Genomic DNA, 576,716 nt, shown 5'->3' with positions numbered 1-576,716 from the left:
GAATGAATGCTCCTGCAGCACAAGCCACAGTTCTGTGTCATTGCATTGGGTTTACAGGACTGCCCTGTGATACATCTGTATGTAGGAACTTGGGTGAGATCTAGGCCACATTTGAAGCAGTACTGTTGTTTTTGTTTAGTTGTTTAGTCATGTCCAACTCTTTGTGACCCCATGGACCAGAGCACGCCAGACACTCCTGTCTTCCACTGCTTCCCGCAGTTTGGTCAAACTCATGTTAGTAGCTTTGGGAACACTGTCCAACCATCTCATCCTCTGTCGTCCCCTTCTCCTTGTGCCCTCCATCTTTCCCAACATCAGGGTCTTTTCCAGGGAGTCTTCTCTTCTCATGAGGTGGCCAAAGTATTGGAGCCTCAGCTTCATGATCTGTCCTTCCAGTGAGCACTCAGGGCCTATTTCCTTAAGAATGGATGGGTTTGATGTTCTTGCAGTCCATGGGAAGCAGTATTATACAACCTTAAATAGTCATGATTTCTGAGAACTGTGGTTTGCTAAGGGTGCTGAGATTTGTTAGAAAACCCTTATTCCCCTCACAGATCTACAATTCCCAGAGTTCCCTATTGAATCACTGTTAAATCAATCTGGGAATCATAGCTGTGTGAGGGGAATAGGAATCTCTTCTCAACACCCTTAACAAATTGCAGTTCCCAGGATCCTTTGTGGGAATCCATCACTCCTTAAAGTGGTTTAGTACTACTTTCAAATGTTTATTGCAGATGGAAGGCCTAAGAGCATCAGTATTCTGCAACATGGATTAGGAATTTTTGGCATTCCAGCAGTTGTTGGACTGCAACTCCCATCATCCTTCAGCATTGGTCATGCTAGCTGGGACTGATGGGGGTTAGAGTCCAATGACATTGGGTGGACCACAGGTTCCCTATCCCTGTATACATGTATGTATGTATGTATGTGTGTGTGTGTGTGTAGAACTTGCCTTTGCTCCCAAAAGAGCAATAAACAATGACAAAACAATATAAACATCTTAAGAGCATCATAAGCTGATTCCATTATGGATGCAGGAAAAGATTTCAGCTTAAAAGCCTTGTTGAAAGAGGAAGGCCTTCAGTAAGCAACAGAGATAAGTAAAAGTAAAGGGACCCCTGACCATTAGGTCCAGTCGTGGCCGACTCAGGGGTTGCGGTGCTCATCTCGCTTTATTGGCCGAGGGAGCCAGCGTACAGCTTCCAGGTCATGTGGCCAGCATGACTAAGCCACTTCTGGCGAACCAGAGCATCACGCGGAAACACTGTTTACCTTCCCACCGGAGTGGTAGCTATTTATCTACTTGCACTTTTGGTGTGCTTTTGAATTTCTAGGTTGGCAGGAGCAGGGACCAAGCAACCCGTCGCAGGGATTCGTATCGCCGACCTTCTGGTCAGCAAGTCCTAGGCTCTGTGGTTTAACCCACAGTGCCACCTGCGTCCCTCAAGCAACAGAGATAGTGTAAGTCTAATATTCAAGGAGAGGGAATTCCAAAGAGGAAGAGATGCAACACTAAATACCCAACTAATATTATATGAATCGGACCTCCTGATAAAATGATATCTGCAGGAGGCCCTCACCTGCAGAGCAAGGTGATCAATTTGGTATATAAGGAGTGAAACAATATTTCAGGTATCCTGGTCTCAAGCAGTGTAGGGCTTTATATTCCAAAATCAGAACCTTGTATGGTATAACACACCAATTCACAACTCAGTACTTGGATCTGAAATGAAATCAGTGGAAGGGAAACAAACAAATCCACTAACTGGGTTGTAACTGAATTATCCATTAGTCTCTCTGATTTTTAATTTTTCATGGACATTTTTAATTGCAGCATTTTTAAACAATTCTATGGGGAGCAAAACAACAGTAAGAACAAAGTTTCTATTTAAAACGAATAGCATCTCATTAGACACACATAGTTTTGGCTTCTTTCTCTCTGTCCAATGCTCTCTACTATAAAGAGGGCCACATGTACAAAGAGGGATATTACTCCACGTTTACATAGGAGTCAAGTAGAATACCACAGTAATAAAAAGGTAGCATTGTAAAAGTGTCATAATTTCATGGAGCGTTACTAAGGAAGAAATTGTCTCTCTTTTTTCAATGTTTGCCCTTTGGCACATCATTAAAAAAAGGTAAAGGGACCCCTGACCATTAGGTCCAGTCGTGACCGACTGTGGGATTGCGACGCTCATCTCGCTTTATTGGCCGAGGGAGCCAGCGTACAGCCTCCGGGTCATGTGGCCAGCATGACTAAGCCGCTTCTGGTGAACCAGAGCAGCACATGGAAACACAGTTTACCTTCCTGCCAGAGCGGTAACTATTTATCTACTTGCACTTTGACATGCTTTAGAACTGCTAGGTTGGCAGGAGCAGGGACCGAGCAACGGGAGCTCACCCCGTCACAGGGATTCGAACCACCAACCTTCTAATCAGCAAGTCCTAGGCTCTATGGTTTAACCCACAGTGCCACTCATGTCCCTTTGCCACCCAATGCCACTTATCAAGTATTTGCTGTGATGCCCAATACTAGGGTCACTGCATTGCATCTCTAGATAGATTTTGGACTCCTATAACCCTGGTAGGGCCCACTTCTCTACACAGTCTTTTAAAAGAAACATTAACCTGAATCAGGGGGCTACAATCTTTGTTTTTGTCAATGATCCAAAAATTTCTGGAGTACTTCATTGAAAAAATCATGGTCATCACAACACACACACACAAACAAACACATGATACCTACTCACATCCTTCCTAATAGATGCAAAAAAATGAAGGACCCCACCCAAATGCTAATCCAAAGACTATCTATAATGAAATGTAATATTCTATTGATAAATGCTTTGTTGAACCTAAATTTCCATTTCCATCTGATAAACTACAACCCATGCAGAAAAATAGCATTACTAATTACTAATTAGATTAATGGTTTCGATGATATTTTCCAGTAGTACGTATAAGGAAACAACATTGATGTTCATAGCTCCTAGACCAGAGGGCATAATAATTCGCTCAATATGTTAGATTTTCAGAAGCCACTGCAGAAATGTAAGTCGGATGTGTATACCTGTCACAATATTTTTTTAAAAAAAAGCCCAGAAAAATAAATTAATACAGTGTAAGAATGCAAAGAGGCCTCGGAATTTAACATTATAGCCTGGCGGCATTCAGTGTTCCAGTGCCAAGGACACAATGTTGAAATCTGACAGTACGGTAGTTAATAATATATTTATAGGATTCTGTACTTTAATAAAAGTCTCAGGACATCAAATCCTTTAAGCAAGCTAGAAGTAGCTCAAGGACAGGGTTCATAGGCAACTCAGATCCCTTCTGATACATATATGGCATTTTCTGTAGGTTATTCTTTCCCCTGCTCAGTTTCCTTAGGACAATAGCAGAGGATGCTGTGCCTAGTGGCTTAACAGCTCAATGCATCCAAGTGATGAAGAGGCCAACTCTGACACTTTTTTGGCAACACGTCAAACTAATTTGTAAGTATAGCTATTTTCATTATAATCTAGCTGTTTATTTGTGAGGTGTGGATCAGATCAATTTGCCTTGAAATTCAGAAATACTGTTTATTTCAAGCATTTATTATATTCAAGCATATAGACTACTAAACTAATAAAGTCAGAGGCCATAGATGAAACGTTATTTGACTTTGTCAATTCTGCTAAAGACTGCTGCAAGTCTAGAGCTTCCAATACCTAATGTTTGTTTGTAAGGAATAAGCAACAGCATCTGAGACTTCTGCTGTGTTCTAACAGCAAACTTGCCAACAGACCTGAGTTTTCAACCTATGATTTAGCAGCAGCAATATATATTAGGTGATGGCACTTTAAATGGTACAGTTCTGAAAGATTAGCAGTGAATTATGACACAGCTTGCACATTAAATAGCAGGTTGTGCAGCAAATGTTACAGACAATTTGCAACCTGCAATATTAATATCTTAATGCTTTGGAGGATACATTAATTACAGTCGCTTGAAGAATGCAATAATTAGGCTGTTTTACAGTAACCACGAAGGTCAGTTTATACAAGAGATCATTCACCTGCTACAAAGCTTCCATAGCACATTAAGGAATCCTAACACTATGTTCCCTGTTCAAAGTGGTATTGTTGTGAAGAGAAGAAAGCAACAGGGACCATAGTCCTGTGGCAGAATGATGTTCTATTGCTGAACAGTCAGGATTACCTGGCATAGCATTTTATCAGGTGATAAATATGAAGACATGAATACAAATCGAGTTGCCCGGTGGCTATAAAGTCAGCCCTGTATGCCCAAGAGCTACTGTGCTAACAGCATTACTGGAAGGCATCCAGAGATGGATGGAATGTTGTTAGCAAGCTACAAGGTGCCTCTCCCCACCGCCCTGGAACTATTAAAAGGTTGGTTATGCATCCAAACAGCAGAAAGGGATCAAGTTAACATACCAGCTGTATTGACATTCTTGTTAATGGCCAGAGACAAACTAGGAAGTATACAGCAACGAGAGCCAAGAGTGAAGAAAAGGCCAACCCATGATTTAACGATGTAAAAGACAAAAACAATAAAGGAGACATATTTGTCTTCACCTCCTTAAATTTTATGGCTACAGGAGACAAAGAAATCCAAAAGCTTTTTAGTGGGCATTTCCCTTGTCTAAGGTTGTGTCTTGAGAAGGGGAGCGTGTACAGTGGTTAAGTCACCATCAAGCATGGATCCAGGATTGGGGAACACAATAAATGTGGATAGTTGTTATTTGTTTTGTTTTTACCTTTCCACTTTAGAAATACAGTGGTACCTCAGGTTATAGATGCTTCAGGTTACAGATGCTTCAGGTTACATTACAGACTCCGCTAACCCAGAAATAGTACCTCAGGTTAAGAACTTTGCTTCAGGATGAGAACAGAAATCATGTGGCAGCGGCACGGTGGCAGTGGGAAGCCCCATTAGCTAAAGTGGTGCTTCAGGTTAAGAACAGTTGCGGGTTAAGAATGCACCTCCAGAGCGAATTAAGTTCTTAACCCGAGGTACCACTGTAGTGAAATTGTTCCATTTGGACAGTGCACTTTTCTCAGGTGCTTCCTCCTCTAAGGACTGCTTTGTACATTACGTGGAAGAAATATACTACCAGCTGTGTGCCTCTGACACGGAACTGGGTTAGGATGAAGCACTTGTCTGAATGTGCAGCCGGCGTCAAATACATGACGCAGTGTGTTGTATAAAACAACGAGGGCAGAGCAATCCTATGGGAGGGAGAGGTTGAAACGGAAGCAGAAAGGAACCATTTTCCTTTGCCATGTCAGGTTTAATTTGGCCTCTAACAACCACTTTTTATTCTAAAACCAAACCAAACACCCCTTTATCATCCCCATTCCTTTGGGAAAGAAATGAACTAAGGCCACATTCACACCATAGATTTAAAGCACTATGACACCACTTTTAAAAAGGCATGGCTTCCCCCAAAGAATTCTGGGAGCTACAGAAGTGCGAAGAGTTGTTTGGACACCCTTGTTCCACTCACAGAGCTAACAATTTGTAGAGGGACAAAGCCTTCTCACTCTTGCTATACAATAGCAATTCCATCCTTTCTTAGGCCTCATCTACACTATACATTTAAAGCAGTATCATACCACTTTAAATACCCACGGTTTCCCCCAAATAATTTTGAGAATTGTAGTTTGTTAAGGGTATTTACAGGTTTCAACTTATTGGTGACCTGCATTGTGTTTAGTTGGAATGTGTGTTTTTCCAATTCCCCCCCCCCATTGCTAGTATTTGTAGTGATGGTGACAGCTGTTGCCATTTACTAATAAAAGCCAAACTCCTAAGCCTATCAGTGCTGCATCTTTTCTTTAATAAAGGACAGACTGGCACCTGATCAATAGGACAATTGAGTAACTGCCCATCCCTATGCATAAAGGCTTTATAATTTGGCCTGAGGCACCTATTCTCTATTAAATTAGAAACAACAACCAGAATTCTTCTCTAATTGCGGCTAGTGGGTCAAGCATCTCATTGAGCCCTTATTGTTGGTCTACAGAAAACTTTGCTCAGACAAAACCACTGGTTTTTTAAAAATGATTTAAAAAATACTTATATAATGGACAACCAAGGAACATTATATTCATTACTTTTTCATTTTGTGTGACAGTTATCTGATAAGTTTGGAATTCTTGCAATCAACTTGCAATAAACAGTTTTGGAACTTTAGAGTCATAAACTCATAGAAATTCAACAGCATTTTCATACAAATTTCCCTGTGACAGTTATATGCATTTTGCATGCAATTTTGTCTAATATACACATTTTTTGCAAAACAACTTCCCCAAATATAATGGATTTTTGTATCTTCTTTGCACTGGTATATGCATGTTGATGCACACTGTGCCCGAATAGATGCATTTGTATAATAATAATAATAATAATAATAATAATAATAATAAAATAATAATAATAATAATAATAATAATAATAATAATAATAATAATAATAATAAATTTATACCCCGCCCATCTGGCTGGGTTTCCCTTTAGTTTGTTGGGAAACCAAATTGCAAAATTGAAAGAAGTGTGAATTTTGAACGATTGTTGTGTTTCGGTTCACATATTCTTTTAAAAAGTGTGAATTATGGTAGCCTTGCCTTTAAATGGGAACTAAGTTGAATTTCTCTCCCATCCCATTCCTAGACACCCATAGACCTTTAATAAAGATTATAATGTAAACTGCTTTCTTAAAATAGTTCACAGGTAGGATTAATAACGTAGGTCAGATCAACATCTCAGCTTCTCCTGTGTTTCTAGCAGATCCCCTAAAATAGTATAATTGGATCGAGATAATAAAATATAGTTAAAGGCATGGTTTTCCCAGTAGTGATGTATGGAAGTGAGAGCTGGACCATAAAGAAGGCTGATCACCAAAGAATTGATGCTTTTGAATTATGGTGCTGGAGGAGACTCTTGAGAGTCCCATGGACTGCAAGAAGATCAAACCTATCCATTCTGAAGGAAATCAGCCTTGAGTGCTCACTGGAAGGACAGATTGTGAAGCTGAGGCTCCAATACTTTGGCCACCTCATGAGAAGAGAAGACTCCCTGGAAAAGACCCTGATGTTGGGAAAGATGGAGGGCACAAGGAGAAAGGGACGATAGAGGACGAGATGGTTGGACAGTGTTCTCGAAGCTATGAACATGAGTTTGACCAAACTATGGGAGGCAGTGGAAGGAGTGGGAGGAATGCCTGGTGTGCTCTGGTCCATGGGGTCACGAAGAGTCAGACACGACTAAACAACAAGAACAAATAAAATTAAACTCTGGCTCCATGGGTGGGAAGCTGTTTCTTGTTGCTCAGACATGGTTGGGCAAGGAATTAACAACAGCTGGACCCTTCTTAATGCATGGCATGCAACATACTGGTTCAGCCCACAACCAGCTTTGCTGTAAACTAGGCCCAATTCCAGTAATGCCCAATTCATGTCACGAGTTCTGGTTATTAGCTGTTTTCTTCAAACATTTTTCACAATCTTTGTACCAGGAATTACATCTATACCAAATTTCAGCTTTCTATCTGTTGCAAAAGTACTGAACGATCCTAATACCCCCATAATTTTGTGGTCCAGGGTGGCCCTATATAATTAATGAAACAATGCGCTTGCCAGGAGAACATAATTTCAAGAAGCCTCCAAAAGCCACACTTATTTTCTCAAGATGAAATCACCTTGTACTTTTAGGCCTTCCTTAAAGCAGAACAATTTGTCATTGAGCTACAAACAAAAATGAGTCTCTTGCTTTGTCTTCACTTTTATTTTATTTTTAACTATACCAATTTCTTCAGCTGTTCCTATCCTCCAGGCATGTAGGTTTTATCATTTCCAAATGAATGATAAAGTATAATAGTATTGTCCACTGGCATGGGATTTTTAAAAATTTGTTTTCCTTGGAACGGATCGTCATTCTTGAATTCTTAAGCACCCAATAGAAAACAGTTACAATCCTCATATGTACCCACTCTTCAAGCGAAATATTCCCTATGCCCTAGAGACAATTGATTTTGTAAATCCACATCTTCTTTATCAAAAACAGGCTCTTCTGAAGCTTTTTCAGATCTTGTTTGGAGTTATATTAGCATTTTGTGAGCTTTTCTTTGACAGAAGGTTAGGTTGGCATTAGCATAGTTCTGAAACTGTGCAAATAATTATTTCGTGCTCAGCTGAAGCAATGAATATGCAGCAGTCAATTACTGTAATCTTTATTTATCCTCAATCTCTGGAGAGGTGTGATGTGACCAGGGTGAGCCTGAATGACAAGTCAATAAGGAATGAACTTGATACTTTTATAGCCTGATCCACAACCCAGTTAAGCCAAAGTACTTGGATTTAAATCAGTTTAGTCCCATTAAAGCCAGTCAAACTAAATCACCTTTACTCCAAGATTTTTGTCGTCCATACAGTGCATGTAAAACAGGGCTGTCTTTTGTAAGGCTTGGGTGCCTTTCAAAAGAGGCTTAAGACACTGTTCATAATGCTGTACGTCACCAACTTTAGGCCTTGTCATCTTTGAACACTAAATGGACCTTTACCAAACCTATTCTGCTATATAAATTTGCTTTTAATCCCCATCCAGGTTACTGCAGTTATGCTTGTTATTAAAATGTAACCAAGTATTGTTCTGCTGTCAGCTACAACAAAGATTTGTTACTCTTTTAAAAATTCTTGGCTGTATTATGGAAGCTATAAAAAGGCTAATAGGAAAGCAATAACTGGAATACATCTTGTACAGGACACATTGCTATTTCCTAGCATAATTCACTTTACAAAGTAACATTAGAAAAATGATAAAACATTGAAACTTCTATAATAGTCTCAGGGCTTTTCTTGCTAGGTATAACCAGCCATTTGAAACCAATAAGTCTGATGACATTGTGGATTCTTTGATATTCGGTGCATTTCATATACAATAAACATGTAGCTCTCGTTGGCTATCATTAAGATGTCCTTTGCAGCAATGGCTGTTCAAGTTTTTGTGAAACTAACATGTCAGTGCGTTGTATATACACTGTGTCTGGATGCAGCCTAAAGGAGAGGTTATTGGGTTGTCTTTGTTTTTAATTTTATGCTGTATTTTGTGTGTGTTTTATATTGTAATTTTATGTTATGAACCGCTGTATAGCATGGTGTACTACTTAAGTGCTTGGGAGAAATGAGCCCAGGTGAACATTGGGTTTGAGTAGCCCTGCTACCATTATCTAATTCAAAGGAATAATACCTCTCTTTCCCCAGCCTCGCAAGAATCACCATCTGCAAAATAAAGTGAGTTTTCTGTAATAGCCAGACAGCTCCTTTGAGGAGGCAGGACTTAATACACTAGAGATTCAGTCAACATACCGTATTGGCCCGAATATAAGCTGCACCCACAAATAAGCCACACCTTTAAACTTCAAGGGGGGGGGGGGAGACAATACCCGAATATAAGCCCTTCCCTTAAAATTCCACAGGCACTCACACCTGTAGATGGCAAACGCAGAAGAAAATCCTATGGGTACTAGAGAGGACCCGCAAGTGGGCTAAACACCAGTTCGTAGCACCGTAAATGCAAATAAAAAAATCAATGTTTTTTTTTTATGTAAAATACGGCGAAAGCAATGAATGACATTAGAATTAATTGCACAACAGTCTCAGGCTTACAAATCAGCAATAAAACATTTTTTTGGGTTCCGTTTTACCATATGTCTGTTTCAGCAGCGATATCGTAAAAGCCAATTTTTGTAAGGTCGCAAATTTAAACCGCAATTTTCACTGTCAGAATTTTTTGGGGGGGAAAGTGTGGCTTATATTCAGGCCAATACGGTATATAAGACTTCAGTTGGATCTAGGCCCCTTCAGAGACAAGGACTTGTGTAGCTGCCTCAGGAGATCTCAGAGAGCTCTCCAAGTCCTGAAGGTGCTGGTGATTTATGATTCTTTGAATTCCTGACATTGACTATTGATTTGGCTGTTTGATGGGGCACTCTCAGACTTACCCTGTGAGCCATGAGATTTCAAAGACAGTACACTATGCTCCACCAACCCTTTTCCCACTTCCATTCAATATGAGCTGCATCTCCAGGCCGATATACTGTAGGACAGTTGTGCTTTATAGCGGGGGAAGATTCCCCACTCTTGTTTTAACACTATCTTCCTTCAGCAGTGTTGAACCTACTAACAGAATAATGTTAGTCCCTGTGAAAACAATTGGTTTTTCTCAGTAATGTGCCTGTTAGGACTCTGGCCCGTATTTTCTAAGAAATACATATTGCACCTTAATTGCTAGCAAAACTACTTGACAGTTCCTGCGTTACGCATCACCTTAATACAAGAAAATGTCAAGTTTTAATTTTGCGTGTTGCATATTGGCTACCGGAATGATTGCTAAATGTGTTTTTGAAACATTAATTGAAAGAGGTTTTCCACAGGCTAATAAAATCCTTTTCACATGATTGCAAGAGTTTGGATTCATTACTGAAAAGGAATAATGTAATACCGTGACAGATGAGGGCTGGGAGCCAAGGTTGATCTTTGCAAAATGCGTTATGAAAGTTAACCACAGCTAGATGTCCAAAGAGTGAGAAAGGAATGAGCATGTGTTACAAAGCAGGACAGCTAGACTTGGTGGTGTGTGAGAGCCCTAAGTGGAAATGAGTCACAGAACTTCAAAAAGAACAAACCTTAATGGCATTCTTCGAGTGATACCACCTCTCTTTAACTTGGCATCTTGCTTTATGTAACCTGCTGGTGGTGGAAGATGGAGGAGGAGACATAATAAATGGAGCTTTTATGGAACAAAAATTGCCTCTTAGTATCTTACTTAATGCACAGGGATAGAGCCAACTGCTATTAACAACATTTGCAGGATATGTGTCTCAGTGACCATAAATTATACACTTTGCAATCTTTCCCTCTTCCATCTAGCATATTTTGAAACGTAGGTTACAGTATATTTTGCCGTAGGTGCATGCCATAAAAACACTGTGTGTGTGTGTGTGTGTGTGTGTGTGTGTGTGTCTGTCAAAAAAGTGATCATTTAACAATAAAATACAGGGAAACAGGCAAATTATCCATATATAAAAGCAATCAGTGTTAATGCGCTGAGATTTATCAGTTTAACCAAATGTTCTTAGGGGTACATATTTACAGTGCAGTCCTTGGAGATTTCCTTGCACAAAGCATGTTAACTGCATTGTGTGGCAAAATTCCTTGTGTGTGTTGCTGAGAAACGACTCCTTCTGGATTATATCTTTCAAATGATTGCAGTTTCATTTATCCTTTAAAATAGCACATGAATCAATATCACACGCACACCCTTTCCAAATCACTGATCTTTCTTCTCTCTGCCATTCCAAATACTATTGACAGGACGGGGGGGAAATGATATTCCCAGGATATCATTTGGACTAACATCACCTCATTCAAAATAACCACACATTCAAAAAGACCATAATGAGACACCTAAATTGTTCCATTTGCTCCATTTTCCTTTAATTAGTCTTATGATACTCATTTGTTTGCATCTGGTAAGCTTGGTGACATACTGTACTAAACTTGAACAGAAAGGGGTTTTCCAATTGATCGCATTTGTTACTACATGATAGGATTTATATAATCTATTGCTTATTCTACTTGATTTTATAACACTGAGGCATCTCTGGTATGGATTAGGATTGAGGTGGCTAACCTGTAGCTATCTAGATACTGGTAGACTACAACTTCCATTACGGCCATTATGATGGATTAGGCCCTATCTGCATTCTACATTTAAAGCACTATGATATCGCTTTAAACAGTTATGGCTTTTCATAAAAAATCCTGGGAGCTGTGGTTTGTTAAGGATGCTGAGAGCAAGCATGGTGTAGTGGTTAAGAGCGGTAGTCTCGTAATCTGGTAAACCAGGTTCGTTTCACCGCTCCTCCACATGCAGCTGCTGGGTGACCTTGGGCTAGTCACCCTTCTCTGAAGTCTCTCAGCCTCACTCACTTCACAGAGTATTTGTTGTGGGGGAGGAAGGGAAAGCAGATTGTTAGCCACTTTGAGACTCCTTGGGGTAGTGATAAAGTGGGGTATCAAATCCAAACTCCTCCTCCTCCTCTTCCTCTTCTTCTTCTTCTAAAAGTCCCCTGGGAAGAGGGATTGGTTGTTAAACCACTCTGGGAATTGTAGATCTCCATAGGAAATAGGGGTCTACTAACAATTCCCAGCCAATTTGACAAACCACAGTTTTTGGGGGACGCCATAGCACTTTAAAGTGGTTTAACAGCTCAGCTAGCAGAGCATGAGGCTCTTAATCTCAAGGTTGTGATTTCGAGCCCCACGTTGGGTAAAGAAGATTCCTGCATTGCAGAGGGTTGGACGAGATGACCTCTTTGGTCCCTTCCAGCTCGACAATTCTATGATTCTAAATGTATAGTGCGGATGGGACCTTAGTTTGACCTTGAGGAGCTGTTCTTAAGAGCTCAAAAACAGAGTATGATTCAAAACATTCTAGGAGCTATATTCTTTTGAGAGCCTAGCATGTCCTGTATTTCTAAAAGCAGCTATGTGTTCATTTAATACCATGTTAGGCAAACTACTGCTGCTTCATCTCTGTCTCCATCCATCCCTGATGGATACTATAACCAATTAGGGCTGGATAACTTCTCAGAGACCACTTTTCAGCTTCTTCTCTTTTTTTGACAGATTTCTTTTTCTGCTTTGGTTTGAGAGATTATATTCCTTCTTCTTCTTCTTTAGTAAGCAGTCTGAGGCTCCAAATCACCCCCGGTTTGCTTTGAGGAGCCCTGTTGTATTTTTTTCTCTCTCTCTCTCCTTCTGCCCCCCTCCATCCAACTCCACAGAGTCCCTCAGATATTATTCATAACTTGTTTTTTATTACATGGAGGGTGGTTTATATTGTAGCGGTGCCCAGTAGTACTGATATATTTAGTGCTGTGTCAGTATTTCCATTATAACCCCCTATTTTCATGGGTTTATGACTTAGCTGTAAAATTTTACTCTAGGTTTAAAGTTGGAAGACAAGGTTTCAGCCTTGAAGCATTTTTAACAAGGTTTTTTTTTAAGGAAAAAAGAAAACCGCACACATATTCATTTAGTAATTTTTAAGCTAGAGAAAAATGAAAAATACAGAAAAATAGAAGCTCACGGTATATCACTTTTTAACCTTCCTCCTTAAAAAAAAAAAGCTTTGCTCCATTTGTACCACCTGTATGCATAGTTTGGTTTGTCTAAAATTATTTACAATATGTGTATGTGGTTTAAAGGTATGTGTGCATACTGCGAGCCCATCTATGCAATAAATATTATAGGCCTGTGCCAATTTTAAAAGATTAGGTCATATTATTTTGACCATTCCATTTGATATATGATTGCCTTTCTCAGGAGAACCTACAGCCAGCAATCAAAAACCTCTGGAAAGCCTCAAACAAAACACCCACCATTTTGTAAAAACCACCGTACAAAAAGCCCTGTTTCCTCCTTTTTTCAACATATCTCCCCAAGTATAACATTTTGCCAAAAACATTAAGCTGATGTGAGGCCTGATATACCATGATCCAAATGAACTAGCAGTGGAAGCTTTGTACAAGTGGGAAAGGCATTCTTCTGTAAAACAAAAAACCACTACCTTGAGTTATTGCTTTCATCAGAGCATTGGAGCTGACTGAGGTAATTTCAAGTTGCTTCCAAAAGTTGCCACGTTTTTGCTTCCTTTGAATACTTGGACTATAATAGGGATGTCCCATTCTGTAATGATATTTTTACTATTTGTACCCCACACATCTTACTGGGTTGCCCTAGCCACCCGGGGCAGCTTCCAACATATATAAAAACATAATAAAACATAAAACATTTTTTAAAAAACCTTCACTATACAGGATTGCCTTCAGGCGGCCCAGTGGTCAGATCATACCCTGCAACATTTCTCCAATGAAAATAGGGACATCCTAAGGAAAACTGGGACATTCTGGGATCAAATCAGTAATTGGGATGGCTTCTCTGAATCTGGGACGTCCCTGGAAAATATGGACACTTGGAGTGTCTGAGCTATGAACAAATGATTCTGGGTTTTCATAAGTCATGACTGTAAGTTTTCCTCTCTTCTTCAAGCTGAAATTGTTGAATGTAAGAGGTCTTTGGAGCCATTTTTTCACCTTTCATCGATCTATTCCTTTATTTGCTTAAGAACATAAGCTACTACAACACAAAAGCAAAATAAGTAAGCATAACAAATAACACATATAAAAGAATATTAAAGATTTTACCACAGGCATGAATGGGAGACAAGGGACTGGGTGAGGGGGCAAATTCTAGGCTACAATGCAGAAACATCAGTTGTTTTCATTTCCTGTAGCATATGATCATTCTGACAGGTTTTAGAAATAAACTGAATGTATTTCCACCTTATTTTCTGTGCAACTTTTCCAAACAATAGAGCCCTATGTGTGGTATATTTATACAAGAAGATAAATCTTTCCAGAATTGTATATCAGGTTACCTATGATAATGTCCCTGGAACATTTCAATGCATAGACAAGTCTGAAACATAATAATATCCTCAATGGCATTGTGGAACAAATACAGAGACCTGTATTTTAACCAGGATTGTGGCTGTAGGAAGTGTAATAAGTGTTTACATGACTATAATAAGTGTTTGTATTAAAGGAAAAACATTGCCTTCAGCATGATGTGTATCTGAGTAGAATGCATAGGATTACACTTTTAAATCAAGGTACTTCAGCATAAAAATAATGGGAATGATTAGATAAACACCATTAGCAAATATTTTCTAATGAGTACAATAAACTAATGTGTGTGTTTGTGTGTGTCTGTGTTCAGAGCCTACATCCCTTTATGGTAAGAGAATCCTCACACATTTGTTGTGTTGGCATCTGTCTGCCTCCAGGACTGAAATCAGACCTCTGTGTTGCAGTGTTGAAGTGAAAAGCTTGGCAGTGCATATAGAGATCCTGGGCTGCCCAGAACAACAAGCCCCCCCCCCCCGACTTGCTGATGTGGTCCAAAGGAAAGCATTGGGCACTAGCTTGGCTACAAGGTACACTAGGAGGCATTCAAGGCACCATCTTAGTCTTCTTCTGTTTGTCCCTGTGTCAGTTTCAGTTTGTTTGTTAATTTTTCTAGTAGGGCTGTTTCCCATACTATTTGGTACCATTGGTCCATGCTTACTCCTGACAGGTCTCTCCAGTGTCTGGTTATGGTGTTTCTGGCTGCTGAAAGTAGGTGGGTTATGAGTTCTTTGTGGTGTAAATGGGCACTGTTGTCTTGGAAGATGTTTAGTAGGACCAATTCTGGGGTGAGCCCAACAAGGCAATGACAATAATCCACCAACAGCATACAAATCAATATGGCTAACCTGATCCAAAACACCCACCCACCCCACTCACACAGGAAAACAAAGATCACCACAGCCAATCACAAACAAACAACCACACCCTAGGCCAAAGCCAACCTCCCTCACCACCAAAGGAACACAAGTGAACAGCACAAGCAACGCTGACACCAAACCCTACATACATTAAGCATAATAGAAACATTGCCACCCGACCCCACCCCCACCCCATCTTCCCTCCCTCCACCCTTTTCTTTTTCCTCCCCCTAAGGTCTCAACAAATGAAATGAATTTATAAAAATGTTACGTGGAAAAAAATGAGATACATTACACTTACTTCTGTAAAACAAGAAAATCTTTAATAATAATAATAATAATAATAATAATAATAATAATAATACAAGGCACCATCTTGGTGGCAGAATCTTGGTGGAGGGTTTTTTGGCCTTAGCTTTTCTTGAATTCCTGTTAACTTACAGAGGCAATATACAAGTGTCTGTGACCACTTTCTAAGTGTGGTTAGGGAAAGAGAACTGAGCCCCCCGGTACAAAAAATAATGATATCCCTCCAACTGCAAACCAGTTTGGTCCCTAAGCCCAGTATCAAAATCCTATGGTGAACTACTGATTGCTAGTTACTGTTATCATATGATCGAGAAAAGATAATGACACCTACTATCTCTGCTGCATTGGAAGCTTCCATTAAAACCTTCCTCGTTAACATGTAAATAGATGTATCAACGTGTAGGAGTCAATAGACTAAAATATGGAACCTTTTTGTAGGGTGTATGGAACCTACACCCTACAGAACTAAAATATGGAATCTTTCTCTAGGGTGGTAGGCAGGAAGGTTATATATATATATGAATGAGACATGCATTCAGGGAGATGCAAAGAATAAAAATGAATATGAATGTCCAACGAAGGCCCAGGTAAATCGTGCCTTGATACTACTCATCAACACTTACTATTCCAGCATTGCTTCTTAGCAGAAATCCAGCTGTAACAAAAACTGCATTTGTGTCATGGATTTGCTGAGTATTATATTGATTTTAAAGTGTGTCTGTCTGCCTCTTCCTTGTTAGCCTGATAAATATTCCTAAAGTAGGCTCTAATATTTGGTACACTTGCTGGCATTCCATTACCCTAATCAGTCAGAGAGCTGCCTAGAATATTATCTGAGATGTCTCCCATTCTCCGGTGATATTCAGAAAATATGCTGTATGGCAAGGAACTGTATTTCTTCTTAAACAGCAGCCCGAGTGCTATATAAAGAATTTGGAGCGTGTCAGGTACAATACATCACGTTTGGTTGTTTTAAAATGAATGCAACTTAACCTGCATCATAGACGTAGCCAAGCTGAGTAAAGGTATTTACATCATGCTCTTTGGACTTCAAATGGTTGGCAATGCCTCAGAATGTCCCATCAAATACCAATGCAGTGAACAAGTTTTGACACCAATTTAATTCTTTCTCCCACACAGTCCCTGTGTTTGAAGTAATTTTCTTTTCTCATTTAAAGAAAGGCAAATTTGTTCAACTACATCACAGTTTTCTTTCTTTCTTTCTTTCTTTCTTTCTTTCTTTCTTTCTTTCTTTCTTTCTTTCTTTCTTTCTTTCTCCTTCCTTCCTTCCTTCCTTCCTTCCTTCCTTCCTTCCTTCCTTCCTTCCTACCAGTAGTGTGTGTGTGTGTGTGTGTGTGTGTGTGTGTGTGTTTCGGTTCAGTGCATGAAAAGTGCCATCTCCCTAACAAGCACAATTACTGGCAAACATCAGGTGGTTTGCCATAGAATGGGAATAAAACTTTGCACTTTCTTCTGAGGCTTTTTAAAAAGCTTATTCCACTTTTAATTTGGTGAGGTGCTCAAAATTAACTCCATAGCTATAACAAAATTTAATATTATGTAGGGATGTAATACTTAGCCAGTATTTCATGTGATCTGAGTGCTTCATATGCCTTATCAACAGTCCTGACCACAGGCAATTGTAGAGGGAATTCTGAATCACATGTAACTGATTTATTTCAAAGCTGCTCCATTTTGGATTCAGAGTTTAGACTGTTATACTTAAAACTATTTTACCTGTGTGGCAATAGAGTTTTCACATATCACATTGCAGCTTCTAAGGAAATATTGTAATTTCCCCTGATGAAGACCTGGATGAAGCTCAAAACACATTAGGCTTCTCTGTATTATCTTTTGCAATAAACCTGCCTGGTTACTCAGTTATTGACCTCCATTTTGTTTTAGTCGGACTCCGAGTGCCTTGTTTGACTATGTTTTGCAGATGGGGACTGAGGGATAGGAACTTGCCCAAGGCTTGCTTAAGGGCACCTATGACGTTCATATCTCAGAGACGACCTTTGACCCAGGGATTTTACAGGCTCATGGTCACTACGTGAGTATATTTCTTAGACAGGACTGTTTCTGGGCTGGATTTTCAGTAGCATTTTATATTAGCTTTAAAACGGTATTTTACTACTTTATGAGCCTTACTCTGCTCCAGCAAAGGAGCAGAAGCTAGAAATAAATCAAAGGTTTATTGATACAGCAGAATGATATATTGGCTGTAACTACTTTTATCCTGAATGGTACTGTTGGGTAAAAAAAGCTTTATAAGGGGTAGGTAAAACATATTTTCAGCATGAAATAACAGGCAAAACCATAGCCAGATACGAATGGTATTATGTACACTGATACTACAGAAATGAAATTAGGGGTGCCTCAGGAATTTGATAGGCAGTTCGAAAGCACGTCAAAAGTGCAAGTAGATAAATAGGAACCGCTCCGGCGGAAAGGTAAACGGCATTTCCGTGCGCTGCTCTGGTTCGCCAGAAGCGGCTTAGTCATGCTGGCCACATGACCCGGAAGCTGTACACCGGCTCCCTCGGCCCATAGAGCGAGATAAGCGCCACAACCCCAGAGTCGGTCACGACTGGACCTAATGGTCAGGGGTCCCTTTACCTTTTTACAGGAATTTGATATTTGCAAATTCTGATCCCGAATGACCTGATCCCTATACATGTATACATAGATGGAAGTCTAAATGGGGATTACTTCTGGTCAACATAAATAGAATTCAGCTATAGGTTGGCCAGTAGCTTCAATGCTTTCTAAATGTCCCAACACAATTTATAGCTCAAAAAGCACATTAAAATGCCTTTTATAATATATAATTGAGAAATGTCTATTGGAATGCGGATTTTCATGCGGATTTTTCAAAGTTTGCTGAAGAATAGACTTATGAGCAACATGCAAAAGTGACACAGACCAGGAAGACTAATTTGTCCATCCCTAAGGAAAGCAATCAATGCTGAATGTAAGTACTTTGTATAAACAAATCAGTGTGAGTGCATTTTTTCTTTAAAAAAAAGGAATCTTTTTTTAAAAAAATAAAACAGTTACATTAAATTCTCTTATTCATCCCATTTCCGGAATAGCAAGCAATCTAGCAAATGTGATCCCTATTTCCTGTTGTTGCTTCTAGTCTGCAAATGATATGCAATTGACTGTGTGCCCCTCCCATTTGCATTGTGTTTCCTTTGTGCTGACATGAATAGGGTGAGATGACGCAATGGCAACTTAATTTCATGGTGGACAGCAAGATGAATAATGTAGCTTTGGGTGGAAGATTAACTGTAGTGCAATGGTAAGAGCCGCTTACTGTCTCTTTCGGTGAGCAGCAGTTGCAGCCCAATGTGGTTCTCCCTCTCCCCCCAGACGCACCACACCATTTTGGGCACTGCACATCTTCTGGCCGTTGTGGAGGTTCATGGGTTCCCGCCAAACCCATTAGTTTGAATCAGCCAATCCATGGCGGTCCTGCAGGCTGGGGCTTGCCAAGCGGGCCCGAGGGAGGCAGGCTTCTCTCAGGTCCACCTGGCAAATATATATCCCGGCCAACTCGGCTCTCCTCACCCAGTTTGCCGGGAGCATCACCCACCCTTCCTCCATTAGGTTTTCTTGCTGCCTTAACCATTTCCTGTTCAACTAGGTGGACTTTGCTGTGGTCTGTTGACGGTCACTGTATTCGGGGCCAGGAAGTTTTCCCTCCATCACAGGTTTCGCCTTTCCCATAGCACTTTGGTGGTTTAGGTCTTGGACGGAATCCTATAGTCTTTCATCCAACTGGGGTGTGGTGAAGTGATGACACACACATCCCCTGTTCCCTGCAGTGGCAATTATAGGGTACCCCGTTAGAGGGTCTGGAATGAAGTCTCTGTCCAAAGAGCCACGTATGTAAATTTAGTGGGCCATTGAACTTCCCTCAGTGTTTGGGGGCCATCTGTGTAAACCTGCATTTTGTGATGGGCCCACCCCCGAATTGACCCTGTCATACCTCAGTTCCCCGGGGGGGAGCTGAGAGGGATATATGCCCATTGCCTATGCCAAAGTCTTCCTACATCTGAAATCAATAAGGTTTTGGCCATTTTAATCCCAGATGGTTGTCTTGTCCATTTATTCATCTACACCTATTCGATACTCTGGGAGGGGTGCTCTGCAGTTGGGCACGCAATAAGGCTGCATGCAATGAATACAAGGCAGAATAGAAAATGATGTATTCATATATCACTGTACAGGGCTTGCATGAACCCCTCTGCAAATTAAGTCCACATGTGTTTGCCTAATTGAATTAATAGGGCATCCATAAGAATCCAATCTTCAGTTGTGGATCTTGAGGCTGAGTAAGAGGATTGTAGAGAAGTCATCAGGGCAATACCTACTTCCTTTTGTGCCACGCTTTCCAGGATTGTGTCCAATCAGTTCCTTTTTTTAACTCCCAACACTTTCCCTGGGAAATCCCACAGTTACCCCTGAAATGGAACAAACGATAATCATGTTTTCTGCAGATTGCTTTTTGTGCTGATTTATCAGGAAAGAGTGTGCTTTCCCAGGGAATGTGGTGGGACAAAATAGAAACCACTCAGACACAGACCTACGAAGTGTGGAACCAGACCTCGAAAATTCAGCACAAAAGGAAGTTCACGGGGATTTTTCAACTCACACCAACTTTTGCAGGTAGAACATTACTCCTTCATCAAAGCTGGCAATGACTTCTGAGCAGACACATAAGAATGTGACAAAGCCCTATTTCTCCATGCCCTAAACTGACACCATTTGCTAAACAGCCCCATAAAAGGAGGACAGGAAAGTAGCACTCGTCAAGGGAAAGAATTATGCTGTGACAACTGAGCTGAAGCAAAAAGGCACTCATTTTGAAATGAAACTGGAAAGGATTCAAATAGCTGCTAGAAATACAAGCCTATTAATTGCTTAGGCACAAAGCAGCCAAGCTGCAAAATAAAATAAAGGCATTAATAGGACACTTTAATGAGGGCTTTTAATAGGTGTACATATGATAAGCGAGGGATAAAGTGGTTGCCTAATAATCCACATTAGGATCTAAGCAGGGAGTTGCATTAGTGTTACCTACACTCCTCATATCTATGGCCTTCTGTTTTCTCTCCTTTTGAAGTTTTACGCTTTTTCTGTGAATTGCGCTAATTGAAAGCTATTCAGACCACCCACAGAGCTGGGGTATGAGGTAAAATGCATGGCTTTGTCTCCATTACATTTGATCCTCCCAACAACCCTCTGAGATACGAGAAACATGAAAAGCAGCCTTATACCCAGTCAGACCATTAGTCTACCTAGCTAGGCATTTTTCTACACTGATTAACAGCAATTCTCCAGGGTTTCAGACAAGACATCTTCCTAGCTCTACCTGGAGTTGCCAAGAACTGAGCCCTGCACCTTCGGTGAGCAAAACAGGTTCTCTACCACTGTTCTAAGGTGCTTTCAGATGGCTAGATGATGATGATTATCATTACAGTGGTACCTCGGGTTACATACGCTTCAGGTTACATACACTTCAGGTTACAGACTCCGCTAACCCAGAAATATTACCTCGGGTTAAGAACTTTGCTTCAGGATGAGAACAGAAATCGTGCTCCGGCAGCGCGGTGGCAGCAGGAGGCCCCATTAGCTAAAGTGGTGCTTCAGGTTAAGAACAGTTTCAGGTTAAGAACGGACCTCTGGAATGAATTAAACACTTAACCCGAGGTCCCACTGTATCATTATAATAACATTAAAAGAGAGGAAGAGAAGCAATGTTGCAGCCCTTGAGCAATCGCATAAAGGGATGCACAGGGCTCTTGATTCAGAAGCATGTTTAGTTCTGGTTCATGTTCTGACTGGGCTGGATCAGGTGAGTCTGCTTTGAAACCCATTTGGGAGATTTATTCCCTATCCCTAGTGGCCATATCCAATTGAATCAAATGCAAGTGTGGGAAATCAAGGTTACAGAAAGTGGTGGCAACAAAAAAGGCAGCGGCAGAGGAAGCAGCTTGGGCACCTGGGGCAGTGCGCCCAGGGGCGGGGCGAGCCGCCTGTAGGAGCAGGGCACACCACAGGGCCACTGGAGTCTGCCTGTCTCCTCCCATTCAATCACCCTACAGCTGGGGGGCGGGAGGCAGCAGGCAGACCATTTGGACAGTGCAGAGCCTGCGCACGCCCAAGCCACCGTGTCTCTCCCAGGAGCTCAAATTTCACAGAATACATTTTTTTTCTGAGAAAATCACTGAGGTTTTTCTTTTTTCTTACCCCACTCGGTAAAGGAGGCCACTGTGCAGAATTTTGTACAAACACTCTCCACCTTTTTGATTGTGGACCCCATTTTCCCCACACAATGCCCTGGGATGATCCAGCTACAGCCTCCAGATCAATCCCAAGAGTAACTCCACATAGAACAAATTGCAGTCATCCAACTGTAAGGTTACCAATGCATGGACAATTGTGGTCAAGTTATCTTGATCTGGTAATGCCCATAACTATCTGATAAGGGTGGGAACAGGGATGTGCAGACTAGAAACCTCTAAGTTTTGCATGACTGGAATGAAGCCTGGCTTCCAGAAATCGCCCCATGACACAATGCTGTTGTGCAATGAAAAAGATCCTCTAACCCTGCTGTAGTTAATGTTCTTTAAGAAGTTTTGCCTTGTTTAATATGCAGGTGTGTTGCTCCTTCTAGCCTTTGGTTCCTTGGGAGTAAATCATTATTTCATTGTCTAACAGTGTCCCTCACCAATATCAGTTAAATTGGTCTATTTACAAACATGATGAAAACAAATGCCATCAACAAGAATCATATTTTTCTATCATCATATATTATCTAAAAAAGGATAGCTATTTCAGGCAGTATAGACAATGAAAGACAATGGAGCAGTGAGTAATGAATAATAGAAATGCAAGGAATAAAACATAATAAGCAATATGAATGCAGAGAACAAAATGTATCACGCATGCTTGATTGTTTTTAAGAATTCCAAAATTGTTGTATAGCAAGGATTAACTTTAGTGCAGGTATATCTGTCTTGCTTTTGGTGTAGCTTATAGTACCATGTTCTGCAAAAACTGGGGGCAATGAACTGAATTAGTCTTTGAGATAGTCCATCATGTGATCTGCACACTGCCCTTGGGTTAACAAATAAATGCTGGCTATAGATAATAACATTCCAGCAACACTGTAGAGTTATCACTTCCTAACATAGCCTCTTATCAAACCAATTGTATAGGTTTTGCTGGAAACTGAAGCAGTGTATGGAAAAAGCCAATATTATGTGCAGCAAGCTTGGCTACTACTGCTATGATAGATGCATAGATAGTTTAGTGGTAGGTAACGAAAATATCATTTGACATCAGCCACTGTCTGCCTATGACTGTATATTTGTAAATAAGGCAAATATTACACAAAATATCAACAAGCTTTCATTTGCCTCATTCCAAAGGAAACCAAACCCAACCCTTATTACTCTGCTCAAAGAAGTGGTATAAACTTCTTTCTTTTCTTTGGTGATCACTCATAGCCGGGTAAGTTTGTCTTCCATGAATACGGTGAGTCCATAAGTGACTGTGGATGCCAATTCTGGATCAATTCTACTAGAATTAGAATTAGTGGTATAGACGGTTAACACTGAGAAGAGAAGATGGCGATAAATAGGTATGAAGAATATGTATGCAAAATAATCTCTTGAAATAGATCAGGGAGGGGCAACCTGTGGCACTGGACTACAACTCCCGACATTCCTGATCATTGGCCATGTTGGCTGGGGCTGATGGGAGTGGAACATCTGGAGGACAACAGGTTTCTCTGGATTCTGTAATCTGTAACAAAGATTGTTGAGCCAGATGGACCAGTGGCATGACCTGACATGAGACAGCTTCCCATACTCCTTCCTAGATAGCACTGTGACAAATGAGTGTATAGCAAAGTCATCTCACATTAATGGAGATACTTTAGATTAGATCCTACAAATAAGTAATGTATCACAGAGATGAAATGCTAAATGGTAAATTGGCACTTTCTTCACTTTTCCTTATGGATCATCTTCACGACCCTGGTTTAGCACTTCAGAACTAAAGGTAGACCAGAACAACAGAGGCATGTGGTGCAGAAGCACTTGCTCAGTGGTTTTTGTTTTGGGCATGCAGATGGTGGTCCCATGTTGTCTCTCAGTTCTGTCCATGGTTAGATGCAATTTCATAATAATGAAAAGTTGAGATCTCAATTACAGTAATCTAAGAACTAATATCTGCCCAGGAGGTATGCAATTCTAAATCAACTTTGTTGCATGTCAGATGTGGCTATATTGTCCATGAAATGTAGAGTGGCCTCATGAATATAGACTTGCTTGTTAAAATGTTTTGGTTGCTCAAGCCACTGTAAATCTGTACAATCTGGCTCAGATACAATGTATTACCATGAAACTATTGGCACTTCTGATGAGCCTATATCTATTGTCATCCAAAAAAGCAAAAAAATCAAGGACATCCTGTTCAGTAGGTGTCCATTTCTGAAAAAGAAAGTTCTCAAACTTCTACATGTTAAAGTTATCTTAACAATATTACAAACTTATTTGCAAGAGCAGTGAAAAAGTCAAAGCTCCTCAGATTTCTTCCTGTTGTTGTTTTTCTGAATGTCTGTTTATAACATCCCTGCCTTCTGAGAAGTTTTATAGGAGACAGACAGGATGACAGAAACAGCACAACAGTGATGTCTAGACCAATGGAGGAATCACATCTTAACAGATATTGGTCCCCAATGAGTGCTGGTGAAGCATAGGCATATCTATTGTCTGAGATTGGAAATACATTTTTGGTGAGGCAATAGGAGCCGGAGTGGCGTCTGGTGTATTAAATATGTCCATCATTCATTTGTCCCTCTAAATATACTGTTTATATGCTAAGAAGTAAAGATGTGAAGTTGCTGAGATGTGTCAACCAATGAATTTATCTTCAAGCTGTCTTTGCCCCCTCTCTCTTAAGGTGAGTTGTACTCTCACAAACAGCTCTGGAACTCTTGCCTCATTCTCGGGCTGTTCTGATATATTTGTACTGTAGAGTGCCTGGATATGAGTTAATGCTAATGATTTTGCCCGTTCAAGATTAGATTAAATGTTTTGTGCAGGGAAACAAGTTCTGAACATGCTTTATATGGAAATTAGAACAAACTTGTAATGTTTTCTCACCTAGAGGGTACACTTATTCATCACAAATATAGGAAACAGTATATTCTCACTATAACTTTACAAAGCACTCAGATTCATTGCCTAAATTAAACAGATCCATATTTTTAGAAGATAGGCAATTAATGAGGTACACTTTTTTTTTAGAAAAACTAAACTAAACTAAAGGGGGCATTTTATGTATCATTTCCTTTGCAGATTATTTTGCCTATATATGTAATCAATCAATAAGGCTTCTTCAGGCACTTTAAGTGGTTAATAAATTGACTTGAATAAGCTATGGATTTGCCATTAAGCTTCTTAAAGAAAACTTTAATAGACATGAACAAGTTGTGCTTTTAAGATCTAACTGTTCACTCACATTTTTAAAGGCCGGCTATCACATCTTCCTGCTGCAATTAAAAAAGGGAAAGGAGGGCATTATTCAGAAATATACCTTGCATATATCCAAAGGATAACTATTTATTTCCTTATGTAATCATATGGACCGTGTTTCTCAGTACTGTACATATGTATGGAAGTAACTTTTAGGTCTCATGAACTTCCATCTGTTACTGTTGTGATGGGATACTTGTGACCCTCCACATGTTGTTGGACTCCAAATCTCCTCAGCCCCAACCAGCATGATCAATGGTCAGGAGTGATTAGAGTTGAACAGTATCTGGAAGACCAAAGGTTTGCCAGCCTTGTCTTCGTAGGAGATTGACACAATTGGTCAATTAGCATCAAATATCCTACAGTAATCACAGTCTATGACAATGGTGAAAACTTCAGCTATTACCCGAGGGGCCATTTGGAGGCCACGTCCCAGAGACTGTTAGGAAATGGAGACCACACAAAGGTCTACTTACTAGATAGCAGCCTTTAAGTAAATCCTGTTATTGGTCAGCTAGTCTATTTGCAACCTTTTCTCAACCTGAAATTGGGCCTTCAAATTAGAGTAGTGGTCTGCCACAGTCCCTGGCCTGCAGTGTGTGTTTGGCTGGGATTGAAATTGACATTTTCTACATGTTTTCAGGGTGTGTGAAGTTATAGGTAGTGTCATGAGGCTCAAGGATGGACTAAGGTTTCTCATAGGATCCAACTCCTAGGGGCCAAGGTTCCTTCACCCCCCCCCCAATAAAATATTTGAGGCGTGGGGTAGGGGTGGGGAAGCAAAGTTAAGGGCATTGGCATTCAAATGGTGTGTGTGCACCACACCATGTGATTGATTATGTGGAGCAGGGCTTACCTGCACCCCCCCCAATTTTATTCAAGTTGGCACCTTTGGGATTACCCACTTCAGTGCCCACATGGTCTGAATTAGAAATATAGGCTGTTAAATATAGTCAAGCTTCTTTTTGTAAAGACTGATATGTGCAATGCAGAGGGAATGCTGTCCCCCGAGGAGATCCTAAGAACATAAGAACCAGAAATCTGGGTAGACACAAAAGGTCCACCTAATGTCTGAAATGAAGATCTATGCCAAATGGTTGTTCAGTTCCTCATTTAGTCATTGAAATTGTGTGAGTGGTTCTGCACAGGAGGCAATAAAAACTAGGGCCTGGGGGAGGCATTGTCACCAAGTGCCAAATGTTTTGACTATTGTAATATTATAAGCTGCATGTACTATCAATGGGTTGGATCCAGAGAAAAGCACATAGAAAGAGGCTGGATGAAGCTGATTTACTGTCAAGGCTTTAAAGCTATTCCTCCCCCGGTTGCAGCAAGAGCAGAGAAAACAAGATAAGAGTCCTTTTTAATGAGTTTAAAGATAAAGGGACCCCTGACCATTAGGCCCAATCGTGGCCGACTCTGGGGTTGGGGCACTCATCTCGCTTTATTGGCCGAGGGAGCCGGCATACAGCTTCTGGGTCATGTGGCCAGCATGACTAAGCGGCTTCTGGCAAACCAGAGCAGCACATGGAAACGCCGTTTACCTTCCCGCCGGAGCGGTACCTATTTATCTATTTGCACTTTGATGTGCTTTCGAACTGCTAGGTTGGCAGGAGCTGGGACTGAGCAACGGTAGCTCACCCCATCGTGGGGATTCAAACTGCCGACCTTCTGATCAGCAAGTCCTAGGCTCTGTGGTTTAACCCACAGCACCACCCACTTTTATTATTTTAATTTTATTTTATTATTTATTTATTTATTTATTTATTTATTTTTATTTACTATTTATTTTATTATTTTATTATTGTTCATTCATAATAGTGAGAGACAACAGAACGTAGCAAGCCCTGACAATGGTGTTGCTCCACCTGGGCTCCACCTCCCTCCTTCCTAGCAACAGCATCTTCCCTTACAGTGGCTGCTCGTGGCCATTTCTCTCTGAGTCCTTTGTCTATGCACTCTTAATGAACGCCGAGTTCTGGGAGAAGGGGGGTCAGAAATACTCTCCAGTGACAATGTATCAGCTGGCTGCCCTGCCTCTGTCTCCCCTCCCCCTTCTTCTAACACTTCCCAACTTTTGCTGTACGTCTATCTCTGAGCTGTGAAATTCCTCAAACTCCTGCTGTAAATCAATGCTGCATTCCTCTTCTCCTGCAGTGTCAGGAAAATGGGGGGGGGGGTTGTGTTGGGATGCATCCAATGAAATGGGGGTAATTTGCAAGCCCCCAGCTGGCTCCAGCGCACCGGCATGAATAAGCGACCCACAGCTTCAGAAGCCTTCAGAAGCTGGAGCATGCTCTAATCAGCAGAGTAATAAAATCTTCTCAACAGAAGGGCAGATAGAGGCTGTGTAAAGCATATATACAAGCAGTGTATTCAGGACAAAGGAAAAACATGTCTTCTCCCTTTCATGTCTAAGCAAGCAGAATAAGCAAAAGCTATACACAAACCGGAAGTTCCCAGCAAGCTGTGCTGGAGTGTAAACAGGCATGTGACACACACAGCCTGTTCCTCTTATGGTGGAATAGAATATCTTAACAGTTTGATCTCCACCATTCCTCTTCTCTCTTGTCCCCTTTAGTCCAATCCCTGACATTTACCCACTGAGTCCTCCACTGACAGCTCCTTTTGTCCCTGAAAAGTATCTCCAAAGGGTCACTTGCAGAAGTTGCCTTTGGACACACACACACACACACACACACACACACACACACAATCTTAGTCCTTAGCCTTTGGGGACACACACACAACATCACCACCCCACACCATAGTCCACCATATTTACAAGGGCCCCAAAGCAGCAGGAAAGCACATTCTACCACTGGGGGCAGGATGCTTCTTAAAAGCAGCTGCTGGGAACCACAGGAGGGCAGAATGCTCTTCTGTTTGGGTTCTGCTTGCAGGCTTTCCATGTGCATCTGGTTGGCAGGTGTGAGAACAGGACCTTGGACTAGATAGGTCATTGTTGTTTGAAAGATTGATGCAACGGAGCACTGTGCCTTACAAATGAAGTTCTAAAAGATTTTCCTTGAAAAATAATGTTATGAGCTGCAGAGTGGAGGTGTCTGAAGTTGATGAGTCTGTAGCATTTGTTTTGAAGATAATTCTCCCTTTTCTTCAGAGTCCAACAATTTCTCACGCACTTGCTAAGGTTAATAAAGTTTATGGCAATGCTTTACTTTACAAGGACTGCTCCAAGCTACCATCCATAGTAATTTATCCATAATGGAGCACTTATTCTCACTTAGTTCCCAAATAATTCAGTTTAATAAGCATTTGATAGGATTAATGTAAGTGTTCTGTAAGTAAAAAAAGGAAAAGGAAAAAAGGGAAATAGCAACAAAATGCACTGGGGATAACTCTGCTGATAGAATGGATTAAAGGGATGTAAATAGATTGGCTTTGTCCATTCAACCATGCCATTTGAATAAGAATAGGGCTGATGTATAGACATCTGTTCCAGAATAGAGTTTCAAAGCAAGATGGTAGGACAATGGATAAAAAAGAAATGGGTATGGATGGAGGGGAAACAACATTGGTGCTTATGTGGGTAGGCCTACAACAATAGCTTGCAGCCTCCTGGCCCTCTGTAGAGAAATTACCTTTTAAAATGTTTTTAATGGGACAGCATTTGTTTTAGATATACAATGTTCACTAGGTGTTCACTAATTTTAAAATACAAAGTATTCATTGCTGGCTGGCAGTTGTTAGTTAGTTACATAAGGCTGGTCTGGAGAAACAGATACTCTTTTCAGATTCAGAGGGTTGTACAATGGTACTTCTGATTGGCTTGCTAAGCAGAAATTTTTGGTCACACATTGACTGGAAAAAAGTTTTCTGATGAAGAGGGAGAATTCTATGCCTCCCAAAATTGATAGAAGGATAAATTAGTTCTACCATTCTTTGAGGACTGTGACTGATTAAGACTGTGAAGAAGAAGAAGAGGAGGAAGAGGAGGAGGAGGACACCTCACCAATCCCTGCTCCCTTTACCCAGCCCTTCACAGCTCTCCCAAACTTCCTCTCCCTTCACAGCTTGGCTTTACATATCTCCCAACATATTGGAAAAAATGAAGGCAAGGATAGTTAGGGGGAAACCTGAGTTGATGAGAAGAAATTTCTCAGCACTATTATTGATACCTCACTTAGCAAAAACCAATGTATGAGTATGTTTCCATGAGTATGTTAAGCCTCTATTTTCTGCAGCCAGGAAAAGTCTAAACCAATGTTCTTCTCAACAAAGATCACAAGCATGAACTGCCATGCCTCAGCACCAACTTACAGCAGGTGTACTCATCGGATTGCATCTTGTAACATTTAAAAAGAACCTATAATATGTTTTTAAGCTACTGAAAAAAGCAAAATCCTTTTAGATTGAATGCTTTGTGTTTTCTGTTATGAATATACATTCAGAAAGGATCTATGTATGCTTATATATAATATTATTTCTTTCTGTGTGTCAAAACAATTGTAACTGGTATGGAAATAACTATATAGAATCTGCTTTGTAGCTTTCAGCTGCCTTTATAAAATTCATTTACTGGAAGCAAGGGGATTGCATTACAAGTACATGCTGAGAAATATTGGCTGAAATACTTTGATAACTGTTTTTTAAAAAAATAAAATAAAATAAAATGTAATGTCACTGTTCTAACTGTTTTGAGGTTAAAATAGGGACAGTGTTCATAAATGTTCAATACAGCAATTATCTGAGTTATTATTCTTATCCATGCTGCACCATCAAGGTATAGCTTACCATTCAGTGTAAGGAAGAAACGAGAACTGACTAGCCTTTGCCACCAAGACTTTACAATTAAAATGTCAACATTGAATGAGTCAACAAAAGAACAGGGCAAAAATCTCGGAGAGCTGCTGTGAGTCAGTGCAGTCAAGTGGTGCAGAAGAGGATCCCATAGGCCACTCTGATTCCATGGCCCTCCTCTCAATCACCTCATGCATCCATTCAAAGAAAATAAGTGGGAGTGTGTACCAAGAGTGCACTACAAAGTCTTTGTATTTCTAAACGTTGGTGATGGAGTAATGAGGAGGGGATGGGGTTGTGCTGTTTTCAGCAAGAGCCATGCACCATCCATCTTCTAACCTGGGAATTTGCTGGACTATAACTCCCATCATCTTTGATCCTTGGTTATGCTGACTGGAGGTGATGGGAGTTGGAATCTTGAGGGGTACCGGTCCTCCACCTCTATGCTAGACTAAGGCTGCAATCCTGTGTCCACTTGCGAGTAACTCCCATTGAATTCAGTGGGGCTTACTTCTGAGTAGACATGTATAGGGTTGTGCAGCACGTTGCCTAGGATTAATTCTGTCACCACAGTTAGGCCTGCTCATGGACATATCTTCCTCATTTGTTCAGAAATAGCCAGTATAATGATAGAAATAATGTATCAAGAGACTAGTATGCTACATTCAATGTCCCATGCCCAATATAATCTTATAAATCTATTGTAGAATATTTAGTTAGCTTGCTTAACAGCATATATGCCTCACTTACCCAATAGACAACCTCTAATCAGTTTACAAAGAAACATCTACAATATTCATTTAAAAAGAGATAAAAGCAAAGATAACACGGGGCACATTTAAATGTAATTTCAAAACAATTAGACACAGAATTGCATGTTAATATTGCATGCTAAAATTATATGTCTGGGTAGTCTTCCTGCAACAAGTCTTATTCTTGAAGTCATATTACATGTATATTGGGATCTACCTCTGTTCCTGATATACTTGCAGGTCTCTGGGAAGATCACAACATAAAATCGCAATATAAAATCACAAAATACATAATAAAAAATAAAAGAAGAACCCAATCACCCACCATTTTAATAGGGTTTTGGATGTCAATCAGCCAAAGGTCTGGTTAAAGAGGAATGTCTTAGCAATGTGTCTAAGTGAGGGTGCTATACTATGGGCATTATCTATATCAGGGGTCAAGGCACACATATCTCCATAAAAGCCCTCCGTGCCATCTACAAGTTCCTGTCTTTTTGAAAAAAGGCTTTAGACATGCAAACTACTGGCACCAATAGGTCACCTATATGTTACAATATGTGTTCGGTGTCCCTAATAGCTCCTCCAGGCTGCACAGGTTGGAAGCCCCTGCATTCTATATTCTATATTACAACAGCTGTTGCAGATATTTCTCTGAGCTTTATTTTAATTCCTCTTCTTTTCTGTATCTTCAGTTATTTTGCAATTCTCCCTTCACTAGTCTGCATGTCATTTTTCTTCAGTCACAAGCACTGGGCAAAAACAAGAAGGCCAATTCTATTTTCCTTTTTCTAGATTCATGTGCACTCTATTTATTTCACAGCTAGCCACCTCTTTAACAAATAAGAACCCATGCATCTACACAGTGTTCTTGGGTAAACTTATGAGGAGTTCACAAATGCAGATCACTTCCATCCCCACCCCACCGTACAGATTGCTGTTTGTCCTGTTATAGTAGGATTTCCCTTTGGGATAACACATCCATTTCATATTCAATATTTCCTGACACTTTCCCCATCATATTGTCATCCTCCCACCTCTTTCTTTCCCTCCTCTTTTTCTAAAGTGAATAAGAAACAGGAAAGGCTGTCTCCCTGATAGCAGAGAGCAAACTACGGTAACTGTTAAAACTATAATGCTGCCTTGGAAAAGGAGACAAAATGAGCATGTCAGTCGAAGCTGCTTCTTGCTGCAGTGCAGCTCCAGTCTTTTGCAAAAGAAATGTGAAAAGTAGCAACTTTGGTGAGTCAGTTTAATTTTGACCACGATAAAGTTTTTATATAATAGGGTAGGAAGCATTTGGTTTTTTGAATTCAAATCGGGGCCTAAAAAGGAATTTAACACCAGTTTTTAACTTTTGACATAGATACTGTGATAAATGCTCCCCAGATCTTTAAATATATCTACTTATTTGAGAGAAAATGGGGATTGTTTGGGCTAGATTGCTTTCAGAACATTAGAAGAGCCCTGGTGGATTAAATCAAAGGCCATGTTCACATCATACACTTAAACATACTACTTTAAACAACCATATAGTTTTGTTAAGGGTGCTGAGGGCTGTTGCTGTTGTTTAGTAATTTATTCGTGTCCGACTCTTTGTGACCCCATGGACCAGAGCACACCAGGCACTCCTGTCTTCCACTGCCTCCCGCAGTTTGGTCAAACTCACTGAGAGCTGTTAGGAGACGCGTATTCCCCTCCCAGAGTGGTTTAACAGGCAAGCCCTCTTCACAGGGACATGCCCTCCAACATTTCTCTGATGAAAATAGGGACGTTCAGTGCTATTTTTCTAGAGAGATGTCAGAGTGACCAATTTAAAGTCCTATATAGTTCTGTTCCTGCAGTTGCCAATTAGCCACCTACGCTAAGCATAATATATCTCTTCTGCTTGTGATCTTCAGCAACTGGGTATTCAGGGCCATATGGCCTCAGATACTGGAAGGAATATATACTGTAGCCATTATGGCAAGTAGTCATTGTTAGCCTCAACCTTCATAGATTTGTCTAATCCTCTCTGAAATGTCCCCTTGCTCTGTCCCCAGCTCCACATTGGCTACCTCTGCCCTAGGATGACAGCTCATATCATTTCAATCTTCGGGAGGGGGGTAGAGAGGACAAACATGAGGATGGAAATTAGGAAGGACAGAGAAATCAGAGAATACTGTCCTCTGTTATTAGGCCCAGTTGACAAAACTTGATGTTAATTAATTTGAACTTCCTATGAATTTAAAACTTAAAGAACATTTTTGTTTCTCATCAGTTCTGAGGCCTTTCAAAAATGGGAAACATATGTCCCAGTTTTATCTCCGACTTTATCTATTAGATAATAAGCTACAGAATGTTACACATGATTCCATTGTGGGCGGTGGGGGGAGATGAAAACTAATTAAAATGGTAAAACAGTTTGACATTTAATTTCAATTTAAAGATTTCACTCAAGTGCCTCAACCCCAACGGCCAAACTGTAATCAGTTTGTTCACAGGAAAAGTCAGGAAAGGTGATCTCTGTAGGGATACAAATATTTTATCCCCATTGTTTCGGCTAATAGGGCTCTGAATTGCTTTGAAAGCCCAAAGAGGTTGGAATTAAAAATGGAAGAAAGGCTTGTGAGAAGAGGTGGTTCTCATGGAAGGATTCATCTTTATTTAGCAATCAACCCCTTTCAATTTATATTCTAATAAATATCAATTATCATTTGCAGTTGACCTATTTACATTTTATGCAGTATAATTAAAACAACAACAACAACAGCAACTATTAGTTAAAATGTATTTGCCAGGAACTACAGAACTCATGAGCAGGCTTAACATTTATCTCTCTGTGTGTGCGGGACTTCGCTGAATTTTAGTTTTTACTGTATCTGCTCACTTTTTGTAGCAAGGGTATCCATTATGGTGCCATCTGCATGTTGTTGAATTCCACATCCCATTAGCCCCGGTCAGCATGACTGGTGGTGAGGGATAATGGGAGTGCATATCAGAGGAGATGAGAATGGGAGCGTGAGAGGACAGGCAAAGGGGTTGTGTGCCCCTGACTTGGAGAAAGCTGAAGGAATGGAATCTGCATTGTTATCACAGAGTGTGGAGAGAGGGAAAGCTGAGTGCTTGGAGTGAAGAAATTGGGAACTACTAGGGAGCTGTGAGAAAGAATAGCCAGCAAGCTCTACTTAAGAGGTTAAGAGGAAGGGAGATGCGTGTTGCAGATATTAATATTGCAAAGTTCGAAGCAACTGGAAGCATAAAACTGTCTCTTTTTTGAAATGAAGTATTGTCTCTAGACCCATAAACATATGATTCAAATTTTACTAGCAGAACTCTTTAAAAACAGAACATTGCACGTCAAGACCCCAAGGCCTCCCCCCGTGAAGAATAATGACACATGTATACAATACATTAGGGTAATGGTTATTGGGCAAAATTTAGGCCACAACTTTATTGGTTACACAATGTGAGCGGTATTGGCTTAGGCACTGCAAAATGAACAGACTATATCCGACTCCTGCTCGCCGTGCAGGGCGTCCTGTAAGGGTAAAACACCAATAGGGGGAGCTCCACCCATGCAGATTGACTCGAGCTCCCCCATGGTTCCCAGTGTGGTCGTGGCATGGTCCTAGCCCCTCCGTAGACTTCAGACAAGATCCGCACACCCTGGATTCGTTTAATGGAATACCCTTCAACATGGAGGGGCAGGTGTTGGCCACACCTCCTGTAATGGTTCTAGGGGTTGCTCGTGCGTAAACCGGCGCCACACCTGGCTGGGTTGCCTGAGTGAACCTTTTCTGTCCGGACAGCCACTCGCCCGTGGCTGCCTCAATCGCTGGCAGAATCCGTCAGTGGGCGTTTCTTGAACTTCTTCCAGCAAAGAAGCTCTTTGACGCCTAGTCTCCGCTTACTCTCCCTGCGTGTAAGCCTTCTGCACAAGGAGAGTGTTGGCAGCGGAGGGCCCTTACTCTCCCCGCTGGTTCCCGGCAAGGAGTCATGGGACCGTCTCGCCGATTCCCCCATCTGCCCCCCTTCTCCACTGGTGCTACGCTGATTCCCTTTCCCAGAAGATGGGCTGCCTCTCTCCATCCCGGGACGCTCTCTGGAATCCCTCTGGAGCTTGCTCTCTCCTTCCGGCCCTGATGGCAGTTCCCTGACACCTCCCCTCCCCCAAACTGAGTCATACCAATGGCTAACTGCCAAACGTTACAAAGTTGTGACGATTGCTACGAGGTAGGCAAAAACCAAATGGCCAGTGCCAATTTGCGAGATGGAGAAAAATCTTACCAAGCCCTCAACAACGACCAACCGCAGTCCATAGCAAGGCCAAAGCTGAAAAAACCTGGAAAAGGGGAGGGAGGTAGATCTAAGACATGAGCCAGAGGAAGCTCCCTGGCTCATGCTGGTATTTAAATGCACCCGGTCATGCCTCCTGGCCAGCTGAATTGGCAGCCGTGCAATGACATGGCCAGGTCCTCTGATGACACGGGACATTCTCCACATCTTCACACCAGTAGGCAGTCATGCGATCAAACCACAACCCTGTCCCGCTCAGAAGTGGAGCAGATTAAGCCTCAAAGATACAACCAAAATATCTACGCAATGTCTTTTGCTGTCCAGCACAGGCTCAGCATCTTAAAAAATATGCAATAATGTGAACAGACCTAAAAGCAAAGGCCTCACTCTCCCCACAGTCTGCATTCCAGTCTCCAAGCTATTTACTCTCCCCTTCATGGCAGCTTCATTTACATCCTCACTCCATGGAGTTTGGGAGACAAAGACTCAAAGCCAACTCCCTTCAAAATGGAGATTTGCAACACAAAACTTTCATCACATGATCTAAGGTTACAACACTCACATGCTAGCTACCCGAGAACAATCAGTTAATTATCAACTCTACAAGAGCTCAGAGTCCTTAGATGTTTATCCAGTGTTAGCAAAGCAGTTAGCCATTTTCCATTTTAAACCTTCATTAATGCACATACATTTTAAATTCCTGTGTGAATTAGATCTATTATATTTAGCAAGGAGGATGTAGAACAGTCTGGGAGCCAAGGGCACTGACCTGCCTCCCACACTGCGGGGGTGCATCACGTGATGTGTCCCACCACCACCTAGCACTTGAACGCCTACACACCGGGCCAGGACACAATGCTGTTTGCGTGCCAGGTGGGGAAAGGGGAGCGCAGAGCGACATCAGGTGGGCAGGAGGAGATGAAATAGGATTGCCAGGCTCCCCACTTGGCCTTCTCTTGCCCACTTGCCCATGAAACTTCGAAACATCGGCAGGGAGGAGGAGGTGGAGCAGGGCCACAGGATTTTGGGGGAGTTTGGTGTGCCTGCTGGGAGCTATTACCTCAGTGGTGGGTCAAACAGGCAGGGAGTAGAGTTAGGACAGGAGACTCCTGACCTTAGGGGAGAAACACTGGAACCCTGACCTTAAATAGAGCATTCAGATGCTTTGCCTAAGGTTGAGAGGAGCATTGAGATCAGCAGAGTGTGTTTCTGGATGCCATGTTCCCCTTTTCCAGTTAGTAGCAATGGATATTCACGATGCATATTTACTCTGAAACCAACAACATTCCATACTTCTTTTATAGCACTATGTGGTCTTAAACAACTCAACCATAATGCACATTTATTATCATGCATTATTTTCAGTGAACATTTAATATCTCAACCCACAATGACTGCAAGCATTTTGAGACACAAGTAGAATTTCTTAAATGTAGCCAAGCTTAATGTACTTCCAGTAATTGCAGAGATGCACGAATATAAAAAGACACATATGGAATTCTGGGACCAATATTATTCATTCAAACAAATAACATGAGTGGAACATTATTAGAAGCACAAGGCTGGAACGCAAAGCCATTAGGTGGCATATCGCCCCCACCATCACCTCCCTGATGTCTTTGATTTTACTTACCAGAATACTCATTAATGTAATGCTGAAAAGCCTGCTGTTTAAAGCACTTGACCTATTTTTATGGAAAAGACTGACTAATATCACAAGCAAATACATTCTGTGTGATAAAGGAAGAACAGTTAATTAAGGGTCATAGAAAATGTAAAGATTCAACTTGTGATGTCTATTTCCACGAAAAGCACCCACATACATTTGTATAGATAGAAATATAAAAATGAAGATACGTTGGCCATTTTCAGATACGGTAAATGAGTAACATGATTTAACAAAAAGCCTTTATATAAAGGTTTTTCTCCCACCATCCTTATTGTTAGAGAGGTTACTGTTCTATTGACAAGCTGAATCGTGTGCAGAGGAGGGTGACCAGGATGATGAAGGGTCCATAAACCAGGCCTTCTGAGGAACGTTTGAGGGATTTGGGTATGTTTAGCCTGGAGAAGACTGAGATGTGATATGATAGCCATCTTCAAATATCTGAAGGGCTGTCTCATGGATGATGGATCAGGCTTGTTTTCACCGGTTCCAGAGGGTAGGACCTGCACCAATGGATTTAAATTACAAGAAAGGAGATTCTGACTAAACATTAGGAAGAACTTTCTGATAGAAAGAGCTTTTTGACAGTGGAATTGACAGCCTCAGGTGGTGGAGGACTCTTCTTCATTTGAAGTTTTTAAACAGAGATTGGATGGCCACACGTCAGAGATTCTTTAGGTGCAATTCCTGCATTGCAGGCGGTTGAAATAGCAGACCTATGTCCAATTCTACAAATCTATGATTCTCCAATCTAGCTGTACCTACTGCCTGAAGATGCTATAAATTACATTGCAGAACAGGTAGACCCACTAGTGTTTTTAAGGTGGAAATCAACCAAATGATGACTTTCCCATCACTTAAGTGATTTTATGAAATCTTTGCAATATGGCACAATCAAACTCACTGTCTTGTGAAATTCATCAAGTCCCTTTCTTCATTTACTCCTGGATATGTCTCTGCCACTAGAGGCCCAAGCATCCTCTAGGGCACCCTCTAGGAGTACCTTTTACCAGCTTTGCTGATTTACCAGCTACAACCATTCCTAGCCTGACCACCGTAGCCCAGGCATGGTTAACTTCCTGGCTGCATTACTGCAATGAGCAATATGTAGGCCTAGGTTTGCAGCCCCAGCTGATGCAGGAAGTGGTAGCCAAATTGCTGTTGGGGACACAAGGCTGACAGCATGTGATGCCATTCTTAAAATGTGCACTGGTTGTCCACCTACTACCTGGTCAGGTTCAAGATTCTTGGGCTGGGTTTTGTTTTCTGGTGATTTGCTGCTGTTATTGATATTAATAGTTTGTATCTTTAATTTAGATCTTATAATTTATGTGGAAATTGTTCAGTGTGTTCTTTTTGATGTTTCATTTATTGTTTAGGACTATTTTTGTTATGATTTTAAGTAAATAATTTTTTGTAAACTACATCGAGCATGGTCTTAACCTTGGAAAGGTGTCATAGAAATGAAAAGAAATGAATGAATGATTGAAAATGGTTTCATAATGTGAAACTAAATGTTCACTCCAGTTTTAGAAAATTAATTTAGAGAGAAACTGATTTTTGAGTAGAAAGGAAGAGAAGAAGAGCAACTTAGATATCACCTGCTATCCTGAAGGTACATAAACAAATAAACAAAAAGAGAAATCTAGGTGGCCAAAAATATGCAAAAGAATAGGTTCAGCTGGCTAGAAATAGTAACTACATTCTCACCCTTTTCCTTTAGCAAACCAAAAGCTGCTAAGAGAAACCACCAAAAGATTGTGCACAGAGCTCCTGGATAACACTGGAAGCAACCTAATTTGGATTGGGTTGGGTCTATGTTCTGAGGGCCAAAGCTGCACAAGAACATACATTTTCCCTTTGAAATAGAAAGTTTAGCTCAGGCATTCTGCTGAGTCAGCCATATGGCTGAGTGAGATAAGATGCTGATGGAGTTAATCCTTTGTGTGCTATACCACAGTTGTATTTGCTAGAATTAACCCTTCCTTTGCTGGAGAGCCAGGTGGCAAGTTGAACATGTCCTTGCTAGATAGCAGAAAGAAAATCCTGGTAAATATCTAGGAGCTAAAATTATCAACCTATGCCCTCCCTATTTGCCTGAAATGTTGCAAGCTCTGTTGATGCTGCAGTAAAATATTTAGGCAATGTTTATGGGCCTGTTGCTCTTAACACAGATTCATCAACTCATACGTTACATGTTGCAAAAACATGTTACATGTATGCCCACAGAAGTTTAGTTTTTAGGTATCTGTGGGTGGTATTCAACTAAGTTCTACTCAAACACATTAAAATCAATGAGCATGGTTAAGTTCATTCATGAATTTCAATGGGTCTAAGCTAAGTTAGTAGCTTGGAATGTCAAAGGCTATGGAGAATAGCAAGACGGTTAGTAATTGCAAAATGCTATGTAAACTAATGCTATGTTGCCTATGAAAGATGTACAACAAGACAAGAGGGGTGTGTGTGAGCTTTGGTTGTGGTGCAGAAGCAGATCATCCAAGTTCTGAAGATCCACAATTTGTCAGTAAGATTTAGCATCTTCATCCTCATCTTACAGTGAGGCTCAAGATGATATACATGGGTTAGTTATGCTCATAACTACTACCCTGTATGGTAGGCTAGGCTGAGATAGTGATTCACCCAAGATAGCCCAGTGAACTTCATTGCTGTGCAAGGATTTGAATCTGTGGGCATTCCAGACAGTCGCTATTTTCATACTGGCAAACTCAGGTTGTGGAATTAAAACTAGTTTGGTGACCTCGTACAACAAACCCATTCCGTACAACAAATCTCTGCACTTTTAGTGATAAGGAAAGTGATGGGACAATGTATTGAATAGTGTGCCAAAATATTTATTTGACACAACATCATCAAATCTCCCTGCAAAGCATTCTGGATATATGCTTAATAAACAGGCTGCCTAGAAGCGACCACCATCTGTCCTGTCCAAGAGTTTGACTATCACATGATATTGGTCTTCAGTCCAATGACACATGCAGTTAGCCAACAGAAAGTGGCTAATTGATTCCTGTTTGTCAATATTTCAGATAATGGGCTTTCCCCTGTTCTTCTAAGCTCTGTATTTATACAGTACATGCTTCCTTAGTGTTGCTTCAGAGAAAGAGTCAGCATCTTGATTGTGTGTTAGAAGCACCAACTTCTCATTTAAATGATTGAAAACTTTCTCGGCGAGAAAAATAGGTTACGACTATTTTGCTCTGGTAATATCATTGCTGCTCATGTGACTCTGTTTCCTAAGGTCCTTACTTTGTGGCAGTATTGCTGACCAGACGGGTCAGCCTCAGATCAAGAGCAATTAAATTATGTGAACCAGCAGGCACAATTTGAATCGACCCTTTCCTCTCACCCTTATGAGTCACTACCATAGAATTTGTTAATTGAAGGTTTTAAATACCAGTGGGTGAGAAACCGCTGTTTCTGACCCTGGATGCTCTGTTTCTGCCTTTCTTTTCTGCTTTGATTATACCAAGACACAAAGCTGTTTTTTTAACCACAAAAAACATAACTGAACTTACCCAGGGGAAGATATATTCTAAAAGAAGAAGGAAGAAATGAGAAGTGGAGAACCTTTGGCCCTCCAAATGTTGATATATTCAAACTCCCATCATCCTTGACTATTGCCCATGGTGGTTGGTACTGGTGGGAGTTGGAGTCCAATAGCATCTGGTGAGACAAAGGTTGTCCACACCACGAATGAATGATATATTTCATATGCATGGCCAATGATACATTTGGATAACTATAAATCAGCTCTGCATAGAACAGGCATAGGCAAACTCAGCCCTCCAGATGTTTTGGGACTACAACTCCCATTATCCCTACCTAACAGGACCAGTGGACAGGGATGATGGGAATTGTAGTCTCAAAACATCTGGAAGGTCAAGTTTGCCTATGCCAGATGTAGAATATATGACATTGATGAATAGCAATCCTATACAGTATACAAGAAGCTAATGTAAACCAAGTCATTGTAAATTAAGGCAGAGTAAAGTTACACCAGACCAGACCAAACTCTGTTCAGTAGTTCAGTTGCCACTGGCTGAGGGGATTGAAGCCTGGCAGACAAATCCTTTAAAAATAGTGTTTTGAGTTCCTTTTTGCCATCTTAATTGAGATTGGCTTGGCTGGTCATGTAACTGACCTGAATAGGCTTAAAAACCAACTTAAGCCTTCCTCTATTGTCTGCTATTTCCAAAGTATTAAAAATATGTAGCTCAGATATGTGGAATTATATACAAGCAGAACGGAACATTCAGATCATGAACTAAACACATACAAAAATAATAATACAAAATTCCCTAACCATAAGAGAAGAGTTACACTAATAACAATAGTGGGTGCAAGGTTTACTCAAGAAGGATCTCAGGGAAACAAAAATGGAATATTGGCCCAATGTGTTATCACAGTGGAGAGACTTCAATATGGACACAGATGGAAGAATTCCATTAATAAAAGTTAATTTAAAATAAAAATATGATTAACATTTATTAATAATAACAATTGGGGAACCTATCTTGAACTTTTCATGGGAAAGGACATGAATGATTCCGAGACACCTTAACTTAAAAGAAAGTGGAGAAGATGGTTGTTCACATGGACTTAAATGCTTATATATATTTTCTTCTTTCGTGTAAACAGCAGATGGAAAATCAGAAGTGCCACTTTTGTATGTCTCTTTTCTTTTGCTTTCTTTTCTTTTTCTTTCTCTTTCCTCTCTTTATTTCTATTGCCTTTATTTCTATTATTTTATCTTTTGTAGCTGTAGTTTTACTGTATTATGGGAAAATCTCAATTAAAAAATCTTGTTAAAAACACACACACCAAAAATGAGAATGATCTCAGGGATAAAATATAAGTAGTGAGGCATTTCAGGTAAGCAAGCATTCTTTGTATATAAAGATGAAACTCTATAGAACGATTACTTATTGTTCCTTATTCTTTTGTTCTATGTTCCAAATGCTTAAACTAGGAGGCTGGCAGCCAGCACAGTGAAAGGAGAACACCAGCCCTCCTTAATCTTCATGTCACCAGAGGTACACATGGGTCACTGGTGGTGCCTTTGCTCCTGACGTACAATTTATATACTGAATAAAATTATGCTACACTAAAGCAAAATGTGACTGTTCCCTTCTTTCTTTCTTTCTTTCTTTCTTTTTGTCTCTTTTGTCCATTCAAAAAATCTTACCTTTGCTGGTTAGTTTTTGTAGCAGGGCAACCTGCCAGACTTGCTGATACCAGGTGATCAAAGTCAGCCCTTTTCACATCCTACCCCATTTTAACCATCACACTTTGTGCTGCCATCAAGCAAAACTCTTTTGCATTTTTGAATTACAGTGGTACCTCGGGTTAAGAACTTAATTCGTTCTGGAGGTCCGTTCATAACCTGAAACTGTTCTTAACCTGAGGTACCACTTTAGCTAATGGGGCCTCCCGCTGCTGCTGCACCGCCACACAATTTCTGTTCTCATCCTGAAGCAAAGTTCTTAACCCGAGGTACTATTTCTAGGTTAGTGGAGTCTGTAACCTGAAGCATCTGTAACCCGAGGTACCACTGTACAGTTAAAAAAAGAAATCAGCCATTCAGCAAAGACCTCTTGTTTGTTTGTTTGTTTGTTTGTCACTGCAGCAGACTAACAAACTAACAGCAGTGCTCCTAGTGATCTCCGAGTTCATCTCATCATGCCTTTGATGAAGGATGCTATGTCACAATATGGTATCTTTCAAAGTGCATTATGTAGGGGTGGGATATGGTTGCCCTACTGGAGGTAGTCATGTTGTCTTCTCAATATAGCATGCTTTCTCAGATACGTTGTGGGCTGAGATTGTGAGGCGTACCAGCATCACTTTACCATGGGAGCGGGAATGTATAAAGAAAAAGAACCATCTGCTGAGCTGATTCTTTAAAATGTAAGCACCCTGACTGTGAAAGTTGAAAAATGCTGTCAACCCAACCCAGAGGTAGTCAATGGAGGTGGACCACAGCTCTCATCATTCCTAGTAAGCTGTCATCAGGGATGATGACAATTGTAGCCCAATAGAGTCTGGAGGGCATAATGTTTTCTATGCCTGGTTCAGCCATTGATTGCGGGCTTCTTTTCACCCCAGTCTCATCCCATGTATGATTTAGTTGAAATTCCTGCAATGCCTGGGGGTTGGACTAGATGAACCGTGGGGTCCCTTCCAACTGTATACTTATTTGGTTCTATGATTCACATCCCTGCACATCTGTGAAAAAAGTTATATCCAAAACTTTTTGCACAACCACATATTCACTGTCAAAGCACTTGAGAATGGGACGGGGGGCAAACTCATTTCATCTTGACAAACACTTCTCAGGAATGGCAGCTGGCTGCAAGAAGAGTGTGGATGGGCATCCCATATATTTGCAGACCGATCTCTTAAAATCCGTCAGTATTTTTGATGCCTTTGAAACACAAATGGGGAGTAAATACAACACAAAGCCAGATGCACAGATGGGCTTCTGTTGCCACCTTCTTCAATAAAGGGAAAAGTAGCAAAATCAAGTTAAATGATGAGTTATCGAAATCAAAGTTAGGTTAACAGCAAAATCAAGTTAGCCAAAATGTAGGAACAAAACACATGTTATGCAGTTAGTCCCCCCCGCCCCTTGCTTTAGCTTGTTAGTAACATTTCTCTTTCTAGGCAGTGTATTACTTAGATAAATGTGCATCAGTACCAGCATGTAAATATAATGCACAGTTCAATATAATATATGTGCCAGAACAATAATGACTATCTTTGAGTTCATTACTTCAGGTTTCATAGTACAGGGGGAGAAACCCAGCGTTTATACCTTTTAATATAATTCCACAAAGATTATTTAATTATAGTAAAAGAGCCCTACAGGGCAAAGATTAAGTTGGGTCTCACCACGAGGGCTTTCTTATTTACAGTGGCTATTTGTTTATTCCCCAGTATACACCTCCAAATCCCTCATTAATTATCTGTAAGCTTCCAATTTGAAATAGAGTTCCGAAAGGCCTAGAATCATCACATGCTTCTCTCTGCCTGAGGGGCACTGCAATTTTAATATACTATACAGGACCCCAAGGCTATATCCAACTATTATTCTGCACATTATACAATATTGCGAAAGCACATAATGAAGCAAGTTTAAGCACTAATCAAATATTTAAATAAATGCATTCCAGTGGATAGCAACAAAGCCAGCCTGTTTGCTTAGTTGGTGAATCTGTTGACTAAATCAACTCATTATTTTAATAGAATTGTTTGATGGATGCTTTAATACTAAGGCATTCTTCTAAATGGTCTGTTTTGGGCTACAAAAGCAATCCACATTAGCAAGAGTGCTTTCCAGAGGCATATGAAAAAGTTTGCTTAATTGGGAATTTTGGAGGGGCAGAGGAGAATTAGTGATAGAAGGCATGTTCAGGCATGTACATAGACTGTGTATCACTCATAGATGGGGAAGAAAGAGCACAGGTAAGCCTCCAATGTTCCTTTGTGTGTTGCACATGCACCGTACCCTTCATGTGTCCCAATTTTCCTGGGACATTCAGGCTTCTGATTTGATCCTGGAATGTCCCATTTTCCCGCTGCAGCCCTGCAGCCAAGCTCAGAGAGGATGAGTCAGTGCATGTAGCCAGCCTGTCAAGGTTTGGGGAATCGGCATCCTCCCCCTGTAGATGAGAGATCAAACAAAAGGAACATGTTACCAGTTAGAATCTTTAATAATCACAGAAGGAGAACAAAGAACACGTCTCCTAGAAATGGCGGTGATCCCAATAAAGGGGCACCCACCCCTCCATTCCTACTAATCTACATCACTCCTAGGTCTTGTAATCTGAGTTTGTACCCACTGTGCTTTCTGTTCTGACACTTTCTGAGCTCTCTGCGACTTTGGAGAAGGGGATTGGGATGGATGCTATCCAGAGACTGTGAATCTGTTAACTCTCTCTCTTCTAGCGTTCCTTCTGCTAGCTGTTCCCCATCCAGTATTTCCTAGCTTCTGCCTTCTGAACTATGCCCCTCCGCAAACCATTGTTTCAAATCTATGCTGTCCTCCCAGGATGGTGGCTACCACCATTCTTCCTCAGTGCAGCCCTCCTCAGCACAGTCCCTGACACAGCCTTGGTACTTGCAGTGGTGCTGCACTCTCACACAATTCAACTGGCTCCTGCAAGAGCGCAGCACCAAAGACACACATCTCAATTTTCATCGCAGGAACGTTGGAGGGTATCATAGAATTATATAACAACAACAACAACAACAACAACAACAACCATCTTTTGCCCAAGGTGGGGCTTAAACTCACAACCCTGATATTATGAGTCTCATTGTCATGCATCCAAGTTCCCAGCTTGATAACACAGTAAGTGTCGTTAATTAAAAAGGAGGATTTATTGAAAAAACAAACAGATAGCTTCGGAAGGCTGTAACATAGCCTCCGGCATCATCAATCAAGATGACCCTTCTGAAGACTGTTTCCGGGTTCTACAGAAGAAATGGAATTTTCGAACCTTGCGTCTCTTGCTTTGTTTCCGGTTTAACAGCCCACCCCTTAGCTGACTCTTAGGAGAGACTGGATCAGCTCCAACTTCTTCCCAATCTGACAGACTACTTCCTTCCCTGTTCCTGCCTGATTGAACATCCCGAGAGCTTTGGTTGGGTTCCAGCCCACTCGCAGTGGTTCCCTTATCAACCGGCATTCCAAGGGGCGGGGGAGTTGGCTCTCTCTGCTGTTCATCCTGCCTGAAAGTTAACCCTCTCTGTTCCTATTTCTCCAGTTGGCTGCAAACCTTCACTGGAAGCTAGCTGCAAACTTCCATTGGGAGCTGGCTCATTCCTGACACTCATGCTCTACCAACCTGAAAGTGCAGAGAGTTGAACTTGGGATTTTCTGCAAACAGAGCAGATGCTCTAGCACTGAGCTAGACCCTGCCTCATACTTAGTGATCACAAAGAGAAATGGTCACTATTGGTGTATACTGAGCAATAGAGACTGGCCAGTAGACCAGCTTAAGGAGTAGCATTGCTGACCGCAGCGTATTTTCAAATACTAGAGGAAGAATGTGGACAAATGGAAGTGAACCTTAAAGACACATTTAGTGACCTATGGGAGCTTTAAAATGTCATTTCTATCCTTTTGACAAAAAGCCACAAAAGGAAAGACATCACAAATAATTTACTCTCTTTCTCTCTCTGCTTCTGTGTTAGCCTGCTACAGTCATACCTCAGGTTACAGACGCTTCAGGTTGCGCATTTTCGGGTTGCACACCACACCGAACCTGGAAGTACTGGAATGGGTTACTTCCAGGTTTCGGCGCTCGCTCATGTGCAGAAGTGCCAAATCGTGACCTGTGCGTGGAATGGACACGTCAACAGTGAAATCACCCCTCGCCACCTCATTATTCAAGAAGTACACATCCCTTGTAACTGCCTATCAATAGTTAGCAGGTGTTATGCACAGAAGCTGAAAATTTTGTATCACAAATCTCTCAATATCTTCCATAAATATTGGAAATTCTGGTACACAGAAATCTTCTCAGGTCCGCAAACAATAAGAAATGGGTAGAGCTAGATTTTCTTTTGGCAAAGATTTTTTGTAATTTCATTTTATAACATATATAAAACAGAGAGAACAATTATAACAACTGACAAAAATTAAAAGATGAAAAACAAAACAATAAATGAAGCACGTAGAATGAGTAGTTGCACATGAGTTAAAATAACAAAGTCCAAGGAAAGACTATCAACTTTATCAGATCTTCAACTATAGTTCCAGATTTATCAGACTTGTGACAAGGGAAGTCTTGGAAAATTATGTTTCTGCTGTCATAAAGGAATGTCAAATCACATAAAAGTGTCTGATGGTTGTGGTCTTTGTCAAAATCTCAATTTATGCATGGTTCTCTCCATTATAGCTATATCCAGTGTAAGTGGTACCTAGAATTAAGATAAGATAAGATGTTTCCCTTTTGGTGAAAGACAAAGTATATTACATTATATCTTCCCTCTTTGTCTAATCTAGATAACTTTTCCCCCTTCTTTTGAATAATAATGGGGACAGATAACTGGTTTTTACATCTTTCTGGATAGTGATGACAACATCAAATCATTTCACAGGTAGAAGGCAAATAGTTCTGTAGCCTGGCTAATGGGTTTTGGATTGTCAAGGGCATACTTCCTGCGACTTAAAGGGGAGGGGCAGAAGAGGCTTGGAGGAAATTCTGAAAATGCCTAAATAATGTTTCAAAGCTACTTAGATAAAATATCCATTATTTCCTCTTGGGTATAATATACTATTACCAAGCATCAAAATGAACCTATTGTCTTACTGTGAAAATCTTTTCTCATCATGTAAACGGTTTTGAAAGGGCCCATTTGATGGAATAGTTTTACATTTTGGAAATTGATGCAAAAAAAGGGAAAAAAGGAAGAAAGATGAACTCGCACAAACAGAAAGCTTCAATGAATGCTTCTTCTCCCCTTTTCTTTTGGTTGTGAAAAGCAAGAAAATTTGAGCAGTATCCACTTTTCTTTGCGAAGTACAGTGGTACCTCGGGTTAAGTACTTAATTTATTCCGAAGCTCCATACTTAACGTGAAACTGTTCTTAACCTGAAGCACCACTTTAGCTAATGGGGCCTCCTGCTGCCGCCGCACCACCAGAGCACGATTTCTGTTCTCATCCTGAAGCAAAGTTCTTAACCTGAAGCACTATTTCTGGGTTAGCAGAGTCTGTAACCTGAAGCATATGTAACATGAAGCCTATGTAACCCGAGGTACCACTGTACGTAAATTCCTTGTACATATGCACTTTGTTTAATTCCTGCTCCCTTCCTTTTAGATCTTCTACTCCCTCTTTGTCTATCTGCCTACCATTTACACCAGCATTTCTGTTCCACAGCGGTGGCTTGAAAAGGCCACCTCCAATAAATTGCCCCCCCCCTTTCTCTAGTGCCACTGGGAATGAAGAGCAGTGGCATAGAAAGCTTCACTCAGCGCTGGCCCTGAACTCAGCAAGAAAAGGTGGATTAGGACAAAGCTGGAATTAGTTGGCTTTTCCTGTCATTGACTCCACCTCTTGTTAGCGTCCCTACATTCTACTCTACCATTGTCAGTGGGCACAGGCCACCACTGACTACAAAACTAGTAATGTAATAGTATTCACCACCACACCTGAAGCAGCAGGCCAGATTATGAGCCCCAGAACATGCCATGTGGCAAAGGAGAAAAATGGCTGAGAACTGCTGTTGTATCTGGGGTATCTGCTGCCTGAGGTGGTTGCCTCACTCTGCCTAATGATAGGGCAGACCCTGGCTTTTGATGGATTTAACAGAAAATAAGAAGAGTCTGGTGGGGAATCAGAAGTTCCTTCCTGTACCAGAATTGTAAGTTCTGTCCCTCAAAAGCAGGGCTACTCTTGTGGTTCCTGAAATGGAACTGAAACAGTCCTGCAAGGTACATAACTTTGTACTCCAAACCCTACAGCCAGTGCTAGATTTACGTATAAGCTAAACAAGCTAAAGGAAAAAAAACCTGGATGTACATTTCCAAAATATAAGATAAAAAGCAAAATGGCTTTTTGGGTCCATAAATTACCAAATAGCACATATTTGACACAAAAACACTGACAATTTGTTGTTGACAAAGGACAGCTGGACATATAAAGGGCCCCATTAACTTCAGTAGCTTAGGGCCTCATCAAATCTAAATCCGGCCCTGCCTACAGCCTCATCCATGAACTCATGAGGTGGTAATAAAGAAACCTGCTCTCTCCTTCGCCAACTATATGGAAACGATAATACTTGCCAATCATTTGGGAAGGTTGTGAGGATTACTGAGATAAAAGGAGAATCCCTAAGCACATTGTAGCTCTTGTGAGAAAGGTACGCAACCACACTCTACCGTTCCACATCAGCTCTTCACATTCCTTAGACGTAATATTCATTCTAATAAGCCTGTATGTTTGAGGAAGCTTATTGTCACTTTTACGAATGTATATTTGGTTTGATTCACTTGCAACCACAATGGGCACAGACTTTCTACCACATTAGTTCAGCTAAAATGAACAGGATTTATGCAAGAAACCAGATGTGATCTTGTGCCGTTCCCATTCATTATCGTAGAGCTTGCATTATCGTGGAGTCCTCAGTAGATTGTGCCCCTTGTGGATAAGGTTTCTTTCCCAAACATACAGACTCAAGCAGTTTGTAACAGCCCTGGATATTTATGACAAACTCATGAAATTTTACAACTCCTTGTAGAGTCTGCAAAATTACCTTCAGACCTTGTGCTGAATTAGTTCTGTTGTTTTATCCTTACAGATTCATTATATTTCTTTTGGCCAGGTACATGCTGAAACTGAATTTTTACCAGGGCCCAAATTAAGTAGGCATCTTGCATTGATTTCTTTTTCATGTGTGAATCATTACATTTAGACTACCAGGAGAAAGTGGGAGAATTGTTTTTGTTTTAAAAAGCTTTCAGAAGTTAAATTAATCTTAAGCAGTGCGTGTGAGTGTGCATGTTTGCATATGCATGCATAAACGAGTCATTTGGTTTCTTTATTGGTGTGCAATGGACAGATGGTATTATCTAAACATGCAGAGAGAGTTTGGGGGTGGGGTTTCTGTACTGGGGTGGTAATAAGTAGATTGGGATCTTCCTTAGAAAAATAATGCAAAAAGGAAAAAAATAAATCTGGGTGATGTGAGATAGATAAACAATATCAACAAAATGACTTTCCTAAACAATTACATTATTGAAATTAAGAAAGCAGGCAGGGGTGCCAGGAGTGGATTTTGGGGCAGAAAGACTATGAGTTCCATCCACTTCTGATGCTCAGAACAAATTCCTGGGTTGAGAATCTTTTTAGTTTAAGGTCCTGCTCAGTCCTAGTTGAAAATGAAGTAGATGTCACAAGTCTGGTACAACAGCAGATCTCACAAGTCAGGTAGAACAGATACATGCGTCGTTTCAGACTTTAGTATGTGTTCATTTATAAATCTTTTCCATCTCAAACCCACATTAATCTGCTTTCCTCAAGGGAAAAAAAGACCATTAATATTAAAAATATCTAAATAGGTATTTTTGACCATATATTTCCCAAGACACTTATTTCTAGGTATATTTACTTTCAAAAGATGTGTTAGTAAACATAAGTTGATCTTATCTGAACCAAGAACTATAGCTTATATTCAGTATTTGCCTGGAAAAATTGTAACTAAAGATTATTGCAATATCATGATGAGATATAAACAGCGTTGAATAACAGTATTGCCATTTGAAAGCTCTCTAAAGCAAGATCTGTAATGCTTATTGCACTTCAAACCCATTTTTACACTAACATTTAAAGTCTTTAGAAAAATCTAGCAAGACAAACCAAGGAAAACACAATGTGCTTTCTCTTTTGATTCACTTCTCTTCAAATGATTACTTTACATTTAGTGGCATTCAGCTGCCTTTTTTCCATTTAGTGGTAAAGTCTTTAAAAAGATGTTGACCCAAACAACAACAACATAATAATACCATACATTGGTAGCGCTGCTTTGATCCTAATGGATGCTGCAGACATTATCATGAATATAATAATGATATTCAGATTGTATGGATAGATTTGCAACCCTGCTGCTGATGTTGAAAGCAACAGGGTCACATGCCTTCGAGGTAGGTTAAGCTCCAGAGCAAGCATTCAACAAACTCCAATTCAAAAGAATCACTTATATGTTTGAAATCAAAGCAAATTTGGTGATCCCATTAATAAAGTTCATATTTTGAAGTTTAGTTGACAAGATGCTTAGTGCTCCTTTGTTAGCTTGACTATTCATTTCATAAGTAAAATTGACACCCTCTCTTGCTGTAAGCCCACCCAACTGATCATGTTAGCAAGATTTTTCACCTTATGGAAACAGAAACATGGCCATAACATGGGCAAGTCCATACATTCAAGATAATAATAATAATAATAATAATAATAATAATAATAATAATAATAATAATTATTATTATTATTATTATTATTATTATTATTATTATTATTTATACCCCGCCCTCCCCAGCCAAGACCAGGCTCAGGGCGGCTAACAACCAATAATAAAAACAAGTTGATTAAAATACTACTTAAAAAACTAGATTAAAATACAACATTAAAACATTAAAAAATAGGAAACATGTGACCTTCCCAGTGTTGTTGAAATTCCCCTTAGAGATTGAAGTATGGAGGATCATACCAAATTCTCTCTCTCTTTTTTATTAATTTTTAAATTCAATTTTACAAATAGTTTCCAAAAATCATATAACATATCTTATACATTATTTTGGACTTCAAGCAACTACATCTGAAGATTTTTCAATCTTTTTCACTTAATCTGCATTTCGGTAATTTCCTTTTACTTTTTATACTCCTTAATTAATACTTCTATTCATAAATTATTCTGCAATATTTCATACAGTTCTCCTTACAAAACTTCTTGCAATCCTACTAGTGTAATCTGTTGATTACAGTTGCTTTTCATATAGTTCACATATTTACTCCAAGAGTAAATGCAAGAACATTTCCATTAGGTTGCTCAGCGACACTCATTGTACGTTTCCAAATGGCAGTTGTGTCAGTTTCCACTGGCATATTCCTACCCAATTTCAAACGTCAGACATGGCGTGCAAATAGATCTGATACATGTGTGGGACTGGAAAAATGCTGATACCACAAAAGTGTCCATTGTGAAGCAGGAGAATCTATTGTGGTGCAATTCTAGCCATGTCTACTCAGATGTAAGCCCTATTAAATTCAATGGGGCGTGTTCCCAGGGAAGTGATGTGTGGGTGGCAGCCTATCACAACTCCCCTACACATTCCCTAAGGTGAAAGAACATTTGGAAGTTTCTATAGTATGCAAATGGTTTCAAAACACACCTTCTCTGCCTGCATTCTGATGGTTCCTGTCTTGTATGTACCGTGGTACTTCGGGTTAAGAACTTAATTCATTCTGGAGGTCCGTTCTTAACCTGAAATTGTTCTTAAGCTGAGGTATCACTTTAGCTAATGGGGCCTCCCACTGCCACCACACCACCGCTGCGCAATTTCTGTTCTCATCCTGAAGCAAAGTTATTAACCCGAGGAACTATTTCTGGGTTAGCAGAGTCTGTAACCTGAAGCACCTGTAACCTGAAGTGTCTGTAACCCGAGGTGCCACTGTACCAGCTAAGCTGTTTAGGAAAAAATACCAAATAAATAAATAAATGCAGACTTTCTGAGGTGCAGGAGTCAGGACATTATTACAGAAGGCTGGAATATTTGAACCCTCACATTCAGCATCAGAGATAATCTGAAGTTTTATTATATGAAAGGTCATGATATCTCTTCTATAGGTGTACCTTATATATTATAGATCATAAGCTGTGTCATAATAAGTTCTTGGGCTTTAAGACTGGGTGGATAAATGTCACCTAACTCAACACAAGAAAAATATAATATCTGTTTCAGCATCCATAGTATTGAAACTACTGATGCTTCAAATCTCTCATGTGGCTCCCCTCCCCCTCCCCGCTACTGCCTTAATGCTTTTGTGCAGCAATATTATGCTATGTACTTATACAACCGGTACCCAATGCAGGTAAACTACAACAGCAGCCCATAAATTTATAAGCTATAAATTTTATATCCGAGGTAGCCAATGTGGCACTCCCATCAGCCCAGCCAGCAGGACCAATGGACAGGAATGATGGGAGCTGAGAGTCCAACGACATCTATAGAGCTCGACATTGGCTATCAATTTTATATACTACATATAATGTAGTAATACGTAATGTGTGACAGTTTATTCCAGGCATCAGACTACTGAAAGGCAACAGCTTTAATTGACCACTGTGGATCTGTTAAATGAAACCGTTAATTAAGAAGTCAAACATGCCAGTTACATTCTAGTTGGCTATCGTCCCTAACAGTGCCTTTCTGAATTGTTGCATGCTTTTTTCTAATTGTAGTGAAAATGTAACTTGGAATTAATTAGGTATGAGATGCTGTAGAGAAATAAACACCAGGCCAGTGGAAGATACATTAAGAGTCTTTTAGATAAAAGCATAATCAGGGATTGTGCAGAACCATAACTAATAACATTTCCTGCTCCTTATAAAGTAATATGTATGACAGCTTTATGATTAAATTATTTCAGTATGCTGCAGAGGGAATTAAAAAAGAATTATTGTAAAGTGAACCAAATAGCTATATTAAACATTTCTACTCATACCCATAATCTTTAGTATTTGCAACAACTTTAATTAGCATTATGCTCTCATGTAATATTTGGACACCTTTCGTTTCTGGTGCATATTGCAGGCTTTCCCCTATCTCTTCCATTGTTAAGCCCTATTATTAATTTGTATTTCTTTCAGGTTTTATTTGCATCTATCTATCTAGAATTCTCAGGAAAGCTCAGGGTGGGGTCAGCCCTAGGAAGGATGTTGTTATCTCTAGGCTCATTGGTAAGTGGCAGACTCTTTCCTCCCCATGAAATTTGGGGGATACAATAAATAGCTCTTCATGACTTGTATATGGGAAGATGTAGTTCCACATGAAAAACAAACAGTTTCTACGTCTTCTCCTAAATCACTGTAATTGGAGTATACTGGGAAAATTGTTCATTGTGATTAAAATCTAGATGTGTCCATCTGAATGACAGATTCTCCCCTCTCCCCTTTCAAGCTTTGGGCGTTTTCCTGCTTGATGGTGTGTGTGTGTGTGTGTGTGTGTGTGTGTGTGTGTGTAGAGATAGATAGATGATAGATAGATAGATAGATAGATAGATAGATAGATAGATAGATAGATGATAGAGATTAGATAGATAGATAGATAGATAGATAGATAGATGATAGATAGATAGATAGATAGATAGATAGATAGATAGATAGATAGATAGACAGTCAAAGCCAAAGGATAACCTGGCAGCTTAAGGAGTTGCTGGGTAGTATTCAACTAAGTCCTACTCAGTCCTATTGAAATTAATGAAACTAAGTTGTCCCAGAAGTATCTTCTAAGTAGAACTAGCTCTTCTTGCCACCCCATTATCTCTCTCAAGAAGCCTTGTTAACGAAACAGACCAATTTAGAAACTTGAAAACCTTCTATAAGGTAAAGGGTAAAGGGTCCCCTGACCATTAGGTCCAGTCGTGACCGACTCTGGGGTTGTGGTGCTCATCTCACTTTATTGGCCGAGGGAGCTGGCGTACAGCTTCCGGGTCATGTGGCCAGCATGACTAAGCCGCTTTTGGCGAACCAGAGCAGCGCACGGAAACACCATTTACCTTCACGCCGGAGCGGTACCTATTTATCTACTTGCTGCTTTCGAACTGCTAGGTTGGCAGGAGCAGGGACCGAGCAATGGGAGCTCACCCTGTCGTGGGGATTCGAACCATTGACCTTCTGATCGGCAAGTCCTAGGCTCTGTGGTTTAACCCACAGCGCCACCCGTGTCCCTTGAAAAGCTTCCATACATCACCCCAATTCACTTTGTAATTTAGGGTACACACAAAGACAGTGCACATCTGTATTATCTACTTCAGCCATGAAAGGGAAGCTAGCTGTTCTCTATTTTGAGTCATAGGACAACTGTGAATGCTGAGATAGCCCAGGATCCTGTAGGACCAAAACCACTGTGCTGACTAAAGAATGTTAGATTATAATTTATAGTCACTGAATATAACTGATTCATTTGAGGCCTCGCGTGATATTAATTCTGCATGTTCTAACACAAATATTCCCCAAATCATCCTCAGAAAGCTCCTAAGATATAATTCATCCAGACATCCTGAAGACTATGATTGCAGCCAGATGGTATCTTTAAAAGCATTGGGCATCATTATATGTAAAAAAAATAGATTCTCTATTCTGCTGATGATTAGAGAAATAATGCAGTAAATGCTTCAAGCACCTGTTATTTGTGACACAATTAGATTTTTCATTAAAAGGCACAAAGTGAACAAAAGACTTAGTTTATGGTTTCATTACAACTAAGTGGTCCTTGGTGAATTGTAGTCCAATATGCTTTTTAATTTCTAACACTTGGACTTTGCTATCATAGGAGCTTTTAACTGCTATGTCAGTTAGTGGGATGGCTGATAGTTGGGTGTTTCAATAATTAGCCAAGTATTTTGTTGAAATAGCTGTATCAAATGAAAAACCTTCTCTTTCCATTTACTGTTGAGGACTTGACAGTGTAGCTAAACTTCCAAAGCTTCATGAGACCTAATCAGTTTTGACACTGGTCCGCTGGCTTCAGAATTTCCAAAGACGTGATAGCAAAATTTTCCAAGAAACTATTCTCATTTGCATACCTGTAGCATAAGAGCCAAGCTACATGATCAGGAGATTCACCCTGGTGCCAGCCATTCTGAACTTGTGCACAGGAAGAAATTGACATGTGGACTTGTTTCCATGTAACCCACCACAGCAAAGCCTAACCCCACCTATAATAATTAGGAAGACTGAACTCAGAAAGCTTTGTTTCCACATGTTTAGGACCTGGCTAGCAGATTGCTATCATGGGGAGCCACATGCTTGAATGTTGTCCTATATAAGAACATTTGTTTATTAACTTTATAAGGGTGCTTTAATCCCTGGTTGGCTTAACAATACCATATTTAAAAAACGCAGTACAGAATAATTAAGGGAACAATCCTAACTCCTGTCTGGGACCTTTGGGGCTGAACCATTATGAATGCTATTCATACCATTCAGGGTGGAAGCTGGGAGGCAATACATCCCATCTTTTGTTGTACCAGCTCCAGCTACAACAAAATCAACACTGTTCAAACCTATTGCCTGTAGCTAGGTAGGCTTACGATCCAACAGCTTCTTGGGTAGCCCAGCTATGTGCCTTGCCTGCCTCTTCCTCACCCCATACATGCCCCATGCAATGGAGGGAGAGAGGTTTCACTGGCTACCGCTGAAACTTTGGGTAGCTTTCATGTCTGGACATGGGATAAGTAAAGCTGGGCAGAAGAAGACCATCACTGCAGGCCAATACTGTCCAATGAAGCTGTACTTGAATGCAAAGAAGAAGAAGAAGAAGAAGAAGAAGAAGAAGAAGAAGAAGAAGAAGAAGAAGAAGAAGAAGAAGAAGCAGCAGCAGCAGCAGCAGCAGCAGCAGCATGCTGTGTTCTCCAGTCATTGTTGGACTACAGTTCCCATCATCCCTGACCATTGGTCTTGCTGCTGATCACTGTGGTCCAATAACATATGGATAGTACTATATGGCCTAGTCCTTGCTTAATACATGATCTGGAAACTGGGGCAGTGAACACACAGTGGCTTGGGTGCAAGAAAGTGATACAATGAAGAGGAAGTACTCCTGCTTTGCATGGGGTTTCCCTAAGTTATGCCAATTCCCTCTTCCTAGTGCAGGTCTTCTTTTCACATGTCATGCCATTCCAATGAGTTCCCCAATCTTCAGGGGATGTAGGAGTGTACTGTGGGAAGAAGCACCATTCCAAAGGGTAGAAATCTACCCATGGACTTGTGGATCCAGGCCATTGTGTCTCCACTACATTGCACAGATAGCATGGTGTATAAGTGGGAAAGTAGCACAAACCACATCTTCTCATCTTAGCCTGTATTTTGTGTGCGGGTAGAAAGGAGGAATGATCATGGAAATATAGAAAAGCAAGAAGGCTCTTTCTCTCCCTCCCCAAACCTGGCTTGATGCAAGTCAGTATTATACAGCAGAACTGTGTACTGGAGACATGTTCACCACAGTGGAACAGCAAGAGACACCTGTGGACAGTGGAGTGGAAAATAAAAAGCAGAGAAGTGTGGTGGACCAGGGAAAACAACAAAGAGTTGCTTATGCAGAAGATGGTCTTTATTTCTTTCCCAAGCCTTGCTTCAGTGAAAAGACTGGCCTTGATTTTCTCGTGCAGCTATTTAGCCCTGAACTCATGTTATTTATTTGCTTACTATATTTGCATGGTTTTCCAATACCCTGGCAGCTCCTAAGAATTAAAATAAAAAAATGCTTAAAAAGGCAGCACTAAACATTATAAGAAGCATAAAATAAAACCCTTCTGTCTGGCTGATGTACAAGAAAACAGTAATTCTGAAAACGTAGCCTAACCCTGTGAAGTAGAAAAACACCAGCCTTCCATTTCTACCTAGAGTAGAACCTCTCCCTTAGTGTAAACTTCTCTGCCTTGCAAATGCACACCTTTATAGAAGTTTTCACTTTAATGAATACAAACATTACATTTTTATCAGTGCCTTATAACTTTTAACAGAGTGGTCTTGTGCTCAAATCCTGTTTGTGGGTTTCCCAAGGGCATCTGAGGACCCACTGTGAAAACAGGAGGCTAGATTGCACCAGGCCTTTGCATGATCCTACCAAAATTCTTTACTATAATCAAAATTTATTTTTTATTTTTTAAAAAATATCTTCATCAAAAGATCTCAGGAAGGTTCACAAAAATCCAAGAAGAAAAAATAACAAATGACATTCATATCTATATATAAAGGGATGCAGGTGGCGCTGTGGTCTAAACCACCGAGCCCCTTGGGCTTGCTGATTGGAAGGTTGGCAGTTCGAATCCCCATGAGGGGATGAGCTCCCGTTGCTCGGTCCCAGCTCCTGCCAACCTAGCAGTTTGAAAGCATGCCAATGCAAGTAAATAAATAGGTACCGCTGCGGTGGGAAGGTAAACGGTGTTTCCATGCGTTCTGGTTTCTGTCAAGGTGTCCCGTTGCGCCAGAAGTGGTTTAGTCATGCTGGCCACATGACCCAGAAAGCTGTCTGTGGACAAACGCTGGCTCCCTTGGCCTGAAAGCGAGATGAGCACCGCAACCCCATAGTCACCTTTGGCTGGACTTAACAATCCAGGGGTCTTTTACCTTACACACACACACACACACACACACACACACACACACACCCTTGAAAGGCTTTTTTTTTTTTTACAGGAAACAGTATAAAACAGGATTTTGCTGCCTCTCTATGTTTTGCAGCAGGAAGCAGAAAGAGTGGGTCTCTGAGAAAAATGGTGGCTTAGCTGCTACATTAGATTCTGAAGTTATTATATCATTCAGCAGAGTGATGCCTTCTCCCCAGACAGGTGATAACAAATTCTTAACCTTTAGCTTTCTCCCAGTCTTTTCTTTGGTCCCTCGGTGTACGGAGAGGTGATAATAACTTTATTGGTCTGTCATGTGCTATACTGTGCGCAGCTGCTTGATTAGTATTGCTTTTGACCTAATGCCCACTAAAAATGAAGACAGAATTGAGTTCAATATTGCATTTCGGAGGTGAAAAGACCACATTTCCCCAACAAAACCATGCGCTCCAATCTGTTTCCATCGGAGGCACCTGCTTCAAGGCCCATAAAGCCAACTTGCCGACTTTTTGAATTGACTTTTTATAAGGAATATCACACCACGTATCCTCAGGGGGGTATGGTGAAAGAACTTTGTATCTTCTGAATGGCACAGGGAGCAGTGATTTATATCATGGTTCTTAGTAAGCAAAAGAGGAGAAACCGTTTTGATGACTTTGAAAAAGCTAAGCAGGGTCGGGAGCTGTGCATCTTGTCCCTGAATTTTAGAGCTGTAAATGCTCCATGTTATATTTATTCTATTTTATTATTTATTTCTTGCTTCAGCCTAACTAGGATGTAGAAGACAGAATTGTGACTTTTCCTCCAAGGAGTTCAAGATTGTGTTCATGGTTTTCCCCTCCCAATTGTATTCTCACAGCAACCCTGTGAGGTAGGTTAGGCTGAGAGACAGTGAGCAGCTCAAGGTCATGCAGTGAACTTCATGACTGAGTGGCAATTTGAACAAAAGACTCACAGGTCCTAGTCCAACACTCTAACTACTACACTGCACTGCAGAGCCATCCGTGAATTGCAATGTTTGTGAATTGTTCTTCTATCATTTCAAAAAGCGTGTTCTTCTTCATGGAGAGCACGTGTTGCGGTGGGGTCTGCTGAGCCACCCCTCTGTTACCAGGCAGGGTCTCTAAAGATGGCCTGGGGCAGTGATTGGTTCACTGGGTTGCTGGGGTAAAAGTTATGTTGCAGTTTTGGTGGGAGGGGTAAAATGTTTAAATGCTCTGCATGCAGCCTGGAGCTTTCTCTTTGCTGCGTGCAACGGATCACCCGCCCACCCGCCCTTGAGTAAGGGGTTGTTGCATTGACCTTGCTATGCCTGTCATGAGGTCGTCTGCTGTTGGGGCAGGGGCCTGGTAGGTATTTTGTCCACCTGGCTGATTGGCTGGGCCATTTGGTTTTTGCCTACTGCTTAGCAAATCGTCACAACTTGTAAGGTTGTGGTTAGGCATTGGTTATAAATTGGTGGAGGAGGGGTTAGGATAGGCTGGGCCTGCCCCTCCATGGTTGCTGCGGAAAGGGAATTCCGTTAAAGGAATCCTGGGGCTTGCCATCTTTTCGTCCAATCCCTGGAATGGGACTAGGGCCGGCAAGCCTTCGGGGAGCATGCGGATGAGAATTGAGGGTCTGTGACTCAGCTCCATTTCTCCCCGACTTGCTTTCCCCCGCACTGTCTTTCGGTGGTGCCCGGAAGTCAGTTCTGTCCCCAGGCGGGGGGACAGATAGTCTTAATCAATACCTAAACAACCACTCACGGTTTTGTATTTAAATAAAGTTGTGGCCAAAATTATGCCAAAAACCTTAAACAAAAATTAAGTGTGCGTTGTGAGTTATTTGGGGGGTGGCTTGGGGACCTCGACACGCAAACATGTTATAAGGCACAGGGAGAAGGTTCTCAAACTATGACTCTCAACTTAGGAAACCTATTTCCAGGGCGACTAGTCCACCATTTCCATGGCAACCCCAACAGGCCTAGCCCTTGCTCGAAAACACCAGGCTGCCTGAGTACTCAGACAGCTGACCTCAAGGGTGAAACTAGTCTATCAGGCTCTGCAGAGCTCTAGCCTCCTTGGTCCAAGCTACTCATCTCCCTGACCCTCTTTCTATCTCTAGCTGTGACCAAGAACTGATACCTGTCTTGGACCTTGGACCTGCTTCTGACTGTCTTGGTTGAACAGCTTCCCCCCTGCCCTTGTACGTGACTATCTGCTGCTTAATTCCTAGAGCACCCTTAAATTTAGCAATATATGCATTCCTTAAATCTAGAATATGCCCAACTTTTTCAGAAGAAATATATAGAGGGATAGACAACCTGTTTGGGGTGAAGGGATGCATTCCGATAAAAAGTAATCATTCATTCATTCTCTCTCTCTTCCCCCTGTGCTCTTCTTCTATCCATCAGCCATTTAGCCATCCATTATCCAACTTTCCTCCTCCTGCCCCAAACACTGGCGGAGGAAGAGGAGTGGGGGGGGGAGCACACCGTCCCCGGCAGTGTGATCCCAGTAGGGTGCCATCATGGCTGTCCCCCGCCCACGCTGGGCACCACGCCCCAGGATGCATGCCAGCCCCACCCCCACCTGCTCTCCACCCCACCCCCCCCGGTGCCGGAGCATGGAGCTCTACCACTGGCCCCAAACACACACCTCTTTCTCTTTCATGAGCACTCCCCAAAGTGAAGCCAGAAGTGTCAAAGTGCTCACATGTGCCTCTGAATACTAATAGTCATTCCACACTGTATATCAGGGGAAGGGACATTTCCAGATGCACAGTATTTGGCATGGATCCAAATATTAATTCAACTGAAAGCAATTCAGTGCAAGTAAAGCATAAGCTTTCAGGTGCATATTTGGATGTGCCTAATCTGATTTACCTTGGTGATTTCTGATCCAGCCAGTACTGATACATGTGTAATCTCCTTAGGTGATCATGAAGGAAGTTTGAGGGATGGATGATATTGAATTTCTGCTTAAACCAGGGGCATTGGCATGTTTCCAAAGGAGAGTATTGAGTTTGGAGGACACACACACACGCACACACACACACCCTACCTTTTTCTCTGAGGTCAATTTCTTTACCACCTGCTTCACACTTTACGGGGGGTGGGAACTATCCCTCACCCCTGCCTTATTATATTGGAGGCAAATGCACACCTTACAGCATTTCTCCAATGAAAATAAGGGTGTCCTATTCCCCCCTCCTCCTCCTCCTTCTTCTTCCTCTTCCCCATCCATCCAACATTTCTCTGAGGAAAACAGGGACGCCCTAAGGAAAAGTGGGACATTCTGGGATCAAATCAGAAACTGGGATGACTTCTGTAAATCCAGGACTGTCCCTGGGAAATAGGGACACTTGGAAGGTTTGCAAATGCCCTATTTTGCTTCAAGCGGCAATTAGTTCCAAGCCGACTATTAAATCAGATTACTAATAGCTCTTTGGTGGACCTAACTGAAGTAATAAACAAAATAAAATGAAAAGGGAAGAGAGTTATAAAGCAGGGATGGAAATAACCTCATTACTTTTCACAGAGTAATTCCAATTGAATGATATTCAGATATATGAAAGGAGATGTTGGCTTGATGATTCTTCCCTTGCCCTGAACAATTAAGTGATTAAGGACAACCCTACTAGTGCTCATCAGACGATAGTTTATCTTTTTTATGAGTTTAAATCACACTCTTATTAGATGCAAATAAGGACATCTCATTCAAGGTGAATTCTCCTTAAACGGCGTCTCATTTACAAAACTCGATTACATCAGAATGGGCTGGTACATAGTGAAATGTGTAAAAGGCCTGGAAAATGAATAAAACATTAAAATCCTTTCATGATCAGCAAAAACATCATCACTGTCATCATCATTATTATAGTCATTGATATTATTGTTGGTTATTAAAACAAGAAAAAACTATCCATTCCCTGAATAAAACAACCAGATACTTAACTTCTTTTCACAAATAGTATTATAATAAAGCATATGAGACTATGAATTGTCAAGTTAATAGAGTGGATCCCCCACTCCACATTACTATGAAAGCAAGGGCCTCTTTAATGAATGGCATACAGTTAACCATTTTACATTCTAAATGCAATCTTTTAAAGAGAATTCATGTTTGCAATATTTGACCCTGGTTTCAAATGGCTTTTCTCCGCTAGGTGTGAGTGAAAATCTATTCAAAATGAGTAAATGGCAAGTCAAAATTTGTAAAGCTAAATGTGTCCTTAAGGAAAGGTGAGCTACAAAGTAAAGTTCTAGAAAATCCCATGTTAGATGCATTTATTTCTCTCTCTCTCCCCTGTTGCTCAATATCAGCAAAAGTGAAATTTCATAACCTATATTCAGGATTTTTATTCAGATATTCCTGATTTACATGCAGGCTACATACAGTTCAGTAAATGGTGAAGCAGTATATTGGGTTAGGTAGTGGTAGCATGTTTAGCTCCCATGCTTTCAAATTTTTATGACAGGTATCAGCTATCCAACAAAATAAGGCAAACAAGAATGTGTTAACGCAGTCTGAAAATTAAATCTGAATATTCTGGAACACACATTTCCAAAAAGCTACAAAGAAATATACTGGCAAGGAAGAAATAGACTTCAATAAAAGCAATTATTATTTTTTGTTAAATATTTTTATGGAGCAGCAACTAAAATGTTTTGATAAGCATAATAAGCTAAAAGAACTCATGGATATTTTTAATCAAAATTAACCTGGCTAATCATATTAAAGAAAAATGCATATTTAAAGTTTTTTTAGGGGGGCAAACTGAGACGTTTTGCATTGTATTTCAGATATCCTTAGCACTACATCAATGTTAGTAATGTAATCATCATGTGATCACTGTCATATGCACACCCAGCATCAGAGTCAACAGTGCAGCAGTGATACAAATAACAGAGGAACACTGAGACTCCCACAGTACCCTAGGAAATAACTACCCCAAATTATGATGCTACAGTATAAACCAACAATGGAGTCTTGCTACCCATACATGGAAAGGACCTACCAATACAAAGGTATTGCTACTCCAGCATTGTGTTCCACTCCTTGCTATACTGTCCAATGGGTCTAACAAGGATAACACTACTCTATGCAGATACTCATAGAGCAGTATAAAAGCATTTGTCTCACTCATTGACAGAGTAGCAAAAAAGAGAGAAAGGAAAAGGGGGCATTTTCCCAGCACATGCAAAGGTTACATTTGGTAAACAAATTTTGGAGTAGGACACTGTTACAGTTGTACCTCGGGTTACATACGTTTCAGGTTACATACTCTTCAGGTTACAGACTCTGCTAACCCAGAAATATTACCTCAGGTTAAGAACTTTGCTTCAGGATGAGAACAGAAACTGTGCTCCGGCAGCGCGGCGGCAGCAGGAGGCCCCATTAGCTAAAGTGGTGCTTCAGGTTAAGAACAGTTTCAGGCTAAGAACAGACCTCCAGAATGAATTAAGTTCTTAACCTGAGGTACCACTGTATATTGACTAGTCAAATATAATCAACATTTGATTAATCAGTATACTGCCTCTTATTAGAGAAGGAAATATCACCCATCCTCAAATATTCCATAAAAACAAAAGTGATATCACATCAACATTATCTCCTTCTTACGATCATGGCATGGATGGCAAAGTCGGAAGGCATGAAGACTCTTCCTAGATGCAAGTTCTCTCATCCCAGAACCAGTGCCACAGTCTCCCTAGAGCCCTTTCCTACCATGTTCCCATATTTGTGTAGGAAAACCATTTGTGAGAGAGACTCTCCTCCCTGAAAGAGAGGGGAGTGGTTGTGGGCGGGAGCCCGAGCACGGCCCAGCAGGGGGCATTGCCCCCTGCCTCCAGCTCACCTGGCTGGCACTCACGCCCCCCCCGGTGGCCACCCAACCAGGTGCCGTGGTGGGGGCGTGTTCAGCAGCCTTTTGCTGCAGTTCCAGCCTTTCCCTGGCCTCATTCCTCATCGTCGTCCCGTCACGAGTCACCCACCCTCCACTCCCTTTTAGTTAGGGCTTAGGTCATTGGCCTTGCTATGGACCTTAGGTTGGTCGCCCTGGTTGCCCGGGGGGCCTGGTAGGAGTTTTTCCATTTGGCAGTAGGCTTTTTGGTTTTTTTGCCTACTTCGTAGCAATCGTCACAACTTTTGTGGTATTGGTGGGTAGGTTAGGCATTGGAATAATGTGTTGTGGTGTGTCGAAGTGCTAGGTGTGGCCATCGCCTATGCCTTCAATTTTTAGGGGTATTCCGTTAAAGGAATCTGGCAGTCGTGTATTCTGTCCGATGCCTGCTTGGCGGGAGGCCATGGCACGACCCGCGGTGACAGCAGGGGTGAGCCTATAGTTGGATTAGCATCAACAGGTGATGAACCCCTGGTGAATAAACCCACTTGTTTCGATCCAATGCCTAAGCCAATACCTTTTCATTGCTGTAATCAATAAAGTTGTGGCCTTTTCTAGCCCATTAACCTTATATCACGTGTCCTTGTGTCTTCATTTCACTTCGCGGGGGTCGGGCCCTCGAACCACAATAGCTATTTCCAGGACAGCAAAGCAACACCATTGTATTCTTTTTGATGAGCTATTTTTGGCCGACTGAAATGAACTGCAAACACTCAAACTAAGCTGTGATTTATACATGGGGGGGGGGAATCAAGTACATCTGATACTTTTTCCCTTTTGCTTCTGACTAAACATCAGGAAGAACTTTCTGGTGGTAAGAGCTATTCGACAGAGGAACGGACTCCATCGGAAGGTGGTGGACTCTCTTCCCTTGGATGGTTTTAAGCATAGCTTGGATGGCCACCTGTCATGAATGCTTTAGCTGAGATTCCTGCACTGCAGGGGCCCTTGTGTCCTGCCTACTCTATAGTTCTATGATTCTTTCTTGAACAGTGCTCCCTCTGGATGCGAACGGGATCCATTCCGGAGCCCCATTCGCACCCTGAAGCATTTCTCCAAAGAAAATAGGGATGTCCTATTCTCCTCCTCCTCCTCCTCCTCCTCCTCCTCCTCTTCTTCTTCTTCTTCTTCTTCTTCTTCTTCTTCTTCTTCTTCTTCTTCCCCATCCATCAACTTCTCTATACAGGGCTGCCTTCAGATGGCTTAGGGTTTGGATAACTCCATACCATCCAACATTTCTCTGAGGAAAACAGGGAAGTCCAAAGGAAAAGTGGGACATTCTGGAATCAAATCAGAAACTGGGATGACTTCTGTAAATCCAGGACTGTCCCTGGGAAATAGGGACACTTGGAGGGTTTCCAAATGCCCTATTTTGCTTCAAGCGGCAATTAGTTCCAAGCCGACTATTAAATCAGATTACTAATAGCTAATAATAATAATAGCTAATAATAATAATAACTAATAATAATACTACAGTTCTATTATTCTTTCTTGTACAGTGGTATCTCTGAATGTGAACGGGATCCATTCCGGAGCCCCATTCGCATCCTGAAGCGAACGTAACCTGTGTGCGCACATCTGCACGTGCGCAGGTCATGATTCGCCGCTTCTGTGCATGCACGTGACATCATTTTGAATGTCTGTGCATGCGCGAGCGGCGAAACCCAGAAGTAACACTGAAGCTACGTCAACCCAAAGTATGACTGTATTAGAATTGGCATGCTAAATCTGAGCAGGCAAAGGTAATGTCTAAAAAATGTACCGTATGTTAATTTGATGAGAGAGAAGGAGGAAGGGAGGAGGGAGAGGTAGAGGGAAAGAGGTTTAACAAGTGTTTTTACTACACACAAACGTGTCTAGATTGTTGTTAGTATATAAGAAGTACTGGGAATAACCCTGAAAGAAAAAGAAAAAGTATCAAAGTGTGGTTTTAATTAAAGTTTGCTTTTGGGCACCTCTGGAGCTACGGCTACTAAAGAAAACCTAAGGTCATAAAATAAAATAAAAAATATAAGGGAACGGACTGTTTAACTCACCAAGGCTGTGTAATCATATCCAGCCATTAATAACAATGTAAATCTTTCAGTCTCCTCCCCCACATCCTTAACCTTCAAACCACCTCCTTCCCAATAATTCAGAAACAGATGGGCTCTGCAGCCAGCTCTGAAGGTGAACAAATAAAAAAGTGTCTCAAATGAAGGGCAAGAGGAAACAAATCCCAATGACTAGAAGCTTCTTCAGAAACTTACTGCAAGGGGTGGCTGTAAGATAAACAAAGCTGATGGATTGTCACTTGCCCAAGGCTGCTGCACTGAGCTTCTAGCCAGAGTTTTCCCACATCACAGAACACTCTTGCCCACAATTTAAACACAATTATTTGTTTGTGGAAATAGCTGTATGCCGGTTCCCTCGGCCAATAGAGTGAGATGAGCATGCAACCCCGGAGTCGTCCGTGACTGGACCTAACGGTCAGGGGGTACCTTTACCTTTTAAGTAAAGGTAAAGGTAAAGGACCCCTGGATGGTTAAGTACAGTCAAAGGCGACCATGGTGTTGCGGCGCTCACCTTGCTTTCAGGTCGAGGGAATCGGCGTTTGTCCACAGACAGCTTTCCGGGTCATGTGGCCAGCATGACTAAACTGCTTCTGGCGCAATGAAACACCATGACGGAAACCAGAGTGCACGGAAATGCTGTTTACCTTCCCGCTGTAGCAGTACCTATTTATCTACTTGCACTGGCGTGCTTTCAAACTGCTGAGTTGGCAGGAGCTGGGACAGAGCAACATGAGCTCACTCCGTTGCGGGGATTCGAACAACCGACCTTTTGATCGGCAAGCCCAAGGGTCTCAGTGGTTTAGACCACAGCGCCACCCATGTCCTGACACACCCGCGTCATTCTGTGATGCAAAATATGTATGTAAGTATGTATTTACTTACAATGGTCATACAGATTTTTTCCCCTTCAAAAATGCAACTTAATGTGGCAAAGAGACCTAGCAGGCTTAAGAATAAACATATGTGAAATTCACACTGAGCAAAAATAGACTGTTCTGCCCACAGTGCACCTCAAATGGCTCCATTTCGGGATGGGGAAATGAAATTGCCCAGAGCCAACACTTGTGACTGGAAGAGAGCTTGTAGTTTTGAGGATATGGTTGCTGAGTCATGAAGTACTATTTCTTTTGTCCCTGTTGAAAATTTCATGAGCAGAAACAGGGAACATCTTTTTAAAATCTCCCGTAGGAAAATATGACGGGGGAAAGAAATCCTAGTTTATTTTTGTAACTTCGGTTTTTCTATAGCCTGCAGTAATCCTGCGGCAAAATTATAGAAACAACAGTGTGGGTGTTAATGCTAATGTTGATTTTTCAAAAAAAAGTTGTACTTCCCGATAAGGAAACCCAAATGAAATATTTCCTTCTAAACTAAATTGCACAGATGGAAAGATGCTCCCATAACTCTGTCAGAGGTGAAAGGAAGGACATCACATAGGCCAGGCAAATCAAGTTGTTCACAGAAAACTTAAGGTGATTTGACTTCTTTATTGCAAGCTACAAATAAAACATCTTTTTGTGAGTGTGCAAAATATCAGAATCCTTTGCACACTCACCTTTCTAAACCTGTCCCTGGCATGGTACGAGGTCATACATGTAGTAGGCAATTCCAAACTTCATGGAGACATTGCCTAGAAGACACATAATTATGGTTCGTCATTTCCCTAGCCAGTGTAAGGGACAGGCAAAACTGTTAATTTTGGATTTCACATAGTTTCTCATTTTTCCAGTCTTAAATTCTCCATATTTCCACTTCAGGTTATGAATTTTTTTTATTTTTTTAAAAAAAGCTTATCACGAAATTCACGGCATTTTAGTGCAAATTTATCCTGACATAAACATTTTTTCAAAGCAGTTTTTCCTAATGTAGTGCAATTTGTATGCTGTTTTCACTAATACATGCATTTCAGTACTTCTTACTTGGCTGGACATTACATTACAAAATTCATAGAAGTGTGAATTTCTGTTTCTGTACTAATCATAGAATTGTCATCGAGTCTAAGCTCCTGCAACGCAGGAATCTCAATGAAAGCATCCAGGATAGGTGGCCAGTCAACCTCTGCTTAAAAACCTTCAAGGAAGGAAAGCCTATCATCTTCTGAGGGAATCTGTTTGACTGCTGAACAGCTCCAAACATCAGATAGTTCTTCCTGATGTTTAGCCAAAATCTTCTTGCTTGTAACTTGAATCTATTTTTCTTCACCAATTTCTTTCCTTTTCCTTTTTTGATATAGCTTGGTATAAAACATCAAACCAATTACCGTATTTTTCGCTCTATAAGACGCACCAGACCACAAGATGCACCTAGTTTTTGAAGGAGGAAAACAAGAAAAAAAAATTCTGAATCTCAGAAGCCAGAACAGCAAGAGGGATCGCTGTGCAGTGAAAGCAGCAATCCCTCTTGCTGTTCTGGCTTCTGGGATAGCTGCGCAGCCTGCATTCGCTCCATAAGACGCAAACACATTTCCCCTTACTTTTTAGGAGGGAAAAAGTAAGTCTTATAGAGCACGAAATACGGTACATAAAAACCATAACTGACATAGCCAAGTAAGAAAAAACAACCATATAATAAAGAGGGGGGAAACAAATACAAAGAACAAACACTGGGCAACTATTAAAAAAAAGTATACAGGGATCACATCAGGTAATTATACCCTCCCCCCCCCAAATCTTTATTCTATTGCAAATTCAGGAAACAGATACAAAATGGGGAAAAGATACACAAAGAAAGAAAAAATAAGAGATCAAGAAACTTCAACTTCCCTTATTTCTTTAAAAGTAAAAAGATTTCACACACATATTCAAACAAATGGTGTCTAGGCACCAATAAGACAGCATCCTTGCCTTCTGACCTTAGAGCAAAACCTAGCCGAGGATTTCACAGAATTTTCAAGAATTTCAGGCTCCCAGGAAGGCTGCAGAGTGCAGACCAACTGATAGATGATTTCTAGAGTGAAAGGACACTCGCAAGCATATTGTGGCCATCTTGAAAGTAAGGAAACAAAGAGCTGCACCCATAACAATTTCTTCAAAATCTTCTCTTTCCTTTAGTAATTTTTGAATGCAATGTTTTCCTCATGAATTGTATGATAATGGTTTAAAATATGGAGGAGAAATGTTTTCCACAGCACTAATTTAAAAACCAACGTGCTAATTCAAAGAAAGAGCTGATCTTTAAAGCCCTTAAACAGCCTGAGCCCAGTATACCTGAAGGTGTATCTCCACACCCATTGTTCAGCCTGGAAACTGAGGTCCAGCACCAAGGGCCTTTTGGCGGTTCCCTCATTGTGAGAAGTGAGGTTACAGGGAACCCGGCAGAGGGCATTTTTGGTAGTGGTGCCCATCCTGTGGAATGCCCTAACATCAGATGTCAAGGAAATTAACAACTATCTAACTTTTAGAAGACATCTGAAGGCAGCCCTGTTTAGGGAAGCCTTTAATGTTTGATGTTTTATTGTGTTTTTAATATTCTGTTAGAAGCTGCCCAGAGTGGCTGGGGAGGTCCAGCCAGATGGGCGGGATATAAGCAATAAATTATTATTATTATTATTATTATTATTATTATTATTATTCCAAATTTTGTGCATGTAGGAGGAATCTTCAGCTCTGCTTCCAAAACAAATGTCCCATGTCACCAAACAAGCCTCGTACAGCCACCTAAAGATTGTCCCAAGGCCGAAAATAACAAGAAACCATCATGTAGCTGTACAAATCCTTATGCACAACCAAAGTGTAATTTTGCAGGCCTCATCAATCGCACTTCCAAAAATTTGCCTGGCACTTTACAAATGGTGGTCTTGAATTTCCAAACAAGTAAATTTAATACTTGCAGCTTTTTATTATCCACCTGACTAACAAGCTACAGATCATCTGAAATGGTTTGAAGAGACTGGACAAGGTCATCTAAGCAACCATTAAACAAATAAAAAACGAGAGAGACATTACTATCTGGAAATGGATGGGCTCGCAGTTTGAACTTAAACTACTCAGCTGGCTGACACTCAGGTTTGGGAAATCGGCCATTAGAGAAATATGGTTTGCCAAACAGGGACTAGAAAAATTGGCTTCTGAGCCAGCTGTTACTACTGACTCACCTTATTAAAACAGCTTTCTTGGCTTCCATATCGCCTGACACCTATAATTCTTTTCAAGGTCCTTTTCATCAGCTGCAGCAGATATATAACTTCACTGGGTGCAAGAGCCTAAATCACATCTTGTAAAGAGAAAGCATTTAAAATAAACCTGGATGAAAACAAAAATCCTAGAAAACGACAGAAAAGGCATATGTAGAACTGCTTTCTGGTAACACTGAAGTGTGGAAAGCTACAGGAACGCAGGAAATCTAACTGCAGAAATCCAAATCCCTGCCCTTGTAACCTCTTTCTTGAAACACTTTCTTCCTCTGCAAAAGAAACATCCATTGTTCTGCCTCTCTGTCAGACAACTTCAGAATTTATTTTAGTTTTGGTGGATGTGGGGTTGAGCTCCTCATATTGTGGTGAAGTGGCTGTGGACAGTGTGTTTGGTTTTCTTCCATAAAATATTTCTCCACTGTTCTGTAGCCTTTTTCAGCTGTTTATGCTTCTTAATCTGAAAAAAAGCCGCATAAGAGAAGTTATTTGCAAAAAACACTTCCATTTCCCTTCCTTATTTTCAAAGTGCCTTAGTATTTTGGTGGGTGTGGGGCTGAATTTACCTTATCATTATGAGGAGAATTTGCTCCTCACCACAATTAAGCCCTCCTCCAGTGTTCTTCTGCCTCTCTGCACCTCCTGCAATTGCCAGCCTGAAAAAGCCCCAAGGGAGAAGTTACCACATGATAGCTTCTCCTGAGGTTTAAGTGAAACTAGGAAGGCTAGCTACCAAACACTCAAGGTCTTTTAAAAAAAGACATTCCTTGTACCTTGAAAAACATTTATGCACTGATTTCTTGAAATGCAACAAGACCTTTTTTTTTTTTAAGGAGCAGCTGTCAAGCACTGTCAGCAAGCAACATCCTTACCTTCCTAGGCTTACAGGAAAGATCAGCTGATGATCTTATGGGGTTTTTTATGGTTTGTGGAATAAGGCAAGCTCAGCAAAAGTTTGAGAATTTCTCTCATTCCCTCCCCTTTCATAGTTTTCAAATCCAATTTATTTTCTCATAAGTTGGAGAATGGTTGTGAAATGCACAGAACCTTTCAGCACAACTCGAGCACTGAAACTGGAGGTTTGCTATTTCCAGGATGTGCACCAGATTCAGACCTGGGTCTTATCTGGATTTACAATTTTGGCCCACAAATTGGAACGGGGTGCCTGTGCACAGCCCTAATGCACATCCACACACATGCAGCACACTATGGAAGTGTTTAGTATCAGCATGACTGCCATTGAATCCGGTGGTGCTTACTTCTGAAGGAATAGGTTAAACCTGTAAAACACGCTGAATTTTAACAAAAGATCTTCTGGCAGGTGAAGTGGAACCTTTTGTTTTTAAATAGAAATGCACCCAATCTTTCAAAGATCTGTTATCATTGAAACTGTTGGCATGAAGTAGGAAGCCCATCAACAAACACAAATGTAACATCCAACCTTCACTTTATTATTTTCCTCATCCTCTGACTTCCTCAATGTTAACCTGTCGCAAGCAAACTTAAAAGCCTTGTTATCACCCCATTCTCTTCTCAGAGCAGCACACAACATCATATGAGCCAACCCCTGGGGGGACGAGGTTCTTCCCCCCCAAATAAAATATTTAACGGCCCGCCCAAAGTTGATGGGCTTTGCCAATCAAATGGTGTGTGCACTATTATGTAATTGTGTGGGGCGGGGCTTATCTGGGCCCCCAAATATTTTATTCAAGTTGGCACCCTGCATGGCATCATTGTTCCTGCTCTGGAAAAAATCCTGGAGCTAGTCACGCATGTGTTCCTTCCCTACCACACCACTGATTTGGGGATGTGTATTGTGAGCTGTGTCACATGTGCACATCTGCATCTGATGCAACATGTAAACTTTCAAAGCCACTCTCTTATAGAAAAATCTTCCACCAGTTAACTCCAATTCCAGTGCCCTTCACATTTACTGCTAGCAGTTTGGAAGAGCCAATGGTGAAATCTACACACATGTAAAAAACATTCTGAGAATGCATTTTTTAAAGAGCGTTTTAAAAAATACATAGAATTTTCCATAAGGCTCATCATTACGATCTAGTGTCACATTGTATATTGTACTTAAAACGTTTCATTTGCAGCTGTGTAGTGGAGTCCAATGCCACCACAGCAAGTCTCTGAATGAATTCTCTCAGAGCTCCCGCACCACTAGGTGCTGTGTGAGCAGAACACGAGTCCTTCTCTTGTCTCTCACCTCTGCTTGCTTCCATTCTCTGCCCCAGCATGACACAGCGACTTACTTGGCGCACATGCAGCGCTGAACCACAGTTTGCCATGACACAAGCAAGATTTCCTCCTGACTCCCACCACACTCTAATTTGTTTCCTTCCTTCCTAGTTGATGGTAAACCACATCTGGACCAGCAAATTATAGTTTACAATTGTCCTTCAAACCGACATCGCAAAACAAGTTTGGTAATACTGTATAACGTTGCCACTTGCAATGGCTTGAATAAGTGGTTTTCTAACAATAACAGTTTCATCTTTGATGGTAGCAGGAGATTCAGGGATTAAGAGCATAGAGACAGCTGTGCTAGTCGCACTGTGACTTGCCTGCTGTGTGTTGATCCCAGGATGATTTGCACAAAGCTTGTGGGCATTGCACCTTGGCAAGCTATCATGATGGACTGCTAGTGAGTGTAGAGAAAGTGTCAGGGATCTAGATACACACCAGCACTATCAAGAAATCTTCCTTACATCTAGATGCCCAATTTCAGCTGCTAGATAGGATAATGCCAGGGTCTCTAAGCTATGGTTTTCAGAAGTGCTCTGCATGGAACTGGCTGGCAAAGCTCCAGAGTCTCAATGTGAAACAGTAGCGTTGAAAGGAAGGGTTGACAGCCCTTGGGAAGCATTTTGGGACCAGCTCACCCAAAACAAAAGATACTGGCTTCACTCGAATTACAATGGAACCAGACTGCAGGTGTGTAATATAAAAAAAGAATGCAGAACAGCTTTGAACCTGTCTCGAGATGGAAAGCATCCAGTCCAGGACATCTCAGCCATAAATGGGAAGAACCTGGCAGAAACAAATGACTGCGGTTTAAAGAATCCAAATAGTTGTAAGAAAAGAATTGCACATCCAAGGGATAATTTCAGAGGCATGCTAACTTGAGTAGCTCATAGCAAATATGGAGTAGTCGGAAAGCATGGTACTAAAAGAGAACACCGATATAATGGGCATGTCAAAAACTTGGTGGAAGAGTCCCACAAGTATTCTGTTGTAACAATCCTGTTCATATAAAGCATGATTTATCAGGCCTACATATTATCTCATTGTCACCTCTTTCTTTTCTTCATCCCTTGTTGTCTCCAACTTCTTGCACATCAGTTTCTTAAGCACCAGTTTCTCCCATTAGGACATCACATGAGTCTTTGGTTTAAGGCTTCATCCAAACCAGAATGGTAAACCAGACTCTGATCAGTTCAGACATTACAAAAAATTGTGGTTCAAGAAACCCTGAAAGCTTGAAAAGCACCTAAGTGACAAAGAGCACTGGTTCATCACCTATAACTGTCTCTAGACTGGAACAAGCTCTGATACTTTCCTGATTTAGAATCATAGAATCATAGAATCATAGAGTTGGAAGAGACCACAAGGGCCATCGAGTCCAACCTCCTGCCAAGCAGGAAACACCATCAGAGCACTCCTGACATATGGTTGTCAAGCCTCTGCTTAAAGACCTCCAAAGAAGGAGACTCCACCACACTCCTTGGCAGCAAATTCCACTGTCGAACAGCTCTTACTGTCAGGAAGTTCTTCCTAATGTTTAGGTGGAATCTTCTTTCTTGTAGTTTGGATCCATTGCTCCGTGTCCGCTTCTCTGGAGCAGCAGAAAACAACCTCTCTCCCTCCTCTATGTGACATCCTTTTATATATTTGAACATGGCTATCATATCACCCCTTAACCAAGATTTGGACTACCGCAAGTCTGCTACCAGAGTAGTGGATGCTCTAGTTATCTCCCGCTTGGACTACTGCAATGTGCGCTACATGGGGCTACATTTGAAAGTGACCCGAAAATTACAATTAATCCAGAATGTGGCAGCTAGACTGGTGACTGGGAGTGGCCGCCGAGACCACATAACACTGGTTCTGAAAGACCTACATTGGCTCCCAGTATGTTTCCGAGCACAATTCAAAGTGTTGGTGTTGACCTTTAAAGCCCCAAACGACCTCAGCCCAGTATACCTGAAGGAGCGTCTCCACCCCCTTCGTTCAGCCCGGACACTGAGGTCCAGCGCTGAGGGCCTTCTGGTGGTGCCCTCACTGCAAGAAATGAGGTTACAGGGAACCAGGCAGAGGGCCTTCTCGGTAGTGGTGCCCGCCCTGTGGAATGCCCTCCCATCAGAGGTCAAGGAAATAAGCAACCATCTAACTTTTAGAAGATATCTGAAGGCATATCTGATATCTGTTTAGGTAGGTTTTTAATGTTTGATCCTTTGTTGTATTTTAAATATTTTTGGGGAGCCACCCAGAGTGGGCTGGGGATAAATAATAAAATTATCATTATCATTATCATTATCATTGTCATCATCATTATCATCATCATTATCATTATTAGAAATAAGACAGGATCATGTGCTATCAATCCTCATCATACTGCACTAGGTACCTGAAAGCTACTGGACCCAATTCAGTGTGTTGGTACTTGCATGCAAAACTCTGAGTGGTTTGAGACTTAAAGGAATGCCTTCCCTGGTACCTACCAACTTTGGTTCTGAAAGCGGCAGGAGAGACCCCGCTCATGATCATCTAAATGGGGGTTGTGATGCATCACCAGTTGTGGAATCCTCTCCTTGTGGAAATTCAGCAATCTTCTCTAAGCTGCTTTCAGACAGCAATTCTTTCTTTCTTTCTTTCTTTCTTTCTTTCTTTCTTTCTTTCTTTCTTTCTTTCTTTCTTTCTTTCTTCAAGCCTTTGGTACATAGCTGGAGTGGGGTTCAAGTACCCAGATATTACTGTCTGATGTATTGTGTCTTATTGTTGATATTGTTATTAAACATTTTTATGGTTATTCCTAGCCAGCCTGGGCTCCTATGGGAGGGAAGGCAGATAAGACAACAGTAGGAACAACTGAACTTGGGATCACAGAAATTGATTGGCAGTAGATTCAGGAAATAAAAAGGAAGCACCTTTTTTTGCACATCTACTCAACTTCTTGGGAACTCTATGTTGCACACCATGGAATTTGTGATTTTTTTATTATTTAAAAAATGGAACTTGGAATTTGCTGCTACAAGATGTGATGATGACTGAGATGCCTTTGAAAGGATGATAAAATACTTATTGTAGGAACTGTCTAGCAATGGTTATCAGCCATGACAGCTAAATCATGGAAGCTCCATGCCCAAGATCAAAACAACAACAACAACAACAACCCTCCGTCTAACAGTTTAAGGGAAGTGTTGTTGCCCCAAAATGGGCTTCTCAAGAGATTCTGGCTAGCGGTGCTGGAAAACAGATCCTTGTTCTGATCTAGCAGAGCTTGTTTTTTAAAAAAGGTTCAGAAGATATTTTTGGCCCATTATTTAGGTACTACAGTTAAATGGCTTACTGTTATCTGGTGCCTGTAAATGAATGACCTTCTAGGACACCAAAGCCGAAGTAAATATATCCAAGGGCAATCTGCAATATCGTTTCATCAGCACAGTGCCTGCCCTTCCATTGCTCGAAATGAGAAGAAACTCGGAGGGTTATTGGCCATTTGAAAGGCTTTTGCTTCAGTACTTCTTGAGAACAACAACACAGAATTGCTGAATATTTCTCTGTACCTCCATTGACCTCGGAAGGTTGCAGATTACGAACATTAAACATTTGAATAAGCAAAAATGAAGCAGAGACATAGAGCAGAGCTAAATGCTGTGTGCTGACGTGACATATTTATTATCCAGGCATCCTGTCACCAAGGGAATACATTTGCTAAATGGGATTGTTCCACAGATGAGAATTATGACACTAATGCAAGTGATGACCCAAGGTTTTTGCCATGCTGCCCTATGATATTAACTGCAAAAACACACGTTTTCTTTTTATTTGCAAAGTGGGGTTCTTTTTTTAAAGGATAGGGAGTTAATAAAAACCTACCAACATGGCAGCACATAAAGGAACTGAGGAACTGAGGAAGAAAGACTGGTTTATTAACAAAAGGGATAAAAAGCCTACAAACAGTGCTCTGTGATAGAGAATCTGTTTTAATAAGCAAAGCAGCAAGAAAAGAAGCTAGTAGTGACTGCATGCAATATTGGCACAGATCAAAAGCAATTAATAACTGCATTGTTAAATAATCTTTGCAGAGCTGACCCATGAGTCCAGTATACACGGTCAATTACTGCCCAATTCAGAAAGTCAGAAAACTCGATCACTCACAACAATGTGTGGAGCTGCTGGATAAGTCATAATTTGGCAGCTGTGGAAACTGGTGCCTCTATGCAGAATCTACCCATGCAAGAATTGTGAATTGGATGATTATGGCAACTCCAAAAAGGCGCCATACTCCAGCCCCATACAGGTAATGTTTGGTAATGCCAGTGTTGGAGGATGTTTTCAATCCACTCCACCCCACCAGCAATACTGTGAGTAATTGAATGAAATAGAGCGAGAAAACTAAAAGAATGTAGTGGAAGTTTAGCACCCATTTCAATGATAATTGTTTTCAGGAAAAAATCCATTTGCAACCCTGTCTCCTTCCACCTTACTGGAGTACATAATGAAAAAACAGCATAACATCAGTCGAATTTGAATCTGTAATTGTGAGATTTCTTTCCTTTTAGTGACAACAATTTCGTATTATGCACTACCTTCAGATGCTTGCAATTCCTGGTTTATATCTTCTAGGGGGGAAAACAAAGAAATGAGGTGTGTGTTTTCTTATAAAGATGGTGCCAGAATCTTTCCGCTTAAGAGGCACTTTAGAATTTCTGAACTAGTGCTTTGAAAATAATGTTGCAATACCTTTTAAACATGATGCAGCTAAGATTCTGAAGTTTCCAGACTTGATGGCAGAATATTACATAATTTGTATTTATTTATTTATTTTTAAAAACATACACTTTTTTTCCTAATTGCATTGGAATGTTGCATGTAATACACCCCAGGGCAAACCTACAGAGATTTATACTGTCAGAACAAAGGAAATATTAAATATAATTAGAGACCATAATTTTGAGATTGTACTTCCTTCTTAGATCAAATGCTTCTGTTTAATGCAGTATGTACCACACTCTTTGGAACATCAGTACTTCTGTTCTCTTGTTTAAGATTAACAGGAGCATGGCTCTAATATGGGTTGTAGTCTGTGTTTTAAAATCCCTCAAAATGACTCGGAAATCATTAGCTGAATGAGCTCTAATGCAGCCTGCTTCATGTACGGCAGCATCACAATATGTTAAAACGAAAGACCATAATGGTAGTTATCGTTACAAGAAACACACACACACAGAGAGAGAGAGAGAGAGAGAGAGAGAGAGAGAGAGAGAGAGAGAGAGAGAGAGAGAGAGAAGGAGAACTCATTAGATAAGAGTGAGGTGGAGTGGACAAAATTTGCAAATCAACGAATACTTTCTAGGAGTCTAATAGCAGGAAAAATACTGCTTTTTGACCTCTAGAGTAACCCAGATTGCCATATAGATAGATAAATGCAATGCTTTTTTTCCTAAAAAAAATACGTTTAGGGGTACTCTCATTTCCCTACTCATATTGGAATAATGCCCCTCAATGAGGCCAAATTTAGATTCACTAAATATTTAGGGGTATGCGTACCCCTGCGTACCCCCAGAAAAAAAAAACACTGGATAAATGTGGGTACATAGCTTTAGATACAGATATATAAATAGATAAACACACACTTCCACAACTCTTTCCTTTCTGTTTAACTTTCACTAAATATAAAAGCAAACTGTTAGGGTAATAAAAAGAAACCATACCCTTCTGCATGAACGCTATTGGAACAAGTCATCTTTGAAACAATTAGAAAGTCATTGTAGGATCAATTCTATTTCAAATAGATTTCTATGTCAATTTGTGTTTACATTGATTCATCTCTTATCTTTTGGCTTCAGTTCTCTCTTCTAAATATGCAGCAATTTATTAATTATTATGTAGTTCAAAATGTTCTTCTTATAGGAGCACTTCCTCCTATCAAGTTACTATTTTGTGAGGTAGAATTCTGAATTTAGTGTTCTCAAGATTTCTAAAGCAGATTTTTCTTTTAGAAAGAAAGAAAGAAAGAAAGAAAGAAAGAAAGAAAGAAAGGAAGGAAGGAAGGAAGGAAGGAAGGTATACAGCACTGCGGTCAGAGGTTCAGGCCCCTTTGGTCATGTTTCATTCGTTAAGTATACTCAGCAATCACATTTCCATTTCCATTTCTTGTATAAATAGCTTCATTATCACTTAGCCAGGCATAAGTGATTCACCATCTCCTTAGTGAATCCTTCAGTCCACTTCACATCAAGTTTATTCAATCTCATCTGGTGTCCACGAGCAACTGTACTGCAATTTTACAGTCAAGACTCAGAAAATTATCAGAAGTGATGACAAGTAGTTCTTTCCTCATATGCTATTTGATCTGGAGAAATGTGCAGTCTCCCCAGGGCATCCTCACATGAACAATAAAATGAGGTGTCAAGTCATTACACTTAGCATTCCAAAAAGTTTACACTAGTGAAGTGCTATTGAAGCCATTGACCACTGAAGAGCCATTGAATCACCCCTCAAAGACCTCTGTCAGGGAAAGATAAAAGTGTGACCTCAGCTTCCATACAAGTTTGCAGCTTTAAGTGAATACTACAGAGTCAATGCCCATGTAATATTTCTAGCCAACGAGTGCATCATTCACCAGCTGTCTGAAATGAGGAAATATAGAGCTAGAGTCCCACAACATGTGGTCCCCATTGATAAATAAAGCCTGTGATGCACACATCAATAAAGCCTATCAATATGAGTTTTGAAAACTGTCAGTGGAAGAGCATATTTGGTGGCCTTCAGTAACCCTGCGAGTTCATCAAATGCTGTATCTGTGGGTGAAGCAGGTACAGTGAGTGATTGTATTGTGGCAAATGTCAGGGCCCTACAGACTGTCAAAGGAACAGCTTGCCTCTATCAGGAACCTCTATCTTGTTTCCTTCGACAGAAAATGAAAGCCTCTCAGCATATGAATCCCAGGAAGCATTTTGACTGACACCAGGCTCTTCAACGTGCCACATACCAGCCATTTTTAAAACACAGAGTCCCCTCACATTCCATGGCTGAGGCCTTATTGACACTGCTTTCCAGTGGTACAGCATGCGTTCTCAGAGGTGGTGTTTCAGGTAACCTGGTGCCAAGCAATGTAGGGCTTTAAAGATTAAACCAACTATTGAATTGGGGAGTAGTGGCAGACAATGCATAGTTGTGATGTGGTCAAGGCAGCCAGCCACATATAATAACCTTATGCCATGTTTTTGTCTAACTTCCAGACCATTTCCAAAGGCAGTCCCACATTCAACGCATTGCAATGTCTAAACAGGAATCAGCTGATGTTCTCCATGTTGTTGTTGTTGTTTTAAAAAAACCCAGCTTGAACTAAGCTCAGGTGTCAAGCAATATTCTTTAAATACAGTAATTCAGTGGAAGTTCATAAAGGCCTCTGTGCACTGGTTTGGCTAGATATCCTTATACATGCACAGGAGAAAATAGCACATTGATGTCCTAATAACTGCTGATAAGTACAAAGGAGGGGGGAGAGCTGTAAGGAGGCCAGGTTTTCAATGAGGATCCTCTCAAGGCAAGATAGCCTTGAGGCTGATATCTGTCACTCTTCAGAGCTATCACCATCATTCACGTTTTCAAATTTTCTCTCTTAACCTGCCTTAACCTCCACTTCAAATAAATACTGCCAGGTGTTACAACAGCATAGTATGCTCGAAAGGCTAATTGAAAGGGGGGGGGAGGACAGAGGAGGGATTTTAATCTTTTCTTTAGTATAATTTAGGAAAAAATCCCCCACACAAATAATCTAAAAAGAAACAGAAACTGAGGGTGTGATTCAAAGCCAGAAACCAACCACCCCCTTTCAAAATCTTTAAAAGTGCCAGTGAAAATTTGTCGTGTATATACTCATCTCTGACAGAATGACACTGGGAGAAGTTATGGTTGGTCCATGTTGCTTATCCTGATTACTGACATTGAAAATACTCTATTCACAGAAAACACACCACAATTTTGCTGCTACGCCATTACAAGTGCAGGTTATGTTAGCTTGCAATGCTTTGTCCCAAGACAGCACTTCAGTCTGAGTAAACACTGATATAAAATATATATGAAGGATGAATGCAAGAACATTAAGATTAATTTTCCTAAGTATAGTTATGCAACCAAGGCACAACCGTCTGTTGTGTCTCAGCATAGCTCATAAAGAAAAAAGTCAGGTCAAAGATTTGTGAAAGACAGTTTGTTGTTGCAAAAACTAGCTTTCCAGAGCACATATTACAAAGAACGGAGAACACTGCTCTGTGCTTCTTTTAAGACACAATTTCATAAGTGACTGTTAGCCTAGATGAACATAGAAGAAAACAGATGAACAATAAGATAAAATACTGCATACAAAAGAAAGCAAGAGAAGTGTGGCTTTCAACTCTTAGAAGTCCAACCTCAGTCTTGCCTTAATGGAATATAGATAACGTTTCAAAAGATCAGATACAAATTAAATCCATTGATTTCACCCCGATTAACACAGGTGTGTGGAACCTTTTTCAGCCCAATGACTGAAGAAAAAACAAAAGTTCCAGGCAACCTTCTGAAGAGATGCAGAAGTATCCTTCCCTTCGTCTTCCTCTGGACATTTGCACAGATCACGTCCAGAGGGAAATTAAGAGAAGTGGGAGGAGGTAGGGGCCCAGTCCTGGAACTCATCCTGCCCAGGGTTACTACTGAGAATAAATCATTCACCAGGATATAGGGGGTCATCAGATCCAGAGAAGTCATGGATACATTGTATTATGCATGCCTGAAGTCATAATAAAATCCAAATGGGTTCTCTAATATCCTGGACTCCTGTGACATGGGGAAAGCCTAACATGTGACAAGAGTAGCAAAGAACATTTTTTTAAAAGAATAGCCAAGAAAAAACTAGTGTTATTTGAAACAACAGTGGTTGTTTATATATGTGTGTGTGTGTGTGTGTGTGTGTGTGTGTGTGTGTGTATATATATATATATTGGTGCTTGCAGGCAATGCAGTAAGTTTGAAGCAGTGCAAAAGTTTCCATCATTCCTGTGGGAATGCCAGCAGGCCATCTCCTCTGTAGCCTAAACACCGCTAAATGACCACAAGGGGATTCAGGCACTTGGCTCCATTTCATTCTGTGTTTTGTCTCCATTGTGGTACTTACAAGAGCTGCCTAGTGTGGGGAGGGAACCAGTCCATGTTATTCCACTAAGCTTCCCACTGTAGGAACGAAGGATTAAAGATGATCTTTTCGTCCTTCTCCTAGATCTACAACCATCTGGTTTTATCATAGGAGGTCCTTGGTTTTTATCAGATATGAATAATATAATCATCACGATAACCATGAAAACTGATTGTCTTTGAACCCGTTATTTTTATTTTTATTTTTTTTGCCTTGTTTTATATATCTATACACAAGCTTAGAAGGAATTGCTGTTTACACTATGGGAAATTCTCCTGGAATTCCTTTGTATAGCCTTGGGTATTTCAGAAACAAATTTCCATACTGATTAATAAAAGTAGAAAGGTAAATGACCCCTGGATGGTTAAGTCCAGTCAAAGACGTCTATGGGGTTCTGGCGCTCATCTCACTTTCAGGTTGAGGGAGCCACTGTTTGTCCACAGACAGCTTTCTGGGTCTTGTGGCCAGCATGACTAGATAGTTTCTGGCACAACAGAACACCGTGACGGAAACCAGAGTGCACAGAAATGCCATTTACCTTCCTACCACAGTGGTACCTATTTATCTACTTGCACTGGTGTGCTTTCGAACTGCTCGGTTGACAGGAGCTGGGACCGAGCAACAGGACCTCACCCTGCCATGAGGATTCGAACTGCCAACCTTCTGATCAGCAAGCCCAAGAGGCTCAGTGGTTTAGACCACAGCACCACCCGCATCCCTTCATACAGATTATGAGGGAATCAGTGGATCTGCCTCTCCACAACATCTCACATCACTGCCATGCATATGGAAGATGACACTCAAGACTACTGTAATAACTAAAACCTTTGTATGATGGCACTGACATTGATGATCTGATTCCATAGGGGCAGAGCAGTAGTGGATAAAATGGTTGGGAGGTGGTGTTCACCTGACCTCTGGTTGCTGCGGTTTCCTGTGTGGTGTAGTGGGTTAAGAGCGGTAGACTTGTAATCTGGTGAACCTGGTTCGATTCCCCGCTCCTCCACATGCAGCTGCTGGGTGACCTTGGGCTAGTCACACTTCTCTGAAGTCTCTCAGTCTCACAGAATATTTGTTGTGGGGGAGGAAGGGAAAAGCGATTGTTAGCTGCTTTGAACGCCTTACGGTATTGATAAGGCAGGATATCAAATCCAAACTCCTCACCCTCTTCTTCTTCTTCTTCTTCTTCTTCTTCTTCTTCTTCTTCTTCTTCTTCTTCTTCCTGGGAGGTCCAGGAGGTGAGGTAAGGCAGCGAATGCACTTGCCACCTGGTCCTGAGTTGTTCAAGACTCTGTATGTTAGTAGCAATATCTTGAGCATGGCCTGGAAGCCAATTGGCAATCAGTATAATTCCTTCATCACAGGTGTTCACATCCAGGTGCTCTGTTCAACAAGCTGACTGAAGCATTCTGCACCAGCTGTAGCCTCTCAGCTAGTCTCAATGAAAATCCCACACTGGGTGCTTTACAACAATCCACTTACGAAGCCAGTTACGCAAAATATGCAAGGGCTTTAACTTGGTCGTGGAAATAGATACATCTAATTGCTTTATTATTGTTATCAAGCCAAGGACATGCCTCAAACTGCTCAACTTGACACATAGGGGACCTTCTGAGATCTGAGGAGGAGAAAAAATGGAGCACTACAATAGATTAAACTTTCTCATCAGTCGAGTTTGGTGTTAGGGTCGTAGTTACTACCAATATTATGAAAACAATTCTACTTGTCAAGCCATACAAATGTATCTTGGAAGGAAAGGGCTTTATTTCGGCTCTTAGTGAACTTCTGTAATCACATTGGCAAGGAGGAGTGCAAAAAGAAATCCTGTCATTAGCTGGATGGATTCTAATGATACATTTATTGTTCTCATGTGCCCTTTCATGTGCTCAAAATGTATAGGCTCAAGTTTAAACTTGTTGACCCAGGTCCCTGAGGTTCCCAGGCGCCATCACTTATCCAGCCGACTAGCTAGAAAAGCAGGAGGCTGAAATTGCAGGGGAGGTTAGGAGGCAACAACTGAGCTGCAACCCTTGAAACGGGCTCTAGTTCACCATATTTTATACTCGCCTATGAAAAAAGGATGGATACACAAGGAAAACAGTTGCAATTCAAAGCATACTGTGCAGAGAATGTATTTACATTCTTTTCACCATTCTCTTCTCCATCCATCAAAGGAGAAAATAAATTGCATTTGAAGATGAAGAAAGGGGAAGAGAAAATATCAGTGAAATTCTCACGGATGGGATGGGGGTTAGGGCTTTTGTTGCATTTGCTTTTAAGTAGGCTGAGAATTTATTTCTGGATCCTTCCTTCCTTAAATACTCTATCTGGTGATTTGCATTTTGCAATCATCTTGGGTGCCTACACATTCTGAAAACCCCAAGATGTCCTCAGTTTACAGGGTTTACCATGCACCTGACAAGTATTTGTTTTATTAATTTATTTAAAGTTGGTGTCTGATTATTCAATTTTTTAAAAAATAAATAAATAAAGATAAACCTAAGGGCATTCCTTTGAAAGAAAACCAATGAGCACATCAATCCTGGTAAAGCATGTTCTCACTGAAAGAGCACGGGTTGCGGATGGGGCTAACAGAACACCCCATAGTTGCCAGGCAGGATAGATTCAAGAGCCTTGAATCAGATTGGAGGTTGGAGTTGTTGGGTGAAATATGATGTTGCCAATTTAGGGGTGGGACCTGAGGTTATTTAAGTAAGGTCCACTGCTCTTTTCCTTTCTCTTTCGCTGTGGACACCGGATCACCCGCCCGCCCTCCCTTGATTGGGCTTCGCTCTGACCTTGCTATGCCTGTCATGGGGTCGTTCGCATTGGTGCAGGGGCCCGGTAGGAATTTTTCCTTTTGGCTGATTAGTGCGTGCCAATTGGGTTTTGCCTACTGCGTAGCAAATCGTCACAACTTGTAAGGTTGGCGGTTAGGCATTGGTTAAATTGGTTGGTGGAGGGGTGTGGATTGGCTGTGCCTACCCTTCCAATGCTGCTGCTGGGAATTCCGTTAAAGGAATTCTGGGGCTTACCATCCCCTCGTCCAAACCCTTGGAGCAGGGTGCGGGCCGTGTAAGTTCCCAAGGAGCAAGCAGGGAGTAGCTGAGGGTCTGTGTCGCAGCCCCAGTTGTCCCTGGTCTTGTTCCTCCACACGCTGACTCACGGGAGTCAGCGCTGTCCCCCAAGGCGGGGGGGACAGCTAGTCATAACCAATGCCTATGCAACCACTCACAATCTTGTATGATAATAAAGTTGTGGCCAAAATTATGCCAAAAACCTTAAACAAAAATTAAGTGTGATGTGTGAGTTATTGGGGAAGGGGTGTCCTGGGGTGACCTCAGCACGCAACCAGTCTCCTGCCCCCTATTTAATGCACACAAGGGGGGAAAATATCGCTAGGCAATTCTTCTCTGCATGCTATTCCAGACCAGGAAATGTGAGCAGCCAGGGAGGCTGCAGTAGGCTGATAAATGTTTAATGGAAAGGAAAACAGACATACCACCTTCAATCACCTCATAATGATAAGTCAGTTTGTGGCTTGATTCCAGCCACCTATTCAAATAAGTGGAACCCAGTCGTGTGATGTGGCCACAGTGTTGCTCTCTCCCGTGTAGAATGCTGTTTTGCCGACTCCCTAGCCTGTCCTGCTAGGATACCTGCCCTTGCTCCCCGCCCCTTCAATTTGGGCCTGCTTTTAATTCAATAAGCTATTTGTGACCTTGTTAAAGTTATAGATGGGACACAAAAAGGTTGCACTTAAAGATTGCAACTGCTGAATCATACTTGAACATCTAACTCCTGGACCTTTACATCCAATCTCATACAAAATGGTTTGCTTATTCTGAAACCGGGATCTTCAGACCTGCTACCCATTTGCAATGTTCTTAGTTGTTCTTGCAAATTAGCAAAGTGTCAGTTCCTACGATGGAGTGCATATTAAAGGTAAAGGGTAAAGGGAGCCCTGACCATTAGGTCCAGTCATGGCTGACTCTGGGGTTGCGGCACTCATCTCACTTTATTGGCTGAGGGAGCCAGCGTACAGCTTCCAGGTCATGTGGCCAGCATGACTAAGCCACTTCTGGTGAACCAGAGCAGCACACAGAAAAGCCGTTTACCTTCCTGCCGGAGCGGTACCTATTTATCTACTTGCACTGTGTGCTTTCTAACTGCTAGGTTGGCAGGAGCAGGGACCGAGCAACGGGAGCTCACCCCGTCGCAGGGATTCGAACTGCCAACCTTCTGATCGGCAAGTCTTCGGCTCTGTGGTTTAACCCACAGCGCCACCCGTGTCCCTTGGGAGTGCATATTGCAAGAAGCCTTATTAAGGGTTGCTGTGCATGCAGATACAGAAACCCAGAGATCCCCTAACACTAAGGAAATCAAAACCCTGGAGAGTTGCTACAAGTCTGTGTTGCCATCACAGAGCCACATGGACTGATGGTTTAAGTCATTATAAGGCAGCTTCCTATGGGTCTACTAATCCTACCCAGTTTCAAATATTGTAGCTGAATAACAGGTAGGTGAAAAATAGTGGCAAGGTGGTTGGGGGGCGAATTACCTACTGGAGCCCATGAGCTATGCACATACAAATCTACATCTAAGGTACTACAGACCAGAGAATATAACAATAGCACATGATGGGGGAGGGAAAACTTCTGTCCTAGAGGGCTTCTGCCAGTCACTGTAGACAACGCTGAGCTAGATGGACCAGTGATCACACACAGAGAGAGGGGGGGTGGGGAGAAGTATTTTGTTAAAAGTTGGACTTCAGAATTCCTTGCTAGTCTACTGCAAATCAACCATTGATTACCCAGTAGATCCCAGTTTACCTACTATTCTACCCTCCCTTAGGGAATGTCTGGAACACATTATTGAGTGTGTTTCACATAAATAGTTGTACTTTGTCACAGAGGGTAAGGGTAAGGGTAGCAGAATCTGCATATTCCTTTACTTGGAAGGTCTCTTGCTATTCTATGTTTGATTGCAGCAAATTGTTCTGTTTTCTTAACTGAACTGGCTGTTCAGCTTGAAACTTAACTGTAGTCAAAGGTCCTATTTGATGTGTGACCCTGTGCAAGAACGGCAGCATAGTTCTGTAATAAGGAACTCATCATCTACAGATTTTTTAAAAAGTATTTTAAATAACATTGCTACTAAAGATAATGGCCATGCTTTGTTTATATCGTCTCCAATATAAAGATGTTTAGGGCTACTACTTCCCCCCTGCCTCTTATTAACAGCTGCATGGGAAGCCGACATTCTACTGGTGAATTTTTTAACATTGCTTAACATTTACCTTTCATTTATTTGTTTAAAAACACAGGAGTCTTGCCAGGAGGGAGAAGAGGCAATTTTGTAAGTCACATGTGAGAAACCTATGGCCCTGAGTTGTGGAACTCCAACTTCCACCAGCCCCAGTTAGCATAGCCAATGGTCAGGGATTATTCGAATTGTAGTACAGTAACATAAGGAGAACCACAGGTTGCCCACACCTGCCATAAGTTATCCATTACTCTTCTGAAGCAGGAGGATTTCCAAGGTTCAAAACTGAGAGTGCTGTGCCAAAAACAGGCCTCCAATTAATCAAAACTTCTCTTCAACTGTGAAAGCAGTTTCTGTTTTTCTGCTTCACTTTCAGGGCTCTTAAGAACTTTATGTTTTTGGTTAAGGTGGGATTGGGTTTACTTTATCACTGGGAGGTGGTCATGTGTGTGTGTGATGCTTCCCACTGAACTCTGTCCAGCACCCTGCAGCCTCCCCAGGTTCCTGTTGCTTCCTGAGCTGAAAAAGTCCCATGGGAGGAGACAGCTCATGATGTTTCCTCTGGATTTTAATTGAAGCATTGGAATGAAGAGGGTGATTAATGACTAACTGAACTGATTTATTTAAAAGTTAAAAGACTTCACTTACTCTCCAACCTAGAAGATTTCATGAAGTGTGGGCACCCAGGAAGGCTGCATAGTCCAGACCAATGGAGAGATTATTTGTAGGATGAAAGGAAGGATACTCAAAGACACATTTGCCACTTCCAGAGTAAGAGAAGCCTAACAGTAACCCTGCATCCCACCAATGACAGTTTGACTGGATTGTTCTCTAACATTCAATAATTTTCAAATACAATCTATTTTCTCATTAATTGATGGAGAATGGTTGCACAGGGGGGACAAGAGATTCCACACATACCCTGGCAGTTTATACAAAGGTCATGTTCCTATGATTTAGAACTGTTAACTATATAGTCTCCATTTAATGCAAATGTTTTCAGTTTAAGAAAATGGCAGCACAAATCTATGCATGTCTACTCAGAAGTAAGTCCCACTGAGCTGAATGGGGCTTACTCCCAGGCAAGTGAGTCCACGACTGCACCCTGATTCTTTTTCCTGTATTTATTCTTTTTATCAGAGGAAAGAAACCATCTTCGAAAAGAACATTAAAACATGGTTTATATGTGTATGTATTTATGCATTATTTTTACTCCAGGATCCACTAGGGAAAGTACAAAGTATATTTTAAAAATACAAAGAACTTTGTGAACAGCCTAACTCTCTCTCTCTCTCTCACTCACTCACTCTCTCTGCCTTCAGGTATATGTACCTATATATCAAATATGTTGGATTGCCATACTCATGACAAATAGTCCTTTCTACATCAGTTGTTTTCTCTCCATATTCTCTTGTAATAAATAAAAGAATAGTTCACTCAATTCATGATTTAAAATCAAAAGTTAGTTGATGGAGTATGTACATTAAAACAAGATAAATAGCACCTATAGTGTATTGTAAGTTTAGGGCTACATATATTTAATAGGAAATATAAAACTCCAACTTTTACTTTGACTAGCTTATTTGCATTTGCAGGATTGCATCGTTTCATCCTTACATGACTGCAGCTTTATTGTAGAAGTATAGATCTTTCATGTCTTTTTCAAGCTCTTACATGTTTTGATATTGGATTGAAACCTGTTCTGCTTTTGCCAATCCATACAGCAACTATAATTATTATCCATTTATATAGTACTTTAGAGAGAAAGGAATTTTCATGTAATTATATTATCGTAATCTTTACAGGACCCCTGAAGATAGATCAGTATTATTATCTCACTATTGCAGATGGAAAAGTGTGTGTGATTTTCGAAGTTGTAGCTAGGAAAGAACGAGTTGCCTAAATCCACTGAGTGAATTCTGGGTAGAGTTAAGATTTGAACCAGGTTTGTAGATCACTTGCAAAACAATCCCATAGATACCAACTCAGAAGTAAACCTATTGAATTCACTGGGACCTGCATCCAGATATGTGTGTATGGAATTGCTGCTTCAATTTCTTAGCCATTCTGTTGCACCAGCTCAATATTTGGGAAGCATGCTATTTTAAATCTGACTTTTATTCAAGTGTAGAAGAAGCTATATTTAGCGGTCAATACCTGTGGACAGATCCCTCACGTTGCATAAGGAGAACCAGCTTCCATTCACTACTTCTGGTTCACAAAGTGTGTGGAGTTCCTATCTTATTCCCACCATCATACTGAAATTTCAAAACCTTCAAAGTGCTACCACCATATATACTATGCTTTGCTCCAAAGCCCTAACCTATAACCCAGTAGCTCTGGTACTTTATACATGGTGTGCAAACCACCAGTAAATTAAATTAACAAGTTGCTTTTTTAATTGATCGCTGAAATAATGGAAATGCTACACTTTTATTGGCAGCTGTTACTTTAAGATCTATGTTTGCTCTTAGAAGGTTACTGTCACTATAAATGGCAGTTGCTTGAAAATACAGACACTTATAAGACTGGTTAGCAATATCCCCTTTCCCCAATCAGTCAATCTCATCACCACCAGGATTGGGGTCTTTGCTATGATCCAGGCCTGCAGGCAGTTCTCTTCTGCTCTGTCCCAAACACTCCTTGTTGAATTCTTCCTCACTGCTCATAGCCATTTGATGGCATCTCTGTCAGTCTTTGGCTTAAGATAGTGGTTCAGACCTTTCTCAATAGCAGCATCCAGCTGCTGCTTAGCAGCCACAGGCAATCACACCCACACTGAACAGAATTGGAGCTCACCTATTTATGTTCCAGCCATCCCACCATTCAACCAATCAGATCAGAGTGGCATAACGCTCTCCTCCTCATCAGACCACTTTTCCCATCCAATGAGCAATCAAGAATTTCTATCCAGAAAGTCAAGCAGAAGTGCAATTTTAAATCCCCCAACTCGGTATTCAAAGAACCCAACTTTTCCTCGAGCTGAGTATGCAAGTAACTCCAAGTGCTGGTTAACAGAATCTTAGTATTTGAATTGTTACCCTTCACATAATCCTGCAAACACAGTAAACTCTTATACTTTGTATGTAAAGCAAACTCTGTTCCAGTAAACACATTTTGGAAGGTGACTTCTCTGTAATTCCCAAATAGATACCCATGAGCTGGCTGTGGACATGACAAGTGGGTACAAAGAATCAGCCTATAAACAAAATCAGCCTATAAACAAAATCAGCCTATAAACAAAATCAGCCTATAAACAAAATCAGCCTATAAACAAAATCAGCCTGACGTGGTCTCTGTTGCTTTGCGTCTTTGGGCAGGTGGGGGGGGGCAGGAATAAGCTTCTTGGAATCTGTAGCAATAATATTATTATTACTTATAATCACTATTGACTTTGCAGCCCTGAGGTATGCCATCTTTATTTGACTCAACCTTTTATTGATAAGGCATTGACCAGACTCAACCATTCTAATTTCCCTCTGCCCTGGAATGGGCCAGGCATCACATTAAAAATAATTGGCTACCTGAAAGGACAACAATTTGTGTGATGGAACGCTTATATCTGCAGCTGCATTACAACCTCCCTAGTGGGACCCGTCTGCAGTGGAATCTCAGCCATGAGATACCTGCAGAGCATGGTCGTATTAGAACAATGAAGAAACAGAATTTTACAAATTATGCTAGATATCAACAGTGGCTGTACAAAATGATACAGGTGGGGATCTTCTGAATGTTTCACAACAAGTTTCTCTCTTGGAAAACCAAGCCATGTTCTCGGAATTGCAGTATTGCCTACTTACAGTACATTAGGATTTTACTTGTAGGGAAAGTTTGTAAGATACTACTTAATGGACTTCATTAACAATACAGCACTTCCTTCAGTTGCCATATATCTCAATACCACATATAACTTTTAGCTGTCTTGTAACATTTGTAGGCCACATTTTCTTCTATTAAAGGCATTAAGAAAACCCTCTAAAACAACTGGAGCATGACTATACAATGTTGCTTTTAAAAAATTCAGTCAATTTTCTTCATTACGGTAAGGCTTCATTCTTTCCTCTTACACGCAGAAAGCCTTTGCCTATTAAGGAAGGGACCATTTAATCAGAAATGTATCTCTGGCTGGTCGGAAATATTTCTCCATATATTTCAAAGAAAGAGAAGCAATTAAGAACCCTTTTTAGTGGGCTATTCTAGCATCTAGATAGCAACCTCTGTTTTATTAGGACAAATGAATTGGTCCACTCAACTTTCTTCCTGTATATTGAATTGCTTCTGATATCAGCAGAGGCTAGGTTGTATGTTACAAAGATATATCTCCATAAATAAGAATTCATAATGAAACAGTTCAGTATTTCAATGTTTACCAAGATCCATGATCATAAATGGTCTTCTCAGCCACATTTGGAATAGGTTTATGACTAAATGAGCACTACTTTGTTTAAAAAAAGACCATAGTGTCCCTTTAAATTATTTTTATTTTATTTGTACCCCACCCATCTGCCTGGGTCAGCCCAGTCACATTTTAACCTTTCACATGGTGTCAATGCCACTTCTGGAAATTTTGCAGAAATTTTGCCCGCATTCCAGTGACAATTGCTTCCAGGGGCACACAATAAAATCTGGGGCGGTATTGTAGCCTTATTAGACTTTACCGATTAGTGGGCTCTGCATTGCTCCCGGACGGGAGAAAGGAAGTCAAATGACACCGAGGGTTGGTTCAGAGAAAGAGTTCTTTATTTCTGCTCTCCGGAGTAGCAGAAAGGCACTTGTGTGGACAGTCCACAGCAAGTCCAAAGAAATGAGAAATTTCATGCAGTATATATATCCTCCAGGCACCATCTCCCCCCTCCCCAGGAATCCAGCCACGTCAGCTTATACACACAGGTTGACATCACAGATGTTCCTGCTCGGTACTCTCAACCATATAAGGTTGTTCCTCTTCCTGTACTCTTGACCATATAAGATTGTTCCTGTTTCCTATACTCTTATCTTGGAGAAAGAGGTCACCAACTCCAAGAACACACTCTGGCGCTGTTCCCAGACTATGTCTGTGCGTGCCATCCCTACTCCACTGGAACAGCCAAGATCATTCTTGCCATCACGAACTGATAAAGGAGAGGGCTCTGAGCACTTGTTTATACAGCCGGGTTTTGTTTATACATTGACTCAGAGCTAAAGTTAATGGATCTTAGCTAAGGAAAAATAGGGATTTTGGTGCCCGTTTCAAACTGCCTGCACAGTCAGTTTCAGGTTTGAGAAACCCATTCTTTCAGTATCTTGTCATAAATTTATTTTCCACTGTTTAAAATTTAGTATGGCATGGTAGTATTTTCCCACAAAAGCCACAGTTCCATAATGGAACAGCTACTGCAGTGTGAAAGGCACTTTAGAAACCAGGACAGAAGCATTAGCATTATAATCAAGAAAACTAATGCAATAAGTAGCCCCAGTGAATGCTATTGATCGGCATTTGCTGTTGCTTTCAATAAAAAACAAACAAACAAACTGATTATTTCAGTACAAAGGGGGAAATATAAATAGGGTGGAATAATGTGATGATAGCATAATTTACATAACTTTGCTGCAGTGGACAGGAAGACAAAACTGCAGTGGAAAGGAAACAGTGCTGCATGCGATGAATACAGGGCAGAATGGAAGATTATGCCTTCCTGCCTTCTTGTATCTCTAACTGAGGATGATGGGAATTGGAGTCCAACAACATCACCCCTATTACATCTTCTGGACAAAATAAAATGCCCAAGGCAGCTCTATTTTATGCATGCGGCTGGGGGTGTGGGAATTACTGCATTCTCATATGAGATCTCTTTGCAATGATTCTTTAGTTAAATAAAACCATCCAAGATTAGCTGAGTGATTATTTTCACCTTGTAAACCTCAAAGGGAATCTTTCATACATGTTTGACTGTCCAGGCTGACGGAATAGTGGGAGTCAGTATTCACCTGCTTTTCTTCCTGATGCGTTGGAGAATCTTAGAATTGGAGATTTGATAGGGAACCCAGGGATCATCTAGTCCAACCCCCTGCAATGCAGGAATATGCAGCTGTTCCATATGGGGATCAAACCTGCAACCTTGGCATTATCAGCACCATGCTCCAACCAGCTGGCCTATGCAGAGGAAACAAGAAACACTGGCAGAAATAGCTAGATTATTGAATGTGAGGACCGATGAACTTGACCAATGTGGCTTTAGATCTATCACTGGATCTACCTGGTGCTGTGGCTCTTCTGGAGCCAGTGTGGTGTAGTGGTTAAGAGCGGTAGTCTTGTAATCTGGGAAACCAGGTTCGAGTCTCCGCTCCTCCACATGCAGCTGCTGGGTGACCTTGGGCTAGTCACACTTCTTTGAAGTCTCTCAGCCCCACTCACCTCACAGAGTGTTTGTTGTGGGGGAGGAAGGGAAAGGAGAATGTGAGCCGCTTTGAGACTCCTGAAGGGGAGTGAAAGGCGGGATATCAAATCCAAACTACTCCTCTTCTTCTTCTTCTTCTTCTTCTTCTTCTTCTTCTTCTTCTTCTTCTTCTTCTTCTCCATTACAACAACTACATTTTGCATCGATGTAACACCTCTCCAGAGTACTTTTATCCAAAAAAAGGAAATTAGGCTTCTAAAAGCTTAGAGGTCAGTACTTTCACAATGTTAGACAATGAAGGAAAGTAGTGTCTTTCAAACAGTTGTAATTGCTGCCCTGCCCTGTACTGTGGAAAAAGCCTAAGGCTGATATCCTAACTCCAATTGCCTGGGAGTAAGCTAGAACTGAATTCAATAGGACTTCCTTTTCAGTAGACACAGAGTTGTGCCGTTAATGAGGGGGATCTATCAGGCTGAATAACGGTCCACACAAGGTTTATGTTTCAGGGCTTCCTACACAAAATAACTTGGGACGCAGGTGGAGCTGTGGGTTAAACCACAGAGCCTAGGACTTGCCGATCAGAAGGTTGGTGGTTCGAATCCCCACGATGGGGTGAGCTCGCGTTGCTTGGTCCCTGCTCCTGCCAACCTAGCAGTTTGACAGCACGTCAAAGTGCAAGTAGATAAATAGGTACCGCTCCGGCGGGAAGGTAAACGGCATTTCCGTGCACTGCTCTGGTTTGCCAGAAGTGGTTAGTCCTGCTGGCCACATGACCTGGAAGCTTTACGCCGGCTCCCTTGGCCAATAAAGCGAGATGAGCGCCGCAACCCCAGAGTCGGTCACAACTGGACCTAATGGTCAGGGGTCCCTTTACCTTTACACAAAATAACTGGTGCTGTCATAACTTGAGAGGCAGGTCAGAGACTTTGCCCCTTCATGTTGAAACAAAACAAAACACAAAACAAAACAAACAAATAAATAATTCCTTCCAGTAGCACCTTAGAGACCAACTAAGTAAGTTATTGGTATGAGCTTTCGTGTGCATGCACACTTCTTCTTCATGTAGTTAAACTAAAATGCTCATCATGCTGCCTGGTTCTGCTGGGAGTCTAACAAGACCTTGGAAACCACAGATTTCTGAACCTGAAAGAGAGATTACTGTTGGTAAGCACCAGAGGAGTTGCTGTTATTTTTATATTTCCATTTCTTTTCTCTGTTTGTCATCCAAAAATCCAGATCCCTGATATTCTTCATTCCAAATACTTCCTTTAACACTCCATCTTCTTTGGAAAGGCATCATAAACTCAATGAGAATGCATTAAGCCCACATCACACTTTAGAAAGTGAAGTTGTAGATTTTTTTAAAAAAAATTGAATCATTACCATTTGGATGACAATTACCTAGAGGACATGCAAAGCTTGTTAGGGTGACGTTCAGATTCTACTGAGGACTAAACTACAGGCATATTGCACTTTGCTTATGCACCCCTTGCTTAGATTCCTCCGAAGCCCAAGACTATTTCTTTTTTCTCACTTGTTTATATTTAAAAGACAAGAGGTTTAAATAATCAAATGCTGCCATGTATTCTGGACCATTTTGTGAGCAGCTGAATCCAGTTAGGTGCTCTTATGTCCTTTTTTGTACAGCCCTGTATTTCATTAAAACAATTAGGTTCTGGCAAGCCAGAGAAGTGTTTGGTTGCATTTTTTTAAAGCAATCAGCACTCAGGGGGAGCTCTTGTTACATTGCAAACAAGCAGGGAACATTTCTTTATACAAAGCAATGGTTGCACTGAATGCCAAGAGTGAAATTGACAAGGGATGGATTTAATGGACAAGACATATGCTTGCAAGATTTGGGTTGTATGTATGTGTTAAAAATAAATTTATTGCAAGTAGCTTATAGCAGAGGCTAGGGGTGAATGGGTTTCCCCAATACCTTTTGTAAGTTGTCCATAATTGGCTGTGTCTGGAGTACTGGACCAGCTGTCTTCCGATTGGTTAAAGAGAATTGCTTTAAGCATCCCCTTTAGCTAATCAGTGATTTCCTTCACCCAAGAGAGTCTTAGAGTGCTTACTTTACATCCAAATTAATCCCTGGGCTGCTCACCCAAATGCCAAGTTGAGACAGTAAGATGAATATAATTAGATCCAAAACATTCTCATGCACCCCAAATCAAAACAGTACAAATTAAAAAGGTAAAGGACTCCTGACAGTTAAGTCCGGTCACAAACGACTCTGGGGTTGAAGCGCTCATCTTGCTTTACTGGCCAAGGGAGCCAATGTTTGTCCGCAGACAGTTTTTCTGGGTCATGCACCAGCATGACTAAGCCACTTTTGGCGAAAACAGAGCAGTGCACGGAAATGCCGTTTACCTTCCCACCGGAGCGGTACCTATTTATCTACTGGCACTTTGATGTGTTTTCGACCTGCTAGGTTGGCAGGAGCTGGGACCGAACAAGAGGAGCTCACCCCGTCGCAGGGATTCGAACAGCCGACCTTCCTATCAGCAAGCCCTAGGCTCAGTGGTTTACACCACAGCACCACCCGTGCATATAACTAGAGCCAAAACATTCTCATGCACCCCAAATCAAAACAGTACAAAGTAGCTGGGGGAAAAGGTAGCAGACTGAATTCCTCCACCAAACACCTACTTAAGTAAAGGTAAAGGGACCCCTGACCATTAGGTCCGGTCATGACCGACTCTGGGGTTGCGGCGCTCATCTCGTTTTCTTGGCTGATGGAGCCAGCGTACAGCTTCCAGGTGATGTGGCCAGCATGACTAAGCCACTTCTGGCGAACCAGAGCAGTGCACGGAAATGCCGTTTACCTTCCCGCCGGAGCGGTACCTATTTATCTACTTGCACTGTGTGCTTTCGAACTGCTAGGTTGGCAGGAGCAGGGACCGAGCAATGGGAGCTCACCCCATCACGGGGATTCGAACCGCCAACCTTCTGATCAGCAAGTCCTAGGCTCTGTAGTTTAACCCACAGTGCCACCCGCGTCCCAAACACCTACTTACCCACCCACAATTGTGACTAGTTGATTCTACACTGCTCACAGGGTGGTCTGCTATGAGAAGCAATTCTCTTATAAAGGGAGCAGTGACCCCATTCCATTGGCCAAATGAGGTGTGATATCAACATCTGACTCCTTCCCCTATGGAAAAGCTCACCCACACTATCTCCAGGCAAGCAGCAATGGTACAAATATGTTCACACATTGATGGCAGCAGAGAAGTCTACTAATCGCCCGCAAACAATCTTCAACAATTTAATGGATTGTGCTCATGCACAGTCTTAAGTAGAACTAATCAATGACCTAGTGTAAATTCCAGCTGCACGCCAAATGCACACATTTTAAGTCACCCACTCTAATTGTGAATTCAGGTGCTGTGGGGCAACAATCCTATAGTCAGAATGGGGCCACTAAGAAAACAGCATATTCAGGGGAACTCCAAGGCTTGTAGAACCACCCTGAGACCCCTGGGTATAGGGCAGTATATCAAATTCTATTATTATTATTATTATTATTATTATTATTATTATTATTAAACAACAACAACAATGGAACTAAGCATGTTCAGGGGTTATAGAAAGCTAAATGTTAGCTGGAAAAAGAAACAGTGAAATGAGAGACAGTGGAGCAGACTGCTCTGCTTGAAAGGAACAGCCAGCTGGAATTCTTAGCAGGAGCAGTCAAGATTCACTCTAGCATTCCCACCCCCTAAGTTTGGGGCAAGGGGCAGGTTGTAGACATGTTCCATCCATCAGCATGAGGAAGGCAAAATGCACAGCTCTGCCTGTGGTCTGGCTAACAAAGGAAAGGAAAGTTGTGAAGTTTCTCGGAAGGTCCACAATGAGTCACAGTGGGTAAGCTGTGGTTTTACCAATGATTTCACTACCTCTTGCCAGTCTTTCAAACCACTGAGGAAACTTAGGCCAATTTGGACCCATTTCACATCCAGCGTGTCTGGATTTGGTTCTGCAATAATCTGACGTTTCCTGAACTATCTGAATATCACAATAAAATCACATAAACTTTGGTACCAGAGTTCACTAGCATATTTCATCTCCATATTTTATTTTATTTCTTTTAAAAAACCAAACAAAACAGGAAAGTACTTTTTCTTCAGGTTAGTTGGGATGGATTTTATTCTGGGAAAATGCATGCTGAGTTGAACTGCATGCCTCTGAAGTGGATTCTACATTACAACGTCTATCAGAAATCTCTGTACCATGCCATCGATGTGTTCTTCAGCCTCTTTAGGTGGCATTGCTTGATAAGATTCTGGAGAGGCCAGATTAATCCTATTTTTCCACTTTCTTATACTGAAAAACAGTTTGGGGAAATCTGCGAAATGTCATCAGGTATTGGGAGGGAAACAATCTTCAAAATAAGACATAGGTATGAAATGCAGATTTAATTTTTCCAGGTTGGTGAGAAATAATGCAATTGAGTTTCCATGATAGAGTGGGATGTGTCTGCTCTGGTTGCCATGGCATTCCTATGGTCATTTTGAATACTATCAATATGTTGAGGATTTTTCTCTCTCTCTGATAAAATTCATGAGCCTTCTGAATAAGATGGCAAGTGCAGATAGGTTGGGTGCAGTTGTCGTAATTCTAATAAAAGCTTAATGAAACTTAAAAACTATCTCGCATGTCCAGATGGATTGAGGTTGTATTTAAGAGCTTACTGTTGCTGTAGTAACTGCATCCCATGCTGTTGGCTTCAGCAGAAGCAATATGTCAGTGTGACATGCCCTTTGGCAACCTTATGTTACTCCGAAAATGAGAGAACGCCTACCAAAGCATCTCAGGAGATTCTCAAAGGGAAATCTGGATAATTCTCCAAAGTAATTTGTGGGCCTTGTGAAATGCCTCTCTCCAGTGGCAGCCTTTGGTGCAGACTACAACAGATACAGCAAACCTATGTTTAGCTTTTGGCACAGATCCTTGTACAAAATATCTCACTTGATGAGTGTGAGCACAACACTGGGCTTAACACTCCACCTGTATGGGGTGACTATGACTTGTTGGAAACACACATTCTTCAAAATGTTCAATTTGATGTCACGAAGGTGCACATCAACACATAATGCCATCCTACCTTTCTTTCAATACTTCATTATTATCCCTTATTAGCGGCATTTATAGGCCACCAACAGCAATGTTCTCTGGATGGCTTGCAAGCAACAGGCACTGAAGTAAAATAATTATCAAAGCCTAAGAATTACTGCTCTGCCAACACCTGTTCTGCAGTGTGTCAAAAAAAAAAAAAATCTTCCCCCCTACAAGAGCTGTCCATTGTTCTGCCTATTTCTCAGATCATTTTAGGGCTTCTTTCTAATTTAAGTGGGTTCAGGACTGAATTTCACTTATTGTTGTGAGGTAGTTGTAGGTTTTACTTTCTATTAAATGTTTTTCCAGCACTCTGCAGTCTCCCTGGCTGCCCCACTTCCCAATCTGAAAAAAATAATAAAAATCCATAGGAGGAGGCACCTCACGAAAACCTTCTCAGGGCTTTAACCAAGGCACAGGCAACCCCAAAAAGCCAACAGGTTTTGAGCCGGACGTTTACCCTGCTGAATCAAAGGCTATTTGTGGGAGAGGGTGGCATTATTTGGGGACCTATCGTTTTGAAGTATTTGGAATTTACAAAGAAAAACATGTTTTTAAAAAACCCAAACGAATACTGATTTTATCCTTTTGTTGTTACGTTACATGCACTGAAACCTAATGAACTGATAGACCAGTTTAAAGAACCATGTAAATACCTTTACAACAGGGGTGTCAACTTGAATAAAATATTGTGAAGGCCCAAGAAAGCCCCGCCCCACATAATCGATCACATGATGCAGTGCACACACGCCATTTGAATGGGAATGCCCATCAAATATTTTATTGTGGGGGCCGGAGCCCCCGCGGCCCCTATGATTTGCCTCCTATGCTTTTCCATCCTTTGATCTTCACAACAATCCTTTAAGGTAGTTATTTTAGCTTTGGGTGAGAACACTGTGGGCTAAAGTAACAGAGTCAAAAGGACATCGGCTAAGAATTCACATGTGAAAGGCATGCACAACTTGTCCAATTGACTACCAAGGTCTCTGATAAACTACTTTGTTCCTGAGTTTTGTAAGGCATAGCTCTTATGACTTATGCAGATTATGTGACAAATGTACACCCTTGCTCTTGTGAAAGCTGATCCCCCAAGGCTGAGTGGCACTATGTTCCTCCAGAGAAATGATTACCCTTTATTGAAAGTTTTGTACATGCGGAAGAGTCACCATTTTGTTTTCCAGTCCTGCAGCTTTAATTAGTTGCTTATAGGCTTTTTGAGCACCTAATGAAAACTCTGTTTCATAACCTATTGTAAGCATGCCCTTATTAAAGATATTATCCAGTGTCGTCTCCTTCTTATGTTGTTGTTGTTTCAGAAAATGAATGTAGTAATGAATAAAAGCATCTTTATCACTTCACAGTCCTTTCAATGTCTCTAACACTTTCTATTTCAATTCCTATTCAATTTCCATTTCTATTCAGCTAGCTAATAACTGCCTTTTGTTAAGCATGAATGTATTTTCAATCTATACTCAGCCAGCAAGATTACTTATTTTCCCCCTCCCTTGTTAATTTGCATGTAAAGCAGTCCTAGAGTTTTGAAAATCCCATTTTAAAAAGAAATCACAGTATCTGCATGTTGCACTCTGGCTGGGAGGGAAGTACAGGTACAGAAACGATTACTCAAGGAACGGAAATGAACATTACAGCAATAATACTCAGTCACTTCCAATTAGCCCTGTTAACGTTCAGACTTACTTTGCAGCTTAACTTTTCTCAGCAGGGTTCCTTTTTTCCCCCTCTGTGTTTTGGACACTTTGCATTTCATTGTGCAATGATTTTAGTCGATAAAAGTGACAATTCTCCCAAATTACAATGAATACATTAAGTTCTACTCTCACAACCTACCTGTCTGCTTAAAACCTAGCCTCTTGGGTGTTTTTTCCAAACTCCACTTCAGCTATAGCTGATGGTGAAAGGGTGATTTTAAAATTTCCATACTGTATAAACAAAGTCACATATGAAAGTGTGTGTTGTGTTCTCTCTCTCTCTCTCTCTCTCTCTCTCTCTCTCTCTCTCTCTCTCACACACACACACACACACACACACACACAGACAGACAGTGACTCTGATCTCAGCTTCATAGTTTCAAATGTTCCCAATTACACTTACACACAAAGAAACATACAATTGGGAAGTTCAGATTCTGAGAGCAATTCAACACATCCTTTCCCATTTTGTCTCCAATGTGATAAATCTGACTGTATTCCTCAGGTTTTAAACTGGAAAGACATTGCCAGAGCCTCTCTTAATTTGATGCCTGTATGGGCAGTTAAAGCTACAACCTTGAGGCATAAGGTGAAGCAACAACTACATTTTATAATTGTTGCCAATTTACTCCTCAACTATGTTCAGGCATGACATACATTTAAACTAATATGTCACACAAAGAAGCAAGCTCTGCCTCTGGTCTTGTTGTCATGTATCTCAGTCCTAGGTTCTGCAACTAAATCACTTTATATGTCCTCCTCTTCCTGTGTGTGCATTAGTATCACAAAGGGGATAGCAACACACTGTTTAATTGCATGCCCAAAGATTAAATCAATATTGCTGATTTACAGTGTATTCGTTTTGGAATATCAGTGTGCTGATGATGCTCAGCTCTATTTCTGTTACATCTGAGTCGGGCCATGCACAACCTAGACCTGTGTCAATTGTGAGCTGATAAATGAAAAATAAATAATTCCCACACCCCCAGACACCTGCATAAAATAGAGCTTCCTTGGACATTTTATTTTGTCCAGAAGATGTAATAGGACTGATGTTGTTGGACTCCAATTCCCATCAGCCTCAATTAAAGATATAAGAAGAAAGGAAGGCATAATATTCCATTCTGCCCTGTATTCATCAGTAAACTAAAATTGTATCCTGATAAGACAAACCATTTGAAGTGTGGTTCCTGGGTCTTGAAACTGAGGCATTTAGCTGTTCTGAATAGGGTTCTACTCCCTCTGAAGAAACAGGTAAGTAGTGGCGTGATTCTGGATCCATCATTGTCACTGAAGGCTCAAATGACCCCACAGTAGCTAGGAATACCCATTACCAGTTTCTGTTCAGCTTTCCTGTGTTGCATTTATAGGTGTTATTGCAATGCACCCTATGTAGGGCAGTGCTTAAGGATAGTTTGGAAGCTGCCACTTTTGCTAAGCAAGGCTTCCTAAGCTGAAGGAGGTGCACTTGCTGGGAGTTAGATATTCACCCCAGCCCTAAATCACAGTATTTAGATGACAAACGTGTCAAAGATATAAGTTTAAGGTAGATAAAATGTTCTTTTTGAATGCATTGTATTTCAGATGCCATGCAGAGGAGTTTGCATTGAGCAAGAGAGGTTTGTCTCTAGCAAATACGGCAGAAAAGGGTGGATGTTTCTGTTTGAGGGTTTTAGGCTGATTGATGACTCATTGCTGGAAACCGAGTGGACAGTCTGTCAGCAGGAAGGTGAAACCCAAGAACTCAGCATCTCCCTGTCCTCGAAAGACCCAGTTCAGCATGTTAGGAGAAGGAAGTACCAGCATGTACGAGAAACTATGCTCCATGACGAACAAACAATATACTTGCTTAGGAGCTCTCTCTGGGACCAGAGTCAGGAATGTTATCAAACTCTTTTAAGAAGATGGGACAGCCTTGCTTGCTTGTTTAAGCATAGTTGGTTAGTTTATATTTTTGTACCAATTATTTGTAACTATTTTAAGGTTGGGATTTATAGGATGTTTGGGGAGGGGTAGTACCTCTGGTAGGGGACACATGGTAGTCCTTTTGAGGTAGTTTGCCCACCTTTGGTTCGCACCTTGTACTCCACTCCAATCTGTGGCTCCTAGAAGTTGCCACCATGCAACAGCAGCCACACCCTGGAAAACAGCTTTGACTGGCCAGCTAAGCCAGTTGTCCAAGTGGAATGTCAGGGGAAACTGTGGTTAGGTTAAAACAAGATGTGACTGTTCTATTCTCCTCCTGTAGTGCACAGGAGATTGGGGAGGAGGCAAATGCAAATCCAGTGCTCACTGTGGTATGTGCATGCAGTGAGAAACCATAGTTTCCTATTGCATTGGAACCAAACCATGGACTAGCTTAATATCAATGGGGTTAGCATAACAGAGATTTCATTGGTAAGAAATTGCAGTGTTGCTGGAAATTACTCAGCTCAGAGAAATGGCCCAACTTATATGATCCAACTTTAATTTTGTTTAGCATCTTTCATGCAATTATCCCCAGTGCTTTGCCATGTTAAATACGGCAGTTGCAGAGATTAAAATGAGAGCACTATTAGGAACTGTAGGCAAGATAAAGATGTGCTAATATAAAATTTGAAAAGCAATAGAGACTGGAAGAAGCAATGATACACACAACTATTTCTCCAAATTGCAGCAGCTGTTTCAGCAGCAAACAACCCTCTGTAAGTAGATGACTGGTGGGTCTTAAAAAAGAAAAAGAAGAAACCTTATCATAACACTTTCAAAGAGTAAAGGTGAAAGCAGGTAAATCATTCATTCTATTTTTTTTAGTGCAGAGACTCTTTTGAACGTACTTCCACTGTGTTCAATCCATCTAAAAACTAAAATTTACAGAAGTGCTGCAAAATGTAAAGTGCTGGGCTTGTTTTACACATCACTTTGTGAGACTCACCAGCCTACTTTGTACTATTTACTGGATGTGGGATCCCATCCCTTTTGAGTTGAATGCACTGGGGACAAGGCCATCCCTCAGTGTGCCTCCATCAGGCCTTGAGAAATGTGCATATTTGGTACATTATCTGGTCAGTATGCATTGTCTCCGGAGGGACGCGGGTAGTGCTGTGGGTTAAACCACAGAGCCTAGAGCTTGCCGATCAGAAGGTTGACGGTTCGAATCCCTGTGACGGGGTGAGCTCCTGTTGCTCGGTCCCTGCTCCTGCCAACCTAGCAGTTCGAAAGCACGTCAAAGTGCAAGTAGATAAATAGGTACCGCTCTGGCGGGAAGGTAAACGGCGTTTCCGTGCGCTGCTCTGGTTCGCCAGAAGCGGCTTAGTCATGCTGGCCACATGACCCAGAAGCTGGCCACATGACCCTTGGCCAATAAAGCGAGATGAGCGCCGGAACCCCAGAGTCGGCCACAACTGGACCTAATGGTCAGGGGTCCCTTTACCTTTACTATGCATTGTCTCCAATAAGCATGGGGGGTCAGTTCTTATCAGGGTCATGGGAGCAGAAGGAAACGATTTAAAAATTCCTCTTCCTGCAACTCTCTTCCTCACCCCATGCTGTTCAGCTGACTGGGAACAGCTGAGAGTAGAGAAAAGGAGGTGGAGTGCAGACAAAAATACTGCTCTTTCTCAGTGGGTATGTTGTGTGTCATGAAAGATTAGGAAGTGGGACAGAAGCATTGTGTGGGGGGGATTGAACATTTTTTTGGGGGGGGCTGCATGTTTCTTGGAGCCTGTGAATACTGACTGTAGAATGTGCCTAACTTCCAGAGAAAGTATGAAATGCATTTGAAATACCCCATTCCCAAAGACCTGTTGGAGATCATCCATATTAACCAGTGTATATGTAAAATTCAGTACCTAACATTCTGGATCAGATTCTTACGGGTGGGGCAGGGCACAGGAGGAAAAGAGGAAGGGGACAGAGGAGGATTAGGGCAGTGTGACTGGGTCTGCTGCACTGGGCGCTGAGCCTAGGGGGCACTGCAGGGCATCACAACTACGATATTATTAAATGAGCAGAACAGAAGGCGGGTGTTAAATTTTGGCTTTGCACGGGGCGCCGCTGAAATGTGAAAGACCAAAGTCCACCTTGAAGGGGATGTTCCATTGTGTGAACGCAACTCTGGCACTCTTATTAAAGCATTTATTTCCTATCTTTTCATTTTGAAATAGACTTTCCAAGACAGTTTGCAAAAGGCAGCCATTAATGAAAGGGGAACATGAAACCTAAGAAGACAGGGGCGAAACCCAGTAAGATGAATTGGCAAAGAATAGCGAGAGGGGGCTAACATGACACAATAATCTGGACTGCCTATATGCAGGACATGTCCACGGTAACATTATTTCATTTCTTAAGGTAATGATTGCTTATACAAGAAGGAAACTTTACACAGACCCTCCAAGTGTCCCAATTTTCCAGGGATGCCCCTGATTTAGAGAAGCCGTCCCGGTTTCCTATTTGATACCAGAATGTCCCTCTTTTCCTCTGAATGTCCCTATTTTCATTGGAGAAATGTTAGAGGGTATGCAGTTATCCGACCCTCAAGCTGTCTGAAGTCAATCCTGTTTAGGGAAGTTTTTTTTTTTTAATGTTTAATGTTTTATTGTGTTTTTATATATGTTGGAAGCTGCCCAGAGTGGCTGGGGCAACCCAGTAAAATGTGTTGGGTATAAATAGTAAAATTCTAGTTATGGAATGGGATGTCTCTATTTTCATCGGAGATACTTTGGAGGGATACTTTACCTTCTTTTCATTTTCCAAATTCTTCAGCTTCTGCTTTTCCCTACAGGTTCTATGAGGATTCGAATCCTCTTTTATTTTGATAATGTTTCATTATGATGTTCATGACAAGATGATAGCTAACTAGGAATAAACTCCTTTATGTGGGAAGCAGTGGGGGAAGCTGCCACAGTGGACTTTCTAAACTGAAGGCAAACTGCTTGGCAGGATATAACATTCTGAGGTTTATGCTAAACACCTGAAAGCATCATTCTCTGGGGCCTGATTTACTAAAACGCTTCATACTTCAGATGCCCTAATTGTCATTCCTATGAAACTCAAGACATTTCCTGCAAGATAGGTAAGGGGGGAAATGGACTCTGCATTATAATTTCACTATGTTGAGAGAGTTTGGTATGTTTAGCCTGGAAAAGAGCAGACTGGGAGGAACTATGGTACCTGTGAGACCAGTTACCTTCTCTTTCATGAACTTGCTGAGGCATTAAGATCAGCATCACATGTCCTGCTCTAAATCCCCCGGCCATGTCATTTGGGGTGACCAGAGAAATGTCATTTTCAATTGTGGTAGCTTTCTTTACCATTGCCTCTCCAACAGAGGCTGCCCTAGTACCCTCTTTTTTTCCCTCTTGTCAATGGCAGGTGAAAATATTTTTGTTTAACCAAGGCCTTTTAGCTGGGTTACTTTTATATTGTGCCAGAATGCCTTTGCTGTTGTGGTCCTTGACTTTTGGCATGGCATGTCACCAGATGCTTCTCTGAGAGCTTAGAGAAGATAATAAATGCTTCAAGTAAATATACAAGTAAGTACGTCTTCTCGGGAAGAAAACAGGTGGATAAAAACTGATGAAAAGAATGTCTTCTTTTTAAATGCAATGAGTACTCACACTTTATACTGTGGGTGCCCTTTGTGGGATCGCACATGGTGCTTCGGACCCCAGGGAACTTACCAGTTTGTATGGGCTGGCCTGCCTCTCTGTGTTATTCTCTGGAGGTTCACACCCAGCCTCAGTTAGTCAATTTACACTGCTGGGAGGTGGGGCCAGTCGCATAAATAGAGGGTGGAGCCAGCAGCAGGCAGGCATTCAGCTCAGGAGATTCACCCACCCAACCCTCCCTTTGTTTAATGTTTCTTGTTTTCAGGTTAACCTTTTTCTTCCTGTTTAGCGGGCGCTGCTTTTGACTGGTTGCTGTTGAAGAACTAGGAAGAAATTTTCCTGCATTGGCAGGTTTTATCTTTCCTGTAGCAATTCATCACAACTTTGGCAGTTTATGGCCTTGGGCGGAATCCTTTAGTCTTTTCTTCCCTATAATGGGGGGGGGGCTGAAGTGGTGACTCCCCCCCCCACGGTGGCGATTCCAGGGTCCCCTCTTAAAGGGGTTGTAATATGGGTGTCACTGGCCATACACTGAAAGGTTGTCAGTGGACTACCCTGCATGCGGGGATATGGGGTGGGCTGTATGCGTACACATGTCTTGCAGTGCACCCCCATATCTTATTTACCCTGAGGAGCCCCACTTCCCCTGGCTGGGGGGCTGGGAGGGATACACGCCCAATACCTAATCCAAGGTCTTCCTACATTTGAAAGTTTTATAAAGTTGTGGCCTAATTTTAATTCCATAACACGTTGTCATGAGTCATTATTCCTTTCTGGTTGTCCCTGGGGGCTGGGGTAGTCGCTGCCTGGTCACGCAATGATTATCCAAATGTAATTATTTGTTAATTTGTATCGCCGAAGAATTGATGCTTTTGAATTATGGTGCTGGAGGAGACTCTTGAGAGTCCCATGGACTGCAAGAAGATCAAACCTCTCCATACTGAAGGAAATCAACCCTGAGTGCTCACTGGAAGGACAGATTGTGAAGCTGAGGCTCCAGTACTTTGGCCACCTCATGAGAAGAGAAGACTCCCTGGAGAAGACCCTGATGTTGGGAAAGATGGAGGGCACAAGGAGAAGGGGGCGACAGAGGACGAGATGGTTGGATAGTGTTTTCGAGGCTACCAGCATGAGTTTGACCAAACTGCGGGAGGCAGTAGAGGACAGAGGTGCCTGGCGTTCTCTGGTCCATGGGGTCACGAAGAGTCGGACACGACTAAACGACTAAACAACAACAACAACAACATTCCATGGAAAGAGCAAAGTAACTTTTTAGCTTTACAACAACCCTGTGAGGAAAACTAGGCTATTTAAACAAGTTCTGTTGAAATTGATGCACTCAGAATTGAAATATGCATATGCTTTCTAAGTAAACTAGTTTCATTTAAAAAGGATTTCATTGATATTTTTATTTCCTTTTTATTTTAGTTTTAGTTTTCTACCCTGCACTAATTGTTCCACGCTAATAACAGAAATCCTAGAAGTGAGTTTCTTTGAAGTCACCTCTGCTTTTATTATTTTGGGGGATGGCGGATTGTGTTACATTTTGTCCTTTCCCATATGCCACTGGCTCAGTATCATTTGATAAGAATAGCTGAAAGTATATCTGCTGACCAAAGATTCTTTTATAACACAAAATGTGAGAAAATCGGTTAGAGCAAATGAAATGGGCTCTGAGCTCTGAATGAGTATCACTGCATCCCAAATGGGGAGAGCAGCGCACGAGAGAAATGTTGCCATGCTAGGCTAGTCTGGGCATTACCACCCCATTCGCTGTGTTTGCAAATGGGAAGATGATGATTTGAACAGCAGTACCTTGCTCAAGATGCTCCAACCAGAAGATGACTCGCTTTTATGTCCTGCCTTCCCACCTAATAATCTCTGCAATAAAGCGATGAAAGGACATTCGCAGGGACACAAACATTTATATGATAGCAGGAAACAAAACAGTTTCCAAATAAGAGACATCAAAAAGTAATTTTGTTCTACAGGAGGGCTGCAAGACTTCATATGCCCCATGTAGAGAATTTGGTGAATTTATTCTCCTTTTTTTTTTTTTGCAATAAGTTTTATAGATCCCATTCCCCCCCCCCCCTGTTGTTGAGAAGTTTCCTGAGAGCCACAGCCAAAGTTCAGAGTCTGTGAGACTTTGGATAAGACTTCCTGAAGCCTAGGAATGCAAGGACCAACTTCTCTATAGCACATCTGCTTCCATAGGCTTAGTAGCAAACATGGTCTTGCTAAATTGGTATACGCACACCCCTATTCCTGTAGATCTTAGGGAAGTTCAAAACATAAAATTATAATATAAAAACATGAAATAGATTATAAAAATAAGAACAAAGGCAACCCCTCCTTCCACAACACATTTAAAAGAGCATCAGATGTCAATCAGCCCAAGGCCTGGTTGAAGAGGAATATTTTTGCCGGGCACCTAAAGGCATATACATTGGTGCCCCGCAAGACGAATGCCTCGCAAGACGGAAAACTCGCTAGACGAAAGGGTTTTCTGTTTTTTGAGCTGCTTCGCAAGACAAATTTCCCTATGGGCTTGCTTCGCAAGACGAAAACGTCTTGCAAGTTTGTTTCCTTTTTCTTAACACCGTTAATACAGTTGCGACTTGACTTCGAGGAGCAACTCATAGACTGCAGTGTACATAGTAGCCTTTTTTGAGGTTTTTAAAGACTTTGGTGATTTTTGAAGCTTTTCCAAAACTTCTTTTGCAGCTATTTGGTAAGTTAAGCTTTTATAACTTTTTTGGGGGGGTTGGATTTTGGGTTGGGGTGTTTGGAATTCAAGGACTTGGTGTTGGGGAGGGGTTTGCAAGAATCTGGAAGCTTGTGTGGTTTTTTTCCTGCATTTTTATGATTTTTTGTGACCATTGGGCCACTCTGCGGTTTTTTTAAAAAAATTCTGGATTTGAATTTCTGTGTGCTGGGTGGCTGGGGGAACAGTTGGGGAGGGGTTTGCAAGAATCTGGAAGCTTGTTTTTTCCCCCTGCATTTTTATGATTTTCTGTGACCATTGGGCCACTCTGCTGTTTTTTTAAAAAAAATTCTGGATTTGAATTTCTGTGTGCTGGGTGGCTGGGGGAACAGTTGGGGAGGAGTGACCATTGGGCCACTCTGCTGTTTTTTAAAAAAAATTCTGGGTTTGAATTTTGAAATGCTCTTTACAGTATGTGTGACTTTAAAGAGCACTTAATAAACTCTTGTTGTACCAAATCTGGCTTTGTTTGGACTTTTTTTGACCATAGGAACGCATTAATTGATTTTCAATGCATTCCTATGGGAGTTCGTGCTTCGCAAGACGAAAAATTCGCTAGTCAAAAAAATTCGCAGAACGAATTGATTTCATCTTGTGAGGCACCACTGTAATGAAGGCGCCAGTTGAACCTCCCTGGGGAGAACATTCCACAAATGGGAAGCCACTTACCTTTGAGTATACTTGCCAACAAACAAAACCCTAAACGATATCCAAGCCTTAGCTTTTGTAGCTGGAGTCAGTCAACACCTTGCCCTCCCTGGCCAGCTGGAAAAAGGCCTACAAGCAGGAACTCACAGCCAAGTTAGTCCATTCATTTTGGTATTTCATTTTCTTTATTACTTTTTGCATATATTATTATTATTATTATTATTATTATTATTATTATTATTATTATTATTATTATTGGATGGCACCACAAAATTCAGAGAAGCGCAAATTTCAAAGGATGGCTGAGTTTCTGGGCCCCTCTTCAGTTTGGGAAGTGCAAAATTGACAGGTTTGCCTTAAAATACACACAGAATCATTAACCCTAAGTCAGGATTGATGCTTTGAAAACATTTAGGTTGGGTTTTGTGAGCCTATTCACTGATATGCACAGCCTTAATCCTGCAAATGTGTCATTTATCTTATTGAAGTTAAGAGAATAGCCTGCATTTATATTTTTAGATATATGCAGGATTAGCCTCTGCACACTGATTATTTTAAAATACCTCAGAAATAAGGTTCACCAGAAATTACATTGTTAACATCCACCTGATGACTAGCCATCAAAACTCCTATTCATCAGGCAGCAGGTCACAATTCTAGCTTGGATTAACTTTAGACATTGGTAAAAAGGTACTTGTATATTTTGAATTTTGTGCAGCCACAGACTCTTATGTACTTTCGTCTCCTGGGTTTTGAACTGAATCCTGCAATCTGATTGATTCATTTATTAAAATTAGACGTGGAGTGGGCAGCTTATTTTGAGCAACAGTTCCACAATGAATGCAAAGTCACAATCAGAGAAGGTTGCTCCCGGTTTCTTTGCTCTGTGACCAGAGATCAGTAAAGGTAAACAATGAATATCTGCTAGCTTTAGGTTCAAATAAGACATTTGATACCGAAAGAAAAGGGGGGGAAAGCAGGAAGGTGAATGAAGCAATAGTCACATTCCTGAGGAATGAAGTCAGTAGATTGCAAGTGACAGGTTCAATTACTGCCCCGTGGACCAATGACACATCTGCCTTAAACTCTGAGAAATGGGCAGTGGGAAAGGGATGAATAACTCTTAAGAATTGGAGAAAATATGTAACCACTCAGGCAGAAAATTAGCAATTACATTCCGTGCCATCAGTAATAAGTATTTCAACAAAGATCTTAGGTTAATGTCAGGCTGTGTGACAGTATATCAACCATTACACCTGTGTTCAATCAGCAGCCACATCCCTCAACGTGATACCAGGCTGTTTAGTTCAAATGTGGCTTGTTCAGTGATAAGCAAGATGGCTGACATCTGTTACAAAAGTATTCAAAAGTAATTTATTTCATGGGCTTGACACTGACTGTTGAAAGGAGAACATTTCTGAGAGATTTGAACTATGGCAATTTGTCTCTGTGTGCTTTTGTTTTGACATTTCCCCCAAGAGGTCTCATAAACTGATAAAGCCGGCAAGAAATAATCGGCGGAGATATAACAGAGTACTACACACCATTAAGTTAGTGAGTTGTGATAATGTGTACGATCGTCACCTTAACACAAGTTCTTTATTTCACGTTGTACTAAATCGGAATCAGCACCACTTCACACAACCCTAAAAGGTGTCTGAATGAAATGCAGGTTGAACGCTGGCGGAAACAAGGTATTCATTGAAAAAGAGGTCATGTGTTAGTCCATGGTAAAAAACAAACAAACCAGCAGCCTGAAACTCAAACATTTTCTGAAGCAATAATAGCTTCACTGTGCACCAAAATTCAACCCACTTTTTGGTCATACATATTTCGTTCAACCTGCTTTCAGCATTGTGTGGGTCATTCCTAGGGGGAGATAGTGATTCACATTGAAACGGATTGCTTCCCAAGTACATTTAAAAACAAAAACAAAAAACCCTTCCTTTTTGTATAAAATTTAGGATGGGACACTAAAGACCCCACTTCTGCTTGAGTCAGCTATAATGTCAAGCAGCATCTGTTAGAAACAGAGTTCAACCAATTCTGCTTTTCTTCTCCTAAATGCCACCTTCAGATATATAGCAAAGAACAATGAGTTTTGTTCTCACTTTATTGCTTTCCAAACTTCTGCAGTTCTTTGTGCCACACATATCTTAAACATAAGGATTACATGTCGGTTTAGCAGCAAGAATTCATAAAACACCTTTAAATCATGGTAAAGCTCTACGACATCTCGTCAGCCAACCTACTACTAATATTTACATAGTTCCCAGCACCATAATAAATATTGTTTAAACACATACACATATTATTTCAGCTCCAAGGAGAAGCTAGAATTCTCTCACTTTGCAAAGGTCTGTAAGTGAAATGAAATCACACATACAATATTTCTTTAGTTACTCTTTAAAAATGAGGTTACCTGCCATGACCTTCCTACTACAACGATTTGTAAACAGACACAAATCAACCCAAACTGAACCTTTCCATCCATATGGATGGCTTGAGTCTGAGAAAGGGCAGAAACAGCAAGCCGTTTGAAAAAAGAATGAACAGGTATGTAAAGCAGTGGCCAACCATCCGGGTTGATAAGGAATCTCACACTGCTTGGAGGCTAGGGTGCCGTGCAACATTATGTACACAAAAATAAAGAGTCAAGACACAGCAAAGTAACCAAAAAGAATACATTACAATAAGACCATTATAATCATAAAAATTATAATCATAAAAAGCAGGGACATCAACTTGCCAACAAAGGTCCGTATAGTAAAAGCTATGGTTTTCCCAGTAGTGATGTATGGAAGTGAGAGCTGGACCATAAAGAAGGCTGATCGCCAAAGAATTGATGCTTTTGAATTATGGTGCTGGAGGAGACTCTCAAGAGTCCCATGGACTGCAAGAAGATCAAACCTATCCATTCTTAAGGAAATCAGCCCTGAGTGCTCACTGGAAGGACAGATCCTGAAGCTGAGACTCCAATCCTTTGGCCACCTCATGAGAAGAGAAGACTTCCTGGAAAAGACCCTGATGTTGGGAAAGATGGAGGGCACAAGGAGAAGGGGACGACAGAGGATGAGATGTTTGGATAGTGTTCTCGAAGCTACAAACATGAGTTTGACCAAACTGTGGGAGGCAGTGGAAGACAGGAGTGTCTGGCTTGCTCTGGTCCATGGGGTCATGAAGAGGCGGACAGGACTAAACGACTAAACAACAACAACAATTATAATCATCCTTAAGAAGAACCAGCAACATAGACTTCAGCACTCTATTCCCCACACAGAACTCAGACCCTCCAAGTGTCCCTATTTCCCTTGATTTAGAGAAGCCATCCTGGTTTCTGATTTGATCCCGGAATGTCCCAATTTTCCTTAGGATGTCCCTATTTCCACTGGAGAAATGTTGGAGGGTATGAAGTTATCCCCCAAGCCATCTGAAGGCAATCCTATATAGGGAAGGTTTCCGCCCAAAATGTTTAATGTTTTATTATGTTTTATATATGTTGGAAGCTGCCCAGAGTGGCTGGGGCAACCCAGTAAGATCTATGAGGTATAAATACCAAAATTCTCATTATGGAATGGAATATCACTACTTCCATCAGATAAATGTTGGAGGGTATGAGGTCTACAATTCTCAAAGTGGTTTAACAGTGGGAACTGTAGCTCTATGAAGGTATGTCAGGAAGGGGTTTCCTGACAGCACCCTTAACAAACTATAAGATTTGTTATTCTTTCACATTAAATACCTTAGAAATGTTTCAACCTTAGAAAACATGTCCTCTGTTTTGTTTTGTTTTGTTCTGTTCTTGCCATTAAAGACTACATATCCTATTACTTTCATTTCTCCAGTTGAAATGTGCTCTCCCATAAAATATCAATGGGCATAATACTGTTTAATACTGGCTTGACCGTGTACTTGGTGTTTCTCTCGCCCCATGCCTTGTTCAGTCTGTCTCCGAATTACTACTCAGTTTTCATGATGCTGCTCCATCACTCACAGTCTCTGCTTTGGAGCTATAGGTAATTATGCAAGGCAGTAGGAATACCTCTGCTATTCCTTTCACTTATACAAAGGGTCTGACAGCATGTCACCTGTTTTGCAAAATAAAAATAAAATACATATTCTTCAGAACACAGCCCGCAAACACACATATTTCCATTGCCTTGTAAATGAGCAGTTGGACCTATAAACAGTTTCTGCCTTCGGAATCAGAAAAAGATCTTAGTGGCACCCACTTCTGAGGGCTAGAGTTTGTGCACTGGTGCATGAAAGTAGAGAATCATTTCTGAAATCTATGCAAGTTGTGTCTGAGCGAGTTCGCTGAATGAACACAATTTACCATTTTTGAATATGTGGCCCACTGGAGTACATCTCTCCCTTCATCTGCACCCTGTTAACAACAACAACATTAGAGGCTGAATATAGCATTTCTGTTGGGGTCACTAAGTACAGAATTATGATATGAACCAATTGTGAGTAAGCCAGGGGCCTTCAAGCAGTTCTCTACTTTCCTAAAACACTTCTAGGGAAGTGTTTTACGGGCAGAATAATGAATAACGCAGAAGGTGAGAGACAAAATGATCCAGGGGTAATGGATAAAAATTCTGTTTTGATTCATGAAGATACATTTGCAGCACAAACCAATTTCTGTTAAGTCAGAATTAAGTCCCACTGATTTAAAGGAGACTTAGGGTGTGTTCACATTACCACTGTAGAGCACAGCAAAGTTATCTGCCCCCTGACTACACATTTCATAGCTCTCCCTCCAGCTGTACACATCATGAATGTCAGATTTGTTTGTGTCTGTGTATAGACAAGGGGTGTTGACAACTTTACCCTATGCAAAGTTATTCACACCTTGGGCAGAGACAAATTAGGAATGGCTTAAGGACTTCAGTTGGTGTGAAGCTGGTTTGAGAAATAATGCACCAAAGTACTAGATTTATATGCATTTTTAATAATGTCAATACATCCTAAAAATCTAGCAATGGAAACACAATGAGTCCACAGCAAACAGGAATGCAAAGACAGGTAAACAAAACCTGGAGGATATTTTGCGAGTTTTACCTTTTCTTCTTCCTTGAAATGCAATGCAATAGAAAATCTAAACTGTCCAGGCCTTGCAATTTATTCAGATTACAATTCTATCTCTTTCAATATTTATTTTATACATGTAGCGCTCAGAATGTTGGGCTAGGATTGAGAAGACTTGGGTTCAAGTCCTCACTTTGCCACAGGATCACAGGGCAGCCTTTCAGCCAAAGAGAAAGGTATGCAAATGATTCTCTCCAGGAACACAGCCTCACACTGTCATGTTTTCAGCTCCGGATAAAATCATGTCATATTTCTAACATGCTGTATCTGTACCTGGGCTCAGCACATGATTTTGGATGTAACATTATTTTTTGAGTGTCTGTTTTCGAACAGGTTCTTTTGGTAAAGCTTTTGAGCTATATTTTTGGACTGCAGAATTTTTCTTTCAAGAAGAGTTGTTTTTTATTAATGCTATTGCTTCCATATGCACAATATTAATAAGTGCAATACCACGTTCTATAGAAGAAAGGTTAGTGCTCAGGTAACAGGTCTTTGACCGATGACAGTACACTGTATTGTGTTCCCTGTCAGAAAGTGTAGTAAAATTAAGAAACATAAATTTGTTCATGTAAATTCCATGTGACATCTATCTAGCTCAGACTTTTATGAGGGAGCTACCACAGTTTGCATGGTAGAACACATGTTTTGCATGCAAAATGTTCTTTGGTATCTCCAGCTAAAAGTATTTGGTTACAAGTGAAAGGAAAGACCTTTTCTGGAGACCCTGGAGTGCCGTTGATGATCACAGTGGACAATAATGGGCTAGAAGGACTAATAGTGTTATCTAACACAAATCTCCCACCATTCTATGATTAAAAAAACATATTCAATGTAGCTAACAATCAAAAACATAACTTGCAGAATGCTTAAGGTCCACCCCATGCAATAAAACACAATAAGCCACATGAAGCCAGCAGAGAGAAAATTACCAAACAAGCAAGCAAGCAAGCAAGCAAACAAACAAACAAACAAACAAACAAACAAACCCACAGGTGACATCCTAAGTTAAATGAGCAAACTTCCCCTCACACAATGGTACCTTCCCTTCCTCTCCTACCCTTGCAGCCAATACAATACCAGGTTGGGGAGAAACATGCTAGGGTGGGAAAATATGTTCCACCAACAGTAACCACTAGTGGATAGACACCACTGGATTTCAAGAAACATCAACAAAATAAGTCTAAAACATGTAATTTCCAAATGTGTAAAGAAAAGGACTGACACTACCCCCATTGACAGTGTGCTGGTGGTTTTTACCCTCCAAGTGTCCCTATTTTCCAGGGACATCCCTGATTGGGAGAAGCCGTCCTAGTTTCAGATTTGATCCCAAAATGTCCTGCTTTTCCTTAGGATGACCCTCTTTTCATTGGAGAAATGTTGAAGGGTATGGAGTTATTTGACTCCCAAACTGCATGAAGGCAGTCCTGGATAGGGAAGTTTTTTCCCAATGTTCTATTATGTTTTATATATGTTGGAAGTTGCCTAGGGTGGCTGGGGCAACCCACTAAGATGTGTGGGGTATAAATAGTAAAATGATCATTATGGAATGGGACGTCCTGATTTTCATCAGAGAAATGTTGAAGGGTATGTTAATGTATATTGCCTGATACATTTGCAACAACATTTGCAACAAGTTCTTGTGTGCATGACATCTGGACTGGGGGACTGAGTCTTCTTGAACAGCAATTCAGCATGTGGTCAGAATTCGAACAGGTAGCCAGGAGGAAAAGACAGCAATTACTCAACTTAAAAGAATGCTTTAAACACATAATTCATAAACACAGTGTATTACAAAAGGCTTTGTGAAGACAAATCACAAATAGAATAGTAAAGCAGAGCATAAGTGAAACCACTTTGTAGCCAGGACTTGGGAAAAGTTGTAAGTAAAGTGGTACCTCGGGTTACAGACACTTCAGGTTAAAGATGCTTCATGTTACAGACTCCACTAACCCAGAAATAGTACCTTGGGTTAATAACTTTGCTTCAGGATAAGAACAGAAATCATGTGGTGGCAGCGGGAGGCCCCATTAGCTAAAGTGGTACCTCAGGTTAAGAACAGTTTCAGGTTAAGAACAGACCTCTGAAATGAATTAAGTTCTTAACCCGAGGTACCACTGTAAAGAAATACCTTCATATGTACCTCTATATGCTGCATTGCAATGGACACCTAGATGCCTGCTCTGTATCTCTTGCTACATAGCCCTGTTTCCCTATTCCACAATGATCATCTATTCAAGATGGCTGCTGTATACAAACCCTGCAGGCCTTGCCACATCACTTGGGTCTTCAGGGACATTGCTGTTAGTTGTTGTCCATTGCTTGGATGCCCAACTCATATCTACCAAGCGTCCTGCATTCCATATTGTGGGCCCAGTTCTGTGGAAAGTTGCTTAAAGACTGTGCTGTTAAGCAGTAGAGTGGTACCTTGGTCCCTGAATGACTTAGTTATCAAACAAATTGGCTCCCGAACACCACAAAACCCAGAAGTAAGTGGTCTGGTTTTCGAACATTTTTCGGAAGCCGAATGTCCGATGTGGCTTCCGTGGCTTCCGATTGACTTCAGGATGCTCCTGCAGCCAACCAGAAGCCATGCCTTAGTTTTCAAATAGTTTTGGGAGTTGAATGGACTCCCGGAATGGATTAAGTTTGAGAACCAAGGTACCACTCTGTATAAATTGTTGGAATAATAGTCAGCTAGCTGGACTGTGATGTGACTTAGCTTTGCTGTGATTTTATCCCTTAAAAAAGGGACACTGTGGATATTTCTCTGATGTTAGCCTAAGAACATGACTGCACGTTGCCTTTAAGAATGTGTAGCTGAGAAAAATCTTTTTGCACCCTTATCCTGACCACAGTTACTTAGGGAATACATGCTGCTGATTTAATTGGCAGTTATTTTGTAAGTTAATGTGCTTAGGTTTACAGCTTTGCAACCTGCTCTTATGAGAGAAATAAGTGTGCAGGATCCAGTGGGTGGAATGTTGGAGCAATGCATTATGCTTTTGGTACATGCCAACCTAATCCTTTATGCTAACATAGCTGCATGTGACTGTGCTATGCTACCAGCCAAATGCCATCATGATTAGATGAAGCACAACTTCAACACAGACATCTGCTAACATGACAAAAAAATGGGTTCAGAGAATTCAGGATGGAGGTAGAACTGGAGAAAGTTCTGTTCAACCATCATAAGGCTAGTTACTGTGGAACTACAATTCGTGCTTTATATATATTGCACTAAATGGGGATGGGATTATTAGCTTGCCAAAATTTCAGGCTGGCACCACCAGCCTGCCTTTCCTTCCATGTTCCATATGCCACAACAGTTGCCTTGGGTAGGAAGGAAATGCATATGTCCCCACAGCTGTGCATGTCTGAAAGACAATAATATTTATTTAATTAAGACTTATAGAATGTTTTCTGTCTTGTGACTTGAGAAACAATCCTTATTTTGTTTAACCTTTGTCTATCATTTTATTCCAATGAGAAACTGCATTCTAATAGGAAAGGGAAGATGAAAAAATGGTTAGATTATCATGGGTGAGGTGCACAATTCTTGCTGTACATACCTTATTTTATTCTACAAATGTGCCTTTTCTTTTATTCTACAAAACATCATTTTGCTTGTCTGTAATCTCCAGCCTTCCTCGAGTGTTTAGTAGTAGAAAGCAACATGAGCAAATTCTTCCCACAGAGAAGAAGAAGAGTTTGGATTTGATATCCTGCTTTAACACTACCCAAATAGTCTCAAAGCAGCTAACAATCTCCTTTCCCTTCCTCCCCCACAACAAACACTCTGTGAGGTGAGTGAGGCTGAGAGACTTCAAAGAAGTGTGACTAGCCCAAGGTCACCCAGCAGCTGCATGTGGAGGAGTGGAGACGCGAACCTGGTTCACCAGATTACGAGTCCACCGCTCTTAACCACTACACCACACTGGCTTTCTCACAGAGCTTTTTTTCAGATCAGGAAGTATGGCAGATGGGGGTGGGGGGCTGATGTAAAGAAACACACACATCATGTTTGATCACCTTGCATCATTCAAGTAAGCTTGATGCCATCCCCCCCCCTCCATTGTATAAAGAAAAGATGAAGCTTCCTGCCAATAAGACAGATAAACAACACAGTAACTAACATGATGTCATGCAGCATAAGAATTTTGTCTCAAGGCCTCCCAATCCCTGGAGCCAGCACCATTGTGGGTGTTGTTTTCTCTCTTTCAATTTGGAAATAATATATATATTTCTGCATATCTTAGGAAGGATCCCAAACATCCCTGATTTCGTGGTGGGACAGGGTTGGTTTTCTCCTTAGGTTGTTTCTTCTTAATGTATGTTGAACTTACATTGTACTTCTAAAAACTGCCAGTTACCTCACTCTGGTTTCCCTCACACCCTATTCCATAACAATAATAACAACAATCATTTTATTATTTATGCCCCACTCATCTGACTGCAATGCCCTGACTACTCTGGCCAGCTTCCAACATATATAAAAACATAACAAAACATTTAAAAACTTCCAGATGCAGGGATGTAGGACATTCCACAATCAAATCAGAAACTGGGATGGCATCTGTAAATCCGGGACTGTCCCTGGAAAATAGGGACACTTGGATGGTCTGTTCTCTATGGTCCCATTTTGGCTGTAACCCTGCTGGAACTCATCACTTGAGTTCACCGTTATGATTATGGCTGCAAAGATAATGGCCTTATATAACTTATTTGTTCAGAGGCAGAATGCTGTTGAGCACCAGTTGCTAGGTAACACCAGTAAGAGAAGGAGATGGCCTTCAAGCCCTCCTTGTGGGCTTCCTGGGGGCATTTGACTGGCCAGTGTAGGATGCTAAAGTTGATGGACATTTGGTCTGATCCGATAAATCAAAATTAAACATTTTGCAGACTTTTAATTTTTCTATTATAACCTTTCAACAAACAACAAACACAACATACCATTTGTGAATCTAGCAAAAAGTATCGCTGTTATCTTTGTAGCTACCTGAAAATGTTGATTCGGTGATAGGGTGAAAATCAGATTTGTTGTGGCTCTCTCTTTTGTCTTCCTAAGAGATTGAGAGAGGAAGAGAGAGGGCTGTAACTAAAAGTCCCAGGTTTGTCTGGAAATGTCCCCTACTTCAAACCCCAGAGAACTACTGCCCATCAGTGCAGGAAATACTGCCCTAGATGGGCCAAGGTTTTCACTCAACAAACGGCAGTTTTTAATGTTTTGGGGAAAGAAACTGCTAGTTAGATGTGACAGCATTTTGATGCCAGCTTTGAGCCACATTTTTACTGTTCATACCATTTGGTGCCCTTTGCTAAATGAAGTCCATTTGGAAGTTTCAGTCCTTTTATGTACAGCCTTATCTACTTACATTCCCTTGAAATATATATGTGTATTCTCAAATCTGCAAGACAGTAAACATCTAGCAAGGAATGGGAATTTGTAAAATCCATAACAATTTTAAACTAATCTGTTGTGCAGGTTTGTCAGCAGGAGCAACGCATCCCTTTAAATCACATTTCCCTTACAGATTGGAAGGTACCAATGCGACACAAAAGAAATTTAATCTATAAGGCAGTTTTTATATTGACACATTAACCCTTTGGTTAACCCGCAATAATTTCAGTCCTTGATAAAATATTTGAAACTGATCTTCTGACTGCAGCTTCAGAGATCAAACATCTCCTAGGAGGTAACGCAAAACAAAGTCAAAAGATAAGGCTCCTTTTTGCTGAAAAGCAATTTGTATATTTCTTACATAATCTTCAAAAATTGGAAACATTGTTATATCAAACAATCTTTGAAGACAAATTATGTCTCAGGCGGAGGAATCTATTCACCCCTTTGAGTTTATTATACATTAAAATGTGTAACCAGAGACTGATTGGGAGATTAAAATCCCTTTGTGCTTTTCATACTTCAAAAAATGGTATAAAATTGCAAATATATTATTCCTGTTGAATCATTCTCCGAAGAGACCACTAAGACTTTGGAGGAATCTTTTAGAATGTATTTTCCCATAAATGTATCAAGCTGAATTATTCTTCTATTAAAAGGAACCATTTGTAGTGTTCCATTATGCTGCATCTCCTTCTCAGGTCCTAAAAGGGCTCCCTCTAATATATTTAACAGCAATAGTATATCAAAATGTATGTGGCGAAATTCAGCCAGCAGGAATTATTGAACAACTATCACTCTGAGCTGTGAAATCTAACATGTGAAGCCAGAAATGAGCTAAGCTTCCAACAAAGCCAGGTGCATTCAGATAAACCTTTTTATCACAGGGCTAATGAATGCTGAATCTAATCCCGTACTAATATCTTCAGTTACACTTTTGCAGCTGAGCCATTTGTTCACCACCGCTTTTGCAGAAATAATTTGGCCTGTTTTTGTCTGTCCACTTGGAAGCTATCCCATCAGTCCAAAAAAGCAGGGAATAAGGACCATTGAGAAAAAAGGAATGTCATACGGAGAGTCAAATGTGATGAAAATCCTTACTGACTCAATTAAACCTGTTGTTAACCAGTTTGCAAATCTAGCTAGCAAGTACTTTAGGAAATTCACTAGCTAGGTAGGTTGTTGCAGTGCAGTTTCACTTACAAAGCCTTAAGAGATCCAGCACCGAGGGCCTTCTGGTGGTTCCCTCATTGCGAGAAGTGAGGTTACAGGGAACCAGACAGAGGGCCTTCTCGGGCGCTGGACCTTGAATAGTTAATTCAAGTTGGCACCCTTAGTTTGTACCATGCCCTTGTCTCTCATCACCTGACCACCAACAGTACAGCCCTGCTGAGCTATCTAGCAGCAAAAAGCAAGCCCATTCCTCCGTTCAGCTCTCTGCATACTGCTGCCTGTGGCCACTCATTGCTGCTTCCAGTCTCCTGACAGCAGTGTCTTCCAGCTTCTTCCTCTTCATCAGACTACTTCAGTGGCTGCTGTTTTCTAACTGTCCTTCAAACTTTTAGTGCCCATTTGGAATTGGATACGTGTGAACTCTCTGACACAAGGCACATTTCCAGCTCCGGCATGTAGAGTACTAAAAGCAAGAAGTACCAGCACACAGCTAATGCAACCCAATTTCATTTGGTTTGGAAAGCTGCTAAAATGCCTAAATGGAACGGAATAATGTTTTGTTCCTTTGATCCTTCCCTCTGGATTGTTTCTTTTTAAAAAAGTCTTCTTTTGATTTTGCCTTGCAGAAATGCAGAAACCATGACTTTCCTTGAGTACCACTTTTTGCTACAAGTGGTTTTTCCTTGCTAAGAAATAAGATCAAAACAATGGAAGTCTAGCTCCCTAATGTGCAGATGAAATATTTCACTGCTTCCTGGTGCCTCTCTTCTTTCACTCCTAAAATATGATTTTGCTTAATGCTTATTTACTTTGGCCCGTCTCCTTCCACCCCATGCTCCAGAAATGTCTGAATAGCCTGCTGTTATGCTAAAATAGTCAACGCAAAAAAGAACCAGCATTTGCTTAGCACCAACAGCATAATACAAATAGAAACTATTTGGTTATTAGAGCCGATGTGTGGAAATTGCAGGGAAGCAGATTTTGGCTAAACATTTAGAGAAACTTCCTAATGTGGTGAAAGAGGAACAGGCTTCATTGGAGGTAGCAGGTTCTCCTTCAGTGGAAGCATCTGAGCAGAGGCCAGAAGATCATCTGCCAAGGATACTGTGACTCCGATTCCAGGATGAATGAATGAATCTGAATGAATCTTTATTGCTAAAAGCTATAAGCCATCACAATTGGTCCCAGGATTCTATGATATTTCTCAGAGGGCTTACAATCTGCATAACGTTGGCAGATGTCAAAGGAAGGGACAAGTTGCAGCCAAGTTTCAGTAGCAAGACAAAAGCACTATCCTTTTGTAACTAAAAAGAATTCCAAGTCTCTTCAGGATTTGCCATTGGTACATTGGTACCTTGGGTTACAGGCGCTTCAGGTTACAGGCGCTTCAGGTTACAGACTCCGCTAACCCAGAAATAGTACTTCGGGTTAAGATGCTTCAGGATGAGAACAGAACACAACGGGAGCAGGAGGCCCCATTAGCTAAAGTGGTGCTTCAGGATAAGAATAGTTTCAGGTTAAGAACGGACCTCCAGAACAAATTAAGTTCTTAACCCCAGGTACCACTGTATATTACTGCTGATTTATTTTATTTATTTATTTATTTATTTATTTATTTGAAATAGGTTTTAAGAATTATGATGCTATTCATATAATTGGGTGTGTGTGTTAATTTGCCTTAGGGGGTTAATTTGATAAAGAAGTCTTGAGGACCTTCCTCTTGAAGGGAGGTGAGATAGTGAGATTTTCCTTGCTTCAATGGGCCAACGAGATAAAGATGGTGGTTCTCAGTTTTTAACAGAAGCTCTGCCCTGAGCTCTTCCTTCTTCATCCTTACAGCCCCCATGCACTTGGCCTTCGACAGTTTGAGACTTGTGTCACCTTCACATGGGCCAAGTAGGAATTTCTTGTGTCACCTTCACATGGGCCAAGTAGGAATTTCTTAGATATTTCTAAATTAGCTGGGTGCACCTTTTTTTCAGCTATGCTGCCCTCATTTTATTGTCTTTTAATGGCTATGGACTTCTGAATTTGGTTCTTCTTATAGGCAGTTAATGTAGGCAGATAAATAAAGATTTGATCATTGGTAAGCACCTGAGAACCATTTGTGTGGGCGAAACATCTCCAACCTTCTGACCAATCTGGGAAGCTGCTTGGACTGGGGTTCTTGGGGCCAGGCAGGTACCCGCTGCTAAATGCTGAATAGCAGAGGTGGAATGTGCTGGTCAGGTCAAAAACACCGAGGGCTCCTATTGAAAGAGGATGGGAAACTTTGCCTCCCATCATGCCATTGGGCTGATGGAGCTCATCTGAGGTAGTTTTGCCAAGGAGGTTTTCCCTTCAGTTTACTCACTTTTAACCTGCTTGCACTTGGTTAAGTTGTATTCAATAAATGTAACCTTAAACCAAAGTTGGCATTGAGTCTATCCTCTGGGTATGTGGCCAATGGCCATGTATAATTTTTATATTATCTTACTTTCTTCCTCCTGGATTTATTTCTCAAATTCTATTTTCTTACTCAATATTACATGTTTGTTTCTGTCTCATCAACCCAGATTTAATTTGCATGTATTGGAAAACAGGTGGTCGTATTACAATAACACCAGCTATTTGTATGTAAAATATCACTGCATTTATGTCTCAATACTTATTGAATCATTTTTATTCCCGGATATCAAAACTCCTTTAAATTCCCATCCAAATTAAAATTAAGCAATGCTCATGGAGATATTTTAGGTGCTAAATTCCTGTTTCCATTCATTTTGTATCTCTAGGAATGAGTTAGCTGTAACTTCCTCATTTTTATATTTCCTTTCAATTTTTGACATCCACAATAATTTTTAAGGTTGCATTCGCAATGGGAGTTCCTCCTGAGTAGAGATGTATGAGATTGCATATTAAATAGTATTTTGTAGCAGTTTCTTCAGGTGGGGCGTGGTGGAGAGAGAATCAGATTGTTATGGTTAACAAAAAGGACAGCAAAACCAACAGTACCATTTTTTTAAAAAATGGTATTACAGACTGCTGCTATTTTTCTTACTGCTGCTTGTTAAGAAGTTGTATAATAGCAAGGTAACCAGACAATAAGGGACGCGGGGGGCGCTGTGGGTTAAATCACTGAGCTTAGGACTTGCTGATCAGAAGGTCAGCAGTTCAAATCCCTGCGATGGGATAAGCTCCCATTGTTCGGTCCCTGCTCCTGCCAACCTAGCAGTTCAAAAGCACGTCAAAGTGCAAGTAGATAAATACATACCGCTCTGGCAGGAAGGTAAATGGCATTTCCATGCGCTGCTCTGGTTCGCCACAAGCGGTTTAGTCATGCTTAGTCATGGCCGGCTCCCTCGGCCAATAAAGCGAGATGAGCGCCACAATCCCAGAGTCGGCCACGACTGGACCTAATGGTCAGGGGTACCTTTACCTTTACCTTTAATCAGACAACGCTGTCCATGATCAGAACAAGAGAAGCATTTACTGGGTTTTTCAAGTTAGTCTCCATATGGGGAGCTGAAGGTTACAAGCTTGTCCTAGTGTGGTTCTGTAATAACTGAGGATGTTCCTGGCTCTGTGAGAGGAAATATGATGCCCATCGGTCCACTTTGGGGTTTTTTTTTACTGGAAAGATAGTTGGCAGGGCTACTGAATACCTATATACCATTTATACCATTTAATTGATGATTTGATTCTGATCAATAAACATATGGACTCAGCTAAGCAATAATTGTAGTGTTTCTTTGCATCTTCTTGGAGATCCCAGGACCAAGACATGTCTGCCTCATTAGAATGTATTTTATGAACAAACATGGTTTTGGAGCGTTGTGACAGAACAATCTCCATACATTATACAATTTCTAAGTAAGGCAGCTGTTACATCTATCCTGTCAGGTTTATTGTGCACTCTCCCTACCAACATAAAGAGATATTATGCTGTCTGTACAATGTTCTTTAGAGTGCTACAATTTTAGCACTTCTGGAAAATTGATAAAAATGTCAATTCCGAAAGATGAGCAGTCACATTGATCTGCGGATTTCAAAGGCAGGCAGAATGCCAAACTGTTAAATTTGATCCACATTAATTTGGTTTGTTTCAAAACCAAACAGAACACAGAAACTACCACACAGAAACTATTTTGGTCCACTTGATTTACTTTATGGAAATAAATTTTTAAAAGCAATATCTGATATAATCATTCTTTTAGCTCTGCCCCCCCCAAAAAACCTGTAGAACTCAGAGTTCTTTGTCCTCTAAAGTCTACATGCAGAAAAATGCTGCAGAACCTATATATCATACCCACCTAAAGCAGTGATTGGTCCCAAACCATAAATATAATATTTTTAATTTTGTAAAAGGTAAAGGTACCCCTGCCCGTATGGGCCAGTCTTGCCAGACTCTAGGGTTGTGCGCTCATCTCACTCTATAGGCCAGGAGCCAGCGCTGTCCACAGACACTTCCAGGTCACGTGGCCAGCGTGACAAGCTGCATCTGGCGAGCCAGCGCAGCACACGGAACGCCGTTTACCTTCCCGCTGGTAAGCGGTCCCTATTTATCTACTTGCACCCGGGGGTGCTTTCGAACTGCTAGGTTGGCAGGCGCTGGGACCGAACGATGGGAGCGCACCCCGCCACAGGGATTCAAACCGGCGACCATGCGATCAGGAAGTCCTAGGCGCTGATTTTCTAATTATGTAATTTTGTAATTGATTTTGTAATTTAATTTTGTAGATGCATACAATTATGTCATGGTAACCACTGATAGAGTTGGAAAACCCAAAGAACAATTCATGTAAATATTTAAAGTGCATATTCTCATAGGGAAGGTGGGGGAGAGTTTCGTGGTGTGTCAGCAGCAGGCATTCAGGAATGACATAGACTCCACTGACTAATTTGCTCTTTATCAAGAGCAGGAGAAGAGAAGTGCAACCTTACTCCTGCTTTTTGACTTCTCTGCAGCTTTTGATGCTAATAATAATGGTATTCTCCTGCACCAGCTCCATGGGATGGGAATTGGGGGCAGTGTGCTACTGTGGTTCAGGTCTTTTCTGCATAGCCAAAGTCAGAGAGTCACACTGGAAGAGTGCTTGTTGCGCCCCTGGCAGCCTATCGAGTGCTACAGGGCACTATTTTACCCTCAGTGCTATTTAATATGAAGCTTCTGGGAGCAGTCATTAGGAGATTTGGGAACCAGCAGCCATCAACATGCTGATGGCACTAAACTCTGTTTATCCATAATATCTGAATCAGCAGATCCTGTGTGGGTCCTGGACCAGTGCCCAGATGCTTTCCTCAGGTGGATGAGGGAAAATAAGGTGATCTTCTTCTTCCTCTTCATCTTCTTCTTCTTCCTCAAAAACCAGAGAGAGGAGCTGAGGGAAATTCATGGGGGGAAAATGAGGACGATACGTTTTTGATAAATTGTTATGTTGAAATCTTTAATAAAAACTATTAAATAATAATAAAAAAGGTGATCTTGAATCCTAGCAAGATACAGATACCGTGGGTGAGTGGTTCCAGTGTCCAATAAATTGTCCAACTGCCTTCCTGGCTGGGATTGCACTCCTTCTGAAGAAGCATGTATTCTGGAAGAGCAGTGCTTTTTTTCCCCCTGCACCAGCAGAAGAGGGAGGGCTGCTCTGTGAATGTCTGATCTGCAAGCTGTCCTGTCCCTCTTGCTTCCACACACAAGCAGGAGGAAGAGGGCAGCTCCATGGACGAGAATAGCAGACGCATAGAGAAGCTTCTTTCCTGCACCTCAGCTCTGCAAGCTGCCCTGTCCCTTTTGCTCGCTTGCACAAGCCGGAGAGACAGGGCGCTTGCAGCACCAAGGCAGGGGAGACTTCTTCCCGCATGTCAGCTGTTAGTCCTGGAGGCTGAAGAGCCTCATTAAAGCCCTGCTGCACCTCTGGCAAATGAGAAAACCCTCTCCAGTGCCCATAAGGGATGTCCTCTTTGCTCTCTGAGGACAGTCTTCTCATAGTCAGAGGCAGGGTATGGGGAAAGGTGCCGGAACACAGTTCCGGTGCATTCTGGCTGCAAAAAAAGCCCCGTGAAGGTGTAGATGGAAAGCTCCTATGACAGGCATAGGCAACTTTGGCCCTCCAGATGTTTTGGGACTACAACTCCCATGATCCCTAGCTAATAGGACCAGTGGTCAGGGATGGTGGGAATTGTAGTCCAAAAACATCTGGAGGGCTGAGATTGCCTATGCCTGTCCTATGATCTGTTTGTTGAAATTCTCTTCTGAAACTATGACGCTACAGACTGAGTGGGAACATTAGTCCACAAAGCCCCATACTCCGAATGCCAGTGGTTCTCCAAGGTTTCCAAGAAGTGACATAGGGAGGACCACTCTGGTGAAACAAGGAAGAAGAAGAAGATGAAGAAGAAGAGTAGTAGTAGTAGTAGTAGTAGTAGTAGTAGTAGTTTGGACTTGATATCCCGTCTTTCACTCCACTTAAGGAGTCTCAAAGCGGCTAACAATCTCCTTTCCCTTCCTCCCTCACAACAAACACCCTGTGAGGTGAGTGAGGCTGAGAGATGTCAGAGAAGTGTGAGTAGCCCAAGGTCACCCAGCAGCTGCATGTGGAGGAGTGGGGAAGCAAACCCGGTTCACCAGATTACGAGTCCACCGCTCTTGACCACTACACCACACTGGCTCTTTCACAAATCACTTCAGAACAGGGTGGAGGTGGACCAGCCCATATGGGCTTATCCACCATCAGAAAATGATGATTGGGGGCATATTTACTTGCACTGGATTTCAAGCCCATCCCCCCCCATGGGAAAATATACTGTCAGAGTGGTCCATTTAAAATTTATCAATTATGCTGCAGCTGTCCTCCAGCTTCTACCCACTTCTCATTTTACAAAGTGAGCCTTTTTCCCTTTTGAGAAGGAGTGGGGATAGTAGGTAGAAGATGGCAGATTGGGTGAGAGAAGAAGTGATGCTGCGGTGTGGTGTGAGGAGCTGTTCCTCCCTTGATTCTTCTCTTTGCCATTCACAGAGGGATGCTTAATTCATTCAGCAACCTCTGCTTTGACTCCTCAGCTTATCCCTAAAATGGTGTCATTGCAAGAAAATCTAGCTCTTTGAGATGCAATATAGCTCAACGGACTTAGTAATGGCAAAAAAATAAAAATAAAAATCCCACCTGAAATGGATTGCGGTCCTATATAAAACATTAATCTGATAATGTTCCTTTGAATATTAAAGTCAAAGTTCTGGGAACATACACAAGAGTTCTTCAAGCACTGTGACACTCAAAAGCAAATGCAGTATTTGAAAGTATCTTTTCTTGACTTTCAAAGTACCATTTCTTGACTTTGAAGTACCATTTCTTGACTTTGTTTCAGGAATTCCTTCAAAGACCACCACCACACATTTCACTAGAAAACATAGATTTTGTTTCCATGCTCACCTATCATCAAGAATGCAGAAAGCCAATTCTGACACCTATGTACCAGGGGGAAAGGCAGGACAATACTATGAAAAAATTATGCAAAGTATGCAGATCAATATTTTCTCCTACTTTTACTGCTCAAATATACAAACGGTTATGGTCCTATTGTACGCTTAGGGATTATTTAGCCTGAAGAAATAAAGTTTTTAATATCTTTTCTTTACAGTTCTAATTATGTGCATTAATGAAACCATCATATTATTCAAAAGACTTGCTGAGTTACACATATTGAAAATGGGTTTATGGAGTTTCCTGACAGGTTTACAAATTGTGACATTTTGAAAAATATATTAAAATTATAACTTACTCCACTCTGATATTTTAAAGAAAGATATTGCATGAAATTAAATGTTTTATAGGCCATTTATTATGGTGACATTTAGTGAGATATATTAGTAATACATAGTTATCATAGCCATTGAAGAAAAAAAAGGGGAAATTACAGGAGATTATAATAATTTACATTATACATTGCTAGGGTGCACAGCACATTGGTGAGACAATGTAATGCTATGTATTTATATCAAGATGTCTACATCAACACTCATCTTTTGGCATCTTATATACTAAAAAGTGAGCAAAAAAAATGTAATGGACATTAAGGACGTATTTTGCAAAATATTTAAGTTTGCTTAAGAGCTAGCAATCTGAGGTGGAACCTTCCTATATCAACCTGCCCATAACTTTAGATCTACTGTGTAGTCTTATCTTCATTTTGGGAGATCTATGACCAGAGCCGTAGCTAGGTGATCTTGCACCCCTGGCAGAACCATCCAAATTGTACCCGCTAGCCACAGACAGATTGGCTCTTCTTTCTGTCTCTCCTTCAAACCCCCTCACTCACTTCACCTTGTAATGAATTCTTTTTTGTAATGAATTCTGATTGAAGGAGGTCAAAACAGAGAGAGGACACCAAGATGGGGAAGGCTGACCTAGATGATGGTATATAGGCGTCTCCCCACTTACGCATAGGTTACATTCCGGGCCCCTGCGTGCATAAGTGAAATCCCATAAAGTGGGGAGCACCCCGCTTTAATGGGGAGGAGGGCATGGGAGCCAACTTCCTGGGGCCAAGGTTCCTTTGCCCCCCCCAAAAAAAATTCAGGAGCCACCCCTAGTTAATGGACATTGTCATTCAAATAGTGTGTGCGTGCTCCATCTCAATTATTCAGGGTGGTTTTTACCTGCCCCCTCCCCATATATTTTATTCAAGTTGGCACCCTTGAAGGAGGGTGTGTGAGAGGAGAGAAAGAGAAGTGACTTTGGAGTATGCAGGCTTCAAAGTTGGCGACTCTCCCCACCCTCGACGCCCGAAGTGGCAGTGAGGTGGGCTGGGCAGCATCAGGGGCCAAGGCTGGTAGACCTTCCTGGCCCTGGCACCAAGTGAGGTCCTGGAGAGGCAGAGTCGGTGCCTCACAGCCAAATGGAATGGGGTGCTGGGACATGCGCAGGCTCCCCTGCCAGGCTGCTAGGAGGGCCAAGGAGTGAGGGGGCAGCCAGGAGGGCAAAGGGGCGAGGGGGGCAGCCAGGAGCAGCTGCTGCCCACTGCGCCCTCTTCCCCACCTTGCTTGGCTGCGGGCAGGGAGTGCTGGCTGGACAGGGTGCCTGGCAGAGGGACTCAGCAGTCGATTTTGTGCCCCCCCCACCTGCACCCCTGGCAGTGGCCCACCTCGTCACCCCCTAGCTAGGGCCCTGCCTATGACTTACCAAAGGGCCCGCATATCCTAGTTGTGGAACACATTTTTCCCTGGAGGTTTAGCTGGTGTCATTGTTGTTGAGACACAAGCTGTAGACCTCCCTCTTCTGTCAAGCTTGCTTTAATGTAGAGGGTTACCTGGATTACAGAAAACTGTCCGATAGGTTATTTACCGGTATTTCATTTATTTTACTACTGATTGTGTTCGCATGTGTAAGAACAATGCATACATTAAACAATCTAGTTCCCTTTGGAAGCAAAGTTAAACCCCTTACTGGACTCATACAGATTGGTTGTGGAGAGAAAGCCCCTTTGAAGTTGCCATCTGATGTCATAATGATATCATGTGACTGAAAGGAGATTTCAGCCCACCAGTCAAGTAGCCCATGGGAAGGGAGCCAGTGTGGTGTAGTGGTTAAGAGTGGTAGATTCCGTCTCCGCTCGTCCACATGCAGTTGCTGGGTGACCTTGGGCTAGTCACACTTCTTTGAAGTCTCTCAGCCCCACTCACCTCACAGAGTGTTTGTTATGGGGGAGGAAGGGAAAGGAGAATGTTAGCCGCTTTGAGACTCCTTTGGGTAGTGATAAAGCGGGATATCAAATCCAAACTCCTCTTCTAAAAAAAAAAAAAAAAGTAGCCCATGGGATAGATGAGGAACAGATCCAACAGGCTGAAAATCAAAAAGTTGAGTGGGGGAAACCATATTATGGCCTGGGGTCCAAATATGCCCGCTTGTAGTGGGGGGGGGGAATAGTAGAGTTTCAAAATGAGGATGTGGCAGAATATGTGGTAAAATGCTAACAATTTACTATTGTGAAAATAGTGAAATGGAAAAAGACCAAAAAAAGCAAAAGACTGTGGACAACTGCCAAAGGGAAGTAGGTTTTGGTGGTGGAGAACAATTGATAAAAACAGAAACACTATGTACAGATAGCTAGAGGTAGATAACATAGGCAACCAGAATAAAAGCCAAGCTGGTGATATGTTATATTGCTATAGCTGTGCTAGCCTGCACTGATTGACAACGAATTTCACCAGTGACCAAACATATGGCATGTCAAGCTAGCATAAACTTTAAAGGAAGCAATGTTTAATGAACGTCAGCTGGTCATCTGTACTTTCCAGTCAATTTCAATCATTGTTTATGTATTTCATTCTTCCTGCCAGCCCAGGACAGCAAACAAGAGATCAAACCATAAAAGTAATCTTAAGAACAATTCCAGCCAAGATGCAGATTTTGGATAATTTTGGAAGGTGAACCACATTAGGAAGCTGGGATGCTAAATTGGCTATACATTTGCTGAGCAGCTTTGCAGAACACTATAGAAGTCAATCCCTTAAAGCTATTGGAAGAGGTAATGGAAGTGCTGGGAATTTTAATAGGGTCACAGTGGGCATTCATTAAAAGGTTACCTTTCCCCTCTCCAACCTTCTCCACCTACAAAATTTTCCCTTTTTTCCATAGGTTTATATTTGCCAAATAACAGCACAAACTGACAAATGTAATTTTTTGATATGCCCACAGCCCACCTATATCTCCTACAGGTGTCACTATGACCACAGCATTTGCATCCAACATAATTATATGTCTCATCCTTTTTTCCAAAAGCACAAACTCAGCTCAAATTAGCTGCTCCAGCCATAAAACTACACTTTCCCTTAAGTGACTGCTGTAGGCTCATTGATCATCCCAGTTTTGTTTTGTGTTGTTTTCTTAAGAGGGGAAGTGCTTGAAAGATGGCTCTCAGAGTTTTATGATTACTTAGATCTGAATGCCTGAACGCAGAGGATCACAATCAGGGACAGGGCTGATTAGCACAGCCTTGATATCACTGTTGCTACTCGGAGCAGCATGTTTTCTCCAGCTTCTTAACCCACCTTCCTACCCAACAGATAAGCTGGCAGAACACATCACTCTAGTCTTAAAACAGCTGCAATGACTTCTCATCTGCATCCAAACATAATTCAAACTGCTGAGCTTGATCTTCATAAAGCTTGCCATAGCCTAGAGTCACTGTACTTCAAGGACTATCTGCCCCATTTAGGATTGGTTTTATTTGTTGTTGTTGTTTTCATATTTCTGAAAACTTTGAACCAATACCAGGTATGCTGATTTGGGTTTCTATTGAAACCATCTTTAGGCACTAGGAAAGCTGAGTAAAGCAACAGCATAAATCACAGGGATGTACTTGTGAATCTGCTTCTACTCCTGTAACCTCTCTATGCAATGCAGTAACCTGGAATATCAGGATTTTACATCACACAGGGATGTAGTTCTGTACAGAAGCAAGCACCTCGATTCAGATGGTTACTCTCCATTGTGGAAAGTCCAGGGAGAGGGGGGTGGGGAGCAGAACTAGCACACTCATCACAATGTTTCCTTATTGTGATTTTTTAAAACCAAGTTTCCAAAACACTTGAGTCAGGTTTGAATGTATCACCTTTCCCATTGGTGTAGGTGCAGCAATAAATAACTAAACAAACAAAACTGCAATGTGATGCATATAAATATGTGCAAGCATTTTCCAGTTGGAGATTACTTCTTTATTGGACAGGAAGTGTGTGAGGATGCAGGAAGCCTGTGCTGAAATTCCTCTTTAGTGAGAAACTCACATGAGATGGGATCCAGAGATGGGTGTGTGGCTGTCTCACTAACTCATATTCTACCCTCAGTAGGGTTTGGGAAGTAATTCTATTTGGTTCACATTAAAATGTGAACCTATCTAATTCAAAACAACACACACACCCAAATGTAGCTGTTATTTGAAATCCACATACATTGCTTGCATTGAGGGCAAGTGTATACAAAATGTACATATTGGTGAAAATAGCATGTCAAAAGGCATCAGATCCTACAAAATGTGTATGGTAGGAGAACTAAAATGCTAACTTTTTTTTTAAAAAAAGATCAAACTGATATGGAAATGTGCTAAACCAAATTTAAGACTGGAAAAACGAGAAACTGAAATTGACAAGATTTGTCCATCCCAAACCACCTGCAGGGTAATTTGTTTAGTGGCCTTGGAAACAGGTTCCATACAACTTCTGCTCTGCATAAAAGCAATTTCAAGTTGCACTGAGTATTTTTTAAGCTTTTGGCTCCTGATTTTGTCTAGTAAAAACAGCAGCTTTTGATAAACCTCCCTGGAAACTGTTAGCAGGTATTGTTTATTATTACCATGCAAGAGGTCGAACCTAGTGCAGCCCACTTATCAAAGGCTGAAGTGTTTCCTAATCACTTTAAAAGGTTCTAATCCATGCCCATACCTCTTATTTCTCTGCCCAGCATTACATATTAAACACTGGCCGGAAAAACCAAACAAGCGTTGCTAAAAATAAATTCTGAAGAACCTCATTTCACATATTCATCTGAGGTTATTTTAAAAGTGGAATCTTTTCTTCCCTTGAAAATTTCAGTGAGCCAAGACATCTTCTTTATACTTTTTCTTTTGCTAAGTTGTATAACTTGCAAAGTGGAGAGGCACAAGACTGAATCTCTAGCAGCAGCAGAATGGCTAGATATTACAATCGCATTACTTACAGAGTTGACAATGTAAATGATTTCATGAAGTTTCCTAAAATAGGAAACCAATTGGCTTAATATTTTCTTCAACCAAGAACCCAGTTCTTGTATCTGGGATTTTTAAAAGGGAACTGCTTTACTATTAGCCCTATCCAACCATTGGGGTGAACAAATGTTGGCTTAAAATGGGGAGGGACACACCTGCAAGCCCCATCTCTACCATCTCTGTGTATGCTAACTTCATTTCCATCTTTGTGAGCTGAAGAAATATTGTAACAACATGCAGCTGAATGTGTATCCATGTAATTTTATCATTTTCTCACCACTCCAGACAACAACAACTATTTCTACTACTACTACTACCACTAAGCCTGCAGGAAGTTCGGCCTTACCATCAGCCTAACAAAGATTAGGATGCCACCAGCATTTCACACAGTAACCACACACTTGAGATGGTAGATGATTTTGTCTACCTGGGTTCCACCATAACCAGCAAACGTTTCCTTGATGCTAAGCTGGATGTGTTTATTGTCAGGGCAGCTATTACAATGGATCGCCTCTCCAAAAGTATATGGGAGAATGTGATGCTAACAACCAATGCCAAGATGAAGATCTGCTTGTGTGCTGAGTATGCTGCTTTATGGAATGCACCGCATCAGGAAGATTTTGGGCATCAGGTGGCAGGACATGTCATGGCTTAAAATTAGCCGCTGTTTCTTTAATACAAAAGGGACTGAGTCAGCATGAGTCAGCGGCCTACAATGAATTGGCAAAGCCTGCATGACTCATGCAAACTTTCATCCGTGTGTGTGTGTGTGTGTGTGTGTGTGTGTAGTGGTCATTGATTGTTCGTGTGGTGGGTTGGTTGAAAGATGGTTGCGAGCTGGTTGTGTTAGTATGTGTAAAGCTGTCGGTTGTGGTTGGAGAAGATGATTTTTAGAATAAAAGCAGCATTCTGCCGACTAGGGTCCGAGGACGAGGCAAAGGAGGTCAGAACCTTTTCTTTTTCAAACACTGACAGGACAGTCTCAAACCAAGGTGTGCACTCCCAAGCCCAGATTCCCAGCATGTTCACACCCCTGACTCGGAGACGTCTACACTGGCTTGGTCAAGTACACAGAATGGATTATGGCACGATCCCCAAGGATGTGCTCTATGGGGAGAGAGGCTTTATGCACCAGGCCTGCAGCACAGAGATGCCACACCACTATGAATGTGAGCTAGGAAACTTCCCAACTCAGATTTTGCCTCTCCAACATGGCTGGCTTTCCTCATGGAGCAGCCTTGAAAACAGTGTTTCTCAAACTTGGGTGTCCAGCTGTTTTCGGACTACAGTTCCTATCATCCCTGACCACTGGTCTTGCCAGCTAGGGATGATGGGAGTTGTAGTTCAAAATCAGCTGGACACCCAGGTTTGGACAGCACTGCTTTAAAGCAACCTTAATCTAGCCCACAAAAAATAACTGGTGAATGGTTTCAGTCTTCTTGTGTGATCTATGTTGATTTTGTTAGAACCCCCATGGCTGAGCAATGTGTTTTGCATCTACAAAACAGGGCCACGTGCTAACTATTGCTTAATAGTTAAACCATAATTAATCTGTGTTAAGTAATCTGGATGCACTCTTGCGTAAAACACGTGAAGCGCCTTGCAGGATAAGACTGGGGTCAAGAGTTTTTCATAAAAATCCTAACAACCAGTTACTGCTGACCAATAGCAGACCGCTGAGTGAAACAGCTTGATTCATCATGATGCTCAGTTATGTTTGTCTATGGACCTTGAGATAGGACATTAATTCAGATGCACCGAGTGCTGCACTTATTGGCTCTTACACACATCTTATTTCTAATTTTAAATGATGATTTTAATGTAGATTAGATGTTATTATTCAGCACCAATGTGAAAGTTATCCTCTTTGACTTCGCTGCTCTGTAACGTTGGGTGGCATTTCTCCTAATGAATATCTTGGCTTGGATGGAAGGCTGAATTGACTTAACCCAATTAACAAGGCTGAAGAGCCTCTCACTCCATTACTTTTCATAAAACTGAATTGCAGTTCATCTAACTTATTAAAAATGGAGACACTTTTTTGACTTTTGCATAATGGATCTAAAAATGAAATGATTTATGTCGAGGTGAAGCAGAGAGGAAGAAGCGAGGTTTTTCAGACTACTTAGAATTCTCTAAGAGGAATGCATGTCAGTGGAACCAAAATTCAGAGTGCATTATAGCCAAGGAAATAATTTCAGTAGTTTGAAAAAGAAATTGAAAAGTTGGAAAATGTGGGATTGGTTTTTAGTTTTGCTCTCTATTCTATAATAATCATAATTTTACCAAAGTGTCCCTTGAAAACTTTGTAAAATCCTCAATATTCCCTCCCATTCTGCACTGATAGTACCTATAAAATCATGATTTCTTGTTGTAACGGCAACTGACAATATCTGCCATACACTTCCTGTGAACTGAATAAGGATCACTGGGCACAGTTGAGACTATGTGTCTATCTGTAAGCACACACACCCTTTGATCAAGGATCAATAGGATATTAAGAACATATTACATAAGTCAGGGATGGGGAAATGTTTTTGCCCTCGAGGTATACATAGAGCATTGGCTGGGTACTGAGGAGATGCATGCTAGTGAATGTGGACAGCACTGGTGGTAATAGTGAGCAGGGGCATTAATACACACCCAGTTTCACACTTGTACACATATTTTGACAAATGCACTCACATTCACACTAATCCATACACAGTCACACTCAGATACTATTGTCCTCCTCCACATATTTTCCCGTCAAATGCCCCAGTATCTTTTTAAGATATCGGACTCAGCTATACAGCTGCAAATATGATGTTTTAAGTGTGTTTTAACTGCATTATACAAATGTGACACTAGATGGTGAAGGTGAGCTTATGGCATATTCAATATATTTTTCAAAACACTTTTAAAAAAAGCATTTTCACATCGTTTTTTTATGTGTGTCTAGATTCCACCATAGACGTACAACACACATTCTGTCTCACTCTCACACTCACAAAGGCATTTGATGACAAAAACATACTCTTGCTGACAACCATAAAATTATTAGGTGTAAGATGAAGCATTTTTTTAGAGGTTTAATTGTTTTTAGATTTTTTAAAAAACAAAATTGAATAAACTTTTGTTTTATCACTTATATGTTTGCCACCCTGAGCTCCTTCAAGAAGATTTGTGGAATATCTTAATATATAATAAAACTGTGATGTTTTCATCATGTTGCAGTCTGTGTGGGGGCTAATAGGCAGTCTTGGGAACAACAGCATGATGACAAAACAGCTGGCAGGTGAGCAAGCTAGCAGCAAGGGGGACAGGTGTCCCAGGCAAGTTGTATAAAGGAAGGTGGGAGGTGCTTCAAAAAATGGTTTGGTAAAGCACTTTCCGAAGTGCTTCCCCCCATCTATTAAACATCACTGGAGCAATGTTCAAAGGAGGATGGGAGGAGCTTCAGAGACTCTCTGAAGTGCATCTCCTCTACGTTAAAAGGGGTCAGAGTGAACTTTGAGGAGAGAGGATGGAGCGGGAAAAGAGGGGCTTGGATAAGCTGGGAGGTGATGGGAAGTTTGAATGAGCAGCGTGGGGATAAGTGAGTGTATGGGTAAGGTGTAAAGGGAGAGGGTTTGGTCAAGCATAAAGGGGAAAGAGCTAGCAGGCAGGTGGGGTTGGCGAGTGAAACTTACCAGCTAGTGCTCCCGATATGGAAAATATCATTGTCCCCAAGTAGCTATTGGGGTTATTAGTGGCATCAATTTTTTCTGCATATCCAAATTAACTTAATTTGCTCATTTATTCATCTACTTTATATACGCTTATGAAACTGAAGGTTATTACAATGATCCTGCCAATGTTCCTATCGGTTTACAGTTTATCTGTAAATATTCAATAAACCATTTCCATTCTTTTATAAAAAGTTTATTATCTTGATTTCTTAGTTTTTGGCTAAGTTTTGCCATTTCTGCATATTCCATAAGTTTTTGTATCCATTCTTCCTTTGCTGGGATTTCTGCTTCTTTCCATTTAGGGGCGAGTAACATTCTTGCTGCTGTAGTAACATACATGAATAAGTTTCTATACAGTTTAGGTAGTTCTGTCCCTATAATTCCCAAAAGAAAAGTTTCTGGGTTTGTTTGTTTTTACAAACATTAATTTAAACATCCTCTTCATTTCATTATATATCATTTCCCAATAAGCTTTAACCTTACTACAAGACCACTACATATGATAAAAAGAACCTTCTTTCTCTTTACATTTCTAACACTTATTTGATTTAGATTTATACATCTTTGCCAATTTACTCAGTATTTACCATTAATATATAATTTTCATATCATTTTCTCTTAGTCCATAACATGCTGCAGGAACAACTATATTTTCCCTCCCACCAAGTTGATGGTTAGTTGGGAAAGGTAGGTGAGGCTCCATGGGGCCTAGAGACCTATTAGTTGGTTATCTATGGAATATGTAAAGATCACAGGAGTATTAAGTATAAACATTAAGGTAAATAATATACATTCTAGTGAGTAAGATATGATAAATGGTCCATCTAGCTCAGTCTTGCCTGGACATGCCAGCAGGATAAGCATATTATGGGGGCTAAATTTTAAAAAAGCAAGTTTAAATGGGGTAAGAGGGATAGTGTGAAGTAAATGGCAGTTCTGGCTTTTTTGCATTAGCTTTGGGGAATTTGTTTGCAAAGATGAATATATCAGTCAAAGCTACATGCAAAAAAACTGTGTTGAAATTTGCACAAAATCCTGGCAAATCTCCATGTGGATTTTAAAAATATACATTGCCAATTGATGGATAAATGCAAAGAACCACAATTAAGATTGGAAAAATGAGAATCTGAGAGAATTTGACAGACATCCATCCCCAATAGGAACTCACGTTTTTGAGAATTAGTTTCTACAGCAAGTGCTGTCTGCAAATCCTTTGACTGTTTTCAACAAATTGTGTTGCTCATCTTAAAACGAAATCATTGTTGATTCATTCTTAAGGGTCTTGAATCAGCCCTAGTGAATATCAGGGTTCAATGCACTTGAAACGATACCTGACTTGCTTCAGGTTTTGTGAGAAACCTGAAAGATTTGACATCATTTCCAGAAAGTCAAAATATTGAATATCGCATAGGTGTTCCTATCTTTGGAAACACTAAAGGTTTTCAAAGGCATGCTATTATTTGATGCGCTAAATATTTCATAAGGCACTCTGCTCTTTAGTGCATGATCATCTATTTTTCCACTTCCATCTGACAACTAGCTTTCCTACTAACTCTTTCTGCTACTGAGTCTTCATAGTATTTTCTTCATTTTTACTCTGACAAATTCCTCTGCCTTACCCTTCTGTTCTCAGTATAAATACAAGGCTTTCAACCACACATTCGACTCAGCAATAGGAGAGAGGCTGTGTGCATTCTGTTATGCACCAGAGTGCAAATTAAACATGGTGTATAGGAGTCAGTGGGCAGAGGCAAATGGAGCGTGACAGTACTAATTATAGGCATAAGGAGGGTGCTAGAGAGGTTGTAAACGCTGTCTAAATTGGGACAGTCTATAGGAATGCAGGAGAGAAACCAATCAACTAACAAATTTCCCAAGTGTTCTAGCCAACAGGAAACAGATGGTTACCAGCCAGTCAGGTTGTTGATCCTCTGAGCAGTTGAGAGGCAAGAGATATAAGGAAGATAAGTGTTCGCTAAGCTGGTATGCACTTCTTTATAATAACTATCTTTCCTAACAAGCAACTTTTGTATTACTTAGCAGTTTTTGATGAACACCATGCGTCACATTCCTTACCATGTCTGATCTGTCTCAAAAGCAAAATGATCATAACTTTCTTTAGAAGAAGAAGAAGTTTCAGAGAAGGTAACATAAGTGATATGCTCAGAGAATCTCTAACTCTAAAGGAATGTGATGGCTCGGCTAATTAACCTCCCCTTCCTGCTTTCATAGCTATTATCAGAGATTGTTAGGAATGGAGAATTAATTCAGTTTAAACAGATTTATCTGCCAAATTTGGTGGGTCCCACCCAATCTTTAGTCACATCCAACTGTCACCGGCATTGAGTGCCTGCTCGTGCGTGAGTTTCTCATGCATTGTCAGGCTTTTAAAAGAAAGAATTAGTTTGACAAACATATGTATAACATATAAAAGCATCAAGCCCTATGCAGCACTGCATTTCAGAACCATGATTTTATAATTAATATAGAGGTGGCTTTTATCTTGCTATATAATAAAATTGAAAGAACACCATCACTCTTTTTTCACTAGCTGTTTCTCAAGGTTCTGAAGGCAGAAGAAGAGAGAATGAGGTTGCTCTGAGAAGACAATCTGACAATTTGAGTGGAGAGAGAAACAAGTGAGTTGGTTAATATGATAGTTCTAGTCATCTAGTGATGGGCAGCAGGGAAAGAGAAGGAACTAAGGAAGAGCAAATGGAACTGGCTGGGAGGCATTGGGGAAATGAGAAGCAGGTGGGGAGGGAGATTTCTCTGTGTGGATGGTGTGTGTGTGTGTGAGAGAGAGAGAGAGAGAGAGAGAGAATATGTGTGTGTCCTAGGCCTCTGGTGATTGTGGGGGAAGAAAGCTGGAGAGGAGGAATTGGGGAGTAGTCAGGTGGAAGTGATCATGGTTAATGGGAGCATTTGCATTGCTGCAGATAAAATATCCTTGAACTGTGGTGATTCCTCTTGCCTGCCTGGATGAAGATATCTCTCTGTGTGTGGTTGTACAAAGTCACATACACTGCTCGGCCCCCTTTTTTTTAATGTCCTGTCTCCATCTGTCATTGGCATATGACCCTCTGAAGGGTGTATAAAAGGGATGGTGGCCTTGGGGCTGGAAAAGTTGCCCCACCTGTGCCTTAAAAGGATTCAGCTCTCTTTCTGAGAAAAATAAAAAAAATCGGAGCCTTTTGCACTTGGTTCACACACGGTTAAAAGCAATTTACCCAGGGGTTGTTACAGCTCATGGAATTGAAAGATTTGCTTTGATAATCTGTAAAAGTGTCACTTTTGTGACAGAGCTTTTCGTATGTTTTCTGCATAAACAGAGATATAATAGGCATTAGAAATGGAACTGTCAGAGGGGGAGAGCTAGAATTTGAAAAGTTGGATTTCAAGGGTCTGAGACGAAGATCCCGAGATTGTTTAAAATTCAGTTCTGATTGTTATGTAGTGCTAAGAGACCTCATATCTGTTTTACCTCAAAAAGTACTAAACCAACTAAAACGGAAATCCTTTTCTGTTCTCTAATTTCCATGTGGCTAGAGAAGTAAGACCTCCCAGTTTAGATTAATACAGAATATGAGGGACTTAGCTGAAGCAGCGTGATGTGGTATATTGAAATAATGAGGGGGAAAGCAATAAGCAACACAGATGGTCTGCCTTATTCTATTCACCTTGTTTACGGTGTAGGCCTTAATTTTGTTATCAAAACAGATGTGTCCACTGTACAGAATATAACTCCCATTTCCCCTTTTCCCATTAAGGTTGTCATGTGGATAGATGAATAACAGATTCCTGGTATGCTCTCTAGAATCGCTGAAAACTATAAGGCTATTGCATATTATTGCTACTGGGTTGCCCACATGATTGTCAGGCAAACCATCATATCTGACGTGGCCACACCTCAGTAGTGCAGTAGAAGACTTTGCAATCTCCCTAACCCAGGGGCTTCTCACCCAAAAAGGTGTTCCAGTATACATGTAGCTCCCACATATGCAAAGGCTTCCACATCAATTTTATTGGTGATAACTTTGGCCATGCAGTGCTGCCTCCAGTAGAAGTCAATGGAGGTCACATGAGAGCTTTGTGTGTATGTGTAGGTGTGCCTAGAATGCGGAACTGTTAATGGAGTGCATCCTAACTGCAGTCTTGCAGGTCCTCTCTTTTAGGTTTCTTTGGTGTTCTGCAAATAGTTTGTGCCTTCAGGGTACACTAATAAAAATACCTAAGACAAGCTGATATAGTGGATTTATATTTTACTGCATATGATTATCTAAAAGTGAGAATACAACCCAACTCAAATTCATCATGAATCAATATTTTTCAAGGGCAACATACCAATTTCTCTCTCTCAGTGAAACTCTGGGGGGAAATGCCTTGGCAATGCAGTTCAGTGCATGTTTATCTGAAAATAAATCCCACTTATACCCTAGTAAATGTGATTAGGACTGTACCCTGCATAGTCCATATTCTTATTCACCCTCATTCTTAAGCCCTTAAGTGATGCTTATGTTCTCTGCTGCCTTTGATCGGGCCCCCTATAAAGGGGTGAATTTCACCCTGAGGTAAATTGTAGGATAAATTACCATCTGCAGTGGTAATTACAACACTTGACACAAGATATTATTTATTTGGGCTAATGTGCCTTTTGAGCATATCATGCAGATATGTTTGCGTATCATATATACAACAATCTGTTCTTCTTTGCCTGATATAATTTGATCAATCAGTGGGCCAAGAAGAGTACAGAGAGAGACTGAAGGGATTGATCAGGCTGTGAGAATAAGTCCCAGAGTAGCAAACATCTATTGCCTCTAGGTCTTGGATGTTTGCCACAGTTACTTCCATGAAAAGGAAAATAAAAATGTACCCACAGTAATTAAAATATTTTGTTAGTCTACCCACACAGATACGGGTCGATACATTTTTCCATTCCTCTATCACTGTTCTCTTCTCCAGCCCCAGTTTGCATAGCCAATCAATCTCTTTGCCTGTATGATTGATCAAAGAAATGCACAAAGTGAAGGGGGAAGCAAAGGAGATACATAAAATGTGGCATCATTAAAATATGAGGTTAATGGCGCATTTTGCTACGTTTTGCAATTATTTATGCTAGGATGAAGATACATTAAGTCAAAGAGTTGAGAATTTCATTCTTCAGGTAATCAGACGCCAGTAGTTAGTGTACACTAGTGTGCTGTAGTGGTTAAGAGCGGTAGACTCGTAATCTGGTGAACCGGGTTTGCGTCCCCGCTCCACCACATGTAGCTGCTGGGTGACCTTGAGCTAGTCACACTTCTCTGAAGTCTCTCAGCCTCACTCACCTCACAGAGTGTTTGTTGTGGGGGAGGAAGGGAAAGGAGATTGTTATCCACTTTGAGACTCCTTAGAGTGGTGTAAAGCGGGATATCAAATCCAAACTTCTCTTCTTCCTCCTCTTCTTCTTCTTCAGTGTATCATTTGCTGGTGGTATGGTGTCTGTAGGGTTTTATTAATTTTGGTATTTAAAAAACCCATGGTAAATAAATGTGAACCATGGCATTAGTCCATCTCTAATCTCTTTTGGGCTGCTTTGCTAGTTCAAAGGTACAATGACTATTTCTTTCACTACTTATAGACTGCATCCATAGTCAGAGTTAGAGAAACTCCAGACTCTAACAACCATCAGCTCAGGAAGCATTCCCAATGTTCCGTAGCTGGAGTCTAGCAGCATTTGTAGGGCTACAGGTTCCCAACCCCTGCAATAGGAAGTTCTCCATTATCCATGTGAACATCATGACTGTATGAACACATTTGGCTGGAAAATTATATGGTGACAACCCTTAAATGATAAAGGAGTCTGCATAGAGCACCAAGACATCTGCTGCAGCCAGTCACATTGTACCAGGATCTAAACTAGCCTCTAGCTGTAGTTCTGGGCATAGATTTATTGGAATTTACATTTTATACAATTTATGCACTGGATTCCAAGAATGCATGCTTAACTTTGACAGTCAGCATATTAAATAATGCCTTGGAAATGTACCAAAAATTCTCAGGAAGATGCAGTCTCTACTGCGAATTTAGAACAAGGTTGTTATTTACACATAGATTTGTTATCTACAAATATCTTCAGGAATATTACTTTCTATAAATCCAGACTTGCTTTTTGTTTCAGGCCAAAAAAAGGGGAGGGGGACATTTGTGTTGAGACACTTTTCCAAATGGCTTTCTATTCAGTTTCCCCTAGTAATACTTTACTGTTTTCCCCAAAGAATAATTGGAATTGGAGTTTGGCAAGGGATACGGAGGTTTGTGGGTTTTTTTACACATTCTAGTAATCTCACTAAACTGCAATTTTCAGGATTCTTTAGAGAGATGAAAAATCTATTAAATTAGTTTAAGTCTGAGTTATAGAAATGATGACTGTCTAAGAAAAGGGAGCGAATTCGGTTCTGCTTTCCTTTAAAGACAAACTAATTTGCACTTTCTGAGACAAAACACAAACGAAACACAGCCATCTTATTACAATTAGCACATCTCAAATCTTTGCAATACCATTCCCCAGCTAAGTAAAGTGCACAAAAATGGGCATTCTAGTGTATAGTGTACATAAAAATGCAGGTATTGTTGAAAATAACATACAAAACTGCATTATATTAAAGAAAATTGCTTTTCAAAAAATGTGTATATTAGAGAACATTGCATGCAAAAAGTGGACATTGGGAGGATATGGCAACACGGAGACCCAAATTTAAGACTGGAAGAATGAAAAACTGAGAGAAACCAAAACTGACAGACTTCTCCACCTCTAGCACCTGTTCCTTTTATTTTATTTTACATGGAATGGGAACCATTTACATATAACACAGCCAGATGTTCTCAACATCTCTTTCTGTGGTCATTTTTTTTTTAATAAAGCAGATCACTCTTTGCCAATGTGGGCAAGACATTCTGGATTTTTACAGAAAAGCAGGTGTGTCTTTTTCTCTCTGATTTAACTCATCAAACTTATTATTATTATTATTATGGTTGAATGGATTTTAGTTTTCCTGTTTCCCACATTAATATTTGATATATCAGATAGTATCATTCATGCACATTCCTTTCCAATTATATAAGAAAATAATGGGTCAGTTAGAGTTTCATTCTGTCTTTAATCTAATAATACAAAAATTACATTTCGGGTTTATTAAGAACTTTTATAGACCAAATATCTTTCACACTTAATCAGAAAAGCTTTTCAATTTCATATTTCCTTCCAAGTATTTTAAAATGTAGTAATTCCCCTATCCTGCATTTCATCCAACATTTAATATGGCCCGGTTTCACATTTCTGATGCTGATTCATTGGAAATCTGGTGCCACTTTTCATAATACAGCCTATAATTTCAACAAAGGTTATGTCAGCTATTTGGTAGAATTTCTCACTCTCCCAAAAAAATTTGCACTCTGAAATGGACCCATTGATTTCTGCTTTATAATTGATATTATTTTAAGGTAGGTCACTTTGATCACATGCTTGCATTGAGCATATGCTAGGGGTCTTGTGAGCATGCAACTATCAGAAGATAAACTGCCTAAGGAAGGCAAGCTGATCTGCAACATAGCATCAATTGCAGTGTATGAAAGTGGGGAGGGTAAAGTTGAACTGCACAGATAACAAGACAGATTAGCAGGAATGTGTGAAGGTGCAGATGGCCATACACGATGCAACCAGAAAATGACTGGGTTGGGCAGTGGAGGCAGAGGCCGCTCTGCACAAGTGTGTAAGCAGTGATGGACTCTGTGCCCCTCCAGTGGTTTTTACTGGAGAGGAACAAATTTTATACATCACTTGGAAAGACAGGGGAACTAATGTCAGTGTACTGGAAGAAGCGAAGATCACCAATGTCAAAGCAATGATTCTTCAACATCAACTTTGTTGGACTGGCCATGTTGTGCGGATGCCTGATGATCATCTTCCAAAACAACTACTCTATTCCCAACTTAGAAATGGAAAGCATAAATAAGTAAAGGGTTTTACTTAATTGTCCCCAATATAAAAAAATTGTGAACAATTAAGTAAAACCCTGTAAGAGATCAACATGGGAATCAGAAATACCAAGTGTGAGAGCAGGTTATTGTATGAATACCAACAGCTGGAAAATCTGCAATTGTATTTTCAAATAACTTCAAAATCTCTCTCTCTGAAGTAAGTGGGAGCTACATGCCTGCTGCATCTAATATGCTTACCCTATACAATGCTAATAACATGTTAATAATATCAGCAGGGTAGAAAGGTGCATTTATCACTGCGTATTTTAATCTTTTCTGCTTTAGATCCCGTGCTGATTATAAAAGTGGGTAAAACACAATTCTTCTAGGTAAATGAATCTTGGAGGGAAATAAATAATATGTAGCCATCAATTGTTGCTTCCTAGGGATCTTCTAGTAAAGGATTCATGCAGATTTTGACATGCCAATGTGTTGGGGCAGGGGTTAATGTTATTTTAAGTACTTGCCTTGTGCATTTGCAGAAGTTCAAGTAAGTCTCTGTAGACACACAGCTGCAGGCACAGTCTTGCTATCATCGGTTTATTCATCTCCCCTTTGGAGCTGGAGAAGAAATATTTAAATAGCCAATGGCAAGAAAGAGAGAGAGTTCTACAGTAATTTAAGATTCCTTCATGTATTTCACATAGATTAGCTACAATTTATATGGCTGTTGCACTTATTCTAGCGAGACCTGCTAAACAGATACATTACAGAATTCCAAATTTTCAGCTAGGTTTATGTGATGGGAAGGTTCTTTCACAGAAACATCTAACCTAGATTGTAAGATATGCAAACAGTATCTTTTGTACAATACCTGCTTTTAGCATCATAAATGCTAAAATGTTAGAAAGGAGAGGCCAATTTCCATATATTTTCCACTAATATAATAAGAAATGGTGAGGAAGTAAAAATATGTTTTGCTGTTCAAATCCAAAGGCTCAGTTCAGACAGAATAGTCAACTATAGTTTGGCATTATGCCCCCATGATGACTGCTGCAGATACTATGAACCGAAGGATTTGAACTTTTATGGACCAAATCCATGTCCAATCTTCTCAACACGATTCTAACGTCATTGACATATGCATTTTATGTTCTTTCAGAACTTAGGAGAATGACTTTCTTTGTTTCCTAAAAGGGGCAAATTGGGCTTTTGGTTTTGCTAGCTGATACTCTCACTAATACTCCTGATGTTAGCAGAACCATTAATCAGACTCATTGATCATAGGCAGACTGACATCTAACGTGAAGAAGAATCTGTACCTACTGAAAACAACACTGATCCTTAGAGGTTAAGTTGAAAAGCTGCAGGAGTAGACAGAAAGCTTTGAAGATTGAGAGAAACGTCTGAAGAGAATGGAGTGCAGCTCTGCTATTGTGGCAGAAATAAAAGGATGAACTTATAACAAATTAGTGTCACAACCCAAAAGTCAAGAGTGAAATAAATGGTTGAGTTTCCAACTCAGAACTCCATTGCAGTTGAAGAGCCTCACTATTATCATGCCTGTGAAGCTGGATGCTAATCTGAAAGCAGTGCATCTTGCTCTGATTTACTCCTATAAAAGCGGAGTCTCAAGAATGGTGACAAGAAAAAATATGAAGGAAATCCGCAGGGTGCCTTTGAGGGGCCTGGTTGTATGCTTGATGTATGCTTGCTTGATGTGAACACTACACAAGGAGGAGGAGGAGGAGGAGGAGGAGGAGGAGGAGGAGGAGGAGGAGGAGGAGGAGTTTGGACTTGATATCCTGTCTTTCATTCTCCTTAAGGAGTCTCAAAGTGGTTAACAATCTCCTTTCCCTTCCTCCCCCACAACAAACACTCTGTGAGGTGAGTGAGGCTGAGACACTTCAGAGAAGTGTGACTAGCCCAAGGTCACCCAGCAGCTGCATGTGGAGGAATGGGGAAGTGAACTGGGTTCCCCTGATAACCAGTCCACCGTTCTTAACCACTACACCAGGCTGGCTCCCTTCTACTCTAGACTATAGTCCCTCTAACCAGCCACTAATTGCAGATATGGAACACTGATCAGAAGTACTTCAACCTTTAGACAGGCTGAGCACACAATTTGATGCTACATGTAGTGTCACATATAAATACATACAGCAACCCCATGCTCACTGCAACATATTCTATTGGCTGCAATAGAATGCTTCTTTCAAGACTAATTTCAACAGAGGAGGGAACACTGTGGACACCAAGGAAGGCCTCTGGGAGCACATATGTGCCCACAGGCATCTCATTGGCGATCCCTGCTATAAGTCCTGTGCTCCTTGAGCATTCTCCCTCATCCACTATGCTGGGTACTTATGCCTATCCAAAAGAGCATTTATCCATATCCTTATTTCATTCGCTGCCTAGTCCAAATAGCTGCCTTTGCACTGCACCTTAAGGGCATGAATTAATCAACAATATTACTCTCTTCCTTTTCAGTCCATTTCCCATTTCAGGTTCATAGTGAGGAGAAAAACACAACTCATTCTAATAACAGAGACAGTTGACACTCCCAACTGTGCTTTATGCATCTGTAAGAGAAATTCTGTCTCCATCTCAGGCTATCCCTCGTAGATCTCTCCACAAGAAGCTGTAACCGTTTATTGCTCCTAATGCTGATGAAGGCTTTTAAGATGCTATTTGGCTCATAATGTTTAAAGGAGAACCGATAAGAAACCTTGAATGCCCTCAGCCTTAAAGGAAACTTGTTACAAGGGAAAAGAACCACACCAGAGAAAAAAGAACCCTAAACAAACCAGGGAAGTTATTTCTTTAATTTCAAATGCATTTTACTTTTGGAAAGACTAATTCTAAATGTCAATGGAACACTGACAACAAACGAAATAGACCCTTCTTTGATCTTCCTTAATAACAGTGCAATAGCTTTAAAAAATAATTATGAGGTCCAATAAAAATGTTCTTTGTCCAAATTAGTCACAGAAGCAGCCCACATAAATATTTCCGAAAAACACTGGAAAAAGACAGCTAGAATGAGTAATAAAAAAATAAACATGAGAAATGCCATATAGAAATAAATGAATGGAAGAGAAATAATAAAGCCGTCATCATGTGAAACTGATCTGTTCATTTCAAAATATTCAGCAAAAGTAGGAGAGTATTTTTCTCCTTAAAATTACTGGCAAAGGTTGTTTTGGGCAGATTCGAAAAAGCTGAGTGCTTTAGAGGGACTTTGCTTTGTTTTTCAAAATTTGTACCATTATGATAAAATCGCAAGCAGCAATATCACTGCATTGGAGAAGTATAAATAAAGCAGCAAATGAATAAGAGGAAATAGTGAACTCGGTTGTGTTTTTTAATTGGTTATCACTTGATAGGTGTGTGGGGAGGGTTTGAACTATCATTTCCACCCTAATCTATGCCAAGGAAACATATATGCATGGAAATGCAACCAGGAGGGCTGGGAGCCCCATCTGCTCATATCTTCTTTCTTGAACTTGTAATATATGGCACATCATCTATGAAGAACCTTCGGGGGGAACAAGTGTTGGGATCTTAAGAACTGCCTCTGCATATATCCATTGCTATTTTCATTCTGGAATCAGATCTGCAGAAGCTGTATTTTGGAGGATGTTCATATGCAAATTGTTCCTTGGAATAAAAGGACTCGGACACCCATGCAAATTCAAACTGGCACCAGTCACTTTCAAAACATTATTTTTCCTAGCAGCAGTTTAGCCAAAATCAGGCATTGCTCAAGCCAAGTCAGGGTCTGGTGTTAATCTGAGGGCAGGATAAATAGACCTTTTGCAAGATCTGGACCCAGCAACACGTCACTGTCTCTCTGGGTGAACTGGTGCCGTCTGGATTATTTGCCAACACAAAAAACAACTTTTCTTTCAGACTTCATGAGGGGCCTGGCAGAAAAGCAATGGCATGATCTGGCCTAATGTGTGAGCGAAGCTCAAATATACCATGTTAACGTAAAGAAAGAAAGAAAGAAAGAAAGAAAGAAAGAAAGAAAGAAAGAAAGAAAGAAAGATGACTTTTTGAATATTTAAAATGCCGTTTCTAACATAGGTATAGATAATGGACACTTAGGCAGGGGAAAGGCTTCTGGAGGTAAGTGAATTGCTCTTACTCGTTTTCTGAGACTAGAAATCAGTGACATTGCAACAAGAGGTCATTGTCTAGAGAGCCTCCTTATTGTTTCAATTATTTTAATAGTATGCACAACAACTGTCTCTCAAGCCTTTTTAGAGTCTGAACACATGCAGGTGGTTAAAGTCTCCTCACCTCTGCTTCACAGCAGGTACTCAAGCACTCATAACAAGGCAGACCTTTTTCAGCAGAGCATGCAAATGTGACTCCTAGTGGGTGGTGTTCCTTCAGTACCTGATAGGAATCACTGAATCTCGCAATGGAGTGGGGAAGATTAATAGTAGAGCACTCAATTCTTATGTACTAAGCATGTCGGAGCAGATAGTCCTGAGAAACAAAAGCCACACACATTTTTCACATCGTAATTACTGCATCTTTCAGGGCCGTCTTTACCCAGGGGAGCAAGGGGTGCAGGGCACCCGGGCACCGAAATCTGGGGGGCACCAGGCACCCACCGCTGAAGCCGCCTAAGCCTAAACTCTTAACTGTCCACCTGTTATGAAATAATAAATAATTTTGATCAAGCTAGAGAAACAAAATACATATATACCTAGTTATTACTGAAATGTATACCTACTGTTTCACTAAAGGACTTTCAACTTTGTGTGCTCATTTACCAAAGATGCGCCACGCCAGCGGCGGTGCTTGTCAGATTGAACGACGGTGCTTGTCATTCTCAATGGCGCCGTGCATGCGAAATTAACTCTTACATCAAAATATTGTGTTACGTATTGTATTGAGCTGCAATGTGGCAGCGGAATCAGAGGCACCTTTGACACGACTGATGTTTCACCTAAGTAGGTGAAACATCAGTGGCATAGCGTGGGTTGTCAGCACCCGGGGCAAGGCAAGTAATTTGTACCCCCTAACCCATGGATTTGCACCCCCTAAACCGTGGATTTGTGCCCCCTAACCCTAACCCCCAGATGTTGCGCCCGGTGCGGCCGGCCCCCCCTGCACCCCCCACACTATGCCACTGTAGGTGCCTAAACAATACTTATAAGTTTAAGTGTGGTGGTGTTGTATACTTAAGTATAAGTGTATTGTAAATAAATGAGCAAATAAAAAAAGTTTGTTTCTTTTACCTCCCTTCAACAAGAGATAAGGCGTAAGTGTGGTGTCTGACATAAGCATAATAAAATTTGGGGGCGCTGGGCGGATCTTTGCATCCTGGCGGTGCATATGCTAAAGATGGCCGTGGTATCTTTAGATTCAGAGAAAGTATGCCACTGAATGCTAGTTTGCAAGGAGCAGGGTTGGACGGATTGGTCAATGATGGTTTTCTCGGTTTCTCATTTTTTCCAGTCCTAAATTCATCTCTCCATGTTTCTACAGCAATTTGAGAGGGAGGGTGTTATTTTTTTTAAAAAAAGAATCCTCGTGAAAATTCAAAAGTACTCCTAACAAATACATTTTTGTGTGTGTGCAGTTTTGACCTTAACATTATGCATTTTCTATGCTATCTTCATTATTATATTAATACTGATGCATGCCTTACTCTAACATATGCATTTTAAAAAAAATTGTTTGGTTTGAGAACTGCATGACAAAATTTTGGATAAACGAGAGATTAAAAGGATGGTTGCGTTTATTTATCTCATTCTCCCCCCCCCCCCAGAAAGTGTTGATTTGTCTTTAAATAAGAACCAAATTGAATTTGACTCCCTAGTGGGGAGTGACAATGGGAAAAGACAGCAGTAGCCAATATGGTGCCCTCCTGATGCTGCCATCATGAATGGGAGCCAAGCTTCACTTCCATTCAAATACGCCACAACCTGTGCATCCACGAGCCTAGTAGCAGGTAGTGGTGGCAGAGAAAGCATGGAGGAGGAACTGCTGCAACAACCACAAGCACTGCTTTGGGGCTGCAACAATAGCACTGGTCTTCAGTGGGAGTGGCCGCCGGGACCACATAACACCGGTTCTGAGAGATCTGCACTGGCTCCCAGTACGTTTCCGAGCACGATTCAAAGTGTTGGTGCTGACCTTTAAAGCCCTAAACGGCCTCGGTCCTGTATACCTCAAGGAGCGTCTCCACCCCCATCGTTCAGCCCGGACACTGAGATCCAGTGCCGAGGGCCTTCTGTCGGTTCCGTCATTGCGAGAAGTGAGGCTACAGGGAACCAGACAGAGGGCCTTCTCGGTAGTGGCGCCCGCCCTGTGGAACGCCCTCCCATCAGATGTCAAAGAGATAAAGAATTACCTGACATTCAGAAAACATCTTAAGGCAGCCCTGTTCAGGGAAGTTTTTAATATGTAATGCTGTACTGTTTTTAACACTGATTGGGAGCCGCCCAGAGTGGCTGGGGAAACTCAGCCAGATGGGCGGGGTATAAATAATAAATTATTATTATTATTATATTCAGACCCTGGCGCCAGCCCAGAAGCAATCGCTTTATGGATGCAGAGGAGCAAGACAGTTCAGTGGAAGAAGGAAGAGTGCTGAACTTGAGCACTTGACACAGCAGAGCTAGGAGAAGAGCAAAAGGAGAAGAGACAAGGAGGACGACTGATAAAAAGGAGAGAGGAGCCAAGTGGTGAGGCAAGTACAGGAAATTGGGCCATTGTTGTAAGGGACAGCTCTAGAAAAACTATGGATTGAAGAAACATCCCTGGCTTCCAAGGGCAGGGATGGGGAGCCCCAGGTTTGGAGGGCAAATGTGGTCTTGAGACCTCACTATATGACTTTATCCATGCCAAACATTCTCCTTCTTTGCCCTCTGGCTGGAATGGGTCATATAATTTTGATAAAGCTTCTTGCCTGCCTTGATAGAGGACAGAGAATAGCATGTAAATGGGTGTATAAACTAGACAACTGTACAGAGATAAAATTGACATCTATTCTTCTGCCCACTTTTGCCTTTGGCTGTGTCCAATACTGGCATGTGGTCCCCATCAGATTACCCAGAATACCCTGAAGTGAATGAATGCTCTAGGGCTCATATAAGAAATTCTGAGATGGAGGCCCATTGACGCCTGCCCTCAGTAGGCAGAATGCAGCCATTGTGTCAGACAACAGATTCTGGGTGTCACAAAAGAGCAGCAAAGTGCTACTTGTTTATTATTGATGTATTTTTTTTTTACTACCAAGATTGAGAGCAGGCAAGGGTTTTGCTACACTTTTTGCCTCAAGTACCAAAATAATTTGAATGGCCTTCGGTACTATGTATTTCAACTTGTGAAGAGGGGCACCATTTGTTGTTTTGCCTCAGGCAGCATTGTGTCTTGGGCCAGCCCCGGCTACTCTGAAAAACTTGTACTAACATCCCAGGTGCCCACACCAGTAAATCATGACCCCTCTCAGTAGCAGCTGTGACCTCATTTGAATTAAACCAGTTTTTTCTCTCTCTCTCCTTCAGCTTGCCACACGGAAAAAGTAATTTTGAAAAACATGACAGAAATAATCTCACTTTTACAAGTTTAAAGGGACTTGGTGCCTTCAATTTTATATTATTTTGAAACAAAGCAATACACTTAATTGCCTCTCATTATTCATCCAATGATATTTTGGCTAATTTGTGTGCCAAGTGAGACAATGTAGCACCATAATAATAACTTGCTCCAGGGTCCTTAATATTAGTTTGTGTTCAATTAAAAATGTGGAATTAAGACACCAAACTCTGATCATGGTTGACCTTATTCTTAAAAGAAAAAAAAAATCCTTGCATTTTTATTTTTAGTTATAAACATCTTCTAATTATTCTATATAAATGCAGAACATAATTCTGTAGATGCACTAATAGTAGAATAGCATTTGCAGTTATTAGCATATTTTAACCTGCATTTAGAAGAATGCCTATCCCATGCTGTGCTAGCATTTCTTGTCCTCATAAAGCTATGCTAAGTAGTATGTTTTGCCAGAAAGAAACTGAGCTCTTTGAGCTCTAGTATCTATTTAAAAATAAATGGTTTATGCTTAGTAATAAATCTACTAAATAAATGGACCAAAAAGTTAATGCTTCATTCTACGCACCATTCCTTTCAAAAGCCAAACAACAGCAGGAGAGCCTAATGCATGCTTTTCCCCTGTCAAGTTCTTCAGTCAGTCCACCATATTTCCCATATGGCATCCAGCAAACCTAAATCACAAAAAGACAAATCATTATTTGAACTAAAGATCTCATCTGAGCTCTCTTTAAAAGCCATTCTTAGCTTAAAACTATTCTGATTGAGCAATAAAGATTATAATAAGCTGTGTCCTTATATCTGGAGCAATGAAATATTTTACGGATTGCTTTCCTTGCCACAAATGGCAATTAGAATAACCATATGCACAATGGCAGGCTATACAAACTGGCAATATTCTCTAGATATTAATCGCTGCTGATAGTCCATGACATTATGATAATGACTGCTGATGATGATGTTGATGATGCAGGCAATGGTGAGGGAAAATTAACCCATGGACATGTCTTCAGCTCTCAGAAGCAATCTAAGGAAAGGATCTATTCCTACAACAACCCCCATTCCAGTACCAGCTTCTTCTGCTTCTATAATTCCTCTGCTTCATGCTTCTCATTGAAAGTTGATCCTATATCATACAATACTTTGTAACCTATCTGTAAACTAGTTGGCTAGCCAGATAGAGCTGGCACAGGGTTCAGCATTGCCAGGCACCTGCCAAACTATTAATAATAAATATAAATAACAAATAATAAATAATACAATGGTACCTTGGTTCTCAAATTTAATCCGTTCCGGAAGTCCGTTCCAAAACCAAAGCACTTCAAAACCAAGGCACACTTTCCCATAGAAAGTAATGCAAAATGGATCAATCCGTTCCAGGCTTCAAAAAACAACCCCTAAAACATTAATTTAACATGAATTTTACTATCTGATGAGACCATGGTTCCATAAAATAAAAGCAATAATCAATGTACTGTACTATAAAATAAATAAGAAAGTATTGTAGATGATAAAAATTAAGATTATTATTTTTTCTTACCTGCACTTATGATGGTCATTGTTTGGATGGGGGGCTTTTATCCCTTTCCGCAGTCACACAATCAGTAGCTGAACTGGGTTCCACACAGTCACAAAAACAAATTAACCAAAAATACCTTCAAAAAAAACCCTACAAAATAAATAGCAAAAACAAAAGCGCCAAACTTAATCCGTTCCGGAAGTCCGTTTGACTTCCGAAATGTTCAAAATCCAAGGTGCGGCTTCTGATTGGTGCAGGCGCCCTAGAAACAATAGCTGACAAGTGCATTGGACATTTGTTTGGCTTCCAAAAAACATTTGTAAAAACTTGCTTAGACATCTTAAGGCAGCCCTGTTTAGGGAAATTTTAAATATTTGAAGTTTTTTGGTTCAATATTCTGTTGGGAGCTGCCCAGAGTGGTTGGGGAAACTCCGCCAGATAAGTGGTCTATAAAAAAATAAATTATTATTATTATTATTATTATTATTATTATTATTATTATTATTATTATTATATTTTAGCCATCTGAGACCTGGGGCAAGTGTATCAGCCTCCACCCTGCCCTGCACTGCATAGGCTGGCCTTCAGCAGTGGCATGGATGAAGGAAGGGGAGATATGTTTGTGTGGAAACTTGGGACTTTTGCAGAGCTGTAAAGTGGCCTGCCATACAAAGCTAAGAGTCACATCCACTGTTCCATCTTCCTCTGCCTCTGGCCACAGCCGCCACAAGCATGGTGCCTCTGAAAGTGAGGTGCAGCTCTCAGTCTGAAAAAAAATATGTGCAGACTTACTTCAGACACATAAATATTACAAAGGGGGTAGGACACTTTAAAAAGTGCTAAAGGAAGAAAAAGAAACAGTAGATCTTCCATTATGAGACATCGGAGTTGTTTAAAAGTTTAGTGAACATTAAAATTCAAACCCTTACTGCTATAGAGAAAATTTATTGCTTTTTCACAACCCCAATTGGTTCATATATTATCTAAACTACTGCTAATTTTCCTGCTGTATCAAGGTAATTGTTCTAAAATTTGCAGGATTTTTTTGTCTTTGAAATAGATACTAGATTCCTGATTAGGTTTAATCGTAACACGTTCTCCCCAAACAATAATCAAAACTTTACTATTTTACACCCAAACCCCCACTGGTTCTGATCACAAATACAATTAATCTTTATAAAGCTTTGCACAATTTATTTCCTAGATGCTTTAATTGTAGCATGTAAAATTTTCCATATTCCTATATTTGATATTAAAAGCTTAACTTTGAAAATGTACTAGAACGTGAAACCTGGTGTGACATGTGAGAAGAACCTGAGCTTACAGGGTTAAACAGCTCAGAGTGTACGCCCTGTCTACTATGGGGAGGGGGGGAGATTCTGCATCATATCCGAGAGTCTAAACCCTTTGTTCTGTCTCTCTACTTTCGCTTTTGAGGAGAGTGGATGTGTTTTCACGACGCTGTTCGACAATGGATAGTTTGCTGTAAATAAAAAACTGCTTCTAGCTGCTAATATCCTGAGTGGACTTTATTTAAGCACACTGGAAGAAAGCACTGAGTTTTGCAGCATTATCCCTTACCGCTGCTGATCTCTACGTTTGCTCAGAGACTTGGAATGTGATCCTTGAAGTGCCGGGACCCAGCAGAAGCCACGCAGCCGGGGCGTGCTGGACGCTAAGATTTATCTGAGCAATAAATCTTCTTCATGACACCAACCCAACACACATTATTGTTGTTGTTGTTTAGTCGTGTCCGACTCTTCGTGATCCCATGGACTAAAGCATGCCAGGCACTCCTGTCTTCCACTGCCTCCCACAGTTTGGTCAAACTCATGTTAGTTGCTTCGAGAACGCTGTCCAACCATCTCGTCCTCTGTCATCCCCCTTCTCCTTGTGCCCTCAATCTTTCCCAACATCAGGGTCTTTTCCAGGGAGTCTTCTCTTCTTATAGAACCTATTTCAAAGGTCATATTTGAATTCTGGATACTGCTTACTAATTAGAGATTATTCCAGTGCATCTGCAAACACTATTAAAAGAACATGACATACAAACATCACCTAAGACCATGTCAGTTTACATTTCTTAGTACAGAGAGTGTTGATCTGATGTGTAGAGATCTTTCCTATTCTGCTTAATTCAAGAGTGTTCTGGAAAGGTTTCTTCCTATGTGAAAGAAACAGGCAGAAGGTTTCTGATGTTTGGGTTATACCTTCTGGGAAGCTGAGTACAGCTGGTTTAAACTGGTTCTGTTAGCCTTTCTGTCAAGGTCATGCTAACTATTATATTAAGTTCTTGTAAGTTACTTTATTATAAGTCTGCTGCAACTGGATTTCTTATGGACTGTGCCAATCCTGAATGTATTAGATTTGTGACCATTTATGCTCTTTGCCTTCAGCAAGTAAAGCTCTGCTGGATGAAGTACAATTGCCTCTGGTCTATTTTTTGGGAACTCTGCAAATGGGTTTAAGTCGTCCTCAGCCTTGCACAACAGACCAGTATGGAGGAAGTAGTTCTAGCCACGCTAAACAGATGATCCTACATAGTCTTCTTGCTGTGATAGTAACACCTTCAGCTATAGCAACACAATAAGCTGTACCTGACTTGTGACTGATAAATTGTAATCCATTTTCCCTGCATGAGCAGGGTGATTGTGAGTTTGGTTGCTCATATAAGACCCATAAAATGCTCTTGGTTGGTTGTACCATATCTCCACTTCCCATTCTTCTTCTGCTCCAGGATCCAGCCTTGTCCACCGAGATAGCCTTCTGGACACCTATTCTCACCATATTCCATGTCTACGCTGATCCTTCTGCAAGAGTTGAAACAAAATAGATATAGTTGGAGATCACACAAAAAAACCAGATAAGCCTCCTCCACCTTGTGAGAAGTAATGCTTCAATGGATTCTTAGAGGCCTGGAATACAATAAGAAGACTCAAAGGGAGTGGAAGAAATACAGATTGCACACATGAATCTGACGAATGGAGATAGGCACGCCTTCATCCAATTCAGTTGGTATATTTTCCATGTAAGTAGCTTCGCATGGAGGGGGACACAAGGAGGAGGCCCATTCCCAACATCAGATCAAATCCCATGCCAGCCCCACACTCATACTGCCTATGTTTGGGGCGTATGTCTGACACAGGGAAGTCTGTCATATGCATGTAGCCTGTCCAATGTGCTGGGCCCACAAGAGAGATCAGGATTAGGCAAGTTACAAAAGTGAAATGAGCTGGAGAGCTAGCTCTGCAGAATCCTGTAGTCTGCCTGCACAGGACCCATGGGAACGAATAGATTTTTAAAGGAATGTTTAATACAAGATTTGGAGATGATGCTAGGTCTGTAGCATATATGCAGCCAGGAGTCAGGGTGCTGGGGGATTTGCAAAGGCTGACATTTTAAGGCTTGAAAGTGCTGGCTGGGATGTGCTGTTTTGGGTTTGTTTATTTTTTTAAAAAAATGGGAGCTAATAAAAATTCTCAAGCTAATTTCCAGGCTGGGTTAAAATGGTGTCAAACTCTGTTTGAAACACACACCCCTTTCCCCCAGCTTGTCAAGGAGCAAACAGTTTAACTGATATCACACCTCTTGTTAGAGCAGAAAAGCCTCTTGGTACTCATCAAGCAACCTTTATATTTCCCTCCTTAAATAAGTGCCGTGCCAATCCAATGCAATAGTATTTTCAATTTCGGCACTGTTAACCGCTTATTGACTCAGCGTTATTTATAGACAACTCAGGGATTACTTGTTAATGAAACACAGGTATACAGTATACACTTAAATGCTATATGGCTTTTTATAACTCAAGTCTAGAATCTGTGAATTTTTGGAGGCGAATACACCAGGGTAAAATGAAACCTAGAAAAGATTCAATTACTTATCAAGGAAAAGTGACAGGGAAGTAATTTTTTCCACATTAGTATGACAGTTCAAAAGGAATGCCTTTTTGATTTAGAATCATTTCGCTCTAAGTGTGCTAAACACATGCTAATTTTTTGGCGGTGACGGCGGCGGCTTGAAGAAACAGTGTTGGCTCAATTTCATATTTTATCAGGAATACAAGAGTGATTGTGTCAATCCTATCCCCCCCCCACCACCATGAAGCTAAAGAAAGCACTTTGTCTCTTTTCTGGGGACCTTAGATATGGGGGTCCTTGACTCTATCACGGGAAAACTCTCAGGAAGGCTCATCTGTTTGATATAATATTCTTTTCTTCATTTGCTTTCCAAGTTTGTTCCTTCTAAGATTCCAGTCTCTCTGTCAGCAAATTTATATTTTTGCAGCAATCACCTTTTTTGAAGTTTTCCGCCTTTCATGTACACTATCTGCAGATAATTGATGTGTCCATAAACATATTTAGTCATTCTATTATACAGCAGTCCAGAGTCGCTTAGTTCACCCACTTCAGTTGCAGCAAGATAAAACAGATACATCAATCCTAAACTTCTGCATTGCTTTGCTCTTTCCTCAGCTATGACTCTTCTGAATTATTTTCTTTCTCCTTCTGATGTGTGTTATGTCTGTATTTCTTATCATGTAGCTGAAAGTGATGGTCATTATGGTGTAGTTTCGTTTCAAACATCCGCCTCTGTGTTTGTTCGTTCATGGTCAGGATTTTGATATTATGGGATACTTTCATTCAGGGAGTAAACGTAGTGATGGGTGAATCTGTCTGCTTCCTATCTATGTCACTTTCATAGTCTATATATGTTATTCCCACATTAAACGATGCATTTTTTAAATTTGCAAAGATAAAACCCCTTTTTCAAAATACACATTTTATACAAATTTAAATGTACAAATATATATAATGCTCACTTTCTATCAAAATACATTAAAAATATACTGATTTTTTTTTTACACTGCTTAAGAACTAGGCTGCAATTATTATTACACAAATTATAGTGTAACCAGGGATGCTGGTGGCACTGTGGTCTAAACCACTGAGCCTCTTGGGCTTGCCCATCTGGAGGTCGGCAGTTTGAATCCCCGTGATGGGGTGAGCTCCCATTGCTCTATCCCAGATCCTGTCAACCTAGCAGTTTGAAAGCACACCAGTGCAAGTAGATAAACAGGTACTGCTGTGGTGGGAAGGTAAATGGTGTTTCCATGTGTTTTGTTTTCCGTCACGGTATTTTGTTGTGCCAGAAGTGGTTTAGTCATGTTGGCCACATGACCCGATAAGCTGTCTGTGGACAAACGCTGGCTCCCTTGGCCTGAAAGTGAGATGAGCACCGCAACCCCAGTCACCTTTGACTGGACTTAACTGTCCAGGGGTCCTTTACTTTTTACCTTTACTCAGATGTAGAATGAATTCAATGGGCTGATCCCCATATATGTTCTCCCTTCCTTCCCTGTCACCCAAAATATTTGGATCTTAACATAGTGTGAGTAGTTAGCTGACGATATCATTATCTGAATAAAAAAATCAAAATAGATCCCAAACATGTCAGTCCTACAAACCAACTTAAATTAAAACATTTGATGATGTGGTCATTTCCCATGTTCTGTAAAAGCAAATTGAATGAACGATGTCCTATATTTAAACCTGTGAATAGTCCAAAGAATTTAATAAACACTTAAACCTAATTGTGTGTTTGATGCTTCCCTGAATTGTGGTCCAAGTGAGGCTGCTGAAACTCATAATTGTAACTAAGCTATATTGTTTCACTGTAAAGATATTAAGAAATCCATTATACTGTATGAAATGACTAGGCTTTGGGTTCTATTTAAAACTCACCCTGATTAAACACATTCAACTTAGACCCACAAAAGGCTGTTTATTTCATTCACTTTGCTTATTCTGGTTTAGATACTAGATAGTAATGAAACCTAGACTATGATGCAATTATTATATGCTAATTGTAATCAAGTTTTTTTGTAGCTCTGTGCAGCTTGTGTATTTGCATTAATACACGATTTTATGATAAATTACTTTTGCATATTCCATATCCCCATATGACACCCCTCTTGCTATCTATTAATAGAATGCCAATGACACACTTTAGTTGTCTTAGATGAAAGAAAAAATAGCATAATTTCCTCAGTGTTAAATTTTTTGAAATGACAGCTGAATATTGTATCTACCTTTACTGAATTGGATATCCATACATCACCTTTGACTAAAAGTCTCCAAGGAACCTAACAAAAAATTGAAAAAAGAGGTCCAAAGGGATCTTACACAAGGGGAAATGTTGTTATATCCTGTTGTTCTACAAATGTCAGTGATAAGACAGTCCACACACTGACAATATTACAGTCATGGCACCAAAGGAAAAGGATTGAGATGGAGGAGAGAAAAAGCAATCTTGAGCACTAGTTACAGATATATTATAGTGACCAGCTGTAATGAAAAGATTTAGAGAAGAGGATCCAAACATGGCTGCTGGTCCCTTAAGAAAACCAATAGAGAAGCCCAACAGCTCAGTCTTTCCTGTTCCATCTCTCCTGATCAAATGGCAAGTTGGATCCTCCTAACAGAGGGTCCATGTTGTGCTCGGCCCTGAAACTCTTCCCCAACCGGCTTGTGGGCCCACCGGCTTGTGGGCACCCCAACCTGCTCCAAGCCAGTGGTGCCACAGTTATGCCAATGGCCTTTAGCCAATCAGCAGCATGGCAAGGTTGGGGGCTACGGCATTTATTTGGCAGTGTGACGTAGGGACCTCCTTTTGCTTCACGCTGCCGAACACCCACCCACCCGTTTGGCCTTGCTTTGGACTTCGGTTGGTCACCTATTTTGGAATGGGGGCTGGGTAGAAACTTTTCACAATGTGGCAGATTGGCTGTGCCACTTGGTTTTTGCCTACCTCTTAGCAATCATCACAACTTTGTAGGGTTTGGCAGTTAGGCATTGGTTTAGGGGAATGTGGGGAGGGGAGGTGCGGCCATCACCTGCCCCTGCAATGAATAGGGTATTCCATTAAAGGAATCTGGGGGTCTGGATTTCGTCCGAAGCCTGGAGAGGGGCTAGAGCCATGCCAGGACCCCTGGGAACCCCAGGGGTGAGCACCAGTCAATATACACTGACGGAGATCCTCCTGCTGGTTGTTTACCCTTCCAGGCTTCCTGCGGGAAGTCAGATATAGTTTGATACCAATGCCTAAGCCAATACCAGTCACATTTGTGTATTTTAATAAAGTTGTGGCCAAAATATGCCCATTAACATTTAAACTAAATTCTGTCTCGACTGTGTCTTTATTTCCATGGGGGATGGGTTTTGGGGCTCGGAGCACAACTGAGAGAGAGCAGTTGAGATAGAAGCCTGTTGAAACTGGCCTTTCAGCAGAGTTGATGGAAAGATCCCATCTCTCCTCCTAAAAGGCACCACCACACATTCAAGGTGCTTTCCCTCTGCCCAAACAATCTGCCATTTTCCCTCTCATGTCCCATCTCACACGGTTCTGGAGGATAGCATGACCCTCAAGAGCACATTTTTCAGTGGCAGAGGCAGCTGCACAAAGAAGCAGGGGTGGGGAAATCTGTGGCGTGAGTATTAGCAAGTGACTTTCAATGAAACTTCAGAGAGCAAGCTCAACGCCACTCAGAAGAGGGCTGTTTTGGCTCAGTATGCAAAAGCCAATAAGGAAGGATGAATATTGTTGCCTGACACCCCAATCTTCAAACAGTGCGAAATCCCAGGAGTCCCATGCGCTTACACATGGTTTGGTTTCATCGGAATGAGGGATAGCAGAGACTGTTGTGTCTTTATGATATATGGTTTATTTACACATATATACAACCTGACCCTACGATGGAAGGGCTCACAGCATTAACACCCCAGAAGGTCTTGCTTCTCTTGATTCCAGCAGAAATCATGCATGGCTCTTACTATTAGGCTTCAGCCTACAGCCTGCTTCTGGCTTCTAGCTTCTAGTTCCTATCTGTAAAACACAACTCTGGCCTTTCTTAAACTACTCAGGAGCTGTAGTTACAGCCTGTGAGAAGAATAGGATTATCCAAAAAATGCACAGCACCCTTAGCAAATGACAGGATTCTTTGTGAAGGGAGCCATTTTGTAAACCGCTTTAAGGGTTGTTGTTGATTTACGATCAAGTGGTGTGTAAATTATATGATATCAATAATAAATGTATGTTTAAAGGGGTATGATATGTATAGTGCAGATAGCATCAAATTCTGCATATCTGGACCATTCTCGGATAAAGAATGGGTTATTTGGCTGGAGACTGTATTTGCCTTCTGAAGTTTATAACTTTTCCGAAAGAAAAAAAAAATCTCAGTCATGACTGAATACTCACATCAAAAGTGCACTACCTGTGGAAACGTTACATGTCAGAGGGAAAGTTTCAAGCCTAATATTGGTTTTATTTATTTATTTTCTTTCAAATATTTATGTGCTGCCCTTCAGAGGAGGTTCTAAGGTGATTTACCAAAAAAAGAAGCCAAGATGACACATAAATAAAATATTTTTTAAAAAAGCACGGAGGGGTACATTTCTATATAGGTTTTCTACGCACAGAGAAACTTATGTGCCACATGCATTTCAATGTAATTTTTTTTTATTTGTTTATTTTTATTTGCAGAGGCTTACATGGGACAACATTCATACATGCAATCCCCCACCTGCACCGGGAAGTGGTGCATAGCCCCGGTGAGGTGTAACAGTCAGTCAGTTTTATTGCATGTAGCCAAAGGCTGTTGCAATGTACACAGAATCATTCGACAATTAAAAGAAAATAGGTGTAACAGCCACATTTCTCCTGAGCTTTTCCTTTAAAAGCATAGTTGTCAAATCCACTGTTATCCAAAAATATACTGTATTTTTCCATGTATAAGACTAGGTTTTTTTCCTAAAAAAAAAAGTCAAAAATTGGGGGGTGTATTATACATGGAACCCCCCCCCAATTTTCTTAAATCTGTCCCCCAAAATAGGGAGGCATCTTATACATGGGGGCATCTTATAGCCGGAAAAATATGGTATATATTCTAAATTGCAGGCACTGCAAAACAGCATTTGCTCTGCTTCATCAGATGTCTTGCATGTAGCAACATTTGAAGTTTTAACAATGCAGTTCCAGGTAAACTTCAGTTAAAACAGTTTAAAATGATCATTTAATTGCCAGTTGTTCACAACTGATAACAGAATGAAGGATTTCACTCCTTTAATCTTCATAATTATTCTGGCAATCCCCCTTTTTTGTTCCTTTTCTATCTGCAATTTAATTCAGGATTACAGACACTTCATTATAGCAAATTCCATTGTTACTGTATGGATTATGTAGGTATTGTAATTGCTCTGAAAATGGTATTGATCGGTTTCCCTGAGTCACAGAACAATAGATTGACTAGAATAATAAACCTCGTTTACCTGAGAACACTGGAAGGATTCACATATTATAGGAAACAGAAAGTAAAAGCTTGACAAATGAGGTGTGTATCCACCCATCTGTTATAAAACCTAAATGCTGGTGTAAAACCTGAATGATGGACTCTCACTGAAATACCTGAGCCTGAATATGGGACAGATATTTTACTGCAGCAAAGATATGTAATTATTATTAATAATAATTACATTTATGAATCACTTTGCATGAGACATCCTGAAGTGATTTACACTTCTTGTGCATAAAGAATCCTAGCTTCTGTTGTTACATGCATAAACAGCTTTAACATTTTGTGAGAACTTCTGCACCAGGCATAGGCAAACTCGGCCCTCCAGATGTTTTGGGACTACAGTCCCCATCATCCCTCACCAGTGGTCCTGTTAGCTAGGGATGATGGGAGTTGTAGTCCCAAAACATCTGGAGGGCCGAGTTTGCCTATGCCTGTTCTGCACCTATAATCCCTAACAGAAACACCTCAGGTTTTGTGGGGGGCTTTGTTCATTTTAAAGATCTTCTTTATCTCATCATATATCAGCAGTGCTTGCATCCTGTTTAAGGCTACTACACTTAGACTATCCACTGGAGTTCACTTGACATGTTAGCCAAATACAACAATGAGTACAGCCATGCTGCTGACTCAACCCTCAATGCCATAATTCTGAGAACCGTTAACCTCAATGTCATGGGCACTGGCTACTCCAGCTCTGATGTGTAGAGGTTGGACATTTGAAGATGGAAGCCTATATGAGAAGCTGCCAATGCACACACACTCTTCCTAATTGGGACTGATGCTATTCTTGCATAGACTGTCCTCTTTTGAGAGCAATGCTCAACATGCAAGTATTAGAGTGGAGCTAAGTGTTCAGGGCAAGGGTGGTGCTGTAGTGTAAACCACAGAGCCTAGGGCTTGCCAATCAGAAGGTCGGTGGTTTGAATCCATGAGATGGGGTGAGCTCCTGTTGTTCGGTCCCAGCTTCTGCCAACCTAGCAGTTCGGAAGCACGTCAAAGTGCAAGTAGATAAATAGGTACTGCTCCAGCGGGAAGGTAAATGGCATTTCCATGTGCTGCTCTGGTTCACCAGAAGTGGCTTAGTCATGCTGACCACATGACCCGGAAAAACTGTCTGCGGACAAACGTCGGTTCCCTCGACCAGTAAAGCGAGATGAGCGCCGCAACCCCAGAGTCGTTCGCAACTGGACTTAATTGTCAGAGGTCCTTTACCTTATTTTATTTTTTTAAGTGTTCAGGGCAGGGCCAGCAACATGGCCCTGCCCTGAACACATGAATGCCCTTTTGAACACATTAATGCCCTTCACACTAGTAAGGCAGAAAGAGAGCAGAAAGATCCTATTGGATCCAACAGCATTCAGGACCAAGTAAAGCAGGTTTATTAGATCTGGGCTTAAAGAAAAAGAATGGTGCTACTCAAAGATCAACAGTGGACTTTATGGCTTTATACAACTTAAAATGGCTAATTCTAATCTGGCGCACAATGCAAATGATACAGAGACATTGCATGCAATATTTCTGAGAAATGTTATATGGACATTATCTGTTTTTACTGTCTTCAAAAAGAAAGATGATTGCTTCCGGGAAATAACTGGTGTGTTACCCAGACTATATCAGGCTTAATAAAGAGAGATTTGATGATGCAATGTATAATCTTTCTAACTTTTCTCTGTTTACCCAAATAATATTTTCAGTACAAATAAAACATTGTGTTTCCCCAATAAAATACTTTCTATTCACTTTCAATAAAGAAAAAATGTCATAAGAATTTTATTAGTGTATTATGAGGTAGGTCCACTGTATGTTTTATTTCCAGTTTATTTTTTTTCTGTTCAGTATAGCAATGGACTTCATAGAGTGGCATTTCTTTAATTTCATGTCAGAGTTAATTGCTTTATTCATAGTTTTCTTTTAATCTTTTCACCCATGTTGATATTTCGGGTAAAATTGTATTTGAAGGAAGCAGTTTGAAAAAGCAAATTAAAGATCACTCTTGTTAATCATGTGTCAAACAGTGCAGCAAGGACACCATGTAATTCTCACAGGGGATGCACTTAGTGACTTTAGAAAAGATAATTAAAATGTAAATGAATGGAGAGGGTTGTTGGTCAATGCAGCTAACAAAGGTCTGGACAAAAATACCAGCATAAGCACAATTTTATTAAAATGCAGGAATTTTTGTAACTTGTATTTTTTAATAATGTCCTTCCATAAATAAGACTTCTTTATCTGGAAAACCTTTTTAGAAGAAGCTAATTTTCTAAAAAAAGTAATTTGTACCATTAACTATCCAAATCAACAGCAAATTGACAGTTTTGGTCAAATAAAAATATATTTGAAGCCTCGGTACTGCAGATGCAACATTAATTATTTTTATTTTACTTATGCATATTTATTTTTCTTAAGCACTTTTTTTTTTAGATATGTGGGATTGTAATTATTAATAGTAATGGTGGTGGATCAAAGTCTCCTTATTTCCCTGACATTCCTCCAGAACTGAGAGAAAAACGCACCAGATCTGGGAACTTATTTTTTCTTCAACTGGTCACAATGGGAGGTAAAATCAATAAAATACCATCAACTGATGGAAGGGGGGAGGGAGAAGCAGAGCTTAGATTTTGGGGCTCCTCTGCATTTAATTGTGCCCCAATCTGCTTTGGTTTGCTCTGCAAATGGATGGTTTATTGTACTTCAGAGCGTGATAATAATCCAAATTTGCCACTGAAATGATGACATTTTATAGTTAGAATTTTAATGAACATATTATTTCAGACATATCTGCATTCATGCTTAAGCTTTGCAATCATCATGACTTGCAAGATTCTTACATTAGCAGAACATGGTTAAAAACCCATCTTTGATTTTCAACTATTTCAGTTGCTCTGGCCAAGTTAGAAATATCTGATGCACAGGAAAAGCAATTTACTATAAAATCAACCGAAACAAGATAGTCTCCTAACTACTGATGTGTGAACCTAAAAAAGCCTTCATGCTTCCATTCATTTTGGATAGGCGTCCTTAAGTTTGGATGGTTATCTTAAGCTTACATAAATTTATCTTGCTGAACCTGTTTGATTGAGAAATCAGATTGGCCATCTCTCAAAAATGTAGGCTTCCTAGTTAGACTGTGAATACCTTCTGGTTTCCACCCATGTTAAAAATAAACCGTGAGAACAGCTTATCTTGCATACTGTTAACATGCCCATATCTAACTTTTGGAAACTATTAGGAAGTTTGAGGTAATTTAATTTTAAATTGAATAGGTTTTGGTTTGGCTTTCATTTAAATTCTGGGTGCAGGTTAGTCTTGATTTTTATTTTCTTACATATCTGTTCCCTGAATTGTAGTGTTAGAGCCTTTGAAGTCTGTGTAGTTCAGCAGAGTTGTCACCACCTCTGCTGAACTCGTATGAGTAACGCTAGACTTTTGTTCCTCAGTCATAGCAATAACTTTGACCAAGTGCCAAAAAGCCCCACAACATTTCCTTTGCCTCCCCGGGAATGGTAGAAAGCAATGTGTTTTGTTTTGTTTTTCAAAAAAGCACTCTGCCCCATGCCAAATGGCAGACTGCATAGGATGCCAGTGGAAGTTTAAAAGTTTTATTATTATGATTTGGCATGGAGGACTGCTGCTAATTTTCTTTAAAAACACACAAACAGTATTTTTCATGCCACAGAAGGAAAGTTATCTGCTTTTTTCTGACACTCCCAGTTATGCATTACAAAACACCCATAGAAGCCCAGGAAAGTGATATGCTTTGGCTTTTAGAATGCCTGTCTTACACAGTCAGTGGTGAAGAAATTAATCAGACAAAAAAAAACCCCCCACAAACCAGTTAGTATGCATTGAAATTAATCTGAATTTGTGCCATTTTTGGAAACCAAATGAATTTTTGAAATTCTGTGTATGGTTTGGACACAGCTATACCAAACCTATCTGCCACTGAATGTCCTACAGTGCTGCAAGCTTTAATCCAGATTTCACCAACACTGGTTAGGAGTGAATGGAGCTTATAATGGAAAATATCTGGAGGGCACCAGATCTGCGGAATCTACGGAAGATGTCCAATCAAAGTTCTTAAGGCAAATTACCACCCTGTGTCCCAAAGACATCATTGCACCTAGAGGCTAATTTTCCCTCAATAAAATAACACATCTGGCATAGGACACTATTGGCTTCACCTAAACTCAAATCCCCCCGGTCTAATATCCCTAGTGCTGCAAAATTGTCACAAGAGTGCCGGGACTAAAATTGTCTATCAAAAACTTCACTCTTATGGTTTATCACCACAACAGCTACTCACTTTGGGTTTAGTAAAGCAAACAGTCTAATTTGTCAGCACCTAAATGATATTGAGCGTCAGAACAACTTGGCCACAATAAGGAAATTTTGCCCATGGTATGACTATTTCCCATCTTCCCATTCCGACGGTCTGGCACCCTATCTGCATAACCTAGCAATTCTAAAATATAGACACGTTTTTACTCTCGCAAGATTGAATGTATTGCCCCCGGCTGTACTTGAGGGACGATTCCAACAGATGCCACACGAAAAACACTTATGTCCCTGTGGAGATGACAGTACCAAATCGGTGGCACATGACCTTCTGGCTTGCACTCTTTATAAAGAGTTGAGGAATGAGATTATGACCCCTCTTTTATTGTCCATTCTGGGTCGCCCAACCACTGCCACAGTGTCTTTTCTCCTGGCAGATCAAGAGGAGCAGATGACTGCAAAGGTTGTGAGGTTTTTGACTTTCTATTTTGATTCTTTGAATATCATATTGTTGTTTTATTGCTATGGCCTATGGCCGATACAAATTAAGATTTATTCTACCATTCTGGAGGGCACCAGGTTGGCACAGGTTATTTCATTCCGTAGAAGCTATAGAACATTAATTGGGGGGGGGTCATTTTCCATACTAGGGGACAACTTTTAATTGGCAATGCTGACAGTGAAGGGTACACTTTATTTTGAGGGGCTCTGTTGTTACTTTGCCACCAAAACATTACTCTGAGATGAAATGAACAAGTAACTATTAGAGGTGGTCATCCCTTTTAACAGTACAGAGAAGCTTTTATGAATCAGTATCTCAACAAGGCACTGATATAGTAGAGGTGTGCAAGTCCTTTGTCCTGGAAGCAAATTATGAAGTGAATTTGGGTGACTCAGGATGATCTTATTGCTCCCTGAGTTGAACCACAGCATAAATGAAATGCCACATATTGGTTTAGGGAACCCAAAGAGTTTCATGTCAGTCTATTACTCTATTTTTGTGCGCTCTCTGTTTTTATGAGAATGATATCCAGGGCTTTTTCTTCCAACTGGAACTCACTGGAACTCAGTTCTGGCACCTCTCAGGTGGACGTCTTTGCAATTCTAAGAGAACAAGAGAGATGTTCATGGTGAGTTTGGTGAGTCCTGGCCCCTCTTTTTCTAGAAAAATAGCATTGAGTAGCCCATGTGCTATTTTTTGCTCTTGCCACAGATTTATATTCTGCAGGCAAATAAGGCTAAATGACCAACCAACCTATAGATTTTTTAAAAAAATGTGTTAGAGTGGAAAAAGAGGGGTGTGTGTGAAAGAAGAACAAAAATATCAGTGAATTACCTTGGCTTTATTAGATTATACATTATTGATAGTGAGGTGTAATATGCAGTTCATATCTGAAATCTGAGTTAGCATATTTCCCTTTCTTTGCAGGCTTAACTGAATTGCATTGTGTTGTCTACCTTGTAACAAGGCATGCTCATGAAATCCAAAACAGGAAAATGCTAACCGTAATTTCAAAGGCTTTAAGGAAAAGCAACACACTTCAGGGCAGACTATACATAAGTGTGAAAGGGGGCTGTGCAGTTTGGGAAATGCCTTATCTTTGCCTGCAGTGGATAAACGAAAGCTTCAGGAGATCCAAGCAGAGCATTTGCAAACATAATCTTTCCATCTATATGAGAAAAGAGACTGGCCTGGCCCCAAGTAATCAGTGTTATACACAATGGGTGAAATCCTGCACTACTAAAATTCATGGTAGTTTTGCTTTCGGGCAGGACTGCACACTATCCCTGTAAATTTACTTTATTCCTGTTAGGACAGGCATTTCTAATACTGCGTACATGATAATTTCTTCTTCTGGTGTATCCTTTAACACTTGGGATGGGTGAATAATTCAGTAAAATTTGCATCCAACCCGAAGCAGAGAAATTAATAACTAAACTGGCCATTGGAATCATCTTGCTGCTTTAGGGCAGTCTACGATAGCTATAAGGGATGTGGGTGGCACTGTGGTTTAAACCACAGAGCCTAGGGCTTGTCAATCAGAAGGTCAGTGGTTCGAATCCCCGCGACGGGGTGAGCTCCCGTTGCTCAGTCCCTGCTCCTGTCCACCTAGCAGTTCGAAAACACATCAAAGTGCAAGTAGATAAATAGGTACCGCTCCGGCAGGAAGGTAAACAGTGTTTCCGTGTGCTGCTCTGGTTCGCCAGAAGTGGCTTAGTCATGCTGGCCACATGACCCGGAAGCTATCTGCAGACAAATGCCGGCTCCCTCGGCCAGTAAAGCGAGATGAGCGCCGCAACCCCAAAGTCGTCTGCGACTGGACCTAACAGTCAGAGGTCCCTTTACCTTTACGATAGCTATGTTGATCTTGTTGGAAAAATTATGCAGAAGTGATTCTGTTTTTCACTACATTGACTGGTTGCTTATATTGAGAAGACTTTGTCTAGAAAGGCAACATATATATTTAAATGAATGAAATATAAATAAATACACCAGGAGATAACTGAAAGACTGCTCTCTGCTTCTGTTGCCATTTCCCCCTTATTCCTATGATGCCTTCTTTATTGGTCATGTAGGCAATCTCACACAATTGGGAATCACATTGTAGAATTGGATGGAGTGGGAAAGCCACACATCTAATCATATTTAGTTATGTGCCTGAAGGTGTGCATAATGACTTAAAGGGAGGGACAGCCTCTCCTGGTATGTCCCACAGAGGAACTTACGGTCTTCAAACAAAAACATCCTGAAGGTCCCAGGACACAGAGAGGTTAGGCTGGCCTCAACTAGAGCTAGGGCTTTTTCGGCTGTGGCTCCAATCTGGTGGAATGCTCTGTCACAAGAGACTAGGGCCCTGCGGGACTTGACATCTTTCCGCAGGGCCTGCAAGACAGAGCTGTTCCACCAGGCCTTTGGTCAGGGCATAGCCTGACTCCCTCCTTTGGCAATCTTCACAGAACTTTAGCCTAATGGTTGCCATCAATTTGATTTGAATTAATTTTATAATTAAATGATTTTAGAATGTTGTACTATTTTATTGTTGTTAGCCGCCCTGAGCCCGGCTTCGGCTGGGGAGGGCGGGATATAAATAATAATAATAATAATAATAATAATTATTATTATTATTATTATTATTATTATTAAAGTAATCATATTGGTGGCCCCAGCCTTTTTGAGGTTCATGTAGTGAACAGAATAACCTCTGCCCATGATTGACATCCTTCCTGTTCTGAGATTCCTTAAACAGTAAAAGGGGTGCAGGATGAGGACCACAGGCCCCAAGAGAGAGTATATAAAATAAAATAAAAAATCAAAAGGGATAACCAAACACAGAAATCCAAGTGTTAAATGCTGTATTGTGTTTAATGTGGCTGACCCTTCCCTTCTAAGATTGTGTCTGTTGTACCCGTTTTACATATATATTAAGGGGGAAAGGTAAACATAAAAGACCCCTGGATGGTTAAGTCCAGTCAATTTCTACTATGGGGCACGGCATTCATTTCTGCTTTCAGGTCGAGGGAGCTGACGTTTGACTGCAGACAGCTTTTCCAGGTCGTGTGGCTAGCATGACTAAACTGCTTCTGCTGCAATGGGCACCATGACAGAAGCCAGAGTGCAAGGAAATGCTATTTACCTTCTGCCACAGCAGTACCTATTTATCTACTTGTGCTGGTATGCTTTTGAACTGCTTGGTTGGCAGGAGCTGGGACAAAGCAATGGGAGCTCACCCCGTTGTGTGGATTCGAACTGCTGAACTTACAATCAGCAGCTGAAAAGGCTCAGTGGTTTAGACCACAGCGCCACCCACATCCATCTATTGATGATAAATATATGTACTATATATGAGCATAATATGAAAGAATGGCACATAAATGAACTTGATGGTTGTGGTGGCAGGTCATTGCAGCCAGGGAATCTTGCCCTGGGTCTCGAAGGGACTGGCTGCTTTTTTGTTTGAGTTTAAAACTTTATTTTAACAAGACTCCCACCCTGGGCCTCAGACAATCTCTGCACTGGCCTGAGAGGTGGTATTCTTCTGGTGTTAAGAGTATTGTTTCTGCAAATTACAGTGCCACAGTGAAACATTCTTTAGAGTTGGAATTTAGAAGCCAGGTAGTAAGGAAGACCAGCAGAGCCTAACAGTTATTAGATCAGCACTGTGGCTATTCATGTAAATCTTTATGCAATAAACCTTGTTGGACATTGCCTGCTGTGCCTCAGCAACCTGACAAAACAAGCAGATGCTGCCTTTCTGCTCAAAGCAGTGGGTAAGCATGTTTTCTTTCTTCTGAAGGCCATCATTAATTGCAAGCACATCCACTCTCAAGCAAGCACTGAGGTAATTGGAGACTTACTTAATTACCCTACATCCTTTTTCCAGAAAGGTTATAGGTGGCTTCAGGAGCATAATGGCTATCATTCTGTCATGCCTAATAGCTCGTCTTATGGATCTGTTAACTTGTTAAAGAACAGGAATCAGAGAGCAGGAGCAAATAGACAACTCTCACAATGGAAGGATGTGAAAAATGGGGTTCCCCTAAAGATATGCATTTCTTTTCAGCATGTTCATCAATGATCTGGGGTTGAGGGTGAACAGTAAGTTGGCCAAGGTTGTGGATGATACCAAATTATTAGGAGTGGTGCAAAAAATGAAAATGTATTACAAAGAGCTCCAAACCAATCTCTCCAAACTGCTTAAACAGACATTAAAATTGCAAGTCCAATTCAATGTAAGGATAAAGAGAGTGAACTACACCAGGGCAAAACCAAACCAAAACACCCCTAACTCAACTTATATACTCTCGTGGAGTCTGAGCTGGCAGTGATGAACTAGGAAAGGGACTGTGGTAGACAGCACAATGAAAACATTGACTCATTGTGTGGCAGCTGTGAAGGAGGTGGATTCTATGTTAGAAGATCATCATGTAAGGGATTCAAACTCTCAGTGTTGTACTTCCTTTATACAAAAGTATGGTGCAACCACATTCGGAATACAGTGCATACTTCTAGTTTACAAGGTTAAGTATGCATGATCTGGAGAAAGAGAACAGAGATAGATATTATCTCTCTCCCAACCCATAGTACTAGAACCTGGGGTCATCCAGTGAAGACAGACAAAAGGAGGAATGTCTTCATTCACCCAAGATCCTGTGAGATTTGTTTCCACAGAATGTGGTGACTGTTAGTTTCTGTTCTTATCACTGAGCAGCTGCGTGGAGTCACAGGACTCTGTTTACATTCCAGAGACAGTCCAGACTCTTGGAAGTCTCACGGGAGAGGAGACGAGATGTGACGTTAGTGGTTTCCTGTTTCCTTTGTTCCTTTGTTCAGTTGCTCTCTGCTCTCACAGGAAGACGATGTATATTTCTTTGTTCTCTGCATAGCTAGAAAATAACACATAGCAATGTAGCTCATACTATCTCATCCTTCCGCATGCTGTTTTGATGCTCTGCTGGGATAACGTGCCTGAGGCCTTATCAAAGTATCAGGCTGTCAATTAATCGTCAGGAGGCGATTCCAAAGATGAGCCTTATCAGCTTGGTCGAACAGAGATTCTGACAGTGACTGCTATCTACTTAGATGGCTTTACAAGGGGGTTAGATAATTTAATGGAGGATGAAAAATATAAGTGGCTACTATTCATGATGATTATATACTACTTCCAAGAGCAGAAGCACTAGGCCTGTCCATACTGGTTGCTGGGAGGAAACCACTGAATAATGCATATTGCTCTCATGTCCTGCTTACAGGCTTTCCACAGGCATCTGGTTGGTCACTGAGGAAAACATGATGATAGACTAGAACAGCATTTGTTCTTATCGAGTAGGGATCTTATTATGTTCTGAGACACAAAGGGTGCTTAGTCAAGTTCCAATGGCATTGAACTGTTACTTGCAAATAATGCTTTTTTGTAACATTCTTCCAAGAGTATCCAAGGATCTGAGGTCTTGCTCAAATATTTGAAGCAAAGTACAGGTATGCAGAGCCGAACTCATGTTGCCACCGAATTTTCGTGACTGAAACTTGTTTTATTTTGAACATTCATTACCAGTTTTACTATTTCCATTAATGTTATACAATTTATCACTCCTTCTAAGTAAAGAACTCAAAGGGTAAATTCCAGACAAAATGGAGAAACTGAAAAACAAGAGGAAAAGTATCAGCATTCCTGGGTGGGTAGGAGTCTTTAAAATAAGTCTTTAAAAATAAAATACAATAAAAAACAAAATTCAAGGGAGCAAAAACTGGGGGAATGGGACACACATAAGAAGAGCCCTGAAAAATCAGGTGAAAGGCCTATCATGCCCAGTATCCTGTTCTCAAAGTAGTCAACCAAAAGCTTTTGGGAAGCCCACAACTTGGGAATGAATGCAATAATACTCAGCCCACTTATGAACCTGGTATTTAGAGGCATATAGAACATAGCCATTGATAGCTTGTCTTCCATGAATTTATTTAATCTTCTTTTCAAGCCATCCAGGTTAGTGGTCACCGCTACATCTTGTGGGTAGTTCAATAGTTTAAGTCCAATAGTTTAAGTAGAACAAACAAACCCAAAAACCATAGTAAGGGAGCAGTTGAACCTGGCTCAAATGAGGACTGAGCATGCTCAGTAATCGTGGAATGTGAAGTAATAGATATGAAAAACAGAAGGGGGTGGAGCAGAATGTCCTGCCTGCTTTGAGGGAAAGACTAGCTGGAACTCTGAACAGGAGCGCTTCTTTTCAGGTGGCTGATAAATTTATGATTTAACTGCTATTTCTGCATTATTAAAAAGTGCTACTACATTTCCTGCTTGTTAACACAGTCTGAGGAAGAATAGGAGAATAGACAGCAAGGCCACATAACTAACTACAACTGTGTCACCAATTAGGCTGCCAATTTTACAGTTCTCCTGTTTCGATCCATTACACTATTACCATTTGATAAACACTTCACAAAGTCCCACAGAGTAACCTTTCAATGGACAGTTAATATGAGGAGATTTAAGAGGGGGAAAGCACAAATTTATCCAGTCCTGTCAGTATGCCATAGGAGAGAGGATGCTGGAGAGAAGGTAGAAATCCAAACAAAACTGATGCACAATATATGTATCTATGATGACCAAAAGTGATATTATAGGCATAAGGAAAATAAAGGAATAAACTATGGTTGTACTCTAAAGAGAACAGGATATTATTCTTTCTGTGATATGTTGTGAAATGTTAGAGGGGTAATGTAATTGAGAAAACAGGAAACAAAAACTGCAGGCATGAAATGACAGATATAATAAGCTTTTACATGTCTGTATCTGTTCCTGTCTTCATCTCTTGAGGACCAGTAAATTGAGGGGATGGAAGATCAGTTTCCTACATTTCTCTTTATCTTGGATCTCTCTATTCATTACGTTGTAATATTGGCCACAGATTTTCAGCCTCCAGTTCTTAGTATTCAGAATCTGGTCTCTTAGCCTCCTGCCTGCCATTTTCCTTTAAGTCACAATGTTTCAATGATTGTGTCCAAAATACATGTGTTCAAAGTTTGAACATCTGCATCATATTTATAAGCACGAATGGGACCTACTATCTAGGTAGAATAGGAACAAAGGAGTCAGCACTGGACAGAGTTGCTTGTGGGGACATTTGTTTTCTTCTGGTATTTCCAAATGCCTTGGACAGACACAAACAAAGGCTTTGGTAGGATTCATCTATAGTTAATTTATCCATGCTAAAAAAATTAAATTGCTTGTAAACACATTGTATATAATATTGAGTTAGAGGAAACAGATTTTAGACATCTAGAGTTATGATTATATATTCATAGCCTAAATAAAAGAAATCATTTGCTGCTTTATGGCTATTTATTCTCATAACAGGTATGCCTTGGAAATCTAATATCTCCATTTCCATCCCCCATTGTGTTTTCCCATCACTGGCATGCTGGGTGCCTAAATCAAGTACCAATCTCACAAGTAAACCAAAATAGCAACCTTTGAATTTTTAATTTTACAGTCCCTGAAGCTTTGAGGAACCAGTGCACATGTAATCAATTTTAATTTAACTCTGAGCCCACTGCTGTGTTTACTGTAAATGGCCTTTATAGGAGCTGAATCTAATATAATTTCTCTACTATATTTTTTCATCGAGATGCTTTGTGTTGTATCCCACCTGTTAACCCAGATAAATTAAGGTGAGTCATACTTATATGAGATGAAATCTGAAATCACTAATTTTTGGGGGGAGAAGGGGTGAGAGAAAAATTCAGAGGACATTAAAAAAGGCACATTCTACTTCTGATAATCTATATCAAGCACAGTAGGCTTGTTCAGCTGTTGAGAGTGGTCCTACCAAATGCCTCTTTTTGAGGTACACATGCTGACGGTCTTTCGGTTCTCCATTAAAAGCCTAAAACAGCTTTGGTCAAAATGACCTAGATCACAGTACTTCGATTATGAAGGGATAGAGTACAGGGACAAATTCATATTTACATGATACTCTCCAGTAGTTCCATTTTCTTAATCATTATCACTCACACAGAATGTAGCACTGGAAAGTTCCACGAAATTGGCTCAGAGACACAGTTACAAAATAGTTATCATCTTCATCAGGTCACCTTGACCATAAGTGTTGAGTGGGTGTCTGAAAGCACTGCGAAGCACTTTCTCATATGCCACAAACGTTTTAATTGCAATACTTAGGCAGGGGCACAAGATCTAATCACACAATTTGCCATTGAAGCGGCTAGCGGGAGAGGCATTAGTTAGATATTCACTTGTCAGACTCTGTCAGGTTTGGAATAGATGCTTAAACAACGACAACATCTTCTTAGCAATGCCAGCTCCACATTTGCAAGAGCTCTTGACATGAGCTCGTCCTACCCCAAAATGCATCTCCTTATAGGAATAATGCTATCAACATATGGAATGACAGGCTGCAGATATATGACATCATATATTACTCTTCTTCTCAGTGTCAAGATAAGCTTTATCATTCTAGTGGCTGGGATTCAGAAAACACTCAGAGTGGGAAGGGCTAAAAGAGACCAAGCAGGAAGTTTGAGGAGAGATGAATAGGTCAAAGTGCTTGATGATATTGTGCAAGAAACATTACTAGTTACACACAGTAGCTGGCACCCAAGATCTGTTCTGAACGCAGAATAACTGCACTATTTTCCTTATGTGAGATGTTCATACAATGGAAGCCTTAAAAGGTAAAGGTAAAGGGACCCCTGACCATTAGGTCCAGTCGTGACCGACTCTGGGGTTGTGGCGCTCATCTTGCTTTATTGGCCGAGGGAGCCAGCGTACAGCTTCCGGGTCATGTGGCCAGCATGACTAAGCCGCTTCTGGCGAACCAGAGCAGCACATGGAAATGCCATTTACCTTCCCGCTGGAGTGGTACCTATTTATCTACTTGCACTTTGACATGCTTTCGAACTGCTAGGTTGGCAGGAGCAGGGACTGAGCAATGGGGATTCGAACTGCTGACCTTCTGATCAGCAAGTCCTAGGCTCTGTGGTTTAACCCACAGTGCCACCTGCATCCCTAATGGAAGCCTTAGACAAAGCCAAATACCCTTTTACACATGCCAATGTAGTATACACAACTTGTTTAGCCTGTTCAGTCTGCATGCAAAACTTGACAGGACTGCAGTCCCTGTTCATGCAGAACTCAACACAAAGTGCCACAACTTCACAAGTGCATTGCCATTCTTTTCTGCATTTTTCACCAATTGTGACAGAATGTACTTGTGTTCCGCAGAAATCTGTCAAAGAAAGAGAAAGAGAAAATGAATGAAAAACTGCAGCAAAGTAGTCTTCCATGCACCAGCTCTAGAATGATCTATGGAATTTTTTCAACTTAAAAGCTAAAACTGAAGGGGACAAAATGTGGGAGCAGAGCCAATACAGAGAACAATAATGAGATCCCGTGCAGAACAGCCATTCATTTATAAATTCAATAACTCCAACATGATTCCATGATCATTTTCACTTATGTTTCCTATTACTCCGTTTCCAGTGCACCAGTCTATGCTCCAAGTTCCATTTATATTTTTAAAAAAGACTATGAATACATATAATTTTCTTACATGGTTTGTTGTGGTTGGGAAATCTGGGGTTTATTTTTAATTCACTAAAAGCATGGAACTCAATCTATGTAGATGTATTCATAATTTAAATTCACACTGAATTTAATGGGCCATATTCGCCAGTAAGTTTGCATTCGATTTCAGCCAAAAGGCCATAATACGCTATGGTAAGGTCTGGAAGAGAAGATGGGGTTAGAATAACCATAAATGCCCTCTGATTGCTCTAAGCACATCCTTTGTATGGGCAAGTAATGGCCCATGAAGAGTAGGTAGGGGTTGATTGGAAAAGATGACTCACACTTCTACTGCAAAGTAACTGCAATGGGAAAAGGCAATATTGGTTGCAATGATTTTGTTTGTTTGTTTGTTAGCTTTTTTACTGGGACCTTGAATTCTTCTAGACTGTCAACTCTTTGGGAGTATGATTCAAACACATGTCATCAAATTCACATTACACAATGAATGGTTACTTGGAGCTCCTGCTTCCCACAAAAATCAGACCATTTGTGATAAGTGATGGGAGAATGCACCGGAGAGTATGAGATAACATTTGTTTGATCCATTAATCAGAATTAATGCTCAATATATAGCATGTACCATCTGAACTCCCCGCAAACAAATCAGGGTGAATGCTCAGTTTCTGGAAGAAAAGATATAGAACTGTTTGGTAGCTCTGAAAACTACCAGCATTTGGATTCTGTCTAGGTCTTTCTGAGGTTCTGATGTGGGAGCAGCGATGTTTGACTGTTTGTTGGGGTGGTGAGCTGTGCCTCTATCTATGATGAACTATAGAGGGGTGAGGAATTTGCATACTTTGCATTTTAATACAGCTGCTTAAATGTGCAGCTAATTTTGATTTTGGTGTTTGCTGCCCTAGGCTGCTTTGTGAGGAAGGGCGGAATAGAAATCTAATGAATAAAATAAGTAACAATTAAATTTTCTCAGTCAGTATGTGAACTGAAACCCAGCTGTCAATCAAAATTTGCATTTGCAATTATTGTTATTTTGGAATTTTGGAATGTAGGCGAAAAGAAGAAATGACATACAACAAGGCATATATGACGCAACAAAACATTTTAAGATGTTTTTAATGTTTGTTTTTGTAAATCACTTTGAGTTCACCTTTTCCTGATAATGGTGATTGTGGCATTCGTACAGAGCCCCCTGTCGTTTCACGGACTATTGACCTGTACACCACTAATCCGCTGCTACCAACCAGGTACCAACCTGGTAAAACACTTAGTCTCAGTCAGGTTCTCAAGTTAACAGTGAAGATTGTAGTTTATTGCAAACACAAATAAACTTTAAATACATTCAAAACGTTGTTACTCTTTACCCTCTTAGTCTTATTTTATCCTGTCTCTAACTCTTTTACCTCCCTTCACACAAGAACCAACTGCACTAACTGTCTCTCTATTTCCAACTAAATTATAATAAGGGAAAGTGCACACAAACATGTGTATACATATGAAAATACAAAATAGCTAAATACTAAAAAAACTAAAAAAACTGCATCATGTTGCTTCCAAAATTGTGTATATTAGGCAAAACAGCATACAAATATGAAGATATTAGGAGAAATGCACACAAAAATTCTTATACATTTTTGTGCAGGTTTTTTCTAAAAGTTGCAAACTGATTCAGAAATAAGAAAAACTAAACTTAAGAGTGGAAAAACAGGGAACTGAGCAAATATCTGTCCATCCCTGTGCTCAAGCTGTGTATTTAAAACAAACTCAAGTATTGCAAAATACTCTGAAAGCCTTCAGAGACATCTTTCCAAACCTGGGTAAGCACTCTGCCCTTGGCAATCTTCACAGCCCAGAGACCTGAGGTGGGCAATAACAATGCATTTATACAACAAATGGCATGCAGTTTGTCTTTCCTGTTTGCAGAGACTTGGATCATTGTACAGTAGGTCTGAATCACAGAATAGGCCTTCTGAGACCATGCCCTTGTAGAAAGGAAACTAAAACAATATACTTTATCTTATACAACTGACTCCTACCGAACAACACTTCTGCTACTTTTAGTGTCAAACTAGACATGATTTTTGTCCTGAGATTGTCCTGGCATGCAAGAGTTTTCCATAAGAAATAGCTGGTGTGTGTGTATGTGTAAGGGACGTGTGTGGCACTGTGGGTTAAACCACAGTGCCTAGGACTTGCCGATCAGAAGGTTGGTGGTTCAAATCCCCGCGACGGGGTGAGCTCCCATTGCTTGGTCCCTGCTCCTGCCAACCTAGCAGTTCGAAAGCACGTCAAAGTGCAAGTAGATAAATAGGTACCGCTCTGGCGGGAAGGTAAACAGCATTTCCGTGTGCTGCTCTGGTTCGCCAGAAGCGGCTTAGTCATGCTAGCTACATGACCCGGAAGCTGTACACCGGCTCCCTCGGCCAATAAAGCGAGATGAGCGCCGCAACCCCAGAGTCGGCCACGACTGGACCTAATGGTCAAGGGTCAGGGTGTATGTGTACGGCAGTTGGTCACTGTGACACAGAGCAGGTGGAACTTGACCCTTTCCCCAGGTGACGTCCCAGTCAGTACTCCCTCCCTATTATCGTCAATGGGAACAAAGCTGTCATTTGTGTCAAAGAGATTTTTCATCCCATTTAAATTGCCAGACATGGGGGAGGGTGGTCTGGTTCCAGGACCATGGCAGGGAAAGTGTAAAAGCCCACTCCCCTCATACCACATTTTATATCTGGTTAGCTGAACTGCACTAGTCATTTCTTAATGAAAAATCTTTCATACTGTGAAAGGTAGATATCCTATCCAGTCTGGCCTATAGGTTGAGTTACTGAAGCACCATGTGATAGTCTTCATAGTAACATGAGACACTATTGGGACCATAATATGTTGACCTCTGTTTACATAAAGTGACATGGCAGGCTGGAAAACAGAGCCCCTGGCATGATTCCTCTGTAGCAAGTTAGAATTACACCCACATGAAATCACGCTAGACTGGAAGACTTTGAAGGTGTTTTAATAATTTATTTTACAAATTTATACACTGCTTCACAACCAGAAACTATCAAAGTAAGGTGCAATAAGACAGAATGTCATAAAATTCAAAAGATACAAACTTTAAAAATGAAACATTTCTAAAAATTCTAAAAGCAATCAAACTATTACTACTGTTATCCAATTAATGTTCCATAAATTGATGAGGTCACATTTCAGGGAAAGCCTTCTTCGACCTGAATATTATGAAGCTGGAAGTTTCTTTAATTTCAGCTGGTAACTGATTCCAGAGGCAGAAGCTGCAATGCTAAAAAAACTGTTTGTGTTTTTAGTACACACTAATCACATTTTGGTGTCCTGTAGTACTCTGGACAGTGTCCCATCTGAGGAACATAGTTGCTGGGCAGGAATATATGAGTGCTAATATGCCAATTTAATGATTTAACCATTTGTGTTTCAAATTTGGTATGTCTAAAATTTTGTAAACAGTTGTGAGACCCAGATGTGGTGAGAAGAGGGCTTATTTTATCTAAATAAATTTTATGGGCAGGTAACTTTGTTGGATGTATTCATAAAGCTGGTCTTGCTCTTTCAGAAGAGCTGTCTCTTTGAAAAGAAAGAAAAGTAGCTGATTTGAAAGTCAGGGCTGAAAAGGAGCTATTACCTTAATCTGAATATAACAGTATGGCCCACATCCCATCTTGAATGCACAGCAGAACGATGCTGTTGCTAGACAATTGAGCCAAGTCTCCTGAACCGTGGGTAGCATCTCCTTGCAGGTGATCCTTCTACCTGCTACAATTTTAGCTGCACCAGATTTTTCATCTCAGCTTGCAGTGATTATATCCCATTTACAAGAACAAGGGGAGAAATCCCCTTCCCGCCATCGCTAATACAGTGTCGTAACAAGATGCAAAATACAGAGGTGAAACAATTGGGACTTCATTTCAAAACAGATCAGCATGTCACAGAGCCCAAGGGGGAGGGAGGAGAAAAAAACTCTGCAAGTTCCCAGCTGGGAAAACTTGTAATTGCAGCCAGCCAGAACATTGATATAGAGATAGCAAAGCCACTAACAAGGGAGAAAGAAAATGTAAGAGATGAATGAAGGAAACATTGTCATATGTAAGACAGGAGCTCCACTTAATATGATAAAATGCTCATCGGCCACTGAAAGTTAAGCTGGCATGAAGGAAATTGATTACTACATGATGCGACTAAAATCTGCGTTCAAAAAATATGAGCGGCGGGTGAGGAGAGGCAAATTTAAGGGGAAGCGTAAACCAACAAAGGGAAACAATTGCCTGAAACTGTAAATCTAGAATTCTACCCTTCAACAACAAAGACAATCAAGACAAATAAGAATATTAGGAGAGCAGCGGAAGAGCAGACAGCGCTGCAGGCGGATATGCATATTGTTCCCAGCATCCAAGCCCTCCCCTCCGTTCAGCTTGTGTGGCATCTGGAAAGCCGCAGTCTGAAAACTAATATATTTTACAGCAGAAAGAGAGATGTGCAGACTCTGAATGTTTGCTGAGGATTTGTTTGTATTGTAAGAGCAGACGTGTATGTTCATGAAGGGTAGAGGCGTAGGATATAGAGTAGAGATTGTGTAATAGGACAAGAGGGCAGACGCTCCAAGCGTCCCTATTTTCCAGGGACAGTCCCAGATTTGCAGAAGCCATTCCGGTTTCTGATTTGATCCCAGAATGTCCCGCTTGTCCTTAGGACATCCCTATTTTCATTGGAGAGATGTTGGAGGGCATGAGAGGGGACACATTTGCAGGGTCCTTAAAAGGTTCCTGCGGCTCTCTAGCATACATGCCCTGTCTCCAAAGCCCATGAAAGCTCATCTTTTTCTGAAATTTGTCCTCCCCTACTCCCAACACACAGAAATGTGCACGATCACCACTCTGAAGGGTGGAGGGCAGTTAGCTATGCCTATCTGTCAGGCAGCAGAAGAACCAACCCCCATGGAAGGTTGCCAGGAATGGATAAGACAAGGTAAAGTCCTTACCATCTGCTTTTTATTCAATATTCACAGAGAGAGGCTTGGGAATGCAGCCTCTTGGAATAATGGCATTGTCCCGAGTGATATAGGAAGCCCAGAGCACTTGTTATTTAGATGTCCCTTTTATGAAGAGGCACGTAGTGAAACCATTGATCCCCTGCTGGTGAGGCTTGCTGATCTCCCAGAAAAGCAAAAATTTGACCTTTTCCTGTTAGGCAAAGATCATAAGACGACTCGGATGGTCGCCAGATTCTGTGTACAGATCTGTAGGTGCAGACCATGCCCTGACCCAAATTAGTTTGTTAGGAAAATCCCCAAACTCGGTTCCATGGATGACTCTGGGTCATCTCTCTGCAGTAGCTTATCTTAAAATTTTAAGTGTCTATATGCTTATCACATTTATAAATTTTAAATTTATTGTTGTACATTGTTTTAAATGTTTGTTTTATAAAAAGTGTGTTTTATAAGCTGGTCTCCGACCGTAATAAATTATCTATCTATCTATCATCTATCTATCTATCTATCTGTCTGTCTATCTATCTATCCATCTATCTATCTTGTCCCAAGTGAATCTACACCCCCTCCATCTCTCCCACTTTCTCTTGAGTCATCACCACAGGTGCTGAAAAGTGGTGCCTTTGAGCTCTTTGCTCTCCTACATTCAAGGCTTGCTGGGTTCTGGGAGGGGGGCCTGGAATGCTTTCTAAAGACACTGAGTCCGTCAGCTATTGACCCCCTGGTGCTTCTTCTTCCTCCTCCTCCTGTCCCATTATTTCCTGGAGAGCCAGTGTGGTGTAGTGGTTAAGAGCGGTGGACTCATAATCTGGTGAACTGGGTTCGCTTCCCCGCTTCTCCACATGCAGCTGCTGGGTGACCTTGGGCCAGTCACACTTCTCTGAAGTCTCTCAGCCCCACTCACCTCACAGAGTGTTTGTTGTGGGGGAGGAAGGGAAAGGAGAATGTTAGCCGCTTTGAGACTCCTTCGGGTAGTGATAATGCAGGATATCAAATCCAAACTCTTCTTCTCTTCCTAGCTTGTCTCCTCATCTGCCTCTGAACTGTGACCTCCCTCAAACCCTATTGTAATTCTGAACTGTTGTCTTCTTCTCTGGAAGGCACAGGCTGGGGAGGCATTCTCCACCATTCCTCCACTGCCCAGTCCCTGACACTATCATGGGTATGCCTCTACTGAATTGAAATAATGAAGCTTTACATGTTGGGGACCAATTTGCAGAAGCTGAACATATTAAGCTGCCTTTGACACATCAATCACTGGCCCATCTAACACAGCATAGTCAATATCAGCCTTTCTCAACCTGTGGGACCCAGATGTTGTTGAACTACAACTCCCATCACCCCTAGCTAGCAAGGCCAGAGCTCAGGGGTGATGGGAGTTGTAGTCCAACAACATCTGGGGACCCACAAGTTGAGAACCGCTGGTCTGTATGGATTGACAGTGGCTCTCCAGCATTTTCAGAGCCTCCCAGGCCTACTTTGAGACAGCAGGGGCTGAGTCCTGAACCTTCTTCAAGCAGAGCATCTGTTGTACGGCCTCTCCCCAAAGCCCTTGTGCCAACCACAGTTCACTAAATAAGGGTATATACACCTCCTCTGAAGTATCTCACATAATCCAGTGTTTGGGAAAGGATCCTGGACTAGGTGAACCATCGTCTGATCCATTACGGCTGCTCATATATTAAAAGCTGAAACACAGTGTGGGTTAACAGCACACATTGACACATAACTCCTCTCATGTTATTGCAGCTGCTTGTTATTATTCTCTTAATTTATGCCTGTGCCGAAGTCATAGAAAAAAAGTGCATATGAAAAGCCATGGATTTTTATTTTGTATTTTTTGTTATACTTTGTTTCCTTTCCTCCAAGGATCAGAATTCAGTCATTCAATACAGCTCTTAGCCTGACCAAAAGGACTGTCGATTTAAATTATTATTGCGTGACCCTCAGAGTTCAGATGTTCAGCTCAGATAAGCAAGAAGCAGGGCTACTGATCCAAACCAAACCAGTTTCTCATCTATCTGAACTTCTGCATTTTTTCTTGCTAACCTGGGTAAAATAACGATGGGAAAGAACCTCTGCTATTTTATTTTATTTTATACTCATATCCAGAATAAGAAGGTGGGGCACTATTTTATTAATATTAACAAGAGGAGATCTGCAACACAATTATAAGCTGTGTGGGAACTGGCTGCGTTGATAACATTCCTGGTTAAGGAGGTGTAGTGGTTGGAGTGGCAAACTAGGAGTTGGGTGTCCGGGGTTCAAATCGCCATTGGGCCATTAAGATCACTGGGTGGCCATGGGCCAGTTAGTGCTTCTCAGCCTAATCACAGGTTGTAATGGGGATTACATGAGGAAGAGAACCATGTATGCCATCTTGATTTTTTTTAAAAAAAAATTTTTTATTGATTTTTCAAACACATAATAAAAGACAAACACATTACAAAACAAAAACATACACAACATTAAACATATACCGACTTCCCCATACCTCCCTTTCGCTGCATCCTTATTCCAAAGTTCTTTAGCAACCCTTTAATCAGTTTATCTATTGATTCCCTTTCATTAAATTTCTTTAGACTTAATAATTACAGCTGTATTTCTCTACTTCTTACCCCTTGACATCTCAACACGCCTCAATTTTACAACAGTTTTTAAGATATAATTTAAACTTCTTCCAGTCCTCTTCCACTGTCTCTTTCCCCTGATCTCGGATTCTGCCGGTCATCTCTGCTAGTCCCATGAAGTCTGTGACCTTTGTCTGCCATTCTTCCAGAGTAGGTAGTTCTTGCATCTTCCAATACTTTGCCAGAAGAATTCTTGCTGCTGTGGTAGCGTACATAAAAAAGGTCCTGTCCTTCTTTGACACCAGTTGGCCAACCATGCCCAGGAGAAAAGCCTCAGGTTTCTTAGGAAAAGTCCATTTAAGGACCTTCTTAATTTCATTATAGATCATTTCCCAAAAGGCTTTAATCTTTAGGCAGGTCCACCAAAGGTGGTAGAAAGTACCTTCAGTCTCATTACATTTCCAACATTTATTATTGTGCAAATGGTATATTTTTGCAAGCTTGACTGGGGTCATGTACCACCTGTAAATCATTTTCATTATGTTCTCTTTTAAGGCATTACATGCCGTGAATTTAACACCGGTGGTCCATAACTGTTCCCAGTCAGCAAACATAATGTCATGATCGATGTCCTGTGCCCATTTAATCATAGCTGATTTCACCGTTTCATCCTGTGTATTCCATTTCAACAGCAAATTGTACATTCTAGACAAGTTCTTAGTATTGGGTTCTAACAGTTCTGTTTCTAACTTTGACCTCTCCTTCTGAAATCCTATTTTCCTGTCCTGCTTAAATGTCTCATTTATCTGACGGTAATGTAACCAGTCTCGAACTTTGAACTTTAGTCTCTCAAAACTCTGAAGTTTAAACTTCTCACCATCTTGTTCTAGGATTTCACAGTATTTTGGCCATTTAGAATCCATATTAAGTTTTTTCACCGCCTTAGCTTCCATTGGTGACAACCACCTGGGAGTTTTACTTTCCAACAAATCTTTATATCGAATCCAAACATTGTATAATGCTTTCCTAAAAATATGGTTTTTGAAGCTTTTATACACCTTTGCCTTGTCATACCATAAATATGCATGCCAACCGAAGTTATTATCATACCCTTCTAAATCCAAAATGTCTGTATCTTCAAGAAGCAGCCAATGTTTCAACCAGCAAAAAGCTGCTGATTCATAATAGAGTCTTAAGTCCGGCAGGGCAAAGCCCCCTCTATCTTTTGCATCAGTTAGGATCTTAAATTTTATTCCATGTATGCCATCTTGAGGTCCTTGGAGAAAAAAATGAGGTGGAAAAGAAAGAAGGAAGGAAGGAAGGAAGGAAGGAAGGAAGGAAGGAAGGAAGGAAGGAAGGAAGGAAGGAAGGAGAAAAACCTGTTCCAGCCCTCAGCTGGCAGCAGCATTCTACCTACTTTCCCCTCATGTCAGTGATGGAAAAACAGGCCCATGGGCCAAATGAGAGCTCCCTGTCTTCTTTGAACCCATGACCCTGGGATTAAGAGTCTCATGCTCTACTAAGAGTCAGTTTATTATTTTTATTATCAATTTTCTGGAAGCAAAAAGAATTACCTATGATTGAAGAATGGAGGATGAAGTTAATGGACTATGCAGAATTAGATAAACTAACAGGAAGGATTCGAAACCTGCGGGACCAGAAATTGATGGAAGACTGGAGTAAATTTACGGACTATTTGAAAAGTATTTGTGAAGATCAGACGACGTTTGTAGGTTTGCAAGAAGTTTTGTGAGGAGTATTATTGGAAGTATTGCAAAAATGGAGAAGGGGAAGGATGATTTGTTAAGAGATGTAAAGGCAATATAAAGTTAAGAAATGCATAAGAAGTGGTTAAAACGGTGAATCATCAGAGGTGCTGATGGAAGTCTAAAAAAGATTGTATAAGTGATAAGTTTTGTGGTACATTTTATAATTTATATGTTAAAATCAATAAAAATTATATATATATATATATATATATATATATATATATATATATATATATATATATATATAAATTATTATCAATTTTCATATTCAACTATATGTCAATGCTAGTCTGCATGTTTGATTTCCCCACTCTGTTTCTCACTTCTCATCTGCACTGCCAAATTGCACTGTTGACAGCAAAACAAACACAAAGGAACCGACAAAACTGACAGTCACCATCATTGTTACTTTTCGGGCACATGAATTTGCTTCCACTGATAACTGTTTATACATGCAACAAGGACTTGGGGAACAGTGAACTGGGTGTGAATGTTAATTTCAAGGAGAAAATTGTAATCAAGGAAATCAAGGAGTGCGAGAATAGAATGAAACTGACAGGACAGACTCATTGAAAAATAAGCATGCGTCAGGGGCAGGGGGAAGACAGTAGGTCTAATTTGGAGAGGGTCAGGTGCACTTCAGTCCCAGGTGATGTCAGTAGGGTTCCAAGGAGGAGGTGATGAAGATGAGAAGCGAAGTCAAGAAAGGAACTTGAGCAATTATTTGTAAATGGATCTCTCAATAAATAAAGCTGGAGGTACATAGAAGGGGAAGAAGGTCAAGCGTTGCCCTCTATTCAAGGATAGACAAAAGCTTTTTTTGCCAGGACAGTCGAAGTAAAGAGAAGAAGAAGAAGAAGAAGAAGAAGAAGAAGAAGAAGAAGAAGAAGAAGAAGAAGAAGAAGAAGTACCCTGCCTATCTAACTTGGTTTCCCCAGCCACCCTGGGTGGCTTTCAACATACTGTATTTTCTGTGTATGGACGAGGCTTTTTGACTCAAAAATCACATCAAAAAACTGGGGTCGTCCAATACATGGATAGTGGCATGGGGGGGGAGGGAAGAAGCAGTGCGCCGCCAGCCATTCGGCTGGTAGGAGCACCGCTTGCCCCAATGCCAGAGTGAGCAGGGAGTGATCTGAGGGTGTTTCCTGCCTGCAGCTGGGGGGGGGGGTGGAGAGAAGCTGTGCGCCACCAGCCAGCTCATTGGTGGGAGCGCAACTTCCCCTGATGATGCTGCGCACGGCAGGTGCTCCCTGGGTCATTTCCAACGTGCGACGGCATTGGGGGAGGTTGTGCTCCTGCCAACTGGATGGCTGGCAGGAGCGCAACTTCCCCTGATGCCGCTGCATGCTGGGAGAACTCCCTGGACTGTTTCCTGCACATGGCGTCATTGGGGATGTGGCGCTCCCACCAACCGAAGGGCTGTCAGGAGCACAACTTCCCCCGATGCCGCTGCATGTGGGAAACGATCTAGGGAATGTTTCCTGCCTGCAGCTGTGTGGGAGGAGAGGCTCATCAACTTTGGGCCATCTCCCTCATTTTCTTAAAATTGAGTCCCCCAAAATGGACTCAATCCTATAGGCATCTTATAGGCGGGAAAGTATGGTATATAAAAAGATAATAAAATATATATTAAAAACTTCCCTATATAGGGCTGCCTTCAGATGTCTTCTAAAGGTTGTACAGTGGTACCTCGGGTTAAGAACATAATTTGTTCTGGAGGTCTGCTCTTAACCTGAAACTGTTCTTAACCTGAGGTACCACTTCAGCTAATGGGGCCTCTGTTCTTAATCCTTTTTGCTTCATCCTGAAGCAAAGTTCTTAACCCGAGGTACTATTTCTTGGTTAGTGGAGTCTGTAACCTGAAGCGCCTGTAACCCGAGGTACTACTGTATACTTACTTATTTCCTTGACAACTGATGGGAGGGCAACATAAACAAAAAAATTAGCGTAAATTTATCCCAACATACACATTTTTGCAAAGCAATTTTCACTATTATATTCATGCATAGTCACACTTTATCCCAATATATACATTTTGTGTGTACTCCTTGGCTGGAGTACTGTACTGAAAAAATCAGAGAAGAATCTGGGGTGGTTCTTTCGTTGATGCATTGTTTTGGAAATTGTGAATTTTGTAAATGTGAACTGATCTGAATTTCTCCCCGATGATTGTGGAGCTGTGGAGCTGAATGAAGAAGCAGGAGCTGAGCAGGCTTTTATATTCCCAGACATGTCCTTGATGTTGGTACACCAAAAGCTTAACCTCTCTCCTGCTGGTATGGGTGCAAATCGCTAGTACCAATATGATATTTTCTCCTATCACTAATTGCAGCAAAGTTGTGGTTTTGAGCTATGTCCTGTTTTGGAAAAAGAGAGCAACAGATCCCTGACTGGTTTGATGCCAGCAGTAAGGACATATTATCATTGTCTTCCATTGTCTCCCGAGACAGACAGATGCCAACAACAACAGATTATTTTCTTTGAGATTGCTGTTGAGACAGGAAAGCTTAAACCACAATTCCAAGAGCACTGTGGTCCTTATTAAGAACATAAGAAGAGAGTGCTAGATCAGGCCAACGGCCCATTGCATCCAATGTCCTGTGTTTCCAGTGGCCCGTGGGACACCCACAAGCAGCACCAAGCACAAGAGCACTCTCCCCTTCTGTCGTTTCCAGCAACTGGTATTCAGAAGCATTGTTGCTTTGAGGTACAGCAAATCCATAATGGCTAATAATTATTTATAGCCTATCTTAAAAAGCATAGACATCACCTTGCCAACAAAGGTCCATATAGTTAAAGCTATGGTTTCCCCAGTAGTGATGTATGGAAGTGAGAGCTGGACCATAAAGAAGGCTGATCACCGAAGAATTGATGCATTTGAATTATGGTGATGGAGGAGACTCTTGAGAGTCCCGTGGACTGCAAGAAGATCAAACCTCTCCATTCTGAAGGAAATCAGCCCTGAGTGCTCACTGGAAGGACAGATCCTGAAGCTGAGGCTCCAATACTTTGGCCACCTCAGGAGAAGAGAAGACTCCCTGGGAAAGACCCTGATGTTGGGAAAGATGGAGGGCACAAGGAGAAGGGGATGACACAGGACGAGATGGTTGGACAGTGTTCTCGAAGCTACCAGCATGAGTTTGACCATACTGTGGGAGGCAGTGGAAGACAGGAGTGCCTGGCGTGCTCTGGTCCATGGGGTCACGAAGAGTCAGACACGACAACAACAACTGGCATAGGTCAGAGATTCTTAATCTCAGGGCCATGGGTTCAAGCCCCACATTGGGCAAACGATTCCTACATTGCAGGGCATTGAACTAGATGACCCTCGTGGTCCCTTCCAACTCTACAGTTCTGTGAACTAGAATTAATTTGTCTAATCCTCTTTTGAAGCCATCCAGGTTGGTGGACATCACTGTCATCACCTGTGGGTGTGAATTCCATAGTTTAATTACACACTGGATGTCCATGAGAGAGAATGGGAGAATAAAATTTCTCCACCCACTTTCTCTATGCCCCGCACAGTTTAAATTTGGGTTCTAGCTCTCTACCATTAAATCAACTAAAACCCTTATATTGCCAGTACTGCGTTTATTGTCGTGTGTAATTAGGCCATAACTGTGTCCAGGGATGCCCATGTTTCGAACATTTCACAAGGATCGCTGCTTTGCTTGGTAGCCAAATAAAGCTTTCTAAGGATGTCTTAAGACTGTATAAAATAGATGTCCAGGCAAATGGACAAATGTTTTGCTTCGTTGCCTTTGTGTCCAAAGGAGACTACAGCCAAGAAAGCAAAACAGTCCTGTTTTCGTTTTCTCTTCTTAAATATCAAATCAGAAAATCTCCATCCTCTTGGGTAAAGTTTGAGACTCGATAAGTGTGAAGTTATTTCTTGTATGTGTTGCCAGTTCCTTAAGCACTGCCCAAGCAAATGCATTTTTTTTGCTTTATATGATACAGATGTTAGGTTTATGACACAGATGTGCTACACTCGTCCAGCACAAGAATGAAAGCATTTGGAGACTTTGTTTTGTGCCAGCTGCAGGGCAATATCCACGATAACAGGGATGTTGCTTTGCCAATCTGTCGGAAATGTAAACCGGAGAGCTTCTTGTGTGCCTTTCCATGTTAGGGACAAAATTGCTGCAGTTGGCATGGAGCTTCTAACCATAATTGAATCAAGGTAACCGGTGCCATGCCTCCATTCATAACTGGTTTTAAGATAAGAAAACATTCCTGTCTTTGCACTCCATTAAAAACACATTGCATTCTGTAATACTAGATACTAAACTAGCTGAGCAAGACCCAGTTGAGACTGAGGTTTGGGGGGGGGGGCAAGGGAGCATTTTTCTCAAAGAGCAGTTCATATAGAGGTTTGTACTTCTTTCATTTTATTTTATGTGAGGGGCAGCAGAGTGTTTGTCTGCAAAGGCAGGGCTCGGCGGCAGACAAGGAACCTGTTGTCGTGTCCCTGGGTGCACTGCTTGTGGCTATTTGCAAGGAAACCCTACCAGCTCTCAATAATGTGAAAATCTTCTTGCGAGGAGTTGTGCCACAGCAAAGTCACTCAGTCAGAGAAATTCAATTTGCCTACTGTAAAGTATGTTTTGTCTGTCACAGCAAACTCTAATTCAATTCAGAATTGCTTTCTGGATTCAACCAAGTCAACCAAGGAAGGATGTCCAGCATCTGACACAGAGTTGAAGGTCCCAAGTTAAAGGAAAAGAGGCCTTTTCAAGTGTTGCTATTATTTTATCTGGAGACTCACAAAGGCTGTATTGGTAGGGAAGAGAGATAGGAGAGAAAATTGGTTCAGTCCCTGCCTAATTTCCTCTTCTTGAAATGGTACACAAACAAAAACTAAGTTAACCTTCAAAATTCATGTTTCTCTGGATTTTTCAGTGCAATTTTCCAACCGTGCATATATATAAATGCAAGAAAGTGCATCAAAATGAAAGGTAAGACAAACTCCTGCCCTGTTAAATTTCAGGCTCATTGCAGAAACTTTTCCTTAATTGAGGAAGCATTTTAAGTCAGTTTTTCTGATTTTATGGTTAATTATAACTGATTTTCTTTTTGGTATTGTCTTTATAACCTTGCTCTAGACCTTTTAGAAAATACAGTCTTGAACAATACAGATATTGTTGAGAAAATAGGAGTCAAAAATTAATTAAACTAAGGAAGGTTTCTTGCACAATTGTGTATAGGAGATAAAGCTGCATAGAAACTAATGTGTATATTAGCAGAAATACACACCAGAATGCTGGTGAATTTTCATGATGACTTTTTTTAAAAAAAATGCAAACTGATGTGGAAATGTGAGCTGAACTTAAAATTGGAAAAATGATAAAGTAAGAGAAACCAATTTGTTAAATTTTCCCAATCTTAGTACTTTTCTATGGTTTCTCTATTTTAAACCATGTTTAAACCATGTTTTGTTGTGGCTGCATGTGTTAAGAATGCTTAAGAGAGCCAGTGTGGTATAGTGGTTAAGAGCAGTGGACTCGTAATCTGGTGAACCGGGTTCACGTCCCCACTCCTCCACATGCAGCTGCTGGGTGACCTTGGGCTAGTCACACTTCTCTGAAGTCTCCCAGCCTCACACAGAGTGTTTGTTGAGGGGGAGGAAGGGAAAGGAGAAAGTTAGCCGCTTTGAGACTCCTTAGGGTAGTGATAAAGCGGGATATCAAATCCAAACTCCTCCTCCTCCTCCCCTTCTTCTTCTTCTTCTTCTTCTTCTTCTTCTTCATCTTCATCTTCATCTTCTTCATCTTCAGGAACCAGATCAGATGCAATCATATTTTAGGCCTGGAGCATGACACCTTTTTCTCCCTGTGGGACAGCACTTTACAGATGAAAGTTGCAGATGAAAGTTAGCTAAACAGGACTACACCCTGAGCCCATCTATTTAGCTGGGCTCTTAAGAACTGTTTGGCAGATATTTGAAACATGATCATTCTGGCCTTTGAAACTCATCTCTGTAGTAGGAAAAAGAAGCTGCTCAGCGAACACGATGCCAACTTCCTGACAGGTGGGTCATTGTTGTTTAAGAGGAGGGAGATGGGGAGGCAAAGGAACCCAACTGGCTCTGTCAGTCTGTTTGTACCATGACGACTTGTCTGTCACCTTGCGCCTCTGCCTTCTGGTAAGCAACAATGACCCACCTGCCAGGAAGCTACCACAGTGACTCTTCCTCATCTGCTTCTGATGGCTGAACTGCTTCTGATAGGAAATAATTTGTGTTGGAGGGAATTCTTGTTTGACTTGGGTGCTTTCACATGAGGCACTTGAACCTCTCTCTGGTGAACAAAACAATTAAATGCATTGCACTGAGCTGACCTTTTTCCATCCCACCCAAAATCTGGCTGAAAAATGTGTCCAACCCTCCTGATAAACATATTCTGACTGGCATACGAAACCATAAGCCTTTATGAAAATTGCAAGCCACTCACTTTGGACTAGGCTTGGACTATGATATGTGTGATTTCTCCTCCCACCACACCCACTCCTCCAACTTTCCAGGACCACTCTGGGGGTTATGTGCTCATACAAAAAGCCACAGTATGAAGGGGGGGTGTTAAAAATCCCCAGGGCACATCCATACACACAACCTTTTCAACCCAGGCCATTTTTATGATCTCACAATGCTATTAGATAGATAGATGTTGTTGTCATTGTAAAAATTTTGCTTCCTTGGTGTAGAGATTCTTCTTAGATGAACAAAGCCATTTTGACATTCTCTTTAGAATTTGAATGAATATACATATACTTCCCCCACTGCTCTGTGGGGGAAAAATTGCAGACTTGTACCTAGCATTCTACCCCATTAGATTTGCATGAGGTCAAACAAAGTGCTTCAAACATCTCAAGGGAATCCTAAAACCATGCCTTATGGTTATTTTGCTCAGAACTGTATGCATTAACACACTTCTTGCTCCAAAACATTCCCTGTAACTTTCCTAGTCATTACCCTTTTTAACTTTACTTCCAAATGTATAGTCCCCAACTGTTTAGATGAATGTCTTGATATATTTTAATGCATTTAAACATTTTATGCTGTAACATTTGAGAAAGGTCAACTCATATCAAGGCCATGGTTGTTATTTTTCTCCTTTGGATTCTTACATTATTTATTTTTATTATTGCTTTGTGGTTTTCATTTTCTTTCTCAGTTTCATACTGGCTTTGGGGGATGGAGTGGAGAGTCTTTTATGCAATAAGCAGACTCCTTCTTTTTCTTTTATAAAGTCCCTCAGCTGCATGATTTTCTTTCCATAGTAGAAATAACCTCTGCAGAATAACCACTAGTGAAAATGCCTCATAATTTCTAAGGAGACAAATGGTGAATGTTCAATATGACTGAGCTGTGATTGTCTTTATAAGTTTGAATGCTGTACTAATGTTACAATGAATGATATAAAATGTTCTGAATGGCAGAATTTCATCATTGTTGAAAAAAAAATGAACTGCACGGAAGGGATATAAAACTTTCACTCTTCCAAGGATGGAGAAAAAAACACCATTCAATCAGTGGTCCATTCAAGGAAAAATGGTTTCAACCCCCAAAGGTGGATGTGAATGCAAATTTGTTTAAAAAAAATAATAATAATTTGTGGCTTGTTATTCTCATGCCTTCCTTTCTAATTTAAGAGGAATTCAAACCATTTTTCATACTGAGAGCACAGAGACCTGTTTCTGGATAATGTTGGAACTGCAAATAATGGAACGAGTAGAAGAATATGCTCTGTTTTCTCTAATGTGTTTGAACTGGACTCCAAACAAAACAAAACAAAAAGTTACTGTTCTTCAACAACCACTTCATCGGAACAACAAATTGCACCTTGAGAGCAGTAATCCAGTTTTCTGATAAATCCAAGAAGTCTTTTCTTTTTACTAAACAACATTTTCTGTTACTCGCAGTATAGAACAGCCTTCCCCAGCATGGTACTCTTGAGATATATTGGACTCCACCTCCCATCAGTCCCAGGAAGTATGACCAATGCTCATGGATTTTGGAAGTTGTAGTGGAATAACACCTGGAAGGTCCCAGAAAATCTTATGTACAGTCAAAGACTTTGTGTTTGCCTCTCTGTGATCTACAGAGCATAAGAGAACATTTATTATTCCTTCCCCAAGTCTGAAGGTAGGGGAAGAGTCATGTCTCAGTAGTACAGTGCATGTGTTGGAGGTAGAAGGTCCTACATTCAATAATTGCAATATCCAGTTAAGGTACTAAGGCTGAGGAGAATCCCAGGGGCTCATATCTTTGAGAGCTGCTTCTGTTAGTTACAGTAGACAACACTAGGCAAGATGAACCAACAATGTGGTCTCATATATGCTGACTTGCATTAGAAGTGTCCAGTTCACTCATTACTGATGAAACCCCAGACTAGCTTGAATGCAACAGTGCTGCATAAGGAATAGAAAACACATGTGGAAATGGCAATAGCCCTTTTGGGGTGTTTTAATTCCCCACACAAGTGTAGGGCCAAGCACACAGCTCCATCCCTCACCACCTTCCCTTCTTCATGTGCCTCCTCCATGACAGGGCCGGAGAGTGGCAACATGAGAACAGGTGTTTTCTGTGTTGGCTCCCTGCTTGTGGGATGCTCTCCCCAGGAAGTAAAAAAATTTTTAAAAATTGCTTGCTTATAAACTCTTCAATGGTCAGATTCACCATCCAGAAAGGTCATCAAGAATGGCTGTTAAGAGCCATGCAGTTTGAGGTGGAGCAACCAGCTCAAATTTCTTTACGCATTCAGTTTCACAGGTAGACTGAAAGTGAACAAAGGCTTGGTTACCTATTCCTCTCCCAAGTTGAGGGGAAGTGGACATAGCTAAGGCTGGCTGGACAGCTTACTCTTTGGTATTAACCCCTTCATGCACTAAGCATGTTGGTTATATGAAGCTGGTTATCCCACATAGTTTGTGTACCTGTGACCCCCAATAGTTGCACTAGACAAATTAATAAATGTACACTCTTTCATACAAAACTAATTCACACAAGTGTAAAGACACAAGCTGTCTCTGCACTTGTACAAGTTGAAATAATGTCCACTTATGGAGTTAGGGACACAGTTAACACAGACTGTGCACTCATTGAAAGTTGCATGCCTATGGCTGTACAACCCATCTATTTGTGTACAGAGGTACACAGATGCTACATGCATTGAGTGTAACATGTGAACACCCCAAACACTTGTACATGTGTAGAGACAGTATGTATCTGTGCTCAGCGCAACATGCAAACAAACCAAAACAGGAGCCTAAATCCTCTGTTACTCCCCACCCCTACAAACTGGTAAAATGACATGCCTAGTATTTTGCCTCAGAATAAAGGTCACCTGCCCAATGGCCCTTTTATACCAGAAGATATCAAATCCTGTTGTCAGTGGCTCAGTGCTGACTCCCACATAGGAAGTTTTGTGACAGAGAACAAATGAAAAAAAAAATAGGAGAGAAGGAAGGGGGGGACCCTAAGTGTGATAGACAAAGCACTAAGTACTCCTACAGGTGTCTAGGTATTATCACCCTTCACACAGAAAGCGGATTTCCTTCGTGGTGGGGATTCTCATTTTCATCCAATTGCCCTATATTGTTTGATGCTAGTAAATGCACTGAAAGGTAGGCTATTTTGGATGCTCTTAGAAGGCAAATCCCAGCGGGCAGATTCTACATCATTTGGATTAGTCAGTATGGTTTAATGGCACAAATTTTCAGCTGTTACCTTGGAAAAGGAAAAAAAGAAAGAAAGAAAAGAAGAAGCACTTTTATATGTGGAAAAATGGTGCTAATATTATCTGGCAGATGTTACCTAAATGTATCCCTGCTTCAAAATGTTGCATGATCATAGCTACTCCATAATGGTAAATAATCATTTCAATGTGTGCATGCTAACAAGCTATGTGTCGTGTTTCCACCCTAATGTATAGTATTCGCTACTCGTTTGGTGATGATGATGCTTCGTTTTAATGGTTAGTGATAGCATCATTAGGTATTTTGTGTGTACAGTGAAATCTTGCTTTTAATCATTTAGCAATTATTTTGCTGGTTTCAGCTTCCATAAGTAGAGTAAATTGAGGCTTTTTTAAAAACGCTGCATCAGTTTTGTTATGATCAAACAGTGTACAACACAAGGCATGATCCTGCCATCTGCTTTTGTGGATCTCTCCCCATTAAAATGGTCTGATATTGTGGCTCAGAGCTTTTGCTCGGAAGCAACTACAAAAGAGAGCGGAACTGGGAATCAGAGAGGGAATAGAGAGCATTAAAATATATTTAGAAAGAAAGTAAAGAGACATTTTGACTGGGTAAGCTTCTGTTGGAAAACCAAGCTTTTTGAGATAATTATAAATTTGCCATGCAGAACAGCAGAGCTAGGCCCCTAGGAATTGGCTCCTATGTAATCCAGAATGCAGCTGCCAGACTGGTGACTGGGAACAGCTGCTGGGACCATATAACACTGGTCCTAAAGGATCTACATTGGCTCCCAGTACATTTCCAAGCACAATGCAAAGTGCTGACTCTGACCTTTAAAGTCCTAAACACCTTTGGCCCTGCATACCTGAAGAAGCGTCTCCACCTCTGTCATTCAGCCCGGACACTGAGATCCAACTCTGAGGGCCTTCTGACAGTTCCCTCACTTCAAGAAGGCCTTCTCAGTAGTTGTCAAGGAAATAAACAACTATCTAACTTTTAGAAGACAACTGAATGCAGCCTTGTATAGGGAAGTTTCTTATGTTTGATGTCTTACTGTGTTTTAATTGTTGGAGGTCACCCAGAGTGGCTGGAGTAACCCAGTCAGATGGGTGGCATATAAATATTATATTATTATTATTATTATTATTATTATTATTATTATTATTATTACTTCATCAATTTCTAGCCAACAACAGGAAAAGGCTACAACATGATTTCTAAGTATCTTTCGGAGTCTTTGCTGATGGAGTTGAGTGAAGCTAGAAGCAGGGGCGTTCTGAGGCCAGGGGGCGGTCCTCCATGGGTGCCATCCCAAAGGAGTTGTGACAAAATGCCAACCCCCAATCAGCAGCACCTCCCAGGGCATGCACCATGCCCCCGGGTGGCATGCCAAGTCCCCTGGGATGCGCACCACACTCCCAGGATGTGCACAACGCCCCGTGCGGGCAGCGTGCCATGCCCCCTCAGACATGCGCCGCTCCAGGTACTGGAGCAGGTTGCTCTGGCTCTGGCTAGAAGGGACTTGAAACAGGTTTCTGTTTCAAGAAACCTGAGAGCCAGTGTGGTGTAGACTCGTAATCTGGGGAACCGGGTTGGCGTCTCCGGTCCTCTACATGCAGCTGCTGGGTGACCTTGGGTTAGTCACACTTCTTTGAAGTCTCGCAGTCTCACTCACCTCACAGAGTGTTTGTTGTGGGGGAGGAAGGGAAAGGAGAATGTTAGCCGCTTTGAGACTCCTTCGGGTAGTGATAAAGCGGGATATCAAATCCAAACTCTTCTTCTCTTCTTCTTTCTGAACATGTGGTTGCAAATGGCCATGTTCTGGGAAGGGCGATTTGAATTAGAGTGTAGAGTGCATTGCAGGGTAAGGGTGTTAATCCCACTGATCCCCTCCTTGATCCTGCTATTTAACGAATTTAAAAAAAGTAAGGTCAGATAGGTCCTAAGGAGGGAACGGTTTTGAACAAACAATGGAGCAGCAAAAAGGTCAACCCTCATTCTCTACACAATGATCTTGATTCACTCCCCCCCCCTCACCCAAGTTGTGAAACAGCTCATTGCAAGTACTTGATTCAAAAACAGAAGACATAAAGTTGGATCTTATGACTTTTTGAAAGTCCAAGTACACAGATCTCCACTATCAGCCCATCTCTACAGTAAGCTAGCAGTTAGTGTACCTTATCTAAATCACTATTATATGCTTGTATTGATATTGGGATCCCAAAAAGTAGCTGGGATGACACTTTAGCTTGAAAAATCTGAATGGAAGCAGGTATAAATTGGTTACCTGAATTCTTGTTATTTATAACCCTTTCTTTTGTGATGAACACTCATTGTAGGCTTTCATTTGTACTGTGTCAAGTGTGTCTCGCAGAAACTGGATGCCTGTTTGTACTTTTTTCCATTAGAAACCACTTTGAGGTAAGAGCTTGCGCACTCAGTGTGAGTACATATCACATATAAATAAAATGGCATTTGCTTTGGCATTTCTTTTCTTTTCTGTAGCCCTCTGAAGAGGAAGTGCAATTCTTTCAATCTCTGGCATTCTTCAGGCACATACTGAAATAGTGAGCCATTCTAAAGGTGAATCATACGTAGGTGGTTATGTTGCTAGCAACGTCTTGGCAACTTTAAAAGTTCAAACATTTTAGTCCTCTGTTTCAAGAAAATGTGAAGCAATTTGCCAAATGAGCCAAATGAGCCTTAGCACAAATAACTCCTCACATAATCTGATTTATGACAGATATGGGGAACCTGCAACTCTCTAGATGTTGTTGGATTCCCATCAATCTCATACAGCATGGACAATGGTCAGGGATGTTCAGCAACATCTGGAGGGCCAGAGCTGCCTATCACCTGATTTACTTTGAAATTTTAATTTAGGAATCATTGTTGTTTAGTCATTTAATTATGTCTGACTCTTTGTGACCCCATAGACCAGAGCATGCCAGGCACTCCTGTCTTCCAATGCTTCCCACAGTTTGGTCAAACTTATGTTAGCAGCTTCAAGAACACTGTCCAACCATCTCGTCCTCTGTCATCCCCTTCTCCTTGTGCCCTCAATCTTTCCCATCATCAGGGTCTTTTCCAGGGAGTCTTCTCTTCTCATGAGGTAGCCAAAATTTGGAGCCTCAGCTTCAGGATCTGTCCTTCCAGTGAGCACTCAGGGCTGATTTCCTTAAGAATGGATAGGTTTGATCTTCTTGTAGTCCATGGGGCTCTGAAGAGTCTCTGCCAACACCATAATTAAAGCATCAATTCTTCGGTGATCAGCCTTCTTTATGATCCAGCTCTCACTTCCATACATCACTAGGAATGATACACACCCTCAAAATAGCTTTATGCAGTGCTATTTCTCTAGAAAAAGAGGTGCTGGAACTCACCACGAACACCTCCCTTTGTAATGGAAATGGCACCCATCTGAGAGGTGGTGGAACTGAGTTCCTGTGAGTTCCTGTTGGAAAAAAAGCTCTGGCTTTATGGGCTTACACTTTAATTTTATAGATGAGGGACTGAGAAACAGTAAATTTATCCAAGCCTATCAATTCATGTATTGTGAAAGTGGGACAGAAAGCAAAGGCTCTGTCCCATTCTAAGAACCAAAGCAGACCAACAGAAGACTGATATGACGTATTTGTTGCTACATTCAGGGTTTTATTTCAACTCAGTCCCAGCACCTCTCAGGGGGGCGCCATTGCCATTCTAAGAGGGAGGTGTTCATGGTGAACCTCCTTCTAGAAAAATAGCACTTTCCACACTGCTCCACCAGAGACTGCAAGTGATTTCAAATGTTTGGGTCTTCTTGAATGCAATATGTTCTGTATTCATACACAACAAGCATGTCAGAAAGGGGGATCTAAGCTACCTTTTCTATACCATGCCAGTTTTGCATGTATAAAATATAACCTCATGTGGATGGTTAAGCAGTCAAGTATTTGATGCTCCCCCCCCCCAGCACCTGAGTTTCTGCTCATCTGTTTTATATCACCCTGTTTCAACTGAACCTAAATGCATTTTTAAGAACTAAAACTAGTTTCTCAGGAAGCCAAGCAGTTTACCGACTTCCAGGTTTTATTCTATGTACAAGAGGAAAGATACACAGCCCCATATAAAGTCTTTATGTTCGCGCAGAGCTTGCCAGGGAAGAAGGCATAACTTTAACAGAACCTAGCCAAGAGAGAAATCAACTTTAGCTGCTGTGAGATCCGCAGTTCGATACATGGTGGCCTGCTTCCTGTTTCTGGTGTGCATCAGGAGCAGATGACACCACCATGCCAAGTCTTGACATGTTTCCCGTAGCTTTCTACACACATACAAAAAGTCATTTGTCTTCTCTCTACATAAGAAGTAATCTCTCACGGCTCATCATAGTTTCTTGCTTCAGAATAGAATATTCTTATTGCACCAAGAACAATACTGGATTCATACATAAACACTGTATTGTAGTTTTGCTTCATTCTCCTAGACTAAGCGCTAGCTTTCCGTTGGGATATTCTTTTAAAGAAATCAGCCACCCTAGCAATACTTTTTGTATTTAGGATGGCATTTGATAGACAGATTAGTTAGCCCAATATTGTATTGCCTTTACAAGACATTTCTCCCCATTGCTCATTTTTCCAATAGTAAGTTCAGTTTTTCACATTTTTTCCACACTTCCTAATCATTACGCAATTTCTTAAACAGTTCTTGTGAAATTTCATCAGCGCTTTAGTGCAATTTTCGCCTGATATGCACATATAAAAGAAAACAATTTTGCTCAATATAAAGCATGTTTGTATGTTGTTTTGTGTGCTATGCATGCATTTTATGCACACTCTACCCCAGTATATGCATTTTTCTGCACATTCCTTTACTGGAGAGCTGCACTGCAAAATTCTCAGTGGTTAAATTTTGAAAGGTAATTGTGCTTCCATTTGTGCATTGTTTTGTAAAATGTGAATTAGGAGGGTTCTTCTATCCCTGTTCACCATCTCGGACCCCTTTTGGACAGAGATGACTTGGTTGCTGCACTCCATGCTCTGGTAACTTCCAGATTAGATTATTGCATGGGGCTGCCCTTGAAGACAACTCAGAAACTTCAACTTCTTGAAGTGGGCTTCTTAGTAGATCCATTGTCTTCAGAAGTTCAAGGGTTGGTGGCCTAAGATGTGGAATTCCCTCTTGACAGAGGTGCATCTGCTACCTCATTGCAGTGCTTTTGTAATATGCTGAAAGAACACTTCTGGCTTTCGACACCTGCGACGTATATTTAGGATCCACCTTATTCTTCTGATTGTAAATTGTGTCCCTTGATTTCAGTCTTGGATTGTTGTAACCTATCCTGGGATCCAACATTGAGAGGGGAGGGATAAAAAAACCAATTGTTGTTGTCACTGATGCTCTCTCAAGGCAGATTTCTACAACTCAGCAACAGTGTAGTATACTTTCTTTTTTGACGGCCTAGATAATTTGCACTTTTTATTTTTTAAAAAGGACATGTGTGAAAAAAAGAACAGTGTATATGACCAGGTATCATACACTAGATGAATACTTTCATGTCATGCTAATTAAGGAAATAATTCTTGCTATCATAACACAGACCAGTATTTTCTGAGACTAATTAATAATGGTTACATGTATTCTACTTGTAAGGGAAAGCACACATTGTGGATTTTTTTTAATTAAAAAAAAAGTATAGTGAAGCTGTGGGGTGTGGACCAAAAAGAAAAAGAAGAAGACTGTAGTACTGTGCCAAAAGAAATGATTTCAACTTGCTGTAAAAATATATGGAGGCTTCTTCAAATATCATCAGGGATAAGCCATTACATGTTGCAGGTTCATACATCACTGCTCTTTGCTGTCACTATGAAAAATAGGACTTTTTGTTTACTTAAAAATTTGAAATGCCATGAAACTGTGCTTGAAAAATGAGGCGCGGGGTAAGGTGGGGGGAAATCTAGTGTCTTCCTATTTTGGAAAAAAAATGTTATTTTTATTAGTGCAAAATAGAAAGGAAATGAAGGAGACCATGAGTGCTCATGGAAAAAGAGCAACTAGTGTTTACACAGGAATAATAATCGCAATCAGGGGAGATAAAGAATGCAGCAATGAATGAGGGAACTGATGACAATGGGAACCAAGAATAAGGGACTAGACCTTCAAATGACCCACCATGAGTCCCAACAGATACCTAATGAATAAGGAAAGGTGAAACGAGGACTATATTTCATGAAAGGATAAGAGTCCCCAGTAGGAATCCATCTGTTTATAATAAAAATGTACCCTAAGGAATGGGTGTTTAATAGTTCTTACACATGATTTAAAGAGTAGATCACAGCAATAAATCAATGCTACAATTTTAAGGGGGCGGTGTTCAGTTTATGAAATATTATACTTTTCTGGTAATTCATTTTGTAAAGGGTCATTTTAAAATCTTCATAAATGTTCATCTGCGGGGGAAGATTAATGTATGTTTATGAAATTAATTTACTTGTAGTGGTGAGATCAGAAATTCATCTGACGGATATATTTTATAGTATGGACAAAGAATCCATTCGATCTCAAAATGCACCCTGTCAACATAGACTGTGAATGCCATGTATGTGCTCACTACACTGCACATTTGTACATGTACATATATTTAGACAGTGTTGGCTATGTATAAACATAATAAAGCCCATCTGCTTGTCTTGATCAATAAAAATCTCTGAGGATTCAATCTATAAATGATGGAGTGAGCGGTAGGGAACCAAAGGCTGTTGATTTTCTTATCCAGTTGCAGGGCCGTTTTAAACAATTTCCCTCCCATTGTTAATATTTAAGCAGTAGTTTAAATTAGCCACAGGGGCGTGGGTGGCACTGTGGTCTAAACCACTGAGCCTCTTGGGCTTGCTGATCAGAAGGTCAATGGTTCAAATCCCCGGGATGGGGTGAGCTCCCATTACTTGGTCCCAGCTCCTGCCAACCTAGCAGTTCGAAAGCACGTCCAAGTGCAAGTAGATAAATAGGTACCACTCTGGTGGGAAGGTAAACGGTGTTTCTGTGTGCTGCTCTGGTTTTGGTGTTCTGTTGCGCCAGAAGCGGCTTAGTCATGCTGGCCACATGAGCCAGAAAAACTGTCTGCAGACAAACGGCAGCTCCCTCGGCTAGTCAAGCGAGATGAGCACCACAACCCCAGAGTCATCTGTGACTGGACTTAACCGTCAGGGGTCCTTTACCTTTACCTTTTAAAAAAATTATCCAAGCTACAGAACCTGCAGTTTCTTCCCTGGCTTCCTCTGGTCCTCTCTGACCATGTTCCATATCTTCTCGCACTATACCCCCTTTTTAACTCTGCCCACGTTGGAGATGTGGCATCAGTAGGGCAAGAGCTGCAGAAGTTTCTGTCATATCCAAAATTAGACCACCCCCACCCCCCGTGAAGAGGAAGCTATAATACTTCCTATGGTCTCTGGGATGCAACCCCCTTCTGGGGCTGCATAGAGAATGAGGAATTAGCATGGGCATCATTCTTATTTATATTCAACGTATTTGTACCACCAGATAGATGGGTGGAAGGTATAACCCTGTTAGCAACTCAGTGCAGTCCACAGGATAAGACCATTAGTCTTTCAGGTGTTTATACCATGACTAATAGGCAGATCTTCAGAGCTGGTGGACCACATCTTCCGATGAGGTGAATCAACATAATGGATGTCAGGAGTCTTATTGATTTATAACTTCTGAACATCTGACCTTTTCATCTGACCCACTCTGAGGAAAAATAAAATATGGACTGACTTGTACAAAATAGAATCATGCAGAGAAGTAGGGTACTCTAGGAAGTCTACCAAAGATTCTGAATTGCTACAACAAAATTGTTTTTGTTTTGAGTGGATGATCAAAAGAAAATTTCAAATAAGTGACATTGCACGTGTCCATAATCCACATTTCAAGGTCATATATACAATTAAGTATGCTTGATATTGATACTTACAACATGTAATCCTAAATTCATCATTTTTGTAATCTTCCTGATTTGACAGGAGAAATGACTTTACACGAGTGCCTTTTACCCCAGTCAGCTATGGCCATTTCTGGGCCGTGATAGCTTGAACTCTATTGTCCATCCACTAGAAAGCTCCAGACTGGATTATTGCCTTTGAGGCTGACCTGGAAGCTGCAGCCAGTGCAGATCCTACACTTAAACTAATTTAGTTAAAAGAATTTAAAAATGAAAACTCCTACTGCATTGGGGGAAATCGTCAAGCTGTAACAACAATGTCAATTACATTAGGATCAATAATACACTTGATAAATTCGCTTAATGATTAGTAAATGCTATATATATATATATATATATATATATATATATATATATATATATATATATTTGCTTTCGTATATATATATATATATATATATATATATATATATCATATCCCAATTTTTTATATATAGCGATGAATATGCTAAGTAGATGAAAACAGTAAGAATTAATGTATCCATTTTTCACCTTGACTTTACTATGTACAAATTCATCTTAATGAATTGATACCATAGCAGAGATGAATAAATGACTGTTTGTAACCAAAAGATGGTTCAAGCCACAAACATCAATTCATAAATTTCATCATATATTGATGGATTACTCTTAAAACTGCTGACCAAGGTCATTCTGCAGTCACTGTGCAAGCAGAATGGAATAATTGTTAGATGCCATTTTTTCAGCAGTCACACTAGTGTTTGTGTTTAGGTGTGTGTGTGTGCACGCACACATTTGCACAGCCTTTCATTTGGTGTGGCACATTGTTTACTCTGCTTTGTATCTTTTAGTGTGTCATAAAATCTTTAATTAACTAAACTTCAGCTACAGTATTGCAGTAGCTCATAGAAAGGAGCAGAAGTACAAATTGCTTTAGTATGTTCCATTGCAGCATGCCAGAAAGGACAACATGTTTAGGAAATTATATGTATATAAAAAGCATAAGCCTCAGGGTTGATTACAGACTGTCAAAGAGTCTAATAATGATTTCACAAGGTTCATTTCAAAACTAATGAAAAATGAGATTATGGGAAACTTTGTAATTAAGGACCAATGCCCAATGGTTGTACTGTAGATATGAGAAATCTTGTGTCTCGTTTTGAGAGACTTAGTTAATTGCAGATAGGGAAGATACAAATCCCACTTGGTCTTAAAGAAGAATTTGTGTGGCAATGATACGAAATCTGGGTTCAGTACCCTGAACACTGCTTCAGCACAACCCAATTTAGTTCAGAGGGATTTGTGCAAGAGCATCAATAAGGAGACAGAGCTCTATATCACTCAGAAAAAAACAGGCTCCAAGTTTGAACTAGCAGAGGAGGTAGAGAAGCACACTGCTTCACTTAACTATCTGCACTAATAAACATTCATTTCATATAGGCTTTTGCGTGTTCAGACCCAGAGACCTCCCCCCTAAATAAATTCACACATGACTCAAATTTTAGTTTTGGTTTTTGGCAGAATTTAGGCCACAACTTTATTGATTACAGAAGGTGAGTGGTTGCATAGGCTCCGGTTCGACTAGCTCCCTGCACTCTTGTGGGCAGTGCTGACCCAGGGCACCAGCATAGGTCAGCCAAGGTGAACACCTGGGAAGGGAACAGACTCTGTTCACCACCCAGATGCCCCCTGGACTCAGGTACGGGAACAACCCCCTCTCAGGGGTTGACCAAACCAGTTGAGTCCCTGGATTCCTTTAACAGAATACCCTTCACATAGGGATGTGATGATTTGCTACGTGGCAGGCAAAACCCAAATGGCAACAGCCAATCAGGCAAGCAGGGGAATTCCTACCTTGCCCATGTCCCAACGACAGACGACAGACCACGGCATAGCAAGGAATTGCACAAAGCCCTAAAATTAGGAAGAGGTGGGCAGGTGTTCTGAATGCACGCACTGAAAGAGGAAGTTCTGGGTCACGTGCATGGGTATATATAGGTCCCTTGATCCACTTAGACTGCACCCCATTGGCCAGATTGAACCCAACATCAAGAGACTTACCAAATGGGTGTTGTGGCAAACCAATCCAACCCACCCACAGGAGATCAGTCTCCAGGTCTCACCGCAACACATTCCCTCTTTTAGGGAGGACATGTTATGTCAAAGCCCAGGACCAGACATTGCAAGTGCTCCTTTCATGGATTAGTTGGCTCGCCATTTCAGGATTCAGGATGTGTAGGCTATGCGTGAATGTATAGCCCTGATTGGGAGTTCTTTCAGACAATTAACACTGCATGGAGGATAGAGGATCAGCAGGGGCTGGTATCTCTCCCCTCAAAATACTAATACTACGAATACGAATAATACTCAGTGCTTTTTTCTTTTAAGAAAATGTTTAGGAGTACTCTCATTTTCCTACTCATATTGAAATACTGCCCCTCAATGAGGCCAAACTTGGATTCACAAAATGTTTAGGGGAATGTGTACCCCCGCGTACCCCCAGAAAAAGCACTGTTAATACTAATACTAATACTAATAAATTTATTCCACCTTTCTACAAAAGTGCACAAGACATCTTACACAAAACTGACACAGCACAAAGCAAAGTAAAAGAATACCCCCCAAAACAACACAAAATGTAGCAACAGCAATGAATAAGCAGCATTCTCTAGTGTTGTTGTTTTCATAGATTGAACCACTTCAGAATTTCAGATACTTAAACAGCACCATCTGATGCTGGTTTACTTTGAAGTAAGCCCCACCGAGGCCATATATAAGATTTCAGCCCTAGCAGAAATATCCAATGGCTTAATATCTAATCAATATATTTCATTTATCAAGAATGTTAGTAGAATATAATAAGGTTGCTCTCAAACCCAAAGGTCTTTCTCAACCCTTTCTCAAAAAGTGAAGCCGTGGACTAAGACTGCTATCGAATCCACCCAGTGCTGCAACATGCATTTGCTTACGGTACTTTTCCTCCCGGTTTTCAACAACGGAGGTACCAATGGAGTTAAATCCAGCTCATCTCCATACTGCCAATAGGCCATGGCTCTTTTTCTTTATCACATTGAAAAATAGCCATTTTCACACATTCCAAGAGGAAGCATCTCTTGTTTTATACTTCCAAAGCGGCTCCATTTTGCATGCTGCTTTAAATGATTTGAGGAGATGAGAGAAACAATAATGAAGACAAATTTCCTTTAAATAGCCATTGGGCCTCTTTGCGAAGCTTAATTTTGTGCTGTTTGAGTCTGGGTGAAAAGTAAAGATTGCAATTTCATTGGTAATGATCTCACCACTGTATTATTTCCTTCTTTGTAATTGTTAAAGGGCGAGACAGCCTAAACCGTGCCTTCTGTGTGATCATTACTGCTTTATCCCTGTGCCTACGTGTTGTGCAAGACAAAGAGAGATTAAGGCCCAGTTCTCATTAAGGCTGGCATGACCAAAATCTCCTTCATACAAAGAAAAAGTGCAACAATTTTGAGAACTCACCCCACACAGGAGAAGAGTATAACATACCCACCAATGTTTCTCCAATGAAAACAGGGGCGTCCTATTCCATAATAATAATATTACTATTTATACCCCACCCATCTGACTTGGTTGCCTTTGGGCAGCTCTGGATGGCTTTCAGCATATATAAAACATAATAAAACATCAAGCAACTTCCCTATACAGGGCTGCCTTCAGGTATCTTCTAAAGGTTGTATAGTTAATTATCTCCTTGGCTCAGTGGTCCTTAGGGATGTCCTAAGGAAAAGTGGGACATTCCAGGATCAAATCACAAACCAGGAGGGCTTCTGTAAATCCAGGACTATCCCTGGAAAATAGGGGCACTTGGACGGTCTGGAAGAATATAAGGTTGTCAGTGGGTACTAGCCCATTGACTCTGTTCCATTCCCATTCCCATAAGTAGCATGCCTTTGAATACTAATTGCTGGGAATCACAGTTGGGAAGAATGCTTTTGCTTCCCTTGAGCATATGTGAGAAAAGAATTCTGTACTAGGTGGGCCTTGGGTCAGATCCAGCAGAACTCTTCTTATGAAAAAAAGAAAGGCAGGCTACTGCAAACTTCCACCTTCCCGTATTAAGGGATTTTTGTTTCATATGGGGGAATATCACTCACACATGCTCTAATGGTACCTGTATACTATTCTTCCTCTCTCTCTATATATATATAATTTCAGACATTTTAATAATTAACTTTAATATATGTTCCCCTTAATGGTTTGACTTCTCACACTTACCTCCATGATGTTTCTATTCCCACCAATTTTCTGCTGCATTATATAGCATATTTATATCTCATACTTGTTTCCTCTATTACAATTGCTGCCATTTCCCTTCCTCTGCTTAAATTTTGAATCCTGCTCGCGACTTCATTTGGTTATAATGCTTCCTCAAATAGTGCAAAACAGATCTCCATTCTTCAATGAAAAAATCATTGTTTTGATCTCCTACTCTCCCTGTCAATTTGACCCATTTCCACATACTCCATCAGTTTTAAGAGCCATTCCTATAGTATTCTTGGGACTGTCCCTGTTTTCTAATCTGTGATCCTTGTATCCACAAGGTTATTTCCTCTGGTTTCCTTAGTCATGAAAACATACATGTCTCTTATACATTCATCCATATGTCCATTTGGTCCTGTTTCTACATTTATGTGATTTTTTTTTAAGGTGCATTAAGTCCACTCACCTTTCCCAGTGGGCGGTGCTGCAGCTAGGCATTTGGGACCTCACAGTGATCTGGCTATTGGGTGGGGGGGGTGATGCCCTCATTGCCACAAGCCCCAGCTGTGTCACACCTGCTGCTGGCCAATCAGTGCCAGGGGCCATGGCCGCGGGTGTTTTAAACCATGGCGTGCCCTTGGGGCTTCCCTCTTTTGCCTCCAAATATGTATTCAAATAATTTTAAACATAGCTTCTATTTAGAAAGACATTACTAGATGCAGTTTTCTCCCTGCCCGCCCCCAAAAAGTTTTGATATGCTATTTTGAGCTGCAATCTGCCAAAACATTATGGAAGCATGAAATTAGGTAGATAACAAGTTGAAATTCATAGATCAGACCAGGCATTGTGGATCAGGTTGGTTTGTATCACATTTTGCAAAGATCAAATTCCTCCAGCATCTCAAATTTGGTCTTTTTTGGTTGTGTCTAATTAAAATATTGTCCATCTGAATTTCTAGATCTGTTATTCTTCAGGATTCAACCCCATTCCCTTGAGTCAAGCAATTAAATCTCTCTGCATGTAGCAGGGAGAGGGTCAATTATCTAGCCTGCAGCGCATGAATGAAAATGTGGGCACATGAAAGCACCATGCAGTTCTTGGTATTTTGTACATTGAAGGTTCTGTGATATGAATGAATGAATGAATCTTTATTTGTGTCAGCCATCAGCCATAGCAATAAAACAACAATACGATATACAAAGAATAGAAATAAAAAGTCAGTTATATAAAATACATTTTAGGGTTTTGAGGTTCTGTGATATATTTGGAACTGTTCATAAGGACAGGTTCAATCCTGGGCATCTCCAAATAGGCCTGAACCTTTGAGAGCAGCTGCTGGTCAGTATAGAACAATAGTGAACTAGATAGACCAGTTGTCTATTATAAGTTGTCATTATAAAGAACTGTCCTATGTTCCTATGGAACACAGCTAGGTTTTTAAATATATATATATCTTTAGTCAAAAGAACAAAGACAGTCTTGACTTTTAAAATCCAAGCTATTAGCTTTACCAAAGTAAATGAAGAACAGACCCTCCAAGTGCTCCTATTTTCCAGGGTCAGTGCTGGATTTACAGAAGCTGTCCTGGTTTCTGATTTGATCCAAGATTGTCCCGCTTTTCCATAGGACCACTATTTTCATCAGAGAAATGTTGGAGGGTATTGAATAAGGTATAAAGTAATGTGTGATTGTCGTGGTGGAGCTTTCCCCATTGATTCATGGTGATAGAATAAGGATGTGGTACTGGTTTTCATCTGTGAAATGTTGGAGCTATGAAATCACATCTGCCCTCAAACATCACAGGCGCCAGTTTACCACTGTAACAAATCAGTCCAAAGTTGAACTGCTTTTAGCACATTATGGAGGACCCAAATGAATAGTCTCACTGAACTTATACAATTGAATTACAAGCTACAAGGTAGAATCAGTACTCTCCATTGTTGTGCTAGATGTGTGGTGTGTGTTTTTTTTTAATGAATGAAAATGCCAATTGTGTTCACAAATATGCATGCCTGAATCCAGCAGAATGTGTGTGTTAAATCAGCTGCCTGTTCGAGCAAGAGGCAGGAAACCAAATCCTCAAATTGCTTCACCCAGAAAAGCACTACTAAATAAGGCCTTAGGGAGACATTTCCCTACAAATTTGCAAACAGTTACTTATCTGGCTCACTTAGTCCTGGTTGATATTTATTGAGGTGAGACCTGTGCTACTTTATATTGACATATTAACTACATACTGTCTGGCTTCTGACCAGTGACTGAACTCTAATACAAAAGATAAAACTGACATGAAGTAGTAAGTTCTAACACTAGTGATAGTCCTTGGTGGGTATTTATCCAGAAGCGTTGCCAGGGAATATTTATTTTGGTGGCATGCTAAGACTATAGAGCTGGCAGGCCCCATCTACAATAGATACAGGCTTCTTCATGTGTTACTTGCTCACAGAGGGCAAGTGTTCTGAAAGAGAGAAAGCCATTCTGCTCTTCCTGCCTCTCATCACCATGCTAAACATGGGGGGAGGTGTCTTTATATATGGAGGTTCCTCATATGTTTAGAACCCTGATTGTCCAGGGTTCTAGATTATGCATGAGGAAAGTTTCCTGCTGCAAACATTAAGCTCAACGTACCAGCGGAGGTGAGTTAAACACCCCACAGCCATTTTTACCATGCTTGCCCTCCACACATGAGTAACGCATGAAGAGGATGAATTAGTGAGAAGGGTTTGTTTGTTTGTTTAGTTTGTATACTGTCCAAAAGTCCACAGCTTGGTTCACAACAGAAAAATACAAAAATGACACCACAAAAGGGCATGAGGTATTGCTCAAATAAGAAGACACAGGCCTCATTCCCGTATACTACTAGCGCCATTGAAGCTGCTTTATGTGGGAAGATCCTACACATCTTCAATACTCAGCATCTGAATGCAGCAGGTGTGAGGAATCATTGGTCCACAAGATGCTGCTGAACTATGACTAGGGTTGCCATATGTTAGGGATTTCCTGGACACATCTGGTTTTTCGGGACCACCACCACCATCCGGGCAGAATTTTTCATTTTGGATTAAATGCTTTTATTTTTTGCTTTTATGCTTTGGGGTTTTTATATTTTTTGTGGAGCACGCACATGCTCAGAAGGCACTGTGCCCTGGAACAAGAAACAGGCATCACATGGCCTGGAACGGCCTGCCAGGAGTCCCGGTAGGCCTGGTGTTGTTCCTGGCCACCACGGCTGACAAGCCTTGCATGGCTTTCCTGGGGCTGCTCAACCTCCCACTGTGAGCAGGAGGCCAAGGACAGCAAAGGTAAGAGAAGGGAAGGAAGAAGGGGAGAGTAGGTGGGCGAGGAAGGGGTTAGCGGCAGGGAGGGGGAGAGCAAGGGAGATGTGGGATGTGGGGGGGCAATGTTGTGTTTGTGTGTGGTGTCCAGGTTTTTGATCCCTGGAATATGGCAACCCTAGCTATAGCCCCATCATCCCCTAGACCAGGGTAGTCAACCTTTTTATACCTACCGCCCACTAATGCATCTTTCTTGATGGTAACATTTCCTTACTGCCCACCAGTGCTTGATGGAAGGAGGATTCAGCTTGTGTTTGGATTTTTGCCGACGTGCTATTTGATGCAGCTTCCCACAGAAACAATTAAGGAGTTGGCCGAATGCCAAGAAGACTGAGCAGAGGGAGTTATTCTGCCTGGAGATATGGGACCTTGGATACAACTCTGCTTTTGGTTGAGGTCATCCACATAGGCATGATGACTCATGACTTTCCTGTGTTGGTTGGTTGGTCAGTGTTGTTTGTGAGTTAGTTGGAGTTTGTTCAGAGAGAGTTAAGATCTGTGTCTGTATCCTGTATATAGTAACTTGTGAGTCTGCTGTAAATAATAAAGCTATAAGTAAGCAACTTACTAGTAGCAACGTCTTGTTCCTGCTTCATCCTGCCAGCTTGCAACTGACTGCTTCTGGACAGTCTGCATATACTCTGCAATATACAACAGGTTATGGTTAAGATCCTACAACAGCTTGTGCCATAGAAACCCCTACTGCCCACCCAGAATCCTGAAACACCTACTAGTGGGCGGTAGGGACCAGGTTGACAACCCCTGACATTGGCTGTGTTTGCTGGGCTGATGAGAATTGTAGTTCAGCAACATCAAGAGGGCTAAAGGTTCCCAACACCTGGAATACATGAATCCAGTGGCTAGGAACAAACACACCACTTCCTTCTCCCCAGCATTGATCAGTTGGGAGGGCATGCACCGGTGAATAGAAAAGTCCCATAAATTGCCCTCACTTAATTGATTCATGGATGAGAACACATATGGTAGCGCCATGGTACCTCAGTAAATGGATCCCCTTACAGCTAACATGTGAACAGAGGAATTAAAGGCAAGCTGACAAGGCCACAAGAGCAGTCCTCTCCTTTCTTGAAACCTGGCCAGAATTTTGTAATGGGTCTCCGTAGCTCTTGCTTCAGAGTAATGAGCATCTGTATCAACCAATGACCAAGGATGATGAAAGCTGCAGCACAACATCTGGAGAGTCCCAGGTTTCCTGTCCCAGATCTAGACATGGGGTAGTTAACCCGTGGCACTCCAGATGTTCATGAAGTACAATCCCCACCATCTCTAACCATGATAGGAATTGTAGTTCAGCAAAACCTTGGAAGAAGAAGAAGAAGAGTTTGGATTTGATATCCCACTTTATCACTACCCTAAGGAGTCTCAAAGCGGCTAACATTCTCCTTTCCCTTCCTCCCCCACAACAAACACTCTGTGAGGTGAGTGGGGCTGAGAGATTTCACAGAAGTGTGATTAGCCCAAGGTCACCCAGCAGCTGCATGTGGAGGAGCGAAGATGCGAACCCGGTTCCCCAGATTACCAGACTACCGCTCTTAACCACTACACCACACTGGCTCTCCACAACAACACCTTAGTCCCTGCACTTCAGCTGCTTTTCTAATATATTCCAGTATTTTACTGGCATCTTTTATTCCTTTTTTGGTACATGTCAGAGCTATTATATTGTCACCTGCCTGTCCAGAACTGAATGAAAATATCTTCTTGTATGTGAGGTCTTTCCTAGATCACCCAAGGTCCAATTTAATTATCTTCTCACAGCCTGATCTGCTTTTAGGTCCATATGTTTCATCTTGCTTTAATGCCTCTATAACTATCTCATGCTTCTATATAACATTTTTCCTCTGCCCAATGACCTCCCTGTTAACCAGTACATCAAAGTATGCACCTATAACTGAAAAAAAAGATAAATCAAAGACATACGTTTTACAGGGCTTACATTTTTAACTTTAAGTTGATAGAGTTTAAGCTGGAAAATGTCTGGCAGTAGAAAGGCCATAGGAAACGTGGCTGCAGCCAGGCCAAGTCTCTAAATGCATTATCTCTTTGAACAGCCAGCACGATCAGCAGGCTGCTTGAAAACATGTGGTTGCTTGGCCTGCGTCTTCTTTTTTTACTGGGGATTTTGGTCAGAGATGGTCCACTGGAAGCATTAAACAGGCCCTGGTTCCATTTTTTAAAATGGAACCTAAGAATTCACACACAAACACACACCCACTCCAAAGACCTCTGAGTAATAGTTGTAGAGTAAGAAAGGAAGAAAAATCATGTGGCCAACACCTCAAAGAAAAGAGCGAAAGTCACATTTCAGCTGAGTCCGTCATGTTCTTGGTATATTCCATATGCTTTTATCTTCCCTGATGTTCCTTTGTCAAGCACTTTATCTGGACACTTTAATGGCCAAAATTCTTAGCGCCAATTCTCATGTTGGAGGAAGCAGCGATGGTGTTTGTATGCCATCACTTAAGAACAGTGGGTGTCTTTGTGTTAATGGTTTGGACGCATAAGGCTTCGAAGTTTCTGGGTGCGTCAGCAGTAAAAGTAGAGAAAAGATATTCCAGTTATTTGATTGTGTCAAATAACTATCTAAACATATATATTGCCTCCATTTCCTAACACGGATCTTGGGCTTACTTCAGAAAAAGCAATAAATGGACCAAACTATTTATTTATTTATTTATTTATTTATTTATTTATTTATTTATTTATTTATTTAACAGAGTTTGTATCATAAAAACCTCTTAGCAAAGAATAAAATTAAAAGCAACATGCTTATTAAAATTGAAAAAAATATGGAGTCATAGGTTCATGAAGAAAATACATAGTCGAAACTGTATGCATCTTTTGTGATCATTGATATCTTTATTGGATTAATAGAAATGACTGTGACTATATGTTGTACATATATAAAAAACGAACAATAAAGCATTAAAAAAGCAAACAAAAAAACAAAAAAAGTCTTAGCAGTTTACATAAAATATAAAATACATGTTAATATTATCAATAAAAGTCAGAAGTTAAAAATGAGCTGACTAGCTTCTCCCATGGTACCTAGCCTACAATTCCAATTCCTACCTGACAGTGGGAGTGCAGACTCTCCAAATGTTCCTATTTTCTAGCGACAGTCCCAGATTTACAGAAGCCATGCCAGTTTCTGATTTGATCCTAGAATGTCTCGCTTTCCCCTAAGATGTCCCTATTTTCATTGAGGAAATGTTGGAGGGTATGGTACCATCTCCTTATTTCCATCGGAGGGTATGGAGTTCTGCAACTCACATGCCAAGGAGACAACTAACTAAACAACCATCAGAAGGTACCTCAGGTTAAGAACTTAATTTGTTCTGGAGGTCCGTTCTTAACCTGAAACTGTTCTTAACCTGAGGTACCACTTTAGCTAATGGGGCCTTCTGCTGCTGCCGCACCACCAGAACATGATTTCTGTTCTCATCCTGAAACAAAGTTCTTAACCCGAGGTACTATTTCTGCGTTAGTGGAGTCTGTAACCTGAAGCGTCTGTAACCCCTGTAACCCGAGGTATCACTGTATAGGGAAGTTTTTAAATGTTTCATGTTGATTACGTATTTATATATGTTGAAAGCTGACCAGAATGGCTGGGGCAACCCAATCAGATGGGTGGGGTATGAAGAAGAAGAAGAAGAAGAAGAAGAAGAAGAAGAAGAAGAAGAAGAAGAAGAAGAAGAAGAAGAAGAAGAAATAGGACATCCCTATTTTCATTGGAGAAATGTTGGAGGGTATGGGAGTGTCCAGTTCTATGAGTCTATGAAAAAGCTGTCGCTGAATTGAATCGAGGTGCCTGTTTAAATCAGAGTTAGAGTCTTGATCTGGGACCTAAGCAAAATTCATATCATTAGCAGCCTCCTAACCCCAATTCCTTAAATGTGTGTTGGTGACGGTAGGTTTACAATCCAGGGGGTATTAGGGTAGCCAAATCTGGAGCTTTTGCACTAAAGTTTAGATTGGGAGGTTAGATTAGGAGGGTTTTAGGGTAGCAAACTAAATCTCAGGCTCACCCACTAGTCCAGCCCACCTGAGAGCAGTGTTTTGTCAGGGGAGCCTGTAATATTATTGGAGAACTTGCCCATGCAGCACAGTTATATAAATAAGCAGTGCTCAGGAACAGAGGATTGCCCTGTAATATTGCTCACAGTGCTAGAAAAAAGCTGTTGATATTATTATTATTTTCAAAAAAGGGAGGAGGGCACAAGAAAAAGAAACATTTCCTCTTATATTTTTCTTGGCCTTCCAATTTCTAGTTCCACCAATGGACCACCGAGCCATATTCCCAGGCCAAACCCAGATATCAGATGTTATCCTTTCAAGGGTTGGCAGTCTTAGCGACATCACGAAGGCTCATATTTTCGACTTTCAAATTTAGGGATGCTAGAGACCTGGCCCTCTAGTGGGGATAAAGTAGAAATACTGGTTGTATGAACTGGAGCCTTCACTTGGGGTCTCCCAATAAAGTCATAATCTGTGTGATTGCATCAGCTCTTTCTTGAGCCTCTCTAACCATGTAAATCGTGGCTGCTATGTACATTGAACTTCATGTACACACTCAATTTAATACAATCAGCAGTCCCATATGATCCCTGCCCCTTTGTGAGTCTACAGAGGGTGTCTAAACCAGGGGTTGGCAAACTACGGTCCGCGGGCCGGATCCGGCCCAATTGCCCTCTGGATCCGGCCCGCAAATGGTTCTGCAATCGCCGCTTGGATCAGCACGATTGCCATTTTTTTCAAAAAAAACTTTGGGCAGCATTTTTTTCTTATTTCTGATTTTTTTCTTATTTCTGATTTCCCCCTCCCTCATCACAGCAACACCTATATCTATAACTATATTATAGATATGCCATTTGGACTGTAGCTTAGCATAGCTGCTGCTGCTACAACCACTTCCTCAATGCAAATCCCCCCTAGAGGCTTTTGGATCAGAAGAACAAAAACATAGATTGGCAGTTCAGCCTTCTGAAAAGGAAAAAGCTGGGAAACTTTGGTGGTGTACACAAGGATCTCACATGTCAAAACATGCGGATCAAAACCTTATTGTACTCTTCCTGGGCCGTGAGTTTGCAAGCATTGCTCTTGTTTGCATAGTACTAATTTATCTTGCAAAAATTACCCAGAGCTGTATTTACAGTTTCTTATTGCCTAGAGAGGAACATGTGTTATCTTCAAGGCAGATTTAAAGATTACTAGACCATTCACAAACAAGTACAAGCAAAAGATTTCTGCGTAAACATACTGTGAACTCTACAGGCAGTATATAATGTAATTATCAAAGAGTTTGTAGGAATTGTGTGTATACACTTGGCATTTGAAGATGTAATAATATTTCATCTTCAAAATTGCTTACAATTAACGAGTAAATGTAACACAAAATATTCTCTGACAGAAGTACGTATTGCAATAAATCATTTAAAATAAAATATTCAGTGTGTATTGGGCATAGGGACATTGCAAATTGCTCAGAACAAAGCTATGCCAATTATTTTATTTCCTTTAATTAAGGCGACTCAGGCGCAGTGTTTGCAAACCGGTACACCAATCCACTACAAAATGGTTTCAACCAAGAGTCAATTTTTCAGCCATCTCTGTGGAGCTCTTGGAATTTAAATTCCAAGCACAGAACTTCAACAACACCGTTTATTACTGGACAGTTTAAATATATCTTATTTGTACTGGGGAAAAAGCAAAAGAAAAGCCTAATCAATAGAAAGTTGCTCTGTTGTCAAATAAGGAAAAGTAAATTAATTTTGTCTTTGAATTATGTGCAGTTGAATTATACAAGTAAGTCTTGGCAACATTCTTTTTTTAATTAATGTTTTGTCAGATCATCAATCTTACTTTCTCCCTGTATACTAATACTCAATTTGTTCCATATTTACTTAAAAAAAAAAATCCACCTCTTCCTCTTTAGGAAGAGTTCTCATCTAGTTTATTAAGATGTTTTTAAATGGTATAATAAAGGCATTCCTTGGGGGTGGAAATGTGTTCCACACAATTTAATAATCATAAAAACCAGCACAGTATACAGAAGGCAGGGTGTGAGATTATTTTACAAAGCACAGCAGATGCCTGTGACTGGTATAAAGAATTCCATAAGCGATGTGGTATGAGTAACATAACTAGTATGATAAAACCTTCTGGATTGCAACCCTATACCGTTTGAGGAACATTTTTCCATTAAGAATATAGAAGCAGATGATTATCTCTGACCTTTTATCAGTGAACTGGATAAGTACTCTTTCTACCTTCTATCTAGACGGATAGCTTGACCATCAGAGGGATTTGATTTTCGTATGGCAGTGGTTCTTAGCAAGGCTAAATTATATCATGGCTGAGCGACTTACGGGGTCCGTTTCTGATATATGTTTGAGCTGCTAACTCATGAGGTTAGGTAGACCAGAACTAAACTCAATCAAAGCCACACAAAATTGGTGGCGAAACCAGAAAATAACACAAGTGCTTTCAAACAGGCCACTCAGCAATTTATCTGAATAGTTCCCAGCAAACAGCACACAGACACAATATAGCTGATCTAGAAAAAGATAGCATTGGCTCAAAGGAGGCCTTTGTTTGATTGCAAGAGCTGACAAACCCAAAGCTGCTCCCAGCTTCACGAAATAGGCAAACATTTGGCTTCCTAATGTAGGTTCTGCAATGTGGAGTTTCGTGAATGACACAGAGAAGTTGCTGATTTAATGAATGGAATTAGTCCTGAAACAAGGCAGAAAAATGTAAGGTATATTTAAAGACATTTAAGCATGTGAATAGATTCTTAAGAAACATGATGAGGAGCTTGTCAACTTTTAGATCCATTCAAACTGGCGATAACAGAGGCATAGGACCTGGTCACATGAGCTCCCCCCCTCCCATGCCGAGGTACACAAATAGAGATTTACCTGCATTACATAGACTTCTGAATTTGTTACTGTGGTGATCACACAGGGTCCCCGGACATTTCACCGTCTATTGATCCCTGTGCCACCACTTTATTTTCGCTGCCACCACCCAGGCCCTACCTGGGACAATACTGAGTCCAGTCAGGGTTAAATTGGAACATAAACTTTTGTTTATTTATTGCAGTTTAACAAGCGTATGGTTTCATAAACGGTATCGGTCAATTACATTCATGGGGTGCCTATCCAGACCTATAACTTCCGCTACCTGCTCTCACTCACTAAACCACATCTCAGATATTTAGTTGTCTGCCTAGCCCCTAACTATTCCTGACTCAGCCTATTTCATTACACTAACTTAACCTACCCACAACTCTAGCCCTTCACTCCCACCCCCACTCCAACCAACCACCCAACTCCCCAACGAACTCCCCCTTTTGCCCCTCCAAGGGCTGGTTTTATAGTCCCACTGACTCCACCCCCTGGGTCCTGACTGGGCAACCTGTTTAACTATTTCACCTCCAGCATATTTCACCTCTCATATGTTAACATCACAGTTACCATGTGATAACAGCTCAGTTACCATATTCTGGTGATATATATTTTAAAATGTAAATTATAAGTACTCTCATGCAGCAAGCCTACAAGACCAGAGCTGGGTCAAGTAGCTGAAATGTGTATATTGAGGGAAGGGCTGAAGGTCAGCAGTAGAGCATCCTTGTGTGCAGAAAGCCCCAGGTTGAACGTCTGGCATTTCCAGGTAGGAATGGGAAAGGCCATAACTTAAGATTCCAGAGACTTGCTGCCAGTCAGTGTTGACAAAACCATATTGGCGAATTGCATGATTTAGTTAAGGACTGTTTTCTCTGTTCCTAGTTTTAATCGTGTAATGGTGCTATAACGATCTCTGGCAGCCTGATAAGCAGCAATGATTCTCCGTCAGTTTTACAGTATGTATGTTTATTTACAAGAAAAACACATCCAGAGTACGGCTTCCCGCTTGCTCACATTAACAGCAGTTGATCATTCTGAATCATCGTCCTTCCCCCAATAAGAAGAAAATCAAAATCCCACCTTTCTTCTCCTTCCCTTCCATTGTTCTCTGAGCTTCTCCAGTCTCCTAGTACAGTGGTACCTCAGGTTACATATGCTTCAGGTTACAGACTCCGCTAACGCAGAAATAGTGCTTCAGGTTAAGAACTTTGCTTCAGGATGAGAACAGAAATCATGCTCTGGCAGCGTGGCAGCAGCAGGGGGGCCCATTAGCTAAAGTGGTGCTTCCGGTTAAGAACAGTTTCAGGTTAAGTACAGACCTCCGGAACGAATTAAGTACTTAACCTAAGGTACCACTGTATGGAGAATAAATGGCTGGCCTGTCTCCTCTCCATTCCCAGAAGACATCCCCTCAAACTCTGTCTTATCTGCTGGCTGCCTGGCAACGCTCTGGCTTCCTTCCAACTCTCCCTCTCCTTGGGAGCTAGCAGCGTCTTCCCTGGGAAGGAGTAGGGCTGGGCTGCCTTTCTAGACTCGACAACTAGCTCTCATCTTCAGAGTCAGCCCCTTGCTCGCTTAAGCTCAGTTTCTGAGGTGACTCTTCCACTGCACTCTGGGGGGGCCACGTTCCTGACACCTGTACAGGTTTTGTTGGAATTGATCAACATGTTTTGGAAATGGTTTTGGGATTTTTTTTTTACTCTAGATTATTTTTCTAGTTGGGTAACCTCTCTGAGTAGGAAGAAATGTATATAAAAATGCACAATATCTTTCTTGAAGACTCATTTATATGGTTTTGGACATGGAAGGTCCCACTGTTCATAGATTCCCATGTGATCGTCCCACAGTGATGTGGACACTTGTTCACAAATGATGGAGAAGGTCACAGCTCAGTGGAAAGAGCATCTGCTTTGCATGCAGGTGGTCCCTATCTCATTCCCTAATCCAGAATGCGGCTAGACTAGTGACTGGGAGTGGCCACAGAGACCATATAACACCAGCCCTGAAAGACCTACATTGGCTCCCAGTACATTTCAGAGCACAATTCAAAGTGTTGGTGCTGACCTTTAAAGTCCTAAACGGCCTCGGTCCTGTATACCTGAAGGAGTGTCTCCACCCACATCGTTCTTTTTTTTTTTTAATATAATTTTTATTAAGGTTTTCCAAATTAAAAACAAATTAGATCCAATTCATACACTTTCTTCCAAAACCAAAACCAGGACTTCCCCTTCCCACCCCCAGTTGTGTTCCAAATCTTCCGAATAAGCAATTAAGTTCAACAAGTTTTTATCCCATAACTCACTTAACATCAATAACCCAATTTTTCCAAATTCCCATCCCCTAAGATCGATTTTTTCCCTTCCACGAGTTCCCCCTTTCAAAATTTTATAAAGAAAGAAAAAAAGATATAAAGATAGAAAATAATTTTACAACCTTTGGATTCCAAATTTCCCTCCCCCCTTTCCCTGTTGTGTTCCTTCTATCCCTTCCTCCTAGTGTCTTCCTGAGGTGCCTACCCGCTTCATCCATATCCCTCTAGTAGTTTGCCAGTCATATTTAATTACAAATGTCCAATCTTGGAAGGAGTCTGTCTCCAAAAGGGGCCCATTTTTTCTCTCCAGATTTTTCTATCTAGGAGTAAAAAACTCCCATTTAATTTCCATAAGCTTGTCAAATCTGGATGTCCCAAATGTTCCCAACTCTGTCCAGTTCATGATGTTTCCATATTCTTGTCATTCTCTCTCTTCCTTCTATTTCCCTATTTTCCCGCAAAAATGTTCTTTTTCCATGACCTTCTTATTTTCTGCAGAGGCTTGTTGTTCAGAAGCAAAGCGTCGTGTCCCTTTCGTTTTCCAACTGAAAAGTCCATTGTTTCCTGTAGTTTGTAGCCCTCTGTAGACAAAACAATGTTCCATTTCTGCAGTTCCCAGGAGATTAAAAGTTACAACTGTTCAGGTTTCCTGAAACAAACACATGCAGTGTCGCTCAGCTCCTCTAGGTGGATCGCAGTAACTGAGTTCCCTTCCAAATCAAATCCATTAGTCCAACTAGTTTATAAATCCTTATTTGAAACAATTTATATACAATTTAACCGGCAAAGTCCTCAAAACGAAGTCCCTGCTTTATTCTTCCATTTTGACAGCCTTTGACATCTGTCAAAACTCCCGATGCTCTTTCCCAGGTAGTTTCACGGATCGCTCCAGGGATTCGGGGGGGGGGGTTGTTTTTTTTGATACAAATTCCACTTTTCTCCTCCAGCACAGTCTTATAATTTTCCCTCGCAAAGTTGCCAATTCATGAAGATAAAGATACGCTCGATCTTAGTCGTTAAATCCTTTGTTTTAGCTCTTCTACAATTGAGGGGTAGGCTGACTTCCTTTTTTCCACCTCCCCCGTTCGCTCCAGATTTTTAAAAATTTATCCCTCTTTTTTTTAATCCATAGTCCAATTACTCACGGGTTCTTTTAGGTCCAGATTTTCAATAGAAGAAGCCAGCGCTCTCCGCCGGATGGCTTGCGGCTGCGCTCGGCAGGGATAGCAGAGAACTCAAAGCACCACGCTTCTCCCCGGCGCCCGATCCGTAGCCTTTAAAAAGGCTCTTCACGAGCCGGGATGGCGCTAACGGTGCCAGCCGAGTCTCCATGTCCACGGCCTCACTCTGGCCGTGGTTTTTAAGGGTCCCCGCATTGCCGGTGCGGTAGGACCCAGCCCCTGCCGAGCAGGCTCCCTCCGGAGCTCGGAGGGAGCCCGCCATTCGGCGATGGCGCCGACCCGGAAGTCCTCCACCCACATCGTTCTGACTGGACACTGAGGTCCAGCTCCAAGGGCCTTCTGGCGGTTCCCTCGCTGCAAGAAGTGAGGTTACAGGGAACCAGGCAAAGGGCCTTCCTCAGTTGTGGTGCCCGCCCTGTGGAATGCCCTCCTATCAGATTTCAAGGAAATAAACAACTATCTGACTTTTAGAAGACATCTGAAGGCAACACTGTTTAGGTAAGTTTTTAATGTCTGATGCTGTATTGTTTTAATATTCGGTTGGAAGCTGCCCAGAGTGGCTGGGGAAACCCAGACAGATGGTTGGGGCATAAATAAATAAATAAATAAATAAATAAATAAATACTATTAAGCTGAAATTCTCCCATCTGAAAACCTAGAGAGCTTCTGCCAGACAACACTGAGCTGGATAAGCCAATAGTCTGACTTAATATAAAGCAGCTTCTTATGCTCATATGTGTAGTCTTTATACATGCTTTCCCTTATAAACATGTGATCTATTGAGTTGACCCATGCCATGAACTGAGCCGCAGTCTATATCAAACATTAGTTAAATGTTAAGCATGAGCATAAGGGTCTGTGGTTTGGGGCCCATGTGATTGAGATATATATATATGCATGCATTGGAACCTGAAAAGAATGGCTACCTTATGCTGTGACAGATGTTATTAGGTGTTTGAATAAACTAATATAATATTCAATGGGAAGGAGAAATCAATATTCGAATAATGTGAAGTGGCAACTTTAAAAAGCAGTGATTATAAATAAACCTTACACAAATAAATGGCTACCTTTTTCATTCAAGATTTGTGGAAAATCTATATTTCAAACTGTATAAATATTATGCAGCTTGAAAAGAGTAAAGGTGACCTATAATTTTTTAATATTTGTGTGACCTGTATCAGATACTTTGAAGTCAACTGCTTAGGCAGCCCAGAGATTAATCTATCAAATATGCTATTCTAACTCTTTAATTTTAAAATATCCCTTTAAAAAATAACCGCCACCTTCTGCTGGCATACATAGCATAAATCAGTATGATGCTTCTCCTAGAACCTCTCATCATAAGGAAAGATTTAGTGCTGAGTCAACCTGCTCCTTTAATAAATGATGAAATTAGAAATGTTAGACTTATGTCTCATGTCATGATGCCAAAAGGTAAAAGATATGGCAACAGAAGCGTGTAAATTTTAGGAAATAGGGTAGCCAGCAATATCAACAAGGTGACAAAATGGAATTTTGAATGGACAAGCCAGATCGAAATGGCTTTTTCCAACCATGTTAGCCTGCGCTACTTACTTTATCTGAAAGGAATTCATTGTCTATTATTATTATTATTATTATTATTATTATTATTATTATTATTATTATTATTATTATTAGAATTTATATACCGCCCTATACCCAGAGGTCTCAGGGCTGTTCACAGAAAAAAATCACAATATATAAAAGCTAAATAAAAACAGTAACCCAATAACACCCCCCCCCCCGAAAAAAGAGCCACATTTTAAAAGGGTATAGGATGTCAATCAGGTCAACCAAAGGCCTGGTAAAAAGGAATGTTTTTGCCTGGTGCCTAAAGGTGTATAATGAATTATCTAAGTATGTTAGGTGTCATATGCGGACCCCTATATCAGGGGTGCGGAATCTCATGTGGGCGACAGAATGTGGCTCTCCTAGCCTCTCTCAGGGCTGAAGTGATGAGCGTCCAAGTCCAATAGCATGTCGAGGGCAGGTGTGGAGGACTCCCTGGTCCTGAATAGGGTAACTGTGCCCCTGAAGGGCCAGGTGTGCAGCCTGGGAGTCATTCTGGACTCACAGCTGTCCATGGAGGCGCAGGTCAATTCTGTGTCCAGGGCAGCTGTTTATCAGCTCCATCTGGTAAGCAGACTGAGACCCTACCTGCCCGCAGACTGTCTCGCCAGAGTGGAGCATGCTCTAGTTATCTCTCGCTTGAACTACTGTAATGTGCTCTGTGTGGAGCTACCTTTGAAGGTGACCCGGAAACTACAACTAATCCAGAATGTGGCAGCTAGACTGGTGACTGGGAGAGGCCGCCGAGATCACATAACACCGGTCTTGAAAGACCTGCACTAGCTCCCAGTACATTTCCAGGCACAATTCAAAGTGTTGGTGCTGACCTTTAAAGCCCTAAACAGCCTTGGTCCAGTATACCTGAAGGGGCGTCTCCACCCCCATTGTTCTGCCCGGACACTGAGATCCAGTGCCGAGGGCCTTTTGGCGGTTCCCTCGCTGCGAGAAGCCAAGTTACAGGGAACCAGGCAGAGGGCCTTCTCGGTAGTGGCACCCGCCCTGTGGAACACCCTCCCATCAGATGTCAAAGAGCAAAACAACTACCAGACTTTTAGAAGACATCTGAAGGCAGCCCTATATTAGGAAGCTTTTAATGTTTAATAGACTATTGTATGTTAATATTCTGTTGGAAGCCGCCCAGAGTGGCTGGGAAAACCCTGCCAGATGGGCAGGGTATAAATAATAATATACCTCCAAGGCAATATACCTTCCCATCATGGGGAAGGGTCAAAATGTAACTTTAAACCTCCAACACTTCTTAATGACATAATTCCAGCGCATCTGCTTTCCTTTGTTTTGGAGTCAGTATGCAAATGTTTTAGCTTTGGGCAAGTTATACGGTGCATCAATCCAAGCACATTTTGCATTAAGGATGTTTGAAATATTGTCCTGAATACGGGGGATTTCTAGATGCCGGTTTAGCGTTGCTGGAAGCCGTGAGGAAAGGAAAGCAAATACCAGAGTTGCTAAAAGTAAAAAAGAAAGCACATTTATGAAAGCCCTTAGTCTATCAGCTTCAAGGTTAACATTATGCTGCTCAAAACAAAATGCTGGCAGGAGCTGAACATGTGATATAAGCCAACATATGGCAGAAATCAACAAAACCAATGCCAGATAGGAAAGCATATTAAAGCCACAGGTTATCAAATAAGTGCAGATACTGCAAATATCAAACACCAGTGGAACACTGAGGAATGGATGTGAGAAGGAAGTTTTGACTGTATATGTTTGGAGATAAAGTCCATGGAACAAAACAATATTTAGAGAGTTCTCTCTTTGCCTTGGAGGTATACATCAAAGCCCAGACAGGCGGCAAGAGAACCTCATGGAACCAAAGTCATATTTATTTCACTAATATATTTATGTTGCTGGAGTGTGTCCTAGAATAAGTTTGGCTCAAGCCCTGAGGGAAACTTTTAAACCTATACTACACAGACCCAAAGGGAGGGGGGAACTTTAAATGTGAAAATGAAAACAAAAGCAGAAACTACCCAAGACATTTAGCTGGTGCTGGAAGAAAATCCTCCCATGAAATCTCCAAAGGAACAGGATAATCGGTCAGTTTCAGTTTCTCGGTTTCTTGCTTTCCCAGTTTGCAACATTTCTGCAACATTTTGCCATTTTTTAAAAAAACAACAACACTATGTAGTTTTTTTTCTATTCGTTTCTGCACATATTTCTCCCAATGTTCAGATCTGTGTAAACAATTTCACCTAATATACCTAGAGGCTTCCATGTATCTGAAAATGCAGTGTGACCAGGAATACAGGTTGTGAGGAAGACGTTGTGCTTCCTGCTATACTGTACATGCCAAAACTCATTTACAGTGAATCTTTAAGATGTCTGTGCTGTTGCCAAGGCGAGGCTCCTTGACCCCCTTCAGCTGCCTTGTTGCTCTATTTGAGAGATATAACACCTGGTTAGGAATCCTGTGAAACAGCATTTTGATCAATCTGGCCTGGTGGAATTGCCCGCTTGTTTGGTGAACCGGTCTCTTGACCTGAGATGCAACACCTGGGAAATCCTGTCCCGAATTTCTAGTCACCATGAGACTAGAACTAGATCATTTCATTCATCACCTGCACAAGCAAGTGAATTCACGATGTGACTTCAAAGCGAAGAAAAAAACAAATATTTCCACTCGGCCGTCTTGTTTATTACAAATGAACTATACATTCCTGAACTTTGGAGAGTGCTTTGACAAGTAGTCACATTTTTGTGCACAGGCCTCCTGAAAGCTCCTGTGATATAACAAGTCTGTGGGGAAATACCTGATAAAGTGTGAGCGAAAAGTCCCGTACGAAGCCATCAATACACAAGAGAAAAGGTTTGATTATCAAAGAGATGGGAAAGAGATGTACAACGAGAGAGGAATAATTTGGATCCCAGAGGGAGACTTATGCTTTAACAGTTCTGATTGTTAAAAGTTACCATCAACTTTAATTACTTAATTAGACACACAGATTAGATGTATAAATTAGATAATCTCTTTCCTAAAGGGGAATTGCTCACCATGTCTTTCTCAAATTTTCTAACAGAGCTTCAGTTTTTCTGTACTGGCACTACTGTTAGTTAACAACAAGCATCCCCAAACTCAGCCCTCCAGATGTTTTGGACTACAATTCCCATCATCCCTGACCCCTGGTCCTGTTAGCTAGGGATGATGGGAGTTGTAGTTTGGGGCCAAGTTTGGGGATGCCTGGTCAACAATGACAAGAGATGTGCAGGACAATCTTGTGCATGCTTACTCAGAAGTAAGTGCCTTTAATGGAGCATTTCACTCCTCAGGAAGTGCATATAGGATTGCTGCTTAACGCCATGGGATTTCTGAATACTGTTAAACCCATCTCCCCACTATTTCAAAATATTTTCTGGGTTGGGTATGTGGAATTATTTATTTTCCGATCTATTTTCTCTGTACAAGTCCTTTTTTATGTCTATGAGGCTCTTCCACACTAAGTTGCTTGAGGCTTTAAAAGCCAAAAATGGCTCTTTCACAACAAAGATTATATTCATCATACTATCTACAGTTGTCAGGAGTCTGAGCTGTGGAGCTGCCGACCATCATGTTGTTGAAGTATCCAAATGCTAAGAGGCAAATCAGTCACCTCTGCCTTTTTCAGGAGACTTCCAATGGCATTTAGTTAATCTATATGCAAATATTCATGTGCCATCCTTCTATCTTTCAACAAGGAAAGTAATTGAGTTTCAAGTTAATTTTATCACTTCCAGAGAACAGTTAGCAGGAACAGACATTATAAGTTCTATGATATACATGATACAATATATATTTTGTATATATATTGTCATATATATAATGTCATATATATGTGACATTCAGAAATTCTGATTGAAACGTGTTTCAATGGCAACTTGAGTTCCAGTACCTAAGAAAATGTTAGGACATAATATATCCATTAACAGGCTGTGCTGCCTATTTGGTTGATCAAAACTGGCTTCTTGTTAGGGCTGGTTTAAACGTTAAGAGATGTCGAGCTTATGGTCTCTAAAAATAATTGCTAGAGTTCAAAGAATTGCATGATCACTTCCATACAGACAAGGCCTCTGTGGATTTGTTGCTTGAGCAGCAGAGGCACACACGACATGAGAGATACAACTTTGGAAACTTAGAGGAGTTTGAAAACACTTTTGCACACTGTCAGTCTCCTAGGTTGGCAGGAACTGGGACAGAGCAACAGGAGCTCACCTCATCGTACAGATTCAAACCGGTGACTTTCCAATCGACAAGCCCAAGAGGCTCAGTGGTTTAGACCACAGCACCACCCACTGTGTGTGAACTTTGAAACTTTTGCAAGCTTAAATGAATTACTTAAATGAAAAAGCGTTTAAGAAATGCTCCATATGATTTCCACAAGTTTTTCCAAATATTTTACTCATAATGCTGAAAAATGTAACATATTTTATGGAAAATAAGACTCCTCAAAGTTCTAAACCAATATGCAATTAAGTCAAGTTTTTCCTTACAATTAACTCATAAAGCTGTTAGCAAAATGAAAACAATAAACAGAGAGTCAAAGATGTGCAACATTGATTTAGGTTTTATGCATATAAGTGTGTTAAATCATTTCCTTTAGCTTGTAATCCTGTACTTGCTTCCTTTGCAGTAAGGCCCATGGAATTAAATGGAGCTAACTTCAGAGGATACATATATAGGATTGCACTGTTAGTGGCTATATATAATCTTCTTTGCCTCTAGGAGTTTCAATAGACACCTGCACATAACGATACAGAGATATGATTTTTTTTCTGACAGCTATCTATCTTGATTAGACATTCTCATCATATGTGTGTGTGTTGAGATTATAACACCAGCATCTAGGTCTAACAGCCTAAAACATTCAATTATTTTTTAAAAATATATTTTTTTATTAAGTTTTCCATATTTTATTACATTTCAATATCCAAAAATAATAATTCATGACTTAAGACATTGCTTAAATAAAGCATTGACCTCCTTCCTTCCCTCTAGCAGGCTTCCATATCTCATTACCAATTTCTCCACATTCCTAAATTCACTTTTTTACCTTAAATCAATCTTTTAACAACCACCTACCTATAAGTAAATCAGCTCCTTAATTTCCCATTACCAAACATTTCAGCTTAAACTTTCAAATGTATTCAACTGTTTGCAATTTTCTTTCATATAGAGTATAAATTTGCCCCAGTCCTTTTGGAACAAATCATCACAGTGATTCCGAATCTTCCCTGTCAGCTTCGCCAGCTCCACGTATTTGACCATCTTTACTTGCAATCTTCCAATGTGGGGAGTTCTTGTTGCTTCCATTTCTGGGCCAGGAGTATTCTTGCGGCCGTTGTTGCATACATGAACAAATTTACATCTTTCATTTGGATTTCCTCAATTAATCCCAACAGGAAAGCCTCTGGTTCTCTGCTGAAATTATACTTTTATTATCTTTTTCAATTCATTTTTTTAAATTATCTTTTACAAATCATTATATATGGTATCCCAAAAGGCTTTAATCTTGGAACATGTCCACCACATATGCAAGAAATTCCCCTCCTTCTCCCTACATTTCCAACAAGTTTTATCCTGGTTTTTATATATTTTGGCAAGCTTGTTTGGTGTGATGTACCTAAAACATTCAATTATAGACAGCTATTTCTCAATTAGGGACGCAGGTGGCACTGTGGGTTAAACCACAGAGCCTAGGACTTGCCAGTCAGAAGGTCAGCGGTTCGAATCCCCACGACGGGGTGAGCGCCCATTGCTCGGTCCCTGCTCCTGCCAACCTAGCAGTTCGAAAGCATGTCAAAGTGCAAGTAGAGTGCTCTGGTTCACCAAAGCGGCTTAGTCATGCTGGCCACATGACCCGGAAGCTGTGCGCATGCTCCCTCGGCCAATAAAGCGAGATGAGCGCCGCAACCCCAGAGTCGGTCACAACTGGACCTAATGGTCAGGGGTCCCTTTACCTTACTTTATTTCTCAATTCCTTAAACAAATTTCCCTGATGCAGCATAAACTTCAGACAAAAATTGAAGGAATTGCTGTTTACGCAGAATTAAGACTACAAAACTCATGATGCTTTGAGAATGATTGAAACTGCATGCATGTGCAAAAATAACTTGAAGTAATGTGAAGTAGAGAGACTGAAAGGGCAGTGGAGAATAGATGTCCTTCCACAAAAAGATAAAGTTTGATTTGCACCACAGATTTTCCATTGAAAGCCCTTCTAGGGGATGGTGAGAAGAGGAATAAACCATAGAATTCCCTCTGGGCAGTGCCATATATTTCCTATGCAGGCAATATATTTGCAGTTTGCAAAACAGTACTTTTCCTGCAGTAGGTAGAATTTTGAAAGGGGAGACTGCCTATGAAGAAAAGAAACAGGAAAAAACCCATCCTAACGTTTCTTCACAATCACACTCTCCCACTTTGCAAAGCTCAAGATATTTTCAACATGTCTGTTAAATCACTTTGAGTTTTTACTGTGAAATCACTTTGAGATATTTCATGGGAAGTGATTCATAAATGGAGTTAAATAAATAAATAAGCATCTTGTTCTTGATGATATTCATTCTGGCACTTGTTGCAGGCAATTGGGTAAGCATCTCTGGAAAACTTCTGATCACAGTTTACTATTTTGCGCTATATTGTTCTGGTTTGCAATCTGGGTTCTTTCACACACACACACACACACACACACACACTGCTGCCATTTTAGAAAGAATATTATTCCTTATGATGTCTGTTGCTGTTTTTAACAAAACCCATAAGTGGATCCTTAGTCAGGGACACCACCCAGAATGAAGTGTGGTGTAAACTGCAAGGAATGTTCTGGAATATAAAAAAGCCAGTGGTGAGACAGATGGCGTTGCATGTACAGCTCTGTTCTGAGGAACATCATAAACTCACAGACCGTAACTTCCCCTCTTTCAAAGCAACCATACTCGCTTTTTATTCAAGTTTTTAATTGGTCAGACCTATTAACAGAAGAGGGCGAAGAGGCAACTTTTTGTAGTTGTTAAGAAGAAAATTCAAATTGTTGTGGCTGGGAAAAGGACTGAACCAGGCAAGTGGAAGAATAGGGGGTGGGTTTTTTTGAACTGATATATGAGCAAACTGAGAAATGTCGCTGAACAGAAGCATCTGAGCCACGACATGACATTAGACCACATTCTGAATAGTGTGCTCAGTTCCAGGTGGGCCAGTTCAAGGACAAGGCTGACAAACAGACAATAATTGAGAGGCGATCAATGAGGATGATAAAGGCAATGGAGAGCAAGCCCATATAAACAAAATTTAACCTAGAGGAAAGAAGTCTGTGAGTTATAGAACAAGAAACAGTGGATATAATAAATTACTCGAAGGTGCAACTAATATAAATAATTTTTGAAACAGCCTGGTGAGACAGTGGTGTCCTTGGGCCATCAGACTACTTTTAATTTAAAATCGTGTATGTACCTAATTTAAAATGGCAAACTTGCCCTGGAATTATATGACAGCATTTCCTGCCGAAATGAGCAGAAACAGTCCATCATAAAGAACCTACCCAGCAATTTCACCTTGGGTTAACTGCGTGTAAATTACCAAAGACTCATTTGGTCTACCTGTAGCTAAATAGTAATCAAAATTTGACCATTATAAATTATCCAACTTCCTAGGGCAGGTGTCAAGAAAGAATAAAATCACAAGAGGCTCAAATATATCTGGCAAAGAAAATAGGCTGACATACTCAAAGTCTATGATGATTTCAGCCATTAAGGCCACATAGGACTGCTACAAAGTAAGCGGATCATAGATACTATTTAATTAATGACACATTTATATAGTTCTAGTCAAAGCTCTTCTGCCTTAGGGAAATATCTTTGGGACTACAGGATACTAGCCATAACTGTATGCATGCAGTGCCACTTTTAAATTTTAGCACACATTTAACTCTCCGTTTCATGAAGAGCTGTTTGTGGAAAGGAACTGCCTGTCAACGAACGTCACTGTGCTGCACTGCATGCCATTGCAAATCCACATTTGGGTGAGTTTGTGACATCCAAGTTGCCCAGAACCGTTGCGGCTGCAGTATTCCCAGGCATACTCAAAATTGGGATTTCAGCAGAGAGAATCCATCCGTTTGCTGATGGGCCAGTGATTTCCTTGGAAAGTCATTCTGTCCTGTTTAACTTCCTCCCAAAATGAAATGCCTTACCTTACTTTCAGTTACTATTTATTCATCTCATTGCATAGTAGCTTTGTTGATGACAATTAAGCTTAAAACAGTTTTAAAATATGACTCTCTGTCTCTCTGACATACACACACCAGCATGAACCTAATACAGCCGTACCTTAGTTCTTGAATGCCTTGGTACTCATACGTTTTGAATCCTGAACACCGAAAACCTGGAAGTAACTGTTCCAGTTTTTGAATGTTTTTCAGAAGCCAAATATCCAATGCAGCTTCCGTTTGAGTGCAGGAAGCTCCTGCAGCCAATCAGAAGCCGCACCTTGGTTTTCAAACATTTCAGAAGTCAAACAGACTTCTGGAATGGATTCTGTTCGAGAACCAAGGTATGACTGTAGTACAAAAAAAAAAAAAGTTTTATATTGAATTAGGTCTGGGGGGGTATGGCTGCTAAGAAAATCAACGCAAATATAAAGGCCTTATGGAAAGACACTGGCGAAGTTTTCCGGTGCCAGGCTTGGGGCTTTGAGGCCTTATCAAACAAGAGATGAGCTTTTAAAGACCCCCAGTTATTCCCCATTTTGAATCAGAATATGAGTTGGAGAATAATTCCTTGCTTTCCGCACCCTCATGCTTTTTGCCCCCAAAGTCCTCCCTTCCAGAGCTTCAGCCCCTAAAATATGTCCCTTTTTTCTTTTCTTTCCCTCTCAAGCTGTAGCAGGATGAGCAGCTACAGCACACATAGAGGAGAGGCTGGGAAGTTTCCCCTTCTATCAATCTTTCTCCGTCATTACAGCAGCCCTCTTCGATAGTTCCTTGGGCTTCGTGCCCTGGCAGACTGCTACCCAGTGAATCAGGGCCACAGTAAAAAAGAGGGGGGGGGGATACAGGCTTCCCTCCTCTTCTCCCACTTTTTGGACCAGGAAGGGAAGTAGGAGTGTATTTTTGTGAGTGGGATTGATAGCTAGGGGGCTTCACTCCAGAAATGATCTGAGTTTTTCTGAGTTTTTCAAGGGAAACTTGCATCACTTCTGCTTTTAATCCAAATGCAACTTGGGATAGCTATCCTACAACAAGACCATTTCAGCGGACACACAGAGAATAAAACAGATCGGTGGCTGATGTCCTGAAGTTCAACTTTTTGCATCCCCAGGTAATGTCTTGGGACTAATCTACATTTGTCAGTTATAATGTTAAAATGTGTTATAAAAATGTGACACCAGAGGGCTCTGTAGAGCAGTGATCTGTCACCAACGGGAAATTGTATTGAGAGCTATTTTATGCAGGGGGGAGTTAAAGCATTTTCACAGCTCAGTGTAGATCCAGCCTTGGATCATAGAATTGGAAGGGACCCAAGGGTCATCCAATCCAACGCCCTGCAATGCAGGAATCTGGACACACTTCTTGAAAGCCTGGAGACCCACTCCCAGTCAATGTATACAGTACTGAGCTAGATGGGCCAGTGACTCAGAATATGCCAGCTACGTGTGGAGATTTAAACTATATGTATTTACGTTGTACATATTGCAGACATTAATACTGCACAGTTTGTAGCAACGAGAAGCATAAGAACTTACTCCTTTCGGAAATAAAGCATTGCCCACACCCATAAACATATTATTCATACTTTTACTTGCAGAACTCTTCAAACCATAACAGAAAGATCAAGTGATAACCCCAAAATATTCATACAATGTATTGCTCTGTCCAGCACAGGCTCAGCATTTTAGAAAATATGAAATAAAACAGACCTAGAAGCAGAGGTCAGCCTGCATCCTGCCTTAGGCCGTTTACCTGGAGAGCTTCATTTACATCCTTACTCCACAGAGTTTTTAGAGAGAACAAAGAGCCAGCAACCATTCTTCCAAGATGGCTTATTTGCAACTTAATACCTTTGTCGCCTGATGTAAGGTTACAACACTCACATGTTAACTAGCAGAAAACAAAAAACAACTCAGCCTAGAGCCTAGAGTGCTCTTCTTGCTTTTCTAAAGCTTCAAGGAAATCTCCCCATCCTAAACCTAATATACAGGAATTTTCATTTCAGTGGGAATTAAACCAATGGTACTTAACAGTCCATACATGTATTTGAGGCCCCGACCTCTCATCATGCATGCATGTGGTGTACACATTATCTCTGTTGAAGGTTGGAAATGGGAACAGAAGCAGGCCAACATTTATGAGGTATGAGGTGCAATCTAGGCAAAACTGGTAAGTAATGGGTGCAGGGAACCAGAATCTGATAAATCATAAGTGAAGACTACTAGAATATGACTCCTCAGGCCCCCAAAATGGTTTTCTCGCAATACACAGTTTTGCAGATCAGACGAAAATGATCATTGCTTAGCAACCCTGAGTGATTCTCTCCACAGGACCTTTCTGGTCCCTTCCAAACACACACAGACCTGCTTAAATGTGAAAAAGTAGCATGGTCAAAACAATATTATTGACTGGTGTGAGGAGACTGTCAAGTCAGAAAACAAAGAATATATAGATTATTTATAGAATGCAGAACTCAAACCCATCAAACTAAAAAAAGAAAGATGTAACTTGATAGCTAGCAGATGTTCCATGTGAAGTACTCTTGTGAATATGGATCTAAGTTGGAGAAAGAAACATGTTTTTTCCTTTAGCATCATTAGGATTTGCAACCCACAAAGGAATAAATGAAATGGCTTTGGAAAGAGTTAGCAATGAATTTTGTTTTTATCATACAATCTTAACATGTGATAGTGACAGTAATACAGGAGGTCTTCCACATGTGGCAATGGTTAGAAAATATGTCTATTTAAGAGCTTTTAACTTAAGATGGATGGGAATACTTTGGCCAAAGAAACAATAAAGGGTTGGAGGAGGAAGAAGATGAATTCCTTCCAAAGCAGCAATGGTAATAACTTCCATTTCTTGGCCTGTTTTCTTTTGAGAGACAGATACTTTTAGGATATGAAATATGATGTGAGTACTAAATACTAAATGTATTTGCACAAATGACATTATTTCACAGACAGGAGGCAGGGTAGAAGATGTTAATAATATTTTGAAACTCCAGGAAGATATAAGTCAAAACGTGCATGCTTTAATGGAGATGCCTGCCAAACCTCTTCCCCAAGAAGCCTATTAGCGATGACAATCTAATGATTCATCTGAGCACATGTGATATGAAGTATGGTCATTGTATTCAGCAAAAGGGGCCTAGAATATTTGGCTTGCAGAATGCTTCCGAAGCAGACAGTCCAAAAATCCAGGAAGTATATGGACATAGCTCTAATTTTTCACAGATTGCTGATCAGTGGATCAAGGTCTGCGCCGGGGATGAGAAACATGTCAGCCCAAAGACTGCATTCTGTTTGGGGCAAACTTCTGGGGACCACATGACAATGATCAGCAGGGCCGGAAGCAAAAGTGAAAAGAGGACCAAATGATTTTTACATTTGTATAAATGTATGTCTTTACAAACATACCCGTCTTCTTTCTTTCTTTCTTTCTTTCTTTCTTTCTTTCTTTCTTTCTTTCATCCAGGCAAGCAAGAAGCTTAGTCAGATTTCATAGAAGCATGTTCTAGCCAAGAAAAAACACTCAAGCTGGGGGGGGGGGATGGGGCGGGTCAAAGCTGGCTGGGTGAAGGAGGTGGCATGAGGAAGAGCAGGTATGGCTAGAAATGGATGTGGCCATATTTGGCCTCCAGGCCTGAAGTTCCCCATCCTTGGTCTTGGACCTTCATACTGTCCATACTTGTATGTCCATAGAAGGACCACACAACCACAATGTAAGTGAATGCTCACATGTTTAAGAACGCAACTCAGATTACAACTCTATTGCCACTACTGGGAATCCTTTTGGAGAGGAAAGTAAAACAAACAAACCAAAAAAAACCTAGGTTAGAAAACTAAAAGTAGACAAATAATTATGTCATGCCATGTTGGACGTTCATGATATCGATGGGCAATTCTGAAGAAGGAGTTCATAATCAGTGAAGTGAGTTTGGATTCTCAGACAGGAAAAAGATAATGTTTCCAATGAACGGTTCACAATGGGGGAAATGGAGGGTATTCAGTGCTACACCTAAGACTTGGGCCATTATGGAAATCTAAATTTAGACACGTGCCCTGGTCGTATTCAGTCTGAAATGGGATTCTGGGGGCTGCCTGAAAGTCAAATGCTGTTGGAAGCACTCATCTTCCTTCTCTGAAAGCAGTGTGTGTGTGAGAGAGTGTGCTTCAAACAACACTTTTGAGGAGTGTTTTAAGACAGTTCCCATGCTGCTTTTCCAGCATTGTTTGAAGCAGCAGACTTCTCCTGTGAGTCGGCAGGCAATGGCAGAGGAAGGGTGGGTGAGATTCTGAGAAGCACTTTAATCCCCACTTCTCAGCTGCTGATAAACCTTGCTGTGTGATTTTGCTCTTTGCTGGGAACAGGGTACATGACCAATGCAGGAGTAAACCCTGTCCATCAACAGACATTGACAATGACATCAGCTGCTGGGTGGGTTCAGTTTGGGGTAAATGGCCTCATGGGCCTGCTTGGATTCCCTTGAGGGCCAATATTGAAATGTGGGCCTGTGGTTCCTCACCCCTGATCTTACACGGCAAATTATGATTAATACAAAAGGCAGAAAAATCATTAAATGGTCTGCCAAGACCTTCAGCCATTTTCATGCGGTCCATGGGGTGAGGGAAAACGTTTAGGATCCACCGGTGTACATTATCAAGCAAATCAGTATGGTTTATCAATTGGGCAAGAAGAAGAACAAGACTGGCAGTACTACAGAGGAGAAGAGTTTGGCAGATGCCTGCAGAAGCCTGCACAACACCTGTATGAGCCACAGCTGATTCCAGTCTGCTACATTTGTCCCTCATTAGAACTCCCTTGCACACACACACACCCTCAATTATTCTTTTTTATGAATAAAATACAAACCAGGAATTTTTAAAGTTTCTCTCGCAAGGCTGGAAATTGTTATTATTAAAAAGTCCTTTCTGAACTTGTGCTCAGGGGATTGGCAACCATTTTGTGTTGATTAGATTACAGAGGAATGCAGTTTCAAGATTCCAGATCAGCTGCATGCGTGAGCCCAGTAGGCAGATTATCCTATTTAAAGCACAAGCATACTGGTATAACGCTGACCAAAATCCATCACAGAAAAGCATATTAAATAACGCAACTTGCTTCAAGGGCCATATCTCCAGCACTCCAGTTTTTTTGAGATAGGTTTCTTATCAACCTCTTCTGATTACAGTACTTAAAAAAACAAAACTTTTTGATTCAACATATATAGCTGCAAATTCCAAAAATTAAAGCAGGATCAGTACTCAAGGATTTCAGTGCAGTCCATAGCAATGGATGAATTTGCCCTTTTCTGCCCTGTGTCACTTTTGCACATTCCCTCCCCCCCCAAAAAAAAATATTCTGTCCCATGCTGTTTCCACATTTGTTTGCTACTTTTTAAAAGCTTTCAAAATATGCATTTGGTTACATGTTGCATATTGATTTGTGTATTTTCTCTCTATCGTAATCATCAGTAAGAACAACTGGCAACTATACTTGGTTGTCTTCAGTGCCAAATCACAACATGTTCAAGGTGTTTCAGAGAACCAAGTCTAAAGTCCATTCAATGCCATTGTTTCCTTCCAAATGCCAAACACCCACTCAGAATGCTAGAATGAACAACATACTTTTCTTTCTCCAGTGAACCAGTGCATAAGCTTCAGCTAAAAATCATCATAGCTAAGACAGATTCCTGCTTCATGTCTCAGTTTTTGTGCTTCTATCTGATGCAAAAATTAGTGGGGAATGTCCACTGTTTGATTATTATTATTTAATTGTCAGGTTACTGAGTTTTAACTGCATTGTTGCCTTCCACAAACTCTGTGATTTTGAGCTGGATAAGTAAACAGGTTAGATATACAGATGCTATATTGCAGCACTTCTACTATAGATATATATTTTTTAAAAATGTATACTCTTATTCAGATAATGAGATCCCCGCATGTAAGCAGAAACAATGTAAAATTGATTAAGCATATTGCTTCTTAGGAGAATCTTAATATGAATAGATGATAGCAAGTGTGTGACGTTGCTTTCCTAAGCTATCTTCCGCCCTTCTAGAAAGCTGTTTTCAAAGCATCCTTAGCCAATTTAATAACAGGTAATGCTGAATCCTACAAATTATCCTCTGACATGTGAATTAACAGTATCAAGACTCATTGTTGCTGTTTAGTGCTAATTGTTGCTACTGTTTGCACTTGTGGGGCATGCAGTCTTGGCAAAATAGATTTTAATGAGGCCATTGGTCTTTTTAATACTATGTTCTTAATTTGCTTCTACATTGGTTAAAACTCTAATCAACATCACTTACAAAACTGCTTTTGGAGTGAAATAATTATGTGCTCCTTGCCACCAGCATAGCTATTAGATATATCTCTTTGATTTGTAGCATCATACAGAAACATCATATAAAGAAGCGTTTGTTGTGTTTATGAAACCGTGCATATGAAGCTTGCAAACTCACTGGAATCAAATGGATATGAAGCAATAAAATGCCTCAGTTACACGGAGAGAGGGGTTACAGGACTGCATGATCTTTCTCAAGTTCACAGGTCTCTTCAGATTGTCTGCTGGGACCAGAAAGGTCCAAGCTAGGGATGGGGAGAATACTCAATTCACTTTTGCATTTATAGGCATACCTACCAAATTCGCATGTTCTGAGTCAGTCCTTGAACCAAAACACAGCTATCTTTTTTGAAATACGGATTTCTTTGAATTTCACAGTACAGTTCTCCAGCCATGTAATGTGTGCAAAAATGCATATTCAAGGGCAAAGAGCACATTCGAGCGTAGGTATTAAGGAAAACAACAATTCAAAAGTGCATTGCTTTGGGGGGGGGGAATGCTTTGCAAAAATGTGTGTGCCATTTTAGGCAAAAATTGGACACAAAGATGTATGCATCACTTCTCTCTGGGCACAGAATGTGTCCCCAACCACGCTCAGGGAGTGGGAGAACACCCAGAACAGTATGCAGGTTAGGAGAAGGTAGATTGTTCTGTCTGGAAAGCTGAAATTGCCATAATGCAACATTGTATTTCTCCTTCTCAGGTAGTGGCGGCCACCCTGTGAAACACCCTCCCACCAGATGTCAAGGAAGTAAACAACTATCTGACTTTTAGAAGACATCTGAAGGCAGCCCTGTTTAGGGAAGTTTTCAATGTTTAATGTTTTTTATTGTGTTTTTAATGTTCTGTTGGAAGCTGCTCAGATGGGTGGGGTATAAGTAATAAATTATTATTATTATTATTATTATTATTATTATTATTATTATTATTATTAACATATTTTTATGTGTATAACACTCCCCCAAGCATAAGAGGACCCCTATTTTTTGGGACCGCAACAAAAGATTTTGATGGGGAAATTGACCAGAGTTGTTGAACTTGGGGGGTCACCGTCGCCAATTGCTCTACAGCCTGCCCACAAATGCAAATCACATGTATCGCTGCGGCCACCAATCGCCTGCATGCTCGCAGCCAAAAGCCCACCTGCCCACTCGATGCAACCACAGCCAATTGCACACACACCTCACCGCTGCCGTAAATCAACTGCCCAATTGCCGCAACCGCAGCCAATCGCCAGCAGACCTTGCCGCAGCAACCAAACACACGCCCAATTGCCGCTGCCACCAATCGCCCATCCCCCCTCTGCTTTCTGTGCATAAGACAACCCGCAATTTTTGGCTATTATTTCTAAGGATAAAATATAGTCTCCTACACAGAAAAAATACTGTATGTTTTGTCTCTTAAAGTCTACTGTCATTTTCCAGGCTCTCCCCATGCCTGCCACTCATAGATATCTGCTAATGATATGCATGAAAATAGAGTTCTCAAACCTAGTATTCTATTTGTTCAGATTTGTGCTTCTTGTGTGTGACAATTTATTAAATTAATTTGCTTTTTTAAAAGATTATGCTGGGTTACAGCCCTTCCACAAGATATCGCTGAGCTACTGGCCTTGATTGCTGATTATTTTAAGACCCTTCTCATTGGCCTTCTTGCTCAGAAGCTTAATTGTACCTTTACACTTGTCACTACAAATGCACATCATGCTAATCTATTTCCCTTTGGAATGGATGCACTTCACAGGGCTGATTCATCTGGTGAAGTGATATGGACAAAATGGAGCCTCGACCAGCTGCAGGTGGTTTCAAACAGCCTTCCTGTAATGATTAAACGGTGTGAATCAGCCTTGCAACAAATGGCTTCCGCATAGTATTGAATTGATGGCATGCAAAAATTGTTTTTCTTTCTCCACGTTGACCAGTCGGCAATAGGGACAACTGGATATTGTGGCTAATATCATCTAAATGTATTGCTTTCCTTGAGCAATGCATCTGTAGAAAGGATCTTATTGTTGCCAAATGAATTTATAATTCCTGACTGCTGTGACACTATTCTTCCTCTATTGCACAGTTATCCTCATTGGAATTGATATTTTTCCATTGCTCTTCTATGGAGTGTAAGTAACCCTATTGATTACCTCTTAGAACACTTCTTGCTTCACTAACTTGGATACATTTTTCATATCACATTCAGCTGAACTTCCTTAGGTGTCTTTAGTTTGATGGTCATTAGTTCTTTTTATCTGTAATAGAGCTTCTTGGATTTTATTTCTTTTATATAGATTTACTCCTTCACTTTATAATCTGCCACAGACACCACTGATCTTTTGTTTTAGCTGTAATTTTTCAAATGTTGGTTATTAACAGCTAACCGGTTTATTGAAATTGGCCAACTATCCAAGCTGTAAATCTTGTGGTGTTTAGTTTAATGCTCCTTCGATAACAGCAGAGTGGAAAGTTTGGGGGAAGATTATTATTAAGAAGATTTATAATATTGCCAATATAGTTTTAGTACACAGCTAGGTGCAATATGGCTGCAGCAGCTGTGTTCGAAGCTCTGTTGTTCCCTTGTCATCGATGTAATGGATTTTCCACCATTCACAATGCCCTGATACTTTTCTTATAAAAGGAAATGTCCATGACGTTTTAAAACAAAAAACAAAAAAACCCTATAAATAAGTGCTTTGCCAGTTTCATCTACCCTGTAACATGTGCATTGGGCTCTGTGTAACAAATTAGCTGGTCACTGTTAAAACAATAAAATCGTCTCTCTGTCTTCTGCATTTGCAGTTAATAATCTGTGTTTCTTAGTTCTGTTTTGTCATCAGTGTATCTACTTGGACAGGGGAAAAATGGCATCTGGTAAAGGGATTCCATGAAATATATCACTATGCAACTCGATTATTATTACAAAATATGTGTAAAAACTTTTTTTTTTACATCGGTTGGGTTTTTGATGTGCTACTTCCAAAAGGCTTTGCAGATTACATTTCAAAAGAACAAAGTCCTCTCTTTGGAGCTTGTTTTTGTGATTCGAGGACCCGCCCCCCGCTTGGGAATAATAAAGACATGTGGACACAGTATATAAGGTTAATGGGCTAGAAAAGGCCACAACTTTATTGATTACAGCATGTGAGAAGGTATTGGCTTAGGCATTGGACAACAGCAAATCTGACTCCACCCACTCAGGAAGGGGTGAGTCTGACGAAGGGTTAACCACCAGTAGAGGGAGCCTGTTGATGCAAATACAACTATAAGCTCTGCCCTGATGTCACCGGGGGTCGTGCCATGGCCCCCCGCCACACAGGGCATCGGACAGGATTCCTTTAACGGAATACCCATAAGTGAAGGGTTAGGCGATGGCCACACCTTGCCCTTCCATACACCAACAACACATTCCAATGCCTAACCGCCAGATACCAAGAAAGTTGCTACGAGGTAGGCGAAAAAAACCAAGAGGCCGTGCCAATTTGCCAATTGGAAAAAACTCCTACCAGGCCCCCTGGGCAACCAGGGCGACCAACCATGGGTCCATAGAAGGTCAAGCAAGAAGCTACGCTCTAAAGGGAGTGGCGGGTGGGAGACTCGTGGAAATCTGCGGTGCAATGGCGGGGAGAGCTGGCGTGGCATTTGAGCGGCTAGACCATGCCCCCGTGGTGGCACCCGATTGGGTGCCCAACTGGGAGGCGTGGCGCGCCAGCTATGATGGGAGGGCAGGGAGCAGAGCCCCCTGCATGACGCAGGAATCGGCTCCCACTCACAACCCCTCCCCTCCGGAAGGAGGAGAGGCTTTATTGTAGACATAGCAAGACAGAATACTTGCAATTAGGAAGATGGTTGACCTGGTGAATCTGCAGCACTTGCTAAACTGTATTTAAGTCAAGATTTAAAATACGGAGGTACTTGTCTTCCTCGCTTGTCGGAAGATTTTATGTAATATCCTCCTTCCCATCTCTACATGATTTAATGTCAATTCCAATTAAAACCCAGGCAGTATATTTTATAGCCTCTCTTTAGTACCACCCGATGTGAAATACCTCACTCTTTACTTATATCTTAAGTCTCTGCACAGAATTATAGGTTACTCATCTCCAAGAAAGGGGGAATATGTAAGATGCAGTAGGTAAAACCCAGTGGTAAGCAACAAACCATCCGGATAAAGTTCTTCAAAGCCAAATTACTTTTAATCAACATTCACACACCTGCTTAACAAACAAGCTGCATTCAGAAGACAACAAATTCAGCATTGAACTGCTGGGCATGTGTGTGACTGTAGAACTGGGTTGCTTCACAGCTAAGAACATTTGGGCCAGATACATTAATTAACATGTGCTTCTAGCAGATTAAGGGATACAGGCAAATCTAACACTTACATATAGTGTTTTGTTTGTTTAAATTATATTGTTTTTAAATGAGGAATTCATTTACAGTTGTACATCTATATTTCCTCAACATTTGCTTTGTAGTAATCTGGAATAATATTTTCTAATATTAAAGAAGCAGTAAAATAGACTTGCACCTAAAGATCATAGGGACAGGTATGGAGAGTCCTTCCTTCCTTCATAATAATAATAATAATAATAATAATAATAATAATAATAATAATAAATTTTATTTATATCCCGCCCTCCCCAGCCGAAGCTGGGCTCAGGGCGGCTAACAACAATCAAAATAATGCAACATTCTAAAAACATTCATTATAAAATTAGTCCTTTTATTACAGTATCATGTTGCGAGCACAAATACACAAATCCGCAAGGAGGGCAGTTGGCTAGTCTAATCCTCCTTCTGACTTCCGCAGCATTTGGGGCGCCAATGGGAAGTTCCTCCCTCCCTCTGACTCCTTTGCTCTCTGATACGTTTGGACTGCCGAGTCCATGGTGGGGGGCGGGGTCCCCCATGCTCTCAAAAGACGTCTTAACTAGCTGCCCCCTCCCTTCTGGTTCTCTTGTCGTTATCTCAAAACTGGGTAACTCCTCCCTTAGTTGTTCAGCTTCTGTCTGTCTCTCTGCTTCTGAACACACTGTGGACAGGGGGTGGGCTCTTCGTCTTCCAGCTCTTCATCAGAGAAAAGTTGGTCTGCCATAGAATGCATTCCCCAGCCCTTGTCTTCAGACCATTCCCTGACAATAATTATGTGGGCTGATAGCCAAGACCCCAGTATAAGGTCAGAATGATGTCTCTAAAGGAAGAAGAATTCTGAGACAAGAGAAGTTACAGCAAATGATATACAGGTTATATGTAGGTACGCAGATAAAGGAAAATACTCACTTTGCATCAATCTTAATCAACTTGGCATAGCCCTCCCCCACCCACTGTTTTGGACCACAACTCCAAGCAGTGCCAGCCAGCACATATACAACTTGCCTGTTCTGCAAGAGGGAAGCCAGCCAAATTTCAGAAGAATAGATGCAGTGGTTCCCCATCTAGACTTACCTTCACTACCTGTGGGTGGGTAATATTAGGTGGTGGTGGAAAAAATAGCATAGATCCTTTTTAAACACTGGAGGGGGAACTTTAACCCCCCAGAAAAGACCCTGTTGCCCCAAGGGTCATTGGTGTGGAATGAACTTCTTCCCACCATAGATTTTGGGACATTTTCCCATTGTGAGATAGAGGTCTCTCCATTGACTTGCAATGGGGAAGATGTGGTGGGAAAATAGCATTAATCACAAGGAAAGCCAGGAGTAAGGAAAATATCACTCTCAGTGATCATGGGGTTGCTACTGGGTATTCCATTGGAGGTTACAATGGAACGTCTCCATCAACTTGCATAGGAATCACGTGTCATTTAGTCCAACCCCAGGCAATGCAACCCCAGGCTCGAACCCAAGACCTTGAGATTAAGAGTCTCATGCTCTACTGGCTGAGCTATACCAGAAGAAGGCACAGAGCCACATGAAAAACAATTTTTAGCCTTTTGTCCAAACCACTATTGTTGGAGGGCCATGGGAAAATAATTGACTGTAATTAAAAACTAGAGCTGACCATAAAAATATAAGATCCCCACTTCTCCATCTGCATCTCCCCTGACCTCTGGACATTTCCCCAATTAGTTGATTTCATTCTCCTAGGTTGGACTTACTTTGGATATTCAAGGCCACTCAAAAGCTAGGAGAGCCCTGTTCTGATTCGAGGATGCCACGACAGCAGTATGATTGGACTTGAAAATGTCAGAGCCTTCTCTGAATGATCCTGATTTGTCTCATAGCTCAGGGTACATACAGAGCTAATGCACGCCCCTAGCATTCCTCACATTGTGTGAAGGAGACTACCATCATTTATTTAAGGTCACCCAGTGAAGTTCATGGTTTAAATGGCATTTAAAATCATAGCTTTGTACATCAAGTTATCTAATATTGTGGTCATCATTGTAGAAAATTTCAGTGATGATACAATCATAGAATTGTAGAGTTGGATCACCTAGTCCACCAGCCGGCAATGCAGGAATATGCAGTTGTTCCATACGGGTATTGAACCTGAAATCAGCACCATGCTCTAATCAACTGAGCTATCCAGAAATCAGTTATAGTTAGCTCAGAGCACAATAGAAATTTGGGCCTAAATACCTCCGCTGGCCTAAATGCTATTTCTTTAGTCTTAATTCTTTGGATAATTAAAAACATTGGGTGACATCTAGCTAAGTCACAATCAGAGTGCTTTGAACATTATCCTTTGTTGCACATAACACTGGGACAATCAAACCTAGTAACAAGGGCAGAAATACCAAATGATTGAATTAACCAGTACATTTTTTAAAAGGCACCCATTTTACCTGCTTGGGGATTAGATACCAAGGTGACAGGTGTTTTAGGAAAATTAGTACAAGAACAAACTGTAAGAGGTGTTTTTGTTTTTTTTAAGCACTATATAATAGCACTAGAATTAATACCTGTGCTGTTCGCCCTTCTTTAAATAGATAGCTTTATTTAACATTCAGGTAGCTGATTGCATGCTTGACTGTAAATAATGCTATTTAATTTCATTATTCTTGTCCTAGTCACACACAGAGAAGCTTACCCTAATCTCACTTCATATGGTGTCAAAGATACAAACACCACTTAACATTTTTTCTCCAGCAGAAATGCTAGTCCTAAGTATTAAGTCATTCATTTGTATTTCAGTCAATCCTTGGTAGAATCGTGGCCCATATAATCTGCTGGAAGCTTGGCATGAATTTTAGCATCAAGGAGCTATCTTTTTTTATTGTATTCCAATCCTGAGCGCTGTAGGTTATGTGACAGTCTCAGATATGATTTAAAGCAGGGGCTTATTCTTGAATTATATATGAAATTAATAATACAACCAGCAGGGCTGGCCCTAGTGTTATTAAACTCAATTTTGTGCTGTCCCTTGAGCCGAATTTTAAATATACTGCATAACCATTAACCAGTAAAACATAAGTTCAGATTTGACATTTTCCTTAAAGAAAAAGCCAAAGTTGGCATAGCTATTTCAGACCCTCCAAGTGTCCCTATTTTCCAGGAACATTCCCTGAATTACAGAAGCTGTCCCTGTGTCTGATCGATCCTGGAATGTCCCACTTTTCTTTAGGACATCCCTATTTTCATTGGAGAAATGTTGGAGGGTGTTGAGTTATGTGAACCCTGAGCCAAGGAGACCTTGGCTCTTTTAGAAGGCATCTGAAGGCAGCGCTGAATAGGGAAGTATTTTAATGTTTTGCTATATTTTTATATGTTGGAAGCTGCCCAGAGTGGCTGGGGCAAGCCAATCAGATAGGCAGCATATAAATCATCATCATCATCATCATTTTGAAATAGGATGTCCCTATTTCCATGAGAGTAATGTTTGAGGGTATGCAGTATTTTGGTAGAGAAAAAGTTGTGGTTTTTATATGTACAGTACAATCTAACAATAGAAATATTGACAAATTAAGATCCAGCACTGTGTAGTGATCAGAGTTCAGCCGAGGACCCCATTTGACCATGAACATCACTGGGTGACATTGGACTAGCCACTGCCTCTCAGCCCAACATCACAGCATTGCTATGGAGATAGTGGAGCTTTTTCTTCTTAAGGGGAGCATTCCAAAATGCAAGCTTTGTCCAGAAGATTGACAGATGGCTATAAAGGAAGGACTGGTCAGAAGAAGCCATGAGTCTTTTCTTATCTGTGCAGATGTATACAGGCACACATACTGTGCTTGTTACTTTAAAATGTTAGTTGCAGCCTGGTTTCTTTTCCATGCATTTAAAGCGATAGCCTTGCCAAGCAACTCCTTTTTAGGAAACAAAAAACAAAAAACAAAATCTGCCTGAACTGATACATTCTCTCAAATATCACCATGGCCTTTCAAGTCGCTTTTCCTTCACAGTTGATAATTCTATTCTCTTGGAATTTAGCTTCCATTATGTGTCATACTATATATATTCCTGTTTTACAGAATTAATGGCAGGGAAAGGTACATTGCAGGCTTTTCTTTCCCTTTCTTTGCTTTGCTTTACTACTTTACTAAATTTAGCTCAGCTTCGTTTCCAGACTTTACCATTCCTTCAGAATAGAAGAAAATCTTTGGGGGGTGGGAGGAGCCATTGTAAATCTTCTGAGTTGCACTTTATTTATTCAAATGCAGAACATTTTAACAGAAAACCACGACTCCAAATAACAATTTACTCTGTGCAGCTTCATTGGGAGGAATTATAAAAACAATAGCTGCTCTTTCGCTAATAAGGAAGATTGGTTAAAAAGAATATTGTTAAAGCCATTGAAGCAGAGGAGCTCAAGAACTATTTGCTAATGCTTTCTCCTTCACCGAAACCCACTGCAAATGACATACGTAATGGGAACAGTAGGTGGAAGATGTGAAGGATATAGCTGAGTCTCACATCAAATATTCAACAATATGATGTACGCTTCCCTCAGATAATTAATTTCCTAGAATTAACCTTCATTGTTAACTTCTCTCCAATTCTTTTCTCTGTTCATTTCCTCTCCTCAGCTAATATTTGGTTCCTGGAGCTACTCCACTTTCAGACTGAGAAATATTAATTACACAGTTAACTACTAAATAAAGTGTATATATTGGGAAATGTGTCAAAGAGATTATTGTGTATGCTGATGTCTCTAATGGTAGTAAGGCCGGTTCAATGGAGCATGTTTGATGATAAGACTGATTATTATCTGAGAAAGTACTTGGAACACTAATCTGAAATATTAAGGACACAAGGTGTAAGAGGTGACTTCTCTTTGCAAAAATTATTTCATTCGGCTAATAGCATTTAGACCAACTTTCTTGTGGGGGATGGCTTTTAATATATTTGTTCAACTGAGTGTTTTTACACATGACAGCCAATTACATTATTCATCGAGACAGACCTGGCACAAGTCACCTTGATAGATGGGAAGAAGAGCAACGGTATTCAAATCAGAGCTAACAGCCAGTACTTCACATGGCCTCTCAAAGTAGATGGCTAACCTCCAGAGTTTTCACAGGTACTTCATCAAGAAGTATGTAACAACTTGGACGGGGGGATTACAAAATATTTTTTCTCTTGATTTGCGAACTAGTTCAGGAAGATCAATTGTACAGTTTGGGGGGAATACATCATATAGGTGGCTTTAAATCATTCTTTACTATCCACCCCCTCCAAATTACTACCCAGTTATGGTTTTCTTCTTGGTTGATTATTATCTCTCCTTTTCTTTCCCTTTGCACAATTTCAATGTTAGTCAACAGTCTTTTACGTTTGCATATATTTTGACATATTTTCACATTGGAGGTTAGAAAGGACACAGTTTTCTTCCTGCCCTTTGGAAGGGAAAAAAAACCTGATAATGAAAACATACCGAAGCTTCTCTTTTGCAACATCATTTTATTCTTTCTTTACTGAATTTGAGGTTGTCCCCCCTAATACGGGATGCTCTGTTGTCTGTGTGACAAGGTTTGTCATTCACTGCAATGGAAGGAGCACTGCCTGCATCTATTTTTCATGCACTGAACTATTCTGACCAATTAAGTGAATGGGGACCATTCTGTCAAGCTCAATGGTTTAATTCATACACCGAAGCTACCATTTGTGCAATGAGATGGATTGTGGTGATTGTCTTCTTCTTTCTCTTTGATACTCATGAACTGTCATCTGATTCAAACAGATAACTACTTTTAAAACTGTAATAAATTTATTTACCTCCTCTTACCTTGGTCCTTATAACCAAAACCGCCAAAAGGGTTATTGTTGCATCCTATCCTTTAAATAGTATCTGAAGAATGTTTTGCAGTGCAAACCTCACCATACCTACTCAGATGTCCTGATGAATTCATTGGTGCTTACTCCCCGGTAAGTGGGGTTAGCATTGCAGCCATAGTTTCTAATGCTGTGATCCTATACACACCTACTTGGAAGCAAATCAAAATAGAATTCAGCAGGATTTACTTCTAAATAGACATGTGTAGCACTTTGCTGGAAGCCGTTTCATGGGATAATAAGAACATAAAGGTAAAGGTCCCCCTGCCCGTACGGGCCAGTCGTGTCCGACTCTAGGGTTGTGCGCTCATCTCACTTAAGAGGCCGGGAGCCAGCACCATCCGCAGACACTTCTGGGTCACATGGCCAGCGTGATGAAGCTGCTCTGGCGAGCCTGCACCAGCGCAGCACACGGAAATGCCGTTTACCTTCCCGCTATAAAGCGGTACCTATTTATCTACTTGCACTTAGGGGTGCTTTCGAACTATTAGGTGGGCAGGAGCTGGGACCGAAAGACAGGAGCTCACCCCGCTGCGGGGATTCGAACCACTGACCATACGATTGGCAAGTCCTAGGCACTGAGGTTTTACCCACAGCGCCACCCGCGTCCCAGTAATAAGAACATAAGAGCACTTTATGTGGGGCTTTCCTTGCAGTTGGTCTGGAGGCCACAGTGGGTACAAAATGCCACAGGTGTGTGGTACTCCTTATCACGTACATATTATGCCAGTGCTAGAGAACCTGCCCTACCAGCCCATTCACCACTAAGCCAGTTTTAACCCTAACCCTAAATAATTCTGGAACAGGTTGCCTGGAAATCTTTTCCTCCACTGCTTAGGAAGGGCATTAAGATCAGCAAATAGGACCTATCAAGTTTTGCCAGGGCTTGCGGTAATGATTATCAGCTTTTGGTAACATGGAGAATGAGCACTCACACTTTACACTATGGGTGCCCTTTGTGGGATCACGCACGGTGCTTCGGACCCCAGGGAACTTACCAGTTTGTATGGGCCTCTCAGGTTCTCGCCCAGCCTCAGTTAGTCAATTTACACTGCTGGGAGGTGGGGCCAGTCATATAAATAGGGGGCAGAGCTGGCAGCAGCCAGGCAGTCGGCTCAGGAGCTTCACCCACCCAACCCTCCCTTTGTTTAATGTTTCTTGTTTGCAGGTTAACCTTTTTTCTTCCTGCTTAGAGGGCACTGCTATGGTCTTTTGACTGGTTGCTGTTGAAGAACCGAGAAGAAAATTTCCTGCATTGGCAGGTTTTGTCATTGCTTCCCCATAGCAATTCATCACAACTTTGGTGATTTAAGACCTTGGGCGGAATCCTTTTCTTTCCTATAATGGGGGGGGGGCGTGAAATGGTGATTCACCCCCCTCCCACGACCGCTATTCCAGGGTCCCCTCTTAAAGGGGTTGTAATATGGGTGTTACTGGCCATACACTGAAAGGTTGTCAGTGGACTACCCTGTGTGGGGGGATATGGGGTGGGCTGCCTGCATATACATACGTCTCACAGTGCACCCCCATATCCCATTTACCCTGAGGAGCCCCACTTCCCCTGGCTGGGGGGCTGGGAGGGATACACGCCCAATGCCAAAGCCAAGCTCTTCCTACATTTGAAAATTTAATAAAGTTGTGGTCTAATTTTTATTACATAACATGTTGTCAGAGTCATTACAGTGGTACCTCGGGTTAAGAACTTAATTCGTTCTGGAAGTCTGTTCTTAACCTGAAACTGTTCTTAACCTGAAACTGTTCTTAACTAGATAATGGGGCCTCTTGCTGCCACCGCACAATTTCTGTTCTCATCCTGAAGCAAAGTTCTTAACCCGAGGTACTATTTCTGGGTTAGCGGAGTCTGTAACCTGAAGTGTCTGTAACCCGAGGTACCACTGTATTCCTTTCTGGTGGTCCCTGGGGGCTGCCTGATCACGCAAAGGCCTTTTCATTTGTTGAAATGTTTTGATGGAATAGTTTTACTGTGTTATCTGAAGGATTTCTAGGGACCTCCTGGCTGCATCCTGTGTTGCTCACCTGCTTGGAATCAGAATCTGGGCCCCAGTCAACAGCGCTTGCCTGCAGATAAGTCAGGTGGTTTTGGCTCCCCCAGGGTAGCCCGATAAGGCAGATGAGAAACAGGTGGGATGAGACACAGCAGTTGGCTTTGAGGCTTCAAAATGCCTTATAAATCAAGAGGAAAGGAAGGGGTTAAGAGAAGAATGCTTAGCTGATTGACAGGCAAGCAAAGAGAGAAATCTTGGAGGAGCCGGTGTGACTGGTTAGCAACATGGAGACATGGCACTACTGAACTGTTCCCATGCTTTGGGTTGACTAGGAGAATGGAGTAACTAATGGACGGCAGGCCATGTCTGAAAAGGGGAGTCCTCTTGCATCGCTGAAGAGACTAAGCAGTAGCACAGATTTCATCTCTTTGCCCTAGGAAGTTGGGACAGTTCTAGAAGGGAAAAGCAAGAGGTGCATTCCCTGCTCTCCTTCTGCATGCTGTGGTACCAAGGGAGGCAGAGCAAAAGCAGCCAAGCAAGGAACTATTGGACTATATTTACTGGATACTAGCTAGCCATGGTTTCAGACATGGAGATGCCAGAGATTAATATGGGACCACACAGTGGTGTAGCGTGGGGGGTGCAGGAGGTGCCGGCCACACCGGGCCTAACATCTGGGGGTTAGGGTTAGGGGGCGCAAATCCATGGGTTAGGGAGCACAAATTACTTGCCTTGCCCCGGGTGCTGACAACCCACGCTACGCCACTGGGACCACGGAAAGCACGTGCTTCTCTAAAGTTGCATTTCTTCATCAGGAAGTGGAAGGGAGCTGTCTAGTCACACTGCTGCTAAAGCTAAACTTGCTATTGCTGATGCATGACATGAAGCAAAGGAAAACTAGAGAGGTTGTTATTACAGAAAAAGTTGAATGTTTGGGGAGAAGAAGTGGCAAGCAAAGAAGTCAAGTGGGCCTAGGAACGAAGCATGGATATGTGTGTAGCAATGCCCTGTCAGCAGGAACAGATGTATCAACCCAGGATACATTGAACGACTGGGAAGAAGTTCTAGCATTTGAGCACTCATTAGTTTCAGAGAAGTCTCGGCCTTTTCATGGTCATATATATAGGCAAAAGTTTTGTGTTGCTACACAGCTCTATAAAGCTCAATGCTTGCCCCACTGATAAACTTTATTACTGATGGTAAATAAAGAACTGATTTACCTCCCTACTCCTTAAAAAAAGACCATATATAGAAATGAGTATGAAGCTCAATAATAAACAGTCATACCTAATAAGCAATTACTCTTATACAATCTTTTGCCAGACACATCTAAGAATAGATTTGGACTTTCAGTGGTGGTAGTGCCTTATGAAGTGTACCTATTTGCGTGTTGAGTCCCACAAGCCACCCCCCAAAAAATTCACACTTCACACATCAATTTTTGTTTAGGTTTTTGGCATAATTTTGGCCACAACTTTATTCAAATACAAAAAATGTGAGTGGTTGCTTAGGCATTGGTTATGACTATCTGTCCATGCCCTCAGGGACAGAGCTGGCATACCGGACACCAACGGAGCCAGTGTGGGAAACAAGTATTGGGTGAGAAAGTGAAGCTGGGCATCAGTCCCGCACTTCTCACCCTCATGTTCCTGTGGGGCTTGCACGGCCCAAGTCCAACGCCATGAACAAGGACGAAAAGAATGGCAAGCCCCTGGATTCCTTTAACGGAATTCCCTTCGCATCATTTGGAGGGATAGGCACTTACCCCTCCAAGCACCAATTTAACCAATGCCTAACCGCCAACCTTACAAGTTGTGACGATTTGCTACGCAGTAGGCAAAAACCAAATGGCACCAGCCAATCAGCCAGATGGCAAAATTCCTACCAGGCCCCCGCACCAAGGCGGACGACCCCATGACAGGCATAGCAAGGTCAAGCGAACAAGAAAACCACCCTATTAAAGGGAGGGAGGGCGGGTGATCCGATGCAAAAACGGCCAAGAGGAAGTCCAACGTCTGGCCCCTGTATTTAAAGCCTCTGACCCCTCCTTCAAATTTAGCAGCAATCAGAACTCCCCAGCAACCCAATCTTAACCCCTTAGGAGGCTTGGGTTTCTCTCAAATCTGCCTAGTCATGAAAGGTGGCTTGTTTCCCCAACCGCAACACGTGCTCTCTGTTAATGAGAACACGCTTTACAATGTCCATAAAAAGCTGCTGGGGAATACTTTTTGCTGGGCAATATAGAAACATGTGGCATTAAAAATGATGCAATAGTCCCTTACATGGACATTTTCCTGTGCACGGGAGACATCACAGAAAACGAAAGCTCACAATCTATCCCAAACTGGCACCGAAGCACTGATGTTTTTTCTCCCCTTTATCACTGCATACATCTCTCACTTGCAAATTGACAGGGAGTTCATCCAGCATATTTAAAAAACAGGGGTCTGAGATTCTGCTCCAGCGCTTCTCGGCAAGTGATCTGTCAAGAAAAGCAAACATTTTCAAATAATTACATTTACAACTACATTTATATTCAGTTCTTTCCAGGTTTCTGACTTTTGTCATGGATTTTGACACCTACTACACATCTTATTTTCGCCAGCTGTGACAAACACTCTAATTTCTGACTTCAATAATTCAAAAGCTACGTTTGTGGCATTTGTATGAAAGTGACAATATTTAATTCTTTTCATGCCTCTTTGTCATATTGACTTGAGCTTTGGGGCCAAGTTGTATGACCAAAGTCGGCACACTCAGAATGTAGCTTAAGTGGATCCAGGTAAAAGATGTGATTGCTTCCTCTCTCGTCCACAGTCACTTTTGCTAAAGGCATCTTTACTGCATCTCAGCTGCATTTGTCTGGAATTAGCCTTCAAAATTAGTTGTTCATAATGAAGCCTTCTGCATTCCATTAGTAAATAGCTCACATAGTCAGCAGAAACCTACCTGTCAACCGTCCACAGAATCTGTCACAGAATCATAGAATTGTAGAGTGCACATCATGGTAGACATTGTGTGCAATTGTCACTTCTAGGAACCACGTGTTGGCAGATTAGCTAAATTGCAGCTAGGAAGCCAAATCCTGTGTAATACTGACTCTTTACTTGAAATTAAAATGGTGTGCTTGTTAAACTATTCAAAAGGCTTTTACTTGCAGAACATATAGCTAAAGAAGAATATATGCAAAGTATTTACATGCACATGCTTATCCAAGCATGGGCTTAGTTTTTCTTAGTTGACTATTACAGATTCTTCCTTAAACATTCAAACAAATGGAGTTTTTCTTTCTTTCCAGCACTTGCACTGAGCCTTCTGTCCATTACCCAGCTGGGCCATGCATTTTCTTCTGAGAGGTTTCCACTTTCTCCTTCCAGCAGACCTCTCCTTACTGCATCTTTGGGAGAACATCAACATCTGTATTTCTGTTGCATACATTCACACAGAAACATTAACACTCCTTTCCTCTACTGCGTTTAGAGAGAGAGTTATCTAACATGGTCTCTTCTTCAGTGTTTATGGAGATGAAGTCAAGTCACTCTCACGCACAAAACAAAATGGAGGATGTAATAAGATACCCATGTGACCAGAGTTAGCCAATCACACAAGAGTTACTGGGGAGCATTCCAGACTTAAGGTAAAGGTACCCCTGACCATTAGGTCCAGTCATGACCGACTCTGGGGTTGTGTGCTCATCTCACTCTATAGGCCGAGGGAGCTGGTGTACAGCTTCTGGGTCATGTGGCCAGCATGACAAAGCCGCTTCTGGCGAACCAGAGCAGCACACGGAAACGCCGTTTACCTTCCCGCCAGAGTGGTACCTATTTATCTACTTGCACTTTGACGTGCTTTCGAACTGCTAGGTGGGCAGGAGCTGGGACCGAGCAATGGGAGGTCACCCCATTGCGGGGATTTGAACCGCTGGCCTTCTGATCGGCAAGTCCTAGGCTCTGTGGTTTAACCCAGATGCCACCGGTGTCCACATTAATACCTTTAAGCATTCCCAATTTCAGTACTTAAATCACTATACTTAACACCACGTCCATATATGCACACAAAGAGAAAACAATGTCCACTTCGTATGGCTGAGGACTTGAGTTACTCTAGAAATTGTTCTCCCACATTCAGATTCCAAATAAATTGTAAGCATTAGCAGTAACGATGCCTAAATGGTTGGAATTCGGTGATGTGGACCCTGCCCTTAAATCTCAGGTGCCAGACTCCTATGTGCTGGATTCTGATTATAGTCAGAAACGCCAGTGCAAATACAAAGTTATCATTGGAATTCATTTGCTTTCTTTATCAGTGTTGCTGATGAACTTGCTCATACCTATTGTAGCTGTTTTTTTGTTTTTCCAGCACTAGGCAGATTGACATTGACATAAGTTTTTCATGTCATTTATTTGCACACAAATGAAAAACACATCCCTCCTGACAGTTTCAGCTGGTGGATAGCTTTGACGGGCAGTAAGTAGAGATGACAGAGGGTAAAATACAGAGTAATTACATGGCATTTGAAAAGATAAGCAGCCACAGGTAGTTGAGTCGCAATTGTTCCTTTCCAGGGCCATCCATTTGTGGCAGCAAATGGAAAACAAGAAAGAAAACAAGCAAAATGACCTCGATTCTTTTTAGCTGCGCTGCTGAGCCAATAGCTCAAGGTGAAAACCCTTTACCAGCAATCAGAAATAGCATTTATGGAACACAACTTCCCCAAGCATGGGAACAGTCACTATCACATGATATCTTGCTCGCCTGAAGATCAGCTATCATGGGCTTGAGCTTTGTTATCGCAGGAACACATTGCTCATGAAAGGGAACAAGTCTATTAAGTGCAAGGCTTGATCAATGTCACTTCGGCTGGTCACGTGAACTATCACTCATTTCATGGAAGGAACATAACTACAGCTGCTCAACATGCTGGGAATGGTCCTATTTTGAGAAGCTGAGCCATAATGGGATGGAATTATCTCAATCAAGGTTATTTTAGAACGTTGTTGTAAATGCCAACCACCTGCTGTAAAGTTTGGAGATTTTATTTTCTCTAGTGTGAAAGATACATAAGGACTCTCTTAACTTCCTTTTAGGTAGTATTTTTAGCTGCTCCCTTTTCAGCATCTCTGCTTTGAATGTGCATTTATCACGCCTTTCTCTAACAGAAGAACAGATACTTGGGTCGGTGAGAAAACCTCGTTTCTACTTCTTGTGACGCCACTGTACTTATTTTTGGGCTTCAAAAAATGGTGAAAGTGTCTATGAAACATTGGTTTTCTAGTCCTAGTAAACTTGCCCATTGCAAAAAGCTTCATGACCTGAGCTGGAAGGCACCAGAATATATCAGGTTGCATTCACACTTAGTCAATCCCATTTATTTCAGTAGGTCTTTTCTAAATATGACTAGGCCCCCAACTGCACTAGATATCTTAGGCTATAACACACCACATTAATTAGTCACAGCCAGGGCTGGATTTAGGTTTGATGAGGCCCTAAGGTAATGGGGCCCTTTATATGTCCAACTGTCCTTTGTCAACAACAAATTGTCTCTGTTTTTTGTGTTGAATATATGGTATATGGTAATTTATGGACCTAATAGGTATCTAACCAGTGATATTTTAGGGAGCAGGCTAGTAGGCAGGGCCCATTACTTACATCATAAGAGCCTACACAACACAAAACACTGTTGCTGTATGTAGGTTTTATTTTTTTATTTTTTTAATCTTATATTTTGGAAATGTACATCCAGGTGGTTTTTTTCCTTTAATGTTTTCTGGGGGCCCCAAGAGCATGTGGACCTAAGATATAGCTTGTTTAGCTTATACATAAATCTGGCACTGGTCACAGCTTCCTCCAAAGAAACTCGGAAAGTGTAGTTTGTTAAGGGTGATGAGAGTTGTTAAAAGGCCCCTATTCTATCACAGATCTGGAATTTCCAGAGTGGTTTAACAATCAATTCGTCTTCCCAGGGAACTTAGAGAATTGCAACCTCAGAGAAATAAAACATTTTCCCCATGCAAGAGCTCAATGGGTATTTACTTTGCACAGGCAGCAGGTTAGTGTGAATTGGAGTTTCTCAGACTATTTTTTGGGGGGCTGTCAATAGGTATATTTTCAGATATGGGCATCATATTCTGGAAGCCAGTTTTCTGGAATCCATAATGTTACAGGAATATTAATAGCAAGTTACATTTCCCTATGGTGATGTAGGTTTAAACAACAGTCCCCTGCAGTTATGTCTTCTTGCTTTTCCATGCATCTTCATCCAACAAGAGCCCAAGAATAGCAAGCACATTATTTTACCCTTGTACAACTATTTCCACCCCCCCCCAACTCTGCTGCACCCTAGGTTGCATTTAGAGTAGCTTGTAATTATAGGATTCTCTTTAATTACCCTATTCTCATTCAGTGTCCCTAAATTAGAAAGCAACAGAGCTGAAACAAAGTGCCCAGTTCAAGTTAATGAGCCAAATGCGAGAATTTGTGCATGTGAGTGAATACATGAATCTGAATTTGTATATCCATACAAAAGTTTGTTAGTTCATTTTTCCCTCATTCACTCATGAATGTGAAATGCAAATGCATGTCATTTGGCCATTTTGGTAATTAAGTCACATGCAATGTAAAAACAACAGCAACAACCCAACAACTTAAATCATCTTTTCAGATGTCTCTAAATACTATGGCCAATTGCAGGCAGCCTGATTATTTGCTTACAGCATGGGTTCCTTTGTACAATTGGGGAGGAGGACACAGACATTGATTTGGGCCCAGCACCAGCTGAAAAGAATTATGGAAATAGACTAGACTTTGGGTGGGAGAATAGTTACTGTTAGCGCAGAACACAGTAATTCTCAGCTCTTTTGAATGTATTTCATTCTTTCACTACAATCCCTTTCAGTAGGCAGGGGAGCTGACATCTTTTCTATTCACCACCCTCTGGCACTCCCAGGCAAGTATTTGAGGGCATAGATAGATGATAGATAGATAGATGATAGATAGATAGATAGATAGATAGTAGATAGATGATAGATAGATGATAGAATCTTTATTTGCGTCAACCACAAGCCATAGCAAAGGAGTAAAATACAGATATAACTAATTGGTTGGCTATACAAAATACATTCTAGGAATTTAGTTCTATACAAACAAAAGAGTTAATAACTGTCCTTGACCACAAATAAAACATGATTGACTGGGTTTTCTTTACTTTCTTTCATTAATAAAGATTAGTCAGGTAGTAGGTCTTATTCTAATTGGTAATCTTGGTCTGCAAGAAGTACGGTAAAGACACTGTAGTAGTGGATGAATGACCTGGTACGTATAGATAATAATAACCTCGTTACACAGATCTTTATAAAGAGAACAAGCTAGCAGAACATGCGCTACTGATTCGATACTGCTGCCTCCACAAGGACATAAACATTTTTCAAGTGGAATTTGATGGAAGCAACCCTTGAGTACAGCTGATGGCAGTACGTTCAATCTTGCATAGGTAAAAGCATGTCTGTCTTTTAAAACTATTTAGCTTTGCAGGTAGGATGCAGATGTGTGGAGGAGACTGGGTGGGGAAAAATATCTGTCGGCAAATTGGTGCACAGATGTGGACAATGATACACACAAATGTCACATGGTAAGTTGAAATTTAGTATGAAAAAAGACCACAAGAGCACTTACATAATATATAGTAAAAATCAGGGCCGGTTCTACCATTAGACAGAATGCGGAGGCAGTTGCCTTAGGTAGAAGATGCAACCCTATCCCCCTGTGTCCCCTAACCTAGCCTGCTCTGCACATCCTAAGCTAGTCTACTGGGAAAAAGTGATTAAAGCCAACCATTTATCTAAAGAAATCCAGAGGTGAGAAGTTAAAATGATTAAAAACTGTTCCATTAAAAGGAATAAAAGGTATTTAATTGGGAAGAGAGTATTAACTCCCCAAACAGAGGTCATTAGGAATGCAGAAGACAAGGGCATGGTTACTCATAGCATGATAAGGACTATTGGTGTGATAAGACCTTTTAAACTTCATGCAAAGATGTGTGCATATAAAATTCACCACAGGATCACTGCTTTTGGCAGCTGTGGCAAACTAAAGTCTACTTCTGCCTGCCTTGTAGTGCTGTATCTGGGGAAATGGTTGCAAGACCATTTGCACACATGCAAGCATCTGAATTTAGGGAGAGGGCATCCACAGGTTTGGCCATGTTTCCTCTGCTCCAGGATAGGATTTCCAGTTGCTTCAAGGCTGAGTAGGGTTTCGTGGGGGTTTTTGCCTACCTGCAAATTGGCTGGCAAATTTTTGCCTGTACTGAATTCTAGGGGAATTAGGGGTCAGTGTAGATCAGTGGGTTGAATGGTCACAACGTTGGCAAGAAGGAGAAGGAAAGGTTAATGTTAGACAAAGGAACGGGCAAACAGAGTTTCCACAATCCAGCTGCTCTGGGTTGTGAGGTCCTTATCCTGGATATAGAATATATATCCAGAGTTGTGGTTCCTTGGAACGTGGCTGAGTAGGAAGGGCTCCAACCCTCCATAAGGTGGGGTCCAGGGTTTGGAATGGGCAGGGTTTTGCTCACCCATGGTTGAAGTTAAGTGAGCCTCTTCTCATTTCCTCTGTAGATAGTATTAATGAAAGATGGTCCTAACTCAACCCACTGCCTGTGCCTCACCTTGTTAGTACCAGGTTTGTTGCTCAGTGTCATAATACATTCAGTAACACAAAGACTGCCATTGTTCTGATGGATAATAAGTCTGGATGACACAACCTTTTTCTTCTGTTAGTAAGAAGTTAAAGTCACAATTCAAAGAAATGAGACTGGAAGGAAGGATAGCAGGTAAACTTCCACAGAGACCAACAAGCTCAAATCTGAGAAACAGACACAGCTTAGGAGCTTTGGGAAAGGAAGGAGAATAACCGTAAACAAATTAATATTCAACTTTTCCAAGCCCCAAAATATTGCTTTAAATTAAAGTGTGTGGTTTCCGTCCATTGCCTTTAATCAAGCTCACCCGGAGCTTATAAGCCTGACAAAAACAGATAGTGTTATTTTGACTTCTAAACAAAATGGATAGCTGCCCTGTCAGATTGGGTTTGCCCAACTTTTCACAGCTGCCTCTGCTACATGTTCCAGTTGGTATTTGCTGTATCTCTAGTGTAAGCATCAACAGTGTTTTTCACGGAAACAGTGGAGTTCATGGGCAGCAGGCTTATTAAATGCTCTTTGTCCTTCTTTTCCCTGGATAGCTAGGACCATCTGCATTCTTGTTTAGCTGGGTCCCCAAATCACGCACAATTTAGTAAAGAGGAAGCGGGTGGGAGGCGTAGAACAGAACCTCGGAGACAATTTCACACATCTGTTTCTGTGGGTGTTCTTTCATTCTTTTTCATTTATAATTAATGAAAAATAATGGTGCTGACACAAGTTAATTACTATGAAAAATTGCAGTTTATGCTATTCATTATAATAATGGCAAATTACTTGAGACTTTCAAACACTATTCCTAACCAATTAGAAGAGTGAATAAAGAGTTCACCTACACTATTTGGTCTGTGTGAGTTCCCATTCAGGGATGCAAAAAAGGAACACCCAATATTTTTCATTAGCAGAAGAGGCAATGCCAGGAAGCGATATTAATCACAAAGTTCTACATCTGAAGGGGTAAAATGGAGAGAAAATTGAGCATATGTTGGTGGAGCAGAGAAGGTCAGAACAATATGCAAAGGTAAATATTCCCTTCGCAGGTTTCAACAAAACATTAAAGGCAACTCTGCTTGGTAACAATTTCATTTTAACTAATTGGAAATAGTGTCTTGTCTTTACGCATACACATGCCCAAAACAAAAATCAAATTACTGATTGTAAAATAAGCAATTAATATTCTCCTAATTAGGCCATGCAAATTAGGGAAATGTTTCTTCTACAAGTTATTTTCTTATGAAGCCATAAATTGCAAAAGTAAATGGAATATTCTTCAGGTAATTAAGGATAACTTATGGATGAAACATACTAATGATGTCTAATGTGTGTAAGTAAATGAACGTGCTGAAATAAACTCCACTGGCATCCTTTGGTTTGGCATAAGCTTTAATTTGTCTCTTTTAAATGAGATGGTGGGGGGCAAAATGCCCATCTTGAAATCTGAGATGGGCCTTTTGCCCCCACCAACATATTTAAAAGAGACAACAGTAATACGTATGATTTCATCTGATTTCATGCCAAAACAAGTTCTAGTACATCAAAATGTATGCTGATGTCATCCCCATATATGTGCTAACAAATGATATAATATAATTAAAGCAAGATTCTGTGGCTCTGATCAAAACCGCATAAGGCATGTGCTGGAAAAAAATGTGTGCATTATCCTGACTCACAGTACTAAAACTCATTATCCACCCAAGTGGGGAGGGAACATCCAGCAGCCAACAGATTGATCACTATCCAAGAGATATATTTCTTGGATCCCTCTACCCCCAGTAGCGTGTTAGTGCTCATTTCGTCATACGATAATTTATATTCCTTCCTTTTGTTTCTGAAAAGGGCCTCCAATGCAGCTTACAACATTAAAAGCATGCAACACAAAAGGTTTCCAAAAGCATGCATTCAGTCAGAGCAAAAAAAACAATCCATTTAACCAGCATGAATTTAAAACTTGTCAGAGACCAGAGGAAGAAAAGTGTTTGAACTAATTAGCTAAAAACATGGGGGGGGGGGGACTGGACCTCTCTGGGGAGACTGTGTCATGGTTAGGGTACCGAAACCAAGATGGCCGTCATGATGTGCTATGCTTGAGAATTGGTGTCTGACACATTGCTGGATGGGGGACAAATACGATTCTGCTCACATTTAAAGGCATACTTACCTAATTAACACTTTATGAAGCAACATGTGAACCAAAACATAGCCATATTTTGGGATTTGCACTTATTCAGATATTGCAAGCCAAGTATCATATTATTCTATGGATCAGTCTTGCCTCCTTTCAAAAGATGGACATTGTATTACAGTATTCTCTTCCTCAGTTCGCTTTGCGTTTTCAGATACCATTTCTCGCAGCTCAGGAGCATATGTGTCACACTGCAATGATGCTCACATGGGAATTTTAATCTCCACTACAATAAATAAATAAATAAAATACCTCATCGGAGGTGCCTCATGCATCTTCTATATAATAAGCACAACTAATGGAATATTCTTTCCTTTGAATATGCTTTGTGTCACCCACCAGGTAAAGCCCAGCTGTGCCAGTGAATTTCATCCTGTGCTTTTGATATTTATTATTACATGTAGAGATTAAAGGAAGTATAGTATAATTCCAAATATGGTTCATTAGCATTTATATTGCTATGATATTATCAACATTTATTATGCATATCCAAACATCTTTGGTATGGAAGATGGGTAACATACATGATAGCCTTATAATGTGATCTGAAACAGTAGCTTGAGTCCCACTGAAATGAATAGAGAAGCCTGGATTGGCTTCGGAACAATTATTTCAAGTAAATGTCTATGAACCTTGCAGGCCTTAAAAATAATTCCTATATTGGTTACATTATTGGAATATTAAATACATTGCACTGAAAAAATATAAATTTTGTGATGAATATTTCATTCCATTCTAATATTATTATTTTTTTAAAAAAATACATTGATTTTGCATTATACAATCATGCAAAAATTATGTACTACAATGCAATCAAGCTGTCCCCAATTGCTGGCTGGAACTGATGGAAGTTGTAGTCCAAAACATCTGGAGGGAATCACACTGTGAAAAGCTGTTCAATTCCTTAATAATGAATTCCAAAATATAGTAATGCTGGGGGATAACACAAAATGTCAGCAAACATCACAGTTTCACGCACTTTTGCCATCAACCCTGGACTTGAAATAATGAGCATAATTAGCTATGTTTAAAAATAACAACATTCACAGGTTGATCCTTTGCAAATAAAGCCTTTTGATTTTCAAGTTATATACTCCAAGCCCACAATCAGTTCCATCCATTATTTTAATCAATCGTACAGATGCACAGAATCAAGGATTAATATTGGGAGGTCCTATTGATTCATTCATGGGACGCAGGTGGCGCTGTGGGTTAAAGCCTCAGCGCCTAGGACTTGCCGATCGAAAGGTCGGCGGTTCGAATCCCTGCGGCGGGGTGCGCTCCCACTGCTCGGTCCCAGCGCCTGCCAACCTAGCAGTTCGAAAGCACCTCCGGGTGCAAGTAGATAAATAGGGACCGCTTACCAGCGGGAAGGTAAACGGCGTTTCCGTGTGCGGCTCTGGCTCGCCAGAGCAGCGATGTCACGCTGGCCACGTGACCCGGAAGTGTCTCCGGACAGCGCTGGCCCCTGGCCTCTTAAGTGAGATGGGCGCACAACCCCAGAGTCTGTCAAGACTGGCCCGTACGGGCAGGGGTACCTTTACCTTTACCTTTACCTATTGATTCATTAATTAAGTCTATGATCAACAATGGCATAGCGCTTTGAAGGGTTTGTAAAATATCTGCTTGAAATGGCTTCGGGGTGGGGAGTTGGAGTTCTCTTCCACCTGCTCTGTTCCGTTTCTGCTATTACTGAGCCAGCGGTGGGGGGAAGAGAGCAAGCAAAATTTCACATGAAATATTAAAATAAATACATCTCTTCATAAAATTCTAATTAGCTTTTCATTGGCTCCCACAAGGGTGCATGCTGTATATTTATAAGCTGTTGCCACTGAGTGATAGCTGAGGAGGGGGGCCTCATTGCAAAATGGTGATTGAGAAGAAAATAAGAGGCTCTAGTAGCCCATAGAGGAAAATAATACCATTGTTTCATGCCAAATCTTCTGTACAGGACAGAATCGCAACAGCTGCACTGCATGCACTGAGCTCTGTCAAATTCTTGTATAGGTGGTATGTTCTGCACTTATGAAGTCTCCTCTGAGGACTGAAGGGAAGGCAAGACTGGTAAGGAAGTAAATAAGTCCTCTGTCAATCCTTAAAAGGTAAAGGGTAAAGGGACCCCTGACCATTAGGTCCAGTCGGACCGACTCTGAGGTTGCGGCGCTCATCTCACTTTATTGGCCGGGTGTGATGGCCTGGGAATCCGATTCAGAGGCTGAACCGGAGGAACCCCAGCCTGCACAAGAGTCCCTGTCTCCAGAGCCAGCTGAACTGGGGCAGAGCCTTGGATCTGAAGCACCTGCACCTGTGCCAGATCCTCAGGAGCAGGCACCAGGTGAATCCTCTCTGGCTCCGGAGGTGATTGAAGACACAGTGCCTACAGGTGCGCCTCTCCCAGCCCTGTCAGGGGAAGGTGAGTATCCCCCTGGGTCCATTAACCCTCCAGACTCTCCTGAGCTGCAGAGGCTCAGGGCAGAGAGGCGGAGGGAACTGGTTTCTCCCAGGAGGAGTGCTCGCCTTAAGGCCAGCAGAGGCGGGTCTCCTGGGGGCCGGGACCACCCGTGGCCTCAGAGAAGATAAAGGCGAGTCAGCCCAGTCCCAGGTTGCGGGAGCAACGTCGTTGAAGAGCTGTTTTGGCCAGCACCCTGTCCTGTTCCTTGAGAGTTCCTGTCCTAGCCCTGCTCCTCGCCTTGGACCCCGCTTTGCCCGTGGAGGACTGTCTGCCAACCCTCAACTCAGGTCCTGGACCTCGCCCCACGGTAACCTCACCCTGGGACCAGCACACCGAGGGAGCCAGCATACAGCTTCCGGGTCATGTGGCCAGCATGACTAAGCAGCTTCTGGAGAACCAGAGCAGCACACGGAAACGCTGTTTACCTCCCCACTGGAGCGGTACCTATTTATCTACTTGCATTTTGACATGCTTTCGAACTGCTAGGTTGGCAGGAGCAGGGACCGAGCAACGGGAGCTCACCCCATCGTGGGGATTTGAACCGCCGACCTTCTGAGCGGCAAGTCCTAGGCTCTGTGGTTTAACCCACAGCGCCATCTGTGTCCCTCTGTCAATCCTTAGCCAGCTATTGAAAGGGGAATAGGTTCCGGGCCATCAAATGAATGTGCAAAGGGAAGTACATCTTGACACTTCTTACAGTTAAATTAAGGGATTTGCTGCCACAGGGTGTAGTGATGGCCACCAACTTGGGTGGCTTTAAAAGAGGATTAGAAAAACAAACAAAAAATGAAGGATAAGGCAACCAATGTCTGCTAGCCATGATGGTTATATTCTACCTCCATTGTTGGAGCAGTATGCCTCTGAATGCCAGTTGCTAGGAACCGCAAGTGGGGAGAGCATTGCTGCACTTAGAACTTGCTTGTTGGCTTCTCATTGGCTTCTGATTGGCATCTGTGAGAACAGGATGCTGGACTAGATGGGCCTTTGGCCTGACCAGCAGGGCTCCTCCTGTGTTGTTCATAAAGCCACACTCCCATACCCACTAACATACGCTGTGATGGGATATAGTAGAAACCATATTCCTAGAGCACATTTCAAAGTGTTGGTGCTGACCTTGAAACCCCTAAACGGCCTCGGCTCATACCTGAAAGAGCGTCTCCACCCTCATCGTTCAGCTCAGACACTGAGGTCCAGCACCGAGGGCCTTCTGGCGGTTTCCTCCCTGCAAGAAGTGAGGTTACAGGGAACCAGGGAGAGGGCCTTCTCGGTAGTGGCGCTCGCCCTGTGGAACACCCTCATATCAGATGTCAAGGAAATTAGCAAGTATCTGACTTTTAATAAACATCTGAAAGCATCCCTGTTTAGGGAAGTTTTTCATGTTTGATGTTTTATTGTGGTTTTAATATTCTGTCGGAAGCCACCCAGAGTGGCTGGGGGAACCCAGCCAGACGGGCGGGGTTTAAATAAATTATTATTATTATTATTATTATTATTATTATTATTATTATTATTATTATTATTGCCAAGTATTCCTTGGCCAAGGAATACTATTTTCTTTGTCTGACAAGTGTTCTCTTAAGATCCTAGTCAGAGGTCTTTCCCACCACTGGCTCCCTCACCCTTAAAACTAAAGATGCCAGGAACTGAACCTGGAACGTTCTTCGTAATATAAGAAGAACGTGCTGGATCAGACCAGTCTAGTCTAGGATCCTGTTTGTACAGTGGCTACTCAGATGCCTGTTGGAAGCCCGCAAGCAGGACCTGAGCACAAGAGCCCTCTCTCCTTCTGGGGTTCCCAGCCATTGGTACTCAGAAGTATTACTGTCTTTGACCATGGAGTCATGGCATCCCATTAAACTATGGTACCTCCTGCAAAGCATTTGCCTCTGTGTTTCATATCTCAGGCTCAGTTTTCTGCACATCTCCAGAGACAACACAAATGGGTGTTGAGGAATAAACATCCAGTAGAATAAGCTGTTTACTTCTTGTGCCAGACTTATCTTTTAGTGTGTTTAATGTAAGGACATAGGAAACTGCTAAATGCTATTACGGTTCTAGGAAGCTTGTAAATCCTGTTAACGTCATCTAAGAGAATAATTTAGCAATCACTGTTCCTTTTTAATAAAATAAAATAAAATAAATGGTATTTCCCTAAGGTAATAGTCAGTTGCTTAAACAGGAGCTCAAAGGTAGTATTATGTTAGAATACACTTTTAAGAGGAAATTTGCGTTTTCGAGCAAAATGGAGCTACAACCCATATACAAAAACAAACAAAATGATGTATATCCACAGAAAATTCAATAATAAAATAATTTTATTGAGACATATTAAAGCTACAGAGTTCCAGAAAGCCAGATTCCACTTCAGATGCAGCGAATCGCACAATAGAATTTGACAATCCCATGCCATTTGTAAAGACAAAAGAGAAAGGTCTCTAAGATGCACAAAAGCCAGAGACAAAGTCAATGAGACCCATAAACAACATAAGAAACCGCGGATGTTATTAACAGTAATAGCAATACAATATGTAGTCATGGAAACACTGGTGAAATGAATTGAAAAGATGGTATATAGGAATACGTGTAAGAGGGACTCATATAAACTCAAAAAAGTCCTTAATGAAGCTGAATCTTGGATAAGAATACTGTGGAGTAGCTGATGAGCTCTCTGGATTATAGATCGTTTCATCACTTTATCAAAGCCAACTTTAAAATGAGAAGTTCCTTATGGTTGTCTGCTGAAAATAATGGGTTCTCTGATGTAAATCGTCCAAGGTAACTTAAATGGCACAAATTTTGGAATGGGGTTTATTGTTCCCCAGAAACTTCAATCCAAAAACTAAATCCCAGAATTAGAAAGTGGCAAATAACTTTAGGATGATTTACATAAAACATGCTTTGGAAGAGAGAGGAGGCTAAGGGGTCATTTTCTATTTCTATTTCTATTCCCGTTCTGTTACTCTTTCTATTGATATTAATAACACATCCACTACTTCTCCTATTATTCACATCCTTGCATATCTCGCTGAAGCATGGCCAAACACAGGTTGAAAATCAATTTGTAGAAAGGTGGAAAGCTTTCCAAGCACAAATACCCTTTTAAATGCGATTCTTATTTTAAACTCACAACCTGTTATTAAATAAAGAACATTAAGCCTTAATTCCATGTGATGCTGACCTTTTGAACACACTAATGGATTTTGGTTGTTTGGTCCCACCTGACCTGGTTTTTGCTGCCTGTTGTTTACTGCTTGCATTTGTTGTGAACTTATGCAAGTTTTCTGCATTGTGTTAATTTGTTACATTGGAGCTGATCAATTAACTTGAGAAAACTCTGTGTAGTGTTGATTCAATCATACAACAAGTATAATTTAATACAAATGCTGCTTTATACATTGATTTTGCCCAACTGCTCTATAGAATTAGTGTCACTGAAGAAGCCAGCCAAGCTGAACTAACAATATTAAGCATTTCTGCAATTTATCTCTTGATATAATGAACAGTAAATGATATAATGACCAACAAGATTAATGTTAGAACAAACATGATAGTTAGAATCACTCTGCACAAGTCCAACTCAAGATGCTGCCGAGCAACCAGTAATTTAGGATGCATAATAGGCATGCTATTTGGATTTCATGGAAAGTATATAGACATATATTTAGGCTATAACAATATTTTAGCTGAGGATATGCTGGGCTTTTTACATTAGTGCTGCTAGTTGAATTTTAATGGGCACTCTAGAGGAGCCTAAATGGTATAAAATCAATGTATTTCATAAGCTTGCTTCACTAATTAGGAGACTCTTTCTGTTTATGAAGATGGAAATGTGCCCTAGTCTCAATGACTTAGTCATGATTCCACAAAGTAAAATAATTGGATTTATCAGAAAATTAGTATTACTATCAGTTCCTATTGAAGATGCAGTGGACACCAGGATTGATGCTACTAGAGAAAGGACATGGTGAGGGGGTAAATGGATGTGCACCCTCATACAATTTATTTTAGTGTCATCTACTTCCATGGTCAGAGGTGATGTGCTTCTAAAAACCCATTTCTGGAAACCACAGGAGATGAGACTGCTGTTCTGCTCAGACTGTGTTTGTGGACTTCCCATAGGCCAGGTGTGGGGAACATTTCACCCTCTGTATGTATTGTATGTATGTATTGTAAATGGCAAGGATTCCTGAGGCTGATGGGAGCTGTAGTTCAGCAACACCTGGGGTGTGTGTGTCAAGGGTTCACCACACCGGTCGTAGGCATCTGGTTGGTCATTATGAAAACAAGATGTTGGACTGGGTGGACAATTGGCCTGTTCCAGCAAGCTCTTCTTACATTGTTATGATGGGGCTGCTTTGTTCAATGTCCATTTACCACAGATGCATTCAGCAAGGAAGTTCCCCTTCTTTACATGGCATTTTCATTTGCTTGTGTCATTTGGTGCTATATGTCCTGTACAACATCTCTGACCTGGGACACTATGTTTATTGCTGTTCTTTTCTTTGACCACAGCGTGGTGTGTCTGAATTGGCTTGCTCTGCAGAAAATCAATGAGTAGGTAGTCTAGGAGATTGGGCAATACCTTCCAGCTCTGCAGCCTGGATCAGGTGTTACCTGGGATGAATACCCTGTTGCCATGGATCTTGCTGTTCTCTATTCAAGATCTGTACTCAGAACAGCTTGTAACTGTAATCTGCAAAATAAAGAAAGAAAGTATATTATATTAGCACATATTGTTGGCATTGGTGTTGTTGTTCTCTGCTTTTTATGCAAGATTTTCTCCCCAAGCAGTGTATAATTACAGTCCACAATAAGTATACTCTTTTAGGGATTTATGTGGAGGTGTTCATGACAGTCTCTTTTAGTGATTGAGAGGAAGAGGGGCAGAAGAAATTGCAGATGGACTTGGGAATTAGCCGTTAGAAAAGATACTGGTGCATAGAATCACTGCTTCTGGTAATCTGGAAAACTCTTTAAATCCCTGGCACTTGAACATATAGTCTAGGTTCAAGGCTAGGGTTCAAAAGAAGCTAAAGATGGACTCACAGCCTGGCTAATGAGATGCCAGCCTATAGAAGCATATATTCTAGTGATAAAGTTGCTTGTTTTACTTAATTTGAATAATCAGTGCTTTTTTCTAAAAAAATAATAATGTTTAGGGGTACTCTCATTTTGACTCAAGAAAATCACCATTTTATAGTTCAATTTGGGAAAAATAAATACAGTAAATGGACAAAAGTGCAAAGTTTCACAAAATGTTTAGGGGTATACGTACCCCTGCATATCCCCCCAGAAAAAAAGCACTGTAAATAATTATATCTACACTTTCTGCCATTGTTTTATTGTGTTTGTTGGAAGCTGTGGCAACACAGTCAGATAGGTGAGCTATTATTATTATTATTATTATTATTATTATTATTATTATTATTATCATTATTATTTCCAAAATGGTTTGCAACATATTGAAATAGTAAACTTTTGGTTACAATTATATTGTTTTGTATTTTCATTGCCCATTTTAATGCTTTCTTGTGTTTAACCGTGCAATCCTATTCACGTCTGCTGAGAATAACCTGGAGTACCTAGTGGCAGGGCTATCTTAAGCATATGCAGCACCGGGGTGCAAAGATCCGCCCAGCAGCCCCATTCCCCAGGTTGCCCAATCCCAGGCGTGCAGGAGGGAGGAGTCAGCCAGCCGCTTCAGTGTCTCTCTGGCTCGGTCATCCCCAAACTTGCCGCGCAATGCCGCCTGCAGCAGAAGAGCACGCTCCAGCCAACGGGTGGGCTCTTCTCCGGACTCAACTCTTGGGCCCTGGACTTTTGGCATGGTGCCCCTGAGAGCCCAGCACCCGGGTGCTCCACACCCCTAGTGCCTATGGGTAAAAGACGGCCCTGCCCAGTGGAGTGGGGCAATGCCAGGCCATTACCCTCCTGACAGCAGCATCACTGCCACACATGAGGTTAGGGTGGGGCAGGGTTGTGCCAAGGCCAGGGCTGTACCTGTGGAGTGCTCCCATTGGTGCATCCATGCTGTGCCAGCATTACTGACACCATGCCTCACCCTGCTCTATCCTGGTAAATGGCAGCAATTTGGTTGCTAAAATGCCAGCTGCTCCTGTAGGTAAATCACAACAGGTCCATTGGACTTCTCTTAGGTAAGTGTGTACAGGATGGTAGTTTACCATTTCGTTATGCTGTCAGGTGATTGACAAGTGGGTAGTGCTGCCTTCCTATCAGTGCTGAACTGTGGGAGTGGGCATGGAATTGAGGATCTCAACCAGTGGTCAGGTTCAGTTCCAGAATTCTGCTTATAAGCATGGTGGAGGGAACAGACTCACAGACTCCACCATAGGGATTTAGCCTTCGGTCAAAGTAAGCATCCCAAATGGACATGTATTTGTAATTTCTGATTCTAGATTCATTTTTCATATGGACAAGACAGCACAGAGTTACCTAGCTCCCATTTTGGAGTAAGTTTTAATATCACGTGGATAATTTTAGCTTTGAGCTGTGATACATTTCTGGTATCAGCTATCAGAATGTGGTAAATTTCAGCTATTATCAGGTAAAAAGGGAATGTTTAACAGAAATGTGCACAACATGAACCTAACAATTAAAAATTCACCTCATGGTGAAAACATTAACCTAACAATTGGTTTTTATAATCAGGTTTAAAACAAAACAAACACACAATAAAAGATCAGGGAATTCTGTTGCGTAAGCCATATTGAGTTGCTATAACGTTTACTACTTAATCAATATATTGGCTTGCTAAGAGCAGCAAAGCTTATCAAGTTAAAGATTTTAATTGGACAATAGACCTAATTAGAATGTGATAAACTCACACAAAGAGGGGAAAAGCAATAGTTGGCATGTTGTTGTTTTTTTAAATAATTTTTATTAAGGTTTTCCAAATTAAAACAAATAAAATCCAATTCATAAACTTTTTCCAATATCCAGGACTTCCCCTCCCCACCCCCTCTTGTGTTCCAAATCTTCCAAAAAAGCAATAATATTCAACAAATTCTTATTCCCAAAATACACTCATCATCAATAACTCAATTTATCCAAATTTCCATCCCCTAAGGTCGACTTATTCCCTTCCACGAGTTCCCCCCTTTCAAATATAGTACAGATGAAAATAGAATAAAAACAAACAATAATTTTACAACCTTTGGATTCCAAATTTCCCTCCCCTCTTTCCCTGTTGCGTTCCTCCTATCCCTCCACTTCTAATGTCTTCCTGATGAACCCACATTTCACTAAACCCACATCCCTCTGGTTCTTTACCGGTCTTTTTTTTTTAAATTACAGATGTCCAATCATAGAAGGAGTCTATCAAAGGGGGCCCATTTCTTCTATCCAGATTTTTATATCCAGGAGTATAAACTCCAATTTTATATCCATAAGCTTGTCAAATCTGGATATCCCAAATGTTCCCACTCCAGTTCTGTCCAGTTCTTGTTGTTTCCTTGTTCTTGTCAATCACTCTCCTCCTTTTTACTTCCCTGTTCCCTCACAGAAATGTTCTTTTTCCAAAAGCTTCTAGTGTCTCTACAGAGGCTTGTTATTCAGGAGCAAAACATTACATCATGTTCCTTTCATTTTTCAACAGATTAATCCATTGTTTCCAGTAAAGTGTAGGCCTCTGTAGACAAAATAATGTTCCATTTCTGCAGTTTCCCAGGAGATTAAAAGTTCTATCCAACTGTTCAAGTTTCCCGTCGAAAACACATGCAATGTCCCTCAGCTCCTCTAGGTGGATTACAATAACAAAGTTCCCTTCCAGATCACATCCGCCAGTCCAAATAACTTGTAAATCCTTATTTGAAACAATTTATCTCCAATTTATAACAAATGTAACCGGCAAAGTCCTCATAACAAAATCTCAATTTCATTCTTCCGTTTTGACAGCTCTTTGACAGCTGTCAAAACCTCCGTTATTCTTCTCCAGGCATTTTCACGAATCGCTCCAGGGATTCCGGGGGGGTTGCTTTTTAATACGAATTCCACTTTTCTCCTCCAGCTCAATCTTATAAATTTCCCTCGCGAAGTTGCTAGTTCGGCAAGATAAGGTTCCTCTCGATCTTAGTTATCCAGTCCTTTGTTTTGGCTCTTCTACAATTTGGGGGGGGGCTGACTTCCTTTTTTCCACCTCCCCCGTTCGCTCCAAATTCTAAAAATTTATCCCTCTTTTTAGTCCATATTCCAATTACTCACGGGTTCTTCTTTTAGGTCCAAATTTTCAATAGAAGAAGTCAGCGCTCTCCGCCGGATGGCATGCGGCTGCGCTCGGCAGGGATAGCAGAGGACTCAAAGCACCACGCTCCTCCCCGGCACCCGATCCGTAGCCTTTAAAAAGGCTCCTTCACGAATCGAGAGGGCGCTGACGGTGCCAGCCGAGTCTCCATGTCCACGGCCTCCGTGGCCGTGGTTTTTAAGGGTCCCCGCATCGCCGGTGCGGTAGGACCCAGCCCCTGCCGAGCAGGCTCCCTCCGGAGCTCGGAGGGAGCCCGCCATTCGGCGATGGCGCCGACCCGGAAGTCCAATAGTTGGCATGTTGTGACTTGTTCCTTTGCCTTGCCATTATGAGAGTGAAATGTTTGCTTGCACCACAGTTTCATTTCTGTTATTTTCAAGTGTTAGCTTTGTGTTAGTTTTTTTTAGCCCCATGGACATAGTTCGAGAGTGGTATGGCTGCCATCAGAAAGTTGCTGCCACAAGGGGCACGTATATTAACAAAATGACTGCTAAGGTGGGTATGACTAGTTGCAAAACATTCATTTCACAGAAGGCAAATTGAGCCTGAGAAGGCAGAATTATAATCTGTGCTGCAAAACACAGAACTCATTTGAACCCTCAGTTTTCTTCTCCAACAGATGGCAAGCTGCCCATTACAGGGAGATAATTCTCTTTTTCTGCCTCTGCCAGAAATATTCCATTTCACAGAATGGTTCAATATATCTCAGACACCACCTGATCTTTTATATTGCTGCTCAATCACCGAGGTCTTCGGGGGGAAGCACTGTTAGTGTTCCTGCGCATGGCTTAGATGTGTGGCTCATCTTCACAAGGAGTCATGTGTTCAGAATTGTGGGCCCAATTTTGTGGAACTTGCTTCCAGATGAGGTCAAATATACTTCCTTACTGATTTAAAAATATATATTATTCCAGGGAGCTTTTCAACTGAATTCTGACTTTATAATTTTAACTCATTTTTTAAAAAAATTGGTTCTCCTGTATACTGCTGAAAGACAATTGTGATTAAGTAGCATACCAGTTGTCGAAATAAATGAATAAATAGGCCATGCTGGTGGGTGGGTAGTCACACTGGGGCTGGGAGTAGCCACATGATTTCAGAGCTAAAGACACAGGACTGTTCCATGTGAGTGTTGTGTGAAAAATGGCCCGTGAAACATCTGGATATGGATTTGTAAAAATCCAGAGGAGCAAAAGGAGAACGCTTTTGCTTTATCATGCTTCTATTCTACATGCCCAAATAGGTGGAATGTTTCTCAGATTTCACAATTGAGCTGTCCCTCCACCCAGCACTCCACACACACATGCTGATGAACACTAGGCACAATTCTAAACTGGTTTGAATGACTGAAATTCCAAAATAAGCTGGACAATGATATTTATATCCATAGATGGCAGTTTGTCTTTTACATTTTTTATTGGCTGCTGTTGTTTCTGAGTAATATTTTCACTCTGCTTCTGTAATTAGCATCATAAATTTGACAGAAACAGCTTGGAAAAGAGAGGATAAGGCTAAATCAAATTAATAGTGTATTCATTTCATAACTTTCTCTCTCTCTCTCTCTCTCTCTCTCACACACACACACACACACACACACACACAGAGAGAGAGAGAGAGAGAGAGAGAGAGAGAGAGAGAGACCATTTCTTTGATACAATATTGGGTATGATTTCATGTTGGTAGGCACAGACTATGCTGCTGTGTGAAATTCTTTGAACTAACCATACATTTAAAGAGATGTGCTCCTAAGATATATATCTACTCCATAACAACAACAACAAAATATTATTATTTATACCCCTCCCATCTGGCTGGGCCTCCCCAGCCACTCTGGACGGCTTCCAACAAAATATTAAAATACAATAGTGCCTCAAACATAAAATACAATAGTGCATCCCTAAACTTAGGATCTGCTGATAGATGGGGGGGATCATGGATGTGTAGTAGATTGCAGAGATTCCAGGCAGCCAAAGGTACAGTTAAAATAAAAGGCAAAAAGAGTGGGTCTATGCTAAGTTAGTAGTCTGTAAGAAGCACAGTCCAGCAGCAAATTTACCCCAACAGAGTAATAATTTGCTCTAGCTAAACAGCAAAAATGGCTGCTTTAGGGGCAAAGTGTGGTATGCAGAGGATTCTTGGGCCTCCTGTGAGACTACTGAATCAGTGGTATTCAGAGTGGATGTATGACACCAGACAGCGGTTTTGGTGCCTCGTATTTGGTTCACTCAAGTTGCGAGTTCCTTTTCTGGCAAGCTGCCTCATTGGGAGAAGAGTTAGCTGAGGAACTTGTGTATTAGGGCCTAGGTTTCAAGTTCATGGCATCTTGCATCTGCTCATCACTTTGGGTGGCATAGCTGGAGTGATATGTACCTTAGTGCTTCCTCTTGACACCAACGTCACTGCAGCTTTCCTGAATAGTGGAGTGTGGAGAGTTTGGGGCTGCATGAATGCACCAGTGGAGCTCTGTCTGTGTATTCAAACAGCCCCCAAATCACTGCTGTCCTGCCCCACCCAAATAAGCTTCAGCAACAGTGATGCCTTGAAAGTGAGTTCACCACACCATACCATCCAACGCTGGCACATGCTAACCATAGATCTCAGTGCACCATAACAGTGACTTCTCTGCTGTTCTAGCTTGGGCTCCAATTCATAATTTTCTTACAAGGTCCATGTTGGTGTTGTTTCGGATTAGCCAGCACAGAACTATGGTTCTCTTGCTTGGGATACTTGTATCTGAGCATTACATATTTAGGCATTATAATTAAGTGCTGAGAAAACACGTGGCTCCTCATCTCTGTTCCTGCCACCCTTCAACCATCTGGAGTAGGAAGCCTTCTGTATTTGTGGTGGTTCTCTGCACATTTTAAAACCTTGGCATTCAGGAACCTAAAATGCATGAGGAGCCTCCATGAATATGTTGACCCTCCATGATTCGGAACGTAATGGAAATGGCAACGGGGTGAAACCAGTGTGCTCAAACCTACATCCTCACTCGTCACTCATAATTAAATCACCCTAAAAGGGTTATGCTTAAAACTACTACTAACCTTAATCCAAGACAATTTTCTACTGATTTAGAAGGGTATGCAAGAGAATAAAATTTAGTCTGCAACTTCAAGCAAACGAGGAAGGAAGGGAAGAAACAAAAGAAAGAAGAAAGGGAGGGAAGAAGGAAGCTGCAGTACTTTTATTTATTTATTTACTGACATGCTCTGTATTTTTGTATATTTGTATTTCCAAGGCTCTGCGTTTTTATGTTTTGAATGTTTGCTGTCAGCCAATTTGGGGACAACTCGTTGTGGAAAAGCAGCATATACATAAACTCAATCAAATATCTTAAAACACATTGACAAAAGTGTAAGCTCCATTCAACTAAATAAGGCTTACTTATGAGGCAACATGTCTAGAGTGCAATATAAATGTATTTTGAATGGGACTGCCAGAAAAGTTATTTCTTCCAGAAAGCTAACAACAACTGAACAATGGTTATAAAAAACTTTTGGGTGCATATTATTGACTAGAGAGAACAGAGTCATTTCAGAGAGCAAACTTGATATTGCAGACAAGAGACAAAACTGTGGCTCTGAGATAATAAAATACACAAAATAACACTTCCCTGTGAGGGCCTTGCAGATAATTAGCACCCTGCAGACGTTGTCTGATAGGATCCCATTATTCTTAGGTCCAAAGTTAGAACAATTTAGATAACTGAGTTGCAGTCACAAATGGAGGCTACTCATCTAGTAAGCTTTTAATAACTTCCTAAAAACCATTTATCAGGACATCGGTCTATTTACCTTTAAGTCCAAATATTAGTGGGTTTAGTGAAGATTAGTTTATTTCAGTGCAATTTAATTTTACATCAAAGGTCTGCCAAGGAAATGAAATGTCTGGGGAATGCGGGTTGCCTCCACATTTTGAAAACTTATTATAACCTTCAAAGAATACTTATATATAAGGGATTGGTCCCAAAGGGTAGTTGTTCTCCAACCAGATGATGTGGAACTTCAATTCCCACAATACCCAGCCATATCAGCAAATAGTCAGGGATGAGAGTTGTTGCCCAACATTATACTGAAACTCGAAGTTGAAGAACACTGTCATAGGGAATGTCAGAAACAGTTAAGGAACCTATTTACTTTAGGGACCATAACTGAGCTATATTCTGCCCACCATAGTACGCAACAACAGCAGCAAGGATATTACTCGCTAAGAACTGGAAAACTCAAGACCTACCCACACTGGAAGAATGGCAGATGCAACTGATGGACTATATGCAACTGGCGGAGATGACTGGCAGAATCCGAGACCTGGGAGAAGAAAGGATTGAAGAAGATTGGAAGAAATTCAAGACTTATCTACAGAAACATTGTGATTTAGTGGAATGTTAAGAGGGATGCTTGGTTATAAATAATTGGCCATCACTAAAATAGATCAGAATTTGATGATAAGAGAGATTAAGAGAAACAAATTGGTAGGAGAATTATTTTATTGTATTTAAATAAGTGGTTACAATTTGGAAATAAGATGATAATTTGCTTGACAAAAATTTATTAATGATGCAAGTGGGAGCGGGAGATGTGAGGAAGTTTAAGGATGGTATGAAAGTTTGTTAAAACAAAGCAACACTGTTTATTATCATTGTACTCTTTTTTCTAAAAACTTCAATAAATATTTATATATATATATATATATATATATATATATATATATATATATATATATATATTTGCTTTCGTAGATTTTCACGGGTACAGGAATGCAGGTTTTGGTGTCCTCGGGTGTCTTCCCGTGTAAAAGTTGGGGTGTCTAGGCGACGTTTCGACGAGGTCTCACTCGTCATCTTCAGGCTGGTGCTTTCGGCTTCTTAATTACTTTTTGGATTAGTAATTAAGGAACAAAAGAAGAAAAGGCACACTAGCCTGGGAACTTCCTCTCTGCCCAGAACATTGGAGGCTATACACCACACCCCCTCAACAGTATTTATAGGAACTCAAACACTGAGATCCTGCTCTGTTCCAGTAACAAGAAGCCGAAAGCACCAGCCTGAAGATGACGAGTGAGACCTCGTCGAAACGTCGCCTAGACACCCCAACTTTTACACGGGAAGACACCCGAGGACACCAAAACCTGCATATATATATATATATATATTCTGCCCACCATAGTCTTGGCAGAAAAAGGTTGGGGGTAGATCATCTGAGTTGTGAAACTGGCTCCCCCCCCTTTTTTTTTTTGCAATGAAGAATGTTGAGAAAAATGACAGAAAACTAGCCCTAAAAATTCTGAAATAATCTGAATATGTAATTCCTCCTGATAGTGGTTCTAAACTTACAGCATAAACCACCCTGGCTGAAGCCTCTTAGCTCTCTGGCAATGGACATTCCCATCACATTCATATTCTCACCCCATGCGCTACCTTGAGCACCATAAGCACTAAAACATGAGCATAGAAATGTGTATATCAACATTTATTTGTATGACACCTTTCCATTGTTAAAGAATGCTCAAGGCAGCTTGGATCAGTAGCTTGGATCATGTAATTACAAAAACATTTAAGTAGTCAAAAACAATAAATGAAAAAAATCTCAGCGATTAAACAATCCTCACATAATTCATGATAATGTCCAAAAATGAAGATGTGAAATGTAATAAAGGTAAAGGACCCCTGGCAGTTAAGTCCAGTCGCAGATGACTCTGGGGTTGCAGTGCTCATCTTGCTTTACAGGCTGAGGGAGCCAACGTTTGTCCGCAGACAGTTTTTCCGGGTCATGTGACCAGCATGACTAAGCCGCTTCTGGTGCAACAGAACACCGAAACCAAAGCAGCGCACCGAAATGCTGTTTACCTTCCCGCCAGAGCCAATTTATCTACTTGCACTTTTTTTTGAGTGTGCTTTCAAACTGCTAGGTTGGCAGGAGCTGGGACCGAGCAACGGGAACTCACCGCATCACTGGGATTCAAACCGCTGACCTTCTGATCGGCAAGCCCAAGCAAAAAATGAACCATCTCCAAATGTAAATGTTACCACTCCCACCAAAAAAAATTCTCCTTAACAACACCCCACTCAGTGAGCTTATGATCATAGTGTTTGTACTTGGAAGGCCTTAGTAGAGGAAGGTAGGTAGATAGATATTTACACATATCTGAAATAGATAACAGGCATATATAAATAATAATTTGTGAACAAAACTCCCATCTGGTGTAAACAGGCTGCTCATCGGAATTGTAATGTGACGTCCTTAGCAGCTCTTTACCTGAATTCACTTTCTAATATAAAGCTTACTTCTTTGATGTGCCATTTCCCTTCATGCATAAAGAACACAGACATTTACAAGAAAATTAGTTGTGCCTATATTTTGCAAATGTGAAGCCCGAAAGAAAGCACACCTGTTTGAACAAACTCCAGTTCTAGACTTTGCCTTTCTGTCCTTTTCTCCCATTGTAAAATAATAATATTCGGGAGAGAGACTGATGCAAACTTTCGATGTGAAATGAATGAATCCTCTAATGGCAATGTCCGGATGTTTACACTGCCCTTGATGTTGCAATCAAAGTGAGGTCTCTGCCGACAGAAATAATGGACACATATACAGAATTATCTTCAACACTTTGTTTCATTATTTTCCAGCTGAATTGCTCGCACGAAATGCTTACGACATCAGGAGTCATGTCTCACAGTGTTCGAGGGACACTGATTAAAAAAGAAGGTGGCGATTTGTGGAGATAAATGTGAGGGTTTGGTCAAGTATCCGGATTAATTGCTTACTGGGGTAATGAGGAACATGCACAGAGGCAATAACTTTCCCAAGGGTGACAGTATCTCTCTTAGAGACAAATTAATAGTATGTATCCATGCCCCCTGCCGGCGCTCAACCCTACCTTACTAGGATTCCTATAGCATTGAAACGAGCTTGTTTTCAGATACAATGTGCTACAAAACATAGCTTTAGACATAGGGAAGGGGGACACATTCTGTGAGAGGTATGTAGGCATAAAATGCAACATAATCAAAGACGGCACTGCAAATCTCTTCCCTAATTGCTCCTCCTGCTCCTGATGGTATTTGTAACTGCCCTTTCCTTTGGTGTGACAAATGGCAGCGCCTGAAAGAGATCGGCCACCTTTCTGACATTTCTTCTATCCTTGTTCTTTCCCCATGTGCAGCATAATCCTCTGCATGTTTAATCAGAAATAAATCAATATGGCTTTGCCTCCACACCCGGAAAGAAGGCTCAAGACACCAAGCTGAAAGCGGGAAAAGGTTATATTTATTAATATAACAGTGTTGAGGATCTCCGGGGGGGGGGGGGCAGGGACACACACAATTTTAACCAATATTGAACCAAATCAACATAGTCTGGGCAGGAAAGTTCCTTAATGACGGAAGGAATATCTCCCTACCAGTTCCAGGGCATGTTTCTGGTGCAACCTGTAGCCATTCAGATAGGATTGGAATGAATTATTACTCATTGCTATGAGGATCCAGGGTCTGCCAACCCAACAAGCATACCGTGGCCCCACTGGCTCAACATTCAACCCATCATTACATTTTTGAATGTTTTAAATTATTGTTGCTGATTATTATTGTTGAACATTCCAGTATCTTGCATATACTATCCTTGCAGCTGTTGTTGTTGTTTAGTTGTTTAGTCGTGTCTGACTCTTCGTGACCCCATGGACCAGAGCACGCCAGGCACTTCTGTCTTCCACTGCCTCCCGCAGTTTGGTCAAACTCATGCTGGTAGCTTTGAGAACACCATCCAACCATCTCGTCCTCTGTCGTCCCCTTCTCCTTGATCTTTCCCAACATCAGGGCCTTTTCCAGGGAGTCTTCTCTTCTCATGAGGTGGCCAAAGGATTGGAGCCTCAGCTTCACGATCTGTCCTTCCAGTGAGCACTCAGGGCTGATTTCCTTCAGAGTGGATAGATTTGATCTTCTTGCAGTCCATGGGACTCTCAAGAGTCTCCTCCAGCACCATAATTCAAAAGCATCAATTCTTCGGCGATCAGCCTTCTTTATGGTCCAGCTCTCACTTCCATACATCACTACTGGGAAAACCATAGCTTTTACTATACGGACCTTTGTTGGCAAGGTGATGTCTCTACTTTTTAAGATGCTGTCTAGGTTGGTCATTGCTTTCCTCCCAAGAAGCAGGCGTCTCTTAATTTCGTGGCTGCTGTCACCATCTGCAGTGATCATGGAGCCCAAGAAAGTAAATCTCTCACTGCCTCCATTTCTTCTCCTTCTATTTGCCAGGAGGTGATGGGACCAGTGGCCATGATCCTCAGATATGCAGATGACACAATCTTGATGGCAGAAAGTGAGGAGGAATTAAAGAACCTTTTATTGAGGGTGAAAGGGGAGAGCGCAAATATGGTCTGAAGCTCAACATCAAAAAAATGAAGATCATGGCCTTGCAGCTGTAGTAGCCTATAATACAGTGGTACCTCGGGTTACATACACTTCAGGTTACAGACTCCGCTAACCCAGAACTTCAGGTTAAGAACTTTGCTTCAGGATGAGAACAGAAATTGTGCTCCGGCGGCGCGGCGGCAGCAGGAGCTCCTATTAGCTAAAGTGGTGTTTCAGGTTAAGAACAGTTTCAGGTTAAGAACGGACCTCCGGAACAAATTAAGTACTTAACCCAAGGTACCACTGTAATAAGTTATGGGCTTTTAAAAGTTAATTCTTTCTTCATTATATCAAGGAGGAATGCTTTGGGGTTTTTAGGAATTGCATAAAGATTATTATTTTTTTAGCTCATTGTACACAATTTCCCAAAATTCCTTTGCCCAGTTGCATTTCCACCATAGGTGAAAAAATGTGCCCTCAGTTTCTAAACATTTCGAACAAAGTTTTGAGTATTTTTTATACATTTTGGCTAGTTTGACCAGTATCAAATACCACCTGTACTGCATTTTTTCTTATTTGATATCATGCAGAGAAGTCCATTGTTTGGTTCCATAATTTTCCCCATTTGCCAATTTCAACATCATGCCCAATAATGATGGCTCACTTAATCATTGCTTCCTTTGTAAGTTCATCTTTAGTTTCCCACTCTAGCAGTAGCTTATATATTTTAGAAATTAGTTTTTTATTCCCCCTCCCCCCCCCCAAATTCTGAACCTTCTTGAATAAACCCTCTTTCGTTAACTTTTTTGGACTTCACTTTAGTTTGAAAATATTGAAACCCATCAGGAATCTAATTGGAAATCTCCTGCCTATCTCTTAGTTTTATGTTGCCCTCTTTGTAATCAAGATCTTTGTACTTTCCCCAAGTCCTATCCATATTTTTCTTTTCTACAGTAACAGCTTCTGCTGGTGAAATCCAACCAGAGGTCTTTTTCCCCTAAAATATCTTTATGTCTAGTCCAGACCTTAAATAGGCTTCTCCTAAACATGTGGTTAAAGAAACCCTTGTGAATCCTTGTTTTTTCGACAGGACTATACATGACCGATCCTTAAAAATCTACATTGGCTCCCAGTACCTTTGACTCCCAGTACATTGGCTCCCCGTACAATTTAAAGTGTTGGTGCTCTCATTTAAAGCCCCAAATGGCCTCAGCCCAGTATACCTGAAGGAGTGTCTACCCCCCCCCATTGTGAGATCTAGTTCTGAGGGCCTTCTGGCGTTTCCCTCAAGGTGAGAGGTGTGGTTTTAGGGAACCAGGCAGAGAGCCTTCTCTTTAGTCATGCTTGTGGAATGCCCTCCCATCAAATGTCAAAGAGATAAAGAATTGTACAACCTTCTGTAGACATCTGAAAGCAGCCCTTTCTATGATGTTCTGTTACGTTGTTGTTGTTGTGTTTCTATATATTATGTTGGAAGCCACCCAGAGTGGCTGGAGCAATGGATGGGGTGGGGTACAATAAATAAATTATTATTATTATTTCAGCTTGCTTCTTGCTCCAGCTTCTAGCTTACACACTCAACTCTCATCTTACCTTTCTAACGACCAGCCATCTGGCACAGATCCACTTCCTTTGTTCCCTTGATTGCCCATTGGCTATCACCTTACCTCAGCTATCACCCCACCAGGAAAGTAGCCTGGCTATTCCAGAAATCTGATTCCTTACTTATATTTGAACACTTACTGAATCCAGGAGTTAGAAGGGTCTCTCTTTCACATACACACACAAATCATAACATGGGGTGGACAAATTGCAGAAACACCATGTCAGTAAATCAGAATGGATGCTTATACTTGTATAATCTTGTAAACAAATCAGAACAAATACATAGTCTAATTCCATATCAACTTTGTGTGAGCAAATATGGATGAACGTGGAATAAACAGGTCATCTGCAGGCATCCTAAACTACACGGGGAAACATTTTATAAAAGGCAGGATATAAATCTTCAAAATAAATAAATTGCAAATGGCATTTGAAATATGTGTGTTGAGGGGAATAACATTTTTAGCATTCATGACTTTTCAAAAAAGTTTAGATACATGCGAGAGCTTGCTTCAGTGGGTGATTAATTGCAGGAGAGATACTGAGGAGTTATCTGTTTTCAACTGTTGTATCTGCTGCCTGAGGAAAAAAATGCCTTCAAACCTTAAACAATTCTATCTTCAGTTTATAATTTTTCACATACAACTCTGATTAAGGTTTACTTTTAATTATCATGTTTGCTGGATGTTTACACCAAAAGACAGGAAGAGGTTAAAGCACCGCCCAAAGAATCCCAAACACAGAGGAGAAAAAGGGATCATTCATTAACAGAAACTAGTAATTATGTAAAGCTTCCAATCCTGATGCTAATCACTAGTAATTATAGACAGATTTCAATGAAATGCCACAGAGGATAGTCAAATACTTGTTTTATGTCTATACAAATATTTCAAGTATGATAAATTTCCTTTACAATTCTGTGATGTATCAAATGGGACTGAAGCAGGGTAGAAAGCAAACACACAATACAATTTGAAAGAGAATATGAAGAGCTCAAGCTGAGTTCTCACAAAGGCATGAATAAGAGCATGGATAGGCAAACTAAGGCCCGGGGGCCGGATCTGGCTCAATCGTTGCCTAAATCCGGCCCGCAGACGGTCCGGGAATCAGCGTGTTTTTACATGAGTAGAATGTGTGCTTTTATTCAAAATGAATCTCTGTGGGGCATAGGAATTCATTCATTTTTTTCCTTTCAAAATATAGTCCAGCCCTCCACAAGGTCTGAGGGACAGTGGACCAGCCCCATGATGGAAAAGTTTGCTGACCCCTGATTAAGAGGAACAGAGGTATTTGGGTGGGAAAAGACACATGAATACTGGAGACAACCAGTCAGGTCATATATCCACAGAGCATTGACCAGAGAAACAATGACTGCGAGGAAGAATGCAAAAAGGAGAAATGCCATGGTACACCAAGCAGTCATCTTCATCTGCCCCAGCTAAAATAAAACATGTCTCCTGTACTAGTCTCTACAGTTACAGCAGGCACTGTAACCTTCCAATAGTTTGACTTCACCCCCAAAGGCGCATTTGGGGTTGCAATGGTAGGTACTGCCAGTGGGCCTCCTGCCCACCTCCATATTAAGTCAAAATAAGTTGATAGGCAAGCCATAGAATTGCTATCTTATTCTTGACAGAGATTCTTTGCTGTTAGGAGTGAATGAAAATTCCCCCCTTTTTGCAGCCCCAGAGGCTATGGAATTTGGTGGTGGTTTTTGTTCTTTTCATTGGTGAATCAATGGAGGAAAGGATGTGCAAAACTCTTCCTGGCTTCTCAAAATGGCAGCGGCCCCTTCTGTTTCAATAATGCCTAGAATGATGCCACTTCATAACACAGCATACAGTGTAACACTCAAGAGGGAGTCAATGTGGTGTAGTGGTTAAGAGTGGGGGACTCGTAATCTGGTGAATCGGGTTCGCTTCCCCACTCCTCCACATGCAGCTGCTGGGTGACCTTGGGCTAGTCACACTTCTCTGACGTCTCTCAGCCTCACTCACCTCACAGAGTGTTTGTTGTGGGGGAGGAAGGGAAAGGAGATTGTTAGCAGCTTTGAGACTCCTTAGGGTAGTGATAAAGCGGGATATCAATTCCAAACTCTTTTTCTTCAAGAGAGAGAGAGGCGGGTGGCAATAAATTTTAGCTACCACTGGGAGTTCACTATCCCCCTCCAGAACAGGACTCAGAAAAACACATTCCAGGCAAAATAAAAGTATTGTCTGCCAGTCAATGGGGTGTTTGCAGGACTGACAATGAATATTGCTCACTACTCCGAAAATTCACCCCTCACTCCTCAAAGGTGAAACAGTGAACGTTTTTCCACGTTATCTTTTTTGCTTTTGCCCTTTCCTCCAAATTTGCCAAAAAATAAATTTCCTCCCACGCTAAGCATTTCTCAACATCAGGCATGAATTCAACAGGTTCAGCCTTCCCCAATATTGAACTGCATTGGCTGTATCTGCTGGATTTGTGGCTGTCATAAAGCGACTAATGCACAAAGGCTCTGTTCAGGACAAGAAGAGTGCCGCTGCTAAGGAGCCATGTTTCAGTACTTCCTTATGCGCACAAGGAGTCCGCTACTTAAAAGCCCGTTTTGTAAATGGGGGACAGAAACTATATAAAGGCTCACAAAAGCAGCAGATGAGGTTTATCTGGTGATCAATAGAGGTCAGATTCATGGTAAGACCTTTCCTTCTGAAAAGGGATCTTTTGATATTCTACCTGTTTTTGCAAACCTGTCACATTACTTAGTTCATGTTCATTTATCTGTTCTTTGCAAAGCGCTGTGATGTTTTATGTCAGAAAGAGTGCTGGATTTCATATCAAGTGACAGCAGAGCTGCCTCCTGAAGTCTATTTGACTGGCAGCTGTTACACACATAGGGCACCCCTGCTGTGACAGAATGCTTCACACTTGTTTACAATTCTCCTGAAAGAATGCATGATATGCTTAAAGAGTCCCGCTGAGCAGCGGCAAGTCTTGAATAGTGCTAGCCTCGTAAGTGGCAATAATTTAATGTTTAATTTAACGCTCCCAATTCTTACAACCAGGTGGCTTTTCTTTGCCATTTTGCAAAACACAGCTAAAATATAGTAGAAAATGTAACAAATCCTTTGAGTGCACACTTACCTCTTCCTCCTCTCACCCATTCCCCCTCAACCACACAAAACGCAGGCTATATTTTAATGTTGCACTTAATTTTAAGAAAAGAAGGCTGTTGTCTTTTCGGAAGAGAATGCTGAAGAAGGTAGAGTTAGATATGCATTTACATCTATGAGTTAAATATGTCCTCTCAGATTTTGTTTTATCTACGGCATAACATCAGTCAAGGTTTTAAAAAATGAATTTATTTATTTTAAAGTTCTGTTTAGGAACTCTACAAACTTAATGCAATATTTTTTGTACTAAGAGAAAGCATAGACAGTACATATTAGGTCTCTTCAGATTTTGAACTGTTAGCACTTATAACTATACACATGTTGTTTGTATATACACATTTCTACTTCCATATAAAAGAGAGTGAAGGCTGTGTCACAAAAGACACTTCTTTTCTGTTATTTCTCTTCTTTTTTTATAACACTTCTAGTAAGAACATTCAATTACCCTTTCCCCTCATCTTCATGGGGTTGCTGTGAAGAACAAAGCTTTTGAGGTAAGTCTATAATAGGGGGAGAAATTCTGTCAAACAGCAATTTACAATACAGCTAAAGCACTGAAACTTGTGTTTAGATTATTCAGAAACTCTCTGAAAAACCTGGAATCGTGGCTGTACAATCCTTGTCACATTATCTATCTACAGAGGGCCGGCCCACCTATGAGGCAAACTAAAGCAGCCACCTCAGGTGGTGGAATCTCATCCCTGCTACTGTGTGAAGCCCAGTAAGCGAGGCTTCAGTGGAGGGGCAGTGGCAGCGGGTGGAGTAGCACATTCCCCTTTTGCCACCTGAGGCTGCAATGCTGCAATCTGTGCGGCTGTCAAAAGGCAGTCACACAAACTTCAGCATGACAAAAGCAGGGGGAGTGAGCAAGCAAACCAGGCAAGCCCCCACAGAGCAACTGAGCTCACCAGCACAGTCCGCAAGTGAGCAAGGCAGGTGATGCAGGCGGGTACTCTCCTGTTCCCTGTGGTATTGTTGCCATTCAACTTCCTGCTTGCATGCATGCTCAACAGGGCAAAGGAAAGCCAGAGGCCTTCATGCACTCCTTGTCATTGTTCTTGTCACCACTCACAGTTCACCCCAAGTTCCCCTACTGTCCTGCCAGAGTGGTGCATGCTCTAGTTATCTCCCACTTGGACAACTGCAATGTGCTCTACATGGGATTACCTTTGAAGGTGACCTGGAAACTCCAACTAATCCAGAATGTGGCAGCTAGACTGGTGACTGGGAGCAGCTGACGAGACTACATAACACCAGTCATGAAAGACCTTCATTGGCTACCAGTATGTTTCAAAGTGTTGCTGCTGACCTTTAAAGCCCTAAATGACCTCAGTCCAGTATACCTGAAGGAGCGTCTCCACCCCCATTGTTCTGCCTGGACACTGAGGTCCAGTGCCAAGGGCCTTCTGGCGGGTCCCTCACTGCAAGAAGTGAGGTAACAGGGAACCAGGCAGAGGGCCTTCTCGGTTGTGGCGCCCGCCCTGTGGAACGCCCTCTCATCAGATGTCAAGGAAATAAACAACTACCTGACTTTTTGAAGACATCTGAAGGCAGCCCTGTTTAGGCAAGTTTTTAATGTTTGATGTCTTATCATGTTTTTAATATTCTATTGGGAGCCACCCAGAGTGGCTGGGGAAACCCAGCCAGATGGGTGGGGTACAAATAATAAATTATTATTATTATTACTGCCGCCTCACAACTTGCCCTAATTTTATGATCCCGCTGTCACTGCCAATTGCAGAAGAGAAGGGTCTGAGGAGGAAAAAAACACTCCGCCTTCACCCATTTCTATCATTGGTGGGAAGGAAAGGGGAGATATGTCTTCTCCTCTTCATTCCCCTCTCCTCCATGAGTGATAGTGGGATCTTGTGACTGGAGCAAGCTGTGAAGGGATGAGTAGTTTGGTGCAAACTGTGGAGCAGGGGGAAAGGACAATTGGGTGGAGATGGCAGATAGGCAAAGGTGTGGCGGTTATAGGAGGTGTTAGGAGACGGGCAGTTTGGATGAGGTTTAAAGGGTGGTGAATTGGCAAAGAAAGTGGGAGCTGCCAAGGGGGTGGGGTAGGCAAACAACATGACCAGGGCAGCTGCCCCAGTATGTAAATATTACAACTGGGGTTCCAAGAACTACCTTAGGCATTCCTAAAGGCATCTGGAGTTGAATCTGCTTCCACATATATTACACTATCTGGACCACTTCACTTCAGTTGCTTTCTGCATGGCGTGTGAGCTTCTGTGCTCACACATCACTTTGCAGTGATGTCCTGGACAGTGATTCACTAACACTTTTATCCTAGATTTCCATATCTGTTGAGAAATCCAGCCCTGTTTCTCAAAAGGAGGTTCAAAGGCATTGAATGGTGCTTGCAAAAGAAACAGGGTGTGTCAAGGTAAAGAAGATTTTCAATAATGTAAATATTACATTGACTTTCATTATTTGCAATCTGCGTGTATATCACTGAAAGCCATTCCCATGGAGTATCTGCTGTGATTCTAGCTGGAAATTTTGATGGTCTAATTTGTTCACAAGAATGGTAAAGTTTCCCCCTTTAGATAAAAAGTAGCTCCTTTTCATTGTGAATGAACAATGAAAGTGCTATCTTCCTCTCATGGGCTGTATGAAAACATCCCAGGGTTTTGTGTCCTTCTTTGGACATATCAATACTGCAATGTTCACTGTGTTAGAAAGTAGGAAGGGCATCATCTTAGCGACTATAAAGGGATTGTTTATTCTAGTTGTGAGTTTTCAAATTGCTCAGGCGACTTATTTGAAATCTTACTTCTTACCTAACATACCAACATGCCAGACAACTTGAATTAAGTTCTACGCTGTCCCATGAAGTCAATGAAGTTAACTCTGGTTAACTAGAGTTGGGCAGCCAATAACCTTGTGCTTTATATTGCTGCCAGGCAGGTGCTCTGTAAATCAAGGCCTGGATAAAGAAGTAATGATAGAAATTGCTGACATGACTATTTGTCCCATTACTGATTCACGGCACTTGGCACAAGGATTACATTTTCAGCAAAAAAGAAATAAAAGAAAGAGCTTGGTACAACTTCAGTTCTCTGACCAGACATTTTAAGTAGAAGAATAGCAGGTGATGGATAACAACATTCCTGTCATAATAGTTCAAATGTATGTAAAACACTTAGATCTTGCAGCCACTTTTGGAATTTTCTATAGACACAAGAATGATTTCGTATTTCACTATTTTGTGTTATTTAGCATCTTCTACTTTATTCTGTTAAAATAATATCACTGCAATTTCATGCTATTATATATATTATTTTTTAAACACACAGTTCACCTGGAAGTTCTCCTGCTCATGGCCCATTGCAATTATGGGAGGTGCAGAGGAGGTGTATGGCTTGGGTCTTAAATGTAATGTGATGTGCTTTATTCACTCTTTAAACTATGTAAAGTATCAAGTAACAAATAGGAAACCATTTTTTTTTGTTATTCTAAAAACTATTTTATGATGACAGAGAAGATGCTTTGAGATGTCTGAAATAACCATTTGTTTCTTCTGCCTAGACAAATAAGACACCTATGTGATAACCCCATGCAAATTTACTCAGAAGCCCTACTGAGTGTAATGGAAATTGCTCCTAGGTGGGTTTGTATAGGGTTACATCCTTAAATCCTTAAAAAAGATACAAAGACCAGGGCAAAGTTGGTTGCAGCTAATTTATGGTATAGATACTATGGTACTAATCAGTTTCCTATGTGCAACAGATAATTAAATTTCAGAAGTGAGAATAAATAATTTCAATTTTGTTCATTGATTTTTTTTCTGGGGGTGCAGAGATTAAAGCAGAGATTGGAAACCTGTATTTATATTAATATAAAGTAATCAGAAATAAAGAGATTTAGTAAAAAATAAATAAGATAAGGGGGCAGAAGAAAGATAAAATAACACAGTGAGCTGGAAGATTATATTAAATCGATTAATTATAGTAATGCAGATATATTAGTTATAGTAATGTAAATAGATTAATTATAGTAATGCAAGTAGACTAAGGAAAGCCCTCTATAAGGCTCATATGCATAGCAACAGGGATCTGTCCCTCCTCTGTCCCGCCTTCTAGGGGGAGAGAGTGACTGAGAGCGGGGTAGAAAGAAAGAACAAGAAAAGGGTGACCCTATTTGCTTTTGGTTCTGGCCCAGATCACTGCTGCATTAAATCTTTCTATAAAACGTCACAGTTCAGTCTCAGCTCTAGAATGAGGGGTGTTTTCTGAAGGCTATCAAATTCAATGAAAATCTGAACCTTGATTTATATAGCCTTGGCTATAAGGTGAGGGTAGAGTCAGGATGGACAGATGAAATAACAGTTAAAATTATTTGTAATGACTTCCTTTTAGATGCAGACAAACATTCCTTACCACACAATCAAAACTATAACCATTCCAAAGTCGTTAGTTTCAATAGCCTGATTCATCTATAGAATGATCCACAACTCTGGCATATGCTGGGCTTTTATTGTCTAACTCATGCTCCTCAATTACCTAGCCTAGCAAAATTATTATTATTTTTTAATCATCTGCTCTCTTAGCTAGTTGCTTAATGAGTAAAATTACATTTTCAAATTCATTCAGATATCAACAGGAATGAAATGCAATATGTAATAAGCAGTGATGTTGGGCAATTTCATTAGTTATTAAACAACAAAGAAAACTGAGGAACACATCAAAATGAAACCATTTTAGTGATGGTTGAATCTCCCTTGGCTTAATTTGTAATTGTGAGCATCATCTGTGAACATTAGGGGGGGCACTAGAAGATGATTTTCAGGAGTTTTAAATTTCCTACCTTTTTATTTATTTATTAAAATTGTCAGTCATTTTATCTTGCCCAGGGAACCCAAAGAAATTTCAGCCTCAAGAGACAGCAATGGATCAATAAGTTGCTCCAAGCTGTGTACCTGCTCCTTCAGAAGGTGTGTCTGTCAAGAGCTCGTCCTACACTCGAGTAGGACCCTGGCAGAGACACATGCCCAACTGGCATGATCTTTCTCTCCTGGTTGATCGTTCGGGAGCTTCGGGAGCTTTCTTCAGCCCGAACATCACGGCGACTGATGACAACAGATATCAGCACACTTAGGGATCCGCAGAGTCTTCACAGCTTGCGTAACAGACCTTAGCAACTCAGTATTTTGGCTAATCTACTTTATTTACATATAAGCACACACGGAGCACTGCAACATGGCTCCCTCTCTCTAGCATCAGACAGCAAAGAGAAAAAGGACAAAGGACAATAGTCCCACTTCACAGAACACAGTTAACACAAACATCCTGTCTCCGTCACTTCCCACTCTGTGGAGTCAAAATATACACCATCATGTGATAGACAAAAATCTCATGACTGCAATAACGGAACAGGAATTCTAACGGTCACCCCATCAAGAGCAAGCAACCTCTCATCCATCCAGACCAGGGAACTGGATTGAGCTTCAGTTTGTTGGCTCTCATACAGCCCATTACCGAGGCAAGACAGCGGTTCAGCACTTCCACTGCCACACCTGCAGATGTAGAGGAGAAGCAGAGCTGTGTGTCATCAGCTTATTGCCGATGTACTCCAAACCTCCAGGTAACCCCACTCAGTGGTTTCATATAGATGTTAAATAGCACAGGGGACAAAATCAAACCCTGAGGAACCCCACGTTGAAGTCTTCATGAAGCTGAACAGCACTCCCCAAGCATCACCCTCTTGAAACGACCATCCATGTAAGACCAGGAGCACCACAAAGAAGTGCCGCCCACTCCTAATTAAGATAGCCACTCCAGAAGATACCATGGTTGATGGTACTGAAAGCTAACAAGAGGTTGAGGAGAATTAACAAAGACAATTTCCCCTGTCTGTCTCTCTCCTGACAGAGGTCATCATTCAGGGTGACCAAAGCAATTTCTGTGCCAAAAGTGGGCCTGAACCCCAATTGAAATGAATCTAGAAAATCAGTTTCCTCCAAGAGTTCTTGGATCTGGTCCATGACTGCCCACTCAAGAACCTTGCCCAAGAAATAGGAAGCTATCTAACTATGACAAGGGATTGATGTCAATATTCTTCACTTCGTTCAGATCAGTCATGTGACCTGGCAACCCTGTTTAATAGAATCATATAATTGTAGCATAGGAAGGGATCACAAGGATCATCTAGTCCAACTCCCTGAAATGCAGGAATTTTTCATCTAACAGGTTGCTGAACAGCGTTTTGACCTGGTGTAAATTTACTGCAGCTTAATTTACACTGGCTTGCTTTACACCAGCTTCTTGTGAATCAGTTTGCCCCTTTAGTCCCCCGCCCCTTTCTTTGTGGCTATCAACACTCCTGAAAGTGAAGACATTGAAAACCTAAGTTAGTCTTGTACTTATGAGCAGACCCTGCATGCCCACAATGTCATATCTTAACAGTGGTTTTCTTTTACAAGTTATTGGCTCTGTGCTAATAAGGTGAAAGTCCCATATAATATAAATAAATGCAGAGGAATAGTTTATACTTTCTTTCATTTGTTTTGAAGTTTTTCCATCTAAGGAGATTTCATTAACTTTCCAGATTCTTTAAAAAGAAAATGAAAGCTTTAGGTGGCTGGCCAAGAAAATGTAAACTGAATTTGATTCAATTGCTGTCTGATCTGTTATTTTTCTACTGAAATTAAATTTGTAGAATTTGGACACATTTCATGCAAGTATTTCAATGGGGCTTGTGTTGCAGAATGTCCTGCTGGATTTTGTCCCTTTTTGTGGGCGGGGAGGATGGAAAACATTCCAACTACAGTTGCTGTATTCTATAGTTAGCTTTAGAATATAGTCAAGTCCTCAGCTCAGTGAGAGATACTTCATAACAACTCTGTTATGATTAAAGAGGAATTGTATTATTACAATGGAGGGGAGATAAGCAGGCAAAGCAATTCAAACCTGGTGCTTGGGAGGATCCAAACAGAACAGCAACACTGACAGTGTGGTGTAGTGCTGGACTATGACCTGGAAGAGCAGGGTTCGAATCCCCATTCAGCCATGATGCTCACTAGGTGACCTTGGGCCACTCACTAGTTTGCAGCCTAAATTACCTCCCATAGTTGTTATGAAGATAAAATAGAGATAAGAGAACCAGGTACATCACTTTGACCTAGAGGAAAAGGTGGCATGTAAATGTAATAAGTAAAATGAAATTAAATTAAAACAACCATCATTGCAACCAAAACCCTGCTGCCTTGTGCTGGCCAAGGTGGAAAGTGGAAGGCAGGTTTTTGAATATTGTTTTCCCTTACACCAGCTCAGAACTGACCTAGCTGCAGAGTCTGTGGTCAGGCTTCTGGTGGAACCATGGGGCTTTGGATCCAGTGATCTAAAGCTGCTGGTATCCCACCTATGCTGTGCAATGCCTTACTTTAGAGCTTTCTGCACACTACCTCCAACAGGAGAATGACCAGTGGCAGCTGATCTTCTACCTTGGCAAATGTTGGGGCTACCACTGCAGGGAAACCCCTCCACCAATGGTGATCTTCTCTGCCAACAAAGGCCAGTGGATGGAATCCTATGTGTCCATACCCTCCAACATTACTCCAATGAAAATAGGGATGTTCTATTGCATCATTCCATCATTTTATTATTTATACCCCACCCATCTGATTGGGTTGCCCCAGCCACTCTGGGTGGCTTCCAACATTTATAAAAACATAATAAAACACTAAACATAAAAAAACTTCCCTATACAGGGCTGTCACCAGATGTCTTTTACAGGTTGCATAGTTCCTTATTTCCAACATTGCTCCAATGAAAATAGAGACGTTCTAAAATAGGGACACAGGTGGCGCTGTGGGTTAAAGCCTCAGCGCCTAGGACTTGCTGATCGAAAGGTCGGCGGTTCAAATCCCTGCTGCGGGGTGCGCTCCCGCTGCTCGGTCCCAGCGCCTGCCAACCTAGCAGTTCGAAAGCACCTCCGGGTGCAAGTAGATAAATAGGGACCGCTCTGGCGGGAAGGTAAACGGCGTTTCCGTGTGCAGCTCTGGCTCGCCAGAGCAGCGATGTCACACTGGCCACGTGACCCGGAAGTGTCTCCGGACAGCGCTGGCCCCTGGCCTCTTAAGTGAGATGGGCGCACAACCCCAGAGTCTGTCAAGACTGGCCCGTACGGGCAGGGGTACCTTTACCTTTACCTTTTAAGGAAAAGAGGTACATTCCAGAATCAAATCTAAAACTAGAATGGCTTCTGTAAATCTGGGATTATCCCTGGAAAATAGGTACACTTGGAAGGTCTGTGTATCATCCTACCGCCATCAACATGGCAGGAGATAGGATTGTGCTGTTTAAAACGAGACTGTGTTTTCATTAGCATAAGCTTTACACTTCTTTAAGTGCGTCTTTGATTACTATCTTTGGGCTCATCTAGACTTCTCTTTCTGCTGCATTTCTAGGCACAGGTCTGGCCTTTAAAGCTCTGTGTCTGAATGTGGCTTCGTTTGTTGGTTTTTGTCCTGGTCCTTTCCCTGGGAAAACCCATGTTTTAACACTGGTTTTCCACAGATTGTTATTTGCTTCTGTTCAGTAGTCATTTTCCTGGGGAAAATGGGTGGGGGGACCTCTCAGACATGGAGCTTTAACATAAAGACCTGCACTTGGAATGTGCAGCACAAAAGAAAATCTGGATGAGGCATTTGTTGAAGTAAGAAGAGCAGAACTGTCTTGTTGCACAGTTTGGATTAAGGAGGGGAAAAGATAATATACATTGTACACAGTTAGAATATAGTCACATACACACACAGGTGTTGGTGCTCCTCTGTATTCACCCACTGAGAACATTTAGTGGCCTATTTAAAGGGGCATCACTCCTCATCACCCGTCACCCAATTATAGCTGTCTACCTCAGTACCTTTGAACTAATTTTCTGCTTAATTAGTTCCAATTCTCATTGTCTGGCAGACAATTCAGACCCCTTGAGTGAGTACCTTCTGGTCTGAAAACCTGTTAATATTTAATACTTCTCATTGTAATATATTTTTCAAATGTTCTTCTAATGGTTGTAATGATTATTTCAAGGGTGATCATTTATTTTGATTTAATGCAATCCCGAATTATAATGTTAATATCTTACTATCTTCTTGGGTGGCAGAAGCAATGATCTGATTCTACTATGAGCCTTCATGTTGACATTTTTGCAGGAGAACCTGATGAGAGAACATGCGTTTTTATCTCCTCTCACCCACCATCTTTTACCACCTATATTCTTTTCCATTCTTCAAATACAAAAAGGGAGCTAGCAGAAGGGTATAAAGGGGAATGATTTTAATGACGAATATTGCAGGGAGAAGTAGTGATAGTTTTTTTAGCTACTGACACAGTCGTGTTGACGTTTTCCTCCCCACTAAAATACACATTTTGTAGCAAGAGAGTAACTACAGCAAATTTAATCATTAGCATTGACCTTCATGAAAACTCAAAGCCAAGAGTCTGAAAAGTCCCCAATTATTGAAAAGACCTGGAAATGATGTTGACATTTCATGTAGGCCAAGACTTCTGTTAAGATACTCAAGGATAGTTCCTGCTCTTTCCATGCAGACATGCTCAGAGCTGCACACACAGCAACTCTCTGGACCATCTTGAGGTTGTAAACTCATGGTCTTCAGTGGGGTAGTGAGTGAACCTTCAGTAAACTAACCACAGATATGCTCATCGGGGAAAGGAGCAGGTATTGAGTTCTTCTGGTAGGTCCACCTCAGCAATTTTGATCTATAGCAATAGGTTAGGACAATCTCTGCTCCTAGGGTTGCAACATGGCACCTAATTTCTCAATCATCCTGACATTTACTTTATCAAGTATTATGATGAATACTAGTCAAGTATTCATTTTCTGAGCTGTAGGAAATGTTAACATAGTCACCAGTAGATGAGAATCAATGTCTAGATGAAGTACTGATTCGAGCGAAAGGAAAGGGTACTGGTTTTCAGGTCTCTCTTCACTTATGTGCTAGAGAAAGAAAGAATATATGTATATGGCCTAGGAAAGATGAAGCAATCAAAGATCACCAGCAGGTGTTCTTCGTGTTTCTTAATCTAGCCTTTGTCCACAGCAAGGTCATTTACCTTTTTACCATTTACCTATATAACCACACCCCAAGCCTGCTTGCAGCTCAGGTCATGTCTTCAAAGAACTTTCCCAGATGCCTGGAGGGATGCTCTGGAACCCCAAAGGGTATGTGAGAAGATTTTGTGGGGGAAAGTTGGAAATTAGCTTTAAATTATATACTGTCTGAACCAGGGATGGATGGTGTTGTCCATTTCTTGCCCATGGCACTTTTGTATATTTCAATCCATAATTCTGCTATATGCCATTACTGCATTAGTCTTTGATTTAAAGAAAAAAATCTCTTCACAAAATATGAACTGTATTTATACACAGACACAGTTAAACATGTGCAACAGCATTATTATTATTATTATTATTATTATTATTATTATTATTATTTCAACTTATACACTGCCCTATACCCAGAGGTCTCAGAGCAGTTCACAACAAGACCACAACATATAAAATCTAACCAAAAGCAGTAAGCCAATAACCCCACCCCCCTAAAAAATACCACATTCTAAAAGGGTGTTGGATGTCAATAAGATCAACCAAAGGCCTGGTTAAAAAAGAACGTTTTTGCCTAGTGCCTAAAGGCAAAATCTCCCTGGGGAGATCATTGCACAGATGGAGAGCCACTGCAGAGGAGGCCCGTTCTCTTGTTGCCACCCTCTGGACATCTCAAGGAGGAGGCACACGAAGGAGGACTTCAGAAGATGATCTCAGGGACCGGGTAGGTTCACATGGAAAGAGGCGGTCCTTGGAGTATTGTGGTCCTGAGCCGTTTAAGGCTTTATAGGTCAAAAGCAACACTTTGAACTGGGACCGGAAACTAACTGGTAGCCAGTGCAGTTGGACCAGGATCAGTGAAATATGCTCAAACCGTCTTGCTCCGGTGAGCAACCTGGCCGCCGAATTCTGCACTAGCTGAAGTTTCCAAACCGTTTTCAGAATAACACATTGCAGAAATCTAATGTGTAGTTCACAAAAAATCTCAACGTAGCATTAATGTGTGGTTCACCAAAAGATAATTATCTCAGCATTGGATTTAAATGTGTACTAAGTGATATTTAAGTGATATTTAAAGTGCCAGAAAGGCGTTGCAATATGCTACTCCAAAATCTAGTGGAAAGACAAGTTTTAATCCACCAGAGTGAGGATGCTCAGGTGTGGACCTGGTCATTTTGTATATGAATTTGCAACAATCAAATTCCTCAAGAATCTCTAGCCAGTGTGGACCAGTGGAAGACTGACATAGCGGGCAAGCTACCAGCAGCCTGCAGAGACTCCTTGTGTGTTTCTCTTTTTTTCTAACTCATGCAACAGTTGCTGCACATCTGATGAAAATGTTAATCTACTCTACATTTTGGAACTTTTGTTTGTTTGTGTTGCATTTGGACATTTCTTGAGACATCTTAACTAGATTTTGCAAGGTGGTTCTTGAGATCAAAGAGCAGGGTTTCATCTATGTTGAGAAACAACTGGACATCGTTTTGAAGCAGAATGGTGGCCCGAAGCTTTTAAAACTGCACTGATTTTAACCCACAACTTCAGCACCGATTTTGTTGTGGTTGTTGTTCCTTGGAATTCCTAAGCAATGCCAGGTATGAGGCTGCCAGTAAAATATACAAGAACAAGGAAAGCAGGAATAACTGTTCAAAAGCAAGAAGGACTGCAGTGAAGTGAAACAATTGCACAAGAAAACCAGGCAGGCTAAGTACCTCAGCATTCAGAAAGACACATATTAAGCACACCATTCCCTTTCAAAATAGGCTGCACATCTAATAATAACTATTCCAGAGATGTAAAGCTTACAGCCTACACAGTAATAAGTACAAGTTGATTTGAATCTTAAATCAAAAAGGGATTCTATATTCAGCTGCAGGATACCCCTAATCCCTATTTTATGCATTACTAATTATTAGTAGGTAGCTATGTGACTCAAAGATAAGCTATCTCTATACACTTTCCAAGTACCCATAAGGTAATTTAATTTATTATTTTTTTGTCACCACGTTGCACAACGGAAATGTCAAATAAATTGATATAAGTATTTTGTGCAGTGTTTCTAATTTCTAGTGGATTTAGTAGTGTAGAGTCCCACAGCACTCTTTTATCCTGTAAATGGACTAAATATATAGTGATGTTAATCAATCCATTAACAGAGAGGCTTCCTTAACTTGTGAGTATTTCACTGTATTTTTGTACAGTAGGCTCATTCCTACACACATTCACGCACCTCTCTGTACCCTCTGTACCATCCAGGCTAATAATAATAATAATAATAATAATAATAATAATAATAATAATAATAATAATATATTTATACCCCGCCCATCTGGCTGGGTTTCCCCAGCCACTCTGGGCAGCTCCCAACAGAATATTTAAAATACAATAAAGCATCAAACATTAAAAACTTCCCTAAACAGGGCTGCCTTCCAAAGTCTTCTAAAAGTCAGATAGTTGTTTATTTCCTTGACATCTGATGAGAGGATGTTCCACAAGGCGGGCGCCACTCCCAAGAAGGCCCTCTGCCTGATTCCCTGTAACCTCATTTCTCGCAGTGAGGGAACTGCCAGAAGACCCTTGGCGCTGGACCTCAGTGTCTGGCCTGAACGATGGGGGTGGAGACACTCTTTATCAGAGCAAGGACACATTTCAGCCTTCCACAAACTCTCAGGGAGGGTCCAAAGTATAGGTACTTAGGGGTGTGGCCTGGGAAGTAGGAATGTGGCTTGGAGAGATACATTTGGCCCCCAGGCCCAGGTTTCCCCATCACTTGGAAATGGGAAACCCCACCCTGTTCTGAGGCTCTGCACTGAACCATGTTAGATAAACCAATACCTCCTTTAATATAGTTGCAGCATAAGTGTGGCAGTTTCCAGAATCATGACAGATTTCCCCCACAACTGCCTTTTGCTTCATGCCTGAAAGAGAAAACCCGAGTGAACAAAGAACTATTAGTTATGTCCCTGACACCAAAGACACGAGAACAGTGCATCTCACTTCACAAGAATTTAAAACAAAAATTATCTGGGGGAGTAGCTCCTTTTTGTAATTTAAGGCCTTTAATTCCCACAGAAGCGCTGGCCAAGTCAATATGAAGAGAGAATGAGATTTCCCAACTTTATTCCCTTTTATGGCTGGCTTTTGGCTCCCTGGAGCTGAATTCGATTAGCTTGAGCTTCATAAAATACGAACACATCCCCACATCCCTTCTAATTTATGGTGCCGGGGTATTTTGCCTTTCATTTAATAAAAAAGTGAACATTCACCTGAGAATCAGCATGATTTGGAATAGCCCTCACTCGGGAGAGAGGGGCTTCTCTCAAATGCATAAAAACCCACACAAAAACTCCGGTAATTACATTTCCGTTGTCGAAGCATTGCAGCATGATGACAAAATGCTATGCTAGCTCTACAGGACATGTTGAAGCATTTGCATTAGGGCCATAACCATATCTCCATTATACATAAGCAGGCAGATAATAAGTGTTATTGGAATGCATGAATTATTGTATCTATTATCTGAACGGCAGAAAAGCCAGATCAGAACAGCTCTTTGGGGTTGTGTGTTTTGTGCATTAGGAAGGTTATTGTTTCATATTACAAAAAGGGAAATGGTGGCTCCAGGTCCTCTGACAATACTTTTATGTAGAACTGGAATAGATGGAGATACATCAATTTGCACTGGGCCACAGCTATGCAAATCACATGAGCACTGTGGAATTCTCCTTATTCTGTTAGAATTCCACTCTAGCCCAAATCTCTACCCTTGTGCTTTGCTTTATAAACTTCAGGTGCTGTGGCTTTAACTTTTCCTGCCCTCTTCGCATCCCACACTCTAGGTTATTGAGACATTGACTTGATACTTCCGGTGGTACCCTTGATTTTTGCAGTATACCTCTGCATATACCTGAACCATATTTACAGTCACCATAAACTTGGTTCTGGCTGCATTCGAAACTGTAGACATCCATGATGCAACACAACAAGTATTCACAGGCTATTGGGAAAGGAAAATGCATTGAGACCATCATTATTCAAATAATCCCAACATGGCCATGTCTACACCACTGCATCAAACATTTAAAGCACTCTTATATCAACTGAAACAGTCATGGCTTACCAACAAAGAAACATGGGAGCTAGATTATTTTACAGGTCCTGAGAGTTGCTAGGCGATTCCTATTCCCCCCAAAGAGCTACACTTCCCAGAGCTCCCTGGGAAAGGGAATTGCCTCTCTGGGAACTAAAGATATGTGGGAACATGGGGGTTTCCTAAATACTTCCAATACATTAGAAGCATGAAACCTGCTAGGGAGGTGGCCAGACTTCTGGATGACAGGAGTAGAAAATGTGTGCTGAGAGAGGAAAGAAGATCGCAGAGAAGCAGAATGAATGATTTGCATTTGTCTTCCCTGAGCCTGAATTAACTTTTTCGGAAAGGGAGCCTAAAGATTTTAGGTAAACAGTGGCATAAAGTGGGGAAACAATCAGGACAGACATAAGGAAGTAATTCTTCACCCTGTACATAAAGTATGGAATTCACTAAGACACGATTAACCACCACCACCACCTACTTATTATTTATACCCCACCCATCTGGCTGGGTTTCCCCAGCCACTCTGGGTGGCTCCCAATGGAATATTAAAAACACGATAAAACATCAAACATTAAAAAGTTTCCCCATGCAGGGCTGCTTTCAGATGTTTTCTAAAAGTCATATAGTTGTTTATTTCTTTGACATCTGATGGGAGGGCGTTCCGCACGGTGGGCACCATTACTGAGAAGTCACTACCAATTGGATGGCTCTAAAAGGATTTTAGACGAATTCTTGTGGCATGCCTGTTGTGGATAGGTTTGCCAATGGCTCCTAGCTAGGATGGTTGAGGAGAGCACAACTGGCTGTCACACTCAAGTCCTGCTTGCAGACTTCCCATGGGCATGCATGAAAAGGACAGTGGATTAGATGGGTCTTTGGTTCTTTTATGTTCGTCCATTGTGTTCTTAGGACTCTTTGTTTTAATTCTCAATCCTGAAGCACTTCTAGGCACTGATTTATCTTGAGTGGGACATTATCGTGCTTATAGACCTACTGAAAAGAATGAACTTTAGGATAGCCATGACTAGCCTAAGTACCGTTGATTTAAAATGTCTGCTGAAAGCATGATTAAATCTGGATCCAACCTTATTTGCTTTAGATATTGTTATATATGGATATAGATATAATAATATTTCACCAAGTTTACAGTCTGCTTATGAGAATTGGACACAAGGTGATTACGTGATTGAGAACAGTATTCAGTATCAACTAAGATTTTCAATTCAGTAGGCAAGTTGCTGTTGAATATCATATTTTTTATATAACTTTGCAGCAAAGTTGTCTTAAACACTCATCTTATATTCCAAGCACCCAAATGAGAGTAGAAGTAGATGAAGAGGAACATGATAAATAGATTTCAATTTTAAAGTAAGATACATTATTTTTCACACCAAAGGACAATTTGTGAAAGGCACAAGGCAGGATGTGGCTCTGATGCAAGAATCTCATTCACTGAGCTTCAATGTGATGGTGGTGCCTCTTTAAACATCGCCGCTGTATTAATCACTAGAAAAGTACAGATTCCAGATCAAGTCAGCTCACTTCCCTCCTGTGTATTCACATAAAGGATGTTTCTCTCATCCAAGCAATTTTGAAGGTGACAAATATTACTGATGCTGAATTTATGGGAATGCTTGTTCCCTGTTTATTAACTCATCTATCTTGAGAAATAAAAGGACCAAATGGAAAGACAAGTGGGCCTTTTTCTTATCTACCTGTCACCCAATGTTGCCCTAAAATAATCAATATCGATAATTACTAAACTTTACCAGGATGTTTTAACATTTTAGTACCCTTATTTTGATCTGCTACTCTCCCCCCCTTTTTTTTTTTTGAGTATGAACAAGCAGCAAGGTAAAGTTTTTATTACTGTAGTGAGTGGACCTTCCTATTCCCCTTCAAATATCTTACTAAATTGGCAGGCTAAACAGACAAAAAGTTATTAACAATAGTAATTTCTGAAGCCCATGATCCAGCAATTTTGATGTTTCATAGCAACAGGGGCTTCAACCATTTTTGAACAAGCTATGCCATGGATAATCCTGCATGCATTCCATCACCATATACATAATACATCTTCTTTTTGTACAAAAAAATGGCATAAACTTTCATGTGCGGTTTTTGGATTGTGGCAGCTGGACTGGTGACTGGGAGTGGCCACTGAGACCACATAAAACTGGTCTTGAAAGACCTATATTGGCTCCCAGTATATTTCTGAGCACAATTCAAAGTGTTGGTGCTGACCTTTAAAGCCCTAAACAGGCTCGGCCCAGTATACCTGAAGGAGCATCTCCATCCCCATCGTTCAGCCCGGACACTGAGGTGCAGCGGCGAGGGCCTTCTGGCAGTTCCCTCACTGTGAGAAGTGAAGTTACAGGGAACCAGGCAGAGGGCCTTCTTGGTAGTGGCGCCCACCCTGTGGAATGCCCTCCCATAAGATGTCAAAGAAATAAACAACTATCTGACGTTTAGAAGACATCTGAAGGCAGCCCTGTTTAGGCAAGTTTTGATGTCTTTGATGTTTGATGACTTATGTTTGATGACTGATGTTTTAATATATTTTTAATCTTTTGTTGGAAGCCGCCCAGAGTGCCTAGGGAAACCCAGGCAGATGGGTGGGGTATAAGTAATAAATTATTATTAGTATTGGATTGCACATAACATGTATGAAATGTAATATAAGAAGCCTTTTTACTGAGTATAGTGGGTGAAGAGATACCAAGGATGGATAAAAGACTGCTCATGTATGCAACAGTGGCAAGAACCCTTTTAGCCCCAAAATGGAAGCAACGATAAATACCAATGAAAGAAGAGTGGCAGATGAAAATGATGGACTTTGCAGAACTGGCAAAGCTGATGGGGGAAAAATCTAAAACCAACACAATCAAGTATTCCAGAAAGACTGGAATAAATGTATACAATATTTGAAAGATCATTGTAAGCAATTAACAACACTAGTAGGGTTATCTGAAGATTTATAATGAATTTTTTTTACCTTTCTATATTTATTTAAACTTTGAGGTATTTTGTGATGAGTTATTAGGATTAAAAAATATATATAATGCTGTGATATAAAGGTTAACTTTGAAAGCCAAGAGGTGGGAGGGAAGGAAATTGATAGGCTGTAAAGAGCCGAAGAGGTAAATTGGATAATAATTGTCAGGGAACTGCCATCGGATCCAAGAGGAGAGGTAAGGCTCCCCAATGATGCCGGAGAGGGAACTAGCAAGGAGAGAGGGAGAGCTTCCGCTGGGGAAGGAAATCAAGGTGACAACAGGAAGAAAGGGGAGGCTGAGAGTACTTCGGAGGGAAGGCTCCGAGACTCTTCCAGTGAGATCAGCGGGGAGAGCACAGGACCTCCGCTTGGCACGCCTACGCTGCTCAGAAAGCTTCCGCGCAGAGAAGCTAGGAGGAGACTGGGAGTCAAGGAATTTCTATGTTGGAAAAAGTTCAGGAAACGCCCACTGACAGATACTGCCAGTGACTGAGACAGTTGAGTTTTAAGGGCTGTCAAGCCAGGGAAAGGTTTAGCCATACAACCAGCGTGGAGCAGTTTGTGGCTTACGCACAAGCTACCCCAACTCCCATTACAATAATGATGTGCTTATATATTTTTAAATGGAAAATTTATTTTAAAAAATTAAAAGAGAGAATTGATGTTACCAATTTTTGTTTGGGAGTATTGTAATCTAGGATTACTCCCAATCTTGACTGGCAGGTAACTTTGAACAAGGGCTAAAATCAATGAAAAATGGGGACACTTGGGCAGTCTACCTAGATGACTTCCTGCACAGTTCAAAAGACATGATTGTCCTTGTGGGTGATATTCAATATACTGCTCTCTCATTCTGTCATTGCACAGATTTTCCTTGTACAATGGAATGTGTTCTCCCCCTGCGCACCCCATAATCTATTCTGGGGGTTCCTCGAAACCTCTGGAGCAGATTTGGTGAGACTGTGGGAAAGATGTGGGGTAGGAGAGGGAGGGGAGTCCTTTTATTGTGCAAGAATCCTTGTGTTGCCAGGATGTGGTAGCTGATCCTCCCTATTCACTCAAATAAGAAGGGTATATTCTCTACTGAAAACAGTCCCTTTCTAGAATTGAGAAGTATATCATTCATTTATCAGATTCTTAGTATTCACATATAGACGGTTATAAAATCTGCATTTCTTGATGATATCAAGATAATGGTTTCTCCTTTCTTTCATGCTTATCCCAAATCAGCTTTTGTCTATTGAAAACAAGGGAGGCGAAGTGAATCCAGATGGAAGGAGCAGATTCACAGTTGGCCTATTCTGTTTGAACCACTTTGACATGTGCTACCCACCTGTCGATCTCTTGACATGTTTCTTTAAAAAAAAATTACAAGAAAAGTTATCAGAGAGGAAGCCAATATTTCACTTAGTGAGACCACATTATAATATAAAAATGTTTTACATCTTTTTGAAAAACACAGTTATGTTCATTCACTTTCCACATACTCTATTTAATTTAGAAACACTCTTTGTGTAATTGCCAGATTGCAAAGAAAATAATCCAATAGTTCATTTTTTAAAAAAAAAAAGTAATCACAAAAGCAACTGAACAAATCCAATAGAGCTCACATGCATTTATGTCTAAGATGCTTTCAACAGAATGAAGCAAGCCTGAACAGATGGCAGATGGCACATATGAGCATTTGATTATTGCACAGCTATTTCACTTAAAAGCTATACACAGGCTGAATTCTTGAACAGGCAGTCCTTAAGCAGGTTAAGCAAAACTGTTGGGAAATGAGTTATGCATGATAAAGACTCTAGTATTCAAAGACAGATATAATGGGGCATGATGAGTTTTATTCCATATCTTTATATTATCGCAGCATTTGTGCTCCAGAAGAATGGCACAAAGAGAAATGCTTCTGGATCCATCAGAAGATCCCTCACCAACCTAGTGTTCTAGTTGTCTTCTAGCACCAGCGTGCTGGCTAAGGTTGATGGGAGTGATAGTCTGAAACATCTAGAAAGCATTAGGTTGGCAAAGGCTGTCTTAGGACAAAGTTGAGAATAAAAATATTAAAAAGTGAAATATCGTGTTTATCGCTAATTTTTCTTGAAACAAATATGGTCTATTTTCTCTTTGTGATTCTTTGAGAACATAATTCTTACAAAATGTATGTTCATTTTCTTCACTCCGTCATCCATTCAAAACATATAGTGCTGAGGAGCTATTGTAGCAACTTAAATCAATTTATTACCATAATCTAATGCAATCACAATAAAAATCAGTGCAACCCTTAATGCTACTATCTAAACACCAGATGAAAAAATATTTGTGTACAGATAATATAATATGTGCAGCTTATGGAAACAGCTATGTACATTTACAGTCAGATCCAAAAGAGATAAGCAGCTTCTGTTGAAGTGCAGACAATTACTTGACCCAAGCTCAACCCATATAGCTTTCCCCTATCTGCCTTCACAAAAAGGGTTCCTTGAATTAGGCTCTACATCTGGTCTCTAATCTGGTACCATTTTTACAATGGACATAGAACAGCTGCAGTAACATGATAAAAGTCCATATGACATGTGTAGCCTGTTGACTGAATCTGGTTGTGTGAAATTTCCATGGAGATAATCTAGCATTACCTAAATATAGTGCTATGGACAGATGCACGGAGAAAAGTAGTTCATTTTTTTGCTTTTCTAATACATATGTTTCTTCATGATTTTGAAGACCATGAGCAAGGAAGGAAATTATAGTTCTCACAGAGAGTTCACTGTAGATGAAATTCACAGCCTACTTTAACAGTTCTTAAACACTGACTTTTGCTAAAGTCATTTCTAATTGCAACTTTTAAACACTTCCACAGGAAGAAAAAAATCGATCACAGTGATTAAGGATTATTCCTGGGCGCCAGTCCATAGGCTTCTTTAGTAATTAGTTTTGGGGGTTGAATAAAACCCATGTGGGGAGAGATTCAAAAAGGGGAATGGATACAGCCCCATCATCATTCCTGAAGATGTCTGGGAGGTTTCCTCTACTCTGATTTTCCAGGGTTCTAAAATTTGTACAGAGCTTCCATGTGCACAGGAGGCTCTCAGATCAGGGGGTCACCCTTCAACTCATTGTTCTACGCCTGCCATTCAACTAATGATGGAGGTGAAGCTGTCAAATTTGGTCCCATGGCCTCTCTTACAAATTTACTTAACTCTCATAATGAATGCCTGAAGAGGGCTGATGTGTGATAAACTTGCATGAAGAAATGTGTGGAGCAGCAACCACAGAATAATCAACCATTGCTAACTAGTCAACAAAATACATAGATAGATGTGGTGCAGTTGGCAAAGCATGCTTGAATTTTCCAAAAAGTTTTCAACAAAGTACCTCACTAAAGACTCCTGATTAATTTTAGCACTCATGGATTGAGAGGAGAGGTCCTCTTGTCAATTCGGGACTGTTTACATAAAAGGAAGCAAAGACTAGGAATAAATGGACAATAACTGAGGGATATAGAAAGTGGAGTTCCCTCAATAATATGTATTGAGACCTGTCCTTTTTTGTTCAAGTTAGGGGTGACAAGGCCAAGTTTGCTGATTATACTAAGTTGGTCAGCTGTAAAAATGGCAAATTCCATGCTAGGGTTCATTAGGAAAGGAATCAAAAATAAAACCGCCCAAATCCTAATGTCATTACACCAATCTATGGTGCAGCTGCTTTTCAAATCCTCTCTACAGTTCTGGTTGCCTTACCTCAAAAATAATATTGTCACATTGGAAAAGGACCACCAAAATGCTGAAGAGGATGGAACGATTCTATGAGGAAAGGTTACAGTATTTGGAGCTTTTTAGATATGAAAAAGCAAGTAGGAGGAAACATGATAGAAATGTATACAAATTATGGATGTCATGAAGAAGGTAGAAAAAACGCTTTTCTCCCTCTCTTGTAAAACTAGAACGGGTGCACATCCAATGAAGTTGAACAGTATGCTTCTGAATACCAGTTGTGGTCCCCTCGACCTGTGAAGAAGAAGAAGAAGAAGAAGAAGAAGAAGAAGAAGAAGAAGAAGAAGAAGAAGAGGAGGAGGAGGAGGAGAGGAGTAGGAGTAGTAGTAGTAGTAGTAGTAGTAGTAGTTTGGATTTGATATCCCGCTTTATCACTACCCTAAGGAGTCTCAAAGCAGCTAACATTCTCCTTTCCCTTCCTCCCCCAAAACAAACACTCTGTGAGGTGAGTGGGGCTGAGAGACTTCAAAGAAGTGTAACTGGCCCAAAGTCACCCAGCAGCTGCATGTGGAGAAGCGGAGATCTAGCTACCAGGGATGGAGGCGGAGAGCCACAACCGTCACTCCCTGGAAAGAGATGAGCAGCCATTGCTGGCAATTACAGGTAGAGAGAGTGCCCAGATCCTGCTTGTGAGCTTCCCAGAGACATTTGGCTGGCCAGTTTGAAGACAGGATGTTGGACTAGATGGGCCACTGGCCTGATCTAGCAGTCTCTTCTTAAATTCTTAACCCAGCTGGAACTATTCTGTCAAATAATGTCAGCTGGAAAATAATCCGTTGTTGAAGACAAGACATACGTGATTAGGATTCATGTGCATGTATGAACGTAGGTTCTCAGTGAGACAGGCTTCGACAGTAAGTTCTGCCATGCCATTTCACAGCATCCCTAATCCCTCTAACATGCGTCAGAAGTGAAAGATAGGTTGGAATGTATTACCGCTTGACAACTGATTAGAAACGCAAGCTTTCAGGTCGGCAAATAATAACTAGTGAAGTTAGAAGTGCACTCTACAGTATGCTTTCCATTTAAAAACAGTGAGAATCTTTCTAAATTCTTGGCCAAAATTGAGAGGGCAAAGACAGTGAGATATTATTAGAAATTTATTCACTCACTAAGACCATGGCTATGGCTTGGTGCCAAGATGTCATTCATAAGACCTGCGAACCAAAACTCTTTTATTGTGGATGTCAAACTGACCCACTGAGTTGGGAAATTTATTGGAATTTCTTATGCAGGGCCCTGTTGTGAGCTGAACTACTCATTTTATATTGAATCATCTTTTCGGTGGTAATCCAGCCCATGGTTGAAAATCTGTTATTAAGGCACTAGTCATCGTCTCTCTTTGTGCATAATCTTAAAGCTCCAATGATCTCATGAATGGCAGAAGAACAAGGGTTGTGTGTGTGTGTCCTCTTAGAAATTTTCCCACAAACGATGAAATGTTCTTGAACTTCCCTGCAGGTTTAAGTTTCATCCGCTTCCGTAGTCATATGCCCTACAGATACAATGGTGGTGAAACAGGGCATTTCCCTTTTGCTCATTTCACATGGAACACATTAAAGCATTTATCTATGTAAAATCTGAGCCACATTTTCACTGAGGCTCTCTCACTCCTCGTCCCACACATTACTATCAGGGTTAAAGTGCTTGTCAGCATAATGTATCAGTGTGAAAGTTCATGTATGCTGTCAAAAGAATGCAAAGCATATGAGAGGCAGGCCTGATATAGTGGAGCTAAGGCTTTATTTAAAGAGAGGCTAAATGAAGCAATATTAATTAATGACTTTACATTTCCTCCAGCCTCATGGAAGCCTTTGAGATTTTAAAGACTTAACTAGGCCATCATGGCAGAATTAGCATCCATGGGTGGCTTGCCTCTACTTGCTCACAGAAAGACCCTTGCCCCAACTTAAAACAGATGCTCACCAGCAACACATAGGCTGCATGATGGCCTTCAACACCAGTTCTTTGTGCTGTGCTGTGTGCGTGTGTTTGCCTGCAACCCGGGATAAGATGTCGTGCATCTGATGAAGTAGACTGTAGTCCAAGAAAGCTTAAGCTATAATAAATGTGTTAGTCATTAAGGGGCCACAAGCCTCTTTGTTATGCGACAACAGACTAGCACAACTGCCCCTCTGGAAAAATATGTATTGTGTGAATAAGCACTTGCCTAAAACTTTTACAAATCAATTTTAGGGGATGATTCCCAAGTTCTGATACTCTAAGAGAGGGAGAGAAATGTCTCTCTGTCCAATCGGTCTTCGTTTTGACATTTCTTCTTCCAGTCCCAAAAGAAAGATAACAGAAAAATGAATATGCATACTCCCCTCTGTTTCTATTTTTGTTATGAGTCAAGGAAACCTACTCAGTGGATTTGCATTTGTGCACAAACTGTGATAGAAAGGACCTTGATCCATTAACTTCTCCATTATACATATATAATTATGTAGCCTTGAATGACATAACAGGCAGCACCATTATCATTGTGATGAATTCTAGACCTGCAAAGTCATCTCTTTTTTTCTTTCTCTTCTTTTTGCCACTGCCACATGTAGTGGAAACGACAGCAGTGCTCATCTTTCAATGGCCCAGCCACCATTTTCCTTTCGTATTAATGCCCCAGAGGTAGAATTGTGCACGTTGAGGAGTTTGGAATGGCAGCTCTCACCCCCCAAAAAATGCATTAAAATCTAATATATCAATAATTTAGAGTCTGTCTGCTGGAGCAGCTGAAAACATTTGAACCACTGTTACTCACCCGATTGGAATTTCCTACAATTGTGCTTTCCTAATATAAAAAGAGATGCCACCACTGGTGAAAGGAATTTCCTTACCGATGTCCTGAATCATTTATAAATTCAGGTTCTTAACTGCTCTTCAGCCTGTTTATGCTCACAATCTGTAATTGTCTCTGACTTTGTGATGTCCAGTGGTATAATCTTCATCATCATCCAAGGAAACCCACACCTGCAAGTTATGTTTTCTAAATGATTTATAGAACCCTTTGTTAAGAGGAATGTTGTCAGAGGAAGATCGCGTTTTATTTGAAGTTTGGATGGGAGTTTGATACTATTACAATTCTCCCCCCCCCCCACCCGCCTCTTTATTTTTTAGTCTATTTCAGTTTCAGGTTTGCTCTCACTAAATAAATTGTAATACAGACAGAGAAGAATTCCCGCTTTGTTTTGAAATCTCCTGTTGAATCTCCTGAGTCTCTCTCGGCACTGCAACCATCACAATGTAACATAGAAGGCGAGGTAACTGCTTCCAGACCTCCAGAGTTTAATGTAAACACAAAGGGCCACTTCTCATGGTTATTTTAGCATTATTGAAGACCATACAACTTCATCGCTTGGAAAGGGTCCCACAAACACAAGAAATGTTGGGCTGCAAGGAAAGGATAAGGTACAGAACACATTCCTGGGCCAAAAGTGCAGCTTATATGTGTAGGAGAAGCACAAATTGAGGAAATGCCCTATAGGATGATCTTATATCTACTTTGGCTCATTTGTTGCTTGAAAAAATATGGCAATGATAAATCATATAGAAATGAGCAACACTAAAAATATACTGCTAATTAAAGAAAAGGTTCTTCAATCGTTCACAGCACTCCACACTACAACGCATGAATTTATTACTACTATTCTTTTTTGTTAACGATGAAGGGAGAAAAAGAGGATAACGCAGCAATCCTTCCCAAAAGCTACATGAAAGAAGGTTTTCAGATGCTGGAGCATTCGGTAGTTGTCTGAAAAGTTTCATAGGAACACACACACACCCATCAGAAAAAAATCACCCCATCATATTGCCATAATTGCTGCATGTTTAAAACAGGGAAGTAGTAAAATATATAATCTTGGGAGTCTTTGCATTATCTGGGCCATTCTACCAGTGTCCCATTTACATCCTTAATTGAAAGGAGTACCTAAGCAGTAACACCTTAGCCTGCTATTTTCACACCACTTGATTGTTACTTTGTACCAGACATGCAAATCAAGACATGTCTGAAGGTTTTTACAAAAAAATAATAATCTTAGGAGACGGTTCATAATTATTAGTGCTTAAGAATCAAACTACGCAGGAAACCATCTTATCATGAGATAATTGACTAATTGCTTCAGATTACTTTCTGGCTTCTCTTTACGATACTTAACATGGTGACACAAGCCATTACCTTTATAATGTCTACTTAGCTAGAAAATAACACTTAGAGGATCTATAGATGTACAGCAAATCAACCATATCCAAATCACTTGTCTGCTAAGCTGGTGATTTAAGACCTAAAGTTGCAAGGACTATGGAACTAATGCTTTCCTAAATATATGAAATATAAAAATGTCAAGGTGTATACACATGACAGGCGAAAGGGGTTTTGTTGGTTCATGCATTGTTCGCCTTAGCCCTACACTGTGGCAATTGAGCATTATATAGTCCAGTCCATATACATCAGCAGCAGCAAAAACAAACACCCACCCCCTTTTTTACTCCTCTCCCCTTTTTTACACAACTGGGTTTGGAAAGACGTTTTTGTATCCTTTGATGTTTGCTTATCTTCATTCCCTCTTTTCTTCTTGCCAGAGAGAAAGGAAAGTAGGAAGATTGCTCATGCTAGAGATGGGTTAATTTCTTTCTCCCAAGTTGCTATTTCTCCCACATTTAAATCTAAAGTTTCAAATTTCCACATTTCCTCCCCAGTTTGCGATATTTTCCAAAGAAAGAAAGAAAGAAGAAAATTCATTAAACTTCATTAGCATCATCATGCAAATTCCTCCTAACACACATTTTTGCATGCAGTTTGGCCTAATGCACACATTTTTGCAAAGTAATTTTGCCTAATATCATGCATTTTTTTGCTAATATTTTAACCAATATATGTATTCTTGCGTACTTGGCTGGAGAAATGCACTGCAAAATCTGAAGAAGTGTGAATTTCAAAATATGGGTCTATTTTAGTTTGTTTTTTTGAAAAAAGTGGATTTGGCAGGTTTACCTTAAAGGCAAACAGAATCACACAGCTCACACCCCCTTCCCAAGCTCCATGTGAATGGACCCCTGTCTCGGCCATCTAATCACTTTTTCTATAGCTGGAAACAAGCTGGGTTCGAGACCCTAGTGCAGGAGGGCCATTGTCACTGGGGGCAAATCCTGGAATGGACCCAGTTGACAAAAACAAATGTCTTCTTCTACATCCATCACAGTTCTGTGGTGCTGGGGCAGGGAGAGTGAGAAAAAAAGAAAAATGATGCCTGGATAAACAGGAGGCTGGACTGTGGCAATCACACAGGTCCCCGGACATTTAACAGTCTATTGAACCCTGTGCCACCACTGTGCTCGCTTCCCTGCTGCCACCAACCCCTTACTCTCGGGTAAAACACTGAGTCCAGACAGTTGTTTAAATTGAATCAAATAAACAAGTTTATTTTACAAGCATTAACAAGTTTATGGTTTCTCAGATAATTTTCCTGTCAGTTTCTTAACTTTAGTTTATTTACCGGCCTATACCTTCCTAATACCTTCTGACTAATTATATCAACTGTTTGACTGACTCCTCTTAACAGATTCTCTCACTCTCTCACATCAGACTAGCCCAATCCACAGACTTATCCTCTCTGTCTCTTCTCTAACTCCAGACTGACTTCTTAACCACCCTAACTCTAACTCTTCCACTTGGGTTCCCATTGGTTAGTCATTTTGCAATTAGTTAACCCTTTCCTTATGAACCCAGTATGATGTCACACACCTAGGAGTGCAAACACCACATGGACACACACACAGAGGCATATATGGGCAGCAGATGGTGGTTTCACTCCACATAGGTAGCCCACATCTCTTCATTCTCTCCCAACTCAAGGCTTTTCCTGTTCACCTTAAATTTGATAGCACTTTTCAGTGTTTTGCTCTGCTGTACACCACAGTAGGAGGGTCTCAGGGCTCAGTAGAACTGGCCACTACTTATTTTGCTTCCTTACAGAGTCCCCTCTCAGCCTCCCTCTCTTCCAGTCCCCAGACCACCTCACCCTTTCCTTTCCATTTCCCTTTGCTGCTGCTTCTTTTCCATCTCTATTCAAGGCCCCTTCACTCGTGCTTTTCAATATTCAGGATTCAACACATCATTAGTCAAAATGGTTTAACGATGTGCAGGTTGTGATACGGAGTTTTAAATTTATGTGAGCTAATGTCCTTTTCGTTAAAAAGACAGAGATTGGAAGAGGCAGTGGCCTTTAAGTTGACTCTGGTCATTTCAGTACAATGCTTATTTCTACAGAAAGAGCGAGAGAAAAAGAGAGAGAGAGAAAGGGAGGGAGGGAGTTAGATAGATACAGGGGCTCAGCCTTTGTTTGAAGTCAAATCTGGCCTAGAAAGCTTTACCTCCAATACCTGTTTGTGAATGGAAGCACCAGCTATGCTACATCAGGTCAGCAACTATTTTGAGCCTGTGGGCAAGCCAAAGAACTCTCATGGGGACTACAGAAACACACAATCAAGCACACATCACAAGCTGTTCTATGGGCTAATCTTCCTTTCAGCAGGAGGCAGGTGCATGTTGGTGACTAAATGGTAAAAGAAACCACCCACATCCCTACTTTATTATTCATACAAGTATACTATGTGTTTATTGAAAGTCACCTTGGTGATACTATTATTGGGTTATTTTCCATTATTATGCAATAAATATATCTCTGGGGGTATTATATGCGCCAGGGAATTGGTACAACATGCAAGTGTTAAACTCCTCTTCCCCTAATTCAGATTGCCCTCCTCATCTGCTTTTAGGGAAGGAATCAGATCAATCTGGTTCTCAGTCCTCGGTTCATGACAACAATATGTCATGTGCCACTTTAAAGAGCACTTTTTGGAAAAAAATGGTATGGCTTTTGTGAAGCAATCCAGTCAATTTGTCAGATACATAGAATCCTCAGTTGAAAGATATATAACTGAAGATAACACTTCATTGATCTGACAAAGTGGACTCTGGTCTTCAAAAGCTTATGCTGCAATAATATAAATATTATTGGATTTGGAGAAGACCACATGTTTCACATAAAAAGGCCCTTGGTTCAATTCCCAATATCTCTTGAGACTTGATATAGATCCTGGTTTGAAACTCTGATGAACCACTGCCATTCTTAGCAGCCTGTGGACAATGCAAATTGACTGAAATGGGGCAACTTCCTATGTTCCTTCTCAATTTACCCCAAAATTGATTGATTGCTTGTTTATGCTACAACAAGCACACCTATGACTTTGTGAGTGCCAGTATAGACAATCCTTCAACTCTGGAGGAAATCCAAAAACATTTGTGTTGTACTAAATATACTAAAGATGTCTCAAGATTCTCTAATTTAACAATGATATTATTATTAATAATTCTGAATATATTTGATTTAGATTTATTTTTGCATATCAGAATAATATAATATCTACTTTATGTCATTAAAAAATGACTGATGGGCACACACCCTTTTTCTCTGGCTATCCTGTCCCTTTATATAAATAATATATAAATGCATTTTAGTATAAATTTGATAGATTTTTTTTAAAAGTTTGTTTTAGGGTATCGTGTGACTTATATGTGGCCATCTCGCTTGATCTCATACATTCTTCTGAACACCTGAATAATTGTTATCAGGGTTTTAGTTTATATTCTTCCTTAACTTTGTTGTGGCTACTTTTGTGATAGCATTAAAAAATAGCTGCTTAGTCAAAGTGTTTAGCTTTCATCATTTTGTCATTGAACATAGGCAACTTTATTATTGCGGAAAGATTTTGATTTCAATAAAGTACACTTACCTAGCTTTGCAATGGCACAATAAGAAAATAAGCTGCTGTAAACTGATATCCCCGTTTAGCAGAAAATGATGGGATTTGGCCTTGAAAACAATAAAAATGAGAGGTTTTCTACAACAAAGAATGCAAGCAGTGGAAGATAATGACATAGGTCCCAAACAGAAAAGAGAAACATCACTAGTTACATCCATCTAATCTAATATGACACTTACCCCCCGCTTCACAAAAGAAGCAGCCAAATAGTTAACATTACATGTGAACTTTTCTTCCTCTCCCCTTCCCACACTTTATCACATGCTTCATAATTTGGCATTTTGTAAACAGGGGTGCCAAGTTGAATTAAATATGGGGGAGCAGGTAAGCCCTGCCGCACATAATTGATCACAAGACATCACACACACACACACACACACATCTTTTGAATGGCAAATCCCATCAACTTGGGGGAGTCCAGCCTCAATTTTTTTATCAGGGGGACAAAGGGAAAATGAACAATCAGGGGCACATTGCTTAGGTTATACAGTGGTACCTCAGTTTAAGAACAGTCCGGTTTAAGAATGATTCAATTTACAAACTCCGCAAAACTGGAAATAGTGTCCCGGTTTGAGAACTTTACCTCGACCTAAGAACGGATTCCGAATGGTGGAAGGGCACTGGCGGTAGGAGGCCTCATTAGAGAAAGCACACCTCAGTTTAAGAATGGATTTGGTTTAAGAACGGACTTCAGGAATGGATTAAGTTCATAAACTGAGGTACCACTGTACTCCCAATTGCTGCTTTGCAGCTGAGGCTGACAATTGGCACATTTAATTTTGGCACTGAATGCAAGCTTATTACACAACTGTATTGCAATGATAATAAACAAACAAACAAACAAGCAAGCAAAGTCTGCTGCTTCCTACTTGGGAACCCTCAGTCAAAGCTGTATGCAAGTCACAACTGCAAATATCACGTCAGTATAGTCTCTTCATGTAATATGTCCTTCACAGGAATTGAAGCATTTTCTACCCGAATCTCATACTCCATTCAAAACCTGTTGTCAAAAAAACTGCATCTGCATACTCATCATTTTGGAAGAAACCATCATTTTCCATCTGAAATCCCTTTTCGTTGCCAAGATTAGCCTCATCTGGGCCAAGAAATGGACTTTAATATGGAAAAGTGCTTAAAAACACACAACCTAAATTGTAGGAGAAATACTATAACATTTCCAGTTTCCCTGGCTGTGATGAAAATAGGTTCTCAACAACTTACATATTAAAAAAAGACTCTCCTAGTTCTCCTCTGCCTGTGCTCTAATTCATTTGAGGCTTGCAATGCCAACTTGTACTGTAGGTCTTACACTCTTGACACCATTTTACTTCTGATTTCATTTATGTCTTCTCACTCTTTTCACTGAAAAGTCAATAGAAGTCCACTGCCTTTCTGTTTACAAAATCACTGCTCCATGTACAACAGAACTGCACTGCGATTTGAAGGGAGAAAAGTGTTCCCCTTTCAGTCAATGTCTAAAAGCTAGAAAATAACACCTTTAAGCCATGCTGTGACAAATTGAAGCTTTCTAGGAGAATCACATTAATTCCACATTGGGATAAAGGATGTACACAGGGAGGGGGAAAAGAGGTACGGTACCACTTAAGTCTATTTAAGTGATAATCCTTTAAAATTAGTTTCAATGGCTTTGCCATACTTGTAAACTATTTAATAGCAATAGCCAACTAGTTAAAAATGTTTAATCGTTCTTAAGCAATTTTAACTAGTTTAACATCACTGTTGGATATCTTACAGGTGTGATAGTTGACAAAGGAAAGAACAGACTACATAGAGTATTTGGAGTTTAATAAGTATGGCAGTGGATCCAATTGGTCATCCTAGATCATATCCACACCCATACATTTAAAACAGTTACACCACTTCAACAGTAATTGATTCCCCCAAATAATTCTGGCAACTGTAGTTTGTTAAAGGTGTTGGGAGTTGTAGCTCAGTGGGGAGTTTCCTAAGAACTCGCAGTGCCCTTAACAAACTACAGTTCCCAGGTGTGATTTGGGGGAAGCCATGGCAGTTAAAGTAGCTTGCTTTAAATGTATGGTGTGGATATGACCTTAGCAGTAAAGTTCTAGCAGAAGCAGCATCCACTGATGGTGGAGAAAGGATCCATTTTTTGCAGATTCCACCCCTCCTCCTAGTACTACAAAAACCTCTTCTGGAGGATTGGGAAACCCGTGAGAACTCCCACTGAAAAACTGTTCTACAGCGGGTTGGTGGACACTCCAGAACACATTTTCGGGGACTGGATCAAAAGCCTTGCACTGTAGCACCAGGTGGATACTGTCTATGGTTTTTCCAAGTTTCCAAAGACTGTGAATCTTAGCCAGGGAATAACTGAACATATGGGAATAAAACATTAAAAATTACCTTAATAAGAAATCAGTTCATTAGAAAGAAACTCTTATAATGTGCTCCAAGGTCCTGTCTTCTATGTGATTTGTCTTTTATCCAAAAATCCCTTAAAAGACTTGCTCATTTTGAAGAGAGATCTTACGTATTACACACGGTTATGATCTTATCTTATACACACACAAGCGCCAAATGTGTTTACAATCTCCATATTCACATTGGACAACCAGGTGGAGAACATATACACACAGAGAAATATCATTAAAGCTGCTTGGGTATTGAACACACCCAGCGTTCAATATCCCCTTAGTCAGAAAACCTAAAACTAGTACAATGTGTGCTGTAACTCAAGATTACTATAGACATAAAAAGTACTGAAGAGTCTCATCCCTTTAATATGACCTTATCTCATCTTATCTCCCCAGAAGCTTAAACTGTAAATTTGAGCCAGTGCATTTCCAATTGCCTTAAGCCCTTGCAATTTTCCTAACATCCCTAACATCGCATAATGCAGTCAACGTCTCCCAAATTCTCCCAGCCTTTCCTTAGCCCTTCTCACTCCAGTGTTGGGCTTTATCACCAGTTATAAATTGCTTTGAAATTCAATTTTCCCCACCTCCAATTTTGCCCCTGGAGGCATCCAAGTTATCTCGCTCTCATTCTTTCGCCTTCTCTCTTCCTTCATTATTTGCCTTTCTTTAGGGTATACCCAGATAGTCCTGGCATGACTGGATGGTTTTACATATCTTACATCTATCACATAATAGATGCAATGTAGTTTTATATAGGATGTGTTGTACCCATAGTGTCTCAGGGAACAGATAATTCTGGGGACCCTCAGAGTGGTCATGGCAGGTAGAGAGGCACCAATCCAGGAACAACACTGCTGTTCCAAGTGACTTAATCCCAATATCCCTTGTAATATAACAGATAATAATGGAGGGGCACTACCCAGTTTATAAACTGGAATTCCCTATCACATTGCAGAAGTTTTTGAGGTGCACATCTCAAAGTGTCTCACTGGAATGTCTAAAGACATGTGTTTTCCTTGTGCCTCATTTTTCTAAGGGTGGAGATGCCCCCCCCCCCGTATCAAGAATCTTTTAATGCACCAGGATATTGGTGAAACCCTACACAAAAACCCTTGCTACAACCGTATGTACCATCACATTGAAATTGCTCCTTTGCAGTGTTTTATCAACATTCATGCATGCATTTGTGATGAGTGAAAGAATGGCTGTACCTCAGTGGTAGAGCATCAAATAGGGGCATTCCTAGGAGTCTCTGCAGGGTCTTAAAAGCAGGTGGCTCTTAAGACCCTGTGAATACAGCAAAGGAGGTCGAACGTGATCAGTTTCCTACCCTCTGTGTTCAGGAGTTTAAGTCTACGCCAGCCTTCTATAATATGGTTACCAGGATTTACAAATCTGTCCCCGGACAAAATCCGTCCCTGGAATGTCCCCGGATTTCATTTAATGTCCCCGGATTTATATTTTAAGTGTTGTAGATTTATTAGTAGGGAATGAATGTTGTGTGATTGGTTCAACAGTACACGACACATCATATGGGGACTTCCGGCAAGGCAAAATGGCGGGCGCCACGGCAGTGAGCAGCTCCTGAAGCCAGCCAGAGCCAACTGCGCTACCAGGCTGGTTCTGAGCTGCTGAGACTGCCACTGTGGAGACACCTGGCACATCAACTGGGGGAACCGCTGACACACAGCCCCACGACCCAAATCGAGCCAGGAGCGAGAGCGCCTGGGCACCTGGGCACCTGGCTGACTGCCCAGCAGCACTCCAGGGCCAGGAAAACCCCAGAGCTGATGCAGGGAGGAGGAGAAGAGAAGGACAAGGAAGAGAGAGAAAGAGGGAAGAGAAAAAAGAGGGGAGCCCCGACCTTGCTGCTGCTGCCGCCGCTAAAGAGGAGAGGTATAGCACTGGGAGGGCAAGGACACATGGCTGAGCCCAGGCCCGACCCGAGCCTACTCCATGGTGGCTAGCATTCCACGAGAGCAGGCTGGGGTCCAGAGGAAGGCTGCACGACAGAGGAGACCACAGAAGAGAAGATATTACTTCTTTTTTAAAAAACACACAAACAAACCATTTTAAAATAATCTCTCTCTCTCTCTCTCTCTCTCTCTCTCTTTTAAAGTGTCCCCGGATTCTTTGAAAAAAATCTGGTAACCTTATTCTATAACCCTGTGCACCACAAATGCTGAACAGGGATCAACAGAGTAGATACATTTGCTGAAGAAGGCAACAGCAGCAGTTCATATAGATAACATTCTAGCCACATGTCCAAGCCTTCAGAGGTGCACCAGGTATTACAAGACCTGATCCTCAGTAGGTGGCTGGGATGGCCCAATGGAGAGTGTTTTTGCTGCAGATCACTGCAGGGGTCCCGATGCTTGGCCACAACACTGCCTACCAAAAAAAGGTGAGCGGACTTCCCAACATAGTAATGTCCCCTACCTGAAACCTTGGGGGACCACTGCCAGTTGGTGTAGCCAATACTGAACTAAATAGACCAATGCACTGAGTCAATATAAGGCAGGTTCCTGTGGTCCTGCAGTATTAGAAGAAAAGAATTAACTGGCAGTACCAGATAGTAAACTGTACTACCTGCTTTCCATTTTGTAAAGAGGATCAGGTGATGAAGAATTCCAAAATCCAGAACCAGATCTGAGAGAATACATTTTTTGGAAGCTAATTTAAACAAACAAACTCACAGTTCTCTTCCCACTGCCCAACCCGTTGGAAGATGTGGTTTTATGCAAGGGTGAACACTCTGGAAATATGCAACACAACTGGAGATGCCCCAACCATCGTGTTCTGTTTCCAGAACTTGTTATTCTTTTAAACTCTGGGCCTTGCACCAACTTGAAATACCAAATTGTTCTCCAGCAGTATCCGCTACAACTTAGCTTCTGCAAAGAGATATTTTTGGAGTCCCGGCAACAAGACCACCATATAATTGAGACATTTATTAAAGTTCTTGGGCTAGTTTGCTCATTTTGACAGCTAGCAATAACATCAGGATCTTCATCAAGAAACCTTTCTTTGAGAGACAGTGACAGAAGAGTGCACCAGCAAGGTTGACAGCATGACTGAAACACAGGTTTCTCTTAATTCACCCGGAGGGCCATCGCGATCAATGGGAATGAAATTTCTTCTGGTCACCACATTTACTGCAGTACACTTAGGTTTATTGCTCTCTAATTAAAGTATGAGTTATTCTGATACTGCACTCATTGTGTGGTGTGATAAATAATGAAGCATCAAGCACATCAGGAGTACAACTATACCTACATTTGTGGTGCTTTCTACAGCCTGTTATAGTCTTTATGAGCCTTTTCAGACAATGGGGAAAATACTTGTTTTCTTAGTTTGTTTTCGCATCTATACTTCTGCCACTGCTAGTAGTGCCATATGTCACCCCATGTAATGGATTTTGGTAGCTTTGTTCCAGGATGGATAGCCATATTCTTATTTACCATTGTTTTTAAAAAGCCATAGAGATTTTCAGAGCAGCACTGAACAGGTGAAGTGCCCATATTTTTAAATTTGTTTTTTTATATAAAAAAAGGAATAAAGAAATGACCATCAAAGTGGTGGAAATTTTTTATTTGAGAAAACCTAAATGATGTTTAATACTTTAATAAATCCATGCACAAGCTCTAAATATTTTTTGAAATTTAAAATGGTACATAAATTCATGTACGGTAGTCATTGAGTGCTGGATGCGTCACTTGAGATTCCTGCATTGCAGGGAGTTGGAATCTCCTCAGAATCTCTTCTAACTCTATGATTCTATTATCACTTCTTGACAGTTCAGGCACTAGCCAATAGCTCCCTGCAGCACTGTTCAGTCAGTATTACAGTTTATGCCAGAAGTCAATAACAATAGATGTGGTAGCCAAGAGGAAGCTTCTTCTGTGTGCAACCAAATATTGTGCAGAACAACACACAGCGGCACTACAGCAAGGAAAGGAATCAGGATCCTTATGACAACAATTATTTTGGTTAAGATATTATATGAAATTTTCAAACCGTATTAAAGGGAGGGAAAGAAGAGAATAGTATAAGTAACAGCACAGTTCAGATACAATGCCTAAAGACAAAACATGACTCGAAATGAATTATAATGGAGCTTCACACAGAAGAGAAAGCCAAAGAGTACTTCCTATTCTATTCTGTTCAGAGGAGAGATGCAATTTGTTTTGCCAGTTCACCCTTCAATATGGTAATGAAAGGAAATTAGGACCCCATGTGTCCAGGCAGAAATTCACAAGAAGCAATAGCATAAAATTGGTGGTCAGCAGGTCTTTTCCCCCTTACTTCATATCAAAAATATTGAAAGTTTCTCTGGCTGCAGGTGTCTTTCGACTAGATGAGTTTATTCCTTTAAAAAGTATAATTTACTTCCTCTCCCATTGCTTTCTTATTTTCCTCTCTACTCCATTCATTTGATCCCTCTCAGTTTTATGCCTTGATTCCGATGCCCTTTTGGCTCCCATCTTCTTTTCCCTCTTCTGCTATCTGTGTAGGGAAATGGAGCACTTGAGCCTGCCATCCTCCTTTCACCTCAGAGGTAAGTTCCATTGACTTCAGTAGATCTTACTCCCAGGTAGAGATGGAGAAGTAATTTGATGCAGCTCACATCTAAAGGTGAGCCTACCTAATTTGCACATTGCAAAACAAGGTACGGACTGAAACAGAGCCATCCTTTGCCATTCATACTTCTGTGAATATAGCCATGAAGTTCTCCAGGCAAATAATGTGTACATAAATGTATTTAGCAGGATAACGTGCGCATAAAAATGTGTGAATTAGTAAAAATAGATAAAATGCATCATATTGGGGGGGAAGTGAATTCTAAAATATGTATATGAGGAGAAATTCACACTAAAATACTGATTGATTTTCATTAGGACTTTAAAAATAAAAGCAAACTGATGTGGAAATGAGGGAAACTGAAGAATAGGAAACAGCCTTGGCCCAGTATACTAGAAGGAGCATCTCCACCCCGTCACTCAGCCTGGACACTGAGGTCCTCCTCCGAGGGACTTCTGCTGGTTCCCTCACTGCGAGAAGTGAAGTTACAGGGAACCAGGCAGAGGGCCTTCTTGGTAGTGGTGCCCTTCCTGTGGAACACCCTTCCTTCAGTTGTCAAGGAGATAAAGAATTACACAACTTTCAGAAGACATTTGAAGGCAGCCCTGCATCAGGAGGTTTTTATGCTTGATGTTTTTATTATGTTTTTAGATATGCTGTGAGCCACCCAGAGTGGCTGGGGAAACCCAGCCAGATGGGTGGAGTATTATTTATTTATTTATTTATTATTATTATTATTATTATTATTAAAATAAGAATGTAAAGAAACCTATGTTTTTCCTCTCTAAGGAGACCTGAGGGAGTTGGCTAGAGAGAGCACCATCCCATTTTGTGATTGTCATCCAGTTGAGGCAACTGCCAATTCAGAGGATTATATTAGAGCTTTCACACAACATAAAAGCCACTTTCAGAAAATCAGTAGAATATAGTGCATGTTTAGCACTGAAATCTTTGTTATCTGATTCCAGAAAGAAAGAAAACAATTGGTTTGCAGCCCCATTAACCTGGAAGTTTAGTGATGAAATTTGGGATACAGTTCTTTCCTTCTGTTTTCATGGTGGAGCAGAAGCACGTATGCATGGAAAGTGTGGGAGAGGAGCAACGTTGTGCGACAACGTCGTGTGACACCATCCCAACTAATGTGAATGAAATTTAGCCTGACATGGCAGCATATTGGCCAAAAAGCCACAATTCCATAACCCAAGAGTTACTTCACTGGAATATTAGAAAACAGGAATGGAGTGCTAGTATTGTAATCAGGAAATACTAACAGTATTCCGCACCTCTTAATGTTCTGCAAGTATATTCCAAAGACCCAGGTGTGAATATGTGTACAATAGACCAGTCTTAAAGAAATTGGTCTCTGCTGCACCTTGGTTTCCCAGTGGAAACAAAACCTTAGATGAACGCTAGGAACCCCCTGGAATCTTGCTACTGCTGAGCAGAAATTGGGGGTGGCACAACCTTTGTAATAATATGTTCATTCTTGGAACCATTGTTGAAGCTGCACAGCCGCATGAATGAATAGAATGCCATTTGCCAACCAAGGTAGAATGTGGCATCCAATTCCTGATTTATTTTTTTTACAAATGCCCCAGGGGTATATAACTCATGACAAATGAAGCAATAGTGATAGGGGATACTACTTTCAATTTTAAACAATGGCTAATTTTAATTGTATAATATTCTTTTCAGTAACAATGTCTAATTAAGGCATTTGTTAACGTTGTATAATGTTAAACTAACAGGGGGAGCCTAATGGAGTTCTATTGGAATTTTTTCCATTAAATTAACATTATGGACTTTTAATGGGTGTCTTAATTAGATGCCATTATTAACAGGGATGGTGCACAAATAAAAATCAGGCTCAATGTGCACGTAATGCTTCATTAGCACTCACTGTGGGGCATGATCAAAATGCCTCCCTCTACCTAAAAAAGCCCATCAAAAAGCTGGAACCTAGTTGTGCACAAACAGGTATAAATTTTCACTTTTTGTTGTTGTTTACTGAACGTATGGATATTGGTTGAAAGTCTGCTTCCACTAACACCTGTACTGCCTTGTTAAAGTTAACGAGGTCTTGCCAGTGTAATGAGAACATTCTCTTCCAGCTTTCTGCCAAAAGGGTTGAAGTGGCAAATCGCCTGACATTGCATTTCTCCAAAGCTTTGTTTTTAACTCTCCTTTCGCTTGTTTCTCTCATTCCACTTCGTTAATTAGAATGAACAATGTCAGTGCTGGTGGTGGAGCTTTGCGCATTTTCCCATCACATTTTGGATTCCTATTCTTAATTGCACAGCAGCCATCATTTCAATGAAAGCACAATAGCAAGAAACACTGTGAGCAAAATGTATTATTCAAATAAAATAACAAAACCAAGAATGGAGAAATGCAGTGGTGGTAGTGATAGGTTGGTTTTTTTTAGACAATCATGACAAAAAAAGGTTATTTTTCAGCTTTCCTGTATAGATCTTCAACTCTTCAAGTTGTTGAAATTTTTTGAAATAGAACATTTTTTTGTTCTATTTTTTCTTCTAAACAGGCTGAGTGTGTCCTGCTGCTTTAATAAGACAGTGGTTTGAATAAAAAGTTACTTCAGTGTTGCAAATCTCTGATTTAACTACTGAACTCACTGGAGTTATGTAGCAGTTCAGGGATGGAGAACCTGTGGCCTTCCAGATGCTATTGGTCTCCATCTCTCATCATCCCTAGTCACCATGGCCAACAGTCAGAGTTAATGGAAGTTGTAGACCAACAATATCTGGAACGCCGAGTCCATATTTCCCTCTAAAGAGGAGCGTTTGCCCATGTCAACTTTGTAAGCCTATACATGATTACACAGAAGTAGGTCACATCAAGTACAATGGGACTTACTCTCAAGGAAGTGTATATAAAATTGTAGACCTAAACTGCTCCTTAAAATGTTACTGAAGTAGAACCCTTTTCAATCCATTCAGGGATACCTCTGTTCAATTTCTTGTTATTTTCCTAAATAGCTCAATTGGTAGAGCATGCAACTCTTTATCTCGGGTTCGTGGGTTCAAGAACCATATTAGAGAAAAGATTCCTTCATTGCAGAGGGTTGGAATAGATAACACTGGTCAACAACAAATTTGTTGTCTGCGTTTTTTCAGCTGATTTAGGATGAATCTGATCACATTGGTTTTGCTCAATCACAAAATCACATTGGTTTTGCTCATTCAGGTCAAGTTTTTGAGCTATGGCCACATGTCTTTTTTTACGTTTTTGTTCACATGTATGCTTGTGTGGAGCATTTTAGAAGAAGTTGGTGGGGGTAAAATGCCTTGTCAAATAATTGTTTTGATTGGAAATGATTATTTTAATGACAAGAAGTATTCAGGTCCGATAGTTCTGGGTGATTATGTCAAAAAGGGATCAGTTTGAAGTCATAAAACCTCGAAATCTTCCATAAATTGGTCCAGCAAAGCATAAAGTTGGGCGATCAAAACTAAGTTAATGGGGCAGCCGCCCCACGAAGTATCCTGATCTTCAATCAGCACGTTGTCCTGTAGCTCATTGTGATGAAATTCCAGTGCCTATCTTTGGAGAACTTCCTGACATTAGTGACGAAGATGCCTCCAGTGTTGAAGGACAAGAAGAAGAAGAAGAAGAAGAAGAAGTGGTTCTTGAAGATGATGCTCCACATCCATTTTCCCAAAAGGAGTTGAATGATCTAGTTCATGACCTCAGCTTGTCAAAGGACTCTGCCGAACTGGAAGGAAAAAAACCTCCTCTCTGACAGTGCTCGCATCAGCTTCTTCCGCAACAGGCATCAAGAGTACCTTCGTTTTTTCTCGGAAGAGAAGGACTTGGTGTACTGTGCAGATATTGCACAGCTTCTGCTCAAGCTTGGAGTGCCACAGTACGAACCCAAAGATTGGAGGGTGTTCATTGTCAGCAGCAAGCGATCACTGAAATGTGTTCTGCTACACAGCAGCAACCAGTTTGCCTCTATACCCCTGGCTCACTCGAGTACATTGAAGGAGAACTATGAAGCAGTGAAGTATGTGCTGGAGAAAATTGGTTATGCTCAGCATAAGTGGTTTATTTGTGTTGACCTGAAGATGGTGAACTTTTTGTTGGGACAACAGTCTGGCTTCACCAAGTACCCATGTTTTCTGTGCATGTGGGATAGTAGGGACCGTGCTCAGCATTACATGAAGAAGGACTGGCCTGTGCGGGAGGAATTGGTGCCTTGCAAAGAAAGGAATGTCATCAATGACCCTCTGGTGGACAGAGACAGAATACTCTTCCCACCGCTGCACATCAAGCTTGGCTTAATCAAGCAGTTCGCCAAGGCTCTGGACAAGGATGGTGACTGCTTCATTTACTTGTGCCAGGCTTTTCCAGAATTGACCATGGAGAAGTTGAAAGCTGGCATCTTTGACAGTCCTCAGATCCGTCAGCTCATCAGAGATCCAGAGTTTGGAAACTCAATGAACGAAGTGGAACTGGAAGCGTGGAAGGCATTTGTTCTGGTAGTGAAGAACTTTCTTGGCAACAATAAGGCCAGAAACTACGCAGAACTTGTCAACAACATGCTGACTGCTTTCAGAAACCTGGGCTGCAACATGAGCGTGAAGATGCACTACCTATTTTCACATATGGACTGGTTTCCTGAGAACCTGGGTTCAATGAGTGACGAGCAGGGGGAGAGATTCCATCAGGACATGAAAGAGATGGAGACCAGGTATCAGGGTCGCTGGGACGCAGTCATGATGGCTGACTACTGTTGGACTCTGAAGAGAGACCTCCGTGCTGCTGAGCATTCCAGGAGTTCCAAGAAACAGAAGTTCAAGCCCTGAAGTTTGAAAAATGGTGAAGCAAAATGCAATTTACGTGTACTTACCTTTATCAATGCCCACCATTCAGTTTACAGAAAACCTGACCTGATGGAGAGAAACGGATGCCATTTCCTGATTCAGCAGTGCAAAAATACTCTAAATCAAGACAACATTCAAAAAGTAAAAAATTGTTGCCCAGTGTAACCCTTGTGATCCCTTCCAACTCTGCAATTCTATGATTCTAAATTAGAAGAAGAAGAGTTTGGATTTGATATCCCGCCTTTCACTCCCCTTCAGGAGTCTCAAAGCAGCTAACATTCTCCTTTCCCTTCCTCCCCCACAACAAACACTCTGTGGGGTGAGTGGGGCTGAGAGACTTCAAAGAAGTGTGACTGGCCCAAGGTCACCCAGCAGCTGCATGTGGAGGAGCAGAGACGCGAACCCAGTTACCCAGATTACGAGACTACCGCTCTTAACCACTACACCACACTGGCTCTCTATATAAATTAGTTACTTCCACTGAATGAAATAGCATGTTTGAGGGCATGAAGTTAGATGACCACAGCTGTAGAATTCTCTGGGAAACTGCTATATATATTATTGGAGGCTGCTTCTCCTTCTGAAGGAAAAAAGCTAGAATATTATAGTAAAGAAATAAGGAGTTACCCTTCAGCAACCCTCACAGAAGATCTTAGCATGGTTTGCTTTGGTCCATACACACAGAAATGATGAAAATGTCATAGGGTGATGACTGTCCCAGTGGAAGAGCAAAAAGTGTGACATGTGTTGATGTAACTAAAGGAGCATTAAGTGCAAGCCAAGAGGGATAGATCCATCAGAGCATGCACTGTGTCTGTTTCAGATTCCATTATTTATTAAAGCCGGCTTTATTGTGGCTGAAATAGTTTTATTGCTCTATGTGTAAAGCCACCTTGAACACTTCCATTTGTTTCGAAAAAACATATAAAGTACTAGATTTTTAAAAGTGCATCAATGTGGTGTAGACACACTAAAACAAAGAAACAAATAAATACGGACAAATTAATTTTGTCTGCTGGTATATAAGCTATAATAACCCCATGGTAAGGGGGGGGGAGAGTCCTCTTCCAATTCTATATAAAGCAAAGTTGAGGGCAAATCTGGAACAACACTACTCAAATTATGATGGAAATGAAAATAAATGAAAATAGATTATCTCACTGCTTTTTCTGGGGGGACACAGGGGTACGCATACTCTTAAACATTTTGTGAATCTAATGGGAGAAGAAACTATTTTTAAAAAATAGTTTTTTCTCTAGCATGGTGAATTGTCAGTTCTGTTGAATAGCACGGTGAATTGTCAATTTTATTGCTACCCCTGATAGCGGCCTATAAAATGGTGGTTTTCTTGAGTCAAAATGAGAGCACCCCTAAACATATTTTTTTTAAGGAAAAAAAGCACTGGGTTATGTAAATTTCTCAGCAGTATGTCACATATCTAAAACACTGAACCTTGTTTCCTTGATGATTGATGTGGTAGAAACGGAATAATGAAGGGACTCTGATATTAAAAGTTAGAGGAAAATATACAGCATTCCCAGGTTCCAAGTTTGAAAGTTGAGTGAAGCAACTTTAAATGGAAGAATGCCAGTTTTCCCACACTTCTCACTTGGGAGACATTTAGAGTAAGCAAGGTTAATCTCAGCAAAACGATTACCCACTCATACACATGGAATGTTCTCCACAGTGAGATCCACCACATGCTGTCATTATAGTCCTTCAGAAATACACTTGCAGTGTGGGGAGGGGACAGGAGATAAATGAATATAAATAAATAATTGCATGCCTGCGTGTCACATCTTTCCCAAATACAGTTTGCTCCAAGAAGATCGTTGAGGTGGGGGAAAGATGAAAAACAGTAGGTTGCAGCCAGACTAGGGCACAATCCTATGGCAAGAACTGCTGGGATGAGCAGCTTGAGGGGTTGCACACTCATCTCGCTTTACTGGCCGAGGGAGCCGGCATTTGTCCACAGAGAGATTTCCAGATCATGTGGCCAGCATGACTAAACCACTTCTGGCGCAATGGAACACCATGATGGAAAGTAGAGCATACAGAAACGCCATTTGCCTTCCCACCACAGTGGTACTTATTTATCTACTTGCACTGGCGTGCTTTCAAACTGCTAGGTTGGCAGGAGCTGGGACAGAGCAACGGGAGCTCACTCCATCATGGGGATTCGAACCACCGACCTTCTGAACAGAAAGCCCAAGGGGCTCAGTAGTTTAGACCACTGTGCCACCCATGTCCCACTTGCCTCTCCACTATACACACTTGTAGTGTAGACCTGAAGTGCCTATTCTAAAAATATATGTTTGGATCCAACTCAAATAATAAAATATCAAAAATAGTATCCATTAAAAATAGTACAGTGGTACCTCAGGTTACATATGCTTCAGGTTATATACGCTTCAGGATACAGACTCTGTTAACCCAGAAATAGTGCTTCAGGTTAAGAACTTTGCTTCAGCATAAGTACGGACCTCCGGAACGAATTAAGTACTTAACCTGAGGTACCACTGTATTTATCTATCATCTACTATCTATCTATCACCTGTCTGTCTGTCTGTCTGTCTGTCTGTCTGTCTATCTAATCTATCATCTATCTATCTATATCTATCATCTATCTATCTATATCTATCATCTATCTATCATATCTATCTGTTATTTGTCTGTCTGTCTATCTATATCTATCATCTCACTGACAGTTCAGCAATCAGCAGTTCATTTAAAATATATCAAAATAGCGTAGTGGCATATTCAAGTAATATATATTTGTGTCTACACTATCTTAATTCTGTGACATCTATCTTAACAAAAATATAATGTCACCATTGACTAAATTTTGATCTGACCGAATGAAAAGAGCAATTGGTTCCAATTTCAATCCAAAAATCACATTGAAATTTATAAAGCTTCATTTCTCAGGTCACTTGATCACCTTCATTTACATTCATCATCTCTGACACTAGCCACTTTTCAGTGGTTCATTCATAGAGACAGTTGTCAAAATACAGGCAAATCAAAACAGAGATATGGCACAGAATAAGGCACACTAAATTAAAGTGCAGACAATGACCAAATAATGAATATGAATATTATAGCTCAAAATAACTTCACCAAATATATTATTTAGTCCTCAAATGAGGCAAAACCTGCGGTTTTAAACCACAACAGATTTTTCCTTTGGGTGTATTTTTAAAACATTATGCTTCCTCCATTTGTACCAGCAAAGACCAGTCTCAGAGGCACATGAGCGCATATTTTGGATAGCTCCAAAAGTTGCAGCGCAGACGCGGGAACGGCCAACCAAAACCCACTGTTTTTCTTTTGAATTGGTATTCACTAAAATAAGTATGAAATATCAGGTTGTCCTGCCTAAATCATTACATGTACTGTGCCTTATTTCTGCTGTTTGCTCAGCATGGGCTGTGTAAAGCATTTGCAAAGAGATGTGTTTAAAACACATATATACATTCTAAGGCTATCTAATGCATTTAGCCTTTTTCTAAAAATGAGGAAAACAGCTGTTTATGTTAGGTTTAAAATACTTTGCTTACCTCTGTGGAAGAAACAGGTAATCGCTCATGTGTTCACCAGATGTGTTGATATGTCAAAACCTGAGCATTCCTTGTAAATAGTCCTGGACACCGTGTTTCATTTAAATGGAGGGGTTTCATTGTATGGGTGTCCTTCTTTCCTTTTTGAAATGGACGACAAATCTGATATCTGCTTTTTACCAAAAATGTGTTTGTTAACCACATGCTTAATATAAGAAGAACAGAAGAACTTTGTGGAGCAGGACTGTTTGCATCTTTCTTGTGTATGTAGTTTTTATTTTATTTTATGTTTATAAGAATGTCAATACTATATACCTCTAGAAGCAAACAGTATATATTTGTCAGCTCTGAGGGCCTTCTGGCTGTTCCCTCAATGTGAGGTTACAGGGAAACAGGCAGAGGACCTTCTCGGTTGTGGCGCATGCCCTGTGGAACGTTCTCCCATCAGATGTAAAGGAGATAAACAACTATCTGACTTTTATAAGATATCTGAAGGCAGCTCTGTTTAGGGAAGTTTTTAATGTTTGATGTTTTATCGTGTTTTTAATATTCTGTTAGAAGCCGCCCAGAGCGGCTGGGGAAACCCAGCCAGATAGGCAGGTTGTTGTTGTTGTTGTTGTTGTTGTTGTTGTTGTTGTTGTTGTTGTTACCTCTTGTGTGTCCTGAATCTCCAACCATTCTGTTGTATTAGATGACCTCAGGTTCAATTATGAGACAGGGAGTTAAATGTTCAGCACCACTTTCACCAGCCCCTATCAGCCCACCCTCTAAAAATACACTTCCCTTCCCTTAACTTTTGAGTGCCACAGGGACCAGAAGAATGCATGCACATAAAGTTGAAAAAGATGGGGGGGGGGATTCCCCACACACTTACCCAACTTATCTTCCAAGTGCTGATGAGTAGCTCATGTGAGATCTATGCCTTTTCTGTTTGTAAATCTTATGAATAATCTCCACCTATCTTTTTACCATGGGGGAAAATCGTTAAAGAAACTTAAAACAAAACAAAATCTGTCAAATTGATTCATAACATCATTATCTTAGACTTAATTATCAGAAGTTTTAGGGGACAATTCAGCCAAAGATAAGGACTTTTAAGTCCCATTGATTTGAATGGGAGGTACGTAACCATGTATTTAACTCTCCCGTTTGAATCAATAGGATTTAAAGGTGTTTCACTATGGCTGAATTGTGTTGTAAAGTTTTTTTAAAATATCCCCCAGCGTCAAATTTGAAGGTAAAGCTGAAAACAAAATGAGTTATCAGCAAGCTAATCCACATGTTTAACAGTACAAATCTCCAACTTCTTTTGAACGTTATGCTACTAGCATCCTTAAAATTTTAGACTATGGAATTGTTTCTGCCTCGGTGTGTGATAATTTATGGAACTGCCAGCATACTGATCATAGTTATTATGGACCATATGCTCTTTCATTGCATTTTAACTCTTCCCCCAACTGCTTGCATTTAACACATATATGGCTATGACAAGCTCATATATCTGTACCTTCGTAGCTGGCAGAGTCAAAGTATTATGAAATGTACTTCCTTAAAAAATTGAAGGATGCTGTATGGTGTTATCTAATGTAAGCTGCTGTAAAAGGTAAAGGTAAAGGACCCCTGACAGTTAACTCCAGTCGCAGACGACTCTGAGGTTGCGGCGCTCATCTTGCTTTACAGGCTGAGGGAGCCGCCATTTGTCCGCAGACAAGTGTTTCCGGGTCATGTGGTCAGCATGACTAAGCCACTTCTGGCGCAACAGAACACCGAAACCAGAGCAGCGCACGGAAACGCCATTTACCCTCCCGTTGGAGTGGTAGCTATTTATCTACTTGCACTTTTTTGGGGGGCATGCTTTCAAACTGCTAGGTTGGCAGGAGCAGAGACCAAACAACAGGAGCTCACCCTGTCATGGGGATTTGAACTCCTGACCTTCTGATCAGCAGGCCCAAGAGGCTCAGTGGTTTAGACCACAGCGCCAATGTAAGCTGCTGACATCCTATGTATTTGTTTTTTCCACAGACTTCAGCACTCTTAGGTAGTGAGATTTTTGCCTTAGTGAGTTTTAGGCTTCAGTAAAAGATAGCCTCATTTAACCAAAGGAACTATCCAACTCCTCTATCTGTGCACTGAAAAAACAATGTGTCTTATTTCCAAATAAGCATGAGTAGGACTGGGCTACACACCAAATTAAAATAATCCAAATTTAACTAATCAATTAACTACCCTCTGATGTACTTTTTGGACTGTGCAGTTTATTTTTAGATGATAGATACATGTTGATGGACTATTAAGAAGCATTCTGAAAATTAAGCAGTCTTTTCTGCTGATGAATTCTGTCTTTCTTGCAAGACAGACAAAAAAAAAAGCAGAAAAAGAGAAATGTTGAAATGATTAGAAAATCTCTTGTTCCTTTCATTTATCAGTAGCATGAGCTGATGAGGCTATGTTTTGATTAACTTGCCACTGAGCCAGAAGTCAAAATTTGAATCAAGCTATTCCATATAGTATTCCTTGAATACAAAGCTAAATCATCAGGAGTAGCCTTTGTAGATGTTCTAGAATATTAGATGCTAATTCTATGAGCCCAACAATCCTGAATTCTTCTTGCTTGTTTGTTCCGCAGATTAGCGATCTGCTGGTTTATAAAAGTTTAGACATGTATTTTCAGCACATGTCTGAATTTTGCAATTCGGAGGTGGGCAATCTTCTTGCCTCCAAAGGTTATTCAGCAGCGGGTGGGTGGTAGTTGTCAGTGGGCATGGACAGCAATGGGTGTGTAGCCACTGCTGATGTTGGGTGAGACCTTTTACAACCTCATGGAATGCACATGCACATTCTCCCTGACACACATACACAAAGTGAGTTTAAATGCATCAGGATGACTGGAGAGTATAATTTCTACTGCCCAGCAATCCTGATACAGCACAAGGATAGGAATATTAACTGCATTAGATCCATAGGTAATGATGAGAGAGTCTCCACTCTCCAGCAGTTCCAATCCTGTACCAAGTGAGATCCATATGGTGCCTTCACTGGTATCTTTTTGGTGCCAGGTATGGATTTACATGAGTGCTATTTTTCTAGAAAAAGAGGTGCCGGAACTCACCATGAACATCTCCCTTGTTCTCTTATACAGTCATACCTTGGAAGCCAAACGGAATCCATTCCGGAAGTCCGTTTGACTTCTAAAACATTCAGAAACCAAGGTGCAACTTCCAATTAGCTGCAGGAACCTCCTGCAGCCAATCGGAAGCAACGGAATCCCCATCGGACATTCAGGTCCCAAAAGAACATTTGCAAACCGGAACACTCACTTCCAGGTTTGCAGCGTTCGGGAGCCAAAACATTCGACTTGCAAGTCATTTAATCAAGGTACGACTGTAATGGCAATGACGCCCACCCGAGAGTTGCCAGAACTGAGTTCCAGTGAGTTCTGGCTGGGGGAAAAAAGCCTTGGATTTATCATTCCCCCCAGGCTTTCTGATAAACCGAGATTATATTAGTTGCGTTCTGTGATAGTTTGATGTGGTTGTCATGGGGTTTCATTTTGTTTTTATGACACTTAGATTAATATTTAAAAATGTGTTATAACTTGCTCATATACCTTCAGATAACAAGCTGGCAAGTCTAATAAATAATAATTGCACTGATAATTACATACACACACAAACATATAGAGACTCCACCTTGAATTTTTTTTTTAGCCTGGAAAGGAAGCCTAGAATATTTTTAAACAAATAAATATAGTACATTCAAAGCATATGCCTTTACTTCTGTGACACAGTGCTATATGCTTGACTCTTTGCTTATAAACACAATTTCCTTTCCTAAACTAGACCCTGCTCTCCCAGTTTGATTAGCTGTTTCAGTCAGGAGTCAAATCAGGAGTATAACCCTAACCACAGCAAATATATACAAAATAATTTGACTATTCAGATACTGAACAGTACAATAGATGTATTTTGTCCCCTAATGTTTCCATAGCCCATCTGTCTTCTTCAAGCATCCTGACTGGAATATCACTTCCATGACACTAGAAAGAACTGACATTTGTGGTAGTTGTAACAGTCAAACAACTGATGGATTGCTACTGAAATACAGCAGCTGATTTTGTTTGTTCTTAGCTGTGCTCCTACTTCTGTTCAGCTTTGCTTGGATTTATAGGGAGAGTTCTTAGGTGTCTTTTACATGTTAGGGCAGGTGGTGAAACAGATGGATGACAGACACCCAGGTTTGTTCTTTGGTTCCTTCTAACTGTAATAAAATGGCACAAATCTTCGTACACAGAAACTAGAGCAGCTGTGCTAGCTCTCCACAGAAGTCTCTAGAAATGCAAGCATAGCTGTTGTCAGTGTGGCCCATGCAGATGGTAGAACAAGCAGACTGTGACCCCCCAAGCCAAATAGTTTATGAGAGTCACGGAGCTCCTTTTGCCCGACTTGACTTTTTAAATGGTAGACCTTGGCAAGCTCTCTCTGGACACATGAATTTAGGGCAGCGCTGTGTAACGCTGTTCTCTCTGCATCGCCAGTATCTCAAATTAAACAAGTTCAGCATTAAGGTCATAAGCAACGGAGCTTCCCTTGATCTTATAAACAGGCATCGTCGTTGCAGAGCCAGCAAGAGAATGCAATAGAAAAGCTCATTACGATCTAATCTCAAGAACCAGCCCTTTCCTAAAATACTCCAGTAGCAATCAGGACAGACATCTTTTGGTGGAAGAGAATCCCAAAGATTTCTATGTCACCTTTGAAAATAAAGACAGGGATTTTCAGGTGTCCTTAAGGATCAGCTAAACTTGGAAAGGACACTGCTCCTTAGGAAATAGTAGTCTAAAGATACATTATTTGTATATATGTACAGAGAGAGAGAGAGAGTTGTTGTTGTTGTTGTTGTTGTTGTTGTTTTCTCTTCACCATAAGGTCCCAGGGTAGATGGGTGGATTGCAAATAAAATAAGTTAATAATCACAATCTGAAAAATAGTATGTGTGTGTGTGTGTATTGTGTCAAAGGCCAGGGTAAAGAGGTGAGTCTTCATCATATGATGAAATATATACAGAATTAAATGAAGCTTGTATACTGCAAGCATTAATCTATGTTTCTGATGGTAATAGATGTTCCTCTCCCAAGTCCTGAAGAAGCAATGTAATTTCAATAACTCAACTTTCTGTCCATGTGAGCGGCTTGACTTGCCCCATGCTAGAATACTCAACTCTCTTATGAATCCCCATGTTAACTGTTAAATAAAACCTCTAATTTTTTAGACTTTTCTACTAGGCTATATGAGCACCAAATGCCAGCTTTCTGGGTGCCCTAGAAGAACCGATGCAATTTGAGAGATATACCACTTATTCTAAGAGACTAAGTTATGCCCCCACTTTTCAGTTGTTTCTATAACCATGCCCTAGTCTATAAAGGTGAAATGTGTCCTGGAAGAGCCTTAACTATTTGAGTGACCCCCATTTCCAGAAAGACATCTGCAAACACCTGCCTTTCAAACATTTCCAGGATTCATTTCTCTGCGGGGATGATTAAACCTCTTCTGACTCACTCACCAAAACTAATTGGGCTTTTTAAAAATAAATCAGCACCCCTCAAATGGAAGTATCTGCTAGTCACAATTATGTTGTTGAATGAAGTGTTCTGTTTCCAATATAATACAATTCACTTTATTAAATTAATAAGCTGTGCCCTCAATGTGGATAATTGATTGAGTGACTAACATGTATGTGGCACAAACATGCTAACTGGTGAAGGTTCAGTCACAGAACACTGAAAACCACTGTAACTTCCTGGAAGAAAAACCTTAGCAGTAGAAGAAACTTGTGTACCCATAAATGCAAAAGGGTGTTAATAATAGGTAACAGTGGCTGAATTAAAATATTCAGTTTTATCCAATAAAGTCATTCAGCTAGTGCAATGATTTCTGGTGATACAAGTTCCCATCCCTCTCCTCTCCCCATGTGCCCCCATCTCCCCCCCCCCCAAATTGCTCTGGGGGTTCCCCCACCCTCTAAAACAGATTGAGGTGTCTGAAAGAAGGGGTGGGGGATTTCCACTGCGTGTGCAGAAGTTATTCAGAGCGTACAACAACTTCGCTGGATTCGGCCAACTGATTCAAAATAACAAGTTGGATCAATGGACTGAACAAGACCATAAGAAAAGACAGACCACTCTTCTTGTTAAAATGATCACTAGACTACCCTTCGGGGAACAGACCACCTATCTAATACATTACACAGTATTTTTCAAGGAAGCCTTCCTACTCTCGCACCAGGCACTGAAAACCTGTTCCCCAGAGGTACAGTCTTTCGGAAAGGTTGCAAGGGCACTGCTTAGTCTAGTCATAAGAGAAAGAAAGAAACACAACTCTCTAAGTCCCTCCAGGCATGCTAACGCAAGCCTTGCTTGCAGAGAGCAAAAGTGAGGCATTCATGGGAGCTTCTGAAATCAGCGATAGCCAAGATGGTATTGAGTCCCTCTTATGGAAAGGGGCGTCCTTGTGAAATGATGCTTGTACCTTAGGGTTAGACTAGAGGGCACCTGGCTGCTCTTGCTGCTTTTTGGCCTGTTGCCTGCAAAATCAAGCTGCTGTTTTCCTTTGTGTGGCAGAGCGCAGCTTGACCTAAACCCCACTTGATCAGTCCAGGGCTTCATCAGTATGCTCGACTGATAGCTCTTTGTCTCCTGTGGTTTAGGCCTCTTCTTGCTCTGTCTGAGTCTGCTCTGTTCACCTCCACTAACCATTTGTAACCAACTGCAGTCTGTCTGCATAATGCATATGCATCCATAATGAGCTCCTGCTGCCAGAGCCACACCGTGACCTTCCTAATTTCATACAGAGGCACCTTTAGAGCAGAAGGTTTGTGTGTGTTTCTCAGCAGCAGCAGCAGCTTCTTCTTGTGTGTTTGTTCACTTTCGTGACTGCAGCATTCTTTGAGCAGGGCAACAGATAGCTTTTCAAAAGAGAGGCAACCCGAGACACTTGGACAATGCCATGGGAGTGTATTATGGATGCCCCCAAGCCTTTATATGAAGCTAATCATAAAAACAATGCATGGCAAAGGAAGAGAGCCTGAATCCCTCTTCTCTTTCCTAACCCAGAAGAAAGCCACTAAATGTATCCTCATTATGTGTGGTATTCAATGGCTTTTGTTTAGAGCAAGGCCTAATAACAGCATTTAAGATCAACCCCAGGGTCTGTTTTCTGAGAAAGCCTCCTTCCTTCCTCCTTTCCCCACCCTTACTCTATACACTCCAACATTTCTCTGATGAAAATAGGGACATCCTATTCAGTAGTAGTAGTAGTAGTAGTAGTAGTAGTAGTAGTAATTCTATTATTTATACCCCATGCATCGGGCTGGGTTGCCCCAGCCACTCTGGGCTGCTTCCAACATATATAAAAACACAATAAAACATGGAATATTGTTTGTGGGGGGACTTCGCTATTCAGGGCTTCTTCAGGTGTCTTCTAAAGGTTATATAGTTACTTATCTCCTTGGCCTGGGGGTTGCATAACTCCATACCCTCCAACATTTCTCTGATGAAAATTGGGATGTCCTACCATAACTTCCAACATTTCTCCGTTAAAAATAGGGATGCCCTAAGGAAAATGCCCTAAGGGATGGTGGGTGGCGCTGTGGTTTAAACCACTGAGCCTAGGGCTTGCCGATCAGAAGGTCAGCAGTTTGTTTTTGTTTTTTTAATATAATTTTTATTAGGTTTATAATATACAAAATTCAAATTGCAAAAACATATTTCCATAAATCTAATGGGCTCCCCCCATCTTCCGAGCACTGCATTCTCTGTAAATCCAAAACCTCAGCAATTTGTTGACTTATTTTAAACATAATAATATATCTTCCATTTTATCGTGATATCTGGTCTCTAAACATTTCAATCCAAATCCATTAATTTTTAATTTCAACACAATAAAATTATTTCATTACACCACTTCTGTCTTGTTGTACCTTATTTACCAATTCAAAAATTTACCGATACTGAAGCTGTACTTTCCTAGAAAGGAGCATTTTTTAACATTCATACAACTTATAGTGCTTTTTCAAATAGTCCTTAAATTTTTCCCAAACTTCCTCCGTTTCTTCTTCTCCCGAGTCTCGAATTCTGCCAGTCATTTCAGCCAGTTCCATATAGTCCATCAGCTGCGTCTGCCATTCTTCCAGTGTGGGTAGATTTTGTGTCTTCCAGTGCTTTGCCATCAAGATCCTTGCTGCTGTAGTAGCGTACATAAAGAAAGTTCTATCTTTCTTGGCCACCCTCTGGTCTACCATGCCCAAGAGGAAGGCCTCCGGTTTCTTGGGTACGGTAAATCTAAGCACCTTTTTTAGTTCATTATGTATCATCTCCCAGAAGGCCTTCACCTTCGGGCAGGTCCACCAGAGGTGTAGAAATGTCCCTTCCTCTTCTTTACATTTCCAACATTTATTATCAGACAGGTGATATATCTTTGCAAGCTTGACTGGGGTCATGTACCACCGGTATGTCATTTTCATAATATTTTCCTTCAAGGCACTACATGCTGTGAATTTCATTCCGGTGTTCCATAACCTTTCCCAGTCTTCAAACATAATTGTCACGGCCACCCAGGACGGGTCCCAGCTCACAAGAGACCTCACTCCGTTGCAGTTTATTTACAGGAAAAGTTTATTGAAGATTTCTGCTTCTCGTACAGTTCAGCATCGTGGCCGTACGTCTGTCACGTTAGACCGCTGAAGTCCCCTCTGACTCCTCCCCTCTTCCACACCAACTTAATAGCCTGGCTCTAGACCACCTCTTCCTCTCCTTTCTTTTCCGCAGGGTCTTCCTGCCCCCCTGGGTTCCCTCTCTCCGTGACTCGCCTGAGGCTGAATCCTCTGCCGCCTCTTCCCCCCTCCTTCTGGCTTTAGGGCCGGGCTCCTCCCCTGAGCTCTCTCCACTTCCGCGCGCCTCTACGTTTGAACTTGGCGCGCGTACGTTGCTGCTGACCTTTCTTTCGACCGCTACACCACCCCTTGTTCTGCTCTCCACCCTTTCCGGCTGAACACCTTGCTCCAACCCCCTTTCTCTGTTCTCTCCTAATCCTGCTCCCTCCGAGAGGCTGACGACTCCACCCCCTTTTCTCCGTTCCGGCTGAGACGCCTCTTGCTGCGTCTGTCTTCCACTGGGCTCCTCTCCGCTTCTCCCTTCTCCTCCCTTTTGCTTGATTAAGGTAACCCCCTTTTGAGAATCCTCTGACTCGCTGCTCAGACTCGTGGATTCCCTCAGAATTCCGTCATCTTCTTCCTCATCCTTCTGCCCCTCCTCCCACTCGCTCTCCGTCTCCTCTGTCATCTCCTCCTCTCTCCCAGAAACCCTGACATCCATCCCCCCCTCGAAGCCCCCCCTTCCCCCCTCCCGCTCGCCGGGTGCAGGTTGAGGAAAACGTGGTACTTCCTGGGTCGGTTCAGGATACAAGTTGTCCACCTCAACGTTCTCCTCTGTCATCTCCGTATATGTGTGTTCGAACTCGGGTTCCCCACCCACAGACCTCACAGTCTCTTCCTCCATCACTGCTTCTCCTGGCGCTGCCTGCCAAGGACCTACCATCCATCTCTGACTCCATGCCTCCCTTGGCTGATCCACCCACCAACAAGGGCCTGTCTCCTCCCCCCCCAGTCTCGGATCCCTGGTCGGGCTTGTTTCGGGCGTATGGCCCTCGGGTGAGGAGAAACCCTCGAACGTGCTGTCTGACAAAGTGGGCGTGAAAAGCCAATCATCAAAATACTCCTCGGGCATGGGCTTGTGCGGAAAAAGTGCATGGAACTCCTCCTTCAACAGGGGTTCGTCCAACGCGTAACCCGGCACCCAGCTATTGGCAGAGGCCGGAGTGCCTTCCCTGGCTAGAAAATATTCAACTCCCTCCTCCCCCCATCTCGAGTCCAGTATCTCTGTGACCTCGTTAAGAGGTTCTGGTCTTGGCGATTCCCCCCCCCTCAGGCGCCCTCCTACGTGGCTCTGGGAGTGCTCCTGACTCTTGAAACCTGTGTGGGGTTTTGTAGGGAGTGAGCACCGACCTATGAAAGACCGGGTGCACCCTGGAACCCTCCGGAAGGGCTAGACGAAAAGCCACCGGATTGATCTTAGCCTCAACTTGATATGGCCCTAGCTGCCTGTGTCCTAACTTCTTCTTGGCCAATGACCTGGCCGGCATCGCGTGGGCTGCTAACCACACCCAGTCCCCAATCTGGATGTCCTCTCCCGCCCTCCTGTGCTTATCGGCCTGCACCTTATACGCCTGTTTTGCCAGCTCCAAATGTCTCCGCAGCTCCTCGTGCACCTCTTGCAACTCCGCTGCAAACTGGTCGGCATCTTGAGGCCCCCCCCCTCCTGGTGCCGCAAATCTCGGGAAGGTTCTGGGATGACGGCCATTGTTCGCGAAGAAAGGCGTCACCCCGGTGGATGCGTGTTTCGTGTTGTTGTAGGCGAATTCAGCCATCGGCAGATAGTCCACCCACGCCGCAGGTCGCTGGTTGGCGTAGCACCGCAGGTACTGCTGCATGATCGCGTTGACCCTCTCCGCTTGACCGTTGGTTTGTGGATGTCTCGCCGATGTCAGGTTGATTTTGACGTGCAATATGCCCAGAAGCTTTCGCCAGAAAGTGGAAACAAACTGGCGCCCCCTGTCGGACAAGACGGACTGCGGAAGTCCATGCACTCTGAAGACGTGATCGATGAAGAGCTTTGCGGTCTGTTCTGCCGTCGCCACCTTGGCACAAGGGATGAAATGCGCCATCTTGGTGAACAAGTCCACCACCACTAACACCGCCGTCTTACCTCTGGAGCTGGGCAGGTCCGTAACAAAGTCCAACGCTACCCTCTCCCACGGTTGCTGCGGTGTCTCCAGCGGTTCTAGCAATCCCGCCTGCTTCTGGTGCACTGGTTTGGACCTCTGGCAGATATCACACCTGGCGACGTAGTCCGCCACCTCTCCTCTCATCTGGGGCCACCAAAAGTCTCTAGCCACCAATTCCATCGTCTTCTCTTTGCCGAAATGGCCTGCACTAGGGGCGTCATGCAATTGTTGCAGAACCTTGGCTCGAAGATCGTCGGTGGGCACGTAAAGGGCACCCTTACGAGTCAAAAGTCCATCTTGCAATTGGAACTCATCGTTGTCTCGCGACCCTCCGCGTAGCTCCTCCATCTTGGACTGTGCAAACTGATCCCTTTGCAACGCGCGTCGCACCGCGTCCAGGTCGACTGCGATGGTAGCGCACGTCCACGCCTGCGGTGCGAAAATGTGCTTTGCTGCGATTGGAGCTGCTTCCTCCAAGTATTGCGGCTTTCGGGACAGCGCGTCTGCAATAACATTGGAGTCTCCTGGGATGTATTCTATTTTGAAGTCGAAATCCGCAAAGAACTCCGCCCAGCGCATGTGTCGCTGGGTCTGTAACTTAGCCGTCCGCCAATACTCTAAGTTCTTGTGATCCGTGCGGACTTGCACCGTGTGCTTGGCTCCTATTAAGAAGTGTCGCCACGCTTTGAAAGCTGCATGAATGGCCAACAACTCCCTGTCCCATATGGTATAATTGCGCTCCGTCTTGCTGAGCTTCCGGGAGTAGAACGCACCCGGTCTCCAGTTGCCTTGCGAATCCTCTTGCAAAAGAACGGCCCCAACCGCTCTGTCTGACGCATCGGTCTCTACCCGCATGGGTCTGCCGGGATTCACGTGGAGCAGCTGCTCTTCGGAGGCGAAAAGACCTTTAAGCGTCCGGAAGGACCGCTCCGCTTGTTCGGTCCAGACGAACTTCTTCTTCTTGGAACTGAGGGTGTCAGTGATAGCCGCCGTCGCGTTCGCAAAACCTTTAATAAACTTGCGGTAAAAATTGGCAAAGCCGATGAACCTCTGGACCTCTTTCCGATTTCGAGGGCTTTTCCAGTCCAACAGCGCTTGAACCTTAGCCCTGTCCATGGCCAGTCCCTCGTCGGACAACTTGTAGCCAAGGAAATCAACCTCTCTGACATCAAACTGGCATTTTTCCAACTTGGCGTACAGCCTGTGGTCCTTCAGCCTCTGCAGGACCTCCCTCACGTCCTTATCGTGATCCTCCGACGATTCCGAGAAAATCAGGATATCGTCGAGAAAGCAGACACACTTCTTGTAGAGGAGACCTGCTAGCACGTGGTGCATAAATGCTTGAAAAACGTGGCTGCCATTTTGGAGACCGAAAGGCATGACTCTGTATTCGTATGTGCCCAGAGGGGTGAACATGGCGGTCTTCCACTCATCCCCTTTCCGGATGCGGATGAGATTGTAAGCTCCACGTAGGTCCAGCTTGGTGAAAATCTTGCCCCTCCTGACGGTCGCTAAAAGGTCGTCAATCTTGGGCATGGGGAAAGCTTTGGGCTTAGTCAAGCTGTTTATGAACCTGTAATCCACTATAAGCCTTTTTTGGGGCGTGTTTTTCTTCTTCACAAAGAACACAGGGCTGCCACCCGCTGCTTTAGATTCCTGGATGAAACCTCGCTTGAGGTTATGGTCTATGAACTCCCGAAGCTCTTGCATCTCGTCTTCCGACATGGAGTACAGCTTGGCAGCAGGCAGTTGCGCCCCTGGCACTAAATCAATCGCGCAGTCGTAAGGTCTGTGAGGCGGCAACTTGTCAGCTTCCTTCTCACAGAAAACCTCCAAGAAGTCCTGGTACTTGTGAGGCACCGTTTGCACCATACCCAGATGCAACTGCTGCTCGGCTTCTCCTCCCTGATCGGTCTGAAAGCAATGCTGAGCACAATACGATGAACAAAAGGTGATCTGCCGCTGGTACCACGCAACCGCGGGACTGTGCCTCTCCAGCCAACTCATGCCTAACACGATGGGTGTGTCCGATAAGTGGGTGACATTGAAACTAATAAGTTCTCGATGGTTGCCAATCTGCATCATCATGGGAGGGGTTTGCTGCACCACTTGCCCCCCCAGCAACTTCCTGCCGTCTACCGTGACCACGTTTAGAGGCGTCGTTGCAGGCAGGAGCGCCATGTTGTGCTGCTTAACGAACTGCAGTCCCACGAAGTCGGCGTTGCTTCCCGAATCGATCGTTATTGGAACCTCGAGGAGTCTCCCATCAGGCAACTGGAGTGTTGCTGTGAGCAGAACTGCCGGTCTGGGAGGCAAAGGGTCCACGCTTTGCAGTGATGCTGGGGGCTTGTCTACAGATCCGCCTGGCTGAGCCCCAGTAGCTCTGCTTCCAGCCAGGCACTGTCGTTTCCCTGAAGCTGCTCCCCTGGTTGCACCTCTGCTGTTACAGTTGCCAGTGCTGCAGTGTGCTTCTGGAGCCTCTGGGGGCACTCTTTCGCCATATGGTGCGCACTGTCACAGATGTAACACTTCCTGGTTCCTCTAGGAGGCTTCGCTTTGGCTGCACCAGGGACAGGGCTCTGGGATGGCTTCTGAGCCCTAGCACCACCAATCTCCATTGGCTCCTCGCTGTCCTTCCCCATTGGCGAGGGGTGCGCACGGCTGAAATCCCTGTGCACAAAAGGGAGAGTCCTCGCTTGCGCACGCGCTTGGGACCCGTCCTCCTCGTGCCACGGACGTCCCTCATGTCGAATTCCAATAGCTAAAGCCCGGTGCACCACGTCTTCTAGGGTCTGGGGTCTGTCCCCCCTAGCGATCTCATCCTTGATGGGGGGGCTCAATCCCTCCCAAAAAAGATCTCTGACCGGCTTACTGTCCTTTGGCCAATCTAAGGCGGTGAGCAATGCAAAAAATTTAGAGTGGTATTGGCGCACAGTCGCTTTCCCCTGCCTCAGCCCGTGCATTTGACGGCGCGCAATGTCCACATCCACAGAGGATTGAAAACAAGAATCCATCGCTTTGATGAACGCAGTTGAATTGCGACGGGCCGGTCCATCTTCGCGCCACAGATTGCGTAGCCAAGCCCTGGCCTCCCCATGCAGGTGCGAAACAATGAACCCCACTTTCTCCTCCTCATCTTTAAAATCGTGACGGAGTAAATGCAGTGCATATACGACGTCCGCTCTGAAATTGGGATAGTCTTGCAAGTTGCCATTAAAATGCGGAACCAGGGCACCCCCCCTCCGTCCAAGCGCAATGCCCTCCGCTCTGGAACCTGGGGCCCCCGCCCTGTCCGCGTGTTCCCACCTTGCCTGCAAATCCTGGCACGTCTTCTCCAAGTCGTCATTCTTCTTCTGCGAAGCAATGACTGCCGATGTGAGAGCGGTAACCTGATCCCGCAGTGCAACCAGCTGCTCCTCAGCGCTCATGGCTGCTCCCGTTCGTGAGCTTCGCAAAAAAAAATTTTTGCTTTCTGAGAGGGGACTTACTGTCACGGCCACCCAGGACGGGTCCCAGCTCACAAGAGACCTCACTCCGTTGCAGTTTATTTACAGGAAAAGTTTATTGAAGATTTCTGCTTCTCGTACAGTTCAGCATCGTGGCCGTACGTCTGTCACGTTAGACCGCTGAAGTCCCCTCTGACTCCTCCCCTCTTCCACACCAACTTAATAGCCTGGCTCTAGACCACCTCTTCCTCTCCTTTCTTTTCCGCAGGGTCTTCCTGCCCCCCTGGGTTCCCTCTCTCCGTGACTCGCCTGAGGCTGAATCCTCTGCCGCCTCTTCCCCCCTCCTTCTGGCTTTAGGGCCGGGCTCCTCCCCTGAGCTCTCTCCACTTCCGCGCGCCTCTACGTTTGAACTTGGCGCGCGTACGTTGCTGCTGACCTTTCTTTCGACCGCTACACCACCCCTTGTTCTGCTCTCCACCCTTTCCGGCTGAACACCTTGCTCCAACCCCCTTTCTCTGTTCTCTCCTAATCCTGCTCCCTCCGAGAGGCTGACGACTCCACCCCCTTTTCTCCGTTCCGGCTGAGACGCCTCTTGCTGCGTCTGTCTTCCACTGGGCTCCTCTCCGCTTCTCCCTTCTCCTCCCTTTTGCTTGATTAAGGTAACCCCCTTTTGAGAATCCTCTGACTCGCTGCTCAGACTCGTGGATTCCCTCAGAATTCCGTCATCTTCTTCCTCATCCTTCTGCCCCTCCTCCCACTCGCTCTCCGTCTCCTCTGTCATCTCCTCCTCTCTCCCAGAAACCCTGACAATAATGTTATGCCCCAAGTCCTGCGCCCACTTTGTCATAGAGGATTTAACAATCTCATCCTGTGTATTCCATTTAAGCAGCAAGTTGTACATTCTCGAAATTAGCTTAGATTTTGGCTCAAGCAACTCTGTCTCTAGTTTCGATTTTTCCTCCTGGAAACCCACTTTTTTGTCCGCTTTAAAAACTTCCTGAATTTGAGCATAATGCAACCAATCTCGCACCTTGTTTTTTAACTTTTCCATACTCTGCAACCTCCATTTATCTCCAATTTTTTCAATTATTTCCCAATATTTAGGCCAGTGGGCCTCCATATTAAGTCTTTTACGTGCTTTGGCCTCCATCGGTGAGAGCCACCTCGGAGTTTTACTCTCCAATAAGTCTTTATATTTTGACCAGACCATAAAAATTGCCCTTCTGACAATATGGTTTTTGAACAATTTATGGACTTTAACCTTGTCATACCACAAATATGCATGCCACCCAAAAGCATTATCAAATCCCTCCAGGTCGAGGACATCGGTGTTCTCCAACAAAATCCAATCCTTCAACCAGCAGAGGGCTGCAGATTCATAATATAACTTCAAATCCGGCAGGGCAAACCCCCCTCTTTCTTTCGCATCTGTTAGTATTTTAAACTTTATTCGGGGCTTTTTGCCCTGCCAGACAAATTTAGATATATCCCTCTGCCATTTTCCAAAACATTCCACCTTATCCACGATCTGGAGGGCCTGAAACAAAAATAGCATTTTCGGCAATACATTCATCTTTATAGCAGCTATTCTGCCCAACAAGGAAAGTTTCAGTCTTGACCATGTTAGAAGGTCAGCAGTTTGAATCCCTGCGACGGGATGAGCTCCCGTTGTTCAGTCCCAGCTCCTGCCAACTTAGCAGTTCGAAAGCACGTCAAAGTGCAAGTAGATAAATAGGTACCGCTCTGGCGGGAAGGTAAACGGCGTTTCTGTGTACTGCTCTGGTTTCGCCAGAAGCGGCTTAGTCATGCTGGCCACGTGACCTGGAAAAACTGTCTGTGGACAAATACTGGCTCCCTCGGTCAGTAAAGCGAGATGAGCACCACAACCCCAGAGTCATTCGTGACTGGACTTCACTGTAAGGGGTCCTTTACCTTTTAAGGAAAAGCAGGTCATTCCGAGATTGAAACTGGGACAGCTTTGGTAAATCTGGGACTGTCCCTTGGTCTGTTACTCTGTAATTCGGCTTCTGTGAAGTTGAAATTCTGCTTCATGTGCCTGGGTCTGCTATTCCTCCAGAACAAAAGTTCACCAAGGGCCTTGCCAATTGCTAATAATAAACCCACACACACACAAAATTGTACATATCCGGATCACATCTCTCAAATCAGGTTATTGCAGTTAGGTTTTCTTAGGTGATCCTCAGTGCCTGCATCTGATCCTTTTTGAGTTTAGTATCAGATGTAACATCTTGTTACACTGGAGTGTGACAACATAGGTGAAAGGTTTCCACTGGAAGAGTTATGCAGCTTCTTAGATATTTTGACTGCTTGGACTAGTGCCAGCTTTACTTCTGCAACTTAAGGGAACAAATAGCAAACAGAAAATACTGGACTGACAAGCCATGTATTTGCTAGCTCCTACAGTGTGCACACATTCAGAAGAAGTAAGAAGGCAGAATTGTACACAGAGAGCTCTTGTTAGCACCTCTTGCGAGTTCTAAGCAAAGGAAAGATGAATGCCAGCCATCCCGCATCGTACCATCGGCAACAGCCCCAAACATCAAAGATTGCTGAGAGAACTAACAAAGTCAGCATGTATGCTTGACGTGCATCCATTGCTACAGGGAGACAATCAACAATAACTCTGCTCCCCTGACTTAACCAGGGTTTTCTTTAGATGAGACTAAGTTATAATGGGAAATTGATGCTTTTTCTAAAAGCTGGCAAGAAATAATTTAAGAATTTGGGACCTTTCACTCATAAAGCCACGTTTTATAATTACCAGAAACAATGCAAGAAAGCTTAAGCTTGGAAGTTCTAATGTCGCAAGAAACACTGGTTTCGTTAGTGTTGCTATTCAGCTACCTCATAACAGGGGCGTATGAAATTAGTAATGTTGGTTGCCCCATTTATTAGCCATAAAGCACACAGGTTGTTATGCTGGCATTACGTTTCTTTCCAACACATTGCATTCCATCCTGCTGTTTGCTAAGGTGGAATGTGCTGTTGCTATTTTGTCATGATCTATGCTGCTGTGTTACACTATATTTGCAAATCAACTACCTTCTCTGTGTGTTCCCTTTCAAGATTTAGTGAATTTCCAGAGGGTTTAGAAACCACAAAGAGCCTTGTGACACCTTAAAGACAAATTTAATGAAGTGGCTAATGGCCCGTCACAAATCCATCTATGGTTACAAAGCTCACCAGGTTTACTCAGAAATAATTCCCAATGAATTCAGCAGGGATTACCCCCAGGTAAGTAGGGTTCGGATTGCCGTCATTCTCATCAATTTGATTTCACAATTCAGTATAAATGTGTCATCCCATCTCATTTTCCTCAGTCAGGCATAAGTTTAGTTGTAAGTCAATAAAACTTTAGGGTGAGGAGAAAATGCTTTCTAAATTTAATCTTATATTTATTTAGGTTGGTAAAATGGGCAGCCAAATCCAGATGGTTCTCTCCTCTTTCACAAAGAGATTCCAACTTTAAAGGAGGGTCCCAGATAAAATCCACAGGTAGCAAGAGATATTATTTATTTCTATATGAAAAGAACAATAATGAGTGGTAACATTCACAAGAGGAAGCAGATTAAGGATGAAATCCTAGCCCCACTTTCCTTGGGGCAGGCCTTACTGAATTCTAGTTGATTTGCTTCTGAATAGACATGGCTAGCACTGCAGTGTTAGTGCATATGGAGTGCCTCTGGCAACAGACAACACATTAGAAATAAAAAAGCAAAGAGGCAGTTGCATAATTCAATTACTTACTCACTTCCCTTTCACTTCCCTGTGTGTTCTTTTTCAAGGTAAATGAAGCAGCTAATGGCCCATTATCCATCTCCATGCAGGGTTCTAAACCTCTACTGAGCTTCATGGAAGCATCAGAGGACCAAAAATGTCAAAAATATGACACTAAGTGCAGTGGTACCTTGGTTCTCAAATGCCTTGGTACTCAAACAACTTGGAACCCAAACACTGCGAACCTGGTTTGCGCACTTTTTTCAGAAGCCAAACATGCTCTGTTTTGAGTGTTATGCTTCTGGTTTCAGTGTTATGCTTCCATTTTGAGTGCCACACTTCCATTTTGAGTGATGCCAAAGGGGCCCAAACCAAGTACTGAGTACATATGCATGCTTCTACTTCTCAGAGGTCCAATATTGCTCTATTTGCAATCCTTGTTTTGCTGATTTCATTTAATATTCTAATTTTCTGAGATTGTTAATTTGGGGTTTTCACCAGCTGTATGCCATGATCATCACAATTATAACAAATAAAGGCTTGACATATCTCGCTTTGCATGTCGTGGGTCTATCTCATATATTAGTTTCACCATTTAAGTTGAATTACTGAAATAAACGAACTTTTCCACGATATTCTAATTTTTCGAGTTTCACCTGTAACATAACTTCATAGTTTAAATCTACATTGTATGAAGTACTTTCTTTTGTCTCTCCTGATTCTTCGAATATTCAGCATCATAGGATGACCACAGTTTCTAGTATGTCTCCACACCATGAATAATTTTATACCCTTTCATCACATCCCCCCCTTGCCTTTTTCTAATCTAAAAAGCGCCAAATGTAGCCTTTCTTCAAAGAGGACTTGTATCAGCTCCTTGACCATTTTAGTTACCCTTTCCTTAGCCTTTTCCAGCTCTGCAATATCTTTCTCGATATGCAGCAACCCAAACTATACACTGTATTCCAGGTGCGGTTGCCCCAAAGGTTTGTATAACTGCATTATGAATTTTTATTTTATTTTCAGTCCTGAAAATAATTTTCAGGACTTATTTTCAGGACTATTTTCAGGACTTATTTTCAGGACTATTTTCAGCACTTATTTTCAGGACTTATTTTCAGGACTATTTTCGGGACTTATTTTCAGGGCTATTTTCAGTCCTGAACATGGAATATGCCTTCTTCACAGCTGCCACACCCTGGGTCAATGTATTCATTGAGCTAGCCACCATGACCTTAAGATCTTGGAACAAATTCCCAATTAGCCATAAAACATAAAAACTTAATGGGCAAAAAACTCCCTAGGGTTATCCATAAAGAGTTCTCCATACCTGAAGGTTTCTTCTCTGCTCCCTTTTAATTAAATGTAGATGCTATTTTTCTCTTGCTTGCTCAGTGAATTTCCTCTTCTGGAATTCGATTTCCCATGTGTATTTAATATAGAAGAGTCACAACAGCAACCCCAAAGTCAATCCACCAACCGACTGAAGAATGTGCAGCTTTGACTTATTGTCCAGAGTGCATTTGGTGATATTTGTACTCAACAGTTTGAAAATGACATCTTGCATTTGATTTAATCAGTTTTGTTTTCACAAGGCTTGAGCTGTTCGTTTCCTTTTTAATTAACATTATAAGCAAACAGAAGTCTCACTTGCGTACTTTGTCTCTATAGAAGAGTTCATTATGATTGTTGCATTTGTCATGTTAAACAAGAGTTTTCATTCCATCATCACATCCCTGACTTGGGTTCATAGGCATCAACAACATGGAGCGATCGCTTGGCTTCCGTACAACAAGTAGAAATGGCATGCGTGTTGACTGCTTGGTTCCATATGCAAGTGAATGAATGCTGAATAGTGGAGCATATTCCACATGTCTTTAGACAGAATCAGAATTGAAGCATTGGAAGTGACCTTGAGGGTCATCTCGTCTATCTTCCTGCCATGCAAAAATCTCAATTAAAGCATCCAGCTTTGCTTAAAAACATCAAATGAAGGTGAGGTTTCCTTCCTTCTCTCAACACACAGTAGACATTTTAAGATGTTCAGGATATTGGGCAGAACACATGGGGGTGGGGTTGTAGGAATTAGCACAACACTCCCACATCACCCTATTGAGATTCAGTTGGGTGACACCATTCCATCCTCTAGATGCCTCAGACTGCTTACCAGGTTGCCAGCCACAAGGTAAGGAAGCCAGCATTTGTCTTACCTATCCCACCCGCCTAGCAAAACAGAATAGATCATTCCAGCCCATTCCAGACATCTTTATTGCACATAGCCAAAGGCCTTTATAATATATTTCCAAAGCAATACATGGATTAAAAGAGAAACTTGTTATGGAAATTCACATAACCAAAAGCCATGTATACCATCCTTCCAGAGTAACAAAGAGTTGGATTAAATTTTATTATATATTTTAATTCCTGTCATGACGAAAATGCAGCTTCTTAGCTACCGTTGCAAAATTAGCTCCCAAATTGTATAATTGTTTGTCGGTTAAAAGAAATTACCACGATTGATCTGAGTTCAGCTGAAGAATAGGTGACAGAAATTTCCCTCTGGGCTCCAAATGACAAAGGGCAGGACAGCACACAGTGCATAATACCTTCAGTCTAATTACAGCCGAATAAACATTTTTGTTCTATAACTGGGATTCCAAGGTATATCCCATTAAAATACACTGAGGGCCTCTGCTGAAACCTAAGGTCTGGAATGCCCTTTGAAGCTGTGAAAGGACAATGTCTCAAAATAAGGTGGCCCTGAATGCTTTATTTGGAGGTAAAGGTAAAGGTACCCCTGCCCGTTAGGGCCAGTTGTGTCTGACTCTAGGGTTGCGTGCTCATCTCGCTCTAGAGGCCGTGAGCCAGCGCCGTCAGAAGACACTTACGGATCACGTGGCCAGCGTGACAAGCTGCATCTGGCGAGCTAGCACGAGCACAGCACACGGAAACGCCATTTACCTTCCCGCTATAAAGCGGTCCCTATTTATCTACTTGCACTTAAGAGTGCTTTCGAACTGCTAGGTGGGCAGGAGCTGGGACCAAATGACGGGAGCTCACCCCGCCGCGGGGATTCGAAACCGCCGACCATACGATCAGCAAGTCCTAGGCACTGAGGTTTTACCCACAGCGCCACCCGCGTCCCTTTTATTTGGAGGTACCAAGAATAAAAAAATAAGCAAGAATTTGGAGGTACCAAGAATAAATAAATGTGGGGCGATAAACTTGAAATGAGAGAGAATGCAACATCCTGAGACAACTTAGGGAGTCTGAAGCCAATCAAGGAAAGTCTTGACATCTCTCGAAATCCAAGGTACCTGGAAAGGTGCTTCCTAATATATATCAAGCAACTTTTAAAAAGCAAGATAGACTTTTAGATACAAGACACACAGACACACAAACACACACACACAGAGAGAGAGAGAGAGAGAGAGAGAGAGAGAGAGAGAGAGAGAGAGAGAGAGAGAGATACTCAGGTGCTAAATCATATCCTCCAACATTTCTCTGATTAAAATAGGGATGTCCTAAATAATAACAACAGCAGCAGCAACAACAACAACAATACCCTACCCAATTGACTAGTTTGCCATAGCCACTCTGGGCAGCTTCCAACAGAGTAAAACATTAAACATTTAAAGCTTCCTTAAACAGGGCTGCCTTCAGATGTCTTCTAATGGTTGTATAGTTCCTTATACAAGGAATAACTCCATGCCATCCAACACTTCTCCAATGAAAAGAGGGACATCCTACAGAAAAGCAGGACATCCTGGGATCAAATCAGAAACTGGGACGGTTTCTGTAAATCCAGGACTGTCCCTCAAAAAATTGGGACACTTGGAGGGTCTGCTAAATGTTTCTGCTTTCACCTTCATTAGTTCCTTTGATAAAAATGAAATAATGCTCTTTCCAAAGTGGCTTTGAGGATAGAATGCTCAGAGAGGCTTCATTCACTGAAGCTAAGCAATGCCACTTAGCTTCAGTAAACGAAAACCTTCTGAGCACTCCAATGACGACTGAGCATGTGCAGTCACTATACAACGTTTGAAAACTGGTGGGAAGGAGAAGTGGAATGGAATGTTCTGAAAGTTGGCATGAAGCCTAAATATAAGCTCTCGGCATGGCAACATTTTGTTGCAGGCCCCACCGGAATATACTACTGTTAATCTTCATCATCTGAAGGTGTTATTACTGCTTTCATCTTTTAAGTATTAAAGATTACATTGAAATAGTCATATTTATGTGTATAAACTGTTCATATTAAAATATTAAGATAAACTAACGATGTGTGAGGGTGTGAGAGATGTGTTGATTACACCTATTAAAATGTTCATTTCACAAACCTGTTTATTTTTAATGTTAAACATGGAAGCCAAAGGGGGGTGGGAATGAACATTTATAATTAACCAACCCATCTCCAACTGCTTTTTCTAGAAAACTATAAACAAGAAATGAAACTATTCACCTTAACTTGGGAATACTTTCAAATAAGGAAAGCAGTGGATTTAAAAAATATATCTGCATCTGTTCATAGACAATTACCAAAAATGGAAAGAATTAGCTTAATGCATTATTTATCAGCACAAACTTGTTCACTTTGGAATGGTACTTTTATTCTATTTTATTCCGCAACAGAACAAAGAATAAGAGGAAGCCCTCATAGCCCTTGCAGATACACAGCTCCCCCTGCTATCATAACTAAGTTTCTACACAGTTTCCTGCGTAGTAACCGAATTATAGTTAGTAAAAGTTTAATTGGAATTGGCAGTTTGCAGCTGGGTAAAATCCACTCGGCAACATACTGCAAAATATCCCTTCATTTCAGTCGAGCTGTGCATTGATGGTTGCATAGCAACGGTGCATGGCAGATTGGGTCCTCGGCTGCTAATTGACAAAGTGTTCGAAAGGTGAGCTGGTTTACAAGTAACAAAACATGGATTCCACTGTGTGCGCCTAAGTTGCCATTCCTGAGCATACTTTTAGCACATTTGCAAACTGCTGCTCTGCTTAAGACATAGAGATGTATTTTATCCCCTACAGCAGTCATCCCCCTAAGGCCCGAATCACAGATTGCTGCAACAGCATGACCATGGTTTTCCTGTAGTTTTCTTCTATTCTGTTTATGTGAATCTATACATCTTTACTGGGTTCAAAACCAATAACCAAGGGCTCAATCTGTGGCGCACCATCTCTGAAATCCCTGCTTTGAGCTGAAAGTCTGAATGGGGCTTCTGAGAACATTCAACTAATTTCAGGAAGCATCTGAATGTGTTTATCCCCCTTAAGATCGGATATTTGTCATAAACATGGACAAGTCAGATTAGATACCATATTTTTCGCCCTACAGGACGCACTTTTTCCCCTACAAAAATGAAGGGGAAATGTGTGTGCGTCCTATGGGACGAATGCAGGCTTTCGCTGAAGCCTGGAGAGCGAGAGGCATCGGTGCGACCCCTCTCACTCTCCAGGCTTCAGGAAGCTATCTGCAAGCCTTGGAAGCCCGGCGGGAGTTCCCGCGGGCTCGCAAAGCTTGCGGGCAGCAGCCTGCAGCCCGAAGCACGGGGTGCCCTCCAGAGGTTCCGCCGGGTGCGCAAGGCTTGGGGCAGTAGCCTGCAGCCCGAAGCATGGGGAGCCCTCCGAAGGGCGCCCGGTGCTTCGTGCAGGTGTCCGCAAGCCTTGCGCGCCCGGCGGGAGGTCCTGCCAGGCACGCAAGGCTTGCGGATAGCAGCCTGTTCTGGGGGCTGGGGTCGGGGGAAGCTCAGGCTTCCCCCGCCCCAGCCCTGTGGCTGGGGGGGGGGAAATAATTTTTTTTTATTCATTTCCCCCCCCAAAAAAACGAGGTGCGTCCTATGGGCCAGTGCGCCCTATAGGGCGAAAAATACGGTACTTCTTTTTCATAAACATCCCCATGCATTTGGGGCACTTTTGCTTCACATCCAAGCTTCCTAAGAGGTCTGGAGAGAGCTTGTAGGTATGGACAGCTGAAAACGTCTCATGATGGGACCATATAACAGTGGTCCTAAAGGATCTGCACTAGAACCCAGTACATTTTTGAACACAATTCAAAGTGTTGTTGCTGTCCTTTAAAGCCCTAAACAACCTTTGCCTGTATACCTGAAGGAGCATCTCCACTCCCATCGTTCAGCCTGGACACTGAGGTCCAGCTCCGAGGGCCTTCTGTCAGTTTCCTCATGGCAAAAAGTGAGGTTACAGGGAACCAGGCAGAGGGCCTTCTTGGTAGTGGTGCCCACCCTTTGGAACGCCCTCCCATCAGATCTCAAGGAGATAAATAACTATACAACTTTTAGAAGACATCTGAAGGCAGCTCTGTATTGGGAAGTTTTTTATGTTTGAGGATTTAATTGTGTTTTATATGTGCTGGGAACCGCCCAGAATGGCTGGGGCAACCCCAGTCAGATGGGCAGGGTACAAATAGGAGAAGATGAGAATGAGGATGACCGGAAACCCAGACAGGGCCATGCCTCCTCTCCCTTCTGAATGCTTGAATAGGACTTTGATTGCTCTCACAACATGTTATCTTACAAAAACATGACATTTGACTTGGGAAAGCATATGCAAATTTTTTAACTGTGTGATAACGACTGCAATTCCAAATAGCGTGATAATAAATTATCCAAAAGGGGTTTGCAGGAGAAATAAAACAATTTCTCATCAACTAGCTTACCTTTATGAATAAAAATTGAATTGTATATGAAAGCGAGTGTCTCTTTCCCCCACCTCTTTCCAACCTTTGTCTCGCCTGCAGCTCCACAGTTATGGTGGGCAAAGTCATCAGTGACATTAGCAGTGGGTGTTCCAAAAGAATACATACAGGAGCTCGTTTTTTCAATCATGTAAATCTCATTTGCTCAGACATCTATAACCAGACAGAGGTCGCTTACAATAATTTACATTTCAGTCTCTCAAATGCATGTGAAGTGGAAAACAGTTTTGTGACAATAAAAATTTATTAGCTGGGCTAAACATAATTTACAGTTAATATGGGGAAAACTTTTCAGTTCACTTGATTCTGTCTGATAAAGACAGATGAGCAATATATTAACATAATGGATCTGCAAAGTGGTTAACACTGTTTATTTACCATGCTGCCCATTACATTTTTTTTAAAAAAATGTTTTTTTATGGGCAAAAGAAAGTGAAATCCGGAACTGACAGTTTATTGATTTGACAGTAAGGTGATTTTGCTAATTTTAACATAGATGACAGTCAAAACCCAATTAAACTTGACTTTCTAGCTGAACTGTGTTTTCGTCCAAAGTGTACATAAAGACTACAAATGTTTATGACTCTTCAGTTTACATTTTAAACAGCAATAGGGTTATGAGCTGGGGGTGGGTTTAGGTTGCATTTTGAGTCCCTGCCAATTCCTGGATCCAGCAGCAATTCAATTGCTAGAATAGCCTGGCCAGCTTCTTGGTAATAGCTTAAGTATGGGTCATTAAGGGAACAAAGAAAGTGGCTCTGTGGCAGACTACAAATGGGTGGGTCCCACTTCCTCAACTGACTGTTAGAAGAACAGAAATTCAGAGATGTGAGAGAGAAAGAGCTAGAACTTAGAAGCAGACTGCAGACCTTTGTGAGAAAGACGTGCTTAATTTGTGTTGGAATCCAAGCAAGGCTTTCTGGGCTGTTAATATTGCCAGCCTGTCCATTGTAGACTCAGGTTGTATATATGCACAAATAAAGACACTACAGTATCTGCTATCCCTCATTTTGAGGAAACCTGGAACCCCTAGAATATTGTACCGCTCAGAGGGGTGGCATTCAACACTCTAAAATGCTTATGAGTTTCATGGCAGAGTTAACTGTTTGTATATGATTGACGTGTACACTGGCTCTGTGTACAGCCCAAACTACAGACCCTCCTGGTGTCCCGGATTTAAAGAAGCCATCCCAGTTTCTGATTTGATCCGGGAATGTCCCTCTTATCCATAGGACCATCCTAATTTTCATTGGAGAAATGTTGGAGGGTGTGGAGTTACGTGACCCCTGAGCCAATGCGATAATTAACTATATACCCTTTAAAAAACATCTGAAGAGATGTCCTGTATAAGGAAGTTTATTGTTTATTGTTTTATTCTGTTTTTGTATATGTGGGAAGCTGCCCAGAGTAGCTTGAGCAACCCAGTCAGATGGATGGAGTATAAATAATAAAATTATTATGATTATGAAATAGGACACCCCTATTTTTATTGGAGGGGACGCGGGTGGCGCTGTGGGTAAAACCTCAGTGCCTAGGACTTGCCGATCACATGGTCGGCGGTTCGAATCCCCGCGGCGGGGTGAGCTCCCGTCGTTCGGTCCCAGCGCCTGCCAACCTAGCAGTTCGAAAGCACGTCAAAGTGCAAGTAGATAAATAGGGACCGCTTACTAGCGGGAAGGTAAACGGCGTTTCCGTGTGCTGCTCTGGTGCCGGTTCGCCGGAGCAGCTTTGTCACGCTGGTCACGTGACCCGGAAGTGTCTGCGGACAGCGCTGGCTCCCAGTCTCTAGAGTGAGATGAGCGCACAACCCTAGAGTCTGTCAAGACTGGCCCGTACGGGCAGGGGTACCTTTACCTTTATTTTTATTGGAGAGATGTTGCAGGGTATACTACCAGTAAGGGTAGACCAGGGGTGAGGAATATTTTTCAGCCCAACCTATGCTCTGAATAGGCACACAGCAGCTCCCTATAACTATGCTTTTTTTCCTTTTTAACTTTTTGGATCATTCCAAGTATGCCACCCGTCTAGCCTAGTTTAAATGTCTCACTGAATGCATATACATATATATGTCACATATACATATATATATATATAGAGAGAGAGAGAGAGAGTGTGTTTCTGGAAATAGAGCAGAACTCTACCACATCTGTTACTGCAGAAACTGGAAGTGGTAGTTTGAATCTCATTGTGAATGATGAATTATAAACATACATTATCCCATAGAAGTAATATGGGCATCAGTGTATGAATTATATGTTGGTCAAACTAATGGTACTTTTGAGAAAAGAAAAGGATGGAAAGGTTCTACAGTGTTTGCAGCGAAACTATTATGATAAGGAAGCTTTCTGACATTTCATTGTGGGTGATCAGCTCTCAGCAAAACATCCGCCTACTATTATTTTTGGAGGAACGGTGGGATATAAATTTAATAAATAAAGGAATTATGGGTTGCAGGTAAATATATATACATATTAGGCAGAGTGGGCAACCTATCTAGCTCTCAGATCTGACCCCTGAGATGCTCCCAAGCAACCCACTCAACACAAACCACACCACTTCCTTAACCCCCTTGAGGGTCTCCAGTCTGCCATACCCAGCTGACTATTCTTTGCAGCACTCTGTCTCTTCCCTGTGTGCTGTGTGACACATGAGCTGGAAACTCTAATCCATATAGCAATTACATAACAACCAACAGCAATGCCAAATTGTTCTTTGTGGGGGTTTTTTGTTTTGGTGATGGGGTTGCCTGGCAACTTGCTTCAGACAAACAGAAATCTATTTGTTGACTTATTTGTGGCCTACTTATTGGCTTGTTGTTGTTGTTGTTTAAATGCCATAGCCCCCTTTCTAGTAAGCGTTGTCACTGATACAATGATAAATTGCTGCAACATCATTATCTCTTAATTGAGCCATCAAGGAGGTCACACCATGCGCTTCTTAGTTGGTTGCAAACACATGGCATTTTCATGGATGAACAGGCAAAAAAAAAAAAAAAAGGCACATTAAGAACTAAGTGTTATTATTCTTCCAAGCTGTAGTCTGCCTTTAACCTCCCTCTCTATATATGTATGGGCTTTAGATTACTGAAAGCAGAAATGCTTCCATCCACACATTAGAAACATTGTTTTTGACACCTTCTAAATCCAGAAGTAAAGCTTAGCTGTTGCTACTTTTGGGGGATAGGGGATGATATGAAAGCAGTACAGAAGATTGAGAGGTGCTTCTCAAATTTACAATGAATGAAGAGGACCTTTAACTTAATTATGTTATACCCATGGTTTGTACCCACCAGCTACAGCCTGACACCACCATACATTGCTTGGATTCCTCCACACACAAAAGAACCCTAGTTCTGCAGAGTTTACCCCATTCAGGGGGAAGATTCTAAGCATGTTCAGCCAAATACATGATTCCCCTTTCCAATATTCTGCTCCATGTGTGAAGATTTGAGGCTGTAGTTAACAGGAATGGGAACATTGGGGGAAAAGGCTAGGAATGGGAACATGGGGAGGGGTGGGGAGCTAGCAATGGCAACAATGTAATTGGTTATTTTTAAAGGGGTCTTGAGGAGACACAACCCCCTCTTGGGGACCATATTCATTTCTCAGGCCACAAGCTAGCCACCCCTGGTTTGCAGACTCATGTCTTGAAGACAGCGGAATCCCAGTAGACCATGTGGTTGCACTACAAGTCCCATTAGCACCATGCAGCAAGGTCAGGAATGTTGAAAGTTCTAGTCCAACAGGCTCTGGAGGGCATCACTTTGACTTCCCCTGGTGTAGAATCCCACTACAACTTTGGCTGTAGAATGAAGAAGCCCAAAGTCAATTTACAGCATCCAATTTTCAGTCAGAAATAGAAAGAAATTTAAGAAGTCCAAGGAGTGGATGAATATGCAGTAATTCCGGGAGGTCATGTAATGTACTGTGTACATTGGCACACAGGGAAACTTAGTAAGTTATTTGAATTCCAAGAAAGAAAGTAGAACTATGGAAACAAAGAGTACAAGAAAAAATATATTTCAGAATATAATAGCCCAGCAGTTTCTTCGTCTTACTTGTCCAATCATTGTACAGCTTTGCGTTTTGTATTTTAAAAGTTCAAGGTCTGCAATGTTCCCTGAAAAAAAAATTTAAGGGTACATTCTAATGGTTCCTGGAGGAGTGGTGTGGGGGCCATAGGATCCTTTGGGTCTTACGCTCCAAAAGAAGGAACATCTGCATTGAAAGGGAAAGCCAACCTTCATTATACAGTGGTACCTCAGGTTAAGAACTTAATTCGTTCTGGAGGTCTGTTCTTAACCTGAAACTGTTCTTAACCTGAAACACCACTTTAGCTAATGGGGCTTCCCGCTGCTGCTGCTGCACCACCACCATACAATTTTTTTTCCTCATCCTGCAGCAAAGTTCTTAACCCGAGGTATTATTTCTGGGTTAGCGGAGTCTGTAACCTGAAGTGTCTGAAACCTGAAGCGTCTGTAACCCAAGGTTACCACTGTACTTTGAAAAGGTCTGTGGCTGGTGTCACACTGCCATCGTAATTCTGAGGTTGGAAAGGTGGGAAATGAGGCATTCCAAGGGCATGTCAAGAACATGCCAGGACAGGCAGTGGATCAAAACAATCCAAAATCTGATCCAGGGTCCTCCACCCACCTGGTGCAGATTTTGAATGTGCAAGAGTTACAATGAAGAGGAGGGAGAAGGTCAGTTGCACAAACAGAATGACATAAAGGCAACAAACAGTTTGCTTTGCAGAGGTTTAGAATATTTCTCAGCAAGGTGGGAGAGGACAAAACAAACAAGATGAATGTAACAGGGAGAAATGTAAAGTATTGCACCTGGGCAAAAAAAATGAGAGGCACAAATACAAGATGGGTGACACCTGGCTTGAGAGCAGTACATGTGAAAAGGATCTAGGAGTCTTGGTTGACCACAAACTTGACATGAGCCAACAGTGTGACGTGGCAGCTAAAAAAGCCAATGCAATTCTGGGCTGCATCAATAGGAGTATAGCATCTAAATCAAGGGTGCCACTGTATTCTGCTCTGGTCAGACCTCACCTGGAGTACTGTGTCCAGTTCTGGGCACCACAGTTCAAGAAGGACACTGACAAACTGGAACGTGTCCAGAGGAGGGCAACCAAAATGGTCAAAGGCCTGGAAACGATGCCTTATGAGGAACGGCTAAGGGAGCTGGGCATGTTTAGCCCGGAGAAGAGAAGGTTAGGGGGTGATATGATAGCCATGTTCAAATATATAAAAGGATGTCACATAGAGGAGGGAGAAAGGTTGTTTTCTGCTGCTCCAGAGAAGCGGACACGGATCAATGGTTCCAAACTACAAGAAAGAAGATTCCACCTAAACATTAGGAAGAACTTCCTGACAGTAAGAGCTGTTCGACAGTGGAATTTGCTGCCAAGGAGTGTGGTGGAGTCTCCTTCTTTGGAGGTCTTTAAGCAGAGGCTTGACAACCATATGTCAGGAGTGCTCTGATGGTGTTTCCTGCTTCGCAGGGGTTGGACTCGATGGCCCTTGTGGTCTCTTCCAACTCTATGATTCTATGATTCTATGACAAGGATTGGAGGTTGAGTAATTCTCTCTGGATGTAAGAATGCTTTTAGAGTTCAAGAAGGAAGTCAGTCTATTGCATCATTGATAGAAGACTAATAGATCTATAATTTCCTGAATCATCAAGTTGGCCTTTCTTGGAGATTGGCACCACAATCACTTGCTTCCAACTGGGAGAGATTTTGCCAGAATTATTGATCTCAGTAAAAAGAGCAGCTAGAAGTGGAGCCCACCAATGTTGGTTGATTTTAATAAGTTCAGCAGGAATATAACCAATCCCTGGGGCCTTGCCAATAAACTGTTGTATTAAGTCAGAAATATCTCCCTCGGATACTGAGTTCAGTGACAATGGTTTAAATACGTTTTTAATTATTTTAATTGTAATGTTTTACTGCTTTGTCATCTGCCATCCTGGGCTCCTTTGGGAGAACACATGGGATAGAAATTTAATAAATCACCATCATCATTGTTACTCAGCTCAAGATGCTGGGGTGAGGACAAATCGCTGCCAAAATAAAAATAAATCAATTGCAAAGTCGAGGCACAATTCCAGGTAATGTGGCATTCAAATGACTGCGCAGTGTTCACGCATCAGTTTTAAAATGAAAAGCAATATTAATTAATTAAACTACTGAAGGGAAAAAGCTGATATCTTATTTTGGGTGTTTTGCCTTCAGCACAGCTACAAAATAAATTTTGCCTTCCTTTCTTTCATCATCTTTTTAAAAAATATATATATATATATACCAAGAGGCAATATGCTGTTTACAGAATAAACAAAACCTTGTGTAACGTCTGGCAGAGCTGCTGCCACAAATGAAAATTTTCCATCTGTGCAGAACCTAAAACAGACACAAATATTTAGCAGCATGGCAGCTGATAACATTTAATGGCTGATTCATTCACTGTAGTGCGTTATTTATTTATTTGTTTTGCCAGGGTTATTGTCAATCTGGCAATGACATTTATGGAATTTGCAGTGACGGGAAGGGAGAGGCTTTATTGACATTCTGTTTCATGATTAACAACAACATGTTGGTACAGGGACGATAGTCCTTTTAAAGATTATGGGCTGTTTGACCGTGTAAAAATACAGGTCACACATAGATGTTCTTCCACGGGATGCCGAAACGGGGGCTACGAGCTTGTGTCACATTTCAGAACGACAAGTTGGAGAATAGGAAATGGGTGATGTCAAAGACCTGATTCAGCTTTGTGCTTATTTTGTACAAGCTCTTTAAATAAATAAATAAGACTTTTTTATTATGATATTTATTAAAGTTTTACAAACAGAAATAAGTTACAGAATAAAAAAAAGAAAAATAAAGAAGTACAAAAATACAAAGGAAAAATGCAAAATAAAATAAAAATAAAAAAACAATTAAAAACAAATCAATCTTTTCATATCTTATGTTTCATTTACTCGTTTCCCTGACTTCCTCACACCTCCCTTTTTTGTATTCCAATTCACATGGTTAATTCAGCAAATCCTTTCCCTCTAAATAAATAAGACTTTTCATTGCGAACGCAATAAACATCACTTCACTAAAATGTCAGAAAGCGGATAATGTTGCAGGACTTTCATCCCATTGGCACCTTTCCCTTGGTACTTACAAACCCGAGAGAGGAAGGGAGAGTCACTGATGCTATACCAATGTTACTAATCTCATATTGCAGTTCTTTATATGATTTGAAATATCAGGGACGTCTTTTCCTGGGGTTGCAAGGGGTGCGGTGCATCTGGGCGTCGAATTCTGGGGGCGCCCACCGCTGAAGTCGCCTAAGCTCTTAACCGTGATCCCCGAGTGATTGCAGTCGATGGGTCATTTCCGTTCTCTTTTGCAGAAGACCTGCAGAACCAACATATCCGACAGCCCCCTAGTGGTGTCTTTCATTTTTGCATGATTGCAAAAATGGAAATACGGAGTTATCGCTGCCGCTTTTTATTTTTTCATGTTAGTGGTTTTCACTGTTCCCCACCTCAGGGGTATCACAAGTGGGTGGGGTGGGGCAGTCCGCCCCGGGTGTCATGCCTAAGAGTGTGTGTGACAAAATCCCCCCAGGCGGATTAGCATTGCGGCACTCGCACCCCTGGGGGGGGGTGCGTATTTTCGCAACCAGCACCACATATCACGCAACATCAGCACACGCCACAGCCTGCGTGCATGACATGAGCATGCCCTGCCGTGTGCACACATGGCTGACAGGGCACTTTGAGGGGACCCAGCCGCCTTATTTAAAATTTTCAAGGGGCCCGCCCCCCAGAGATGGTGTGCCTGATCAGAATACATAGAAGAGCTTTCTTTCAGGCAATTGTGGCATACAGAAGCACAAATACCACCCACAGACTTTCAGATTTAACTAAGTGATATCATCTGTCCAATTGTGCTAACAGAGCGCAAGAGGGAAATTAGAAATGGACCAAATAGAATTACTCCTGACCCTAAATCTCTTCAGGCATTACCTTTCCATGCAATAGAGACTAGTCTGAATGAGAAATTTGTCCATTCAGGAAGAACTTTCTGACAGTAAGAGCAGTTTGACAGTGGAATGGACTCTCCTTCATTGGAGGTTTCTAAGCAGAGGTTGAAGGGTGTTTGACTAGATGAACCTCAGGGTCTCTTCCAACCCTGCAATTCTACAGTGCACAGGCAGGTAGATTCTCAGCTGGAATACCAGATGGATAAGATTGGCTCGATCAAGCAGGGGTCTTCTTATGTTCTTAGAGCTTTCATTGCAGGTCAAAGAAAAAGAAAGTTATTTATGTTGAAAATTCTCCTTATGAAATATCTTAAAGTTGTTAGAGTCCTTGGAGAACCCAGATCTTGTAGACCAACCTTTCAAAGAGGGGCAGGCATATCGTTGCTTCTTCGGCAGCAGTCCATTCAAATTCCAGCATTTAAGAAGACATTATTATATAGTTCCCCCAATATTATGTGGATGTTGTTTACTGTAAAGCATTTAGCTTCTCAACAAGGAAGATAATGTGCTTCATAAGAGGAGGGAGGAAAACACATGATTTTGTCAATCCTATAACAACATTGCTAATACCTAGCTTAAAAAACATTCTGAAAGATCTCTTTGACATTTTCCTTTCATTAAAGGGGGATAAAATCTCATCACTGACTCTAATCTACAAATAATTCATATAAAATGTTTCTAAGGCTGTATTTAGTCTAAGGATGTTTAACAGATGAGTTATCCAGGCTTGGCAACAGTTAGGTATTTCACAAGCAGAGGGTACTTAGCTATTGTCCAGCCCAGCTACTGATAGATGATGAACTTTGGCTATTGAAACAAAAATTGTGAAAAAGCCAATAAGTCTTTTAATCCATTAAACACCTGCACAATTATGTATCCATGACAAAAGAAAACCTCAAGAGATTTAAAAGGCTATTAGATTAATATTTGCTTCTTACATCCCAAAATATCCTTGTTTTGTTTTGTTTACTCTTAAGATGTGTTAAAATTGCTTCCCCAAAGACAGGTGCTATTACGTTAGAATAAAAGAAACAGGATGTAAGAGGCTTTCAGTGAAAACTTGGCCACATTAGGCATTTGACACGGGGGAGTTTTTAGGATTTGCAAGGGCCAAAATAGGAGGGAGAGCAAATGAGATACTGCAACTTAGGTGACCATTTTGCAAGACATGTTTCCTGCTTCCTTGTCTACACTGCATCCATTGGAACCCCTAAAATGGTCTCCCTGATGGTCAGGGGACTTTCAAAAAAAACTTTGATGTGTGGGTGACAGCAATGTTGGAGGAAACTGGAAAATAGACCCCCCACAAATGTAGACATTTGGGGCATTCAGACTTGCAGTGAAAACGGTTAGCAAGCTTTAGATACACTTCCTTATTTTCATAAACATTCATGGAGGAATTCAATGTCATGCCAAGATTCTTGTTCGACCAGAATAGGCATTTCAGCTTGCTAGATGGGATGATTACCCATACTGTTCTAGGGGGTTCTCCTGACCAACCCACCCATTTTGGGAGCAAGGGGGGCATAGAGGGGACGGGGTGAAGCTGCACTGCACAAGTGCAGACATTGTCAGTGTTTCTGCTAACCAGACTTGTTGGGTGAATTCTGTGTGTGCATGTGTGAGCATTGTGCCTCCCTCCCTAAACAGGGAAGAAGATTCCCAGGCTTTGGGAAGGAGGCCCCAGGCCTTTGAATGCTTCCCAAATCTGGGCGGGCTTTGGGAAGGTGGCAGGAGGTCTCTTGGACACATCGAAGCATCGTGCCTCCTTCCCTAAGCCAGGCAGAAGCTTCCTGAGCTTTGGGAAGGAGGTGCTAGGGAAACATTTAGGGGCCTAGTCTAGTCTTCCTAGTCCCCTGACTGCACGCCATTGAGTGGGACTATCACATCTTTCCAAACAACTGCACACAACAAGCGTTCATTTGAATGGCAGAAAATGACTCCACTGTGAAAGTGCATTTTGGTAAGACTACACATAATATTGTGTTCCTGAAAAGATGTGCAACTCTAGGTTCTTTCAATACAAGAACAAATTGCAATATATTACTGAGCTCTACCTGGAGACTCCATTAATCCATATCATGGAAGGAGCCTTCTGAAAGAATCACCCTCTCCCAGGGAAGATTACAGGTGTAGATATTTTGCCGTGTGTGTGTGTATTGCTCTAGTTCGGATTTAATTTTGAGTATGTTAAGAATTGTTCTCCTTCTGATGTTATGGTCTTTTTGTGCTTATATTTTCATTTGTAGGGCAGACTGCTTTGAGTTACTGTTATAAGAAAAGCAGTGAGAAAATGTCTTAATAAGTAAATATGACCCAGCAACAGCATTCAGTCATCTCAGAAGCAAAGATTGTTTTTTTCCCTAAAACAAGATGATGCTTGAGAAAAGTACATTAAGCTTTTTAAAAAAATAAAAATAAAACAATCTGATATTAATTACGGAAAGCGGAAGAAGCATATAAAACCACCACCTGTGCTGAAACCTTAGAGAGATGCCACAACATTCCTAAAACAATCTGCAACTTATTACTTTTAAAATACGGTCACCTGCTGTTCCTTTCCCTAATGTCATATGGAAGTAACAGCTCCAGCTGAAAAGGGAGCCATCAAGAAAGGAGTTGGACATGGCAGGCTGGTGGCCCTGCATCTGCCAGGAATTTATACTGGAATAGTCAGGCGTGTTGATCTTGGTGGTTACAATGGGGGAATTTAAATGAAGGCAAGCAGATGCTGTAATCTCAGGTATGCTGATGATGTTGTCCTTATCACGGAGGCTGAAGAATCACTTCACCAGCCAGTAATGAGATTGGCTGAAGCTAGTTTGGACTGAGACATCATGCGAATGTAAAGGAGACAAAGGAACAGAAAAGGTTATTAGAAAAGACAACATTCCAGGAATAACACAGAACAGATATTGAGAAGTCAAGCAAGCGAGAGACTTCTCTAATTAGGTTCTTCATGTATGAATAAGGACACACTTTCGGTTATATTTGAATTAGCATTTTGATGTGAAGTATACACAAACAAAGCAATTTGAGGAGAGAAAGAAAAGATTAACCTTTATTTGAAAGTTTCTGGCTCGACATTGCAGGCTCGTGGAAAACGTTCACTTGGGTTCATGCTATACTTCTTATGTGAGTAAAAATAGTGGATTAGAAAACGCGCATGTACCGTGTCTGTTGTATTTGTTGGGAGGGAAGACCAAAGCTCAGTGGTACGACTGTCAAATGAGGTGGCTGCTGCAGGCAGCAGCTGCAGTGTCTGCCTCACAAAAACATGGAGAATAAGGCTATCAATAGCTACTAACCCCAATAGCTGTATTCTACCTCCACTGTCAGAGCCTAAATACCAGTTGCTGGAAAACGCAAGAGGAGAGAGCACTGTTGCTCTCAGGTCAGGCCTGCACACTTCCTATAGGCACCTGGTTGGCCACTGAAAGACTAAATGCTGGACTAAATGGCTGCTGGCTTGGTCCAGGAGGACTCTTCTTGCATTCTTAACACCCAGAGTTAGTCTACCACCCTCACTTGTGGTATACAATGCTGTCCTATCGCAGACATTGAAGTAAGATCCAACAGCCAATAAGGACATATTTTGTACAGTGGTACCTTGGTACTCGAACGGCTTGGCTCCCATTAAAATTGGCTCCTGAACACCACGAGCCCAGAAGTGAGTGTTCTGGTCTGCAAACATTTTTCAGAAGGTAAATGTCCGACACGGCTTCAACAGCTTCCGAGTGAGTGCAGGAAGCTCCTGCAGTCAATCAGAAGCCGTGCCTTGGTTTTCGAATGTTTTTGGGAGTCGAATGGACTCCCAGAATGGATTAAGTTCAAGAACCAAGGTACCACTGTACCTGGAATGGCTTGGGCCACCTCTGGGTATAGTTTGGGTATAGATTGATTTGAGAAAGAGAACAGAACTGGGGAAAGCCCCTATTGAACAATAAGGATGAACTGATCTGCCAATTTTGAATTCACTGTTTCTCGTTTTTATAATCTTATGTTCACATTTCTGCACCAGATTGTGACTAAAAAACCAAAAAACGTTGTCATGAAAAGCCATCATGTTTAAGTGTGTGCTTCTTCTAATATACACATTCTTGTATGCAATTTTGTCTAATATTCACATTTCTGAAGGGAAGTTTTCCTGATATAATGCTCCCCTTTATTCTAGTTTTACAAATATACAAATATACATTTACCCCAATATATAAATCAAAACTGCATCAAACAGTTCAGAGAAATTTCAAATAATAATAATAGCTGAGCTTTGGTTCATGTATTATTTCAGTAACTATGCAGTAAAAGCGGGACGCGGGTGGCACTGTGGGTTAAACCACAGAGCCTAGGACTTGCTGATCAGAAGGTTGGCGGTTCAAATCCCCATGACGGGGTGAGCTCCCGTTGCTCGGTCCCTGCTCCTGGCAACCTAGCAGTTCGAAAGCATGTCAAAGTGCAAGTAGATAAATAGGTACCGCTCTGGCAGGAAGGTAAACGGCATTTCTGTGCGCTGCTCTGGTTCGCCAGAAGCGGCTTAGTCATGCTGGCCACATGACCTGGAAGCTGTACGCCGGCTCCCTCGGCCAATAAAGCGAGATGAGCGCCGCAACCCCAGAGTTGGTCACAACTGGACCTAATGGTCAGGGGTCCCATTACCTTTTACATGCCGTTAAAATGTGAATTTAACCAAATTTCTCTCCCATCCCTGGCACAGGACGATGACTGCTAGTCAGAGCGAACCTGGCTGGGATATATGGAGCAATGACAGATTTATATGTGAATGATACAGTTATGTCTTAGGAACCAGACTATTAGTAAAAACTTCCTTTTGCGCATATGCATTTGTCAAGGAAAATGTGGGACAAAAAATATGTATTTACATATTTTCTAAGCTAGGTAAATATGAAAAGAAAATGCATAGTGGGTGAGATGGTAGATAGCTGCTTAAAAGCTGTCATACCACACCACCACTCCTTTATGTCAAAGGCGCCAGTCATAATACAGGCTGGCACCCTGACAACATAACAAACTCCTGTCTACTAATAAACACAGCTGGAGAATTTGCATGCAGTCAGACTCCACATACAAGACACATAGCTTGCTGCTAGGAAGCCTGACAAAAACTGTCTATTTAAAATGGAAAATATTATGTCTTGCCATAGCATCCATTATTGATTGGTTTGCTGGTTTTATTTTTATTTTTAAGTCCTATTGCAGAATATGGAAATAGAGCGGAAATTAAAATCTGAGCAATAGAAAGAGGAAAAGGGAGTAGATTGCAGTAGTCACTAAGTGATTGAAGATACGTGAAACTCAGAAGGATTATGCAAACAAAATCCCCCCGTGGCACAGAATTTATATTGCCAGGAATGAATGGTGGGGTTAATCAGGGTGGTGTGTTGTTGTTCACCCAGCTTCCCAATGCAGGGGTCACTGCTAGGAACTGAGAAGGGGGCAAGGCAGCAGGGGGTTCAGCGTGGTGCAAGAGCAGTGTCAGATTGGCTCTGCTGTTGCACTAACATGGTGCTGACCTCTCTGTTTGCAGTTACCAGCAGCAAACTGCATTTGAAAGCCAAGTGGGCAATGTTACCCCTGTGCTTCAGTCGGCTGGCTGCTGCTACACATTATTCATTGTCTGAAATATTTAGCCTACACCATTGTAATAGCTTAGGGCAGGGAGCAACATTGATTGGGGTTGATATGGTTACAAGATCATTCTCAATCTGAGCCGATCTCTTAACTGTGCTGCAAGTCACTAAGGGTATAGGGCACCCTATTAACCTACCATAGAAGCTGATGGCTTCTAGGTTTTTAAGAAGACAATTATGAATGGATTTTAGTGGCACGGTTACACGAGTGTCATTCAAAAGTTGTGAATGGTACCCAAAATGTCATTAAACTACAATAATAGGAACCCCATAACTAGTTCTAGGAACCCAAGGGAGATCTTGTTAGTTAGTTGTTTTTTAACAGCAAGTACTACCCAGGCGCTGTGATCTAAACCACTGAGCCTAGGGCTTGCTTATCAGAAGGTCGGTGGTTTGAATCCCCATGACGGGGTGAGCTCCTGTCGCTCGGTCCCAGCTCCTGTCAACCTAGCAGTTCGAAAGCATGCCCCAAAAGTGAAAGTAGATAAATAGGTACCACTCCAGCGGGAAGGTAAACGGCATTTCCATGCGCTGCTCTGGTTTCACCAGAAGCGGCTTAGTCATGCTGGCCACATGACCCAGAAAAACTGTCTGCAGACAAATGCCAGTTCCCTCGGCCAGTAAAGTGAGATGAGCACTGCAACCCCAGGGTCGTTCGCGACTGGACTTAACTGTCAGGGGTCCTTTACCTTTACCTTTTTACCCAGGCTCTATAATGACATCCTTTTGAATCTGAGAACAGTTTCAAAACACATACATAGTTTGTAAAATGGTAACTATTCGCTTTGGTATGATTCTTAATTGTCTTTTGTATACCAAAGGCTATCTAATTAAGGATTTCTGAAGGGCCTCACCGCAAAGGTCTTATGCAGAGGTAAATAACATAAATCTCTCAAACAACAGTACATAAATAAGGGTTTTACAGAGATGATATAATTTGTGTCAGCATCGTAAAAATAATAAAACAGAGCACTAGCCTCCCGAAGTCCTATCTTTCAGGTGTCACCACAAAACCTGTTCCTGAGGCTTGATCTTTTTGATGGCTAGAGGAAATTGCCTCTTCTCATTCACTCTGCAGAACAGTTTGCACTCAAGAAACTGAAACTTACAGCCTTGTTTTTAAGGGTTCATAACCTTGAAGAAAGAGGAAAACAGGCACAATCCCAACTATTGTGAATTAACATAATAAAGTTGCCCATAATGGCTGCTGCTCCCTGCCTCAACTCTTCCAGTAGGTATGTGCAGCATTGTTAAAGTGATAAACAGCAGTGGGTTACAATATGGTATTGTTGGGGGGGGGGGTCTGGTATTTAATGGGGAGAGAGTCAGAAATTCCAATAAAGGAGCCCAAGCTGTTGTGTGTGTGCCTGAAGTAACTATTCCCATTCTGACCACTTTGGTATAATGACTTTGGTATAAATGAAGTAGAAATGTTGTTTCCCCTTGTCTCCCTTTCTCCATTCTTTAAATAAAAATAACAAATCTGAGGATAATAAAGAATGAATGAGTTTGAAGAGATACATCTTCATTTACTAGACACATTAGTCATTAACAGGAAGCTCAGGTATGCTCCCATTAAAAGCAATAGCATAATAACTATTGATTTCAACAGACGGAAGAGTCCATGAAAAGATCTAGTGGCTACCACAGAAGACCTCTAATAGCCACAAGAATTGCAATAAGTACATGCAGTGCATATTACTACTGAGGAGTCAGAGTAGAAGTGATCTCTAGATAAACTTTAAAAATGCAAATGGGTTAAATGTGAAAATGACATGGACTATTTTTAATTACCCTACTTGTCATTTCAGATGAACAGCGAAGGCCAATCAAACACTTATGTCACCAAACCGAAAGTGACAGAAATACTGACGGCCGTCTGTGTTTCATCTTTTCATTCCTCCCTAGAGTGCCAAGTAAAATGAACTTTTGGATTCCTTTCCCTTAGCTTAGCATGAAAGCCTTTATGTTGAAATTGTCTCTAAAGGAACCAACAGTTTTTAATGCAAAGTTCTCCCCTCAAGGAACAGGCTCTAATTTTTCATTTTTCTGAGGATAAAAATATTACTCTCTTAACATGAAAGTTCTATCTTTCCTATTGCTGAGGGGTAAAAAGCAGCGAAACCTCTTTAATATAGCCCAATTCATCAAACTGATTCTTTCTCGCTCTAGGTTATTTCACATTGATATTCCCTTTGGTTCTGCTGAGTTTTTAAATTAGTGTTTCATACATCTATGGAGCACAAATTATTTAGCTAACTATTAGCTTTCATTTGTATTCATTATGTGTTGCATGACTTTATCATTGCTCAGCATTATTGCTACCGTAAAGATATGTTTTATATTGCCATAGATGCAGCGATAAAAGTCTTTCATTTTGAAATCAGCATCTTTTCTCTTCCTAATCAGATGAAGAAGCAAAGCATCCGGGTAAATAAATTGTATATATTTATCTAGGCATCTTTACAGTATACACTGTTACTCCACTACTTGAGAAAAAGCAACATTTTTCCTTTTGTTTCAGTTCATTTGAAACTAGTCATAGAAATATCTGGAGCTAATGATCACCAGAGAAATCTCAAACTAGAAGCTTCACTATATCATACATAGAGTATGTATTTCTTGTATACTTCCAGACATATTAATACCAGCATTGTGTTTTCTGTGGTTTATTTTTTTCTTTGCCCATTTTTTTAGAGCTTACACCTCAACCTTCATGCTAAAAAGAACTTGAAGACAGAAAGCGGAAGGATTCCTTCAGAGAAAAGGAACTTGAAACCAATCTGTCACCAATAACCAATGCTCTGTATCCAAGTTAAGCATGTCCACTTTTGGAGTTTGCACCCTACTTCCTTAGGGATTCTTCAGTAAATTGTAGAGTTTAATCTGTGCCTCTTAACAAAGCTGAGAATGATGAAGCTATTTCTCTCCCCCGCCCCTGCCCCCCGATGAATCATTTTCAATAGCAGATACTTTAGGCTTGCCGTATTTTTTTAGGCAATCAGACTCTCAGGCCCAGACATTTTCCCAATTTCCTAAATTCCCCCTGGATGCTATTTTCAATGGTTAAATTCCCTAAGATACTCACCTACTGGCCTTGATGCACAACAATCCTACAGCTTGCTTTGCACTCGAATAACTATCCATCTAAAGAACTACCTTGGTTCCTTGGTTCCATTTTATTTATGGAACCTACCTTGGTTCCATAAATAAAAAGCATTATTCAGAACAACCCACTAAGGAAGATAAAAGCACAATAAATTAAAAAATATTAACAAGTCATTGCACATTTATTCAAAATCCAAGTAAAACGATTTGGTTTAATTCATTCAACAAAACTGATGAACTTGATTCAGTGATACCAGAATTTCTCCTTCAGTGCCCCCTGCAACCCCTTTGCCTCCAATGTAGTCCCACTCCCCAGTTCCAACCACTGGTATAAAAAGAGTATAAACCACTGTAGCTCACAGAATAGTTCATTCTGTGATACTCCATGGGTTATTGCTGAAATGGTTTTTTTCTTTTTTTGTGTGTGTGGAGCAAGGGCTGTTGTACAACAGAGTCATTTTTGTGAAGCGTCCGTTCTTAGGAGGATAAGTTGCTAATTTACCACATCTACACAAATGTGTTTTAACGCTCCCCCCATGTGTGAAAATATCTGCCTAATGCATTGTTGAAAGCCTCAATCATCCAGTTGCCATTCAAACTAGCACAAAACTGAAGCAAGAAAGTGAAGCAATGGAAAGCCATGTCTCAGCCAATAATGTGTTGTTGCTACAGAGGGAGCTGCTGCTTAACACCAGCAACTATCAAAGAGAGAAAGCATTTAAACTACAAGAAATAGGATGAAAATGTATTTGTTTACATAAGTCTCCAGAGATCAAGTAGAATGACTGAGGCAGAAAATCAACTGAATAAGTCATAATTCTTTGGTCCCACGTACTGAACAAATAAATATAACACTAGACATAAAGCTGAAAGTTAAGCTTCCTTATTAGCGGAAGGGCAGAAACAAGGAAGGCCATAACATTTAAGACTGAAGCTGGTAGTTCTGCACCATTTTTCAATCAACTAGAAGGAAATAGGAACAGGAGAGAAATGCAATTTGGTTCACATTTAAAGGTGGATCTACACCAGGGGAAGTCAAAGTGATTCCTTCCAGGTCTTATTGAACTAGAACTTCCATCATTCCTGGTCTTGAGGCCTGGAGCTAATGGGATTTGTAGTGCAACAACATCTGAAGGACACCACATTGGGAATAGGGATGGACTGGGAAACCGTATACCTATTGTAGCCCCAAGAGAGGAATAAGGGTATCTTAACAACTCTCAGCCTCCTTAACCAATTATAGGTTTTTCCAGGATTCTTTGTGGCCATGGCTGTTTAAAGTGGTATGATATTGTTTTAAATGTACCATGCAGAGGAGTTCTGAAGGCGTCATGAATGGATCTAGGGAGAAGCAGTAAAAAATATTCTGTGCAAAGAGGAAATGATGACACAGTGATGTGGTGGGCCCTCTGTTCTCTTGGGACCTTGAGCGCCCAAGTAGTCCTGTCCTAATAGAAGACTCATACCCATAGGCGCCGACTCCATGGGGCCTGAGGGGGCCCGAGCCCCCTCAAAAATTCGTTTGGGGGGGCTCTGCCCCCCAATAATTTAAGAAAATTATTAGTTATATTATGCTTTGTAAAATCACAAAATTATGTTGGTATTTTTTATTTTCCTTGTTTGACGATAGTTACCTTTTAAAATACATTCAGTAATGATTTAAAACAAAGCCACTCCCGATCTAGAGAGGGGGTGGGGTTGCGGGCTCTCGACCCATCAACAATCTCATGGGGCTGGCGTAGCGAGAAGTGGGGATTCCCCCTAGCTCATTAATATTCACCACCCACGGCTGCAGCAAATCGGCTGCCGCAAAGGGCGGGCCCTCACAGGTTCACTTAAGGTCAGGGCAGCCCGGGGCTCGCCCCTTTCGTTCCCCCAGCAGCAGCGGTTTGGAGGTCTTGCCCCCCCCCCAATATTTTTTATAAGTCGGTATGGGCCCCCGCCCCCCCAATATTTTTTATAAGTCGGCGCCCCTGCTCATACCACTCTTATGTGTCAACAGGGGAGGCATTTGTGCAATATGTAAGGTCTGAGGGAGGCACACACCCCTGGCCTTGTGAGCCCTTTGTTCTTAGCTATCTGTGGCAGGGGTGGGGGGAGACGCAGTTGTGGGGCCAAGCCAGTGAGACTCTTCTTACACACCTAGCTACAATCTCCTTTTCAAAAGGCTTTGGGTTTTCTCAGATCCTGGTGCTTCCTTCCTGGGGTACACAGTGCCACTGCAAGTTGGGGAAGGTAGCATCTGGTTGAACCAAATACCAGACACCCCACAAGCTATTCCCTTATAATAAGGTTGTGTAGTCAGCTCCTTTCTGTTTGTTGGTCCCCTTATGAGGCCTCTCTTTTTCTGGGTGGCAACCACACTGGCCTTTTTGGCTCTCCGAAGGTGAGCGAATATGCCACAGCTTCAAACCCGACTCTTCATCGTGGCCTTGTGCCTCGGTCATGTCAGTTGTACAAATTTGGAGTTCTTATGCTATTCAAAGACTGATCAATGGTATAGGGGCACTAGGATCTTATTCCAACTGTCCTATGTCAGTGGCCTATGTCCAGTCTGGGACATGTGTGAGTTTTTGAACTTACAGCCTACTGTTGGTGGCCAGCTATTCATTCACCAGGGTGGATCACGGCTGATCAGGTGGTTGGGTGCTAAGAGTAGCCCTAGGGAGCTTGGGGCTATCCCCTAAGGATTATGGACTCACTGTCTTCACATTGGCACTGTTACTTCTGCTGCTTCCTGGGGGCATAGTGATGAGTGGATAATGCTTGTGAGCTATTGGCGACCAGGTGTGTTTTGGAGCCATGTCCCCCATAAGGGGCCTGAGGGGAGGATTGACCACGGTAAACCCAAGTGTGAGTTCAGTATCTGCCTGGTTGAAATCTGCACCTTGATGCCCCAGTGAGACCTTGATTGTTTGGTTTGCACCAGGGCAAGGTTCAACACTGGCTGACTCCCAGTGTACAGATTTGGAGCGAATCAAACCCAGCAGATCCATTCCATCAACATGGAGCTTATGGAATGATGAACTGATCCTGGGACCCAATGCCATGCTAACCCTTGTCATGCCTGCTGCTGTCAATAAAGATTTGGCCTGATTTTACCCCATCACTGTTGTACAATGTGGTTATTTTGCTGCTCTCATTGGTCACGTAATGCAGCTGCCTGGGCAATTGGGAAATGCAGTTTGCCATGCTTGCAAGGAAGCACTTCACTTGTGTAGATAACAACAACAACAACAACAACAACAACAATATGTACATTTACTACCCACCCTCTCACCACCACTCTTTCCCCACCTCTCTTCCCCTCCAACTTTACACCGTATACAACATTGTCTCACATTGAATGTAACTAGTCTATAGAAAAGACTCTATCATCTTAAAAAGGAGACATTGCATTATAATCCAAGAAAATATTTAATTAAAAGCTATTTAAAAAACAAACAAACCATAAATAGGTTAAAAATTGAGACAAATCCCAATCTTTTATATCCATTTATTTGTGGTTAGAGAACAAGACCTATTATAAATTTAATTGCAGTAGTCAAAAATTAATTTGCTGTAATTACCTAAGGTAGATTACATAAGAGAAAGAGGCTGGGGAAAATGAGGGTCACTGTTCTCTCATTTTCACCTTTAAAGCTATGAAGAAAGAAAATAGAAAAATGGTGGGATAATCTGAAGGCGAATTTTCCTGTCTGTAACTGTTGCTATTGAAGACAATTTTTGGAAACGCAATGTTTGTAAAGAACAGTGTTGAAAGAGAGTCCAAAAGCTTCCCAAACTGTTGCTTGTTTGTACAGTGTTGGGCCTCTCGCTTTATTTAGTTTAAACAAAAACAAAAACTCTTTCCGAAGGATCCAGGCAAAGCCTGAAATTTCTGCTATCAAAGTACAATCACTTGTTCCTGACTGGTGGACACCAGATTACAGGTTGCCTTTGGGCTTTGCTCAAATACTATTTCTTTAGATGATGATTCAAGAACCAAGTAATTCTTGCCTAACAGCGGGAGTTCTATGTGTTAGTTGTATATCGTAAAGGAATTTTGTATTATCTAAAACAAGGGTAGCAATGTGGTGCCCTACAGATTTTACTGAATTTCAACTCTTGTCATCCATTGCTGACTTGGGTTGATGAGAGCTGGACTCCAAAAACTGCTGTTTAGCTTCTGTTTAGCCTTTCAATAAATTACAAATAGATGTTAGAGTCGCACTCACTAGGGTCACTTCTAAAAGCAGGGGAAATGATTTTTCCTATGTTATTATACAGTCATTTTTAAGAATGGTTGTGGGAAACAGAAGCAAAGCCTACCACTCATTAGGGGTGGGGGAGAAATTCAATTTATTTTACATTTAAAGCCAAGCTTACCAAATCCACATTTCCCAAAACAACTCACAAATGAAAACACCACCATCTTTTGATATTTGCACTTCTACGAATTCTGCTGTGCTGTTCTCCTGCCAAGTAATGTGTCCAAAATGCATATACCAGGGGAACATGTGTATATATTAGCGAAAATAAAGTACAAAGTGCAAGATATTCAGCATCATATTCGAGAAATGGTTTTGCAAAATGTGCGTGTTAGGTGGAATCACATTGAAATGTTGATCATGGGAGAAATTCACAATAAAATGCTGATTGGAGAATGGAAAGATTGAAAAAATGAGAAAAAATGACATATTCATTCATCTCTAGCCTTCATCCCTATCTTAACTCTCCATGTTCTGCTGTATTAAGCCTTCCTTCCCACACCATCTACTTATGCTAACAGAGTTGAGTAGGGAAGAAGAAGAGTTTGGATTTGATATCCCACTTTATCACTACCCTAAGGAGTCTCAAAGTAGCTAATATTCTCCTTTCCCTTCCTCCCCCACAACAAACACTCTGTGAGGTGAGTGAGGCTGAGAGACTTCAGAGAAGTGTGACTGGCCCAAGGTCACCCAGCAGCTGCATGTGCAGGAGCGGGGAAGCGAACCCGGTTCCCCAGATTACGAGACTACCGCTCTTAACCACTACACCACACTGGAGGGATGGAAGGAAATGCCACAAGGCACAATAAATGTGGGGAGGCAAGGCAGGGAAGTATGTGCTGAATATTAGCACATAGCTTACTCTTGTTTATAATGGAACCAGGAAGTGCATGTTTAGTAAACCCACATGTGTCTGGTCTGACAACCTAAAATCTGTGGTTGTGGGACCAGGTGTCAGACTCTCCATACCTCAATCCATATTAATAAAGGACCTGGGTTTGGGGTCAAAACAAGCCACAACTTTATTGAATACAGATGAAAGAGGTTGGGCTTGGGCATGGGGCAATCTAAATACTTCCAGCCTGCCCACTGGAAGTGGCGCGTGGTCAATCCAGGTGGGGGTTCCTAAGACTTACATCAAATAGGGTGACCCCCTCAGGGACTGCCATTTGGGGGAGTGCCTTCAGCCCTGGCCCCACCTGGGCACATGGACATAGCTACTCCCTCCCGTATCCCTTTAACAGGATACCCCAGCGTTTGGAGGGCAAGTGGAGACTACAGCCTATCCTCCATCCAAAATAAAGGATTGCCCCAATGCCCAACTGCCAGGAACAAACAGGTAGTGCCCCAGGTGCGGGCTGCTTAAATGGGCAAGGGACAGATCTGAGGGAAGCCTACCTGCTCCTTTGGCTCTGCCCCCGGCACAGCCCAAATCCCCACCTGCATCCCCATTTGCCAAAGCAGGGTGCAGGCTAGGGTCTGGTTCCTGATAGGTGATGAGGGCTTCTGCCCTGGCCTAAAGAGCAGGCATCCTATTCCTCCAGTTCTAGTTTGAAACCAACAAACATTTCTCCCCTTCCTCTGGAACTGGTGTGATGAAAGCAAAATGCCTAGAACTGGGGAGTTTCCAATGGTTGGTATCTAATGGTGTTGGCATGAAAATATCCTTAAGGCCGGGCAGAAAAGGCATGTTTCCATGCAGATACTTCTTCTCCTATAGCTTTTTTTTGGGGGGGCGGCTTAGCCCACTAGCAGAACATCTACTTTTTCTGCAAAGGTTCCCAGGTTCAATCCCTGCCATCTCCAGGTAAGGCTGGCAAAGACTTCTTATGAAACCTTAGAAATCTCCTGCTATTCAGAACTAGATAGATCAGTGATCTGACTCATTAAAGGACCGGTTCCTATGGGTGAGACAAGAGGATTAAACAGATGAATGGGAGATGAGGCTATCAGTGGTTACTAGTCATGTTAGCTATGTTCTACCTGCACTGTTGGAAGCCTTAGGCTTTCCCATACCACTTTCTGGGCATCACTAGCAGAGAGAGTGCTGTTGTACTCAGGTCCTGCTCAGGAGCTTCCCATAGGCATCTGTGAAAAAAGCAAGCTAGACTAGATGGCCCTTTGGTTCTCATGCCTCTCCAAGGAGGGCTCTGTAAGAAGCTTAAGTGGCTTCTTCCTGAAATAGTCCAGGGAGAGTCTTGTCCATCTCAGTGTTCCTCTTATCACAGAATGCCTCTCCTGATGCAGAAGTCTGGATACTTGAGCCATGGCACGTCCTTTGGTTTGATGTGGAAATAATACTAACAGGATCAGGAATCAGAGCACTATCAACCTGCACGTTATAAAAAGGACAAGTCTATGCCATTCTGCAATCATGGACAGGTCCCCAGACGCATTCTACGGGAAAATAAACTTTTCTTGGCTTGACTGATTATAGCACGGGTTCTCTTTTAATTTCCTTAGAAACCTGAAAGCAAGAAATAAGTGGATACATTGCCCCTGATACGCTCAGGGTTTTTCCACTTTGCAAGCTTTTTCCTCCTTGCTGCTCTCTTTAATCTCTTTCTTTCTGAGTTTTCAATTTCTTTCCTAAATGAACTCGTTGTCCATGTACTCACAAGTCCTGAATCACCAAACAAGAGTTCTTCTTCTAATTGACATCTAAAGCATTAGCTTAATCCAACTGCAGATGGCTCCCCTGTTATTATGAAGAACCCTTTGCTGGTATCCTATTTCGGTCAGGATCAGAATGCGGCTAGTCTTTTTGGCTTGAATTATCACTCCATACACGTTCTAGGGAGTGTTTAGTAATTGGGACTTGTTAGGAAATAGATAGAAGATTGCAGTATCGGTTGTTGTTGTTTTCTGCTCATCTCTCCATTCGTATGTGCACTGTGTGTAGATGATATGGTGTCAAAGGCATGATCAGGTAGTACTTATAGGAAAATTTAATCTAATGTAATATCCGGCTGTTGCTGTGGGATATCTATCATTCACAAGAATGCAGATCAAATTGGCATTACGGCAGCAACAGAATCCTAAAATAAATGTGGTTTCCAAAGTTGTTATGTGTCATTATTGGGTGATTTAGGATAGCAAGCAGCAACTATTCACAATCTCTTTGCTGGGACATTTTACATTCTAATGCTTTTCGAAAAGCAGCCTTTCTCACCTCATTGGAAGCAAAGCAGCTTTCTGGGCTCCACAGTACAGATATAAGAAATGAAACCAAGGCATGGAAGCCATACTGAACATCTCTAATCAGTGCCAGTTAGTAATTAGGCAAGCATCTAATCACATACCTATCTTTGTGCTGTTTCTCTCTGTTGGCCTGTGAGCCTCTGCGGAAGCTTGTTGTATTTATTGAGCAGTAAATCAACAATAATGTGCTCCAAGCCAAAACATGTTTTTTAATTTGCTATTACTATTTCAATGCAAGTGCCTTTCCAGGTAATACAATTCCCCGCTACGCTCCCGTAGTGGTGGGGATAGCTTGCAAGCAGAATGTTAAAAGGAAATACAACCTGACTGGCAGATTACTCTGTTTGCATCTCTTTCTTTTCGATAGATGGAAATGACAAGAAAGAAAGGGAGTGGTACCCAAGCAGTTTCAGAAGTGGACTAAATTGCAGGACCTTTTAAGGAGTCCACAGAAGTCTGCTAAATAATATAGGGAGGGATAAAGGTAAAAGCAGCACACATGAATGGATCTAAGTAATTTATGTATGGATGAATAAGTCAAAATCTGCATTACGGTGCAGTGGCTGAAGGAGCACTGTAGAAAGAGGAAGGAGGCACTTTGGTCATCACTTCTACTGCCATTCCACAGGGCCTATGCCAGGACAACTCTGTGCAAACCACATGTTTCAAAGCGATTCGTAGGTGGAAGGACTCCCACCATAATATTTGCACAACTTCATGGCTAAACCAGTTTGTGACAGTCTAGGAATGAATAAATTGGCCTGTTTTGTTTTTTCTCCATTCCTCATTTTTTTTTCTTATCTTAAGCTCAGTTCACCACATTTTCACATCAGTTTTCATATTTTCATATTTTTTTTAAAGTCATCACAACCATCTGCCAGAATTTTAGTGCACCATTTTTTAAATGTAATTTTGCGCAATAAACACATTTTGGCAAGCAGTCTCCTGGGGTATAATGCATTTTTTGTGAATCCTTTTCACTAATATATGTACTTTTATGCACATGTCAACACCAAAACAAACCCCCAAACCAAAAATTATTTCTTCAAAAGCAGACTCTTCAAATGTATCCCATGACTTTTTGGGATGAGGTTGAAGAAGGGAATAAAATATTTTCCCTGCAAAGGGAAACACTTCCTTTGCACATGGGTTGAAACCAAAACTCTTTGGGAAATGGGAAATGCTTCATCTGATGTCATGGCGACATCCAGTGATTGGCAGGTGGTGGCAGACATTAGGATCCACCAGCAACACAGAATTCCTCATGCCTGATTAAGAGACCATATTATATCCATGTTCAAATATTTGAAGAGCAGTCAGATACTGTAGATGATGCAGCAGATTTGTTTTCTGCGGGGGGAAGTATTTATTTAAAAAGTATTTAGAATAAACATTAGGAAGAAGTTTTTCATAGCACAAGCTACAGAGGAACAGATTATACTGGATGATGTTAGCTTTCTTTAAGCAGAGACTGATGGCCACCTATCAAGGATGCAGTAGTAGTGAATGTCCTGCATTGGCAGAGATGGACTATGTCCATCTTTGAGTTTCCTTCAGTAGCAGATTTTACTTTTCATTTACCCTATGTAGCATTTTAATGAAGATGAGAATTAGGAAGATAGTGAGGTTTCCCCCCCCCCCCCATCCTTGTTCTGACATGCAATCTGCCTAATTTGCTAGTTGAGAAGTAATTGCTGAGGCTTAATTCTTGACAACTGCAATTACAGTAATGTCAAGGGTATTATACACTTACATTCTGTACAAACAAATAAATGGATAGATAATGTGAAAGATTAGAATTTAATCCGCAGATGTTCCACATGCCTTTAGTTTTGCATGTGTTTCCACGGTAGAATATTTAAAACATTTATGCCTGTATTGTAAGAGGTCAAGCTAATGAAATAATCATTGCACATTCAACATGTGCGTATTTCACATATTGGTGGTTCCGAATGCATCAGGAGGTCTACTATAGTTGTACACAGCAGTTCTTGATTTAAAAGGACCCTGCATATGAAAAGGTCCCAGTGGATTGTGCTCATGGATTTTGAGCTAAACTACGTGCTGCAGTCAGTAAAGTGCATTGTGTTTTATGGGGTTTGCACAACATTCCTCAGTGTGAGTTTTACCACACCTGGAGACTTTGTGCTTTTCCAAGGCTGCTGTACAGAGGATTGATGGTGATCATGTTGCTTGTGGGAGGTCACAGAACAATAGAATTGCAGAGCTGGAAGAGACCCTGAGGATCATCTAGTCCAACCTGCTGCAATGCAGGAATATGCAGCTGTCCCATATGGGGAATCGAACCTGCAACCTTGGCATTATCAGCACTGTACTGTAACCAGCTGAGCTGTACGCATAATTTGTTCTGAGCCACCTGGCCAAAAACTTGTGTGTCTGTGACCAAAGGCTTGAAGACTTAGTTTGCATAATGCATATGGGGGGGGGGGGAATACCTAGTTAGTGAAGCTAATTTCATTTACCATACCCTTTCCTCTTGAAAATTATCCAACAAAAATCTATGCATGTTCACCAGCTCTTCCAATGGTCACTTATAAGTTTGGTAATGAATTCACTTAATTCATTTTATGTATTTATTTAAAATAATTTTAAATGAAATAAAATCCAGTCCCTTTATGATTGCACCAGGAAGGCTAGCACTCAAAAGGTTCAGTTGCAAGGATCTTAGGGTTCCCCCTGTTAACATATGCAAAGTTGTGCTTTTTCTTTTTTTGTTACACTCTAGTCTCACTCATCCTTACCATGGGTTTGATCCGCTGTAAAACTGCAGCCCTACACATACCTACTTCCATTTACACAACAGGACTTAATTCAAAGTCCATATGCCCAGGATCGCATTGTTAGTTGCTCTCATTTAAATCAATAGGACTTAAGCAATGACTAAGATGTCTCATTAATTTCAATGACTGACTCGTCCTACTCATTTCAACTAACTCAGACTGTATTCATCCAAACCTGGACGAACAGCTAGCAATAGCAGTAGACAGGATGTTGATATTGGGGAACCGTGCAAGGATAATTTCTGTCAAATATGACCTGGAATTGTGAGTTACTTCTTCTCTCTCTCCTCCAATATTTCACACAGAAAAGTATGCATACGTAGACATTCTTTTCTGCCAGCCTGAAAACTCCTATGTTGTTTTACCCTGGAGCAAATGCCTGTTGCTGAATTATGAAGCACTGAAAATAGGGGTTTATAATGAAAATGTCATGCCGCTGTAATAACTTCCAATTCATGTTTCTACAAAATACGCTGTAGATCAAGTATAATATAGTTCTGCTCCATTTTATTTTGTATGCCATTAGGTTGTTCTACTGTTGCCATCACTTCTTAAGCTTGTTCCGGAAGAACGGAATGAATCTTTATTTTGTGTGATTGGATTTCAGCCAAGGGTTCTCAGACTTTTGTCACTGTGAGCCTCCCAAGTGTAACAAAGACAGATGGCAAAGCTCAGCTTCGTCCCTGGTAAAGGCCAGGTGACTCTAAGGGAAAGAAAAGGAGCTGGCCCCATGTAGGCCTGTGCCATCATGTTTGGTTTAAATGAAGGCATTCTAGGAATCCAAATATCTACCAAACAGAATGTGTGTTCTTGTCCCCAGCTGTGCAAATCAGCATAGGACTCATAAATTATATACTACAGGTTCAACTCCCATTTCCATAAACAGCATGTCATTGTCTACCAGAGGCTGTGGGTGGTAAACATGGGATATCTGTCATGATCAAACTTGCTTCTGATAATCTTTGAGTTATGTGGTTGGCCACTGTAGAGACACAATATGAAGCTAGATAGCCCATTGCTTTGATGTGTATTGTTTAAAGTTCCTAGAGCTACCTAAAGTTGCACTGATTCATACAAGTAGAGACACTCTGGTGTCCATCATAGAATTGTAGAGTTGTAAGCTACTGACATGAGTTTGACCAAACTGCAGGAGGCAGTGGAAGACAGGAGTGTCTGGCATGCTCTGGTCTATGGGGTCATGAAGAGTCGGACACGACTAAACAACAACAATGAAAGGGACCCCAAGGGTCATCTAGTCCAATCCCCTGCAACCTCTGCTTAAAAGCCTCCAGTGAAGGAGACTCCACAACCTTCCAAGGGGGTTTGTTCCACTGTCAAGCAGCTCTTACTGTCAGAAAGCTCTTCTTGATGTTTAGTTGGAATCTCCTTTCTTGAAACTTGAATCCATTGGTTTGAGTCCTACCCTCTGGAGCAGAAGAAAACAAACTTGCTCCATCTTCCATGTGGCAGCCCTTGAGATATTTGAAGGTGGCTATCATGTCTCCTCTCGGTATCCCCTTTTCCAGGTTACACATACCCAGCTCCTTCAACCATTCCTCAGAAGGCTTGGTTTCCAGACCCTTGATCATTTTGTTTGCCCTCCTCTGCACACGTTCCAGCTTGTCAATATGGTTTATTAAAAATAACAAAAGAAAATTTAGGAAAGGATAATGGAACTACAAATGTCTTTCCTAGCAAGGGCCTGCAGATTGTTTTGGGAGACTGTCTATCCACTGGCAGAATTTCTAATCAAAACATTTTAGTCTATGATGTTTGATATTTTACAGAATATATTTCTTGTAACTCTAAGACAGCAACCCTAAGCACACTTTGTAGTGAATAAGCATCACTGAACCTAGTGATGCTTAGCTCCCATTAAAAAAGAAAAAGATTGCACTGTGAGGCTGTAATCCGTGGAATATGCACCACTGAGCCTTAATTTTGAGTAGTCATTGCGTTGTAAATTATAGAATCATAAAAAGGTAGAAGTAGGTGGTAATCTAAAGCTAATATGTTCACATCAAGTTGAAACAGTTTATGTGATATATATTAACCTTCCAACTGACATGACATTAGACATGGGATCAAAAACACAGTCACTCATGGTACTCCCAATCCAATGTTTAATGTAACATTGCAATCAACCTTCAAAATCCATTGCTGTCTGTTAGCCAATTACAAGGCAGTCTATGCTTTTGGGTTCTGACATAATCCCACATAAAAACTTCATTTAGCAAATCTAATGATCTCAAGAAAAGGAAATTTATAAACATTATAATACTAAATGGATCGTATTTTGCTCTTAGCTATGAAATCATTTTTGGAGAAGTATGACAAGCTAACTAGGTATATACTTTTTTCTAGTTATGATTAGTGCTAACTCTAAAACAGTTCGAGCCTCTGGCATTAAGACATATGTCTCCAATGCAGCTAATTTCCATACACATTATGCAAGGTGACTAGAACAAGGTTATTCTTATGCCTGCCTGAAATCCAAGTTAATCAGCATAGCTTACTCATTCTGAAATAAGACTAATACACATTTAGTTGTCAAAGAGTGTGGGAGTTAGTAGAAAAGGAACACAACTAAGATAGAGGCTTGCACCTATGTGTACCCTGAAAACAAGGTGAAACGGGGTCATCCAGGTCATGAACTCATATTCTCTGGGCAGATCAGGGACTCCGTAAGCTTCCGGGTGACTCAATGGCCTCATCCCCACCACCACCACCAAATGTTGAATGCAGTCAACAAACCCTCCCATTTCTTCTTCTTTCTATGAAACCAAACCAAGCTGATTGGGGGAACACTTAAAACTTGAGAGGGGAGAGAGTGCAGAAGAAACAGAAAAGGTGCAGGCAGAGGTGAGGGTGGGTCTTCCATTTTGATAGACAAGTCCAGCTTTTAATTGCAGTGAATTATTTCCCCAATGCATTCTAACCATAGTGATTTAGGGGAGGGATGTTGAAGTAAGGGAGTTACTTTTCCTGTGAGCTATCATTTGGTGACTTTTGACTGTTAGAGCAGGACAAAAAAAATTCCTTCCAGTAGCACCTTAAAGACCAACTAAGTTAGTTCTTGGTATGAGCTTTCGTGTGCATGCACACTTCTTCAGATACTAAGTGCTACCTATCTGTTAGAGCAGGGTGTAAGTTGTAGATCTAAACCATTAAGGTGGCCTGCTTCTTTTCCAGTATTAAATCTTCCTACAAAACAATTAAAAGTCATCTCTCTCTGAAAGTATTTTTTTTTACAAAAACAAAAAAAAATAACATTTTAAAGGTTCCTTGTACCAAAACAAAACCAAACAAAACATTCTCTGGATCTTTCTGAAATTTAGCAGGCTCAATCCACTATAGAGGTACTCCTTTGTTTGCAAGTTTCATCTACTTATGTGACAAATGCTACAGCCATTTTTAGCTTCCTCGTTATGGTCACTGAGGGCAAAACATAACTTCAAATTTGGGCCAGAATAATGAGTCAAAATGGCATGGAGTGGCCCTGAAACAGTTCAGTATGTTTCCAAATGCTACAAATACAAGGCACTGACTAATTAAATTATTTGCTTTACTGAAGCCCAGTGTTAATAACTGTTGTGGTGATAAACCAGAAAATTCGAGCTTTTGGTTGACAATTTTGGACCAAGCACTCTTGTGACAGTCTTGGAATACTAAGGTAGTAGACTGGTGGGGTTTAAATTTAGCTGAAGCCAATAATTAAATGTCCTACCCCAAATCTGTAATTCAACAGGGATTAGCCTCCAAGCACAATGAAGCAATTGGAACACAGGATGGAACAGAAAAAAATGCCTTAGGAACTTAGATTGAACAGCCAAGATGAGCGCCTGTCCAAATCTGAGCCCTATATACAATAACTGAGCTAGGGGTTTAGTTTTAAACACATCAAGTGCTGATGGTATGTGATTATCACCTTTTGTATGGAAAAAGTATGTCAGAATTTTGGTGCTTTGAGAGGCTTTTTCCTTTGCATATTTCTGAAGTGCTCCCCATGACCCTATTTTCTTGTCTAAGCGGCATCTCATACATTAGCTGAAACAGCACTGCTTTTCATGTGGTGAAGGAGCAGATGGGCTCTTTCCACCACCAATATGGCTTCCGTGCCCTGTGGGAAGGAAGATGAGTGTGTGAGTGGCAGAAGACGACGACGTCAGGACATGCAGATTTGGACTGTTCCTTCTCCCATCCCAAAGAGTGAACCTATTACAACTGTGCTATTTTTCTAGAAAAAGTGGTACCAGAACTCACCATGAACACTCCCTTGTTGTGGTTCGAGGACCCGACCCCCGCAATGTGGAATGAATACACAAGGACACGTGATATAAGGTTAATGGGCAAGGAAAGGCCACAACTTTATTGATTACAGCAGTGAAAAGGTATTGGCTTAGGCATTAGATCTCTCAAACAAGTGGGTTTATTCACCAGTAGGTGGAGCCTGTTGATGCTAATCCAACTATAGGCTCACCCCTGATGTCACCGAGGGTCGTGCCATGGCCTCCCGCCAATCAGGCATCGGACAGAATACATGACCGCCAGATTCCTTTAACGGAATACCCAAAAATTGAAGGCATAGGCGATGGCCACACCTAGCCCTTCGACACACCACAACACATTATTCCAATGCCTAACCTACCCACCAATACCACAAAAGTTGTGACGATTGCTACGAGGTAGGCGAAAAAACCAAGAAGCCTAATGCCAAATGGAAAAACTCCTACCAGGCCCCCTGGACAACCAGGGCAACCAACCTAAGGTCCATAGCAAGGCCAATGACCTAAGCCCTAACTCAAAGGGAGTGGAGGGTGGGTGACTCACGACGAGACAACGGCGAAGAATGAGGCCGGGGAGAGGCTGGCGCCGCAGCAAAAGTCTGCTGAACATGCCCCCTCTGAGGCACCTGGTTGGATGCCCGCCGAGGGGCGTGGGCGCCAGCCAGGTAAGGTGGAGGCAGGGGGCTAGGGGCAGTGCTCGGGCTCCCACCCACAACCACTCCCCTCTCTTCCAGGGAGGAGAGTCTTTCTCTTAGAATGGCAATGGCATCCACCTGAGAGGTGGCAGAACTGAGTTCTGGTGAGTTTTGTCTGCGGGAGGGGACGCCCTGCAATTGCCCTGTGGGAAGGAACATCAGGTGCTGATTCTTGTTCCAGCGAGACTGGCTGTTTTGTTTCATATAACATGTGGTCTTAAGCTTATCAGTTGTGTTTCATAAATGCTCATGGTCCCTTTGAGAACCAAGGGACCAAAGAAACAAGATTTGCATGACCATCATGTGTGTGGCTGTCTAATTAATCACTCATTTTTTGACACTTGTTCTTAAGCAAAAGGCCAGAGCACAATGATTTTGCCCCTTTCTTTGAAAAAAAAATCCATGGGCAGGGGGCCAGTTGTACAATAGCTCTGTACATAAGAACATCTATATAGTCTTAAGAGTGAAGTGCCTTTTTCAGCTCAAAGGCCATATTCTCTTCAGGACATCTTTCCAGGGTGGGAGCCGGAGATGATTGGGGGCAGAGGCAAAAGTGAGTGAATGAACATATGTCTATGTGGGCTGGTTTCTATACACACCCCTCTATCCTCCATTCAGGCAAGAAAAATGCATTATCAAAATTCAACGACACATTTCAGCTAAGTAAAAACACTCAGGGAGAGTGCAAACCAAGGGATGTGCATGGGAAGTGTATTGGGGGCCAAGTGGATGGGCTTGGAGGGCCACATTTTCCCCCAGGCTTGTGGTTCTCCCTCCCTGATTTTCATGGTGGAGGGGGAAAGTTTGAGAGATTTTATTTTAAAAAAAAAACAGGGTAGAAATGAACTGGGCTTCAGAAAGAGTGGAACAAAACAGGTTTATTATTTTCTTTGTCATGTAAATGTATTATTTGCCCATACAACATGTGTTTATTTAGATCTATAAAATCAGACTCTATTTCCTGTACAATATAAAAAGAAAGTGCCAATAAAACTTTTATTCATTTCTGTTATCAGGAAATACAAGCCCCAAGGGAAAGGGGGGGGGGATACTGTTCGGACTATAGAGCATCACATCTTAATATGACATGCATTGTGTGTGCCTGTTTTAATACTAACAATATTAAGCTCCACAAAGCTTTATAAGCCAACACAGTGAGGACTACTTTTTGTACTCAGTTTGGACTACGTGAGGTTCACATTTGAATGCGACAATATGCTATGCAATGGAATACTTTAGACCTGAGGTCTTTGTGTTTGGGACACTGACCGCATAACAGTAATTATCTCAGCTTTTCTGAAGCCAAGTGGAATTTTAGTGTAATGTTCTGCCTGTTCCCATCCATTAAATAACACATAACATCTGTGGTAAGAGCTGCATTCTGTCACTTAAGAGGCATCTCCAGAGTCCAGCCCTTATTATCTTGGTGCGATAATAATTTTGCTGGCAATTCAGGCCCTTGTCATTTAGCTGAACTATTGTAACACCCTGAGCTAGTAATGTGATGGATTCTAAGGTTCGCATTAATTATGCTCAGCCTTCGGAGCCTTTATACATTCTTTTACGGTGAGGAAAGGCAGCTCTCTTTATTCCACCTTTGTCGGCGTCTCTGCTGCAGAGTTAGTGAATAAATCCTCAAGGGCATGCTGTTTTAAACTTAGATGAATTTGGGTATTCATAACAGTCTTATTACACCACTAGGCTGTTAAGTGTGCTTTAACAATCCTTCAGGAATCTTCAGCACGACTGGTGACTGGGATCATTACTCCTATTTACCAACAACCAGCTACAGCTCTGAGGAACTGAGAAAAGCAGCCATGGGCAGAACTGAAATCTCCATTAGAATATACCTCCAATGGGGATTAATCGCACTCCATATGGTTCAAAGGTCAGTGAGAGGATGAGAGAGGAGATCGCTATGAAGCATCAAGCAAAGTACCATGTGGACTGCTCTGCATGAGACATTTAGTGACTGAACCATTTAGACCAAATGCTTCTTGTGACAGATCCCAGATGGCACAGACAACTGGCCACCTCATATTTAACCAGCTAACAGAGAGCAGGTCTCCAAGGACAACCCCAGGAAAGCCATTTCCATGAACTCGCTTCTAGAGTAAAATTCATGGGAATGTTTGGAGAATGCCAGGTCTGAGTGTTATCTTGGCACCTGATGTGGAAAACTACCAGCTCAGTCTGGCCTTGTTGACTGGCCAGAGTTCCTGACTTAGATAGTAACCTAGTAACCCCAAAGTCTTTGCGTAAGAGGATTTAGGATATAAGACTGGAGGGAGGGGGGAAACAGACACCGGTGTGTGTCAACACTTTGTAGGCTGCTTTAAGATTAAGACATGTACAGAGAAGGGAAATGAATTACATTTGGTACAATGATTTTAATCCATCCTTACTTTTGACCTTTTCGATTCACCCTGATATATTAATACACAATAAAATGTATATTTTATATATACAAAGATATGGCTCAGCAATGCTCCTTATAAAGCCAGTCTTACGAGTTTCGGTGTGGATACCTAGAAACCAATTACTTTTCACTTTCAGAGCACAATTCAAAGTGTTGGTGCTGACCTTTAAAGTCCTAAACGGCCTCGGTCCTGTATACCTGAAGGAGCGTCTCCACCCCTATCATTCAGCCCGGACACTGAGATCCAGCGCCGAGGGCCTTCTGGCGGTTCCCTCATTGCGAGAAGTAAGGTTACAGGGAACCAGACATAGGGCCTTCTCGGTAGTGGTGCCCAACCTGTGGAACACCCTCCCTTCAGATGTGAAGGAAATAAGTAGCTGTCCTATTTTTAAAAGACATCTGAAGGCAGCCCTGTTCAGGAAAGTTTTTAATATTTAATGCTGTATTGTTTTTAATACTTGATTGGGAGCCTCCCAGAGTGGCTGGGGAAACTCAGCCAGATGGGCAGGGTATAAATAATAAATTATTATTATTATTATTATTATTATTATTATTATTATTATTATTATTGCCGGGGAGAGCTATTACTCAGGTAGGAGGTTTGTACCTCTTACCCTCTTCTCTGGGTAAATCCACCAACTGGCCTTTCCCTCCATCATGGAACGCCCTCCAAAGAGATGCTCACCTGGAACCTACTTCGTGGTCTTTTGGGCACCAGAATAAGACATTAGACTTTCCCCTGGCTTGTCATACTTAAACTCTTCAAATATTTGAGGTCCTTTATGCAAATATTTTTTTTCCTGTTGCTAGTTTTATTCTGGCTTTATGCAGTGGCTGGTTTGGTGTTGCTTTAGTTTTCGTGTTTGTTGGGTTATTGCTTTGTGCAGCTTTAATTTTTACTATCGGCTGCCCAGAGAACCTTTCTTATTGGGTGGTATATATTTGTTATAAATAAATGAGACCCCACATAATGGAATGCAACATGAATTGTCCCATTGGCAATTACATCTCTCATCTATATCTGAAAAGTTGTCTTGTTCCCTCCACAACAGAGAACACAAACGGTTTATTATTCTAAAGTGTATTTATTATTAATTCCATTTATATCACACATTTATTCTGTGGAACCTCTGCATCTGAAATAATAAATGAATCCCTGGCATGTAGAATGCTTAATTTCTATCCCAGATTGATCTCTTTCTACCAATAATGTGAAAATTGCTACATCACTAGGTTATAGATGTCAGTTGCACTATGAACTTTAGCCTCTAACATCTTTTCTTTTCTTTTTTCTTTTCTTTTCTTTTCTTTTTCTTCCTGCCGACTAGATTCTAGTAGCATGTTTTTCCACAGGGTTGGTGAAGAAATGTTGATGATGAATTAAATTTTATGTCAACCGTAGAAGCAATAAAGCAATTATTTTGCACATGACCATGTGACATTTTAAAAGATCTGTGGACAAACAAAGGAATATATTGTCTCTGCACTTTAATACGAATTTAATACCTTTAAGGAGCATGGGTGTCACTTCAAAAGGAGCTTAAAGGAACTGTGTCTGTGCATTTTATATGAATACATTTCACAACAGATGCATAATAATATGAGAAAATGAGATCTGAACAGACTCAGGCCAATGATGCTTCAGTCCAGCAATCTCAAGTCTCTGAGGATTAAATTGCACATTATAGTAAACACATAGCCTGAATCTATGCAGGCAACTACACATTTTTTCCTTACTCATAAATAAGGGGGGGGGGGCTGATCCAGAAAGAAGAGGTTTAATTTTTCCTTCTCCTGCTGGGATCTCCCCCAAAACCATCTTCATTCTACAAACATCTGTAGAGAGAATAAAAAGACCTTACTGGTGATGAGCACAATGCCAGGGGATGGGGGGGGGACAGTTGGGGAGGAAAGGGTTAAACCTCAGGGAAGGATTAAATCTGACTACCTCACCTACTGTGATCCTAACTGGATAAGCACACTTTCTTTTGAGTCAAAACATATGTGTGTGTGCATGCGTGCCTGCACACACACACCACACACGGCTGCCGGCTATGTTTTCAGACACTCCAAGTGTACCTATTTTCCAGTCCCAGATTTACAGCAGCTGTCCCAGTTTCTAATTTGATCTTGGAATGCCCCACTTTTACTTAGGACGTCCCTATTTTCACCAGAGAAAAGTTGAAGGGTATGTGTATTAAATGTAATGGGTACCTTGACCCTTAGATCAATCAATCTATATATACTACTAGACTGAGAGAGCTGAATTCTGAAGTGCTTGGCTGAACTATCATTGTGGTCATTACTGAATGCTCTCCTAATGAAAAACAAATAAGCATCATTTCTCATCTACAAGTAGATGAGTTAGAAGTTAGAAGTGGACAACCCAAGAGTCACGAGGAGTGCGTAGAGATGATGCTCCACTTCTTAAGCTGGCAACCAGCTGCGGGCAGGTCAAGGCCTCTGGAAGCAGTGACCCTGTTGCCATGGTGACAGGGCAATGACAGTCGCAGGGGCAAGCTCTGGATGTCTTGAATGGATTGGGAGCAGGCAGAGGAAGCATGACAGATCCCAAGAGGAATCTAAACTTAGAAGCTGAGAGAAGTGTCTCTAGAAGTGTCCAGAAGGAGACTGAGCATTGAAAGAAGAGGCAGAAGGGTGGTTTTAACCTCTCCCCTTGGAAGCAAAGACCTCAGGCAAGGCCAGATTAAGGTCCCCAGCACAGAAGTGTGTGTGTGTGTGTGTGTGTGTGTGTGTGTGTGTATCCCTCCCTTCCTCTTCAGTTTCCCTTCACTTTTCAGTCCCCTAATCAAGCCCTGTGTCTGCTGGTCACAAGAAAGCACTGGCCTTCTTCCCTCTGCCATATGGTAGGCAAGGTCTCACATGGGCATTAGAGATAAAGTTTTGAACCCAGCTAATTCCTGCTGTTAGGGCCACATTTACCACCAATGGTGTAAAGTGATACAGTTTGTTCTTTCACTCTACGTTCGTTCTAGAACTCTACTTAGTCATCTCCCTCTCATTCTGCCACATGTGTAGATGATGCAACAGATATGAAACCCTTTTAAAACAAAAAACACAGTATGTCAATATACCAAATTAAGGCCTTTTCTCCACTCCCAACTTCAGGTGCTTTTAGGCTTTTGAGGACTAAAGATGGATGGGCTCACCTCCAGTTGCTGGACATAAGGCAATCCTCTTCCCGTCCTCAAACAATAAGCAACATTCTCCTATCAGCAAGAGGTATACATTCGATATGTTCTGACTGCAGAAAAGCCATTCCTTTCCCTCCCCAATAAACATTCCAATGTGAGTGTTATGCCCTACGTGGCTGTAAATAGGCCAAGAGTAAGCCATGATGAATAGCGAGAGCTCCAGTAAACTATTCATCTAGCTGACATCATCACACTAAGCCTTCACCTTCTCGCATGGATTTAGGAAATGAAGCTTGGTTCGCAGCAGATAGAAGAAACATATGGTGAATTTTATTAGTCTTCAGAGGCAACTTGAAAATCCCAGGAGCCTTTGTGATTGCTTTCTTTCCCATTATATCCGCAGTGGTGTTAGGAACCACGCGTAGAGGAGTGGAGTGATGATGAAGATGTGGATTATCCTTGCATGCAGAAGGTATATTATGCAGTTAGATGTTGCTGCCACACTGAGAAGAAAACTCAGACAATAAATGCCAGGAAGCATGTAAGCAGCAGGAGTGGGCACGAGTGCTGTCCTGTAAAGTGTTCCAAAGTGAAAATCAAAGCGAGGAGATAAAAGCAAACATTGGTCTGGGCTTTTTAATCAGGCGCCTGGAGCAGAGCTAAGGCAGGAATGATAAATCTGTGACTATGTTATAGTACAGGGAGAGAGAGCACCACAGTTGATCAGGTCAATGTTTATGTTAACTGTGGTGGAAATCATTGAGCACTCACCTTTCACCTGCGCAAATAAATCAGCAGCTTAGAAACTGTGGCTAATTTATGGCATAGCATGCAATCTCACTAACAACTCAGGTGGAAAGGTAAACAATTTAAAACAATCCGAGATTTATATGCAGACTTCATACACTAGTAAATGTGGCCTGCTTTGAATAATTGCTATTAGAAATTCTTTGTTGGCAGGAAAATGTGGTGAAATTTAGTCAGATTCTGACGTAATCCTGGAATGTGGTTGGTTAGCTAGCCCTTTTTGTACCCTACCCCAAACCAGGAACTTCACAGTCAGAAATGCAGGATATTAACTACACAGAGTCTTTCAAGGGGGACTGGAAACGTTTTCTTGCCCATGTGAAAAGTAACTTTCCATAAGCAAAGTCCACAGAGGGGTTTGAAGTCTAAGAAAAAGAGAGCAGAACAGAGTAAGAAATCTGTTAAAAAGGATGAAACAGAATATTCTAATTATATGTAATCATGATTATAAACATTGAGATGGGTGCTTAGGAATTGTATTGTGGAATAGTGGAATACTGTAATAGTGGAATACAGTATTGTGGAATACTGTAACTGTTGTGTGATAAAGTGTAACTTTGAATTTTGAAATAAAACAAAACATTAGAAGTCAAAAAAGGAAGAGCCAATCTGCAAAATGAAAAAATCTATAATCTGCATTAACAGTTCCAAGTTCGCACATATATTAATGTACATAAAGTCAGTTTATCTATACATGATTATTATTAATTCTTCAATGTTTCAGTCACATTTGAGTGAGGGGCATTTGGCTTGAAACCCTGAAGCAAAATGAAAAGGGGAGGTCAAAACACTTTTGGGTAGGGCTTAAATAATTTGGGAGGAAGACAAGTGGAGATGGCTTACAATTCCAGCCAAAGGGATTCTTCTTACTTCCCCTCACTTTTTTATTACTTTAAAACTCATTTTTCCCTCCATAAACTCTGGTAATATGGCACAGCAGCACAGCTCTGGTTACTGCTGCTACCATTTTCCCTCCCCAACATGTCATGTCACAAAACCTGTTGGGAAAGCAGTTTTGAAAAGTAAGGGAGGGAATCTGAAGCCCCTCTCCATTCTCCTTTCTGAAACCATTTAGAAACCCAACAGTGACACATTTTCACTGTTAGGTAACCCTTTCACAACTGGTTAAATCTTCTCTTCCCTGTGGTTCCAATTATGATTGGCCTCATGCAGCTACTCAGCTTTTCCCTAAGTTTAATAACAGCATGGGGAGAGGAAATTCCACCAGCATTGCAGGAAAGGGTAGTTTCAAAACTTTATTCTGCCTGCAATCCCTGCTGTGCTGCTCAGCTGACTGAGGAACAACTGAGAGAGGTGAAAAGGGGGCTGGACTAAGAACAAAATTAACCCTTAGCTGAACCTCACTCCCTTCTTCTTGCTGCTTGGCTAATCAGTAGGAGGGTATATTGTAGGAGCAACCAAAAGCTGTTCAGGGCATGCAGATTGCACACTTCTGAACAAGAAAAAGAAAAAAGGAGAAAAATTTTCATGGAAATTATATATACTGAATGGAGAGTGTGCATATTGCCCAGATATGCAAATGTCACCAAAATATGCACATTCCCCAAGGCCTGTTGATGACTATGCATAACAACCAGAAGATATATACATTTTCATTGACATTTTCCAAGGCCTGTTGGAGATGGTGTATGTGCAAAATGGGAACAAATCTCTCTTCATAGAAGGATAATGTACCCATCTTCCACAAGGCCTGATAAATGTGCACAACTGTCAGTGTAAAGTTAGTCTAGAAATCTTCTCCTTGTTAATGGGAATTTGGAGAAGTTTAGGGAAATCTAGAGAAAGACTCAGCCATACGAGGTCCTACTTGTAGCACAGCTTAGATACAGGTGTACAGTGAGATGTAGACCTTTAGGAACAGAACTTTTCATTCACTCTCTTTTTTGGAAAAAAAGAAAATAAAGAGAAGAGGAAGTTATGAATTTTCGGTGTTCAGATAAAGATTCAAAATGTTCTTGAATGCCAAGAAGACTTTAAGAATTTACTTAGGTTCACAAAATGAGTGATATGGGTGCTGAACATTTTTCTAACAGAGCAGAAGTAAACCATAATTTGCTGCTCCATTAGATTTTTCCCCCAGGGGCCGATAATGCATAATTTATGTACATGCCTATTTGTACCAGAAAATGCTGAATGAACTAAGCCAAGAAATACATGAAAGCCTATTGGTCCTAGCCAGCAACTTAGGATCAGGCATAACCCAGAGCCTCTCTTAAAATAACTAAAAGCAGAAAACTTGGGAGACAGACAAAGAGAACTGCAAAGGGGCTTAATAACGTAGACAAGGGATAAGAGATGCAAGAACCATGACAGATGAGGGTGGAGGAAATAGATCCTTATGAGAAAATGGGAAAAGCAAAAGTTTGAGAAACATGCAGATGATGCAATTGAAGGGGGTGGGGAGAAAATGTCAAATTTGGTTCAAAATGGAAAACTGGCCTGTTCATTCAGTGTACATGAACCATGAGTATTTAATTGAGCTCAGTTGGTTTTGATGGCCTACGTCAGATTTCTGTATTCATGGCTTGTGTCTAAGTGAAGACACCAAACAGAAACTTTATTTGTCTCCATAAATCTAAAGAATTTGAAGCATAAGTAGAAAAAAGCAGCACCAAGGCCTAAAAGCCTTTCTTTTTTCCCCACTAAACACAGGGTCAGATCCAACATCATACCAGCATAAGCAACAAGACTTCCTCTTCCTTTTCCTCCCTTCAACAGCCTCCATGCTCTCCAATCTTCTCTGGAAGACACACACACAACCCAGCAATTTAGAGAAAAATTGGTGAATATGCAGATAGGAGGAGAGGGAGGGTAAATTCCATTTGTGCAAGTAGAATCTATTGCACAAGGAGGGTGTAATGAGTAGATATCACGCATTATGACTTCTCCATGTAGTGAAATGTGAACAATACATCTGAGGGCTGGGTGGGGGTGGGGGTGAGTGTGTAATCTACAAACATATAAAAGACATTCTGAATTATTATCATTATTATTTTTAAAATACAATGAATTTTCCATAAGGCTCACCATCTAGTGTCACATTGTATATTGCACTTAAAACACACTTTAAATGTTTTATTTGCAGCTGTATACCTGAGTCCAGAGAGTGAGAGGCAGAATACAGAGTTCACATAGGTATGGCAGTATCCCAAAATGATGGCTGTTATTTAATAAGGCTGAAAATACAAATATTTCAGGATGGGGATACAAACCGTATGAATCATATTAACATTAACCATATTAATACTTTGAATAAAGGTGCATAAATGTTCCAAATTAGAATGTACAGACAAGCAAGATATTTCTCCAAGTCATTTAATACATGCTGGTGTTGATAGCAATTCATTTTCACAGCTCCGAAGCTATTTGAAAATGACAGGAAGAACAAATATGCTAATAACAATCATCACATTACTTCTGGGGTCCAATCATTTTTCTGTGTACCAAGTCCTCAAGAGAAAGGACTATGTGCGGTAACACTATCATTGTTGTTTATTAATAAATATTTGTTCCAATTGTCTGATTCGCTAAAAGATAGGCAAGTCAGTATTCTGCACAGTGACCCAAATATAACTGAAATCCAGTGTGCAGTATAAACGTGTAAACAACTCCCAAATCCAGTACAAAAGCAAAACATGGTATATAAAAAAACTCAGTGTGCTGTCATTCATTGGTACTGCTAAAGTGGGAGCAGGGGGAGCACAGCTAAAATCAGCCCAATTTTCTCCAGGGACCAGTACAATGAAGCCTGTAATAAAGCAATGAAGGCATCTTGGGAGAAAGTGCTGAATAGATGGAAACAGCTCTTCACCCAGTGAACAGGTCACTGGTGTAAATTACAAAGAGCATGATCCTGTCAGATGCAACATAATGATCTTCAAGATACTAAAGACAAGAAATGCCATGTCCTAAAGCTACAGATGCATTTTGACATGCTGGAAATATTTTGGAACATTTTGAGGCCAAGTGTGTGATAACCTTGACACCCTCTGAAAAAGCTGCCATCAAAACGACTAAACAAACACCGTAACGGGCTATGAAAATTCGCTAATCTGGGCCCTGAATTTTCAGAAACCCTCATTCAACATCCTCAGAAAAGTGTTTTCAGGTTGCAGTTACCCTATATTTTACCTCCATTTTCATCCTAAGAGTCTATAAGAATATGAGAATACCAACAATGTATCACATTGTTTGAAATCCAGACAGTTTCAGAGATCTAAAAGCTGGTAATAACCCAATTAAGTCAGTGGGGTAGCATGGGGAGCACAGAGGCGGTTAGGGGTGCAAAATTTCAACACCCAGTGCTGCCTCAATATAGCCACACGGTTCCATTGCTAGGCTCCATTGAAAATGGCTTCTCCATGCGAACCGGGAAATGACCTCTCCAGACAATGGAACAACTCTTCTTTTCTTATCTCTGGGGCTGCAATCTCCTGGGTGATGCGGACACCATAGGCAGTTGAATGTACATGTGTTTCCTTCCCTCCCACCCCCTCTGCCCTGGGCACTGGCAACCCATGTTGCACCACTGCATTATGTATATAGACACCAAATAAGAAAATAGACACTTGTTTGTATTTTGCATACAATGTGCTGGGCACATTCCGCATGCCCATAAAGTTGTGTCCTGTCTGTATAATGGCAATGTTTGGCGCTCATTTCCTGGTTTTGTTTCCCCACTGTATTCCTTCAACCATATACAGTAACCTTGGTATTATCTTTCCTTTCTGGAATCAATTCCCTAAAAGAAAGAAAAAAACTTTATGTATGCCAACCAAAATATTAGGGCTTAAAATGGGACCAGCTAGAATTATTACTTTCTGTGATCCATTTTGTCTCTCCTAGACTGTAGCCATAAAATATAGTTAATGAATATTAATCTATACTGAAACACCTATTGGTCTCTGTCAAGATTAAGATGTTTAGCTTCCAAGCAGTTGTAAAATATCTGTGCTAAGTATTGATTTTGTGAAAAATGTGTCATTGTGAGGTATAAACAGGAAAAAATAAAATTCCTGTGGTGAATGAGTCTCTAGATAACAATTCATTTTTGAGAAAGCAATGTCTCATCACACCTGCATATTGAAATATCCCAGCTGGGTCAACATGAATGTAAACACTAGGTGGTTAGAATTTGTTTTCTCCTACTAGAATATTTTCAAGAGGGAAATACTGGAACTGAGGGTTATGATTTAAACTTGAACAACTTGGGGGCAGGATGAATACCTTGGAGGCAGTGCTTGGAGGCAGGATTCTGATAAGATGCTAACTATCCCTTGTGCATCAATCATGCAATGGAGAGAAGTCTGTCATCCTTTGCCCAGCCATTAATTTTATGAAGCCAAAGCTGTGGTCATTGGAACATTCATGTTAAGACAGGAAGGTTCAGACTAATAGTGGTCCAAAATAGGGGACCTGTGTGGTTCAGATGAACCCCCCTTACATATTTTTTTTTGTGGAGCAATAGCCCTGCATCCTGCCACTGGACATGCCTCAGATTCACAGTGAGTGGGAGATGATTCTGATTGTGCTGATGTAACATCATATTATTGTGATGCTGAATTCTTCCCACATTGTCTTCCACATAAGGGGGACCCTGACTGGTGCAGGTTCCCTCCCAGAGCTCTGCATGAAGTTCAATTGCATATTCAGCAAAAGCACAGGTGGTGGGATATGGCTGGAACATCATCTGAGGCCCTACTTTTTGTGCCTCCTCCACGAGAAGTCTGGAGGGTGGTGTGACATTAATATATGAGAGTGCTGGAGGTGAAATAGTTAAACAAGTTATCCAATCAGAATCCAGGGGGTGGAGTCAGAGGGACTATAAAACCAGCTCTGGGAGGGGCAAAAGGAGAGTCATTGGGAGTTGGGTGGTTGGTTGGAGTGGGAGTGAATTAGGATAGAGTCTGGCGGTAGGTTGAGTTAGTGTAGCGAAATAAGTTGAGACAGGAACAGTTAGGAGCTAGGAAGACAAGTAAATATCTGAGAGGTGGTTTAGCGAGTGAGAACAGGTAGCGGAAGTTGTAGGTCTGGATAGGCACCCTATGATTGTAATTGACCGATACCGTTTATGAAACCATACGCTTGCTAAACTGCAATAAATAAACAGAACTTTATGTTCCAATTTAAACCTTACTGGACTCAGTATTGTACAAGGTAGGGCCTGGGTGGTGGCAGAGAGAAAGAAAGTGGTGGCACAGGGATCAATAGACGGTGTGATCGCCACAGGAGGCAGCATGAGAAAGGGCCTTTTCTGCAGTGGCTCCTCATTTGTGGCTCCTCATTTGTGGTCATCTGGCACTTCCATTATACATCTTTAGGTGCCAGGCAAAAACGTTCTTCTTCAACCAGGTCTTTCACTGATTAACAGGCTATGTCCTTTGAAATGTGTTTTTGGGTGGGGCGGTTAATGGTTTATTTTGTTCTTCTTGTTGTTTTTATTATGTACTTTGTGGTGTTATTTTGTATTTTTATGCTGTGACAATATATAAACAAGCAAGCAAGCAAGCAAGCAAGCAAGGGACATTACTGGCAGACAGCAGATCATTTCCCACGAAATGCACAAGGGGGTGTTCATCATGCAGTCAGAAGTAGGAGTTGGAAAATGGAGGTTCAAATCCCTACCCAGCCCTGAATGTTCATGAGCGGCCTCTCTGACTCACCGTCTCTCAATCTAATCTTCTTCACAAAATAAATATGCATGTAAATATATTTAATTGTTTCTTCTAGTGTAAAATTCACCATTTTTCTTAAATGAGACATCATAAAAATTAAGGACTTAATTTGCTAATATCTGCATTTCAGCCATTGGTGTGAATCAGTGAATTGGGGAGAGATAGAGAGGTTCATAAATTATTTTCCCCCTAAGTAATTATTTCAACCAAGAAGCAAAAGATTCCCTACTACCTAGTCAAAGCTAACAACATTGTTACATTAAGTAAAGGGTGTGGTACTATTGTAGTTGCTTAACAGAACTGTAAATTAATGGAACTGTAACTTCAGTACATCTGCCCAGTTTTTCCAAAAGACTAAGTGAATGAAAAGAGAAAAGGCACCTGTAAGAAGCACTTATAGAAGAAAACAAATAACAATGTTTTATTTAAAATGTAGTGCCTTTTAGGAAATTATTCAACCAAGTTTACATGTTAATTCTAAGCCAAACTGTGTTACATGTATGGGTTTCTATTTTAAAAAAAATGCTTAACACTGCCACTTTAATTTTGAAATAAATGTGTCTGTTGAGCCATGATCTGGCTCCAGATCAGGGCCCCCATGTGGTTCATATGCCCCCAAAAGGAAACGACACCTTCGGGGTTAAATGGCAGAATATTCTCCCAGGCAACTAGGATAGAATTAGGAGCAGATGACCAGATCCAGGCCTTAAAAATAAAAATAGCAAACCTTAGGATAGGCTACATTTTGTGTCTAATTCACTTAATAAAAAACTGCTTTTTATTTATTTATTTATTTATTTATTTATTTATTTATTTATTGTTGTGGTTGTTTATTAAATTTGTATAGCGCCCTTCATCCGAAGATCACAGGACAGTTCACAAAATAAAAATATTGTGTGCAGTTTTGGACAAAGTACCAGTGTGAAAAATGAAAGGAGGGGTGTACCTCAAGAAAGAAGCAAAAAAACCTGTTTTACCTCACTTTACTCCTTTGCAGATCCTGCTAGCTCCCCATTTGCCATTTGGCATAATAACCCAGAGTTTGGCACAGGGAGAGCCCCTTGCGGCTAACTGGGGCCAGATGTGCTATATCAGCATATGTGACACTTGGCAAAAACCCTTTGCCCACAGGATGCAACGGCCTACGTAACTAAGCCTGCAACCAGTTTTCTGCAAACAGCAGCCTCACCCACTATGAGGCCATCTGCTTTTGAAACCGAGCAAAGGAAACTAAGCAAAGTCTTACATCCTTTTTTTTTGAAAACAATAGAAAAAAGCAAGGCTTTATTTCCAAGTTAAAGAATAAACAAATTTCTCCACACACACACTCTCTCTCTCCCTCCACCATCTACTACCACACAGGTGGCCTACTTTGACCATGGCTGCCTGGTTTAAAAAGTCTGATTTGTCTTGTCGCCCAGTAAAGTCCAAAACTATTCTTGCTGTTGCAACAGTGAAAACTCCTCAAGGTGGGCAGTTGTCCATTTCAGCTCCAGCAGCAAAAAGAAAAACGGGGAGGGGGAAGGCAGGAGGAAAACTCCTAATGGTGACCTCTTCTGGTACAGTAGTGAAAGAGCTGCACAGATTCCAACTGTCTGGTTCTTTTTCTTCTCTGGAGCATCGCAGAGCAGCTGTCAAGACAGCGATGCTCCAGCTGCTGCGGCGAGGAGCTCTCTGTAGCTGCCACCAGAAGTGGCCGTCTGCCAGTGCAAGAAGGAATGTTTTGCCTCCACAGCTTCAGTAGTAAGAGGCAGGCACAGCTAGCTATTTTCTGTGGTGTGCAGAGTGGAAATTGGCAATGCAGATGGGCACCACGATTGGCTGTTTCATTGCCACGTTCGCAGCAAGGTAGTAACTGCCACTAATTTGAAGGGGCTCTTTCTTCTCAAGGTATTTCAGATATGTTTGTGTGAGGCAGAAAGAGACAGAGAGGATGAGAGAAAAGGGGGAAGGAATTAAAAGTATTATTTAATATCCTGGCCCCAAAGAAGGCATTTCTCTCTTTCTCTCTTTCACCCTTACACACATAGACAGACAGAGAGAGAGAGGTGGGGAGACACAGCTCTCTGTTTAAAAAATTGTGGAGAGTACAGTGGTACCTCAGGTTAAGAACTTAATTCGTTCTGGAGGTCCGTTCTCAACCTGAAACTGTTCTTAACCTGAGGTACCACTTTAGCTAATGGGGCCGCCCGCCACCGCGCGATTTCTGTTCTCATCCTGAAGCAAAGTTCTTAATCCGAGGTACTATTTCTGGGTTCTGTAACCTGGAGCGCCTGTAACCTGATGTACCACTGTATTTAATTTCTTTAACTCTCACCCAAAGTGTACCATACTTCTCCTCCAGCAGAAACCTATAGCTGATAAAGACAGGGTGAGGGAATGGACAGGAATAATTAATTGAAAAGAAACTGAGTTGAAGAAGGATCTGGAAGGAAAGTCACTGAGCAAGAACTGGTTTGGAATGCTCTGGATTGGATATTAATTTACGGTGGGTGCAAATTAATTGAGGAATCACAGAAACAGAGAATTGTAGAGTTGGAAGGGACCACAGGGTCATCTAGTCCAGCCCCTGCAATGCAGGAATCTTTTGCCCAACGTGGGGCTTGAACCCACAACCCGGAGATTAAGTCTCATGCTCTAACGAGTGAGCTCCATTAACGAGTGGCTAATTAAGGGAAAGCAAATTCATTGAATTAACGTTGGTTTTGATGGGAAATTGTCATTGCCTTCCATGAAATCTCAATTGTAGCAAATGATTTCTAAATTTGCATCTGAATATATGAATTAGTGTCTTGCCTTTTTTAATGCCAATTTGTGCCATCCTTTTTGGTGATGTGTTTCTTCCTTTTGGTAACATCTCAAATGCACAGCTATCTCTCTCTCTCTCTCTCTCTCAACTATGCTAAAACAGGTATAAAAGTCCCCCCCCCAGTTTATTATAATTAAAATGTCCATATATTTTGTGAACAAAGCATTTTCCATTTTTACAAATGCTTCCCTTAGTTACAAAAACTGCATAACTAAGGATCAGTATCACTACTGTCCAGCCTACATGGGCAAAAGGTTTGGTCTTAGCTCATTCAAAGTCAGGGGACAGCAATATTGAAAAATAATGATTTTTTCCCCAATTAATCTGGACAGGATTGTTCCTCTCTCCCCATTTGGAATCTATTAGGGCACATCTGCACTCAAGCAGTCCTAGATCAGACTGTAATTTTTACAGTTGTTCTTTACCTTCTGGCAGCCAGAACTAGGATAAAAACATCTTGGCTGCATGCACTAGAAAGGCATTCATTCAGAGTATTAAACTTTTGATTTATTATCCAGTGGCAAAATAGACTCATTGCCCCCTTTTTAAAAAATACAGGACTCTAAGTTTTCAATCTTCATCTGGCTGGTGGAAAGAGCGAGTGGTTATAAAGATTTTTTAAAATATCACCATCATCATTTTTTCTTTACTCCTTTACCCAGTTTTTTAAAGGCATACTGAGTCATGCCTTAAAAATACTAACCATAAGGAAGTCTTTAGCATGAGGAAGATTTTCAAAGAGTTAAAAAAGAAAGAAAGCCATAATTGTGGGTTCTTTTCTTTTTCTCTTTCATAATGTCCTGGTATCCCAAGCAAAGATTCTGTCTGCCTGATACATAAAAGATTTCCTTTTTTATATATGAAAAATAGAACACACAGTGCATTCCATCCAGCTCTCATAAGGTCTTGTTCCTGCCTGCCACACAAATCAATATATGTGGATCTCAGCCACTGATTACAAATAAACCAGCTATTTAATTGAGACCTATAACAGCATCTTCATCTATAGACGTCTATAGACATGTTGAATACCCTATAGCTGCAACTTAATATACTCCTGAAAATAGAAGGTATCTCTCCCTTCCAACATAATCCATATGTATAGGGCAAGGGCAAACATAATGTACATTTAAAATACACCAAAACACCTCTGTTTTATAACTGAAGTAACATAATAATCCATCCATGAGACATGAAGAGAACATGAACCTAGGCGGGAGTTTGCTGTAAGAGCAGCAAAAGTACATCCTTCGTCCCCAACAGAACAGCCATCTAAAACATCAATTTGATGTTTTAAGAGTGCCAACTTTCAAGGGAAACTTGAGATTTTTCTCGTCAGTTAAATAAGAGGCTTTTTCTCTAGGGCATAAATATATATCCAAAGGAATATTTATTCACAAAACTCTGGTACACCTCTTTGTAGCTTCCAGGGGAGAAAAACAACAACACCATGGCATTGGAATTACCCCCAGATGGCACTCCAAGATTCTGCAGCCTCCAAGCTGGTCGAAAGGAGTTTGCAAACAGTTCTGCCTAAAAGTATCAAATAGACAAATGAGGTTTGCAGGACAACAGCGCCTGGAGAATTGTTTGGCTTTTGTGTGGCCGGGCTGTACATCTCGGCTGCTTAAACTGATCGTTGGGATTCCCCAACCTGCCGGTTAACCATGAAACTTAACATGTTGGCAATACTGTACTCTATGTCTGTATTTAATGCTGGACTGGTTTGGAGAGACCAGCAACAGGCAAAGTATTATTTTACAAATAGCATTGTTAGAATGAATAATCAGAATGTTAAAGGTTCAGTTACATGTGCCTTTACTTCATAACATTTAGACCACCTGCAGGATACTTTCAGATATAAGGTTTACAATATGCATGTCATTGTGAAAGGGACTTATCAATCTTGTCATGTCAGTCATGAATTTTCTTCTCTCAAATTATACGATCAAGATGAAGACCATCCTCATAAATTATTCCATGGACTGGAACAAAATATTGATTCATTGATTGATTGATGGGTGGGTGGATGGATGGATGTATTAGAACATTCATATGCCAGACTTCCACCTATTTTGATTTGATGCTGGTGTGCAACATACAATCAATACAATGAAACAACATACAATACAATGTGCAACATACAATCAATACAATGAAACAAAATAGCAATGATAACAACAGGTTTGCCTACAATCCATGTTATAGCTTTGCTATGCAAACCTAGTAACAATTTGACTTAACATTCAACGCATCCAGTATTTAGGCTGCCAGTGACTAGTGAGATAAATTGTACTATCCCTAGGGGAAAGAAACCAGTCGCTTTTCGCTTGTTGAATAATTAGTTCTAGTATGATGCTACCTCTTGACCCTTCGTCTACCTAGGGGCATATTAGGTACTGTGAAAGAGTAGAAAAATATGATAGAAAATAGGTTTAAAAGTGAACAATTTAAATAAATGCGGATACTGGTTATAATTAGTATCTAACTGTGCTAGCAACAAGATTTTAAATTGAGTTTTTAAATGAAAATGTTTCTATCTCACGTGCTTCTTCATAACATCCAACACACAGAGACAATTTCTAACTAGGTTTTCCTTGGATGTTAAACCTACCAAAATGAATCAGGAGGGCTTAGTGAACCTTATTTCTGTTGTTTTGGTGGGCTGGGTATTTTTCTTCTTCAAAGGCAAGCAATGAGAAGAGGCTATTATCTGTCCTGCAAATAGAGATTTTTTTTTCTTTATCAGTCTTTGCAATTAATCAGATCCGGATGATTAGCATCCACAGGAGTAACAAAGATTGTTCTATGCTCTGTTGACATTATGAGAACAGAGTTTAAATGAGTGCCTCTTCAAATTCAGCTCCGATTGTGCTCCACATTAATAATGACTCCAATTGACTGAAAATGGCACAAAAAAATATGCCCAATTAAGTGTCATTACAAGAGTTCAGTCAAATACCCACTTTGAAAAATCTCTTGGAAAAGATTAAGTTTCATGGAGTTTATAGTAGAATGCAGGGATGGTTGTTCCTTAATTCTTAAAGGTACATTGTCAATAAACATAATTTTTAAAAATGCTTGAGTTAATAATTTTAAAAAATGACTTAATTTCCATTCCCTGCCTCCTAAGAAAAGAGACAATGTTTGTGAAAGTTTGCTTGATTTCTGCAAAGAGCCGGCTAATTATCACTAGTTTAGAATTATATTATCCAAGTGTACGGACATGAGGATTTTCCCCCATTACAAAAATGCAATGCATATCTAATGGCCTACATGTGAAAGAGAAGAATGTCAGGCCTCAAGCTTGTGGAATCTGGTCCCCCCCCCCAAAGGTAAAGGGACCCCTGACCATTAGGTCCAGTCACGGACGACTCTGGGGTTGTGGCACTCATCTCACTTTACTGGCTGAGGGAGCTGGTGTACAGCTTCTGGGTCATGTGGCCAGCATGACTAAGCCACTTCTGGCGAACCAGAGCAGTGCACAGAAATGCTGTTTACCTTACCGCCGGACCTATTTATCTACTTGCACTTTGATGTGCTTTTGAACGTTGGCAGGAGCAGGGACTGAGGGACGGGAGCTCACCCCGTCGTGGGGATTCGAACCGCAGCCTTCTGATTGGCAAGCCCTAGGCTTTGTGGTTTAGACCACAGCGCCACCTACATCCCTAGTATGTCTCTAAGATGCAAAATACTGGCTGAGGGAAAATGCTGAGAATTAATGAACACTTGTTTCTGAGCATATTACAGTATCTGGTCATAAGAATGGAGCAGACATTCAGTTTTGTTTTCATTTTAACGGTAAACTCCCTAATTCCTGAACCAATATGCAGATTGACACACATATACCCATTGAAATGCCCACTTCTCTTAAGTGCAGTTCTCCAGCCAAGGGATGTATAAAAAATGCATACATTAGAGAAGCATGTGCACAAAAATATGAGTGAAAAGGCATGCCCAAAATGTGTTATATGAGGGGAAATTGCTTTGGAAAATGTGTATATTAGCTAAAACTGCATGCAAAATTATGTTAGTTAGGAAAAATCCACACTAAAATGAAGAGGAGGGCTTTAAAAAGAAAATTCACAAATTGCTGCAGAGATGTGGAGAACTGAATGTAAGACTGGAAAAAGGAGAAACTGCAATTGGCAGATTTGACTAACCTTCTCTGGTTTTCAGGACCAGAAATGAGCTCCCAGTTCTTTCACACACAAAAATCCATTCTTGGTCCCCCACCACTGCCCAGAACCTTTCAGCAGCCTAACTTGGTGCATAGAGAGGTGAAAATGCTTTGTGCAAACCATTTCTTAACTACCACAGATCACCCAGAGATCTATGGTAGATCTATCCCGTCCTTGATATGGAGATAACAGCTATCAGTGTCCCACAGCACATACATGTGCATACTTAAATAGGGTTGCCATGTATCCTCCTTTTTCCAGGACACATCCTCTTTTTCAGGGGTAAATTTTCTGTCCCGGTGGATTTTTTATATTTGCCAAAATGTCTCTGGCTATACTTTCTGGATGAGACATAGACATAACTGGTGGCTGAAGACTTGCTTTCCTCTTCTTTTCTCCTGCCCTCCTCAGCAATGTAAGGTAAAAAGCAAAGGTAAAGGGACCCCTGGACAGTTAAGTCCAGTCAAAGATGACTATTGGGTTCTGCGCATAGCTGTCAACTTACAGATTTGAAAATAAGGGACCAGCAGCCTCGAAAATAAGGGATCAGCAGCCAAAATAAGGCATTTTAGCCAACCAGCCACCAAACGAAGCCTCAAACGGTGGTTCCCATGTTTTGACCAGCATGAAGTGGGGGCTGCCTAGCTTCCCTCATTCCTCGCAAGCCTTCCTTTCACTGTGCCCTCCGCCTCTTGCTTCTTCTCCGATCGCTCATCTCTCCCCACCACACATCCTAGGGAGGGAGAGAGGAAGGGGACAGTCTCTCCAGCTCCACCGCCTAGCCAAGGACAGCTGCAGCCCCTCCGGGAGAGGCGAGGCAAGAGGGCAGGGAGGACATCGGGCAGCTGTTGCTAACCCCCCTTCCTCCCCGGTGGGGTGGAGACTGCTGCTCCTCCAGCTTCAGTGTTCTTTTGCCTGCCCCGCAGCAGCAGCGGCGACACACGGCCTGTTGGGTTTTTCTTTGAAAGTAAAAGCGCCCTGGATGCGCAGAGGCCGTGGGAAAGGCTTGTGTGCCTGTGTTAGATGGGAGGGAGGAGAAGGGGGAGCGGGGGGCAAAGATTGCAAACCCCCCACGCACTCAGGGCGGGCTTGGTTTGTTCCTGTTGCTGAGAGGAGAGAGGAGGTGGAGAAGGGGGGATTCTCACTGAGCCTTCTCCGTTCCCTGACGTGAAGGGACTCGGGGATCCTGGAAACTGGTGGGGTGATGTGTTTGGGCTGGGGGGGCAGCGGCGCTTTTGCTGCTGCCGCCGCCTCTGTTGCCACTGGAGAAAGGAGGCGACAACAATGAAGAGGAAGAAGAGGAAGACAAGGGGGCTCGGGCTAGGGGGGGCGTTGCCCGGTGGGTCTGGGCTTGGGGGGGAGACGGGTGCCATTGTGCAGCACGTGTTGCGATATGAGTGCAACGCAGCTGCAAACTGGCAGCTTGGTGAAAACATCACATGATGTGACTAGCTGTGAGAAAGAGTCGAGAGCCAGTGTGGTGTAGTGGTTAAGAGCGGTGGACTCGTAATCTGGTGAACCGGGTTCGCTTCCCCACTCCTCCACATGCAGCTGCTGGGTGACCTTTGCCCAGTCACACTTCTCTGAAGTCTCTCAGCCCCACTCACCTCACAGAGTGTTTGTTGTGGGGGAGGAAGGGAAAGGAGAATGTTAGCTGCTTTGAGACTCCTTAAAGGGAGTGAAAGGCAGGATATCAAATCCAAACTCCTCCTCCTCCTCTTCCCGGAAGTTCACAGGCTTCAAAAGTCTTTGTGCAGTGTGTAATATGTTATAGTTCAGAACTTAACCGGTTAAATTCCCTGGTGTGTGTCACCTGCTGACGTCAGCTTGAAGCTGGGCGGAGACAGAAGCTTTAGAAGCTGGGCGGGACTATTCCCTGTATTGTTTCAGTTCCCCTGTGACTCTGAGGGGAGAAGTATGTTCCCTCTGTGTATCTGAGAGGGAGACATGTTTGCAGCAATGGCTGCCAGCAGTGACGGACTTTGATGCTGTAATGTTTTAATAAAGAGCTGTAAATAGACAAATCTGTCTATGTGTGCTTACAAGAAGCAAGACTGCTTTACACGCTGTGTTTCTACTCTGCTAAAAGCCGTGACTGAGAAGAGACAGCAGGAGTTATTGCGCAGCTTGGGAGGAAGCGTGCCGGACCGCTGTAAGTGATTGATTGGGATCGTAAAGCTGTCTGAAGTCGTGGCTCTATCGATCAAGGGCCAGATCGATATATTCGCACAGGTTATGGAAGGTCAGCCAACGCTCGTAAAGCAGTCGGTGTGAGCTCCAGGAACGCTTTGAAGTCAGCGTGGGTGCCGGAGAGCAAGAATGATTAATTGCCTGCTTCCGAGAGGCAATGAGAGCTTCTGACACAGAGGGCTGGAGCTAAAAAGCAGCTAAGAGCTGGAGGCTGGGACCCAGCTCAAGATGTTTCTCCACGCAAGGAAGGCCGGAGTCAGCTGGTACTGAGTAAGTACAGCTTGAGGGGCACCTTGGGAGAACGGGAGAACGGGAGAAGATGGCTGAAAGCCAGGATATACCGGTGGAGCCTCTAACTCTAAAGAGTTGGGCAACGTGGTCCAGAAAAATAAGGGGACTGTTCTTGGTTGAAGGGCTCTGGGAAGCAAACCAGTGGGAGCCAGAAGAAATACCCCTTAGCCGGCCAGCAGCTGGAGCAGGCGATGCAAGCTGTGGGGCTGTGTTGGCTGAAGATAGCCAGAGGCTGCAACAAGAGCTGAATATGCTCAGAGCATGCGTTGATGTATCACTGAGGCCTCATTTGGAGGGCATAACGACAGCGTGGGCTGCCTGGAATTTGCTGAAGGGCTTGTGTGAGGCGTCAGCGAAAGGCCAGAACCCTGGAGGAAGCCCAGGAGAGGCAGAAGGATGCCCAGAAAGCCCAATGGGGGCTGAGACAGTGTTGGGGAGCTGTTGTAATGCTTCTACACGTCTGTGTGATGGACTGAGTCCTGGAGAAGCTGGACTGGCAGGCCCTGTTCCCGATGTCTTGGCCTCTAGGAGCGCTAGTGAGCAGATCGGGGGGGCGAAGAGTTCCAAAGGCGAGTTTAAAGAACTTTCGCTTTGTGCTGAAGCAGAGAGGAGCTTCAGGGGGGGCCAGGCTGGTGGGAGGCGCCGTTCCAGAAGGAGGAAGGCCAAGCCAGCTGGCAGGAGCCCCGGGCAGTGTTTTTCCACTGGAGTTCAACGTCGGCGTGGCAATTGCCCCCACCGGAGCAGAGAGCCGAGGCAGGATGTTTGCAAGGACACTTCTCATGGGAACCAGGCGGGTTTCCATGGCAACAGGCCTGGGAAGACAGGCAGGCGTGGAGCTGAGCCAGGTGGCCGTGGTAAACAGCAGGGAGAAGAGTCTTATCAGGTTTCTGCGAGTATGGCAGTGTTCGAAGACGGCCGAGTGGAAAATTCCGAGATGGCCTTTGTAATAGACTCTGCAGCTAACCGCAACATGGTTCCAGAGACCCCTGCAGTCGAGAGGTGGAATTGCACGGCAGTTCCGAAGGGACAGACTATTAAGTTCGCGAATGGACAGAGAACTAGAGTTTCCAAGTGTACTAATGCCTATCTTTGTGTTTTGCAGGAGTCGGTGGATTTTTGTATTGTTCCAGAGATTCATCACTGTTTGTTATCTGTGCCTTATTTGTTAAGTAAGGGGTTCAAAGTTTGTTTTGAAAATGATGTCTGCACAATCTCCAGGGAAGGGAGGTTACTGGCCAAAGTGCGGAAGGGACAGAATGATCTTTTCATTCTTAAAACGTCTCTTGGGGGTGAGGGGAAGGTTGAGAAAGCACAAGCGTCGCGTGCTACAGTTCCCAACCAGCGTGCTACAATTCCCGCTCATAATGTTACATGTGCATGCGTATGGCATCAGAGAACGATTCACAATCCTTTAGAGGATTTGCAGGCGTTGCCTGAGGTTGTTACAGGTTGTAAAATTAGAAATTGTCAAAGTGCCATTAATTGTGACACTTGCAAGCAAGCAAAGGTGAGAGGGTGCAGTTACCCAAAGGTGGAACGTGTGGCCACCAAACCTTTTGAGCTGGTTCACATAGATTTGTCCGGTCCTGTCAAGGAACCAAGTCTAGGGGGGGCCAGGTTTCTGCTAACTTTTCTGGATGATTTCTCGCAGAATTCCTGGGCTCACGGTCTCAAATCCAGGGAGGATGCAGCACAGCTGATCAAGAGCTGGATTGAGGGGGTGGAACAGAGGTTCTCCACCAGGGTGCAAGCGATCATCAGTGACAGAAATGCTAGGTACACTGGTTCTGCTTTGCAGAAGTTTTTTCAAAAGAAAGGGATACGTCACACAGTTATTTCACCCCAGCAAGGGGGGGTGGCAGAGCTGAGAAGTGGAGCTCTGGTTAAGGCTGCACAGGTGATGCTGAAAGAAGCCAGGTTACCTCCTGAGTTTTGGCTGGAGGCTACGAGGGCTGTGTCATTTACCTGGAATCGTGTCTACAACTCACTGGTAGGTGACACACCGTTCTCTTTGTTAAATGGCCGAAAACCCCAGGTTCACTTTCTGCGGACGTTTGGGACTCCTGCGCTTGTCTCTTTGCCTAAGGCTTTGCAAGGGCCAGATGGAGCCAAAGTCCAGAAAATGATCTTCTGTGGGTATGAGCCAGAAGCCCGTGCATGGCGGTTTGCCTACCCGTCAGGTGATCAGAGTAAGGTGCTGATCAGTAAACACGCTGAGTTCTTAGAGGAGGAGGTAAAGTCAAAGACTCCTGTCAGGCGTGATGTTCTCTCAGAATGTCTCTCTGATCCAGAAGACAGTTCTGATGAGGCGGAAGAAGAGGCTGAGGCTGCTGATGACGACCAGGTCACTGACCAGGGTCAGGAGCAGGATAGGGCATCTCCACAAGTTGTTAAGAGACAGCCCAAGAGTGCGCCTAGTTCTCCTGTGAGTGTGATGGAGAGGATTCGAAGACGCTTTAAGTCAGAGGGTGAATCCCGTGATGCAGAGGTTACACCTGATGGTGAGGGTGAGTCAGGGGGAACACCTGAGTTTGTGCCTAGGAGGTCCAGTCGCACAACTAAAGGTATCCCACCAGAGAGGTATCAGGCCACAGGTGCGTGGGTAAGTTTCGCACAGTGCGATTCTGAGAGTTGTGAGGTGGTTCCACAAATGCCAAACAGGTTTGCCAAGGGAAGGCGCAAGGCATTGGGGAAGGGATTGATCTCACAAGGTGTTACTGAAGATGTTGCACAGGTATCACGCAGGGACACAAGGGGGGGTGTTATAGTTCAGAACTTAACCAGTTAAATTCCCTGGTGTGTGTCACCTGCTGACGTCAGCTTGAAGCTGGGCGGAGACAGAAGCTTTAGAAGCTGGGCGGGACTATTCCCTGTATTGTTTCAGTTCCCCTGTGACTCTGAGGGGAGAAGTATGTTCCCTCTGTGTATCTGAGAGGGAGACATGTTTGCAGCAATGGCTGCCAGCAGTGACGGACTTTGATGCTGTAATGTTTTAATAAAGAGCTGTAAATAGACAAATCTGTCTATGTGTGCTTACAAGGAGCAAGACTGCTTTACACGCTGTGTTTCTACTCTGCTAAAAGCCGTGACTGAGAAGAGACAGCAGGAGTTATTGCGCAGCTTGGGAGGAAGCGTGCCGGACCGCTGTAAGTGATTGATTGGGATCGTAAAGCTGTCTGAAGTCGCGGCTCTATCGATCAAGGGCCAGATCGATATATTCGCACATAATATGAGACCTTCCTGTTGCGTATGTAAAGGAAGTCTTTGCCACTTGCTTGCTGAACACTGACCTGTTCGGACATGTTTTTTGTAGAGTTGCATCAGTCAGAAATAAATAAGATGTAAAAGTATTTCTGACTATCTTCTTTCCCTGCTAGGGAAGCAAGGGGAGAAGGGGGTGTGCATTTTCCATGCTGGGAAATGTCACCTATCGAGATCTCCTGGACTGTGGGAGATTGTAGCCAGGGCAGATCACCGGTAAGCAAGCCCGGGATCCTAGGAGAGTTGCCAGTTTCTCCCAAGGGGGCTTGTTTTCCAACAGCACGCGGCTGCGGGGTGTAGTTGTTGCTGCCGCTGTCGCCGCCAAAGAGAAGGGTTGGAGAGGCCGAGCCAGACTCAGGGAGGGTGGGAGAGGAGCTGCTTCCTTTGAAACCCAGGAAATTTATGGGACATCATCAATCCGGGACAGCAGCGGGAAATGGCGCTGGGATAAGGGAGTTTCCTGTCAAATAAGGGACAGTTGACAGCCATGGTTCTGCGCTCATCTTGCTTCAGGCCAAGGGAGCCAGCATTTGTCCACAGACAGCTTTCTGATGAGAGTTGTCCTAGCATCCTCTTTTTTGTTCTACAAAATATGTCAACCCCAAACAATCATATTTAAATAGGCCTTCAAGTGACTGAAAGCCTTAAAAAGCACCAACACAGAGAACCATAGAATTTTAGAATTTGAAGAAGCTCCAATGGTTATTTGTCCAAACCCTGCAGTGCAGGAATCTCAGCTAAAGCATCCATGACAGGCCCTGAGTCCATTAAATTGTATGTGTATAATGGCTCTATTCACATATTCATAAAGGATTCATGCTGGACCCGTACATATAACTATATGGATATTTTTGTGTGTTTAATAATAATATTGCCACTTCAAGAAATGTGAGTAGGTAGAAATTCCTAAGGAGAGCAAGGAAAGACTGAATTAGCATGCATTTTATTCATAAACGCAAAACTTGATGGTATAACTTGTTTATGGTCTGTTTTCCTTTATGCCCAGACTTACTAACAGAAGTCTTGGATAAAAAAGAAAATAAAGAGTTAGAATTTGTGACCTCAAGTAATAGATAAAAACACTATTTTTCTAGGTTTCCAACCTCTGTTCTGTTTCTGAGGAAGACAGAGCTTTGACTCCCCTTGGTTGTGTGAGACAACAAAACAAACGTAATTGCAGCCAATGCAACTTGCAACAAATGAGAAAGCAATAACTGAGATAATTGCATGGTAATCACACTGAAGACTAACTGACTGTCCAAAGATATAAGTTAGAAGAGAGACAGATTATATTTTATGGGTGGGGGAAAAGTAAACCAGGTCAGTTAAGCATATAAATAATTTGCCAAAGGTGGTAAGTGGTCTTACTATTAGCAAGTGGACAGATTTAAATGAAAACGCTTGATATAGATCAGCAGTCAACTAAGTGTGTTTGCAATCATGGTTGCTTATTGAATCATTCCATCCCCCCATCACTGCTGGGCTGTGAAGAGTCCATCAAATGTCCTTCTATCCCTCTTTCTGTGGTGGATGGGGCCTTTGTTTCTGCAGAAATGAATTTTAGCACATGGAATCAGAATAGCTGTAAAGGAAACTTGTACAGTGGTACCTCGGGTTAAGTACTTAATTCGTTCCGGAGGTCCGTTCTTAACCTGAAACTGTACTTAACCTGAAGCACCAGTTTAGCTAATGGGGCCTCCTGCTGCTGCCATGCCACCAGAGCACAATTTCTGTTCTCATCCTGAAGCAAAGTTCTTAACCTGAAGCACTATTTCTGGGTTAGCGGAGTCTGTAATCTGAAGCGTATGTAACTTGAAGCGTATGTAACCTGAAGCATATGTAACGCGAGATACCACTGTATTACTGACACCTCCTTTATTTGCTCAATAAGGTAAGATGTGCTGAGAATATTATTCCTAAAAATCCTTTGGCATTTGATGTTAGATAATGAATATTCTAGATGTCTGTGATTTCCTTATCATTCAGTGAAATCCCATACTCTTTTGTGCAAAGGAACACCAGTTTGCAATATTCTTAAAGCGGTGGGGGGGGACACACACGATAGCACATGAAACCCCACTGGCTTCTTATCAAGAGCTCCTAAAGTGAGAAACCGGGAGCTACTGGATCGGTATGCCTGTGAGCATATGGTGAGCAACCAAGGCTGTAGCATGGAGGTATTCCTTAGTTTTGGAATTGCTCTGCTCACCCAGGTTTGTCCAGTGATTGCCTTCCCCTTACCTGGTTGGGTTATTTCACATACATACATATAACAATGCATATCATTAAGGCTCCCTCCTGACTAGTGTTTTATTATGGGCACCTCTTGACACGACAGCAATACATTAGTGGTGAATTGATTCTGCTTCATTAAATTGTTCTGCGATGCTTCCCGTATGCTCCCAAATTATTGCTGTCCGGAGGGGCTATAGTCCAACAAAAGCAGGACAAAAATAAGCAAGAACATTTGCAGAATTTCAGCAGGAGGTCATAAGATATGCACTGAATAGAAATAAAGCAATAGGACCACCCCAAAACCTCTTGGCATTGAAAGTGGGATTAAGTCTGACTGCTCTGTTAGCATGATGAACACATATCATCATGAATGCACAATATAAAGGTCCACAGAAGCTTATCCTACAACAAACCTGTGAGTCTTTTAGATGTAAAGGATCTTTGCAATAGGCTAACACAGCTACACTTCTGGGAGTTGATTCCTAGCTGGCTTACTCGCTTTGGCTTCCCAGATCCCACTTCCTGTTCCGAAAAGCTGTCTCTGTGGCTTTCCGTGCCTGTTTGGGCTTCCAGGGAGCTTTGGCTCTGTTCCAACCTGCTCTCTGTTCCTCCCTTATCAGCCAGCCATCCAAGGTCAGGGGGAGTCAATGCTGGCAGCTGTGGGCTCTCCTGTGCCAGTGTGAAAGCCCAGCCTCCGTGTTTCTGATGGCATTCTGCAGCCAGCTGCGATATTACACTGGGAGCTGGTGTGTTCATGACACCTTTATGTTAGAATTGTTGAGCTTGTTTGGAGGTTCTAGCAGGGGAGCGCAGCTATCGTATACCCTTGGCCGAAGAACGGTACACTCCTTCTATCTGGGATGGTCGTCCTCTTCCACCGAGCGCGCAGCTTCGGGAGGGACGCACATGGAGCGGTGAGGGAGGAAGGGGACACCCGCCTAGCCAGCCAGATCAGCCGAATCAACCCTGGCGATCAATGGGGTGACAGATGTCGCAGCCAGATCGCCCTCACATCCTTATGTTAGAATTGTTATGTCAAGTATCTTAGAAGCAAAGCAAAGAAAGATAGCTGCTGCTGCTGTTGTTAAAAAGATTATTTTAAAAATTGTCCAGTAGCATCTTAGAGATCAAGTAAGTTTGTTCTGGGTATAAGCTTTCATGTGCATGAACATTTCTTCAGATAACTGAATTGCTATTGGACAATTTCTAAATATTTTTATTTATCTATTTCGACTGTGTCAGACTAACACATCTACTAACCTGAATATAGAATTATTATTTATTATTATTATTATTACTATTATTATTATTATTATGCCCTTCTTCAAAAAAAATCCTAGGGTGGTCACAGACTAAATAATCTGGAATAACCACAGATCAGGTTCCAAAGCACTTGTGTAAAGCTGCCCAGCATTGCTCTACAAAAAGGCAACCCATTAAGACTCCCATTTTACAGATGAAGGGCACTGAGGCTGAGATCATTAGCCCAATGTAGAAAGGGACAATGAAAATGTTGCCTCAGTGATTGCCTCATTTTATTGAGACAGCATGGTAGCCACAGTCTGACTATTGCTCATGTTTGACAACACTGGACCACTGAACTGTATACTTCAACATAAAGTAGCTGCATTCATTCATAATGATTATTCAGGCCTTCATCCTTAGACTAGGGTCAAATTGATGAAGAGTACTGTCACATCTCTTATGCTCATTCATTTTTGGGGAGCAGGCAGGAGTCTTGCAAATCTCAGCTAATTCTCTTTGTACAGTTAGCTTTAAAATATTTATCCGAGTTAAGAAAAATAAAATAAAGAAGGAATAAATGGTCTAAATCTGGACTACTCTAACTTTGTTTTTAAAAAGGAGTTTAAAATGCACCAGCAGGACTGTTAATACAAACTCATCACTGAAATAAATCCTGGCAAACCATGTTCAATCTCAACAGGTATTTGCAACCTTTCCATATAGATTTGGAAACTGCTTAGAAATAAACAGATAAATAAATTAAACTTGTGGTGTAAAATCCGGAATGGCTCATGTAGAAAATGTGAAGGATTGCTATATAATGCTGTAGGTATAACTCAAATGTCTCTTCAGTGCTAAAAATGGGTGCCCTGGAAGATAAACAAGACTATTTAGAAATAAGATCCTGGGGACAAATTCCAAACATTCTCCTTAAAACCCAGCAACGTTGTACCTAAGTCATGTCATCCAGTGACAGATACACCTGCGTATCGTCCCTGTTATTCATAAGGTGATGACAGGCTATTTTTATTCAGGAATTCTTTACTCTTCTTTTTTGCTACAGCAAAATAATAATAATAATAATCACTGTTTTTGTTTGTTTGTCCAGTTCATGCTGGGTTATCTCTTTTGTTTCTTTACATTTGGGTTACACATGAGTGCAATTTGAGAACTGCTGTGGTTTTCTGTGGAACATTTGACTGTCTCTCAGATTCAAATGCTGTTTTGGTTGAAGTAAAGAAAAAGGAAAATCACCCAAAATGACATTGTTGTTGAACAAAGAAAAGGAAAATCGCCTCAAAAGACACTGCTGACTTGGGTTGCCACATGTCCGTATTTTCCTACTGCAGTGTTCCGGGTACCGTATGACAACCCTAGTAGGATGCTGGAAATGGTAAATCTGTGAGGGCAAATCTACTGTTCCCAGGACTGTTTGGGGGAAGTTATGTGCTTTGAATGTCCCTTGAATGTGGTTTAAAGTCAAAATGTATCAGAGGTTTATAATCTCAGAGTGGCATAATTTATGGATGAATGTTCAGCAGATCTAGTAAAAGCAATGAAGATTTGGATGTATCTGTATTTAACCCTTCATTTTTTCACGCTTATCTTACAATAATGAAAGGCAAGTTCATATTCACAAATTGAAAGTATTCTAGGCCGACTTGTAGGCAAACACACACACACCTGCAGTAGAAAAAACACAATGAAACAGACTTCTGTTTTCTCCTCAAGTGGGTGCAGGCCAGTATAAATCTCTTCATGCTCTATTTATGTGTTAGAATTTCCTTCTACTGTCACTCCACAGGTATTTTCCATGCTACTGGAGATCGCTGGTATGTGTGGCTTGTTCCGCATTTGATTTTCTCAGCTGTCTTGTCTGAGGAAAATTATTTACTTTAGTAAAGGTTATAATTATAAGCCATCAAACTTATTTTGTTTCTCCTTGTATCTGTTAAACAAAAGTTTAGCTTGTCTTCCAGGATTTTCAAATAAAAACTATCAAAGCACATGTATTTTTGAAAATTCGAAAGGTCATCTTGGTAACTGGGTGCATGTCTTATTGAATATGCCTCTTGAAGAATAAACTAAATGTAATATAAAATGACATTTTACACCTTCCACTAGAGAGTAAGAAAATGTGGTCAGAGCCATCTCAGGCTAATAATAACGGAATTACACACACGAAGAATGTTTTTTCACATTTATTTACAAATGTTCCATGGTTCCTACTGCTTAGGTATACGTACTATAGCAGACACAACGTTTGAGAGGGCATTTAATCTTCCCAAACAAAATAAATGTTCTCAGCACAACTAAGCATATATTTTTTTTAAGGGTCAGCAGTGATGGTCATAAGGAATGAAATTTGCAGTAGGGAAAAAAAGATTGTAATGAATTTACAGAGGAGGGGTAAACTGTATGCTTGAGCCCCCTTCTAATTCCTGGATCCAGCAGGGATTCAATTCCTGGAATAAAGGTAAAGGTAAAGGGACCCAGGTCCAGTCGTGGCTGACTCTGGGGTTGCGGCGCTCATCTCGCTCTATAGGCCAAGGGAGCTGGCGTTTGTCCGCAGACAGCTTCCTGGTCATGTGGCCAGCATGACTAAGCCACTTCTGGTGAACCAGAGCAGTGCACGGAAATGCTGTTTACCTTTCCACCGGAGCGGTACCCATTTATCTACTTGCACTTGACGTGCTTTCGAACTGCTAGGTGGGCAGGAGCAGGGACCGAGCAACGGGAGCTCACTCCGTCACGGGGATTCAAACTGCCGACCTTCTGATCAGCAGGTCCTAGGCTCTGTGGTTTAACCCACAGCGCCACCCACGTCCCTAATACAGTGGTACCTCGGGTTAAGTACTTAATTCGTTCCGGAGGGCCGTTCTTAACCTGAAACTGTTCTTAACCTGAAGCACCACCCACATTCCACAATTAGCTTCCTGGTAATAGCCCTCTGAGGATGGACTATTAAGGTAACAAAGGAAGTGGAAGTGGTAACAAAGGACAAATGGATGGGCCCCTCTCCCTAAACTTGTTCTAGATTAGCAACACAGAAGATCAGATTGGGGAGTTTTTGAGTTAGAAGGTAGAAGCAAGGTAGAAGCAAGGCTGGGCAACTGGGAGACAGAGCCATGCCTGATTTCCATTGGAATCCAAGTCTGTGGCTATGGGAGAGGAAAGACCCTCTTGGGGTGTTAATGCTGGAAATCCTTCCATCATAAGCTCAGGTTGTATACATGTGTAAATAAACCATATATCACTGCAGCTTCCACGCAACCCAATTCTAAAGGAAACATGAAGCCTGGATAAGTGTCTAGAATGCCTGGAACCTTGCACTGCTCAGATACAACAATATCTAGACCAGATAAGTCCATTCAATACCTTACACTGATGTTGCTAGAAAAATATATGCCATAAAGGATATATGTAGAAGAGAAGGCTCTGGAAATAAAAATGGACCTGCTAAATTGGCTAAATCAGAGGTTTTCATCCTTTTTGAGTCCATGGCTCCCTTGACCAACTACATTATTTCTGCGGCATCCCTGTGGGGCTCAGGAGCCCAGTGATGTCACCCCTTGCCTGCAGATCTGGCAGTCTCTCACCCTTTTTCGAACACCCTCCCTTAGGAAGTGTTCCATCAGCCTCCTCTTCTTTAGCCTCTCCTTGGGAGTCCTCCAGGCAGCTGCTGCCCCTGGTCTCTGAGCTGCCCACCTCCCTGCCCCAAAGAGAGGTGCCTCCCAGAGCTTATAGTCAGGGCTGCTGAAATAAACAGCTGTGCAAGCCTTTGGGAGGCAGAGATGTGAGAGGGCATCAGAAGAGGGAAGGAAAGAAAGCGGGACAGAGGCCAGTGTTGCCCATGGCACCCTGACCATCATTCAAGGCACTGTTAGAATTCTTGATCTATGCTTGCAGTCATGGGATTTTTGTCTATCACATGATGGTATATGTTTTGACTCCACAGAGTGGGAAGTGACGGAGACAGGATGTTTGTGTTACTGTGTTCCGTGAAGTGGGACTGTTGTCCTTTGTTCTTTTTCTCAATTCTGTCTGATGCTAGAGAGAGAGGGAGCCATGTTGCAGTGCTCCGTGTGTGTTTATATGTAAACAAAGTAGATTAGCCAAAATGCTGAGTTGCTGAGGTCTGTCACGCAACTGTGCAAACTCTGCGGATCTCTAAGTGTGCCGGTGTCGGTTGGCATCGCTCACTGTGATGTTCGGGCAGAAGAAAGCTTTTGAAGCTCCTGAACGAAAGACCAGGAGGGAGAGAACATGCCAGTCAGGCATGTGTCTCTGCCAGGGCCCTACTCGAGTGTAGGCTGAACTCCTGACAGGTGCCACACTACACTGGTTGAGAACCACTTGGCTAAACAGATTTCATAGACTTAAGGGTAGCCTGGGTTTTGTTCCACAAATTTTCAGTTTTACACATTCATGGTGTTGCCATGGGAGTTTTGAGGAGGTGAGAGAGGAAAGCTCCCCGGCCGGCCCACAGTTTAAAACTCCCCATGCTGGCATTGATTGGCCGGGTGGGGTGTGATGCAGCTGGGGGTCACCTCGAGGGGGCGTCAATCCCCCAACCCCAAGCCAGATCACCGCGAGGACCCGAATGCCCGGCCACAGTGCCGGCCACTGTGAAAGGTGAGTGGACCTAGTTTGAGACTGAGTTTTGAGGTGAGTATTGAAGAACAGTCTATGGAAATTGTTTTCTTGCTTCTGCTACTATAAAGTTTTGAATGTTTTAGGGGCCAATTAGTTCTGCATTTTATATTGTTACTGTTTTGCTGTATTTGGAATATGAACTGCATTGTGAATTTTTTTTTTTAATGAAAATCAGTATAAATAAATAAATGGTAGCCAAACTGTTTTATTTTCAGGCTAGGCTGAGTCCTCTGACTTTCCTCATAATGGGACTCATTCTATTTCGGCTATTTACAAAGAGCCTTAAAATGGTGAATGAGGACAATTGAATTCCCAGGTCTCAAAAACATGTGTCTGTTAACATGCAGGGTGAAATGGCAGTTTTAGAACTGTGAGGTACTGCCCCATTTTCAAAACATTTTAAGCATCCTTTAGCTGTGAAATTTTTACTTAACTCTCTCAAGCTTCCAACCTACGAGAATCAATTACCCGTTTAGATTTTTACTGAAGCATGTTGCAGCTCATAAACAGATCAGCCGCAGCAACATATTGTTTAATCTAACACAACAGAACTTTTAAATTCAATCTCAAAATTGGTTTCGAAAAGAACATCCAAGACTGGGAAATGCGTGGAACACAGAGGGCATTTATAAGGCAAACTGGGAGGCACAGAATCAAAATTTGGGACCCACATTCTCAAAAGTCCCAATATGCACAAAAGGAACATCCAAATCTATGAGGCCTTTTCACAGCACAAATGCCTTTACGGATGAATGCTATTTTGTATAAATGGCCAGAATACAGAGCTGCTTTTCCAAGGTAAAGCAATATTTTCTGTGATTTATTGAATTCTTTCCCCTAATGTAACTGGATATGTTCCCATTTGACATCCAAAAGGTGCGCAAATCCATAAAAAGGATCAGTCGAGAGTCAGCTGTACACCCAAAACTCAAAAATGTTAACACACACAATATGACTATTTAATAATTCCCAGAAGCAGAACATGCTATTAATATATTGTATCCCCAGGGACAAGAGTTAATAGGATGTGTGTTCCAAGAAATGAACACAGCTGTTGGGCACCTATTTAAAATAGCAATGGACTTTCTAGAAGAGTTCTCATGTCTCACAGTGTAAACCATTTTTAAGATACAAACTACCTTTAAAAAATGTCAGTCTCATGAATACTTTGAAAATATAATGGCTTCCAGGGCATAGCTGTCAACTTTTCCCTTTTCTTGCGAGGAATCCTATTCAGAAAAGGGAATTTCCCTTTAAAAAAGGGAAACGTTGACAGCTAATGTTCCGGGGGGTGGGGTGGCAATCTAAGCAATAATACCTTCTCTAGCTTTCCAATCATAGAATCCTTTTTAAAAAATGTGTCGTATTTATTTATCATGTGTAATTCCCCCCCCCTTTAATTCCAACAGGGTGCTCACAAAATAAGACGTGAAAACCACTATAGACCCACCAATAAAAATAACAGAATAAAAGGAGAGCCAGTGAATATATGAAGCAATTTTCAAACCAGCATTTTAAAAGCCTGGGCAGATATATAGATATTCACATCCTTCTCTGCATGTCTTCCAGCTTGTCAATATCCTTCTTAAATTCTTTTGGCCAGAACTAGACACAGTGCTCCAGGTGTGGTCTGACCAATGTGTCAAAAAATGAATTTGCATGGGGGCGGCTATGATTGTTGCTCAGATGTAGAGCCTAATGAATTATACAAGTAACCCCCCTACACTTCCCAGACTAATGTAGGGATCTCCATGCAGCTGTCCTTCAGCTTTTGAATATCTCTGAATTTCGTGGGGGTGTATTTTGCTCAACAAAGTTTGATTCAATGCATATAAAATGCAATTTTATGATGAAATGTGTTCAAAAATGCATATTTCAGGACAAAATGGATACAAAGATGCATCTTTTAGCATAAAATATGTAGCAAAGTGTGCAAGTTTGGTGCAGGGTTTTTTAAAAAATATATTATTATTATTTTTTACAAACATTTTCAGAAAGCTATAGAAAGACAGAATGGTTTCATGAATGAACATATGCAGGTGGAAATGGATTGATTCATCCATCCCTTGATATGCCATATAAACGAGCCTTTTATAACACAACAGTGGAGTGAGTTTCCTAATACCAGCACATGAACACATACCTACACAGACATATTGTGAAATAAGTTAAGAATAGATTTCACTATAATCTTGGCATTTCACGATCTTTCTGAGTTTCACTTACCATCATCATAACATCGTTTCTGCGTGTGAATAATGCATGCCACATGTTGGGTGTAAAACTGCACTGGAAAAAAAGCATTCTTGACAGAGAAGTATTATGTTTTTTACTGGCATATTTTATGAATAGAGTCTCTGAATAAAATTCCATTCTCTGTATATAAAAAAATATGTTAATCTGAAATGAAAGGACTATAGATGTATGCTCTTCTATGTTCTGCATTTATGGAAGTACAAACTTGTCATTTACGAGCTTTGTAAAGGTAAATTACATGGTAAAGAATACACTTGCTAAGGTGTAGTTAAAACATGACATGCTGAAATCAAGAGCTTTGACTCTAAGAAGAGGAACAAGCTTAAAGTGCTACTTGTACACTCTGCTGTGAACATTGGCTAATGCCTATATTCTTTGCTGAACAGACAAGGTTGTGCTCTTGCATAGAAATGGGAAACTGCAGGCCTTTGTTAACCCATCCCAAATATCATTTGCGGGGTGGAGAGGAGGTTTCTCTCATTTCAAGCAAAACTAAGAAGGTCAGCTTTCCTGAACTCAAGAAACTGATGCAGGGCCAGATTTAGTTTTGATGAGGCCCTAAGCTACTGAAGGTAATGGGGCCCTTTATATGTCAACAACAAATTGTCACTGTTTTTTGTGTTGTACCTCGGGTTAAGTACTTAATTCGTTCCAAAGGTCTGTTCTTAACCTGAAACTGTTCTTAACCTGAAGCACCACTTTAGCTAATGGGGCCTCCTGCTGCTGCCACGCTGCCGGAGCCTGATTTCTGTTCTTATCCTGAAACAAATTCTTAACCTGAAGCACTATTTCTGGGTTAGTGGTGTAACCTGAAGCATATGTAACCTGAAGCATATGTAACCCAAGGTACCACTGTATGCTATATGATAATTTATGGACCTAATAGGTATCTAAAGCCATTTGCACATAACAAATAGGAGCCTACACAACTCAAAACACTGCGGCTGTATGTAGGTTTTATTTTATTTGCTTTTTATCTGATATTTTGGAAATGTACATCCAGGGTTTTTTCCCTTCAATTTTTTTGGGGAGCCCCCCAAGAGAGTGGGGCCGTAAGCTATAGCTCGTTTAGCTTATACATAAATCCAGCACAGAAGTGATGGCTAAACTGAATCTGGGTGGGAGGTCAGGCACATGTCTTGCCCGTTCCCATGTAAGGACATTCACAAGACAGCTACCTTACAATTTCTCCAGCTCTGACAGACTCACCAGTTACAGCCCTTTTTGACAAAAAAGAACTTGGCCAATGTTCTCCATGTCCTGGTAACTTCCAGACTGGATTATTGCAATGTGCTATACATAGGAAGAGCCCTGAAAGACAACCTGGAAACTTTGGTTGGCCACCTGGCAATCAAATTTTGCACCAGCTGAAGTTTACAAACCCAATACAGTGGTAAGGTAAAGGTAAAGGGACCCCTGACCATTAGGTCCAGTCATGGATGACTCTGGGGTTCCGGGTCATGTGGCCAGCATGACTAAGCCGCTTCTGGCGAACCAGAGCAGCTCACGGAAATGCCGTTTACCTTCCCGCTGGAGTGGTACCTATTTATCTACTTGCATTTTGACGTGCTTTCGAACTGCTAGGTTGGCAGAAGCTGGGACCGAGCAACAGGAGCTAACCCCATCACGGGGATTCAAACCGCCGACCTTCTGATCGGCTAGTCCTAGGCTCTGTGGTTTAACCCACAACGCCACCCACGTCCCTAATACAGTGGTACCACGGGTTAAGTACTTAATTCGTTCCGGAGGGCCGTTCTTAATCTGAAACTGTTCTTAACCTGAAGCACCACTTTAGCTAATGCGGCCTCCTGCTGCGGCCGTGCCGCCGGAGCAAGATTTTTGTTCTCATCCTGAAGCAAAGTTCTTAACCTGAGGTACTATTTCTGGGTTAGCGGAGTCTGTAACCTGAAGCGTATGTAACCTGAAGCATATGTAACCCGAGCTACCACTGTATGTTGTAAATTGTTTTCACTGGTTCCTTATAGCGGTGCTTTACTTGACTAATTTATTATTTTTACTTTATAATTTATTGCTGTTTTGTTTGTATAAAATCTGTATCTATAACATTGTAATTATATTTGGTAGTATTAATGCTGTGAGCTGCCTTGAGCATCACTTGGCTGAAAAGTGGGATAGAATTTCAATGGATTAATAAATCAAATATTATGATTATGAATAATTTTAAGCCAATTCTAGTATAATACCAGTGGCATGAGAACTAGTACAAAAAATTTAAGACAAAATTGGCTTTAAATTCATATCACATTTAAAAGAAATTATCCACTTCCACACTCCAATTCTAGCAACTTTACTTGATCTATGGATCCCATAAGACTAAATTCAACCAAAATGAGCATTTGTGAAAAACAGAATTATTGGTGTTGGTTGCTTCTTCTTCTTTTTAAAAAGTACTCCATAAAAGATCATTTCTCAATAAATCCTAGAAAATGCAAGCAAACAGCTGTTTCAATATAGTTTTCTTAAGCACAGCCTGCTCTAATTGTGTTGCTATAAAAAGGCAATAACAGAATTATGTAGAAATTCTGTAGGAAAACAAAAACAGTCAGTTTTAAAATAATGAGCAGAGACTCAGGTGCAATCTACAGACATATAAAATAACACTGTGAAAATGCTTTTCTAAAAAAAAGTTTTGAAAAATACATTGAATTTTGCATAGCTCCCTGTCGCCATCTAGTGTCACATTTGTATATTGCACTTTACAACACATTTAAAACGTTTTATTTGCAGCTGTGTAGGTGAGTCCTTAGTATACAAGAATACAGTTCAGGGGGAGGCGAAAAGCTCAGTGGCAGAGCACATGCATTGCATGCAGGTAGTTTGGGTTCAGACCCTGATATCTCCGCTTAAAAGGGCCCAGGCAGCAGCTCTTGGGAAAGATGGTTAACTGATCCCCAGAGAACTAGCAATCAGCATAGATGATTTGGGGTTAGATGAAACAGTACTCTGACTTGCTTTAAGGCAGCTTCCTATATTTACAGACACATTTAAATAACTTGTTGCAAGTGGGGGATAAGGTCCACTTCCACAACAAACTTTCCCTGCTCTCACCTTTTCCCCATCTACCCCTACATATGTTCTGGAGTGTTGGGAAGGGACCCGAAACAAGTTTAGGAAGCCCAAGGTTATGGGTTGGTTTTTTTTAATTACGAAACACACAGGTGAGTTTTAATTATTTTTTAATTCAAAACAGGTCTCCAAGCATACTTTGATTTCCAAATAATGGACCTTCATATTTGGTGAATGCATTATTGGGAAGGTCTGGCAGGAAAACATTAGTGGTGAAATTGAAAAGGCAATAAAAGTGCAGGAAGCTAACCTAACCTGCTTTATTTATGCCTTGAGACTTCACTGAAGATAGGCAAAAAATGATATTAGTATCAACTGGTCAACTTTGCCAGCAATAAAAGTGAGCTTCCTTGAAAGGAAATGTAGTGATACGAAGCTAATGTTACGCATAAGGAGGGAACCAAATACTATGCAGCTGTTCAGAGTATTCCCTGCTGATTCTAGAACTTTGGTTCAGCGATTGTCAAAGATGTGTTGCATAATAGTTAGGTCGCTCCAGGTAAGTTTCCTACTAGAAAAGTAAAATCTGGAAATGTATTTAGAATCATTGACTCCCTTCTCCCCTGGCAGCACATACCTTTAAAAGATAAGGGCAACCAAGGTCACTTAGGGTATGCCACACTCTTCCAAAGTTGGCATATGGGGAACGCATTGTACCTGGCTTGCCAATGAACAAGGGGGAATTAGACTTGCCCGCAAAGCTGTAAATTCCAGACATTACTATTGCAGACATTGCTATTGCCACAAAACAAGGCAGATGGCTCTTGTTCAGTAACAAGCACTAACATCTGAAACTTCCATGGACTCTGACGTATTCTTCACTAATGTGCCTGTGCATAAGCTAAACACATTTCCGCTTCTTCCAGGTGCAAAATGGTGAGGGAATGAAAAGTGGCAGATGCAGAAACAGACTACAGTCAGCAGGCCTGCTGTCTGAATATCACAATTTTCTAATCCATTAAAAATATATCTATCTTAGAGTACTTATGCCTTAGCCCTTGGAGGATCCTAAGTAATGATAATGCTGACCTCAGACCACTCTGTTCAAATGGTGCCTTTTCGCCAGTTTATGTAGCTATCTACCATTCAAAATAAGAATGGCTTTAGGGCCAAATCTACCATAAGTTTGATGTTATTAATAATAATAATAATGTATTTATACCCCACCCATCTGGCTGGGTTTCCCCAGCCACTCTGGGCAGCTCCCAACAGAATAAAAAAGCAATAAAACATCAAACATTAAAAACTTCACTAAACAGGGCTGCCTCCTGATGTCTTCTAAAAGTCAGGTAGTTGTTTATTTCCTTGACATCTGATAGGAGGACATTCCACAGGGCGGGCACCACTACCGAGAAGGCTCTCTGCCTGTAACCTCACTTCTCACAGAAGGCCCTTGGAGCTGGACCTCAGTGTCTGGGTTGAATGATGTGGTGGAGATGCTCCTTCAGGTCTACTGGGCTGAGGCCATTTAGGGCTTTAAAGGTCAGCACCAACACTTTGAATCAGAGGTAGGCAACCTAAGGCCCAGGGACCAGATGTGGCCCAGTCGCCTTCTGAATCTGGCCCGTGGACGGTCTGGGAATCAGCATGTTTTTACATGAGTAGAATGTGTGCTTTTATTTAAAGTGCATCTCTGGGTTATTTGTGGGGCATAGGAATTCATTCATCCCCCCCCAAAAAAAATATAGTCCGGCACACCACATGGTCTGATGGATGGTGGACCGGCCCATGGCTGAAAAGGGTTGCTGACCCCTGCTTTGTGCTCAGAAACGTACCAGGAGCCAATGTAGGTCTTTCAGGACTGGTGTTATATGGTCTCGACAGCCATTCCCAGTCACCAGTCTAGCTGCTGCATTCTGGATTAGGGCCATGGCAGGGGAAAGAGGCTTTAACCATAGACTGCTAGTCACAATTGCCCTCTTCTGTAAGAACTCAGGGGTGATCAAGGGAGGCCAGTAGTGGCCACAGCATCCACAGCAATTGCAGGACCTTGGAGAGCCCCCAGTGTCCTGCTGAAGCAGTTATATGAGCTATTGACTCTGCAAGTACTGTTCCTAGATCACACTGATGCCTCATATGCCTCATATTGACCTGACTTGTAATGTAATAAAGTCCACCTTCCCAGAGGAGCCTGGTAGCTGTTACAAGGACTGTGCCTTGTTTTGCAGCATTTGATTCCTGAAGGGCTAGGGGAACAGGAGGAGAGCAGAGGATCCCTTCAACTGGGTCTTTAAGAAGGTTCTGGCATTTCTTCCTACCATTGTGAAAGGAGAGGGTGTTGGACAAAACTGTCAGGGATGCTGAGAGTGAGAAATGTGCATTTCCAAGATTTCTCAGAAAAAGGTGTAGAGGATTCTCTGAGAATCCTATTAGAAGGCAAGATAAGGTTGTAAGGTTGAGGAGAGAGAAAGAGAGAGAGAGAGAGAGAGAGAGAGAGAGAGACCATCATGTTTATGGGTGAAATGGGAATTCCAATTTCACTATATATTTTAAAATATATGCATAAGTATATATGCAACAATTTTAAATGATTTTTAAAAGGTGGGCCTTTAAATGGGTAAAAAAAGAAGAAGAAGAAGCAAAGGAAAATTGTTCAGAACATTAGAGAGACATAATTAAAATGTTCAGCAGTCTTTTGCTTCAGGAACATTTTGCTTCCATCACGCAAAAGGCTAGATAAATCCTGATTATGTTTTTCTTGATAGTTTATGTTTTCATAATTCATATAATATGCACCCTCAGTTCACACACTCCAGCTGGTTGCTTTTTAGAGGACACTATTACATAGTCTTTAGGTCTCCTACATTAAGGATGAAAGGCTAAATTCATTTACCTGGAAGATCAGTATAATGCAGAGGGCTTTATTCCTATGTAGACAAGAACAGGAACTGCACTGAAAATAAACTTTTTCTGTAAACACTCTACTTTCATGTAGTCATCTGTCAAGCAAGTAGATTGTTTTTAGCACCATCTACAGATTATACAGGGGCACAGGGATTGTTTTTAGCACCATCTACAGATTATACAGGGGCACCATCTACAGGGACACAGGTGGCACTGTGGGTTAAAGCCTCAGCGCCTAGGACTTGCTGATCGAAAGGTCGGCGGTTCGAATCCCTGCTGCGGGGTGCGCTCCCGCTGCTCAGTCCCAGCGCCTGCCAACCTAGCAGTTCGAAAGCACCTCCGGGTGCAAGTAGATAAATAGGGACCGCTTACCAGCGGGAAGGTAAACGGCGTTTCCGTGTGCAGCTCTGGCTCGCCAGAGCAGCGATGTCACACTGGCCATGTGACCCGGAAGTGTCTCCGGACAGCGCTGGCCCCTGGCCTCTTAAGTGAGATGGGCGCACAACCCCAGAGTCTGTCAAGACTGGCCCGTACGGGCAGGGGTACCTTTACCTTTTACCTTTTACAGATTATATAAACTGTAATTCATAGATTTAAGAAATTATAATTTAGCTGTTTGCTTGGTAATGAGACATGTATTCTGGTGATTTCATCTGTCGAGAACTTTACTAATATCTTGGTCTTATGCCTAACTGTGCAGATTTGTATTTGATCTTTAAATAATTGACATACTACACTCAAATATAGCAAAATGCTTGTATCAACTCTCAAAACCTGCAGCCGTCTGCAAGAAGACGTTCCACTCCAAAATAAACAACAGATCCTGCATAGGCATATGGTTTAAATAATCTATGGATAGCGTGCAGTCAGAAATAGTTTATTCTGCACATCTGTAACAGTGCTCCATTTTTAAAAGACACAATTTTTCTTATTAGAGTATATATATATATATATATATATATATATATATATATATATATATATATCCCTTGACAGTGTTAAAGAATCTGCTTCAGGAAAAGTATAAAACCTCTTTGGGCAATTCAGTCCATATTTCATTTAATCATTTGTGCTGCTTTTGTTACTTTTATACTTTTCAAGCAGGATAAAACAAAGAATAATGGCATATATTTGACTTTTTCGAGAAGAAACAGCCTAGATCAGCAGCAGACTAAAATATTGGTCTTAATTTATCATTTGTGTTTCTCCCATCAATTTGTGGGCTAACACCTATTGACAAGAAGGCAGAGCAGAAAGGCATTAGAATGACAAGGAATTACCGTATTTTTTGCACCATAACACTCACTTTTTTCCTCCTAGAAAGTAAGGGGAAATGTCTGTGCGTGTTATGGAGCGAATGCCTACGGGTGGCGGGGGGGGGGGAATCTGCTGCAGTCGTGAGCAGAGGATCCATGGTTCCCCTTCCTTCCCTCCTCTGTGGTTGCAAAGCATGGATCCACATGGATCCTCAGGATTTTTGCATTGGGCTACTCCAAACTCACTGTCAGATCACATGTCTGTGGCCACAGCATGAACCACAAAAATCATATATCCACTATTTCGTTTAGAATATTTTTTTCTTGTTTTCCTCCTCTAAAAACTATGTGTGTGTTATGGTCTGGTGCGTGTTATAGAGCGAAAAATACGGTACATAGATTTGCCTATTCTTGGTTAACACCTCACCAGGAATGGGGCTTGATGGCTCTTTCCTTGTTTAGTGCTAGTTGTTACCATGCTGGCCCAGTTCAGGCCAATATTTAGTCCATTTTTTTTGTATTTTTGGCTCATCCCATAGTGGGGATATTGACATGAACTTGAATTTGCTGTCAATATTTTGCCTATTGACCCAGAAATTTTGCGCTTAAAAATGTTATGACTGATTTTGACTCTGATGCAAATCATTTGCCCCAAGGAATCACGAAAACAACACAGGAGAAGAATTCTGTGTTTTTAAGCTTTTTTTCTATGTTGTATATTCTAAAAATCTGATATGCATTTACTTTAAGGTCGTTAATGTCCCTTCTGCAAAATAAATAGTATTTTTAAATGGTTTTTAAAAGGATAAGACAAATACATGGAAGCTAAAACTTTCAGGGGCTACTAGCCATGATGCCTGTGGTCTGACATTGATGCCAAAATCCAGCATCACCTGAGCTCTGCAAGTACAGTTTTCTCCCGATTGAAGTGCAGAGTGTTTGAGGACCGGGACATTTGCAGGGAAATCAAAATGCTTGTTTACAAAGCTATTGTACTACCAACCTTATTGTATGCTTGTGAAACATGGGCTGCTCCATCTACAGCTCTTCACAAGATTCCATCAATGGTGTCTCTGAAAACTTACAGATCACTTGGGAAGACAGGCGAACTAATGCCAGTGTACTGGAAGAAGCAAAGATCACCAGTGTTGAAACAATGATTCTTCAGTATCAACTTTGTTGGACTGGTCATGTTGTGCGGATGGCTGATTATTGTCTTCCAAAGCAACTACTCTATTCTGAACTTAAAAATGGAAAGTGTAATGCTGGTGGTCAACAAAAGAGATTCAAAGACTCTCTCAAGGCACATCTAAAAAAAAGTAGTATCAATGCTGACAACTGGGAAACACTGGCCTGCAAGCGCTCCAATTGGAAAACAGTCATTACCAAAGGTGTCATGGGTTTTGAAGACGCTAGAACTCAGGACGAAAGGGTGAAATGCGCTAAGAGGAAGGCATGCTTGGCAAATCCTCACCATGATCAACTCCCACCCAGAAACCTATGTACCCACTGTGGAAGGACATGTGTATCCAGAATTGGCCTCCACAGTCACTTACGGACTCACTGTTAAAACCATGTTTATGGCAGATAATCTAACTCGGCTACGAGTGATCGCCAAAGAAGCTCGGCCTGTACAGTTGAAGACAGTATCCTTCTAAGTATCATTTGCTGGAAACTGCAGGAGCTGAGAAAGCTCTTGTGCTTGGGTCCTGAACGTGTCCTTCCCACAGATATCTGGTTATATCCACTGTTAGAACAGGATGTTGGACTAGATGGGCCATTAGTGTGATCTAACAGGCTCTTCTTATATTCTTACCACTGGATCTTTTCTTTGCCTGCAGGGCACAGACATCTAAAGAAACATTCATTGTTCTTCAGCCTAACCTTTTCTTATTTGATAGGATTATGGTAACAACACCACTCACTATCTCTGCCTCACCCTCATGCTCAGAGAAGGGAACTTGGTTTTTTTATCTGTTTTTGTATTTGCCTGAGTTTGGATTACTTCAGTAAAAAAGAATAAAAAATGTTTTATTGTCTGAAACTGTATCTGTGGTTGGTGGCTGCCTGTCTGTCCAAGCAGAAAAGGGTGTGCATTGTTGTAATTGAAATAAGTGCATGACATCATGACATCTTCAGAAATAAAAGGCTGTTTATTTCCTCTCTTTTCTGCTTTTGGCAATGCATGCTGCTGATTGCTGACAGTCACAGCAGGAGCTGAGTAAATATGCATTAATAGAAGAAAGGTCTTCTGTAAGTTTGTTGTATAAGGCCAATGCAGGGCACAAGGTGATAAGGTAACATGACAGCAGAACGGCATTTCTTTCCTTTTATTCCTGTAGGACACAGGGGCATGGGACAGTCTTCTTTTTCTTCTTTTTAACCCAACAAAATCCCTGAAGGAAGCTACACCACAAAGGCACTGTGAGAGAAAATGCCCCAGGAGTCTCACTTGCTGTGGCAGCAAAACATGAGGTTATGTTCTCCCACCCTCAACAATTATAATGACTTCTCTTGCCCATCCCTGAAGAAAGTGTCTCCCTTCTTTCATGTGCAGAGAATGGGACTACCAAGAAAGGAAGGGCATGTGATTGTGTGACCTGATAATTTTTCATTTGAGAACAATTGTGGATTGGTGAATTAGTTTTGCTTGGTACCAGGGGAGCCTTTTCCCTGCATATGTTGACTATTCCTCCCGAAGGACAGTCTAGTTTTATCTCTGGTTGAGTTGGCTCAAAAACTAGTACTGTAACTAAATTAGAAAGAGGTCTAACCTGAAAGTTTCTGGGAATGTTGTAACTTGAAGGTTTCATGGGACAAAAACAAAAAACAAAACCCTGTGATTTCAGCTCTTGACTCCCAAAAGGGTATTTATTATTGAAAGTCAAAAAAGTATCAATTTATGCACTCCTAAGATGATAATTTTGAAGGTTATTTCAGAAGAAGAAGGGATGGATTGAGAGCAAAGGAGAGAAAAAGAGGATGGGAAAGGGAGCAGAAAGAAGAACAGGTGACAAGGGGGTCAAATTATTCATCTTTAATCTGCAAAAACCAACAGAAAAAAGGAGAATACTTGGTGGTAGATTAAATCCAGAAAAGTGGGGGAGATGAAGCAGTTTGAGGCTCTGATGAAGAAGTTGGCAACCTTTTGGAGACAGTGAGCACATTTGGATTTTCAACGAAGTGCCATGTGCACAAACCACAAAATGGCTGCCATGGGAGTGAGGCATACTAGAAAATGGTTGCCAAATTAGAAGAGTAGAAAAAGTGACAGGTCCACAAAATGGCATAGGCTTACTACTGCCCACCCCCCATCCCACAGTGTCAGCTGTCTGATCAATAGGAAGCTCTGTGATAAATCAGGCACCATCACCTTCCTGTTTGGAAAGCTTTTATGCCAAACACGTCATACTTTTGCCCTGAACTGCTTACGTATGTCAGCTGTTTCGGTAGCTCCTTGTATAATGGAGTGGAGTGGGGTGGAGGACTCAGAAAAGTGAAAGTTTAAACTAGAAGCTATTGTTATTGAAAATGATAATTTAAAATAACTGGTTGTGAAAGTGCGCGTAGCACCAAAGCTGCCACTTAACAGTTTTAATATGCAAATAACTCTGTCAAGACAACAATGCGACTGAATAATTTCCTTCTCAAAAGCACCAACACTGCAATTGTCATCAAATTCAATATGGATATAGCCCACTTTCTTAAACATGCCATTACGCAAGTATGTTTTTTGTTCTAATTGAAGGTTAAGTATGAGTTTCATCATCACATGAAAAAATGGTGCTTGAAGAATAGAACTTTACTCTGCCTTTGAAAGATGAGGAATAAAAGATGAGCACAATACCTCTTTGCTTTAATCTGTGAATCTGTTCTTTGAATCCCTCATGTGATGATGCAGAGTGAGGATGAATGTGCTCCCATCCCTGTCTCACCATCCCTGTTTCCAGCCTCTAAATTGATGGATAGCTATTAAAAATAGGCTTCTCTCAGGGCCGGCTTTACCCAGGGGTGCAAGGGTTTTGGGGCACCTAGGCAACAAATTCTGGGGGGCGCCAAATGTATACCTACTGTATACCGGTCCCTCTCAATTGGTGGCAGTGAAAAGCAATGGAGCAAAAGTCCCCTCCCCCATCACTCTGTTACTCCGTAGTATTCCTGAGTCAGGAAACAAAAACAGTTACCGTACTTCCACTGCTTCGTTGTTACAGGTGAGCAATTTTCCTCCCCCATTAAAGGTCAACAACTTTGGCTCCCCCCTCCCCACCAAAAGCTCAGCAACTTTGAGTTTGCCCCCCTAAAAAAATGGGAGTGGCTAAACTAAATTTGGGACCGCTAGGCGGATATTTGCACCCTGGCTACATATATGCTAAATATGGTCCTGGTGTGGTGAGTCAGGATTCCATAATGAAGAAACTCTCTCCCCAATTTATGGCCACTAATGTGCCTCTTCCAAATGGCCATGCAGCATATTTCATTCCAGGACACGCTCTGTCTTTCTCTTTCTCTCTATGAGTGTATGTGAGAGAAAAAGTGAGTGAGTGTGTTTGGCAGTAGTAATGGCTGCCACACCCTCCCCTCCCCCCCAATGGTGGAAAATATTCTGAAAAAGTTTGGGAAGCAGTCTTCTTTTTGTATGGTGGTAAGAAAAAAGAAAATCGCAGAACTTTTCTCTTCAGAAAATGCCTCCAGAGAAATTTAGACACTGTTCTCATCTGAAGCATAGGCGAAGACAGCTGACTGAATCGGCCTTTGATCAGCTGCTTAGTGCATCTGTCACTGAGCTCTCTTCGTTCTGCTGGGGAGATAGGCACTGTATCTCCTCTTTGGTTTTTCAGTACAGTGGTACCTTGGTTTAAGTACTTAATTTGTTCTGAAGGTCTGTTCTTAACCTGAAACTGTTCTTAACCTGAGGTACCACTTTAGCTAATGGGGCCTCCTGCTATTGCTGCGCCGCCAGAGCACGATTTCTGTTCTCATCCTGAAGAAAAGTTCTTAATCCAAGGTACTATTTCTGGGTTAGCAGAGTCTGTAACCTGAAGCGTCTGTAACCCGAGGTACCTCTGTATGTGCCAAAAACTCTCCTTGCTTCCAGCCCCCAGCTGCCAGCCCCCAATCATTCTCCTTGTTCATGCATTTGAAAATTACTGCTTGGTTACATTTCTATACCGCTTTTCATTCAAATGAATGCCAAAGTGGCTTACAAACAATAAATAATAATAACATGATAGAAAAGAATAGAAAATGACAAATACAGCATAGTGCATATAGAAGAATTAGCAAACCATCAGTAAAAAAAATTGTGATCTTTAAAACACTGTTTACAAAGCAACTAAAAAATAAGCCAAACTGCAATTAAAGCAAAATGCCCTATTATATTATTAAAAAGCCATTTACCTGTGACCAACACAGATTCTGTTCCCCTACAGTTCAAAGGAGTGGGATTCTTTTTGTGAAACACTTATGAGTGAGGCCTGGGGGTTTCTTTTGTGTGTACCTGCTTTACTTCTGAAGTGACTTAAAGGTTTTGTGAGTGTCCTATTCTAGAAATGATCTCTCCAAAGTTCTTCCTAAGCACCAGAGTGTCCTGAAACCCTTAGGATCTATTTGGCTCCTAAGTCCTAGGTATTGACCCTGTTGGCTGGGGTTGATGGAAGCTGTATTTCTAACATCAAGAGGACCAGGAAGTCCCCACCCCTGCCCTAGTCTCAGCACAAGATGCTTTTTTAAAAATTCAGAGAAGCTCCTAGAACCATTTGTAATATGGCATAAGGGCAGGTAAATGTTAACTTTAAAAAGTTTAGTTTTGACTCCTTCCTGTACACCTAGTCTGGATCTAGACACATCAAGGAAGCATTTCAAGAAACAACATTGTATGAGAAATCACGGTAAAAATGGAACCCCACACCTTCATCTGGTATCACAGTGTTATAATGCATATACAACACATATAAAACATTTTTTCTTTACCAATCTAGCTGAGTCCCTAGAGTGAGGCCATTGGTATGTATGACCCTAATAATCAAAATGGCACCTTGAATCAAAAATAAAAATCAAGCATTTGCCTTTGCACAAAAATATCCACATATGCGCACAAGTATAGAAATGTTAGAAAGTTTCTCAAGCCAAGAAAAAAGCAAATTGTGAAAGTTCACACTGTACTGTGAACTTTATTATAACCACCATTTCTGAATAACACCTTTTGACTGTGAGCATAATGCTAATAAAAAGCAGATCTGTTGTAAGAAGTTTGTATTCCCAACCAATTTATTGAATTGTGCGCCATATGTTATCACATATTAATCAGAGGGTCTGAGCTGAAAACTGAAATCACATCAATTGGGGATTCTGTTTGTAGCAACAGCATTTATAAGCATAGTTTATTCTGATTAGCTTCAATTTGATAACTCAGTGATTAGAATTTAGGGGGAAAATCTCTGAAGACCCAGTCCTATTATATTTGTTAACTTCTGATTCTAAGCTTCTTAGCACCCAAAACCATTCACAAACAAGTAAGTCCAGTTTCAAAGCATATGTTACCTGATTGAGACTAGTAGTATAATTGATGATCACAAGTGTGAACCCTTGAAATAATTTAATCAGAAACCTGTTGTGACTGAACGGCAACATGTAGCATTAATTACAAGTTTCATTTTAGCCATATTAATCATCATTTAAATGCGATAAGACCATCACACATTGTCTTCATGTTAATGGAACTTTGATTGAACAAAAATGGGTACACCAAAAACAGCTCTAGTTAATGACACATGTTATTGTCACCTATATCAGAGATGTCAATTACTTTACGATACAAAAATAACACCATGGGAAATATGCAACATGTATTGTATAAAGGGCTTGAAGCATTAACCCATTTTATTCAGTTTTTTTGTTGTTTTTAGTGCTTAAAGTAAACCATAACACTAACCTAGAGATGGAAAACCTTTGATAAGTAAATAATGGAACAGAAGGCCTAATAAGAATGCAATAATTTCAGTATGAAATTCAAGCTTGACTTCTACCTTGTGCATTTCCCATGTGCTCACATGATTCCTCATTTAGACCTTGCATATCTTAGCTTATGCATTTAATTCATGGAATGGCCTCTTCTTCTGAAACTGGGATTGCCTTCTTCCAGTTCTCTGAAACTGGGCAGCTCAATTAGCATATTATGCAACTTGTTTGCTAATTATGCAAATCAAGCAACCACTCCAAATCACCCATTTCAAAGTTGCTTTCCTTCAAGGAAACAGACCATTGGGTTTTTCTTACACGCTTTGCACATAATGCGTATTTGAACTCTCTAAAGCTAAATCAAAGCAAATGTAATTATATTTTGCGACACTTGTGGTGCTGTGGTCTAAACCACTGAGCCTAGGGCTTGCCGATCAGAAGGTTGGCGGTTCAAATCCCCGCAACGGGATGAGCTCCCGTTGCTCAGTCCCAGCTCCTGCCAACCTAGCAGTTCGAACGCATGTCAAAGTGCAAGTAGATAAATAGGTACTGCTCCAGTGGGAAGGTAAATGGCGTTTCCGTGCACTGATCTGGTTTTGCCAGAAGCAGCTTAGTCATGCTAGCTATGTGACCCGGAAAAACTGTCTGCGGAAAATGTCAGCTCCCTTGGCCAGTAAAGCGAGATGAGCACCACAACCCCAGAGTCGTTTGTGACTGGACTTAACTGTCAGGGGTCCTTTCCCTTTAATTATATTTTGCAAGGGACTAATTCTACAATCCTGTGCGCACACTCCTGGAAGTAACCTCCTCGATCAAATGTGGTGGGACATGCTTCTGAACAAAAATGCATTGGATAAAATGTTAGTCCAAGACAAAGTAAGTGGAGAAATCTTACTTTTCCAAGAGTTATTTGTGCACATCAGCATCCTCACATAACTACGAACCAGATGTCATAACTGTGGTCCATTGTAATAATGAAACAATTTCTCTAGCATAGTTGTTTTCCCACAATATGTTTATTTTCTGCATGGAATTTAACATTTGCTAGATGTCCCACAGATATCAATGAGCTTTGGTCGGAATATGCAGGCTGGAAAATCTGCAGGCAATTATTCACAGGGTTGTTCAGATCCAGTCCAGAATCTTGTGTGCATTTTTACATGGACTCAGAATTTCTTGTACAAATGTTAGGGAGCCTTTTTGCACATAGCTGTCAACTTACAGAAAATAAGGGACCAGCAGCCTTGAAAATAAGGGACCAGCAGCCAAAATAAGGGACCTGAAGCCTCACCTGTTCCAAGCACTCCAGTCTTCCTGTCCTCCTGCAGGCTGGTCAAACTCATGCTGGTAGCTTCGAGAACACTGTCCAACCAACTTTGTAACCAGAGGTTCAACTGAATAGAATCTGAATCACATGCACCACAAGGCCTATGCCGCCTCAATTTAGGATGGCTCCCCGGCCTGGCTTTGCACTGCAAAGTTTGCAGCAGCACGTGCAACAAAATGGCGTCCAGCATTCAAAAAACCCCTCAGCTTGCATTAACTAGCCACACACAAGGCATGCAAGCTCCACCCCCCAGTCGTTCTAAGACTTCTTATTGGGTGAGCAACACAGCCAAGCAACACAGTTGGAGCCTCCCTCCTCCCTGGCCGGTAGGGAGGGAGGGAGAGGAGCTGCTTCCTTTGAAATTTAAGGGACATCATTTAAGGGACATTTAAGGGACATCCATCAATAAGGGACAGCAGTGGGACATGGCGCTTCAAATAAGGGACACTTGACAGCTATGTTTGCAGGTCCCTGAATTGTTGCTCAATGCAAGGCTGTGCTAGAAGAATGGGCAGTGGACACTTTGGAGCTCTGGCAGCCCTGGATCAAAGCATGTATTTAATCTCTAATAAGATATTGGAAAATGCTGAGAAAAGTCTTGGACAAAACATGATATATCACTGGGAGTTCAACCCCATGCAACTGGAAGAGGATAGTTTCGGGGCCAAGTTGTGGTTGGTGGTTTTTAAATTATAAAGCCCTAAACAAACTAAGAAACTTGAGCTATCACATCCCCCCTTGCCTAAATTCGCTGGATTTAGACATCTTCAAATGCTCAAAGCGCATGTTAGAAAGCTACATGACCATGTTGCCTAACCCTTCTGCTAATCTGCACCTGCCAACCACTCCTGCCACAGATATTCAGTGACCACATTCACACTACCCATTTAAAACACAATGAAACCACATTAAAGAGGTATGACTTCCCCCAAAGAGTTCTGGGAGCTGTAGTTTGCTGAGAGTTAGCCAATGTCCTTTTCACAAACAGAAGCAGCTGTCCTGTACAGACCAACTGGCCCATCTAGGTTAGCATTTCCTGCAAGGACTGGCAGAGGCTGTCCAAGGTTTCAGACAGAGGTCATTCCCAGTGTTGATGCCAGGGATTGACTCTGGGAGCTTTCCCATGCAATGTGACACCCCTTTCCCTTGAACCATGCTCAACTCTGAGCTGTCTGACTATACTGAAATCTTAAGCTTAGCCATATGGTTAGGCTGATAGGAGATCCCATCTATAGCAGCTGCCCCAATTTCCTGGGATAGTGAGGATAGCTGCTGATAACAAGAGACAACCCAGCCCTGGGAAGCTCTCTTCTGCCATCCCTGTGCCAAGAGTTTTAGAAGAACCGGCTTGTGTACACTGCACAGACTTTAACTTGGATTCATTAAAATCCCAATTCATCAAAGCTCTGAAATAAGCTGGTTCACAGTTGCTTGTGGTGAAATTTTTCATAGGGCAACAGTTAGTGCCAGAGGTAGGCTAGCTTGCGAGGAGTCCTTTGGGGAAGGAGGCCCCTGGCAGGATGCTAGAACCCTCCTGCCTGCTTCCCAAAGCTGGGAGGGGGTTGGAAAGGTGGCAGTTCCAGAGGTTCAGAGGTCCAGAATATGGGAAGTCCGTTTGGAATTTAATAATTAATAATTTGGATTGTAATTTGGGTTTTTTTCTTGGTTTGGATTATGATTGGATTGGATTTGTTATTAATTGGATGTATTTAATGGAAAATTAATAAAAAATATTTAAAGAAAAAAAAGGGGGCTATTTAAAGAAAATGAGTGGGGCTCATGGACCCACTGGAACATCACACCTCCGTCTGCCAGGCATCAGAGGATCCAACCCCCCTGTGGTAGGTTCTCAGGAATGGATAAGACAAGAAAAGTTCTTACCAATGCTATTTATTCAACATTCACAGAGAGAGGCTTAGAAATGCAGTCTCTTGGAGTAATGGTGTTGCTCCGAGTAAAACCCCTTAGTCTCTCCCACTTCCTCATGAGTCATTGCTACCGGTGCTGAATAGTGCCTTTTGCCTTTGAGCTCTTTGCTCTCCTACTTTCAAGGCTAGTCATGTTCTGGAGGAGGGGAGGTCTGGGCTGCTTTCTGAAGACACTACACCCATCAGCTGTCTCTCCCCTGGTGCTTCTTCTTCCTCTTCTCCCATTATTTCTCAGCTTTTCCCCTCATCTGCTTCTGAGCAGTGACCTCCCTCAAACCCCTGTTGTAATTCTGAACTGTCTCCTGTGACAAAAAGTTGGTTTTTCTGAGCAGGTTGAATCAACAACTTCTTTTTTCCCTACCAGCAAATGGTTAATGAACGTGGTTCATTCAGCCTCTGATTGGCCGTGGTTCCAGAAGGGATAGTTTAAAAGGAGATAATTTGAGGAGAGACAGTTAGTTAGGGGTTGGTGAAGGAGTTGAGGGAGTTAAGAGGATTGGTTTTGGAGAGTTGGAATTGAGGTTGGACAGGTTGAGGTATAAAGAGTGAATGGGAGAAAGAGTTGGTTCTGGGTAAAAACAACTTCCACTCTAAGTGTATTGTGAAGGACAGAGTGTGGTGTCCTGTAGGAGGAATAGACTGGAATTTTACTGGGAGGCAGAGCTTGAGCCAGTAGAAGTAGGAGCTGGAAAGGAACAGCCTATTGGGACTCAAATCTAGTCTGGAGGAGAGAGATTCTTCCAAGGAAAAGAAGAAGCTCCCAAACCCAGTAAAGGGAGGGTGTGTGGAGAGCCCTTTGGTTTATTACTTAAAGTACCTCAGGAGCAGGAGTGTTAAAGGGGGTGGGTAACTGAAAGAAAGTATCACCGTATAAAGGAACCAAACCTATCACTCAAAAACAGCTGAGGACAAATTAAAGTGAAATTGCACTGTATTGTTGAAGTGACCTAAATTTAATCCATGTGTGTTATATACTATCTTGCCTTAAATAAATCTTCATTGTTTATTTAAAGAAAACCTGTCTGAGACTCCAACTAACAAGTTATCCCCTCACAATGCCCCCCCCCGCAAGATACTCTGGCTAGAATTTTAAGAGGAAAGGAAAAGAAACCTTTGGGTAAAGGGTTGTTCAGTAAGGTGGGGGCAATTTATCTGAGTGAGGGTGGGCCTACCGGCATGAGAGGGGAAATTGCCACCGCACCCTCCCTTCCTGGGCTTGGGGAAGAAGGCATCAGAGGAACATTAATGGGACCATCCTAGTCCCCATAGTCCACTGACTGCACACCTCTGTTGGTTCTATAAATATTGCATGTTATTTGGGGGGATGGGCCTTCCCATTCCTGCTTGCCTCTTGTGAAGAACAAAAATCACTGGAAGAGCAAAATCTGTTTCACAGTTTGAGCAAGGTTTCTTCTAGGACATGACTAATTTTTCCAGCTCTTCTTGCTTTCTTTTGTCCCACCATTTAGCCACTTGAAACCTTTTCTGGTCAACAGGAGATAATTGGACAGGAATTGAACCCGTCTCCCCGTTATAGATTTTCCACCTTAAATATGACCTAAACTGTTTTTCTGAGGTGCCCACCTGCATGTTGGCGACAAGCTGTGCTTGAAGTAGCATCATTTAAAGCTCGTTCCGACACTGCACATAAGTACACAGAAGTAGTTTTCCTTCAATCATACTCCATTCATATATTTCTTTGGTGGTACCTTTTCCTCTTTCTGCCATTCTCTCTCCATGTAAACTGCCTCTAGCAGTCCATTTGGAATTTGTTGTGAAATATTTGTGTGGGCCTATTGTCCTACAGCACCTAAATCTACAGTAATTACTCTCCAGGCCCTTCTGATTGTTTCCTGTTGCTGTAAGCACAGAAAAATCGGAGCTGTTCTACTTTGTGCTGGACACCAATATTTCTCTCCCTTTCTGTCATTTCTTAATTACTTGCCTTAACTCTTATGTTTAACAGTATTAATGGAAAGGATAGACTTTCCATCACGGCTAATTATAAATGTGACTATGAATAATTGTTTTATGAGTTTGCTGGAATGCTATACATTTACATTTCAGCATTAGAAAGATTATAATTTTCTCCAAAAGCAGAGCTGGGCAAATAGAGTAATTCATAGCAAATAATACAGTTGATTAATGTAGCCTTGCTTCTAATCACAGGTATGCCGAGATGTTGGGTGTGTTTATGCAGAATAAACAATGCTCGGAGTGAGCTGTTGACCAAGATAGGAAATGAAGTGTTAATGGAACAACTACTGTAGCTAAATATCCAGGGTCTGATGAGCTGCACCCAAGGGGGCTCAAAGAGTTTGCAGATGTAATCTCAGAACCTCTGTCTATAATCTTTGAGAATTCTTGGAGAACAGGTGATGTTCTTGCAGAGGGGAGTTGGGCATATCTTGTCCCCATCATCAAAAAGGAGAGTGGGAAAGGCCCAGGTCACTACCAACTGGTTAGCTTGATGTCAGTACCAGGAAAGGTCCTATAACAGATAATTAAACAATTCTCTGGGAGAGAGATCTTACTCCACTGACTTGCATAAGGGAAGGGTTGGTAGCAGGGTAGGATAGAATGTATCTCCAGAGACATGAATGGGGGAAATGCCATCCTCCTAGCAATGACCCTGTTACTCCAAGGGTGGTTTGTTGGGAGGACTTCTGCCCTCTCCCATTTTTTGTGAGATACAACCAGTGCCAGATTTACGTATAAGCTAAACAAGCTATAGCTTAGGGCCCCACTCTCTTGCCCCCCCCAATATACTTCTTCTTAATTATATTTCAGTTCAACAATTACTTTGATAAAATACATATTTTATTATGTGCAAATGGCTTTAGATACTAGGTCCATGAATTACCATATAGCATATATTCAACACAAAAAACAGCGACAATTTGTTGTTGACAAAGGACAGCTGGACATATAAAGGGCCCCATTACCTTCAGTAGCTTAGGGCTTCATCAAACCTAAATCTGGCCCTGGAAACAACCTCTTCTCCCTGGGAGAGATTTATGCATTGGCTTTCATAGGGGAAGGGAGTATGTGGTATGAGCAAGTCAAGCATTTAATGTAATATGTACCGGTATTTACTTCGGCATCCCTTCTCTGGGATGCCCTAAGAAAAGGTCACACTGTGATTAAAAGCTAGACTTGCCCATCAAATGCAAGATGCCTGTCCCATCTCTCCCCACTAGAGCTCAGGGCGTTTCCCTAGTCAGTGTGATTTCATTCTTTAAAGTAAATAAATAAATGAAGTGGCCCAACATGGGACTTTAAGGAAGTCCTGATCTGACTTGTTAAGAGCATACTCATAGAATTATAGAGCTGGAAAGGTCCATGAGGGTCATCTAGTCCAACCCCCTGCAATGCAAAAATCTTTTGCCCAACGTAGGGCTTGAACCCATGACTCTGAGATTAAGAGTCTCATGCTCTACCAATTGAGCCACCGTGAAAACCTCCCCTGAATCACCCCCTATTTGCTGCATAATTTGGGAAGCACACAGAGCATGCATGCACCTAGCATTTATTGGTGACAGCAGTCATGAAATTAAAAGATACCTGCTCCTTTAGAGAAAGGCGATGGCAAACCTAGACAGCATCTTCAAAAGCAGAGACATCACCTTGCCAACAAAGGTCCATATAGTTAAAGCCATGGTTTTCCCAGTAGTTATGTATGGAAGTGAGAGCTGGACCATAAAAAAGGCTGACCGCCGAAGAATTGATGCTTTTGAATTATGGTGCTGGAGGAGACCTTGAGAGTCCCATGGACTGCAAGAAGATCAAACCTATCCATTCTTAAGAAATCAGTCCTGAGTGTTCACTGGAAGGACAGATCATGAAGCTGAGGCTCCAATACTTTGGCCACCTCATGAGAAGAGAAGACTCCCTGGAAAAGGCGCTGATGTTAGGAAAGATGGAGGGCACAAGGAGAAGGGGACGACAGAGGACGAGATGGTTGGACAGTGTTCTCGAATCTACAAACATGAGTCTGAGCAAACTGCGGGAGGCAGTGGAAGACAGGAGTGCCTGGCGTGCTGTGGTCCATGGGTCATGAAGAGTCGGACACGACTAAACAACTAAGCAACAACAGCATTTATTCAAATGTCTATTAACCCCTCAGCCAGTAGAAGATTCTTTTCTGATTTATCAGAAATTTTTCAATGAGAGCTGGGACTCTTTCAGACCGCTACAGTGTGCAGCACACATACCATTCACGGTGTCTGCTCTAACATCTGCTTACCACTTGAGAGACAGACAGATAAAGCATTCCCAACATCTGTTCATAGAGTCATTCATTTATACACATACTTCATCTCTGAAAGGTTCAGGTAAAACGCAAATGTTAACGTCTTGGTAGGCCCAAATGCATGCTAGTAACTAGCTTGAGTTACAAAGAGAATGTCTCTGTTTTTGAATTTGCAGTCTGGCTGGCTGAAATCATGTCCTAACCAAAAAAGAAAAAGAAAAAAGTGCTGAACAGACATACGTTCAGGCAGAGGCTAACAGTCTCCCAAGACATTTAGCCCCCTTTTTTCAGATTAGTCTGAGAGCAAGTTCATCGTTATCATCTGTTTATTTCTAGGCCACTTTCCCACAAAATTGTGCCCTAAGTGGTTCATTAGCAAATGAACAATAACTCTAACCATTCAAAACAACATATTAGGAAACCATTAGAAATAATCACAGAAAATACAAAAAAATCAATCCATGTGTAAAACTGCCCAATTGAACCTAATTTAACAACTTGAGCAAAAAGGACAAGAGAACAATGCCAACACCAAGATACAATAGTAGCATGCAAAACATTACTATATTCCAGACAATGCAACTGTATGCAGTAGTCTGGATCCCCAAGATTTCAATAGTTCAAATGAAATTAAAACTTAAGTATCTGAATATACCCTATATAGCATGACTTAAAAACAAGAGGTTTATTCTTTAGCATACAGCTGTTCTGATCCAATTTGCCTTGAAATACATTTTACAAATCATGGATCATCAGATTCTGGCAAAATTTAAGATCGATCTCTAATCTCTAATCAATTCCACTAACTGTGGAAATGCAGACTATTAATTTGAAGATTCAGCCTAATAACTAAATTAGGGTCATTATTTTCAAAAGGTCTACTCTGAGTAAAATGCAGTTGAATGCCACCCAAACTGATGCAGAAATGTGGACGACTGAATTTAAGACTGGGGGGGGGGGGGAGAACGAAAGAAAACAGAAGCTGAAACTGACAGATTCACCTATTTCTTAAGTGGGACTGACACTAACGTGATTTGGTCTGTGGAAGGGCGAAGAGCTGAGTAGCTGCTGCTTGGGAATCAGTATTCCATTTGCTTTATTATGTGTACAGTGACTTTTTAAAAAGTTATTTAAGGCTTTGGCTACAGCATCATTCCCAGAAGGCAGTCATTCCAGGAATAATGTTGCAGTGCTGGAAATGCTCTTTCTAAATGTACTATTTCTGGTAAGGTTGTGACAGCCTGGTGTGAGTGTGTCAGGGGCAACATATCTAAGAAGAGGTGCCCGTAAGAAAGGGGTATTTATAACTCTGCTTACATATCAGGAAAGCTTCTCTTCTGTAATCCTGCACAAAAGGAAATCTTTAAACATCACTGGCGTAAGCAAGGTATAAACAATGTCTGAAGAGATTCTATAAATCTCTGTCATCTTTTCGATGTGACAAACAACCGTTATCAATCTCACGCTAAGTGAGTGTTTAAAATTTCAGGAATCAAAGCAGCTGAGAAATATTATCAATCATCTTAGGAAGAGGCAGCGTAGTCCATCAGGCTTAAGATGTTGCAGATCCCATCATGTTCCCATAACCCAATTTCACATGAAATAATCAGAGAGAAGGAAAATAAGTTCTACTGGTCATAAATGTCATATTCATTTCCAAAGCATTTGGGGAAACAGGGGAGGGGGAAGAAATCGTATATACACAGTTTCTTTTTTTGGCAGGCTTTTTTTCTATTAAAAAGGGGGGAAACCAAAAATACCATCTTATTACTATTCACATGGCAAATGCAAAGTAGACTACACAATCTGATCTGTCTCCAAAGAAAAATCAATCCAATGGCCATGTCATATTCTCTTTTCAAAGTTAAAAAAAATTACTGCTTGGTTGAAAATGATTCATAGCCTATATGTCAGTGGGCTTATTTCTTCTACTTCAGAAAAAAAACCCCGAAGCCATTGAAAAAATATTCCTCAAATCAGCTCAGCATAATAATGGTACCAGAAATATACCTCCTTGTATTCGAATCTTGTGTTGCATCGTACATCTTGTCTCCTCCATTCATCTTCCACCAATTCCTGCATGAGTAATTCTTTAAGAAAAGGAGAAGTCAGAATTTCAAAAGCACCGTTTCTTGTCAGTTTTTCCATTGCCACCATGCCTCAAGAGAATCTGTGCTTCAAGATGGATCAGCATTTGGCCCCAATTGCTCTTGAGTAATATCATGAAGTTATCAACCTGGTTGCTATCATTAGAAGCTAGTTGCTTTAGTAACTGAATGAGCCACTTGTTGCTTTAACTGGGTATTATCAATGGACACATTAATGTCCCTTACCTACAGATTTAAAGACTCCTTAAAACTCACCTTTCCCATGAATCCTTTGGCACAATCTCTTAGGCACTGTGCCTTTCTGTAACTAAGTAATTGAAATAACACTCATTCTTTACTACTGCCTCTCCTTCTGTTGCTGCCACAGTGTTGAATTAAAGATTATGATCTCTGCAGGGCAGGTATCAAAACACATTGATACAATCACCATCTCTGTCTGACTGCTTTTGACAAAGCCAGGACTGATATGACACAAATGTGGTGAATCATGGAGAGAGAAGCATTCTTATTCATAGACCTGGCGCCAGGGGATGACTATAGGGCACTGGCTAAGAACCATAGGGTCTTGGAAACACCCAATCAGCCTGATCTAGTTGCACAACCATTCATCATTCTGCCCGCTGGGTCAACACGTGCTTTTCAACAGTGGACAGCAGTATTGCTTTTGAATGGGAGCCAAATTCCACCACCATTCATGGTGGTTACCCATCGGTTTAATTAAGCTACCAAAAAGTGCCATAGGTATATGAATTCACTGATGCCATAAAGCCTGGGTAGGACTATAGATCCATGGAATGAATCTACAGGCCAGAGCATTGCATTTTGGGTAATATAAAACACTGAATGACCACCATGAATGGGGGTAAATCTTAGAGATACCATTTAATAGTGTTGTCACCCATCTACCTCTGAATTGTGTATAAGGACTCGGTGAAAGATGGTGAGGAGCACCACCGCCCAAACAGAGGTAGCTACAGAGAAACCATTTGGCAGACACCACAAGTAGGGCTGAGCCCATCCTATGGGGTGGGGGGCCTATAGTCAGCACCATTCCAACCTCCCCCTCCCCCAGTGTCATACCAAAGAACTAGGAGACTTGCAATGGAAGACCAAAGACAGCAAAAGCTACACTCACCAGTGGCTTTATCTGTTTCAGAGCATTATGGTATCCTGGTGCTTTTAATAGTTGTACAGGAAGGAGAATTTCAGCAGGTACAACATAATGCTGCAGTGGTTTCAGGTGATGCATCTGACAAAATTCTTCTGCAGTATAAGAAAAGCCTGATCTCTTACTGAATCAGGCAACAGGAGAATTGTGTGGTCATGAAGTATATCCCTTCAAATGCTCCAAGGGACAGAGAAAGCTGTTTTTCATCCCCTCTCCACCCCTGCCAGCTGCTCCACCATCTCGTTTGCCCACTCTTGTGCTCTGCCTGCTTGGAAGTAAAAGTGCAATTCTGCTTGCTACAGCAGGCAGACAAGGGGTGGGCAGAGGCCACTATCTATTGATTTATTTACTACTCTATATCTATTTACTCTCTGATGCTCTGTTTTTATTCTGTACTTTCCTCCCTAGTGCTCTGTGCAGCATTGTTGTTGTTGTTTAGTCGGATAGTCGTGTCCGACTCTTTGTGACCCCATGGACCAGAGCATGCCAGGCACTCCTGTCTTCCACTGCCTCCCGCAGTTTGCTCAGACTCATGTTTGTAGATTCGAGAACACTGTCCAACCATCTCGTCCTCTGTCGTCCCCTTCTCCTTGTGCCCTTCATCTTTCCCAACATCAGGGTCTTTTCCAGGGAGTCTTCTCTTCTCATGATGTGGCAAAAGTATTGGAGCCTCAGCTTCATGATCTGTCCTTCCAGTGAGCACTCAGGGCTGATTTCCTTCAGAATGGATCAGTTTGATCTTCTTGCAGTCCATGGGACTCTCAAGAGTCTCCTCCAGCACCATAATTCAAAAGCATCAATTCTTGGGCGATCAGCCTTCTTTATGGTCCAGCTCTCACTTCCATACATCACTACTGGGAAAACCATAGCTTTAACTATACTGACTTTTGTTGGCAAGGTGATGCCTCTGCTTTTTATGATGCTGTCTAGGTTTGTCATTGCTTTTCTCCCAAGAAGCAGGCGTCTTTTGATTTATTGACTGCTGTCACCATCTGCAGTGATCATGGAGCCCAAGAAAGTAAAATCTCTCACTGCCTCCAATTCTTTCCCTTCTATTTGCATATGTGGGTCTTATTCAGTTCCAATCCTCATGAGAACCCCTGTAAAACTGACAGTGGGGTACCCAAAAAGCTTATGGGCTAGGCAGTGCTGGATTAGACCCTGTAGAGGCCCCTAGGCAGTCGAATTTGGGGTGTGTGCTCATGCACATGCTCTAGTGAGATAACATTGAACTAAGAAAGCTTGATTGTAATGTTCTTTCAAGATGAATATTATTTTTCTCCATTGTCATGGGGCTCCTAGGTCGGGGCCTACTCTGCCAATTTCGTACTCCAGCACTGGAACCAGGGATGGGGAGCAATGAGTTTGGTCCTCTTTTTTTTTTTTGCAGTGGATCAACTTTATCTGACATTCCTGACCTCCAGATTTTGTGCTGCATTTTGAGTATGCAAGAAATGAGCATGTAATTATTTTTTTACATGAAAGACAAATTGCTTTCTTTACTCATCAAAGCATCAAAAAGTGTTCACTTTACATAAAGTCTAGATATTTTACACAGTGCACACAGAAAGCATACAAAATTTGTATCATCAGAATGTGACAACAAACAATGGGATGAAATGGAATACAATGGCATGCAAGAAGATGTAATATGATGGCAAGATCGGAAATGGAAGGATATCAATATGGAGCAGCAGGATTGAAGGTGAAGCAGCTAAGTCCTCTTCAGTTTCAGCAGACAACATCTCCAGGTGAAATCCTGGCAACTGTAGGCAAATGCACCTACATTAGCCTGGGAGGTCATTGTGCTGAATTTAATGGTCTGCTGCTGGCAGTAAGGAGCTGATACAATGCAGCAGAAATGGTAGTCCTTAATTTGTTTAAAATAGTTATTTGCTACTTCTGAGAGTGAACGATTTCAAGGCAGATTAGACTAAAACATAGGAATATAATAAAAATGAATGCAATCAATAATAATAATAATAATAATAATAATAATAATAATAATAATAATAATAGTAGTAGTAGTAGTAGCTTGGAGACAAATAGAATAGGCAGACAAACTAAAATGCCATGAAACCCAACAGGAAGGGTAGAGTCCTCACCTGCTTGTTTGTTCCCATTTTATTTATTTCATTGAGGTTGCAGTCCAAATCTCACATACCCAGGAGTAAGCCCCACTGAATTCAATGAGACCTGCTTCTGAACATTGCAGTCTTGTTTAATATATTTAAATCCCACCTTTTATCTATTATAAAACTTAAAATGGCGTACATGAGGGTTTTTGGGTGGTCTCTTACCCAGCCCCTGATCAAACTGAGATTAGCTTAGCTTCACAAGGTGGCTGCACTGGGACCATACCCTGGGAAAGTAAGATAGCACTAACCTCTAGCAGCAAGATAGGCCAGAAATGTAAGCAATCTTTGTGACTGCAGAACCATCAGTAAGAAGCCCCATGCATATTACTGTATTTTCTGAGCTTTTAGGTCATGTATAATGGGGTCTGTTAATCAGAGTCCATTGTCAGGCTCTCAGCACACAAGTCCACTTTCCCAAGAGATACTCATTCTTGACACTTTCCTGTGCTATTGGTTCAGCAAAGCCGGCAGCACAGGAAGATTCCCTTGACAAAACTTGGGAGTTCTTTCTGTGGACATACTGCAAATAGAGAAGAATGCATCTGGTCTTGATATCACACGGAGTCTACCACTGAAGCAGTCGATGGTATGGTATATGGGGGTCAAAAGTAACTAGTGTATTATGAGTACATAATGTGTCCTCATAACCAGCCATCCTGGGACTTGACGTCCATGAGAGGTGGGGAGTGTTCTCATTGCCAGCAACTCACTGTCATAATGCAAAATAAGGTCTTCATTCCAATTACTTATTTCCTCTCCCTGGATATGTGAATGGCTACTACCCTCCTGGTCTTCTGGTGCTAGACTAGGATGCCCTTGTTTTCCCAGGCCTTTGGTGAAATTTGATTTGCTTGTCCATTTTATTACGATGAATTGCTGCAGCGTCTCTTGCTTGCAATGATCAGCTTTTTAACAAAGTGTGGGGTTTTGTCCGTTTTATTCAGCCCTAGGATCTGGACTACAATGCAATAAATCAATAATATTTCAAGTGTGTGTATTTCAAGAGTCAATGTACATCTGATGATGTGCGAAACCTTCATGTGTGCCTGCATTTAAAATACCTGTTTAACATATTATACAGACTTTTTACCATTGATGAACTGCAAACAGAAGTAGCCAGCTTTCACTTTCTTTCTTTCCAATGATACTGAAAAATCCCCAAACCAGAGGTTTGTTGTCACTGTATTCCTCCTTGAATATTTCACTTTCATAGAGTTACCAGTAGCATGATCCATGACTACCCGCAGTTACCGTTCTATCTCCGGAGAATAGCTCTAGAATTTCATCATTTCGGCATCAGCTGTGTTTTCTGTAACATTGCCTGAGTGTTTGCTGAGACACCAGCTCTAGCGGATGGTGCGGCATGCGCTTTTCCGGCATCAGTGGCACTGTTGGAAGCATCCTCCTAAACACGGCAAGTTCTGCCAATTTCCTCCTCTCGCCCCCTGCTCCCATATTACAATGTTTTCCTTTCCTTTCCTTCCTGTAGCTCTGAATATGCAGATGGAAGCATTTTGAAGTTATGCAATAAATGCCATATGGTGAATTCAGAATCCTTGAGCATGAGCTTGAACAAAGTCACGGCCATAGACGCAGGAGTGGAACATCTGCTTTGTATGCAGAAGGTTTTAGATTCAATCCCTAACATCACCACCAGATAAGGCTGGGAGAGACCCCAGTCAGAAATCTTGGATAGGTGTTCCCCTGACTGTAGACATTACTGAGTCAAATGGACCAATGATCTGACAGTACAGGGGTACCTCGGTTTTCGAATGTGATCCATTCCAGAAGACCATTTGAGTTTGGAAATGTTCGAAAACCAAGGCACGGTTTACCATAGAAAGCAATGCAAAATGGATTAATCTGTTCCAGACCTTTAAAATCAACCCATAAAATAGCAGTTTAACATGAATTTTACTATCTAATGATGCCATAGATCCATAAAATGATACAAAAAACAACAGACACAATATACTGTACTGTAAAAGCACTGGGTTCCACACAGTCACAAAAACAAATTGGTTGCAAGAGTGCTCCTGAGATGAGATGAGCACAGAGTCACCAAATAAGCCCAAATATCACCTCCGTGTTGTGCGGGTGCTCAGGCAGCTAGGCCTCCAGATCTTCCACTCAGCGGAAGCTGCGTAGCATGTTTGACTTCTGAGGTGTGTTCAAAAACCAAAGCATTTACTTCCGGGTTTATGGCATTCGTAAACCGAAATATTCATTAACAGAGACATTTGAAAACTGAGGTACCACTGTATAAGGGAGCTTTCTATGTTAAAGCTGCAGCAACTCCTCTAAGAGAATGAATTCAGTTCAAGGACTTAGGGAACACATGTGTGTACTCAGAAGGTTGTGTTAACAGGTGCCAACAAGGTAATTGTTCACTTGCTCCTATTTTTCAGGTCCCATTTTCAATAGTATTTCACATGATTTGATGGAGGTTTGATTGATTATAACTTACCAGTTTGGGCATAAGAACTTTCTTGTCATTTTGTTCATCTAAGGTTAAAAACAGAATCACTTCTACTGTAAATAAGTACTTCTGTTATCAGCTGGCCGGGCAGTTTAAAAACCACTGCACTTGGCAAAGCTTTGTCTGGAGTAATAGTCCTTTTCCCTCCACTTGCTTATATACACCCCAAACTGCAAGCTCATAATAGACCTTTTTGTCAGTAGCAATTCCACAGCTAAATAATCTATTTCCTTGAGAAGCTCTTTCCTACATTCCCTCACAAGCCACAAATGATATACTGCATTATCCTTGAAATAAAAGGATTGAACCGATTGAACATAAAGGTGATACAGACCAAAAAAAATGACCTCTGGCCATGCTTGTCTAGGTGAAATGATTAAGAAAAAGAGTTACTGTTTCTCCTTTATCAAAGGAAGAGTTCATGCACTGGGCTAAAAGAGAAAGGAAGTAATGCGACTGGGCCGGTCCCTTTCATAATGATTGTAAAAGAGTGGGCTATTTTATGAAGCATTTCTGCATGCTTCCTTCCCCAAAAGGAAGCAGGCAGAATCTAAGAATAGCACTGAAATCCATCAGTCAGAGTTTCAATTTTTAAAACATCATCAACAACAACAACCAATGACATTAAAATATCAGTATACCTGAAGGAGAGTCTCCACCCCCATTGTTCTGCCTGGATGCTGAGGTCCAGCGCCGAGGGCCTTCTGGAAGTTCCCTCACTGTGAGAAGCAAAGCTACTGTATTTTTGATCTTTGTTGGAAACCGCCCAAAGTGGGCGGGGTACAAATAATAAATTATTATTATTGTTGTTGTTATCATCATCATCATCATCATCATCACATATCCATAGCTCCTTATGCAGGATATTTGTATACCACTTAAAATTTATAAGCAGTGTACATAAAATTACAATAAATAAATAAAAAACTATATTGACGAGCAGGATTCACCTTAAAGTCCCGTCGGTGGAGGCCCAGTGCAAGGACTTCCACTTACACAATGAGGCTTAACCCCATTTCCCTGCATGCCTCCAGAAATGGGCTCTTGGGAGTGGGGAGAAACCTCAGAAAAGTGCATGAGGGAAGAGAGGGAGATCGTTCAATCTAGCAAGCTAAAATGCTTTCTTTGACTGAACCTTAGCGCAATATTGAATTCCTCCCAGTATTGATTCATCATAGAACTGCACACTACCTCAGAATGCCTGCTGAGATGAGTAAATCTTTGTCACATACTTGAAGTTCAATACAGAGGTTGCCTTTCTAATTTCAGTTGGGAAGGAGTTCCATAGACATGGAGCTCCCAGTGCTGAATGCATGGCTTCTAGTACAGTCATACCTTGGTTCTTGAATGTAATCCATTCTAGAAGTCCGTTCAGCTTCCGAAATGTTCAAAAATAAAGGTGCATCTTCCAATTGGCTGTAGGAGCTTCCTGCACCCAAGTGGAAGTCACGTTGGACATTCGGTTTCTGAAAAATGTTCCAAAACCGGAACACTTACTTCTGGGTTTTTGGCGTTTGGGAGCCAAAATGTACGAGAACCAAGGCATTCAAGAACGACTGTAGTTAAAAGCCATGCCTCTTGGCCATGGGGGGCTTAGATTACATCATTCTGACCTTGATATTCCTCAGAATATTTTTGTTATGGAAATCATATTTTTGCTTTCTCAATGCGCTAAATGTATAAATCAGTGGCAGCCAACTTGTTCCACTCATATGTTGGACTACAACTTCCATCATCCCCAGGAATGGTTAGGGCTGATGAAAACTGAAAACAAACAACAACTGGGGGTCTCAGAGTGGCGTTCCTTGAGTTAAATACCTCAATTATGCTTTCACAACTGCTTGATTGTCTGTATGAAACAGCATCTCAGATGTTAGTTCCTTCCAACACATCAAGATGTATCATCACTCACATAATATCTAGCCTATAATATTTGCTGTCCTGGAGAAAGGTTAGCTGTGCATGGCCCATTGCTCAATGACATTTAATAACACATCACATAATATGGAAAATCCTCTTCTCCTGTCGGTGTCAATTTATTACACAAATGCAGACAAGGAAAGATGACCGGGGCTGTTTAGAAGAACTCAACCAAAAGAGAAAGTTTGCCTAATAGAAACATCAGATAATTGAAGGAAAACTAAAGAAACAAAATGATATAGACAACCCCTTTGGCTAAACGCCTTCTTTGGTGTTTAGTCAGGCATTCAGCCAAATCATTTTTCTGCTAGATTACATGTCTTGAATCATTCAGATTCACAGTTGAGAATATTTTTTTAATGATGGCTGTTTGTAGAGGATATGTAAGAAAGGAAACAAACTAGGTTGCTACTTCTGTTTAAAGCTCGTCAACGCCTCTCATTTTTGCATACTGTAATAAATCACTATTTTATAGGCACACACCAGGCACATAGACACTTTGTAAATTGTCTGATGAGCACTGAGAAACACATACTTAAAATACTCCCCCAACACTACTCATACATTACTTACATTGAGGCATATCCATGATGACAACAGAGTGGGACCCAGACATCAAATTTCCTTTCTGAAGCAACCACGTGATGGATGCAGTTGTCTGGAGATAAATTCAAACACATAAGCACCTGCTCACATGTAGGGGCTCTCTGAGGTCAGGAAACCCCTCTGTGCCAGTGTCTGCATTGTACAGAGTCCCTGCACACAAGTGTGAGATATGAAACACAAGAGCAGTCAAGTACAACAGTCCTAGAGTGAACATGTTTACACATGGGGAAGAATGTTTGTCCAGCCAGCAAGTAAACTTCCTGTTTCCTTCTGGGCTGGGACAGACTTCCTCTGCATGTGACTAGAGGTGGGTGTGGCCTCACCTGTGCAGGTAACGACAAAAGCACAGGGCAGGGCAGCCATCTCTCTCTCTCTCTCTCTGACTACTTTCATCGAAGAAGCAACATCTGCTTAGCCAAAGATACTCTATTGGCTTCCAGCCAAGAGAGGACAAAAGGACTGTCTCTTTATGAGATAGTTTCCAGGTGTATGTTACTTTTCTAAGCTAAGTCTGCCTTCTGGGATCCGATTGTGAACAGAATATGAGTGAGTAAACTCTTTTTATACTTTTATAGAAGACTGTGTCGTGTCTTATCTTTTATGAGGGAATAAGGGGAAAATACCAGAACAGTTATTATAGAGGCTTTAGCAAGCCTGAGCAAATGCATCCGCTGTGAGTTTAAAAAGGGGAATGTTACTCTGCTAAATTGTGAACTTGTTTACACAAGTTGGAAAGGCTATAATCAAACAATATATCCTCTCCTGCATCCCTGAACATTCCCATAACAAGTAGATGCTCATACATTTAAATTTTCTCTGCAACACAGTTGCTGCAGAAAAAAGACCCAGCTGCAGGGCTGGGATGTCCTGCTCTGAGCACTGACCTCCACAGCAACAAAGCTGAGCTGCCTTGTGTAGACCTCAGGTTGACCACTCTAGGAGAGCAGAGCTCCAATGTTGCGTCAGCAACAGTCAACTTTCTGCTGAGCCCTATATATGACTAACAGTTCTGTCCCAATTCCAAGCTGCATCTTCACCTTTTTCAATACCGTTGCTGGGATTTCTAACCTGACTCTGCCCATTCTCATATTTACATATTTTATAATTTACAGTGGTACCTCGCAAGATGAATGCCTCGTAAGACGAAAGAGTTTTTCGTTTTTTGAGTTGCTTCGCAAGACGAATTTCCCTATGGGGTTGCTTCGCAAGACGAAAACGTCTTGGAAGTTTGATTTTCAAGGCATTCCTATGGGAATCTGTGCTTCGCAAGACGAAAAATTCGCAAGATGAAAAAACTCGCAGAATGAATTAATTTCGTCTTGCAAGGTACCACTGTACTGCTTTGCAGTATTATGGCAAGATCCATAGCCCACTTATTTCCTTTGTGGTTAAATTGTTGCATGCAATTATATGCACAAACATACAGAAAAGCCTTGATATGGCTTAGATACTGTATTCTAAATTATGCCCTTTAAAAAAGTAACACAAATGTGCTGAATAAATACATTTTGGCTGAGCAGAGTTATTCTTGTTTTTCCTGCGGCAATTCATTTTGTTCAACCTTCTTTGCAGTGCAGCAGTGAAAATACAGAATATATTACAGGTCACACAAAATGCAAACTACATAACCAAGCATTTTATATGAAATTACACCATGAGAAAATAAAATGACTCTCCACTGACCTAAAGTTTATGACATATTATTTATGCCGAAAAAGTCAAAGGTCCCAATAAAGATAAAATTAATAAGTAGTTACCAATTGAAATTAGTGGAATAAATTAGTTCTAAGGATGGACACAGATCAATCTATTTCCACTCCAAGTCATTTTTTCACAAGCTCCTTTGTAAGTCTGTCCCATCATATTTCTGCATTACCCTGTATCTTGAATCCCTCCCACAGGGGTCTTTTCCAGCCAGAACTCACCAGAATTCGGTTCCAGCACCTCTCAAGTGGGCATCATTGACATTATAAGAGAAGGAATGAGATGTTCATGTTGAGTTTTGGCACCTCTTTTTCTAGAAAAATAGCACTGCCTCCACCCCACCCCACCCCAAATTGCATATGTTCGGATCAGTGCATTAGACCAAGAAGTGCAATTCAACCTGCCTCCCACACATCATTGAACAAATCTGGTCAGTTCTGAATGAGTAACAAGTTGCATTGCTTTCAATAGGACTCAGACCCTACTAACTTTAGCTGAATTGACTTCTGATGTCCAAATCTGAACCCTTGTTCCTATGCAGCCTTGTCACATTCTCAGTTGCCCACACTAACTCTATTATTATTTAAACTTATTAGTTGCTTGTTACCTAAGAGGTCTTCAAGCAACTTACATTCAAAAATACAAATGCATTGCACCATTAAAAAAAATCAGATAAAACATTAACATTTTCATACCCAAAAATGACATAGAAAAACATACAAAAAGTATAGATTATAACTTCATAGTAAGCATCATTTCCAAAATGTGCAGCCCTTTCTAAAGTAATCTGGGCTTTAACTGATTCCAGATAAGGGTTTCATTAACCATTTTTAAAGCTTTCATTGGTGGGTCCCATTACAGCAAAGATGTTACTTTTCTCAGAAAGTGAAGTTTGAAGGAAGATGGGTTTTTCTCTCCATTGTATCTTGTGCTCTCTACCTATTACTGAGAATTAGAAATTGTGAAAGAAATCCAACTAGTATAGATGGCTTTCAAACAGCATTCAGGCTGTTTAATGAATTGATCAGAATGAGTTTAACAAACCTTTCAATTGCACAGAGTTGCTGATAACAATGAATCCTTTCCAATTCATCTCTGGGGTATGACAGACTCTTTTGAGTAACAAAAATTAAAGTGCTTGAATACACTGCAGCTACAATATAAGCCATCTTGGCTATAGTTGCATTTGGACAGTTGTGAAATCAGTCTGATTAGATGGCTGATGTTTATCTGAAATTTATGTAATCTACCAATTCTGCCTTTCAAATTGGCATCAAATATAGAAGGAGTCACCCTGAGGCTTTGTACACCTCAATGACACTTAACTTTAAATGAGGCTACAACACACAGACACACAAACACAAAATTCACAAGAAATATCCGCTCCCCACCCTGGCTTGAGTGCTGAAGATATGTTCTTCTCCTGTGTGGATGTGAAGGGAAGCGATTCCCAAGTATCAAGTATTAAATTTAAGAAGCGGAAATCCATGTTCTTTTTGTAATAGCTTACTGTTTAAAAAATACTTTAGTCCATTATGTCTGTCTGTTTGCACTTCAAAAGGGCATGCAGGATCTGCATTTCATGAATAAGGAAATGAGATGTAGGCAGTGGAAAACGTGGTCATGATGTGATTGCAGCAGCTTAAAGGAGATTTGTATTAGACCTCAGCAGCACTAATTTTTGCTTGCACCAGTTGTATCAACAGACACAAACAGGGGTTTGGGGGATGAAAGCTTTCCGTAGCCGTGCCAACTTTGATTTGCATTCCACCATTTGCTTACTTACGGAAATATATGAAACTACTTGAAAACTATTTTAATTCATGATGACCTTCTGGTTTTAACTAAATAAACCCAACTCTACTGTTTGGACTAACTATTTTAGAGCAAGTCACAAATAATGTAGTCAGGGCACTAGTACAGCATTTGCCGTGATTGTAGAAGACTCCAGGTCAATCCCTGGTTTCTCCAAGCAGGGTTAGATGAAACTCCTGCTGAAAACTCTGAAGAGTTGTTGCCAGAGTAGGCAATACTGAGCTAGATGGAATGACAGCCAGAGTCAGTATAAAGCAGCTTCCAGGTGCTGTGGGTTAAACCACAGAGCCTAGGACTTGCCGATCAGAAGGTCGGCAGTTCGAATCCCTGTGACGGGGTGAGCTCGTGTTGCTTGGTCCCTGCTCCTGCCAACCTAGCAGTTCGAAAGCACAAAGTGCAAGTAGATAAATAGGTACCACTCCATCGGGAAGGTATACAGCGTTTCCGTGTGCTGCTCTGATTCGCCAGAAGCGGCTTAGTCCTGCTGGTCACATGACCCGGAAGCTGTCTGTGGACAAACGCCGGCTCCCTCGGCCAATAAAGCGAGATGAGCGCCGCAACCCCAGAGTCGGTCATGACTGGACCTAGTGGTCAGGGGTCCCTTTACCTTTACCTTTAAGTTCCTGTTGCCTTTGAGAGCAAGGTACTCAAGCAGGTAGTAGTGCAATTCCAGGCTCTTGTGGATTAAACAGCCATGCTAGCTGGGGATGGTAGGAGTTGTAGTCCAAAACAGCTGGAGGGCACCAGCTTGGACTCACTTCAATCCATTTTTAGGCCTTGTTTTGGCCCTTTTTGAATCCCGTGACTGAGATACTCCTCATATTTTTTTAAAAACCAATAACTTCTATGGAGCTCCACTCTACCAGTGCTGGGCAGGGATTTTAATAACACCTTCCCTCCATGCACATTTGTTGAAAATATACCTCACCCTCCCTGCTTGATTCCTTTCATTTCCTCTATATTTTCCACACATTGCAGGAAGGAGGTGAAGGTGGCTTGCCGGTGAATTCATTGACTGGGAATGTCCTGATTATGTTCCAAGTTCTTCACTACACAAGCTGGCTGCATTCTAGAAATTTAGCCTACACTCCCATGTACAGGAGGTTAATCTGTCAGGGTGAATGGTCCTCTGCCCCACTAATCTCAGTCTGCTGTCACTCAACCCTAGCCCTGCCTGCCTGCCTTGCTACAACCAGTTCAGGGGGTGGCAGTGCCTGTCAGCTTCCTTCTCCTTAGTCTCAGTGTTGCCCTTGGAGAACTCAGCATGGAAGAGAATGGGGACACAATTAGTTGGTTCTGCTTCTCACTGGCTCCTCTACCAGTTCCACTAGGCATCAGGCACCAATGCTCTCATGCATAGTGAATTAAGCTCCAAAATACGGTTGCAGCTTTAGTCTTTGAGCAAAGTCTCCATGTATTTGTGTGTGTGTATGAATGATGACATTTGTATGATATGTAGCAGCAGCCTGTTCTAGATTCAGAAATGTCGAGAGTTCAAGGGTATGTTCTGAGAGCCAGTGTGGTGTAGTGGTGTAGTGGTTAAGAGCGGTAGACTCATAATCTGGTGAACTGGGTTCGTGTCTCTGCTCCTCCATGCAGCTGCTGGGTGACCTTGGGCTAGTCACACTTCTCTCAGCCCCACTCACCTCACAGAGTGTTTGTTGTTGGGGAGGAGGGGAAAGGAGATTGTTAGCTGCTTTAAGACTCCTTAGGGTAGTGATAAAGTGGGATATCAAATCCAAACTCTTTTCCTTCTCTTCTTCTTTCATACATGGAGATTATTCCAGACCTTGGAAAATTCCAGACCACCTTGAGGGACTAGTACTTAAGAAATATCTGCTGAAGTCTCTTTTGCCAAGTCATTTCATCTTCCTCTGTGCTTCCTATCTCTAAAATGCTAGAAAATCTTCTACCTGACTTATCTGATCAACCCAATAACCATAATAGCATGTGTCAGGACTTTGTTTCAGAAGGTACCCAAGGGTACACAATACTGGCACCTCCTTTTTTTGTTGTTAAAAAGTGTGGCACTTACTGTAACAACTTCATGGTGAGTACCAGCACCTATTTTTCTAGGGGGGAAAGCACTGGCATGTACCATGTTGGTGCCTTCACTGTGCACATCTGTAGACTTATAGATCTACAGTCCATTTACTTGCAGTCTGAATCATATGGGTTCTGCCTTCTAGACGTTCATGGGATGTCCCAGTACATTTCCATCTGCTAAATGTTCTAAGGGTATGTGATTATTTCACAGCAGCGCTAAGAAACCTGACATGACAGGATCTTCCGGTGAAAAATGAACCCTAAATGGCATGCAGGGCGTTTCAAACAATGCAAACCAATACAAACAACTGACAGCTTTGACTGAAACCTGGGTATATGGTTTTATTAAGTCAGGCATGTAGGAAAACTTGTATGCCCATAACCTGGCACAGAATCTGTGCAGTGTTAATGCAGGATACAGAGTTGGTTTACCTTTGACTTGTGAATCCCATAGCATTTCGCAGCATCCAAAATTACAGCTCACTAAAAGTGTGTGTGTGTGTGTATAGAAGAGAGAAAGATTTCTTGTTTAGGCTTGGTTCATGTTTTCTCACTTTTATTATTAGTTCTGTTTACCATGACTCGGTATCCTGTTGATTTACAGCACACTGCATTCAGAACATCATACCGTTGAGATATACATAAGATATATGGCACTTCATAACACCTTATGCATTGGAGATATAATGAAACGGCGAAATGTTGAGGAGAGATCTATTTGGTTTGGCAGTCTATGTTTGCTTTGAATTTAGATCGTATCTAATCAAGCTCCAAAAGGAACACGAAGTGGAGAATTGAGTGCTACTCGATCCCCCATGTTTTCTTTTGAAACAGTTCAGAAATGTGCTAATACTCAGCGTGTTTGGATTGCAGCAGCATTGAAAGGTGGAATTTCTGGCCCCCGTTTCCTGCTATAACCCCTACCTAACATCCTGGCCAGTTGTCAAATGCTATGCTAGGCAAGTTAAGTAATTAATTATGTGTTGCAATCTTAACATAATTCCATTATATATTGTAGCTGTAGTTCTAAAGCAACAGCTGAGTAGTCAAACACAATTAAACACGGCTAACATTCTACATCCTAAAACCTAGAGCAAATGCAATTTGTTTTATCTCTGGATACTGAAGAATTTAAAAAAAAATAAAAAAAAATAAAAATCAGGAAATGCATGCTTAAGCACTGAAAAGAATACAGATAAAAAATAGCCAGGTTTGAAATATATAGATGGTTTTAAAATACATGGATGTGCTTATTTTAAGCCATTTGACTTTTAGATAACCTCTTGAAATTAAAACTGGCCTAAGGAAAAGATTTTTGAAAAGATACAGTTTTCATAACGGGAGTAATTTAATTTTCCTCCAGCATAATACTTGAAGGTAACATAAAATGTAAGCCTTTTTTTTAAAAAAAAAAAAAAACCTCATGGATATTACTGCAGCTACTACTATTTTAAATGAAGAACAAAAACAGGATTTGTTTTCTACATTTCAAAAGCATTTTCCAATTGTTGGAAGTTCACAGTAATGATGCCAGTAGTCGTGCTACAAATAAATCAAAAACTTGTTTTAAGTTATTGCTGACATTTTCCACATGTCACATTTTTTTTAATCCTGCCACTTTGAGAGTTCTGAATTGATTCCTGGGGGCCGCAATGCTCAAGCATTTACTCTTAGGCATTGCCAGTGAAGTCCTTGGAACTCCTATGGAGAGGAGAAAGGAGACCTGGAGGAGAGTCGGCAAACTCTACACCTATTATCCCTTCCTTTTTTGACTCAGTAGGGATGTGTGATGATTTGAATCTTTGTGCAAGTCACAACTGATCTCCACCTCCCAGACTAATGTGCAGGACGTTAATAGACCAATGGGGCCACTACCACTTTGACAGTCTACTGTGCATGATGACTAGGATGGAAGATGGGAAATGGACAACAGACCCTCCAAGTGTCCCTACTTTCCAGAGACATCCCTGATTAAGAGAAGCCGTTCTGATTTCTGATTTGATCCTGGAATGTCCCACTTCTCTTTAGGATGTCCCTATTTACATTGGAGAAATGTCGGCGGGTATGGAGTTATCCGACCCCCCCCCCAAGCTGCCTGAAGGCAATCCAGTATAGGGAAGTTTTAAAAAATGTTAAATGTTTTATTTTTATTTGTTGGAAGCTGTGCAGAGCGACTGGGGCAAGCCAGTAAGATGTGTGGCGTAAAAATGGTAAAAATATCATTATGGAATGGGACATCCCTATTTTCATTGGAGAAACATTGGAGGGTATGGGGCAAGCACAGCAACGGAGCTGGTGGAGGCCTGATGCCATTGGGTGTCGTGGCATGTGGTGAAATTTTTCATATGGGAACAGTTAGGGCTAGAGGCACCAGCTTGCGAGGTCGATTGGGAAGGGTCGACATCACAGATGTGACATCACGATGTTGTGAGATCACAAGCATAAGCAACATGCCTCCTTCCCCTAGCCAGGCAGAAGCTTCCTTGGCTTTGGGGAAGAGGTGCCAAGCCTCTGACAGGATTCTGGAGCCCTCCTGCCTCCTTCTCAAAGCTGGGCAGGCTTTGGGAAGGTGGCGGGAGGGCTCTTGGACCCCGTTGGCGCATCATGCCTCCTTCCTTAAGCCAGGAAGAGGCTTCCCGGGATTTGGGAAGGAGGCACCAGGCTTTAATACTTTAATTTACTGGAACATTTAGGGCACTAGCCTAATCTGTAGTCCACTGGTTGCACGCCACTGTTGCACGACGGCAGTGGGGCTGGCTACAGATTCAATGACTCCCATACCTGCTCAACCCTGCCCTGACCCTTCTCATCATCAGAAAGCCACATTTGGTTAGACCTTTGCACCACCAGCAGCTAACAAGAGACTGATGTGGACCAGCTAGGCTGCTGAAAGGGCATCTTGATGATACGATAAGTTGTGTACCAGTTTGCAAAATTCCCAAATGTTCCAGAGTAGACATTGGCTGAGAATATGTATCAAAAAGTGTTTTCAATGAATATTTTGAGCCTGGGGAGCCCATTCAGTGTGGAAAAAAAGGCCAGCATAGCATGGCTTCTCCTACCAGGGACACCAACTTGAATAAAATATTGGGGGGGTGTCAGATAAACCCCATCCTACATAATCAATCTCAGGACCTAGTGCACACCCATCATTTGAATGTCAATGCCCAACAACTCAAATATTTTATTGGGGGATGCGAAGGGACCTCAGACCCTAGGAGCTGACTCCTATGTCTCCTACTGCTTCTCTGTTCTAAATTCCCTCTCGGAGCATTCTGTGGGCAGATTTACACTGAGCATTCTGTGGGCAGCAGGAGAAATGGTGCCTTTAAAAGGAATGATGCCTTCAAGGAACTTCTCGATCGGCTCAGATAAGAGGGCTCAGAGTGATTTCTTCTTCAGGCAGTTTAACATATCTTTCTTGTTGGCATGTAGGCCAAAGCAGTATTCTTTCTACTGGCACCGTCGTGGCAAGGTTCAGCACTTTAAAAGCCTGTTTATTTCCAAGGGAGAGTAACGCATAGACTTAAAATCTCTCCCATCATAGGAACATAGGAAGCTGCCTTCTACTGAGTCAGACTGACGGTCCATCTACCTTAGTATTGTCCACACTGTTTGGTAGTCTTTCCAAGTCTTACCTGGAGATGCTGGGGGTGAAACCAAGGGTCTTGCACATGCAGAGAGGAGCTAGACTAGGCACCCCCAAACTTGGCCCTCCAGCTGCTTTTTTTAAAAAATAAATTTTTATTAATTTCCACATAAAAATGCATAACACTTCACGCTCAACTTTAACAAATTTTTTCCACATTGGACTTCCTTCAGCCTCTCTGATAATCATCCGAATTTAATTTTTAAATACACACATTTCTTAAGTTCACTATTGCCTTTTAATATACCTTTTAATCCTGTTTTTCTTTTTTGCAATATTTCTTCAGCCTTTACAGAGCTTCTTTAAATGCCACTAACGTTATTTCTCTATCACTTATACCTTCCCAATAATCCACCAATTTTCCCCAGTCCTCGATAAACTTTTGATCTCGTAAATTTCTAACCTTTCCTGTCAATTTATCCAGTTCTGCATAGTCCATCAGCTTCATCCTCCACTCCTCTAATGTTGGTACTTGTTCCTGTTTCCATTTCTGGGCCAGTAATATTCTCGCCGCTGTTACTGCATACTGAAATAGTTTAAAATCCTTTCTGCTGTTACTGCATACTGAAATAGTTTAAAATCCTTTCTGCTGTTACTGCATACTGAAATAGTTTAAAATCCTTTCTACTTATTTCGTTTCCTGTAATTCCTAAAAGAAAAGCCTCTGGTTTCTTAACAAATGTATATTTTAACATTTTCTTCAATTCATTGTAAATCAATTCCCAGAAGCTCTTTACTTTTTTGCATTCCCACCACATATGAAAGAAAGTACCATCCTTTTCTTTGCATTTCCAACTGCTTTGGGACTACAACTCCTATCATCCCTAGCTAACAGGACCAGTGGTCAGGGATGATGGGAATTGTAGTCCCAAAACAGCTGGAGAGCTGAGTTTGGGGATGCCTGAGCTAGACCAACCATGAAAGAGCCGTTGTTGTTTAACTTTTGTATTTAAATTTATGTATTTATTTGTGTCTTCACTCCATCTGAAACCATTGTGTTCCTCAGCCTCAAGACTGGCTCACCTTTTCTTTATCCTGCTTAGAATAAGTATTGATTCAAGCAGTGTTATGAAAGCACTGACTGCATTCACATGGCAGTTTATTCCATTTCCTTGACATTTTGCTAACGTTTCCACATTATATTTCAGCTTTTACACAACATAAAAGCCACATCTGGGAAACAGAATACCGCATATGTTTAGTGATTGTTGATTCCAGGGAAAAAAATCGCTTTGCAGCCCCCTAAACCAGAAACACTGCAGGGATAAAGTGGTGAAATTTAGAGCGATATACCAGCATACAGTTCTTTCCTGCAGTTTTCAAGGGGGAACAGAAGAAAGCATGTGTAGAAAGCAAAGGGAAGCAGTAACATTGCCCCATGATGTTCATTGTAGTTTCACTTCACAACCACTGGTGCGAATGAAATTTAGCACAACATTTCTACGTATCAGCTTCAGTTCCACAATTCAGCAGGTACTGCAGTGTGAAAAGAACATTAGAAACAGGACCAAAGTGCCAGCATGGATTATCAGGATCAGGAAAACGAACGCTTTATTCCCCATATCTGAAAGCACCCACTGCCTGGATTGGTATCCAGTTAAGGATGGACTTTAATATGGCTGCTGTTCATTACATACAGATACTTTTCAATGACCCAACCCTAATGTCAGGGAACTGACATCAGAGCGAGAAGCGGAGGCAGGGCTCCCGAGCGATGCCGGAGAGGGGACCAGCAGGGGGGAAGGAATTCAGGGTAACACCAATAGAGAAGAGAGGGAGATGGAGGAATTGGTGACAGGGCTCCAAGACCCTTCACCCGAAACTAGTGGGGAGAGCGCTGGCATGCCCCTACCTTCCCCTTACTTGCGCAGACGCGTTCCGCGCAGGGAACATAGGAGGAGACTCGGGGTCAAACAGCTTTTATGCTGGAAGAGGTTCAAGAAACGCCCACTGACGGATTCTGCAAGTGACTAACAGGTCACGGAGGGCGAGCTCTGACCCTAAGCATGGTTGGGCAAGCAAAATAACTAAACCGAAGGCAATTTACGCACAAGTAACCCCTCACAACCATTACACCTAATATTAATTTACCCTTACAATAGTATAAGCTGGGGTTTGGCAGGTTTCAGTGAAGAACTCAGAGATGCCAGGGAGAGGGGGGGGGAGAGAGAGAGAGGAGAAATCTGTGAGCTTTGCCAGCCAGTCTCCAGTAGCTGCCCTCTTAAAAGAGAATTGCTGCCGGTATACCCTGTAATTGTGATTTTTTTTAAAAAAAAGAAATCATTTTGTTTTTTACCAGCATAAGCACATGACGATGATGACTCTTTAGATCAAAAGCAGAACATTAAAGGGAAGCTAGAGGCCTTGGTTAGGGTCCATTCTCTACTCCTTTCTCCCTCCCTTCACCAAATAAATGAATGTGTTAATTGCTTTTATTGGATACACAGCCTTTCTCCAGTTTCAGAATGCCTGATGGTGGCCTGGAGCTATATTGCCCTGTAAAAGCAAATAGTGCCAAGTAGGTTTTATTTAGCTACATATTCGGTTTCCAGAAGATGAAACTAATCTCTCGTGCAATGCTTATTACATGAGGCCACAAAAAGCGTGTAATGTACAGTATCTATAATGTGTAATTGGACAAGCATTGTGTCCTAGCTGGAAGACAATCTGTCATCGATGGGACATTCAAATAAAGAGAAAACTATCCATTTAAATATTTTCATGAGAATCCAGGAATGTGAATTCCGCACACTTAGCCTTTGTACAAATGCAGAAAATAAACCTAGATGTTAGTTCTTGTTATCTTTGAGAAGGCCATACATTTTCTTCCCTTAACATTTTCATGTAAGACTGTCTTTGTACAGTAGATTTATAACTTTAAAAAAAAGAAGAAACTGCACTACCCTTCTACACAGCATTTTATAATAAAAGTACAACCCTCTCTATGTTTGTCATAATCAGATTATGTTGATTACGAAAATTAATCAGATGTATTTTGTAGCTGGCCCTTCCTCCAAAGAACCAAGGGCAATGTATTATTTATTGTATTTATTTATCTACAGACTTTATTAATTGCATTATATTCCAAAACTTCAAATCAATGTTTAAAATAAGTATTCCAGACAACAGCAAGCAATAAAAAGCAATATAAAATGCATATTTAAAATCAGAAATTGTCTAAATTCTGACTCAGATCATCCCTCTGGGATGCAAATGTGGCTACAGTGGTACCTCAGGTTAAGTAATGGATTCGTTCCGGAGGTCTGTTCTCAACCTGAAACTGTTCTTAACTTGAAGCATCACTTTAGCTAATGGGGCCTCCTGCTGCTGCTGCACCGCCGGAGAATGATTTCTGTTCTCATCCTGAAGCAAAGTTCTTAACCCGAGGTACTATTTCTGGGTTAGCGGAGTCTGTAACCTGAAGCATCTGTAACCTGAAGCGTATGTAACCTGAGATACCACTGTATTCTGCTTGATCCCATAACTAAATTGGATAAAAGCAAACCAAATCTGCACAACTATATTTCAATTTGAGATGCACATTATTTGTGTGTAAAATTTCCATTATACCTAACCTTACATTTCCTATATTTTGATTGAGTAATGTTATCTTATTGTTGTTTGGACACATGAAAGTTACCAGCTTTGTTGTTGCTTGTTGTTCTTTAATATCAATATTTTAAAGAATCTTTCTTGCATTTCTCAAAAACAACCCATGATGACTTACAGAAATATTAAATATATAGTGTTTTAAACCCAGCAATAAACAGCAATAAACCTAAATAGTATGAAAAGCACATACCACATAAAAATTAAGAAAAGGCCTGCAGAATATAAACAAACAAACATAAATCAAAATGTAATGATCAGCAAAACCAGCTCATCCCATGCCATCAAACACTTGAGAGATAAGGACAGTTTTAACCTGGTGCCAAAAAGGTCATATTTAGTGTCAGGCAGGCCTCATTGGCCATAGACGTGGCCACAAGCACAAGGGCCTACTCAAATTCTTAAATACATGGTGGATAAGGTGATCAATGACTACTAGCTATAATGACTGTGTCATATATCCAGCAGGCCTCTGAACACCAGCACTCACACTTTCATACCGATTCAGAAGGTTCCCCAAATCTCAGGAGCAGCTCTCTTTTTTGGGACTATGTGTAAGGAGTTGGAGTGGGTAGGGATGATCAACACCAACTGGCTGCTTCACCTGGTATAAGCAGAAATACTCATCGCTGGCACAAAACCATTGGCAGATTGTGCTTTACTGTTGTTTTAGGATAGGTGTGGGGAACCTCAGGCATGGGGACTGAATGTGGCCCTTCAGGATGTTCCTCAGGCCACCCCCATCTCTACACAGGCACCCCCTTCTCTTTGAGTGCTTTTGCCTCCCTGGAATGTGCCCTTGAACTCTGATAATATTGGCATAGTGTGTGGGGGGGCCACAGGGTGGCGGTCCCGGGCGCAAAATTGTTAGGGGTACAAAATTTCAATAACCGGTGCTGCCTCAATACAGCTGCATGCTTCCATCCTTGGGCTCCATTGAAAATGGCTTCTCCATGCAAACCAGACAACAAATGACCCTTCTTTTATTATCTCTGAAGCTACAATCTCCTGGGTAATGCAGATGCCGTTAGGCAGTTGAATGCACATGTTTCCCTCCTTCCCACTCACTCCCTTCTGTGTGGCCCCAAGCACTGGCAACCCATGCTGTACCACTGCTGATAATGCCTCTTGCTTGGCTGAATAGAGAACAGAAAGGGACTGTTCTCTATTCAGCCAAGCAAGAGGCATTATCAGCAGTGGTACAGCATGGGTTGCCAGTGCCCGGGGTTGCAACTGTACAAAGGTAAAATGAACATTTCCCGCTCTGCCCACCTTTGCCACAGACCATGCCCACTTTTGCCTCTGGCCTCAGTCATGACTAGAATGTGGCCTCTGAAGGATGCCCAGAAGGCTTTGTGGTCCTTAATAAAGCCTTCTGCTCTCTGTTTTAGGACAAGGAAATAGCCTTGCAAGAATTTAACACAATAGTTTGCCTGGGCTATGAGGCTTGAGAGAGAAAATCTGGTTTGGTTTTTTGTTTTGTTTTAGGTATGAGAGTTGTATGATAAAGAGAGGCACTAGACAAGTGAATGAGAGATTTAGGATGTCCCACTGAGGCTCTTCACAAGCACAGGGCTAATGTGGGGTGGATGAGTCATCATTCATGCTTGGTAACCTTGGTTCCTCAGTATAGACACAAATGGCAAAGGAAATCCTCCCCATTAAAATAATTTCATTGCTGACAGGTGGTAGCAGAGAGGCACTAGGAAGCTGCATTTTATCCATCTGTGCGTAAACACAACATTAGTGTTTTTCTGTAACTTTGTAAACAACAGATGCTTTTCTAGTATTATTCCCCCAACCGGAGCCACTATTAAACATGATACTTCCTCAAATGTCTGAGTTCTTGAAGCTCAATGCTTTACCTGACTCAAATAATGCTGCTATAGTTCAACAGGAATCCGAAAGAGCCCCCTTTTTAAGATTTAGCATGAATTAAAAAGGTTTTTGTTGAATGAGTAATGATAGAGCATTCCTTAGCTTATCTTTATTCCTACTCCTTTTGTGTGGGAACAGTGGCTGTTCTAGGTGCTCACTTAATTGAAATGACCTGCAATATCCAAATGTATTAAAGTAACTGAATTATTTGCAAATGTTGAATGTGTCTTTCACCACGGGTAACAGGGTAAAATGCTTAAGCTATTATTGTTGGCAAAGATCCAAAGAGACAGTGTAGATATTTGTGTGTGTGTGTGTGTGTGTGTGTGTGTGTGTGGTTTCACCTTTCCTGCCCCTTCTTCTCATTAAATAGCTAAAGTATTTGGGGCCATTTCAGAGAAATGTTCTCAGCCTTCATTGAGATAATCTGTAATTGGCCAATTTTGCTAAAATTATTTCAATATTTTGCTAAAATTATTTCAAATATTGCCATTATGTCCTTGTTCAGTGTTGCGTAAGTGCCTTTCAGTTTGATGCCATCAAGTTTTATAAGGGACTACATCTACATCTTGTGAGGAACAGTGAAAGACCTGGGTATGTCTAGTATGAAAAAGAAAAGGTTAAGGGCAGACACAATAACTGTCTTCAAACAGCTGAAATGCACATAAGATGGAACAGACATTTGCAGGACTAGGCGCAGTGAGCCCGGGCAACTGCAGGATGGGGTATGCAAATAAGAAACCACGACAAGTCAAATAGCTTAGGGTAAAGTGGCCGCAACTGCCAGTAGGTTTTGCCATAGGCATTGGGTTTGCATCCTGAATTACCCAGCCAGTCTGCTGGGTGATATTCCTTCAGAGTCTATCCTGGATTTCCAGGTAATCCCTCACGAATTACTCTTCTTCACTGAAAGTTTTTAAACAAAGGCTGGATGTGCCTCTATCGGGGATGCTGTTGTTGCAGACTGTGTTGTAGGTCCTTGCATGGAGCAGGAGTTTGGACTAGACCTCTAAGATTCCTTCCAATTTAGTGATCTGATGCTTCTACAATGAATTTTCAGCAGGCACTACAGATAGATTATCATAAAGAGCAATGAGAATACCATAGGAATAGTCTATTATCATGCCTCTTCAATTTGGCAGAGGGCAAGAAGGACATTCCCAACTAATTGTACCATACTTTCCTTTCTTACAAAAGAGAGAACTTGAGCTTATTTGCTCATGTGCCATGAATCTTGTTCTTTCGCTTCTACTAATGACTTTTTCCCCCTTATCCCAATAGATGTCAGACTGGCTCTGTTCTCTTCCAAGGCAGCAGCATTGCACAAGAAACCATGGAAGTGAGGAGAAAAGCAAAAATGGAATAACTGGATAGTACTGCGCCAGTTGCCAAAGATCCGTTGACAAAATACGAGCATGCTGGAGGTTTTCTTCTTCAACAACTCTTTTCTCCCCAAGAGGAATGTTTCTTTTTCACATGTCTTGTTACTTTGGTTAAGAAAAAGACAGCAGGTAAAACAGAATCCTTAAACTGAGGCCCAGAACAAACAGGCGCTGGTTCCAGTTGACAAAGTAGACAATGTGATATCTCAGCAAGCGGTAGCATTTTGCACAATCTCCAGCTACCAGCTACCAAACAATCTTCAAGGGTATCTGTCCCTCACCCCTTGCACAAGACACATTAGAACAGTCCATGTTCAAGTTTCCTAGAGCATGAATAAAAAAATGTCCATATCCTTGTTCGCCAGGGATGCAGCTGCTAAAAAACAGACAAACCACCTACTGGCCACCACCACTATCTGAGTATCCAGGAGCAATCCCAAATTCAGAAGTAATTGGACTACATCAACATAAAACATGTGTTCCCTGCAGTATTGTCATGTGAAGGACTCACCACAATTTCCATAATACAATGCTCATGAGAAGCAAGATTTTCCAAGCTTATTTTGAGTATTATGACCTTGCCTTAATGAAAACCGATTAGGTACATGGATCTTGTAGCTCAGGTGTGGAGAACCTTTGGCCCAACCGCCTTTGGTTTCTGAACTATAACTCTCATCAACCCCAGCAAGAATGGCTAATTACCAGAAATTATGGGAATTGTAGGGATCAGCCAGTGGAGCTGAATGACTCCAGATAGACAAGCCAAGGTACTTCTTCACACAGTGCTTTAGCTATTGAATTTGCTACCACAAGACGTAGTGATGGCCAACAACTTAAATGGCATTAAATGGAGATTAGGCAAATTCATAGCTATTAGTCATGGCTATTAATCACGATCGTGAAGCTGAGGCTCCAGTACTTTGGCCACCTCATGAGGAGAGAAGACTCCGTGGAAAAGACCCTGATGTTGGGAAAGATGGAGGGCACAAGGAGAAGGGGATGACAGAGGACGAGATGGTTGGACAGTGTTCTCGAAGCTACAAACATGAGTCTGACCAAACTGCGGGAGGCAGTGGAAGACAGCAGTGCTTGGCGTGCTCTGGTCCATGGGGTCACGAAGAGTCGGACACGACTAAACGACTAAACAACAACATAAATCATTATGACTGTGTACTATCTCCAGTATGCAAGGCATTGTACCACTGCTCATCAGTTGTTGAAGATCATGAGATGAAGATATTAGTCCATTCATGTCCTCCTTGTGAGCTTCCCATAGGCATTTTGTTGTCCACTGTGAGAACAGAAAGCTGGACCAGTTGGGTCTTTGGTGCAATCCAGCCATAAGAGCGCATTCCTAGGGGCTGAGGTCCCTTCGGTACTCTGAATTATTATTTTTTGAGATGACAGGGCCCCTTGAAAGTTGATGGACATTGCCATTCAAATGGTGTGTATGTGTGCTGTGTTGCATCCTGTGATCGATTATGATTACCTGTCCCCCCAGCAAAGCTCTTCTTACATTCTTTCGTTATTATTCAGCTAAAGTTAAACCAGTTGAAATCCAACCAATTTCAGTGAAGAAGAATTAAGCATATGCTTAATTTGGGCTGGATCATCCCCTCAGTGACTAAAGCAGTGCTAAAAACCTGACCTACTGATTTGAACTGATAGTGCCACTTTCAAACTTAAACAATTTAGCCTTAAATATTTTGCATGAGGCCCAGTGTTCTGAGAGCAATTAAATGAATTTGTTCAGTTACAGCTAAGTCACTCCAGGTGTTATAAAAATTAATATAATTGACATATAGCATATTGCTTATTGTCCCATAGGATCTGCAGGAACAAAACATGTTGTATCTCCTGAGGCAAATACAGTGAGGAAAGCATTTTAATGAAGCTGCAAAACTGCTTTCAGTTTAATTTCAGCTCTGAAATGCAAACTATGTTGATAAAGAGTTTTCACTCACAACAACAATAATAAAATTGTCTGGATATTTGACTTCATTGCACAATATAAGAAGAGAAAGCATGTAGAAGAGAAAGCATGTTTGTGGAGAGGAAGAAGACTATGAATACAGGTCAGGGGCAGCCAATGCAGTGCCCTTCAGAAGTTGCTAGACTACAACTCCCATCATCCCTGATCATTGGTGGCTGGGGCTGATGGACACTGGAGTTCAAAACATCTGGATAATGCTACATTCGCCTCCCTTGATATGGGCAGTGCAACTAAAATTCTTGTAATAAGAAGACAATTTTGTAGGAGGAAAGCATTTGCTTGCTGATTTATCATTAAGTGTTTTATCATTATGTCCTAAATATAGGGACTACGGTTTGTTTAAAAGGCAGGTCATAAACCAAATATTTATTCTGGTTTTTCTGAGCAAAGTATAGTTCAAACTAACCATAGTTTACAACACTTCTGATGCAACGAGAAACTGTTTCATTTCAAAGAGGAAGCCAAAGCTTCTTATCACTTCCTTGTAGCTGTGCAAGGGGAAGGGGGGGTGCACAAACCCAAGGCTTGCTACTGCCAATGCTCACAGGACACAATACTTAAGCATTGTTTCTGGAATGGAAGAAAATATAGGGAGTCATCAGATTCTGTTTCCTGAATAGAGTCCATGGGGGGGGGGGGAACCCTGCAGAATCTGCCACAAAATGTGCAGCAACTGTCTTTAACTCCTACTATGTATGTTACAAAGAAACTTCAAGAGGAAAACTAGGTGCCTGATTGTAATGGTTATATGGGGATGCTCGTGTGTAAGTTGCCGCCACTCCTGGCTAGGTAGCCTGGTTAAACCTTTCCTGGCTGGACAGCCCTTCACTTCGTGGCTGTTCAGTCGCTAGCAGAATCCGTCAGTGGGCGTTTTTTGAACTTCTTCCAGCAAAGAAGTTATTTGACGCCAAGTCTACGCCTACTTTCCCTGCACGGAAGTCTTCTGCGCAGGGTGGGTGTGGGTAGCGGAGGACCTGTGCTCTCCCCACTGGTCTCCAGCGAAGAGTCCTGGAGCCCCCTCTCCAATTCCCCCATATGCTCCCCTTTATCCCTGGTGTTACGCTGATTTCCTTCCCCAGCTGCTGAGTCCCCTCTCTCCCTGCTTGGCCCTTCTCCGGCATCGCTTGGGAGCCCTGCCTCCACTTCTGGCTCCGATGTCAGTTCCCTGACACTGATTTTATTTTCTAGATATTAACTTTATCATTACCAAATCAGGGTGGAGAATAAGAGGCCTGGTTGATATAAATAGCAATGTAAAGAATTATGGAAATAGCTAAAAGGTTACGAAGATGTCAGAATCAGGTATACATTATTCTAGGCTCTCAAACCACCACTTTTTAATTAGTTAATGAGTGTTAAAACTGTCATCCCAACTTTGGGAATTGACACTGGCCATTCATTTCCTTTTCTCCTTCCATGTCCTTACATAGTATTTTTGTTTTGGCAAATGAGGACTCGTCCAAACCCTGATCAGACCCCTCCCCAGCCGACTGCTATTTACAGTTTTTAAAGATTCATAAAACAGCAAGTGTTTTAATTTAGAACATCTTGATAGAAGCTTCTCTGCCTATCAGATGTTCTTTGAAACGAACAAGTTTCTTTGCAGATTCCCATTTCAAACTTTATTTAGTGACAATGATCATTATTAAACAGAATCCATATGGAATTATTTCATAGTGAAACAATTGCAAAATGCTCCAGTTGATAATTACAGAATGACAGCAACCACAGAACATTAAGCGTAACAATCAAAAGCAGTTCAACCTGGGAGGAAATTAAGAAGTCAATTACTCAGGTGCTAACAAACATTTTGTACAGCTTAACTGACAGCACCTATTTTGCATCAGATAACATTTTATTATTCACAAGACACTAAGAGATTTTGCCAAAATGCATGGAAAACTTCTACTTTTCCTGCAAAGTGATTGTTCCAAATTAAGAGCAGACAACATCCTGTGTTTCACTGCTGACTAGAAACAATGTTTAGGTGCTCTACCATAGCGCTGAAAGTTTTAGCATAGATTTTAATTCTTAGATTTTTGGTCCCAGCACTGAAAAAAAAGGAAATGTTCTCAAGGGGAGGGGAGTGAGCTGGGGTTTTTTTAGTTGCTGTTGTTTTCTATTACCTTGCTGCTCAGCTAAAATGTGGTATGGGTAGGGCTGTCATACATCCGAAAATGCCTTTAAAAAGCTCTAAAACTAAGAAAAAATAATCTTGTAGCTTTAAATAAAAAAAGCTTTTGGGTTTTCCTTAAAAGGCTCAACAATTTTGGGGTGTCCTAGTTTTTTACTTTTAGAAATATGGCAACCCTAGGATTGGAATAGACATAAGATCAATGAAATAATACAATCTAACCCTTCAGCTTTTGTTTGGTAATTATCTGCACCAAAGTTCCATTGGCTGCATTCCTGTACCCATTTACCTAAGGAAAATCGTTGTTGAGCTCGATGTATGAATAGACATAGATAGGATTGCACTGGGCAGCTGCTAACTGGGTAAGCATGTTAGTTCCTTAGCCAGGATTACTGGACTGACAGCAACCTATTCTCAACCAGGAACATAGGTTTCCTTAGCATGGGATATATATATTTTTTTCCAACCGCCCATTACTCCTGGGGGACTTACTCCTCAAACAACACAGTAGGTTGGGATGTATGCTAAGATGTCCTGAGCTGGCATTCCAATACTGTGTTCATTGTAAACGTAACTTGGTTTCATAAGACAACAGATACCCTATTTAGTGAGCTTTCATAGGTGCGCTCTCTGTGTGTGTGTGTATTCTGTAGTATTTTTATGACAAATAAGTTCATTTAAAAGCACAGTGCGCTGAAACAAATTACAGTGCATTTTGACAGACTTTCCTAAATGCCCTTTGTCAAATTTTGATTCTGCCTATCCCTTTCCCATTGCATCAAGCTGTGTTCTATACTTAGGAGTGACAAAGAGAATGTGCAAGTCATTAAATTCCCACCTTGCATGTGTGCCACAGGAAAATCATGACTGGTAATATTTTTCCTGATATAATTTGTCACAATTAGGGTGTGGAATGGAGCTGCAGGAGGAGGAGGAGGAGGAAAGGAAGCAAATTGGAATATGCAATGCAAGGGGGCGCATTGAGGGTGACAGCCTACTGAAAGGAGTCGTGGACTAAATGCTTCGCTTTGATGTGGTTTCTCCTGTACCTGATATGCTGGCTGAAAACACTTGTGTGCTCAGCTTCTCAGAGGGAATAATATTTTTGCTCCAAAGAGGGAGTATAATGAGTGGGTTTCTTTCTGCCATCTGTATAAATATTGTAAGAAGCACTGGATCTGCTTCAGTACTCGGCTAGCCAAAATCGGACCTGGTACAAATGAGTGCAGCTCAATTTACTATACTGAAGTGGTGCCCTGTTATACTTGGCGTGAATGCAGCCATGCTTCATCCTCTTTAAGGCAGTTCTCTGTGTGACCTTAAATGAAACATGCCTTTGTTCTAAAGTTTCCCCAGTGAGAAAGTGAGTGTTACAGACCATCATGTGGAGATTAAGGTTTAGAAAGCAAGCAATGCGGCACGTCCAAGATGAACTTTGACCCACAGCTTTCTAAACTCCAGTGGGATCAACTACTTTTCATTTAGCTTAGTGAGAAAGACTTTCTTTTTTTAATGTTTGCAAAGTTTTCCCATCTTTTCTTTCATTTTTTTCGCAAGATAAATATCTGAGCACATGTAAAAGTGGGTTTTTCCTGGAATAGTTCATGCTCCACTGTGGACAGAATCTCCCAAACACTACTACTGTGCTATAGCGATTCAGTTCAATAGAGTTTTCTCTAGGTTTTTACCCAAGTCTAGGGGTGGTTCACATTTCAATATGAAACTTCTGATTTGCACTTCCTGAAATGCAGTTATCCTTTGAAATCCACACTTCTCCCATTTTTGTGATGCAGTTTTCGAACCAAATAATGTATGCAGAAATATTGTGCTAGTGGAAAATATGCATGCATTCATTAGCAAAAAATAACATTAAAATGTGTTATATTCGGGGGAAATGCTTGTGAAACTGTATATCAGGAGAAATTCATACCCAAATGCTGATGGATTTTCACAAAGGTTTAAACAAAAATGCCAACTGATGCAGAACTTAAAGACTAGAAAAATAAGAAACAGAGAACATGGCTCCCATGTTCCCATTGTGGGATCCCAGATTTGCACAGATTTGCACAAGGATCTGAGGAGATGCTGCAAAATATCACACAATGCTGATGTGGTGTTGATGAAAGGAAGTGAGCAGACATGGGGTGGGGGTGGGGGTTGTTTGTTAGAATTCCTGCTCCATGACTGCAATCATGGGATTTTTCTCTTTCACATGACTGTGTATGCATTGACTCCAGAAAGTGGGAAGTGACGGAGACAGGATGTTTGTGTTACTGTGTTCTGTGGAGTGGGACTATTGTCCTTTGTTTTTTTCTCTTTACTGACTGATGCTTGAGAGAGAGGGAGCCATGTTGCAGTGCTCCGTGTGTGTTTATATGTAAATAAAGTAGATTAGCCAAAATGCTGAGTTGCTGAGGTCTGTCACGCAAGCTGCGAAGACTCTGCGGATCCCTAAGTGTGCCAGTGTCTGTTGGCATCAGTCGCTGTGATGTTCGGGCAGAAGAAAGCTTTTGAAGCTCCCGAACGATCGACCAGGAGGGAGGGAACATACCAGTCGGGCATGTGCCTCTAACAAGGTCCTACTCGAGTGTAGGACGAGCTCCTAAGAAGCAAGAAGCCAATTGGTTGCTAAGCTCAGAATCTAGACCAAATGTATGGAACCTCTGACCCTTCAGGTGCTAGTGGACTCCAGCTCCCATCCTAGCTGAACATTGTGTGCACTGGCTGGGGCTGATGAATTGGGATCCCACAAGAACTAAATAGCCACAGGCTCCCCATTCCTGATATAGACATTTGCAGGGAAATTCTGTAGCTTAGACTGCCTCTGCTACATTGTCACTGGCAACCCTAAGGGGCAATTAAAAGTGAAGGAGGGCAGATGAATTTCCGTATATAACTGATCTTATCTGCTATTTCTCTGGCTGTAGGCTTACAGTTCTATTTGTGCATGTAGAGCAAAAGAAAAGGCATTGTATATTTGCAAAGCTTTAGGTGCACAATACCAGGACCAGCATGAAAGAGAGCAGCTGAGCTCAGTATTTATCAGTCATTTCTATTCTTTAAAGTAATTCCACGATGTGTGCTTTGCAGTGAAAACTAACATTCAATATTTTATTAAAATGCATTTAAACTGTACAAAATTTAGCAGTCAAGATCTGGTTCAGCCTGAAGGAGTTTCAATTACTTTTTTTATACCAAGTACAGCCTGAGAATCTGTATCTATTACATACTGTGTTAGATTTTCCATTGACCCAATGACTTACATGGCCAAGTAAATTTACATTTTGCAGCATGAATATGGGAGTAAATCTGTTTGAATATTGAAAAGTTACATAGATGGATATAGATATAACAGCTAATAATTGGTGAAGTATCTTTCATTGAGGATTAAGCCCCAGTTCGTGTTACTTCTGGTGATAGTTGACTTCCTTCATCCTGGTTGTGTTTGGATTTGCTCAAAACCAGGGGAGAAGCTCAGCTAAATTCCATGACAAGCTCTGTAGAAAGAGTGGGTTCCGTGGGGCTGCTGGCAACGCTGGGGTTGGAGAGGAGTCCTGTTCTTCCTCTGTCAAAACCAGCCTAGGTTTGGGATTTAACTGGACCCTGAGATCGTCCTAACCAATGTTAGAAACTGAGATATGAGACCTAGGAGCTAAATGGCATGTTAAATGGTTATGGGTGCAACAACAGAATGTCTAGGCACACTTTTTAAATAACAAGAATACAAAGCTGAAAATGAATGAACTGCAGCTAAAATATTATGTTCATTTTCTACACCCTGGCAGTGGCGTAGCGTGGGTTGTCAGCACCCGGGGCAAGGCAAGTAATTTGCACCCTCTAACCCGTGGATTTGCGCCCCTAACCCTAACCCCCAGATGTTGCGCTCGGTGCGGCCAGCCCCCCCTGCACCCCCATGCTACGCCACTCCACCCTGGTCCTTCTCCTGCCCACCCCCACCCCCTAATATTCCTGAGGGTCTCTTCTCCAGTTTTCAGAGAGTAGCTGGAAGTAGGGAGACAGAAAAAAGTCCTCCTTTCCTTCCACTCTGCAGTTTTAGTCTGAAATCTTAGGCACAATACTGCGCCCAGAGCTCAGAAACTGCTCATGCTATTGAAATTCCCTGTCGCAAAATGCGCCTAGAACAATGGGAGTTTTGAACACTGGTCCTAGCATGCAAGCTTTGGAGAACCAATGAAAATATAGGCCTCCCTCCTTCCTTGTGGTCGGAATAGCACAGCTGCTGCCACCTGTGGCTTGAAAGCCCACCAGTCACTTTCATACATTCTGTCAGCACATCACATGAGTTTGCCAGTAGTCTAAAGGAGGTCATCATGTAATGCCACCTTTATCTGTAGGGTTTTTTTAAAAAAAAAATAAAAATCAAGATTAATCCCTGGATTGGTTCTAGTCTCCATTGCCTTAATGATGAGAACGTGTGCTCCCTAAGCAGACACACATTTTCCTTATTTGTTAGATTTATAGTCTTCAATTCTACTCAAACATCCTGCAAGATTGTTTCCTTTAGTTTCCTGCCTCTCTCTCTGCTGGTATACATGTGCTGGTGGGAAGCCAACAATGGAACTATGGCCACATTTAGCAACCCATCATACATAACTGTGACTAGAAAGGTCAATGGTAACATAATGAGGTTTTTACTCACATCTTAACCACTCATTTTGGCTTTGTGTTTAACATGTTAGCATTATGTCTACAAGTCCTGTCTTCTAATTTCAACATTCTTCTTATTAAAATGAACAATTTCAACACAATCCATTTAATCTCTCTCTCTCTCTCTCTCTCTCTCTCTCTCTCTTTCTTTCTTTCTTAAGGTCTGAATGAAGTGACTAATCTGCTTCTTCATGGCATTAAGAGTCACCTTTTATTGCCTGTTTTTTGTGATCTTGACATGGATTAACAGGCGTTTGAAGGAAAGGGCATCCCAATCCTAAACACACTTTGAGTAAATCAATATGTCTTACCTGCAATATGTTTTTGGAATTAGGATGTACAGCCATACCTCATGTTACAGATGCTTCAGGTTACGTGTTTTTGGGTTGTAGACTGTGGGAAACCCAGAAGTACCAGAACAAGTTACTTCCGGGTTTCACTGCTTGCGCCTGCGCAGAAGTGCTAAATCGCGCTTCACGCATGCGCAGAAGCACCAAATTGGGCTGGCGCCGGCACTGCACTTCAGGATGCGAACACTGCAGGTTGTGGATGTGCCTCTGTCATGGATTATGTCCGCAACCCGAGGTTCCACTGTAAATGAATTGTGTCCTTTTAATGCCAACCACCTAGAACTACTGAAAATGATTTGCGTGCTTGAACTGTACATTACAAATATTCCTTAAAACATATCCAGCCAATATAAATAAAATTATTTGATGTCTATACAAAGACATTAAGCTGCTGTAATATATTGCCTCAGTTGTTGGGATAGAGATGGAAATAATCCCCTGAAGAAATTTGCAGAACAGTCATCTGGATTCTTCATAAAATGGGGGTGATAACCAGCTTCTCTAGGTCTTCTCCATCAAACTAGGAATCACCAGAAATTGCTAGGCAAGGTTTCGTATCACTAGTGACAACAGAGCATGCTATTTCTTATTTATTATCTTATTTCTTATGTTATATTCAGAAGGGCACAGAAGAAAAAAAGAAATAATACAGCTTTATGGAGACAGCTCCTATGTTTCAGAACAAATCAGAGGTTTAGCTGAAAGAAAACCATGTACATTTTTTGTTCAATGATTCTAGACTAGCATGCACAGGTCTGAAACCCCACATGGCCCAGAATGTCTCTTGTAGCCCAAGAGTCCCCTAATAAGCTGAGGGGGTTTGCCCCTTCTCAGCGAGAGCAGGGGACATGACTTCCATTTACATTGTACATGGTAAGTAAATGGAAGCCCTGTCTCCTCCCATCTCTGAGAAGGGTGGGGAGCTGTTTTGATCTTTCTTTAACCTTCAAAAGAAGGACTGGCCCTCTTGACAGTCGTGCAAATCCCACTGCCCATTTCATTTGCCTCCACTTCCTAGACAGGCTTCAGAGCAGTGCAATGATGTCACGTTGCTCCAGAATCGCTTCAGGAAGTGTTGCAAGAGCAAAGCAGACAGCCATACTTTCTGGAGTGGCTCAAGAGCAATGCAACATCATAGTGTTGCACCATCCTAGTTCCCTTTTAGGAACATTTAAGGTAACCTCTTTGAAGATTTCACCAAGACAGGGACAGCAGAAGAACAGAAGAGTTGAGATTACGGAGTTGAGGTAGGGTGGTAGAGACACTTGACTTTGGAGACCTCAAATCTTGCAGTCCCTGTGTGTGCATGTGTATTGCACCGGAATTAAAACAATCATCTTTTTGCAACAGAAAAATAGGACACATAACCTAATTAAGATACTATAAATTTCCAGAAGGTTTGCCTTGTTAGTCTGCTGTAGCAAAAGCAAGAGTCTTGTGACACCTTAACTAACAAACTTATTTTAACTTAAGCTTGCATGGACGTCAGTCTACTTCACCAATGCAATAAGCGTAATCAGAACAGAATATAATATTGTGTAGTTTAGTTTGTTCCTTCCCTCTAGCTACTAGAAATAAATGTGACAACTCTCCTTAAACAAATCCCAATAGGCTCTGAAATTGAAACAAACAAACAAACAAAAAATGTATCTGTGGGATTTCTTCCTGACAGGTCAATGTTGGATCACATCGTCACCATCTGCTAACTCATCAAGAACATTAGAGAGTTCTGGCACAGATGCACTCTGACTATGTGAGGCTCATCACTTTCAAGGAAGTGTTTCCCTTTGTGAATTGCTGCTTTCTCTGTGTTGACTGACTGGGCATCCTGGAAAATACTGTATTGGTTCAGGTAGCAAAATTGTGAGATGGTCTCAATTTAAGGGAGGGAAATCCAGCATTTATGTTCTCAAGAAATTAGATTGACTTATAGTATCAGTTCTTGTTTTCATTCAGCTCCACCTAGATGACCTTTGAGATCCCTTGCAATTCTCTTATTCCAAGCACACGTTGGACACATTCCAAGCACATCTCTGGTACCCCCCAAATGCTCTCTGCCAATAGCCAAACCCATAAAATGTCAGTTCCCTTATATTTAAAACATTCAAGGCTTTCTAAGTCAAGAGAAAGATGGGCATTTCTGCTTTGCCTTTGATATCACCACATGCAGGATGAATCCCATGTGAGATGAATCCCACATGCAGGATGAATTTCTTTAGCTGTGAGCTATTTCCCATTTCATTGATTGTGTAGACACAGGGTGATATGCAGTGGTGTCTATTGGTAGGACAAATGCGCCAGCAAAATGGGGGAGGGAGGCAAATTTTGGCAGTCCCCTGTCCCCAGATCAGAGAGGGAAACAATTTCCACTTCCTCCTCCAGCACCTATGCCTCCTAAACTCTGGACAGAGAAGATTTAGCAGGTGTATGAGTGGTTGCAATGGTGAAGGGGAATGGTCAAACATGTGGGTGCCAGCCACAATTCAGCAATGGCAGGTAGCAAGACCTCATAGCCCAGGTGATGCAATACTGAAATACAGTGGTACCTCGGGTTACATACGCTTCAGGTTACAGAAACTTCAGGTTACAGACTCCGCAAACCCAGAAAAAGTACCTTGGGTTAAGAACTTTGCTTCAGGATGAGAACAGAAATCGTGGAGGAGGCCCCATTAGCTAAAGTGGTGCTTCAGGTTAAGAACAGTTTCAGGTTAAGAACAGACTTCTGGAACGAATTAAGTACTTAACCTGAGGTACTACTGTAAAGCAATCCACAGTGAAGGACGGAAAACAGGAGATGTTTTCTTTTAATAACAAACAGCTCTATAAATTCATCGGCATCCCCCAGGTGGGGGGATGTTCAGAAATTGGATAGTCCCTCCATCTATCGTGGGACTGTACTAGAGTGCAATAATTCTGGGCAACACTATTCAGAGAAATGGATAAACTTCCACATTTCAATGGAGCCTCTATTTGCAACCATAACCTGTTTCAGAGGTAGGTCCGGAGGTTGAAACAGGTCGCTGGGAGAGGCGCCATTGTGCGCTGGCGCGGGTGGCGATTGCCCACTTTTGCGCATGTGCAAACAGTGATCGCCGCTCCTGCGCATGCACGAATGGCGGCAAGCTGCCTGTTACTTCCGGGTTTGCCACAGTCACAACTTGGAACAATCATAGGAAGAGGTTTGACTGTATCTCAAGTTCTCACTTAGCACTTTTATTGATATTTGATGAGCATAACAAAAACTGCAAAATAAAGGCTTCGTAGTGCACCTGCTTCTAGCATCTAGAAAGACAATCACACAATTGGGGGGAGGGGAGTGTGGGATATTGCTCCATTGGAAAAACTAACTAAGAAGGTAAAAGTCCTTAAGGGCCAAAGAAAGAATGATGTTTTCAGACCTGTTTGGTCTGACTTTATTTCATTTGTAAGCAAGGAGGAACATGGCCAAAGACTCTGCTTGGCTGATGAACAAATATGGCTATTGGGTGGAACCTTTATCTATTTCTGGATGTTGGGTAATTTTGGTGCATCTTCCTGACCCATTGCAGGTGTAATATCTCATGGTACCCCAGTAAAGTTGTCTGGGTGGTATTTCCTTTCCAGAAGCCAAGTGGGAGCAGACAAGCTGTAGAACTTCCAAAAGTGGCTGGGGGAGCAGCTTAGTTGTCCTGCATCTTGACCTGGTCCATAACCCAGTCATAACCCTGTTAAAATTTCGGTCTGCAGTCAGAAGCCTAATCCAGTATACATGACCAGTACTGGAGCCAAGACGAACCTACATCTGTAATCAATAAAGTTGTGGCCAATTTTTAATCCAAAAAAGCTGTGTCAATTTGTTTAACCTGTCAATACCTCGATTTTCTGTCCATGAGGAGCACATAGTGTGTGGATCCTCAACATGGCCAAGGACCCCCCTCAACCTCTGAACAGATACAGCTGAGATAGTTACTCTGGGTATTTGACTACTTTAATTACTTTCCCTTACTAAAACAGGGTTCATGTTTTGCTACCTTGTCTTGTTTAATCATTATGCCTATGTTATGAACAGTTCTAGTCGCTACTTTTCATGCATTCACATACCTGTGGTTTATTTATTTTGGTTTTATTTTATGTCTGTATTTGTTCAACAGTGATCTATAATTGCTTATGGACTATGTATATTGTCACCAGATACTTTTTGGTAACACTGCATTTTAGAGGATCTCTTGCAACCTTTTTTTGAAAAGTAATAAAAAAATATAATAAAAAAGAAGGAAACCCTATATGTTCACAGTTATGGGCAACAGCTTGCTTGCCTAACAATCTCGGGGGCAGGAATTATAGTTTGGAGGAAAATGTAACCAAATAACACCAGTCTTGACATTTCAGATACCCTTAACAAAGCTGTTTTATCGGTAGGAAGAATTTATTCTATTCTATTTAACAACAGGTTTGTTGCATAACCTTTAAACTTCATCACTTACCATTAAAACTCATCACTTTCAAAAAAAACAAAACAACAAAAAACCAAATGCATTTTTCATTATTAATTTCTTGGAATATTGTGTCAGATATAGTATTCTGGAATTCCAAGAGCTGGTTTCAGTTCTTGTTTGGTCAGACATGCCAGCCTTCCATTTCATAAACTCTGAGTTTCCTGTGTACCTGCTAAAGAGTAATTGCAATCATGCCTTCTCGAGACAAAATATAATTGTTCTTTCTTCAGCTATCTTATGAGTATTATTCAGATATAACTTCTGATCTTCACATTCTGCTTGTTTCCCTGAAGAACAGTACACAATCTCCCTCTGAAAATTATTGCCATTCCCCTTTTTGTTTTTGCTATAAACTGCAACATTAGAATTTGTTCCTTACCCCCAAAAGATCCCAGATTCATATATCTAAAATAGATACACAGAATATTTTATTCACTTTAATATTATAATTTTATTTACTAATATTGCAAGGATTGTAACACAGCTAAGTTTTAAACTTTGTCATCAGTCCATTTTGTAATAATTTAAATTATGAGGTATGCCAATCGCAATTTATGGCTAAGAACAATAAATCTGGCATTGCTACCAAACATGCTATCCCTTTATTTTCTTCTCCCCTACCCATTTGGTAATTTGCAGAAAAACTTGCTCATGTTTTAAGACTTGGAGAAACACATTGTTCAGCCTTTGTGAGCCATTCTCCCAGTCAGCTTCCCTCCTGTCCCCTTTTCCATGCCCCTCTGCCCCCTCTCTGTACTTATTATTTTCTTTCAGTCTAGCCAAGATCGTAAAGAGCATATGCAGCTGCCTGGTCTCCCCAATTGCAGTATCTCTAGAAGAACTCATATGGCTTGCCTTGAGAATGGCACACTGAGAGACGCAAGGGAATCTATGAAAGGTTGCCTACCATTCACTCCCCATCATAGCCTTTGCCTGGCAGAGGGGGGGGGGGTGAGTTTCCAATCTGGTTTATGGTGAATCTATCATTCATACTGCAGCATCCTGAGATCCCTAATATCCAGTTCTACCTTAAAAATTCCAGGTCACTATGAATAGTGAAAAGAAAGCTACTGCTCCTGAACTTTCTGATTTAATTGACAGGGATGGAAGGTGGTGGAATCTCCTTCACTGATGGTTGAGCGACCATCTGTCATAGATGCTTTAGTTGTGATTCCTGCATAGCAAGGGGCTGGTCCTTCCCTACTCTACAATTCCCTAGAATTGTACAATTCATTCACATTCCCATAATTACATATCTTGTAAATTTATAATTATTAATTGGCAAAAAAACACCTTTATAATTCCAACCAGGGCTAGCTCTGCCATGTAAAAAATGGTGAAACAATTCAGTTCAGCCAGTGCTAGGCTGAGGGATATATAAAGACAGGAATAGCAGCAAAGATGCACAAAAACCTTTTGGAGTGGTCTTCATGTTAGGGAGCAGGCATTTGGGCTGTGCTTTAGGGAGGGCTGTGTTTTTTGAGTTCTGCTTCAGAACTTGGTCTGCATTGATCTTAATCTCATTTCTAATCGCAATGCACCCTGCAATGCAAAATGCTGTTATTTCTATTTTGCTGGTTGGGAAACTCAAGGCCAGAAGAGATTTTTCCAGGCACCTTTTCCTGTCCTTTTCTACCAAATGCCATAGGGAGTGAATGGTTCATTTATAGCTGAAAGAGGGATGAAAGCTAGTTTCGGAAAGGTTGCTCTGACCATAATGTACATGGTAGAAAACTAATGCTTTGCACAGTTCTTCCATACTGAATACTTAAACAAGAGTCTAAGAGAACATTCCCTTGCTACAGTTTTTTCCCCTTCTAAAGAAACAGTAGCCAAAGCTAATTGAAATTAGATTGTAAACAACTCAAATACCAGTAGGATGTCACAGTCTGGCCTGACGTCGCATGTTGTGGTAGCAAATGTCACTCATTTATTACAGCATTTCTTTATCTAAAGCTTCATTACACAAGCCCCAGAGTGAAAGCATTTAGGCCCAGCTGTCATTTCTGCACCATTTCTACATGTATAGGTTCCAAGTTCAAATCCCACGCTTGGGCTTATTTTCTTGTGCCAGCAGATATTGGAAGAAATTTGCTGTGATTGTGCCATGTTGGGTTTGTGCTATTCCCAGTGGTCCATGGAAAACATTATCTTCAGATATAAAATGCTGCCTTTCAGATATTTGATGCTATAATTTTCTAACCCTTCTCTTTTCTTATTGGCGGTAAGTTTTTCCTGGGCTGTCATCTGAGTATAGCTCAACACATTTTAAAAACATGTCTATTTATGCACTATGAAATAATAAGGGAAAACAAGAATTTTTATATCGATTTATTGCTTAGAATGTTGTCTAAATACCTAAAGTTGTAAGAACCTTGTAATGTCCTTGGGACAATGACATCTGTAAATTGTGGTGTTCTCAAACTTCTCTATTAATGGAGCAATGTCTGTGTGGATGTTGGGATACAGATATAGATATACTCACTCTGTAACATCAGAATGACTTTAGATGCGATTTAGCTCGTATGCAATGTGATTAGGGAAAATGCTTGCCAAAGGAACACTATGCCAACTGCTTTCTAGGACGCTAATTTCCAGATTCCCTAAGCAGGTCCTACCTGTTGCCTGGAGAAATGTGACATTTCTCTCTCTCTCTCTCTCTCTCTCTCTCTCTCTCTCTCTCTCTCTCTCTCTCTCTCTCTCTCTCTCTTAAAAAGAACCCTGTTTGTTATCTGTATTTGGCAGACCCCTAGCAAACTGTTTCCTGCTTGGCAGGGGGTTGGACTCGATGGCCCTTGTGGTCTCTTCCAACTCTATGATTCTATGATTCTATGAAACTCTGGCTAGGATCTGAAGAGACTCTGTGGCCCTTTTGATCCCTCTCCTTCTGTATATTTACACTGGCATCAAAACCGTTATAGATTCCAGCAAAGGGATTGTATCAAACCAAGGCTTCATATTCTTTTCAGCTCCACGTGTTAGGAACAATCTGGACTGGAACTGAAAACCTTCAGAACCATGCATGGCTGCCTTGTGTAGTGAAGCATTATTGCAGTTTGGACCTTGAACTACTGTAGTTTGGACTCTTGGATTCTGGACAGACCCTGCTCTCCCGAGTTGGTCACTGAGCCCACTTAGCTATAAATGTTTTCTGTTGGGCTCAGATTTTGTCTGGGCAACAAGAGTCTTTCTGTCTTTTGGCAGGTCCTCCTTGGTTTGCACTGAAGTACTTTTTCACACAACATGCAATTGAACTATGGAATTTGCTTCTCCAAAATGTAGTGATGGCCACCAACTGGGATGGTTTAAAAGAGGGTAAGACAAATTCATGCATGAGAAGGCTATCAATGGCTGCTAGTCATTACAGCTGTTGTCTGCGTCCACTGTCAAAGACAGCATGCCTCAGAACAATAGTTTCTGGGAATCATAAGAAGGGAGAGTGCTGTTGCAGTAATGCCTTGCTTGTAGGTTTCCCACAGCCATCTGGCTAATCATGAGATCAGTATGCTGGACTCAGAGGCATAGTGTGGGTTGTTGGTGCCGGGGCACTCAGGCATCCTTTTGCAGGCCACAAGGAGAAGGAGGTGCCAATGCCTCAGCCCTGAAGGCCGAGTCCAAGCGTGGCTTGGCTTGCCTCCTCGTGGCTCTGGCCTTGATGATGAATCCTTTTGTAGGGGCACCTGTTTGCACCTCCTCATGCCCCTTCAAAAATCTGTGCCTGGTGCCCCCACACTACTTTACTGGCTGGACTAGATAGGTCTCTAGTCTCATTCAGCTGGGCTTTTCTTATTCCATGAGATGCATGGAAAACATATCTAAATATAAAATGCTGCCTTTCACATACAGTGGTACCTCGGTTTAAAAACAGTCCTGTTTAAGAACGATTCGGTTTATAAACTCAGCAAAACTGGAAATAGTGTCCCAGTTTGAGAACTTTACCTCTAAGTAAAGTCTAAGAACGGAATCTGAATGGTGGAAGGGCACCAGCAGCAGGAGACCTCATTAGGGAAAGCGCACCTCGGTTTAAGAACAGTTTCAGTTTAAGAACGGACTTCCGGTATGGCTTAAGTTCGTAAACCGAGGTACCACAGTATTTGATATCATGTTTTTCTATCCCTTGTTTTTATTGGTGATAAGGATTTGATGGCTTGTCATCCATGTAACTCAGTTTTGAAAACAGTTTGATATTATTGCCCTCTTTATGAAATTAGGAACGATGGAATACTGAGTGCAAAAATAGGTATTTTCTAATGATATGTTGTTTCCAACCTTCTCTAAATACCAAACTTCGTAAAAAGAAGGGGGGAAAGCCCTGTGTTATGTACCTGTGGTCATGATATCTGTGAAGTCTGAGCAAGACAATCTTACAGTTAAATATGGTAAAGGACCCCTGGACGGTTAAGTCCAGTCAGACTTGACTATGGGGTTGTGGCGCTTATCTCGCTTTCAGGCCGAGGCAGCTGGCATTTGTCCGCAGCCAACTTTCCGGATCATGTGGCCAGCATGACTGAACTACTTCTGGTGCAACTGGACAGTACATAGGATTGTGTTTCTGCATGCAGAAGTGGATCTTTAGCTGTAGTTAAGCTTTATTCACAGAATCCACTTATGGGTATGGCTTACACAATTAAGACAGTCACTCTTTATACAGAGGTCTGCATGCACTTTTGTCAATAGATCCTCTCCACTTCCCTGTGGGGAGGAGTAGTGGTGGACTGCATGGCCACCCACTCTCTTCTGTGGGCGGGGGACTTAGTCCCCTGTTGCCCGGGGGATCCTGGCCATGTCAGTGACTGGCCAGCCAATCCGCTGGCCGGGTGTGTGTGGCCGTGACTATTTAAACGGAGGCGCGAGCCAGAGAGCTTCCACTTTGGCTCACTTGCCCAGTCATTAGATCTTCGCTACTGCTCTTAAGCAAAGCACTTTACATTCACATATGACTGAGCACTTTACACATTCATAAATTGCATGTTCAAATATAACCTTCTGAAACAAGCCTCCAAACAGCTTTTACCCCTTAAAACATTGCGTGAACCGACCTGAGACCTCTGGGTATAGGGCAGTATATAAATTCAATAAACAACAACAACAACTTGTTCTTAGGTAAGGGATGGGGGAAATCAGGAAAGGGGAATACCACAACACCAAATCCTTGAAAACAAGATGTTGCCGGGTGTACGCATGTGAGAATCTGGTTGTATTGGGTTTAGGTAGGTAGCCGTGTTGGTCTGATGCAGTAGAAATATATATTTAAAAATTTAAAAATGTCCAGTAACACCTTAGAGACCAACTAAGTTTGTTCTTGGTATGAGCTTTTGTGTGCATGCAGATGTTTTAATATACACTGAAACAGAAGTCACCAGACCCTTATATATAGTGAGAGGGTGGGGAGGGTATTACTCAGAAGGGTGGTGGGAATGGGTGATCGGCTGATAGGTGTGGTAAACCAGTTGACAACTGTTACCAACTGCAATTGGTCTTACAGGAAAAAGCAAGGGGTGAGATGGCCAAAAATAGCTTTATCATGTATAATTAGATAAGAACATAGATGGTTGTATTGAACATAGATAAAAGACTGCACCTTTGAATGAAAAGGTTAGCCATGATTACCAACACGATGTTCTGCTAATGTGATTATTGCCTTTAAGAAGGTGGCAACGAGTAATAAAAGGTAAAGGGGCAGGTCACCTTCCTGGGTTTTCTTTCACAAATGGTTTTCACAATATAGAACACACTGTATGGCACACTGTAACAATACCGTTAGTGAGTGAGTGCATTAGTGGTGGTAACATTCTAAATTGGATAATAAATTGGCTTAGTAGTGTTGCCAATGGCAAGAAGAAAGTGGTAAATGGATACAGATGGAATAGGAAAGTGACAAGTGGATTGTCAATGGGATCTGTGTTCAACCTAATTTAATTCATATGCTACTCCTGGACAGTGGTAACCTCCTAAAGCAATTCTCCAGGATTTCAATAATTGCTAGAGTTAAAAAAAAATCTATTGTCTTTCGCCATATCTTGAGTAAATATCTATTTTTCTGCGAAAATAATAAAGAGGAAGAAAGAGTCATGAAAACGTTAGGCTCTGCACTGTATCCTGACACAAAATTTTCACAGATTTTATATAGGTTTAAGAGTTTTAATTCTATCAATGTTTAATTGTATTTGAATAATTGAGTTTCTGTTTTTAACCATTCTCATATTTATCCCTAAGCTGCCCTGAGTCCCATGAGGGGTAAAGTGGGGTATAAATGATGGTGATGATGATGATGATGATGGAAATCAAAACCAAAGATATTGGAATTATTTTTGGTTTTCCTAGTTCATAAAAATAGCATGATTCCTGCATTGCAAGAGGTTGGACTGAATGACTCTCGGGGTGTCTTCCAACTCCAAAATTATTTTAATTTTATGATTATTAATTCAATAATAATATGGTTTCTATACTGACATTTCAAATATTAATGAAACAAACGATACTGATAGTGGTGTTGCTTGCATTCTACAAACCATCCAAGTGAAATATTTCAGGACACAAGGTCATTTGTACTTGGGAACAAGCACCTATATTACCTCCTAAGCATTTTCCATAGCAAACTCTACACACACACACACACACACACACACTTCAATGTCAGGATCAATCTGAGCCTAATCACCAACTACTGCATACAGATATCTCCCCACTTACGTAAGTTTGACTAACACACAACCACATATACATATGACCCAAGGAAGTAATTAAATAAACCAATTTAAACTGCAAAAATGGCAGCAACAACAACAACAAAAACCTGGCCCAAAAGAAAACTGCAAAATGGTGCAAAGTCACAGGGTGCCGGTCTATCCCGATAAATAAAATTCTGAATACAGCTTTAATAAAACTCAGATATAGAGACTAATAGGCATAGCAAAAATTAATCTCTACCAAGTACAGTATAAAGATAACAAATGCCACTATTATTCTTAATGAGCAAGTCTGACTTCCACAAAGTAGCATATTGAGATGGCTGTATTACATCATTGCTTTATTATTTGCATACGTTGCAGAATCAAACCAATCTGATCCAAAACTACCCATCTTTTTATGTGCCCTGGCCAATTTTATTGTATTTGTCAACTCTTCAACCAAATCTGTATCCCAACCCTAACAGATATTCTTTCAGAGCTCCTTCCAAGTCATTTCCTTCTTTTCTTTTCAACAAGGGATCAGCCAAATAAAGTTGGCTTCTGTTCAGAATGTACAGGCTAGCAAGGATCTATGGATTGTCAGAAGCATCTACATTCTTATGTTGGTGAGACATCCAAACCTTGTTTATTCCGGGCACCATATGCCCAAGTGAACTATGACCTTTAGATCATGGCCAACACCTTGTGCAATTGGATGTTTTTCGAACCTATATTCACAAAAGCTTCTTGCGACCCTTTTCATTCCACAGCAATTGCAGCTATGATTTATTTGACCATATGAATGTAATAAAGGGCTTGGAGAATTGGTTAGAATAAAAGTATGAATTATTTAACTGTTTATCTTGATCAAAACTAGAGAAATGAGAATCTGAGATTAATGTTCTTAGCTGGCTGGGAAAGACAAAACAAAGGTATTCTTGAAACTTTTTCAGAGTAAGGCAGAAAATGAAAAATTGAGAATTATGTATCATTTTAGAGAAGGGAAAGCCAAAACATGCAGTGTCTTTGCTCCCAAATTGAGCATCCTGCCAACAGGGGGCTCTATAGCGCTAACAATTCTGAAAATCATAGGAAGATGAAAGTGACCAGACCTAACAGTTCACCAGGAGAAACTATTCACAATATCATAATCTATTTTTTAATAATTGCATTTTGGATGTCAGTTTTGGAATTTTGATTGTCCACGTGCAGAAACACAACAAATTACAGTTTAAGCATTCACAAATCGCAGCATACAAAATGATATACAGTTTTATTACCCACTTAATATACAGAAATTGTCTCTCTGAGTAAGCTAATGTTAATTTTGCTTCTACTAATTATCTTATGGTAAATTCAGTTTTAATGATTACAGGCTTCCCTCGGAGCAGATGTTTCCGGAACAGTTTAGTACTTGCGTTATCTGGCCCTAAACCACTTTTATAACAGTGGGTAACGTACCATATTTTCCTGGAGTCAGTTATAGTAGAAAGCTTTCACACAGCTGGCTTTTAGAACTCCCACCATGAAAGGAAAGTGGCCTCTCTTTCTATTGATTTGCTCATCTATTGAATTTCCATCCCTGGCTGTCATCTATGCTAATCAGCCGCAGAATATGAAGGTGGAATTGAAATGGTGTTAGAGCAAAGTCAATACTCCTTCCATAGTATCATCTTGGACACCAGAGCTCAAGCGCCAATCCTTAATACTATGCCAATTTACATAGTTCTACAAGGTAGGTGTAAAAGCTACTTCTAGAGAAGCCTGGATAATTATCTTGATTTTGTTTTTAGATGGTTTTACTATGGTTAATAGGTACCTACAAAACAAAAGCTGTAAACTGGTATGGTGTGAATTTCAAACTAGATAAATAACTTGCTGAGAAAGCCTTAAGTAATTGTTATTATTATTTATGTATATAGCTATCATTTACATATACACCATATATATATATATATATATATATATATATATATATATATATATATGCGCCAAATGGCTTTTAAGCAGTTTACAACTAAAAAATCAATACAAAATTAAAATACAGAGTACCTCGGGTTAATTCGTTCTGGAGGTCCATTCTTAACCTGAAACTGTTCTTAACCTGCGGTACCACTTTAGCTAATGGGGCCTCCCGGCACTGCTGCACGATTTCTGTTCTCATCCTGAAGCAAAGTTCTTAACCCAAGGTATAATTTCTGGGTTAGCAGAGTCTGTAACCTGAAGCGTATGTAACCTGAAGCGTATGTAACCCGAGGTACCATTGTATATTATATGATTATATTTTCAAATTTCAGCAGAAAGAGCATTCCACTACACTGGTGCTTCCAGTGAAAAAACTCTTACCTCTATGCGTTACCACAAGCCAATAATACTTGGGCCATGGGAAAACTAACCAGATTTAATTAACTGAACGCCTTGCCCTTACCAGGCAGTGAAAAGGAAGAGTTTTTTCAGGTAACCTGGCCCAGAGTTATCTCAGGCTTTGCATTGGCTCAGTGACAAATATATAGCCAGTATAGATCCCTTAGCATTGGTGCGTTATGTGCCTGATCATCCCCTGTGATGATCTGCACCAGGTACAGCCTCTGAACAAGGTGCAAGGGAAGTCCTACACAGATTGCATCCAAATGTGAGGTTACTAAAGCATGTGTCACAGTGGCCAAGTTATCCCTGTCCAGGAAAGGGTACAGTTGATGTACTAGCCAAAGCTGGTGATAGACACTCTTCACCACAGAGACCATTTGGGCCTCCATGGACAAAAATGGCTAAAAGGGCCAAAATGTATAAGACAAGAACTAATGAGTGCTGCAAGTGTAAAGAAAAGGAAGGTATTTTTTACCACATGTGGTGGACTTGTAAAGAGGTAAAAGCTTTCTGGGAAATGATATATAATGTGTTAAAGAAAATGTTGAAAAATACTTTTGTTATAAAAAAAACACCAGAAGCCTTTTTACTGGGTATAGTGGGTGAAGTGATACCAAGAGAAGATAAAAGACTGTTTGTGTATGCAACAACTGTGGCAAGAATTATTTTAGCCCCAAAATGGAAACAGCAAGAAATACCAACAAAAAAGAGTAGCAGATGAAGATTGACTTTGCAGAACTTTTGAGTCATTTTGTAATGTGTGTAATTAGAATTGGAAAACGTACAAAATGCAAGGTTATGTTATGCCCATCTACCCTGTTTTACATTGTGATGACCTACAGCATAAGCAATAAGTTTGAAGTGACTTGAATATATTTCCTATACTTTCAGCTCAATGAAATTTAGCAATAGTTTTTTTTAAGAATATAAAAATGATGTTACCTGGTCTTTTCTCCCCCCAGCATCAGGAGGCTCAAATATTTTGCATCCTCTGCTGTACGATGGCCTAGATAAAGTATACAAATAATAACTCCTCAAAAACTGGCTCTGCCCTCCCATTTCAACTGTGGATGAATTATGGATATCTTGTATGCATAAATAAACCCTTATTCTACAAAGGAGCATTTTGTACATTTAAATTAGTTGCAATTCATCATAAACCACCCTTTGGAAACTTGAGCTTGCATGGAGTTAAGTAACAGGTCAAGAAGCCTGAACTTAATTGCTGACATGTATTTTAAAGTTACTTAATAAAGACATAAAATCAATGAACATGTACAGCATTATACAGTGGGCCTCAATCACCTATTTTTAATCCATAAATTCTATTCTGTCACTGTCTTCTGGGACCATTCATGCTGTATACATACATTCTTAAACAGACATATTTGGCTCTACTGAAAACCCGCAAATGAGGTATGCTCTAGCTTAACTCACACCCCAGTACTCTGAAGCCATCATATTTGTACATAAGCCAATCTGTATTGTACATAAGCCCCTCTGAAGTCAACAACATAGCTGATCTCAAATTCAGCAAAGTGATCAGGGAAACGACAGTAGGTTTAATTCAGCTTAATTCCAAGAATTGCAGTTTAATCAGATTGCTCATTAGTGTGTTTGATTCCTCCATTCAATTGCCTTCTCGTGCTATTCAATGTGGTACCTTAAATCTGCGCAATGCATTTATTTTCAGATCCTTATAAACTAGAAAGTGCAGAAATGTCAGCTTTTGGACTCAACAATGAAAAACTCATATTTGCTGTGTGTTAGATACATAGTCATAGAATTGTAGAGTTGTGAGGGACCCTGAGGATCATCTAGTCCAACCCCCTGCAATGCAGGAAATATGCAGCTGTCCCATACGGGGATCAAACCTGCAACCTTGGCATTATCAGCACCATACTCTAACCAACAGAGTTATCCAGGCTATTATCAAATTCTATTGCCCATGTTGCAGGGGCTAATGGAAGTTGGAGTCCAACACCTGGAGGGCTATGTGATTCCCACTCCTCAAAGTACTGATAGCTTATACTAGACATTTCACTGAAATGATAAATGACAGAATTTCACATGTATCCATGGAGAGGAGCAAGATCTCTTGCCCCACACCAAGCCTCTGTATGTTCAGTACAATATGTGAACAAAGCTGTATGAACATACGATTGTATGCTCTGTTCAGATCTTTTGCTGAATGCAGAGTTCTGGGAATCAATGCAATTGTATCCTAGGAGAAAACCTACCCAACTTTTCCTGAGACACTCCTCATTGCAACTTGGTGCTATGCTGAACGAAGGGAAACACTTTCTCCTGTTTGCTGTGGAGTTCAGAGATGCATATTTTGGCATAGTGAGAACTGAAAATGAGAGAGCAGAACAAAATAATCTGGAAGCTATTTATTCTAATATAGCACAAGGGAAAAATATATGGATGGGCTCTGGTTGCTTTACTCCTTGTTAGTACTGGTTCTTATCTCTCCTCTACTCTCTAGAGTTTTCATTAAGGTGGTTCTCGCTCTGTCTTCCTTGAAAAGTCTCTGAATCTTGTTTGAAACAACTAAGCTAGAAGGCATTTCTTTTTCCCACTAATGGGAATCATTTGCAGGCCACCGGGATGGGAGCACCCCACACAATTAATCATATTTTGTGTATTCCCATGTTCTTTGGCAAGAACGGTCTTTCCCTGCACACAGGAAATTTGTTTGAGTGTATCTGTCACTGCAGATTTTACTCCCACCTGAAGTCATTAGCCTTGGATTGTGAAATAATGTTTTCTACAGCAAACAACCTTTATGTCACAAAGAGGACTATGTCTTCAGGATGGATCAGGTGGAATTAATGAATCCTGGGGAACCAGCTGTCCACTAAGGATTACATTTTTTTCTATTAAGGAATATAACACAAAATACACACATTGCTGCATGCTGTTCTTGCATGACTAACAAGAGCATGTCCCATAATCATAAAACCATACTTAGTAGGGTTTTAATTGATTAACGGCTTGATCCCAATACTGGCTGTGACCAGCATATTATTATCCATCATTCCTATAGCTTTTAGAAGCTTCACTCATTTATCCAGGCTCTGTTCTGGAAGTTGGAGAGTCCAGGAACCTAACCTGCCAGTAACAGACAGCTTCTGGATCTCGATTTACAATGTCTCATAAACCTGGTGTGGTAAACCTAGCAGCCGGGTAGACCATTCTACCGAATTTAAATGGCAGAAGAGGACAACAGGTGTCGATTGTCCCCAGTAACTTCCAACTCTAGCATACAGGATTTGGATCACTGTCATTCTGTTACATCTGTAAACATGCTCTAGATCAAAAATAGGCTTGTCTGTTTTAGTAATGAGGGAAGATGGGCATCAGGAAGTAGTACAAAACAATGCATTCCACTTGGACTGTCACTAAGACCTTGGAAATATGCTTAGGTTGCCTAGATGTTGATGTCAATTGTGCATTTATCCTCACTACATCTCTGTGAGTTAGATTAGCCTAAAATATTTTTTTTTAAAATAAATTTTTATTGAGTTTTCAAATTTTTTATAAACAAACACACACACACAAACACCAAACACAAAAACAATACATATATAATTTTCATTACCCTCTTTCCTTGACTTCCCCACATCTCTCCTTCCCACATTCCAATTTTAATAGTTAATTCAGCAAGTTATTTCCTCTTCTCTGTATTATATTGTTATCTTCTGTTCTTAATATTTAGCATCTCTTGTTAGACTCAAATTTACTTATAAGTTTTTACACATTAACTCCTTTCTCTAAGGTCGACCTATCTTCTCTCACACGAATCCTCCCATTTTAAACAAAACATTTCCAAATTAAAAAATCATAACTCAAAAATTCTTACTATTCTACTCTCCCCCTCCCTCCCTGGCCCGGTTTCTGTCCCTTTCCACATTTCTATTCTGAAAATCAGTTTCAGCCCGGATTTCTCACATCCGAGGCCCTCAAGCCCCAGTTAGTCTCTCTCCGTCTATTTTGTTGCTTGTTGGCCTTCAATTCTCGAAGGAGTTGTATCCCAAGCTCCCTCTTCTTTCCTTCCGCCAAAGTCGATAGCAGTTGCTGCCAAGGATCTGCCAATCTCCCATGCTCAAACTCAAAGAAAAGGTCCCAGTCATACTTGTTCTTTCCTTCCACCGAATCAGTCCATAGCAATTGCTGCCAAGGGTCTGCCAGTCTCCCATACTCAAACTTGAGGAAGAAGTCCCAATCATGCTTGTTTATTCTTTTATATTCCAGTATTTCAGATATTCCAGGGGCTTCTTCCTTTGTCCTTCTCTCCTTTTGCAAATTTACGGTACACTGGTCCTGTTCATCAAGTCCTTTATTTTCTGAAGCTGCAGGCTTTTGGTTGATACTTTCCATCTGAACGTCCTCTCCTTCTTCTTCTTCCTTTCCCCCTATTTCCAAAACTATCTCTTCTGTTCTGGCTGCCGGGTTATTTTCCAGCTTTTTGTCATCAGCAGAGTTACACAATTTCAGATTCAAGGTCACAAGTTGTTCGCTCATATCTGCAGTCTGTTCTTGTAGAATTCCCACGAGAAAAAACATCCTTTCAATCTCTGCCAGTAATTTTCCTTCTGCAGCCATTGCAGTATCTTTTGTTCCCTCCAGGGGGATTGCCAGTCCAATCGTTCCTTTCCAACAGTTCGTTACTTTGTTATTCACAAATACTTTGTTTCCAATCAGTTCAGATACAATGTCCCCTTTAATCCAAAAGAAATTTTCTAAGTCTCTCAATTCCAGCCTTTAGTTGCCCGTTTGACAGCTCTTTTGACAGCTGTCAAACTTTCTTTCTCCTTTTCCTCGGGCTCACACACAGGACCCTCCCGGGTCCAGACTGGGGGGGGGGGGAAATTACACAAAAACTTCTAAAGTTCCTCTCTCCTCTCCAGCACAATAGCTTTTTAATCCAATTCGTGCAAGTTGTTTTTCTAAGCACAAAAGTCTTTCCACCTCAGTGCTCTTCTCCTTGCTTAAATCTTTTTGTGGGGGGGGGGGAGTGTGGACTTCCTTTTAGCACATCCCCCGGTCGTACTCCAATCCAAGGTAAAATTTTAATATCAAATTTCCATTCTACTCACGGGTTCTTTATTTCAGTCCGAATTTCAGGAAGGAAGACAGCGCTCTCCGGCCATGGCTCGCGGCTTCGCTCCGCCGAGGTAGCGATGGACTCTCAGCACCGCGCCGCACCCCAGTCCACTCCGCAGCCTTTAAAAAGGCTCTTCGCGGGTCGGGGAGGGCGTTTAAGGTGCCCACCGAGTCACCAAGTCCGCAGGCTTCAGCGCCTGCGGTTTTTAAGGGTCCCCGTGTCGCCGGCACGGCAAGACCCGTCCTCAGCGGAGCCGATTCCCTCCGGAGCTCGGAGGGAATCCGCCATTACCGGATCGCGCTATCCCGGAAGTCCCCTAGATTAGCCTAAAATAAGGTGACTTTTCCAGTTGAGGAGGAATTTGAATCTGGAGTCTCCATCATCCACACAGTATCAGATCTGCATCCCCTCCCCACAGCATATAATAGCTCAGGCATCCTAAAAGCTGCATCAATTTAACATCATAAGAACATCACAAAATTATCTGAGCATCACCTTAGCATTTAATACTGGCTATTGCCCATGTTGCTAGATTCAAGGAGGGTTAACGGGTACTGCTAGGTTTAGTGCCTGAACCACTATGGAATTGGTCTGGTTTATTGTGCCCTAATTCCTTAAAGAAGAAACAGCTTTCTCTCTTTTATGTTGCCTCTACTTTACCATTCAGGCTTGTATGTTAGTTGTTAGCCCATCTGAAGTTAAGGATAGTCAGATACCAAACAAAGAACAGCATCCTGCTTAATCTCAATGAAGTCAATGCATAGTCCTAGGATTGTTGGAGTGGCCCACATGAAGTAGTGTTTCTCTTATCCATGTGACTGTGGACTCAAAGGAAAATAATCTGAAGAGGCCTTATGTGAGATTTACATGATACAATCATAGCTAGAGATTTGTGAAACATGCTTAGCTTTCACACATCAAATTGAAGATTTTGTGGTTTCCCTCAGAATTCCTCAAATGCTTAGCCTGGAGAGGAACTTCCACATTTGCTTTGAATTCCATGTGAATTAGATGTCTGTGGATGTTCAGAACTCCCCAGATGAATTTATGCTAATATTACCGAAACTCTTTTTGGCTTCCCTCAAAATTCTCCAGATGTTTTCATGAGTGGAATAACAGCTCTGCACCCCTAAAAAAAAAAATCACTTTAGGAGAAACTTTTCCGGCAAAGCAAGTCACAAGGGCAGGGGCATCACACAGAAGTAACTGTGCAGACTACACCAGAGACTACACACCATTGTCGTGCTCCCCTAATGCTTACACATTCAACACACATCAGAAGGAGTGCCATGCTTGAAGCAATGGGTGTGTAGTGCTCCTCTAGAGGAGGAGGGATGCTGGCCCAACAGGGTCCATCCTCTTGTGGAGAAGTTCTACATGAGGAGAAACCAGGGCCTTTATTTTAGCCAGAATTTGCAGGAACTAAGTTCCGGCACTTCTCAGGTAGGCACCATTGCCATTATAAAAGAAAAAGGGAGGCCTTCATGGTGAGTTCCGGGATCTCTTTTCCTAGAAAAATAGCACTGGTGAAGCATTACATTGCTGGCCCAAACTAGCTCACTGACTGGCAGCAGCTCTCCAAAGTTTCAGATAAGGAATCTTTCCTAGTCTTGCCTGGTGATGTCAGAGATTGAAGCAGATGTTTTACCACTGAGCTGCAACACTTTCCCATTGTCATGTACGTAGAACTCACAGATATCAGTGGAAAGTCACTACTGGTACAACAGAAGGGTATGTGACTTGATTGCACAGCCCCCAAACCCAGTCTTAAGATTGTTTCTAAATAAATTAATATTAATAATAATAATAACAATAATAAATAAGTTTATTTAGACACCGCCCTCCCCGACCAGAGCTGGGCTCAGGGCGGCTAACACCAGTAAAATTACAGTAAAAACATAATTAGGGGGGGAACCCAATTTAAAATACAGATTAAAATACAATTTAAAATGCAGCCTCATTTTAAAAGTAGCCCATAGATCAAAACCATAAGGGGAGGGCAACATAAGGGTCAGACTAAGTTGTGTGAACCCTCTTATTCATTTCCATCAAGAAGGAGGTGGTTTGAAAAAAGTAAACTCCAGTCATGGACAAGGTTTTTTGCTGCTGTGAACCCCAAACCACAGGTTGGGTAGCATAATGTAAAGAAGTGAATTTGGCCACACATAGTTAATAAGCCTTTTGTTCACAAACAGCATCAGTTCTAAGAAAGAAACAAATGAGAAGTAGAAGATAGGGTGCAGCAGAAGAGGAGAAGAAACAACTCCATGGAAAAAGGGGTGGAAGTCGACAAAAATAAAAGTTCAATTTTTTTCTGTATATGTTAAAAATGTTGAAACCGAATAAAATATAATTAGGGGGGAAAGAATGGCCACTTACTGTACCTCCTCAGTGACCTGTGGTTGCAGCCTGACGCAGCACCTCCCTCGATGCTTTGACACGCTGCGCCATTTTGAGCACAACATGTCCCCCTCAGCCCTCATGGAGGCTCAGGTGTTCCCGCCAAACCCACTGATTCAAAATAACGTTCCTGTGGTGGCATTAGGAGGGCATGGCTTGATGAACAGACCTGAGTGGGGCAAGCTTCACTCTCTGCTCAGCAACTATAATTCCCAGCTGACCCTGCCCTAGAAGAAGAAGCAGCATTTTGGTATTTGTATGACTGGAACTTCGTCAAAAATTCCTTTTAGTGACGCACTAGCTTAGCATAACCTCTCTCCATAACCTCTCTCTGGGAGAAGAAACTTGCCTTTTATCTTCTCCTGCCTGTGTATTAGCATTATTGCCCAGGAAAACTGTCCACTCAGCTATCAAAAGATTTCTCCCAAAGAACATCAACGTGTATGCTCAATAATCCTTACTCCTGAGCATGTGTAGAGGGCTACTTGCTCTAAATCCATACACTGACTGAACTGCAACTTGGGGGGAGGGTGTTAACGTCTCTCTCACTCCCTTTTTCTTTCTGAATATGGAGATTCAGCGAACAGTAATCTCAACATTGACTGAGGATTAAGTAGATGGTGAGAAAATGGAGAGCCCCTTGTACCCAGCAGTCCTTATAACTGCTAATTTACTGCATGATGCTAATTAAATGAAGCTGGCTTCATAATAGGAGTGTATGGTGTCTTGAGTAGGAAAGCTGTTAACATAATTATATCTGTTACACAGGGGGTGTAGCAGATTGCAATTATTAGAGAGCTGTGTGCATTTTGGCTACTTTACTTATTGTTGTTACATTTGGGGCTTGCTTTTAAAAGCTCGCCATTCCCAGATATCATATAAACTCTGCATTGAAAGCTTTTCCTTCTTTTCTTTCTAATTGCCCCATGTAAACCTTTTTTTTCTTTAAAAAAGAACAAAAAAATCCTTTCTCTCTCCTGCTCAGCTTCCAACTGCAAGTCATTTTTAACCATTAAATTGAAAGAGGTGATTGTGGGCAACTTGTCAAGTTGAGCTTACCACAGCTTTTACCTTGGAAACTACGAAATATTTAAGTCACATGTTGGACTCTGCATTAAATGTTTGGGCTGTGGAAACAAAATCAGGTGCTCAAAAATCCACAGTGGGCTGCCACTCGATCACCCGAAGGTTCAGTTGACTTTATTAGCACTCTACTTTTCCCAGAATCGTCATTTACATAGGCTGTAAAACATTCCAGAACCTATCCGTCCTCCTGAACACGGGACTTCAAATGCAATTTCAACACAGCAAAGCTCAATGACAAAAACAGGCAGATCTGGGTTTCAAATCTCATCCTACACTTCACAGAAAGAAAATAATAATTATGGGATAATGTTCACGGTGGAAGAGTGTACAAGGCAGTAAACACCTCATGCAGTGATTACAAACACTGAAGTGGTACTAAAGTGTTTAAGAGGCTTGCTGAGAGTTTTGGCTGTGGATCTCAGATCTTAGACACACACAAAAAAGCCCTTACAAAACTGTGGAATGGGTAGTATATAAGGCGTATTTTTTCTTAATCTTTGCAGTGAAGAAGACACACCTTTTCATACAAATTTGCAACTCTTCTCTCCCCATTCCATCCCATTTACTGTCATTTCATCCTGTTTCCTTGGTATTGTAGAGTTTGAAGGGACCTTGAAGGTCAGCTGGTCCAAATTTCTGCAACACAGGCATCTCAACTAAATCATCCATGATCAATGGCCATCCAGCCTCTGCTTCAAAGCTTCCAAGGAAGCCCATTACCATCGGAAGGAGTCTGTTCCCCTGTCAAACAGCTCTTATTGTTATAAAGTTCTTCCTGGTGTTTAGTTGGAGTCTCCTGCTTAGTTAGAGTCTCATTTCTTGTAACTTGAAGCCATTGGTTTGAATCCTACCCTCCAGGAGAAAACAAGCTTGCTACATCTTCCATGGTTTCACCTTCTCTAGGATTTAAAAACCTTTTCTCCTTTACTTTCCTCCCACATTTTCTCTTGTCCAGCTCTTCTTTTATTATTTGCTTATGTCAGTATTTAATCTGCCCTGTCCTGAAGGCTGTGGCAGGAAAAGGCTTAAACCAACAAGATCAAAACACCCATTAAATATGAAATATGCTATGTTATTAATTAATTAAATTTTCCTCTGCTGGCTTAACCCATTAAAACTCAGCAGAATGGAGGCTTTTTATGTCTAGGCTCAGGGCCAAAATATATGAGGCAAGCAATTCCACAATTCTTCCTCCTAGGTTGTTTTTTTTTTTAAAAAAAATATTAATGAATAGCAGCCATGCAGGACTTAAAACTGGAGTCAACTACAGTAGCTGTGTAGTGGCTACTGAATCCCTCCCTTTCCTGCCATTTGTCCACTCAAAATCCTCTACTCCCGCACTGACATGCTTCCCATCCACAGGTGAAGAAGGATAAAAATGGGAATCACTTATGACGTGCTTATAGCACTGGGGAGAAGCAGATGGATGTGATTTTGAGTGGATAAGCAAATGAAAAAGTGAGTGGTGAGGGACTCTGTGGCAGCCATCAGGGCTTGGTTGGCTTTACCTATGTTGCTCCATGCTCTTCCCCTAAGAACTTTAATAAGGCAGTTGTTTCCAGTGGAAGAACTGTGAGGGGAGAGTAGCTGGGGCAACTCAACCAGATGAGTGTGATGGTATTATTATTATTATTATGGACTTCCATAAAGGAGCTGCTTATAGACTTGACCTATTGGTATGCTCCATACTTAGGTAAGTGTTTGTGTCTGTTAAATTAACTCTTAATAGCTGATTTTTTTAAAAAATGTAAAAGTGATATTGTATGCCACATTATATAATTGTATTACAGTACTTAGACTCTCATGTTTGTGTGAACAGCTCTGAGCACAGATTTGTTTGTGGGAAATGTGCAATAATAAATAAAATTATGGTAGTAACAAGGTCAGTTAATCTGACCATTCAAACACAAACACACACATCACACTGGTCATTCAACCCAAATTTTAGCCTCGCTCAGCTTCTTCTTTGTTAAAAAACAAAACAAAGTTCCAGGTGAAATAATCACTGAATTGCTTGTCCCACCAATTTTAGCAATCAGAGTAATGAATTGGGAAAAGATGCATTTAGGTTTATAAATCAAAATCGGCATCTCTAAGGCATAGAACACAATGTTGGAAGAGATGCCTGTCATGAGACAAAGGTCCTTGAGAGCAGAAGACGCAGTAAGGCCTACAAGGCCTACACAATCATTCAAGCCCAAGCCTGTTAACTGTTAACAGCAAACTGCTAAGTCACTGTGTCTCGTGACTCATCTTGGGTGATGACTCATTCTCCCTATATAAAAGTAGCCAGCCTCTCTATGTGCCTCACTCAGTGCTTGTGTGTCTCAGCCAGTGTGTGTATCTGTATTGTTGTTGCTATGTAAAGCTAAAGCAGACAGGGTGGCTCCAGGACTCTAGTTAATCAGTAACTAAGACTACGCCTCTGTGAAGAGTTAGATAGCTGCTATGAGCACTCTGTGTGTGCTCTTTAACTAGGCTGTTTCTGAACAAGTTTATTTTCTTCAGTAAAGTTTTATACTGTTTATGAAGACTCTGCTTTGATTAATTTACCGCTGTGCGACAATGCCAGGACTAAGGCATTGGTGTCATGTGCTTTTTGTAAACCTTGCCCACTAGGGAGCTGCATTCTGCACCAGCTGAGGCTTTCCAATAGTCATCAAGGTTGCTTCACGCAGAGCACATTATAGTCCTGCCATTATCTTGTGTTCACTCCATTAACTTTAGATCTACTGTCTTTATCAAGTGAGGTTTCACTCGATCACATGGATTCTTCTTAAGGGGGTTTTCAAACTAAGCCCATCTTTCGCTTCCCTCATGTGCAGAATTATCGCTCATAGAAGTGGAGAAATTATTGTCAGTCCTTGGAAGACGGAGTCAAATGTGAAAGCTGTGGTTTCCTTGACTTCTTTGGCTCCCAATGGAATTGAATTTAAAAGACAGTGATAGACAGCAATGGGTGCGCACTTGGAGATGGGGGCTTACTAGTCTGATGGCACGGGGAATGGACAAAGCAGGAGGCCATGGGAGGAGAAGCAAGAGTATGTAACTCTCTAGCAAAGTGGGTGGAATACTGGAGTGGTGGACTAGAAGGATTTATTTAAGGGCTTCAGTTCACTTGCAACCCTGGTTGGGTTAGGCTGTCTGCTGGGAGCTCTCCCTGGTGCTGAAACAACTGACCTGCCTTGCTCTACCCCAAGGGTTCCTCCTCAGGGTACAGTTCTAGTCTACACTTTATTTATTATTTTGAATTCTTATGGTCAAGTCTTCAACAATGCAAGCCATGTATTACCATGAAATTGCAAGGTGACATTGTATTTAAAACATTTTTTGATATTTTCAGTAAAAAGTAAGCAGGAAAATCATTTACTCTGTATAAACAATTATTCAGCAGCATCACATTATACTGGCTCTAACATAACTCTGGGGTTAATAATAATAATAATAATAATAATCCAACTTCTGAATATATAGAGGACCACGTTTTCTTTTTTTCCACTTCATGAGTCAGTGTGGTATGGCCATATTTGTTCCTGACTGTGCGCCTTTATGGTTTTAACTATTAGAATTCATCCCATGCTGGTAGCTAATATAATCATGTAATCTAATCCATCAAATATAATTTTTCCTATCCTCAGTCATACTAATGGTGCCTCCCAATTTAGTGTCATCAGCAAAGTTCATTGGCACATACCTACTTCCATCTCCAAGGTTTTTTAATAAAAATATATGGCTAGAAGAGTTCCCAAGGGTGATTCTTTAAGCACTCTCTCCAACTCAAGAGTGTGCCCTTCAGCATAACCCTCTCTCATCTGTCTTTTAACCAGCTTCTTATTCATTTTGCTATACGTTTAGTAACCCTACCCCATCTTTATTTTGAGTAGCTATTAAGATTTGTCAGTTTCTTGTCTGAAATCCCATCAGACTAAATTGACTGCACTTTCTGTGCCTAAGCTGGGGGGAGGGGGAAAGAGAGAATTATTTTCTTTTTAAAAGAAAAGATTTCCAATTACCTTGGCATGATCAACCTTTTGTGAAACCATACTTTGTTACATCCTGTGATAAATCACATCGTACCGTGTTTTCAGTAATACTTCCATGTAATTTTTGATGCCTCACATTATATTTCATTGAAGATGCATTAGCAAATGTGTGATTTTACCTGAATTAGTTCTATTCCTTTTTCTGGGTCACAAGCACTTCATTCCAACTTTGGACCTGAAGGTGGCTTGTTGCATCCCATGTTTTAAGCTCTGACAAATAATTCCATGTTCTATTCCCAGGTTGACTTCTGGATTTCCTTCATTTGTTTCAAAGACCTTACAATGGCTTAACTATGGTTTCCCTTCCAGAAAATTCAGGAGCAAATGTGCTTAGCTGTATCAGTAGAACCATATTATGTGTCCTCAGATCATTCTGTGGTTCATCCTTTGAACAGCAAAAAGGCACACAGATACTGCTCCCATACAAGCAGCTTTTAAAACTCACCTTGAGTTTCAGAAGCAGTTGAAAGAAATTAAGCTGCCCTTCAAGAAAGTTTCAAAGCTAATTCGATGAATCATGGTGCCTTCCGAAAATACTTTTGTTTGCACATGGAGATGTAGATATGAATAATGAAAGTAATCTAGTATCTGAAAACTGTATTAGGAATATGACAGCTTTGGGTGGGGTGGGGGAGCTGTGAAAAGTAAGCTGAAGGCCCCTTCTATAATTGCATACCCAGGCAGCTCTACATTTGAGGATCAGGACAGCTGTTCTGTGATCCCTTTAGATTTCTAAGCTGAAAATGTAGAGGAGACTCTGTTTGCAGGAATTGCAGACCCTCCAAGTGTCCCTATTTTCCAAGGACAGTCCTGGATTTATAGAAGCCGTCCCAGTCTCTGATTTGATCCTGCAATGTCCCGTTTTTCCTTAGGACCTCCCTATTTTCATTGAAAAAATGTTGAAGGGTATGGTAGGACGTCCCTATTTTCATCGGAGGTTATAGAATTATGCCATCCCCGAGCCATGGAGATAAGTAACTAAACAACCTTTAGAAGACATTTGAGGGCTACCCTATATAGAGAAGGTTTTTAATGTTTAATATTTTATTATATTTTTTATGCTGGAAGCCACCAAGCCAGATGGGAGTGGGGAATAACAACAACAACAACAACAATAGTTAGACATCCATATTTCATTAGAGAAATGTTGGAGGGTATGCAGTTGGTCTAAAAAGCAAGATCATATTATAACCCTTTGAGCAATTCTGTAACATACACCTGACTTTCTGATATGGATTTGAGAGCTTTCTGTAGAATTATTATTATTATTATTATTATTATTATTATTATTATTATTATTATTCCCCAGCCACTCTGGGTGGCTTACAACAAAATATTAAAATAAAATATTCTATTAAACATTAGAACAGGGGTTGCCAAGCTCTTTGGGCCAGTAGGCTCATTTGGATTTCAGGAAAGTGCCTTAGGTGCCAGTCACAAGATGGCTGTGTGGGGTGTAGCATAGAACAAATGGCTGTCACATTTAAAAGAGAAAGAGAGATGGAGGACCAAAAATTATGCAAACATGCCCCCCCCCAACAGTGGAGGGAAAGGCATCTACATCAGCCACGAACAGAGAGAAGCTTTTAACATTCCTTCTCTAAAGCAATGGTGAGTGTTCAATCCTGGTATCAAATGAAATGTGGGCACATTTAATGGGATCCGTTAAATGCAGGAAGACCTGAGCCACTGCAAAGAAGATGTGCAAACAGAAAAGACATTAAATGATCAAGCACATCAGACAAAGCTTTCCTATCTTCTCGCATCATTTCAAACAGAACGCTTTTCAAAAGAGGCAATTCACATGTGCACTGTGAGTCATGTACCATCAAGAGATACATGCACGTGTGAATCCGCCTTAAGCCTTTAAGAATACAAGAGTAGTGTTGCTTGACAAAGACTATTTCAGCAATTGTTAACAGTCAAAAAAGGGTGAAATTGAATTAGTAAAACATCACTTCAAATTTCTCGGGGAGGGGTAATAATAAAGTATGCTTCTTTCTGTAATGTAGGGAAAGATGATGTTAACCTATTACACTTTCTGGACAAAATAATTTGTAGTCAGCTCTGCTACTTGTAAGTGCCTAATTTATTTAAATATACTGTATTGCCAGTGTCTCATTCAGCTTAGATGAGCGTAAGCATTTATCCTTAGATTGATTGTGCTTAGTTCAACGTCCAAGGTTGAACTAAAGCTCACCAATGCATCTGAATTCCAATTCTTAAGCCAGTTTTGGACTACTACTGTAATTCCAGTATAATGAAGTGATAAAGAAGATTAATGAGACTTACTTTGCAGCCAAGAAAGACAAAGCAAGGAAGGGAGGTGGGGATGGGGTCATTGATTGACCAAGAACTAAGAAGACTGAAGTGTGAAGGTTGCTGGAAGACACGTTGTAACACAAAGCAGTCTCTCGGATGGTAATGCTTGTTAATAATCATAATGATCTGGTTAACAAATGGAGAGTTACCCATGCCTAAGTATTGTTGTAGAAGGCGAGTATTAACAAATGGAGAGGTACCCATTTTTAATGACTGTTGTAGAAGTATTGGCACCAAAAGTCAGAGTGACTACCTAAGTAGGGCTATGAACACATTAGCAGCTTAAAGCACGGCCAGGTTTTTCCTCGTCCCTGCTGTGTTTCAAGTGATCTTTATACACTGCTGATGCACATTATCTGATTTGTTTCCCCATCCGTACAACCACCCTGAACTCCAGTTCAACGAAGCTGTCATCTGCGCATGTGCAACAGCTGTTTTAAGTGTCCACACTTTAGCTTAAACACAGCTTACGTTTTCAAAACATATGGAAGCAGGCTGGGGGGGGTGAGGAATGCTCAAATCAGAGTATTTCTCAAGAAACTTCAAGATACATATGGGTTGCAGTTTATGTCATGCTGTTCTTGGCATTACATAGACCAGATCCAAGCACTCTTGGAGAAAACTGATTTTCTAGGTTCGTTTCAATTGGGATATAGGTCTGGTTTTGGCACAGAAACTGCTTTGGTGACCCGGTATGATTACCTCTGTTGGGAGAGAGACAGGGGAAATGTGTCCCTGTTAATTCTCCTCGAACTTCCCAGTGGCTTTCAGTACCATTGACCATGATATCCTCCTGGAGCAGCTGACTGATTGTGGCATGTCTTTGTGCTGGTTCCAGTCCTACTTAGATGGTTGCTCCCAGATGGTGATGTTTGGGGAGTGCTCTTCAGCCCCATGGAGCCTTCAATGTGCCGCCCCTCAGAGTTTGATTTTATCCCCCATGCTGTTTAACAGCTACATGAAACCACTGAGTGGGGCCATCCAGTGTTTTTGAATATGTTGTCAACAATATGCTGATGACACACAGCTTTACGTCTCCTTTACATCTTCAGGTGTAGCAGTGGATGTGTAGGACTGTTGTCTTGCCTCAGTAATGGACTGGATGAGAGCCAACAAACTTGATCCATTTAAGGAGGTTCCACTATCTCCTTCCCTCTCTTCTCTCTCACAGACTTCATTTCTTATTTCAAACCACATGCAGTTTCCCCTCGAAAGCACCTCTGTCTCTGGCCAGCTCACCAGCATTAGAATAGTATTTACTAGCCTGATAAGTAACTCTGGGGGTTCTATGTTCTGAATAGGTCTTTCAAAGGGACGGGTGGGAGCGCTGGATTAATAGCACTACCATGTGAGTAATGAAAGAGACCTTTGAAGCTCACCCAATCGTGCCCCCATATAGAAATCTCAAGTGTTGTCCATGCCTTACTGGAACACAAAGTTCACAACTCCATGAGTGTAGTGTAAGCTCACGTAACTTTTCTGCAGTACAGTGTGTAAACAAGAAGAACAAAAAGAAAGATCCGGCACAAGTGAATATGGAGATCCTATTAATTAATTTACCCAAAGTTGCATTACTGTAGTGACAGCCTATAGACAGCTAAGGAACTCTGCTGTAAAATCCCAGTGGAGTGGAATTTTATTCAGAACTCACTGTAGAAGTGGCTGGTGAAACTGTCCCAGGTTAGCAGGCTTGTAATGCCATCAGTCTAAAATGTCTATTTATAGATTAGGTATTGGTGGTGCTGGGGAATTTACAATTCTTGATATCAGAGGTTTCTGGACCTACACTGTGCCAAATCACCATTTTATTGCTATTTGAATACCTTTGTGGTTTTCTTAAGAAGGATATTATTATTTGTATACCCTAAAATGTAACATATCTCAATGTTGTGTTTTGTTAGCTGCCAAATTCCAGCCTCAAAACAGGGAGGGATCCTGCCATCTGTTTACCTGTTCAGCATTAGATATTCACCCATAAGTCTATAGGTTAATGGAGGATTCGACTTCCCTCCTGCCGAGAATTCCACATTCTCGAGCAGGTGATTTAGATTCATTTAAAGTCCACCGACTTGATGCCGTTTCAGCACAGTTTATTAGTTTATGAAGCTGAACAAATAAGCCTTGTAGAACAAAGACAAAGAGCAAGGATTTTCTTGCAAAAGCAGTGGATCAAGAGTTTAGCGATTGCTCCGGCTACTGGCAACAAAATAAGAAACACTTCAGAGGACCTCGCAAATAACAGGTTGACTGAAAATGACTGCTCTGCTCCAAGGCTGTAGCAGATGTTTGGAAAAGGGAAGCATTCCCCCTCTCTGAAAGAGCAGAAAAATATATTTCCATTTAGAAGTTTGTTAATTCTCTCCAGTTTTGAGGACACACCATAAGTGATCATAGAGTTGGAAGGGACCCTGAGGGTCATCAAGTCCAACCCCCTGCAATGCAGGAATCTCAGCTAAAGCACCCATGACAGATGGCCACCAAAAAAGGAGAGTCCATAACCTCCTGAGGGGGACTGTCCCACTGTCAAACAGCTCTTACTGACAGAAAGGTTTGCCGTGTGTTTAGTCGGAATCTCCTTTCTTGTAACTTGGTTTGGGTCCTACACTCTACAACAGAAGAAAAACAAGCTTGTTCCCTCTTCCATGTGACAGCCCTTAAGATATTGAGATGCTAAAGGCAGGTCACCAAAATACACATGTATGAATAGATGAATGAAATATATGTACAAAATTGCTTTGGACTGAGCAAATTTAGTCCATCAGGTAAGCTAAATAGCCCTTGATATGCCTCTGCTTTGTAGTATTTTGACTACTGAAATTCTAGCTTACTCCATGCAATGGGCTCAAAGTGCAATAACTAAAAAAAAAGCCCAAAAAGAAATCTGCATAAACCCAAGTAAATAAAACATGCCCTACCAAAGTCTCATCACCAATTAAAAGCTCAGTTTGAAATATTGGCCCTTCATCTTCTTGCAAAGCATTCTACTGTTACCAATTAGCAGGTTCAGCTACCACCCAGATTGCTATATTTCTATACAGGATGTCACACACATCTTCGAATGCACCAATACAATGATCTATCCTAGTCTCTGGTTTAATGGCAATGCTGATTCAATTGAGTGTGACTTTGAATTTAGTCATCTTGCTCTACCGCACAGACAGCACACAGACAAGTTTCCCTCAGCTCTGCAGAAATTAACCACACACTTCCCTTCTTTTATAGATCCCAGATATACAATGCTCATTAAAAAGTGTAAGGCATTTGCCTTACATTTTTGAAGCAGTGCACTTTTCAGAGTTGCCAACTTCTCTACTGCAACCCTGTGCTTTTAACCATAGCTTTGTCCTGCATACATTATCATGCGATGCTGTGATTGCATAAGGCCCTAAATAACTTGGGAGCAGGATATCTAAGAGAACGTCTTATCTGCTAGGTGCTTGCCCTTTCACAGCAATCATCTATGGGGCTCTCATATGTGCCAGAGGTTTGTTTCATGAAGACATGGACTGGGTCCTTCAGTGCTGTGGACATGTTGACTGAGAGCCAGTGTGGTATTATGGTTAGAGTGTTGGACTAGGACCTGGGAGAGCAGGGTTTGAATCCCCACTCAGCCATGAAGCTCACTGGGTGACCTTGGGCCAGTCACCATCTCTTAGCTTAACTTACCTCACAGGGTTGTTGTGGGATGAAATTCGAAGGAGGAGAACCATGCACACCACTTTGAGATCCTTCAAAGAGAGAGGTAGTATATAAATGTAACAAAGAAGAAAGAAAGGCAGTGTCAGAATTCTCCTCGGAGAAATGCTTTTATTTGCTTTATTTTTACTGTTGCCGTACACTGCTGTAGTATATGCTAATGTTTAAAGGTAAAGGGACCTCTTACAGTTAAGTCCAGTTGCGAACAACTCTGGGGTTGCAGCACTCATCTCGCTTTACAGGCCAAGGGAGTCAGCGTTTGTCCACAGACAGTTTTTCCGGGTCATGTGGCCAGCATGACTAAGCCGCTTCTGGCACAATGGAACACCAACACCAGACCAGTGCATGGAAACGCCGTTTACCTTCCCACCAGAGTGGTACCTATTTATCTACTTGCACTGGCATGCTTTTGAACTGTTAGGTTGGCAGGAGCAGGGACCGAACAACGGGAGCCCACCCCGTCACAGGGATTTAAACCGCTGACCTTCTGATCAGCAGTGGTTTAGACCACAATGCCACCCACGTCCCTGCTAATGTTTAGGGGCCTATAAATATTCCAATAAATAAATTATGTGCAGCTCCACATCTGGAAAAACTAATAATCATAGAATTGTAGAGTTGGAAGGGACCTTGAGAGTCATCTAGTCCAACCCGCTGCAATGCAGGAATCTCAACTGGTTACATGGCAGATGCCCATCCAACTTCACTTTCTGATTTCAACAAATGGAAGGTAAACCTATGAGAGCAAATCATATTTTCATTCCTGCTAAAACAACAGATTTTCTTTTATTTAACATGGTTGTTGTGTGTTTATAAAACGTATTCCCCCGGGAGTGAGTAAACTGCTTGCTAAACCCCAGATATGCTCTGGGCCATTTTTTTCAAGCGCATCTTTAAACATGCATCCCAGCCTTCGCATACGACATTCTTTCACCTTCCAGAACTGATGTTTGGATAAGCAGATTTGGACGGAGGGTTGCAGCTATTCAATATTTACCCATAAGGGCCCGTTTATGCATGCAATTCTGGATTTAGTTAGATCTCTGCTCTTTGAAGTAGTGACCTGAACCCATGTATCACTGGGAAACTGCATTTGCTATTTCCATCCTCAGAATTCATGAGAGAATTAAATTAATACAGAATTTGGCCTCCGAATCAGATGCCTGGCATTTTACTTCTAGTAGTGGAAATGCATCTTGCCTTCGAAAAACCTAATCAGAACAACTAATCCCCTTCCTAGTTTCATAACAGTTTCATATCACTGAATAGTACTTGTACTTGCGCTTTATTTTGCCACAGTTGCTAAGGGAACAGCGTGTCATTAAACAGAAAACTCTGCCTTAGAAGCAGACTAGAACAGAACACAGAACAACATGCAGCACAGAGTGGTTTATACCTGACCTTTCTAAAAGATTTCTTGGTTTTAAAAAAATTAATAAGGTATGCTCCCTATTCAGGTCTATAATGTCATTCTATTTCCTTTTCACTGTATACTTACTCCCTTGGGATCAGCTAAATAATATTGTACACCAGAAGAAAGAAGTTAATGACCCAAGAAATAACTTATTGAAGTTAGCTTGACACAGCAGTTAACTTCAAGAAACTGGATAAAAGGGGGGTCGGTCACCACTGGAAGATTTTTACAAACCTGTCTCAGCATGCGAAATACAGGATTCACATACCCGCCAACATTTCTCTGATACAAATAAGGACTTCCTATTCTGTCCTCATCTTCTTCATCATCATTTTATTATTTATACCCCACCCCTCTCACTGGGTTGCCCTATCCACTCTGGGCGGCTTCTAACATATATAAAAACATAATAAAACATGAAACATTTCAAACAGAGCTGCCTTCAAGTGCCCTCTAAAGGTTGTATAGTTATTTATCTCCTTGGCTTGGGTGTCACATAACTTCATACCCTCTGATGAAAATAGGGACATTTTAAGGAAAAGCAGAACATTCTGGGATCAAATCAGAAACTGGGACGACTTCTGTAAATCTGAAACTGTCCCTGAAAAATAGGGACACTTGGAGGGTCTGGACTCAGGCCTTGTTAATGATATCATCCCATTTTTCTTGTTCCTCCCAAACTTTTCTCAGAAAATAAAAAATTATGGAGAAGCATCATGGATCATTTACTAAAAAGAAGTCAACATGCATTGCCTCTCACACACTGTGATATATGTCTGCTTTTCTCAATGTGGGAATGAATAGTCTCACCCAAAGATTTCACATACATGTTGCCCTACATTCTGGATTCTGTAAATATTTCCTGAGTGGGAATTATAATGGCGTTTTGCACAGCTAATGTCTGCTTCAGTCGGTGTACTTCCCCAGATCTAATGTTTATAATATATACCACATGCCTTCTTCTAACGAGATATACACATTTATGGAAGCTCACACTTTTCTGAGTGCCCCAAAGCTGCCCTTGGTGAAAGCTGGAGAATGAAAGGGAGAATTAGAAGCCACCTGTATGTTGCCTCGATCACTGGGCTATTGAACATCTGCCATAATTATGTTTTGGCAGGCAGGCCTCCAAAGCATCCCTATTCATGGAGGTACTTCAGTACTTAAGCCTCATCAAAGTAAATGCATATCTGGGTTGGAAAGGATTTAAGCACGTGATTAAGTGCTTTCTTGAATCATGACTTATTGTATTTGATCATCCATGGTAAATGGAGGTGAATTAAACTTAGCACTATTTATTCAAGGTGATTTGAGTCATTGCATCTGAAAACACAGACACTGCTGAGTAAAAGACAACTTTGTATCACCTACAGAAGATTGCATTCCCTCCATCTGCCTTTCTTTGTCCCGTTAGGGTTTCTTTCTTTCTTTCTTTCATGTCCCCCCCCCCCTTCCCTGCTCCTTCCTTCATTTTCTCTAATGGTCATTGGAAGTCAAGGGATGTTTCTCTACAATTTTCTCCTTCCTTCACTAGTCTATTCCAGATACCTTCAGATATTGCAACTTTTGATTACGCTTCTATGGCAAGTAATTCTACCTTATGCATGTTTACCTATTGTCCCACTGTATTCGGTGGAGTTTACTTTTTAGCACGTGTGTGTAGGACTGCAATATGGGAAACGTAGAAGCTGGTCTGTGAGGGTAGGGATGGGGATCCCCAGGCCTGAAAGCAGCTCTTGGAATATTTTTCTCTGGCCCTCAAGAGTTTCCCAAGGCAATGCCCCTCCCTAGGCTACCTGCTTTTTTTCCCAGGTCTCATTCTTCACCAGCTCTGCTCTGTGCTGTTCTTGAGTGTTCCTGGGTGGTAGGAATGTATCCTTAAACTGAGATTGTTATCTATGCTTGCCTGACTGGAATGTAGCCTATAGTGCAAAGAGTCATATCTGACTGTACTACTTGCTTTGCCTTTGGCCCTGCTCATCACTGGTCCATGACTCCTGGAAAGTTGCCCATGAAATGATGTGGCTCTCAGACTTCAGTGAATTTCCTGCAACTGCATTCAGGCAAAAGAGGCAATGCCCTATCATGCTCAGATTACCCCTGGTCTCCTTCTGCATCCCTGCCAGAACCTCCTTCCCCCCAGTCTAGGATTGTGGACTAGCCCCCCCCCCCCACAAATGCAGGAAGATATTTATGGGCAGTAGTAAGTGTTACCCATGAAGAAGCAGTATTGGAGGAGGAAAAACAGACGTCATCAGCAGATGCTGTCGGAATACACCTACCAACCAGTGAATCAGTAGGGTTCCAGATACCTGTGGCCCTCCAGATGGTTGTTGGACTTTAACTCAGCCCCATTCAACACAGCCAAGGGTGAGGGGATGGTGGGACATGCAGTCCAACAATATCTAGAAGGTCAAAGCCCCCCACCCCCAGCAATTGTCTTAGTTCTGGCCAATGATCTGGTACACCAATGGCTCAGCTGAGTGGATGGGTCTGATTTGCATTGGCTTCGCTTTCTTTGCCATCACTTTTGATTCTGGCACAACATGGGGAGCAAACTCTTTCCCACTTGGTAGAGAATCTCTCCTTTTGCAAATACACTCTGGTAAAGAGTGGGGGGAAGTATAGCAGGCTTTGTTTTCTGGTTCATTGAGGGATGCAGACAGAATAAAGTTGCATTGAGTAGCAAGTTGTCACTTAATTCTTTTTTGGGGTGTAAGGCTAGGATAACACTTGCTTCTTATAACCATATTACATTTCTCTGATGAAAATAGGGATATCCTATTCCTTGTTGTTGTTGTTGTTGTTGTTGTTGTTGTTGTTGTTGTTATATTTATACCCCAACCATCTGACTGGGTTGTCCCAGCCACTCTGGGTGGCTTCCAACATATATAAAAACATAATCAAACATGAAACATTAAAAAAACTTCCCTATACAGGCTGCCTTCAGATGTCTTCTAAAGGTTGTATAGTTAATTATCTCATTGGTTCAGGGGGCACATAACTTCTTACCTTCCAACATTTCTCTGATGAAAATAGGGACATCTCAAGGGAAAGCGGGAAATTCTGGGATTCAGTCAGAAACCCTGGATAGCTTCTGTAAATCTGGGACTGTCCCTGGAAAATAGTGACACTTGGAGGGTCTGATTACAAATTAGGTGCCTGAGATTGTGATTATGGCTTCCCTGAGGACATCTAGCCTAGATGTCATGATGAAGTGAGCCTGGAATAGATGCACACTTCCTGCTCTCAGCTACTGCACTGCTTCAGTTTCCAGCAGTGGTCCTCCGATCGATTTACAGTTGCCCTTGACACACTGGGTCTTTTTCACGTCAACAAATTATTCCCTTGAAACCAGTTTGGAGATTTGTCTCTCCCTTTTTGCTTTTCTGCCATTTTTGGTGTTCCCCTCTGCCCCTCCCCACCACCCCTTTTCTGATCGATTAATAATATCCTTAGCAAGATGTTGCTATTCTTCCCATAGGAAGAAAGAAATTGAACACATATCCAATTATCTGTCCCAACAGTGAGACAGAATCTACCCAAAGCATTGGAAATGGCAAGTACAGAGTAAAGAAAGCAAAAAGGGGATAAATATTGACTTGCAATAGGCTCTGTATCTTCAAGGCTGTCATTGGTCACTAAGGGATTACATAGATAGCAGTGTCACAAAGGTATAACAGCAGTGACAATGCACTAATCTATGCTTTAGGCAGCCAGGGGCCTTAAACGAAGAGGGACAATCAGCTGAATTAAAATTCAAGTCACCTTTATCACCTATTGGAGATTTTTCACTAGGACCAGGAACCAAAACTGTCATTTTCCTCCCAGAGCTGTTGCTTGCTTTCAATGAAAATATGGTGACAGCCTATAGTTCATTTGCAAGATGTCTATTTGCACAATTTAAACAATTGTGATTTGAAATAAAGTCTACCCAGATCAAGTTAGGCATACAAAATATAAGTGACATAATGAATATCTTGAGGCATAAGATCTCATTGAGTTATTACTTCTTCATCCCTCTATCTCCCTGTCTTTTTCTGATATCACAAACAAACCCATTATCTATATTCTTCAGCAAATAAAGGATAAAGTGACTTATCAGAAAGTCTCTCATTGTGATGTTTACTGTTATCAATCAGCAGCTTTCACTCCATTTTATTTGATTTAGATACAAAGTCCTTGTTTTGAAGAGACATTATCATTCTGCTTTAGGCTCAAAATTGCGCTTCTGCCAGCAGATTATTTTTGTTTTTTGCTAAGGCTTGATTAATTCTTATGTTCTAAACTATTGTCTTTATAATTTTCTCTTTTGTGAGCAAAATGGGGGAGCAAACAGAATGAACACGACAAAAGATTTTAAAAGGAAAGCCAGACATATAAAGCATTTTAACAATGGGTGAATCATATCTTCCACAATAGAATAATTGACATTTATTACAAAATACTTAGCTTAAAACGGAAGGAGCAAAGCTGATAAATAAGAAGTGCAAAGGTGACACGTGGTATCAAGGAGCAGAAGATAGAACAAGCTCACTAGAACAAGTTAGCTGAACTATCATATTGTAAATTTATATTTATTTTGGCTTGCACTCCATGCTAAATCTCTGGTTCATAGTAGAGAACAGCAAAACTTAAAAGACTTAAAATGTAAATACCTTCCTACTCCATATGAGCAAGCCACTAAATCCCTGCCAAATGGAAAGGTTTAGACTTAGACTACTTCCAAAACATATTCAGATTCAGAAATCAGATGAAACTCCGGGGAAAGGATGCTCTAATCTTCAGGCATGGGTCAACAACCAAGAACATATCCCTCACATGCAAAAAAAATAATTGTATTTAACCCATGAGGTTAGTTAGAAAGAAACACACACATGCTAGACAAAAATATTCTAGAAGTGCATCATACTAAATAATTCCTGAATTGTCTCATCTAGAAACCACACTTTGTACTTAGGTGCATGTTCACATTATCACCTGGAACATTATGGGAGGCGGGAGTTAGATTCCTGGGCTGGTGTAGCACTGGAGTGTGGCACTAGGTGTTTGGAAAACACCAAGCTGGGAAAGTGGTAGAAGACAGGCAGATGTTGAGCTGGCTTACCTTCCTTGCCTCCTTGGAGTCTTCTTTTTGGCTGTCTCCTGTCAGGACTTCCTGCTCTCCTTGTCCAGGTCTCTGCTGCAAAGCAACCGAAAATTTATGATGGAAATACCATTGTACTGCCTTGCCCTTCCAACTGGTTTTAATTCCATCTGATGTTAATCACATTTGTTTCCTCTTGCATAATAGGTAGCTGGGAGGCTTGTATTTACCAGCACAGTGGAGAGCTTGCCTCAATCCTGGGGTGGTTTGAGGCATCATACAGAAGGCACTGGACAGTTAGATGGCCTGAGGGTTGGAGCTGGTTCATGATGTGAGGAGATGTTTCTAAATAAAGGGGCAGAGGGAAAGAGGCACCCAATAGATACATCACTAGTTTTGGATTTGGGGTTTTTTAACTATCTTGCTTTAGGCAAGATGCTTCCTCTCAGCTCAGCATCTCATCACAAAATGGAAACATTGTCTAGTTTGATGTGCTCTTTTTGAAGATTACCAACATAAGAAAGAAAAAGCATTTTTTATTTCAGAGTAGGCTTTGAAACAACAACAACAGACTTCCATATTCACAGTCCTCCCATTCTTCTGACACATACTGAAAACAAGGGAGAAAATTTGACAGCCCCAGGGCTGGCTTATTGATTTTCCCTCCCTTTGGACAAAGACTCCAACATTTTGAATTTGGTGGTCTTCACCCTTGGAATCTTCTACCATCACTGTAGGGTTGCTTTTTCTAACAAGTAATACTTTGGTGCTTAATCTTAAAGAAGAAACAAGAACTTTCCAAGGCTGTTTTTTTTTTTTTACTGACCTTTTAGATGCTGTTTTAACAAGTAGTTATATGTCTTAATCTGGCTCTGTTTTTAATACTTCTTATTACTGTTTTGCCATTTTATACATATTTGGTGAATCGGTGACTTAATTATTGATTTATGTGGCTGATTTGTGAGATACTCTGGGAACCCTTTGGAGTTGAAGAGTCGGACAAAAAAATATTAGATAAATAAATAATAAATTCAGAGGCAATCAGGGTTGCGGTTACTCCAAAGTAGGAATTTTATCACTATAGCTTTGCAACTGAGACACGTTTATTCAACAATTAGCACGGCTCATTTTGCATTTTATGTTACATTGATACTCCATTCCCAAAGCTCCCCCCCCCCGTTCATCACTTTATGTCTTTATGTCCTCTTCGCTCTTCTAATTTTAAAAATTACTCTTTTGCTGTGCACTGTAATTTCACTTGAGAACTGCCATCAATTATTTTACATTGATTATTGTCTAATTTGGCTTATTCTGACATCTCATCTGATGATATATGCCTATAACTTTTAAAAGTCTCCTCCATTAATATATAGTTAATGGAAAAGAGACAAGTGTAGACAGGATGTCTGAAGTTCTTCTTTTATCACGCAAAAGCATTGATTAAGCAAGTTGAATCTGAATGCAGTGAAATGAAGACTAATCTATCATAATAACGGCACAATTTTCATTCTCAGGGCAGAAGGGTATGAGTCAATTACGTGATACCAAAAGGCTTGCATTTTGGGGAGGGGAAGTCATTTTACATTTTAACACAGATATTTATAGCATCTCTGTGAATTTGCCATTGACAGCTTACACAGGCAGCTTATCAATAACTCTATTTAGGGGGTGGGGGATGAAGAGTAGCGATAGTTTTAACCAGATTCCAAAACACAGATTCTGCTATATGGATTTTTCCATTACTAGCAGGGCAGCTGCAAAGACGGAGGTATAGTGAGTGACTTTCTTTGTATTTCAGTTTCTGTAATGGTAAGGAACGCAGGTCACAGAATTAATTATTTTTACAATGTACAGGAAAGATATAAACAAAGACTCCAGCAGAGCAAACTTACCCTGATGGTGGTGAGAGTTTCCAAGCTGCAAGAACCTCCAAACTGAAAGCCCCCTCAGTCCAATAGCAGCAGGGCAAAATCCCGAAGAGGGCAATGATCTCTTGTTTGCTTTCACTACATTGGCTATTTTTGATTTCTTTTCTTTTCAGATCCTCCCCGGCTGCAATTTATTTATTTATCACAAGTATTTATACTTGGCATTTCAGGATATAAATCATGCCAAGGTGGCTCGCAAGGAGCATTCAGTTACATATAGTAAAAAATAGAACAAACAATACATTATAAACGCACCAAGATCAGTTGACCACAGGGCAGTTGATGGATCACCCTTGGAGGAATTGGGAAAGTGGAGCTAGAGCAGGCCTTGAGGTAGTTTTTGCCTCCCTACCTCCCTCTCTCTTCTGGAATCCTTCCCAGAATTTTTAGTATATCAAATCCAGGACTAATGTACTTTCTCCCCATTTCAGAGGTGTGTCAAGAGAATAGAAGAGATTTGGATCAAGCAGATAAAAAACAAAAAAACCCACCCAAACCCATCCCCAGCTTTCCCTCCTTTACCATTACCACAGAGGGTGTTGTCAGGCTCTTCCCCCCCCCCCTTGACAGTAGATAAGTAGAACAAAGCAAAAGGAGTCTCTTACCAGTTAGAATTTTTAATTATCTCAGCGAGAGAACAAAGATTCCATTCCTAGGACTAAAGGTGCTCCCAATTAAGGGTTCCACCCAGTTCCTCCCTAGTCATCCATGTCACAACCACATCTTGCCACTTGATCTCGCAACCACTTTGCTTTCTGCGCTGCCACCTTATCTGCTCATTGTGACCTTGGCCTGGGCAGATGTACACTTTCCAGTGAGAGAGAGTCTGTTAACTCTCTCTCTTCCAGTTCTTCTTCTCCTAGCTGTTCACCACCCAGTTCTTCCCAACTTCTGTCTTCTGAACTATGTCCCTCAGCAAACCACTGTTCCAAATCTATACTGTCCCAAATCCTGTCCCAGGATCCTGATCAGGAGTAGGGGGAGGGGGAGGCTCCCACCATTCCTCCTCAGTGCAGCCCTCCTCAACGTGATTCCTGACAGGTACTGAGGTGGTGGAGGTCTCCTTCCTCTGTGTTCTCAGGAAGGATGTTCTCCAGCATGGTGTACTGGTTAAGAGCGGTGAACTTGTAATCTGGTGAACCGGGTTCGCTTCCCCGCTCCTCCACATGCAGCTGCTGGGTGACCTTGGGCTAGTCACACTTCTCTGAAGTCTCTCAGCCTCACTCACCTCACAGAGTGTTTGTTGTGGGCAAGGAAGGGAAAGGACAATTGTTAGCCTCTTTGAGACTCCTTAAGGGGAGGGAAAGGCAGGATATCAAGTCCAAACTCCTCCTCCTCCTTATCGTATGACCCTTGGGAGTTGGCACTCCCTTCCATGGACCATAGGACGATGCCCAAAACACCTCAAGTCTGTTTTCAGTTCACAATGTAAACATTTTAGGATGCAGACACTATTTAATGTTTTGTAGTATCAACATCATCATCAACTTTCCCCATATAGATGTCACTTGCTACCCTCTTATCTTACAGTTATAAATTGGATGGTAATTAGCATTTTCACTCCTATTTCTTTTCATGCATAGGATAGGGGAGAGATGTCACACGCCATCATACAGTTGAAAACTCCCTCCAGCAATCCCTCAGGGCGACTCATTGTGTGCATTCATGTATAGCCTCTGGTAATAAGGCTTTACGAATTTTGAATATTTGCCTTGACTTTTCTATCTTAGCTTGCAAAATTCAATGGACATATCCACCATACAGAATTAAGGCTACATTCTTACCCAGAGTAACCCAGGAGTACTGAATGCCACAAGGTTCACTTCTGAGGGTATATGTACAGCATTGCATTATTAGCTGGTTTAATATTCACTGAGCCTTCCCAGGAAAGTATAAACTGAGAGGGGCTGAATATTATTATTATTATTATTCAAACAGAAAATTGTTCACACTTCACCACATTTTTGGCAAAGAGAAGGACAGATTCAGATCAAGTCTAATATGTTTAAGCATCACAAAGCATTATAAAACCTTCAACAAAGATAGGTTTTCTTAGAAAGGACCATTTATTTTAACTGCCATACAGCTTAATAAACAACAAAAATGTATTTGTTATTTGAAGGGAAAATACACTTTAACCTTTATCTAATTTGTGAATATGGAGTGTTTCTTACAGTAACAGATGGAGATGACTTTAAGCAAAACAAGTTCAAAATCCATCACCATGCTAGGAGAGCCAACTATTTAAAAAAAATGCACTTCCATCATGTGTTTCAGTTGCCAGTGAGTCTTACTGTTAGAAGAGAAGCCATAGTAATATCTAGAAATGGGAAAGTCTTTTAGTTTCCTCTTTATTGAATATGGCACAGAGAAGAGCAAATTTGTACATCCCTTGGGTCTGCATCTCAGCAACGTCCCAGTGGCAGAGTTGTTGTTTTTTAAGTTGGCCTCATTTACTATAATAGAGAACGTAAGGAGAAATTAATCCACAATTCAATGTTTAGTTGATTAGTCAAACCAGTTAATCGTTCGACCGTATCACACCAAAACCTACTTCAAGTTTTTGTTAGAGCAGTTGAGGCTGTGTGTTTTTCCCCCTCCTTGGCAGTACAGAATATGGTCCAGCAGTGCTATTTCAGACTCTCTTCCTCAGTTCAATGAGCCATATTTCTTTTAACAGCTTGGAGCTGCTTATTCCAGTCTGAGATTCAAACCCATAATCTTTGGGAATGTGGTCAAATAATAGAGAAACCATTTTTGACTGCAGTCTTGGCCTTGTCATCCTGACTCCTCCTGTCAGTAATCTTAATTTCCACAAGAGATTCATTCCACACGCTTCAAGTTCACAGCAGGGGACCACTTGTAGCAGAAAAGGCTGAAGGATCAGGTCTGTGGTCTATGATCACATTCAGCATTTTTCATGTACTGTGGTTCTTTTGAAATAAATGCTATCCATGAGTGAGAGCACTGAATCACCCACTAATCACTAGTTGCCATTTTGGTTGCACAACCAGACCATCTTGGCTATTGACATTTTGTTTTGATTTAAAGGGTATGGCAGAGAGTCATACCAAAAGGGTCATTGCCAAATCCATCCTAAACCTCAGCTCCTGGCAGCTGGCTTGACACTGACTGCTGTCCTCCATGCCCTGAATCACCACTTGTCTTTATATTTCCAGTCTATATTGATGGCTTCAGTTTTAATGATCCAAGTGACTCACTCAGCATTTGAGCTTTTTGGAAGGAGAAGGTAAAAATTTGGTTTTCTCTTGTGTACACAAGGCATCATTTTCTGTTCTTTAGATGGGCTTCTTTTCATTTTAACAGGGATTACACATCCCCATTAAGGGAAGGAGATAGACCTCAAAAACACCACCAAATGATCTAAGTGTCTCTTTCTCTCTCTCCCCTTCATACTCATAGAAAATGAATTGTGCTCTCTCTTTCTTTCTTTCTTTCTTTCTTTCTTTCTTTCTTTCTTTCTTTCTTTCCCTCCGCTGCAAACTACTTCATGCTGCCTGTACAAGACACAGAGAATTAAAGGATATATAGAAAAACAGGATGTGAAAAAAGAGAAAAAAACCTCTGCCGTAATAAAAATGTGTGATTAATCATTGCATGTGCTGTCAGCGAAAAGTTTGCTTCTGATAATTATAGAAAAATATAACCTTCCTCTAGACAGAAAGAGAAAGAAAGAAAATGAGAATAAAAAATAAATGGAGAAGCAGGGCAGCCACAAGATTATAGTCGCCGAGCCTTTAGCAAGTTATCAAAGTGTCCTCTTAGGATGCTTCTTCCAATCCTTCCTAATCATTTTGTTCTTATTTATTTATTTATTTCCTTCCTCTTGGAATGATTTTCTCTATCAAGGGCAACAGGCACAGCAGAGAAAAACATCTGTAAATAATAAATGGCCTCCTGTCCAAAATAAATAAATATAAACTTTGCCTGACAAAAAGTACACTTGCTCAGAACAGTAGAAAAGGAGAAGTTACCAAACATATACTTTGATTTCTTTGTTGTTGTTGGTTTGTCTGATGTTCAGTAATACAGAAAAGTCGAGTGCTTGGTTCTGAGTTTGGGGTTAGCAAGAGAAATATAAAAACCAGGATGCTACAGTAATGATGGAATCTTAAAAGTGGGAAGAAGGAGAGACCACCTCATTCAAAGTCTTGTATGGCTCTTGCCAACAGGGCAGGAATGAGGGCAGATCAGTGCCTTTTCACTCCTTCATCCTGTTCTGATTTTTTACAAATATGTACTATTTTTTATTTTTGAGAACAAAGCTAGCCCATTATATTTCTAACAATGTATGTTCTCAACGTATCGGCAATAAGTAAGATGGTTTATCAAGGCACTGGAAGAAAGCTGTAAAGTCAAGAGACTTGCAATTGGACACTAAGTAAATTTCAGTTAAGTGTGCTTCACCATCACAAGTTCTATATCCATAAATCCAGAATCTATTAGCTCTAATGTCCAATCTGATCTCCAGTTCTGCTGTTAAGCCTCTACACAAGTACAGTTGTAAAGTGGACAGAAACTCTTAATAGCTTTAGAGATACCAAACAATTCTCTGAAATGCATATTTATTATGCCCCGAATAAGAGACAATAATTATGCAGCAAACTGTAGCACGAGAAAATTCAGAGACTCTAAAGCTTGTTGGAATTACTCCCTACTAATGGAACTGCTCTCAGGTTTGGATCAGCCCCCAGTGGAAAGAAGTACTCAAGGTTTTCTTGATGTTATAATGATTGTCCAATGCCACACTTTCAGAAATTGATTTGACGATCATAATAATAATGTAGGCAAATTAAGTATTATAAATAGAAGAAAGCTCAAGGATAAATATTACTTCAGCCTCCCTGCCGTGTCACATTACGCAGACTGCCAAAGCTTCCATACCACAGAAAAACTGCCAATATTTTCTTGTCTATGCTCAATTATGTTGGCTTTTAAAATGAAGAAGGATAAAAGCACATTGCTGCCCATTAGATATGTCACATAAGGTTTGTTAACATGTTACTTTGAATCTGTATACTGGATGACTGTATACATATACAAGTGTTTGAGTGAAAGAGAATATGTGCCAGCCAAGAGTGCCAACTTGAATAAAATATTGGGGGGCAGGTAAGTCCCGTCCCACATTACTGATAACAAGACACTGTGCACAGTCACAATTTGAATGGCAATGCCCATCATTTGGGGGTGGGGCGGGGTGGCACCCTCAAGTATTCTATGGAGGGGGGGACTTGGTCTCTAGGAGTTGGCTCCAATAATGCCAGCCTTCCGTAAGCTGGTGCCCTCCTGATCTTTTGGGCCAGAACTCCCATCAGCCCCATGGGCAAGGCTGCTATGCACATTCATTTCCAAAATAATCATATGTCACCACTACCTGAGTGGGAGGCATGGGTGTGCCCAGACAGCTGCATTTTGGAGGGAAAGCACATTCCCACTGTAGAAACAGTTCATCCCTTCCCTCCAATATAGCAACAAAAAGGCTTATGAAAATGTTATGTACTGAGTTGAATAGGATCCAAAAGGCAGCAGTCTGATTGGTCCTAGAACAATAGGATTCAGAATGCAGCAGTGTGATTGGTCCTAGAACAATAGGGTCCAGAATGCAGTCTGATTGGTCCTAGAACAATGCAGCAGTATGATTGGTCCACAGGAGCCACCCAATCCAGCTCCAGGTGGAAATGACTACACAACCTGATTGGCCTACAGGAGAATCCCAGAATTATCCAATCACGTGTGGCCCATTGTGTAAATAATGTATATAAAGCAGATATTTTGGGGAAACTTCCATTCCTCACTACTATGAGCTGAATAAAGAGCATGAAATCCACACTCAACTCTGAGTATATTTCAGAAAAATACCCCCTCCTTCAGCTCAACACTAGTTCATACAATTCCAGCAGCACAAGGGATGTTGCTTGATGCTGTTTTCCAAGAATGCACGAGAAAGCACCCTGAAACATGCGGGAAATGGTCCTTTCTGCCAGAAGATTGTTCTTGCCTAAAGTTTTAATTGCCACGGAACATTAATATATGTTGCTATCTCTTGATGTTGTAACATATATTTAAGCTTTCAACGCAAAAGAATTCTACAGAAGAAATATGGTTGCCTTATTTTATTCACTACATGCTTAAATATCACCTAAATAATTGTCTCAGATGTCCAGATTGTGCTTCTTCCAGTCATTTGATGTCTTGGAGTTTTGAATTTAAATATGGAGCTGTAATCTAGGGTGTCCTTTATGAACTCAGCTTTAATGCAATTCATCTCCCATATAGTGACTCCACGTGCAAAGAGGTGAATTGTCTGTATGTCTTTGGCAAGGAGCATAATAGAAATCCAATTTCCTTCTTCCTGCTGTGTTAAAATGATGTGCTCAGAATTACTGTGGTTTGGGGGAGAGCTAATAGGAAACTGGTGAGCTTGGCAGGTCTTATGCTTGATTGTGACATCGGATGTGTAACAAAGACTTAGAATTCTTCGCAGTAACTAATGAATACAAGTTGATGGATACGCAGCATGAAGTTTCTGCGGAGCATGGCTTACACCCTGGGAAGATAAGGAAAACTTTCTCTGGCATTGCTGTGTCACTCCATGCAGCTACAGAGGCCAAGCGCCAAGAGTCGCCAGCACAATTCTAGCAGTGACTATACTTCCTGCTCTCGAATATCAGGCTACAAGTTCAGGTTCACGTCAACAAAATCAAACCTACCAGGTTCGCATAGGTCATATGCTCTTTGTTATTTGTCTCTGTTGCTCCTCATGATTGGTTGTTGTTTTTTAAGGCCTTTAAAACAATTCCACGCAAGACAATAGAATCATTCATAATACCAATATACCATATTTTTCTGTGTGTAAGACGACCGCTATTTTTTGAGCCCAGAATTAAGAAATAATTAATTGCAACATTCCATGTATAAGACGATCCCCAATTTTAAACTTAAAAAAGCTGGGGAAAATATATATGTCGTCTTATACACAGAAAAATACAGTACTTATTGGTTAGCAGAGTGGTTTTTGCCTCATTGTAAAGTGCCCTAAGCATGTAAGGATATAGCAACTAACAAATCTGGTTAAATAAATAAGAGAGACTTCATTTTCATTTCTTTACCCTAATAGCTGTTTAATGGGTAAGGCCCACAATGCAATGCTGTCATTATCCAAACTGAGTAAATAGCCTTAAGAAGTCTGATGAGGAGAATTATCACTGTAAATTCTAGACATGGGATCTGGTGATTATTATTATTTTGCCATTTATTTGTACAGTGTTTAAAATAAATTATGTGCTACAAGGATAATTAAAAAAATTCAAGTCTCAACCCAGAAGTTTGAGTCTTGGTTTGAGACTCAGGGAGCATGGTGTGGCCAAAATCTCATGGAGGGAGAACCATAGGCTTTGCATACATACCGGTAACGGTAATGATTCAAGAATTTCATTGATCTAAAAGCAACTCCTCAATGTCTAGATCTAAAAGAGCAAATTGAAGGCTCATTATCTGGGGACTCAGATGAGGTCTCAGGCACTCATATGTCTAAAGTCAATGCTCACCTGCAAAAAGGTGTGACAGTGGCAGCGGTTTTATGGGGGCCAATAGAGAATTGGATGCCTACATTGACAGAATTCACCAAGCCTTAAAGGCATCTGGACCACCACATTGGCACCATTTGAACAGAATTTTGAAGACCTCATCAACTGGCTAAAAGACATTTCTCAGACTGCAAACCAAGTGCTGAATCTTGCCACTACTAATCATAGGTAGCTCGTTCTACCTTAAAATGCTTACTGTGGCCTGTTTCTTAATGTTTGGTTCGATTTCTACATACAAATTCATCACAGAGAACTTGCTGAGAAAACGATAAGAAGAATTGTCACAACAATGATGCCATGTATCTTTGGAACTTTTGGCCTTATTACGCTCTGACAAACCTTCTAACAACTACTTATCCATTTTTGTTAAGATGTTATCTCTTAATATCTAGCCATTTGATTTTTGTGTTTCCCTGAAAGGTTTCTTGAGAACATTAAATCAATAAATGTCAACATCTCACACAAAACGAAGATGATTTATGTTGCTACTCAGTCTAAAAAGATAATTGCATGAAAATCTGATGGGCACAAAACCATGTCTCAAGGTAACTAGATCAGTCAGCAATAGCACTGCATTCAGTTCAAAGGGTAAACAAAAAGCCAAAGGCACATATTTTATAGCCGGTCCTTGGTAAGAAATTGCTTTTTATATATGATTCATTTTTGCCGTTAATATGATCCTAAAGCTACTCATAGTAATTTTTCATAAAGAAGAATTGCTCTCTGCAGCATCACTGGATTGGAAAGGTACATTTAATTTCGTAAATAGCTTTCTATATCTTTTCTTTACAAAAAATGAACTTTTACAACTCCAGATCATTTCAATAAATTGCGTCTTCGAAGCAAGAGCTTTCAACAGTTTAGAAGTAATTGCCAGAACTCTTTGAACTGGTACCCAGATGTTTAGCTATCTACACTGTTCATTAACGTTGTATCTTAAGAACCATTTAAGAAGCAAAGGAAATGACTTAACTAATGTCTATTAGAATATGGCACAAACAGGAAGCATTAGTCTGGAGGAAACCGTGACAGATTTAAATGGTCTTGGAATTACAGATAAAATAGGAGAAAGTGCTCATTAAAGGCATGGGCACCATCATGGAGGTCGTCTTTCAAAGCCAAATGGTCGTTTTGCATTTTACACAGAGTATTTTATGCAGCATGGGCGTAGCCAGGAATTTTGTTGGGGGAGGCAGAACCTCAGTAAGTTATACATTTGTATTGTTTTTTATTGATTTAGGGGGGCAGCTGCCCCTCCCTGACCTCCTTGGCTATGCCAATGATATGCAGGCTCACTGCAGAGCATATATACTCAACAAGGAATTGTAGCAATCATGACCCCCTCCAGGAGTTGTGGAGAGTCACTGTGCTTATTTTGCATCCTTTCCCTTCATAGCTCAGCATGTAATGTGTGGATTAGCCCTAAATGATTTGAGGCCAAACATGATTTCATTCATATTTTTTAGCCCTGGTGTGTATGATGATGATGATGGAGTAAGCCAGACAGACACCATTTGGGGGCTTCATTTATTTATTTCATATATTTATATATCAGTTAATGCCAGAAAGGTCTCTAAATGGCCCACGAAAATATAACAAAGGATTTGTGCTGTGTTTTCTGTTTTATTGAATTTGTAGGTAGCCAATTTTAATGCATTTTTAATTAAAATTCTTTAAAAGGAAGAAAAAGAAATGATGGAACTTAAAAAAGGACAAAACTAGATGATGGGGTGCATATGAATGGGGGGAACTGAGTTGCTCTGGGGATGGGAAAATTAGTTGACCTGCCTTCTGTGAAATATAAATTCTAGTAAATATTTCAAAAATTTACATATATGCATATAAATTGGCAAGGATGCTTGGGTCTATTGGGCTGGGCCCCTATTTTTTAAGGACCCAGCCACACCTCAAAGGGTGTATCTAGGGGTTGGCCAGGTTGGCCCCAGCCTAAGGCATAAGACCAGGGGAGCTCACAAATCATGCCTCTCCACTCTGGCTAGGAGCCCACCCGGGGGCTGGCATGCTCACCATGCCATTCTGCTGCTCCTCTGAGCACAATTCAAAGTGTTGGTGTTAGCCTTTAATGCCCTAAACAGCCTTGTTTTTGTTGTTGTTGTTGTTATTATTATTATTATTATTATTATTATTATTATTATTATTATTATTATTTATATTATTATAAGAACACAGGTTCGGTTGTCTGGGTGCCTCAGTAGAGGAATATGGTGTTGGGAAACTGCCAGGGAGACAAAGGCCATCACTGCCTCCACGTCGACTCCGGACGTCCGTCAATCTCCTGTAGATACAGTATCAGCAATTAGCGACATGAGCTCCAGAAAATAGCCTTCCACATTCCAGAACTGATGCACGCTCTATCAGCAGATAATGCACAGCGAAAGATGCACAGCAGGAGAGCATATTTACAAGTTTATTCAGCGTTGGTCAGAACAAAGAAAAAACATGACTGCCTGCTTCGGTCTGCTCAGGCACAGAGTGAAACGAAAGCAATAGAAAACATAAACATCCTGTGAACAGGAAATACGCAGACTCTGTGACTCACATAGCCTGCTCCCTTTTAAGGTGGAACGGAAATATCCTAACATATGGCCACTGGCATGGGCCATCACACCAGCTCAGTGGGACCCCCTCCTGAGTCCACCGGTGACACTATGAGAAGTGTGAGTGAAGTGCCCAGTGGGCCTCTGACAGTGCAAGGGATGGGGCAAGGCAAAGATATAGCTCCTTGTCAAGGGCGCAAGAGAGGCTAGGTATGCCTCCACCCCTGACTTGAGATAAAACAAAGAATGAAGTGAACCATGCTTTGAAGAAGTTGTGGTGGCTTTGACTCTCCTAGTAAAGATTTGGATGGCTGCTCTAGTTGGGGAACAAAGTCAGATGGCTGGCATTTTTCATGTTGCCCCCAGAGAACATGGCAAGACTCCCTGGACAAAGCTTATTCCTTTCCCCCAGGCAGCTCTGGCAATGGGTACCAGGCTGATTCCTGTTCCCTGCTTTTGGCTTGCTGTCTCTTTTGGATTACAGCAACTGTCCTTTTCAGGGAGTCTGGCACAGAGAATCCTGCCTCAATGCGGTGGGCAGATGATCCTTAACACCCCTACAGACCTACAATTCTTTAATTCTCCTTTTGTTTATAAGGCTCTATGCCACTGAAGAACTGCACAGTGGATCAGCATGGGTTTTTCTGGCTGTTTACATTTTTAACTGATTCTGTTCTTTTTGTAAGTGGCCCTGGAAATATGATTGAAGGGTAGTATAAAATACTTAATCACAATTGTGAATTCAGGGATGATTCCTACAATTCTTTTTGGATTCTGATGCAAATGTATCTGCTATCTCAGCACAAGTATCTCACACCAGTTGTATTTGTGTATTCGAATCACCAAAATACAAGGGGGAGGACAAGACTTTGCCAACTGCCCCCTTTTTTTGCTGAAAGAAATGGTTATTTAAATAGGTAGGTGCGGTGGCAGATGTCAACATTTTGACTTGGTAGGGCTGCAATTTTTAACCTTCTTAAAATTTTTACATGGAATTCAGATGGTAAAACAATAAAATGCAATATAAGAAATAAAAGAAGCAATAGGAATACAATTAAAAAATCATACTACATCTAGCATATCACATTACAATTGCTACAAGAAGCAGAAAAATAATTAAGTGGTTCACTAAGTATCCTCAGCAATTTTCAAGACGTCAGGACGAGAGGAGGGAGTTTGGGAACTACTGACCTAAAGCAATGTCCTTTGTGTGAGAAGGCATCAGTTCACCCCATTCTAGGGGATCATTTTCCTCTTCCTCAGCGTGACATCTTCTTCCCAGAGCCTTCATTCTCCATGAGAGGAGAGGAATGTTCACCCTGAGAAAGGGAAACCACTATCACAACCTCCTTGAAGGCCTCACCCACCGATCTCTCTCATTCCCTCAGGTTCTCTAGGTCAACTACTTTGAACTAAATCAGTGGTGTCCAAACTTTTTTCAAAGAGGGCCAGATTTGATGAAGTGAAGGGCCGTGGGGGCTGACCAAAGGGCTGACCAAAGTTGTTGAACTTTTTTAGGACTGAAATTCATTGCACCAAGCCCACACCCATGACTTCTGTCCAGCAGGCAGATAATCATTGCACTCTGTGTAATATGGTGGGAAATCCCATGCAGCTACTACCTTCTTACCCTCAGAGTTGTTAGTGTTACTTGCTGTGCTTATTCAAGTTGCTATTATTATTTATTGAGCTTGTTTGTGTGCATTCAAAAGCCCTGCTGTTCTATATGTGATAGTATTGATGGATGCTTTAAACGCTGATGGATTTGAAGAAAACATAATGGGCTAATGTGCCTGGAATTTCATCACCCATTCTACAATTAATAACTTATAATGCCAATGCATTACGATAGTTATTAATAGGTCACATTTTTCATATAGAGCAACTAGAATTAACCACCCTTCATTCGGACATGAAGGGAACATACGTTACGCTATTTCTTGTACTTCTATTATAAGTTTCATGCATATGTCTTAATGGAAAGCACAGGCTCATCTGGTATCTCTGGAAGAGTTATCTAAATGATTGCAATCAAATGGAAATTAAAAGCATCGGTAATGTGCTGCCTCTTACAGAATTCTTCTGCAGCAAAGTGGAAATTATTCTCATCTTGTTAGACTTTCCTAGCAAAGTGGCCTAGAAGGATAGAACTTGCTAACCAGAGCTATTATCCTAAAAGCACATGTGAGTTTCTAAACGCTGCTGGCTCCAATAGATGATATATACTTAAAATCTAGGGGCTCATATACTTTTTGTATCAGAAGCAAAATGGGGGTTATACCTCCATTACAATATACAAATTAATCAGACATAGTAGTGTTGAAAGTTATTAAATCTAATATCAGGAGAGCACGCCTATTAGGTAAAGAGGTAACTACATTCAGCACCATAACTACCCCCAGCAAAACAGACTTTCCTAACATTGTTAGAACCCTCACATAAATATAGGATATGACATGTATCCACAAAGGAACCCCTGAACAGAGATGGGGAAGAAATTTGTTTGCTCTGAAATTTAAAGTGAAATGACCCAGTTCATCAGTCCCGGACTTGCATGTATTTCAGAATATAGCTATTAATTTTGGAATTCAATTTTGATTCAAAAAAATGTAGACAAAAATGTGCTTCTTACAACATGTATATAAGAATATATATTTCAGGGGAAGTAGATGTGTAAGATGCATTTTAGAATTTTAATGTAGAGAATTTTGTAGAATTTTAATGTAGAGGGTTTTTCAGTTGTTGTTTTAAAGTCTGCAAGAAACAGTTTTGCAAGCACTCGGTCCTAGGTCTGCTGCATCCTAACACAGAATGAAAATTGGCTGATCCATCCATTGTGATTCCAGAAGCATGGTACCCATCTAGGTGTTGCCAAATGTGCATACAACTCAAAATACTGTATTTTCTCGAATGTAAATTTTGGGTAAATTACCGGTATGTCACGAAAATTAGGATGCGCATTAGATTTGACGGTGCATTTACATTCGCCAGCAAATACTTTTTTGGTTTCAAGGTTTTGAAAACTGAGGTGCGCATTAGATTCTATGGTGCATTCGATCTGTGTAAATACAGTATCTTGTTTATGTTTTTAAGTTGCTTACTTGTGTGTTGCTGTCATTTAAATTGTCCTGGGAACAGGATTGAAGGGTAGTAATAAATATGATAGAGATATTTAGCTAGATAAATTAATCAACATTCCACTGGCCTCCTTTGCAGGTGCCACAGAACACAGCCTTCCCCAACCTAGTGCCCTTCATATGTTGTTGGACTACAACATCCCAGTCAGCATGGCCAGTGGTCTGGAATAATGGCAACTTGCTTACTGGACTAGTCAACACTCTTTAGTGGGTAAAGTGATAAGGCAGTTGGGCATGGGGTGAATACTAAGGCTATCGATGAAGTTGCCAGCCTGTAAACACCTATTCCTGCTTGGAGATTTCAATGCCAGAGTTGAGGATGATCATCACACATGGGACAACTGCATAAACCACTTTGGTACGGGCAGCATGAATGAAAACTGCATATGCTACTTGAGCTGAGCTTGCATCACAGCCTCTGCATCAGAAACAAGTTCTTCTCTACCAAGGCAAAACAGTGAGTGTCCTGGAGATATCTAAGGTCAGGTCACTGACACCACCTGGAGCTGATTGTCACTAGGCGATCGGCACTTTGTTCATGTCACACATAGCTGCCACAGGGCCAACTGCGACACAGATCACTCCCTGTGGGCGAGCAAAATCCTTCTCCGTCCAAAGAAGAATCACAGCACTAAGCAGAAAGTCCAGCCACAAATCAGCAGTGCCAGAACAGCAGTACCTGAAGTTGATGAATACTTCTCCAATTCTGCCAAACAAGCTTTGGGTCTATTGCCATAATGGCAATAGAATTCTAGTTTAAATAATGTTTATTTTAGGGTTTCCATTTGTCCAGAATTTCCTGGACATGTCCAGGATTTAACTAGCAAAAATAGCGTCTGGGGGAATTTTGGAAAATCAGCAAAATGTCCTGGATTTTGAGGTTGATGGCCTAAAATTTCCAATGAAAATTCTCGTTATTACATATTTTACATGGATGCTTATTTGTATATATTTTAAATTTTTATATATGGATGTTTTATGATGGCCTCAACAACTCTTGAGTTCCCAAAGAAAGCTCGACAACTTTTGTGTCCTGAATTCTGCTTCTAGAAATATGACAACACTAGTTGATTTACATCCTGCATCTTCAACATAAATTTGTGTTCCCAGCTAACAGGATAGTAAGAAATAGAAAAGTTAATAACAGCAGAATTTTGGAGAGCAGGTTAAATCCAGTACTTAGTTGGCACCAAGTCGTAAGTAATGAATAGAATGCCCTAAAAGTATTGTCCTATCAATTTCTATAAACCCACTTCTGTATCACAAATACGAAGCAGGCATATACATGTCTACTCAGAAGTATGTCTCATTTTCTTCAGTGGTACTTACTCCCAGGTAAGTATGCAATACGATTGCAATGTGAGAATGCACCATATAAAGGAACAGATGCAGCTCTTATTCACAGTCGGAATAAAAGGACTGCTCAAGCCATATTTGAAGTTCAAAGCCTTCCATGTGTTTGTCTACATCTTTCCCAGAGATGGTTGCTATGCTGCTGACAAAAGACTGAAAGTCTTGCAGAATACATACTCATTCAGCTGCACAAAAGATCCGTGGGGGAAAAACAAGATATAAACTTGTAAGTACTTGAGCTCACAATAGGTCTCTAAATGCTTCAAAGCTGGCTGCAGCATTGGATTTTGAAACACAGCACAGAGTAAACGTGAAAATTAACTTTAATGGTCATAACAACATTGATTTTCCTATTGTTGTTGATTTCAGGGGATAGAAATGATTTTCTGCCTAAGAAAGTTCTTTAAAAAGTAAGCATAAGGAGCCCATTTTACAATGTTGGTTATTGTTGTGTTTTTGTTGCTTTTTTTAAAAAAAAGCAAATTATCTGTTCAGGCTGTTGCTGTGTTCAAAAACAAACAATGACTCTTTTGTATAATGAAATATATTGGCGGGAGAGTGGACACGATATCATTACACTATATTACATGTCATTAAGAGGCAAGTGGGATTTAAGCGACTTGTGCTTGCTTATCCAAAATAGTTTCAGACAACTGCACAATGAGGTTTGAGGCTTGTACGTAAAGCAAATATTTGATCCAAAATTGAATGAGAGCCCTGGGCTTGTGGAGAGCTCTTAAAAAGAGAAAAAGAGAAAAACCCAGCCCCACCAAGCTGAAAGAAAAACAGTTTTGAGCTGCCAAACACTGATTCCTTTCCATCCCACTGTCTGGCAATTGCAGAATTGTGTCTAGAAGCTTTCTGATGTCACCTCATCTTTCCATAGACTATATGGACATATAGTCTGACAGTTTGACAGTTTCAGATTTTCCACTCCACTCTACTCTTTAGTGCCACTAATAGGGTGCAAATATTGGTAAGTACTTGGCACATACCTAGAAAAGTGGCAATTGACTGCAAGATTCTTCATGAAGATGCTGAATTATACCTAGGAAAGCCCCCATGAAGTCTATTTCTGTGTTCTCCTCATCACAACACCTTCAGATCTCTTATTCTGAGTGCTAGAAAAAAATATGTAATTTTTGAAACAAAAACAAATGTCATATCCAAAATAAAAATACAGTAATCTCGCAACTTTAACACATTTATTGACTTGTGCCCATTCAGCTGTATGTGGGTAGCAATGAAAAAAATAAAATTAAAAAGAGGTGGAAAGGGGGCAGGCTTCCAGGAAATATGACTTTGGCAATTCTACCCACCAGTGAACCCAACGTGTTTTGACTAAATACAATTTTAGCTTTAGGCATGATCCGTGGAATGTAATCCCTGCATAAGTTGTGGGCTTTCTGTAGTACAAACCTAGCACATGCCTCTTCTGTTGGAAGCATTAAATCACTTATTATTTTCCATCTTCAAGGGGTTACCAAAGAAAAAGTATAAAATGCCTCGCAGGCAAGTCTACAGTGAAGGAAAAGAGGAACAACAAGGAACAAATTACCAAGTGAAGAGAGTTGTGAATTCCCAGGTCTTACATATTGGGGGTGGGCTTCATGATATACTTTATTATTTGGGTAGCTTATAAAGCTAAACCAGTTCCTGACAAATCAGTTTCATGTTGCTCTCAAAGCATTTGGAATGCTAGAGTCAGCTACTCAACTCACACCAAGTACCAGAGCTTCCATCTGCAATCAAGCCAGCATTTGCTTGTTTTTTTCCAAATATTTGGATATGATTGTTAATACATGCAAATGCCAACAGAACAGCTTATTAATTAACTAAATAAATATGACACAGATGTGAATGATTCAATTACCTTTAAACCTGGCATCACCATAAAGCTCTGTTAAAGTTGAACACATCATTAACCCAAATGGCCTAAGAAAATGTTCCATTTAGAAAGTCTTCCACCGAAGAAACCCCAAATCACTTTATCCTAAAGCTAAGACTTGAACTACAGCTTTTTAGTGAGTGCAGTTTTAGAAAAACACGAGTCTCCCATTCAGGCACTGACCAGCCTTAGGACTGACCATCTTCAACAAGGTGGCTACATTCTGTGCCTTCTAACCCTAGTCTATGCACATACAGCAAGCTTTATACCTTCCGTCATAGCAGGTAGACAGCAATGGACCTGAATTATTGGGTACATGACAGAGAAAGCAGGGCCAGCATGTGCAACCCCATGGTCACCCATACACAATTGCAGCCATGTTGACCACCCAAACTAGGGCAAATCTTGAAATGGCACCCAAAACCTGAACACCCCATCCCTTCCCATAAAGCTTTGAAAAATATGGATGAACACAGCCTTCTAGAAGTGATGACAATCCAGTAAAATTTAGTGCTAGTGTGCTTCTCCACAGTCTTCTCTAGTAGTGCCCAACATTTCACTGAAAATGCCTTTAATCTGGAACCTTTCTGTGACTGCTCTTTTCACACAGAATGATCCTGGCAGCCACTAATCTGCCTGAGAGTGTGAACAGCTTTTCACAGACTGAAAACAACGTCCTGGAATTTCTCTGCAGTGCCTTTCTGCCAAGAATATTACTCTTTTTTGCAGCTAGCTTTTCCACCTCCTCCCTTCCCAGCTCAAGTAAGACCCCGGGTCAGCCAGAACCATACAATGTAAGACTGTTTTGCCACTAACAATGTTGGCAGTTCCATCTTAGGAAGTGAAACCGTGAAGTCTTCCGTTTTACCAGGGTCAGAGTTCAACTTTGTTTGAACAGCGCAGACTTGGGGGCCTTGGGAAATGTTGCCATATGCTGGCCTCTGGAGGAATCTCTAACTTGAGATTAAGTTAAAATTTACATTGGAAGGCCTCGCAACACACATCCTCGTCGTATCTGGACAAGTCAAATAACTTGAAGCATGTGAATCAGGATGTTAAAACGAGTTTTAGCACAAAGCCCTCTGGCAAGAACACTGAACAAATAATACTTTAGATAGAGGAAGCCACTTCTCCACCTTTCAGTCTCGTATCAAATGTTGAACTGTTACCGGGAACAATAACATCACACGGGAGATCATAGCTAAGCAATCAAAGCCAGGCTAAAGCACAGGGCACTGTGGTCCTGCCCAAAGACCTGATAGAGCAGAATCTAAGCTGCCTTTTTGAACAAGCTTTCCCGCTTGTGAAGCAAAGCACAGTGACGCTGACCTGCATAGGAGAGATTTGAGATGGGAACTGAAGCACTTACATATCAAAGGGGGACTATCTCACCTGACCATGATAGTTTTCCAAAAAGCATTTTACTACTGTTATGGGGTGTTTTTGTTTGTTTGTTTTTTGTTGGGGGGTTAGGCTGAATGCTTGGGCCCCCTTCTGATTCTTGGAATAGCCATGCTAGCTTCCTGGCGAGGTGACAGCCTGGGCGATGGGCCAATAAGAGGGACAAAGGAAGGGGTACTGTGCAAGATGGCAAATAGGTGGGTCTCCCTCCCTCAGCTGTCAGGTATTTAGTTAGACAGAGCCAGAGCTGAGGGCACAGAGTGACGTGCCACAGTGTGAAGAATTAAAGTTTTTAACTTTAATTTTAATTTATATGAATTAATTTTGGGATGCATTTTAATTGATTGATTGTTTTATGCATATTGTATTAGTAATATGATGTTAGCTGCTCTGAGCCCAGCTCTGACCAGGGAGGGTGGGGTACAAATAAAATAAAATTTTATTTTATTTTATTTTATTTATTTTATTTTATTTTATTTTATTTTATTTTATTTTATTTTTATTATTTGATGTGAGTGATGTGAGTGAGAAGGAAAGCAGCAAGCTGAGAACCAAGAGAGAGAGAACAACGTTTGATTTCTGTTTGAATCCGAGGCTGCGGCTGTGGGGAAAAGCAAGGCTCTCTTGGGGTGTTAATGCTGTGAACCCCTCCATCATAGGCTCAGATTGTATATATGTGTGAATAAACTATATATCTCAAAGAGGACACTGTACCTCATTTCAAAAGGAAACACAAACATTGGGTAAGTGCCTGGACCCCCTGGATTCTTTCACTGCTCAGAGATTGGGGTGGCAAGCAACTACACATTAGTTCATCAGAATTTAGACAATCAGGTACATAGCCACATCCACCTAAGGGTCAGTTCATACAGTTTCATTGCTTGGTAGCTGCAGCATCAACTGATGAGCAGCAATTGTTAAAAAAGGTCATCACAAAAAGCTTCCCTATCCATCCGTGCCATTCTGAATACAGTACATTTCAGTGGAGACAGTTCACACTTTCAGCCAAGATCATCAAATGATAACATATGTGATGGCAATGTCAGCTGAAAATCTCAGCTGCCAAAATTATCATCACTGTAATGGTTCTAGGGGTTGCCCGTGCGTAAACCAGTGCAACACCTGGCTGGGTTGCCTGAGTGAACCTTTTCTGTCCGGACAGCCACTCACCCGTGGCTGTCTCAATCGCTGGCAGAATCCGTCAGTGGGCGTTTCTTGAACTTTTTCCAGCAAAGAAGCTCTATGATGCCTAGTCTCCTCCTACTCTCCCTGCGTGGAAGCCTTCTGCGCAAGGAGGGTGTAGGCAGCGGAGGACCCTTACTCTCCCCGCTGGTCCCTGGCAAGGAGTCATGGGACCGCCTCGCCGATTCCCCCATTTGCCCCCCCTTCTCCACTGGTGCTACACTGATTCTCTTCCCCAGAAGATGGGCTGCCTCTCCCCATCCCTGGACGCTCTCTGGGACCCCTCCGGAGCCCGCTCTCCCCCTCCGGCCCTGATGGCAGTTCCCTGACAATCACTTTTACCAGTAGTAATGAGGGCAGACAGTATACATTATTATTATTATTATTATTCACGAAAGGTCCCATGACAAATAGAAATATATAGCAATGAGTCATAATTTATCAAGATCAGGGTAACAACAGTCTTCTATGGACAAACCATCACAGTATATGTCATATGATATCATATGGAACAAAGTTCTGCTTCCTGAACTTCTTCTCAACATTTGTATGCCGATATGATATAAGTTGGTCCATTTTAATTTTTAATCAGAATAGAAAGGATTGTGTGGAACTGGCACCCTGAGGAACATTTGAATACTATCTGATCAATGAGCATATGTAATAAGCAATTCTATGCATACTCAGGGAAAAGTAATTTCTGCAAGCATTTGCAGAGGAGTGGCCATGTTTGTCTGAGTCCCATGGGACATTAAAGACCAACAGCAAAGAAAACAAAACAAAAAACATTTTTAGTATTTTCTGTAGTTCCATGGAAAGCTAAATAAAAATCTCTTAGAATCTACATGTCCTTTTCATGCATTCATCATTCTGTCACAAATGCACAAAATTACATTGTGATGAATTTAGAAACCAGCAACTGTGACCCCATTTTGTTTTCAGGGAATTCTTTTAAAATTTATCACTAGGAAGAAAATGTCTAGCCTTGAACACCATGAAAAGGTGTTGTCAGATGTTGTTCTCTACCCAGAAAAATACACAAAGGCTAGTTGTTCTCTGCCTGATTCAAACTACTTGTCCTTGCCATCAAGTATTTCGCTCTATTCAATTTTCGCCACCCTGCTTCTCTCAGCCGTGTTGCAGGATGTGAATAAACATGTAGAATGCCTCAAATACCTCATTCATCTCCTCTCTCAGATATCCTTCTGCTTATCTGAGGAGGCTGTCTTATGCCTTTCCATAAATTTGCTCACCATTTTATCCTGTTGATTTCACATATGTGTCAGGTTATGCCGACGGATTGCCACATTTTCCTTTCCCTTTGTTTCTTCTCAGTTTTCTTCCTGTCACTTACCCTGCCTTGTCATGTCATTTCATCCCTAGAAAGTACATCTGCACTTAGTTTGTAGAATCAGGTCTTATTCACAGAAGCATTCAGTGTACAGTGGTACCTCGGGTTACATACGCTTTAGGTTACATACACTTCAGGTTACAGACTCCACTAACCCAGAAATAGTACCTTGGGTTAAGAACTTTGCTTCAGGATGAGAAGAGAAATCGCAGCAGGAGGCCCCATTAGCTAAAGTGGTGCTTCAGGTTAAGAACAGTTTCAGGTTAAGAACGGACCTCCGGAATGAATTAAGTTCTTAACCCACGGCACCACTGTACAATGGTGGCTGCTGTTCAGCACACAATGAGTTGAGTGGATACATCCTCTGCTGTGTACAATAACCCAAATTCTGCCATATTGCAGTCTAGTGGAAATGTAGATGACCAATGAAATGCCAGCTATACTTCATCTATAGGTGAGCTGATTTGGCCATGTGACATGACGGCAGACACCCAATCAACAGGGCAGTCTATGATATACATCCAGGGTCATGTGTTATCTGCCCTTGCTATCTTTGCTACAGTGGAACCCGAGAAATTCCAGCATGATAATTTATGGCACAACACAAGGGATTCTTATCATCATCACTGCCACAGCCATACATCAATAATACAGACATAAAAATGACAAAGACTGGTCATATCAAGACCTGGTCATTTCAAGACTAACGCATCTACAAAGCAAAGCCCATATTATTAAACACAATGCCTGCCACAAATTCACCAAGAGCAGAAGTTGTAATGTGACTCAACTTGGAAACAAGCCTGCTTAGAGCTATTGTCTATTACATATCTCATTTATGTGGAAAGCAATTGCAATTGGTCATGGGTATTGAACACGACTCAACATATCATACAGTTGAAGCATACAGATTAAGATATGATAGCTGTCTTCAAATATCTAAAGGGTTGTCACTTGGAGGATAATAATTTAATAATAATTTTATTATTTACATGCTGTTGCCCCAGCCACTCTGGGCAGCTCCCAACAAAACATTAAAAACACAATAAAACAACAACCTTTAAAAATGTCCCCGAACAGGGCTGCCTTCAGGTGTCTTCTGAAAGTCAAAGAGTTGTTTATCTGTTTGACATCTGATGGGAAGGCATTCCACAGGGTGGTTGCCACTACCAAGAAGGCAAGCTTGTTTTCTCCTGCTCTGGAGGCTAGGACCCAAACCAATGGCTTCAAGATCCAAGAAAGGAGATTCTGGCTAAACATCAGGAAGAATTTTCTGACAGCAAGAGCTGTTCGACAATGGAACAAAGTCTCTTGGAAGGTGGTTGTAGCGTTCGTACGGAACCCCCAGTCATTTCACGGAATATTGACCCATATACCACTAATCCACTGCCACCAACCAGGTTTTCCCTGTAAAAATCTTAGTCTCAGTCGGGTTCTCAAGTTAAAAAATGGAGATTGTAGTTTATTGCAAACACAAACAAACTTTAAATGCATTTGAAACGCTGTTACCCTTTTACCCTCCTAGTCTTATTTTATCCTGTCTCTAACTCTTCTACTTCCCCTCACACAAGAACCAACTGCACTGTCTCTCTATTTCCATCTGTTTTCCAACTACTTTCCCAACTGCTTTTTCCCAGCTGTCTAAACCTCTGGCTAAGCCTTTAAAAAACAGGTAGGCTCTGCCTCTGGCTTTTCTATTGGTCTACCTATTAACCCTTTCTCTCCCCTTATACAGACATTTCCAAAAGAACAGGCAAACATCACATTGGTGAACTCTTTTTCATTGAAAGTTTTTAAGCTGAGGTTGGATGGCCATCTGTCATAGATGATTTAGTTGAGATTCATGCATTGCCGGGTGTCGAACTGGATGACCCTTGGGGTCCCAGCTCTACAGTTCTAGGATTCTGTGATCTTGTCTAGTCTTCCTGCAAGTGTAAAAGAGACCACAACTAATGAGCAGCATGTGACATATAAGTTCTACTGTTGCTCCAAAGAAGAACTTACCGTATTTTTTGCACCATAACATTCACTTTTTTCCTCCTAGAAAGTAAGGGGAAATGTCTGTGCGTGTTATGGAGGGAATGCCTACGGGTGGAATGCCTACGGATTTTCCTCCTCTAAAAACTATGTGCGTGTTATGGTCGGGTGCGTGTTATAGAGCGAAAAATACGGTACATATCTGAATCCTCATTAGGAAAATCCATATTCAGTATTTATACATCGTGAAGAAAACAGCATATGACAGCACTCATTTGTCTAAGCCACTACTTTTATGAACTTTGGGCTTGCTGTCTTTACACCAGCCATTTAAATAAGTGCAGTTGTACCATGGTGTATTTTAGAGCACGCATCAATATTTTAAATATGGATAGATCGATACTGCTGTGGAAAGTGATGGAAAGCAAAGGAGTATGTGTAACAAAGAGCAAAAAAGAAATGCTCAAAACAAAACAAAAAAATGAAGAATTGATTATTTAAATTGCTTGTCAGCCTTCCAAACTATTTGGCAGATATCATGTTATCAATACAACACTTTCTGTGCAAACTGCAGTAGAATATCTCATTGCTGCCTATCTGGAACAAAGATAAAAGACATCTATGGCATTCAACCAAGCCACAACATTATTGAGGATTGGTGAAATGGAAAAAAACTAAACCATATGTCAACGTAAGACTAGTATAGAACCTACCTTCCTGCTCTGGGAAAGGATGGTAGCCACAAGATCCACACTTTATTCTCAGACAATTGCAGACACACTCAGACATGACAGTGGAGGTAGGTTCACAGCTCCATATCTTTTAAGGCATCACCTAAAACCAGTGATGAGGAGACCTGCCTCTACCAAGCAGTCTTGCCTGAGGGAAGAAAAATGGAAGAGAATCCCTGAAGTAACCCACCAAGGAACTCAACCTCCATCCTAAGTAATTTAGCTTCCTGGTCCAGATGAATATCCTTTTGGACCCACATTGCAAATCAAGTCAAAGCCAGACATCTGAACTAAATCACTGTAAGGATCAATATCAAAAATTCAGGATGGAAGCCCTAATGTCTGTGTAAACATAACAGCAACTCCTTCCAAAGTACACCCAGTCTACATCTGCTGTACCCTCATGTTTCCACTGAGGACAACAACCAAATATTTGTGTTGTTCTTGCATGCATACATACTCAAAAGAAGAGCTCACCAATAATGGTGTTGTCCCCGAACCAGCCCAAAAGAGCAAAAGGTGTGGTTTTTTTAAGGCAACAAAACCCCACTATCAATAAAACAAGCAAAGCACAGAACAACCAAGAGACTCAATGGCAATCCAATTGTAAATAGTAGATTTCTACCTTCTTATCCCTTGGGTGTGTGGGTGTGCTTTCTTTGTTTTTTAGAAGAATCCTTTCCAACAGCAGTTGCAGAAGAAGAAGCAGCTATCCTAAAAGAAAGGGGACCGAACAAACCATCACATGAATGCATGCACAATTGCACGCATATTGCTATGCCAATAGCAGTCAAAGTGAAATTGGAGCAGCCTCCATACTGTGCCGGACATGGAAGGGAATTTCAACACTTTCTTTGCCTGCAGCCACCTTGATAAAAATCTCCTCCTCAAAGCTACTTTTCTTGTTTTTCCTTTTTTGCGTTTTAGAACAAGCTCCCATTGGTGTCAATGGAGCTTCCCTTGATATATTCAAAGAGCATATTCAGAGGAATTTTTTTTCAGGACTTTGGCAGGGAGAGGAGGAGTTAAATTCTCCCTCCCAGCTTGGCATGGTCCAAAGGCTGCCCAGATTTCCCTCTGGCTGCTATTTCCCTACTCAATAGCCACATTACATGACATTCAAAATGGCAGGCTGATGCCTCTTTTACACACACACACACACACACACACACACACACACGGTTTTCATCCCTCCAACTGCACCTCATTGCAGTATGCACTGGGGAAAGAAGCACTGCACTAGAGCTTTTTGGTCAGGAGACAAAATGAATATATCTATTCATATATAGCAATTCACTATCCGATTAGAAAGCTTCATTGAGAAAATTAATACAACAGTGACTTTTCTAGGAACAAGTCCTTCGAGATTGTATACCACTTATAGCTGGGGGGGGGGTTATTAAAAAAAATTAAGCGGTTTATAAATTCTGCTAAACAAAAAAGAATGGAAGGATGTTTTCAGATTGCACAGAAGCCTCCCTATGATGTAGATGTCCAGAGCAAAGAAAAATTGTAAATAAAATATTGATTTTTTTTATATTGTGAGGCAGTTTACCATGCACTGGCTGTTATCTTTCAGAGAAAATGAAGCATAAGAGAAGTTCATGCAGATATTGTTAATTGGGTTTAGCAAGAGAACTTGACTGCAAGGTTCAAATTACATACCGCAATAAATGAAAAACCTGTCAAAGAGCTTTGTGGCATTTTATAGATTAGCTACTGGATTGCAGCTTGTGTGGATAAAATGGAACCACTTCATAGTATGCATGAAGCTGACCGAGAAGGTGAAGGAAAAAGAGAGAGCCAAGTCAAACCACAATATCCCACTTCAGAGGCTGCACCAGCCTCTCCTCTTCAGTGCTTTGCAGGTTGGGTGGGAGCTCTGTACATGTGCAGGGGACTGGGGAGGACAAAATTAAAAGCCCAGGCAAAATACAGGATTGCTTTCTGTTCATTTTGTGCTGCCTCGTTGCAACAAAATGTAGGGAAAGAGGAAACTATTCACACAACATGGTCCAGTGTAAGAAATGATGCCTCTTTTACAACATTACATCTCCACAACATTGTCTCCTCCTCTTCTAGTGCCATAGGAGCCAACTCCTAGAGGCCGAGGCTCCTTCAGCTCCCCGATAAAAATATTTGAGGGGAGCGAGTCCCCCCAAAGTTGATGGGCACTGCCAATGGTGTGTGTGTGCCTGCGCTCAATTATGCAGAGTGGGGCTTATCTGGGGGACCCCAATATTTTATTCAAGTTGGCTCCAGTTCTCTACCGCAGCTCACTTCTTTTCTGGTTGCAAAACAGGTCTGAGCAACTTGTGACCTCCAGTTGTTGTTGAATTCTCAGCTCATCTCAGCTTCAGCTAGCATGTTTAATTTGTCGCTGCCACAAAACCCACCAATAACTTTCCTTTCTCTCTGGCTGTGTCCACACAGAGGCATTCATGCGCACATAGGTCACTGTTTCTGCACGCACATTTGAACAACTTAGTCCACACACAAGCACTTTCAATGCTAATGCCTGTGAAATCTATCTCAACCAGGCAGCAAGCCTTCCTTTTCTCTCCCTTTCTCTCTCACTACCCTCCCCACTGCAGTAAGTGCTAGGGCAATTGTTATTTTCAATACAGCTGTTTTGTGCAAGATCATGTAGGCACAATGGAGGTAGAGATTGTGGTAATAAATGGCAGCCAGGGAAACGCCACACATATTTTTAAAAAGCCGCAACGTGCTTCATTGTGTCCACAACTAAGTAATATTATTTTATATTGGATTTTCTCCCCATATCTAATTACCTGTGCATTGGGAAAACTGATTTTAGTGGAGAGAAAGTGTGGGCTGCTACTTGGATGAGGTTGATATCATGTGGATGCTGCGATGAGAGACAGAGAGAATCCAATTAAACTCCAGTGTGGATGAGCCCTTGCTCTCCCCGGTCTATTTCCATTCCCTGATTCAAAATGCAGCTTCTATTGTCTCTTTTCACATAGCAATTAACGATTACATAATTCTAAACTGGGAGGAGGAAGAGTATGCCTTTCTATCCCATTCAGAAGTCTCTGAGCACTACCAGACAGTAATCTCCCTAACAAAGTGTCTGGGAGCATGATGTTTGCAGATGGACGGCTCTGGATTTCTTTAAGTGGGTCATCAAACTAGAACTGCTCCACTGCTGGTGCAAACTGCTTGTCTAGCAGCTGGACTGGTACCATTGCAATTTGTGCTAGATTATTCTAGAAAGTCATAGTTTTGAACGCTTGCATCACTGTAGTTGTCGCCTTTGATGAAAAACGCTAACCAAAGAAGTGGAAATTGCTCAAACAGCGGCCACCTGTTCTGTGACCAATTAGCAGAGGTTCCTGCAAAAGCCATCTCTCTTCTGGTTTTCTCACATTCTCAGAAACCCCAGACTACCTTGTCATGGAATGGGTGCATGACCAAGACATGTGGAAGCATGGAATACATGACGCCTTCATTGCATTGAAGGTATGGATGAATACGGTACAGAAGACTGGTGCTGAAGTACACACATCTGCTAGAATTGTGCCATAGAGCAGGCACAGGGAACTGGTTACCCTCTGGGTGTTGCTGGAGTACAGTTTCCATCACCCCAAACCGTTGGCCTTGGTGGCTGATGGGAGCTGGAGCCCCACAGAATTTAGGGGGCAACAAGGTCCTCATCTCAGATGCTGGTGTGAGAACATGCAGTTGGTTGCAGATGATTATTACTACTACTCGTAGCTTTCTAATACCTCACCCTTCCTCTCATATGATCCCATATCCAGAAGTGATAAGTGGGAGGCCCCCGATCCTAGATCAGCTTACTTGAAAGTATCTTCTGCTAACACATTTGTTTATTTATAAATCAATATTTTAACCCAATATTTGAGTCCAAGTCCTAAAGACAGCCAACCACAATAGCATTCACAAATAGAAAGAAGAAAACCACGGCAAATAAATACAATCTTAAAACAAAAACCATCACTGCTGCAAAAATACAAAGCCAATTTTCCACCAGCCCAAATGCCTCTTGAAAAATCCCACTCTTTGCAGTTCATCAAAAGGCAAACAACAAAGAAGCTAGGCAGGGAAGTACATTCTATAGTCTAAGCTCCACAGATTCAAAGAGTGTAGAATCTGCATTCCTGTGCACACAAATAGTTGTGTGAAAGACTCATACAATTATTCACATGCAACATTCAGTAAGTGTACATTATTTCATACAAACACTTGTATCTGCATAGAGATAGCTTCTAGCTGTATTCAGGAAAACATGTGAACAAGTCTATCGTTGTACAAGTTAGAAGAGCGAAATACAGAGGAAGAATTGATGAAAAGTGTCATTTAAGAGAAGGGGAGGGGAGGGGAGGGAGAGAGAGTTTTCTTCCTGTTCTTTTCATAGTTCTATTTTATAATCACAAGAGGGGAAAATGCAGAATGTGTGTCATGCTGAGATATCTCAATTTCTCTGCTGGCTGCAGCAGTATCCCAGCATGATACACACTACAGCTCATTTGTTAATTTTATAAGTACCCTTTACTTGCACTTACAAGCCATTTTCAATTTTTGTGGATATGGATATTAAGAACTGGCGTGAGGATACTCGATGGAAGGAGCCAGTTTAATGCACTGCAATTACTTCTTTTATAAGATATTGGCAAGAACAATATCAGGCATTAAATCTCTTCACCCTATTCTAAACACCACACTCACGGAAGCTTATTTCTTTATTTCTTTATTTAAAACACATTTGATTGACCAACATTGAAAGTGTGAATTGTTATTTCAACAGAATGTTTCAAAATGTTACGAATTGATCTGACACATGGGGTCTCACTTAATTTGGTAGAGGTAATTCATTTTAGCACTAAGCAGAGCTCAAATACAGTGAGTTATTCCTCATCCCTCTACCAGACATACCCTTGCCTATAATTTGATGAATGCTAAGATGCCTGTCTATGTCCAAATGCTATATCAACCTTACAATGAATCATTTTCTTTGCCCAATGTTAGGATTGTTTCTTTTAGCCCAGGGCCAGGGAACCTGTGGCCCTCCAGATGTTGTTGGACTCCCACAAGCCCTAGCCAACATGACCAAAAGTAAGGGATGATGGGTATTTCAGCCCAACAACAACAACAATTTATTTATACCCCGCCCTACTGGCTGGGTTTCCCCAGGCACTCTGGGTGGCTTCCAACAGAATAATAAAAACACAATAAAACATCAAACATTAAAAACTTTCCTAAACAGGCCACAGGTTTCTGAACCCTTGCTTTTTCCCTCTTCACCCACTATTAGTCCCATGTTACAGTACACAGGATAAAGAAGTGGGGCTGCGCTCACAGTGGTTGTTGAGGTTATTACTATTGCACACATGGAAGCATTTGGGCGGATAAAAAAACTGACTATTGTATTGAAATAGAAAATATCCAGGCTAAAAATGTGGTTCAAAAGCTTTATTTACAGAATTTAATTCCAAAACAACTTAAAAGTATAAAAGTTACACTCAGAAAGCTGCATGATATCTTATACTTGTCCCTGCATAAGAGATAACGTCTTAGATTACAAATATCTTGCATCCTAAACTAAAAACCTAAGCTCTGTCTTTTCTCCAAACAGTACGATACAAGGATATTATATATTTATTTTCTATTAGCACGAGACTGTTTAGTGGAGAACAGAGATTACCATGCCAATTCTCTTTGGTAGCTTGAAAATCAAGAGCTCACACCCAAGATGGATGTCTACAGATCAGAATATGCATAGATCTGTAATAAAATCCCTTTTATGTGGCCAGCAGAGATACAGGCAACCCCCTATTTGCACAGTGGTTGCATTCTGGGTCATGGTGTGCTTGTGTGAAATCACATGCAATTGAAACACCCTGCATCACCCCCTACTCCCTGCTCCACCCCCGCTACGCCCTTTGACATCTTTTATTCCGTTTCCAGGTCAGTTCCAGGTTTGGCTCTGTGAGCATGTGTGTGATCGTGCACATATTGGTCACACTTAAAATGGGGGTTGCCTTACAATCCCATGATACATTCCCACAAATGATTAACTTGTCAGGCTGTTCTTCAGCTTCAATGGAAATTTCCAGCCATGTTTCACAGTACAATAAAGGCACATTATATATTTATTTTCCATGTCAAAGAACGTGAAACAATTATACTTCAATAGGGTGCTCCATCTAGCCCTTTCCTTGAAATCTGCTCATAAAGTTTGAACAATTCATAGGAAGAGGAATATTTGCACATTCCAGGGGTTCTGTAGAATCTGGAATCCTGAATTAACAGAGCTTCAGATTCCTTGGAAGCCTCTGAGCAAAGAAGTATACAGTCGTACCTCCTTTTGTGTCCGGGATCCATTCCAGAGCCCTGAACACTCAACAAAGCACCGCTCTGTGCATGCACGAAGCGCTATTTAGCGAGCGGCAAACCCAGAAGACATCCCATTCTGGTACTTCTGAGTTTGCCGAAATGGACCCTAAACAGGGAAGACTCAAAACGAGGTACCACTGTACACAATTTCCATATTGTACATGAAGCTTTTGGAGGAAGGCCTAGACAACGTGATGTTAGGAACTGTGATACTCAGCATGGACTGTCTCCTTGCTCCTGTGTACAGAAACACAAGAACTCATATCCTTTCCTGGATAGCATAGTCAGTAGACCATGGGACTCATATTGCCTGACCTCCTGCAATAAGATTCAGAGTTGTGGGTTGAAGTCCCAAGTTGGGCAAAATATTCCTGCATTGCAGGAGGTCAGGCAAGATGAGTCCACAGTGCTATGATTCTATGGTCCTACAGCTTGAAGACCTCATTTCAATGTAACACAAGATATTTCAGTGTAACACCACGGATGGAAGGGGAAAATCTGGGTGTACCAGATGGGAACAAACCTCCCAGATCCTTCCTCACACACAATTTAGATAGTACAGAAAGTACTCTTCATGCGTTGGCAAATTGTGTTCAGATAAACTCTACAATTGCAAAGCATCATTGTGTCTTTGCCATGTTTTCTCACTCAGCTGACATACTGGAGATGTGTATTTTCCCCTCAGTAGAGAAATCCTCTTTTCCCTCCATGTAATTGTGTTGTTGATGATATTATTTAGCAAAACATCTTCCAGGGAAACTTGTCTAAGCACTGCAGCGTGGCAGGTGGCAAACAGTTTGCTATCTGAGGAATGTTCGAATGCCAGCATTTCAGGGACAGAGCAGCTTGGGAAGTATTAGTGCCGATGAATGAAACTGAAATGCAGCTTAACTAATACCTGCTATTGCTTCAAACTCTCCAGAGAGAGTCAGTGTTTAGGGTTATTTTCTTTTAAAAAATGTAAAAGTGTTATTAGCCAGATTTCATCACTCTGTAAATTACAGAAGCAGCCGCCTCCTTAGAGAACACAGAGCTCCTTAGCTCTCTCAGGCAGTAAATAACAGTTTGCATTGTGTTATCTGGAGAAATAAAATATTGTGCTTTCAGATTTCTGCATTCAGCTGCAGCTTTGCACCGGGCTTAATGTCTCTTTATTTTCCATGTAAATGGATTTTCAAAATTGTTTCTGTGGAAAAAGTGAACGCATATCTTTCTATTTTTCCACTTAATGTTATTGAGCTGGCATTTGAGTGAATTATGAAAAATCAAGAACCTGAGACCCATAGCCCTGCAAGAAGTCCATTGTACAGTCAGAAGCAATTTCTGCAGAACAATGAGAGAAAATCCAATAGATCAGGAAATGGGCATGGGGGAGAAAGCAGCGGTACTTTGTTTTATTAATAATTTAGATCTCATTTTCATCTTAATTCCTCATATTTTGTTGGGCTTTGTCCTCTAACCGAAGCAGCCCCTGCTTGAGAAATTCCTAGTTGCAAAAGCATTTGCCCAACCGTTATATCATACTTACATACAATATAATTTCCCACAGACTCTGAGGCAGATCTGAGCTCCAGCAGACTGGCCCTTCTCACATTATCATGTATAAAGATCATAACTAGCTTACTGGTAAAAGAACAAGGATACTTGATTCTTCAGTAGAATATATCACAAAGACATGGGGATGTTTCTCTTATATTGTGAAATAAGCACAGCTTTCATTCTGTCTATAAAAAATATTTATTAATATAAGGAATTTAAGAGTGCAGATAGCTAACCAAGAAGAATAAACAACTGAAGCCACTATTAATGTGAACATCACAACCAGCTGGTACTATTTTCCCTCACGTCTACCTTTAAGCAGCATTTAAAAATAAACAAATAAAAAGCCCTGAACATTCCTAGATTTCATTGAAGGTATGGTTATAAACTTAGCTTGATGGGAGAACATGTATTTTACATGCAGAACATCTTGGGTTTAGTCTTGGACATCTCCAGTTTTTTAAAAAAGCAGGTAGAAGATGGTGTGAAACACCTCTAGAAGCTACTGCCAGTCAGAGTAGGCAATGCTGGATCTGATGGACCAATAGTATGGCTTCCTATGTATTTATGACAGGAAGAAAGGCTTTGCTCTCTTATTGCTAATCCTTCATCCGCAAAGCCCCGCAAAACAATGTAGTATGGGCATCATCAAGGGAATTGCTAATATTCCTGTGGTGCAGAATCAACCCAGAACGTGATTCAAAAACCTTGTGGTCTAGAGCTGGAGTCTAACCTAGTGAGGCATGATGTGTATACTTAAGCTTCAGCATTCAAGCAGACAGAATAAAGGTGTGCAACGCAGATCCTTGTGGCTAGCAGACTGTATGGAGACTCTTGATTGGCCTAGCCTAGTCTAAATAGTAGGAGCTTAGAGTTTTATCTTTGTCTGGTCAACAGAGTAACATGTTTTTCTCCTTTTACTACAGGCTCCAACTTCCAAGTCAGGTTACTGCCCTCAGGAACCATGAGCAGTGCGCACAGATCTATATGGGAGTAGAAGTGACTACATACCGTATTTTTCGCTCTATAAGACACACCAGACCACAAGACACACCTAGTTTTTGGAGGAGGAAAACAAGAAGAAGAAAAAATCTGAATCTTAGAAGCCAGAACAGCAAGAGGGATCACTGCGCAGTGAAAGCAGCAATCCCTCTTGCTGTTCTGGCTTCTGTGATAGCTGCGCAGCCTGCATTTGCTCCATAAGACGCACACACATTTCCCCTTACTTTTTAGGAGGGAAAAAGTGAGTCTTATAGAGCAAAAAATATGGTAATCACATGAGCACTGTTCCAGAGTATTTTTCATTATATCTATTTGAAAAAAGATTGGTTAATGAAGAAATTACATATCTATCTACTTACAAGTGTTGAACTAACTGGCTGATGAAGAATTCAACGAAGCAGTAGTTGTTATCCGGAAACACTGTTCAGCAGAGTTCAGAGTTGGATATCAGAATTGGACATTTGCTGATTATACAAAGCTTCACAGCTTGCTCTCCGCTGGGTAAAGTCTGGCACTGTGATTCATTTAAGGACTTTCAGAGACTTTCAGAGACTTCAGTTTGTTAGTTTTGATGTTTTGAATTATTCCATAAATTTTTTCACATTGTTATTGTTTCTGGCCATCGTGTTGCTTTTGAGATTGCTGCCAGTCCCAACTCTAGTAGGAGCTAGAGTGAATATTTCCATGGAATCTTCTTTCTCCTGGATACGTAAAATTAAACACTCCCTGGAAATAGTTTCTTTTGGTCTTCAGGAATTATACGCTCTTCCACTGATCTGCTGTCCTCCATCTTTCAGTGAGAGCACGGTCTTCAGATCTGTTGCATTTGTTTTGTCCTACATGAAAACTGAAGAAGGTCACATCATCATCATCATCATCATTATGGGGGCTTATTAATGAACAGAAACTTCTGCAGGACATATAAATGATTAATTGAAAAATAAGAGTTTCTTAAAATTGCTTTGAAAGAAGAGAGTTACCAAGGTTCAGACTTGCTCCAAGCAATGTATGTGTGATCGAAGGGCACTTATTTAGTGGTACAGAAAGTATGCTCTGCTCATGCTTATAGGCTCTCTGCTCTTCACTATTAGATCAGATATTCCAGGTACAGACATTTGACTAGAACAAAAACTCTCTAGTGGAAGATCTCTTTTTGTTGTTGTTTAGTCGTTTAGTCGTGTCCAACTCTTCATGACCCCATGGACCAGAGCATGCCAGGCCCTCCTGTCTTCCACTGCCTCCCGCAGTTTGGTCAGACTCATGTTTGTAGCTTCGAGAACCCTGTCCAACCATCTCGTCCTCTGTCATCCCCTTCTCCTTGAGCCCTCAATCTTTCCCAACATCAGGGTCGTTTCCAGGGAGTCTTCTCTTTTCATGAGGTGGCCAAAGTATTGGAGCCTCAGCTTCACGATCCATCCTTCCAGTGATCTCTAATAATTTCAATTATAAATGGTTAATAAGGAACAAATGAGAGAATATTGTTAATGTTCAGCAACTCATATTTGTTCTCAGTGGGACATTCTCTTTCATCTTCAAAAGCGCTAAAACACTCCCAGTAGCTATCCATAGAATAGTAATAGAGCAAGACTCTTTGGCAACAGAGTACTGCACATCTTCAGTTGCCAGCAACTAATTCCAGAATTTTATTTATTTTTGTTCTTTCCTGCTCATTCCTCATTCAACAAAAAATGAACATAAATCTGCTGGAGACATATGCATGTATGTGTCTGTGTGTAGGAGGGGTCTTCACACCATAACAAAGTGAAATTGCTAAAGGAAACAAATTCAAGAAGTGAAATGGTGCCCAGAAGCTCAAACATAAGGCACCTACCAAATTACATTAAGAAAGCATTAGAGTAAGGCTTATAACAGCCTAAAACAGGAGGTAAAGGAAAATAGGGGGGGAATAAGCTGCTGCTTGTTTTTCCTTTGTTACTACCCTCCAGTTCTTTGGAGAATTTAAGAAGCAGTAGAGGAACTAAAATATTCTAAAGGGGTGAAACCATGAAGCCATTTGGAGCACAGAAGTGAGGTATAAAGGTAAAGGTACCCCTGCCGTACGGGCCAGTCTTGACAGACTCTGGGGTTGTGCGCCCATCTCACTTAAGAGGCCAGGGGCCAGCGCTGTCCGGAGACACTTCCGGGTCACATGGCCAGCGTGACAAAGCTGCATCTGGCGAGCCAGAGCCGCACACGGAAACGCCGTTTACCTTCCCGCTGGTAAGCAGTCCCTATTTATCTACTTGCACCCAGAGGTGCTTTCGAACTGCTAGGTTGGCAGGCGCTGGGACCGAGCAGCGGGAGCGCACCCCGACGCAGGGATTCGAACCGCCGACCTTTCAATCGGCAAGTCCTAGGCGCTGAGGCTTTAACCCACAGCGCCACCTGCGTCCCAGGTGGAAAATATGAAAAGTATGGAAAATATGAAAAGATTCCCAAATCTACTAATAGCAGAGGGTAGGTATGCTTGCCTTCTGAGTGGGGGGAGAGAGAGAGACACAGGAGAAAGACTATAAATGGCTCTTCCTTGACCACAGTTTTGAAATCAGCATTTTCCAAATGTTACCCTCAGGCCCACAGCTGAGATTATAAAAATGCTAAACGGAAGCAGCCCTCAGGTTAAAAGGAGGGGGCAGGGAGGACCATAGAACAATGGCAAAGCACATGTTTTCAACTAAACACCACCTCATATCTGAATCCCAAAACAAAAGTCTTCATATCCAATGAGAGAAGGTAAAAATTATTATGGTGTTATGAGTCTGAGGGTGCTAGACATCTATATAATCCTGGATCCAGTAAAAGGTTAGACTTTAAGCATGCTTCCTGAACCTCCAGATCCAACAAGGTTTAGAATGTAAATCAGGCCAGCTTCCTCAGGAGATCACCTGAGAGATGGGCCATTAAAGGAAAACAAAGGGAAGGTAATGGGCGATTAACAAAGTGAAGACTCTATACCAGACCCCAGTGAGGTGCCTTCCTCAGTTCTGAGACAGCAGAGACAAAGCAGAGTTGAGGTTTTTTATGATTGCAGTTGAGGACAATGTGGGCAGAAGGGAAACGGTTTCAGGCTGTAAAAGTCAGCAAACTAGCGGGGGAGGGGGTAGAGAGAGCATGTTTGTTTTCGGTTTTGAATCTGAGTCTGCAGCTTTGGGAGAAGCAAAAACCTATTGGGGTGTGAATTCTGTAAGCTCCTCTATCGTAGGTGCAAGTTGTAGATATATGTAAACAAACCATATATCATGAAGACTCCACAGTCTCTGCTGTGCCTCATTTCCAAAAGAAACATGAACCCTGGACCCCTAGAATCTCTCACTGCTCAGAGATTGCGATGGTGTGTAACCATATATAGCTGACTGGATCACAGACCTCTGAGTAGAAGGGGAATAACTGCAGCCGCTGGACTGTGCTTGACTCTCTTCTCATCCAAAGGGATCCAATACATTAAGGAAGTGGTGGTATTTTTATTGTCTTCTCCTCACTGGATTGAAGGAATTGCAGAAGCCGTTTTGGCTTCTGTGCTCCTCTCAGGGATTTGCACGGAAAGGAACAGTCATCCTATTCCCTGCCAAAACTCAGTGAAGTAGAACCCAAGAGTTCCACCCATACTTACAAAACTGCTAGACTTTCACATGTTTAAATCAAGTGTGCAGCCACCCCCCCCACCCCCCCGGTTTGTTACATTTATATTTATTTAGTCAGGTATAAGGTCTCTTATATGCCAAATGTCCTCCAAGGAATTTAGAACAATATATGTAAGGTTTCCAAAAAGATTCTCACCTGAGTAATAGAAAGACCTTGATGTACTTGGCATCAGAAAACTATACCAGTCACTTTCCAGGTGGGCTTTAATAGTGTTTATGCCATCCAAAATAAAAACACAACACAGATTTCCACAAAACAGTGTGGACCAGGAGCTTTTCCACCGTCAGCTAACACATAGAAGTCTGTTTGACTATGTGGCATATCATAAATAACAAAACAGAACACTAAAGGTGTGCTCAAAAAGAATGGTACTTGTGTTAAGCAGGCCTACAGAAAACACATATAGAGGGGGTGGGGAGGATTGGAACAATAACCACAAATGGAAATAGAGCTATAAGATAGGCAGTGGAGGCCCAAGCCGTTTTGGCATCTGAGATGAAACAACACACTGTTGACTCCGAGATGGAGTGGGTCAAACTCTGTAAGGGCTTTGGCTGGAGGGAGAAGCCAGTGCAAAATTCTGCAAAACAACACCGGGGGGGGGACACCTCCCCCTCTTGTTTGGAGGTAAAGCTGGTTGGCAGAATGCCTCCTCTCTCGCTGCCTGGCAGGAATGGAGGCTTTCCGCAGAGTGTTACTATTGGTCCCTAAAGGCCAGGGAGACTAGTGGCAAAGCTAGGCAATAGAATGGGCATGCTGCCCTTTGGGGGCTACTACTATAGGTGGCTGTTTCATCTCACCTCATGATTGGGCTGGATCTAAAAAGAGGAAGGACACCCATAGTGTGCATTTATACTGCAATATAAGCATGCTGAGATCCCTCCTTAACTTCTCTTCATTCAAAACTTTTCAGTTTTACAGAAGTATACATGAGCAAAACAGTTAGAAGATTGCACCAGTTAATGCTTTCTGTCGGTCTTTGCTAGACAGACTTAATGCCTTCTAAAATTCATTATAAATTTATACGGTGCTGTCTAGTTTATATTATGAATATTCACAGAGATGCTGCCTTCATAGAGGATGATACAATGAATTAATTAACAGAGTGTTTCTTCAAAACAACAAGAAGCATGGAAAAGCATCTAATATGTTCTGGAAAATATAAGGCAAGGCCAACTTTACCACTAACTTGGTTGCCTAGGGCAGCATTTTCCAGGACTCAGAACATTTGCTGCAGCAGTCGGCAGGAGGGACTCAGCCTTCCTAACATAATATTGGTGCATCTGGTTTTGGTTCTAAGGAAAGCCAAAGAGCAAAGAAATTACTGCAGAGCTGACTATATCTGGAGACAAGCGCAGTGGCTGGACCAGTGCCAGAACCAGCAGTTCCTTGAAGGCAGGGTAAAGGTGCTCGGTAGACAGAGAAGTTGGGGGCTGGAGAAGAAGTAAGGAAAAAAGGTCTTCTTCCTCCAAAGGAGAAAGGACAAGAAGAAATGCTGATGGAAATAAGAACATGGAATAGGTTAATACTTTAAAAATAAACTGGAAATAGAAAGGAAGGGGTAGAAGAGGGAAACAAAAAATGTTCAGTCAGTAGAGCACGATAATAATCTCAGGTTCTTAGGTTCAAGCCTCACATTGGGCAGAATATTTATGCATTGCAGTAGATGATCCTTCTACAGTTCTATGATTCTATGATCATTTCTCCATTATAAACGCTATCATTATCCCTTAGCCACTGCGGAACATTAACAATCAATTCCTCTCAATCAGTCCCCTCTCCATACTGTGGGGCCCCTCTAGCCTGGTGTTTCATTGCAGGTTATGCTGCAACATATTCTTGACCCAATGATAGTACATTGGTGGTTGCTTTATTCTGCTTTGCCTTTCTCTGCGATGATCTCTACCACGTTAATGCTGTCAGGAGGGGTTGTAGCACACCAAAAGCAGGACAAAAATAAACCAGAACACTTGTGGCATAAAAGGTTATGGGATTTACCAGGAGGTTAAGGGATATGCACTGATAGAAACTTAAGCAGTATGAACACCCCACCTATTCAGGCATACACAGTATTGAAAGAAGGATTTTGTGTGACCACCCTGATAGCATCATGGACACAAATCATCATGAATGTGCAACAGAAAAGATGTCTGGAGGGTTTCTTGGTAATTCCATGACTCATTTCCTGTTCCTTTGTTTTCCCCTATATGCCATTGTAATCTTTCCCCCCTCCCAATGTCTAATAAGAAATGCATCCCTCCCCTTTTTATATTTTTATAGTGAAGCCTGTGGAAATCCACCATACCCCCCCCCAATGTTTCACCGCTTCCTGTATCCTTAGGCCTTCCATTTTCTAGTAAACACATGGAACCTCTGTCCTTTCAGATCTTGAATTGGTGAGATACGCTGAGATTCGCTGCTGACTTTATAAGACAGGGATAATAAGATTTCTGTGCCAGCTGTGAGGTGCTTTTTTAACATTTTAATATGCCAGCTGTGAAGTGCCTTTCCATGCTTTAATAAAGATGCCTTTAACACCTTTGGAAGGAGGATTCTTAATTTCTGTAATAAGCACTGAACTCACTCTTGAATTCATAATGAGATGATTTAATGTCAGATAAGTCAATCTTACATAAGCAGCAAGGGATCCCAAGACAGTGTGGTGATGAGGCATAGAGTAATTCAAGGATGCTCAGGAATGAGGATGAATCCTTGGCGAAAGAGGGGTAGTGTTTGGCCTTAAGGAGAGGGAACCTAAGTTTTGGGGGCCAAATGCATCCCTCCAGAACTTTCCCTGGGAAAACCCTTCAGCTGCCTTACTCCTCTACAAGACTTTTTGCTTCTCTAGAATGCCTCTTCCTTCACTGAATGGAGGCCTCTCTGAATGTGTAGAGACCTCCAACTTCTGCAAGGCTGGAATGTAATCTCTCTTATAAGAGTTACCTCTCTTGCCCTGTCCATTGTTGTCCCACTCTGGCATGTATCTCCTGGAAGGTAATAGGGAAGTTTGGCCCCAGGGTAGATCCCCACCCTTGACTCATTGAGAGTCAAGTAAGAAGAGAAGGAGGTGCCTTTTCAATAATCCAGTACTTAACTCCATGCAGTTTGAATTCTGTAGGACAATTCAGCGATGTGTACGTACAATACCACATTTAACAATGGTAGTTCATTTGCATTACTTGAGGGGGGAAACAAAACTGCTTGGAAAAAAATCATTTGTTGGCTTCTTGAATTTGTTAGCTTGTTTGCTTTGTTACAGTCTTCACAGCCATCAATGAAAGCTGTAATTAAAAGTACCTAAATAACACAGATCCTATCTCAAACTTGGTTTTCCCCCCCTTATCAGGTAGATCTCCTAGCAGAAGGTTTATGAGCTGAAAAATGAGATGCCTTTTGCAGACAACATAAAAGCTACACCAGCTCATAAATCCCACGAAGGTAAGCACCACAGGAACAGTAAGCTATACGCCGCCAGTGGGCATCCATCACTGAGCACCTGCCGAGCACAGAAATAATAAGACAATGGCTCAACAAAGTCACCCATTAAAATGGCACAGTCAAGCCATCAGTGTTGCTAAGACGCCCCTGTGGGAAATTGGTTCCACATCCCTGTGTAAAGTTTCATTTAACAGGCACAGAACAATGCTGTTGTGTCTCAGCTGCAATTCTATTATTCAGGTACAACCACACTTACTGGTAAATATGGCCATGTTTCCAATGGAGTTATGTTCCCCATTATGGAACAAAGCAATCTTTGAACCGGCCACAAATACTGAAAGTCAAATGAAGACTAGCCCTGTATTTTCTCCCACTTCAGATTGTTTCTTGGCAGATGTGTATGTGGGGGAGGGGAGCAAGAGAAACCTTCTAAGATATTATTTCTGTATAGTATATATCATCTATGTTTTTTATTGTGATCTATAGAACAAATGCACTCTTTTTCATCTAGTCTAAGGGTGTGTGCACATTGAACGAATGAATTTATTAATTTCAGTCACAGACCAGTTCCAGCTCACATACAATATCAGGGAAGTCATAAAACACAATAGGGATACATTTGAATTTGCAATTGGGTATAACAGGGTACATTTGCAATTGGGTATAACAATACACATACAGCAGCAGTAAAAATATATAAGTTAAATCTTAATCACTAAAATATAATCTAAAATTGTCATTTAAGGCCTTAGTCATTATGGTAGCACAGCTTGTTCCCTAAGTTTTATGGCAGTTGCACAGAATTTGGCCACAGAGCCTAGGGCTTGCCGATCAGAAAGGTGGGGGTTCAAATCCCCGTGATGGGGTGAGCTCCTGTTGCTCAGTCCCAGCTCCTGCCAACCTAGCAGTTCAAGAGCATGTCAAAGTGCAAGTAGATAAATAGGTACCGCTCCGGCGGGAAGGTAAATGGCGTTTCCGTGCTCTGCTGTGGTTTCGCCAGAAGCGGCTTAGACATGCTGGCCACGTGACCCAGATGCTGTCTGCAAACAAACGCCCACTCCCTCGGCCAGTAAAGCGAGATGAGCACCACCACCCCAGAATCGTCCGTGACTGGACCTAACGGTCAGGGATCCCTTTACCTTTAGCATGATCTCTGGATTCTTGTCCTTTACCAGGGATTTTAGACATTGAAGTTTGGAGTCATCTGGAGATTTTTGTGTAGCAGGGATGATAAATGCCGAGCATATATCCCCGTAGAAACGACAGCATAACAATGTACACATTGCCATTTCGTCTGGCTCCAGCACACTCCCAATGCTGGTGTTTGACGCTGACTATGTACACATGATTTTAGCCGCAATTCCTGTGTATCCCACTGTTTCTTGAGAAATACCGCTGTTTGGTGTGGTTCCCCCTCAAATCATCTACCATCCAATTTGAAAACATAAGCTAGAATCACTTCACAATTAAGCTGAGGTGCGTACATTTGGCACACCTGTTGCACATGCTCAGATGAAAGCTTCACTGTTAGGAGTTCAATGCGGTGAAACAAATAAGGCAATGAGAATTGGGTGGAGATATCCCTGCCCCATCTCTGGTATGTAGAACCATCTTATAAAGTGGCTTAAAACAGTGGGGGGAAATGACTTTGCTGCATTTAAAGCTGCTAATATGTATATAGATCCATTTCTGAATGCTGCATTAGTACTGCTGCTGCATTTACTTTTGATAGTCAACTGCTATTGGGGCTTCCTTATTTATTTATTTTTGCAAAGGAGAATATTGAAGACTGTTTTATGTTGAGGGCACACCCTTAGTATGTTCTACTTGATGATGGCAAACTTGTACTTAGTGGTTATGAGATCTAGTTGAAAAAGAACCTTACTTGCTTTTTTTCCTCCTCCAGTTGGGCGTATTCTTGATGAATACATAAAGGGCATGAAAAGTTCACAGAAGAAGGATCCAATACCCAAATGGCACTACAAAGCATTTTAGGATTTTCTATTTCCAAGGCAAAGTTAATCCTTTAAGCCAACTGACAGCAATCTGTTACCTCAAACTGAAACCACCAATGTGCTTGATTTACTGCAGAAATCATGGTGCCTGTCAAAGACATTGAAGGAAAACAATATTCTTTCCAGCCAGCAAGAAAATGAAAAAGAAGAAATGCTACACCAGAAAATGAAGAAATGATAACCAGTTATAATGGGGGAAGAAGATAGAAATCTTCCTTGGGTAGCTTCTGGAATAAAATTTCCATGGCTATTTTTCATGCAGTGAGGAACTATTTTGGCATCAGCAGGTTGAAACCATGAGTCATATTATGGATATCTTAGGGCAATGATAAATCCACGATAGAATAAAGGTCTTCTGCTTTATTCATTTTGCTAACTGGTATCATTTAGGGCCTGGCTATGAAGTCTGTCATAAGCATTCAGATTTTTTTCTCTCTCCATTGTTGTCAATAAGAACATAGCGCTTTAATGTTTATCAGAAGCTAAACTTTATGGGTTGGATCAATGGAGCTTCCCGATCCAACACTTAGTTTTGGAATCATATTATTGTTGCCATAGCTGTTGTCTATTAGCATTTGCTTCTAAGGCTCCTCTTTCCTTTAATTATTCTACAACCCCCAAGCCACATCTTTTCTTTCCATTTCATTTTAATAGTCATCACTGTTGAGTTGCTAATTCCTTTCATCTCTCCCCTCCATTTGAAAGATACATATCTTTTCGTACTGTTTTGCCAACAGCAGCCACACATCATTCACATAGGCTACTGCATCATATTTTCCCAAAATTATTTCTACAGTTATAATTCCTCTTACCTCCACTTCCTTCTCCTCTTCCACTGCTGCTTCAGCTACCAGCATTACTACTACTGTTACTTCTAAACATTTATACAGTGGTACCTCAGGTTAAGAACTTAATTTGTTCTGGAGGTCCGTTCTTAACCTGAAACTGTTCTTAACCTGAGGTACCACTTTAGCTAACGGGGCCTCCCGCTGCCACTACCCAATTTCTGTTCTCATCCTGAAGCAAAGTTCTTAACCCGAGTTACTATTTCTGGGTTAGAGGAGTCTGTAACCTGAAGCGTCTGTAACCCGAGGTACCACTGCATATGACAGCAAATCTTTTCAGAGCCTTTTCAGTAGCAGCACCTTAAGTGTGGCCATCACTCCAAAGGCAGATAATTCCGGTCACTTTACTGAGGCCATTAGACAGACACTTAATGGAAGCTAGAGCTATCAGTGGCTACTATTCATAATGGCTATATCGGAGATCGTATGCATCTGCATACCAGTTGCTACATATCACAAGTGGACAGAAGGTTACTTTGCTCATTTCCAACTTGTAAGCTTTCCATAGGCATCTGGTTGCCCACGGTAAGAACAGGGTGCTCACTGGAGGTTTTAAAGCAGAGGTTGGATGGCCATCTGTCATGGATGCTTTAATTGAGATTCCTACATTGCAGGGAGTTGGACCAGATGACCCCTGTGGCTCCCTTCCAATCCTATGATTCTATGGTTACATGATTTGAGGAATCTTGGTCTGATTCAGCAGAGTCTTCTAATGTTCTAAATGTGTTAAAGTGGTTTGTTTGTTTTTATTCCAACAGGTTCTCAGCATATTTTAATGTTGCTCATGTTGTCCATTGTAGATCTGGTTTTTTAAACACTCCCTATTTTTTATCATTGTTAACTTCTTTGGGAGCTCATAAGCAGGCCATTTATGCAATGATGTCAATCGGTATTGCATACCTGCTCTTTTTATAGTGTCGTCACCAATATGCTCTTGGTTGTAATAACAAACCATTTTTGTTACTGGTCCTGTGTTACAATGTGCAGTGGAATATAAGGATACAGTTGGAAAGAATGGATCCCAGTGGGCTGAAGGGAAATTTTCAGATTTTCTCACTGACTCCAGTATGTTCTCTGCCTTTTCCACTTCCTACTGAGAGCAATACAGAGTTGTCCTTGCCACTGCAAATTATAGCAAACTATGCTCCGACTTGAATTCATGATTTTTGCTTCCCAAACTAGTCTCTCATCTTGAGTCAGCTAAGTCTTCTGTAAATTATCTGTGCCATTAACTTTACCCATAATGGCACCCATTTAGATACCTGATTTGCTGGTGCAGTCAGGCAATTTGGTCTGTAAATGGCTGCAAGTTTTCTGGTCCAATTAATTAGGACAAATACACATCAGTTCTCAAAAAATAGAGACTACCAAGTAAACACAATAGATTAAAGGTTTTATGGGCTAAATTAATTGTGCTTGCAATTAAATCCAGAAGACACGTGGAGCCTCCAATAAAAGACCAGCGCATCTATACTAGGGGTAGACAAATCACTTTGAATAATAAAGGAAAATCATGCTGAGAACTTAAACTGGACCCAAACATCGTAAGTCTAGCAGACAGCAGATTTGGGGCTAGTACTTCAGTAGGATATTGTGCTTCTATTATGCATTAATTCATATCTTGGTGGAATAAATATGGAAAAACTTTGTAAAAATTAAGAATGTTTCCATTGTTCTTTTGAGTGGCCCCCCAAAAAAATCAATGTGGGGGGATGACAAGACACTGGGTACCACCGGACCTTCCTACGCCTCTGGCCCCAGGTCTTCCTTCGGGATCTACCCAAAAACTTCATTCCGGCCCTAATCTACTGTAGTTTCAGCATGCCTTTAATCCAGCGCCAACACATCCAACTTCTACCATTCTCTTCCCTTCTCATGATTAACTTTCTCTTACCCAAAAAGCTGTCACCCTTGACTTTAAAATCTATACTGTCTCTCTTTCTTTCTCTGAGAGATCTCATATTATCAATCTACTGAGCCATTTTACAGGGAGGATCCCTCAATGATTTATAATTTTAGAAAACAAGATCTTTCATTTGCACTTTCCAATTTCCTTTTGCCCATCCATCAGTCTAACCCCTAATTCATCATACCTCCATTGTAAGGGGGTAGGAAACACCTACATTAAAAGTGAAGCTATGCCCTCACATAACCTCGATCTCTGTAGTATCTCTGTAGCATCCGGTAACTTTTCGGATGGCTAACCTATGGTCCTTCAGATGTTGTTGGACTCCAACTTCCATCAGCCTCAGCCAGCATAGACAATGGCCATAAATTATCAGTTGTATCCAGCTAAGTTTTAATCGGAGTTGAACCATTGAAATTAATGGAGGTATATGAGTCATATCTATTAATTTCAATGAGTCTCCCCTGAACAGGACTAGCACTGAATACTACTTTATTGAAACTGGAGTTCAACAACAGCTGGCAGGTGACAGATTAGTCACTTCTGCTGCAGAGTTATCACAACAGTGCTCTATCCCACAAATAGAATTAGCCTTATAGAATTTGAAAGACCCATGAGGATTATTTAGTCCAACTCCCTGCAATGTGGGGTTCAATTAAGAGTCTTATGCTCTACCAGCTGAACTACGGGGAACCTGTGGCCCTCCAGACAATTTGGAACTATAACTACCATCATCCTTGATCATTGGCCTTGTTGACTAGGGCTGATAAAACTGAAGTCCAACAACATCTGGAGGGCCACAGGTTCCCCATCCCTGCTCCATCCCAAAGTCCTTTGCCATTCCCTTTCTACTGAACATATAGAACATGTGATATATTAGCTGATGTAGCCTCAAGTTAAATAGTAATGAGTAACATTTAAATATACCTTGTGTTGGAACTTTTTCACTGAACAGTATCCATGTGAAATGAATCAGTAGCTAAAAAGCAGAGAGAGTTAAGAGTTTGTGATAGAAAGAATACAAATTGTATTGTCATGGATATTGTGGTGTATGTCACCTTTTCCATTCATGGTCTCTGAAGCAAAGATGAAGTTGAATTTACTCAGAACCATATATTTGAGACCCAAGATCAATTTTCATTTGCATAAAGAGTCCAGGTAATCAGAGAACTAAAGGCAAACATTAGTATTGTCTGTAGTTGGCTCTGTGATAAATAGAAGAGGGCCGGTTTAATAGTAAAGGCCATAATTATCCACAACTCTCAGTTTACAATTAGTTTCCCTGACAGTTACGGTCATAAATGCCAGCTTTAATCATGTGCTCAGGTTGAATTAGGCCGTGCCAATGCTGTAAGAGATCTAATCCTCTTTCTTCCTTCTCATAATGAAATAATAATGCAAATTCACTACATTGATGGGGCGACCCATGTGAATTTATTAGAGGCTTGGAGAAGTCTCTTGAAAGGGATAAATTCTTTCTGGGTACAGACTTGAGGTAATTCAAACCAGACAAGGAAAAAAATGGAACTGTCATCAGAGGCTGGGATATGGAAAGGATTTAATTTTGTATGAATAGGCATTTTAATAAGTAGGAGAGACCTCATTTTCAGCTTTACCAGAAGAATATTACTGCTGTCATTTCCCAAATGGGGGCACACTAACTTTATTGGGGGGTGGGGATAGAGACCATTTCCAGATCTCCTTTCCCCCCAGATCTTTTTCCGTTAGCCTGTGGGTTTCAATATACCACCCAACAGGAAGACCTATTGACCAGGTCTTCTAATTATATGAGCGAAGACAAATTGTACAATTAGGCCTCATAAAACCATCTGCAGTATTCAGTGACACGTATCAACCTTTCCTTGTGGAGAGCATGCCGTCTTGTTGTTAACGCTTGCCTTTTCTATTGGGCAAGGCTTATTGTCAATGTGATAAAAAGCTTAATTTGCCTTTTTTAAAAAATCTTCAGAATGACAGTTTAGCTCATGGGAATATATAATGGTATCTATTGGGGTAATTGCTCCCAGTAAATAAACGTCTTAGGAATGCAGCACACTGAAACAAGAAAAGCGCAGTGTGGACTGAAATATTAACAGTGTATCTCAGTATCTCATCAGCTTGAAATCCAGACCAATTAGTGAGACCATAACATAGCCAGACCTCAGAAGACTCACTCGTTTCCTATTGCCTAGCCATAACTTTGCGAGCTTTCGCCATGGGATGCACAGACATCATTATCATCACCCTGTTTTATAAACCTCCTGTTTCTGCCACAGCAGGCTGTCTATAATTCTGACGTACAGCCTTCACCGATAAGCCAAGAGAGGAAATGTAGTGCGGATTTAAAGAAACATGCCAATAACATCCACCTGATTGGTCCAAGTTTTGTCCCAAAGTACTGCCAGGTTCTCATGGCTCCATTGAACTCTATTCAAATAGGGGTTGACACATTGTAGCTTGGGAGAAAGCTCCATGTACTCACTGGGACATCTGCATGGAAAGTATCCCACCAACATTTACAAAAACACCTAACACACACACTATGGCTATATGAATTAAATGTGCATGTTTCTGCCCAGTGGCTCATCTTCTAGACCAGAGTTTCCTAAACTTGGGTGTCCAGCTACAATCCCCATCATTCCTGACCACTGGTCTTGCTAGCTAGGGATGATAGGAGTTGTAGTCCAAAAACAGCTGGAGACCCAAGTTTGGGAAACACTGATCGAGACAAAAGTGTGAGATGAGACTCTTCAGAAAGGGGGGAGAAGTTATCAACTCAAGAGTGAACTGGACTGTGTTTGATGCAGCTTGCTCCCAGGTAAGTGTGATTAGGGCTTCAGTCTTAGAGTAGAAGCTAGAAAATACACAGTGATTAAAGAAGCTATAAGGGAAGAAAGAAATCAAAACAGAATATTCTCAAATTGGAAATGCAAGGAAAAAATGAGATGAGTTTTAAACATTTTTTTATTATAACCTTTGGGTCAGCACCCAAGACCTAATTCAGTGTCTAGGGGGCAGTGTCTTTCTTTCACATTTGGTTCAGGCTTGCATCCTACTCAGGAAAACCTCAGACCTCTGGATATCTGGATATGTGTGGGTAGCTTCAGCAACACTAATCTCACACTTGAGACAAAAGGACTTGTTGAAATTAGCAGTATCAGCAGCAACAAAAGGAGAGTAGCTCAGGCAAAACCACAATGATATCCATACTTTTGCCTAAAATCTAGTGAGTGTCTCTCCTTTGATGTTACTCACAATTAACCCAAAGCAGGTGGTCAGCCCTGAACACCCCCTGAAAATACTCCCAACCTGCCCATGGGCTGGCAATCTAACAGCCATAACACAAAAGGAAAAGGGGATGGGGCAAAACAAGGAAAACAAATAAACTCGGGTGATAATTCTTAAAGCAACATAACAGTTCTTCAAATGCCCACCTGCAATGGAAATACTATGGGGAGGGGAAGTGCAAAGCAGAGCTGGTGTGTCAGTAGAGCCAGTGGGATGGTCCTATTCTTTAGCCCAGCTACAGCCTAACGGAATAGCTGGTGAGAGTCGAGGAAGTGAGGACACGCACAAAAGCCTTTAATACTGTAACAAGGAATAGGGGAGAAGTTCAATTCAGTTTGCGTAGAAGCCACATCTATCAAATTCACACTTTCTAAAACAGTGTGAGAACCAAAACACAACTATCCTTCAAAATTCACAGTTACCTAAATTTTGTAATGTACTTCTCTACTCAACCAACCATTTTGCAAAATGCATATATTATAGGTAAATGTCCTTAAAATAAACATATTCATGAACATGTATATATTTCGAGAAATGGCTTGGAAAATTGTGCATTAGTCAAAACTGCATACAGAAATGTGTTATTAGGCAACATTCACATTAAAATGCTCAAGACTTTTTATGAGGACTTCCCCTCCCCCCAAAGAATACAAATTGCTGCAGAAATATGGAGAACTAAATTTAAGAATGGAAAAATGAGAAACAGAGAGCACTGAAATTGATAGCGCCTTCCACCCTTAGTTGTAACCCACCCTTCTGATGAATGGCAGGTAAGAAATACTACTACTATTAACAAACCACTACTATAACTAACTAACTAACTAACTATATTCCTTTTAGGGGTGATCTGAATCTGCCACCTGTGGACCTGTGTTTTTGAAGTGGGAGAGTTGGGAAGTGATACCCTTTTGGAGGTCAAATAATTAAAATTGACCTGGGAGAAGTTTAGGGTGGTGAGGTGCTTGCTGTTTGATGAGGTCCATTGGAAGCAGTCATCTTTGTTTGGGTGAGCTGTTGCTCATGGCATCAACCATACAATGTCACTAGGAACCACAGTGCATTATCATGTTGCAATGTTCCCAGCAACATTCCAAAGGAGATTTTTTTAACCAACTAATAGCTGGCTCCTTGGTACAATGGCTTACCTTTGTTTGATGCTTTTAAAAAAGAAATGAAAAAGTCTGCAAGACCACCCAGTCCCCTTATCAGACTCTAAGTGCCCCATGCACCCAAATGTGTTGCACTCTGCACAGAGACCTGCAAAGGTCACACCACACCTTCACTAGATCACCAAGTTCCATGGAATGTGGGGTTGTGTGCAGCCCAAATAATATTGATTTTATACTATTTTTCAACCAACAACAACACAAAGCAACATTTATAGGCAAGTTAGAAGTCATTTTAGAAACTGGGAGTTCTTATGCAGCCTTCAACTCAAGCAGTGGGAACATGCCATTACAACAACACTTGTATTTTCCCCAGGTAAATGATACTTGAGTTAGAAAAGGTGTTTCTAGTTAAGAGACAGATCAATTGACTTAGCCTTAACTCATGTAAAATTGCCTGAAGCATTGCAAGTTGAAAGACTATTCCTTTATACAGCTGTTAACAGGCCATCAAAGTGTGAGGTCCTATCAGCGAAAATAAGACAACCCCCAAAGGTACAGTTGATTTTGATTTTCTTTTTCTAGCTATGAAGGTGAATTAGACTGTGGAACATTTTTAAAGTGATTAATATGCCGCACATGCCAGCAAAGGGCAGAAGAGGTGAAACTGCTTTATTTATACACAAGCAAGGTACTGTACATGGTTACACAATGAAGTCTTTACGACTCTGTGCTGCAGGAATGCAGGGTGGGAGGAGTATTCGAAGATGTGAGAAGCCAGCAGGCATATGAAATCTCTTGACAGGGAGCGCAGCTCAAGTTAATGAAATGATTTGGGGGGGGGGGTTAAACAAAAAATGAGGAATGTATGTGGGAGAAAGAAACCCCCTTATAGTATGCTTATGGCCAAATATAGTGAGCATGTGTACATACGCACCTCCTTCTCCTAAGCATGGAGTCAGTGTTGAAAGAGGCTCTACTCACAGGATCAGTTAACCCAATGAAAATATTTTTGCTAAAGGGAGAGACACTTTTATCCTGTCTAAATGGAGGATACCAATTTCTTCTAAGGCACTGCAGTGGGAACATATCCACATAGGAGAGCCAGTGTGGTGTAGTGGTTAAGAGTGGTGGGCTCGTAATCTGGTGAACCGGGTTTGCTTCCCCACTCCTCCACATGCAGCTGCTGGGTGACCTTGGGCTAGTCACACGTCTCTAAAGTCTCTCAGCCTCACTCACCTCATAGAGTGTTTGTTGTGGGGGAGAAAGGGAAAGGAGATTGTTAGCCACTTTGAGACTCCTTAGGGTAGTGAAAAAGCAGGATATCAAATCCACACTCCTCCTCCTCTTCTTCCTCACCAATGGTTTGCAATAGGGAGGCACCAATATGACTCACAGCATTCAACTTCTTGGCTACATATTTAGCTAGGGAGACTAAATAAACCACCATCGGTTTAATTTATTTCATTGAAAACTGTATTTATTTATGTATTTATTTGTGAGGACAACTGCCTGCTTCCTGGCCAAACTTCCAGGTTGTGGATGCTGTTTAGCAGCTGAGTAGATATTTTTTCGTCAATCAGCCAAGTTGGCAAAGAGGCACTATTTGTTTTAACTTACTCTGTACTATGTATTTTGGAGCACGGGTGTCACGGCCACCCAGGACGGGTCCCAGCTCACAAGAGACCTCACTCCGTTGCAGTTTATTTACAGGAAAAGTTTATTGAAGATTTCTGCTTCTCGTACAGTTCAGCATCGTGGCCGTACGTCTGTCACGTTAGACCGCTGAAGTCCCCTCTGACTCCTCCCCTCTTCCACACCAACTTAATAGCCTGGCTCTAGACCACCTCTTCCTCTCCTTTCTTTTCCGCAGGGTCTTCCTGCCCCCCTGGGTTCCCTCTCTCCGTGACTCGCCTGAGGCTGAATCCTCTGCCGCCTCTTCCCCCCTCCTTCTGGCTTTAGGGCCGGGCTCCTCCCCTGAGCTCTCTCCACTTCCGCGCGCCTCTACGTTTGAACTTGGCGCGCGTACGTTGCTGCTGACCTTTCTTTCGACCGCTACACCACCCCTTGTTCTGCTCTCCACCCTTTCCGGCTGAACACCTTGCTCCAACCCCCTTTCTCTGTTCTCTCCTAATCCTGCTCCCTCCGAGAGGCTGACGACTCCACCCCCTTTACTCCGTTCCGGCTGAGACGCCTCTTGCTGCGTCTGTCTTCCACTGGGCTCCTCTCCGCTTCTCCCTTCTCCTCCCTTTTGCTTGATTAAGGTAACCCCCTTTTGAGAATCCTCTGACTCGCTGCTCAGACTCGTGGATTCCCTCAGAATTCCGTCATCTTCTTCCTCATCCTTCTGCCCCTCCTCCCACTCGCTCTCCGTCTCCTCTGTCATCTCCTCCTCTCTCCCAGAAACCCTGACATCCATCCCCCCCTCGAAGCCCCCCCTTCCCCCCTCCCGCTCGCCGGGTGCAGGTTGAGGAAAACGTGGTTCTTCCGGGGTCGGTTCAGGATACAAGTTGTCCACTTCAACGTTCTCCTCTGTCATCTCCGTATATGTGTGTTCGAACTCGGGTTCCCCACCCACAGACCTCACAGTCTCTTCCTCCATCACTGCTTCTCCTGGCGCTGCCTGCCAAGGACCTACCATCCATCTCTGACTCCATGCCTCCCTTGGCTGATCCACCCACCAACAAGGGCCTGTCTCCTCCCCCCCCAGTCTCGGATCCCTGGTCGGGCTTGTTTCGGGCGTATGGCCCTCGGGTGAGGAGAAACCCTCGAACGTGCTGTCTGACAAAGTGGGCGTGAAAAGCCAATCATCAAAATACTCCTCGGGCATGGGCTTGTGCGGAAAAAGTGCATGGAACTCCTCCTTCAACAGGGGTTCGTCCAACGCGTAACCCGGCACCCAGCTATTGGCAGAGGCCGGAGTGCCTTCCCTGGCTAGAAAATATTCAACTCCCTCCTCCCCCCATCTCGAGTCCAGTATCTCTGTGACCCCGTTAAGAGGTTCTGGTCTTGGCGATTCCCCCCCCTCAGGCGCCCTCCTACGTGGCTCTGGGAGTGCTCCTGACTCTTGAAACCTGTGTGGGGTTTTGTAGGGAGTGAGCACCGACCTATGAAAGACCGGGTGCACCCTGGAACCCTCCGGAAGGGCTAGACGGAAAGCCACCGGATTGATCTTAGCCTCAACTTGATATGGCCCTAGCTGCCTGTGTCCTAACTTCTTCTTGGCCAATGACCTGGCCGGCATCGCGTGGGCTGCTAACCACACCCAGTCCCCAATCTGGATGTCCTCTCCCGCCCTCCTGTGCTTATCGGCCTGCACCTTATACGCCTGTTTTGCCAGCTCCAAATGTCTCCGCAGCTCCTCGTGCACCTCTTGCAACTCCGCTGCAAAGTGGTCGGCATCTTGAGGCCCCCCCCCTCCTGGTGCCGCAAATCTCGGGAAGGTTCTGGGATGACGGCCATTGTTCGCGAAGAAAGGCGTCACCCCGGTGGATGCGTGTTTCGTGTTGTTGTAGGCGAATTCGGCCATCGGCAGATAGTCCACCCACGCCGCAGGTCGCTGGTTGGCGTAGCACCGCAGGTACTGCTGCATGATCGCGTTGACCCTCTCCGCTTGACCGTTGGTTTGTGGATGTCTCGCCGATGTCAGGTTGATTTTGACGTGCAAGATGCCCAGAAGCTTTCGCCAGAAAGTGGAAACAAACTGGCGCCCCCTGTCGGACAAGACGGACTGCGGAAGTCCATGCACTCTGAAGACGTGATCGATGAAGAGCTTTGCGGTCTGTTCTGCCGTCGCCACCTTGGCACAAGGGATGAAATGCGCCATCTTGGTGAACAAGTCCACCACCACTAACACCGCCGTCTTACCTCTGGAGCTGGGCAGGTCCGTAACAAAGTCCAACGCTACCCTCTCCCACGGTTGCTGCGGTGTCTCCAGCGGTTCTAGCAATCCCGCCTGCTTCTGGTGCACTGGTTTGGACCTCTGGCAGATATCACACCTGGCGACGTAGTCCGCCACCTCTCCTCTCATCTGGGGCCACCAAAAGTCTCTAGCCACCAACTCCATCGTCTTCTCTTTGCCGAAATGGCCTGCACTAGGGGCGTCATGCAATTGTTGCAGAACCTTGGCTCGAAGATCGTCGGTGGGCACGTAAAGGGCACCCTTACGAGTCAAAAGTCCATCTTGCAATTGGAACTCATCGTTGTCTCGCGACCCTCCGCGTAGCTCCTCCATCTTGGACTGTGCAAACTGATCCCTTTGCAACGCGCGTCGCACCGCGTCCAGGTCGACTGCGATGGTAGCGCACGTCCACGCCTGCGGTGCGAAAATGTGCTTTGCTGCGATTGGAGCTGCTTCCTCCAAGTATTGCGGCTTTCGGGACAGCGCGTCTGCAATAACATTGGAGTCTCCTGGGATGTATTCTATTTTGAAGTCGAAATCCGCAAAGAACTCCGCCCAGCGCATGTGTCGCTGGGTCTGTAACTTAGCCGTCCGCCAATACTCTAAGTTCTTGTGATCCGTGCGGACTTGCACCGTGTGCTTGGCTCCTATTAAGAAGTGTCGCCACGCTTTGAAAGCTGCATGAATGGCCAACAACTCCCTGTCCCATATGGTATAATTGCGCTCCGTCTTGCTGAGCTTCCGGGAGTAGAACGCACCCGGTCTCCAGTTGCCGTGTGAATCCTCTTGCAAAAGAACGGCCCCAACCGCTCTGTCTGACGCATCGGTCTCTACCCGCATGGGTCTGCCGGGATTCACGTGGAGCAGCTGCTCTTCGGAGGCGAAAAGACCTTTAAGCGTCCGGAAGGACCGCTCCGCTTGTTCGGTCCAGACGAACTTCTTCTTCTTGGAACTGAGGGTGTCAGTGATAGCCGCCGTCGCGTTCGCAAAACCTTTAATAAACTTGCGGTAAAAATTGGCAAAGCCGATGAACCTCTGGACCTCTTTCCGATTTCGAGGGCTTTTCCAGTCCAACAGCGCTTGAACCTTAGCCCTGTCCATGGCCAGTCCCTCGTCGGACAACTTGTAGCCAAGGAAATCAACCTCTCTGACATCAAACTGGCATTTTTCCAACTTGGCGTACAGCCTGTGGTCCTTCAGCCTCTGCAGGACCTCCCTCACGTCCTTATCGTGATCCTCCGGCGATTCCGAGAAAATCAGGATATCGTCGAGAAAGCAGACACACTTCTTGTAGAGGAGACCTGCTAGCACGTGGTGCATAAATGCTTGAAAAACGTGGCTGCCATTTTGGAGACCGAAAGGCATGACTCTGTATTCGTATGTGCCCAGAGGGGTGAACATGGCGGTCTTCCACTCATCTCCTTTCCGGATGCGGATGAGATTGTAAGCTCCACGTAGGTCCAGCTTGGTGAAAATCTTGCCCCTCCTGACGGTCGCTAAAAGGTCGTCAATCTTGGGCATGGGGAAAGCTTTGGGCTTAGTCAAGCTGTTTATGAACCTGTAATCCACTATAAGCCTTTTTTGGGGCGTGTTTTTCTTCTTCACAAAGAACACAGGGCTGCCACCCGCTGCTTTAGATTCCTGGATGAAACCTCGCTTGAGGTTATGGTCTATGAACTCCCGAAGCTCTTGCATCTCGTCTTCCGACATGGAGTACAGCTTGGCAGCAGGCAGTTGCGCCCCTGGCACTAAATCAATCGCGCAGTCGTAAGGTCTGTGAGGCGGCAACTTGTCAGCTTCCTTCTCACAGAAAACCTCCAAGAAGTCCTGGTACTTGTGAGGCACTGTTTGCACCATACCCAGATGCAACTGCTGCTCGGCTTCTCCTCCCTGATCGGTCTGAAAGCAATGCTGAGCACAATACGATGAACAAAAGGTGATCTGCCGCTGGTACCACGCAACCGCGGGACTGTGCCTCTCCAGCCAACTCATGCCTAACACGATGGGTGTGTCCGATAAGTGGGTGACATTGAAACTAATAAGTTCTCGATGGTTGCCAATCTGCATCATCATGGGAGGGGTTTGCTGCACCACTTGCCCCCCCAGCAACTTCCTGCCGTCTACCGTGACCACGTTTAGAGGCGTCGTTGCAGGCAGGAGCGCCATGTTGTGCTGCTTAACGAACTGCAGTCCCACGAAGTCGGCGTTGCTTCCCGAATCGATCGTTATTGGAACCTCGAGGAGTCTCCCATCAGGCAACTGGAGTGTTGCTGTGAGCAGAACTGCCGGTCTGGGAGGCAAAGGGTCCACGCTCTGCAGTGATGCTGGGGGCTTGTCTACAGATCCGCCTGGCTGAGCCCCAGTAGCTCTGCTTCCAGCCAGGCACTGTCGTTTCCCTGAAGCTGCTCCCCTGGTTGCACCTCTGCTGTTACAGTTGCCAGTGCTGCAGTGTGCTTCTGGAGCCTCTGGGGGCACTCTTTCGCCATATGGTGCGCACTGTCACAGATGTAACACTTCCTGGTTCCTCTAGGAGGCTTCGCTTTGGCTGCACCAGGGACAGGGCTCTGGGATGGCTTCTGAGCCCTAGCACCACCAATCTCCATTGGCTCCTCGCTGTCCTTCCCCATTGGCGAGGGGTGCGCACGGCTGAAATCCCTGTGCACAAAAGGGAGAGTCCTCGCTTGCGCACGCGCTTGGGGCCCGTCCTCCTCGTGCCACGGACGTCCCTCATGTCGAATTCCAATAGCTAAAGCCCGTTGCACCACGTCTTCTAGGGTCTGGGGTCTGTCCCCCCTAGCGATCTCATCCTTGATGGGGGGGCTCAATCCCTCCCAAAAAAGATCTCTGACCGGCTTACTGTCCTTTGGCCAATCTAAGGCGGTGAGCAATGCAAAAAATTTAGAGTGGTATTGGCGCACAGTCGCTTTCCCCTGCCTCAGCCCGTGCATTTGACGGCGCGCAATGTCCACATCCACAGAGGATTGAAAACAAGAATCCATCGCTTTGATGAACGCAGTTGAATTGCGACGGGCCGGTCCATCTTCGCGCCACAGATTGCGTAGCCAAGCCCTGGCCTCCCCATGCAGGTGCGAAACAATGAACCCCACTTTCTCCTCCTCATCTTTAAAATCGTGACGGAGTAAATGCAGTGCATATACGACGTCCGCTCTGAAATTGGGATAGTCTTGCAAGTTGCCATTAAAATGCGGAACCAGGGCACCCCCCCTCCGTCCAAGCGCAATGCCCTCCGCTCTGGAACCTGGGGCCCCCGCCCTGTCCGCGTGTTCCCACCTTGCCTGCAAATCCTGGCACGTCTTCTCCAAGTCGTCATTCTTCTTCTGCGAAGCAATGACTGCCGATGTGAGAGCGGTAACCTGATCCCGCAGTGCAACCAGCTGCTCCTCAGCGCTCATGGCTGCTCCCGTTCGTGAGCTTCGCAAAAAAAAATTTTTTGCTTTCTGAGAGGGGACTTACTGTCACGGCCACCCAGGACGGGTCCCAGCTCACAAGAGACCTCACTCCGTTGCAGTTTATTTACAGGAAAAGTTTATTGAAGATTTCTGCTTCTCGTACAGTTCAGCATCGTGGCCGTACGTCTGTCACGTTAGACCGCTGAAGTCCCCTCTGACTCCTCCCCTCTTCCACACCAACTTAATAGCCTGGCTCTAGACCACCTCTTCCTCTCCTTTCTTTTCCGCAGGGTCTTCCTGCCCCCCTGGGTTCCCTCTCTCCGTGACTCGCCTGAGGCTGAATCCTCTGCCGCCTCTTCCCCCCTCCTTCTGGCTTTAGGGCCGGGCTCCTCCCCTGAGCTCTCTCCACTTCCGCGCGCCTCTACGTTTGAACTTGGCGCGCGTACGTTGCTGCTGACCTTTCTTTCGACCGCTACACCACCCCTTGTTCTGCTCTCCACCCTTTCCGGCTGAACACCTTGCTCCAACCCCCTTTCTCTGTTCTCTCCTAATCCTGCTCCCTCCGAGAGGCTGACGACTCCACCCCCTTTACTCCGTTCCGGCTGAGACGCCTCTTGCTGCGTCTGTCTTCCACTGGGC

General features: G+C 41.5%; 2 long non-coding RNA genes across 2 annotated transcripts; one reads left to right on the top strand and one right to left on the bottom strand.

Annotated features, from left to right (window-relative positions):
• Positions 1-178,618: 178,618 nt before the first annotated feature.
• LOC309380770 lies at positions 178,619-544,761 on the bottom strand. The gene is made up of 3 exons (XR_014173127.1): positions 543,070-544,761; positions 542,512-542,898; positions 178,619-178,809 (listed from the first exon to the last, which is right to left on the bottom strand). It is a non-coding gene; the product is annotated as an uncharacterized lncRNA (long non-coding RNA).
• LOC309380377 lies at positions 526,926-534,644 on the top strand. The gene is made up of 2 exons (XR_014172894.1): positions 526,926-527,156; positions 533,804-534,644. It is a non-coding gene; the product is annotated as an uncharacterized lncRNA (long non-coding RNA).
• Positions 544,762-576,716: the final 31,955 nt, after the last annotated feature.

The sequence above is a fragment of the Podarcis melisellensis genome (genome assembly GCF_964234715.1).
Source record: "Podarcis melisellensis genome assembly, chromosome: 11".
NCBI classification, from domain to species: domain Eukaryota; kingdom Metazoa; phylum Chordata; class Lepidosauria; order Squamata; family Lacertidae; genus Podarcis; species Podarcis melisellensis.
This window is presented reverse-complemented; position numbering and strand designations above follow the sequence as displayed.